Source organism: Microcaecilia unicolor, chromosome 1 (genome assembly GCF_901765095.1).
Source record: "Microcaecilia unicolor chromosome 1, aMicUni1.1, whole genome shotgun sequence".
Lineage (NCBI taxonomy): Eukaryota > Metazoa > Chordata > Amphibia > Gymnophiona > Siphonopidae > Microcaecilia > Microcaecilia unicolor.
This window is the reverse complement of record NC_044031.1, coordinates 625041987-625569012: the sequence shown is the minus strand read 5'-3', so window position 1 is coordinate 625569012 and position 527026 is coordinate 625041987. Positions and strand designations below refer to the sequence as shown.

The window sequence follows — 527026 nt, the reverse complement described above, 5'->3', positions numbered from 1 at the left end:
AGGAAGGGGGAGTAGGGGGAGGCTACTGCTTAAGTACTCCTTTATCCTCACCTCTTTATTCCTCTACCCGTAATTGTTCTGTCTGTCTCATGTCTTATCTAGATTGTAAGCTCTTTGAGCAGGGACTGTTTTTTTTTGTGTATGGTGTGCAGCGCTGCGTATGCCTTGTAGCGCTATAGAAATGATAAGTAGTAGTAGTAGTAGAAGTATACAGTTCTTGGAAGGAGCAGAGCTGGGACTCCCTATGCTAGGGAAAAGAGGGGGCAGGTGGAGGCTATAGCCCCCTATTGATCTCACACAGTGAACAGTGTATTTACTGGAAAAAGCAAACATCTCAGAGCTGGGATTTTGTTGAAAATCATTGAGAAACCAGGGAAATTGAGCCTGCTTCTTGGAAGGGGCAGAGCTGAGATTCCACTGTAAGTTTTGTTGCTAGCTAGGGGGAAGGGAGGGTGTTGCTGGTGATGGCAATAGACCTATTGATCTCACACAGACAGTGTGAAAAAGCAAACAGCAGGCTGGAGTTCCTGATCTCACACAGACAGAATAGTTTGCTTTGCTCTGCAGTGTGAATGGAATTGAAAACCTAACGAGTTGAATGTGAAACCTAAAATGGCTATCATTCAGTAAAAACAAAAGTAAGCACAAGGTAGCTTTTTGAAAGAAAAATTATAAGAAAAAGAAAACAGAGGGGCATAATCGAACGGAGCGCCCAAGTTTTCCTGGGGCCGTCCTTGCAGGATGGCTCCATGAAGGAGCAGGGAAACCTGTATTATTGAAACAAGATGGGCGTCCATCTTTTCGTTTCGATAATACTGTTGGGGACGCCCAATTCTCAACATTTAGGTCGACCTTAGAGATGGTCGTCCTTAGGTCATCCTTAGAGATGGTCATCCCCAGTTTTCGGCGTAAAGGAAACCGAGGATGCCCATCTCAGAAACGACCAAATCCAAGCTATTTGGTCGTGGGAGAAGCCAGCATTCGTAGTGCACTGGCCCCCCTCACATACCAGGACACCAACCGGGCACCCTAGGGGACACTGCAGTGGACTTCAGAAATTGCTCCCAGGTGCATAGCTCCCTTCCCTTGGGTGCTGAGCCCCCCAACCCCCCCCCCTAAAACCCACTCCCCACAACTGTACACCAATACCATAGCCCTAAGGGGTGAAGAGGGGCACCTACATGTGGGTACAGTGGGTTTCGGTGGGTTTTGAAGGGTTCACATTTACCACCACAAGTGTAACAGGTAGGGGGGGGGGGATGAACCTGGGTCTGCCTGCCTGAAGTGCACTGCACCCAATAAAACTGCTCCAGGGACCTGCATACTCATGGAGCTGGGTATGACATTTGAGGCTGGCAAAACATTTTTTTAAAGTTTTATTTTAGGGTAGGAGGGGGTTAGTGACCACTGGGGGAGTAAGGGGAGGTCATCCCCGATTCCCTTCGGTGGTCATCTGGTCAATTCGGGCACCTTTTTGAGGCTTGGTCGTAAGAAAAAATAGACCAAGTAAAGTCGCCCAAGTGCTCGTCAGGAACGGCCTTCTTTTTTCCATTATCGGCCGAGGACGCCCATCCCTTAAGCATGCCCCAGTTCCGCCTTCGCTACGCTGCTGACACGGCCCCATGAACTTTGGTCATCCCCGCAACGGAAAGCAGTTGAGGGCGCCCAAAATCGGCTTTCGATTATGCCGATTTGGGCGACCCTGAGAGAAGGACGCCCATCTCCCGATTTGTGTCGGAAGATGGCCGCCCTTCTCTTTCAAAAATAAGTCTGAAAATGTCTCTTCCCGTAAGAAAAAAAGTTAAGAAACAGCTTTAAAATAAGCACAAGGTATCCTTTTGAAAGAAAAAAATTATAAGAAAAAGAAAACAAAAATGTCTATTTTCTTTCCTATGAGAAAAAAAAGGTTCAGCTGAACATGCGCAATTAAATTCTGCCAAGGCTGTAGGGGGCGGTGTCAGGTTTTTTTTTTACATCAGTTCCCTACACATGATCTCATCCAAGATGGCAGCTAGTAGTGGACAAACAAGAGAAAAATGACTGTGGCTCTAAAAAATCAAATTAGACAAAAATGTTGAAGAGTCCAGTATTGATGCAAGATATATATTACTAATCTTACTAGCACGAGGAAAACCCTCAATACACCAGAACGCTGACTTGAGTTCTAGCGTCTTTCATTGGGGTTGTGATGATTATCATTGGTCTTAAAACCTCGTAGTATATTTTTTCAAATTTTTTAATCCATTTTTATTTATCAAATTTTAGTCCTTAGTTTAAAATATATATTTGTTTTTTTTATATTTGTTTCAGTTTCTTACTGCAAATAACTTTTATTCATTGTTATTCCAAAAACACTTATGGCTAGTCTTATTTCTAAAAGAAAAAAAGTCGAGCACTTAGCTTGATTTTCTTATGCTTAATGCCAACAATCAAAGGAAGGAGTAAGAAAAAAGGATCTCTTGTTCTTGAGGATCTCTTGAAAGGAAAGACCATCAAGTTTATCAGATATTCTGGGCTGATTCCATTAAACAACAGGACTGGTGCTGAGGTAGCTTCTCCAGAAGGCTGGTACTGTGCAGACTTCTATGGTTTGTGTCCCAAAAATGGCAAAGACAGATCAGGATATGCTGGAGTGGGCATTGAAGGCAACTCCTATAGTTGGGAAGTAAGGTCAGTGCCAGGCAGACTTCTATGGTCGTTTCTGAAAATGGCAGACAAATCAGGATAGTCTGAAGTGGGGGGGTTCGATGGCAATTCCAGTAGTTGGGTAAGTTGGGAAGTAAGGCCAATGCTGGGCAGACTTCTACAGTAATAGAAGTAATCACGTATTTTATGATACCAGAGATAGGGATATTTTGATTTTGGATTTTGTTAGTGGCCAAAAAGGTCTAAGGCAGGTCAGGGTCAAGTATGCATTTTTTATATCACATTTATGTCATATGCTATGAGTGTGGTTGTTATGTATCTGTATGGGGGAGGGGAAGATATCGTAAGGTTAAAATTAGAGAATGAAATATTGTTAATTAGCAATATGGTTAGATTTTTGGTTTAATTGTTATCATAATAAATGTGATTATGATGAGGCTGTAATAATAAAACCACTCTTTAGACTATCGGCAAGGAGGGACACTTTAGAATGGATGTACAACTCAGAAAACGGATGTCTGAACGTCACATACAGATGTCCATTTCCCATGTACTTTAGAACTGGATCTGTCAACGTACAGCCTGTTCTAAAGTACTTGAGAAATGAACATCCAAGTGCTAGCTTCGTCCAGCATGAACATCCATTTTACAAACCAAAACATCCAAACTATGAATGAGGCAAAACAAGGGACATGGATGTCTGTTGCGATGTATTATGCTTAGTAATACTGCCTTTCCATAGCAGAACAAGGAACTTTCAATCAAAGAATCTTCATTGTAAATGTGACGCCTAATGGGTAGAGCAGCCAGCTATAGAGATCCACAGGTCACAGGTTCAAGTCTCACTATAACTCTGTTATTTGTCTTTTTTTTTAATTGTGAGCTTGCCAGGGACAGAAAATTACCTTCTGTGACTTCCCTTACTCCATCCAGTGGTGAATTGTTCAACTAGAGCACCTTTCTATATCATTTGTATGTCCATACATTACAAAGTCTAAATGCCAGTTTTCAGGCATCCAAACATGACTAGAGCTTCAAAACTAAACACCATGATGTAAGAACATAAGCCATTGTCATACTAGGACAGACCAAAGGTCCATCAAGCCCAGGATCCTGTTTCCAACAATGGCCAATCCAGGTCACAGTACCTGCAAGATCCAAGAACAGTAAAAACAGATTTTATGCTGCTTATCCTAGAAATAGCAATGGGATTTTCCCCAAGTCCATTTTAATAATGGCTTATGGACATTTCTTTAGGAAAAGTACCCAAACCTTGTTTAAACCCTGGTAAGCTAACTGATTTTCCACATTCTCTGGCAGCGAATTCCAGAGTTTAATTACCCGTTGAGTGAAGAAATATTTTCTCTATTTGTTTTTAAATTTATTACTTAGTAGCTACATGCATGCCTCTTAGTCCTTGTATATTTGGAAAGAGTAGACAAACAATTCACGTTTACCCATTCCTACTCCACTCAGAATTTTATAGATCTCTATTATATCTCCCCTCAACCATCTCTTCTCCAAGCTGAAGAGCCCTAGCCACTTTAGCTTTTCCTCATAGGGAAGTTGTTTCATCCCTTTTCTCATTTTCAATCGGTCTTTTCTATACCTTTCCTAATTCCGCTATATCTTTTCTCAGATGGTGGAGACATTGCTTAAAGTTGGGTATACTGACAGCAGCAATGGTATCACATTGCATTAAATAAAATCATGATTTAATTCTTTGTGGTGTGTTGTGTTGGAACAACTGCAAATGTCTGAACGTCAGGAGAATCTTGGAAGATTCCTTCAGCAGCATGAACAGAAATGGGTGTTTTATTTGGACACATTAATCCCTAGGGTCTTGAATATTATGGTGGAATGATCTGTGTTCTTTTGAGTAAGGGCATCTATAGTCATATTAGGAGGTATTTATCTGACACCATCATTTTAAATCTCAGTGTTTTTCCTTTTCTCACAACCATTTTAAGTCACAGCAGTGATATTTCCCCTGATATAGCAAGACGCAAAACAGAGATTCCCTGTCAGGATGTTGTTGATGAAAGTCTGTTGTGGTGACATTAACTAGCAGCTGGTGCATTGTTGAAAAGCTAAGTCATTTGGCTATAAAATAGCCATAAGCCTATTTCAGTTGTTCTGCACCACCCTGTTAAGGATTGAACAACAGTTAAAGAATTTTTCAAATTACTTTTTATTATATACTATCCAACTGATATTCAGCCTGTGACAGTCAGTATTTTTTTAAAAAGCTACCTACTTTCAAGAGCTCTGACTACCAGAGCTCATGCGGGTCCTGGCAGATATTCAACTGCTTAAGACAGTTATGTGGGCCCTGACTGAATATAGTCCAGGACCTACATTAAAAATTATGACTTTCCCTCTGATCCCCTCTCCACACCCCAATGAGATCCATAGGCCCCCTTCCAACCCCCATAATATGGTGCATATCTCCCTGACAACTCCCCCCACAACACCATAACCCCCTCCCATCCTCCCCCACTTACCAGTCAGGGCCCACCTGACATTCCTGTGGCCTAGTGGGGTAATGGGATAAAAGCAAAGCTCACTCGCTCCTGCCCCTAGCAGCTGCCTTCACAAATGGCCGCCATGACCTCTCGAGGCAGCTTTGTGATACTACAAAAGTCAGGGGGTGGAAGAGGGGATATTCAAAATATTTTTATGTGAGTCTCAGCCAAAATTCAGTGCTGGGACCCACATAGCTTACCAGACTATTTAGGACAGCTTTTGAGCTGCCCTAACTTGACTGGATTAACTATGCGGGTCCCAGCATTGAATATTGCCACTACCTGCATAACTGCCAGTTCCTCCCCAAAGCCGCCCCTGACCTGATCAGTTTTAACATGGGCAGTCAGAGACGATATTCAGCGACATTGCCCACTGAATATTGGGGCTTAGGTGGCTCAAAGTGATTTAAGCAGCCAGCAGCTACTTGAACAACTCACCCCCAAGGCAACTACATCAGGGCCGGGCGCTAAAGGAGCATGACCAAGGAACAGATCGTGCTCTTTGTGTGCTCCTTGGTGCGCCTCCTTGGGCACTTCCTTGGCACTTCCTACCAATCCTCTTGATCTATTCTCTCTGTCTCTGGTTTGCCCTCTCTCCATCCTCTTCATAGCACCTGCTGTTTACCCTGCCCCCGTTTCTTCCATCCCCGTGCTCCATCATTCTTGCACCACCTCCTGCCTTCCGTCTATGTCCTTCCCATCTGTTCTTGCCACTTGTCACCTTGGCCTCCTTTCTCCCTCCGCCCCCACTACCATTTCTCCTTCACCACTAAAACGCGACCTGCTGAACACCCACTCTCTTCGGCACAAGAGCCACCTTGTCTCTGATCTTATTACTTCACAAACGCTCAACATTCTCTGCATCATTGAAACCAGACTGCATCCTGGTGACATTTCTACTCTACTTGACTCCTGCCCTCCTCCCGGTTTCCTCTCGCTCCATACGCCCTTCCCTGCTCAGTGCGGCAGCAGCATTGCCTGTCTCTTCTCCTCCCCTCTTTGGGTTGCTCAATATCCATTTAAGCTGCTCTCAGTCTCTGATTCTTCTTCATTTTTCTCTCCCTTCTGCCTCCTTCTATCTGGCCCTTCTCTATTATCCGCCTCCTCCTTGGCCCTTTCTATGGACAAACTCCTCGCCTTTACCTCTGAATGTTCCACCCTCTTCTCTCCCCTTTTACTTTTAAGACCACTGACTTATTTTTTTCTTTGCCACCAATATTGGCCTCTCCCAGCACCTCACCATCCTCACTCATTTTGCTGGCAATGTCCAGATCTCATCTTCACCTCTCCAGCCCTCTCTCACATCCCATTTCTATTCTCTGCTCTCCATTCCCCTGGACAGATCACCTCTTCCTCACTTTTACTCTATGTCTTTATGCCCCTGATCCTAGTCCCACTACCCTCCAGCACCCCAATCGCATCCTTAAAGATTCTAATCTTGGTCTCATTACTTTGCATCTCTCCCCTCTTCCTCCTCTTCCCAATCTCTTCCTTCCCAGACCTCATCTCCCCATTTCTCATTTCAATGTATCATTTACCTCCATTCTCCATGTATTTCTTATTCTCTATCCTGCCACCTCAACGAACCTAGGTTTTCTCCAAAGCTTCACCTTCTTAGATTACACCTGAGAAAGTGGTGCAAGTCATGTTCATCAACCTCCCTCTCACATTACCAAGCATGCCAAATTCAATTCCACACAGAAGTCAAGAAAGATCAGCATGAATAGTTTAGAAAATGGATAGTTGCTTCCACAAGTCATCCCAGGCCCTCTTTTGTAAATTCTTGAGAAACTTATCCTCTATCAACTCAATGCCTTCCTTGAGAAACCAATGCACTACATCCATTCCAAGCTGGTTTCCACTGAAACCACAGCACAGAAATCCTTCTAGCCTTCCAAGACTCCATCAACTCCTCATTGGATCATCAGCACTCTGTCATTATTTTCTTCTTTGAACTTTTGTCAGCTCTTGATATTGTTGACCACTTCCATCTGCTTTCTTGTCTTCGCTTCCTAGGTATCAATTAACTATCAACAACGATAACAAGCATCTGGGAAGCAGTCTAAGGCTTCTAGTAGCTTGGCTAACATGCTTAAATGAAGTGCAACAAATGAGCTACAACCCTCAGACCATAGATCTTAATATTAAAGTGTGAAACAATTCCTAACCTAGCAGATCTAATCAAAGTCTAGATCTCCCAGTGAAACAACCTGTAATCTGTTGGCAGAATACAGATACACTCTTTTTGGGATATTATTGGGGTACCTAACAATTAGTATAAATTCTGAAAGAAATGGGTCCCAAACAAGACTAACATTAGTAAGTCTGGTGTCAGGTGCAAATGTATTCTCCTTATCCTTAGATCCAAGCCCACTGTACCAAAATAATAGAATGAACTACTAACTCCAAACCCAAGTATTATAAAAATAGGGCAATTTTATTTACAATAGCAGCAAACATGGTATAAGAAAGACAGAAATGAAGACAAAGACGGTCTCAATACAGAAATAATTTACAGTAAACACAGATAAATCCCTAGACTCTGACATGCAAAGAGTTGCTCTAACCCACAGCACTAATATAAAGGTACATAGAACATACAACCTGATGAAGTCCTTCAGATGAAAGCATCTCTCTCAGATGTCAGGCAGTCTGATGCAGGTCTGCTGTTCAGCATGAGATGTTCTCTGATAAAAGGCCGTATTTATAGAGAAATCAGAAGCTGCTGATGTACTTCCTGTCCTTGGCTGTCCCAGCCAAGATGTCAATTCTGATAACAGCCTGATTATCCTGGAACATTGGAAATCTTGTCAGTAGTTTCTGTCCCAAGTACAGTAAACAAATGTTGTTGTGCTTCTGTTAGTCTTGATGTCTCCACATTGTCCTAGAGGCTTTATAGATGAAATGTCTGAGTTTGCATACTGTAATTGGGTTGTTGATGCTGGATCGTGTCATATATTTATGGCCTATATATTTGGCCATGTAGGTACATGCAGGTCTGTACATAGTGATAGTTTTGCCCCACAGCCTGGCATTTGACATATATTGGCAATGTTGAATAAGGGCCAAAAACAATGGGGATTTAAATTGTGACTTATTACTTCATAAGAATTTTGCGCAATGCATTTGTAAATCTTAAAGCTCAAATATCGATAAAATACCATAGTTAGTACCAGAGCTAGAAATGAACTTTTTTTTAAAAAACCAACTCAATACTATAGATCACCAACATGGGACTGGGAAAGTAATGGCAGCAACCATTTCATCTCATTATTAGGTAACCAAAACCAAGAGTAGTGAGAGATAGAGATAGAATCAGGGGAAAACTTAAAGGAAGCTATAGGTGAATTTGTAAAATAAATACTAGTCTGTGAGTGGATAAATGAGAAACTGCTTTAGGGACATTTATTTTCTTGTGTTACACAGCATAGCTAGTATATGGTGTGGAGTTAGGAATCAGACAATGTTAAAAAGGACACGGGGAATCGTATAGAGGGAATTTCATGAGAAACCTGCTGCAAACTTTGCAGAGTACGTCCATGCTGTGCATGACATGAAATGAATGGAATTTTCTTGCGTTATGGCATAGGTAGTGTATGTTGTCAAGCTGAGAATCAGATATTGTTACCCAAGGACACAAAGAATTGTATCGAGGGAATGTTGTGAGAAACCTGCTGAAAACTTTGCAGAGCATGCATATGACATTAGATGAATGGTCATTCAAGCACAAAGTTCTGCAAGCATGTATAAGTGTTCTGTCCTTTGACAGCCTTGCACTAGTTTATAGTGTGACCCTAAAATGTGTTTAATGCCTTTACTGTTATTCTCACTTCTAAGGATTTTCATTGCTGCAGTTCTCACTGCAAAGATATGTGAGCAATGCATTGTGTGTAATGTAGTTCACATGCAATGCAGCCATACTTGCCTGTCTGTATAAGAACTGTTACTATTGGTTTGAGCTGCTGCCTAGACCTCTTCTCTTTCTCAGCCAAGCTTGGCTCCTTTGTCTACCTGCTATCATTTCCTGGTCATTCTTACTATCTCTGTCCTGAGAGGTCAACCATGTCTGACCTTTGCCTCCAATCGAGGGCTATCCTCTGGGACCACCCTTGCTACCTGATGGCAGGCTCTGTTCCCATTGGTCTATTTACCCCCTCCTCCCTGGGCCTGTGTGAGCCCTTCTTGGCCTCTCTTTCTCCATGAGGCATTCCCCATCTTGCTTCAGACAGCACTTGTCCTGCTAAACTCCTTGGAACGAACTTGGTTTTTTACCTTGAATATATCATCCTAATGAGATATTGCACTCTCTAGTCACCCAGCTCTGAGCTACTTCTACCTGTTCAACTATTTTCTCACCTCTGCAATAAAGCTGCCTCTCTTCAGATTTCTACCTCCAACCACTGATGCAGCTCTCAGAATTACGGAGTCTCTGTGCCCTGGGGCAACACTTCTGAACATCTGACTGTGAGTAAATTATCTGTGTTTATTCAATAAAGGAAACTTCAGAAAATAAAGAGACTTCAGGTGTGTTCTTGTGTGCCAAAGTTATACTTCAAGATATTGAGACTTTACAGTTAACAAGTCTTAAGAGGCTTGACAATAAGAAAGTCCATTATTAGAAGCATATCTCATTACCATTATCAGAAATGTATAAAAGGAAGCACACCCATGTTGCTACAAAGGGATATGTCAATGAACCTAAGGGGTTCCCATCTTGGGATTGTCTGCATTTGGGAAGTCAGATAAATCTAAATGCCCCTATCCTATCCTACCCTACCCTACATGTTTTGCCAAATAATTTGTAGGGTTTGTATAACCCCTCGCCCCACTGAACTCCCTTGCAAGTGAATTCACAGAGTGCCCTAGGAATAATCTGTATTGAGTTGAATCCTTTCAATCATTTGAAATGTTGTGCTTCGTGGAGCAACCTACACTGCCCCGGTACCAACATCCTTAGCGTCCTTGCGAATAAGAATTCACTAAGCTGGAAGACCAAAGCATATGGTCTTGCTTTGGTCATGATCAAGTCTGAACTGGTTGGGCAGGGAGTGTATTGTAGACATGAAGTACAAGAACAGTTAAAGTCTGTGAATAAACTATAGGGAAGCAGTGAACCACATATGATTAAAGTGCTATGAACCATATTGTGTAGCAATAGGTAAAGCAAGCAACTTCAAATAAGGATCCTATATTGGATTGTCCCTGTGTCATCAATTCCATGCCCCTGTGAGTGCTCTGCTCTTTCTAAGGATTGTGAGAAGTTGCCTGAAGACCTTAGGATATTGGGAGACTGGGCATCTAAATGGCAGATGAAATTCCACATGGACAAATGCAAAGTGCTGCACCTTGGGAAGAATAATCTGAATCATAGTTACCTGAAGGTAGGGTCCAACCTAAGAGTCAACACTCAACAAACGATCCATGTGTCACTGTAGACAACATGGTGAAGCCTTCTGCCCAGTGTGTGGCAGCAGTCAAAAGCAAACAGGATGCTAGGAATGATTAGTAAAGGGATACAAAATAAGATCAAAAATATTAAAATGCCTCTGCATCACTCCATGGTGCAATCTTGCGTTGAATATTAAGTTCAAGGCCGGTCACCTTATCTCAAAAACAAGCAGCAGAATTAGAATGGTATGAAAAAGACGGATAAAAATCTTAAGCCCTTCGTTCATAAGCTAAGTCATGGGGTAAATGCAACAGAACTTCTACGTGTCTTCCTTCTATAAGCATCCCAGAATCAAGAACTGGCTTGTGGACATGAAACCCAATGTCCTGATGTACCTGTAATAAATCCCAGCTGTTTCATGGAAATAAACTACATCCATTACAGAAAATCTGTGTGTAATTCTACAGTGACCACCTGAAAATGCCAACCATTTTAGAGCACATAACCTGATGGAGAACTCCATCATAAGAGAAAGGTACCGCAATCTGTGGTTCTTAACCTGATGCCTTGAGGTAAAATGTTAAATAGACAACTGTGCTGTGTATTAATTTTGTAAATAACTGAAATGAAAGCAGGTGGAAACAAGCTGTCTTGATGCCAAACCTGAAAGTTGGTTCACAGAATAACCTGATGGAGACATCCATCCTGCTGTGAATGTAATAAATAACCTCCCAATGTCCTTTGCCTCCTCAACTAAGGTCTAGAGGCAATGCAGCCAGAACTGCCATGTGTATCCCTTCCCTTAATTTTTATTACAATTATACCCCGCACTTTCCCACTCATGGCAGGCTCAATGTGGCTTACATGGAGCAATGGAGGGTTAAGTGACTTGCCCAGAGTCACAAGGAGTTGCCTGTGCAGGGAATTGAACTCAGTTCCTCAGTTTCCCAGGCCCAAAGTCCACCACCCTAACCACTAGGCCACTCCTCCACTTCTAATATAGACAGAAGACAGATTGTGGGGAAAGAAATTCCATTGTGAACAGCTAAGAACCAATGGTGTAAATACATGAGACTAAGCTTCCCGGAGTTGGTTTTCTGTGAGCAGCAGCAGTGAAGTCATGAAATCTTATGGGATTGAAATAAACCACTTCAGCACTGCTCAAGTTTCTGAAACCCTTTGCTTGTCAGCCTACTCTAACTTGTGGATGGTGCCCGTGTAACAGGAAGTTCAGGATAGTCAGAAAGTTGCTCGTGAAGCACATAATGAAAAAAAGTTCATAAGCCTATACTACCCTTGGTAAGGCACCAATTATTTTATGATGGCAACCTCAACCAAAGAGTGCCAAAGTCTTGCCTGCCAGTCTCAAGGATATGATGTTGCTGTACAGGAATAACGTTCCCTTGCCCGTGTGCAGTCCTGCTTTCTGTGGCTTTCTCATGCCACTATTTATTGTGTGTGCATTGTTTCTGCTAGATAAACAACTGTGCAGCAATATCTACACCTGTCTTTCTTAATGTCTACCACTGATAACCTGCCAGACTAGCTAATAGTGTCATGAAGCATGTTGTAGCTTATCCCAGGCTATTATATGTGAAATTTCTGGCCCTTACCATCAGGGCCGTGCCTAGGGTCTCTGGCGCCCCCCATGCAGACTATCAGTTGGCCCCCCCCAGACTATCAGTTGCCCCCCCCCCCCGGTGTGGCACAAGATGCAAAGGAAATAGGAGTTGAAAGATGGAGTGCATCTTTGTGGGATTGCTCAACAAATAGATCGCAAATAATTTTTTATGATTTTTAACCGTGAAAATGATCGCTCACCACTTGCCACACTGACAGGAATTGTCAGCAATATTCTTAGAAACAAATTGCTATACATTGCAAAATAAGATAGCAGATGTAAATTCTCAAAGTGGACATATTCCAAACGCTAAAATGAAAATAAACTGATTTTTTTCTACCTTTGTTGTCTGGTGACTTTTTTTTTCTGATCATGCTGGCCCAGTGTCTGATTCTGCTCGCTTTAACATCCTCCTTTAATCTCCAACTATGCTCCACCTCCCCCACTCATCAAAATGGTCACTGTCTTGATCTCATCTTCTCCTCCAACTGTTCACCCTCTAGTTTCCTTGCCTCTGATCTTCCCCTTTCTGATCACCATCTTATAACTTTTACACTTAAATCTCCCCCCTCCCAGTCCTGTCCTATCTTATCTAATTTATCTAGGAATCTTCACGATATTGACCCTTCATCTCTATCCTCCCATGTTTCAAACCTCCTCTCTACTGTGGCACCATCCACGTCTGTCAACAAGGCTGTTTCTTCTTACAACAATACTCTATCCTCTGCCTTAGACACTCTTGCACCTTTGATGACCCGCCCTATAAGGCGTACAAAACCCCAACCTTGGCTGACTTCTAATATCCGCTACCTACGTTCCTGTACCCGCTCCGCCGAACACCTCTGGCAGAAATCTCGGGCCCTTGCTGATTTCTTACACTTTAAGTTCATGCTGATCTCCTTCCAATCTGCTCTTTTACGCACCAAACAGGATTACTATATCCAACTGACCAACTCTCTTGGCTCTAACCCTCGACTTCTCTTCACCACATTGAACTCTCTCCTCAAGGTGCCCCCTCCCCCAACTCCCCCTTCATTATCTCCTCAGACCCTTGCTGAATTCTTTCACGACAAGGTTCAAAAGATAAACCTTGAATTCTCTACCTCGCCACCTCTCCCTCCACTAGTCCGTTCCCCTCTCTCTCCTTCCCCTCATTCCTTTTCCTCCTTTCCTGAAGTTACTATAGAGGAAACTACACTTCTCCTTTCTTCCTCAAAATGTACCACCTGTTCCTCTGATCCCATTCCCACCCACCTTCTTAATGCCATCTCACCTGCTCTTATTCCTTTTATCTGTCACATTCTCAACCTCTCACTTTCCACTGCAACTGTCCCTACTGCCTTTAAACATGCTGTGGTCACACCTCTCCTTAAGAAGCCTTCACTCGACCCTACTTGTCCCTCTAATTACCGACCCATCTCCCTCCTCCTTTTTCTCTCCAAATTACTTGAGCATGCTGTTCACCACCGCTGCCTTGATTTTCTCTCCTCACATGCTATTCTTGACCCACTACAATCTGGTTTTCGCCCTCTCCACTCAACCAAAACTGCGCTTACTAAAGTCTCCAATGACTAAATCCAGAGGTCTCTATTCCATCCTCATTCTTCTTGATCTTTCCGCTGCTTTTGACACTGTCGATCACAGCATACTCCTCGATACCCTGTCCTCACTTGGATTCCAGGGCTCTGTCCTTTCCTGGTTCTCTTCCTACCTCTCCCTCCGCACCTTTAGTGTTCACTCTGGTGGATCCTCTTCTACTTCTATCCCTCTGCCTGTCGGTGTACCATAGGGTTCTGTTCTTGGTCCCCTCCTCTTTTCTATCTACACTTCTTCCCTTGGTTCATTAATCTCATCCCATGGCTTTTCCTACCATCTCTATGCTGATGACTCCCAAATCTACCTTTCTACCCCTGATATCTCACCTTGCATCCAAAACAAAGTTTCAGCGTGCTTGTCTGACATTGCTGTCTGGATGTCCATTTTGATACAGAAAGTGAAAGTGCCTTGGTGCTTTGTAGCTTTTACTACATGAGACGTGGGGTAAGGAATAATATATTGTAGAGGAATATATTCGAGTTATTCCCCAAGTTTTCCACGTCATCACTGTGACCCCTGACGCAGGTGCTAGTCACCGAAACACGGCCTGTGTCGGGTCTTTTTGTCAAGGCTCATTCATTAAAGAACTGTGTTCCATTTTTAAAGGCCCGTGGTGCTGTTTTTTTTTGTTTCAACGTCTTAAACATGACCAAAATCGAACTTCTCATTTTTCCCCCCAAACCCACCTCCCCACTCCCCCCATTTTCTATTTCTGTTGATGGCTCTCTCATTCTCCCTGTCTCCTCAGCTCGAAACCTTGGGGTCATCTTTGACTCTTCTCTCTCCTTCTCAGCTCATATCCAGCAGATCGCCAAGACCTGTCGTTTCTTTCTTTACAACATCCGTAAAATCCGCCCCTTTCTTTCTGAGCACTCTACCAAAACCCTCATCCACACCCTTGTCACCTCTCGTTTAGACTACTGCAATCTGCTTCTTGCTGGCCTCCCACTTAGTCACCTCTCTCCTCTCCAATCGGTTCAAAACTCTGCTGCCCGTCTCGTCTTCCGCCAGGGTCGCTTTACTCATACTACCCCTCTCCTCAAGTCGCTTCACTGGCTCCCTATCCGTTTTCGCATCCTGTTCAAACTTCTTCTTCTAACCTATAAATGTACTCACTCTGCTGCTCCCCAGTATCTCTCCACACTCGTCCTTCCCTACACCCCTTCCCGTGCACTCCGCTCCATGGATAAATCCTTCTTATCTGTTCCCTTCTCCACTACTGCCAACTCCAGACTTCGCGCCTTCTGTCTCGCTGCACCCTATGCCTGGAATAAACTTCCTGAGCCCCTACGTCTTGCCCCATCCTTGGCCACCTTTAAATCTAGACTGAAAGCCCACCTCTTTAACATTGCTTTTGACTCATAACCACTTGTAACCACTCGCCTCCACCTACCCTCCTCTCCTCCTTCCTGTACATATTAATTGATTTGATTTGCTTACTTTATTTTTTATTTTCCTGTACACACTAATTGATTTGATTTGCTTACTTTATTTTTTGTCTATTAGATTGTAAGCTCTTTGAGCAGGGACTGTCTTTCTTCTATGTTTGTGCAGCGCTGCGTATGCCTTGTAGCGCTATAGAAATGCTAAATAGTAGTAGTAGTAGTAGTGCTGCTGTCTGTCCTCTTAACTCCGTTTCCAGGGCTTCCTTTCCATTTAATTCTTTACTTTCCTCCTTTCTTCATTTCTTGCTCTCCATTTCCAGCAATTTGTCCTCTCTCCCTGGGTCCTGCCCTCCCATCCATGTCCATCCTTGTCCCTCTCTGCCCTTCCCTCTTTCATCCATAGCCAGCAATTCCTCCTCTCCCCTCCCCTCCATTTCCAGCAATTTCTCCTCTCCCTGGGCCCTGCCCTCCCATCCATGTCCCTCTCTACCCTCCCCTCCTCCATCCATAGCCAGCAATTCTCCTCTCTCCCTTCCCAGCAATTTCTCCTCTCCCTGGGCCCTCCCATCCATGCCTCTCTGCCCTTTCCTTACCTCAGCTCTGCACCCTGGGGCCTTTAAATCTTTTATCTCCGGTCGCAGCAGCATCAGTGAAAGTGCTGCCGACGTCTCCCTTCCCTTCGCGCTCGTTGGTTCCCTCAGTGTCCCACCTTCTTCTGACGTCAGAAGAAGGCGGGACACTGAGGGAACCAATGAGCACGAAGGGAAGGGAGACGTCGGCAGTGCTTTCACTGACGCTGCTGCGACCGTCGGAGCCTCAGAGGTAAAAGATTTAAAGGCCCCGGCGGCGTGGAGCTCAGGTAAGCGGCGAGGGTAAGCACCGCGGCGGCGCGGAGCTCAGGTAAGCGGCAAGGATAAGCACCGTGGCGGCACCCTCCAGAGGTCGGCACCCCCCTGCAGTGCTTACCCCACTTACCGTGTTGGCACGGCCCTGCTTACCATGCCCCACAGTGTGTTTCTAACCTACGTCTAGTATGGTGCCATTGTTTGTTGCCTGTTGACTCGCTATGCATGGAGGGAAGCCTTAGTTTGTGCTTTCATGGCTTGTTCATACAACCTGGAATGCTTGGGAGGCATGTCAGTCTGATGACACAGGGAGGTGACTGGGCGAGTGCCTCTCGTGCCAGGGCAGTGTGGTTGTGCAAGATGGCGTGTCTAGGAGAACCTAGCTGTCACAGCCGGAAGCATATCTGTAAAAGAACACTATGGAAAGCCATTATTAGCAGTATCTACCATTACTATACAGAATGTATTTGGCAAATTGTGTATACTCTAGTTCTTGTTAGTGTCCAGCTTCAGTCAAACCTTAAATACTTTATGACTGCTGCTATCACGAACCAGTGGATACTTTATTCATATATCATATTAAAACGGAAATAAATATGTTTTCCACTGGTAGTGAAACTTGTTATGAAGTAGTCACATCCGCCCTTACCCATATGACTGACAGCATGTTCCAGGCTCATGATGAACTACCCGACCTCAGCAAAATGGCCACTAACAACAACGTACCATGTGGAAGCACATCTGGCCTTACCAAAATGGCAACCAGGATGTGACCTGCTCATGCCGAGGTGGCTGACCTAACCACGATGGCTGCTAAAGTGAACCACCAAGTACCATGTGGAGGCCGCAGTTTGACTGGAGACTTACCATAGGTGACTGATGCTCCCCACCAATTTGAGACAAACCCCATGGATGGCAGAACCGTTCCCTAAGAACTCTCGAGGATGCAGGCAACACAATCCTCCTGGAGTAACTGCGGATGTTGACTGCACCCAAACACCACACACCCACCATCAGACAGAGCAGTGCCACCCCAGTATAGCAATCATGCTCCAACACCACCCCCACCCTGCAGTGCGATTCCAGCAAGAAAAGCTGGAAGACTGGTTGGGCACAAAATACAGCACCCGTGCTCCAACCCTCTAATACTGCACCCACACGACATGGGAGATGGGAGGAAAAGAAGTGGCTGGTTCAATGGTGAACACAGAAGCAAGTTTGGGACACTGCAACTCCTTTGGCACAGCAAAGCCTCGCTGCCCCTACTGAAAGACACACATAGCACGTTTCCCTTTCCTTTTGTGCAGTGGCGTAGCCACAGGTGGGCCTAGGTGGGCCAGGGCCCACCCACTTAGGGCTCAGGTCCACCCAACAGTAGCACATGATAAGGTGGAAAGAAGCATTTTCCTGCCAGCTGAGATATTTTTTTGGTGGTGGTGGGGAGAACATTTGGTGCCCACCCACTTCTTACCTAGGCCCACCCAAACTCTGTTGTTTGGCTACGCCCCTGCTTCTGTGCCTTTTCCTATCTATAATCGGCGCAGAAGCACTCACCATAGAAATCCCCGTACCACACTGTGATGGTGAAGCAGACTAGTGACTCACTCAGAGCACAGAGGCACACGTAGGCCCGACCAAAATCAGCAGCCAAAGGGGAAAAAGGTAAGGCAGTAGGATAGAAAAAGCAGGTGGAAGGGGAGAAAGGTGGCAGAAGCAAAAGTCTCTCCAACACCTCTTAGTAATATAGTAGATGATGTGCAGTCATTAGCCTCTGTCTCGACTACTGCACCCCCCCCCCCCCCCCGCCCTGGGAAACCCTTCACGGGCCCCACTGGGCAGCAACATCCTCTTCACTGGCAAGTCTTCCCCCCTTGCACCCCTGATCAGGCACTCACCCATACAGACCATGCCCAAACACAGAAGCGCCAGGAAACCAAGAAAGGGAAGGCCTGTCACCAAACTGGGGGGGGGGGGGGGGGGGGGGTGCAGCACATGGGAAAAGAAAACTGAAGGTGAGCAAACCTCCTCTCACAGTCACAATGCACTGGATCACAGGGGCAGCCCCAGCAGTGAGAAAAATTCCAGGGACAGAAAAACAAGGGGGCAGGGAAGGGCATCAGCAAAAGCTGGAAAAGAAAGCATGTTGAGCCTGCTGGAGTAGCTTGCAAAATGGCAATTGCACCTTTGCAAATGCCCTTCTTTCTGCCTCCCATGGCCACCCCCTCTCTCCACCCCTAAGACCTCCCTTCCTATTACATACATCCCAATCCTTTCCCGCTATCCTTTGTAATGGTATCAGTTTATTACTGAAATATGTAGCATATTTGCTGGATTATATATACACCAATATATTTGTGCAGCTCTTAAAAATACAATGCAGCAGAACTGGCTTTCATTCCAAAAGCCCTCTCCCCTCTCCCTTTGGGGAATATTTACAAGACAAAAGTACTGCTGCAGTGGCAGGGACCTCACCTTGCTTTTTCTCATTCCTTAAACAAAAGACTTAAGACTGCTTTAAAGTTTTTAATTGATTCTATTCCTCTGATCAACACAACAAAGATTGGACCTAACCAGAGGATGCAAGGAGACAGACAGGTGGGAAGGTTGTGAAGAGCCCATTGAAGACAAAGACTTCAGAGGGGAAACCATAAACAGGACATTTGCTTGTCAAAGGTATACCTGCCCCTCCCATCAGCTTTCAGACATGTGCAGAAAGGAAGGACTTATAATGTGGTCATGTGAACAGACTACATTAACCATAATGCCTTGCAAAATATCCAAGACATGCACACACCATGCTTCTCTGCTAACATTATAAAAGGCCTGGAAACAGCCCAGCTCGCTCTCTTGGAACCTGCTTCTCTTGGGACCTGCCTCCTCTTGGGACCTGCTGCTCTCTTTGGGGTCTGCTGATGCCTTGCTCCTGAAACATGTGCTCATCAATCAGCTGGACCACAGCATGCTTGTAACAAGGACTTGTAAGTTAACCTACCTGCTACTTTGTTCTATTTTAAGCACAGATTACCTGTAAAGATCTCTTAAAAACCTACCTCTCGTGTGCAACTGTATATTAAATCAATCTTTTTGAAGCTAAAAATACGGTCTCTTTGTGTTCTGAGTATACTTAATTTATTTAATTTATTGCAATTATCACCTTTGGTGATTGGTGGAGAAATCAATATAAATACAGCACCTGCTCTTAAATTATAAGCAGTGGCGAGTTGCTCTCGAGCTATTTTCCCCAAAATAAATAATTTCTTGTAACACCTTTACTGTCTCCCCTTCTGCTATTCCTGATCTAATCTGCCTACACCTACCTGCAAACCCTTCCTTCTGACTGCAGCCCCCTTCCCTCTTCCCAACACCCCCTTCTCTAGCCGTGCTGGGCCACTGCTCATTTATGCGTCTGACCACCTAGGCATCTGGGTCATGCCTGCAAATGCTTGGTCTGTGGAGAGAGAGGACCCTGCCAGTAACATTGTGTTCAAGACAAGCCTGCACATTCCTGGTCTGTGAAGAGAGGGGGTTCTGCCAGTAACACTTTGTTCAGGACACGCATGCAGAGCCCTGGTCTGCCAAGAGAGAGGGGATTGTTCAACACACGCCTGCACATCCCTGGTCTGTGGAGAGACATGATGCTGCCAGTAGCACTGTGTTTAGGCCATGCCTGCACATCCTTGGTCTGTCTTTATGTTTATTAAAAACTTGTTAAATCACCAAATACCAACAAAGAGGATCTATGCAGGTTTATAATTAATATAATAAAAATGGGAAAAAAGGCAATTTTCAAATAGGACAGAGAGACAAACACACATTCAAGGCCATTCATAACAACAATAACAAAACAAGTAGGACAAACCAAAGCCTTTGAACAAGGAATCATGCCATCAACCAAAGAGGGGAGACAATTAGTGAAAAGCTTGGTGAGATAATAGCCCATACAAATAGAAAAAGCTCATTGGAAGTAACAGGGCTTTACAAGGGCTTGAAAAGATAGCTCAGGCCGCAATGGCTCAGGAATACTATTCCAGAGAAAAGGTGCCAAACCAGAAAATGCAGAATACTTAGTAACCTCATAATTAGTGTGCTTGGGGTTGGGTATAACCAATCTATTAGAGTCGAGGGACCTAAGTTGGCAAGCAGGAGTGTAAGGAGTAATGAGATTCAAAAGGTACAGAGGGATCCCAATATGATATGCCTTCTGTACTAACTTAAGAATCTTGAAAGGAGAACAGAACTTAATAGGGAACCAATGTAGCTGTGATAGGAACCAGGCATGGTCACGCCTTTTACAATGCATAGAAAGCGATTGGCACAGTTTTGAAATGTTTGAAGAATGTTGAAGAAGCTAGAAGAATGGTCTAAGGTTTGGCAATTAAAATTCAATGCGAAGAAATACAAAGAGATGAACTTAGGGAATAGAAATCCACGGGAGACGTATGTGTTAGGCGGCGAGAGTCTGATAGGTACGGACGGGGAGAGGGATCTTGGGGTGATAGTATCTGAGGATTTGAAGGCGACGAAACAGTGTAACAAGGCAGTGGCTGTATCTAGAAGGTTGTTGGGCAGTATAGAGAGAGGTGTGACCAGCAGAAGAAAGGGAGTGTTGATGCCCCTGTATAAGTCGTTGGTGAGGCCCCATCTGGAGTATTGTGTTCAGTTTTGGAGGCCGTATCTTGCTAAGGATGTACAAAGAATCGAAGCGGTGCAAAGAAAAGCTACGAGAATGGTATGGGATTTGTGTTACAAGACGTATGAGGAGAGACTTGCTGACCTGAACATGTATACCCTGGAGGAAAGGAGAAACAGGGTGATATGATACAGACGTTCAAATGTTTGAAAGGTATTAATCCGCAAATGAACCTTTTCCGGAGATACGAAGGCGGTAGAACGAGAGGACATGAAATGAGATTGAAGGGGGGCAGACTCAAGAAAAATGTCAGGAAGTATTTCTTCACGGAGAGAGTGGTGGATGCTTGGAATGCCCTCCCCTGGGAGGTGGTGGAGAGGAAAACGATAACGGAATTCAAACATGCGTGGGATAATCATAAAGGAATCCTGTTCAGAAGGAATGGATCCTCAGGAGCTTAACCGAGATTGGATAGCAGAGCCGGTAGTGGGAGGCGGGGCTGGAGGTTGGGAGGCGTGGATAATGCTGGGTAGACTTATACGGTCTGTGCCAGAGCCGGTGGTGGGAGGCAGGGATAGTGCTGGGCAGACTTATACGGTCTGTGCCAGAGCCGGTGGTGGGAGGCAGGACTGGAGGTTGGGAGGCAGGAATAGTGCTGGGCAGACTTATACGGTCTGTGCCAGAGCCAGTGGTTGGGAGGTGGGGCTGGTGGTTGGGAGGCGGGGATAGTGCTGGGCAGACTTATACGGTCTGTGCCCTGAAGAGCACAGGTACAAATCAAAGTAGGGTCTACACAAAAAGCAGCACATATGAGTTGTCTTGTTGGGCAGACTGGATGGACCATGCAGGTCTTTTTTCTGCCGTCATCTACTATGTTACTATGTTACTATGTAATTGAGATTGTGATAGACTTGCACAAATCATGTTACAATAGTCCTATCGGGACACAAGTAAAGCATGAAGAGCAGTGTGATGAGAAATCTAACCTGGAATAAACTTCCTGAGCCCCTACGTCTTGCCCCTTCCTTGGCCACCTTTAAATCTAGACTGAAAGCCCACCTCTTTAACATTGCTTTTGACTCGTAACCACTTGTAACCACCTGCCTCCACCTACCCTCCTCCTTCCTGTACACATTAATTGATTTGATTTGCTTACTTTATTTCTTGTCTATTAGATTGTAAGCTCTTTGAGCAGGGACTGTCTTTCTTCTATGTTTGTGCAGCGCTGCGTACGCCTTGTAGCGCTATAGAAATGCTAAATAGTAGTAGTAGTAGTAGATGTGTTTATTAAAAGAGAGTTGAGAGTCAAACCAAAAGCCAAGATAGCGAAAGCAAGAGACAGGTGCTGTTGGCAAATTTAAAAGAATAGGGACCACATCAGGTGGAGAAAAGGAACCGGTTATCCAACATGATGTTTTTTTCTAGATTAAGCTTCAAGTTACTGTGAGATAACCAATCTGTCTTTGCTGAAAGGAGAGAGAGAGAGAGAGAGAGAGAGAGAGAGAGAGAGAGAGAGAATGAGAGAGAGAGAGAGAATGAGAGAGAGAGAGAGAGAGAGAGAGAGAGAGAGAGAGGATGCTGCCAGTAGCACTGTGTTCAGGACATGCCTTTCTCTGCCACCAGAAGGGAGTATTCATTAGTTCAGTACATTTAGAAAACCAGACAAATAAATCCTACAGAAAGCCCAGCTGTGCGGTTTTGATGGCTTATTACTGTATTTTTGCATAGGTGGATGCTGAGGATAAACTAACTGATCATTATTTTATTATTTACCAGGATAAAACTACCTGCATTCGGCAGGTGTGGACCTATCTGAAGGCACTGTGGTAACTAAAGCAGATGTTTCTTTTCTAAGAAAGGTATTATTAGAAAATTAGGATGGAAAACTGATTTGCTGCTTCTCCTTTGACAGGGGTTGAAGTCAGACTCTGCCCTGGAAGGGATGGTCACTTAGGGGCCAGTAACAGTGTCCTGTGTTCAGTGGGAGGATTAGGGAAGAGTTTTGGAAGCAGAAATTCCTCCTGCATTTAGAAGGACTGAGTTTCATGGAATCTGAGGGGTTACCCTGCAATGGGAGGGATTGAAAACTGACTGGAATTCTATTGTGGAGTGGAGGGGTTGCCCCTGCAATGGGAGGGATTGAATGCTGATGGGGGGGGGGGAGGGAATGGGTCTGTCCTCATTGCAGGTTTGGGGAGAGAGGGAGCAGTAAATATGGCTAATGGGGGGGGGGGCTCCCTTTGCTAGGGTGGCATAAATTAGCTTCCAATTACCTGTGCTCATATCTTGGAGTCCTTTAGTTTGGTCCCTGATCCTGGCACCTCCCAGGATCTGCTCCCACAGCCAACAATTCCCTGCACCACCCGGGCCAGAACTGAAGGTTCTGCCCAGAGTACAGAAAACATGGACCCTGTAGAACCATACTGATCCAGGGAAAGGAAGATCTGAAGCAGTACCAGAGCCATTTTAAAGCTGATACCCAACATAGGGGGAGAAGGTCACTAGGAGTGATGGAGTCCGGAAGCTCAGAGACTGCCCGCCTGGTGAAACAGCGCAGTGCCACTAGCTGCACCCTCCAGCTGAAGAGGTAAGAGATGGGGGACACCCCTCACCCTATTTATTCTTCTGAAAGACTGCCGCAGTGCATTTTGCCCTCTCTCTTCAGCATCCGCTGGCCCCATGGTTATAATAAGCATCTTTTCTTCTTGTTCAAAAGCAGTCAGGCTGCAAATGAACAAGGCTAGATTCCAGCTGTTTCCTTTGTGGGAGCTGTGTACCAGCCATGTAGACACACAATTTCCAAGTGTGGCGGGGGTGAGGGGTGAATGTGAAGATTTTTCACTTTTTTTTTTCACCGAGGAATGATTAGATAGTTAGTATAATGAGTTTAGAACCACGATTCACTAATCCGTCCTGCAACCTTGGGCAAAGCCACTCTTATCTCAGGTATCCACTTATAATTAAGCTCTTTAGAGAATATTTATCAGCATCCGACAGCCCTGCAATTGACTAGTGGCACTATAAAAATATGTATTTATTTAAGCATTTGCTAGAGTAACTATCACTGCAGCATCAGTGCGGTGTGCAAATGGTTATCCATAATCGAACAAAAAAAAACCCCAACATAAATATTATTAACTCTTAAAGTAGGACATTAGCTTCAATGATCCGAATAACATTTATTTTTCTTTTCACTTGTTTACTCATTGTCCATCCACGAATCTTCTAGTCAGAAATGCCTCTTCTCTGTCTGGCATCTCCCTCTTGCAGTACTTGGGGTTTACGGGATGATTCTTTTAGGCTGTTAGGATGGATGACAGAAGGACCAGACCTGTGTATGAAGCGTTTTATTTCAACGAGTAAATGAATTTTTACGGCTCACTTCATCTGAGAGGTTTTGGTGATTAATAGCTCCAGCAGTGCCTGTTCCTGTCGTCTTCAAGCAGGCGGCTAATCTCTCACGTTCCACTCCTAATGTAACCGGCTATCTTGATTAGACGGATAATTAATTGCATTAAAGGCTTCAGAAGAACAGACACGACCTCTCCCTTTCAGATCCGGGACAAACCCGTAGTTTGGAGGGAATTTCCGAAAACAAGTCTTAAGAAAGTGTTTTCTTGTGTATCAAGGAAGACCTTCTTTTTCTTTGTTTCACATTTAACGGTTAAATTCGAAAATAAAATGATTGAAGTGCACAGGATATGCGGTAACAAAACGAATAAATTAAGATGCGGCTGGGTTATTTTTCAGGTTATGAATTTCCTGATGTCGTACATTTATTGTCTCTGAAACGTGAGTTTCGCTGCACTGATCAAATAGTCCTTTATATGCTCTTTTAAAATTATTTTATTTACTCGTTCATTCAATTTAATTTTCTGCCTGTCCAAACAACGCTTCAGGCGAAATACGAATAACATCAGGGAACACAATTATTTTCCTCTTTAGCGCTTCATCAATTGCATTTCAGGATTTTTCATGCATATCTTCAGAGCTGGCATTTAGGTGATGTTAAAGCTAAATATATCATGGAATGTTTTTCTGTTTTATTTGGCGTTCCCTTCCCTTGTTTGATTTTAAGGATTGTAAACCGCCCTGCGAATATAGTAAGTCGAAATAAACCCTAAACAAAGCTATCTCATATGTAGTAATTATACGTTCAGGAAAAGAATCCGCAGGAAGACAGAGAACTCAAAAGACCCCACGGAAAACAACAAAATAGAATAAAAGTGGGAGAGCGACCAAGGATACCAAAGTCTGAGAAGATGTATAATAGTAGAAATGTTTATTGAAGTATATTATACGTTCTACACATACAGGTGCATTAACTAGACTCAATTTTCTACAGAATGGGAATTTGTATTTGAGATCTGAAATGCACCTTGAAGTATAGTTTGCACAGAAATGACTGAGCAACTGCAGCAGTCGGGGAACAGTAGATACAATAATCTGCTTTCTGTTCCCAATTCCCGTTTATTTAAGAACAATTTTAATTATTTCTCATGCAAGGTGCCAAGGACTGAAGTTAGATGTAGTGTAAACTATGAAGCGTTAATTTGGACAGAGGGTACATTTCTTTTAATCTCTCTTGAGCAGGGGAAACCGCCTGTCCCGGGCTGCTCCACCAGTAACACAGAGCAGGAACTGTCCAGTATACCAGACAGGGAGATATTTGTTGCAGGACATGTTCTGACTTTGAATAATAATACAAATAATATATTTCCTGGGAGATGTGAAGTGTTGATCTATAAAAACACAGTGGATAGACTGAAACACAGTCAGATTTTGTCCTCTTAGTTCTCGTTTAACAATTACTTGAATGTGTACAGCGCTGCGTACGTCTAGTAGCGCTATAGAAATGATAATTAGTAGTAGTAGTAATGTCCCTGAGAGACAGAAACCGAATAAGCTAAGTGACCCCTTCAGCTCTATCTTGTGTCTGTAGGTTTTAAGGGTTTTCACAACTGCTCTGTGCTGCAGAGGCGTCACCGCTGCAGTTCATATGCGACCGAAATCGGAATGCACCAGAAAGAAACCACCACCTGCACACAAATGACTTTTTATATTATAGTATATATATATATATATATATATATATATATATAAACATATACACATACGACCACCTTCTGTGAAACATGTGAAGTATAGATCTTATCATAATTCTAGCTTTGTTTATTGCTCAGTACAATGTTGGAACTCCCTGATAGAATCTTATTTACGATTTTTGTAAAATGTTAAAAGCTTATTTGTTCTCTGTTTACTGTTATCTTTGAGATTATTGTTTTAGAGATAAACATGGCTGATTAAGTTTATTATATTGTGTATTTCTCTCACTATATAAATAAGAAAATTTGCTGACATTTAAGCACAAATTAAAGAGACATCTGATGTGTTATCTACCTCTGCTGTTTAAGTATTTGGCTGATATTTTGAACTTTTCTGCTTTTTGTTTATGGATGTTGAGGCTATTAAGCTAGGGTTTTTTTTAATTATTATTTTTATTGAATGTTTAAAAAATACATCAATCAAAAGAAGAAAAATAGAAAGAAAAGAAAACAACATGTACTATATTGCAATACAATAAAATACATTAAGCTGAGTTCAGAGAGTTCTATATAGTTAAGCCCTAGAAGAAAGAAAAAGGTCCAAGGTTTTCCATTTCTGAAGACCATTATTGGGTCCAGGTATAAAGTTTATTGCCATTGCTCATATTTTTTGTATAGTAAGATCCAATTCCACCACAGGACAACGTTAACTGGAGAATTATCTTTCCAATGCGATATTATTAGTTTCAACGCAATAGAGACTAAGAAGTCAAACAATAGTTTATCATTCTCTGAAAATATAAATGGGGTGCAACTGGATTTCCAGATTATGTACTTTGGTAAAAAAGATTCTTGAAACCCGAAAATCCATTTTTGCAAGACCAACATAAATCGCAATTACAGTACCCAGACAATTTGCTCTTTCTAGGCGTCCAAAGGGCCCTGTGGTACTTAAAGAAAAGAGATTGTGATATTGCAGCTGACAGGGATGCCCTTGAGCCCTTTGACCATAAACGACACCATTGAGTATCTGACAATGAATCGTGAAGATCCCTTTCCCATACGTGTTGCGTAGAGAATCGTGGAGCAATAATATTGGACCTCATAGCTTTATAAAACAATGAAGCTTTGTGCTATATCTTGCACTGATTGTCAATGAAGCTAGTGAGAGCCATATTGTTCATTACACAGCTTAGATTCCATTTTTTTGATTTAATTACACTGCACAACTGATACCACTGTAATAATTGTATCGTGCTCGCGCCGGGACTCATTAAGTTAGGTTTTGTTTGTTAAAATTATGTGCAGTGTGTATTATGTATTTCCATGAGTGTATATTGTACCTTGCCTAGGGTAAGGGCAGGTTATAAATAATAAAATCTAATCTAATATACACACTATATATATATATAGTGTAGGCCAGGTGATTCCGTCCTTAAGGGCTGATGATGGAAAATGCAATTGGTGAAATCTATGTAATTGCATCTAATTATGTTTTTATGTGTTAATTAATTTATTTAGTTGATGCTCTGTGTGCATTTGTGTATAAACTGTTTTTTAACTTGATTTTTTTCAGAGATGACAGATAAATGTATTTTTCTATATTTATATTTTTATTGAAGTTCTTGTAGCATAGAACAATATTGATCTATGCAATTAAAAATGTTAAGACAGGAGGAAATGAAGCACTTCCCTAACAATAGAAAGAAACAATGTGGACAACAGATATGCAGGCAGAAATCGCCAGTGTGTGTGAATATGTGAAGTTATTGTAACTGCGCTTTTGGCATTGAAATCTGTTAAACTGTTCAGGGCTGAATGAGTCCAGCTCAGAAGAGACTTATTTTACAGAGGACCAGCCACTTTCACATTCCTTAAAATTGGAGAAATGAGAACTCAGTTTAAATGAAAAACCCTGTACTATGAAACTTGATTGTTACAATGTTGTGTCTTCTGTTTATGCAGAAATATGACTCCCCCATGAAATTTATATTATTCCCAGATTCAGAAACATTACAAAATAGTCTATCAGATTATTCAATTACTGGAATATTATTTATTTTAAAAGGAAACATCAACATGGGTGACACACCTTTAATAAATACTTTCTACTATTCACAATTTTAGGGAAAATATTCATATATACAGCATCCTCATAAGAATGAACACTCTATCCACCTGGATTTTTGAATGCAATTGATGCCTGAATAACATTTACCATCTGCAGACTTAAAAAGGAAAAACAACTAAATACCCATGTTGCTAAGAGACTCATCTAGACTCTGAACTACGCTGGCAATCCTCTTAAAACGTACGAGAAGAGGGTGCTTATTTTTCTTATTTATTTCTACAGATAAAACTGACATAATTGCAAAAATCAAATACAGCGGTGTAAATTATTCTGCAATTTTGATTATGCTCAAGACTGAACTGCAAACACGACTCTGTCAACTAGAATCGCTTTTTTTTGGTGGGGGAGGGGCAGGAGCTTCATAAATGTAATTAAATAAATCAAATAGTGAATTTTGTGATTTCTCCAGATTTCTAGTTTTTTTCCGTGCAGCAGATTCAGCAAATGTATTTCTATGTGCTGCAGCAGTACTTCCATATTGATTGGATATCTCATCGTTAGTATTATACCCAGAGATGCTTATTGCAAAAAAACCACTGTCACAGGGGCGGATGCATGTTCATGGAGATGCTCCAATGTTTCTGGGTGTGCAGGTCGTGCTTGTGCCACTTCTGCAGCTGCATCTGTGTACTAAAGGGCACGCAGTCTGCTTTTTAGCTTGCTGTCTTTTATGTTTTTGACAGCAAGTTTAGCAATCTAAAAACAATCCTCTTCTGTCATCTAGAATAAATTTAAAATTCATCAACTGCATTCTTGTGGACGTGTTTCTCTCTGCAGGACGCTTGTGGGTCTCTGTGTCTGCGCTAGGAGTCTCACACATGTTTCTGTGTTCAGGATGGTTGTGAGTTGCTGTGTGTGCACAAAGATTCTCTCATTTCTGTACATTTTCTCCGTAGAGGACACTTGTGGGTCTCTGTGTGTGCAATAGTATTTTCTCATTTCTGTTCATACATGTTTCTGTGTTCAGGATGGTTCTGTGTGTGCACTAAGACTATCATGTTTCTGTTCATACATGTGTCTGTGTACAGAGTGCTTGTAGGTCTCTGTGTTGCACTAAGATTTTCTCATTTCTGTGTACAGGACATTTGTGGGTGTCTGTGTTGCACTAAGTGTATCTCGTTTCTATTCATACATGTTTCTGTGTATAGGATATGTCTGAGTCTCTGTATTGCCCATGAATGGCTGTGCAATTCCACCTGCTGTTCTATGAACCTGGAAAGGCCAATGTAAAAAAAGTATGTTGTAAGCTTATTTTTAAAATAAAAGGTTTGGTAATAGTCTTGAATGTTGAGGAGGGGGACTCCTTAAAGAAAAACATTGAAACTTGTGGAATCTAATCTAGCTTTAGACAATGGAGAAAATCACCAAATGGTTCTGTTTCTGTGACTGCAAATCTTTTCCTATATTACTAGGGGACGAAGAGTTTTGTAAAATAGTGAGATAGTCCTACATAAAAAAGCCTTATGTACTAAAACTAAGATCTTAAACTTCATTCAGTAGGAACAAGGCATCCAATGAACTTCCTTAAGTAATGGAGCTACTGGTAAAAGGGCAAAAGTGCCACGATGACATCAGTCTGGTGGCTCAGGGTTGGCAGCTCACCAAAGGTGAAAGCCATAGCTGAGTGTCCCTTATATTCACGTTTACTATACCACTTAGCTAAATCAATAAATCTCAGTGGTTTACAAAAATAGCAAGATAGGGCAAATTCACAGGAAAAGAACACCCATATCAGATAGGAAAGAATCCATTCTTACCACAAGAGAAAGACAATAAAATTCAGATAAATCTCCACCAAAGACGCTAAATAAGATTAGCTGGGGACTAGAAAATAGAGCACGGTCTGCTTATAAATTATTTTAATATTTATGGTGGGATTTGTTTTTTTACTACCTTGATGGTAAAACATTGCCTTAAGGTTTCTAGCCCTTTGCTCGTCCCTTTTAGGAAAATCTTACTCCTCCCTTTTACAAAGCCGCACTAGTGGCTGCTGGTGCGGAAATGGAGACACAGCCCATTCAAAGTCGGCATTGCAGTGTGGCAGCCGCTAGTGTGGCTTTGTAAAAGGGGTGTGTGAAGAAACAAGTGTGTTTTAAGCCTGTAAAATGTATTGGATATTCCTGCATTGATTTGTTCTGAAGTGTATTTCTCCTATTTGGCTTGCAGATGGTGCATATTTATGCTTAAAGCTGTTACAGAGGACCGACTGCTCTTTCTTTTAGTTGGCGCACAGATAATAGGAAGTGCCTGTAGTGATGTAACCAGTTCTTATTTGAAACTTGACTGTTCTGGGCTCTGATTGACCTGGAGTTTTGAAATTACCCAGCAGTGGCTGGCTGTTGCTTCAGTTTCAGCCTGGGAGGAAAGAGACAGATCTTTTTGCCGAGGCTCGGTGAATTATATGTCCTGACCTTCCCAGGTATGGTTTAGACAGTATATAGATGTTTAGTTAGTGTTATAATTGATCCATATTTCAGTTACCTGTTATTGTTTGCTAATTGCACATTTTTTTGTTCATTGGTCCAGTATGAGAATAAACACATTTGTTTGTTCTGCCTGTCTGAACTGATAAAGAATTCTGGTGGTTTGTGTGTTGGGTCTGTGAGTGTTTTCTGGGAACTGTGGGATCACTGGGAGTGTGGCTCCAGTAACCTAGAAATCACTGAGGATAATTTGTTAGCGAGAGACTCATTCAGAGGTGGTTGTGACCCAGTCGGTGGGGGAGTGTGCTAGTGTAGAGCACAAACAGCAGGTGCAGGTGGACTTGAGCTGTGCTGGGAATAGACCCTCTAAGCGACCATGAGGTGACACCAGGTGGGTGGCTAGGCATTTCGTGACAGGGGAGGATAATGAGGTGAAATGTAAAGACATTTTTATACTATTGATTAATTTTTATGTATTGAGGCATTTTCAAAAGAACCTCCAAGTCAGAATTGAAAGATCCTGAGGTTCCAGAGGTGATCCTGGAAATTATAGACTAGTAAGCCTGACGTCAGTGCTGGGCAAATGGTAGCGACTATTATAAAGAACAAAATTACTGAGCATATTCAAATACATGGATTAATGAGACAAAGCCAACATGGATTTAGTGAAGGGAAATCTTGCCTCTCCAATCTATTACATTTCTTTGAAGGGGTGCAAAACATGTGGATAAAGGTGAGCCGGTCAATACTGTGTATCTGGATTTTCAAAAGGCGTTTGACAAAGTACCTCTTGAAAGACTCCAGAGGAAATTGGAAAGTCATGGGATAGGAGGTAGTGTCCTATTGCGGATAAAAAATTGGTTAAAAGATAGAAAACAGGGAGGAAGTGACGTCACTGGACTTGATGGCAGCCTGATTTGTTTCCTCTGCCCTGCTCTTCAGTAAATCCTTTCTAATCGGCGTGCTCTTTGCACTGATTTGATTAGAAGAAGCAGAGAGTTGAAATATAAGGAAGACTACTATGAGTAAAGCTGGTTTGGGTGCTGTGAAAGAAGTGGAGAAGACTCCTAAAAAGGTATCGGCCAAGCAGACGGGACGCCATGCGGTCTCGATTCCGGTGCCTGATTCCGACTCGGAGTCGGCTCTTTCGGGGGCTGACTCGTCGGAATATCCGAAGAGAATGTTAAATTGTCTTGCTGAAATAAAGGAGGAGATTAAAGCGTCCAGAGTGACATAGTGAAGCGAATTGATCAGCTGAGCTCTGATATGCACGAGTTGGGAGCTCGGGTGGCGGAGCTGGAGGCGAGAATGGACAAGCAGTCTGAAAACTTGTGTTCCTCCCAGACTCGAATTACTAAATTATTTAATCAGCACGAGGAGGTATTGTACAAATTAGACGACCTGAAAAATAGAGGTCGTCGGAAGAACCTGCGATTTCGAGGAGTTCCCGAACACATGTTGAGCATAGTTAAAGTGCTTTGCACCCAGCTTCTGAACATTGAGGAAGAGGCGGCAGTTTTGCAGTTTGAACAGGTATATAAAGCGCTTGGGCGCCCGAGGGAATCGGCACTGAGTTATATCGCGGTGCATTTTTTACGCTACACGGATAAGGAGCTGATCCTGTCTAAGGCTTGCACACATGCCCAGCTGATGTTTAACGAGGCAAAAGTTTTTGTGTACCAAAATATTTCAACATACACATTGCAACAGAGGAGGCTACTGAAACCTGTCTTGGATGTGCTGTCGGCTGCAAGTATTAGATATAGATGGGCATTTGCATTTGCACTTACTTTTACAGTGGCGGGGAAATCTCATCGGGCCCGCCAGCTGGGAGAGGCATGGAAAATTTTGCATGCAGAGGATTTGACTTCATCTGTGCATCCCACAACTGTGATGGCGCCTGAGACACATGAAAAATTGCAGCGTTGGCAAAGGGTTGAATCTGCTCAGAAGAAAATGTTACGGGCGATCGATGAGGAGGGAAAAAATCCGCCATGAAGAATCACTCTGGAGGTGACGGTAACTGGTGGATGGAAGATCTGTGATTGGTGGACATTTACTTGTAATGCAATGTGCTCCTGTTTGGCTATGTGAGCTTCACATCTACCCGTTCAACTCCACTCATTATTTTATAGACCTCTATCATATCTCCCCTCAGCCGCCTTTTCTCCAAGCTGAAGAGCCCTAGCCGCTTTAGCCTCTCCTCATAGGGAAGTCGTCCCATCCCCTTTATCATTTTCGTCGCCTTTTTCCGCACCTTTTCTAATTCTTTGATTAAATTTCAACTGAAAGTCCTTAGACCATTCCTCTTATTTTTGTAGATCTCTTCTCATGTTTTCTTCTCACTTTGTTTGTAATCTTCATGTCATCTGCAAAAAGGCAATCTTTTCCACTTACCCATTTAGAATTTCACTAACAAATATATTAAATAGAATTGGCCCCAGCACCAATTCACATTTCTTTCCTCTGAGCAGGTTCCATTTACCACTGTACTTTGTTGTCTGTCAATCAACTAATTTCCAATCCAGTTAACCTCTTTGGTTCCTAACTTCATACTGCTCAGCTTAATCATGAGCCTCCAGTGAGGCTACTACAAAATAATACCTTAGAATGCACTTGATGATGGATATCTGTGCCCAACAGCTGCCCTTCGTCAACATAAACCATATATATACTTAATGGAAAAATTGATATTTTAAATGTATTATCCCATATCTTAAACTTGACCAAACATAAGTCTACTACAATGGCAAACATCTCAACACAGATCCTGCAATATACAGCAATGGCATATATCCTTCAAACATGGCTGATTAAGCAAAACGGGGAAATACCTTTGAAGTCTTTTTCCCTTCTTTTGGCTCTACTACTTTCTCTCCCTTCTGATGCTGACTAAATAAAATAGCTTGTTACCTTTAGATTGTAAGCGCTCTTGAGCAGGGACCGTCCTTCCCCATGTTTAAACTTGTACAGCGCTGCGTAACCCTGGCAGCGCTATAGAAATGCTAAGTAGTAGTAGTAGTAGGAATGGTATCAAAGGCTTTGCTGAAATCCAAGTAGATTACGTTTAGTGCATGTCCTTTATCCAGTTCTCTGATTACCCAGTCAAAGAAATTAATCAGATTCATATGGCTAGATTTTCCTTTAGTAAAACCATGCTGCTTCAGACCATAAAGTCCATTAGATTCTAGTTCACTATCATTTCCATCAGCAGAGTTTCCATTAATTTTCCAAGCACTGAAGTGAAGCTTACTAGCCTTTAATTCCCACTTCTTCCCTGTCCCCACTTTTGTGAAGCTGGACCACATCCGCTCTTCTTCAATCCCATGGAACATCTCCTGTCTCCAAGGATCTACTAAATAAATCCTTACAAGATCCTGCCAGGATTTCTCTGAGTTCCTTCAGTATTCTTGGATCTATCTCATGGAACATCTGTCTCCAAGGATCTACTAAATAAATCCTTACAAGATCCTGCCAGGATTTCTCTGAGTTCCCTCAGTATTCTTGGATCTATCTCATCTGGCCCCATGCTTTCTCTACTTTCAATTTTTCAAGTTGTACATAAATGCTTTCTTCTGTGAACAGTGTGACTTCTACTCCATTCCAATTTATAGCCCTGGGAACCAGCTGCAGTCTTGTTCCATCATGAAAACAGAAGTGTTTGTTTAGCACATCTGCTTTCTCCTCATCTTTCTCCACATAAGACCATAAGAGTAGCCATACTAGGTCAGACCAATGGTCCATCTAGCCCAGTATCCTGCTTCCAACAGTGGCCAAGCCAGGTCACAAGTATCTGGCAGAAACCCAAATTGTGGCAACACTCCATACTACAAATCCCAGGGCAAGCAGTTGCTTCCCCGTGTCTGTCTCAGTAGGAGACTATCAGGCTTATTTTCGAAAGAGAAGGACGCCTATCTTTCGACACAAATCAAAAGATGGGCGTCCTTCTCACAGGGTCGCCCAAAATCGGCATAATCGAAAGCTGATTTTTGGGTGTCCCCAACTGCTTTCCATTGTGGGGACGACCAAAGCTCACGGGGGCGTGTCGGAAGCATAGCAAAGGCAGGACTTGGGTATGCCTAACACATGGGTGTCCTCGACCCATAATGGAAAAAAAAGGGTGTACCTGACGAGCACTTGGACGACTTTACATGGTCCTGTTTTTCTTACGACCAAGCCACAAAAAGGTGCCCGAAATAACCAGATGACCACCAGAGAGAATCGGGGATGACCTCCCCTTACTCCCCCAGTAGTCACTAACCCCTACCCACCCTCAAAAAACTCTTTAAAAATCTTTTGTGCCAGCCTCAAATGTCATACTCAGAGAACCTTGTTTACTTCATGTCTTAAGTATGTATTCTCTTCTTCAGTGTCGATAAAGGCCTTGGTCATTATCTCTAATTTCCTTTCCAAATCAGTTTTCTATGTTCTCAGACAGGAATACAAACAGAATAACAGCTCTCTCTAGTTTGAGAACTGTTGAATGCTAGTAGTCAGTGAGGGGCATTTTTGATATGACACCTAAGTCTGAATTTGGATGTTTTACAAAAAACGTCCAAATTCAGAACAGGAAAGTAGGTCATTTTCAAGAAAAAAAGTCTATCTTTCCCTTTTGAAAATACTGTTTGAAAAAACGTTTTGTGATTTCGCCGTTTTATTTTTTGGTCCATTTTCAAACAAAAAATGCCCAAATGTAAAACATCCAAAATAGAGGAGGAGTGGCTTAATGGTTAGTGCAGTGGGCTTTGATCCTGGCAACATGGGTTCATTTCCCACTGCAGCTCCTTGTGACCTTGGGCAAGTCAAGTGCATGAGGGGCATTTTTGGATATGATGTCTCAGTCTGAATTTGGACATTTTTGTGAAACATCCAAAATCAAAACAGGAAAGAAGGTCATTTTCTACAAAAAAAAAAAAGTATCTTTTCCTTTCGAAAATGCTGTTTGGGAAAAAGTTTTGTGATTTGGACGTTTTATTTTTTGGTCCATTTTCAAACAAAAAACATCCAAATGCAAAACATACAAAATACACAAGAAAATCTACAATAGAGTGAAACCATTCACATGTTCTTAGTGTGGTAAAAGCTTTGGTTGTAATGTAAATCTCAAAGTGCATCAAAGAGTCCACATAGGAGAGAAACTATTTGCATGTATGCAGTGTGGTAAAAGCTTTGGTCAGAAGGTAAACCTAACAGTGCAACAGAGGATACACACAGGAGTGGAACCATTTTCATGTCCTGAGTGTGGTAAAAGCTTTGGTTTGAAAGAAAGCCTCACACGGCATCAAAGAATCCATATAAGGATGAAACCATTTATATGCACTGAGGAGGTAAAAGCTTCAGTTGCATTGTGACAGATAATTAGGGAATGTGCATTCTTACTATGAAGTATGAAAAAATAGCACTCTGGTGTTTAGATATATGTAATGGCACCTCCTTTTTATCTATAGATCTGAATTCAAAGCTCAAATCTACTGATAAACAATAGACACAAGGCTCTAGACACAAGGCTCAGATGTTATAAAAAAAATAAAAATAAAAAGCTTGGCATCAGGTAGAATAGTGGAAAAGTGACATCCCAGGAAAGCAATAGGGCATCCTTGGGTACACTGCAGTGGACTTTATAAAATGCTCCCAGGTGCACATCTGACCATTACTCCCTTACCTTTACTGCTGAGCCCCGCAAAACCCACCCCAATCCCACTACCCCCAACTGTACACCACTACCATAGCCCTTACAGGTGAAGGGAGCACCAATATGTGGATACAATGGTTTTCTGGTGGGTTTTGGAGGGCTCACAGTTTCCTCCACAAGAGTAACAGGTAGGGGGAGGTAGAAGCCTGAGTCCACCAGTCTGCAGTGCACTGCACCACTACTAGACTACTCCAGGGACCTGCATGCTATTCTAATGGATCTGAGTATAACATCAGAGGCTAGCAAGTAGTATTTTTAATCACTTTTTTGGGGTGGGAGGGGGTTAGTGGCCACTGGAGGAGTAAGGGCACATTTTTGTGTGGCATGGAGGAGTAGCCTAGTGGTTAGTGCTATGGACATTGCGCCAGGCATAGTGGGTTTAATTCCTACTGCAGCTATTTGTTATAAAAACAGGTCTAGCTCAAAACATCTAAGTTTTAGTCCTGGACATTTTTGTTTTGTTCTATTATGGGTGAAAAAAATCTAAGTCTTAGGAACGTGCCCCTGGTACACCCCCTTGAGATTTAGATGCACTTCTGACGGACTTCAGAGAATAACGTCTAAAAAGAGGTTTCAAAAATACTGATTTGGACGTTTTTGTGAGAAAAACGTCCACATGCAGACTTATGTCACTTTTTGGGCGTTTTTCTCTTTTGAATTTTTGGACGTTTTTCTCTTGAGCCTGAGTGTCTCTTTACATTGCTTCAAATCACTAAGTTGCTCACTCATAGAGCGTAAGGCAGTCAAGACAAACCAGCCCGCTGATTTCAAACTTTCCTTTTTGCCAGTGAGGGATAAAAATTGTTCATATTTCTTTTCTACATTTCTTGACTTACATCCACGTGTGAACGATTCTACATAAGAATTCTTACCCAATGATTCAACAATATTCTGCAAAGTACTCTGTATTTGGTACACAGTATTCCCTTCCTGCTTCTCGGACTAATTGTGTTTTGATTTGAAGAATAACATTGTGCTCTTTACCTCATGTGAGTGTGTTCAACTTTATCTTTTATGTTTGCTGTCCTGTATCAGGTCTAAGGGGACAAATCAATACTTCTGTGAACATAAGGAGGAACAGGGGTGATATGATACAGACGTTCAAATATTTGAAAGGTATTAATCCGCAAACGAATCTTTTCCGGAGATGGGAAGGCGGTAGAACGAGAGGACATGAAATGAGATTGAAGGGGGGCAGACAGAAAAGATGTCAGGAAGTATTTTTTCACGGAGAGGGTGGTGGATGCTTGGAATGCCCTCCCGCGGGAGGTGGTGGCGATGAAAACGGTAACGGAATTCAAACATGCGTGGGATGTGCATAAAGGAATCCTGTGCAGAAGGAATGGATCCTCAGAAGCTTAGCTACAATTGGGTGGCAGAGCAGGTGGGGGGATAGAGGGGTTGGTGGTTGGGAGGCGAGGATAGGGGAGGGCAGACTTTTATACGGTCTGTGCCAGAGCCGGTGATGGAAGGCGGGACAGGTGGTTGGGAGGCAGGAAAAACTGCTGGGCAGACTTATACGGTCTGTGCCTTGAGAAAGACAGGTACAAATCAAGGTAAGGTATACACATGAGTTTATCTTGGGCAGACTGGATGGACCGTGCAGGTCTTTTTCTGCCGTCATCTACTATGTTACTATGTTACTATAACATTAAAAGATTTTTAAGGAACAGATCCTCTCAAAATTAATCCTTTTTGTTGCCTGTGTTGTTCCACCAATTGTTAAAAGATCTGTTTATACCTTATTAGATATTACATGAATACCCTCTTAATGCTATGCTTTTATATAAGTGAGAGGTGCTCAGTGAATACAACTTTGCTTGGGAATTAACTCAAATTAATAGGTACACAATTTAATTAACAATTTTAATTAAGGCCTGAGTAATAAGGCCTGAGTAAAGAAATATGTAGAAACTTACAGTCTCTGTGTTTCAATAAGATATCATGTTTAATGTTTCCACACAGAATCAATACCACATATTTACTCATGCTTACCCCCGTTTGCTCAAATTGATTTAGACTGTGTGTGTGATCCAGCAAGTGAGGATTGGGGGTAGGCCTGCATAATAACACAGCTGGATAAAGTTGCAAAACTGAAAGTAAGTACTTTGTTAATGGAAAACCTGAGGCCTGTTACATCACAGGGCCAGGAACAAAGGGTGGTTTAACAAATACAGTTTTATCCAAGGCTTGTGGCTGACAGGGACCAAACACAGTCTGAGGCTGTTGGTTGCCAAGCCCCAAACACCGCCTGTTAACTCTTCTCTTTCTTTCTCTGAGTTCCAGGCTCAGGGCAAGGCTTACAGGTCTGAAGTCAAAAGTGGCTACCTCAGCCAAGTCACACTCATGAGTCATAAGTGGTAGAGGCTTATGGTAGGGCTTCAACTCTTCCTTCTCTGGGCCTCCTTAACCCCAGTCTAGCCCTACCTTTCATATTTCCTTATTTCTGTACCTTCGGCTCCACTTCTCCCATTTCACTTCTTCCCTGGGCTAATGGGTTTAAGGTGGCTCAAGCTATCTGAGGGACTATCCTTAATGGTGAGGGGCAGTATTCTGTATACCCCCTCACACTGTGCTATCTGCTGTCAGGCTAATACTGTTCCAAAAAGAGTCAGATTTGAAAAACAGAATTTCACTGTAGCACTATTTTTTGATGTTAGCTCAATTTGAACAGGAATTTCTCACCTCTGCTCAGGGAGAAATCCTTGCTCCTCCTTCGATGAGGCACCTTTCTCCATGGCACATCTTTCCAATCCCTCTGCTGGGTTGGAGTCCACCATTTTTCACATAAGCATTGCCATACTGGGACAGACCAAAGGTCCATCAAGCTCAGTATCCTGTTTCCAACAGTGGCCAATTAAGGTCATACGTTCCTGGCAAGATCCCAGAACAGTAAAACAGATTTTATGCTGCTTATCCTAAAAATAAGTGTGGAATTTTCCAAGTTCATCTTAATAATGGCTTATGTACTTTTCTTTTAGGAAATTATCCAAACCTTTTTAAAACCCTGCTCAGCTAACTGCTTTTACCACATTCTCTGGCAATGAATTCCAGAGTTTAATTACACATTGAATGAAGAAATATTTTCTCTGGTCGACCAAGGCCCGGCTTTGTTGAACAGGAAGTGAAGTGAAAGAAGTCAGGCCTATGAAGGGAAACACCACGGAGCATGCTGCTTCCACTGTTCTGTGCGAGAGCTTAGCTAGCAGGTCAGGCTGTCCATGGACTGGAAGGAGCAAATTACAGTAAAGTCTCAAACAGCTCCCAGAGATTAAGTGGCAGTGCTACTCCTCAGAAGGGGTAGATGAGGTGGAGGGCAGAGAAAAGAAGGAAGGTAAAAGAGAGGAATCAGGAGACGGAAAAGGTAAAGGATGGAGGGAAAACATGATGGACAGATGATGGTGTGAAAAATAAATGAAGAAGGAGAACTGAGAATAGGAGTACTAAAAGATATGAGATGTGGGAAGAAGGGATCAGTGTGTGAGAGCAGATGGGAGCAAGCTAAATGTGTGAGAGATTTGGGGAGTGAAGTGTGTGTGCAGCAGAGGAGGGGGAGGGAAGTGTGAAGTACATATCACAAAGTAGGATAACTGGAAACAAAAGTAAAAAAAAAAAAAAAGACCGGGGAATGAGATCAGGAAGAGAAGAAAGAGGCGGTAGGAAGAAACATCTAAAAATAATCTTAGATAATAGAATGGAGAGGGGATCCAGAGGAAGGATGAGGTGATCAAAGATAAGAAGAACTGGAGGGAGTGGAAATCAGAGGAAGGATGGAACTCTGAGACTTGGGGGTGGGAGAGAGACGGGACTTGGGGACTGGTTGGGGTAAGGGAGAAACTGGAGGACTGAGGGTAAGGATTGGATTTGGGGACTGGTGGGATGGGGACAGCAAGGAATTTGGTAATTATGGAAGAAGGGACTCAGATTGGCTGAGAAAGTGGGGACTTTGAAAGATAGATTTGGGAGAACAAAACAAGGAATTTGAGCATGAGAGAGGGACTTGGAGTCTGTGTGAACTTGGTACACTAGAGGCCTGGAAATTGAATAAGGATGAGTAGGAGAGTGTTAGATGAAGGGAGTATGAATGAGAGTATGAGAGTGTTGTTAAAAAAGAGAGATGAAGGTGGGGAGGAGTTGAGGTGTGTTGTGGAGGGTTATGTGAGAAGAAAGAATCTCTATAGGAGTGAGAAGGTGAAAATGAGACAAAGGAGATGGTAAAAAAGGGATATTGAGATGCTGGATGGGGATAACAATCCTATGAATCATACAGTTATAACTCATACCAGTCTTTTCATAAAATGTATCCCCTTTAAAAATGAAAGGTACACTTCTAATGCACTTTCTTTATTTCTTATATGTCAACAAGTACTCCAATATCACTTCTTTTGTATATTTATTTTTTATTTTTAAATATTAAAGGAAATGCCCTCAGATTACTTCAATTCACTCATTTGGTAATCACCAAGTGACACCTCAAAGATGGATGTATATTGAAATCTCCATCATTGGGTCATTGCCACTACTACCCACACCACAACTTAACATATACTGTTAAAGTGTCCAAGTCTAAACCAAAATTATATATAAATAATTGCTTCAACTTAAATAAGATTACTGAAATATCACATCTTTTAGTGCACTTCATGTCAATGTTTCTTTCACAATGCCCTCTGATAAGAGACTTTTTTCTTTTATAAGCTCTCTCCCGATGCTCCTTCATGTTTCAACAAGATTGCCCGACCATGGGGTTTTGTCTGAAGAGACTGTATCAAGGACTCAGGTGGCACCTCAAAACTCGAGCATTCCTCAAAATAGCTTCAAAGTTCACAGGCTGTCGACCTCAAGCAGAAAATTAGGCTTGAGACTAGGAGCAAATAATTGACAGGGAAGAAGTTGGTGCTTGGAGGAGATGAAAGGCAGAGGGAAATAGATGGGGGCTGAGGGGCTTAGTACAGAGAGTATATATGAAGGCCTAGGATAGGGAGTAGGTAAAATGTAAAGGGGGTATGGGAGGTTGGGGACAATTAGAGGTCTAGAGAAAAGGTGAGAGTGGAAGATGGAAAGCTCGAAGGTGAGTGAAAAGGAGGAGAAACGAGGGTGGAAAACAGGAAATGAGTGGTAAAATAGATATTTATTTTGAAAGAATTCACTCAAGGCAATGTACAGTAAGAATAAATCAAACATAAGCAATAGACAATTACAACAGTAAAAATATTCAAATAACAATACGAAATATGGCATAGTATACTGCTTACAATGCCAACACAATACGTAATAGAACATTTTAATAGACAGTGTAGGGTATAAGCAAAGATGGAACATACAGATAGGTAAGAGAGTAAGAGAAAATAAAGTGCCTGATTTTAAAGTAAGTTGCACATGATATCAGTGAATAGAGAAGCAAAGAGAAAATAGAGGAAAAAAAGATGTAGCAGAGGAATGGAAAACAAAAGTAGTAGGAGACAGAAGACATGGAAAGGAGATCCTGAGAAAAGAACCTAGAAGACTGACGAGAAAATGGAGCCTGGAACTAATCCAGTTAGAGAATAAAAGGGGAAATGGGACTTGATATACTGCCTTTCTGAGGTTTTTGCAACTACATTCAAAGTGGTTTACATATATTCAGGTACTTATTTTGTACCAGGGGCAATGGAGGGTTAAGTGCAGTGGCATAGCCAAGGGTGGGCCCGGGTGGGCCCAGGCCCATCCACTTTTGGGTTCAAGCCCACCCAATAGCAGCACATCTCTAATGTGGCTGGCAGAGATTCCCAAGCCCCACCAGCCGAAAACTCCCAACTGTCCCTCCTGCATACCTTTTAAATAGCAGATCTTTGCCTGCTACAAGCAGCGACTGATACATAGTGTCCGCACCGGCCCTGCAGCCTTCCCTCTGATATATTCCTGCTTTTGCAGAAACAGGAAGTTGCACCAGAGGGAAGGCTGTGGGGCCATCATGAGCACTGTGTATTAGTTGTTGCTCGTTGCCAGGGAAAATCTGCTATTTAAAAGGTATGCAGGGCAGGGGGATGTTTGAGAGACCATATGGCATGCAGGCAGGCAAGTGAGAGAGAGACCAAATTACTTGTGGGACAAGGCGGAGTTCTTCTGCCCACCCATCTTGGGCCCAGGCCCACCCATAATTGGGTGTCTGGCTACGCCCCTGGTTAAGTGACTTGCCCAGTCACAAGGAACTGCAGTGGGAATTGAATTCAGTTCCCCAGGATCAAAGTCCACTGCACTAACCACTAGGCTACTCCTCCACTAGCAACATTCCATGTGCCTGCCCTTGCAGATCAGCAATGCGGCCGCGCAGGCTTCTGTTTCAGCGAGTCTGACGTCCGACGTCAGACTCACAGAAAAAGAAGCCTGCGCAGCCGCGTTGCTGACCTGCAAGGGCAGGCTTCTACATGGAATGTTGCTAGTGGAACAGCAACATTCCATGTAGAATCTCAAATAGTAGCAACAGAATCTCAATAGTAGCAACATTCCATCTAGAATCTCAAATAGGGAAAGGGAAATAGGACTTGATATACCGCCTTTCTGAGGTTTTTGCAACTACATTCAAAGCGGTTTACATATATTCAGGTACTTATTTTGTACCAGGGGCAATGGAGGGTTAAGTGACTTGAGTCACAAGGAGCTGCAGTGGGAATCGAACTCAGTTCCCCAGGATCAAGGTCCACTGCACTAACCACTAGGCTACTCCTCACAAAGGGGCCCTTTTACTAAGCTGTGTAAGCATGTGCGTGTGCCCAATGCACACCAAAATGGAGTTACCACCCAGCTACCATGTGGCTCTTGCAGTAATTTCGTTTTTGGCATGCATCTGATACGCATGGCTGAAAAAGAATTTATTTTGGACGCATGTATCAGACACACCAAGTGGCGTTTGATGCGCATAGGTCATTACTGCCCAGTTACTGCGTGAGACTTTACCGCTGGTGGCTGGTGGTAAGGTCGCAGACCCAAAATGGACACGTTGGCAATTTTGATTTTGCCGCACGTCCATGTTTGGCAAAAAGTTTTAAAAAGGCCTTTTTTTAACAGGCGTGCTGAAAATGGATTGACATGCGCCCAAAACCTGTGTCTAAACTACCGCAAGCCATTTTTCAGCGCACCTTAGTAAAAGGGCCCTAAAGGTAGCAACTACAAATATTATTTCCCATTTTTTGAGGACTGAACTAATAGTTTTCCTGTGTTACAAAGTAGAAAATGCATTTCAGTTTTTCTTTTTCTAGCACTGCACTTTTCAGTCTAGCAATCAGAGGTTTTCAACCCAGTCCTCGGGACACACCTAGCCAGTCGGGGTTTTCAGGATTTCCCCATTGAATTCATCTTAAGTAGAGGAGTGTGGTAGCCATGTTAGTCCACTCTTAAGGTTATCAATAGAAATCAAACAAAATAAAACATGGAAAAGAAAATAAGATGATACCTTTTTTATTGGACATAACTTAATATATTTCTTGATTAGCTTTCGAAGGTTGCCCTTCTTCGTCAGATCGAAAATAAGCAAATGTGCTAGCTGACAGTGTATATAAGTGAAAACATTCAAGCATTACTATGACAGTCTGACATGGTGGGAGGAGGGGGGTGGGTAGGAAGTATGCATGGGAACATCAAAGCATATCATTGATATTCTAACAGGATGGGTGTGGATAGGTGAGGGGTGGAGAGAAATACAGTTTTATGGTTTATAATGGGCTAGGAACCCCAGATCCTTGTTAAGTCCTTTCTGTTGGGTGTTAAAATATTCAATCATTCTGACTTCAAAGGTCTTACGTTCTTGTATGGTTTTAAAGTTACCTTTCAGGATTCTCACTGTGAAGTCACTGGTACAGTATCCTGGTCCTGTAAAATGCTGACCAACAGGGGTGGGAACCCTACTGGCACCAGTATTGTTCATGTGATGTCTATGTAAATAGAATCTTGTCTTAAGCATCTGGCCTGCTTCTCCAATATAGCATCCTTCGTTACATTTTTTACACTGAATGATATATACCACATTGGAAGATGAGCAAGTGAAAGATTCCTTTATGTTGAATATCTTTCCTTTGTGGATGACTGTGGGGTCCTGTGAAATATTTTGGCATAGTTTGCAACTCGATAAATTACAGGGAAGTGTGCCCTTCTGTTCCTTTTCAGTCTGTGATGGAAGTTTACTTCTGATTAGCTTGTGTTTTAAGTTGGGTGGCTGTCGGAAGGCCAGTACTGGTGGGGATGGGAATATCTCTTTCAGTAATTCATCCTCCTGGAGTATAGGTTGTAGATCTCTTATGATTTTCCTCAGTTTTTCCAGCTCTGGATTGTATGTCACTACAAGGGGGATTCTGTCTGTGGAGTTTTTCTCCTTGTACTGTAGCAGATTCTCCCTGGGTGTTTTGAGGGAGGAGGCAATATTCTTGGAGATTATTTTGGGGTTGTAGCCTTTCTGTTTGAAGGATGCAGTCAGGCTTTTAAGGTGTCTGTCTCTGTCCCCTGGGTCAGAGCAGATATGGTGGTATCTTGTGGCTTGGCTGTAAATGATGGATTTTTTTGTATGTGAAGGATGGAAGCTGGAGTTGTGGAGGTATCTGCTCTGACCCAGGGGACAATCTCTTTATTTAAATATACACTCGACTCAACACAGCCGTGTTTCGGCGCTACAGACGCCTTCTTCAGGAGTCTATGAAATAAAACCAAACAATGGTAATAAAACAAACATGCAAAACAAAAGTAAGATAAGTATAAAACATTAAATGTGTGATGAACATAAATTACATATAAAATTTAAAATAAAAAAATTTAAAATAAAAAATAAGTCCACTTAATATCAGCCCCTATGGCTATATTCCTGATCACTCGACACAGATAACACAATCTGAAGAGAGCTAGCATGATTCTGTTATCTTTTGCTCAGTAGTCACTTGTGACGTTAGGAATGTCTATGCATGATTTGCTAACAGGAATTAAGATGCCCACAAATTGATGAAGGAATCAGACTGGCTGATGTTTCCATTTCCATCACAGTCTATTGTTATTATTTGTCTGGTCTTTCTCAGTTTTTCATCTCTGTACTGATTGCCTCCCTTCTTCCTCTTCCTCAGTGTATTCATGAAGACAAAGGAAGCCTTCCATACGTTCCCCTGTGAGAACAGCAATGGTGCAACTTCCATCGAGCTGGAGCGTCAGGTGACTCAGCACTGTCATGGCAGCCCAACATCAACCACAGAAAACTATGAAAAAAGACAGGCACAAAGAAAGCTCTGCCTCACCTGTGTGGTGTGCTTCGTCTTCATGATTGGAGAAGTTGTAGGTAACACATGACTATTCTAATTTGTGAGGTGCAACTTTGTGAGGGCTCAGGGCAACAAAGAGGGGAACAGCACAGCATGGAGCAGCACTAAAAGGAACGCTATGCAATAAAGTTAAGTGCAATATATCAGATTGTTTGGCATGTTCCAGTAATTATCACGCAACAGTGATTAGATTTAACAAAAAAACATAAAAACAAATCAGTAATCACAGAGTACTAGAGTGCAGCTTGTTAAGATTATTCAGTGCTGCACCAATGGGGTTTTTGCCTATGATGAAGAGAAGACTATTTGGTCTGTTTTAGCTCCGATAGATGAATATTTAATCTAGGAGCTCTTTGAGGCTTTTCCCCAATAACATTGTTATTTTGTATATAAGTGGATGTTTGAGTATTTAGATATTGTTGTATCTCCACATCACCAATTGTTTTTTTATTTGAGGTGCAACTTAGCCAGACCTGAATGCTCCCATATCCAAGGACGGAAACCAGATGCCTGATAACTTTGGCAACTGTAGTATCTACCACAAAAAGGGCATTTAAACTTCTAATACATTATTAATTTACAAAGGGCACTACTCCTTAAGAAATCCTACTTGATGAAATGTGGGGGTTTAACAGATCAATCTACCCATGGCCCTAAACAGCCACCGGTATTCAATCACAAAAAGTCATCACTATGTCCCCAACTCCTTACACCACTTGGTTTAATCTTTGTTCAGTCCCAATATTTTTTTTCATTTTCCATAAAAAAACATGTTAAATTCCACATAAATAATACAAAAATTTATCTTTTGTCCAAATGACAGCACTATAACCTATGGAACTTTGTCCGCCACATGTAAACCAACAAGACTAAAATGTTCAATCCAATGCAGCTGACATCACTGGTGCGAACACTCCAAGTCTCCATTTGACCTCTCCATCATGGTTAACTCTAAATACCTACTCCAACCAGTTTTGCCCACCTCAGGCTTTCTCAGAGAGTCCAGGAGCTAATCAAAGAGTCAGTATTTAAAAATTCAATTCCTCACGTTGGCCATGATACTGTAGTATCTGAAAATAAAAGGACAATGCCGACTCTGCAATATGGAAGGCAATGCAACTGATTACACCCTTAGGTGCATATTTATTCTTAGGATAAATAACAAAAGGGAGATAATGAGTGCAACCTCCACAGGTCACCAAGGTATATCAGAACAGCAAGACACAGTCCAGGACCAAAAGATGTACCAAGAAGAAATAAAATAAATAAATAAATAACCCCAAACAGAACTGTATTAAAAGCTTAATTAACATATAAATCTAAAAAAAAAAGGACCTAACATGGCCATGTTTCCATGCCTTGCCTGCATCAGGGGTCATAAAAATTAATTTCATTTATGTATTTCTATTCCCCCTTACCAATAACAATGGCTTGAAGTGGATTACAAAAGGCAAATATGCACTATAAAAGTACATTAAAAAACTTCCCACCATAGATCAATCAACATTAATATATTTCCTGAATAACCAGCCTCCCCCACCCCCAATATTCAAAATCATTTAACTGACCAGGAACGGCACCTGGACGGTTAAATGGTACTTAGCTGGCTATCCAGAGATTTGCAGTGGGAGATAGTCGGCTATCTCTCGCTGAATATTGCCAGTTAGTGGCTAGCCATTTATATTCCGCAATATAACTGGCTATCCATCAATATTTAATGTGGGTTTGGCAGCAAATTTTGGCCACGTGTATTGCTAGAATATCTTTGGCCAATTTGAACTTAACCAGCTTGGCTGATTAAGTTCATACTGGTCAAAAATAAACCAGTTATTCAATTCTAATCACTGTAAACTGCCCAGCATTGAATATTCGCCATTAGTGCCGACCACGGGAGTTACTACTTATCATTTCTATACGCTACTAGACATATGCAACACTGTACACTGAACATGTAAGAGACAGTCCCTGCTCAACAGAGCTCACAATCTAATCAAGGAGTGGAGGAGTGGCCTAGTGGTTAGGGTGGTGGACTTTGGTCCTGAGGAACTGAGTTCAATTCCCACTTCAGGCACAGGCAGCTCCTTGTGACTCTGGGCAAGTCACTTAACCCTCCATTGCCCCATGTAAGCCGCATTGAGCCTGCCATGAGTGGGAAAGCGCGGGGTACAAATGTAACAAAAAAAAAAAAAGACAGACAAACAGGTCAAATAAGGGATAAGGGAATTACTTAAGGTGGGAATGATGAAACAGACTTGAATGCTGAACAAGTGAATAGGAGTAAAAAGCAGCCCCCAAAAGGTGGGCTTTTGTCCTGGAACAACCTTCCTGAGCCCTTAAGCCAAGCCCTCTCCCTGCCCATCTTCAAGACTTTGCTTAAAGCCCACCTCTTCAATGCTGCTTTCGGCACCTAACTCTTACCTTTCAGGAAATCCAGACTGCCCCAATTTGACTGCCCCTATCGGACTGACTGTTCACTTCTCTTTTACATTGTAAGCTCTTTGAACAGGGACTGTCCTTTTGTGTTAAATTGTACAGCGCTGCGTAAACCTAGTAGCGCTTTAGAAATGTTAAGTAGTAGTAGTAGTAGTAAGGCTGGCCATCTTCCGACACAAATCGGGAGATGGCCTGCCATCTCTCAAGGCCGGCGAAATCGGCATAATCGAAAGCCTATTTTTGCCGGCCTCAACTGCAGTCCATCACGGAGCCAGCCAAACTTCAAGGGGGCGTGTTGGAAGGGTAGCGAAGGCGGGACAGGGGCGTGCCGGGGTGTGCTTAAGAGATGGGCGCCCTTGGCCAATAATGGAAAAAAGAAGGGCGTCCCTGGCGAGAATTTGGTCCACTTTATTTGGTCCCTTTTTTTTCAGGTCCAAGTCCCAAAAAACTGCCCGAACTGACCAGATGACCACAGGAGGGAATCGGGGATCACCTCCCCTGACTCCCCCAGTGGTCACTAACCCCCTCCCACCCGCAAAAAAAACAACTTTAAAAACTTTTTTTGCCAGCCTCTATGCCAGCCTCAAATGTCATACTCAGGTCCATCACAGCAGTATACAGGTCCCTGGAGCAGTTTTAGTGGGTGCAGTGGACTTCAGGCAGGTGACCCGAGGCCCATCCCTCCCCTACCTGTTATACTTGTGGTGGAAAACGGGAGTCCTTCAAAACCCACCCGAAACCCACTGTACCCACATGTAGGTGCCCCCCTTCATCCCTTAGGGCTATGGTAGTGGTGTATAGTTGTGGGGGAGGGGGTTGGGGTTTGGGGGTTTTTTGGGGGGGTTGGGGGGTTTGGGGGGGCTCAGCACCCAAGGTAAGGGAGCTATGCACCTGGGACCAATTTGCGAAGTCCACTGTAGTGCCCCCTAGGGTACCCGGTTGGTGCCCTAGCATGTGAGGGGGACCAGTTCACTACGAATCCTGGCCCCTCCCATGACCAAATGCCTTGGATTTTTTTGTTTTTGAGATGGGCACCATCAGTTTCCATTATCGGTGAAAACCGAGGGTGCCCATCTCTAAATCCGGCAATCATCATTTAGGTCGACCATCTTTAATGTTGACCTAAATGTTGAGATTTGGGCGCCCCCAACCGTATTATCGAAATGAAAGATGGACGCCCATCTCGTTTGATAATGTGGTTGGCCCTGCCCCTTCGTGGCACCGTCTTCGGACATAGATGCCCTTAGAGATGGGCGTTCCCATTCGAAAATGCCCCTCCACGTCTCTCTGTTATTCTAATGACTGTGTATGGATAAAGTCTTGGGACACGGTAGTTGAAACGCGATTGTGAGTATGAAACAAATGTATACTTTTGCTGTTACTAAGTGAATTGCTACAATAATTATTGTTGTGTGAATATTAGTGATCAATAAACAAGAGCATTCCAATTACTAAACTAGCTGATGTATCTCTCAAAGCTTTGAGCTACCTATATCCATCCTGTGGATGGAGAAAATGTGCAGCTTATCGGGGTCTTGCATTACTTGTTTGGTACTTCTCAGAAATCGTGTATGTGTGTCTGTCTCTTGCAAGCAAACAGGCTGATAACTTTCTATCCCAATACTCTATCCATACACTTAAAGGCCCCTGCTTCATGTTGTGAATACTGAAAATTGAATCTCTTCCATTTCTTAGGAGGCTACCTAGCCCACAGCTTGGCCATCATGACAGATGCAGCTCACTTGCTTACAGATCTAGGCAGCATGAGTGTCAGTCTCTTTTCCTTATGGCTTGCTTCCCGGACTCCAACTAAAACCATGAACTTTGGCTGGCACCGATCTGGTAAGGATACACTACTAGAACTAAACATTTATATAGTCCTACAAAAATATTTCACTTTTTCTACTTGTGCTTCTGTTGTATATGACCAAAATTCTGAGATCTGAGGGTAAATTTTATAAAAGCTAGGCAGCAGGGATGCTCATAGAAATGAGGCGTAACATGCATATGTGGAGGCTTTCCATTGCATGAATACTGGGTGGCACATGTATGGCAAAGCTCACAGAGGAGGGGTGTGTTCTGGTTGGGGAATGGGTATGGACTGACACATGCAATATGTATTTTCTATTATCAGAATACTAAGAATGTAACAGAATAATTGACATAAGTCTATCTAGCACATATCTTGCTTCTAACAGTAGTCAGGCTAGGTCACAAGTACCTAGCAGAATCCCAAATAGTAGCAAGATTCCGGAATCCCAAAAGAGTAGCAAGATTATAGGATCCCAAATAGTAGCAAGATTCCAGAATCCCAAAGAGTACCAAGATTCCAGGATCCCAAAGAGTAGCAAGGTTCCATGCTACCAATCCCAGGGATAAGCAGTGGTTTCCCCTGAGTCTTCATTAAAAATGGTTTAATCATTTTGCCTCCAGGAATCTGTCTAAACTTTGCTAAATCCAAATGTGTGAACTGGGTTACTTTCAGAAAGAGTAAACAATTGATTCATGTCTACCAGTTCCACTCCAGTCAAGATTTAGTAGTCCTCTCTCATATCCCCCTCAGCTGTCTTTTCTTATTTTTATTTTCATGTATTGCATTTGTATCCCACATTTTCCCACCTATTGGTAGGCTCAATGTGGCTTACATGGTTCCAGAGAGATGGTTACATATTCCGGAGTAATTGAATACAGAGTGTATAGTACAATTGATTAGAGATTGCATAGTGAAGCTGAACTCTTTATCCCTATCTCACATGAGAGTCGCTCCATCCCTTTAATCATTTTGGTTGCTCTTCTTTGTACCTTTTCTAATTTTGTTATATCTTTTTTGATGTTGACCTAAGGGACGTGAAAATGACCTCCTTTAAGGTCGGCTTCTTTAATCCGGGATCTGCCTTCAGAGCATTTGAGGGTGCTCAGTCAGCGATTTCTGAGTTCTCCTCGGGACGTCCTACGTCCGGATCTCTGCATCGATCGAGTGCTTCCTTTCCATTGCCCTCTGCAGCGAGTGGGGGAGGAGCTAATTTTTGTTTCTAATTCAATTCTGCGTGTTGTGATTGCACAGGATGTCATTACCGACATGGATGTAGCCACTGTGGCGGTTCACACCTGGCTTTCAGATGTTTCCATTCTAGACAGGGAGGTCACAGGGGTGGAGAGCCAGGGGTGAGCAGAGTGTTTGGTCAAGGCACTTTCACCCATTAAGCAGTCTACATTGCATTCATGGTTGCAGGTGTATCCTGATTGTGCATCCACTCATTTACTTTGGGATATGTTTTCTTTGGGCTGTGTCATTCCCTTTTGTAGCCCTCCTTTGACTTATGGTTGTTGGAATGCACCCTCTGTTGATCAGATGCGTTCTATTGTGTCTGAAACGTTGAGGAATGAGCTGCAGTTTGGGTCAGATTGCTGGTCCCTTTTTGTCTCCTCCTTTTCCTGACCTGGTTCTGTCCCCATTGGGTATTGTACCGAAGAAGGAGCCGGGAAAGTATCATTTGATACATAATTTGTCTTACCCTCCAGGTAACAGTGTTAATTCCTTTATTGCTCCAGAGCCTTGTTCATTCCAATATGCTTCGTTCCATCAGGCAGTGGACATGCTACACCTTTTGGGTCCTGGGGTCTTGATGGTCAAGGTGGACATAGAGTCTGCATTTCGGCTTTTACCTGTTCATCCAGACTCTTTCCATTTGTTAGTTTTCATTTTGATGGATTATTTTATTGTGATAGTAACATAGTAACATAGTAGATGACGGCAGAAAAAGACCTGCACGGTCCATCCAGTCTGCCCAACAAGATAACTCATATGTGCTACTTTTGTGTATATCCTACTTTGATTTGTACCTGTGCTCTTCAGGGCACAGACCGTATAAGTCTGCCGAGCACTAGCCCCGCCTCCCAACCACCAGCCCCGCCTCCCAACCACCGGCTCTGGCACAGACCATATAAGTCTGCCCAGCACTATCCCCGCCTCCCACCACCGGCTCTGGCACAGACCGTATATGTCTGCCCAGCGCTATCCCTGCCTCCCCAACCTCCAGTCCCGCCTCCCACCACTGGCTCTGGCACAGACCGTATAAGTCTGCCCTGCACTATCCCCGCCTCCCAACCTCCAGCCCCACCTCCCACTACCGGCTCTGCTATCCAATCTTGGTTAAGCTCCTGAGGATCCTTTCCTTCTGAACAGGATTTCTTTATGTTTATCCCACGCATGTTTGAATTCCGTTACCGTTTTCCTCTCCACCACCTCCCGCGGGAGGGCATTCCAAGCATCCACCACCCTCTCCATGAAGAAATACTTCCTGACATTTTTCTTGAGTCTGCCCCCCTTCAATCTCATTTCATGTCCTCTCGTTCTACCGCCTTCCTATCTCCGGAAAAGGTTCGTTTGCGGATTAATACCTTTCAAATATTTGAACGTCTGTATCATATCACCCCTGTTTCTCCTTTCCTCCAGGGTATACATGTTCAAGTCAGCAAGTCTCTCCTCATACGTCTTGTTACGCAAATCCCATACCATTCTCGTAGCTTTTCTTTGCACCCCTTCGATTCTTTTTACATCCTTAGCAAGATATGGCCTCCAAAACTGAACACAATACTCCAGATGGGGCCTCACCAACGACTTATACAGGGGCATCAACACTCCCTTTTTTCTGCTGGTCACACCTCTCTCTATACAGCCCAACAACCTTCTAGATACAGCCACCGCCTTGTCACACTGTTTCGTCGCCTTCAAATCCTCAGATACTATCACCCCAAGGTCCCTCTCCCCGTCTGTACCTATCAGACTCTCGCCACCTAACACATACGTCTCCCGTGGATTTCTATTCCCTAAGTGCATCACTTTGCATTTCTTTGCATTGAATTTTAATTGCCAGACCTTAGACCATTGTTCTAGCTTCTTCAGATCCTTTTTCATGTTTTCCACTCCCTCCGGGGTGTCCACTCTGTTACAGATCTTAGTATCATCCGCAAATAGGCAAACTTTACCTTCTAACCCTTCGGCAAGGTCACTCACAAATATATTGAACAGAATCGGCCCCAGCACTGATCCTTGAGGCACTCCACTACTCACCTTTCCCTCCTCCGAGCTAACTCCATTCACCACCACCCTCCATTCTGTCCGTTAACAAGTTCCTAATCCAGTTCACCACTTTAGGTCCTATCTTCAGCCCATCCAGTTTATTTAAAAGCCTCCTGTGGGGAACCGTGTCAAAAGCTTTGCCGAAATCTAAGTAGATTACGTCCATAGCTCATCCCTGATTCAATTCTCCTGTCACCCAATCAAAAAACTCAATGAGATTCGTTTGGCACGATTTCCCTTTGGTAAAACCATGTTGTCTCGGATCTTGCAACTTATTGGCTTCCAGGAAATTCACTATCCTTTCCTTCAGCATCGCTTCCATTACTTTTCCAATAACCGAAGTGAGACTTACCGGCCTGTAGTTTCCAGCTACTTCCCTATCACCACTTTTGTGAAGAAGGACCACCTCCGCCATTCTCCAATCCCTCGGAACATCTCCCGCCTCCAAGGATTTATTAAACAAATCTTTAAGAGGACCCGCCAAAACCTCTCTGAGCTCCCTTAATATCCTGGGGTGGATCCCGTCCGGTCCCATGGTGATAAATGCATGTCAATGAGCTGCTCTATTTTGTATTCTTATTTTGAAACCTATTCTACTTTTGTGCACTGGGTGGTGGAGTGGGTCTCTGGTTTTGAGTTAATAGTCCATTATTTAGATGATTTTTTATTTGATGGTCCTACTGGAAGTTCACAATGAGGTTTATTGGTGACAGCTTTTGAAATAGTGGCCCAGGAGTTGGGCATTCCTCTGGCTGTGGATAAATTAGAGGGGCTCAGTGAGACTTTGGTTTTCCTGGGTATCGAATTCGATTCAGTCCATATGGATTGTTAACTTCCTTTGGTGAAGGTTGAAGCATTGACGGCTGCCACTGATGATGCTTGTGCCCATTCTAAGGTGACTTTGCGTGATATTCAAGTGTTGGTTTGGCAGTTCAGTTTCACAGCGCGTGTTATCCCTGTGGGATGCATTTTTTCCCAGCGTTAGGCATTTATGTCTGGAGTTTGCAGAAAAAACATCAACGGGTTCGTCTGCCTAGACTAGTGCACAAGGATTTATTATATTGATGTCAATTTTTGCATCATTTCAATATGGTGAGGATGTGGCAAAGGGATCCAGTGTTTAATGTTGATTTTGGGCCTATTTACAGATGCATCTGGGGCTGTGGGATTTGATGCATATTGTGGTGGGGCGTGGTGTGCTCACTCATGGCCTGGGTAGTGGAGGGAACATGGGTGGTGTACCAATATTGCTTTCATTGAGTTGTTCCCTAAGTTGTATTGGTGATATGGGGTGCTTGTCTGGCAAATAGGAGGATGATTTTTTTCCTCAGATTATAAAGTGGTGGTGCAAGCAATTAATTATCTTACTGCTTGTTGTCCTTTATTGGTGGCTGTTCTGCATCTCATTGTTTTAGTTTATTTGGACTATAATATTTCTTTTATCAGCCAGTCATGTTCCAGGAGTTTTTAATGATATTACTGATGCTCTTCACAGTTACAGTGGACCCGTTTTTGAGTCTTGGCTTCATCTGCGGATCGTTTGCCTACAGTGAATTGGCACATTTTAGAAACCCATACATGTTTTCAAGAGTCTCGTCCTACCATCGCATATTCAAGAAACAAAAATTTAAAAGAACACTTAGTCCCTTCAACACTTCCAGAAGAAATCCTAGGTGACACAGTATTCTTTGGACACTATCCATGTGGGAAATGCACAGTGTGCAAACATTGTATCACTTTACAAAATTTCACACACCCAGTCACCAAAAAGATTTTTTCATTGAAACATTCAACAAACTGTACAACCACCCATGCAATATATGTCATTAAGTGTCCATGTGAACGTCTATACGTAGGCAAAACAAAAAGAATGATTAAAACGAGGATCATAGAACATAGGTCCTGCATAAGTAGGAACATTACGACAGCTCCGTTAGTGAATCACTGGTATGAGGCAGAACATACAATAGATGATTTAACATTTTTTATCATTAAACATATCCAAGAGAAATGGAGAGGTGGTAATATAGACAATATTTTATTGAAAGAAGAACAACGCCTCATTTATACACTTAATACTGTTTCACCATATGGTCTGAACATGGAACTAGATTTAATTCCCTTTGTGTGATCTTATACATTGTCACACATTGTTACACATTGTTAGATTTCCTTGTCCATTTTCTTAGGTTTTTGTTATTTTACATTAGTTATATGTAGAAATGTATTTATCTTAAGATATCAATTCCTAAATAGGAAATACAATATACTGTCTACAAAGATTTAGAATTATATGTTTTCCTTGTCTCTATTTTTATTTTCTGCATTAGCTTTGTTTATAATATAATATGCTGTCTACAGATTTCTCTTTAAATTTTATGTACACTAATACAAAATTACAATATTTATTATCTAACTAGTATTTTATAATTATAATATAATATATATACTATTATTTTTTGAAGTGTTTATAAGTACAACATAAAGTATTTTTAATAGTGCTAAGAAACAAATTTGATTTTAAAATGATTAATACACAATGACTTTTTCAATATTTTTAAGTCTTTATGTTAGATAATATATAACATTTTTACACATATTTTCGTTTGATAGAACATCCGAAAATTACATACGTTCTCAATATTTAATGAGTAGTTATTTTGCATCTATCATTTACATTAGATAGATTAAGATTAATATCCTTAGATTAAAAAATAATTGACATCTATATTAACCTTATATATTTATTAAGCATTAAAATAATATTTTATCGTTAACTGAATACTTTAGACGAAATTGAATCTCTGCATGATATATTGTGACACACTTCTTTGAACAACAAAAAAAGAATAGATATAAACATTAGACCAGTTAAATATATACAATGTAACTGAATTTTACTCGATTGAGTAGGCTAATTTTCTCTTCATCTAAACAGCCATATATTACTGTTTAACTTTCTAGTTTGTTCAAATAATTTAGCAATTTAATTATAGATAATTAGCGATAGATTGGAATCAATGTAACGACGTTCAGTCTTCAAGATCACTATTTTACTTTCAATTGTGAGTTTAATCATTTTGTCCACTTATCAATTTTACAACCTAAAATTATTGCACAATACAAGTCCTGATCTAATAGAAATAATATATAATGCTTCAATAAGACTGCTTGATCTTTTTCGCTCCATCTTGGATATACAAGAGAATTCATATATTTTACATATGCAATCATTTGTTAATTTGATTGAATTAATAGAAATTATCATCTAAGGGTGTTAATACATAAGCAGTGACGTGTATTAGCTACAGTTTACTCTTGGCGGGAATAGTCATTTCAAAAAATGCGGATATGACGTGGCACAATGACGTGTTCAGTAGCTTCTACATCTCTATAAAGGAAATTACATACGTCAATGCAGTTGATTGCCAGCGAATGCCAGTAGCTTCGGAACTTTGTTCAACGAGATATAGACACATTTTCCACAACAGTATTCTCCATAACGGTAAGAAACCAAGACTAAACTTAGAGTATATATCATATAAATATTATATAAATCTATGGAAACGCGTATATATTTTTTAAATTCGACAACTTCTGTAGGAGTTATTTCCATTTCCAATATATTCCATAGATCTGACCTTATGAAATATTTATATAATATAAAGCATGCAGTTAAATACAGAGAGAATTTGCATTATCCACAATTTTTGTCCTGCTGATAGACTTGCAATAGATACACTCAGCTGAAAAATGATATAAGCGATGTATACAAGACTATTTTCTATAGATATACTATTTCGTCTTTTAGACTCTCGTTATATATATCATAAAAACATCGTTTCCCGCTTCGATTACAAACACCTTATATCCTTCTATTAATAGAACTATATACAAGACAGCACATAACTGATATGAGACATATGATCTTTAATAGGAAAGAAATAGAACTATAGTAAGATTCAGAATATCTTTCTCCATAGTTTACATATTCTCTTTCTCTTTACCATACAGATTGTTGTTAAATCACGCACATAGCCTTTTTAAAGGCAGAGTGTTATTGAATTAAGCTTTATTGAATATCCTACAAGAACTCATATTGCCAGAGAATACATATATGGTGTAACAGGTAAATTTAAAAATTAAAAACTAAATACATTTTCTTCTTCTGTATATGCACTGTATACTAAGATTGGATATAATATTTTTAACTGCATAATAATAATTTTAACTGCATAATAATTATTTATTTGCATCATCTCATATATGTATATAGAAGACATAGCATCGCAGAAATTTTGTTAATTTAAATATATGCAATTAGTTTTCAAACATATAATTCTTAATAATAACATGAGATTCATTTACATATAAAATTAAAATTGAGTTATTGACTTTCTTTATCAGTTCATTAAAAGTATGTATTTTATTTGTGTATTTATTGTTGTTTTTATATCACATTCAGCTATATCTTTTTCCAAAACGCAACTAAAAAACAAAAGACCATTGATTGTAGTACATTTATTTCTTTGTTTTTTATTATATATTTGTATATAGTTTAAGAGATAAAAATTGACATGTTTTACATTAAATTTAATTTGTTTCATTTAGACTCCTGACGCAGGCCGGTTGGGCCGAAACACAGCTGTGTCGAGTCATATCACCTTAATAAATTCACATTTTTTTATCTTACTTGTGTCGTCTTTTTCTGATTTTTGTTTTTAGTTATATTTTCATTTTTTTAGTTTTTCATTTTTTTGTATATATTTTTGCATTTCTTCATTTTTTTGTTTCCCGTTCTTTACATTTTTTGGGTTCCTTTTTTTACTATTTTTTACATCCCACTGTTTATCTGTGTCATCTTCGCTGTTTTGGATTATTGTTGTTTTTTGCGAAGACAGGTTTCTTCTGTATTTATTACACCAGCTTCCTGAAGCCATCAGAGCACTGCTAAGGAGATCATTAGCACCGAGTACGTGGAAATCCTATATGTCACGATGACGAAGACTTTGGGGATTTTTGGCTCTTCAGAGCCTTTCTTGTGAATTTCCTGTGCCAGTCTCTCTGTTAGTGGAGTTTATTATTTTTGCTGAGGCTCAGGGTTGGTCAGTGGGGCTGCTGCATCAGGTATTGGCTAGTATGACCTTTGTCTCTCAGATTTGAGGTTTTTCTGATCCTACTGATGTTTTTATTATTAAGAAATTAATTCATGGGTATGCTAGGTGGCCACAAACTATGGCTGCTAAGTCAGTGAGGTTGCCCCTTCTGTATGATCATGTGACAGCTTTGTTTGGGGTAATGAGGGAGGTTTCATTCATCTTTTGAGGTGGTTCTTTTTCAGTTGGCATTTACAATTTGTTTCTTTGGCGCTTTTCATGTTGGGGAGTTGGTAGCTCCTTCACGTCTTGCAGATGGATCCACTGGTTTGCTATTGGATAGCGTTTTCGTACAGCCTAGGAGTTTGCACTTGAAAATTCAGCATTTCAAGACAGGCCAAGTGGGTAGGAGTACCTGGGTACATTTGTGAGCTTCTGTTGGATTGGTGGCTTGCCCGGTGTTTTGTGTGGTGACTTATGTCCAGATACGGCTGCCTGGTGGTTTATTTTGGCTGGTACATGAGAATGGGAATCCTTTGACCTGTTTCCAGTTTGCTGCTGTTTTGCGGGTGGGTCTTAGTTGTTTGGGCTTTGAGCCTTCCCAATTTGGGACTCACTCATTTCGTATCAGGGTGGCTTTGTCTGCTGCACAGTGTGTGTGTGGGGGGGGGGGGGGGGGGAGGGTTCCCCTGATGTTCCTGTCGTTATTTGGGTTATATGCGATGTCCTGTTAATTCCATTGCTTGTTAATTTATTTTCTGAGTTACTTTTTCACGATTGCTTCCTCCTGATTTCTGTGCTTGGCTCTGTGGCTATTCACATACTGTATATTCTGGGCCCAGAAGAGGGCGGTTTTGTTCCAATGGGGAGCGAATCTTGGCTTGGCAGAGCAAGGCATTTGAGTTCACTGGCTGGGCATTTGTGGGATGTTATGGGATCAGCTGCTGTCTACTCTTCTTCAAGCGCACTGTTTTTCATCTCCAGAATTTATATTAGTTCATTTATTTGGGTTAAAGGGATTAATTTAATTCCCCATATGAAGCAGGATTTGGCTGTGGTCAATGTTTAGTGTGGTCTGCAAGGAGGTGAGGAACGTGGAAGCTATTGAGCACCTTCAAAAACATGTGAATTTTGAGGTAGTGCGTTTTGTTGTGGGTTTAGGGGGTATGGTTCTTACTCATAAATTGATTTCTTCTGACTGTCCTGGCCTGTATCGATCAGATGGAGTCCACTTGTCTGAAACTGGGCAGATATTTTACAGGGCTGGGATGGACCTAGTCTTAATTGTTAATCTAAATTTAGTAGTTGTTAATGAATAATTTGTCTGAACTTTAGAAAATTATGTAACCCTCCATGGAGAAAGGGAGTTTCATAGATGCTTTCTAAAGGTATTTGTAGCAAAACAGTCTCATGAACCACAGTGAAGTATTTTAGCATTTTTAAAACATGGTCAGGCCAATATTTAAATCAAGTTATACATTCACTAGTAGCTGAAAGAAATCTTGAGAGCAGCGATATTCAATTATCTGAATAAGATATACGTTTTGGTTTGCTGAATATCAGGCAGATAGACATGGAGACTGCTTGATGGAGGTAATTCTGTAAAAGTCACCTAAGGTCTGGCGCCAGGAAGATGTACACTACGTCTGGATTCTATAATGGCAATAACCGCTGTAGAATAGAGTGTGTTCACATTTACGCAGCTAACTTTAGATGTGAACACTTTTGCTAGCTCAATGGCTGGGATAAATGCTCATAGTTAGGAGCGTAACTACCTGTCATGTCCCAAACCCTCCCAAGTTCCTTCCTGGTCTTCTCCTCCTTGCAGTTGGCAGCGATAGATTTTACGCAGGCAACTTATAGAATTGCAGCTATGGCAGTTATCCACCTAACCACAAATTAATGGTTGTCAAGGCCAATTATTGGTAGTTATGGCCAATTAAGTGCCTATTTAATGTCACTTAGGGTCTTATTTTCAAAAGAGAAAAACGCCGAAAAAGTGTCATAAAACACCGTTTGGACAGATATCTTCTCAAAATGTCCAAAGCGGTATTTTAAAAAACCTATTTTGCAGACGTTTATCTATGCAGTTCGTCTGCAGTGCATCCAAATCACAAGGGGGCATGTCGGGGGTGTTTTGAAGGTGGGATTAGGGCGTTCCTAACACCTGGACATTTTATAACGTTAATGGAAGAAAACAAAAACGTCTAGGGCTAAAACTTAAATGTTTTGACCTAGACCTGTTTTTATAATGAACAAAGCACAAAAAGGTGCCCTAAATGACCAAATGACCCCTGGAGGGAATCAGGGATGACACCCCCCTTACTCCCCCAGTGGTTACTGAGCCCCTCCCAGCCTCTGTGACAGCTTCAGATACAATTCAAACTCCTCTTAATGACTTACAAGTGCATTCACTCTGCAGCTCCTCAGTACCTCTCCACTCTTATCTCTCCCTACACTCCTTCCCAGGAACTCCATTCATCGGGTAAATCTCTCTTATCTGTACTCATCTCCTCGGCTGCCAACTCCAGACTCCATTCATTTGATCTTGCTACACCAGACGCCTTGAACAGACTTCCTGAATCCGTATGTCAAGTTTCAGCTCTGTCTTCAGATCTAGGCTAAAAGCCCTCCTTTTGAGGCTGCTTCTAACTCCTAACTCCTATTCACTTGAACAGTACCCATGTATGTGTTATAATTCCCACCTAATGTAATTCCCTTATCCTTTATATGTCCTGTTGGTCTGTCTTAATTAGATTGTAAGCACTGTCAAGCAGGGAATATCTCTTACATGTTCATTGTACAGTGCTGTGTACGTCTAGTAGTGTTATAGAAATGATAAGTAGTAGTAGTATATTGTAGCCAGGTCTATTAGAGCAGCAAGCAGGTCCCTGGAGTAGTGTACTGGTCAGTGGAGTGCACTATAGAGAGGAGGACCCAGGCCCATATCCCACTCTACCTGTTGCACTTGTGGTGGAAAATGTGATCCCTCCCACACTCCCCCAAAATCTAATGTACTCATATATAGGTGACCCCTTCACCCATAAGGGCTATTGTAGTGTATAGTTGGGGGATGTGGGTTACGAGTGGGTTTTAGAGGGCTCAGCAGCAGGGGAGTAGCCAGACAGAAGATTTTGGGTGGGCCTAGTCAGAAGTGGGTGGGCACAAAGTGTTCACCTCCACCCCCCCCCCCCTCCCCTCCATGCAATGAGGCCAGTTTCAGCAGCTTAGGAAGCTTAGACTGCTGAAGTGGAGAGCATTGTTTTCAGCACCATCAGGGGGAGGTCTTCAGCTGGTGGAGCTTGGGATCCCCACTAGCTAGCACTAAATATGTGCTGCTGTTGGGTGGGCCTGAGCCCTAAGTGGATGGGCCCCGGCCTATCTGTGGCTACGCCACTGCTCAGCAAACAAGATAAGGGAGTAATGGTGAGATGTGTACCTGGGAGCTTTTATATGAAGTCTACAACAGTTCCCCCTCGGGTGCTCCATTGCTCTCCTGTGATGTGTTTGTGGCCAGTCTACTAAGATTGCTGGCTCTACCTACATCTCAGTGGCTTAATTTTGTGCATTTTGCATTTGGACGGTTTCTTTTCTGAAAATGGACCAAAACGATAAGCGCACAGAGCATAAAACCAATTAGCATGTAGCCATTAAAAAAAAAAAAGATAGACATTTTGCAGTTTCGAAAATGGCTATATTTCCTATTCAGATTTGGAAAGTTTAGCGCAAAATGTCTAAAGCCTGATTTAGATGTCATATTGAAAATGCCCTTCTGCACCCATGAAATTACATGTGTAACTAACCTGGTTCTATTACTGCGCAGTACGCACCCAGTTGGGGTTTTAAGTTTGGACACCATTTATAGAGTTGTGGGCAGACATTAAGTTAAACACGACATCAATGCCTTTAACCTATTCCAAACTTCTTAATACAATTCCCAACTCTCTGTCTGGTATTTAAAAATGTTACAACAAAATACAAACCAGAGTAATAACTTAAAGAGATCTATGAGAAGACTGACTTTGAAGAATATAAGGCAAATACCCTGGAAACCTTATGTGAATCTTTTATAAAAAGTTTGTGAAGTGAAGGAGAGATTCTCAGAGTGTTAACTCAGCTAAACGGAGCAGCACCTGAGGGTAAATATCTGCTCCTAAGGGTGGACAAGTTTCTCGATCATCGAAAGTCTCCCAATTTTTTCCATATAGTGCGAGCAAACAAAACCAGTGCTCCCAAATACATTGTGATAAAAATCACCAAAAGATAACAAATAATAACTTCAAAGTCTATCTACTCATAGACTTTGAAGTTATTATTTGTTATCTTTTGGTGATTTTTATCAGTTTGCTCGCACTATATGGAAAAATTGGGAGACTTTCGATGATCGAGAAACTTGTCCACCCTTAGGAGCAGATATTTACCCTCGGGTGCTGCTCCGTTTGGCTGAGTTAACACTCTGAGAATCTCTCCTTCACTTTACAAACTTTTTATAAAAGATTCACATAAGGTTTCCAGGGTATTTGCCTTATATTCTTCAAAGACAGTCTTCTCATAGATCTCTTTATTACTCTGGTTTAACCTATTCCAGTCACTGTTCCAGTTTGTTACATTTGTACCCCGCGCTTTCCCACTCATGGCAGGCTCAATGCGGCAGGCAATGGAGGGTTAAGTGACTTGCCCAGAGTCACAAGGAGCTGCCTGTGCTGGGAATCGAACTCGGTTCCTCAGTTCCCCAGGACCAAAGTCCACCACCCTAACCACTAGGCCACTCCTCCAGTTCAGAATCAGTCCCAAAATGAAAGACTGTTTTTTAAGATGAGCAAGAAGTCTTGTCTGAGGGTGATTACCAGTGACACATGCCACCTATCAGGGCTTTCAACTTGCTGCAGCGTTCAGGCAAAAGACAGTGGGGGCCCTTCCTTTCTGGGGTTGATCCTTTGCTTTCTCTTGGATACTTTGCAGAGATTCTTGGAGCACTGGCTTCTGTGCTGTCCATTTGGATTGTGACTGGCGTGCTGGTTTATCTAGCTACAGTAAGGATTATCAGTAATGACTTTGAGATCCATGGACATGTCATGCTCATCACATCTGGCTGTGCCGTAGGAGTCAACTTCATGTGAGTCTATTTTCTTAAGTCCCAGAAGTGTTATAATGGTTTTTAATATACTAAGGAAAATATAGTCTGCGTACAATCTTCATGTGTCATCACCCTTTCTTTTATGTCTGTAGTGTTCTAGGCAAAGTACAGTGTAGTTTAAACAGCCAGCTTAAACCATTCACAAGTAGACGCTCAGTAGACCCTCAATCCCTAAGCAAATCTTCTTTATTGTAGTACTCAGAATAAACAAGGAATATCCAACTTACAGTTCAGTAGCTTAGACAGAGTTGTTCCTTTCTGCACAGAGTCTGTATCTAGCCATCCCAGGGGCAAGGAGATGGCCAGAACCTGAAAAGCTGTAACACTCAAAGGAGAATAAGGGGGGAAAACTCAGGGAAAATAAATAGAGAATGACTTGGGGAGATGGTGAAAAATCTTGATGGAATTATCATAAATTAAGAAGGGATCAGCCTCTAGAACAGCTGCTGATCACAAAAGCAGGGCCGGTCTTAGGCAGAGGCAACCAAGGCGGCCGCATAGGGCCCCGCGCCTAAGGGGGCCCCGCTCTGCCTCCGCTCCGACCTCCGCTCGCCTCGGACGACCGTCCGCATCATTCATGATGATCCTGCGGCTCGGCCACTCCACTTCTGGGGAGGGGAGGTTTCATGATAGCATTGTGCTTATTATTTCAATCAGTTTTTTTGTACAAGTTTAGCTTCATTTGTCTTTATTTGAAATTTCATAAATAAAAAAAAATTCTAAAAATGGAATAATCATCAATGGGGTGGAGCTAGGGTGGGGGCGGAGCTAGGATGGGGCCCCACCAAATTGGTCTGCACAGGGCCCCGCACTTGCTAAGACCGGCCCTGCACAAAAGTATGCAAGGAAGACTGGGTTCTCTCACACAGCCCGCAGAGGCAGAGAGGGAAGGCTGACCCTAACTCAGAGCTAACAGCCAACAGGGAAAGTTCACAAGGAGTCAATCGCAGGATATTGCAAACTATAGGAAAAGCAGTCCTAATACATAGTGCTATCTATTATACAGACAATATAATTGAATACAAATAATACTCATCCTATATAATAAAACGCACCTCCAACATTCTGAAGCTGACTGCATGGCTGAGGCATTCCTGCTCGCTGTATCCATCTCCTGAATTGACATCACGTACTTCCGGGTTTGTCACAAGCAGAAGTGACCAACCACAAGGTTTATCGGCTTCAGAATGTTGGAGGTGCATTCTATTAAATAGAATTGGTCAGTTCCTTGAAGCACAGCCAGAGCTCAGCGTCCTGCACAATAACGCTCAGACACCAAAGAGAGAGGGGGGGGGGGGGCCTGACACCAGAGAGAGGGAGGGAGGGAGGGAGGGAGGGAGGGAGGGAGGGGGGAGGTATCTCTGTCACACACACTCTCTCTCTCTCACACACTCTCTCTCTCTCACAGTCAGTCTTTCTCTCTCTCACTCTAACACACTGTCTCTCACACATTCTATGTCTCAAACTGTATCACATTCACTCTCTATGTGTCACACAGTCACTCACACACTCTCTTGGTCTCATACACTCAGTCTCACAGAGAGTCTGTGTCTCACACACACTCTCTCGCACACACTGTATCTGTGCGAAACACACACTCTCTCTCTCTCTCTCACACTGTGTCTCACATACGCACTTGCACAAACTCTCATTCTCACACACACTCTCTCTCTCACAGACACACTCGTACCCAGACTCACTCTCTCTCTCACACACACACACACTCGCACATTCACTCTCTCTATCACACACAGTCACTCTCACATACACTCTCTCAAACATACACACTCCACGGAAAACCTTGCTAGCGCCCATTTCATTTGTGTCAGAAACGGGCCTTTTCTTACTAGTATTAAATATACATCACTATCAGGCTTATTTTCGAAAGAGAAGGGCTCCCATCTTTTGACACAAATCGGAAGATGGGCGTCCTTCTTCCAGGGTCGCCGAAATCGGCATAATCAAAAGCCGATTTTGGGCATCCTCAACTGCTTTCTGTCGCGGGGATGACCAAAGTTCATGGGGGCATGTCAGAAGCATAGTGAAGGCGGGACTGGGGCATGCCTAACACATGGGTGTCCTTGACCGATAATGGAAAAAAGAAGGGCATCCCTGATGAGCACTTGGGTGACTTTACTTGGTCCATTTTTTCTTTCTTTATTTTATTTATTTATTTAGATTTTGCTCACACCTTTTTCAGTAGTAGCTCAAGGTAAGTTACATTCAGGTACTCTGGATATTTCTCTGTCCCAGGAGGGCTCACAATCTAAGTTTGTACCTGAGGCAATGGAGGGTTAAGTGACTTGCCCAAGATCACAAGGAGCAGCAGTGGCATTTGAACCGGCCACCTCTGGATTGCAAGACCAGTGCTCTAACCACTAGGACACTCCTCTTCTTATGACCAGGCCACTCCTCCACTCCACTTCTTACGACCAAGCCTCATAAAGGTGCCCGAACTGACCAGATGACCACCAAAGGGAATCGGGGATGATCTCCCCTTACTCCCCCAGTGGTCACTAACCCCCTCCCACCCTAAAATAAACTTTAAAAATATATTTCCAGCCTCAATGCAAGCCTCAAATATCATACCCAGCTCCATGACAGCAGTATGCAGGTCCCTGGAGCAGTTTTAGTGGGTACTGCAGTGCACTTCAGGCAGGCGGACCCAGGCCCATCCCCCCTACCTGTTACACTTGTAAATGTGAGCCCTCCAAAACCCACCACAAACCCACTGTACCCACATGTAGGTGCCCCCTTCATCCTTAAGGGCTATGGTAGTGGTGTACAGTTGTGGGGAGTGGGTTTGAGGGGCTCAGCGCACAAAGTAAGGGAGCTATGCAACTGGGAGCTTTTCCTGAAGTCCACTGCATTGCCCCCTAGGGTGCCCGGTTGGTGTCCTGGCATGTCAGGGGGACTAGTGCACTACGAATGCTGGCTCCTCCCATAATCAAATGGCTTGGATTTGGTCGTTTCTGAGATGGGCGTCCTCGGTTTCCATTATCGCCAAAAACCGGGGACGACCATCTCTAAGGTCGACCTAAATGTTGAGATTTGGGCGTCCCCAACCGTATTATTGAAACGAAAGATGGCTGCCCATCTTGTTTCGATAATACAGGTTTCCCTGCCCCTTCGCGGGACATCCTGCGAGGACGTCCTCAGGAAAACTTGGGCGCCCCGTTCGATTATGCCCCTCCACATACCCTGCCTCCATGAATATGGGGGAAGATCACTCCCTGCCTAGTATCGATAGATATCACTATTTAACTCCTCAAACTATAAACATTATAAGCATGCAAAAGTCCATATGAATATAAGAACAGAAGAATAGCCATACTGGGTCAGACCAATGGTTCATCTAGCCCAGTATCTTGCTTCCAGCAGTGGCCAATCCAAGTCACAAGTACCTGGCAGAAACACAATTAGTAGCACCAGTCCATCCTACCAATTCCAGGGAAAGCAGTGGCTTCCCCCATGTCCATCTATGCACTTTTCCTCTAGGAATGTGTCCAAACCTTTTTTAAACCCAGATATGTTAACCACCTTTACCACATCCTCCTGCAATGAGTTCCAGAGCTTAACTATTCTTTGAGTGAAAAAATATATCTTCCTATTTGTTTTAAAAATATGTCCATGCAATTTCATTGAGTGTCCCCTGGCCATTTTACTTTGTGAATAAGTGAAAAATCAATTCAGTTCCACTCGTTCCACACCTCTCAGAATTTTGTAGACCTCAATCATATCCCAATAATTCAACCCTTTCACAAACAGTCTCTTCAAAGGAAACCACTACTTAATGCCCCTGTCCTCTTCACAGCACCCAGGAGGACCCTGTACCAAACAGGGCTGGCAGCTTTCCTCCTACCTTGCAGCACCATACCCCTGTGGCCTCTAACACTGCCTTCATGTGCTGGACAGGGCTACATTTACATTCTCACACTCCATGGCAGCTTACTTTCCCCACCCCCAGGGAAGCTCCAGTGGCAGGCCCTTCCCATCCTCCACCTACTCCATGGCAGCTTCTCTCTCCATCAGTTTCCTCTCCTTCCTGGTGGCTGGGAGCCACCCTGAAATCTCTCCCCCTCTCACAGCTGGAGGGAATTATATACCGGAGATGCAGCTAAGGGACTGAGTTTCACCTCCCCTTCTCCCTCTAGTGGGGAAGGGAGTAACTGGCTCCCCTAGCACTGAGCCACTGCTCCCCCTGCTGGGGTTGGAAATCTGTTCCACCCTTTTGGGGCTACCCTCCTCTCTCCTGCTTGTAAGGGCTTCTGGGAACCATAGTTCAGGGATTAGCTGCTTCTCTGTGGGTCCCCGAGTGCTAGCTTTGTCACAATATTCAGGACGTTCAGTCTATTCTCATACACCTTTTGGTGCTATCCCCATATCATTTTTGCTGCCTTCCTCTGAACCACTTCAAGTCTTCTTACATCTTTAGCAAGATATGACCTCCAAAACTGATCACACTACTCTAGGCATAGGAGCCGGCTCTGTGGGTGCTGTGGGTGCTTGAGCACCCCCAATATTCAGAGAATTACTTGTATGTGTCCAGGAAGGGATTATTTCCATTGGGCTTAGCACCCCCAATAATACTGAAAAGTTGGCTCCTATGACTCTAGGTGGGGTCTCACTAACGATTTGTACAGGGGCATCAACACCTCCTTTCTTCTGCTGGTTACACCTCTCTCTATACAGCCTAGCATCCTTCTGGCTACAGCCACCACCTTCTCACACTGATTTGTCACCTTCAGATCCTCAGATACTATCACCCCAAGGTCCCTCTCCCTGTCAGTGCACATCAGTCTCTCGCCGCCTAACACATACGTCTCCCTTGGATTTCTACTTCCTAAGTGCATCACTCTGCACTTTTTTGCATTGAATTTTATTTGCCAAACATTAGACCATTCCATCCCCTCTATCATTTTGGTCACTCTTCTTTGAACCTTTTCTAATTCCACTATATCTTTTTGAGATACAGTGACCAGAATTGAACACAATACTCAAGGTGAGGTCGCACCATGTAATGTAGAAGCATTATAATATTTTTGGTCTTATTTTGCATCCCTCTCTTAATAATTCCTAGCATCCTGTTTGCTTTTTTGGCCACCGCTGCACACTGGGCAGAAGTTTTGAACGTATTGTCAACAATGACACCTAGGTCTTTTTCTTGAGTGCTGACTCCTAAAGTGGACCTTATCATCAGATTACTATGATTTGGATTATTCATCGCAATGTGCAACACTTTGCATTTGTCTACATTAAAGTTTCATCTGCCATTTGGATGCCTAGTTTTCCAGTTTCCTAAGGTCTTCCTGCAATTTTTCACAATCCATATGTGTTTTGACAACTTTGAATAGTTTTGTGTCATCTGCAAATTTGATCACTTCATGTGTCATTCGCATTTCCAGATCATTTATAAATATGTTAAATAGCACCGGTCCCAGTACAGATCCCTGCAGCACTCCATTATACACCCTCCTCCATTGAGAAAAAAGGCCATTTAAACCTACCCTCTGTTTTCTGTCCAATAATCAATTCTTAATCCACAGAGGAACATTGCCTCCTATGCCATGACTCCTTAAATTTCTCAGGAGTCTCTCATGATTTCTGAAAATCTAGATACACTACATCAACTGGCTCATCTTTATTGACATGTTTATTAACATCTTCAAAGAAATGAAGCTAATTGATGAGGCAAGACTTCCCTTGGCTGAGCCCATTCTGACTTTGTGCCATTAAACCATGTTTGTCTAAGTGTTCCATAATTTTGTTCTTTATAATAGTTTCCACTATTTTGCCCGACATTGAAGTCAGGCTTACTGGTCTGTAGTTTCCCAGATCACCCTGGAACTCTTTTTAAAAATTGGCGTCACATTGGCCACCCTCCAATCTTCAGGTACTATGGATGATTTTATCAACAGGTTACAGATCTCTAGCAGCAGGTCAGCAATTTCATGTTTGAGTTCTTTACATAAGTATTGCCATACTGGGAAAGACCAAAGGTCCATCAAGCCCTGCATCCTGTTTCCAACAGTGGCCAATCCAGATCACAAATACCTGGCAAGATCCCCAAAAGTACAAAACATTTTATGCTGCTTATCCCAGAAATAGTGGATTTTCCCCAAGTCCATTTAATAACGGTCTATGGACTTTTTTTTAAACTCCACTAAGATAACCGCCTTTACCACATTCTCTGGCAACGAATTCCAGAGTTTAATTACATGTTGAGTGAAGAAACATTTTCTCCGATTCGTTTAAATTTACTACATTGTAGCTTCATCGCATGCCCCCCTAGTCCTAGTATTTTTGGAAAGTGTGAACAAATGCTTCAAATCTACCCGTTCAACTCCACTCATTATTTTATAGACATCTATCATATCTCCCCTCAGCCGCCTTTTCTCCAAGCTGAAGAGCCCTAGCCGCTTTAGCCTTTCCTCATAGGGAGGTCGTCCCATCCCCTTTATCATTTTCGTCGCCATTCTCTGCACCTTTTCTAATTCCACTATATCTTTTTTGAGATACGGCGACCAGAATTGAACACAATATTGAAGGTGCGGTCGCACCATGGAGCGATACAAAGGCATTATAACATCCTCATTTTTGTTTTCCATACCTTTCCTAATAATACCTAACATTCTATTTGCTTTCTTAGCCGCAGCAGCACACTGAGCAGAAGGTTTCAACGTATCATCAACGACGACACCTAGATCCCTTTCTTGGTCCATGACTCCTAACATGGAACCTTGCATGACTTAGCTATAATTCGGGTTCCTCTTTCCCACATGCATCACTTTGCACTTGCTCACATTAAATGTCATCTGCCATTTAGACGCCCAGTCTCTTAGGGTCCTCTTGTAATTTTTCACAATCCACCCGCGATTTAACGACTTTGAATAACTTTGTGTCATCAGCAAAGTTAATTACCTCACTAGTTACTCCCATCTCCAGGTCATTTATAAATATATTAAAAAGCAGCGGTCCCAGCACAGACCCCTGGGGAACCCCACTAACTACCCTTCTCCATTGAGAATAATGACCATTTAACCATATGCTCTGTTTTCTATCTTTAACCAGTTTTTAATCCACAATAGAACACTACCTCCTATCCCATGACTCTCCAATTTCCTCTGGAGTCTTTCATGCGGTACTTTGTCAAACGCCTTCTGAAAATCCAGATACACAATCATCAACCAGCTCACCTTTATCCACGTTTGTTCACCCCTTCAAAGAAATGTAGTAGATTGGTGAGGCAAGATTTCCTTTCACTAAATCCATGTTGACGTCTCATTAATCCATGCTTTTGAATATGCTCTGTAATTTTGTTCTTAATAATAGTCTCTACCATTTTTCAATACCCTGGGGTGTACATCATCTGATCCAAGTGATTTATCAGTCTGTAACGTCAATTTAGCTCAGTATATCTTCCAAGTTCTTTTGCTTCCTCCACATCGTCACCCCTGCAAAACATTTCTGGTATAGATAGATCTCTTACATCTTCTTCCGTAAAGACTGAAGCAAAGAATTCATTCAAACCGGCTTCTGGACAATGAATATTCAGGAGAGAGATTTTATGCATTGCCTCCTTTGTATGCAAATCTCTTTCATGAATATTCTTTGTGGATATCCTGTAACCTGACTGGTTGGGGTGCTTCCAGTACCAGGTTTGGGAATCAGTGCACTATGACCTTGTCCTCCATGAGTGCTCCTTTTGCTCCTTCCTGATCTAATGGTCCCACAGATTCCCGCACAGGCTTCCTACTTCTGATATACCTGAAAAAAGTGTTACTATGAGTTTTCATTTCTGCAGCAAGTTTTTCTTCATATTCTCTTTTAGCCTTCTTTATCAATGCTTTGCATCTGGCTTGACAGTTCTTTTGTTGCTTCTTATTTTCTTATTTATATCTGGATCTTAAACTTGCCAATTTCTTGCTTGTCTCCAGTTCATTGCTGCTCTGATGACTTCTCTCTTGCAGTCTCACAGGAGCTGAAACAAGAGACAGACAACACAAACAACAAACATCACAAAAGAAGGAGAAAAGTCTCTTGACTACTACTACTACTACTACTACTTAGCATTTCTATAGCGCTGCCAGGGTTACGCAGCGCTGTACAAGTTTAAACATGGGGAAGGAAAGTCCCTGCTCAAGAGAGCTTACAATCTAAAGGTAACAAACTATGTAGTCAGTGTAGGTAACAATCTAAAGGTAACAAACTATGTAGTCAGTGTAGGTAACATGAATGGGGAGGTGGTTAGGCGCCAAAGGCAAGGGAGAAGAGATGGGCTTTGAGTAAGGACTTGAAAATGGGCAGGGAGGGCGGAGGTTATGGGTGGGAACATAGGGGGAGAGGAGGGTAGAGAGGTAATGGGGGGCTGCAGATTGAGTGCACTTGAAGGTCAATAGGAGAAACTTGAACTGTATACGGTAGCGGATCGGGAGCCAGTGAAGCGACTTGAGGAGAGGGGTGATATGAGAGTATCGGTTCACGTGGTAGATAAGACATGCAATGGAATTTTGGATGGATTGAAGGGGGGATAGGTGGCTAAGCGGGAGACCAGCGAGGAGAAGGTTGCAATAATCAAGACGAGAGGTAACGAGCGAGTGGACGAGGGTTCGGGTGGTCTGTTCAGAGAGGAATGGGCGAATTTTGCTAATATTATAGAAAAAGAAGCTACAGGTCTTAGCTGTCTGCTGGATATGGGCAGAGAAGGAGAGGGAGGAGTCGAAAATGAGTCCGAGATTGCGGGCTGAAGAGACGGGGAGGATGAGGGCGTTGTCAACAGAGACAGAAAGTGGGGGAAGAGGAGAGGAGGGTTTGGGTGGAAAGACAAGGAGCTCAGTCTTTGCCATGTTCAGTTTCAGATGCCGGTTGGACATCCAGGCAGCGATGTCTGAAAGGCAGGCCGAGACTTTGGCCTGGGTTTCGACTGTGATGTCGGGAGTGGAGAGGTAAAGCTGGGTGTCATCGGCATAGAGATGGTACTGGAAACCATGTGATGAGATCAGCGAGCCCAGGGAAGAGGTGTATATCGAGAAAAGAAGCGGTCCAAGGACAGATCCTTGAGGAACCCCAATAGAGAGCGGGATGGGGGTGGAAGAAGAGCCATTAGAAAGATACGAGGAGAACCAGGAGAGGACGGAGCCCTGGAACCCGAATGAGGACAGTGTGTCAAGAAGTAAATTATGATTGACGGTGTCAAAGAAAAGTCTCTTGAGTGGACAGTGGTTCATGGAGTCCTCATCTCTTTGTAGTGTGGATCACTGGCTCAGTGATGGCTCTGCTGAAGAAGTTCCTTGACTTCCAGGGAAGTCTTGTGTTGAAATTCCCAGGTGATGCCAAGTTGTCATTAATTATCTGCAGTTCTGCATATTTGATGGCAATTTGATGATAGATGTCCATTCTTTCTTGAGCTTGTTGATGAGATGAAGGTGCAATCTTTTTGTGAAAGGCAGTACTGAGTGCTACAGGGATGTGCATTTGTTCAAGTGTCTAGAGAATCTTTCCACTTCTCCCATTCTTGTTGCATTTCTGGTGATAATGTAACATCCCACTCATCAGTATTTTGGGAAAGTTCTCTCAGTAGGGATCTTCCGTGAATGGTAACTGGAGCCACATACTCCAGTGGGTTGTACAGACTATTGACTGTAGACAAGACACTTCTGTGTGTATATGGCTTCTCTTGAGTGGAGACTTGAAAGGTAAAAATGTCTCTATTTAAATCCCAATGCAATCCAAGGCTTCTCTGAAGCAGAGGGTTGTCTACTCTTAGATATAGATCCTTTAAATCTTTGGCATGATCCTCTGTAGGAAATGGTTTCATTACTTCTGGACTATTGGAGGCAATTTTATAAAGTCTCAGATTGGCCTCTGTAAGCATTGCTTATGTTCTTCTCGGCAAGTCAATGACTTCTTCTGCAGTAGGTAAAGACTTCAAACCATCATCTACATAAAGTATCTTTCAATGAAACGTCTAGCATCCATTCCATACTCATTTTCTGTCTTTCTAAGCCCATAGGTTGCTACTGCAGGTGTTGGACTATTACCAAAGACATGAATTCTCATTCTGTATTCTATGATCTCCTGATTGATGTCATTGCCACAGTACCACAGGAATCTCAAGTAATTTCTGTAGTCTGGGTGTATGATGAAACAATAGAACATTTTCTGAATGTCTGCTGTTATGGCAATGGGGTCCTTTCTGAAGCGGATCAAGACTCCAAATAGTCTGTTAATCAAGTCAAGCCCAGAAATTAGCACATTGTTGAGGTCACAATCATTAAACATCTGTTGGAGTGGTGTATGCTGGGGATTCAATTCTTCCTTCCCTGGGCCTCCTTAACCTCAGTCTGGCCCTGTCCTTTATACTTCATGGTTCTGACTACACCCTTCCTGGCTCACTTCCTTCCATGGTGGGACTAGTAAGCTCAAGCATGCCCAGTTGAGCAGCTGTCATATCAGGGTCCACCTCCTAGGACAAAAAGTTCACATTAGTATGCTCTCGGCCCATCTGATCTTTCATCTGATAACTAAATGGCTGGAGGCTAAGGAACCAGCGCATTACATGTGCATTTGAATCTTTATGTCAAGCCATCTACTGAAGTGGTTAATGGTCAGTGACTAACAGGAAGTGTCATTCCAACAAAAAGTATTGGAAGGTTTCCAGGGCCACTTGACAACTAGAGCTTCCATCTCAATTACTACATAATTTTTCTCTCTCAGGAACAACTTCCAACTAGTGTATGCCACTGGGTAGTCTTCTCCATCTATCTCCTGGACCAGAATAGCCCTGAGTCGAACCTCTGAGGTATCGGTCTGCACGATAAAGGGCACAATGGGAGAAGATCAATTACTGGTTTATTCCTCAATGACACCTAGTTCTAGCACCACAATGTGCTACCGGGCTTCTGGGATTCAATAGGGACGTTGCCGGACTACCATTCCTGGCTTGGTGATAATATCATGAGTTGCAAAGTGAGTCAGGCCTGGCATTCCAGAAAAAACATCTTCATTCTGGCATACCAACTGCTATAGGTTGGCCTTCTGCAAGATGGAAAACTGGTTGCCAAATGGAATTTGCAAGGGCCCAGATTCTGTTGGGACTTTCAACCCAAAGTAATCTCTTTGGACCAGTGCATCAGTCATGGGGACCTACTTCTTCAACAAGTTAATGTGGAAGGTCTTTGTCTTGTCCCTCTTGTCAGGTTGGGCCACCTTATAATTGACAGGTCCTGTCTTTTCCACAACTTCATAAGGTCCTTGCTCCACCCACCTCCTGATCACATCAGATGCCATGGGCTCTTTAAATCTAAGAGTGAGAACCTGCAACATTACTCTGATGGTTTCCATCTAGCTAGTGGGTGTCAGAAGTTTCACTGCCTACTAAGCTGCTGGACTAGGCGTTGGAGCGTGCTCCTCCTGCTTGCTGGTTGTACCATCTATTTTCCTTAGGTTTCCTGCAATTTTGTCATCTCGGGCGTGGAAGCAAGCTCCAACTAACTCCTGATCATGTCAGATGCTGCGGGCTTCTTGTCACGGCGCCTAGCAACACCCCGCCTAAGGCACAAACCAAAATCATGCACCTTAGTGCAGCTTCTTGAGCAACGGTGTCATTGGTAGACTGTTAATCCAAGGTACTTTTTTGATTAGATATTCAGAAACTTTTGAATTTCCAATGGCTTGGCTTTTGGGGTTATACTTATTTCTTATATTATCAGGCAGTTGGAACCTGTTGTTTAGTTATTCCTGTGGGTTGGTTAACCAATTTATAGTTCCACAGTCATAACAACCTTTAAAATTGGAATCTGGTTCACCATCTGATATTATATCTCATTGTGTTCAGACATTATGTAATACTGAAACTTTGAATACTTCATCTAGATACAGGAAGTCTCCATATTTTAGAAAATCGAATTTTAGTTCAGTAGTATGCAATAAGTATAAACTTAAACAGATCCATTGTGTCAGAACAGATTATTCACAATCATATGTTCCTATTCCTTGCTTTTATATTAATATTTGTTCAGTGGGCAAGAAAAATTGCTTGATTAAGGATTGGATTATTTATCACAATCCTGGTTGTGTTTTCCTAACTGAAACCTGGGTTTTTTTCTGAAGATGATCCATGAATTCATGAAGTCTGTCCAGCAGGTTACAAAGCGCTATCTCTATCAAGATGTGGTAAGAAGTGAGGTGAAATTGCTCTTATTTATAAAACTATCTTGGAAGTAACATTAATTGATTCACTTAATTCTCCTTATCTTGACATTTTTTCATGCCAAATACGAGATTCCTCCCTGATATTCTTGGTTGTATTCTATTATTGTCCACCTGGAAAGTGGGATATGGCATATTCTCTTTTTTGTGATTTTTCTTTTAAAAACTCTATTTCTAGTTCTTACAATTAGATTTTAGAGGATATCAATTTGCATTTTGAAAAAGTTTATGAGCCTAAAATAATTGATTTTTATTCATTTTTATGTTCTTTAAATTGATACCTGCTATTGGTGCACCAATCCAGAACTACCGCTTCTGCGGTAGTTCTGGATTGGCGCACCAACCCTTTAGTAAAAGGGCCCCTAAGTTAGGAAAAGGGTTCCCTGATCATATTAGAGATACAGTTTGTGAATTCACAAAATTTTGCACTACTGAAGGGATTGCTGGGATAGGATTTGGAATCATTTTCTTCCAGTTGGTTGGCATGGTTTTGTTAAATTGTATAGTAAATATAATACGTCTTACTGTTCCTTGGATAGTTGCCCCCCTTGATGTAAGCTGCTCCTTTGTTTTTTCAAGTGGCTCTGTATGATTGGATTTAGGAATAGCTATTTCAAGGCATTTATCCATCTGAGTTGGGAGAAATAATTGTTACGCCTATAACAAAGGATCCAAAATTACCCATTTCTATTATATCTAATTATAGACCAGTGGCTTCAGTTCTCTTCGTCACTAAATTAGCTGAGGGTGTGGTAACTTTACAACTACAACTGTATTTAAACAAGTACTCCATTTTGTATTCTTCTCAAACAGGGTTTAGGCCCTTTTTTAGTACTGAAACAGTTGTTGGATCTTTGTTAGATAATGCTAGGAATTTCTTAAGTGAAGGAAAATGTGCTGTGCTGCTGCAGTTTGATCTTTTAGTGGCATTCGGCCTAGAGGATCATAACAATCTTTTCCAGATACTTGAAGAAATTGGTATTAAAGGGAACGTGCTGAATTGGTTTAGCAATTTTACGATCATTTTAGTTTTTTCTGCATGATAATGATCTACTACATTACATTTATGCAGATGATATTTCTGTTTTAATGCCATTTAATTCTGTGTCTGACATTGATTCTTCTATGACTCAAAACTGTATAACATTATTAGATAATTGGAGGCTGTGTTATAAATTAGTTAAATACAGATAAAACAAAATATTTATATTTTGATATCAAACCTGAAAATATTCCTAAGACTATCTGTATTAATCAAGTAATGTTTGAGTTTTCCCTCGTTATTAAGGTAGGGTCCCTGTTTACTAAGATACGCTAGCATTTTTAGCGCATACGTATCTTAGTACATCCTATGGGTGTCTCTAGCATTAGCATGAACTAATTTTTAGCACGCTCTAAAAATGTTATCGCGCCTATAGCACAGTTTAGGAAACAGGACCCTAGTAGGTGGCTTAATTGATAGTGCTATTACTCTGGAAAAGCAGGTTTCTTGGTTGGTTAAGAAATGTTTTTTTTTAGTGAGAAAACAATGATGTGTTAGAAACTATTTTGAAATGGACCCATTTAATCTTTTTTAATCTTTTGGTTCAAGTGCTCTTAGAGGGGCATAATCGAACAGGGCGCCCAAGTTTTCATGAGGGCATCCTTGCAGGATGGCCCCGTAAAGGGCGGGGCAACCCGTATAATCGAAACAAGATGGGCGTCCATCTTTCGTTTTGATAATATGGTCGGGGACGCCCAAATCATGAAATTTAGGTCGACCTTAGAGATGGTTGTCCTTAGGTCGTTTTCGAGATGGTTGTCCCCGGTTTTCGGCAATAATGGAAACTGAGGACGTCCATCTCAAAAGCTACCAAATCCAGGCCATTTGGTCGTGGGAGGAGCCAGCATTCATAGTGCACTGGTCCCCCTCACATGCCAAGACACCAACCGGGCACCCTAGGGGGCACTGCAGTGGACTTCAGAAAAAGGTCCCAGGTGCACAGCTCCCTTACCTTGGGTGCTGAACCCCCCAACCTCTCCCCAAAACCCCAAACCTACAACTGTACACCACTACCATAGCCCTTAGGGATGAAGGGAGGCACCTACTTGTAGGTACAGTGGGTTTGTGGTGGGTTTTGGAGGGCTCACATTTACCACCACAAGTGTAACAGGTTGGGGGGGGGATGGGCCTGGGTCCGCCTGCCTGAAGTACACTACAACTGCTCCAGGTACCTGCATACTGCTGCGATGGACCTGAGTATGACATTTGAGGCTGACAAAAAAGTATTTTTAAACTTTTTTTTATGGTGGGAGGGGGTTAGTGACCACTGGGGGAGTAAGGGGAGGTGATCCCTGATTCCCTCCGTTGGTCATCTGGTCAGTTTGAGCACCTTTTTGATACTTGGTCATGAAAAAAAATGGACCAAGTAAAGTCGCCCAAATGTTCGTCAGGGACGCCCTTCTTTTTTTCCATTATCGGCTGAGGATGCCCATCTCCTAAGCACGCCCCAGTCCCGCTTTCGCTACACTGCCGACATGCCCCCGTGAGCTTTGGTCATCCCCACGACGGAAAGCAGTTGAGGGCGCCCAAAATCGTCTTTCGAATATGCTGATTTGACCAACCTTGCAAGAAGGACGCTCATCTCCCGATTTGTGTCGGAAGGTGGGCGCCCTTCTCTTTTGAAAATTCACCTGTTAGTCTCTCAATTAGATTATTGTAATCTTGTGTATCTAGGATGTAATAAGAGTTTACTTAGAAGAATACAGGCCATACAGAACACTGCAGTTCATTTAGTTTTTGGTCTATCTAACCCCCCTATTTACTAAGCCAAGCTAGTGGCAGCCGTGCACTAATGCCGACACAGCCCATTCACCTTGAATGGACTATGTCGGCATTGTTGCACAGCAGCTGCTAGCGCGGTTTAGTAAACAAGGGGGTAAACTTGATAATATATCCCCTAGTTTTGTAAAATTGCACTAGTTGCCTATTGAGGCTAGTTTTCTTTGTAAATTAGTTTGTTTTCGCTTCAAAATTATGCATGGTTTGGCGCATAATTATTTTTATGACCATTACCACTTTCCTATGGCTTAGATGGCAAGGCGAAAGTGTCTTCTTGTTCCCTTCGGTTAAAGGGAAGAGGAAACTATGTCTATTCAAATTAACATTGGCCTTTCAGGTAGCCAGACATTGGAAAGATTTTGCTGATATTTTTTATGCTTCCCAAATCTTATTCTATTTTTAGGAAAATGGTAAAACACGGTTGTTCCAGAAATTTGTTTTACATCAAATTAGCTGAATGTGACTAATATATTTTTCAATTCCAAGAAGATTGTTCTGGTATCTTTGACTGTGTAACCTGCTTTGAACTGTGAGGCATTAGTGGAATATAAGACCAATTTATTATTATTATTATTATTACTACATAATAGTTTACTGTTGGATGAGGGTAAAAGGACTAAAACTCTATCCCCTGGCTGGAAGGTTTGTTATACTTCCTTCTGGTTGTAGGCCTGGGCTTGATCTGTTCGAGCCTTTTCCAGGCAGAGGTTGACGGCCTCACCAGCTTTCTTTAGTGCATGGTGAGCACATATTCACTGAGCGTAGTTTGGGGGGGGGGCGAGGGGGGGCATTGCCTCCCCAAATGTAGGGCTGGCGCAGCGCAATGCAGCAGGCAGCTCTCAGACGGTCCCTCCTTCCCACCCTCAGCTCCCTGACCGACAGCCCTCCTCTCAGTTCCTTCCCTCCCCCGCGCGTTTAACCCTTTTACTTTCAGTCGAAGCAACTGCAGTGAAGAAGACAACACAGTGGGCTCACCTCCAGTTTATCCCTTCCCTCACACAGTGTCCTGTCCTCGCGGAAACAGGAAATACATCATCACAGAAGGCGGGACACTGTGTGAGGGAACGGAGAAGCTGGAGGCAAGCCCGCTGTGTTGTCTTCTTCACTGCCATCGCTGCGCCTGAAAGTAAAAGGGTTAAAAGCGTGAGGGGGGGGGGGCAGGAAGGAATGGAGAGGAGGGCTGTCAGGGAGCTGAGGGAGGGCAGGGAGAATCGCTGGACATGGATGGGAGGGGAAGGGCAGGGGAGAGAAGACAATTGCTGAACATGGATGGATCGAGGAGAGGGCAGGGGAGAATGAAGAGTTGCTGGACATGGATGGATGAAGGAGAGGGCAGGGTAGAGAGGAGAATTACTGGACATGGATGGATGAATGGAGGCAGGGGAGAGAGGAATTTTGCTGGATATGGGTGGATGGAGGAGAGGGCAGGGGAGAATGGAGAGTTGTTGGACAAGGATGTATGGAGGGGAGGGGAGGGCAGGGAGAGAGAGGAAAAGCTGGACATGGATGTATGGAGGGGAGAGCAAGGGAGAGAGGAGAATTGTTGGATATGGATGGATGGAGGCGAGGGCAGGGGAGAATGGAGAGCTGATGGACATGGATGGATGGATGGAGGGGAGGGCAGAGGAGAGAGGAGAATTGCTGGACATGGATGGATGAATGGGGGCAGGGGAGAGAGGAAATTTGCTGGATATGGGTGGATGAAGGAGAGGGCAGGGGAGATGGAGAGTTCCACTTTTGGGTGCCATTAATAGAACTGAGTCCAAAATGAACAGAAAATGAGTAATCCCAAAGAAAAGAAGTGAACCAATCAAGTGGAGACCCAGAAATCCCAATATCTTCAAGACGACAGAGGAGAAGTGAACGATCAACAAAATCAAAAGCAGCTGAAAGATCAAGTGAAACAACCAGAGCTATATTACCCTTCTCAAGAGTGAAGTGAAGTTTGCTTAATAGAGAGGTGACAGCTGATTCTGTACTATGGAGCTGATGAAACTCTGGCTGCTGAGGATGAAGGATCAGGGAAGGATCAGGGAAAGCTGGATCAAGAAAAGTTTTTTTTTTTTTTAATTGCACAGACCACTGTGGTCTTCTAAGATGGTAATGAGCCAGTGGGAAGACTATGAGTGATTATAGTCAAAGGTAACAATCCATGTACTGAAACCTTCAGCCATGAGGATGGTAAAGGATCTAGAGAACAAGTTGTGAACCTCACTGAAGCCAACATAGTGGAAAGCGAGGTCAAGGAAGGGGGTGAGAAGGAAATTAAGTTAGCGGAGGGAAAGGATGGTGAAGTGGATGAGAGGCTGCAGAGACTATAGATGGGTTTGGAGAGGGTGAGTCAGTTGCAACAGAAGAGGAATGCAATAGTTGTGTGTGCTTTTGCTGAAATCATTCTTTCTGCAGGCCCTGATCAGCTATAGTTTATATCTGTTACTATATTTCCATAGTAATGGGGAATATTCAGCCCGTGCTAGTCAGCAGCTTGTAAGCCACTTCCAGCTGCACGCTGACCTAACCCCAGATATTCAATGTCAGGGTATGTGCGATGTGAACTGACCCAGAAGTTACCCGAGCACTGGCCAATATTCAGACCAGTGCATGGTTAACTCGGCACACACAGGGGTCCTTTTACTAAGCCACGGTAAAAGGTGGCCTGCGGTAGTGTAGGCCCGTGTATTGGGCGTGCGCCGGGCCAGTTTTTACTGCATCTATACAAAATGGCTTTTTTTAAATGGGATGAGAAAAAGGGCCTCTGGTAAAAATGAAACCAGCGCACACCCTGAACCGGCCTGAGCCCTTAATGCCACCCATTGATCTAGTGGTAAAGTCTTAAGCGCTATACGTGCGGTGACTGGTCAGTGCATGCCAAGTGCCGATTACTGCCGGAACCAGTGTGTATAGGAGGAAATAAATAAAGCAATTCATCCACAAGTTATGGGCACACACCGAATCTGAAATTCCTGCCAGGAGGGCGCGCTGGCCTGGCAGTGGTCTCATTTGGGAGGACATTGTACACACATAGAGCCTACCACGGCTTAGTAAAAGGGCCCCTGTTAGGACAGTCATTGGTGAATATTACTCCTAATCTGCGAAGTGCTGGCTCCACCCTCATGCTGCCACTAACCTGGCTGGTTAGGAAATGGCTAGTTATTGAAGATATTCAGTGGCACTACACAGCTCAGTGGGGTTTAACCAGGTAGGAGTCTCTCCTGCCTGGTTAAACCCTTTTGTCCTTTGACCCCTACTATTATACCTGATTCATAGTTGGAAAGGCCCCATATCTTTAAAGGAGGGGCCACTTCCTAAAGAGCTAGAAATAAACCTGTTGAACAAGCTTTGGGAACACATATGAGTTTCCTTCTTTTTAAAAATTAAGCTTAATTGAAGGGGAAATCACTCCAGGAATGGATAAAACCCCACATTCCTCCAGGGTAGGCTGGCTCAACACTAGGTTTTCAAGCGGTGTTGAGAGATAATGCTGGGTTCTTCTCTTCTCTTTCCCATGCCATAGCCAGGTCAGAACTGAAGTAGTTCTGTGAGAGGACTTCCAGAGCAGGACAGAACTTCAATGGTAAGTTATGTGCTGGGAAATTGCTTTTAAACTTGGAGAAAGGTAATCTCAGTATCTTTATTTTTAAGTTACTCTGCTTATTTAGCAAAGGCAGCTTAAGGAATAGGGCTTTTTTTGTTTGTTTGTATATAAACCGCTTTGGTTGTACCTACAAAAAGGTGGTATATCAAATCCATGACCCTTTACCATTTACCCCTTTATTACGGTTCCATAGGCTAGAAAGGGACTCTTCTAGAGTTTTACCATAGTATCAGTGTACAGCAGAGCTGATAGTCACAGGAAACCCCAGTTTAGAGTTTAATTCGCTCCCACCCACCTCTGGCCTGATCTCTGATTTATAGGCCCTTGAACCAATTAGAAGGCTAGCACGTTAATTAAGACATCTCTATCAGCCAATAATTAGCTCTTAGAGTTAATCTACTTAGGGTATAGAGGGGAACCTACAAATAACAATCTAAATAATAAAATTAATAAGCTCCCCTAAATATTAGCATAGCCTAGAGTATAACTAATATTTGTAGGGGACTTCAGTCTATAAATTCCTACTTCATTAGCAACTTAATTAAGAAATGATGAATAATAAGATGTAGACAGCAGTCCAGCAGTGAGATGAGGGCTACCCAGTCTTGTACACTGAGTGTCTCATGTTTGATTATCTAGAACATAAGAACATAGGTGTTGCCTTACTGGGACGGACCGAAGGTCCATCAAGCCCAGTATCCTGTTTCCAACAGTGGCCAATCCAGGTCACAAGTACCTGGTAAGATCCCAGAACAGTAAAACAGATGCTATGCTGCTTATCCTAAAAATAAGCGTTGGATTTTCCCAAGTCCATCTTAATAATGGCTTATGGACTTTTCTTTTAGGAAATTATCCATACCTTTTTTAAACCCTGCTAAGCTAACTGCTTTTACCATATTCTCTGGCAATGAATTCCAGAGTTTAACTACAAGTTGATTGAAAAAATATTTTCTCTGATTTGTTTTAAATTTTGTACTTAGTGGCTTTATTGCATGCTCCCCAGTCCTAGTATTTTTGGAAAGAGTAAACAAGTGATTCACATCCACCCATTCCACTGCACTAAGTATGTGTTAGACCTCTGTCATATCTCTCCTCAGCTTTCTCTCCTCTAAGCTGAACAGAACATAAGAATATAAGAGTAGTTATACTGGGTCAGATCAATGGTCCATCTAGCCTAGTATCCTGTTTTCCAAACAATAGCCAAGCCAGGTCACAAGTACCTGGCAGAAGCCCAAATTGTGGCAACACTCCATACTATAAATCCCAGGGCAAACAGTTGCTTCCCATGACTGTCTCAATAGCAGACTATAGACATTTCCTCCAGAAATTTGTCCAAACCTTTTTTAAACACAGATACGCTAACCGCTGTTACCACCTCCTCCGGCAAAGAGTTCCAGACCTTAACTATTTCTTGAGTGAAAAAACTATTTCCTCCTATTGGTTTTAAAGGTATTTCCGTGTAACTTCCTCGAGTGTCCCCTAGTCTTTGTACTTTTGAAACGAGTAAAAAATCAATTTACTTCTACTCATTCTACACCACTCAGAATTTTTTAGACCTCAATCATATCTTCCCCTCGTCTGTCTCTTTTCCAAGCTGAAGAGCTCTAACCTCTTTAGCCTTTCCTCATACAAGAGGAGTTCCATCCCCTTTATCATTATAGTCACTCACCTTTGAACTTTTTCTGATTCCGCTATATCATTTTGAGATAAGTGACCAGAAATGAACGCAATACTCAAGGTGCGGACGCCCCATGGAGCAATACAAAGGCACTATAGTATTTTTGGTCTTATTCACCATCCCTTTCCTAATAATTCCTAGCATCCTGTTTGCTTTATTGGACGCCGCCACACACTGAGCAGAAGATTTCAGCGTATTATCTACAATGACACCCAGATCTTTTTCTTGAACGTTGTCCCTAAAGCTGGACCCTAGCATCAGGTAACTGTGATTTGGATTATTCTTTCCAATGTGCATCAACTTGCATTTGTCCACATTAAATTTCATCTGCCATTTTGACACCCAGTCTTCCAATTTCCTAAGGTCTTCCTGCAATATTTCACAGTCTGCAAGTGTTTTAACAACCTTGAATAGTTTTGTATCATCTGCAAATTTGATCATCTCACTCGTCATTCCGATTTCCATATCATTTATAAATATATTAAATAGTACTGGTCCTAGTACAGATCCCTGTGACACTTCACTCTCCTCTATTGAGAGAAATTACCATTTAACCCTACCCTCTGCTTTCTGTCCAATAACCAATTCCTAATCCACACCAGAACCTTGCCTCCTATCCCATGACTAATTTTCTCAGAAGTCTCTCATGAGGAGCTTTATCAAAAGCTTTCTGAAAATCTAGATATACTACATGAACCGGCTCACCTTTACCCACATGTTTATTCATACCTTTAAAGAAATGAAGCAAATGGTGAGGCAAGACTTCCCTCGGCTGAACCCATACTGACTCTGTCCCATTAAACCAAGTTTGTCTACGTGTTCTATAATTCTATTCTTTATAATAGTTTTCACTATTTTGCCTGGCACTGATGCCAGGCTTACCAGTCTATAATTTCCTGGATCACCCCTAGAACCCTTTAACAAAATCGGCGTCACATTGGCCACCCGTCAATCTTCAGGTACTATGGATGATTTTAATGACAGGTTACATATTACTAATAGCAGATCAGCAATTTCATGCTTGGGTTCTTTGAGTACCCTTGGATGCAAGCCATCCAGTCCAGGTGATTTACTACTCTTTAATTTGTCAATTTGGCTCAGTACATCTTCCAGGTTCACTGAGATTTCTTTCAATTCCTCCGCATCATCACCCTTGAAAACCATTTCCAGTACAGGCAGATCTCTTATATCTTCTTCCGTAAAGACAGAAGCAAAGAATTCATTCAGTTTCTCTGCTACAACCTTGTCCTCTCTGAGCACCCCTTTTGCTCCTTCGTGATCTAACGGTCCCATGGATTCTCTCGCAGGCTTTCTACTTCTAATGTACCTGAAAAAGTTGTTACTGTGAGTTTTAGCCTCTGTGGCAAGTTTCTCTTTATATTCTCTTTTAGCCTTCTTTATTAATGCTTTGCATCTGACTTGCCCGTACTTATGTTGCTTCTTATTTTCTTCATTTAGGTCCTTTTTCCATTCTTTGAAGGACAATCTTTTGGCTGTAATGGCCTCTTTTACTTCACCTCTTAAGCAGGCTGGCTGATGTTTTCTCTTCTTTCCACCTTTGCAAATACGTGGAATACATCTGGACTAGGCTTCCAAGATGGTATTTTTGAATAACGTCCATGCCTGATTTAGTGTCCAAACCTTTGCAGCCGATCCTTTTAGTTTCTTCTTAACCATTTTCCTCAATTTATTTATTTATTTATATATTTATTTGTTGTATTTGTATCCCACAGTTTCCCACCTATTTGCAGGCTCAATGTGGCTCACAATATTCCGCCCTGGCTATTGCCATAGCTGAGTAAAGATACAATTAGTAATTACACAAGAATATGAGTAACATAGTGAGATAAAGCATTGGGCATAATAAGTCAATAATGAAATAACAATTAAAAGAGTAATTTACTAAAGTTCAAGTGAAGGGTCGTTGTGATATGTTCTATTGAAGAGACAGGCTTAGGTCGCTTATTTTTTTCACATCAATTGGTAATGCATTCCAAAGCTGCTTTCCTATTGTCAGCATGCACCTCTCCGTGCTGTCTGCTCTCAATGCGACACCTCTCTGTGCTGTCCGCTCTCCACTCAACACCTCTCCGTGCTGTCTGCTCTTGACATAACACCTCTCCGTGCTGTCCGCCTTCACCCACACAATTGGGGCTAATCCACCTCCTAAGAGGAACTGCTTCTGCTCACTTGCAAAAAGTAATTATTCACAGTACTGTATTTATTCTGCAGAGTACTTTATTCCACAGCGGTACCAGCGGGAAAACAGTATGTCCACTGTACTACAGCTGCTGGTCTCTGTGCACCTTGCTTCACTTCTCAAACACACAACAATCAACAACAGTTCAGAACAGTTCAGTCTTAGAATTCGCTAACAACTTGGGATAAACAGCCTTCCCGAGCCCATACGTCATGCGCCCTCCCTGCCCATCTTCAAGTCCTTACTCAAAGCCCATCTCTTCTCCCTTGTTTTTGGCGCATAACCACCTTCCCCACTCATGATACCTACACTGACTACATAGTTTCTAACCTTTAGATTGTAAGCTCTTTTGAGCAGGGACGGTCCTTCCCCATGTTAAACTTGTACAGCGCTGCGCAACCCTAGCAGCGCTATAGAAATGCTAAGTAGTAGTAGTAATAAACCTGTGGTTCAGTCTATTCTTCCTCTCCTTTCTTCTACTGCCTAGGAGTTGGAGGCATTTTCACACCCTCACTTGTCAGCCACCAGCACTCTGACAACCTCCCACAAAATGTTCAGACTGACCTCCTTCAGGTACTTAATCCCGCTAGTTCCATGAAGTCAGATTTCCACTAGGCATTGTCACTTAGCGGCCCCAAACCTCTGGCTTCTCTCTCTGCAGTCTCACCCATTTCCACCTTCCTTTGTCCAGAGCAAAAGAACTCCATCTGCTCCTCCCCACTCTCCTTCATGACATTTTCGCTTTCCTCCCCTAGTTCAATCTCCTCCCACTCCATGGAGTCTTCCCCCACCCTCTCTCCCAGGTGCTGCTCCTCCCCCTGATTATCCTCCATCTCCCAATCACCCCCTGACTCTACTACCTGCTGGGTGTTGTGGTACTGTTTCTCTTGTTCCCTCCTCCCTTGCAAGTGTTGCTGGGCTCTGTAGTTCTCTTCCCTTCTCACCAGTCTCCTACTCCCTTTTCCCCTCTGAGGGTGCTTCTCCTTTCCTCGCTTACTGTCACTATCAGCTCTTCTCTGCCTTCCTTCTACCTCCTCCTTACACTATATAAGAAAAACTTATTTTATTATAGTTGCCCTTTCAAACATTAAATGCAGCTGCAGTAGGTTTCTTTTGCGGGTTCATCCCAGATAGTAGCTCAAACTTGATCATGTTATGATCACTGTTTCCCAAGGGACACAACACCACCACGTCTTGCACTATGCCCTGCATGCCACCAAAGACCAGATACAAAATGGCTCCCCCTCTCGTCGGTTCCTGGACCAGCTGCTCCAAGAAGCAGTTGTTTATTACATTTAGAAATTTTATCTCCCTGGCACTCCCTGATGTAACATTTATCCAGTCAATATAGAGGTAATTGAAATCACCCATTATTATAGCGTTGCCCAATTTGCCAGCTTTCCTAATCTCTGTAAACATTTCTTCATTCGTCTGTTCGTTCTGTCGCAGCGGACGGTAGTAGAGCCCTACAAGAATACTCCTTCCCTTCACACATGGAATTTCTATCCATAATGATTCCACACTTCTATCTGTGTCATGTGGAATATTTATTTTATTTGACTCAATTCCCTCTTTAACATATAGCGCAACCCCCCCCCCTCCAATTTGATCCTCTCTATCATTGTGATACAATTTGTACCCTGTTAACACAGTTTCCCATTGATTGTCCTCTTTCCATCAAGTCTCTGAGATACCTATTATATCGACCTCTTTAGCCTTTCCTAATAGGGAAGTCGTTCCATTCCATTTATTATTTTTGTCACCCTTCTTTGTACATATTCTAATTCCGCTATATCTTTTTTGAGATACGGTGACCAGAATTGCACACAGTATTCGAGGTGCTGTCGCACCATGGGGCAATACAGAGGCATTATAACATTCTCATTTTTGTTTTCCATTCCTTTTCTAATAATTTCTAACATTATATTTTCTTTCTTACCTGCCGCTGCACACCAAGCAGGGGAAAGGCTGCATATGAATGGAAGGAGAGGGGGAAATGCACATGGATAGAATGGAAAGGAAGGAAGGAAGAAGGAGAAAGGCTGCACTTGGATATGAGGGAAGGAAGAAGAGGGAGAAATGCACATGAATGGAATGGAAGGGAGAGAGGAAAGGCTGAACTTGAATGGAATGGAAGGGAATGGGGAAAAGGCTGCATTTGTATAGGAGAGCAGGGAACAGAAAGGCTGCATATGAATGGAAGAGAGAGGGTGGAAATGCACATGGATAGGCAGGAAGGGAGAGGGGAAAATGCTGGATAGGAGGGCAGGGAAGGGAGGGGGAATGCTCATATGAATGGAAGGGAGAGGAGAGAAATGCACATGGGGGGAAGGGAAATGAGAGGGGGAAAGGCTGCATGGTCAGAGAGAAGGGAATGCACATGAATAAAATAGAAGGGGGGGGGGGAGAATACACATGGATGGAAGGGAAGGGAGAGGGGAAAATGCTGCACTTGGATAGGAGGACAGGGAAGAGAGAAGAGGAAATGCTGCACATGAATGGAAAGAAAGGGAAGGGGAAATGCAGCTCTTGAATAGGAGGACAGGGAATGGAGAGGAGGAAATGCTGCACATGAATGGAAGGGAAGGAGTAATGTACAAGAAGGGAATGGAGGAGGGAAATGCTGCACTTGGATAGGAGGAAAGGGAGAGGGGGAAATGCTGCACTTGGATAGGAGGAAAGGAGAGGGGAAAATGTTACACTTGGATAGGAGGGCAGGAAGGGGGAAATGGATGGAATGGAAGAGAAGAGAGAAGATGAAAGGCTGCACATAAAGAGAAGAAGGGAAATATGCTGCAAATGAAAGGAAGGGAAGAGAGAAAGCTAGATAGATTTGAGAAGGAGGCAAAAAATTGAAGAAAGCTGAATGTGAAAGATCAGTGCCAAACATAAGGAAGGAAGTGAAGAAGAAAGGAGGTGAGAAAAGAAAGTTTCAAGTTTATTTTCAGGCTTGATATACTGCTTTAGACAAAACCATCAAAGCAATTTACAGTACAAATCAATAACTCAATAATTAATGAAAAAGTGAAAGGAATTGCACTATTTATTTATTTATTTATTTATTTATTTGTGGCATTTATACCCCGCTCTTTCCCGCTCGATAGCAGGTTCAGTGCGGCTTACAAAGTATGATACAAAGAGGGGCATAATCGAATGCAAACGCCTATCTCCATGGGCGTTTATCTCCGAGAACGGGTCCGTGAAGGGGCGGGCTGAACCGAATTTTCGAAAAAATGGATGTTTTTGAGCTGGGCATTTGTTTTTTTCAGCGATAATGGAAACTAAAAACGCCCAGCTCAAAAACGTCCTAATCTGAGCCATTTGGTCATGGGAGGGGCCAGGATTGGTAGTACACTGGCCCCCCTGATATGCCAGGACACCAACTGAGCACCCTAGGTCAGTGCGGTGGACTGCAGAAAAAGCTCCCACATGCATAGTTCCCTTACCACGGGTGCTGAGCTCCCAACCCCCCTCCCCCAAAACCCACTATCCACAAATGTACAACACTACCATAGCTCTTAGGGGTGAAGGGGGCACCTACATGTGGGTACAGTGGGTTTTAGAGGCCTCCCATTTACCAGCACAAGTGTTACAGGTGGGGGGGGGGGGGGGAATGGGCCTGGGGCCACCTGGCTGAAGTGCACTGCGGTACCCAGTAAAAGTGCTCCAGGGACCTGCATACACGCTGGCCTCTAGGACTGGTTGCTGCTATATAACATTGGCACACCAGTTGACACCTGAAGACTAATCTCTCCGAAAACGTCCTTTATTGGAATAACCGCCTTTACTCACAGTTAACTGCAGATCAGAGGTTGTGCCCCACCACTGCCAACGAGTCTCCCTGGTACTGAGATTAGCAGTAGGTCAGAGCTGGCAGAATGCTGTACAATGCCCTCTTTCAGCCACATTCAAGGGAAGAACTAAGTTCTGTAATGTGGCTAACACAGGAAAGGGAACTAAAACTGGCTTACAAAAATGGCCACTACCGCATGGACTACAACAGGAAACACAACAGGGCACACTCTGACCCAGTAAGCAGGGGGAAAAGCACCATGGGAGAAGAGCCTACCAACTACCAACATCGTGAGACTGTAAAACAAGCTAATGAAATCACAGAGCCCAATACCCTACACCCACAACAATGCAATGCTGATGTGACCCTGTACTGCACCCGAGAGCCACATCTGACCCAGGGAAAGGCTGTGAGAGGATCGAACACATTCTGCTGTCATGGAGGTGGGTACAGCATTTGAGGTTGGCATAGAGGCTGGAAAAAAGTTTTTAAAGTGGGGTTTTTTTGGTGGGAAGGGGTTAGTGACCACTGGGGGAGTCCGGGGAGGTCATCCCCGATTCCCTCCAGTGGTCATCTAGACAGTTGGAGCACTTTTTTGGGACTTGTTCGTGAGAAAAAAGGGTCCAAAAAAAGTGACCCAAAATCGCGGTAAAAACGCCTTTTTTTTTCCGATTATCAGCTAAAGACGCCCATCTCTCCTCAGCTGATAACCACGCCCCAGTTCCGCCTCCACCATGCCTCCGACACGCTCCCGTCAACTTTATTCGTTTCCGCGACGGAGTGCAGTTGGAAACGCCCAAAATCGGCTTTCGATTATACCGATTTGGGCGCCTTTGCGAGACAAACGTCTATCTCCCGATTTAGGTCGCACTATAGGCGTTTTTCTCTTTCGAAAATAAGCTGGAAAGTATCACAGAGATAATACAAAGACACTATAGACAGGAAGGGAGAAAGTAGGGGCAGAAAAAGCCAATGCTAGCAAAACAGCAAATAGGAAGGAGGCCTGGAAACAGTGCTAAGAGTAAAGCAGAACCAGAGATTGGGAACAAGATGATTAGAATAATAAAATCACCAAAGGTAGGGAAAATGATTTATGTTCAGTTTAGTGATTGAATTATGTCGGTGTTGGGAGTTTACATTTGTCGGCTTTATTTTGCACTGTACAGGAGGACATGCATTTCTTTCTATTTCTCTGGTGTGGCATGACATGCAGACTAGTCTGGCATCTCTGCTTTCAGTTTTTGTCTGTATGTTTTTTTACGATTCTCTATTTTGTATCAGGTGAGAGTCATGTTCTGCATCTGCAACTGAGGTGAAGTATTCTGCTGGCATGTGGTGTCTGTGTAGGATGATGTAACAATTCATCTTGTTCCAGTTTCCCAATAACAGTTTATTTTGGTGCTCTAGGGCTTGTCTTCATAGGCGGGTTAGGGCTATTATATAGTAGATGACGATGACGGCAGAAAAAGACCAGCACAGAAGAAAAGTGGGAAATGGACCAATGACTCCAGGAGAATGGGAGATAGATTTAAAGAATCACTTTATTGAATGACTCATTCAATAAAGTGATTCTTTAAATCTATCTCCCATTCTCCTGGAGTCATTGGTCCATTTCCCACTTTTCTTCTGTGCTGTGATTTTCACGTGGGAGTTAGTGTTCATCCACTTAGGTGGATCACCCTTTCTCGGCAGAAAAAGACCTGCATGGTCCATCCAGTCTGTCCAACAAGATAAATTCATATGGGCACAGACCGTATAAGTCTGGCCAGCACTATCCCCACCTCCTAACCACCAGCCCCGCCTCCCACCACCAGCTCTGGCACAGATTGTATAAGTCTGCCCAGCACTATCCCTGCCTCCCAACTACCAGTCCCGCCTCCCACCACCGGCTCTGGCACAGACCGTATAAGTCTGCCCAGCACTATCTCCGCTTCCCAACCACCAGCCCCGCCTCCCACCACCGGCTCTGGCACAGACCGTATAAGTCTGCCCAGCATTATCCCCACCTCCCAACCACTAGCCCCGCCTCCCACCACCGGCTCTGCCACCTAAACTTGGCTAAGCTCCCAAGGATACATTCCTTCTGAACAGGATTCCTTTACGTTTATCCCACGCATGTTTGAATTCTGTTACCGCTTTCATCTCCACCACCTCCCGCGGGAGGGCATTCCAAGTACAAAAAATTCCACTCTCTCCATGAAAAAGTACTTCCTGACATTTTTCTTGAGTCTGCCCCCCTTCAATCTCATTTCATGTCCTCTTGTTCTACCGCCTTCACATCTCCGGAAAAGATTCGTTTGCGGATTAATACCTTTCAAACATTTGAACGTCTGTATCATATCACCCCTGTTTCTCCTTTCCTCCAGAATGAGAGAAAGACATTGACTGTGAGAGAGAGAGAGAGTGTGTGTGTGGCAGAGATACGTACCTCCCCCCCTCTCTGGTGTCAGGCCCCCCCCCCCTCTCTCTCTGGTGTCTGAGCATTACTGTGCAGGACGCTGAGCTCTGGCTGGTGGGGGGAAGAGGGGTTGGTGGTTGGGAGGCTAGGATAGGGGAGGGCAGACTTATACGGTCTGTACCAGAGCCGGTGATGGGAGGCGGGACTGGTGGTTGGGAGGCGAGAAATACTGCTGGGCAGACTTATACGGTCTGTGCCCTGAAAAAGACAGATACAAATTCAAGGTAAGGTACACTCACATGAGTTTATCTTGGGCAGACTGGATGGACCATGCAGGTCTTTTTCTGCCATCATCTACTATGTTACTATATTATGATTATATTATGAGTATATATAATATGATTTGGTAAGTTTTCTATGTAGGTTTTGAGTGCCTTATTTGCAGGGTTTTGCAGTGCTGGGCACACCCAGCAAGTTGGGTTTTCGGGATAGACACAATGAAGATGCATGAGAGAGATTTTCATACAATGCCTCCTTGGTATACGGACCTATCCCATGCAACTTCATCCTATATAATAAAACGCACCTCCAACATTCTGAAGCTGACTGCATGGCTGAGGCATTCCTGCTCTCTGTATCTATCTCCTGAATTGACATCACATACTTCCGGGTTCGTCACAAGCAGAAGTGACCAACCACATGAGGTTTCTCGGCTTCAGAATGTTGGAGGTGCATTCTATTAAATAGGATTGGTCAGTTCCTTGAAGCACAGCCAGAGCTCAGCGTCCTGCACAGTAATGCTCAGACACCAGAGAGAGAGGGGGGGGGGGGGGCTGACACCAGAGAGGGGGGGAGGTATCTCTGCCACACACACACTCTCTCTCTCACAGTCAATGTCTTTCTCTCTCTCACTCTCACACACTCTATGTCTCCTATGTCTCACACTGTATCACATTCACTATGTGTCACACAGTCACTCACACACTCTCTTGGTCTCATACACTCAGTCTCACAGAGAGTCTGTTTCTCACACACACTCTCTCTCTCACACACACTGTATCTGTGTGAAACACACTCCCTGTCTCACATACGCACTTGCACACACTCTCATTCTCACGCACACACTCTCTTACAGACACACTTGCACCCAGACTCACTCTCTCTCTCTCACACACACACGCACATTCACTCTCTGTCTCACACACAGTCACTCTCACATACATACACACTCCGAGGAAAATCTTGCTAGCGCCCGTTTCATTTGTGTCAGAAACGGGCCTTTTTTACTAGTTGTAGATATCCTGAAAACCCAACTGGTTAGGGGTGCCCAAAGGACTGGGTTGAGATGCACTGTGGCAGAAACATACAAACAAAAACCCATGTACTTTAAACAAAGTATCGGGCAGTGGAAGGAGTGTGTGCTGTTCCTGAGTTGATTGTCATAATTTGAATATTTTTTGTGAGGCCAGTTATAAGGGGGGTAGCTTCATTGATAGGGAATATGAGTTTGTGGTATAGAACTGGAGCTTCAAGGTTTATATTGAGATTCTGACCAATCCTGTAGAAAATCCAAATTTTGTGCCCACATAGAAGAATTTGTTGACTGATGCTATTAATTGTAATGATGGTTTTACCGGGCATTTTAAACAGGCTGGAGGGGGAAGGGTTTCTTTTATATATAGAAAATTGCTAATTTAAAAGTGGAGGGAGCAATGGGGTTATGTACAGAAATGTCGCTTTGACATGCCTCCTCCCCCAAATACCTAGCTTGCCCCCCCTGTTGCCACCCCAAATATTTCTGTCTAGAGACATCACTGACCCAAGCCCATATCTCCCTCTGTTACACTTGTGGTGGAAAGTGTGAGCTCTCCAAAACCCTGCAGCCATAAGGGCTATTGTAGTGGTGTATAGTTGGGTATAATAGGTTTTTGGTGGGTTTTGGAGGGCTTCCCAACAATGTAATGTGAGATGTGTCCCTGGGGTCTTTTATGTGAAATCAACTGCAGTGCTCCTTAGGGTGCCCCACTGCTCTGCTGGGATGTCTGTGTAGCCAGTCGACTATGAATGCTGGCTTCTCCTACATCTCAATGGCTTGATTTTGTGTGCTTTTCACTTGGACTTTTTTTTTTTTTTTTTTACAAATGGTCCAAAAAGATAGATGCACTGCACTTTGGGTTCTAAAATAAGAGTTTATCCTGATTTCTCTAGAGAAACCCAGAAGAGGCGCAGGGCTTTCCTGGCTTTGTGAGCTAGGACCCTGGCTCTTGGAGCTAGTTTTGTTTTGAAATGTCCCTGTATTTGCCGTATTTTGTATCAATGTAAACAATTTCAGTTTTTTGAACCCAAACAGCTAGAGGAATTCTTATTAAGTAGAGAGGAAGTAGTGGTAACAGTGGGTTAACAGAAGCACACTGCAAATGATAGGCTTGAGAAGAATTGCTGGGAAGCAGTATTTATAATTTTTTTCCTCCTTTCAAATATTATGTTTGATAGTAATTTAATTTCCTTATCTTGGATCGTATTACCTAAAATTAGTGGACGAAAGCAATTATTATGTATTTCATTTAATGTTCCAATTGGACATTTGGTATTGTTTTTGTATTATTTATTTTGCTTATTATCTATACTTTTCATCTCTTTTGGAGTTTTATTAATATGAAAGTATAATAAAAATAAATTAAAAAAAAAAAGATAGATGCACTGAGCATAACAACATCTAGCAAATGACCATTTTTGAAACAAAAAGATAGATGTTTTTCTGTTTTGAAAATGGCTATGTTTGCTACTGGATTTTTGGATGTTTTCCACAAAATGTCCAAAGTCAGATTTAGACGTCATATTGAAAATGCCCCACCACATCTCTTTTCTGTTCAGTCTGGTATTGAATTGAGATCTGACCAACCAAGCTCACTAACATAGTGCCATTAACTTATACCTTCATGAAGGTACTGGTCCAGATGTCCAGTCAATCCATTTCCAATAACATTGGTTCAATGAATTTATTCAGCGTGGAGATGGTAATTTGTCAAAATAAAGAAACAAATTTTGTTTGCATTGTAGAATGGCCTATATCCTCCACCAATCCACTACATTCCATGGACACAGCTGCGACTCCAGCTATGAAAAGATCGAGGACAGTCCCAGCAGCAAGCATGGTTTTGCACTGCATCTCAGTCCCCATGGCAACACAAGTGTGAAAGCGGCATTCATCCACGTGATTGGAGATTTACTGCAGAGTCTTGGTGTGCTAGTGGCTGCCATTATCATTTATGTTAAGGTACTTAAGTTCATGACTAAGACACCAAAACACCACACCTTTAACAAATGGGAATCTCAGGAGATAAGATAGGGAGATGCTAAAAATGTCAGCATCCAATGAAATGTGCTAGTAATGGTGATTTTTCAGAAGCTCTGGAAAGTCTCTAGTTGCAAATGCAGATCTCACCCCTTCAATATGGGACACATCTGGGATAACTAGCATCCAGTCCAATCAAATCCACTTCTGCTTCTGTACTGCTTTTCTATAAATGTATGGGGCTAACGCAGATTACTTCACCTCTAGTCAGAGGAGGGGCTATTTGGGAGCAAGAACTCTTAGTGTAATTATTTTTAGCACTCTGGCATTTATAACAACAAATCTTTGAACATCAATTGAAACAAACCAGTGATTATCAAATAAAGGCTGTTTATTTACAAGTAACTAGGGAAAACACAAGTGACTAGCCGTCTTATTTTCGAAAGAGAAAGACGCCCATATTTCGACCCAAATCGGGAGATGGGCGTCTTTCTCCTGTGGGCACCCAAATCGGTATAATCGAAAGCCGATTTTGGGCGTCTTCAACTGCAATCTGTCGCGGAAATGGTCAAAGTTGATGGGGGCATGTGGGAGGCATGGTGAAGGCGGGACTGGGGCGTGTTTATCGGCCAAGGAGAGATGGGCATCCTCGGCCGATAATCGAAAAAAGAAAGGCGTTTTTAGCGTGAATTTGGGTCACTTTTTTTGACCCTTTTTTCACGAACAAGTCCCAAAAAAGTGCCCTAAATGACCAGATGACCACCGGAGGGAATCGGGGATGACCACCCCTGACTCCCCCAGTGGTCACTAACCCCCTCCCACCCAAAAAAACAACTTTAAAAACTTTTTTTTTCCAGCCTGTATGCCAGCCTCAAATGTTATACCCAGCTCCATCACAGCAGTATGCAGGTCCCTGGAGCAGTTTTAGTGGGTGCAGTGCACTTCAGGCAGGCAGACCCAGGCCCATCCCCCTCCCTACCTGTTACATTTGTGTAGGAAACAAGAAGCCCTCCAAAACCCACCAGAAACCCACTGTACCCACATCTAGGTGCCCCCCTTCAGCCATAAGTGCTATGGTAATGGTGCAGAGTTGTGGGGAGTGGGTTTTGGGGGGGGGATTTGGGGGGCTCAGCACCCAAGGGAAGGGAGCTATGGACTTCAGAGATAGTTTAACTTTTTTTTTTAATTGTTACAAGTGCCCCCTAGGGTGCCCGGTTGATGTCCTGGCATGTGAGGGGGCCCAGTGCACTACGAATCCTGGCCCTTCCCACGACCCAATGCCTTGGATTTGTTTGTTTTTGAGCTGGGCACCTTCGGTTTCCATTATTGCTGAAAAACGATACCCCCCAGCTCAAATCCGCACAAATCCAATGCATTTGGCTGGCACAAACCGTATTATCGAAAAAAAGATGGACGCCCATTTTTTTCAAAAATACGGTTTGTCCCGCCCCTTCACGTACCCGTTCTCGGAGATAGACGCCCATGGAGATGGGCGTTCGCGTTCGGTTATGCCCCTATGAATTCTATACAATTATAAGTCAATGCAAGGTAACTCAAAAACATGAAAGACAAATATGTTTTTAACAGAAAAATTAGTTCAGAGCAAACACACATTAAACCCTCAGGTAGGCTTCTAATCCAGCATCTTATCTTAACCCTTCAGCAATAGCACAGAATTATATACAACCTGACTGTAGATGAGAGCACCAGATGATCGGCTGTATGCAGAAGATCTCCAGATGAGACTTAGCAGAGCAGTGCAGAGTGAATGGCTGGTATAAAACCTGAATGAAGGCAGTTCAGGTCAGATGTGATAGAAAAACCAACCTTTTTCCTTTGGTTCCTAGCATCTATTTATACAGTTATGGTGGAGGCCAAGGTCCTTGAAGCTGGCAAGCTCCTCCCCATGTTATGGATCACCTGACCCAGAGAATTATTGCAAAGTCATGCAGCATCAGCAAACTGCAACTCCAGGGTCTTGGGTCTATATGGTCTAGTCACATGAATCCTGACCTTGCTTTTATTGATATGTTGTTGCACAGGCTCCAAACTGGCTTGGTCACACCAGTCCTGTTTGTTTCAAAAGTTATGATTTGAAAAATCACAATATTGTCCCATTAATGTCATTCTGGAAGGTCAACTTGACCATGAGTCATTGTTCAATAAACAATACACAGATGTTAGAATTTACATGCACCACTTTACAGAACACGCCTAGCAAGTTGTGCACGTAAATTCAAATTAATGCCAATTAGTGTCAACAATTACTTGTTGAGTTCCAATTCTTGGTGCCGATTTGCTTGTTAAGTAATTAAATTGCATGCACAAATCCAGAATATGACTGGACTTGCATGCTCAATTTCGGTCGCACTATATAGAATCTGGGGGGGGGGGGGGTATATTCTTAAACTGGCCATTTTCTTACTGCTTGAATATATGGTAAACGGTCAGTAAATTCTTAAATGTAGGATCCTAAAAATAGGGGTGAATTTAGAGTGGGAAAAGACAAAGCTGAACACTGATTCTCAGTAACTGGCACTAAAATCGAAGTAATAAATCTATGTAAATGAATGGCAAGTGAAATCTAGCAGCACAACTTTTAAGCTCCTAAATTTTGGTAAATTTTCTGCAGAAAATTTAGGCTCCATGTTTGACTGGAAAATAGGCGGCAAGTTTACAAATCTAACCTAGTGCAGTACAGGGCCACCGAGAGGGGGTTGGTGGGGGGGGGGGGGGGGGGAGGGCAAAATTCTCCAGGCCTGGCATTCAAGGGGGGACCCGGCAATCTTCTTCCTGCTTCCGGGTCTGTTTCCTGCTGCTCCTGCGTGCTGGGACCTGGACGATTGCATTAACATGATAACCCGGGTGACCCAAGTCATCGGGTTAATACAGTCATCTGGGTCTCGGCACACAGGAGCAGGAGAAGATAGACTGAGGAAGGTAAGGGGGTGGGGGGTGGCAGCCCAAATGTGGGGGGCAATGTGAGAGGGATAGGTGGTGCAGTAGTGGCACATTTGGGGGGGGGGGCGGTCTTGCCCCAGTCCCAGCTGTGTCTCTCGGCAGCTATGGTGTAGCATCTGAAATGTAGGATCCACATTCCTTTCAATATTGAGCTTTAACATCTGCTTGTATGTATTTGATAAAATATGCCTAGGTCCTAATTTTTATGAGAATGAACACCCTCAGGGAGGATAATTTTATAAAATGGCAGCTAGGCAAGGAAGATACACGACCTGCAAATGGTGGTATTCTAGTCATTAAATGTAATGTGCATACATGGCCTCTTATAAAATACTAGTAAAAAAGGCCCGTTTCTGACAGAAATGAAACGGGCGCTAGCAAGGTTTTCCTCGGAGTGTGTATATTTGAGAGAGAGTGTATGTGAGAGATGGAGTGTGTGTGTCAGAGAGAGAATGAGAGAGAGACAGAGTGTGTGTGTGTTTGTGTGTGAGAGAGAGAGAGAGAGTGTGTGAGAGACAGAGTGTCTGTGTGTGTGAGACTGTGTGTGTGTGTGTGTGACAGAGAGATAGAGTGTGATAGACAGAGAGTGTGTCAGAGAGAGTGTATGTGAGAGACAGTGAGTGTGTGCCCCCCCTCTCGCAGGTCCCCCACCCCCCCTCTCGCAGGGCCCCCCTCCCCATCCCCACCTCTCTGGTCTCAGGACCCCCTCCCCACCTCCCTCTCCCCTGTCCTCCTCCAGCCATCCATGCCCAGCAACCCCCCTCTCCCCCTTCCCCCCTGCAGCCACCTGTCCAGCGAGTCTCTCCTCCCCCTGCCCCCCTCCAGCCACCCATGTCCAGCGACTCTCCCCTCCTTCTCCCCCTGCCCCCCCTACAGCCACCCATGCCCAGTGACCCTCCCCTCCCCCCCGCACATCAAATCCCCTCGCCACCCGCAGCTGCCACTGGTAACGCTGTCCAGCCGCTGCTGCTTCTCCTGTTGAGCAGCAGTGGCCGCTACAAAAAGAAAAAAAGCAATAAATGTTTTTAAACATCAAGCGCGTCACCGCAGACAGCCATCAGGCTTTGGCTGGCGGCTCTGCAGCCGCTCCTCCTCTCGCCTCTCACGTCGCTACGCTCCTCCGGGGTCTTACTCCAGGGGCAGTGACGTGGAGGTGAGAGGAGGAGCGGCTGCCGTCCTCAACTGCCCCGTCGCTATACCTCCGACACCCCCTTGAAATTTGGCCATCCCTGCAACAGGGCAGTTGAGGACGTCCATCTTCCGATTTAAAGATGGGCGTCCTTCTCTTTTCATTGCTCTCCAGCCCGGACCTGTCAAACAAGTGCGGGAGGATTGTGCTGAGCATAATCAGAGATAAATGCCCTGCTTAAATTTGCATGCATTATCTCTGATCATAGGTCTAATAGCGCCCCGCGTTGTTCCAGCGCTATTTTAGAGCGCTGTTTGGAACAGCGCGGGGCTTTTGATCATCTGCCTGTCAGAGAGCAAAAGAGCTGGTTCTATCTTTGTTGACCATTTGCAGCTCACTTTTCTCACCACACTCCACCATTTTGTTTCTTACAGCCACAGTATAAAATTGCAGACCCCATCTGTACATTCTTATTTTCAATTTTCGTCCTGGGGACCACTATGACCATCCTGAAAGATGTGTTCTGGGTCCTCATGGAAGGTAAGTTCCACTTCTGTACTTCGACCAGCAGCTCCTTCCCAAACAATCCAGGTTCACTGTATTACACCAAACTTCAGATGAGGAGGAAAATGAAGAAGAGAGCAGGTCTATCATTATTACAGCTACTTTGGGGAGAGCTGTTAAACTTCAAGCAGGAGAGGGAGGGAAAAAGTGACACAGAGGGAAGAAAAGAAAGCATGACAACTTAGTGAGAGAAAGAAAGGGAGCGAGAGAGAGAGAGAGCGAGAGGGAGGGAGTAAGAGACAGAGGAAGGGAGAGAACAAGAGAGAGGGGGGGGGACTGAGAGAGAAAGAGAGAATGAAAGAATGAGAGAACAAGAGAGAAACGGAAAGAGGAAGTGAGAGCAGGGCCGTACCTAGGGTCTCTGGCGCCCCCCTGCAGACTATCAGTTGGCGCCCCCCCCCTGCAGACTATCAGTTGGCGGCGGCAGCCCCCCCCCCCCCCCCCCCAGTGAAAATGATCGCTCACCACTTGCCACACTGACAGGAATTGTCAGCAATATTCTTAGAAACAAATTGCTATTCATTGCAAAATAAGATAGCAGATGTAAATTCTCAAAGTGGACATATTCCAAACACTAAAATGAAAATAAAATGATTTTTTTTCTACCTTTGTTGTCTGGTGACTTTCTTTTTCTGATCATGCTGGCCCAGTATCTGATTCTGCTGCTATCTGTCCTCTTAACTCCGTTTCCAGGGCTTCCTTTCCATTTATTTCTTTCCTTTCCTCCTTTCTTCTTCATTTCTGGTCCTCAGCTTCTGCCTATTTTCTTTATCCATGTGCAGTTTTTCTCCTCTCTTCCTTTTCCCTCATTTCATCTCCTTCATCTCTCTTCCCTCCCCTCTATGTCCAGCAATTTCTCCTCTCTCCCTGAGCCCTGCCCTCCCATGCTCCTCTGTCCCCTGCCCCCTCCATTCATCCCTATCCAGCAATTCCCCTCTCTCCCTGAGCCCTGCCCTGCAATCCATATCCATCCATGCCCATCTGTCCCCTCCATTCATCCCTATCCAGCAATTCCCCTCTCTCCCTGAGCCCTGCCCTCCCAATCCATGCCCATCCATGCTCCTCTGTCCCCTGCCCCCTCCATTCATCCCTTTCCAGCAATTCCCCTCTCTCCCTGAGCCCTGCCCTCCCAATCCATGCCCATCCATGCTCCTCTGTCCCCTGCCCCCTCCATTTATCCTTTTTCAGCAATTCCCCTCGCTCCCTGAGCCCTGCCCCTCCCATCCATGCTCCTCTGTCACCCTCCATTAATCCCTATCCAGCAATTCCCCTCTCTCCCTTCCATGACCCCCCTCGCATCCATGCTCCTCTCTCTCCTCTCGCTCCCATGTCCCATCATGTCCCAGTTGGCCTGGCCTGGCCTGGCCCGCCCTCTTCTCCCCTCCCCCTTCGCATCCATGCCCTCCCGCTCCCATTGTTCAACGTCCCGCCCTCTTCTCCCCCCCCACAACATCCCTTTTCTTTTTTTTTCTTTTTAAATTTACCTCCGTGGCAGCACAGCGTCAGTGAAGGAGGCGGCGCTCCCGACGTCTCTAGCCTTCCCTTCGCTGTGTTCCGCCTTCTTCTGACATCATCCTTGACTTCAGAAGAAGGCGGAACACAGCGAAGGGAAGGCTAGAGACATCGGGAGCGCCGCCTCCTTCACTGACGCTGCGCTGCCACGGAGGTAAATTTAAAAAGAAAAAAAAAGAAAAGGGATGTTGGGGGGGGGGGGGGAAGAGGGTGGGAAGTTGAACAATGGGAGCGGGAGGGCGAGCGAGGTGAGCATGGTGCAGCGGTGCCCCCAGTGGGAAGCGCCCCCCTGCCATGCTTACCTCGCTTACCGTGTTGGCACGGCCCTGAGTGAGAGAATGAGAGAGAGAGAGAGAGGGATGGAGTGAGATAACATGAGAGAGAGGGAGGGAGCGAACAAGAATGAAAGAGAGAGAGAAAGCGAGTGAAAGACAATGGAAGAGAGAGTGAGAGAAGGAACAAGAAAGAGAAAAAGTGAGTGAGAGAGAATGAGAGAAAGAGAGAGTGAGAGAGAAAACAGAGAACATGAATCCAGTTTTGGCAGAACCAAGGCCAATGCCGGGCAGACTTATATGGTCTGTTCCTAGCAAGTACCAAAAGACTGGTAGAGATTCACCAAATCCAACATTGGGGGAAGCAGGGCTCAGGCTGGACAAATTTCTGCAGTCTGTGTCCCACAGATGGCAAAATAACACATTTGATACAAGAGGAAAATGGGGGGAGGAAAGTTTACAAATAGTACAAAGGTTAATGAAGGGATGGAAAATAACCACAGGGAGTGTGGTACTGTCTTATCCATATGCCAGGGATCAATGTCACCAAAATGGGAACCAGGAGACCAGGTGACAGTAGGTGGGAAAGCTTGGGAGAAATAATAGGCTTTTAGCTGGGATTTAAAGTTGTTGAATGATCCTTCAAGATGTAAGTACAGAGGAAGGGCATTCCACAGTGTAGGACACTAACATAGTAACGTAGATGACGGCAGAGAAAGACCTGTACGGTCCATTCAGTCTGCCCAAGAAGATAAACTCATATGTGCTACTTTATGTGTATACCTGACTTTGATTTGTATCTGCCATTTTCAGGGCACAGACCATAGATGTCTGCCCAGCACTAGCCCTGCCTTCCAACCACTAGCCCCGCCTCCCACCACCGGTGCTGCCACCCAATCTCCGCTAAGCTTCAGAGGATCGATTCCTTCTGAACAGGATTCCTTTATGTTTATCCCACGCTTTTTTGAATTCCGTTACCGTTTTCATCTCCACCACCTCCCGTGGGAGGGCATTCCAAGTATCCACCACTCTCTCTGTGAAAAAATACTTCCTGACATTTTTCTTGAGTCTGCCCCCTTCAATCTCATTTCATGTCCTCTCGTTCTACCGCCTTCCCATCTCTGGAAAAGGTTTGTTTGCGGATTAATACCTTTCAGATATTTGAACATCTGTATCATATCACCCCTGTTTCTCCTTTCCTCCAGGTTATTCATGTTCATGTCAGCAAGTCTCTCCTCATACATCTTGTAACGCAAATCCCATACCATTTTTGTAGCTTTTCTTTGCACTGTTTCAATTCTTTTTACATCCTTAGCAAGATACGGCCTCCAAAACTGAACACAATACTCCAAGTGGGGCTTCACCAACGACTTGTACAGGGGCAGCAACACCTCCTTTCTTCTGCTGGTCACACCTCTCTCTATACAGCCTAGCAATCTTCTGGCTAAGGCCACCGCCTTGTCACACTGTTTCGTCGCCGTCAGATCCTCAGATACTATCACCCCAAGATTTCTCTCCCCGTCTGTACATATCAGACTCTCACCACCTAACACATACGTCTCCCGTGGATTTTTACTCCCTAAGTGCATCACTTTGCATTTCTTTGCATTGAATTTCCAAACCTTAGACCATTCTTCTAGCTTCTGCAGATCCTTTTTCATGTTTTCCACTCCCTCCCGGGTGTCCACTCTGTTACAAATCTTGGTATCTTCCGCAAAAATGCAAACTTTACCTTCTAACCCTTCGGCAATGTCACTCACAAATATATTGAACAAAATCAGCCCCAGCAACGATCCTTGAGGCACTCCACTACTCACCTTTCCCTCATCCGAGTGAATTCCATTAACCACCACCCTGTGGCGTCTGTCCGTCAACCAGTTCCTAATCCATTTCACCACATTGGGTCCTATCTTCAGCCTGTCAAGTTTATTCAAGAGCCTCCTGTGTGGAACCATGTCAAACGGTTTGCTGAAATCTAAGTAGATTATGTCTATAGCATGTCCATGATTCAATTCTCCGGTCACCCAGTCAAAGAATTCAATGAGATTCATCTGGCACAATTTACCTTTGGTAAAACCATGTTGTCTTGGATCTTGCAACTTATTGGCTTCCAGGAAATTCACTATTCTTTCCTTCAGTATCGCTTCCATTACTTTTCCAATAACCGAAGTGAGGCTTACCAGCCTGTAGTTTCCAGCTTCTTCCCTATCACTACTTTTGTGAAGAGGGACCACATCCGCTCTTCTCCAATCCCATGGAACCTCTCCTGTCTCCAAGGATTTATTAAACAAATCTTTAAGAGGACCCGGCAAAACCTCTCTGAGCTCCCTCAATATCCTGGGGTGGATCCCGTCCGGTCCCATGGCTTTGTCCACCTTTAGATTTTCAAGTTGTTCATACACACTGTCTTCTGTGAATGGTGCTATATCCACTCCATTGTCATATGTACTTTTGCCAGTCAATCGTGGTCCTTCTCCAGGATTTTCTTCTGTGAAAACAGAACAAAAGTATCTGTTTAGCAAATTTTGCTTTTTCTTCATCATTATCTACATAGTGGTTCACAGCATCTTTCAGTCTCACCATTCCCTTTTTAGTCTTCCTCCTTTCACTAATATACCTGAAGAAATTTTTGTCGCCCCTCCTTACATTTCTAGCCATTTGTTCTTCCACTTGCGCTTTCACCAGACGTCTCACTCTCTTGGCTTCTTCCAGTTTCATCCGGTATTCCGCTCCATGTTCCTCTTCTTGAGTTTTTGCACTAAAGCAGGTGTATCTGGAAACATAAAGGAAAATCTGACGAAAGGATGGAACTACTAGACGGCTGAAGGAATCTTGTGGGGAGTAGGGAACCAATAAACTAGCTAAGAAAGAAGGTAAACCTTAAAGTTAATGGAATAAAACATTGATCTTGAAAGGAACCCTATAAACAACAGGAAGCATGTGTTCATCAATGAGAAGAGTGACATGATCATATTTCTTCCCGGGAGTACAGAAGTTTGACAGCAGCGACTATAAATGAATACTAAACTAGGCCCCACTGTATCTTCTAGAGGCTATATGTTAATGTTGTAGGCTGTGGCAGAAAGCTCAAGTTTTAAAACTATAGGGGAAAGGGTTTTATGCTATGAAAACTAAGCTGTGCTGAAAAGCTAAAGTTAAAACTCTAAACTGGGGTTTCCTGTTGTGAGCGCAAAACAGATTACACTCTTTTTTGGGGTACCTGACAGTATAAATTCTGGAAAGGTGGGTCCCAAACCATACTAGCATTGGTAGGGAAGTGCCAGAAGTAAATGTATCACAACTAATCCTTACATCCAAGCCCACTGTACCAGTATAATAGAAGAAACTAACTCCACACCCAAATATTATAAAAATAGGTCTTATTTTTATTTACAGCTGCAGCAAATGATATAGAGTAAAAAGGAATAAAGACAAAGACAATTCTATTACAGAAATTGCTTGGAGTAAAGTTATGTAAGTCCCTAGCTAGACTCTAAAGTGTACAGAGTCACTCTAACCCCCACAACCCCCCGAGCACTATACATGGCACACATACAACCTGATGTAGTCCTACAGATGTCAGCATGTCCTTCAGATGTCAGTCTAGTCCAACGCAGATCTTGCCCCTTGGATGTGGTGTGAACACACAGCAGCTAGCCCCAAGAGTTGCTTTTTATGGATAAATCGGGAGCCTTATGTCTATTGCTGACATATGTTCTATCCTTGAAGAACATAAACAAGTAGCTTCAATTGACATCAATTCTGATAACAACCTGCATCAATGCTGATAACACTGTCCTTTATCAGCAGTTTTTGTATAGTAAAGAAGAGTTGTTATTCTTCTGTTACACTTGTTGTTTCCACAATGCCTTTATAGAGGATATATCTGGATTTGCACATTTCAATCAGGTTCTTAATGCTGGATAGTGCCATGTTTGTAGGATCATATATGTTTCCATATAGTCACATGGACATCTGGGCATAATGCTCATTATAGTGCTGCATTACTGTGACTATCAGCTGCTCTCTACACTGATGCTATGGTAAGCTCTAGAATAGTCCCTTAACTGCTAGCAAATGGAACTCTAATAGAGATTTTGAATGCTAAACAAAGAAAACCCTAATTTCTTAAACTGCCTTTGCTAAAAATAAAGACACCGAGATAACCTATTTAACTCGAAATCTACCTTTCCCAAGTTTAAAAGTAATTTCCCAACAAATTACCAATGAAAATTTGTCCTGCTCTGGAAGTCCTCACTTCTGGACAGAAAATAATTGAAAGTGTGGCTTCCTATGTGCTTATGTTGTTTAGATGACTCACACTGCAAATAGTGTGACAATAGAGCCCTTTTCAACTTCCTTCTTTAATCAGTTCCTGTGACTTGATTAACAGATAACTGAACACTATCACAGTGTTTCTTACTTCCTAACAGGAAGAGCCTTTATAAAAGATTCTCTGTGAAGGTAACATTATTTTAACAAATAATTTTAAAATAGAGACACACAAATGTGACTCTCCCTTGTTTCCTGACAGGTGCTCCTTTTTTGAAAATTTTAATGGCCAAGCTGTGCTGCAAAACTAAAGTTAAAATTCTAAACTGGGGTTTCATGTGACTATCAGCTCTGCTCTACACTGATACTATGGTAAACTGTAGAATAGTCCCTTAACTGCTCGCCTATGAAACTGTAACAGAGACTTTAAAATGCTAAACAAAGAAAATCCTATTCCTTAAATTGCCTTTGCTAAATACGTAGAGTAACTTAAAAATAAAAAAAACCTGAAATAACCTATTTAACTAGAAATCTACCTTTTCCAACTTTAAAAGTAAATTTCCAGCAAATAACACCAATAAAGATCTGTCCTGCTCTAGAAGTCCTCTGGAAGAGCCCATCTAAGAAGCAGATACTTCAAAGGGACTCAGACTTTCATCAAACACTGTGTGTGCAATTAACACTCTACTGTTAGTTGCGGCCAAAGACAACCCAGCTTTTTGTTATACTGAATAGCTAGAGAGCTCTGTAAGCTTTCCTACTTTAAAAAGAATGTGCTTTGGCCTAGTAAACCAAAGATCTTCATATAACCCAGTAATCTGGGGAAGAAGAAATAATAGACTACCCCATCTGCCTAGAAGACACAAACTTGAGACAAAACACTTATTTAGCTATATCCACACAAATACCTGTCTACCACCATCACTTAACCCCTAAAACTACAGCTACAACCACAACTAACAGCCCAGTACTTGGGAACTTGGGCCTAGTAAATGTGAGATCAGCCAACAAAAAAATTCCAATGATCCATGATGTCATTAGCAAATACCACTTAGATATCTATGGAATAACTGAGACTTAGATGGATAAAAATGGAGGAGTACCATTGGCTGAGCTATGCCCCACAGGATTCACTATCCTATACCAACCAAGACAAGAGAAGTGGGTGGAGAAGTAACAGTCCTGATCTGAGAGACAATCAAACTGTGCAGATTCTCCATCCCCCACCCGGTGGTGTAGTTAGGTGGAGCCACGGGGGCCTGAGCCCCCCCCCCCCCCCCAATTTCATCTGGGCCCCTGGTTTTGCTGGTGGGGGTCCCCAAACCCCGCCAGCTGAAGCCTTGCCCAGCGCTGGTCTCCGGTGTAGCTGCGTCCCTGCCCTGCTCTCTTCCTCCTCACGTCCTGCATGCTCCTTTTAGTGAAATTGAGCAGGACGTGAGGAGGAAGAAAGAGCAGGACAGGGAATGCGACCGCTGGACAAGGCTTCAGCTAGCGGGGGTTGGGGACCCCCACCAGCCAAGGTATTTTTTCTGCTGTGGGGTGTGGCAGGGCGGCAGGAGGATCGGCAAGGTGGTGGTGGGGGGGCGGCGGTGAGGCAGCAGACTAAAATGTGCCCCCCACCTCGGGCTCTGGCCCCCTCCTACTGCGACGTCTGGCTACACCCCGGCCCCCACCTGTCTGAGTCTGAATGCCTCCTAATCCAGTTGGACAATAAAGAACCAATGCGTCTGATTGTGGTCTACAGAACACCTCCCAACTACATACCATCTGTGCAAGAATTGCTATTTGGCAGCTAGTCAGTGGAATTAATTGCCAATTGATATTAGAAGGCAATTCAATTATATGGCTTTCCAAAAGTTATTGAAAACTTTTTTATTTAGATGAAATAGTTGATTGTTGTTTATTATTTTGTATACATCCTGGAGCTTGTCCAGTTTCTTTTCTTTGTGAGCCACACTGAACCTTGTTGGTATGTGTGGGATACAAGTGTTATGTATTATTATCATTACTATTATTACTACTACTACTGCTTATCATTTCTATAGCGCTACAAGAAGTACACAGCGCTGTACATTTGAACATGAAGAGACAGTCCCTGCTCGAAAGACCTTACAATCTAATGTTGATAAGGCCATGACTATGATAGCATTGGAACTGTAGGGCATGCACAAGGTTATGATGGAGATATATTAGAAGGCATCTGTATGTTCCAATTAGGTCTGAGTGCCAATTTTCTCACACTGTAAATTTCGTACTTCCAAACATCAACATTCTTTTGCTTCTGTTTAGGTGTGCCCAGGGGAATTGAATTTAAATCGGTGAAGGAAGTCTTGCTATCTGTGAAAGGAGTAAAAGCTGTACACAGTCTCCGGCTGTGGGCCCTGACGCTCAATCAGAATTTCATGTCAGTCCATCTTGCAATTGGTGAGTTGGTCCATGTAAACAGTGAAATGTTGGTCCATATGGTGTCATTAGAATGTCCCTAGTTTTATTTCAGACTCCATCTTTGGTGGGTAAATACATGTTACGTGCAGCACCATTTTAGATGAGTTGTAGATGTAGAAATACAGATGTTTTAGCAGAACATGACAAACCTGTGACATATTTTAGAATACCATGGCTGCATTTATTTATTAAAATATTTATATCCCACGCTATCTTACAGTTCTAGGCAGGTTAAAGAAATAAACATCTATATAATAATTTGTACCTCAAGGTTCTCTGGCTGGCTGGCTGGCTGGGTTCGTAACATGTTGGTGACGCAGCCCGCCTCCAGCGTTCCCTTTCCTCTCAATGTCCCGCCCTCGCATAGAGACGAAATGTCAGAGGAGGGCGGGACACTAAGAGGGAACACTGGAGGTGACGCGAGCCCAGCCTTCCTGCCACCGCCGCTTCAACCTGAGGTAAGATGGACGGCTTACAGGCAAGGCGGCAGGAAGGGCAGAGTCACTGGCCATGGAGGGGAGGGGAGAATCGCTGCACATGGATGGGATGGGAGGGCAGGGCAGAAGCGAATTGCTGGATTTCGATGGGACGGGAGGCGAGGGGACAATCGCGGGACATGGGCAGAATAAAATTGCTGGACATGGAGGGGAGGCCAAAATCATGGGACACGGAGGGGAGGGTAGAATCGCGGGACACAGATGGGAGGGCAGGGCACAGGAGAATCGCTGGTCATGGAGGGGAGGACAGAATCGCCGGACATCGAGGGGAGGGCAGGGCAGAGGAGAATCGATGGAGGGGATGGGAGGCGAGGGGAGAATCGCGGGACACGGAGGGGATGGGAGGGGAGGGAAGAATCGTGGGACATGGTGGGGAGGGCAGGGGAGAGAGGAGAAATCGCTTAGACGAGAGCCTTCCTAGGGCCCGTTTCATTTTTTATTTATTTATTTAATTTATTTATTTGTTACATTTGTACCCCACATTTTCCCACCTATTTGCAGGCTCAATGTGGCTTACATAGTACCATAACGGTGTTTGCCGGTTCCGGTTTGAACAAATACAAGGTGATATTGTGGTAGAGTAAGGTTCATGTATGGTAGAGTCATTGGGGGAACTGAGAGAGAAGAGGGGGAGTTAGGATATGTCCATTACAGTCTTTAGTTTCGTTATGTCACATAAAACAGTACAAAACACAGAAATAAAACATTAAATGGGTCATAATCAAGGCAGCAAGACTCATAGAAGGTTGCAAGCGACGTGACCACATCACACCATTTTTCTAAAAACTTCATTGGCTACCAGTACAATGCAGGGCTGAATTTAAAATCTATGTCTGATCTTCAAGGCCCTTAAAAGAAATGGCCCCGAGTAGCAGAAAAATAGGATGATCCTCTACTCACCACCAAAGACACTAAGGTCCTCTCAAGGACTATCAAGTACCACACCCTCTCTAACAGACATTACATGATGAGATACCCGCAAGTGAGCCTTTTCCGGAGTAGCCCCCACACTCTGGAATGCACTGCCTGAAAGGCTCCACTTAACACAAGACTATCTCTATTTCAGGAAGCAGGTGAAAGCTTGGCTCTTCAACCAGGCCTTTAACGGAAGAAGTAACTAACTTGTTAGTCTCACTCACACACACAAGGAGTGACACGGGCTGCACATAATGTTTATCCACTCCTACCATAGCTGAGATAATATTTAACCGTCTCTCTTACCTCATATACAACTTTCTTTAAATTAGTCACCTTACTTTCTAACTCTTCTTACTCTCTTACCTATCTATATGTTCCATATTTGCTTATACCCTTCACTATCAATTAAAATGTTCTATTACGTATTGTGTTGACATGGTAAGTAGTATACTATAGAAACTTCACTCAGAAAAAGCTCTCTTTTAATCAGTATAAACCCTGGACTTCAGGAATGAGGTTAAATTCTTAAAGAATTTGAAATTATATATTTAAACAAATGGAGCCTCACGAGTTTAAGTCAACGGCTTTCCAGTGTTGAATGTTTGTAAATCGTCATGCCGATGAAAGAAGCTTAGTGATTATTTTGCTGACACTTGGATACCATTAACATTTTTTTACACTATAATTGACATTTAAAAGTAAGTTTTCAGTCTGTTTTCAGGCACATATAGAGGGGCATAATCGAACGGGGCGCCCAAGTTTTCCTGAGGGCGTCCTTGCAGGACGTCCTCTCGAAGGGGCGGGGAAACCCGTATTATCGAAACAAGATGGGCATCCATCTTTTGTTTCGATAATATGGTCAGGGATGCCCAAATCTCAGCATTTAGGTCGACCTTATGGTCATCCTTAGAGATGGTCGTCCCTGGTTTTCAGCGATAATGGAAACCGAGGCCGCCCATCTCAGAAATGACCAAATCCAAGACATTGGTCATGGAAGGAGCCAGCATTCATAGTGCACTGGTCCCCCTGACATGCCAGGACACCAACCGGGCACCCTAGGGGGCACTGCAGTGGACTTCAGAAGTTGCTCCCAGGTGCATAGCTCCCTTACCGTGGGTGCTGAGCCCCCCCAAACCCCCCACAGAACCCACTCCCCACAACTGTACACCACTACCATGACCCTTAGGGATGAAGGGGAGCACCTACATACGAGTACAGTGGGTTTCTGGTGGGTTTTGAAGGGCTCACATTTACCACCACAAGTGTAACAGGTAGGGGGGGGGGGATGGGCCTGGGTCCGCCTACCTGAAGTGCATTGCACCCACTAAAACTACTCAAGGGACCTACATACTGCTGTCAGGGAGCTGCATATGGCATTTGAGCTGGCATAGAGGCTGGCAAAAAATATTTTAAAAGTTTTTTTTTTAGGGTGGGAGGGGGTTAGTGACCACTGGGGGAGTAAGGGGAGGTCATCCCCAATTCACTCCGGTGGTCATCTGGTCAGTTCGGGCACCTTTTTGAGGCTTGGTTGCAAGAAAAAATGGACCAAGTAAAGTCGCCCAAGTGCTCGTCAGGGACGCCCTTCTTTTTTTCCATTATCGGCCGAGGACGCCCATGTGTTAAGCATGCCCCAGTCCCACCTTCACTACGTTTCCGACACGCCCCTGTGAACTTTGGTTGTCCCTGCGATGGAAAGCAGTTGAGGACGCCCAAAATTGGCTTTCGATTATGCCAATTTGGGTGACCCTGGGAGAAGGACGCCCATCTTCCGATTTGTGTTGAAAGATGGGTGCCCTTCTCTTTCAAAAATAAGCCTGATAAGGTTATAAACTGTGACTTCATTTTTTTGGAACTTTGTGTAAATTTTGGTGACTTCTATGCCCTCCATTTTTTTTTTGCTACAGTGTTTTTTTCTCCGGTAGGGAGTTTTTTACACTGTGGTGGGTTTCGGTTGGGGTAGAGGAGCCTATGATGATGAGTTTGTTAAAGGGGTTAGCCATCCATATAGGCACCCTAAACTTGTGAGGCTCCATTTGTTTAAATATATAATTTCAAATTCTTTAAGAATGTAACCGCATTCCTGAAGTCCAGGGTTTATACTGATTAAAAGAGAGCTTTTTGTGAGTGAAGTTTCTATCTTATAGCTCTATTAAGGAATTGGAAATAGTATACTATGCCATACTTTGTACTGTTATTTGAATATTTTTACTGCTGTAATTGCCTATTGCTCATGTTTGATCTATTCTTACTGTACACCACCTTAAGTGAATTCCTTCAAAAAGCGGAAATAATGCCTAGTAATAAATAAATAAATGCTTTGGTGGCTCACGCCTTGCTACAGGTGGATGAGAGTTTGGCGGGGAGTTTCTGGAGGAGATATCTCTATCCGGCCCCACACCCACTTCCTGGACCTCACTGACTTGGAATGCCTTACTAGGTACCGCTTTTATAGGGCTGCCATAGAGCACCTCTGTGACCAGTTACAACACCCCTTCAGCTCCAGACATGCAGTAAAAATCCTGTGCCTGTCCACCTGACGGTCACTGCTTCCCTCCCATTTCTGGCTATCAGCACTTTCCAGTCAGTGCTAGCAGTCAATGCAGGTCTCACCCATTCCACCATCTCCAATTGTCTTGCCCACTTCCTTGATGCCTTCCTCACCCACACCTCATACTATATTATCTTTCCTATTACCGCTTAGGTATTTCAGAACAATATGACTCAGTTCTATGCCATAAACTACTTCCCCTGGCACACGAGGACATCTACAGGAATAGAAAATCATATCACTCCTTGAACATTCAGGTTGTTTGTGATGTCCAGGGGGAGATTGTGGATGTATGTGCCTGCTTCCAAGGCTTTATTCATGATGTCTACATCTTCCAGCATTCAGGAATTTAACACAGGTTTAATCAAGGGGAGATCACTGGTGGCTGGCTCCTAGGTAAGCAGTACAGCGGTTCTCAAACCCCATACCCCTCCCTTCCTAACCATCAACACACTCCCTCCCTCTAGATGCCCCCAGAACCCACAACCATTACCCCACCTCCAGAAGGTCACCATACAAGCCAATACACACCCATATCTGTGATTCTGCTTCCCCCCACATGACAGAGACTTCCCCCCACACGTGACAGAGACTATCCTGAGTTAATCTGGCTCATAATTCCCATAGTCCACCCCCAAATGAGGCAGAGGAAGAGTACAACAAGAGGCATAAGAGCACCTGCACTATCATAAAACAGACCTTTGGCCAGCTCAAGAATCACCTCAGATATCTGGACCATTCCAGAAGGGAGCTCCACTACAACCCTAAAAGGTTGCCAAACTTTTCATGGCCTGCTGCATATTAACCTAGTTAGGGGGGGGGGATTATGATGCCCCGGGAATGGGTCTGTGCACCATGTCCTCCACAGGCCTGAGGTTCACGAGGTCCACATCTGGTGGCTTCTCACCAGCTGGATCCTACTGTTTAGTGGCAGTCCTCCACATCTACATTTGTGTGGTAAACCCCGTTAAACTTTGCTCATATACCAACCCATTCCCAGGGTTGAGGGGGACCATTTTGTTTATTGTAATTCCCAGTCATCAGAATTCCAACATCTTAACTTTATCCCTGTTCTGTCCCTCATGTTCAGTAGGCCCTGAGGTGTGGCCCCTCACCCTCTACAGAGCCATCTGCAAATTCCACGGGGGGATGTGGGTTCCCCTAGTAACTTAGCCATTTGCAAATTCCACAGGGGGGGGGTGTAGGTTTCCCTAGTAACTTCTTTTTCTTCTTCCCCTGCAGATGGCTCTTAACTGGTGCCTACACTATTCCCCTGACATGTGGCCTGCTGAACACAGAGTAAACTCTAGTCTCTGCTTTGGCCAAGCACACCTGCTGGTTAGTACCTGACTGGTTGATATTGTAAGACAACAGTCATGTGGTTAACAGTTAGTTTCACTCCTCTTGTATATATCCCACATAGTTATATATAGTTTGTTTCCCTTCCCTCTCTTCCAATGTCCACCCTTGCTGTACGTATCTAAATATGTAGATATGAAGCAGCTGTTTGCGCATCTCCCAAAACCCTCAGCCATGTTGGTTGTGGACAAGGAAGCATGCATAAAAGAGTTTAAACTATAGTATAGGCACTGCCTAAGCACACCTGCTGGTTAGTACCAGATAGGTGGCTAGTGCAAGACAACACACCTTTACTTCGAGAAGCTCTATGCAGTCTGTGGAGCTGTAGGGTGAAGGGGGTTTATGGGGCTGGTCTCCTGCTGCAAGCTGTCAGAAACAGACAGGGAAATGCTTAGAGTAGGTGAACCATGGTCAACATCAGCAGATGTGGCCCCAGACCACTTGCTTCTCTCTTGTGTTAGGGTCCTCAATAAAGTTTTTTGGAGGGGTCCTCAATAAAGTTTTTTGGAGAGGGTCCTCAATAAAGTTTTTTGGAGGGGTCCTCAATAAAGTTTTTTGGAGCATCTCAACCCTGATCCTGGCTTGATCTCTTGAAACTGTGTTTCCACTTGCTTCTCTCTTGTGTTGAACAGCATTGAACATCAGGGGATTTTCTGGGCAGTTTGAAGATAACCGGCTATGTTGATATTAAGACATAGCCGGTTATCTTTAAACCGGCCAAAGATATACCAGGGTTTGACATGGCCAAATAAGACTGCCAAATTGGTTTAAAAATAGGCAAATAGCCAGTTATGTAACTGGTTATCCACCAGCTGCTAACCGTGGCTATTCATCAGAGGACAGCCAGTTATTCCCTGCTGAATAGCCGAGGATAGCTGGCTAAGCACTATTTAACCGGTCAGCATCCATTCTGACTAGTTAAATAGCACTAAATATCAGATGGTTGGTTCCAGCCTCTGGCATGGAGCTGGTTTGGAAGACCAGCATGCCAGGTTTCCACCAATGCTTATGTCATGGACCATGCATCCCCACCAACCCCAGCTTTCCCTCAGACCAGATAACTGGTGGCAGCATTGGTATAGGATAATGGCCAGATTGTGAACACCCAACGGACAGATGGCTACAGAGTGCAGTGGTGATGTAGGTGGGCAGTCTGCCCCATACTGTGACCCACAATGCTATTTCTATGTCCTGTTTTATATTCTCATGGCCAGGTAACTGTAGCTACATTAGGGAATAATCTCCTTTGGTCATTTTACCTTCAAACCTTTTCCCTAATCCCTAAAGGGACACTGGCTGAGCTCATGACTATAGGGCATCTGGAAGTGGGGCCCTTCCTGAGCTGAGTCAAGAGGCTAGATATTGCCCTGCCAGGTCCTGGGGGCAGGCCAGCCTTTCCGTTGATGAGATGACCCAGGAATGATGTTACTATTTGGGTTTCTGACTGGTACTTGTGACCTGGATTGGCCACTTTTGGAAACAGGATACTGGGCTAGATAGACCATTGGTCTGACCCAGTATGTCTATTATGTTCTTATGCATCTGTCTGAGAGACGTGCCCAAGTGCAGGCAATATTCCCTGCACATGTGCTGGTCACCAAATGTCAAAAAAGATATAGAGGAATTAGAAAAGGTAAAGAGAAGGGTGATGAAAATGATGATGGGGATAGGACGATTTCCCTATGAGGAAAGGCTAAAGTGGCTAGGGCTCTTCAGCTTGGAGAAAAGGTGGCTGAGGGGAGATTTGATAGAAATCTATAAAATAATGAGTGGAGTGGAATGGGTAAATGTGAATTGCTTGTTTATTCTTTCCAAAAATGCTAGGACTAGGGGGCACACAATAAAGCTACAAAGTAGTAAATTTTAAAACAAATTGAAGAAAATATTTCTTCACTCGTGTAACTAAACTCTGAAATTCATTGCTGGAGAACTAAGGAGGCCTGTACAAAAGACTCTGTGCTATTGCTTAATCATCCATTCAACATAGGCCTAAAAGCCAATAGGAAGAAACCAGTTCTGCCAACCTAAATTTAATTATTTTGGAATTTAACAGAGAATTGCTACCCACCAGAAGTTCTGCTATTCGAACTCTAACATGGCTACAGCTAACAAACAATTTAGAAAGTAGCTTGGAATAGTGAATTACTGCAGACGATGGATTATGGATTATGCCATCATTACCAAACCCCTTCAGGATCTGCTTTCCAGTGAAGTTCCAGAACCCCTGCCCTGGAGACAGGAACAAGAGCAAGCCTTAACACAACTTAAGAAAGTCTTGCCTACTGCCCCAGCATTGGGTTTACCAGATTACACAAATTGTTTTGCCATGAACAGATTTTCATTGCCTCCGGAATTCTTACTCAACTACATGGAGGGAAGTCTAGGCCAATTGTTTACTACAGTGCTGCATTTGATTATTTTGTCAAAGGATACCTGCCCTGTTTAAGAGCTGTGGTCACAGCTGCTCTTTTGTTGTCATTGTCAGAGAATATAGTGCTACAGTTGCCTCTCATTTTGAAGGTTCCATATGCCGTAGAGGAACTCTTTAATCATGCTAAGACCCAGCATTTTCCCATGGCCAGACAGACTCAGTGTGAGTGACTTCTCCTTTCTCAACATGTTATTGTTCAGAGTTGTACCACTCTTAATCCTGCAACCTTGCTTCCACTCCCTGATGAAGGAACTTGTTGAAATAAATATCAAACCTCACCCCAACTTGAAAGAGACTCCTTTGCACAATCCAGACTTTGATTTCTTTGTGGATGCCTCTTGCTTCAGAGACAACCAAGGGCAACTAAGGGCTGGATATGCTATTTGTACCCTTTCAGACATAGTAGATACTACACTTTTACCTGATGTTCATAGTGCCCAAATTGCTGAACTTGTTGCCTTAACCCTTGCCTGTAAAATTGCTACTGATAGTTCTGTTACCATATATACTGATAGTCATTATGTATATGGAGTTACTCAGGACTTTGGGAAAATTTGGGAGAATATGGGTTTCTTAACATCTTCAGGGAAACCAATTCATAATGCCCCCTAAGTTTCTGCCTTTGTTGAAATCTATTATGTATCCAAAGGAAATTGCTATCATTGCAAAAGTGGCAGCAGAGGTGGCATTCCTGGTGGAAGTAATGCCCAATAAGAGTTTTCAACCAGTAGATAAGAAGCTGGGGTGCATGCAAGCTAAGTTGTAGGAGCTTAGATAGGACTTTACAATAAGTCAGCTGGGTACAAGGAAAATAGAAACGCAGGTCTCTGGTGTTGAATCTGAACAGACCCGAATCCTAAAGGACCTGGAATCGTGCCAGGCTAAGTTGGAAAACATGGAGTATTGATCCAGGTGAAGTAACCTGCACCTGATAGATATGGAGGAGTCTGCGACACAGCCGAAATTGCTCAGCTTTTTGGAGGCCTGAATCTTGTGGAAACTGGAGCTGTTGACCCATCTGGGACCCCTCCACATTGAGTGGGCGCACCACCTGGGCTCTTGACAACTGGCTAATGGCTAGCTCTGTAGGCACAATACAGATAACACACTTTTGGGGAGTTATTGGGGTATCTGACACTTAGTATAAATTCTGAAAGAAATGGGTCTCAAACAACATTAGTGAGTGAAGTGTCAGAAGCAAATGTGTTCCCCTTCTCCTTAGATCCAAGCCCAGTACACCCAAATAATAGAAAGAACTAATTCCACAAGTCAAATATTATAAAAATAGGGCAATTATTTTATTTACAATTGCAGCAGATATCAAAAGACAGGCAGAAATAAAGACAGTCTCATCATAGGAATAGCTCAGTGTAAACACACATTATCCTAGATGGAGTTGTAATCCAGTCAGGCTACTCTATCCCCATACAGCATTAAACAAGAGAACATAGCACAAATACAACATAATACAGACCTCTAGATGGCAGCGTGTTCCTCAGATGGCTATCAGGTCCAACACAAGTCTGCTCCTCAGGTGGGATGTCAACACAGCTGCCCTTTTATCAGATAAGAGCCCCTTTTTATACAGAAATAATAGTCTGCAGCTGTGCTGATGACGTACATTCTGGCTTTGGGGGGGATGCACACATAACTTTGTTTACCCCAAATATTGTGGCTTCAAGGGCCAATTGATTGTCTCACTGGCACCACACTGAAGGAGTTACCTTCACAAGAAGCCGGAGTTTCATAAACAATGTGCAATTTGCCAGCCACAGCGTCTCTCTGGTATTATCGAGCCACCTGATGAGGGCTTGCAGGTGTCCAAATACTTGGATGACCATGAGGTGCCCACCCTAACTCCAGCAGTGCTGGCTGACTCTTAACAGCCTATATCTTTACCTAATTTTGAAGTTAAACTTCTTGCTAAGGTCAAAAGGCTCACTCGGTTCCTGCTCTCCTTAATTCATGAAGCTCAGGTGGGGTTTGTGCATGGTAGATCTACTGCAAAGAACATGTGGAGAATAATGGCAGCATTGGAACAGTGTGATAGAGATGATCGACCTTCCTTATTGATTAGCTTTGATGCTGAGAAGGCGATCGATCGTGTCCACTGGGATTTTCTATTTGACATCTTGACAAAGTATGGTTGGTCGGTTCTTGTTTATGGCTCCAGCACTTTATTCGTCCCCTTGGGCCCAGGTCATGGCCAATGATACTGTTAAGTTTTCCAATCCATTGGGGTACCCGGTAAGGCTGTCCGCTGTCACCATTGCTCTTTACTCTCACCTTGGACCCACTCTTGCACGATATATATCAGAGTCCAAATGCCCAGGGTGTTATGATGGATCCTTTGTGCTTCAAGATGGTGGCTTTTGCTGATCACATCTTAGTGTACCTCACTCAGCTTGATAGGTCGCTCTGGTGCTTTTGGACATGGTTTGGGATTATGAGGATTTTGCCAGGTTTAAGTTAGATCTCCTCTATGGGGTTCCAGTTTCCCACTCAAGTGGGAGACTCAGTCTTTCGGTATCTAGGGATTCAATTGACTATGCATCCTATAACCCTTTATGCCATTAATGTTCCATCACACTTTGAGGATACTTGGCTACTTTTAGAGAGCTGGAGAGATCTTCCGATTTCCTTGATGGGGCACATTAGTTTGCTCCATATGGTTATTTTTCCTGTTATAGACTCTGCTGCTTTGTTTGCTGCAACTTGATCGCCACCAGTTTTATGGTCTTTTCAGCAAATTTTGCTGGGTAGGTAGGAAACCGAAGGTCCAGTTGCAGTATCTACTTGGGAACTGGAGTCAGGCCAGATTGGGAGTACCCAACTACAAGCTGCACAATCAAGCATGCTTGCTGCACCACTTGGGGGATTGGCTTTTTCATAAATCTTGGTTTACACCTTTGGATTTGGAGTGAACTTTTTTTTTGCCTCTTATGACCGTATCACTGCTGCATTGCCTATTTCGGGAGGTATGGAGGCCTTTGGCAGGGCCGGTCTTAGGCAGAGCCCCGCTCGCTCGGACCGCATCACCATGATCCCGCGCTCACTCCGGACCGCATCATCATGATCACTCCGCTCCCGCCTCCCGCCACTGGTGCCCCCCCCCCGCTGAGCCCGCCTTCAGCTCCCGCCTCCCAGTCCTAGGACAACGACTGTTGCAGTGACGGCACGGCCCCGACAGACAGTTGCAGGCACGACGGCTCACCCCAGCTTTTCCCTTCTGCCTTCCCGCTCAATGTCCCGCCTCCTTCTGATGAGGTATTTCCTGTTTCCGCAAGGGCGGGCGGGAGTCATTGAGCAGGAAGGAAAAAGGAGCTGCAGCGTGGTCGGAGGTGAGCCATCGCCTGGTGCCAGTGCGACTTAAAAAATAAAGAAACTTATGATTTATGCTTGTGACGGCAACTTCATCACTTAGGTAGAACAAACGATTAACCTTTCTGTAACAGAACTATGCTGCTGTGCTTTTCCCAGTAAGCCATTTTAATTTTCAGGTTAATATAATCAGTTGTAAGGAATCTATTACAGAAGATCAAAGCTTGTGCATGATGGTTTTTTAGCTTAATGTGACAAGTGCTCCATTTCTTGGAGTCTAGAAAGGGTTATATGCAATTTTATCTGTGTTTTGATGCTTCACAGTTTTCTGTTTGATGGCATACAGTTTGCTTTTATGTTTAAAACAATTTTTATTGATGACATTTCCAAACATACAAATCCAACATTGTAAATAATATGGACAAATTTCGTTTGATATAGACCAAAATCGTCATCAATTTTCAAACTTTTGTATGTAATCTGATAATAAAGGTATCAAAAACAGCATCCACTAGTTCCCAACGCATTATAACACCCTATCGCATCCCTTAACAAATCTACAGAGCATTAGATGTTGATTCTCAACATGAATTGAGATGCCCCCCTCCCCTCCTCGTCCATTATCCCGTTTAGCTTATTGTACTTCTTCCCTCCCCCCCCTTCCCCCCCTCCCCCCCTTTTTTGAAGCATCAGTTCCTTAGTCACAGGGATGTAAGGCCACCTTTTATGTTACAGAGTTTGTCATGTAGGAATGCGAGGGTCCCCCAACCGGTTAATAATATTGCTACGGGCGCGGGGCACAAGGGCATGTATATAGTTTTTCCAAGTAAGATACAATTCTTTTTGTCTTTTGAATCACAAAGCGACAGCTCGGAATTCCATCAACAATAAGGCATGAAATCTATTACGCCATTGCCAGTATGTAGGAGGCTCCTGTGTAACCCAATTGACCAGTATGTATTTTTTCCCCACTAAGCAGGCCTTGTATACCAACAAATTATGGTGGACAGCACCAGCCCCCAACATGGCGTCCATCCATAATAGGGCGTGTTCCGGTTTCAGTGAAATGCTCTTATGTTCCAAGTATCCTAAAAACCCAAATATTTTAGCCCAGAACTGTTGGATCTCCTGGCACTCCCACAGAGCATGGTAATATGTACAGGGCACACTTCCACATCTCCCACAAGTTGGTTCTCCCACCCCTCCCATTTTGAAAAGCCGTGATTTAGATGTATAGGCCCTAAAAATCACCCTTCCTTGACATTCTCTTAATTCTGCGCTATCTATTCGTCTAGGGATCTGTCGTATACAACTCAGCAACATGTGTGATGTCACCTCCCTCCCAAGGTCTGCTGACCATTACAGTAGGAGATGGCTCATAGTTTGATGTATCTTATTTTGTAAGAGCCTTTTGTGAAGGAGTGATATTGATACTGCTTCCTCAGTAGGCATTTCATACAATTGATCTATTTTATTGGGCACATCCGCAACAAGAAATTGTTTGGGAATCCCTACTACATAGTGAGAGATCTGTTGATATGCGAAGGCATCCATCCACGATATTTCTCCTATCCCCAATGACTCCACCCTTTTCAGCCTACCAGTAGTACAGTTTGCTTTTATATGTTACTGTAAATTACTTCTTGAAGCACTTAGTAGAGGTAGAGCATTAGAGAGCAAATAGAAGGTTGTAAAGAAATTGACTATTACACTGCAGGTGGTCTCACAAACAACCTAGTTACCCAATAGAAATAATTTACTAGGGATTCCCCTGTCACTTCATCAGTCACACTTAAAATTTTCTAAAAATGGAATAATCTTTTCAATGGGGTGGAGCTGGGGTGGAGGCGGGGCTAGGATAGGGCCACACCTAATTGGTCTGCACAGGGCCCCGCACTTGCTAAGACCGGCCCTGGGCTTTGGTATGCCTGTTGGTGGGGGACCCCTTCGTTACCAATCTCCTCTCTATTCAGGGAAATCCTGCCTTCGAACCCAGGATGGGTAACCTAATTTTCTGGACCTGGGCAACTTGCAGTATACTTCATGTGGAACATCTACTGGCCCAGGGAGAGATGCTATTGTCTTTTGAGGAACTCCAGCAGTGGGTTAGTGTTCAATAGAGCAATCATTTTGATTGCTTAATGCAGTATCGCTATTTCAGGGGATGGACAATTAATTGAGAGAGTTTTTTCAGTTTTTCTCCTTATGTGGGCTTTCTATTTCGGGCCTCCATAAGGCATTATGTTCTCATTGTGTAGGCCAAGACTTGTCATGCCTGAGAGGTCGATAAGCTGCAGATTTGGGTATTGCTTTGGATTCCTGGGATCATTATGCTGTGCTTGGGGCTATCCCTTGCTTGGTTTCTGGGGCACGGCTCCAAGAATGTTTTTTTTTAGAGTGCTCCACCATGCCTTTCTCCCATGTAACTTGAACACCAATAAGAAGCGACCAAGATATCTTTAAGGTCTGTCCCACACTTAAAGGCAAAAAGTGGCATTTCCTTACAAGATGAATATAATTGTAGTGAATGCAAATTTTTTAAACACTGTAGCTCTCACTTTATGAGCAACTGAGTGTGGTAAAACACACACAATGTGATCATTTGATAGTTTTTGAAATGCAAATAAAAGGTAAGACCTTTCAGCGCAATGCACCCTTGTATATGCTTTTCTGATAACACAGTTTGGATAACTGCATTCTTGAAATTTTTGAAACAATATAGATGCTTGAGATTTAAATTACTGTATAGTACAGCAAATACATCAAAGACTCAGGGATGGTCCTACAGAAATATCTCATGAAGTTTCCAGGGGTGACAGCTGTCAAATCTCAAGATGGTATTCCTATCCATTGACGTTCCATAGATTGAAAAATGAAATTCCATTCCTGAATGGGAGATCAGTGAATCCAAAAAGTGTACTCAAGATTAAGGGGCTCCTTTTCAAAATCAAAAAATGTCCAAAATGTGGCACAAAGCAGCAGATTGATGTTTTTTTCGCAAACACTTCCAAATCGCTATTTTCGAAACTCATTTCTAAGACATTCATCTATATAGTTCATCTAAATCTTAAGGGGTCATGTTGGAGACATGCTTTGGGTGGAACTAGGGCGGGCTTACAATTTGGACATTTTTCTGCGATGATGGAACATTGTAAAAACATCCAGGGCCACAAATAGGACCTTTATAGCTAGACCTGTTTCAATAACAACTAAGTGCTAAAAAGGTGCCCAAACTAACTAGATGACCACTGAAGGGATAAAGGAATGACCCCTCCTTAATCTTCCAGTAATCACTGACCCCCTCCTACCCCCCTAAGATGTGAAAGTGACAGTACATACCAGGCTCCATGGGAGCCAACTTTTCAAAACGATTGGGGGTGCTGAAAATTTTTTTTTTAACATGTGGTGCATTTCCCCCCTCCATTCATACCCAGCAATTCTCCTCTCTGCCCTGCCCTCTCCTCCATTCATATCCAGCAATTCTCCTCTCTCCCCTGCCCTCCCCTCCCTCCATCCATGTCCAACAAGTTTCATCTCTCCCCTGCCCTCTCTTCCATGTCCAGCAATTTCTCCTCTCTCCCTTCCCCTCCATGTCCAGCGATTTCTCCTCTCTCCCCTCCCCTCCATGTCCAGTAACTCACCCCAAACACCACCTGCCCCTTTTCAGCTACCCCTCTCCTCTGAGTTCCAGTCCCAACCCCAGCCCGACCTCTTCTCCCACAACAGTCCTCTGTCCTCGCCTTCCTGCCGCCCAGAATTTAAAACTCATCTTACTTCGCTTGGTCCTGGCAGCAGTGAAAGGCGAGCAGGCTCGGCTTCAGCCTTCCCTTCTCACTCAGCTCTGGTCCCGCACTCGCGGAAACAGGAAATGAGGGTGGAACCAGAGCTGAGAGAGAAGGGAAGGCTGAAGCCGAGCCTGCTCGCTTTTCACTGCTGCCGGGACCGAGCAAGGTAAGATGAGTTTTAAATTCTGGGCAGCAGGAAGGCGAGGACGGAGGACTGTTGAGGGAGAAGAGGGCGGGCAGGTCGGGCTGGCTGGGGTTGGAACCAGAACCGGAACTTCCGATGGCGGGTTAAAATATTGGGGGTGCTCGAGCCTAAGGCTCTATGACAGCTGCAGATATAATGGCCAGTCCTCTAAGAGCAGCAAGCAGGTCCCTGGAGCAGCCTAGTGGTTGGTGCAGTGGACTGTAGAGAAGAGAACCCAGGACCATAACCCATTCTAACTGGTACACTTGTGGTGGAAAGTGTGAGTGCCCTCAAACCACAAAATACCTACTTAACCCACACATAGGTGATACCTGCAGGCATAAAGGCTATTGTACAGTACATTTTTTGCTATTCCTGGAGGCTCACTGTACAGTACATGGGGGTTATCTGATATGTACCTGGGACCTTTTATGTGAAGTTCACTGTGCTGCTACCTAGGCTGCCCCACTGCTCTGCTGGGATGTCTGTGTGGCCAGTCTAGTAACACTTCTGGCCCGAGACATCAAAACGGCTTGATTTTGTGCATTTTTCCCCTTGGACTTTTTTTTTAGTTTGAAAATGGCCCTTAAAGAAAAATGCACTGAGCAGAAATACATCTAAAGTAGGGTGATTTTCAAACCAAAAAGGTAGACAATTTTCTGTTTCGAAAACGACCATGGTTGGCACTGGATTTTTGGACTTTTTTTGCAAAATGTCCAAAATCAGATTTAGACATCATGTATCCACAAATATGAGATTCAAATCACAGGAGTTTAACCATACAAAAAAAAGTGTGCAACTCATTCTGGGTACCCAACCAAAAAAAGAAAAAAAACCATCATCAATAAACCCCAATTGAGCTTTGGAAGAGAGAATTTTTTTTTTGTTACATTTGTACCCCGTGCTTTCCCACTCATGGCAGGCTCAATGCGGCTTACATGGGGCAATGGAGGGTTAAGTGACTTGCCCAGAGTCACAAGGAGCTGCCTGTGCCTGAAGTGGGAATCGAACTCAGTTCCTCAGCTCCCCAGGACCAAAGTCCACCACCCTAACCACTAGGCCACTCTGGTCAAAAACATTGTTCAAAGTCACCAATATATAAGTTAGCTACATCAGGGGCAACTGTTGCTCTAATTGCTGCTCCTTGTACCTGAAAAAAATATCTATCTTGAAATATGGTAAAGGGTTTTTTTTTTTTTAGTACTAATTCCGTGGAGGAGTGGCCTAGTGGTTAGGGTGGTGGACTTTGGTCCTGGGGAACTGAGGAACTAAGTTCGATTCCCACTTCAGGCACAGGCAGCTCCTTGTGACTCTGGGCAAGTCACTTAACCCTCCATTGCCCATTTAAGCCGCATTGAGCCTGCCATGAGTGGGAAAGCACGGGGTACAAATGTAACAAAAAAAATAAAATAAAAACTGACAAGAAACTGTGTAGTGCTGGGGTAGTTTGGGAGCAGAGCCTGGGACAAGATTCTAGTTACCCAGTTAGAGGAGATCAGTCAGCTAACCAGGAAACTAACGTGAGTAACATAGTAAATAATGACAGATAAAGACTTGTATGGTTCATCCAGGCTGCTCAATAAGATAAACTCAGAGCATATGGTACAATGCGATATATAACCATAATCAGGGCTCAGACTGCAGAAGTCTGTGCAGCACTGGCCTTGTTCCCCAACTACTGGAGTTGCCATCGAAGCCCCCATTTCAGCCCATCCAGATTTGCACAGCCATAATCGAGGTATAGACCATAGAAGTCTGGCCTTATTTCCAATTTACTGGAGTTGCCTTCTATGTAAAACTAAGTTTTTTTTTTGCTTCCATTCTCTTTCCATATACTCAGATAAAGTTAGGACAGCAGAAGGGTAATTTTATCCAATTAGGTATCTGTGTACCAGTTTGAATATTGCAGCTAACCACATAACTGCCAGTTGCCAGGTTATAGCCAGAGATTCCGGACTGGGCAGTGTCCAGATACTGGCACTGGATATCTGGTATAAAAAAAACTGAAGTTCTTGGCATTTAAATCAATCAGTGGTTTTCTATATAAGACCTTTTACCAAAAATTACTGTGAAATGTATCCTTCTGTCATGTTTTTAGAACATCAGTACTTCATTTCTTCATCACAGTTTTTCCTTGACTTTTTTAAAATTTCCCTGTACCTGGCAATTTGTCAGCTCTTCAAGTCTATCCTCAAACTAGGTCTTTTTAAATTTGGTTTTGTGTTTGTAAAAATCTTATGTCTTTGGCTTTCTTATTGCATGGTAATAGATTATTAACGTACTTTGGGATAGTTTCTATATATATGGCGCCTGAAAAATCCACGTGGTAAAAACATACACCTAGGCATATTCTCTAAAATATGCCTACATTTTATAGAATAGGCTTAAATTTTCATACAGTATATAGAATACGCTGAGAGCCTCCATTTAGGCCATGTTTTACTTGGTGGTGTAAATTCTAACGCCTAAATTAGGTACAGAGCAGGTATATTCTACAATAATGTGCATAGATTGTAGAAACACCCATGACTCACCCAGTCCACGCCCATAACCATGCCCCCTTTTCAACTATGCGACTTGGAATTTATACACACCACGTTACAGAATACACTTCGTGAGTTGTGAAGTAAATCTTAATTAATGCCAATTAGTGCTAATTGCTTGTTAATATTTATTTGTTACATTTATACCCCACATTTTCCCACCTATTTGCAGGCTTAATGTGGCTTACAAAGTATCGTAAAGGCGTTTGCCATTGCGGTTGATAACAAATACAAGATTGTGTTGTGGTCACATGAGGTAGAAGTGTATCAGGTGTCATGGGTTAGAGGGGGAAGAGGATAGTAAACTGTCTAGTACGATCATTGATTATGTTGTGTTGTTGGGTGTGGGGATTTATGTTTGATTGGTGGGATAAGCTTTCTTGAAGAGGTGGGTTTTCAATGATTTCCTGAAGTTTAGGGTAGTCATGTATTGTTTTCACTGCATACGGAAGTGCTGATTAGCTAGTTAACCAATTAAGTTATGCGCATTGTTGTTGAATCCACTTTGATTTCCATGTGGAAATTAAAATGCAATATATAGAATTTGGGGGTTTATGAGTAACTGAAATTTTGTTAATTTTATCACATAGAGACATTTTGAACCCTTATTTCACCTTCTTGTCTTTTATTGCTGCACTCTTTTCTTCTCCTTACAGCTTACAGTGGTGGTAATGTCTTTCTTCCTTATTTAGTGTTATATACATTAGCATCTTTCGTGTACGAGGTCTCTTCTTTTTATAAATTAGACACTTTATCAAATACTTTAAAAGCAGACACATTGTTTGTACTGGACTTTGTGCACAGCCTCCTTCTGCCCATATCTGGAAAGGTGATTTCTTTTGCTCCAGTCTCTAAATGCCTTTTCATTTTTTGTCCCCAGATGAAAATGCCGATGCAGAGGATGTGCTAAAAGAAGCCACAGCGATGATGGACAGCAAGTTTGGGTTTGTCACTACCACTATCCAAGTGGAAAAGTTCCTGGAAGACATGTCATACTGCTGGCAGTGCCAGGACCCAAAGGACTGACCTTAGAGCAGCTCAGCATCACGTTCTGTCATTGGACAGGATGTCACAACTGCCTCTAATAAATGTCATTCACTTCTATTCTCCCAGAACCAGACGAAGAGAGATGACAATGAACAGACTTCAAGTTCTGGAAACTGAACAGATGATATGCCAGGAGCAGAAATCTTCGCACAGCTTTTTTCCAGACCTAGAAAGGCAGACGAATTCCTACCTTGCCCCAGAGGTACTTCTGCTCTCTGGTACATGATCTTCAGTCCTGTCCTATTTTTGTGTTTTCCTGTGCCACACTGAGGCAGATTTTGAGCACTGTCAGTGGCCCATCCCATATCTTTATATAGAGGTCAATGAGCACAAAACAAGCTTGTGTATCTACTACTCACTGTGGACAGAAAGGATGTTGTGCAGTCCCAGGATATCATTCACAGCACATCCAACATGAACACTGGAGATAGTCTGGCATCAGGAAGTGATTCCAGACAGAGGTCATCGATTTTATTGTGTTTTATTGTGCTTTTTAAAAAAAATGTTTTAAAGCTAAATAGCCTACATTTGTCCCCATACCATCCTTCATTGAGTTTGTTACTGCTAAGTAGTAGTAGTAGTAGTAGTAGTAACTTAGTAGTTCAATGAGGATGATCCAGCCAGGAAAAACTTTATAACTAATCAAAAGACAGATCTGCAAAATGTCCAAATTCATTGTATAACTTCATTATGGCTTCTACAGTCCTCCAGCGATACATGGGGATGAGTATAGAGTCTATTCCTCAAGGTACAACTGCCAAATTTCTGCCCTGAAAATGTTTACAAAGCTGCTCTTTTTCAGTACTCTTACATAGATAGATTTGCACTGTGTCCGATGGTTATTCAAGGTTTATCAGCTGACTCCTAAAGCACTGAGCCTTGGCTTATCCCTGAGCTATGTACACTGCCAGTCATGATTTTTTCCCATTGCCCAAAACCTGGTTAGGCTTTGTTATGCACTTGCCAGCTGTGCCTTTTCCAAGAGTCTGGGTATCAGCAAAGGTTCTGAAAGTGCTGTGCACAGACACTATAGGTCCTCTGGATTGTCCCCATGTATTAGTAACTAAACTAGGCAAGACTGGCAGAAGTTCCTTACTAGAAATTTGATATTCTCCTGGGCTTTTTCCCTATCACAACATTATAGAGAGCGAACAACCTGACCATTAGATGTTACAATAAGACAGAAAGATCACAATAGCCCCTATTTTTTTTTAAAGCAAAACATGATCAAAGTAGTCTTCCAAATGCAGTAATTGGAAAATCACCTGGCTTAGACGTATTTGGTGAGGGTCTGGTCCTGCTGTTGATGGCTTTTTCTCTCTCTCTGGTTCTGTCATTCTCTGACTATGCACCTTTCTTCCTACATTCCAGTGAAACCGAGAACCCTGAGTGAACCCTCGTCCAATCCCATGTAACAAGGTCAGAATCATCTGTGATGGGATTCTGTGCAATTACTGTGTCGTATGCTGTGAAATTTGTAACTGATCTGTCATAAATGTTCTTTGTTCTGTAAAGCTGAAAATGTTCCACTTTACTGAATGACCGTCCAGCAAAGGGTTCTAAAACCCTGCCTTACCTCCTCTGTTCTTCACGTCAGCTTCCATGATGACCAAAATGGATTTGGCTGAAACTAATTGAGCGGGGAGTCTTCCAGGTTACAATAACTTTGCTGGATAACAGAAAATAGGTGCATGAAGGAGGATAAAAAGGGCTTCAAATAATCTCTTTTAGGAAATATCCAGGCACAGATGCTGGAACTAACAGTCCACTGGTTACAAGTATGTAGCACAATGATAGTCACTGAGGCTCTTAAGGGCCTCAAAAGGGTCAAGTATTTAGGCTATCCCTAATGAATTTTCATACATTACTAACATGACTAGTTCTTCAAATATACATACATACTTTATTTTTTCACAAGTATAACAATACTTATCAATATTTAATGCCACTTAATAAAACCTCATCCTAACTTTACAGTGTTACCCCTAATAATATAACCACTTAAGAACCTACTAGAAAGTAATACTTAAAGCAGTTGTTCTCATATGAATTGTCCATATCAAAAGGAAATCCTTCTTCAAAAGCACTGAATACCACAAAAATAGTTTTCTGAAATAGTTCAAAATCAATGCTGAATTGCAGATCTTTCCTCATAAGTGTCAGTTGCATTCAAACGTGCATAGATTTGAAGATTCTGTTAAAATTAGTCAGCTTTGGAAGAATTTCCCACTGCTTTAAGTTAAACTAACTTCACAATTGCTCTTCATCAACACCACATTCTCATTAAGATCATTTATGGTCTGAACCTAGACTGTGTTTCATTCGTACTTTTTCAGGAGACCATACTACAATAAACATGTAATGCAATACATATCAATTATATAGCTTTGTTCATATAAACTCATTAAAGGATTAAAAAAACTAAATTCAATACCTCACTCAACCTCTTCATTCAGCTTTGATTCCAATTGGTGCTCACCAGTAGTGTCTCATTCTCAGATGCTAACACATGTTTAGGACTTATATTGTCCCTATCAGCTGTTTATAATCCCATTAATATTGCCCAATCCACTTCCTTATTTAACCCGTTTGGTTCAACAGTGTTCCAATGATAAATTAGTCACTACCCCTTAAGTATTAACACTCTCTCCACATCGACCCCATAATCGTTATCAACCTGAATCAAAACTATAAATCACAAATCCTCCACTGAATTATGGGCATTAATCCAGTGATTAATTAAAGGTGTTTCATACATTCTAATCTAATATTGCTCAAATGCTGAGCTATTCTAACCTTGATCTTCCTCTTAGTCATGCCTCTCTCTATATAAAACGCACCTCCAACATTCTAATGAAGCCTCACTTTCCCAACGTTCTAAAGTGAGGTGGCTGAGACCACTTTTTTGCTCCATGAGTGTCTGCCCCGCCCACGCGTCAAACGTAATGACGTCGAGGGCGGAGCAATGACACTCAGCAAATAACAGCGCTCAACGTAAAATGACGTCCCATTAGAAGGTTGGAAACACACTATCTGCCCTTCCCAACTTCTCCCACCCCCCAAAGTCGCCGACCGTCACCAAAACATCCCCTCCCCCAAGGTTGCCAACGCTAACACACGGAACAAAACCCCCCAGCACGTGCCCCACCCACCAAAGTCGCCGCCCGTCACCAAAACACCCCCCCCCCCAGGTTGACACCGCAAACACACTGAACGCCACACCCCAGCAAACACCAACCCAGGCAGGGGAGGAGTAGAATCGCTCAAGACTGCTGCCAGGGGCGTAGCCACGGCCGGCCCTAGACGGGTCCTGCCAGCCCACTTTTCCTCCACCGCGACAGCGCCAGCCCCAGCTCCCATTGCCGGCTACTGCTGCTTTTCATGTTCAGCAGCTGGGCCACTGCTACAAAAAAAAAAAACAATCAGCTGACGACTAACCTGAGCGCAAACAACAAAAAATGTAAAAAAAAAAAACAGCACCGCAGGCAGCCTTGAGCCATTGGCTGCTGGCTGTGCAGGCTCTGCCCGTCTCTTACGTCAATGCCCCTACGTCACTCCGGAGGCAGTGATGTAAGAGACGGGAGGAGCCTGCACAGCCAGCAGGCAATGCCTCAAGGCTGCCTGCGGTGCCGCGTTTTTACATTTTCTTAAACATTTTTTGTAGTTAGCACTCAGAACAGCTGAGCGCTTCTTTTTATAGCGCCAGCCCTAGGAGTACCAAAGATACAACATCAAGTGGCAGGGCGGCCCGGAGGAGGAGAAGGTAGGTGTGTACCAGGCAGGGGGAGGAGTCACGAAGATCGCCAATCAAGAGGCAGGGAGGGACAGAAGAGGAGGAGGTAAACATCAGTGCTAGCAGGCAGGGGGAGGAGTACCGAAGAACGGGATCAAGTGGCAGGGAGGGCTGGAGGAGGAGGAGGTAGGGAGAGAGGGAGGGGGGCCCCTGGCAGGGAAGCAGACAATGAGGGAGGGGGCACACACTCTCCTTCATACACACACACTCTCTCTCTCTCAGAAACACACTCACACACACTCACTCTCTCTCTGTCACTAACACACACTTAAATCTGGGAGGGGGAGGGGAGGGAGGCGCCCCACCCTGGCACACACGCTCATTCCCCCACACACACTCTCTCTCTCTGTCACAAACACACACTTGCACCTGGGAGGGAGGGGGCCACCCTGGCGGACGGGGGCCACCCTGGCACACACTCTCATTCTTACACACACTCACATTCCCATACACACACTCTCTCACAGAGACACTCGCACACAGTCTCACTCTCTCACACTCACAAACATACACTTGCACCTGGCAGGAGGAGAGGGAGAGGGCCACATCTGAGGGAGGGGGGCCCATCCTGCTACACACTCTCATTTTCACACTCACTCTCATTCCCACATACACACTCTCTCACAAACACACTCACACACACTCACTCTCTCACAAATACACACTTACACATGGCAGGGAGACAGGGAGGGGGCACCTTGCAGGAGGGGGGGACCATCATGGCACACACTCATTCTCACACACACTCTCATTCCCATACACACTCTCTCTCTCAGAGACACTCGCACACAGTCTCACTCTCTCTCTCACACAGACACTCGAACACAGTCTCACTCTCTCTCTCCTAATCACTGTATCTGTGTGAAACACACTCTCTCACACTCACTGTGTCACACATACGTACTTCCACACACATCACACACACACTCATTCTCACAGACACACTCACACCCACACTCACTCACTCTCTGTCACACACACTCACTCGCACATTCACTCTCTCTCTCTCTTACACACTCTCTCAAAAATACACACTCCAAGGAAAACCTTGCTAGCGCCCATTTCATTTGTTTCGGAAACGGGCCTTTTTTACTAGTGTACCATAATTTGCAAGGACAAGTGATACCATAAATAATATTTTGAGAATTACAATTTGCTTTACAATGTAATTTAAACTCTTTATGAATATTGCTTACCCATACCATAGTGTACTTGCAATAAACACAATGAGTAAAGAGTCATGTCCCACTGATTCAATAACCACTGGTACTCTATGTATCCCCCATATTTCTACTCTTAGTACAAGAAAATTGAGGTTTCTCCTGCAACCCCCTATGCAACGACAATATCGGCCAATGTTTGAATGACTTTTTTGTATCAAGGCGTTTGGCTATAATATGGTAACACACAATCCACTTGAGGACTTAAATCCTTTTTGACTTTTTGTAAAAGCCAACACCTATGGGTGTTAGTTGCCCGTTTATTCGCTGTCCTATTCGCTCATCTCTGATATCTTCTCTGCTTAAACCTAGAACACATTTGCTGGACCTGATCATGAAACTGCCCAACAGATGAACACAATCTTTTTATGCATAGGAATTGACCCACCAGAATACTTTCCTTTAACCTTTATGGATGATGACTCTGAACATGTAAAATAGTGTTTCTATCAGTAGGTTTACAATATGTTTTTGTAACAAAATGACCCTGTGTGTACTCTATATGAATATCCAAAAATTGCACTATACTACCTTGAGATTGTAAACTAAACTGGATACTTCAATCACATTGATTTAAATAGCTCAAGAATGTGAGTAGTTCTTCCCTATCTCCTGACCAAATCAGTATCACATCATCTATATATCTTTTCCATGTAATGATACTATTGTAGAAGGGTATACATGTGTAGCTTCAAAATTTGCCATGTATAAGCAAGCCACCATGGGGGCTACTGTGGCCTCCATGGTGACCCCTTTTATCTGAAGAAAATATTGATTTTTGGAATAAAAAAATAATTCTTTTCGATAACTAATGCTGCCACCTGATTTACTAACTGGATAAGAGAGTTTGACAAATCCTTCTTTTCCAACACTTGTTCAATTAAACTCACTACTGACTGTTGTGGAAATATTAGTATAGAGTGCAATCACATCCAAGGTGACCATAGTGATTTGCTTCCCTCTGTGGTACACTAATCTGATTTAACTGATTTTATCCCCGGAATCCTTTATGTAAGATAATATTTTACTTCTGACTGTAAATAAAAATGTAAAAACTGGGAAAGTGGTTCAAATAATGAACCCTTCCCAGAAACTCTAGGTCAACCAGGAGGGTAAACTATTAGATTTATGAATTTTGGGAATAAAGTAAATATATGGAACCCTGGGATATTTCCTATATAGATATTCAACTTCTTCAGCAGATATTATACCACATTCATTAGCATTTTTAACATATCACATACTTCTGCTTGAGTGGGGTTGTCTAGTAATTTATAATAAAGTGATGTATCTAATAACTGTTGATAAGTTTCCACCTCATATTTATCAAAATCCTGAATTACAATCCCACCTCCCTTATCTGCTCTCAATATAATAATGGTTCAATTTTGTTTTAAATCCTCCAATGCTCCCTTTGACTCCTTGTTAAATTATGTCAAGCTTCCAACTGCTGCAAATCCCTAAGTACTAACCTTTGAAACATATCTATTGCTGAATCTATAGGACCTGGGGGGCCACCATGTCAGATTAACGTACCACAGGGGGGAGCAAATCACTATGATCACCTTAGATGTGATTGCACTATATAGTAATATTCCGCAACAGTCAGCAGTAAGTTTAATTGAATAGGTGTTGGAAAAGAAGGAATCGTCAAGCTCTCTTATCCAGTTACTAAATCAGATGGCGGCCTTAGTTATCAAAAAGAATTATTTTTGTTCCAAAATCAATATTTTCTTCAGATAAAAGGGGTTGTCATGGGGGCCACAGTAGCCCCCACGGTGGCTTGCTTATACATGGCAAATTTTGAAGCTACACATGCACACCTTTCCACATTTGCCAATTAGTATCATTATGTGGAAAAGATATATAGATGATGTGATACTGATTTTTTAACTATTTAAATTAATGTGATTCAAATATACAGTTTAGTTCACAATCTCAGTTTTTAAGATATTCATATAGAGTACACATGGGGTCATTTTGTTACAAAAACATATTGGAAACCTACTGATAGAAACACTATTTTACATTTTCAGAGTCATCATCCACAAAGGTTAAAGGAAAGTATTTCAGTGGGTCAATTTCTATGCATAAAAAGGTTGCGTTCATCTCATGGGCAGTTTCATGATCAGGTCCAGCAAATGTGTTCTAGGTTTAAGCAGAGAAGATATCTGAGATGAGCGATTAGGACAGCGTATAAACGGGCGACTAACACCCATAGGTGTTGGCTTTTACAAAAGTCAAAAGGAATCAAGTCCTCTAGTAGATTGTGTATTACCATATTACAGCCAAACGCCTTGATACAAAAAAGTCATATTCAAACATTGGCTGATATTGTCGTTGAATAGGAGGGTTGCGGGAGAAACCTTGATTTTCTTGTACTAAGGGTAGAAATATGGGGGGAAGTTTTGACCCAGTGGAAACGTAAATACCAGTGGTTATTGAATCAGTGGGACACAGTCCTTGTACTCGTGTTTATTGCAAGTACACTGTACAGATGGATAGAGTGTGAGTAAGCAATACACATAAAGAATTTAAATTACATTCTAAAACAAATTGTAATTCTCAAAATGTAATTTATGGTATCACTTTTCCTTGCAAATTATGGTATATAGGCAAGACTAAGAGGAAGAACAAGGTTAGAATAGCTCAGTATTTGAGCAATATGAATTACAATGTATGGAAACAACTTTAGTTAATCATTGGGTTAATGCCCATCATTCAGTGAGGATTTGCGATTTGTAGTTTTGATTCAGGTTGATAACGATTATGGGGGCGATATGGAGAGAGTGTTAATACTTAAGGAGCAGAGGCTAATTTATCATTGGAACACTGTTGAACCAAACAGGTTAAATAAGGAAGTGGCTTGGGCACTATTAATGGGATTATAAACAGTTGACAGGGATGATACAAGTCCTGGGCATGTGTTAGCGTCTGAGAATCAGACACTGCTGATGAGCACCAGTTGGAATCAAAGCCAAATGAAGATGAGTGAGGTATTGAATTTGTTTTTTTATATCCTTTAATGGAGTTTATATGAACAGAGCTATATAATTGATGTATATTGTATTATATGTCTATTGTAGTATGGTCTCATGAAGAAATAACAATGAAACACGGCCTGTGTTCAGACCAAAAATGTTCTTAATGAGAATGAGGTGTTGATAAAGAGCAATTATGAAGTTGGCTTAACTTGAAGCAGTAGGAAACTTAATTTTAAGTTTAACAGAGTTTCAAATCTATGCACGTTTGAGTGCAATGGACGCTTATGAGGAAACATCTGCAATTCCATCAGCATTGATTTTGAACTATTTCAGAGAACTATTTTTGTGGTATTTAATGCTTTTGAAGAAGGATTTCCTTTGGATATGGACAATTCATATGAGAACAACTGCTTTAAGTATTAGTTTCTTGTAGGTTCTTAAGTGGTTATATTATTAGGGGTAACACTGTAAAGTTAGGATGAGGTTTTAATTACGTGGCATTAAATACTGATAAATATTGTTATACTTGTGAAAAAATAAATTATGTATGTATATTTGAAGAACTAGTCATGTTAGTAATGCATTAGATAGTACTGACTAATATAAGAAAATACAACCCTGTATTATTTATTAATGAGTATTCATGAAATAGATTTGCATGGAATCTACATCCAGTCTATGCAGAACTCTCTCATGTCTATTCAATTGGGATACCCTAAAATCTGCACCGTTTGTAGCTCTTAGGAACTGGAAGTGAATAAAGTTTCTGACTTCTACTCTGCAGGTGTCTTGGATAGTGCAATTTTGGTTCAGTGTGGGGTGAGAGTGACGGACAGACATGTATCTGCTAAACATTTTCAGATTTACAGCTGTTAATGTGGTGAATGGATCTTCCAATTTATGAATCAGGAGCTCAGTAGTGCTGCCAGCAGATTCTCCTAGTTTTAAACTAATGGTTCTAAAACACCAATTCAAGTATAGACAGATATCTTCGGTGAATGTGGACAAATATAGTTTTCATATTATAATAAGACAGCTAAAGTTTTTTCACAGACTGGCCAGAAGAGGGGTAGAGAAGGTACAATTCGAAAACAGGGGAGCCAGGGTGGGGGGGGGGGGGCAGAGAAACATAAGGGGAGGGGACAACATATATTATCTTAAAGGATCGCAGCACCGAAGGGGGAGCACCAGACAAGATAAAAGGAGTTGAAAATAATAATCTTAGATTAAGGTAGGATTTGAACTTGTGGAAAGAGGTTTTAATCCTGAGGTAGAGGGGTAGATTATTCCAGAGAGTTGATGCCACTATGCAGAAGCACAAAGTCCTATCAGTGTCTAGATACACCTGTTGGAAGGAAGGGATAGATAGAAGATGTTGCTGTGATGATCGGAGAATTCTATTAGTTGAGTAAGGAATGAGATGTGCTACCAAAAAAGAAGGACAGTCTAGGGATTGTATCTGATGAGTAAGGATATGAATCTCAAAGGGGATCCAGTAGGGGACTGCAAGTCAGCGTTCGGTAATGAGAAGCAGAGTAACAAGATCAAATTTCTTCTTATTGTAGAGAAGCTTAATAGTAGTATTCTGTATCAGTTGAAGTCTATGTAGTTATGATTGTGGGAGGCCAACCAGGAGGGAACTGCAGTAATCCAATTAAGATAAGACCAAGGCATGCAAGAGAATTCTTAATGAAGAGGGTTCCAAAAAGCAACAGATGGAACAAATCTGCCTAATGGTAAAAAAACAAGAAGAAATCACCTTAGAGATGTGAATGTGAAAAGACAGATTATTTTCTACAGCAACACCAAGAATCTTACATAAGAACATAAGAATAGCCATACTGGGTCAGAACAATGGTCCATCTAGCCCAGTATCCTGCTTCCAGCAGTGGCCAATGCAGGACACAAGTACCTGGCAGAAACCCAATTAATAGCACCATTCCATGCTACGAATCTCAGGGCAAGCAGTGGCATCCCCCATGTCCATCTCAATACCATACTTTTCCTCCAGGAGCTTGTGCAAACATTTTAAATACCCAAATACACTAACAGCCATTACCACATCCTCCAGTAATGAGTTCCAGTGCTTAACTATTCTTTGAGTGAAAAAATGATGGATGAATGTTATGGGAGAGATGTACCTTTAATTGTAAAAGCAGGAAGAGAAATAGGGGAGGAATTTGAAAAGAACAACATTGCAATAGATTGTTTTCAGAAAGTCAATTAGCAACCAAGTTTCTTAGAAACAGAGTGGATACTAGAAGAAGGTGAATCAAGAAGCAAAAGAAGCTGAATATAATCTGTGTAAATAAAAAATATGAACCCAAGTGAGTAGTGAAGAAGAGTGAGAGAGGCCAGAAAAATGTTAAATAGGATTGGCCCGAGAATAGAGCCTTGTGGGATGCTTGAATATAACGGTCAAGATGGAGAGGTAGAACTTGAATGGTGAACCACAAAAGAGCGACCAGTGAGATAAGAATAAAATTATTGAAGGGCAATGCCTGAGATGTGAAGGTCTGCTAGCCTCACCAATTTGCTTCATTTCTTTGAAGGCATGAATAAATTTGTGGATAAAGGTGAGACTGTTGATATAGTGTATCTAGATTTTCAGAAAGCTTTTTATTTATTTATTATTTATTTATTGCATTTGTATCCCACATTTTCCCACCTCTTTGCAGGCTCAATGTGGCTTACAATACATCTTGAGTAGTGGAAGTACATTAAAAATAGACAATTATTGTTACAGAATGATCTTGGACAGCATGATAATGATAAAACATGATAATGGTATAACAAGCATATGTTGTTACGTGTATTCACATAGGTTAATCTTTGTGGTAAGCCTTGTCGAAGAGATGTGTCTTCAGTAGTTTGCGGAAGTTCATTAGTTCGCTGATCGTTTTCAAGTTGCGCGGCAATGCGTTCCACATCTGTGTGCTTAAGTAGGTAAAGTTTGACGCGTGCATTAATTTGTATTTTAGACCTTTGCAGTTAGGGAAGTGCAGATCAAGGAATGTGCGGGATGATTTTTTGGCATTCCTGGGTGGTAAGTCTATCAGGTCTGACATGTAGGCTGGTACATCTCCGTGAATGATTTTATGAACTAGGGAGCAGATTTTGAATGTGATGCGCTCCTTAAGTGAGAGCCAGTGTAGTTTTTCTCGTAGGGGCTTAGCGCTTTCATATTTAGTTTTGCCGAATATGAATCTAGCTGCAGTGTTCTGGGCTGTCTGAAGTTTCTTGATTATTTGCTCTTTGCAGCCGGCGTAGAGTGTGTTGCAGTAATCTAGATGACTGAGCACCATTGATTGTACCAGGTTACGGAAAACATTCCTTGGGAAGAAAGTATTATTCTTTCTTCATGAGAAACTCCCAAGAAAATTAAAAAGTCATGGGATAGGAGGCAATGTCCTTTTGTGGATTAGAAATTGATTATTGGGCAGAAAATAGAGGGTAGGATTGCATGGCCATTTATCTCAATGGAGGAAGGTGAATAGTGGAGTGCCACAGGAATCTGTACTGGGACCGGAGCTGTTTAACATATGTATAAATGATCTGAAAATCGGAACAAAATGAGGTGATTTTAATTATTTATGACATTTATATCCCACATTATCCCAAGGAATCTTGAGTTCAATGTGGCTTATATTAGATAATCAAAATAGCTAAGGAAGGAGTGTGATATTATTGGTATAATTGATTAGTTGTGGGTTGAAAAAATGTAAGGATAGTAGTTTTAAGTAATCAAAAAATCAGTCAAGAGTTGGATACATTAGCAGTACTAAACCACATCATATGTGTAACTCTTTTCTACATTTTGCACAATTAAAAAGTCCATGTGCAATTATTCACTGCCATGTAAGTACATGAGTGTCCATCATTTAATAGTGTGAATATCGGAATGGCACTTCAGGTTTCTGCACGCCGTCTGTAAATTAAAACAAACTGCTCCTGCTCTGGGTTAGTGATACTTTACTTCACAATAAATATAAATACAAAACATTGCTTCACTAAATCTACATCCAGACATTAGAGCACAAGGGATAAAAACATTATTACCTGTAGCAAAAGAGTAAATAAGTTGTATTCACAATTAATCAAACCTAATCCTGAGAAAAAGTAAATCCTTCAACTTTTCATCTGTTTTAGGTATAAAAAAAAGGTTGTACATTTACTAAAGTTACTATAAATGTAAATGTACAGGCCCTATCTTTTTTGTTGTTGAGGCAAAACTAATTTAAACCAGACCACTTCCATAAATTTGCAGATGACACAATATTATTCAAAGTTGTCAAAACATATGCGGACTGTGAAAAATCGCAGGAAGACCTTAGGAAACTGGAAGACTGGACATCCAAATGGCAGATGAAATTTAATGTGGACCAATGCAAAGTGATGCATATTGGAAAGAATAATCCGAATCATAATTACCTGATGCTAGGATCCACCTTAGGAGTCAGCACCCAAGAAAAAGATCTGGGTGTCATTGTAGACAATACGTTGAAACCTTCTGCTCAGTGTGTGATAGCGGCCAAAAGAGCAAACAGGATGCTAGAAATTGGGTGGCGGAGCAGGTGGGGGAAAAGAGATTGGTGGTTGGGAGGCGAGGATAGTGGAGGGCAGACTTATACGGTCCGTGCCAGAGCCGGTGATGGGAGGCGGGACTGGTGGTTGGGAGGCGGGAAATACTGCTGGGCAGACTTGTACGGTCTGTGCCCTGAAAAAGGCAGGTACAAATCAAGGTAAGGTATACACATATGAGTTTATCTTGTTGGGCAGACTGGATGGACCATGCAGGTCTTTTTCTGCCGTCATCTACTATGTTACTATGTAGAAATTATTAGGAAATGGATGAAAAATAAAACCAAGAAAATTATAGTGCCTTTGCATTGATCCATGGTGCAACTTCACCTTGAGTATTATGTTCAATTTTGGTCGCTGTATCTGAAAAAAAAGATATAGCAGAATTAGAAAAGAGACGGCTGAGGGGAGATATGATTGAGGTCTGCAAAATCCGGAGTGGTATAGAACAAATAGAAGTGAATAGATTTTCACCCTTTCAAAAACTAAAAAGACTACTGGGCTCTCAATGAAGTTACATGGAAACATTTTTAAACAAATAGGAGGAAATATTGTTTCTCTCAGTGAATAGTTAAGCTCTGGAACTCATTGCTGGAGGATGTAGTAACAGCGGTTAACGTATCTGGGTTTAAAGAAAAGTTCCTGGAGGAAAAGTCCATAGTCTGCATTGAGACAGACATGGGGAAGCCACTGCTTGCCCTGGGATTGGTAGTATGGAATGGTGCTACTAATTGGGTTTCTGCTAGGTACTTGTGACATGGATTGGCCACTTTTGGAAACAAGATACTATGCTAGATAGACTATTGGTCTGAACCAGTATGGCTATTCTTATGTTCTTATGTTAAGAACAAAACCATTAATTTATCTTTTGCCAGATTTAACAGAGCCGCCTGTTTCACTATTTAAAGCTTCATCAGGAGCAAGTTCCGATACCCAAATCAATTTATACTGCTCACATCATAATTGTGGTCTAGATACAACCAGCATTAGGTTCTTTTTTTCCCTACCCACTTATACTGCTGGTTAAGATAGTTTCCCACTTCCTGCCTCTCCCTTTCTTTTGGCCTTTCTCTTTCTTCTCTCTCTTATGCTGTTTTAATTGTTGTAAACCACATTGCAGCATTATAGTACGATATGTGGTATACTATAACAAATAAATAAGAAAAAAATGTGAAGAATCTGAGTTAACAGCTCACAGAAACTCAACAAAATGATTGCCAGGGAGAAGCAGAGGAGTGCAGGCGCCCTATATCATGAGATGTGTTGGCAGCACCTGAGCTGAAGGTTCTGTGTTTCGATGTACTGTGGTCCTGTGATGTCTCTGTCAGTATATGTACTGTGTATGTGTGTTCTATATGAAATTCATCTTGCAATGTCAGAATTAGTGTGAATGTGTTTTGTTGTGACCTCTAAAAACGTATTATGTGAAGATTTGTAAAAATAAAGCCCAAAGATGTGTATGCAAATCTGTGATGAAATGTTTGTCATTGGCTTAATTTCATATTCTTCTTTCTGTGGTGGTCACTGGTGAATCCAAGTTTTGACTTTTAGATTTGCTGGAAAGCTGAGATGATAACTGCACACATAGGTAACGACGTGTACTTTTCTTTACAGAATATAAGCACAACTGTCAAAAAGAGCACCTAAATTTAAAGTAGCAAATCACTTACAGCAGCACTGTGGCTGGCATAAATTCCTGCACCTAGATGTTAGCCAGAACACAATGAATTATAGAACATAATCATTTAAGTGTCGATTTATACATTCTAGTCAAGATGTACCCAAACATCACCCTTGCCACTGGCCATAGGTGTCACTACGGGAGGGGAGGCAAGGGGAGAAATGCTCTCCAAAAATATGGCTTGCCACCTCATATTCACTCCTGCCATCACACCTGCCCTGCCTGTGGTCCCCTCCCCCCTCAGCTCCTTTCTGCTCCAGGACTGTCAGCGGTATGAAAAAAACAAACTAAAGTAAAGGGCAGCTGGCACAGAGTTTATCCCTTATATGGAAGCCATGCTCCACCCAGCACATCTCAGGATGCACCAGGCAGGGCTAGGTGCTGCCATTTTGAGGTGATGCCCTGATGAGGAAGGATTGCTGGTCCCTCTTTCTCCAACATTTGAGATACTGGAGGGGGACTTGGGTTGGGGGACCCCCCACCATGGCTAGCCCACCAGGGCTAGCCTTTGGGGAGGGGTCAGGTGAGTTCAGGCTTGGCGTGGGGGGGGGGGGTGAGAGGTCTGGGGGTCCACTGGAACCAGGCCTTTTGGCAGTATGGGGGGGGGGGGGGGGGCTAGGTCCATGTCCTAGATTTTCTCTCTGGCCTGTCAAACCTCTTCTGCAGGAGGATTGTGCCTGAGCTCATGCCCAGGCACAATTCTCCCGCAGAAGCCCCCATGATAAAAATTAATAACTAATACCGTGCATAAATTTGCATATTATTATTTTTGATCACCGGGGCTTTATTTCCCCACACTCTTCCAGCGCTACTTTTACAGCACTGTTCAGAACAGCATGGAGAAGTTGATTATCGGCCCACGAGAGCTGCATTTCGAGGCTCTGTCCAGCTGTCCTTTGCTTTATTTTGTTTGTTTTTTTCACAGTGCTGACAGTCCCCAGGCAGAAAGGAGCTGCAGGAGAGGGTAAGCATGAGGAAAGAGAGGTGTGTACAAGAAGGGGGAGATGCTGCTGAACCAAGGTGGGGATGGCGGAAAATTAAAATGAAACAGCTGGGACCATTTTGGGGTGGGAGAGGGTCTGATGTGGGCGCTGAAAGAAGGGGGCAGATTGGCAAACTCTGGGGATGGGATAACAGGGCACATGCTGGGGCTAAGGGTTGAGGAGAGTGAATGATCTTTTACATGGGGCTGGGAGAAGGGGGCTGATTTAGAGAGAAGAGTCTGACACTAGGGCTGGGAGAAAAAGGGACCAAGGGCAAACTCTGAGGTTTGGGGCTGATCTGTGGGGAAGGGTCTGATGCTGGGGCTGAGAGAAGGAGGCTAAGGGCTAACATGTGGGCTAGGGATTAAATTGATAGAAGGGGATTCTAGGAGAAGGGAGAAGATGTTGACAGATGGCAGTGAGAAAAGGGGTTGATGCTGGGGAGTGAGAAAGGAGGGCAGACAGTGTGGCAGAGGTGAAACAAGGGCATATGCAGTGGAAGGTAGAGATGAAGGGTAGAGGGATAAGGGATAGATGCTGGGGCAAATAAAAAAGGCAGGGTAAATTAATATTGTTGGAGGAGGCAGGTGAGCAGATGCTGGGGAAGAGGGTGGGGGGGAAAGATGGGAGCAGGAATGCTAGAGATAGGAGAGAGGTGCACCAATGGATGTTGGGGAAAAAAGGATAAAGAGGCAGAGGGTTATGAAGAGGGTGAGATACAAAGGAAGGGGGCAAGTGTTTGAAGGAAGTGAGAGAGGATAGAAATGGGAAAGCAAAAGGGGAATTGAAGCCTGTTTAAGGGGGTAAGAAACAGAGAAACATAGAAATATGATGGCAGATAAAGGCCATATGACCCATCCAGTCTGCCCATCCTCTGTAACCCCTAATTCTTCCTGTTCCTAAGCGATCCCACATGCTTATCCCATGCCTTTTTAAATTCTGGAACAGTCCTCGACTCCACCACCTCCACCGGGAGGCCATTCCATGCCTCCACCACCCTGTCTGTGAAATAATACTTCCTTAGGTTACTCCTAAGCCTATTCCCTCTTAACTTTGTCTTATGCCCCCTCATTCCAGAGCTCTTAATTTGAAAAAGGCTCTCTTCCTCTACATAAATGTCCTTGAGATATTTAAACGTTTCTATCATGTCTCCTCTCTCCCTCCTCTCTTCCAGCGTATACAGGCAGGAACAGAGTACACAGGAACAGTGCTTGGTTAGGCAAGAACAGGGTACACAGGAGCAGAGCTAAGTCAAGCTAGAAGAAAGACACTCAAATGGGCCGCAGGGCCGAACTGGAACCTGTGCACACCAGAGCCCTCTCATACGGGCCGCAAGGTCGAACTGAAACCCAAACACAAAGAAGGCATGTACAAACAGGCAGAGGAAAACACAAGAAGGCTGAACACATACACAAGCAGCAAAGCTGCACTGGAGTACACAGAAACACAAGAGCTAAAGGTAAGCCCAAGCATATAAACAAGGACCTAGGCAGAACTCAAGGCAGAACAAACGAAGTGGAACACGAGGCAAGGCAGACTAGGCTGAATATGAGGCAAGGCAGACAAGACAGAACACAAGGCAAGGCAGAAGAGGTAAACCAGCACACCAGCAAGGGACACAACAGAAGTGCCAAGCAGGCACACAGACAACAAGCAAAAAATCAAGATGAAGTGCTAATCCTAGCACACAGGCAAACAAATAAGAACCAAGGCAGAACTGCCACACTAGAAAACAAAAGAACCAAGGCAAAACAAGGCAAAAGGGCTACAAGCACACAGGAAAACCTGGAGACCTTTGGCGATGCAAAGGCCCTGAATGAATGTCCTCACCTTCCTTATGAAGGCCTTCACTGATGATGTCATGACTACAAGAAAGAGGCTTGAAACACACTGAACACAGAAGTGGTAGAAAGTCAACAATGCAAAAAGAAAACAGACTGGAGCCACTTCAGAAGCTGATCACCAAAAGACAAGGTGAGTCCAAAAGTGGAGTCACGACCACAGTCGTGACAAGGGGATCTCCTCACTACAAACCGCTCAAAAAACTGCCGCATGTCTTATATTCAGACATATAAGTACATAAGCACTGCCACGCTGGGAAAAGACCAAAGGTCCATCAAGCCCAGCACTCTGTCTCCGACAGCGGCCAATCCAGGCCCCAAGAACCTGGCAAAAACCCAAAATTTAATAACGATCAATGGACTTTTCCTACCACACTTCGCCAAAGCCTCTTCTGTATGATTTGCATTGGCTGTAAATAAAAGATAGAATATCATTCAAGCTATGTACCTTCATTCACAAAATTTTGTATGGTTCGGCCCCAATATACATGAATAACCTCACTGAATAACTCTCACATAATACCTCTATATCATCTAGAGAATATCTTATCCTACATTTCCTGAATTGTAAGAAAGTAATCTACAAAACAATCTATACTGCTAACTCTTCATATCAAGGCACTAAAATTTGGAACTCCTTATCTAAAACCATCAAATGCACTGATGATTATTTGTTATTCCAAAGTCTATTGAAAGCTCACTTCTTCAGTTTAGCCTTTAAGGAAATAAGCACTCTTCTCAAATAAACTCAAGACATTAATTTTTACCTCATCCCATTTCCCACTACTCCTGTCTATCCTAATTAATCCTAGCCTTTTACCTTTTTCCTCCATATTTCAAATATCTAGCTTAAATACTAAGGGTTACTTTTACAAAGTGGGTAGCGAGTGTCAATTCGGCACTACCACTGGGTTAGAATGTGCACCCAGTGGTAATCCCGAGTTTGGAGTGCGCCAAATCCTGCAATGGAAAATATTTTTCTATTTTATTTATTTATTTATTTATTTGTTACTTATATCCCACATTTTCTCACACATGCAGGCGCAATGTGGCTTACAGAGAATTACATAAGAGTACAAACTTAACAGCTTAGGCAAGCATAAAGAAGTAAACATGGGGGAAGAAACTAACAAAGTGAACTAAGTAGGGTAAGGGACAAGGGATGTTTTAATCAACATGGTAAATTGAGGGATAAGTCTTAGCAAAGAGGAATGTCTTTAACAACTTCTTAAAAAGGGCATGGTCCACTTGAGTTTTAAGGTGGCGAGGTAACGTGTTCCAGTATTTGGGACTCCAGTAACGGAAAGACGAGGCGAAGATTTTCTTATATTTGACTCCCTTACAATTCGGGAAATGGAGGTGAAGATAGGACCGAGCAGCAGGGTTGGCATTTCTAGGCGGAAGGTCAATCAAGGGGAACATGTATTCCGGGGCATCCCCATAGATGATTTTATGTGTTAGGGAGCAGATCTTAAAAGCAATGCGCTCCTGTACAGGTAGCCAATGAAGTTTAAAGCGTAGGGGGTCAGCGTGTGCAAAACGCCGCTCGTTTAGGATGAGCCTCGCCGCGGTGTTCTGAGCCGTTTGGAAAGTTTTCAGTAAGGAGGCCTGGCAACCCACATAAATACCACTACAATAGTCCAGGTGGGATAGGACAAGCCAGTGGACAAGGGTACGGAACAAGTCTCTGGGAAGGAGGTATCTGATACGTCGAAGCCTCCACATGGCCTGGAACATTTTTTTGGAGACCAAGTGTACATGATCAACCAGCTGGAGATGTGAATCCAGGTGCACTCCCAAAAGTCTCAGGCTGTTGTCAATGTTTTCTACTGTGGGGGCTTCCCAACGGTAATCAGCAGCACGACCCTGTTGGCGCGCGCTGCATGGTTACCATGTGGGTAGTGCACTAGCCCTTACTGCTAAGTCAATGGCTGGTGGTGAGGCTCAAGCCGTAAATAGGCACCCGCTAGTTTTAATTTTTGCGCAAGCCCATTTCCTGGCCCATTTTAAAAATGTCCTTTTTCTCCCAGCCACGGTAAAAAGTGGCCCAGCGCACACCCAAAAGATGTGCCCACACTACTGTAGGCCACTTTTTACCGTGGCTTTGTAAAGGGACCCTTAAGTATCTAATTACATCTGTTTCTAACTCAAGTTTTACTGGTCTAACATTATATGATGCATTTTACTTTCTGTTAATATATTTGAACATATTCATGCTTTTCTAATTGTTATGTAAGCCACATTGATCCTGAGTTCTACTCGGGCTAATGCAGGATACAAATGTCATAAATAATAATAATAATAAATAGGAATGGAAGGGTGGTAGTCCCTGAATGATTTTCAGAGGACTATGTTCATGAGGAGCTGGCTAAACTAAAAGTGGACAAAACCATGGGGCCAGATGGCAACCATCTGAGGGTACTGAAGAAACTTAGTGAAGTTCTAGCGGCTCCACTGGCTGACCTTTTCAATGCTTCTCTAGTTGGGAGTGGACCCAGAGGCCTGGAGAAGTGTTTATTTACAAGTAAAACAAAAATAAAATGGAGATAAGAAGAATTTGAATTATGTACAAATGCTAAGTAGCTCAGAGAGTAGTAATAAACAAACATTTATTAAATGTTTTTTTGTGTGAACACATCAGAAATGGTTCAGAGTAAACATTCACTCCCTTAGGCCCACAAATTGGACTGCCTGCTTATTAGCCAATAGAACTGCAGAGCTCATCTTTATATTACCTGATTATGAAGCACGATGCAGGTCAGCAGGTTATCACACTGTCAGGTGAGCTCTGAAATGTGCCAGTGGTGCAGAGATAAATAGAGGAGTTCAGTGAAGTTCATGAGCTGATGAGCACATGAGACGATGGCAGCTTGGGATCTGATGGTAACACCAGAACATTTTTGATAACCAAGGTTGCCCCTTTTATATGATTTTAACTTTTAAAATTCTAAAAATCGATGCTTCAGATTACTTCATTATGCTCTTTTGACTGAGAGTACTTTTTATTGATTTTGATTGGTATTAGTGTTCTTGTTCACAATGGGTTGATTTTAAGGCTATTTTATCTTTACAGAAACGTTATGATTTTAAAGTCTTTTTCTGAGGTCAGACAGCTAAAACAATGTTGCCAGTAACATTTTTAAGGCTCATTTGATCGATTTTAATGAATTTTATATGACCTGACCTTTGACCTTTTGAAGTTGGTGTTAAAAAAAACAAAACAAAGTTATAGAAGTAAGCAGGCAGATTCACTGTGACAGGCTGCTGAAATGTGCTGCTGCTTGTAGAGAGAGCTGGTAAGTGAATGCTTCTCTTTTTGTACTCTTTTAGATTATGACATTTTAAAATGCAAACTTGTGTTTTTTTGAGTCAGTTCACAAACAGTTTTTTTTCCCCCCTATGCTTTAGTTTTAACCAAGTTGGTGAGACTACCTGGATACACCACTTGGGTAGGTTTTTCTTACGTCAACTCCTTCACTTTGTTATTCAGGTATGCAAACATTTTATTATTATGTTCTAATTTATCCTTTTGGTGATTTTAATGTATTACATATTTATTTATACTTTTCATGTATTTTTAATTTGATATTGCTTTTATATGATTTAAATTCAATTTTTATAATGCAGCCATGTTGGGCTACTTGGTAATAGAATTGTTGTGGTGAATAAATAGCTTTATGGACTTTTCTTTATTTGATCTGCTTTTGTTGTGTGCACCATAGTACAGATGTACCTGTACCAGAAATAGTTTTGAAGGGTAACAATGTGGAGGAACCGAAACAAATCTCAGTGAACCTAGAAGACATACTGAGCCAAATTGACAAGTTAAAGAGTAGTAAATAGCCTGGACCAGATGGTATATACCCTAGGATACTGAAAGAACTCAAACATGAAATTGCTAATTTGCTGTTAGTAACCTGTAACCTGTCATTAAAATCACCTGTAGTACCTGAAGATTGGAGGGTGGTCAGTGTAATGCAAATTTTAAAAAGATCTGGGAAATTACAGACCAGTAAGCCTAATGTCCATGCAAAGAACAGCTCATAAAGAAACTTCAGACCGCCCAAAACACAGCAGCCAGGCTTATATTTGGAAAAACACTATTTGAAAGCGCCAAACCCCTCCGTGAAAAACTACACTGGCTACCAATCAAAAAACGTATTGCTTTCAAAATCTGCACCCTGGTCCACAAAATTATCTATGGCGAAGCCCCGGGATATATGACAGACCTCATAGACCTACCAACAAGAAACACAATCGGATCAACAAGAAATTACTTAAATCTCCACTACCCAAGCTGCAAAGGACTCAAATACACATCAACTTATGCATCCAATTTCTCCTACATAAGCACACAACTGTGGAATGCAATGTCAAAAGCCGTGAAAACAATGTACGACCACCTAAACTTCTGGAAATCACTAAAAACCAACCTGTTCAAAAAGGCATACCCCATCGACCCAACTTAAGTGCCTAAACCCTACAACATAACAAAACCAAAGCTTGTAACAGACTATGCATAACTCTTCCTCTCTACAATTCCCCAATGTGTCTATAACACATGAACCTTATCTGACCACATCAACTCCTTGTATTTGTTTCTCTACTGGAGATGGCGAATGCCTCTACGGTACAATGTAAGCCACATTGAGCCTGCAAAGAGGTGGGAAAATGTGGGATACAAATGTAACAAATAAATAAATTTTAAAGAATAAAATTAGCAAACACATAGACAAACATGATTTAATAAGACAGAGTCAACATGGATTCAGTCTCACCAATTTACTTCATTTTTTTAAAGGTATGAATACACATGTGGATAAAGGTGAGCCAGTTGATGTGGAGAGGCATTTTTGATAGGACCTCTAATTGACACCAGAAATTTTATCACAAGACATCCAAAGCGGAACAGCTATAACCAAAAAAAAGATAAGTGCTTCCAGAGATTTTAAAATAGGCGAAATATACAGCTTGAAATAATACGTTCCCAAACAGAGGAGAAAAACATCTCCGCTGTTTGAAAAGATACTGGGCAAAACGTCCATAGTCACTACATGTCCCAAAAAATGTGCACAGCTGGTCGTTCCCTCCATGTGCAACATGTCCATATATGGTTCTGAAACAGAACAAAAGCAACACTGGGCCTTCAGAAGTGAGATAATCGATGTCCTTTTTATTCTGAAAATAACCCAACATGGGCCGTGTTTCGGCATACAAACGCCTGCCTCAGGGGTCAGAAAGTTCTTATTGCTATTTTCATGGAATATGGGAATTGACCATACAGTCAGGATATAATGCCTAATCTATAACTTAGTCAATATCCATATAATCAAAAAATGCTGTTGGTACAGAAACCGCCAATTTGAAAAGCATGCGCATACCAATGCATATATTTATTTATTACATTTGTATCCCACATTTTCCCACCTGTTTGCAGGCTCAATATATGGTTCTGCACATGGAGGAACGTCTTTCACACTGCAAGGATGTTACTGAGACATGAACCAAATTACTCCCCTGAGGAGACCCAGCTCTTGGTCCTCCTGTGCTTTTCAAGAGACACCACCACCAGCTCCCTATTAATGTCTCCTTAAGAGCTTAGAAACTCATCATAGCAACCCTGGCAAGGGAGATGGCCAGCATTGCACCCCCGGATCACAGCACAATTCATGTACAAGCACCACAGGATATCCTAATAACATTGTTAAACAAGCATGTAAGAAAGCCCTTTATAATCAATGAAATTACATGGAAATACTTTTAAAACAAATAGGAGGAAATCAGGGGTGTAGCCAGACAACAGATTTTGGGTGGGCCTAGGCAAGAATTGGGTGGGCACCAAGTGTTTCCCCCCCCCCCAAAAAAAAAAAAAAATTATCTCAGTTGATGGGAAAACGCTTCTTTCCACCTTGGCAGCAGGCATGCACTGAAAACTGAGCATGCGCAGGTGCCGGTGTCGTGGAGAGTAGCGTTTTCGTTACCATCAGGGGAAATCTTCAGCTGGCGGAGCTTGGGATTCCCACCAGTTACCACTAAACATGTGCTACTGTTGGGTGGGCCCTGGCCCACCCAAGTCCACCTGTGGCTACGCCACTGGAGGAAATAATTGTTTTACTCATAGAATAGTTAAGCTCTAGAACTCATTGCCAGGGGATGTGGTAAAAGCAGTTAGTGTATCTGGATATAAAAAAGGTTTGGATAAGTTCCAGGAGGAAAAATCCATAGTCTGTTATTGCAATGGTGTGAGACCACAGGCGAGGGTTATGGGTTGGCCCTGTTAATAACACTCAGACAAGATTGTAAACATGAAATAAGTTCTTTTAGTACTTAAATCTGAGGCCTGTTCCTCCACAGGTCTAGAACTCATCTTCAGAGTGGGAAATGAGTTTGCATGGGCCTGTGGCTTACAGGGCCCAACACACAGCCTATGGCCTGGGACAGCCACACTCCAAATACAGTTTGTAGGTTCTCTCTTTGTATTTCCAGGTCTGGCTCCATCCAGACCTCAGAACAAGGCTCACAATTCTTCAAATAAAAATTTGGCTTACTACAGCCAGATCGCAGCAGTTAGAAGTGTTCAGTAAAGGTGTATGTTGGTGCTGCAGTTCTTCCTTCCCCTGACCCTGTCCCTGTCTTTTAAACTTCCCAGGTATTGACTCCGCCCCTCCTGGCTTACTTCCTCCCAGGGCGAGATCAGTGCTTTTATGGTGGCCCAGGTTAGTTGAGAGGGACTTTAGGGGCAGTGTTCTATAAACCCCATTACAGATGGAAATGGGGGAAGCTTCTGCTTGCCCTGGGATTGGTAGCATGGAATGTTACTACTATTTGGGTTTTTGCCAAGCACTTGTGACCTAGATTGGCCACTGTTGGAAACAGGATGCTGGGCTAGATGGACCATTAGTCTGCCCCAGTATGGCTGTTCTTATGTTCTTAGTTCTACATCTAAGCCAGCGGTTCCCAAACCTGGTCCTGAAGGCACCTCATCCAGTCAGGTTTTTGGGATATCCACAATGAATATTCATGAGAGATATTTGCATGCACTGCCTCCACTGCATGCAGATTTCTCTCATGAATATTCATTGTGGATATCCCAAAAACCTGACTGGCTGGGGTGCCTCCGGGATCAGGTTTGGGAACCACTGATCTAAGCAATGATGTGCAGCTATGCATACCCACTGAACCTGACTTACACACAGCACTGAATAAACTGACTACCTGTTTAACAGCAATTCAAGAAAGGGCCATAAACAACAAAATTTGCCTGAATCCAATTACAACTGAGCTCCTGTGGGTCTCTAACACAAGTGGGACAATACCTGAGATCAGAATCTCTCTTGGAGGATATGAATTGCCCCTTAAATCAGAAGGCAGGAACGTTGGGACACGGTTTGTCTCAACACTTATACTGATCCCCCAAATCCAAGCAACCTTCAGGAGCTGCTTCTATCATCTGCGAGAACTACGCTGCCTCTCTCCATACATTGAGAAGGCAAGTCTTGTCACAGTGATTCATGCCATATCATCATCAAGACTGGATTACTGTAATGCACTCTACATTGGTTTGATTACAAAGGATTTGCACTAGCTCCAATTGATTCACAGTGCTGCAGCAAGACTGATAGAAGGTTATAACTATTATGGTCACATCACACCATTTTCTGCAAAAACTTCACTGGCTACCAGTACAATACAGGGCTAAATTTTAAACTCTGTGTCTGACCTTCAAGAACCTTAAAAAAAAATGGGCCAGAGTACTTGAAGAACAGGATCTCCCTGTACACACCTCCAAGGTTGCTTAGATCCTCCCATAGAGTATCCCTAACCACACCCTCTCCAAAGGACATCACTCAATGTGACACCTGCCAATGAGTCTTCTCCTGGAGCAGATCCCCACACTCTGGAATGCACTCCCTGAAAGACTTTGCTCAACACAAGACTCTCTCTACTTCAGGAAGCAGGTGAAAGCTTGGTTTTTCAACCAGGCCTTTAATAGAAGAACTAACTAACTTGCTAGTCACACACACACACACACTCAAGGACAAACACTGGCAGCAAATACAGTGCTGTGTAGCAGGATTCCTTATCCACTCCTAGCCTAGCTGAGATCATTTTCATGTACCTATCTGACTCCATTTGCAACTTTAAGTTAGTCCCCTTATTTTCTATCTAACTACTGTTATTCTATCTTACAGTGGGGGAAATAAGTATTTGATCCCTTGCTGATTTTGTAAGTTTGCCCACTGACAAAGACATGAGCAGCCCATAATTGAAGGGTAGGTTATTGGTAACAGTGAGAGATAGCACATCACAAATTAAATCCGGAAAATCACATTGTGGAAAGTATATGAATTTATTTGCATTCTGCAGAGGGAAATAAGTATTTAATCCCTCTGGCAAACAAGACCTAATACTTGGTGGCAAAACCCTTGTTGGCAAGCACAGCGGTCAGACGTCTTCTGTAGTTGATGATGAGGTTTGCACACATGTCAGGAGGAATTTTGGTCCACTCCTCTTTGCAGATCATCTCTAAATCATTAAGAGTTCTGGGCTGTCGCTTGGCAACTCGCAGCTTCAGCTCCCTCCATAAGTTTTCAATGGGATTAAGGTCTGGTGACTGGCTAGGCCACTCCATGACCCTAATGTGCTTCTTCCTGAGCCACTCCTTTGTTGCCTTGGCTGTATGTTTTGGGTCATTGTCGTGCTGGAAGACCCAGCCACGACCCATTTTTAAGGCCCTGGCGGAGGGAAGGAGGTTGTCACTCAGAATTGTACGGTACATGGCCCCATCCATTCTCCCATTGATGCGGTGAAGTAGTCCTGTGCCCTTAGCAGAGAAACACCCCCAAAACATAACATTTCCACCTCCATGCTTGACAGTGGGGACGGTGTTCTTTGGGTCATAGGCAGCATTTCTCTTCCTCCAAACACGGCGAGTTGAGTTCATGCCAAAGAGCTCAATTTTTGTCTCATCTGACCACAGCACCTTCTCCCAATCACTCTCGGCATCATCCAGGTGTTCACTGGCAAACTTCAGACGGGCCGTCACATGTGCCTTCCGGAGCAGGGGGAACTTGCGGGCACTGCAGGATTGCAATCCGTTATGTCGTAATGTGTTACCAATGGTTTTCGTGGTGACAGTGGTCCCAGCTGCCTTGAGATCATTGACAAGTTCCCCCCTTGTAGTTGTAGGCTGATTTCTAACCTTCCTCATGATCAAGGATACCCCACGAGGTGAGATTTTGCGTGGAGCCCCAGATCTTTGTCGATTGACAGTCATTTTGTACTTCTTCCATTTTCTTACTATGGCACCAACAGTTGTCTCCTTCTCGCCCAGCGTCTTACTGATGGTTTTGTAGCCCATTCCAGCCTTGTGCAGGTGTATGATCTTGTCCCTGACATCCTTAGACAGCTCCTTGCTCTTGGCCATTTTGTAGAGGTTAGAGTCTGACTGATTCACTGAGTCTGTGGACAGGTGTCTTTCATACAGGTGACCATTGCCGACAGCTGTCTGTCATGCAGGTAACGAGTTGATTTGGAGCATCTACCTGGTCTGTAGGGGCCAGATCTCTTACTGGTTGGTGGGGGATCAAATACTTATTTCCCTCTGCAGAATGCAAATAAATTCATATACTTTCCACAATGTGATTTTCCGGATTTAATTTGTGATGTGCTATCTCTCACTGTTACCAATAACCTACCCTTCAATTATGGGCTGCTCATGTCTTTGTCAGTGGGCAAACTTACAAAATCAGCAAGGGATCAAATACTTATTTCCCCCACTGTATCTATCTATAGCCCCATTTTTGCTTCCACCCTGTGCTGTCTATTAAGATGTTTTATTGTGTATTGTGCTAACATTACAAGAAGCATACTATGCCATCATATGTATTGTTATTTGAAATTTTTTTCTGTTGATTTTGTCTATTGTCTATGTTCAGATTGATCTTTTTGTATACCGCCTTGGGTGAATTTCTTCAAAAAGATGGTAAATAAATCCTAATAAATAAATAAAGCTGGAGGGCCTCAAATATATGGAGCACCTTGTCTACCATTATGCCTTGTCCTACCACCTTATGGATGGCTGCCTGCATTCTAGCAAACATAACTATCCAGCTGTCCACTGTACTACTGTAACTGTCACTACAATTCGGGCATCTACCATTTTGGCAAAGGCTGTAACATCAGACAGGTGAAATTCCACCTGGTGTCAACATCCTGAATGAGATTTGCTTACTTTATTTATTTTTTGTCTATTAGATTGTAAGCTCTTTGAGCAGGGACTGTCTTTCTTCTATGTTTGTACAGCGCTGCGTATGCCTTGTAGCGCTATAGAAATGCTAAATAGTAGTAGTAGTAGTAGTAGTTGGTGTACAAGTGTCATTGCAGTATCCTGCCTGTCACCCTGCTAATTCCTTCTTCACAGTCCACTGAAAATATCTTGCTGTTTGTCAACACTTCTCAATAAGAAACTTCAGGGCAGAGCTGATGGTTCCCTTGCTCCCCAAAGATTGGGAGATGTCTTATTACCAGATGCTGACTATGTACAAAACATCAGATAACATAAAAGCTAAACTGTGACATAAATATAAGCCACCCTCCTGAACTGCCTTAAGCATATTTTCCCCCCAGTTTGTTGCAAAATAGCCAGGAGGCAAGGTTGTTTCCAGTCTTAACTACCAGCTCCCACCATTCCCCTTATTTCTGGTGAGATATAGGCCCAAGTATGGCTATCCTTCACCACCTAAGTGTGCAGCACAGCCCTGCCGCTGCCTCATCCCACTGCTACCATTGTGCCATCAGGGAGAGGCAGGCAAGTGCAGCATTCTAACTACTCCAGATGTCATTGGTGAAATTTACAAGACTACCCTTTGCCTGGCCAGCAGTGCCTGCAGAAGAGCATAGCATTATTATTATTATTATTATCTGTAGCATTTGTATCCCACATTTTCCCACCAATTTGTAGGCTCAATGTGGCTTACATTTGCCGTAATGGCGGTTGCCATTACCGGGTAACAGAATTACAAATGGTATTGCATTAAGGTGCATACATACATGGTAACATACATGGAACATGGCATATATATATATATGGGGATCACTTGAATAGAAGGGGGGGCTCATGGGACAGAGGAAAAGGGATGAAAGGGGGAACTGTAGCTCTTCTAAATTCTCTTTATGTAGCTTCCCCCCCCCCCCATACTGTCTATAATCTTAGGACCTCTCTCTCTCTCTCCTTGCAGGAATTCTGTTTCTGTGGTTCTGATACCATATGTCATGTCCTTCCATCTTTTGTTAGTCTCTCTAGCTATAGACCTAGTAAACTCCCTCCCCCTTCCAGTCATCCCCTTTCTCTCCATTATCTGTTCTTGGAAGCTCCTGAGATTTTCCTAATTTCACAGCTCATTACCTTCTGCCTGTCTTTTGGCTGAAGTCTGCAGTCATTTCAGACCTATGCTTTTTTTTGCTGCTCTGGCCATGGAATATATAATGTGATCACGCTCAATGATCCATCTTCTCTGCTACAAGAGTGCTGTTATTTTCTTGACACCAAAACAGGAAACCATTGTTTTTGTCTTGCAAGTTTAAATTGAAATCATGAGAAAATGTCAATCCAGTTGCAGCAGTTAGAGGCTTGCAAGCAGGAAAAGGTTTGCAGGCAAAGCCTGGGTCAATAACCGTAGTCCACAGACATAAATATGTATCTATTTCTTCTCACTGAATATGCACCCAGAGAAATATTTACACTTCTGCTCAGAAAAGCATGCGTCAGAGTTGAAAATGGAACTCATTTCTCTCAACTTGTGAAGGTGCAGCCCAGGAGTTAGAGTCATTTTTGTGAGTGCATGGTATCCTCATCTGCTGTGGGCTCAGGCTGATGGAAAAACATCGCTGGGTTCTTATTGCCGTTTGGGAATGATGTTTGTGTTTGACTACATATGTGTGTGAATAGCCTCTAGTAAACTTCTGACTGAGGTAAAACACACAATTTCACATGATGGTATGTGCTTTGCAGGTAGGTGTCTTCAGAGGCAGAGTTTGGGTACAGCACAGGCAGAGCACAGGTGTTCAGGGCACAGACTGTGAAACAAACTAATAAGAACGTAAGCCAGGAGTTCCCTAACTTTTTCAGTTTGCAGCACCCCACGCCCCCCCAGCTACATGGGTCTCTGCAAACCCCCCCCCCCCCCCCCCACATGGGTCTCCCTTTCCCTGCAGCCCCCTCCTCTCACACCAACACACCTCTGCCTTCCCTATGTCCAGCATCGCTCGCTACCTTTCTTCCTGATGGTCCAGAATTGCTGTAGCTTCCTTCTCCTTCCCCTGCCGCCGCTGCAGTGCTTGCAGCTTATATTTTCGGGCTACCTGCGATTCACAAAGGCACTCCGGGGCCTTTCCAGTCTGCTGTGTCCAGCCCTCTCTGATGCAACTTCCTGTTGTGAGGGCAGGAAAGAATGATAGACATGAAGCAAGGGATAGAAGAGGATTCTAGACAGACTGGACAGAGAGAGGCAGGGCCGGTCTTAGCAATTGCGGGGCCCTGTGCAGACCAGATTGATGCCCCCCCCCCCCCCCATCCCACCTAGCCCCGCCCCTTGTTGACAAGATGTGATTTAAACAGTTTTAAATTTCAAATAAAGACAAATCAAGCAAAACTTGTACAGAAAAACTAATTCAAATATGTAAAATGCTATCATAAGTAACACTTGGGTTTAAAAAGCAAAATCATGTGCATGTAAGGACTGCATAAATGAATTAAAATGAATCCTCTTAATTTGTAATACTTCTTAGCAATAATGAAATAGTGATTGAATATTCACATAGCGAGCAGCCTGAGCCAACAGATTTATTTTCCACTGAACATAATTAACTTCATATGAACTTGGCTGCTAATAGTGTGCTGAATTGGTCAATATTGGATTTAGCCACACCCCTTTTACCAGCCATAGCACATATAAACAGTAATCACTGAAAATAGTACACCAGTCCAGGAGAAGAAAAACAACTTGTTTGTTTTTTTTTAATCATTATAAATATTTTCTGTAAGCTGTTACAGCGTCAGTATACCCAAAATGACACAAAACAAATTAGCATACAGACTCTGCATGCAGCACAATACCAGAAAAACAGAAACACATTGCTATACATTACAATAAGACAGCAGATGTAAATTCTCAAATTGGATATATTCCAAACACTAAAATGAAAATAAAATTATCTTTTCTACCTTTGTTGTCTAGTGACTTTGTTTGTCTGATCATGTTGGTCCCAGTCTCTGATTCTGCTGCTCTCTATCTGTTCCCTTAACTCCATTTTCCAGGGCTTCCTTTCCATTTATTTCTTTACTTTCTTCCTTTCTTCTTCATTTCTTGCCCTACATCCATAGATAAAAACTGGGTCCTCCGCGGACTTGACTGGAGGAGGTATAGAGTGGATCTAGCTTTTGCCTATTTTCTCCATCTATGTGCAGTTTTTCTCTTCTTTTCCCTTTCCCTCATCTCTGCCAGTATGCATCTCCTTCCTCTTTCTTCCCTCCTCTCCATCCATATGCATCTCCTTCCTCTATCTTTCCACTCCTCCATCCATGTCCACATGTCTCTTCTCTTTCCTCGCCTCCATCCATGTTCATCTCACTTCCTGTCTCTTACCTTCCCTCCATCCATGTTCAGCATTTCAACTCTCTCCCCTCCCCTCTATTCATGTGCATTTCCTTCCTCTGTGTTCCCTCCCCTCTATCCATATCCAGAATTTTTCCTCTCTCCCTTAAATCCATGTGCATCTCCTCCTCTGTCCTCCCTCCCCTCCATTCAAGTCAAGCATTTCTCCTCCCCCTCCCCTCCATCCATGTTCATCTCACTTCCTCTTCCCTCCCCTCCAGCCATGTCCAGCATTTCAACTCTCTCCCCTCCATCCATGTGCATCTCCTTCCTCTGTCTTCCCTCCCCTCCGTCCATGTCCAGAATTTCTGCTCTCTCCCCTAAATCCATGTGCATCTCCTCCTCTGTCTTCCTTCCCCTCCATCCATGTCCAGCATTCCTCCTCTCTCCCTTCCCCTCCATCTGTGTGTATCTCTTTCCTGTCTCTCCTTCCCTCCAACATTTCTCCTCTCTTCCCTGCCCTCCACTTCATCCATGTCCAGCATTTCTCCACTCTCCCCTCCCCTCTATCCATGTGCATCTCCTTCCTGTCTTCCCTCTCCTCCATCCATGTCCAGCATTTCTCCTGCTCTCCATTCCATCCATCCATGTCCAGCAACTCTCTTCTCTCCCCTGCCCTCCCCTCCCATCCATGTCCAGCGATTCTCCTCTGCCCTCCCCTCCCCTCCATGTCCAGCTATTCTCCTTTGCCCCCTCTCCTCCCCTCCTACCCACGTCCACTGATTTCTCCTCTCCCCTGCCCTCTCCTCCCATCCATGTCCAGCGATTCTCCTCTGCCCTCCCCTAACCGTCCATGTCCACTGGTTTCTCTTCTCTCCCCTGCCCTCCCCGCCCATCCATGTCCAGTGACTCACCCTAGCCCCCACCTGCCCCCCTTTTCAGCCCCTGAGTTCCAGTTCCAACCCCAGTCCCACCTTCCCACCCTCTTCTCCCACAATATCCCCGTTTTCATTCCTGCCACCCTGTGTTTAAATCTTTCATTTTACCTCGTCACAGCGGTGGTGGCAATGAAAGCAGCAGGCTCGCCTCCAGCCTTCCCTTCCCTCTCAGTGTCCTGCCTTCCTCTGATGTAATTTCCTGTTTCCACAAGGGCAGGACAGTGAGAGGGAAGGGAAGGCTGGAGATGAGCCTGCTGCTTTCACTGCCGCCACCGCCGCTGCGACTTGAGGTAAAATAAAAGATTTAAACTCAGGGCAGCAGGAAAGAAAGGAGGGCTGTCGGGAAGCTGAGGGCTGGCAGGTGAGAACTGAGAGCTGCCTGCAGCTGGGGCTGGAAATGTGAGGCGCCCATGGCGGTAAGCATGGCTTGTGGCGCCCCTCTGCCATGCTTACTGAGCTTACTGGGTTGCGCCGGCTCTTCAATGGTGGGGAGCGGGAGGGAGCACTGCGGGGCCCCTGGAGGCATGGGGCCCTGTGCAACTGTTCCCGTCGTCCCTGCCTAAGACTGACCCTGGAGACAGGGCATGCTAGGGAGTAGAATTCTGGCCACAGGGAGGGACAGGTCACAGAGAGGGGGTGCTGGACATGAGGGAAGGAATAGGGGAGACTCTGGACACAGGGAGAAACAGGCAGTGATGTGCTAGAAAAGTTTTAACAACAGGCTCTCTCTCCGGGCATAGCCAGCTGTGAGATGTCCTGGCATGCATCGGAACCAGACACAAGCAGCTGGGAGCAGCCGCAATTTGGCTTGTGGGGCTCAGTATCCCTGCCAGTAAAGATAAAGGAGTTCAGAGATGCCAAGGGTGGCCCATCTCAAAGATGGAGATTTACCACTGCTATTCTGGTGATTGAAGACCAATGAGAGAAGTTTTTCTTGTGGGCCCCAGTCATGTCTAAAACAGTTCCGGCAAATGTACATTCCAAAAACTGACATATTCTAATCAATAAATAGAAAATAAAATTATTTTTCTACCTTTGTTGTCTGGTTATTTTATTTTACTTATTATGTTGGTCCCAGTCTCTGGTTTCTGCTTTCCTCTTTCTTCTCTTAACTGTTTCACCAGAGTCTCCTTGTCTATTTGGCACTTCCTTTCTCTTCATGTACACCATCCATCTTCTCTCTGCAACCTTATCTGTCTGACCCAGCATCACCCCCTGTCTTTCCGCCATGTTGAGCATCTCCCATCTCTGTGTTCCTATTCTTGCCCTGTCAAACATAACTCTTCTGTGTCTATATGCTCCCTGCCACATGCTAGCATCTCTCCCTCTCTCTTACCTCCCCATGCCCCTCCCCCCAGGGGCCAAGCATGTGTTTGTCTCTCTTCCTTCACTCCTGTTCTGTCTCCCCTTTGCAGGGTCAGCACTTCTCCCTCTTCCTTCTTTCCCCGCAGGTGACCTCTCTTCTTGTCCTTCCAATCCTCCCCCCAAACTCCAGCACCTCTTTCCCTCTCTGTGCCCCCTTTTCTTCCTCATTCTCTTCTCTAAATCTCTTTCTTCCTTTACTAACCTCCCTGTCCAGCACCTCGTTTCCTCCTTGCACCCCTCATAATGCAGCATCTCTGTCCCTCTTTGAGCCACCTCTTATGCAGCACCGCTCTTCCTCCCTAGTGCCTACTCCTCTTGATGCAGCACCTTCTCTCCATCCCTCCCCCCATGCAGTACCTGGATGGCTGTCTCCCTTGTTACCCCCCCCCCCCCCCCATGATGCAGTACCTGACTGTCTCCCTCATTGCCCTCTCCCCCCCCCCCCCCCCAGGAGCAGCACCTCTCTGCTCTCTCCCTCTTTATCCTCCTTTCAACCTCCTTGCTTCTATTAATTTTTTTAAGCAATGCTGGCAAACAAGCTGCAGGAGCAGGCTGCTTCATCCAATCCCAGGGGCCTTCCTTCAGCCTGTCCCATCCCCAAGGGCTGAAGGAAGGCCCCTAGGATTGGCTGAAAGCAGCCTGTTCCTGCTGATGTGTTCCGGCACGGCTTAAAAAAATTAATTGTGGCACATCACTTTCAAAGAAGGGGTGTGTATGTGTGTGTGTGTGGGGGGGGGGGGGGGGCAGGGGGATAAAGACTTTGGAAGAGAGAGGTACTGAGTAGGGGAAGAAGATGCCCAAGCCATAGGGCAGCTGGATGCCACCGCCACTAGGAGAAGACCCGAGTCACCTGAGCTCAAATTTTGGGAGCCGGTTTTTAAAGTTTAACAACCGGCTCCAAAAATTCTTTAAAAAATAACAAACGGCTCTTGCGAGCAAGCTCCAGCACACCACTGGTGACAGGCCGCATAGGATGCTGGGTGTGAGGGAAGGAATGGGGAAGATCCTGGCCATAGGGATGGACAAGTTAAAGAGAAGGTACTGGGTATGAGGGAAGGAATGGGGGAGATCCTGGCCATGGGGAGGACAGGTCACAGAGAGGGGGTGCTGGGCATGAGGGAAGGAATGGGAGAAATTTTGGAAACAGGGAGGGACAGGCCACAGTGGATGCTAGGCATGAGAGAAATAATGGGAGAGATTATGGACACTGGAGATATATGCTGTCCACCTGCTACGCTTTCGATACTCCCCCGATACGCACCCTTGAACTTTGGCCATCCCTGCGACGGAAAGCAGTTGGGGACGTCCAAAATCAGCTTTTGGTTATACCGATTTGGACGACCCTGTGAGAAGGACGCCCATCTTCCGATTTATGTCGAAAGATGGGTGTCTTTCTCTTTCGAAAATGAGCCTAATGGTGACCTTATATACTTTTGTTTTAAGAAATAGATTTTTTTGTGCTTATCTTTAAAAAAAAAAAACAAACCTCACCTGAAGATGAGAATCAAAAATGCCAGCTGGGGACTAACATCTGACATGCATGTTTCACTATTCCAGTTTTTTCAAGGATTATTCCCTGGAATAAAGCAGAAAAATTACTCATTTACCGCTATAGCAAAAGATCTCTTCCCACATATTTAAACCTAAAGCTCTTACCTTCAAAATAATATTGCCAGTTATACCAGATTCATACGTCAGTTGTCTGTAAAAATGGCGGCAGCGTCTTAGATATACTTACACTTCATGCTTACCTATTAAGTGCCTAGGGTTCTCTCACCTAAACCCTTGTATTCATAATAAAGTCATCCACTCAATGTCAAGATTTATTTATTTTTATTTTTATTAAAATTTAAAATTAGTTACAAAAAGTAAATAAAAGTAAAATGCCACAAAATTCAAACTTAAGGAATAGCAAAAGAAATAAGGAAAATTGCATCGTCCACATTACTCAGAACAGTAGAAAGACTAAATTACTAAAGAAATAAAACTATAAGCTATATTCTATTCAAATGCAGGCCTGGTAATTAACAATATAACCCTAAATTAAACCAGCATTTCCAGTTTCAAGGTAACTCTACTGCTTTAGTAGAAAGAAAGCTTTCCAAATGAGCTGTATCTAGAAATATATATGAATTGTTCCCCTGATTAAGCAATGTAACAACACAGAGAGGGTCGAAAGTACAGAACAAAGTCCATATTGGAAACTTGTTTCAAATTAAAGGAACTGTGTCCCGTTTTTGAAGGCTCCTGGTGCTTTTTGTTGTATTTTGGCCCCTGATTAACCAAACATTTACATGGAAATTTAAGAAAAAATGTACCATCTGCAGCCAACACTCTGGGCTTTAGCTGCAGGAAAGCCTTACGTCTCATCTGAGTTGGCCTGGATATCCCAGGGAACATCTTAATTCTTTGAACCACAACAATTAATATCTTTTGTTTTAAAGTATGCTTTCAAAATCTCTAACTTTTTATCAGTGGAAACAAAGGAAATCAATAGTGTAGCATGTTTTTCAATATTATCTTTAGAAGAATCCAAAAATTTAGTAGGATCCAAACTCAATGTCAAGATTTAAACCCCATGAAGTTACTGATTTGTTGAAATATCCAACATTGTTCTCTAAAATGTAATTGTCTCAGTTTGTCGATGAGGAGGTTGGTGCTGTACATCTTGCTGACAGAAAACACTTAAAATCAGTGAGTTGCACCACTGAGGCAACCGGTTTAATAACATAATTGAATGGGACTGCAGTGCTGTTATAGAAATTATAGGTGCATTTTTTGAATTTTTCCTCACAGTATACTTTCATTATTCAGCAAGAGGAATGAATCCCTAAAACCACACCTCAAATGAACTTAGAGAAGATTTTAAGGGACTCATGAGGTTAAAGCACAACCCAATTTTTGCACACAAGCTACCACTGACAAACATAAATGTTCTCTTTCTGGACTAGTTAGTGCTGGGGAGGGAGGGAAGAGGGACTAAAGGCTGTGAGAGGAATAGAGAGTAGTCTCAGACCAGTGTCAGCATTGCATGAAAGAAGTGAGAAAGATCACTGACCATATGCTTAGAAGAAAATAACCTGCCAAGCAGATAATGAACTCAACATTAATTACACTTGCTCTGAAAGCAATCCCTTCCTTTATCTCTCACAACACCAGCACCATAACTCCCAGACAGTGACATTACTGTTGGCTCAGTGCTATCACTGCTAACAATTGCAGTGCTGGAAAGTGATGCTCAGCGCGATAAGGGAACAATATTCAAACCTGGCATGACAAGTGTGAGAAGATGCAACAACTTACAGTAAGAACAATAAATCAATGCAGGCAAGTTGTCATGCCATAAATGTTTGTAATTTGCTAACAACAGGAGCACAGAAGAGACCAAAGCCACACTACAGTGAGATAGAAAGAGAAAATGTATATAAATTGTCATTCCAAAAATGCTTTCTGAAAGAGATTGTGATAGAGAAAGGAGCCAAGCTAACATATCTCACATTTTCACCTAGGTGAAATTACAGAACATGAAGCAGTTGATTGAGAAATAAGGATACAGTTCTGTAAAATGAAGTAGACTATATAATGATCCATCAATTACAAAGGGACGTAAGAGAGACATCCTAAAACAAACAAGAGCAAATGAAAGCCCAATTCTAGTGAAAGATTCATGCAATAATTGGCTGAACCAAGCAAATATGAAAGAGGAGCCTTTTATAGTGAAATCTGTTAACTGAAATAAATACAAGGCATAAACATGACAGAATTTTACATTTTCTCTTCATCAAGAACCAATCCACCCTTTCCCTACCCTTCCCTACTTCCACATACCCCATAAAGCCAAGTATCATGGAGGACATGACCAGCAATTTAACAGAAAATGGCGAGCCCTGGGAGGTGTGGAGAGGCATTTTTGAAAGGGACGTCCAAGTTGCGATATGGATGTCCTTGCAAAATGGTGAAATCCAGGGGTGGGGAAACCCATATTTTCAAAACAAGATGGACGTCCCTAGACAAGGACATTTCTGACTTTCGGCAATTTTCGAAACCAAAGACGTCCATGTCAAAAACGTCCAAATGCAAGACATTTGGGCGTGGGAGCAGCCAGCATTTGTAGTGCACTGGTCCCCTTGACATGCCAGGACACCAACTGGGCACCCTAGGGGGCACTGCAGTGGACTTCATAAAATGCTCCCAGGAACATAGCTCCCTTGCCTTGTGTGCTGAGCCCCCCAAAACCCACTATCCACAACTGTACACCACTACCATAGCCCTTACGGATGAAGGGGGGCACCTATATATGGGTATGGTGGGTTTTGGAGAGCTTGCTCTTTCCTCCACAAATGTAACAGGTAGGGTGGGGTATAGGCCTAGGTCCGCCTGTCTGAAGTGCATTGCAGTACCCACTAAAACTGCTCCTGGGACCTACATGCGCTGTCATGGACCTGAGTATGACAACTGAGGCTGGCATAGAGGCTGGCACAACATATTTTTAAGATGTTTTTTGAGGGTGAGAGGGGGTTAGTGACCACTGGGGGAGTAACGGGAGGTCATCCCCGATTCTCTCCGGTGGTCATGTGGTCATTTCGGGCACCTTTTTGTGCCTTATTCGTAAGAAAAACACGTCTGGGTGAAAACATCCAAGTGTTCGTCAAGGACGTCTTTGTTTTTTTTGATTATGGGTCAAAGACGTCCAAGTGTTAGGCACGCCCAAGTCCCGCCTTCGCTACGCCTCTGACACACCCCCTTGAATTTTGGATGTCCTTGCGACGGACTGCAGTTGGAGACATCCAAAATTGGGTTTCAATTATTCCAATTTGGACGTCTCTGGGAGGACGTCCATCTTCCGATTTATGTCAAAAGATGGACATCCTTCTCTTTCAAAAATGAGCCCAATAGTCTGCCAAAGAGGTTCCCATGTTTCCAGGAATCTGCAGCCTGACTAGGTATCCCAATCATGAATCCCACTGTGAGCCATCCTCATTTGCACCAGAAGCTGCATATGCCACCACTGGTATGAGGGCTCTGCATCCTGGAACCAATAGAACAGGATCATCTTAAGGCCATAAAGAATGGCTTGATAAAAAAAAAGGTTTTAAATCCTGGTGGAGTTGGCATTAAAGTAAGATATTTACCAAAAAGCAATAAGGGGTCATACCTTACTGTGTAGTGCCACATGTCCACCACTGACCTGTGAATGCTTTTCCAAAAGGCCTCTATCCTTGGACAATGCCAGAACATGTGGCCCAACGTAGCCAATTGTGCCCACATTTTTAGGACACTTATCATGGGAACCAATGCCTGCCAAATAGGCCCTATGCAGGGAAATATACACTCTAAGGATACATTTGTATATGGTTTCTCAATGTACCATATTACAATAATGCTTAGGCAAACATAGTACAAAATCTTTTATCTGACTTTCAGTTATAGTTTTTGCAAGATCTGTCAACCAATTTCGTGCCAACAATTTACAGTCAATATCTGGAGTATTATCTTTTAAAAAACAATGGTAGAACCTTAACTGCACTGGCAGCTGTGACCCCATTGTGAAGGCCTCCGATAGTGTTTCTTGAACTTCTTTGGTGAGATCTTGCCGCTGTAGAGATGTGATGTAGTATTTAATATGGATATAGGCAAATTGATGTGCATCCAGCAAACCATGAGCCCTCAAATGATTTCACACTTCTCTCCTCTTGGTTATATGTAATATAAAATATGTAGTGGATGCCTTTCTCAGCCCAGGCACAGAACACAAAGTTACCTTGACCAGGAAGAAAGTCTGGGTTATCACATATGGATAAGTAAGGGGCAGGGCTTTTTTTGGAGTACTTGGGGGTACTGAGTACTGGCACCTTTTCCATTATTTGCTAAAATTGACCCATGGTCCCCAAGTTTTAATGAAAGAGCTCAGGCTCTATATACAAATTCTGCCTTGCCATAGATTCTGTGACTGGTTGCAGGGGACCTGGCTACTGTGGGGTGGATCCCTCAGTGATCACCCCATCCCTGAAGGGTGGCCTGGCATTTGAGTACTGGCACATTTTCGCTAGAAAAAACGCACTGGTAAGGGGACACCTTTGAGGAAAAAAGAAAGTGCCAGCATATCCACCGCCACACTGCTATTGCGGATTTCAGGAATTCAAAGTCCACCAAAGCACCCCTTGGCAACTTTTTGGAAGTGTGAAGCATGTGACTAAAGTGGATCCCAGGAAGCAAGCTAGTTTCAAGTGATATGGCAGAGAATGACTCTGTACCTCGATACCAGTCGTTGATGTGTCTCATTCTTCTGGTCACTGTAAGATAGCGAATGTTAAGCAGACCCATCCCACCATATGCCTTTGGGGTCTGAATTGTGGCCAGGGGGAGACAAGGATGTTTTCCTAACCACAAATATTTTTGCAAAATTTTTGAAGCTTCTTTTCTTCAGTCTGTCTGAGAAAAAGTGGGAGAAGCTGAAAAACATTTAACCATTTGGGGGCTTGAACAGGTGTATCCGGCCTCAAGTTGACAAGGGATAGGTCCTCCAAAGGTCCAATTTAAATTCTGTATCATCTAACAATGGTTTAACATTCAATGAATACAGCTTTTTCAAATCAGTGGGTAGCAAAATTCCTAAATAAGGTAGTGCTCTTTCTTCCTAGACAAATAGAAAATCTCCCGTCCATTTAGCATGGACCGAGAGCAACACTGGCAGTGCTCTAGATTTGGACAAGTTTAGTGTAAATCCTGAGAAACTCCCGAAGAATTCTACCAGACTTAACAAGTATGGCAACACCTCTCTTGGAGACATCAGGAACAACAAAACATCATCTGTGTATGCCATGATGTAGCCTAATGGTTAGTGCAGCAGGCTTTGATCCTGGTGACCTGGGTTCAATTGCCACTGCAGCTCCTGGTGACCTTGCACAAGTCACTTAACCATTGCCCCAGGTACAAAACTTAGATTGTGAGCCCTCTAGGGACAGAGAAAGTACCTGCATATAATGTGTACAGCATATTATAGCACTAGAGAAATTATTATTATTAGTAGTAGTAGTAGTGATTAAGTGACCCTGCAGCATAAGCCTTGTGTCTGATTGAGTCAATACTTTAAGGAAGGGTTCCAGGGAGAGAACAAATAATAGGGACGAGAGAAGACTTCCCTGCCATGTGCCTCTACCAATTTCAAAGTCTGTGCAACCTCCATTGATCAAAATTTGTGCTTGCAGGAAAGAGTAAAAGGCTTGCACCACCTGTAAAAACCACCCTGATATTCCTACCTCACGCAATACCACAAAGAGATGTTGCCACAGTACCTGGTCAAATGCCTTGGCTGCATCCAGACCAAGCACCACGGCAGGGATGTCATTTGCCTGACAGTAGGACATGACCAAGAGCACTTTCCTGATGTTAAGCACTGATTGCTTGCCTTAACAAAACCAACCTGATCAACCAGCATCAGAAGATATTCCACCAGCTCTTACAAAAATTTTCACATCAACATTAAGTAAAGATATTGGCCAATATGAATCTGCTACATCACGGGGCTTACCTGGTTTAGGAATTAGTGTTATAAGTGCTACATTGGAGTATAGTGGTAATGCACCTTTATCCACTACCTCTCGGTAGTATTCAATTAACGGCCCTATAAGTTGATCCTAAAATGCCTTATAAAATGTCCAACTAAAGCCTGGAGCAGAATGCTAGCATAACGACCTGATAACTTTCTGTAATTCCTGAGCCCGAAGAGGCACGTTTAAAACATTCAGTGTGTCCTCTGTTAATTTGGGTAGGCTAGCCTCTCTTAAGAAATATTCAATGGCATTAATAGGCTGTAATAAAAAGGATTTTAGAGATTGCTTTTCAGCTCTATCTGCCTTGACCAACAAGTGCACTCGTGGTCTGTATTTGTGATTAGATGTAATTCTGTTTAAAAATGATTGTTTAACTTTGATTGTATGAAAATAAGTTGGAATGTAGAAGATAAGACACAGCTCTAATTAATTTGTTATGTGAAGGGAAAGATAGAACTTGTTTTCAAGTTCAGATTGGTCGACTGGACTGGGAAACATGTGACCACATTCCCACAGTATGGCTTGTTTACCTATTCTCAAGCATTCTGTAATTTTCCTTGGCTCTGAAAATAAGATTTAGCTTAACAAAAAGGGGGACTTGTTGCAGCAGAGCTCAGAGGCTCATCTGTGGCTGGATGCATCGTGCAGAAAAGACTGTTCCTGGTTATAAAGAAACTTCTGGCTTTCGCTGCAACGGGCCTACCGGCTGATTAGATAAGGGCCTGAAATTCCTGACCAGTGATGTTGTATGTATAATATGTATATATCTGTCTTATAGCTTTCTTTTAGTTAGATGATTTAATCATTGTATATATCTTAATCATTGTAGATTTTAGAACCTCTAATAAAGGTCTAATTTACCTAATATGAATCCAAAAGAATCCACAGTGAAGCAGGCTGTAAATCCATAGCAGTATATAGGCATATCTGGTCTCTGTGTTTATAGGTCTTGAAAATATTAAAGAAAGCGATTTTCTATCTGATCTGGGCACGTGACCAGATGTCCCTGTTTATCTCTGACAGAGGCTATAGTTCTAGAACCACCCCAGATCTTCACCACCGGCTGTTTTCCAACTTTGTTCCCAAATTTCTGGAATTTATATTTATAGTATATGGTACTACAATATGTTTGTTCATGTATCAGTGAATTAAGAGCTATTTGTGTAGTGACATACTCATCTCTAGCTTTTTGGGTGGGTCTTTAATATATGCCAACTTCATTTTTCGTAGTTGACTCTCTAGGTGTCTGATACTAGCCCCCAATTGTTTATGGCTTTTCGCCGTATACGATATTATTTCTCCTCAAATTACTGCTTTCTCTGTATTCCAAAACATTATAGGCTGGGAAACATGCTGTTTATTATGGCTCAAATACTGTTCCCAACTATTCACCAAATAAAATCTAAAATCTGGGTTGTTAGCTAAATACTGAGGGAATCTCTATTGCCGATTTTTATGGTAATGGTGTGGGGGCTGCTAGATCTAACCTTAGAAGGGCATGATCAGAAACCTCCTCAGGTCCCACCACTGCCTCCGTTACTGTTGAAAATAAACACTCTGAGACAAAAAAAATCCAATCTTGCAAGAGTGTCATGCGCTCTAGAACGGTGCATGTAGTCACGCTCCTCAGGGTGTTACAAACATCATGCATCCACCAGTTGAAGAGCAGTACAAACGCTTTTTAACATTTTCTGCTCTGTCCTGGCTGTCAAGGATGAGGCAGAAGTTGCGGAACAGTCTACCTGCGGATCAAAAATCAGGTTCATGTTCCCCAGCACTATAAGATCAGTCCCAGAGTATGGTTATAACAACTTCAATAAGACAGGATAGAATTTTGAATCATAGGGGGTTGGCACATAAGCATTTAATAAAAGAAGTTCTCGTCCCTGTAACCATAATTTTAGCAATATATATCCTCTGTATCCTTTTTCAGTTCCTCAACTACACGCAAGGGATTTATGAAAGAGCACTGTCACCCCTCCATGCCAACCGCATGATGAGGCATAAGAGACTTCCCTGACCCATTGCCTCTTTGATTTTAAGCGCTCTACATCTGTAAGACACATTTCTTGAAGACATGCCACCTCTATGTTGTGTCTTTTTAACGCTGTCAAGATTTTTGCACGCTTCACGGGGGAGGATAGGCCCCCCCCCCCACATTCCACGTTGCAAAATGACTACCGCACGGGGCTGCCAGTTCTAAAAACAATTGCAGAGTATAAACAGAGTCAATAACAGATAAGTTATACATGTCCCAGGTGCCCAACTCTACCCAGGACATTTTCCAAAAAAACCCAGTCATTTCCCCATACATCTGTAACTTATGTGTGGAAATTAAGGCCCTACTCTCAACCAAAATCCCCACCTTCCCCCCTCCCATAGCCAAATCAAAAGTGCAACTTTATAAACCCCCAACATGTGTGCTAGACAAACTACTAGTGCACCAGATCATATACTGGTGCTAAGAGGGCCCCCATCACTTTTACAACCGTACATCTCACATAATTGAAATCAGTATCATTTACCCCAAGTATTGTAACTATCATACATAAAGTGTACTTTACAGTTCCACCATGCCAGTCAGAGTCATCCATTAGGTGTAGGTAGTTATAAGTACATAAGTATTGCCACACTAGGACAGACCAAAGGTCCATGAAGCCCAGCATCCTGTTTCCAACAGTGGCCAATCCAGGTCACAAATACCTGGCAAGATCCCAAAAAAGCTCAATACATTTTATGCTGCTTATCCCAGAAATACAACTATTCAATTAAATGGCTCAGTTTTGTCTCAGCACTTTGTAAATATACACAACGTCAATTTAGACAAAAACTGTTATATTGCAAATAACATCGAGAATAACTTATATAGGCTGTAGAGGTAATCTCATATCATTTTAGGACATTGCATATCAACCTATACAGTGGCTCCCAGGTCAATGCAAATTTCTAATCATCGAATACCTCCAGCCAACCGGTAGTGTTTTATACTGATACTCTAATTGCGTTTCAGCTGTAAATAGCTTCAAACATCCTACCGTTCAAAAAATCAACATTATTGCAATGTAAAAGCAAATAATGCACAGATATAACTTAGCTTAAATGCTCCCGCCTTGGTGTATTGTCTTCCGTGGCTGGGACTTAGCTGGTTCCATCAAAATTCTAGTGAAACCTCATTGGCAACACCGATACTGTGATTTCACTAGAATTTTGATGGAACCAGCTAAGTCCCAGCCACGGAAGACAATACACCAAGGCGGGAGCATTTAAGCTAAGTTATATCTGTGCATTATTTGCTTTTACATTGCAATAATGTTGATTTTTTGAACGGTAGGATGTTTGAAGCTATTTACAGCTGAAACGCAATTAGAGTATCAGTATAAAACACTACCGGTTGGCTGGAGGTATTCGATGATTAGAAATTTGCATTGACCTGGGAGCCACTGTATAGGTTGATATGCAATGTCCTAAAATGATATGAGATTACCTCTACAGCCTATATAAGTTATTCTCGATGTTATTTGCAATATAACAGTTTTTGTCTAAATTGACGTTGTGTATATCCCAGAAATAAGCAGTGGATTTTTCCCCAAGTCAATTTAATAATGGTCTATGGACTTTTCCTGGCACGTTCAGCTTTGTCCGAAAAGCTTGTGCCTTGGCCACATCGTCAAATTGTGACTATACTCCATCCTTTGAATTTTGAGAAGGGCTGGATATGTAAGCATAAATTTGATCTGTTTGTCCGCCAGCATAGAACAAACAGGACCAAAGCGCCACCGCTTCTCCTACAAATCCTGAAATATCCAGATCTGATGTTGATCATATGTAAATTTGTCACAATTATTCCAATACTGTCTCAAGATTTCTAGTCATTGGGGATAACCGAAATTTAGCAATAATCACTCTTAGTCACATTCTGTTATCTTGTCGCTTTCCTATCTGGTGCGCCCGGTCTAGTTGAATGGCGCCCATTTCTTCAGTCAAACCGGCACAATTTTATGATCCGCTAAAGACACAGGAAAGCCTATGAACCTCAAGTTTGCTCTCCTCGAGAGATTTTCAAGTTGTTCTATGCGCTCATAATGCTGTGCAACTTGACCATTCAAGGCAATAACGTCTGTTTTCAGCACTTTCATGCCGTCTTCCACGGTAGAAATCTTGCCTTCAAGCTCCACTGCTCGAGCTCCTATTGTCACAGTCTCAGGCTCTCGGACACTGGAATAACGTGAGCCCTTGGTCTACTGTTGAGAAGTGGCAGCAGCAGACAAAATCCCCCAACCAGGACTGGACAAATGAGCAAGGATGGAGCTGGAATCTGGTACGGACTTGGCTTGGCTGGAACCAAATGCTGGAATAGACTTGGCTTGACTGGACTGGAACCAAATGCTGTAATAGACTTGGCTGGCCTGGAACCAAATGCTGGAACGGACTTGACTGGAATAACAGGACTGGAGCGACCGGACTTCACCTGCGCTGACCACCGTTCCCCAGAGATTGAGCCCCTAGGTGCGGGGTGTCCTGCAGGACTTACAGGACGGAACTGGTAGACAAGAAACGCTGGACCAGACTGACTGGAACAACAGGATTCTCACAACGGACACTGGATACTAAACAAGCTTGACTAAAACAGGATTCAGGACTCAGGATTCTCACACAGGGTATAGGATACTGAAACAAGCTTGACTAAAATAGGGTGAAGGATTCACAGACAGGCTAGACAGAAACAGGGCCAGGGTATACATACAAGCTTGGCAGAAGCAGGGCTCAGGATATACACAGGCAGGGCTGGAACTAAAGGTAAAGGGGTAAGAACAGGGGAGGACTGAAGCTGAATACAAACACAGGACTAAACTCAGACAGGACAAGAACTAAAGTTAAAGGTAATGGGCAAGATGGAGGCTGAACTCAAGGCAGGCCACACAGACAAACAACAGAACTAAGGCAGAAAGCTAAAAGGCTAACAGGTAGCCACAAGGTCACACAAACACACAACAGAACTCTAGACAAGAACAAACAGAAGTGCCACAGGCACACCAACTAGAAACAAGGTAGAAATGCAAACTGCATACAAACTGACCTGAAGACCTTTGGTGGTGCAAAGGCAAACTAGAAAGTTCCCAGCTGGTTAATAAAGGCAATCTCACAGCTGACATCACCAGTAAGGGTGAGGCATAGTACCAAAAATCCCAAGCAAGTCAGGAAGGCTGGAAGATCCGGACCAGACTAGAATGACTTCTGGAACATGCTTGAGAAACAGGAACAAGACAGTCCATAGCAACCACAGGGTCCGGCCACCAGTGGGCAAAGTGAGCACAGACATGGAAAATAGTCACAATCGTGACAGTACCTCCTCCTCAAGGCCCCCCCCGGTCCCCACGGAAGATTCAGGTTTCCAAGGGTAACTGTGGTGAAACCTACTGATGGGTTTCAAAATGTGAACATGGACTGGAACGCAGACTGTAGTCAACATCTTGACAGGAACTTGAACTGGAATCAAGAACTGGACCGGGACTAGAACCCGGACTGGAATCAGGAGCTGGACCGGGACTGGGACCCGGACTGGAATCAGAGTCTTGACTGGAACTGGAATTCTGAACTGAAGCTGGATCGGGACTAGACCCCGGACTGGAATCAGAAGTCAAACCGGGACTGGACCCAAGACTGGAATCAGAGTCTTGACCAGAACTGGAACTCTGAACTGAAGCTGGATCGGGACTGAGACCCAGACTGGAATCAGAGTCTTGACCAGAACTGGAACTCTGAACAGAAGCTAGACCGGGACTGGAACCCGGACTGGAATCAGAGTCTTGACCGGAACTGGAACTCTGAACAGAAGCTGGACCGGGACTGGAACTCGGACTGGAATCAGAGTCTTGCCTGGAACTGGACCGGAATCAGAGTCTTGTCCGGAACTGGACCTCTGAACAGGAGCTGGACCGGGACTGGAATCAGAGGTTTGGCTAGAAGCGCCACTCAGACTGGAATCAGAAGCTTGACTGGAAGCGCCACTCTGGCAAGACTGCAGGTAAGCCCAGAGCTTGGGATTTCTAAGATGCCTTCTTTCAGCGTTGGCTTCAGGGCTGGATCCAAGAGAAGTCTGCGGCGGTACTCAAAGAGCACGATATAAGGATCAATAGCAGAAACTGAGTTTATAAGGAAACCAAGCCACCAGACATGCCTTCTCTCAGCTGCAACTTCATGAGTATTCTTCAAGGCTGGATCAGAAAAAAGTTTATCACGGTAATTTTGGAGCATCATCTCATCATTAAGGGCAGGGACTGAGGTGGAACCAGAATCCGAACCGGAACTAGGGATTGAACCTGGGCTGAGACCCGGATTACCGACAGAGGAAAAAGTCATAGGCTGGAAGCCCAGCTGGAAGGATGATTTTGCCGAGCTCATGGCCTTTGCAATCTGTCACGCTCTCAGGCTTTCAGACACTGGAATAACGTGAGCCCTTGGGCTACTGTTGAGGAGCAGCAGCAGCAGACAAAATCCCCCAACCAGGACTGGACAAACGAGCAAGGATGGAGCTGGAATCTGGAATAGACTTGGCTTGGCTGGGCTGGAACCAAAAGCTGGAATGGACTAGACTGGAATAACAGGACTGGAGCAACTGGACTTCCAAGAGAAGACATTTCTCTGGTAAGTTAATACTATTTTGCTTTGTGATTTGGGAACTTAAAGATTGGGGTTTAAAGGAGGAATTGTAGGTTAGTGTTAGGCAAAATAAAAATATAAAAAGCAAATTTTATCAATTAATCTCCATAGTCTTTTCCACTTAGTTTTAAAATCTTTGTACCACAGCATTAACAGATAGAATCTAACAGGCCCTGCAGGACCTAGTTTAGTATTAAGGGGGGAATAAAGAGAGAAAGAGAGAGAGAGAGAAAAGCAAGCATCATTAACTAGTTGCCATAGAGGGGCATAATCAAACGCGAACGCCTATCTCCATGGGCGTCTATGTCCGAAAACGGGTACGTGAAGAGGCGGGACAGACCGTATTTTCGAAAAAATGGACGTTTTTCAGCTGGGTGTTTGTTTTTTTTAGCGATAATGGAAACTAAAAACGCCCAGCTCAAAAACGTCCTAATCCGAGCCATTTGGTCATGGGAGGGGCCACGATTCGTAGTACACTCGCCCCCTGACATGCCAGGACACCAACTGGGCACCTAGAGGTCAGTGCGGTGGACTTCAGACAACGCTCCCACATGCATAGCTCCCTTACCACGGGTGCTGAGCACCCAAACCCCCTCCCCCAAAACCCACTACCCACAAATGTACAACACTACCATAGCTCTTAGGGGCGAAGGGGGGCACCTACATGTGGGTACAGTGGGTTTTGGAGACCTCCCATTTACCAGCACAAGTGTTACAGGTAGGGGGGGATGGGCCTGGGTCCACCTGGCTGAAGTGCACTGCGGTACCCACTAAAAGTGCTCCAGGGACCTGCATACACGCAGGCCTCTAGGACTTGTTGCTGCTATATAACATTGGCACACCAGTTGACACCTGAAGACTAATCTCTCCGAAAACGTCCTTTATTGGAATAAGCACGCTTACTCACAGTTAACTGCAGATCAGAGGCTGTGCCCCACTGGCAACGAGTCTCCCTGGTACTGAGATTAGCAGTAGGTCAGAGCTGGCAGAATGTTGTACAATGCCCTCTTTCAGTCACATTCAAGGTAAGAACTAAGTTCTGTAACGTGGCTAACACGTGAAAGGGATCTAAAACTGGCTTACAAAAATGGCCACTACCACATGGACTACCGGAAACAAAACAGGGCACACTCTGACCCAGTAAGCTGGGGGAAAAGCACCATGGGAGTAGAGCCTAACAACTACCAACATCGTGAGCATTTGCCACAAGCTAGTGGAATCACGAAGCCCAATACCCTACACCCACCACAATGCATTACTGATGTGACTCTGCAGTGCGCATAACAGAAAAGTTGTCACACTCACCCGAGAGCCACATCAGAACCAGGGAAAGGCTGTCACAGGATAGAACACATTCTGCTGTCATAGAGGTGGGTACGGCATTTGAGGCTGGCATAGAGGCTGGAAAAAAGTTATTAAAGTGGCTTTTTTTTGTGGGAGGGGGTTAGTGACCACTGGGGAAGTAAGGGGAGGTCATCCCCGATTCCCTCCGGTGGTCATCTGGGCAGTTGGGGCACTTTTTTGGGACTTGTTCGTGAAAAAAAAGGGTCCAAAAAAAGTGACCCAAAATCGCGGTAAAAACGCCTTTTTTTTTTCGATTATCAGCTAAAGATGCCCATCTCTCCTCGGCCGATAACAAAGCCCCAGTTCCGCCTTCACCATGCCTCCGACACGCCTCCGTCAACTTTACCCGTTTCCACGACGGATTGCAGTTGGAAATGCCCAAAATCGGCTTTCGATTATACCGATTTGGGCGCCCACGGGAGAAAGACGCCCATCTCCCGATTTGGGTCGCAATATAGGCGTTTTTCTCTTTCGATTATAAGCAGGATAGTGTACAAACCCTTTCCCCATAGTTTTAAACTGAAATTTTCTCTAGAAATAGGCATTTTTTCTCTTCCCTTCCTTGTAATTTTTTAAAAAAAATCTCAGATACCGGTCTTCCTAAACCAAAGAAAAGAATGTGCGGCTACACCAAAACAGGGCAGGGATCCTGGATTCATCTGCTGTGACTAAAGGAAAGAAAATTATCAGGTAAGACATAATTTTACCTTCCTTAGCCTCAGCATCAGATCAATCCAGGAACTGGTGGGATGTATCAAAGCAATCCCCTAAAAAGGGTGGGTAGCCGCTGCGCCCCGAGAGAGCACCGTCGCCCTAAAATGGGCGTCCTCCTGAGCCAAAATGTAAAATCTATAGTGCTTAATAAAGAAATGCCGAGAAGCCTAAGTGGCAGCTCCACAAATGCCGTCCAAAGAAAGGACACCTGTTTCAGCCAAAGAGGTAGCCTGCACGCGAGTCGAATGAGCATGCAAAATACAGAAGGAATACAACCCTTAATCAGGTAAGCCAAAATGGCTTCTTTAACCCACCGAGTAATGGTCACTTTGCAGGTAGTGAAACCTCGTCTAAGACCCGACAAAAGGACAAACAGATGGTCCGAACATCTGAAATCCATTAGTCATCTGGAGATAGCGGAGGAGAGAACGACGAATATCCAAAAGTCTCAGAAGAGAAAAATTCTGCAGAAAATCTGACCTTCAGAAGGAAGGTAGAAAAGTGGCTGATTCAAATGAAAGGCTAAAACGACCTTGGGCAAAAAAGGTGGGACTATCTGCACAGTAACTCCAGAATCTGAAAACTGGAGAAAAGGTTCCAGACACAACAGGGCTTGCAGTTCAGAAACCCGACTCGTTGACAATGGCCACTAAAAACACTGTCTTCAGAGTAACATCTTTATCAGAAGCCAATCTCAAGGGTTCAAAGGGCTGACCTTGCAACGTGCTGAGCACAAGATTCAACTTCCATGAAGGACACGGAAGGTGAACAGATGGTCTAAGGTGCAGAGCGCCTTTCAAAACAGAGCCACATCAGAGTGAGCTGCTAGCGAGGAACCTGACACCCAACATCAGAAACAGGCAAGGGCCACGATTTGAACTTGGAGAGAATTATAGGCCAAACCCTTCTGCAACTCCTCTTGCAGGAAAGCCAAAATCAGTGAAATAGACGCCTTAAAGGGAGACCAAGAGGGGCATAATCGAACGCGAATGCCCATCTCCATGGGCTTCTATGTCCGAGAACGGGTACATGAAGGGGCGGGACAGACCATATTTTTGAAAAAAATGGGCGCCCATCTTTTTTTCGATAATATGGTTTGTGCCGGGCAAATGCATCGGATATGTGCGGATTTGAGCTTGGCGGTTTCGTTTTTCAGCGATAATGGAAAACGAAGGCGCCCAGCTCAAAAATGAACAAATCCAAGGCAATGGGTCGTGGGAGGGGCCAGGATTCGTAGTGCACTGGTCCCCCTCACATGCCAGGACACCAACCGGGCACCCTAGGGGGCACTTGTAACAAGTTAAAAAAAAAAGTAAAATACCTCCCAAGCCCACAGCTCCCTTCCTTTGGGTGCTGAGCCCCTCAAATCCCCCCCCCCAAAACCCACTGCCCACAACTCTACACCATTACCATAGCCCTTATGGCTGAAGGGGGTGCACCTAGATGTGGGTACAGTGGGTTTTGGGGACAGTTTGGAGGGCTCCCATTTACCACCACAAGTTTAACAGGTAGGGGGGATGGGCCTGGGTCCACCTGGCTGACGTCCACTGCACCCACTAACAACTGCTCCAGGGACCTGCATACTGCTGTGATGGAGCTGGGTATGGCATTTGAGACTGGAATACAGGCTGGGAAAAAAGTTTTTAAAGTTGTTTTTTTGAGGGTGGGAGGGGGTTAGTGACCACTGGGGAAGTCAGGGGAGGTCATCCCCGATTCCCTCCAGTGGGCATCTGGCCAGTTGGGGCACTTTTTGGGGGCTTGTTCGTGAAAAAAAGGCACCAGAAAGTGACCCAACTTCTCGCTAAAAACGCTTTTCTTTTTTCCATTATCAGCCTAGGGCGCCCATCTCTGCTCGGCCGATCAACACGCCCCAGTCCCGCCTTCACCACGCCTCCGACACGCCCCCGTCAACTTTGTTCGTTCCCGCAACAGATTGCAGTTGAAGGCACCCAAAATCGGCTTTCGATTATACCAATTTGGGCGCCCACCGGAGAAAGGCGCCCATCTCCCGTTTTGGGTTGAAATATGGGCGCCCATCACTTTCGAAAATAAGGCTGCAAACGCGCTCTGCACACCACGCCTCAAACAAACGCCACACTCTGGCATAAGATGTAGTAGTGGAACGTTTCCGGGCACAAAGCAACGTGGCAATGACAGAATCAGCATAGCCCTTCTTCCTCAGTCTTGCTCTCTCAAGAGCCAAGCCGTAAGACCAAAGCGGGAGGCATCCTCCTTCTGAATCAGGCCCTGATGGAGAAGTCCGGGAAAAACTGGTAGCCGCAGAGGAGGCTCCACCAAGAGTCAAACTAAATCTGCATACCACAGACGATGAGGCCACTCCGGGGCTACTAAAACCACCAGACCGTGATGAAGTCTGATCCAACGCAGAAGAAGCCCAATCAGTGGCCACGGCGGGAAAACGTAGAGGAGACCACTTGTCGGCCATGGCAGAGTCAACCTCTTTTCTTTTGCTGAAGAATTTGGGAACTTTGGAATTGTTTTTTGTTGCCATCAGGTCCATCTCGGGTGAGCCCTACCTTTGGCAGATCAGACGAAAGGCTTTCATCGCCAGTTCCCATTCCGCTGAATCCAGGAGATGATAGCTGAGAAAGTCTGCTTGAACATTGTCCTGGCCCGCAATGTGAGCTGCTGACAGGCAGAGAAGATGAGACTCCGCCCACTGGAGTAGGCTGGCGGCCTCCTTGCCCAGTGCCACGCTCTGAGTGCCCCCTGTTGGTTGATGTAAGCTACTGATGTAGTGTTGTCCGAGAGAATTCGAACCGCCTGATCTTGCAGAAGATCTTGAAAGGATTGGAGGGCTAGCATCACAGCTCTCAATTCCAACCTGTTGATGGGCCACTTTGCTTCTGTCTCCGACCAACTCCTCTGTGCCACTCGGTGGAGGCAATGAGCTCCCCACCCGGAAAGGCTAGCATCCGTGGCTACCAGGATCCACTGAGGGGTTGCCAGAGGCATTCCCTTCCGAAGACTGGAGGGCCGGAGACACCAAGTCATGCTCTTCCTCGCTGCAGGAAGCCAAGGGACACAATGCTGATAATCGTGAGAGACTGGAGACCATCGAAGCAAGAGGGCGCACTGGAGAGGACGCATATGAGCTCTTGCCCACGGAACCACCTCCAGGGAGCTGTCATGGAACTGAGCACCTGGACATAATTCCAAGCTCGAGGACGGGAAGTCCTTAAAAGAAGGCAAACCTGAGAACAAAGCTTGAGTCTTCTGGTTTCTGGCAAGAAGACACGGCTTTGAGCCATGTCAAAGACTACCTCGTGATATTCCAACGACTGGGAAGGAACCAAATGGCTCTTGGGCAGATTGCTCACTCAGCCCAGGGACTGCAGGAACTGCAAAACTCGAGAGGTAGCTGACTGACTCTCTTGTTCCGAGTCTGCCCGAATCAGCCATTCGTCGAGATAAGGGTGAACTTTGTTACCCTTTTTTCATAGAAATGCCACAATGACAACCATGACTTTGGAAAAGGTGAGAGGAGCTGTGGCCAGCCCGAAGGGCAGAGCACGAAACTGAAAGTGGCAGCCTAGCACGGCAAAGTGAAGAAACCTCTGATGAGGAGGCCAAATTGGCATATGAAAGTAGGCCTCTTTCAAATCCAGAGCCGTGAGAAACTCTCCCGGTTGGACAGACGCAATAACCGAACAAACAGTCTCCATGCAGAAATGCCGGACTCTGAGACACTCGTTCACAATCCTGAGGTCGGGAATAGGCCTGAAGAATCCCCCTTTTCGAGGTACCATGAAACCCTGCAATACTAAATGTTCATTTACTAACATTCTTCCACTACTCATGATGTATTGTAAGCCCCTTTGAGCCTGCAAAGAGGTGGGATAAGGTGGGATACAAATGCAACAAATAAATAAATTGAATAACACCCGGTACGCTCTTTGGTCTGCGGAACTGGTACCACCACCCCAAGTTCCAATAACGTCTACAAGGTGGCTTCTACTGCCACTCTTCTGACTGCTGTGGCACAACAAGATTCGAAAAAGAAGTCTGCGATGGGCAAAGCAAATTCTAGTCTTTTAGCAGTCTCTGATAAGATCTAAGACCCACTGGTCTGAAGTAATCTTGGTCCACTCTGCGTAAAACATGGTCTGCCAACCCCCAATTGAAGGAACGAAAGAGAGGACCTGCGCCCTATCATTGTGTAGATCATCCCTGAACTTTTGAGGTGTGGTTGCAGCTCCCGACGTGCATTTGTCATTCCGAAAGGAAGACCTCTGCTGGAATCTAGAACGTTGAAAGGATGAACTACGACCAGGGTGATAGAGATGGCAGTCATGGAAATGAGGTTTTGAAGAAACGGACTTCACATTAGGCCTGGGCTTGTCTTCCAGAAGCCTCTGGGTGTTCGAATCTCCCAAGCCTTTCACAATTTTTTCAAGATCCTTCACTACTTCTTCCACCAAAGTGCAATCTGCCCCTCCAGAACCAAAGCCGAACGCACCGAAAAGAAAATTATTTACTGGGCTGAAAACTGCTCCAAATGGCCGTAGTAGCTCTAAAGGAGTCTCAAGACGCTCCCGCTCCCTAAAGTCTGGCAGCCGCTCACTAAAGAGGGAGAACTTTTCAAAGGGGCCCCCCTTTTTTTGTTTGCCAGCTGTGAGCTGCAAAGTTGTGTGGAGAGCAGTGGTTGTTTTTTTTTTTTAATGCAAGTTAAAGCAGCCAGGAGCTAAACAGAGAGCAGAGGAGACGAGGTAGGACAGGGACCTGCCAAACACGTATGTCCTTAAGGTGAGCACTGTTCAGCCGCACGCCCTCAAGCTCTACTGACAGACTATCCCAGGAGCCTCCTCAGAAGAATCCAGGAGCTGGAAGGAATACGTCCACCACCTGCTGGAGATAGAGATATACTGAAGTGATAAGGAGCTGTAAGTGCAGGGTTACTGCTTTCTTTTCAGTGTTCTCTATCTCCACCTGCAGGTAGGTGGATACAATCCATCAGTTCCTGGATTCATCTGCTGCTGAGGCTAAGGAACTGATGATATTGTCTGAAGATCTCAAGGTGACGAGACAGTGTGACAAAGCGGTGGCCGTGGCCAGAATGCTAGACTGCATAGAAAAGGGTATAACCAGCAGAAGAAAAGAGGTGGTGATGCCCCTGTACAAGTCATTGGTAAGGCCTCACTTGGAGTACTGTGTTCAGTTTTGGAGGCCTTATCTTGCTAAGGATGTAAAAAGACTTGAAGCGATTCAGAGAAAAATGACGAAAATGGTAGGGGGGTTTACGTAACAAGATGTACATGGAGAGATTTGCTAACCTAGACATGTATACACTGGAGGAAAGGAGAAACGGGGGTGATATGATTCAGTCGTTCAAATATTTGAAAAGTATTAATTCGCAAACAAACTTTTTCCAGAGACGGGAAAGTGGTAGAACTAGAGGGCATGAATTTAAGTTGAAAGGGGGCTGACTCAGGAATAATGTCAGGAAGTATTTTTTTTTCACCAAGAGGGTGGTAGATACCGTAGAGATGAAAACTGTAATGGAATTCAAAAATCTGAGGGACAAAATACAAAGGAATCCTGTTCAGAAGGATCAGAACCAAAGAAGCTTAGCGGAGATTAGGTAGGAAAGCAGGTGCTGGACAGGCTTCTACGTTTGGTGCCCTGAGCGAGGCTGAATAGATTTGGATGGGCTGGAGTGGATCTTTTCAGGGACTATGAAAACAACTTCAGAAATTTTAGAACAAGGCCAGTGCCAGGCAGACTTCTACGTCTATGCCCTAAAAAAAGGCAAAGATAAAATAAGATCAGGTGTACTTATGATGTATCACTTCATACCATATATAATGAGTTTATCTTGTTGGGCAGACTGGATGGACCATACTGATCTTTATCTGCCACCACCTACCATGTTACTATGTTTTCTGGTATGAAAAATATTAGAATTTTGCATAGGACACCAGTATTAATTGTAAGGGGTTTGAGAGAAGACTGCTTCAAGGAGGGCGAAGGCAGAGACAGGAGGGAAGTGTGCTCGGGAGGAAGAGCAAATTTCATTCACAGGTTCCTTATAGACATAGAATTCGCCCCCTAGTGGCCAAAAGGCCAACCAGAATAATAACTAAGGATAGGGACTACCATTCCCACAATCCACCAGACCCTATGCAGGACTCACAGGAAATAGAAGGGGAGGGACAGGATTGGGAGATGGTTTCTAATCAGGGAGATGGGGAGCAGCTGGGAGAACCCTGTGGGGAGGAGGAGGATATGGAATGGGATAAAATGGAGGCAGGGGAGGAGCGTATGGAGGTGTCGGCATTAGCATAGGCTCAGATGGCAAGGTGAGAGGTTTCCTGGCTGCAGTATTACCTCGACTGTTTAAAATTGGGGAAACAAAACTGGTGCAGTTGGGGAGGAATCTGTGGAGGAGAGTAACTCAGCATATTTACTGTGCACCGAAGGGAGTGCCTTTGAAAGGTTGGACTGTGACTAAAATCTTCGTAGGGGAGGATGTTGAAGCTATGTTGATGAAATGAACTGTTTGTGAAAAGTGAAAGTAGCCAGTAAACTACCTGAGAACAGACGGTAGTGCCAAGAGAAACTGGACTGGGGTTAAAATGTCTTGAGACAAGAACTTGAATTATGTTGAGGTGGAATTAATGTAAGAAACTTGAGGTGAAGAACTGTCCTGTAATGATGAAGTTGGAGCTGGAATAAGTCGGTGTGACTAAACCGGTGTAAATAAAAACCCTTAACCTACAGGAGTATTGGAGTTGCTGCACGTTTGTTGAACTACTACCTTAAGAACAGCTTGAGTAGCAGTTACCCGAAGGAGCTGCAGAAGCTGGGGGTTTGGAATAAGGACAAACTCGTAGTCCGAAGGTCCGGGCCTACATTGGAGCCTACAGGCTAAGCAGGGTTGACCCTGGCCGGAGAGTGGAAGAGGGACCAGCTGACATAATATAGGAACCCAGAATTACACACAGTTAAAATTTAATGCTAAGATGTGCAAAGTGATGCATTTGGGGTGCAGAAATCCAAAGGAGATGTACTAGATAGGAGGAGAAAGACTGATAAGCTCAACTCAGGAAAGGGACCTTGGGGTGATGGTGTTTGAGGATCTCAAGGTGATGAAACAATGCGACAAGGCAGCGGCCAAGACCAAAAGGATGCTAGGCTGCATAGAGAGGGGTATAACCAGAAGAAGAAAAAAGGCGTTGATGCCCCTGCACAAGTTGTTGGTGAGGCCCCATTTGGAGCATTGTCTTCATTTTTGGGGGCCGTATCTTGCTAAGGATTTAAAACGACTTGAAATGGTTCTGAGAAAAGTGACGAAAATGGTATAGGATTTGTGCCACAAGACATATGAGGAGAAACATGAGGACCTGAACATGTATACCCTGGAGGAAAGGAGAGACAGGGGTGATATGATACAGACATTCAAATATTTGAAATGTATTAATCTACAAACCTTTCTAGAGACGAGGAAGGTGGTAGAACTTGAGGACATGAACTGAAGCTGAAGGGGGGGGACACTCATGATAATATCAAGAAGTACTTTTTCTTGTAGAGGGTGGTAGATACCTGAAATGCTTTCCCAAGGGAGGTAGTGGAGATAAAAACAGTAATGGAATTCAAAAATGCGTAAAATGCTGACCAGAAGGCATGGATACAAAGAAGCTTAGCGGTGATTAGATGGCACCACCAGAAATTAAGAAGCAAAGCCATTGCTGCACAGACTTCTATGGTCTGTGCGCTGATCGTGGCTGGACAGATTGAGCTTCAGAAGTTGGAGAACAAGGCCAATACCGGGCAGACTTCTACGGTCTATGCCATGAAAACAGCAAGGAACAAATCAAGATTAGGTGTGCATATGAAATATCACATCATACCTTATGATATGAGTTTATCTTGTTGGGCAGGCTGGATGGACCATGCAGGTTATCTGCTGTCAACTACCATGTTACTATATGTGAGGTGCTTTCCCTCCCCCTCTCACCAATGTCAGCTTGAGCTGCCCTATCCTCTCTACCCACATTTGATGTAAAATCCACCTACGGTGTTATCGCACAACTGCTGATAGTACCTGCTGCGATTGCTGACAAAGATCACACCTCTGTACTGCCTATAGGCCCTCCTGCTGTCGCGGTGGCTGTCTGCGGAGTCTCAGTTTGAAAATGATTATGCTCTGGGTTGTTGAACTGTGCCCCCGTGCCACCTGAAAGGCTACATTATAACCACCCTGAAGCTAGCTATAATGGGCTGGAGATGTCTGACAGGCATAGCTGGGCAGTATGTGCCCAGGACCTTGGCTTGGGGCTAATGTCTGGAGAGGGGTTGGGGGACGATGTCTGAAAAGGGGGCCGCTGTAAAGCCCGGCGCCTGGATCTGAGGTTGTTCTGTACACTGAGGTTGTTCTGTACACTGGAGCATGTGAGGGGTAAGCCCAGCCAGCGTTGTATGGAGGCATCACAACTGGGGGAGGGGAATGCCATTGCCCGAACCTGGTCCCAAGGTTTCCCGTCAGTGAGGCAGCTGCCCCATGCGATGCAGGCTGAGATGTTGTCCGCTGTCCTCTCTGTCTCCAGCAGTGGCCCATCCCTCCTTGTTCAGTACTTGTGTTAGCTCTCATTCCTCCATTTCCTGCTTCAGAGGTTGTAAGGAAAAGGACATGGAGAAAGAGATCTGAATAAACTGAAAGATAAAAGTTTATCCCAAGCCATAGCGACATGTTGTGCAATGGGAAAGACTGTTTTGGCAACCACCAACCATCTCCCTCTCAGGACAAAGAAAAATCCCCCCCCAATGCATAGCATAGATTAATATATATTATATATAATAATATATATATATGACACATTTATATTTTTAATGTTTGTTTTTTTTGGTGTCGTGTTTGTGTCGCACCTGCACAGGGCTCTTACCCACTCAAAATCAGTCAATTGACACTCCCCACAGATGGCTGCCATCACCCAGCAATATATCCATCTCAATATGGCTGCTGCTGCAGCCCATATGCAGTCCCACAAGGTCCTCACCAATATGTCCACTTGGAGGGGGGGGGGGGGGGTGTTTGATGGAAAGCCAGCGTCCTTATAGGTTCATGCAAGTCCGAAAGCCAATCCTCTCCCCCGTAGCCTAAAGTTATGAAACAATCCCAAGCTTGCATCCCTAGCTCTGCTTCCCCATCTCTGATATTTAATTATATATTTATCATTTCAATTAATTTTATTTTAATCTATCTACATATATATATATATTTTTTTTTTTTTGGTCCATTGCTCTTATGTAATCATAGTTCTCTGACCATGCAAAAGGAAGGGGAGAAAGATGGGACTTGAACCCCATGACCTGTGGCATCAGTGTAATTCAAATACACGAACTAGGCCTGTGTTGTATCATCTACTGGGAGCTTGACCCACCCGGCATCCTGAGCTACACTCGCTGGGGAGCCAGTCCCTCACCGAAGCCGCATCTTCCTCCTCTCAACCTATGATCCTGCAGTTTCCCCATCCTGCATCCCGCGCACCCGGGATCCCTGCCCAAATGCCAGCTCTTGAATTTACATGCTTCTACCCCTGGTCCAGAGATCATCATGTCATGCAGGTGCGTGCCGCAAGGCTCAAAATGAATGGCCTATTATACCGGAGGTCTTGTTCCAATGCTGCGGGTTAATGCTTACCTTTGCAGTCTCTCACTCATTAGCAGCAGGAAAGCCAGGGCAGGGTGGGGTGCCAATCCGCCTCCGTCCGCCGGAGATGTCACCACGCCAAGTTGCTGCTTTTACTGCCGCAATTAAGGGATTACTGGTGAACAAGTGCGAGTTATGCATGCTCCCTGAATGCCAGCAAAGATGGTGCTCGGGATCACCTTTGGGGTTATATACCCCCTTCTGCTCTCTCCTCTTTCCCAGCAGGGTGCCACTGAGCAGTGGGAAAGGCTCCCTGGCCGCCCAGCACCCACCCCGCTGACCCACCTTGTGCAAGCTGATCACGTGCATGGAGCCATGTTAATAGTGGCTTCATGCACCTGAGGGGCACTACGCCTTGGTTCTTCTAATCAACTGCTGCCTTATGTAAATAGTGTTTATGATGAGGAGGGGGAGTCATTTTAAAGCCTGCAAGCCTACATTTGTACCTGGGCAGCAGTCCCTGTACTCAGATGGAGCTGTACTCAAAGTCCAGTTTAGATAAAGTAGTGTAGTTGCCATATTTTTTTCCCTTGAAATGTTATTAATTTATAATGATAGAGAGATAAAAGATGCAAAGTACAAGGAATAATCAAATATTCAAATCAAAGATTATCAATATACATGTAACAGAGAAGGGAAAGGTAGGAAGGTATGGGGGGGGTCAAAGGGAAAGCAATTTATAAATAAATTCAAAACAGAACCTACAATTTACATAGAAATTGATAAACTTAATAATTAAAATTTGAAAGAACCAAAAGGCTAGGTACAAAAAATTAATCAAATATTATGGAGAGCTCTTGCTTAAAGAAAGAAAAGTTTTTAAAGGCAACCACACTTTGTCAAAATATAAGGAATTTCTAACTTTGATGGCTACAGATAATTCAAATTTGTGGATCTGTAAAACAGAATGCCACCAAAAGTGAGAATTAAGAAAGGAATTATCCTTCCAATTTGCTAAAACCATTTTTAGACCTGTAGCAATTAACGTATCATACAATTTGGAGGCATATTTATCTAAAACTGTTTCAATAACAGGCAAACCAAATAAGATGTTACTGATTGAAAGCACTTCAGATAAATGAAAAATATCAGAAATCACACACCAAATATTATTCCAAAATTTGAAGGTTTTAGAGCAATCAAAAGGAATATGATTGAAGGCTTCTATAACTGATTTACAAGACCAACACAAGTTATTATCCAAGAGACCAGCAATTTTCATTTTATGAGGAGTCCATAACGACCTGTGATGAAGAAAGAAGAGAGATTGCAAATAATTTGCAGATGCTATATATAGGTCTATTAATTTTTGGACAACAAACTCCACTGCTGATCTGTCAAGTGGCATTTCAGCTCAGATTCCCATATAGATCTTAGACTAGATTTACCACTGTAGAGTGAAGTAATCATGAACTTTTAGAAATTGGAGGCAACATGACCTTTTGATGTGATTGAAGAGACAAAATCAAAAAGAGAAGGAACAGCCAGTCTAGGGATGATAAATAAGTCTGGATGGAGTCCAAACAATGCTTCAACTGAATCCAACGGAAATATTGGGTAGAATGCAGATTGAACTGAGTTTGAAGTGCTGAGAACGGTTTCAATTTGTTATTTGAAAAAACATCTTCAACAGACCAAATGTTACTCTGAAACCATTCTTTCCATTGGTAAGGATGGTTATTTTATGGCGAATATTAGGGTTTGTACCATAAGGATGACTTCAATGAAGTGTCAGATGGAATGACCATAAGGTTGTCTAGTTTTAGTAAAGATGAAAACTCAGAGTGCGTAGCTGCCATATTAATCCCATTTAAAAGTAATTACAAAACAAAGAAAAAAAAGGGCACCTTTTTTTTTAAATTGGACAAACAATACATTTTTGACTAGCTTTCGAAGGCCAGAATCTTTCTCCATAAGCTCAGACAACATGGGCAAAAGATAACAAAATATCAAGAATCCATTTGGTACTGAAAGACCACAAACAATCAAGTGAAACAAGAGGAGCAACGTGCAGGGCTTGTCAGCTGTGGCAACTCTCTCACGCTACCTCTGTGGCTGGGATCTTATAGCCAGTTAATCCGTGGTCTGCAATCTTAGTATATTAAACACCATTTCTACAAAAGCAGTAAACAGGTTTCAGCCTTCTAGATCTGCTCTTGATTCTGCTGCACCCTCCTCATCTACTCTCCCTGTAGTCCAGCAGCACGAGGCTTGTTGACAGACGGAAATGCATCAGGGAAGATGTCATCATGACCGGGCTCCCTGCCCATTGGTTGTCGCCAGGGGTGGAAGCCGGTGCAGTGGCGGCGGCGGCGCACTTCCTCTTCCGGTACAGCGCACCGGTGTTTGTGTTTTGCGTTGTGGGCAGGAGGTCGAGGGGGACATGTCGGAACAGCGCGCGGGTCTTAGCACCGCTTCTGTTCCGGCGGCGGGCGGAGGAAATACGCACAGCCTGAGCAGCTCTGCTCCCGCTGTCCCTGGGAGTACCACAAGCACTGGTTCCTCTGTAGGCTCCGCCGCCGGCCCTAGCTCTGGCTCGGCCCGGGAGGGCTGGCTCTTTAAATGGACCAACTACATTAAAGGCTATCAACGGCGCTGGTTCGTGCTCAGCAACGGCCTTCTCTCCTACTATAGGTAATAATAGCGCTGTATATAATATGCAGAGTATAGAATGGCAGGTAAGACCTGTAAAAAGCTATAGAATCTGCTCCGTGTCCTGCTTCTTGTTTGCCTATCATAGGTAACTGTATATTCGTGTTGTGGCCTTGACGTTCTAAGGTTTTGCCATGAGGTTCGGGTAAAACTTAGATCTCGTGGACTCCGCAGATCCCGCGGATCCAAAACCGCACGACCTTAAAATATCTTTGTGTGGTGCCGGCCTTGTCCCGCCCCCACGATGATGGTACTTCGCGTCTGTGTGCGCGCGACCCCTCAAAGAATGACAGCAGTCCAGGCACCCAAACAGCTTTGCAGCATTACAGGCAGCCGTGTCCCGCCCCCATTGCAGTAGTACTTCCAAGGAGGTTTGATAAAAGGAGACGTCATCATGAGCCTTTTTGGCTCATAAGCCAGTGGACGCCTGGACAGAGCTTGTCGCCATATTGAGGGACGCATATTGACAGACGCTACTGAAAACGATAGCAAACTTTTGCTGTATCAAACTTCCTTGGTTTGTCGCTCATTCTTTAGGCGTGGATAATGTGGGGGATCAAAAGGGAGTTGTGTGTGTTTGGGGGGGGGGGGGTGTTCGAAATTGCATACTATATGTGATGGATCCAGCACTGATTCACACACAAAACCACACATTCATATATCTATATTTTGTGGCTTGGTACCAATGCTCAGGACACACCTTGCCAGTCATTAACGCATACTCCCCAAATGCATGCACTTTCTCGATTTGCATACACATCCACCAGTGGATGAAATTTGAAATAATGCATATAAATAAGCAATATCATGTTAACCGGACACACTAACAGCAAGTTTAACTGTGTAGGGAACACTTTCTGTTTAGGTATATATAAGATTTTAAGAAGAGACTTGCGCAAACTGTTGCAGTAATAGATAGGACAATAAGGTATATATATAAAAAAAAGTATTCCCTCTGCAGCTCCATGTGACCCTGGGCAAGTCACTTAGCTCTCCATTGCCCCAGGTACAATATACTTAGATTGTGAGCCCATCAGGGACAGTGCAAGAGGTGGTATATTAAATTGATAAACTTAAACGTTTTATAACGTATACTTACACGCATTGTTAAAATTAGTTCTTTAGGTGGTGATGAAAGTGTAAGATATAACAAATTTTAAAATCAAAGGAAATCGATACCAAAAACCCCTGCATTAACGGGTGCATTTATCCAATAAAAAGGAAGGATTTAAATATAAAAATAGTTTTCAATGTGTTTCATTCATCCCATGCAAATTATAACAATCATGTGACAAGAAACATGCAGCACAGAACAGCTATACTATCCAGTTGGAGAGAAAATTTATCTCCTCCAATCAGCATTACATTTTGATTGATAGTACTGAAAATCAATTGGGGGGGGGCGGCGTCGGCGGCAGCAGCATGGAAGTCTAGGAACATCATGCGCCAAAGCAGCATGAAACAATATAATTCCATATGGCAGCAGAAGTGCTCCTTTAACACTATCCCAGATATGAAATGGTGATAAATCAAGCTAACCTCTCCTGACTTGTACAGCTTGAAAAGAGAAAGGAAATCATGAAAACAAACAGTCTAATTGATTGGATTATCACCATGTTGGCCACGCCGGCTTTGTTCGCCTTCGGCTGCTGTCATCTGTACGCATGGCTTTTCATGGTCCATTTAAGACTCTTTTCCCTACCCTTCCCTTCTTCCTCTGTTCCTCTACCTCCTTTCCTGTCATTGTAATTGTTTTTCACAGTTCACTGTAAACCGCTTTGGAGCTGCTTTTAGTGGCAAAAAGCGGGGTATAAATCTACTAAAAATAAATTTAAATAAATAAATAAATAACCAATTGCACTTAATCCAATCATTGTCACAGAACCAATGGAGAAAACTTCAAAAAAAGTAATCCACAAAGTCAAGTCAAGCAAAAGAAACATAGACGGTGGGTAACCTACTATTTCAGGAACCCATGATGGATATATGTACAATAAAAGGATCCAAAGTATAAGAAAGAAAAAAACAAAACGAATGGATTGAATAATAAACATGCAGATGATGGGTTAGGCATTATTCATTAAAGTCCCCCACTCTGTTCCAAACAGCTCTAGAAAATTAGCACTGGAACAGTGCGAGGAATTAAAGCCCTCATGATCAAAACTAATAGCATGCAAATTCATGTACACTATTAGTATTCATCACGGGGGTACTTCTGCAGGAGGATTGCGCCTTGGCATGCACCCAAAGCACAACCCTCCTGCAGAAGTTGTTTGACAGGTCCGGGCTGTCAAAAAAAAAAAAAAAAAAAGGCCCGGATCTGTCAAACAGGAGGTCTCAGCCCAGCACGGAAGGGGCTGGAGGTCCAGTGGACCTCGAGTCCCCCTAATCACCCCCCAAGACAGGCCCACTGGCTGCCTCCCTCCCCCCATCCTCTGGACAAGAGGGCACATGGGGGCTAGAGGTCTGTTGAACCTCTAGCCTCCCTGACACAAAAAATAACTCCCTGGTGGCCCAGTGGGCAACATGCCCCTACCTCCCCACCCGCCCTGGTGGTCTATCAGACCCCACGCCCCCCTGTACCTTGTAGTGACAGAGGAGGGAGTAGCACACTCTCCTCCTTCCAGTGCCGCCTCCAAAACGGCAGCTCCCTGCCTTTAACAGCGCATCTTGGGATGCTCTGGGTGGGGCTTTCTCACCATATAAGGGAGTTTCCCACCATATAAGGTAGACATAAATTATATACTGTGTAGCAGAAGGAAAAATTGAATGTAAACCATAACAGTTTATTCCATCAAGCCCAGAAAAGAGGTGCCCAAAAAAGAGTATCTCCAGGGTGTGCATTCCTGTAGCTAGATTAATCATTCAATTACAGCAATCCTCCAAATTTTATCTAACCAAAAATGTTTGGGTAAAATTGGGTCTTTCCATTTCTATGCAATGCAGATTTTGGCAATAAGTAGCAAGCCAGTGCCTTTTCTTGCACAGAGAGACCTAACACTATAGTTGCTTATCTATGTTCTCTGTATATTTTTAACAATAGTGTGGAAAAAATGTACCACAGATGTGCAAAGTTGTATTGTTTTTCCTAAAAATCATGTTGAAAAACATATTTTGCTTTGGGGAACGTGAAGAAAGTCTTCATGTAAACGAATGCTATGAGCAGAAGTACTGCAGACAACATGTTTAAGCTGAAAGGTAGTACTCTAAACGTGCATGATGTTGCCTCTAAGTTATTAAAAAAAACAAGTATAGCTAAAAAAATCTTATTTTTCTAAACAAGTGTCCAAATCTAGTAATCCAAGTAAAACTTTGTTTTCACTTGCTTCTACATTTTTGAATCGTCCTTCCACTCTCGTCCTTCAGCCAATTTATTACCTGTATTTCTTGTAAAAAAAAAAAAAAAAAAAAAAGTATCCTTGCTTAAAGCATTATGTCATCAATCTTCTTGTTCTTCTTCCCCAACTTCACCCCATCCCAATCCTACTTGTTGCCTGGAACATCGTGGTTCTTCCTGGACCACTTCTATCCTATCACTTACCCAGTTTTCTAAAACTTTCTCTACTATACACTTTACCACTTCAATTCTGGATCTTCTTCACTCAAGCTGGATAAAAATTGATAGGCACTGCCTTCTTCCATTAGTATTGCATTTAGCTAGTTCTAGTCTTTCTACTTATTCAGTCCTTTCAGTGTTGAAACATGTAATAGTCAAATCCATCTTTAAAATATCGATCCTTCATCCCCAGAAAATTATTGTCCTACTTCTAGCCTTTGCTTTCTTTCAAAATTCACTGAACATGTCATATTTGATCAGTTAGTGAGGTTTATGGATACTCCTCATATACTACACCCCCGACAGACAGGATTTCGTACCATAGTACTGAAACCACTATAACTGCATTAGCTAATGAATTACACTCGTTCCTTGATTCTGGTAAAATTGTTCTTCTAGTTTCTCTTGATCTATCTGCTGCTTTCGATCTTGTAGACCATACACTTCTTTTAGCACGTTTTCACTCCATTGGTATATCTGGTTTTGTTCTTCAGTGGTTTACTTCATTTCTTTCTGGCAGAAGTTTTCATGTCTCTACCACATCTTCTGCATCTGTGACTTTACCTTTCGAGTTCTATGTCTCCCAAGGTTCTGTTCTTTCACTATTGCTGTTTAATATTTTTCTGAGGCCTTTGGCCCTTCTATTGCAAGATTTTAATATCAAATTATTTTTTTTGCAGACGATATTCTTCTGATCTTCCCAGTTATCCCTCAGAATTGCAGTCTTGCCTGACTGCATTGTCCACATTGGTTACTTCTCATAAGATGGTACTGAATCCAGCAAAGACTGTTGCTTGTTGGATTTCTGGATTATTGAAGGTCCCCACCATTCCCCTTTGTCTGTTTAACATTTCTATTCTATTACACCTGTTCAATCTTTCTGGTATTTAGGTGTTATTATTGACAATAAGCTTTCTTTTAATTTTCACGTTTCTGCTATCATTAAGAGAGGATTTTACTGGCTGAGTTGTCTTCAATCTATTCGGCAGTTCTTAGACTCTGCTTCCCTTCACACACTCATTCATGCATTTGTTAACTCATGTCTCGATTACTGTAATTCATTTCTCTGGGGAATTTTGTCTTCTCTCCTTCATAGATTACAAACATTGCAGAACTCTGCAGCATGCTTTTTGTTTAAGGCACTGAAATATCATGTCACTTCCCCTTTTTTTCTCAGTTACATTGGCTCCCAGTACAATACAGAGATCTGTTCAAAGTGTTATGTTTAACTCGCGAAAAGTTATATCTTGGCACCCCGGCTTATGTCGCTTCTCTGGTAATACACTACACGCCCACTCATACTCTTTGTTCCGGGTGGTTCTTCCTTCAGGGTTGCACATTATGAATCTACCCGTTCCTCTTCTTTTTATTTCCTTGCTCCCTCTCTTTGGAATTCCCTCCCTCCCTATATTTGATCTGAATTATCATTTAATAAGTTTAAAGTCTTGCTAAAAACTCATTTGTTTGAAACAGCTTTTAAATCTCCACTGTGATTTTTGGGCTTCAGGGTTAGGTCTGACTATCCCAGGGGCCCAGTGCATGTTCCCAGATCTTTTACAAGTGTGTATGTATGATTCTGGATGCTGGTCTTTGATTTCCTCTCTTATTATGGTGTTCTTTTCTATTTGAATTCATTAATAATTTTTTATATTGTAAGCCACTATGACCTGCCATTTAGAAATAGCAGGATATCAAGCTTTTTAATAAACATAAACATGTGCTTCCATGCATGTGGTCATCACATTGAGCCTGCAAATAGGTGGGAAAATGTGGGATACAAATGCAATAAATAAAAAATCATGAACCAAGGGATAGAGATAATAATTTAGCGGTCCAAACATGATGCCATGAAGATCCATGACTTCTGCAGGGAATAAGTGCAGAATCCATTAATTTGGTGGGAATAGATGCTGGATCCATGACTTCTGGTGGGAAGAAGTGCAGGATCCAAGAGGATCTATGATTTATATGCTGAGAAGTACAGAATCTATGACGATCCATGACTTCTGCTGGAGAAAAAGAAAGTGCAGGATCTACGAGGGTCCATGACTTCTGGTGGGATTATGTGCAGGATTCTATCTATTCTATTTCTAGCATTTCTAGCCCGCTAATTTCCCTTAGAAATCATAGTGGGTAACTAAGTATCATTACATAGTCATATTTCAATCATTACAATGTTTCTCAAATAAAAAGGTTTCCAGAAACTGTCTAAACAAAGTGTAATCTGTAATTTCATGAAATTGAAAAGGAATGGAATTCCACAATTTAACTGCTAAATAGCTAAGGGCCCTGTTTACAAAGGCGCGCTAGTGTTAGCACGCACTGTGTAGGCGTCCACAATATTCCTATGGGTGCCTACACAGCGCATGCTAATTTTTAATGCACGATAATGAATGCTAGCGCACCTTTGTAAACAGGGCCCTAATAGAACTGTCAAAAAAGCATTTATAATGAATCTTGCTATCTGCAGGAAAAGCCAAGTTTGATGTACGAGTAGACCATTTTAACATTGGATGTGAAATTAGACAAATATAGTCCGTTGGACAGCAACCATAAAAGGTTTTGTGAACCAAACAGGCCATCTTGAAATCAATCTCTTGAATTAACTGGCAGCCAATGCAGCTCCTTAAGCAGTGATGTTACTTTTTCATATTCCGACTAAAGACTAATCTCACAGCGCAATTCTGCAGTATTTGAAGCCTTTTTAATAAGGTTTGATTGATCCCTGCATATAAAGAGTTACAATAATCTAATTGTGGCAAGATGATTCCCTACACCAACAATCTAAATTGCGCTGCGAAAAAGCGAGGACCTAATAGCTCTGAGCTGTCTTAATTTGAAAAACACTCTTTTACACAAATTATCAACTTAATGTTTCTTAAACAATTGTGTTTCTAGAATAATACCTAATACTCTTGATGATGTATCAAAAGTCAGACTTCAGTTTTAAGAATCAACTTTTGTGGAATTCTGGTCAGAAGATTTTCAAAATAGAGTAACTTAGTTTTGGCTGTATTTAACTTTAATAAATTTGAGGATGCCCAATTATGAGTTCTGGAAATGCAATCTGAAATTACAAACTCTTTAACCAAAATATCACTCAATAGAGGTAACAAAATAAAAATATTATCTACATCAGAAGCGATATAAAATAATGAAGAATTCAATAAATTTCCCAGCAAACTCATAAAAACATTTATTTATTAGGATTTGTTTACTACTTTATTGACGGAATTCACTCAAGGCACTGTTCAATAAGAATAAATCAAACATGAGCAATAGACAATTACAGCAGTAAAAACATTCAAATAACAATACAAAGTATGGCATTGCACACTACTTACAATGTCAACACAATATGTAATATAAAACATTTTAATTGACAATGTAGGGTGTAAGCAAAGATGGAACATATAGATAGGTAAAAGGAGTTAGAAAGTTGCACATAAGGTCAGAGGGATGGTTAACATATAGACAGGTAAAAGAGGAAGAGGAGTTAGAAAATAAGGTGACTAATTTAAAGGTAAAAGAGGTGATCTGTGAGGCACTCCAAAAGCAGAGCTCCATGTATTAGAAAACTTCCCATTTTTTTCTGAGACTATACTGCCTATTACTGTGGAAACCCTTAAACCATTCAAAAACTATACCAGTCATCCCCAAATCGCTCAGCCTGTTTAACAGTAGTATATGATTGACAGTATCAAAAGCGCCTGAGACATCGAACTGCAACAGGACTGAAGGAATATTTTGACTAAGCAAGTTCTTAACCTTGGTAGCCAATGTTACCAATAAAGACACGGCACTGTGCATAGATCTAAATCCATTGGAGAGTCATGGGATTGGAGGTAGTGTTCTATTGTGGATTAAAAACTGGTTAAAAGATAGAAAACGGAGAGTAGGGTTAAATGGACAGTATTCTCAATGGAGAAAGGTAGTTAGTGGGGTTCCCCAGGGCTCTGTGCTGGGACCGCTGCTTTTTAACATATTTATAAATGACCTAGAGATGGGAGTAACTAGTGAGGTAATTAAATTTGCTGATGACACAAAGTTATTCAAAGTCGTTAAATCGCGGGAGGATTGTGAAAAATTACAAGAGGACCTTACGAGACTGGGAGACTGGGCGTCTAAATGGCAGATGACATTTAATGTTAGCAAGTGTAAAGTCGTCTGTAGACCGGGAGCTGCAGTTTCACTGTGGTGTGCCCAATGGCGATGTGAAGTTGTTTAAGGTCTCCAGAAGAAGTAAGAAGGAAACACGGCTAGTGTTGGGACCAGAAATATTTTGGTAATTCATCTGTTGGAATGTTTGGAACACCTTTCATATGATGTGCAACAGTGATAGAATTGTTTGAATCTGGTCTTCCGATTCTGCTGTGAACAATTTGAAGCTGGGAATAGAGTGTTTTCGATCAAGCTACAAGTGAAATCTTTAATTTATGCTACATGGTTCTTGCACAGAAGGACTTTGGAATGACTTATGGTTAAATGTTTAACCTAATTGTGCAAAAGACAGAAGGATTTATACTACAACTGATTTAATCAATCTGATAAAGAGGGCAACGTCGGACATTATCTGTTTGGTATTTTTTGGAGTTTGTGTTTTCTGTATATTTTTTGTATTAGTATTGTATTGTTTGAAAAAGTTGAATGATAAAATATGCAAATTAAATAGTTGAACAAAGTATATGTGAAGTTTATTATTGAAAAAGTGGTAAAAAATGGTATATTAGTCAATTTAGTAGAATAATTATATGGTAGATACAAAGTAAAATTAGCCACTTGATGATCTGACCATGCTTCAATCCAATCTATATGCAATATGGAAAAGTCATAATATGAACTAGAAAAAGCAATCAGATCTAGTGAGTGTCCTCTTATATGAGTAGCACTATCCATCTTATACTAATAATGCACAAAGTCAAGAAGTTCTATAAATTTGCTCACTGATGAATCTTGCTTGTTTTTTTTTTTTTTAAATGAGTGTCATCAAAATCCAAATAAGTAAATAAATGTAAATTCAAATCTCCTACCAAAACAACATTTGGAAAAAAAATGATAAATATTTTGCATAGCACTCCAATTGGGATTCCACCTTCTGCCAAGGTGGGTGATAATAAACTAAAATCATACTGACTGAGCCCTCTAATGTGTCATCTAAAAGTTTACATATCAATATTTCTAATCCTGGTTCTACTATGGCATCTACTAATTTTAAAATTATAAAGCTTTTGTGAACAATGCCTAATCCTTCCCCTTTTTTCTGAATTTTAGGAACATGTAGCACTTTATAGCGAGGAGGACATAGATTAACTAAGACAGGGCTGTCTTTGACTTGTAACCATGCTTCAGTAATTAAAGCGGTGTGGTAGCTGTGTTAGTCCACTTTTAAAGGTAGTAAATAGAAATAAATCAAAACATAGAAAAGAAAATAAGATGATACCTTTTTTATTGGACTAACTTAATACATCTTTTGATTAGCTTTCAAAGGTAACCCTTCTTCAGATCGGAAATAAGCAAATGTTGACAAATACCAGAATATAAAGTGAAACACAGAGGCATTCCAATGTGGAAACTCAAGAGTAAAACCTTTCTTTCCAAGGGAAATATTCTGCAGCCTGGCACAGTCAATGGTGGTAAGCCACCTAGATTACTGCAATGCCATCTACGCTGGATGCAAAGAACAAGTCATTAAGAAACTCCAAACTGCCCAAAACACAGCAGCCAGACTCATATTTGGCAAAACGAAATACGAAAGCGCCAAACCCTTAAGAGAAAAACTACACTGGCTCCCACTAAAACGAATTGCGTTCAAAATTTGCACCCTGGTCCATAAAATCGTTCACGTTGAAGCCCCGATCTATATGTCAGACCTCATAGACCTGCCAACCCGGAACACAAAAAGGTCAGCACGCACATTCTTGAATCTACACTACCCCAGCTGCAAAGGACTTAAATACAAATCAACGTATGCATCCAGCTTCTACATTTATAAGCACGCAACTATGGAACGCACTACCAAATGTTATAAAAACAATGCATGACCTAACAGTCTTCCGAAAGCTACTGAAAACCAACCTGTTCAAAAAAGCATACCACAATGATCCATCCTAAATACTAGAAAACGAAACTCCACCAAAACTAGACAAAACAGAAGTCTCTACACCTGACTACTTCATTGAACACTCTGCATTGCTCACTACCATTCTACTTCTCATGCAGGATATGAGCTTTCTATTTTTGATTGTCTAACTTACTCTATAACCTACTCTATCATTTATGATCTTTAATGCAAAACTACTTTGTAATTTACCTAACTTTTATGAACTCTAATGCAGTATCACTTTGTATTTCTCAACCCTGAAACGGCGATCGCCACTCCGGCACAATGTAAGCCACATTGAGCCTGCAAATAGTTGGGAAAATGTGGGATACAAATGCAACAAATAAATAAAATAAATAAATAAAATGACAATCTCACAGGAAAAGGGAGGGGTAGGTTAGGTGAGAAACAGGGAGAGCAGAGATGTATGGCAGATAAGAAAGTGGCAAAGCAGTAGAATTTTATGGTTTATAGTGGTATAGAAAGCCCATATCTTTAAGTCCTATCTGGTGGGTGTCAAAATACTTAATCATTTTGACTTCAAAGGTGTTACGTTCCTGGATTGTCTTAAAATTTCTGTTTAGTGTTCTTACCATAACATTAATGCAATGTTCTGGTTTTGTAAAGTGCGGTGACATCCTGGTCGGCATTGGAGTGTTTAATATTGTGTCTGTGTAAATTGAGCTGTGTCTTTAGCATCTGGCTTGTTTCTCCATTTCTCCAATATAGCACCCTTCTTCACACTTTTTACATTGAACGATATATACCACATTGGAGGATTAGCATGTGAATAATCCCCTTATTCTGAATGTTTTTCCCATGTGAGTGACTGTAGGATCCTATGAAATGTGTTAGCTGGGTGGCTGGGACATTTGGCCATCTACACGTGTAATGATCGAATCACCAACTACAACAGCTGTCCTTACCCTTCCTGCCTGGGCAGAAGTTCTTGAAGACATATCCTCTGTGCAGGAGGATAGTGCATTCCCTGGTGGGCAGGTACTGGCTACAGGAGTACTTCCTACTTCACCAGGGTGGTGCTCTCCTAGGAGCCCTCCCTTCTGCATGTCAGCATAGGGGCTGCCAGACTGCAGGTGGAACTTCTCTACAACATCTCTGTAGGTCTCTTCTATACACCTCTCTGTCAAGAGAAGAGAAAAAAAAAACATAAGCCAAAAGGGGAATATTACAAACTAAGGGGCTCTTTTACCAAACAGCGGTAAAAGGAGCCCTGTGGTGGTATGGGCATATGTGTTTTCGGTGTCCTGAGGACCCCTTTTACTGTTGCCGGTAAAAGGCTTAAAAAAAAAAAAAAAAAAAGAAATGGCTGTGCGGTAAGTTAAACACTTGCCACGTGGCCATTTCCTGAGGGAGCCCTTACCGCCTGTTTAAGAGGCAGTAGTGGCTCTGGCAATAGCCCGGCGGTAGCCGATCAGCGCACAGCACTGCCCAGTTACTGCCGGGCACGTCCTCTGTGTTAGAAAATACAAAAGTATTTCCTAGTGCCCTAATTGCCAGAAGCTGGAACTACCACTGGGCTCCTGAGCGAGCCTGGCGGTAGGGCTGATTTGGCACACGGCGGTATATTACTGTCACTTCGTAAATGGGCCTCTAAATTGCTATTACTCAAAAGAGGATGAAGGAGATAAAGAGAGTAATACAATAAAAACAAGACCAGAAAGATGGGAGCTAAGACCACTACAAGCAGTGAGAGAGTCATCATGTAAGGGCTGATGGAAAAGCCTGTCTGAAAGTGTGTTTTCATATTTTTATAGTCTCTCTAATTTCTTATTTTAAACAAATATGTTTTTACAAATGTTGACCGCATCCCTGAAGTGGGCAGTATGCCAAAATGTGGCCATGCCGGGTTACTTGTTTAAACTTTTCAATAAATCACGCTGATTGCCATACTGGTGCATATTTTTCAAGCCAACTCGCCTTTTACTATGTCTTCACACAGTCAGAGTAAAATTGAGGCTACTTTTACGGCAGGGTTGAACATTAAATGTTTCAAACCGGATCCTCCTCCACCATGCAAAGGTTCTTCTAGCAAAAATGGCGCCAACCCTATTCTGGACATCACTATACAGCTAAATAACATACTAATCTGCTTACTGAAAATACCACAGTGATGAAAGAATTAAAATCTGAAGTTGTTCACCTTAATTCATTGAGCTTTACTTGATTTGAAGCTCAAAGCCCACCTCTTCAATGTTGCCTTCGGCACCTAAGCACTATACCTCTATTCAGGAAATCTAGACTGCCCCAACTTGACATTTCGTCCTTTAGATTGTAAGCTCCTTTGAGCAGGGACTGTCCTTCTTTGTTAAACTGTACAGCGCTGCGTAACCCTAGTAGCGCTCTAGAAATGTTAAGTAGTAGTGACTGATTGAGGCCAAAAGTAGAATTGGCACTGTAGAAGATGATCTGGCTCAATACCATGCTATGAAATTTTTTTTTTTTTAAATTGCAAGCTGAAATTGAAGACTCAAGTAACCACAATAGATGGAACAACCTTAAGGATTCGGGGTCTTCCGGAAGGTTCTGAAAGCACAGATATATAGGTTGTTGAAGAAGTTTTGGCAGGAATTCTGAATCTGCAAAAGTGAAGAACGGGCACATCATGTTCTGGTGCGAAAACTAAGATCTCAGAAATGGCTATGCTCTATTATGATCATTTAATGTCATACCACAAGTGATCTAGGTGGTTTAGAAACTACTATGCTTTCCCAAAGTCATGGAAATACTAAGGGCCACAAATTCTCAACCAAATTTAATGTAGTCATGGCAGCAAAATAATAATTACTGGTGACTTTTCTAAGAACTCTGTCGATAAATGTATATATTTCCTAGCGTTAAGACGAATACTGAAGGAGAGGAAGTGACATCACTGGGTAGCATGGCTGCCTAAGCGCCGAGCTCCCGCTCACTTGCAGCGTTTTTCTTGCACTCCCCCGGCACACGGTGATCTACTTTTGCTTGCCCTATACCACAGAGATGTACCTTGCACGGGCGATCTGGTGAGGCGATGCAGACTCTGGCAGAGGCAGTAGATTTATCCCAATTTGCGTTCGCGAGTGGCGCGAGCAAGAAGCACATGGCAGACTAGGAGCAGGAGGCCTTGCGTGAGCAGGAGATAATCAGAGACCGGTCATCTGGAGATATGTTCTTGACACAAGACCAGGCAGGTCCCGAAGAAGGAGTTTTCCCTGAGCTACGCTCTTGGCTACAGGAGATCCGGTCGGACCTTAAGGCAGTCCGCTCTGACTTGGCCTCTCTGGGGGCTGACCTACGAGGTGAGATTAGAGAGCTGGGACATCGGGTGGAGGAGGCCGAGGGCCGGATTGAAGAGCATGCAGAGACAATGGGGTCTATGGATTGGCAGATAACGGATATTCGCATTGGACAGCAGCAAATGGCTGATAAACTAGAAGATCTAGAGAACCGGAGCCGACGCAACAATTTGCGGTTCTGTGGTCTTCCGGAGACCCCAACCTATCAAGACAGTGAGTCAGTGGTACAACGAGTGGTTAGCTCGTTGCTTTCTGCAGTGTAATATTGGAGAGATCTCATAGAGCCCTAGGGCCGGCACGGAATAATCTTTCTAAAGATATTATTGCTTGTTTTCAAGATTTCAAGCTAATGATTTCAAATGGGACTCCTACTCTGTGGAGATCTAGCATCAGCCACCTTGAAGCACTGGGCTGACCTGAAGCCAGTCACTGCCAGGCTTCATGAGATGGGTATCCGGTACAGATGGAGACACCCATTTGCATTGGTTTTCTACAAAGATGGACACATGCACCAGGTTAAATCTGTTTCAGAAGCTCATGAAATCCTCCTTGAGGGGGACTTGACGGTGACACCATCAAACCATCAAATCCTGGCATGTCTCGGCCTGCCTTCACCTTGAGATCCCATCCTGAATGGCTGCTGGTGGGGCACAAGCGTCTGCAGCGCCAGCAATTGGCTGGCCACCTCACATGAGGGTTGAGCTGGACTACATATCAAGGTTATTTTCCATGCTGACACTGCTGGACCCCCTTTGGGGTCGTCATCCATGTATGAACGGCGTTGTTCTTGATATTGGGGCTGGTGGTTGGACCTGACTGATACTTGGGATTGTTGGTTTTATGGTGCTGGAGGATATATTCATGTTTCATAATCTTGCAATTTGTTGCTATGTGGGGGTTTGATATATTTTTTTTTATATGAAAGTGGGATGTATAATCGGTTGTGGGTGTGAGGGTCACCTTCCTTCCCTTGGGCACCTTTTCTGATATGGACGGGGTGTCATGGATATGTGGGGGTTGGATGGGGAGGGTGGGAGCAGGGGAAGGGGAGGGTAAGAGGCTTTGGGGATTGGGCGGAATGGATGAGAGGGATAGCTTAAGGGGATTGGCGGACATGTGTGATGATACGAGTCCTGAGGAGAGAATGGGGGGAGGGGGGTCTGAGGCTAGGGGGAAGCCTAACTGCTGTTAAATTTGCATTAATGTCATCCTTATCTCTATTGTTCCTCAATGCCAGGGGACTGAATACTCCTATGAAGAGACAGTTACTCTTTTTGTATTAATATGGTTAATTGTGTGTGTGTGTTTTTTTTTCTATTTACAGGATATCAATTTATATGTATATATTGATGGTGTATTGAGTTGTAAATCCCTTTTATAACCAATATTTTCAGTCCTAAATAGCAAGTCTTGAGATTTTTCCTAAAAACCTGCTAGGAATAAAACTGATGAAAACATACAGAAATATCTTGCCAAATTTTAGGAGCCTGATATTTGGCAAGAGATTTCTGTATGTTTATCTTGGTTCATTATTCAAGGATGATATACTAGATGCTATAAATATAAATATGAACAGAATAATAGACCAGGCTGCACATTTTCAAAGCAGATGGATGGCTCAAAATAGCCAAACAAAAAAAAAAACCATCTGCCAAAAAGTCCAAATCATGATTTTTAAAAGGCAAAATTTGGATGTTTTCCACAGCAGTTCATTCAAATAGCAAGGGAGCGTGTTGATGGCACGTTTTGAGCAGAAGGGAGGATCCAAAATTAGGATGTCCAACAGTAATAATGGAGTGTTAAGTAGTAGTAGTAGTAGAGTGGGAAGAAAATTCCCAAGGCAAAATACTGAATATATTTAGACCAGTTTTAATCATGTCCAGAGTACCAAAAGGTGCCTGGTTTGAGCATGACCTCTCCATCTCACCGTGGTTATTGACCCTCTCCCACCCCTCTAAGAAGTGAGTGACAGTGGATACCAGGCTCTATGACAGCTTCAGATATTATGGCCATTCCTTCTAGAGCAGCAGACAAGTGTAAGGAGTAGCCTAGTGGTCAATGCAGTGGACTTTGAACAACAGGACCCAGTTGTAACTTCTACTTTAACTCTGATTTCTGTACAAATATGTGAGCCCTCTTGGCACATAGAAATACCTACTGTACCTGAATTTTTAAGACACCTACAGGCTATTGTAGTGGTGTACCAGTAGGTTTTTATCTGTTCCCGAAGGGCTTACAATACCATTTAAAGGAATTTAAGATGGAATTTGTACCTGGGTCCTGTTTAAAGTCCATTGCACTGACCACTACTATTATTGCTACTACTACTTATCATTTCTATAGCACTACTAGACATACGCAGCGCTGTACACTCAGGATTCAATATCGTATCCTTATCCAGAGAGAGTAATGAAGAGGAGGGGTGGCAATGATTTGCATCAACGGCTTCAAGGTTAACCTGCTACACTCATTCTGCTCACCTAATCTAGAAATCATAGCATGTCAAATTAGCAACAAATCCCTAAGAGACAAAATAACCTGCATGCTCTTCTACTGCCCTGCAAGTGGCTGGCCCTGAGAGATGGAAATTTTCTATGACTTCGTCCTCAAAAACTCCTTTAGAATCCCAGTTCAACTTATTACTGGGAGACATTAACCTTCCACTTGGAAATTAAAGACGACCCCAGAGTATCTGACCTATACTCTGTTGGAAAACCTGACCTGAACTATACACCATCTCAGCTGGCAGTCACTCATTGATTTGCTAGCCTGCACAAATGGAGCACTAACAACAAGCTCAATGACTGTTTCCGATGTTAAGTGAAAACCAGTCTTCTCCAAGGACAAGCAGGCTTACATTCTTAAAAGTAGGTAGACGATCCACGTCACCTGGGAATCGGCACACTAGCTAACAAAGAAAAAATTCCAGAGCCTTCTGGGGCACGTGCCGCACCCCACTGCACATGCACGGAGCGCCTTCCTGCCCATAGCGTCTTTCTTTCCACGGGAGAAAGCAGCTGCGCTGTTTGTTGCTCCTCACACGCCCGGGAGGAACCTTAACCACGTTTCAGCACCTTTGTTTCTTGTTTTCTCCTTTTTATTTCGTTATTTAAAAAAAAAAAATTCTTTATTTTCTAGTTTATCTTTGGCCCGCATTTTCTTAATTTTTTTTTCGCATGCCCCCATTTAGGCCTGCTTGGACAGGTCTCTTCTTTTTTGTGTCTTTGTCCATTTTCAGGCAGAATTGCGACTTTTGATTTGCAGGAGCCATTTTCTCTTCCATGTCATCGAAGACTCCCAGTGGCTTCAAGTGTTGCTCCCAGTGCAACCGTACCATCTCGGGTACCGATACACTTTCTTGGTGTATTCAGTGCCTTGGGCCCGACCATAGCCCGGTAAATTGTGCCCTTTGCCTTCGTATGAAGAAAAGAACACAAATTTCCCGAGAAGCTAAACGAGAAAAGTTTTTGGAGCTTGGTCTGGTTCTTCGACATCAAGGTCAGCGGCGTTGGCGTCAACATCGAAGGAAGCATCGGCGTCAGGAATCCAGGTAGATGGCTGCTGCAAGACCCCGAGACACTGGGAGCAGTGAGGTGTTGAATGGAACTCCACTTGCCTCGAGGCCTCCTTCTATGCAGGCCCCCCCCCTCCCCGGGATCAGCCATCGTTGGACCCATGAGGATTCGATGTCTGCCTTTTTACAGCCCCGCCCTTCAACTGTGACACACCACACACAATACATCTTTCTCCAGCCCCTTTCCTCACCTATGACATATATAGACACATGCACACACACTCCACCTTCCTCCGACCTCTCCCTTCAACTGTGACATAGACACACACACACTCTCCACCTTTATCCAGCCCCTCCCCTCAACTGTGACAGAAACACACACACTCCATCTTTTTCCAGCCACTCCCCTCAACGGTGATGTAGACAAACACATACATTCCCCACCTTTCTCCAGCCCCTCCCCTCGACTGTGACATAGACACACACACACTCACCCACCCACCCAACTTCAGTGAGTGCCTTCCCCTTAGCTGTTGCATAGATACACACATGCACACACTCCACCTTTCTCCAGCCCTTCACCTTAACTTCAGCATGGACAAACACATAAACAGTCTTCACCTTTCTCCAGCCCTTCCCCTCAGCTGTGACATAGACAACCACATATACTCACTCTACCTTTCTCCAGCCCTTCTTTTCATAAGTACATAAGTATTGCCACACTGGGAAAGACCAAAGGTCCATCAAGCCCAGCATCCTGTTTCCAACAGTGGCCAATCCAGGTCACAAATACCTGGCAAGATCCTGAAAAAGTTCAATACTGCTTATCCCAGAAATAAGCAGTGGATTTTCCCCAAGTCAATTTAATAATGGTCTATGGACTTTTCCTTTAGGAAGCCATCCAGACCTTTTTAAAAACCCCGCTAAGCTAATTGCCTTTACCACATTCTTTGGCAACGAATTCCAGAGTTTAATTACACATTGAGTGAAGAAAACTTTTCTCCAATTCGTATCAAATTTACTACTTTGTAGCTTCATCACATGCTCCCTAGTCCACTCCTAGTATTTTTGGAAAGAGTAAACAAACGATTCACATCTACCCGTTCCAATCCACTCATTATTTTATAGACCTCTATCATATTTTCCCTCGGCCGTCTTTTCTCCAAGCTGAAGAGCCCTAGACACTTCAGCCTTTCCTCATAGGGAAGTCGTCCCATCCCCTTTATCATTTTCGTCACCCTTCTTTACCTTTTCTAATTCCACTATACCTTTTTTGAGATGTGGTGACCAGGATTGAACATAATATTCGAGATGTGGTCGCACCATGGACTGATACAAAAACATTTCCTCACAGCTGTATCCGGGGTGACTCCCAGGTCCACCCTGATCTTCCCAGGGCCCTCGCACCAGGTGCCCAGGGTTTCCAGGTGCTTTTTGGCTAGGATCAGGCGACCCTCAGGGGAGGAATGCTGGCTTCGGCCTAATCCCTGGTAAGCCTTTCCTCGGCTGAGAGGTGCCCAGCTCTACCACCGGCTGCCTTTCAGGTGCTGTGGAGGACTTGCAGCTCATCTGCATATTCTTTACAGCCTTCTCCAGGGTGACTCCCAGGTCCACTCAGATCCACTCAGGGCCTCCGCTCTAGATGCCCAGCGCCTGATGGCGCGCGGGGCATTTTTCTCTTTTCATTTATTTTTCTCCTAGTTACTACTTATGGCTCCAGTACACTTTTTCTTCTTGGTACTGTCCTTTCCTAATTTGTTTCTCCATCTTAAACCACTGTACACTGCAGGAACACATTGTCCACCCTCTGTATTCATCATATCACCACCTCTTTTTTCCTCTTCCTTTTTCTCAGCTCTCAACCTTCAGCATTTCCTTCCTTCCATTCATCCATCTCCTTTCTATCTGAGTACATCTTGCCTTTGTTGCTGTCGTCGTACCTCTCCTACTCTTCTCTGTACTCTCTTGCTCCTTCTTCTGCTCTCTGCTGGGGACATTAATCCCAATCCTGGTCCTCCACATCAGCTCTCATCCTATTTGTACAGGTCACACAGTGATATCTCCAATCTAATTTCTGTTCCTCTCCTCCCCCCCTCCTTCCCTGCCTTTCTGTTGCGCTCTGTGGAATGCCCGCTCTGTCTGTAACAAACCTTCCTACATCCATGACCTCTTTATCTCTCATACTCTCCATCTGCTTGCCCTAACTGAAACTTGGCTTTACCCTGAAGATTCTGCTTCAGTCACTGCCCTATGCCATGGAGGTTATCTTTTCTCTCATACTCCTTGCCCGGTTGGCCGCGGAGGTGGTGTCGGGCTGCTACTTTTACCCTCGTGTAGATTTCAACCTCCTCTTCTACCGCAGTCTCACTGTTTTTCTTCCTTCGAAGTCCACTCCATCCGTTTATTTGCTCCTCTGCCTCTCCGAGTAGCAGTCATTTATCGATCCCCTGATAAGTCCCTTTCTTCCTTTCTCACTGACTTTGATGCTTGGCTTTCCTTCTTTCTTGAACCTTCATCTCCTTCCCTCATTCTTTGCGATTTTTAACATTCATGCTAATGATCCCTCTGACTCTTATGCTTATCAGTTTCTTGCTTTAACATCCTCTTTCAATCTTCAACTGTGCTCCACTGCCCCCACTCACCAGAATGGCCACTGTCTTAATCTTATCTTCTTCTCAAACTGCTCACTCTCCAGTTTCTGTGCCTCAACTCTTCCCCTCTCTGACCATCATCTGATAACTTTCACACTTAAACACCCTCCTCCCCAGTCCCGTCCAATCTTAACCAATACATTTAGGAATCTTCAGTGTTTCAAATCTCTTCTCTACCACTATGTTATCCAAGTCTGTCAATGAGGCTGTCTCTTCCTATAATACTATTCTGTCCTCTGCTCTGGATACTCTCGCTCCTCCCATTCCCCATTCTGTAAAACGTACCAAACCCTAGGCTTGGCTGACCTCTACGTTCCTGTGCCCCTTCTGCCGAACGCCTTTGGCTGAAATCCTGTGCACATGCTGACTTCATACATTTCAAATTCTTGCTGACCTCCTTCCAGTCTGCTCTTTTACTTGCCAAACAGGACTATTACATCCAGTTGACAAATTCTCTTGGCTCAAACCCTCGACGTCTCTTTGCCACACTGAACTCTCTGCTCAAAGTGCCTTCACCTCCAACCCCCCCTTCACTTTCCCCCAGACTCTGACTGAGTTCTTTCATGATAAGGTTCAGAAGATTAAACTTGAATTCTTAACCAGGTCACCTCCACCTCTCCTTCCCTTAGTCCATTCTCTCAACCTTCCAACCCCTTCCTCCTTTTCTTCCTTTTCTGAAATCACTGAAGAGGAAACTACACATCTTATTTCCTCCTCGAAACTACCTGTTCCTCTGATCCTATTCCCACCCATCTACTTAACACTATCTCCCCTACTGTCATCCCTTTTATCTGCCATATCCTCAATCTTTCACTGCCCACTGCGACTGTTCCTGATGCTTTCAAACATGCCGTAGTCACACCACTCCGTATAAAACCTTCATTGGACCCTACCTGTCCTTCCAACTATCGCCCATCTCCCTCCTCCCTTTCCTATCCAAGATACTTGACTGTGCTGTTCACCGTCATTGCCTTGACTTTCTTTCATCTCAAGCTATTCTTGATCCACTTCAATCTGGCTTTCGCCCCCTTCATTCAACTGAAACAGCGCTAGCTAAAGTCTCCAATAATCTGTTCCTGGCCAGATCCAGAGATCTATATTCTATCCTCATCCTTCTCAATCTATCTGCTGCTTTTGACACTGTTGATCACAGCCTACTCCTTGATATGCTGTCCTCACTTGGATTTCAGGGCTCTGTTCTTTTCTGGTTTTCTTCTTATCTCTCCCAGCGTACCTTTAGTGTATACTCTAGTGGATCCTCCTCTACTTCTATCCCACTGTCAGTTGGTGTACCTCAGGGATCTGTCCTGGGACCTCTTCTTTTCTCCATCTATACTTCTTCCCTTGATACTCTGATCTCATCCCATGGTTTTCAGTATCATCTTTACGCTGATGACTCCCAGATCTGCCTGTCTGACATTGCTGCCTGGATGTCTCAGCGCCATCTGAAACTAAACATGACCAAGACTGAGCTTCTCATCTTTCCCCCTAAACCAACCTCTCCTCCTCCTCCAGTCTCTATTTCTCTGGATAACACTCTAATCCTTCCTTTTTCATCAGCTCGTAACCTTGGGGTCATCTTCGACTCCTCCCTCTCCTTCTCTGCACATATTCAGCAGACTGCTAAAACCTGTCGATTCTTTCTCTATAATATCAGCAAAATTCGCCCTTTCCTTTCTGAGCACACTACCAGAACCCTCATCCACACTCTTACCACCTCTCGCTTAGACTATTGCAACTTGCTTCTCACAGGTCTCCCACTTAGCCATCTCTCTCCTCTTCAATCTGTTCAAAATTCTGCTGCACGACTAATATTCCGCCAGTGTCATTATGCTCATATTAGCCCTCTCCTCAAGTCACTTCACTGGCTTCCTATCCATTTCCACATACAGTTCAAACTCTTCTTATTGACCTATAAGTTCATTCACTCTGCAGCTCCTCAGTACCTCTCCACTCTCATCTCTTCCTACATTCCTCCCCGGGAACTCCGTTCACTGGGTAAATCTCTCTTATCTGCACCCTTCTCCTCCACTGCTAACTCCAGACTCCGTTCCTTTTATCTTGCTGCACCATATGCCTGGAATAGACTTCCTGAGCCGGTACGTCAAGCTCCATCTCTGGCCGTCTTCAAAACCTTTTTTATGCTGCTTTTAACTCCTAACCCATAGTCACTTGTTCAGAACCCTTATTTTTATCATCCTCACTTTAATATTCCCTTATCTCTTGTTTGTCCTGTTTGTCTGTCCTAATTAGATTGTAAGCTCTGTCAAGCAGGGACTGTCTCTTCATGTTCAAGTGTACAGCGCTGCGTACGTCTAGTAGCGCATTAGAAATGATAAGTAGTAGTATTATAACATCCTCACTTTTGTTTTCCATTCCTGTCTTAATAATATCTAACATTCTATTTGCTTTCTTAGCTGTTGCAGCACACTAAGCAGAGGGTTTCAGTGTATCATCAACAACGCTGAGATCCCTTTCTTGGTCAGTGACTCCTAACATGAAACCTTGCATTACATAGCTATAGTTCGGGTTCCTCTTTCCCACATGTATCACTTTGCACTTGCTCACATTAAATGTCATCTGTCATTTAAACATAGACACACACACACTCCACCTTTCTCCAGCCCTTTCCCTCAACTGTGACATAGACACACACACACGCACACGCTCCACCTTTCTCCAGCCCTTTCCCTCAACTGTGACATAGACACACGCACACGCTCCACCTTTCTCCAGCCCTTTCCCTCAACTGTGACATAGACACACACACACACGCTCCACCTTTCTCCAGCCCTTTCCCTCAATTGTGACATAGACACACACACACACGCTCCACTTTTCTCCAGCCCTTTCCCTCAACTGTGACATAGACACACACACACACGCTCCCCCTTTCTCCAGCCCTTTCCCTCAACTGTGACATAGACACACACACACACGCTCCCCCTTTCTCCAGCCCTTTCCCTCAACTGTGACATAGACACACACACACACGCTCCCCCTTTCTCCAGCCCTTTCCCTCAACTGTGACATAGACACACACACACACGCTCCCCCTTTCTCCAGCCCTTTCCCTCAACTGTGACATAGACACACACACACACGCTCCCCCTTTCTCCAGCCCTTTCCCTAAACTGTGACATAGACACACACACACACGCTCCACCTTTCTCCAGCCCTTTCCTTCAACTGCTCGCCCTAACCGAAACCTGGATCTCCCCGGAAGACTCGGCCTCAGTCGCGGGCCTCTGCCATGGAGGTTATCTCTTCTCCCACACTCCCCGCCCAGTTGGCCGCGGTAGAGGCGTTGGGCTACTACTCTCGCTCCTGTAGTTTCCAACCCCTCCCCCTACCGCAGTCTCACTGCTTCTCATCCTTTGAAACCCACTCCATCCGGCTATTCTACCCGCTGCCACTCAGAGTCGCAGTCATCTACCGCCCCCCTGATAAATCCTTCTCTTCCTTCCTCACCGACTTTGATGCTTGGCTTTCCGTCTTTCTTGAACCCTCATCTCCGTCCCTCATTCTCAGAGACTTTAACATACACGCTGATGACCCATCCGACCCTAACGCTTCTAAGTTCCTCACCCTAACATCCTTCTTCAACCTCCAACTGTGCTCCACCACCCCAACTCACCGTGACGGCCACTGTCTTGACCTCGTCCTCTTCTCCGGCTCACCCTCCAATTTCCACGCTTCTGCTCTTCCTCTCTCCAATCATCACTTGATCACATTCACACTTCTTCACCCCCCATCTGCCCCGTCCAACTTTAACCACCACCTCCAGGAATCTCCAAGCTATTGACCCCCCCACTTTATCCTTTAGTATCTCTAATCTCCTCCCCTCCATCATGTCCTCTGAGACTGTAGACAAAGCGGTCTCCGCTTACAATGCCACTCTCTCCTCTGCTTTGGACACCCTCGCTCCATCCACCTCCCATCCCACAAAGCGTACTAATCCCCAGCCTTGGCTGACCCCTTGCATCCGTTACCTTCGCTCCTGCACCCGATCCGCTGAACGCCTCTGGAGGAAATCTCGTACCCATTCAGACTTCCTTCACTACAAATTCATGCTATCCTCCTTCCATTCCTCCCTATTCCTTGCAAAACAGGACTATTACACCCAATTGACCAATTCTCTCAGCTCCAACCCTCATCGTCTCTTCACCACCCTTAACTCCCTTTTCAAGTGCCCCCCGCTCCCACTCCCCCTTCACTCTCTCCTCAATCACTGGCTGACTACTTCCGCGACAAGGTGCAAAAGATCAACCTTGAGTTCACTACCAAGCCACCACCTCCTCTTCACCCTTTAACCCTCTCCCACAACCAACCAACCCAGGCCTCTTTCTCCTCCTTTCCTGAGATCACCGAGGATGAAACCTCCCGCCTTCTTTCCTCCTCGAAATGCACCACCTGTTCCTCCGATCCCATCCCCACCAACCTACTTAACACCATCTCCCATACTGTTATCCCCTCCATCTGTCGCATCCTTAACCTTTCTCTCTCCACTGCAACTGTCCCTGACACCTTCAAGCACGCCGTAGTCACACCTCTCCTAAAAAAACCATCACTTGACCCTACCTGCCCCTCCAACTACCGCCCCATCTCTCTCCTACCCTTCCTCTCCAAAATACTTGAGCGCGCCGTTCACAGCGGCTGCCTTGATTTTCTCTCCTCTCATGCCATCCTCGATCCACTTCAATCCGGTTTTCGCCCTCTACACTCGACAGAAACAGCACTCTCTAAAGTCTGCAACGACCTGCTCCTCGCCAAATCCAGAGGCCACTATTCCATCCTCATCCTCCTCGATCTATCCGCCGCGTTTGACACTGTCAATCATGATTTACTTCTTGCCACACTGTCCTCTTTTGGGTTCCAAGGCTCTGTCCTCTCCTGGTTCTCCTCTTATCTCTCCCACCGCACCTTCAGGGTACACTCTCATGGATCTTCCTCCACTCCCATCCCACTATCTGTTGGAGTTCCCCAGGGATCTGTCCTTGGACCCCTTCTCTTCTCAATCTACACCTCTTCCCTAGGCTCACTGATCTCATCTCATGGTTTTCAGTATTATCTTTATGCTGATGACACCCAGCTATATGTCTCCACACCAGACATCACCGTGGAGACCCAGGCCAAGGTATCGGCCTGCTTATCCGACATTGTTGCCTGGATGTCCAACCGCTACCTGAAGCTGAATATGTCCAAAACCGAGCTCCTCGTCTTTCCATCTAAACCCACTTCTCCTCTTCCTCCACTCTATCTCAGTTGATAACACCCTCATCCTCCCCATCCCATCTGCCCGCAACCTCGGAGTCCTCTTCGACTCCTCCCTCTCCTTCTCTGCGTATATCCAACAGACTGCCAAGACCTGTCGCTTCTTCCTCTTCAACATCAGCAAAATTCGCCCTTTCCTCTCTGAGCACACCACATGAACTCTCGTCCACGCTCTCATTACCTCTCGCCTTGACTACTGCAACTTACTCCTCACCGGCCTCCCACTTAGCCATCTATCCCCCCTTCAATCCGTTCAGAACGCTGCCGCACGTCTTATATTCCGCCAGAACCGATATACTCATATCACCCCTCTCCTCAAGTCACTTCACTGGCTTCCGATCAGATACCGCATACAATTCAAGCTTCTCCTCCTTACCTACAAATGCACCCAGTCTGCTGCTCCTCACTACCTCTCTACCCTCATCTCCCCCTATGTTCCTGCCCGTAACCTCCGCTCACAGGACAAATCCCTCCTTTCAGTTCCCTTCTCCACCACTGCCAACTCCAGGCTCCGCTCATTCTGCCTTGCCTCACCCTATGCCTGGAACAATCTTCCTCAACCCCTACGCCAAGCCCCCTCCCTACCCATCTTCAAATCTCTGCTAAAAACTCACCTCGTTTCGGCACCTAACCTTTCGAGAAATATAGTATGCCCTATCAGATTGACTCTACACTTGTCTTTTAGATTGTACACTTGTCTTTAGATTGTACACCTTTCTTTTAGATTGTAAGCTCCTTGAGCAGGGACTGTCCTTCCATGTTAAATTGTACAGTGCTGCGTAACCCTAGTAGCGCTTTAGAAACGTTAAGTAGTAGTAGTACATTAACTCACACATATAGTCCACCTTTCTCCAGCCCCTCCCCTCACCTGTGACATACACACACACTCCACCATTCTCCTCTCCCTCAATTGTGATACACACACACACACTATCCGTCTTTCTCCAGCCCCTTCCCTTATCTGTGACACAAACACACACACACACTTACACACACACTTGCCTTTGTCCAGCCCCTTCCCTCAACTGTGACACACACACAAAATCCACTTTTCTCGATCCCCTCCCGTCACTCACACACACCTCATACATTATCTGCCTTTCTCCAGCCCCTCCACTCAACTGTGACACACACACACAATCTGCCTTCCTCCAGCCCTTCCCCTCAACTGTGATACATGCACACTACTCAAATTTTATCTGCCTTTCTCCAACTCCTTCCCTGAACTGTGAAACACACACACACACAAACCACCTTCAACCCCTCTCCTGAACCGTCTGTCTCTCTCTTACTCACACACACACACACACACACACACACACAAAAACCACCTTTCTTCAGCCCCTCTCCTGAACCGTCTCTCTCTCTCACACACACACACACACACAACCTTTCTTCAGCCCCTCTCCTGAACCGTCTCTCTCTCTCACACACACACACACAATCCACCTTTGTCCAGCCCCTCCCCTCAACCGTGACACACACACACATACCATCCACTTTTCTCCAGCTTTTCTCCTCAACCCTGACTCACACACACTAGTCTCCACCTTTCTCCAGCCCCTTCCCTCAACTTTGACATAGACACAGGCGCACACTACACCTTCTGCCCCTCCCCTCAAGTGTGACACACATACACTCACACAAACACACAACCTTTCTCAAGCCCCTTCCCTCAACTGTGACAAAGATACGCACACACACTCCACCTTTCTCCAGCCCCTCCCCTCAACTGTGACAGGCACACACACACCACCTTTCTCCAGCCCCTCCCCTCAACTGTGACAGGCACACACACACCACCTTTCTCAAACCCCTCTCCTCAACTGTGAGACACATACACTCCACATTTTTCCAGTCCCTCCCCTCAACTGTGACAGAGACACACACTGCATCTTTCTCCAGCCCTTCCCCTCAACTGTGATACACACCTTCATATACACTAACTAACCACCTTTCTCCCGCCCCGCCTCTCAACTGTGACACAGATAATCCGCCTTTCTGCAGCCCATCCCCTCAGGGCCGTGCCAATGCAGTAAGCGGGGTAAGCAAGGCAGGGGCCTTCGAGGGGCCCTGCTGCCTTGTGGTCCCTGCCTTCCACTCACTTGCAAAATCTTTTACCTGAAGTTGCGATCACACCTGCCCTCCTTTTCATGGCAAACCGGAAGTGAAAGCAGGAAGTGAAAGCAACACAGCAGTATTCACTGAGGCAGGCAGGCTCTTCAAGTTATTTGAGAGACTGCAACCAGATTGCTATATATGCTGTGGTTTGGGGCTAACTCCTCACTCAGGGTGAGCTTAAGAGCTTGAACAGCATTTAAATTAAAGAGAACCTGAAATTTTAAAAGTGCTAAAAATAAGTTTTAAAAGTATTTGTATTAAATCTAATTGCAGAATTCAGGTGCTGAGAGTCTGTACTTGGTTGTCATATGCTCAGATTTGTTTAAATCATATGCAAATTAGTCCGTTTTTGGGAGGTTATTTGCATATTTATGAATAAAAAATGATGGAAGTGTTCACAGCCTTAATGTTAGGGCATGGCTCTGATCAAAAGTGTGAAGTTTGGTCCAAAAATGAAGGGTTTATCTAGTGTTTTTCACTAAAAATTCCCATTACAGTGTCTGTATGTTAATCTACATTCAAATACAGCTCTCTGATTGGATGATCAGCTTCTGTTAGAAATCTGCAGAAGGGAACAGAGTGAGACAGCAACTGACTGTGGGTTTGGCCAAGAGAGACATGCAGCTGTGAGTTCCTGTGTTTGTTGACTGAAATTATAAAAGAGTGCCAGATTATGTGGTAAATGAGAAAATATGAATGAAAAGAGGTTGATGGAGATTGAAGTTTGAGGTTTCTCTAGTGAAAAAGGATCTGAATATTTCAGGATTACTTGAAGTTTATGAAGAATAGAAAAGGGTGAATTTCAGTTTAAGAGTGTTTAAATCCTATAAGCTATATAAAGGCTGGGTAGATTTAAGTGACTGTAAGCAAGGAAACCTTAATATTTGATCTGAAATAAATATTTGATCTGAGATAGTTGATCAGAGACAAATGTTTGATCTGAATTATATCCTTTGGTGCAAAGGAGATTAGAAAAAGAATCTTTGGAAACTAAGAGGACTTTGCTCACATTTTGAATTAGCATTCCTATTTTGAGTTGGAAATCTTTGAAGTGTTATGAAAATATATTTTGCTTTAATGAAATTGCTAAACTTTAGAGTCAGAGACTTATCAATGAGGGATACATACAGTGCTATTTTTTCCTGAGGTCCGGCTTACTTGCCTGCTCCCTTCTGTTTCTGCTCTGCTAGACGGAGGGGGGGGGGGGGGGGGCGCCAACTGATAGTCTGCAGGGGGGCACCAGAGACCCTAGGCACGGCCCTGCATCCCCTCAAGCGTGACACACTCACACAAACACACTATCCGCCTTTCTCCATCCCCTCCCCTCAACCATCAGACACACACAAACTACTCACACATTTTCTGCCTTTCTCCAGCCCCTCCCCTCAACCGTGACACACACACACTCCTCCATTCTCCAGCACCTCCCCTCAACCATCATACACACTATCTGCCTTTCTCCATCCCCTCCCCTCAACTGTGACTGACACATACACATACATTATCCATCTTCTCCATCCCCTCCCCTCAACCGTGACACACACACACACACACATACATTAGCCATCTTGTCCAGCCCCTCTCCTCAACCGTGACACACACACACACACAATCAATCCACCCTTTTCCAGTTTCTTCCCTCAACCATGACACATATACTTACAACTATCTGACTTTCTCCAGCCCTTCCCCTCAACTGTGACACACACACACAGTATCCACCTTTCTCCTGCCCCCCCTCAACCATGACAGACACGCACTATATGCCTTTCTCCAGCCCCTCCCCCTCACCTGCGACGCACACACATGCACTGTGCTCCCTTCTCCATCTCCTGCTCTCACCTGTGATGCCGCATATGCAGTGGGTGCCTTTCTTCGGGTCCTACCTCACTCTCGATGCCTGCACACGCACTGTGCGCCTTTCTACATCCCCTTCCCTCACCCGCGACACACAAACATGCACTATGCACCTTTCTCTATCCTCTGCCCTCATTCGCGATGCCCGCACCTGCACTTTGCGCCCTTCTTCCTCTCGTAACCCCACTCGCGCTGCTCGCTCACACACTTTCCGCCCTTCTCCGTCTCCTTCCCTCACCCGTGATGCCCGCACTCTGTGTGCTTTTCTCTGGCCCCTGTCCTCACATGTAACGCCTTCAGGCGCACTGTGAGCTTATTTGTTCTATTTGTGTTGATGACGGAACATTGTAAGCCACATTGAGCCTGCAAATAGGTGGGAAAATGTGGGATACAAATGCAACAAATAAATAGATTGTAAGCTCTGTTGAGCAGGGACTGTCTCATGTGTTTTGTGGACAGTGCCATGTGCATCTAATTGTGCTATAGATATGATTAGTAGTAGTACGTTGTTTCTTTTAAGTTTGACATAGGAGTTTGGTGAAACTTCATCTGTCTACAAAGCTTTTAATTTCTAGTGGTTAAATCTAAACTGGAATTGGCTTATCCACTCTCTGTCCTTAGACAGCTATTGTATTAGTAAGTGGCAGTACCTTTTATTTTATCTTGTGTTGAGGTGTGTGCCAGAGAAAATGAAGTGGCTATCTTGTATGCTTTTCTAACCAATATGAAGTGCAATGGAGGAAGACACTGCCCTTAATATTGGCTAAGATGCTAAGTGATCACTCTGTGACTGTGAACTGGGATGTATCCTTACCAGGGTCAGCAGACTGGATAGAGACAGTCTTCTGCCATCATATATCTTACTATATTCTTGGTAGTATTGCTGTAACAAGAGCTGAAAGATTTTATCCTGAGGTCCTCAGTCAAAAGATGAACCTTGGTGCAGTAGAGTTTCTTTTTCACAGCCTCTGTTTATCATTCAACATTTTTATTGATGACCATATCAAGAAGTACATACAACCATACATATGGGGCACGTACAACAGAAAAAACGAAAAGCAATTTGTCATCAGATATTTTACAAATTTTCCACCCCATCCTGATAGTACTCAGAAAACTATTGACAACCCCAGTAATAGACTAATCATCCAAGAAATGAAATGCAAATATTCTGTACAGACACACAATCTGTGATCAAAATAACTTATACAGATGTCAAACTAGGGGACAACGAAAATCCTTAAGCTAAACATATACTATCACCTCTAGTTCTACAAACCCAACCTCCCTCCACACCAACCCAACCCAACTTAACCCATCCCACCCCTATCCTTTCACAGCCTCTGTTTATATAGTTATCCTGTTTGATCTAAGTGTCATCCTTTAATGTTCCATTACAGATCAAAGGCTGAGATGCGCCACACATGTCGAGGAACAATCAACCTGGCCACTGCTAATATTACTGTAGAAGACTCGTGTAACTTCATCATCTCCAATGGAGGAGCTCAGACATACCACTTGAAAGCTAGCTCAGAGGTAGAGAGGCAGCGCTGGGTCACTGCCCTGGAATTAGCCAAAGCCAAAGCTGTCAAGATGCAGGCAGAATCAGGTAAGAATACAGGATACTAAGGGAACGGGGTGTGCAACCCCAGTTATATTGCTAGGATTCTCCTTGATTCTCGATTCCTGCTATATCTGCTTCCAAGATACCTCTTGGTAGTGAATTAGTCTTGCTCTTCAGAACAGAACTGTGTTTAAATGGCATTATAATAGTGTAATGATGAGAAGCAAATATGGAAGCATTTAGCTACTGCGCAAGACTTGGACATTTAGAGGGAATTTTATAATGAGGCATCTTAGTTTAAAGCAGTAAAACTATGCCTACAGTATTTCAAGTTTATTTTATAAAGAAAAGTGCCTACAAAATACTAGAGTAAGTGGCTGAAAACGCACCATCATTTTTAAGGTGTAATCATTACACTAGCCCTATAGCTGGTGTAAATGATTTATTAAAACATACTTTCTCCGAGGAAAAGCAGGCATAATACGTGGGTGACGTCACCCATGGAGCCTGGTGTGGACACTGCCATAGTGAACTGTCACGTTAAATCTTTGAGGCAGTGCCCCCACTGCGCATGCACGATTGCCTTCTCACCTGATGCTTGTGTGCAGGACCAGCAGTCTATCGCTTTCCGTGGAGCAGAGGTTGCTTTTTTAATCTCTTCTTAGTACGCCAAACTTTTGCCTTTTTGATACCTTCCCTTTTTTGGTACATTTTGTTTTGATATTTTCATACATTTTTTTACATTATTTTTCAGTTTTTCAATTTTAGGCCTTTTGGGCCCTCTGAGCCCTTCTTTTGCCCGGGAAGCATCAACCATTTTCAGAAACACGACTGCTCAAGCTCCCTGGGCCATAGAACCTTTTGACCTAGCGTCAGCCATTTTTTCCCTCCCTGTCAATGAGGGTGCTGAGTGGCTTTAAAGAAGTGTACTCGATTCAATAGGACTATTTCAGGCACAGACCCCCATAACTGGTGTGTTTAGTTGTTTGATCCAGAGCACCGAGACATATAGTGTAGCCTCTGCCCATGCATGTAAGCGAGGCTGCAACCCTTAAAGCCCGCAGAGTCCAGCTTGAAAATCTTTTTGGTTCTGCATAGACATTGGCATCAAGCATGGTAGGGAAATCTGTACTCGATGTGGAACCTGCATTGGTGTCTGCTTCGACATCGGGTGCACTGACACAACATTGAGAAGGTTTGAAATTGGACTTGGTACTGCATACCCATAAGGACAATGTCCTCGTCGTTGGTGCTGTGTGCATTGAGGGACCTGCAGCATGAAAAGCCTAAGAACAATCGCCATCATTCTCCCTCCAGGCACTCTGCCCACACCTCTCCTGCATCGACATCCTCGATGCATGGGAAGCGTCCATGCTGTAGTGACTGCTCTCCTCTCCAACTAGTTTCTCATTGAGAGCCTTCAAGGTCTTTGGAATCTCCTACGCCTGCAAAAGGCTATAACTCGGGCTGCATCCACACCGCTTTCTCAGCAGGTACCGACGCCTACTCTTCATGAGGAAATCTGGGCTGTGTTCATGGAGAAGCTTTCAGGGCTACTGCATTCTAAGTCTATACAGGCTTACGAGGTGCTTGCTCCAACCTCAGCCAAACCTGTATATATATATTAGAGAGATGGTCACGGGAGAGGTCCCGCATGCCTGCTCGATGTCAACCATTCAGAACAGTATGACCCTAACCGATGCATGCGTTAACATAGGCAGAGGAACTTTCTCCAACTTTGGAGACTCATCTGCCTCAGCGTACCTTGATGCAGAGCTGACACTCTGGTCTACACTCTCTTCCATGTATTTCTCGTGAGCAGTACTACAAAGTCTGACTTGGACCTCTCCTGGGAGATGGATCAGGACCCACAGGACCTCTCAGCAGAGGAATCCTATGGCATTCCATCTGAGAGACATAGGTCTCCTCCAGAAAGTATATCTTTTCCTGGCTTTGTCTGTGAGATGGCTGAGGCCATACCTTTCAGGTTAGGTTATCTTCTAACACTCATCCTCAACCCAGATAAGAATGTAGGTCTCAGGGTAACTGGCTATAGGTCAAACCCAAACATCTCTTCTGTTTGGAGGAATTCTAGGATCACTCTTGTGACTTCTATGTGCTACCTTGGTGTTACTGTAGGCTCCCAGTTGTGCTTTGACTCACACATCTCGTCCGGACCTGCTTTTTCTGTCTTTGATTTATCCAGTTGCTCTGCAATTAAATTCATGACTCTGCCTGTGCTTCCTATCTCTGTTCACTTGTTGCAACCCGCTTGGACTATTGTAATGTTGTCAATTCAGGTCTCCAAGCTTACTTACTGTTAGATCATGAAGGAGCAGAAGGGGCACTCAGGGAGGACAAGTTCTTAGCAGAGAGACTGAATTAATTCTTTGTTTCTGTCTTTATGGAAGAAGATATAAGAGGATCTACTTGTACCAGAAATGGTTTTCAAGGGTGGTGATGCAGAGGAACTAAAAGAAATCTTGGTGAACCTGGAAGACGTACTGAGCCAAATTGACAAATTAAAGAGTAGTAAATCGCTTGGACCGGATGGCATGCGTCCAAGAGTACTGAAAGAACTCAAACATGAAATTGCTGATCTGCTGTTAATCTATAACCGGTTGTTAAAATCATCCTTAGTACTAAAGATTGTAGGGTGGCCAATGTAGCGCTAGTTTTTAAAAAGGGTTCCAGGGGTGATCTGGGAAATACAGACCGGTAGGATGTCAGTGCCAGGTAAAATAGTGGAAACTGTTTATAAAGTTACGGAACACATAGATAAAACATGGTTTAATGGGACAGAGTCAGCATGGTTTCAGCCAAGGGAAGTCTTGCCTCACCAATTTATTTCATTTCTTTGATGGCTGAATAAACATGGATAAAGATGAGCAGATTGATGTAGTGTATCTAGATTTTCAGAAAGCTTTTGACAGAGATCCTCATGAGAGACTCCTGAGAAAATTAAAAAGTCATGGGATAGGAGGCAGTGTTCTGTTGTGGATATTAGTTATTGGACAGAAAACGGAGGGTATTTTCTCGATAGAGAAGGGTGAATAGTTGAGTGCTGCAGGAACCTGTACTGGGACCGGTGCTATTTAACATATTTATAAATGATCTGGAAATCGGAACAATGAGTTAGGTAATTAAATTTGGAGATGACACTAAACTGTTCAAGTTTGTTAAAACACATGGGATCTGTGAAAAATTGCAGGAAGAACTTAGGAAATCGGAAGACTGGGCATCCAATTGGCAGACAAAATTTAATGTGGGCAAATGCAAAGTGATGCACATTGGGAAGAACAATTTATATCAAGTTTCAAGTTTATTATGGTTTTACTACCCCACCCATTGCCAGTCACATCTGGACGGCTTTCATACTAAAAAGTAGAAAAATAAAAAAGGAAGTAAACAAAGACCAGACACAAAGGGATAGGGACAGAACTACAATATTGATAGGATAGCGGTGGAGCTACAAAGGAAGGATATGCTGCATTCCAGACCCATCTCCGAGAAAAAAAATCTGTATATGTTACTCAACAGTTCTAACCATAGGCGTCCCAGAAAAGGAATGTTTTCAAATCTGTTTTCAAATTTCTGAAGTGTCGTATGTTCCCTCTCATAGTTAGCTGATGCTGGGGTCCATCTTGGGGAGTCAGCACCCAAGAAAAAGATCTAGGTGTCATTTTAGATAATACACTTAAATCTTCTGTCCAGTGTGTGGCGGCAGCCAAAAAAAGCAAACGTGATGCTAGGAATTATTGGGAAAGGAACGGTAGATAAGACCAAGAATACCATAAGATAGAAAACAGAGAGTAGGGTTAAATGGTCAGTATTCTCAATGGAGAAGGGTAGATATTGGGGTTCCCCATGAGTCTGTGCTGGGACTATTGCTTTTTAACATATTTATAAATGATCTAGAGATCGGAGGAGCTAGTGAAGTAATTAAATTTGCTGACGACACAAAGTTATTCAAAGTTGTTAAATCTCAAGAGGATTGTGAAAAATTGCAAGAGGACTTTACGAGACAGGGAGACTGGGCAACTAAATGGCAGATAATGTGTGAGCAAGCGCAAAGTAATGCAAGTGGGAAAGAGGAACCCGAATTATAATTATGTGTAATGCAAGGTTCCACATTAGGCGTCACCGACCAGGAAAGGGATCCAGGTTTCATCGTTGATGATACATTAAAACCCTCTGCTCGGTGTGCAGCGGTGGCTAAGAAAGCAAATGGAATGTTAGGTATTATTAGGAAAGGAAAACAAAAATGAGGATGTTATAATTCTTTTGTATTGGTCCATGGTGCGACCGCACCTCGAATATTGTGTTCAATTCTGTTCACTGCATTAAAAAAAGATATAGTGGAATTAGAAAGGGTACAGAGAAGGGCGACGAAAATGATAAAGAGGATGGGACAATTTCCCTATGAGGAAAGGCTGAAGTGGCTAGGGCTCTTCAGCTTGCAGAAAAAACGACTGAGGGGAGATATGATAGAGGTCTATAAAATAATGAGCAGAGTGGAACAGGTAGATGTGAATCGCTTGTTTACTCTTTCCAAAAATACTAGGGCTAGGGGGCATGCAATGAAGCTACAAAGTAGTAAATTTAAAATGAAACAGAGAAAATATTTCCTCACTGAATGTTGTAATTAAACTCTGGAATTCGTTGCCAAAGATTGTAGTAAAAGCCGTTGTATTAGTGGGGTTTAAAAAGGTTTGGATGTCTTCCTAAAGGAAAAGTCCATAGACCATTATTAAAATGGGCTTGGGGAAAAATCCACTGCTTATTTCTAGAATAACCAGCATAAAATATATTGTACTGTTTTGGGATCTTGCTAGGTACTTGTGACCTGGATTGGCCACTGTTGGAAACAGGATGCTGGGCTTGATAGATCTTCGGTCTGTCCCAGTGTGGCAATACTTATGTACTTAATGCCTCTGTATCATCAAGAGTACTGTGTTCTGTTGTGGTAGCCATATTAAAAAAAAATATATATATATAGTGGAATTAGAAAAGGTTCAAAGAAGAGCGACCAAAACGATAAAGGGATGGAACTGCTCTCATATGAGGAAAGGCTAAAGAGGTTAGGGCTCTTTAGCTTGGAAAAGAGACAGCTGAGGGGTGATATGGTTTAGGCCTACAAAATCCTGAGTGGTGTAGAATGAGTAGTAGTGACTTGATTTTTTTTTTTTTTTACTCTTTCACAAAGTACAAAGACTAAAGGACACAAAGTTACATGGAAGTAAAAGGAAACATTTTTTCACTCAATTGTTAAGCTCTGGAACTCTCTGCTGGAAGATGTGGTAACAGCTGTTAACGTATTTGATTCTTAAAAAAAGGTTTGGACAAGTTCCTGGAGGAAGTGTCCATAGTTTGCTATCGAGATACATTGGGAAGTCACTCCTTGCCCTGGGAATGGTGAACTAAAAAGTAGACACTGTGTTCACAAAGGTATACAATGTGTTTTGTTGTAATGGGGGAAATGGTCTCAATAGTCACCAGGATACACTGCTTAATAGCATCTTCAAACATATGGAAATCTCGTCTGTGATTTCAGATCATCACTGACTAAAAAAACCCCTCCTTGCCTACTTCTGCATTTATGTGGACATTTATGGTATTTTTTAATAGTAATTTTTCTTTTTTTCTTTTTTATTCTGTTCTTTCTTAATCCTAAATCATTATTAAGGAATTCCGCCCTTTACTTTATGAAAGGTATACTGAGGCAGGACACAAACATAAAGTTCAGCGACTGAGCATGCACACATCAATGATGGTCACACTTAACTGAAAGTATGGCTGATCCCGAGAGGCACCAGTTTCGCTGCTGCTTTTTCAAGGGACTTGCACCAATGTGTGCCTACAAAAAAATAAAATCACAAAAAGTCATTCTGCCTTTTGGTGAACTGAACCCTTTATATAGGGCTTCGTCTGGGTTCGTCAGGTTCATTACCTGCTTGTGTGTCCTTCATTATTGCCACCAAGACTAAACAATGATAGTGGCAACACTGTTTATTACCTTGTTACCGGAAATGGAAATCACATGGTGGAAGTTGCCGGAGCTGCAAACAAAAATTGCTTCTCGGTTCACATGAAACATTCCCAATGCATAGTGGTATTAAGACCCTGGGGCTCCACTGTTTGTAGACGGTATATCCAAAACAATTCTCTCTGCAACAGCTTCCTGTCTACATTGCTGCCCCAGGATGAGGGAACTATGTGGTCTATTCCTAAACACTCTAGGTCATTGAAATTGTGGGATTGTGACACACAATGCTGTACTAACGGTGCTCGTATAGCTTGCCTCATAATCCTTGATCGGTGTTCTGTGATGCGCATATGCAGTTATCTCTTTATCTTACCAATGTAAATCTTATTACATGGGCAACGTATCAGATATACTACATGATCTGGAAGGCACGTGGTGCGATGTTTCAGATTGTATAATTTGTTGTCTATGGGATTGTGAAAGTTAGTTGTCTGCACAGTAATTAGATATGTCTTACATCTCACTTTACCACATTTAAAGTGTTTCTAACTGGTGATTCTTCATTGGGCGTCTGATGTGGCTGCAGATAAATGAGCTAGACTTAATATTTCCTTCAGATCACTGGATTGAGAAAATGCCATTCTGAGATGATGATCAACAAATAGAAGATGAGTTTTCATGATGTCCCAATTCTTCTTGAGCACGTTGAAGGCCGCTTCCCCAGATTTGCAAGGCTGCGACGTGGTCATCTGTCCACACATTCACATCACATTACTGCCTCCAGCAGGATACCCGATGCGACAGTCGGTTCGGGCAGTCGGTGCTGCAGAATCTGTTTGGGGTGTAAATCCAACTCCACCCTCCAGGACCCGAATTTATTCTGGTCAGGCTGCACTCTCAGTTAGTTGTTCTTCGTAGGTCAATTTCTGTTATACCCTCGCCGTTGCGAGGTTCAATTGACCTGTGTTCTTGTTTTGAGTGAGCCTGAGAGCTAGGGATACCCCAGTCGTGAGAAGAAGCAGCCTGCTTGTCCTCGGAGAAAGTGAATAATACATACCTGTAGCAGGTGTTCTCCGAGGACAGCAGGCTGATTGTTCTCACCTACCCCTCCCTCCCTTGGAGTTGCGTTTCATCATTTTTGTTTGTCATTCAACTGAGCGGGAACGTCACGCACGGGCGGGAAGACGGCCGCGCATGCGCGGTGGGCGTGCCCTGCTTGCGGGACCGCCCGCGAAGTTTTGTTCCGGTTGGTGGGGGCTGCCGTGGACGTCAACCCAGTCGTGAGAACAATCAGCCTGCTGTCCTCGAGGAGAACACCTGCTACAGGTATGTATCATTCACTATTCCAGAAGATGACAGCCTCTCACACAGCTTTCCTGGCAGTTTTTGAGCGGTACAGGAATGCTGTGAAAATCTGCCGTCTTCTGGAGTGTGCTGTTTTACCAAGATGGTGAGGTATTCTTGAATACCACTTGGTACCTTCTAGCCTCTGATGCAGCCCTTGCATGGACAAAACAAGGCCAATGTCGGAGTTGTTTGATGAATAAAGGCTTTCAAGTTTATATTACTGAGTCTGTTCTGCTTTTGTTAACTGCCCTCATTGTTTCCAAGCCCACTATTGCTAGTTGGCTGAAGGAGACTGTCATGTCAGTTTGTTTGCTTGTGGGGGAAGCAGACTCCTTGGGCCTTGCAGGTCTCATTATACGATGTGACATCCTGGGCAGATATTACCTTACTGTCTCTGGTGGATATTTGCAAGGCGGCGATGTGGTTGATTCTGCATATCTTTGCCAATCACGAAGGGTGGATGTTGTGGCACGCTCGGAAGCCAGTTTTGAGGCTTTGGCCCTCAGGGTGGCAACACCAGGATCCCACCCATTTTAGGGATTGCTTTTGAGCATCTCACAGGTTTTAGCTTAACCATTAATCCTTCCCATTATTCCAGAGGCCCAGCTGAGGTTTCTGAGATGTTTAGTCAGTGCGAAGTAATGGGTCAAATAACGACTGTCACTTTGCGTGGTACTTCCTGTATATCTCTTGTTCTCTATAGGTTGTCCAGAGATGTGAGAGGTCCACACATGTTTGCTCATCTGGTTAGTGTTAAGTTAACGAGTTGTTTATGGTTGTTGTGCTTGTTCTGAGTTTTCCCTTACTGCTTGTCTACGTAAATACTGAGGAGCTGGATTGGATGCCAAGAGAGATATGTCTCGGCTCGGTTTGAAGTTCTCTATCTCCACAGGTTCTGGAATAGTGGGAAGGACTAATGGAAAGAAAATTATCAGGTAAGACCTAATTTCTCTTTTTTATCTAAATCTGTTTCAATCACGTCTAATTTACAAAAAGGTGCTCTGAGAAATCAGATGACCACTGCAGGGATTAAGGCTTGATCCCTCCTTAATCCCCCAATGGATGCTGTCCCCCCTCCCACCACCATAAGAAGGGAAACTGAAAGGGGATACCAGGCTGTATGACAGCTCCAGGTATTATAGATATACTCAACAGAGCAGCAAGCAGGTCCAAGGAGTAGGCTAGCGGTCAGTGCAGTGAACAAGGGGGGGATCCAGGGGTTTTTTTCTGTTCTTGGAGGGTTCACAATACAAAATAAAGGAGTTGTGGTGGAAATTGTATCTTGGTGCCATTGTTCAAAAAGTCCACTGTACTGACCACTATCCTGCCCCTCTGGATCTGCAGTGATTTCTGTATGGCCATTTCTTTCAAAATGATGCCAGACAAATGTTCTTGGGCCTGTTTTTTTGGTGTTCATAAGTTGGACATTTTAGTTTGGAAAATGGCTCTTCTTTTTAGAAGTAAATGGCCTTTTTTGAGCCATTTTTGAAAGGGAAACCTCAGACATTTTTCCTGTTCGAAAATGGCTCTAACATGGATTTTTTTTTTTTAATGTAATGAGCAAGACGTCCCAATTCAGACTTGGGTGACTTATCAAAAATGTCCTTCCACATTATAGTACTGTCCAGGGTCATGATTAAAAATGTGAGTAATGAAATTTAAAATTTTTGATCAAATAGCTGTAGTTTTAAGTCTCTGTATAGGTAAGTTGTTGAATTTATTGCCAGTAGGGTTAAAGGTTTGGACAAATGTCTGGACAGTGTATCTATTAGTAACTATTAGCTAGGTTGATTAGAGGAGCACCATACCTTAGACTACTGGGAGTGAACAGAGATTAGTTCTTCCCATTACTACATATTTTCAAATGATTTAAATTGGCTATTGTCAGACATAGGCTTCTGAGCTTGATGGATTGTTGGTATTTATATTCCTTAACTATATATGGCTTTCCAGTTGATTCAAAATCTGACATACAATAAGGAAAGACTGGCATATCAGAACATAATAATCCTGTAGGCCATGTCTGGATTACATTGAGGAAGTGTAATATTTTCTTGTTACCCTAGGAGTCTGAGGGCAATCCGTTCAGCATAGAATTATGAATATCATAATTTACAGGTGAATGAAGACACTAAGTCTGATCTAGTTTCATAGGTGGGGAAAAGGTGGTTCAACATATAGTATTGGTTGGCTACCCTTTGCAACGATCATGTGATCCTCCTATCTTCCTTTCATTTTACACAGATGACTCTGGTGATGAAGAATCTCCATCGCAGACTGATAAGACAGAGCTGCAGTGCACGCTGCGTACACTTTCCAGTAAGGTAGAAGATTTGAGTACATGTAATGATCTCATCGCTAAGCATGGCACGGCATTGCAGCGCTCACTCAGTGAACTGGAAACTCTCAAGCTTCCTGCAGAGAGCAGTGAGAAGATCAAACAGGTCAATGAGAGGGCTACGCTGTTCCGCATCACCTCCAACGCAATGATTAATGTGAGTGCATAGCTTAGTGTTGAGTTCTTCTTTGCCACTCATTGAGGCTTCTCCATTGTCCCTGATACCTTAATTAATGTGATCCAACTTCTTATTGTTCTCATTCACACATGATGCACTGATTGTTCTGATGTGTTTTTTTTACATCAGAAAATGCCGTTTGGGTATTTTCTGTCCTATCTTAGGTGAAAACTTAAGCAATCGCAATATTTCTTATTTTTGGCAGGGGCATCATGTGACCAGGCTCTTTACCCAAGCTTCCACTATAATTCTTTGCTCTTCAGCAGGAGGGAAAATGCTTGAGACTCTTTTTAGTTGGAAAAGAATGAAAGAAAAGTGGCTGTGCTCTATTTACTACCTGATAGATCAGCAGCTTTCCCAGGGGAGATGGTTCTTGGTGGAAGGGCATTGAGGAGTCAGAACTTCTTTACCTGAAAGCCATTCAATCTAGCTAATAATGATTATATAAAGACTTCCTTAGTGGGTCACTCCTTCCTTTAGGAGGCATAAAGATGGCTTATTTCTCTGAAGAGATAGCATGTTTCTAGCAGTACCCTGAGAAATGTAGCATTCCCAGCTTGCTTCCTATCATGGTCTATGTGTGTGTACTGATGATAACCACCTTTCTTGTATGATAGGTAAAAAGGTGATTTTAGTCCAGAGGGATATAGCCAGATTGTGGAACTTATATGGCATCTTGGTATCTGCAGTGTTCTGCTTAACATAATTAGTCATAGGTTTGAGGTGGAGTCACTGCTGTCCTGCTGTTTTCTTAACATAGGTACTGTTTGGTTGTACTTTACTCTTCTGTGATAAGCTAGTTAAATAAGACATTTATTGCTAATCCAGATTTCTTTCTCCAGCTTTGCTGTTGAGAATGATCCAACTGCCACTGGAGCTCCAGTTTTTCTGCCTGATTTTTTTTTTGTTAAAGAGACATTTGTTTTGCTTCTTCTCTGCTTCAAGAGGACAAAGAGGGGCACAAGAGGGAGGGTATGGACCTTTCTACTGAGTCAGGTGCTTAATTCTCCCTGTTTTTAGATTCCATGACTGAATGCCACCAACAGGTTATGACAGTGTACACTAGACTGGTACTGTAATTGGGCAAATCACTTAACTGTCTGTTGCCTCCAATACAACCTTGGACAGGAAATATGCTTCTCCGAGGACGAGCAGGCTGATATTCTTACATGTGGGTGACGTCACGTCAGCCCGGAGGATTTTCTAGCAAAATTGCAAAAGTCTCTTCCAGAGCGTTGTGTCGCGCGAGACGATCACATCGTGCATGATTTCCCGCTTGCCGCGCTCCTCAGTTCTTTCTTTTCCGCGTCTGAGGAGACACGGATTTCTGTCTTCAGCGCTTCGCGTTTTTCCAGGCCTTCGGAGTGGAAGTTCTCTTCTCTTCAAACGAGTTTGTTTTACCCTTTTCAGGTGTTAGTTTAAAAAAAACAAAAACCTTTAGTCCTTCGTAGTTTTTTCGTTTTCTAAGTTTCCTTTCTTTTTTCGTGTGACTGTTCTTAGGTCGCTCGATTGGGTATTTTTCCCTTTTTTTTGTGTCTGTTTTTCTGACACAATCGCGTCCTTTGATTTTGCGGAGACGATTTTTCCCGCGATGTCATCGAAGACGCCCAGCGGCTTCAAGCCATGCGCCCGCTGCAACTGGACCATCTCTGGCACTGATCCGCACTCCTGGTGCCTTCAGTGCCTTGGGCCCGACCATCTTCAGGAAAGTTGTAAGTTGTGCCTAAAAATGAAAAAGCGCACTCAACTTTCTTGAGAGGCCCAAAGAGAAAAGCTTTTTGGGTCCGGTACCTCGACGTCGACATTGGTACCGCGACGTCAAGGGCAGCGTTGGCATCGGGAGACCGGGTACAGGCTGCCAAGAGACCGATGCACGCTGGGAGCAGTGATGCATCGAACGGGTCTCCACCTGCCTCAGCGCCTCCTGCTTTGCAGGCCCCCCGGGACCGACCTCTATCGGACCCGGCCCCGAGGAAGCGTGTGGATTCCACGTCTTCCTCTCCGGTACCAAGGAGTCTCGATGACGGGCGTCGGGTGAAGGCCAAGAAGCACCGTCATCGTTCTCCTTCTCGACACAGTACCGCGAGCTCCGGGTCATCGAGGCATTCGGTACCCGAGAAGCGTTGGTGCCGAGAGGATCGCTCTCCCTCTGTTCTGGAGGTATCGACACGCAGGTCGTCTGGCAGCCCGGTACCAGCTCCTCAGCCTCTGCAGATTCTGCCTCTGACGCCCACACCGGCACCGCAACCTTCCCCGACAGCTTCTGTAGATGAGCACATCAAGGCTATTTTTCCAGATTTCATGGAAGCGCTGCTGAACCATTTGCACCCGGCACCGGAGGTATCGGTACCGACGGTGCCGGAGGCTCCTGCAGCACCGTTCCTTTTGCCGGTGGTGAGGTCTCCTTCTCCGGTACCGCCTCCGGTATCGGTGTCGGTTGCCTCCCGGGTCGACTCTCCGTTGCCTTCGTTGGAGGAAGCTTCACCGGAGTCTCCTGGGGAATCGACTTCTCGACACTGTCATCGAGGTCACCGCACCTCTATGTCGAGACGGGCTCGGATCCGGGCTGCTCTTTCTGAGTTGTTAGCCCCATCCGATGATGGCTCATCTGATGAAGATGGGGGTCATGGATGGAGTTTTCTCTGACGAGGATTCTCTAGGTCTTTCGTCTGATTTGACCCCCTAACCTCAGAGACAGCTCTCCTCTCCGGAGAGCCTGTCTTTTTCATCTTTTGTGCGGGAAATGTCTGAGGCCATTCCCTTCCCTGTGGAGACTGTGGATGAGCCCAGGGCCAAGATGCTCGAGGTCCTGGATTATCCATCTCCACCTAAGTCTTCTACCACAGCTCCTTTTCATGATACACTCAGGGAAGTGCTGATGAGGAACTGGGAGAAGCCTCTTTCTTGTCCAACTATTCCCAAAAAGGCTGAATCCCAGAATCGGATCCACGGGGAACCCAGTTTCGTCCGGCCTCAGTTGCCTCATGACTCTGCGGTGGTGGATTCCGCTCTCAGCAGAACTCAGAGTTCTAGGAACTTTGCCTCGGCGCCCCTGGGGCGAGAGCATAGAACCTTAGATTCTTTTGGGAGGAAGGCGTATCAGGCTGGCATGCTCGCTTCCAAAATTCAGTCGTACCAGCTCTTCACGAGCATTCATTTGCGGAACTCAGTGCGGCAGCTTGAGAGCTTGGTTGATGCACTCCCACCGGAGCAGGCCGAGCCCTTTCGCCAAGTGGTCAGGTAGCAGAAGGCGTGTCGCAAGTTCCTGTCCAGGGGCATTTACGATACTTGCGATGTGACATCCAGATTTTCTGCTATGGGTATAGTGATGCGCAGACTCTCATGGCTGCGTGCCTCTAACCTGGAGGAACAAACTCAGCAGAAAATTGCGGATATCCCTTGCCGGGGAGATCATCTTTTCAGTGAGAAGGTCGAAGATTGATCATTATCAGCTTGATAACGCTATGGACTCTCTCTCCCGCCGGGCGTCTTCTGCATCCGCTTCCTCATCCAGGAAGTTTTTCAAAGGGAAGAGAAGTGCACCTTACGCCTCTAGAGGCCGTAAGTACACTCCTGCTTCTCGACAGCCGGTTCAGTCTCTGCCACAGCACGCTCGTTCTCGTCAACAGCGTGCGCCCAAACAGGCCCCTGCAGCTCCCCAGCAAAAACCAGGGACGGGTTTTTGACTGGCTCCAGTTGAGCATAGCCACCATAAATGTGTCCGTGCTGGACGATCTGCCTGTCGGGGGGAGGTTAAAATTTTTTCACCAAAGGTGGCCTCTGATAACCTCCGACCGGTGGGTTCTTCAAATAGTCCGGTAAGGATACACTCTAAATCTGGAAACCAAACCTCCAAATTGCCCACTGGGAGCTCAGTCCTTCAGCTCCCAACACAAGCAGGTACTTGCAGAGGAACTATCCGCCCTTCTCAGCGCCAATGCGGTGGAGCCCGTTTCACCAGGACAAAAAGGGCTGGGATTCTATTCCAGGTACTTCCTTGTGGAAAAGAAGACAGGGGGGATGCGTCCCATCCTAGACCTAAGGGGCCTGAACAAATATCTGGTTTGAGAAAAGTTCAGGATGCTTTCCCTGGGCACCCTTCTTCCCATGATTCAGGAAAACGATTGGCTATGCTCTCTGGACTTAAAGGATGCTTACACTCACATCTCGATACTTCCAGCTCACAGGAAGTATCTGCGGTTTCGGCTGGGAACGCAGCACTTTCAGTACTGTGTGCTGCCTTTTGGCTTGGCGTCTGCGCCCAGGGTCTTTACCAAGTGCCTGGCAGTTGTTGCAGCGTCTCTACACAGACTGGGAGTGCATGTGTTCCCTTATCTGGACAATTGGCTGGTGAAGAGCACCTCCCACGACGGGGCTTTACAGTCCATGCGGATGACTATTCAAGTGCTGTAGCTACTAGGGTTTGTCATCAATTACCCAAAGTCCCATCTCAACCCAGTTCAAAAATTGGAATTCATTGGGGCTCTGTTGTGCACGAAGACAGCTTGTGCCTATCTTCCTGAGCCAAGAGCGGACAACCTTCTGTCTCTAGTCTCCAAGGTTCAAGCGTCTCAGCAGATCACAGCTCGGCAGATGTTGAGACTTCTGGGCCACATGGCTTCCACAGTTCATGTAACTCCCATGGCACGTCTTCACATGAGATCGGCTCAGTGGACCCTAGCTCCCAGTGGTTTCAAGCTGCAGGGAATCTAGAGGATGTGATCCAGCTGTCCATTGACTTTTGGAATTCACTTCAGTGGTGGACAATTCGATCCAATCTGCTTTTGGGGCGCCCATTCCAAATTCCTCAGCCACAAAAAGTGCTCACGACGGATGCATCCCTCCTCGGATGGGGAGCGCATGTAGATGGGCTTCACACTCAAGGAGCTTGGTCCCTTCAGGAAAAGCGTCTTCAGATCAACCTCCTGGAGTTGCGAGCGATCTGGAACGCTCTAAAGGCTTTCAGAGATCGGCTATCCAACCAAATTATTCTGATTCAAACAGACAATCAGGTTGCGATGTACTACACAAACAAGCAAGGGGGCACCAGATCTCGCCCTCTGTGTCAGGAAGCCGTACAAATGTGGCTTTGGGCTCGCCAACACGGCATGTTTCTCCAAGCCGTTTATCTGGCCAGCGTAAACAACAGTCTGGCCGACAGGTTGAGCAGGATAATGCAACCTCACGAGTGGTCACTGGGTATGGCTGTCACCAGAAAGATCTTCCGAGCGTGGGGCACCCCCTCGGTGGATCTTTTTGCCACTCAATTCAATCACAAGGTCCCTCAGTTCTGTTCCAGACTACAGGCCCATGGCAGGCTAGCGTCGGATGCCTTTCTCCTTCATTGGGGAACAGGCCTTCTGTACGCGTTTCCTCCCATACCTCTATTGGGGAAGGCTTTGCTGAAACTCAAGCAAGACCGCGGAACCATGATTCTGATTGCGCCTTTCTGGCCGCGTCAGATCTGGTTCCCTCTTCTTCTGGAGTTGTCCTCCGAAGAACCGTGGAGATTGGAGTGTTTTCCAACCCTCATTACTCAGAACGAGGGGGCGCTTCTGCATCCCAGCCTCCAGTCTCTGGCTCTCACGGCCTGGATGTTGAGAGCATCGAATTTGCCTCATTGGGTCGTTCTGAGGGTGTCTCCCGGTCTTGCTTGCTTCCAGGAAAGATTCCAGTAAAAGATGTTACTCTTTTAAATGGAAGAGGTTTGCCGTCTGGTGTGACAACAGGGCCCTAGACCCCTTTTCTTGTCCTACACAGACCTTGCTTGAATACCTTCTGCACTTATCAGACTCTGGTCTTAAGACCAACTCAGTAAGGGTTCACCTTAGTGCAATTAGTGCTTATCATCAATGTGTGGAGGGTCAGCCTATCTCTGGACAGCCTTTAGTTGTTCGCTTCATGAGACGTTTGCTTTTGTCAAAGCCCCCTGTCAAACCTCCACCAGTGTCATGGGATCTCAGTGTCGTTCTCACCCAGCTGATGAAACCCCCTTTCGAGCCACTGAATTCCTGCCATCTGAAGTACTTGACCTGGAAGGTCATTTTCTTGGTGGCTGTTACTTCAGCTCGTAGGGTCAGTGAGCTTCAGGCTCTAGTGGTTCATGCTCCTTATCTTAAATTTCATCATAACAGAGTAGTCCTCCACACTCACCCTAAGTTCTTGCCAAAGGTTGTGTCTGAGTTCCATCTGAACCAGTCAATTGTCTTGCCAACGTTTTTTTCCCCCATCCTCATACAAGTCCTGGCGAAAGCAAGCTGCACACTTTGGACTGCAAAAGAGCACTGGCCTTTTACGTGGAGCGGACATGCCCCCCACAGACAGTCCGCCCAGTTGTTTATTTCTTTTAATCCCAACAAGAGGGAAGTTGCTGTCGGGAAACGCACTATATCTAGCAGATTGCATTTCCTTCACTTACACCCAAGCTGGGCTGACTTTAGAAGGCCATGTCATGGCTCATAATGTTAGAGCTATGGCTGCGTCAGTGGCTCATCTGAGGTCAGCCACTATTGAAGAGATCTGCAAGGCTGCGACGTGGTCATCAGTCCACACATTCACATCTCATTACTGCCTTCAGCAGGACAGTCGACGCGACAGTTGGTTTGGGCAGTCGGTGCTGCAGAGTTTGTTTGAGGTTTAGAATCCAACTCCAACCCACCTAGGCCCATTTTTATTCTGTTCCAGGCTGCACTCTCAGTTGTTATTGTTCAGGTCAATCTCTGTTATGTCCTCGCCGTTGCGAGGCCCAATTGACCAATGTTTATTGTTTTGAGTGAGCCTGGGGGCTAGGGATACCCCACATGTGAGAATATCAGCCTGCTTGTCCTCGGAGAAAGTGAAGTTTCTTACCTGAAGCAGGTATTCTCCGAGGACAGCAGGCTGCATATTCTCACAAACCCTCCCACCTCCCCTTTGGAGTTGCTTTTCTTTCATCTTTTGGATTCAACTGAGGAGCGTGTCCGCGTGGCGAGCGGGAAATTGTGCACGCGCATGCGCGATGTGATCGTCTCGCGCGATGGAATGCTCTGGAAGAGACTTTTGCGATTTTGCTAGAAAATCCTCCGGGCCGACGTGACGTCACCCACATGTGAGAATATGCAGCCTGCTGTCCTCGGAGAATACCTGCTTCAGGTAAGAAACTTCGCTTTACTATACTTAAATGTAACTTGCATTGAACTACTGAGAGAGCTATGAGCTAAATACAAAAATCCGAACAAAACACATGACTGTATCCATGATTTAAACAGGAGTGCAATGGAGGAGAAGAAAATAGCATCCTTTTATTGTTCACAAAATTATTCAAATCCTTATTTTAAGGAACAGAGTAAATCCGATGAGAGCCCCCAGAAGCGACGCGGAAGTGATAGTGAGAAGAGGTTTGTGAGGTCTCAGGAGACCTTGTATGGAAGTTGAGGAACCAGCAGGAAAGACAATGGGCCCAGAGAGGATCTTTCCAAACTCAAGTGATGATGCGGAGGCACAGATCCCTCATAAGACAATTACAGACTGGAACAATGAGGATCCTGAAGAAAATGAAGAACAGAATGAGGAAGAGGAGGATGGAATGAATGATGAATACTGCTACCAACCACTGAATCAGGAACCTGAGCAGGGGACAGGAGAAAACAGCAGTTATTCAGAGCAGGATGAGGAAAGTGAAGCAGAGCCCAGCATCCAAGAAAGATTACAGGCTTTGAGACTGCATCTCCCTGATCCTCCAGTAGATAGCGAGGAGGAAGAAGAGGAAGAAAAAGCAGAAGAAGGTCGGAACTCCATCCCCATGGATGCAGAGCATGTGCAACTAGTGATGCGAACTATGACTGAAGTTAACTGCCGTCACTGGGGGTCCCGACCTGGGCTCAGCAGATGTCGGACCAGCAGTGGAAGGATATAGTGCACAAAACCTTGCAATCTCGGGCAAGCTGGCTTAACTCCAAGAAGAACTGAAAACTGAGCTGCTTCTCCACATCATGACTGTCTCTCTGCACCGTCTGCATCTGATTGGCTGCTACCGTGGACCTCAGGCTGCCTTTCCACAGCATCATTGATCTTTCAGTTTCTGGTTCCTTGAAAGCTGCTTTGTGTCAAATGTTCTTCATGTACTATTCAAAGTAAAAAAAAAAAAAAAATGTATATGTCTATCCATGCAGCTTAGCTCAGCTCCCCTTACCATGAAACATGCCTGTTTGCGGGGGGGGAGAGGGGGACTAGCTGGAAAAACTAGCCCCAACTTTGGCTTAAAAAATTAGGTTGAACTCCTCTGCTCCCCCTGCCACAGTTGGTGCATCCCTTTCCAGTTCCATCAGTGATATGTTTCAAAACTTTATTTTCAGAGATTCGCCCGACACAGACTGTGTTTTGCCCACAAGGGCTGCGTCAGGGGCTAATAGTCCAAGCAGGACATGAGATTTAAACGTAAAAATCAGCAGGGTGCTTTCCTCAATCAAGGTGAGGACATCTGCTTAATTGCTCAGCTGTTGTAAAGCACGGAGGAAGTGGCGTCTTTTAAAACAGAAGTCTTAAAACACCAAAATTGTTAAATGTCACAACCACTGCCAAATAAAACTGAGCCTCAGTCCCTACTAATAGTCTTAATATTTAAGATGGAATAAAACCCTAGCACTTGACAATAAAGTTTTGAACCATATCACTGATTGATCTGCTTTGTTTGTCTCCACGTTGGATTTTGCAGATCGCTTGCCATCTTGTTTCTTAGGTCCCTTTCCAGTTCCTACAGTGTTAGTATGCTCTATGCTTGCACCTCAGGCAGTAGACTAGAACTCAAAGGATTGAGTAAAATAATACTCTCCAAACCCATACCTCCATCTGATGACCACCATAAAACAGGACTAAGATCCAACAAAGCTCCGCCTAGAAAGTTGGACAGCAAGAAAGGAAAAAAAAAAGATCAATAAAGGTGAGTTTAAGAAATTGCCAGCGCATGGCTTACAAAAAGCTACCACGCCAGTGAAGCCGCCCAAGGGAAACTTATTTTAATGACAGCAGACTTCTGTGCTCTGTTTGAAGGATATTCCTTCAGAAAGAAATCCCACTTCTTTGCCTTGCCTCTGAGAAAGTATCTCTTGCATGCTGACAAGGTGTAGACTTTACAGCGGAACCCTCTGTGTAACCTGCAGAGTAAGACTGGAAATAAAAGCCAGTGTTGACAGAAATTCCAGCAAGCAGACTGCTAGCAATAGCTTCTTATTGGAATGAAATTTTAAAGGCATGGATCTTAAAGGGATACTTCATTTTCTGGTAGAGGCCCAATAGGAATGAGGCCCGATAGGAATGAGAAGTATTGATCAGGAGTTTTCCTTTGCTGTGGAGATTATAAACACAACTTGCTCCTCAGATATCTCAGGGGTACCCCCTCCCCTGTTTTTTTTTTTTTTGGCTGTTGGGCTATTTTCAGCGCTTACTCGAAAAAAAATTTGCCTGCAGCAGCTGCTTCTTAGAGGGAACACTGGTTGTGAGAATTGTAATGTACAAGATCCTGCTCCTGGCTTTTTAGGCCTTACATTCTGATCTTTATATCTTGCAGATCATCTTATTCCATATTCTCTGACAGATGCTTTGCTCTTCCCAAAAATCAGATTGGACTCTTCTAGGGTCAGCTTTTGCTTTTCTTGTTCTTTCCCTCTGGACTGCTCTACCTCTTTATATTCACTTAGAGACCTCTTGTCTACACTTTAAGACATTTGGAATGGAGATTTTAGGATATAGTTGGGATCTCTTTGGAAATGTCATGTTTGTTAGATGAAATCACAGCCACATACTATAATCTGGATTTTATTTTTAATTGTTTTTTGTTCAGGCTGCATATTTAACACAAACTTTATTTAGCACTTGTTTGGTCCCCCTATCACCTCCCCCATGTGTCCAGCATCTGTCTCTCTCACCAGTCCTCCAAGCTTGCTGTCTTTACAAAAGAGATTAAAGCAGGCTGCCCCTAACTGGCTCTGGGGTCTTTCTGACACAACTTCCTGTTGCTACTTGAGTGGGAAGTGGCACTAAGAAGGTCCATCTGGAGGCAGCCAAGCTTAATTAGTGCCACTGCTGGCAAAGTTAGCATGTTTAGAGGACAGGGGAGAGATAGTAGATCGACTGGGAAAGTGGTAGAGAGAGAGACCAGACTAAGTGTATATTTGGGGGGGACAGGACAGGGAGAGACAGAGTAGGACCCTTGGAAGGGAGGGAGAGTGAGGGCTGCTGGACCACAAGAGGGGTGTGTTTTCATCTGAGTTGCAGTTGCAGCATGAATTATGACAGGTGAAGTGCCAGTGGCACAAATGTAGGGATACTGAGCTGAGGGATTCTTACTGCTTAAAATTAGAGGAATATAAAATGGTGTTAGAAAATGAGAGATATATTATCTCAGAAAATACAGGTTGCCTTGAATAGGCCAAAGGAACTTTTTTTCTGTAGTATGATCTTTGACTCGGAAGCAAAAACCACTGGAATTGGTTATATCTTTATCTCTGGATGATTTTTGCTGTTTCTTTAGAAATCAAACAAAATAAAACATGGAAAAGAAAAAAATAAGATGATACCTTTTTTATTGGACATAATACATTTCTTGATTAGCTTTTGAAGGTTGCCCTTCTTCGTCAGATCGGAAATAAGTAAAAGTTGGTAGATGACAGTATATATGAGTGAAACATCAAAAAGCATTTCAGTGACAGTCTATATGCATGGAGACAGGGGATGAGTGAGACATCAAAGCATTTCAGTGACAGTCTAACAGGATGGGGGTGGACAGGAGAGCAATACAATTTACAAGGCAATACAATTTTATGCTTTGTAATGGGCTAGAAAACCCAGGTCTTTAAGTCCTGTCTGGTGGGTGTCAAAATATTTAATCATTTTGACTTCAAAGGCCTTACGTTCCTGTATTGTTTTAAAGTTCCCTTTCAGAATCCTTACCATGAAATCACTGGTACAGTGTTCTGGTTTTGTAAAGTGCTGTCCCACAGGCATGACATCTTTGTTTGTACTGGCATTTTTCATATGATGTCTATGTAAATTAAATCTCTTCTTTAGCATCTGACTTGTTTCTCCAATGTAGCAGCCTTCATCGCAGTTTTTACACTGAATGATATATACCACATTGGAAGATGAGCATGTGAAAGATTCCTTAAGGTTGAATATTTTTCCTTTGTGAATGATCGTGGGGTCCTGTGAGATATTTTGGCATAGTTTGCAGCTGGATATATTGCAAGGATATGTGCCATTCTTTTCTTTTTGAGTGTGTGTTGGGAGCTTACTTCTAATTAGCTTGTGTTTTAAGTTGGGTGGCTGTCGGAAAGCCAGCACTGGTGGGGATGGGAATATCTCTTTCAGTAATTCATCCTCCTCCCTCAAAACACCCAGGGAAAATCTGCTACAGTACAAAGAAAAAAAAAGCCACAGAATCCCCCTTATAGTGACATACAACCCAGAGCTGGAAAAATTAAGAAAAATCATAAGAAATCTGCAGCCTCTACTCCAGGAGGATGACTTACTGGAAGAGATATTCCTGAAAGGGAACTTTAAAACAGCTTGGAAAAGAAATTTATAAAGGAGTGATATGATTGAGGTCTACAAAATCCTGAGTGGTGTGGAGCAGGTGGAGGTGAATCGAGTTTTCACTCATTCAAAAAGTACAAAGACCAGGGGATACACGATGAAATTGCGTGGAAATACTTTTAAAACAAATAGGAGGAAATATTTTTTCACTCAGAGTAGTTAAACTGTGAAACTCATTTCTAGAGGATGTGGTAACAGCGGTTAGCATATCAGGGTTTAAAAAGGTTTTTTGTCAAGTTCCTGGAGGAAAAGTCCATAATCTTTTATTGAGATGGACATGGGGGGAAGCCACTGCTTGCCCCGTAGCATAGAATAGTGCTACTAATTGGGTTTATTTATTTTTTGTCTATTAGATTGTAAGCTCTTTGAGCAGGGACTGTCTTTCTTCTATGTTTGTACAGCGCTGCATATGCCTTGTAGCGCTATAGAAATGCTAAATAGTAGTAGTAGTAGGTACTTGTGACCTGGCTTGGCCACTGCTGGAGGCAGGATGCTGGCCTAGATGGACCATTGGTCTGACCAAGTATGGCTGTTTTTATGCTCTTACTAAGGGCCCAGTGCACAAAAGTTCTTGTTAAAAACTGTGTGCCTTTAGAGCCTTGGTAGAACTTACCAATTTGGGCAAGCAATACTCAAAGGAAATCTCATGCAAATGAGCTGCTTGCAATCTTTTCAAGCAGCTCAGTAGGAAAAATACATGCAGTACATGCAGAGCAGTCTCTCGATAAGTGTCCCTGTTCTGTGCATGTGCTAGGGCTGGTACCTTTCCTCTGCAGTACTTGCTGGCTCCACTGTCCCCCTATTTACTTACTCTTTCAGTGCTCTGGTGCTGATTCCACCTACCTCCTGCAGCTTACTTGCCTTCCCTCTGCCCTGATGATTTTGCTTTTGGGAATCTCCTCCTTGTTGAAAGCTCCCCCCAGCTGACATCATAGGTGCTTTTCCCAGCTGATTGTCTGTATGCTTGTTTCTCTACCCCCCCCCCCCCAAGCTGACATCAAAGGGGCTTTCCTCAGCTGATTGGCTTTCTACTTGTTTCTCCACCCCTAAGCCATTCTCTGCTCTCCCACACTGTTTGCTATTGAAAAAATCTTCTCCTTGCTGAAAGCCCCCCTCCCCCTAGCTGTTTCTCTGCCCCTCTAAAGCTGTTCTCTCTGCTCTCAGACAAGTTTTGTTATTAAAAAATTCAAGCAGGCTGCTCCTCCCACAAGTCTCCCTCTCACAATGACAGCTCTAGGCCTGACGAAAAAGTTTGCACGTTAAAGGTAGACGGTCCTTTCTGTGCATCATTCAGAAATGTCTGAGCATTGCTCCAAAAGCTCATTTTAATACTAATGAGTTCTTTGTAATACATTTGCATTGGATTATTGTTAGCTGCTACCTTGAATGGTAAAAACCATGCAGAACCCCATTATGTATTAGACAATGAATACAATGATCGCTAGACTGACTAGAACCAGTTTAAATCTGACGTTGCTAGCATGCTAAGTTTTCAGTATCAGCCCCTAAGATCTTACTAAGAGCTCGATGCACAAAGGCAGCTGTAAAATATATCTGACTCAGTAAAATTTAGTGAGTCACAAACAACGACCGATGCACAAAGGGGATCACATGCAAATGAGATGCATGGATCCCCCTTTATGCGTCGGTTGCTGTTTGCTACTCAAAGCTGTCAAATGCACTTGACACAGCAGTCAAATGCATTTGATAGCTTGCACACAAATCCTTGGTGGTCCAGTGGGACCCCCTCCTGACTCCCCCAACCCCACAATTCCCTAGTGGTCAAGTGGACCTTGTCTGCCCCCTTTGCCTCCTGACCACTCCCCAACACTGGTGGTCCAGTGAATCTGGGCCGCCCATACCCTAGAGATTTACCCTGGTGGACTAGTGACCCCCTGCCCTGCTCATACCTTTCAAAAGTTGGATGTAGGAGCAACACCACCTCCCTCGGGCTCTGCCTCTTCCAAAATGGCGGTGCCCCGCCCCTGCCCAATTAATTCTGGGATGCCCTGGGTGGGGCTAAGCATTTCGGAAGAGGCGGCACCCGAGGCAGGAGGGAGGAGGTGGTGTTCCTGCCTCCTTCTTTTGAAATGTACAGGGAGGGCAGTGGGTCAGGAGGTGCATGGGGGTTGGCCTGGCTCCACTGTACCACCAAGGAATTGTATCTGTGTGGGTGGGAGGTTGGAGTCAGGAGGCCCAGGTCCACTGGACCACAAGGGAATTGTGCAGCTGCCAGCTTGTGCTTTTCTCTTGTCCAACAGCTCTAGAGCTTATGGCAGCTCTGGAGCTGTGCGTCGCCTGGAACGCTCATTAGAATACTAATGAACTGATTGTAATACATTTGCATGGGGTTCTTGGTGGCTACTAATAGAGCCACAGAAAACCTCATTGTGCATTACTAGCTAAATAATGTTTGCTTTAGACTGACTACAAGCAATCTAAAGCAAACGCTCCCAGTTCAATAAGCTTTGTGCATCTGACCCTAGGCCTGGTTCTTGAGTACCCCCAGCTTTATTTTCAGGATATCTGTAATGAATATATAAAGGTTTTGTGTGCACTGCCTCTGTAAGATGCAGATCTCTTTCATATATTAATATGCTGAAAACCAGATTGGCTAGAGGGTTAAAATGCTAGCTGGAAGATTGCTGCCGTAGATCACTTCAGACCACCATGTGTTTTTTCTGTAGTTAGATGCTGAAGTTTAACCTTCTACAATATGTACTATGAGAAGAAAGATCCTTAATGTCAGTTGGTAGTAAATATCTCTGGCTTTCTCCCCACCCCTCCACAGGCATGCAGAGACTTCCTAATGCTAGCACAGACGCACAGCAAGAAGTGGCAGAAAACTCTTCAATATGAGCGTGACCAGCGCATTCGTCTGGAAGAAACTCTTGAACAGCTAGCCAAGCAGCACAACTACCTTGAACGGGCCTTCCGTGGTGCTACTGTGCTACCTGCTACTGCCTCTGGCACAGGAGGAGCCCAGAAAGGTAAGGAGACGCCATTTTCCTGCATCCCTGTGCTTCAGTAATGCAATTCCTGCATGTGAGCAGTCTGGTGGAGGTGCTCAGGGCTTCATAATACCCAGAAGTTCTGTACCATTTTCTTCAGCATCTCCTGTTTGCATAGGGAGACACCACAAATGATATGATCACGCCCATTCTGTATTTTGGTAGCAAAAGCTAGGACTGCAGGAGTTAAATTTAAACTGCTTTGATTGTACCACAGAAAGGCGGAATATCAAAACCATGCTCCCAGGTTAATAAGGTAGCACTTCAAAACATTTTATATAATAAGTAACACTTGAAGGCATTCAACACAGGACCCCCAACATTTTTTCAAATAACTCAAAAACATCTTACTGAAGCAGAAACTGCCTGAATTCAAGACATTTGAGTTCTTTATTTTTCACTAGGATGGAGCTCTCCAGCGCATCGAGCTCGCAAAACAGTTGGTCAGTTGTGGACGGCTATAACGCAACTTGACTTCCTGTTTCCGGCAAGGAAGGAAGGAAGGCGGGATGTAGAGGGAGAAAACGTTGTGTGTGACCATAGGGTACCGGAGAAGGAAAGCTGCGGGATTGCCAGTGGGAGACTTCTGGTATCAGTTGGATCGGAGGATCTGGCAGGGAGGAGTGACCTGACCAGGGTCAGGAGAACTGCTTGTGGCTGTTGACCATTCAGGTGATACCCCTGCTTGATAATCCTATTGGGCAAAACCTGAAGAAGCCTATAACAAGGCGAAACGATATGGGCCCCGTTGTTTATTCAATTTAAGACTTACTCAACCAGATGGGTTATTGCACTACTTCAGTGAAAGCTAAGTTTTGAAGTTTTCTCTGTCGTTTATCTATATTGTATTATCTAACAAATATTCAGCAAAAAGACTGATTGTTTTGATATACTTTCTAAAATGATTTTTTGTTCATAAGCAAACTAATATGGGTAAAACATAGCCCTATGAACGAGATAGGACCGCAGACCATACAATCTCTTGCAGATATTAAAGTCTTGCAGGTCAGACCTCGGTCAATCCTTGGTCTCTGAGGGCTTTACCTATATTCATTAAGAATTGCAAATCATTTTACTCTTTGGGTTTTATTTTTTTGCTGCTCTTTAGTATTGTGGTTCCTGATTTTGCCACAGCTTCTTTTTGAAAGTTAATAAGTGCAAAAGAGGCTTTGTTCAAGAAATACAAAAGAACGCAATGAGAGGATCATGGAAAAGATTATCGGATTAAACTCAAAGAAGCAAAGAGGAAACTACGGCTAGCGAAAGCACAAGTGGAAGAAAAAATGGCTAAAGATGTAAAGAGAGGTGACAAGACTTTTTCAGATATATTGGAGAAAGGAGAAAAGATAGGAATGGAATTGCAAGACTGAAAGATAATGAGTATGTGGAGAGTAATGAGGATAAAGCGAACATGGTAAACAATTACTTTGGTGTTCACGGAGGAAAATCCTGGAGAAGGACGTGGTTGACTGCTGAAGGAATATCTGGAAATGGAGTGTATACTGCGCCGATTATGGAAGAAAGAGTTTATAAACAGCTTGAGAATCTGAAGGTGGACAAAGCTATGGGGCCAGATGGGATACATCCTAGGATACTGAGGGAGCTCAGAGAGGTCCTAGCAGGACCTCTTAAAGTTTTTAATAGAACCCAACATGAATTCATGTTTTGCCCAACTGGCTGTTTCAAGGGAATTACCCCTTCAACTTTGCAATACTATATTGATGGAAGAATGGAATTCGTGTGGGATTCCTGATTTTGCCATGCTTCTTTTTGAAAGTGAATCTCTGCGGAGGATAAATTGAATTCTATTTGAATAATGATTTGATTTTTAAAAGGAAGGAGGCTTGGACAAGTTCCCGGAAGAAAAGTCCATAGTCAGCTACCGAGATGGACATGGGGGGAAGCCACTGCTTGTCCCAGGATTGGCAGCATGGAATGGTGCTACTAATTGGGTTTCTGTTAGGCACTTTCAACCTGGATTGGCCACTGCTGGAAGCAGGATATTGGGCCAGATGAACCATCGATCTGACCCAGCATGGCTATTCTTATGTTCTTATGCGACTGGTTCAGCCACCAGGTGAAAGTTTCTCAGCTGTTTCACCTGATAATCTCCATGTTACAGACTTGGAGCATGTGGAAGATTGTGTATATGTACTTTGTTCATTTGTGTTTGAATGTTTTCAGTATAGACCTATTTTGCTTATGGGGATGGAAATATGGCATTTTCTAGATGTTTGCAGAGACCCAGGAGCAGTGGCATACCAAGGGGGGGGGGGCGGTCCGCCCCGGGTGTCAGTGGGTGGGGGCTGCTCCATTGCTGACTGCAGTCAGCCCTCATCTCCTCTCCATCCTGTGCCTTTAAAAAAAATCTGAAAAGCAGCATGGCAGGCAGCACTTCGTGTCTGCCCTGCCTGCTTGTAAAAGAAAGCGCCGGCAAACCTCCTCGTCGACGTCACGACGTCGCGTCCGGTCTTCCCTCACTGGGTCCCGCCCTCGAGGGGGGTGGGACCCAGTGAAGGAATACCCGATGCAACGTCGACGAGGAGATTTGCCGCTTTCTTTTACAAGCAGGCAGGGCAGACACGAAGTGCTGCCTGCCATGCTGCTTTTCAGATTTTTTTTTAAAGCCCCGGATGGAGGCAGGAGACGAGGGCTGTCGTCGAAGGTGGTAGGTGGGTCGAGTTGGGGGGGGGGGCTTAGATGGGCGAGGAGGACTGGGGAGGAGGGTTTCAGATGGGAGAAGGGGACTGGAGAGGGGGGCCTCAGATGGGAGAAGGGGACGAGGGGAGGGGGGGGTCTCAGATGGGAGAAGAGGGGAGAAGGGGACTGGGCTGGGGAGAAGGGGGGTTGGGGGTCTTAGATGGGAGAAGGGGACGTGGGGAGGGGGGTCTCAGATGGGAGAAGAGGGGAGAAGGGGACTGGGCTGGGGAGAAGGGGGGTGGGGGTCTCAGATGGGAGAAGGGGACGTGGGGAGGGGGGTCTCAGATTGGAGAAGAGGGGAGAAGGGGACTGGGCTGGGGAGAAGGGGGTGGGGGTCTCAGATGGGAGAAGGGGATGTGGGGAGGGGGGTCTCGATGGGAGAAGGGGACTGGGGTGGAGAGGGGGTCTCAGATGGGAGAAGGGGACTGGGGTGGGGAGGGGGATCTCAGATGGGAGAAGAGGGGAGAAGGGGACGGGTGGGGAGAAGGGGGGGTGGGGAAGGGGCCATGTGAGAAAATGGGAGCCATACCTGGGGCAGGTGAGAAAATGGGTCTGGGGCTGAAAAGGGGTCCCTAATGCAAGGCATGTAGATGAAGGGGGCTGGAACTGGGGGCTGAAAAGGAGGGTAGGTGGGATAAGGGGGCTAGTACTGGAACTGGGGGCCGAAAAGGGGCAGGGGCTGAAGCTGAGGGGACTGGGGGCTGAAAAGGGGACAGGGAGAAGTGGCTGGGGCTGAAGCTCGGGACTGGTGAGAGAAAAGGGCTGGGGCTGAAACTGCGGACTGGTGGGATAGTGGGGCTGAAAAGGGGGGAGCAAGTGGGAGATGTGGGCTGGGGCTAGAACTAGGGGCAGGTGGGATAAGAGGGCTGGAACTGGGGACTGAAAAAAGGGGCAGAGAGAGAGAGGGGACAGATGATGGATGACTGGGGGGGAGAGGGAGGGCAGACCCTGGATGGATGGGGGGAGAGGGGAGGGCAGACCCTTAATGGATGGGGGGTGAGGGAGGGCAGACCTTGGATGGATGGGGGGGAGAGGGAGGGCAGAAAGTGAATGGAAGGGGGAGAGAGAGGGCAGACAGTGAATGGAAGGGTCAGGGAGAGAGGACATTGGATAGAGGGGACAGCAGAGAGGGCAGACACTGGATGGCAGAGAAAGAACGAAGACAGATGCTGGATGGAAGGAAGACAGTGAAAAGAAGATGAGGAAAGCAGAAACCAGAGACAACAAACTGTAAATAAAATATATATTTTTGTTTTTTTTTGCTTTAGGATAAAGTAGTATTGTAGCTGTGTTAATAAATGTTTATAATAGAACATGTAAATGAGGTAATCTTTTTATTGGACTAATTTTAATACATTTTGACTAACTTTCGGAGAACAAAACCCCCCTCCTCAGGTCAGGTTAGGACACTGTAACACACTATACTGTATTGACCTGAGGAAGAAGGTTTTGGCCTCTGACAATTAAATGTATTAGTCCAATAAAATGGTATTTTATTTTCTATATTTGTTTTATTTCTATTTGTTAATTTGTAAAGTAGTGATTGGTATTTGTTAGTTTTTTTCCAAATTTACATCTGCTGTCTTTATATTTTGCACAGTACTAGGGGACATTTTCTGTTTCTGTGGTGTTGCATTGTATGCAGAGTCTGGCATCGGGGTTCAGTTTAATTTTTGTCTAAATAGAAAGTTTATGATTACTTATTCTATAGTGGATTAGGGTGTATCTGTGTTTGTGAAAAAGACATGGCTTTCAGTTGGCATTGACTGTGCAGGATTGACGATCTGTACTATCTGTCTGGTTTCATTTTACAATAGGTGAATTGATGTTCTAGTGCTCACTGTAGTGTTTAAGATGCTTTCCTTTTCCTTGTGTGACTCGTAGAAATGACTGCTTATGGTATGGTAGAATTGCTCTATAGGTCCTGAGTGTTTTGTATTCTCGGTATGCCTAGTACTGGATTTTGGAGGGGGGTGTTAAAAAATGACCGGCCCCGGGTGTCAACTACCTAGGTACGCCACTGCCCAGGAGTGGTTTAAACAATTGCTGGCTCTCTGCGCTCAGTTTTACTTTTTGAGATTTACTTTTAAGTGTATGGTAAAGTTTCAAAGCTCCAGACCTTTCTAGGTAACACATTTCCTTTTTACTTGCTATTGTAATCGGATGGTTGACTTATCACTATATTACAGGCTATGAATAACGACATTCAAATGTAGCTTTTGCCTTAGGCTTTGATTTCTTTTTGTAAAATTTCCTCCAGTTTTTGCGGTCGCTCCTTTACTTGGAACTGAGTGGTGGAATATGTTGCTTGATTAAGAGATTTCTTGTAATTTGAGTTTGCTCTGCTTCTACATTGTTTTTTGTATCAAGTGTTTTTTTCCTTGATTATGTTAATAAATTTCTAAAAAAAAAAATATCAAGCAAGGAATTTAAAAAGTGGCTTTAGTATTTAATGTAGTATCAATAAATATATTAAAATCTTCAAGCACTAATAAATGCTGTAATCTAATCTTAAATGTAACATCTCAATCTCTGTTCAAATCAAGGGGGGAGGGGAGAATATAACTGATAGCACATCAACAGTATCCGTTCTACCTGCCTTCACAAACCACCACTTCTGCCTTTCCTCCCAATGAGCACATGGTGCCTTACACCTGAACCTTCACCAGGAGGCAGTCAAGTTTCAGTAATAAAAATAATTGAATTTTTCATTTTAGTTAGTTACTGGATGTTCTATTGTCTAGCACAGCGTCACAGCAGCACAGCAGCATTCGATCACAAAAGTACATTTAACATCACATGATAATATATGCCACTCAAACTATTTCAAGAAGGGAGTGGAGAAGTTCATTAGTATTCTGGCATTTGTGTTGTTTTGTTTTTCTTGGTACAGGTTTGTCACCTATTAATAGGACATTTGGGTGATTGGTGCAGATGTTTGATACAAAGTCCATGAAATCATCTTGGGCATTTGTCCAGTTTCATGGAGGGTGGTAGAATAATGTGTTGCATAGTTGGTCAGTTAGTGTTTTGTCGGTGTTTTACATGCCAGGATTTCGATTATTGAGGATGTATGTTTAGTGACAGGTTCTGCTGTGAAAGAAGATTTGTATATTCTTTGAGGACAAGCAGGCTGATTATTCTCACACATGGGTTGGCGATCCGCGCCGGCCTGGGAATCGACATAAAAACATAGCAAAAACAAAAAGATTTGCCAGAGCCTTCTGGTGTGTGTGCAGCACTGCGCAAGCGCGTACCTCAATTTTCTTTCTTCCGTGCGAGGAACGACAGCTTTTTCTGTGGTTCCTCTCATCGCACCCGGGAAAGAGCCTTCTTAATTTTTGAAGCGTGGTTTTTCACTTGTTTTGTTATTTTCATTCAGTTCTGTTAGGGAAAAACGTTTTTTTTTTTTTTTTTTTAATGTAAATTTTTTTTCCCTTAGTTTTGTTTGTCCCTTTTAAAATTTCCTTTCTTCTCGATAGCGGCCATCTTTTAGGCTGTGCAGTCGGGTCTCTCCCTTTTTCTGCCTTTTTTTTTCTCGGCACAGTCATGTCATTTGATTTCGCCGGTGCGGTTTTTCCTTCAGTTTGTTTATTTATTTGGATTTATTTACTGCCTTTTTGAAGGAATTCACTCAAGGCGGTGTCAGTGTCATCAAAGACTCCCAGCAGCTTCAAACGTTGTATTCGGTGCAACCAGACCATCTCAGGCACAGATACCCATTCCTGGTGTATCCAGTGCTTTGGGCCTGACCATAGCCCAGCTCGTGTCCTTTGTCTTCATGTGAAGAAAAGGACTCAATTGGCTCGAGAAGCCCAGAGAGAGAAACTTTTGGGGGCTCAGTCTGGTCTTTCAACGTCTGCATCGGAACCAAGATTGGCGGCATCGACATCGAGAGACGCAACGACGTCAGGAATGGAGGTAGGCATGGCTGCTGAGAGGCCAAGACACCCCGGGAGCAGTGAGGTATTGAGTGGGTCTCCACCTGCCTCGACGCCTCCTGCTATGCAGGCCCCCTGGGACTGCCTATTATCAGACCCGACCCTGATGCGACATGGGAATTCGACGTCATCCTCATCGGCACTGAGGAGCCTTGGTGAAGTGCATCAAGCGAAGACTAAGAAGCATCAACACCGTTCCCCCATGACACATGGTGCTGGGAGCTCCAGGGCGCCGAGGGATTCGGCACCTGAGAAGTGTTGGCGCTGGGAGGACCGCTCCCCCTCCATACAGGAGGAGCCGACGCGTCGGCCTTTCAGCAATCTGGTTCCTGCTCCCAACCCTAAGCAGACTGTGCCACCGACTGCTCCATCGGCCCCGCAGCCATCTCTGATGGCGGCTTTCGATGAGGGCATCCAGGCCCTGCTTCCAGAGCTTCTGGAAGGACTGCTGCATCAATCTGCTTCAGCATCGGGGGTGCTTGCGCCTGCCGTGCCATCTGCTTCAGCGGCGTCTGACCCTCCGCCTGTGGTGAGGTCCCCGAGTTTGGTGCCGCTTGTGGCTCCGGTTGCCACCTCGACATCGCCATCGGGACGGTAGGTCCTTGATGTTGAGACAGGCTCAGTCTAGTCTCTGAGGTCCTTGAGGGTAGTGCTTTCCGAAACTGAGGAGGAGCGCTCGTGGGAGTCAGAGGAAGACCCCAGGTACTTTTCCTCCGATGAGTCCTTTGGGATTCCCTCTGAACGTTCCCCTCCACCTGAATGGAGACTGTCTCCTCCTGAGAGCCTCTTTTTCATCGTTTGTGCGGGAAATGGCTGAGGCCATTCCATTCCTTGCAGAAGTGGAGGATGAGCCCAGGGCTGAGGTTCTCGAGGTCCTGAACTATATCTCTCCACCTAAGGAGGCAGTAACGGTTTCTTTGCATAAGGTACTCGGGGAAGTCCTTAGCGAAACTGGTTGTTCATTCTGTCTGGCTCCGTAATCCCCAAGAAGGCTGATTCCCAGTATTGGATCCACGGTGAACCTGGGTTGATGAGGTCTCAGTTACCCCATAACTCCGTGATGGTGGACTCCGCCCTCAAAAGAGCCAAGAGTACTAGAAATTATGCCTCAGCGCCCCAAGGTAGAGAAGCTAGAACCTTGGATTCCTTTGGGAGAAAGACTTATCAGGCTGCTATGCTCACTGCCCGTATCCAATCTTACCAGCTCTTCACGATACATTCACTTGTGGAACTCGGTGAGGCAGCTGTCTAGTTTGTTCGATCCCCTTCCTCTGGAGCAGGCCAAACCTTTTCGCCAGGTGGTCAGGCGGCAGAAGACGTGTTGTAAATTCCTGGCCAGGGGCACTTACGACACTTTTGATATGGCATCCAGAATCTCTGCTCAAGGTATAGCGATGCGCAGACTCTCTCATGACTGCGTGTCTCTGACCTAGACCATTCGGTCCAGCAGAGGATGGCGAATGTACCTCACCGGGGGGATAACCTTTTCGGAGAGAAGGTAGAAGACCTGGTCGATCAGATCAAGAAGCACACAGATGCTATGGCTTTTCTCTCCTTCCGGGCGCCTTCTGCTATATCCTCCTTATCTAGTAGGTTTTTTGGGGGGTTTCGGAGTGCTCCCTATTCCTATGCTAGGCGTAGGTACACTCCGGTGTCCCACCAGCCTACTTTCCCTACACTCCTCCCCGGGAACTTCATTCATTGGATTTAGCCAAATCTCCCTTATCTGTGCCTTTCTTCTCCACTGTCAACTCCAGACTCCGTTCCTTTTTATCTTGCTGCACCATAGACTTTGAGTCAGGGCATCAAGCTCCGTCTCTGGCTTTATTCAAATCTAGGCTAAAAGCCCATCTTTTTGAGGCTACTCTTCTGTTCACTTGTTCAGTACCCATGTCTGTTTTATTATTTCCCACCATAAGTAATTTCCTAATCCTTTATTTTTCTTGTTTGGATTAGATTGTAAATTCTGTCGAGCAGGGACTGTTTCATACATGTTTAGTATACACAGTGGTGTGCTGGTACATTTTTAACAACAAGCTCTCTCCCCGATCCACCTCGGCGCCCCCCCCATCCACCTCTGCGCCCCCCCCCCCCCCAAAATTGCAGAGCTGGCTATAGCCGGGGGGGGGGGGGGGGGGCAATGCATTACTCTCTCCAGGAAAAAAAAATTAAATGATCCCAGGTTCCAATCTAATTCATGTTTAATATGGGATAAAATGCCATAAATAAGTAAATAAATATAAACTTTTAACGTTCAGCACCTGATTCTCAAAGTGGACATATTCCAAACACTATAATGAAAATAAAATTATTTTTTTCTACCTTTGTTGTCTGGTGACTTTGTTTCTCTGATCATGCTGGCCCAGTATCTGATTCTGCTGCTCTCTATCTGTTCCCTTGACTCCGTTTCCAGGGTTTCCTTTCCATTTATTTCTTTTCTTTCCTCCTTTCTTCTTTATTTCTGGTCCTCCGCAGACTTGACTGTACAGTGGATCCAGCTACTGCCTATTTTCTCCATCCATGTGCAGTTTCTCTCCTCACTTCCTTTTCCCTCATCTAATCTGCTTCCTCTTATCTTCCCTCCATGTCCAGCATTTCTCCTCTCTCCCCTCCATCCATGTCCAGAATTTCTCTTGCCCTTCCCTCCATCCATGTCCTGAAACTCTCCTCTCTCCCCTGCCCCCCTCTTATTCATGCCCAGTAATTCTCTTCTCCCCCTGCCCTCCATGCCCAGCAATTCTCTTCTCTCCCCTGCCCCCCTCTATCCATTCATGCCCAGCAATTCTCTTCTCTCCCCTGCCCTCCATGCCCAGCAATTCTCTTCTCCCCTGCCCCCCTCTACCCATCCATACCCAGCGATTCTCCGTTGCCCCCATCTTCCCCTCCCGCTCCCATTCATGTCCAACGATTCCCCGTTGCCCCCATCCTCCCTTCCCGCTACCATCCATACTACTACTACTACTTATCATTTCTATAGCGCTACTAGAGGTACACAGCGCTGTACACTTGAACATGAAGAGACAGTCCCTGCTCGACAGAGCTTACAATCTAATTAGGACATACAAACAGGCCAAACAAGAGATAAGGGAATATTAAAGTGAGGATGATAAAATAAGGGTTCTGAACAAGTGAACAAGGGTTAGGAGTTAAAAGCAGCATAAAAAGGTGGGCTTTTAGCTTAGATTTGAAGACGGTCAAGGCTTGGTGAAGTAATAAAATAAATTCTGGAGAGAGAGGCTCCTAAGAAGCCACAGGAGCAGCAGCACCAGGCATGGCAAAAAAATCACTGGTGGCCTGTGATGGTAAAGAAACACCTAAAGTTTGAACTGAAGGAGCTGAATTGTGCTGAGGTAAAAACAGCTGCAAGCATTGGAGAATGAACCACGTGGCCTCAAATGTCCTGTGCGGGAAGTCTAGGCTTCTGTTAGCCCCGAGACCTCTTCAGGCAGAATTAAGCTGGAACAACCCACCTGACAGTGGCCTGACCTGCTCTTCACTTCCCATAGTGAGAGCACTTAACAGCTTCTACTGCCATGAGAAATGAAGTGAAATCAAAACTGCAAGTGAAACCCGAAGATTAATACAAATTTAAAGCTATACTCAAACAAATGACAAACAGGATTTCTCTGCAAAGACCAATGCTATCAGTTTACCCAAACAAACCCTACAAACTGGTGCCACAGCAGTAAAATTACCTGCATCCATCCTTTTTTATTACCTCCATTGAAGCGCCGCGTTACCCTGCTGCCTGTCTCTAGCCTTCCGTGTTTGCTTCGTGATGAGTTCGTTCCCTCAGTCCCGCCTTCTCAGAAAAGGAAATGACGTCAGAAGGCGGGACTAAGGGAACAAACTGATCACGAAGCAAACAGGGAAGGCTAGAGACGGGCAGCAGGGCTTTAAATAACGCAGCGCTTCAATGGAGGTAATAAAAAAAGATGGATGGGAGCGGGAGGGGAGGATGGGGACAACGGAGACTCGCTGGACATGGATGGGAGCGGGAGGGGAGGTAAGCATGGCCTGTGGTGGCGCCCTCCTGCCATGCTTACCTCGTTCACTGGAGCCGGCTCGTCCTGGAGAACAACCGGCTCGCAAGATCTTGCAAAATTTAACAAGTGGCTCTTGCGAGCCAGTGCGAGCCGGCTCCTGCACATCACTGAGTATACAGCACTGCGTACGTCTAGTTGTGCTATAGAAATATGTAGTAGTAGTAGTGCCTGAGAGGCACTCTTCTCTGTTCCTCTCTCCTCCCCCTTTTAGAGATGGCTTCCATTATGTCTGAGGAACTTTCTCTTCGGGAGCCTCTGGAGAAAGATGATCCCAAAATTTTGAGACTGTTTCAAAAAGAAGAACCCGAGTACTCTGATCTCAGAAGCTTTGGCAGTGCTTTTATTGAAGATCCTTCTGTGCCAGCCTTGTGGAGTCAGGGATCTTCTGTTATGAAGGGCCTTAGGGACTCCTCTAAGTCTTTCCCTATGCACCCAGCTATACAGAATCTTATTGTCAGCTGAGTGGCTAACTCCAGATATAGGGCTTAAAGTGGGAAGAGACATGGCTCGTTTGTATCCCCTGTTGCCTCAGGCGAAGGAAAAGTTCCAGTTGCTCAGTGTAGATTCTCTTGTGACGGTAGTCACAAAGAAGACTATCAAAGTTTTCAGGATAGGAAACTAGAGCACAGTCTGAAGCAGTCCTTTGAGGTGGCCTCCCTGGGCCTTCAAGGAAAAATCTGCAGCTCCTTTGTGGCGAGAGCATGCTTGAAGTGGCAGACCCATCAGTCTGCCCATTTGGAGGCTGGGCTGGCTTTATTTAGTAGACGCAATTTATGACACACTCATGCCTTGGCTAGGGGTTTGTCCTTTGTGGTTGTAGCTCGGAGGCATCTGTGGTTGCGGCATTGGGTGGTGGATGCAGTATTCAAATCTTGGCTGGTGAGGCTCCCTTTTAAGGACAAATACCTCTTTGGTGAGGACCTGAGTAACTTGTGAAGTAGCTAGATGGGAGCAAACCAGTGCTTCGTAGAGGATAAGCTGAAGGGTTCAGCTCACTCTGTGATGGGGTCCTCCCATTCCAGAATTAGATGCTACAAGCCTGGCCATGAGCAGTTTGGTAAAAGATCTTGTTTCCAAAGTAGGCTGTCTTCCTTTTGTTCAAACAAGAAGTCTGCTTCCCGGTAGATCCACCAGTGCCTCCTGTAACATTCCTCTCCTCTCCCAGTGGGAGGTCGTTTTCAGGACTTTGTAGAGGTGTGGGCCTTGATCACATCATACCAGTGGGTTTTGAAAATACTCGGAGATTGCTACAAACTAGAGTTCTCCCACCCAGTCATACCTCTAAAGATGTCAAGGAATCAGTGACTTAGGCAGCTGTGGATTCTTTACTCATCTTGGATGCAGTCATTCCTGTCCCTTTGAACCTTTTCCGGAGACAGGCGGTAGAACTAGAGGACATGAATTGAGGTTGAAGGGGGGCAGACTCAGGACTAATGTCAGGAAGTATTTTTTCACTTAGAGGGTGGTGGGTATGTGGAATGCCCTCCTGCGGGAGGTGGTGGAGATGAAAACGGTAATGGAATTCAAACATGGGTGGGATAAACACAAAGGAATCCTGTTTAGAAGGAATAGTTCCGTGGAATCGTAGCAGAGATTGGGTGACGCCGCCGATAATTGGGAAACAAAATGGGAGCTGGGCAGATTTCTATGGTCTACGCCCTGTTTGTGACTGAATAGATAGGGATGGGCCGGAGTGTAAATTTTAAGGGACTTCGATGTTAGCTTCAGAACTCTGGAATACATAATCACATACCATGTAAAATTAGTTTATCTTGTTGGGCAGACTGGATGGACCGTACAGGTCTTTATCTGCCGTCATTTACTATGTTACTATGTTTTGAGGAACGGGGGACAGGTAAGGTACTCTATTTAATTTTATCATGGCAAAAAAGAAGGACACCTTTCAGCTGATGTTGGACAACAAGGGCCTAAATTGCTGCCTTTGAGTCTCACACTTTCACGTGGATACCCTATGCTCCGTAATAACTTCTGTACAACCAGGGGAATTCCTTACAGCTCTGGACCTAAAGAAAACTTATTTTCTTATCCCTGTTTGACTTCCTCATCAGCAGTTGATGAGGTTTGTGGTTCTGGAACATCATTTCCAGTTGAAGGCTATTCCTTTCAGCTTGACCACAGCCTTGAGGATGTTTTCCAAAATAAGGGTGGTGGTGGCAGCCTGTCTGCATTGTTGAGGAATAAGAGTCACCTGTACCTAGATGACTGGATCATTCAAGCCTTGTTCTTCTCAGACAGCAAAACTTCAACTTCTACTGTTGTTCAACTTCTTTAGTTTTTAGGTTGGGTGATCAGTTTCAAGAAGAGCACCTAGTTCCCTCTCAGTTCTTAGAATATCTGGGAGTACTCTTTGATATAAAAAGGGAAAAGATCTTCCTCACCGAGCGCAGGCAGGAGAAGCTGCTCCATCAGGTGCAGATGTTTCTTTAACAGAGCAAGCCTCGGGACGTGGGACTATGTCCAGGTGTTGGAGTCCATGACAGCTGCAGTGGAAGTGGTACCATGGGTGCGGGCTCACATGTGCCGCGTTCAGCATTCCCTCCTTAGCCACTGGTCTTCAGTCTCACAAGACTACATGGTTCGCCTCCTGTGGACAATGAATTCTAATTGGACTCAATTCTGTGGACTCAAATTCTAATTGGTTGCATATAGTGTTGTACAGTGATATATTGTGTAGTTATGGTCTATGTTAAAGCTGATATTTCAAAGAGGTAGCTGTTCTCTACTCTGATAGCCATATGGAGTGAGTTCCATAATGTGGTCCCTCCTACAGAGAAGAGCGAGTTAAAGATCTTCTGAGATTGGATTCCTTTGTGGAACGGAGGGGCTAGGATCATTTGTTCTTTTAGTCTGTTGGAGTGAACGATGCAAATAGATGAAATGTTTATCAGGAGTGCACAGGTAGGACTGGGTTGAAAACCCTTGCAATATAGGGTAGATATGCGGCTTGATCAGAAGCCATGTTTGGGGCTTCAGTTTTGCAGGTAGTGGTGCTACCCTGAGTAGGATCTAATTTGGGACATCCCACAAATTCTGGAATAGTGGGAAGGATGCTATGGAAGGAAAGTTATTTTCTTTCCATTAATCCTTCACACTATTCCAGAAGCCTGCCCAGTGATTCTGTCTCAGCTGATTTTAGGGGGTCTTGCCTTTATTCCTGCACTGCCTGATTTCACTCCTTTCTTCGCTGTTGAAAGGAAGGGAGCAACAGTTTCTGCAGTTATTTCTCAGTATACGTGTTTTAAAAAAAAAGGGGGGGGTGAAGTTTTTGGTTTACAGTTGTTGCTTGAGTCTTGCTATTTTGCATTCACACTGCTGGTCTGTGTAGATAGTGAAGGACTGTGCTACCTCACTAAGGTTATATGTTACAGCTCTCGTCTGTGTTCTCTATCTCCACCTGCTGATCAATGGACTTGACTATTCCCACAAGTTCTGGAATAGTGTGAAGGACCAATGGAAAGAAAACTATCAGATAAGACCTAATTTCTTCTTTGCAACCTCACTATTGGGATGGCCTAACTTCCATGTTTTGGTGATATCCTTCAAAGATGCCTTTTTCTGAAACATGTGTCTTTAAAGCCACTGTCAGCTTTCTCCCAGGTTCTAGATAAAAAGCTGCTCTATTTTCTTTTTAAATGTTGATGGCAGCAGCCTGGTTGCACCCCTGGGTAAGGTAGAGCCCATCTTTGCAGAATAGGTTCCCTCTTTCCCAGAGTGTTGCCCAGTTCCTAACAAATCTAAATCCTTGCACTGTTGTCTCATCCATTCATTGAGAGTCTTTCTCTTGGGTCCTGCATGAGAAATAGGCAGGCAACACTTCTGAGAGAGCTATTCTGGAGGTTCTGGATTTCAGCTTTCTACTAAAAGACTAAATGTGGCTTCCAGTACCTGTCTCGCTCACTTTCCTATGGCATTGTTATCCATGTGCACCAGGACAGCTGGCTCCTCGGCACTGCCCAAAATCTTACCTAGGTGATGCATGAGGTCTGCTACCTTTGCACCAGGCAGGCAAGTTACAAGTTACCCTCATGTCCACCAACCACTCTGCTATCTACATGCCTAATACCTAAACCTTCACTTCCCAAGATGTAAAGGTCTCAAATACAAATCAACATACATGTCCAGTTTTTCCTACATTTGTACACAACTATGGAATCTGTTACCAAAAGCCCTGAAAAACACGAACAACCACCTAAACTTTTGAAAAAGCCTAAAAACTCACCTGTTTAAAAAGGCATACCCCATCGATCCAGCATAAACGCCCGATCTCTGCAACACAATATAAAGCATGATATGGACATAACACAAACCTTCCGTTTCATGATCCCCTAGTGTGGTTGCACCACACTGGCTTTATCTAACTATTTAACCACAACTTCACCTTGCATTTGTTTACACTGGAGTCTGAAATCACTTCTCCGGAACTATGTAAATCACATTGAGCCTACAAATAGGTGGGAAAATGTGGGATACAAATGTAACAAATAAGTAAATAATGATCGAATCACTGTCTATAACAGCTGTCCTAACCCTTCCCTCCTGGGCACATGCCTTTGGAGACTCATCCTCAGTGTGTGAGAGTATTAAGGACAGGTTCTGGGTACAGGATCACTTCTTGACACATCAAGGTGAAACTGTCCTTTCAGATGATTTTTCTCTTCTGTGACAGTACACAGACTGCCAGACTGGAGCTGGGACCTCCCTTCTATGTCCCTAAAGGTCTTCTGTCTGTGTGTTTCAGCTTCTCCAAGTCTGCAGCTCTGGCCTCCAGGGGTTGGGCTCATTACCCGAGTACTAGCGGCTCTTTGCACCGAGTACACACACATGACCTCTCACCAACTGGGAGATAATCATACCTGTAAAACTCAATGAAAAAGACGGATAGCCCCCCATCTTGTTGCTGGACTACTACCTGCATCTTCATAGTGGTGGGCTGTTAATTAAGTTTACAAAGGAAGTGAGGGATATAAAGTAAAATAAAGCCCCGAAGCTCCTTAGTATTATCTCAGCAACCTAAAAAGATAATTCTAAGAGCTAGTTACTAGTTAGTGTAGGTTTCCCCAGTTAAAACTTCTGTACTCCTAATTTGGTGAAAAGCCTATAAAACAAAGAATAAGACTGGGGTGGATGGGAAGGACTGTAACACTAAACAGTGACTAATAACTTCTCAGTTAGGCTCTAACAGCTTTAAACAGTGACTTTAACTACTAAACTATACTTTAAACTGTTTTTGTTATATAAGCAGAGTAATATAAAATATATATTGAAGTTACCTATTTTCAGTGCTTTTTTTGTAGAAAAAAAGGTGCCGGTACTCGTTGTGGGCGGGGTCACCACATATGGCTCCACCCCTATGATAGCCACACCCACATTGGCCACACCCCTTATAGCAGCCATGGCGCATATAAACAGACATCATTGAAAATATACTAGTATAGGAGAAAAAAATAACATGATTTTTTTCATTATAAATAATTTCTGTAAGCTGCTACAGCTCCAGTATACCCAGTGCAAAATAAGACAACAGATGTAAACACTAAATGAAAATAAATGATTTTTTCTACCTTTGTTGTCTGGTGACTTTGTTTTTCTATCCATATTGGTCCCAGCCTCTGATTCTGCTGCTCTCTATCTGTTCTCTTAACTCCATTTCTAGAGCTTCCTTTCCATTTATTTCTTTCCTTTCCTCTTCTTCATTTCTTGCCCTATACCCATAAGTAAAAGCTGGATCCTCCTCTGCGGAATTGACTGGAGGAGGTACAACATGGATCCAGCTTTTGCCTATTTTCTCCATCCAAGTGCAGTTTTTCTCCTCTCTTTCCTTTCCCTCATCTCCATCCATGTGCATCTTCTTTTTTTCTTTCCTCTGCTCCATCCATGTCCAGCATTTCTCCTCTCTCTTCCCTCCCCTGTATCCAAATAAATAAATAATTCGCTCTCCCCTCTCCTCCATCCAAGTGCATTTCTCCTCTCTCCCCGCCAACCCCTCCATCCATCCATGTCCAGCAATTCTCCTCTATCTCCTGCTCTCCTCTCCATCCATGTCCAGCATGTCTCCTCTCTTCCCTGCTCTCCCCTCCCATATCCAGCGATTCTCCTCTGTCCTCCCCTGCCATCCATGACCAGCCATTCTTCTCTGCCCCCTGTCCTCCCCTGCCATCCGTGACCAGCCATTCTTCTGTGCTCCGTCCTCCCCTGCCATCCGTGACCAGCCATTCTTCTGTGCTCCGTCCTCCCCTGCCATCCGTGACCAGCCATTCTTCTGTGCTCCGTCCTCCCCTGCCATCCGTGACCAGCTATTCTTTTCTGCCCCCTGTCCTCCCCTGCCATCCGTGACCAACCATTCTTCTGTGCTCCGTCCTCCCCTGCCATCCGCGACCCATTCTTCTCTGCCCCCTGTCCTCCCCTGCCATCTGTGACCAGCCATTCTTCTCTGCTCCGTCCTCCCCTGCCATCCGTGACCAGCTATTCTTCTCTGCTCCGTCCTCCCCTGCCATCCGTGACCAGCTATTCTTCTCTGCCCCCTGTCCTCCCCTGCCATCTGTGACCAGCCATTTTTCTCTGCTCCATCCTCCCCTGCCATCCGCGACCCATTCTTCTCTGCCCCCTGTCCTCCCCTGCCATCCATGTCCACTGATTATCCTCTCTCTCCCCTCCCCTCTCCTTCATGTCCAGCAATTTTCTCTTCCCTGCCCTCCCCTTCTTCTCCAGCCCCAGCATCAGACCCTCAGCCCCAAACCTCAGCGTCTGTCCTTGGTCCCTTTTTCTCCCAGCCACAGAGTCAGACTCTTCTCCCTAAATCAGCTCCCTTCTCCCAGCCCCAGCAAAATACCCTTCTCTCTCCTCAACCCCTAGCGCCCAGCATGTGCCCTGTTCTCCCATCCCCAGGGTCTGCCATTCATCCAACCCCCACATCAGACCTTCTCCCCACCCGACGTCGAGATCCAGCGCCCCTGCCCCAGCTGCCCGCCCTCTGTGCTTCCCGACAGCCCTGCTTTCCGGTCCAAACCCCCCCCCCCCCCCCCCCCGCGACGCGTTTCAATCTTTTATTTATTTTTTTTACTTGCAGTCACAGCGCGGCGTTGTTGAGAGGACCAGGCTCGCCTCCTCATGCTTTCCTTCCCTTCGCTGTTCCGATTCGCTGCCTCTCAGTGTCCCGCCTTCCTGTGACGTGTTTCCTGTTTCCGCGAAGGCGGGACACTGAGAGGCAGCGAATCGGAACAGCGAAGGGAAGGAAAGCATGAGGAGGCGAGCCTGGTCCTCTCAACAACGCCGGCGCTGTGACTGCAAGTAAAAAAAATAAATAAAAGTTTGAAACGCGTCGCGGGGGGGGGGGGGGGAGGTTTGGATCGGAAAGCAGGGCTATCGGGAAGCAAAGAGGGCGGGCAGCTGGGGCAGGGGCGCTGGATCTCGACGGGCGGCAGGAACGCAACTCAGGAACCCTAGGGAAAAAAGGTGCCGGTACGCCGTACCGGCGCGTACCGGCACAAAAAAAGCACTGCCTATTTTATAAATTTCCCAATGTAGCGTTCCTCCCAGCAGCATCAGATACTGTCACAGCACTTCTTCCAGGATAAATTTAAATGTCTCTATCATATCCTGCCTACCACTTTCCTTCCAAAAGCATTCATATTGAGATCTTTGTCCCCATTCTCTTTATGACGTCCATTTGACCATTTTAGTAGCCCCCCTCTGGACCAGCTGTTTATATCTTTTTGAAGGTGCAATCTAGACAATTGAATACTGTACTTTAAATGGATCTCACTAGAGACTTATACAGAGGCAGTATCGCATCTTTTTTCCTGCTGGCCATTCTTCCCCTATATACCTAAATATCCTTCTGAGTCACTTTTTCTACCTGTTCAACCACCTTAAGGTCATCTGATATGATCATCCCTGAATTCCGCTGTTCATCCCCTATATTGTATCACTCCCTCAGGTTTTTTTCATCCCAAATGCATGACCCTGCATTTTTTAGCATTGTCTTAGCTGCCAAATTCTAGACCACTCTTTGAGCTTTTATCCCTCTTCATACTATATACCATAGGTTCTCAACCAAGTCCTAGGAGCGCATCCAGCTAGTCAGGTTTTCAGGATATCCACCATGGATATGCTTGAGGTAAATTTGCATGCATGCATTGTAGGTAAATTTATCTCATACATATTCATTAATGATATCCTGAAAATCTGACTTGCTGGATGTGCCTCGAGGACTGGGTTGAGAAGCACTGGTGTATATAGCATGAAGAGGGATAAAAACTCAGAGTGGTCTAGAATTTGACAGCTAAGACGTAATGCTAAAAAGTACAGGGTCATGCATTTGGGATGAAAAAACCCCCAAAACATCAGAGGTGTGTCTACCCTATTTCAGATCTTGGTTTCATCCACAGTGGTAAAACTTTCCAGATAGCTCTTTTGCAATATCGTTCACAAAAATGTGATGAAGGACCAATTCCTATGGCGCACCACTGGTAGCATCACATTATTCCAAGTGAACTCCTTTTACCATAACCCTTTTGACGCCTTCCACTCAGCTAGTTTCTAACACAGTCAGTCAATTTAGGGTCCATGCGGAGGTCACGCAGTTTATTTATGTCACCTGTGCTGAACCTTGTGAGAGCCTTTGCTGAACTCTTAAGTACACCACATCTAGCACTCTCTCTCGATCCAACTGTCTATTTACCCAGTCAAAGAAATTAATAAGATTCATCTGACAAGACCTGCCTCCAGAAAAACCATGTTGCCTGACACAGTACCGGAAATGCAAACGTTTAACAGCACTGTAAGACAATCGTATAGCAGAAATATGATGTATGTCAGCAGAATACATATCCTATATAATAATTCTTACCTCCAACATTCTGAGGCTGCCTGGAACCATTGTTTCTGTTGGAGATGGTGTCCCTCATGTAGTAGATAATAGTGACATCACACAACCCACACCAGATTGGCCAGTAGAAGGGAGAGGGGTGGAACCACGATACAGGGAGCAGCAAATCAGCACAACACTGGGAATGCACAACAGCAGGAACAGAAGCCTCTCTCACACAGTTACTCTCACATACACTCTCTCAAGCATACACACTCAGAGGAAAACCTTGCTAGCGCCCGTTTCCTTTCAAACAGAAACAGGTCTTTTTTACTAGTGATAACATAATAGGTACCTTGGAAGAACATTCATATAATATAGATGTGGTAATCCTGAAAACCCAATTGGTAAGATATGCCTCTAGGAGACAGTTGGAGAGCACAGCCTAGACATGGTCTATCAGGATTCTAGATTTGGACTTTCCATCTTATAAGGCCTGTTTGCAGTGTAAAACCTGCATCGTCTCTCTTGTGTGAGGTTCATTTTCTTTTTCTGTTTTCTGGGTTGCCTTTGTATGTTCCTTCTTTCATGATAAATGGTTCAAAGGGTGAGACTATGGGTTTAAAATACAGATGTTTTCATCATCAAACATGTTTGAATGTTCAGTTCTTAGCATTCTGTCTGGCTTATGCCTGCTTTTCATTATTACAGCTAAGTAATTTCATTTTATCTTAACAGATCTCAGCAGGAAAGGAGACTTGAGTGATGAGGATGATGAGAATGAGTTCTTTGATGCTCCTGAAATCATCAGCATGCCTGAGAGTTCTGGACACAAGTGAGTAGCACCTGATCTTTATTGAACAGGACCTCATCGAAAGTGAGTGCAACATTCTCTTTCTAATATATAAAAGCTCTTGGGTTAATTTTATAAAGCATTTTTCTACTTGTTTTACCTGTGGAAAAGGACTTTTATATAATTTCACTATGGCATACACATTTAAAAATACACACAGTGCCAAGAAGGCAGTTACTTTTACATGACCTGCATGTAGACATATTCAGGAATATAGGTTGGGCAGTGCATATATGAAGTGGTGAAGTAAGCACATAATATGCACGTATGTACATATTTGAATTGTGTTCATTTTTACTTACTCCCAAGCTGGTATAAATGTACTAGGGTGCATTTTACCCATAATTTCAGCAGGCTTTGTGAGTCTGTATTACTTGAAAACAATTTTTTATTAAACAAACGTGACTCATAACAATACAGACATAACAAGTGCTGTTCAGTACCTAACAATATAATCCCATTTCCCTCCCCAACCCCCCCCCCCCCCCCGTTCCTCCCACTTGAGATCTATGAATTAAGGGAAGCGCATGAAAATCTTCTGTCCCTTCAGAAACAGGTCTGTTAATACAATGGAAAAAGTAGAGATGATGGACTTATAGGGGGCTAAAAGCTGTTATGGCCTCCCTCCTACCTCCATCATACACCCAATCTTGAGAGAACCTCCCACCCCCTTATACGTAAACAAGATTGCCTTGCAGGGTCTGGATTCTTGTGACCCTCCTGAGACATTATACCATACTAATGAATTATATAACCCCCCCCCCCCCCCAGCCCTCCTATCCCACAGATAGGCCCACAGGTACAGTCAAAATCTTTGGATCCAGATTCAGTTATTTTTAGGAGTAAACTGCGACCTTGGGGGGTGCAGGATTTGTAGGTAGAAATCCCATATCGCTAAGAATCTCTTCTTATGTTTGGGTGAGTTTTTAGATTCTTTAGCCTCCCAAGTCACCAATAAATGTACTTGGTTCCTCCAGTGCCAATAAGCTGGCGGATCAGGAGAAGTCCAATATTGTATTATGCATTTACGTGCTACCAAACACAGCTTGCGGAGTAACATAGCTTTACCCCTTCTTCGTCCTCTGAAAGCGCCTGGTATATCTAAAAACAATTGTTCTACTGTTCCCAATATCTTCTCCCCTAGTTCAAATTCTGGAAACCTCCGAATTCGATTCCAATAAAATTGGATCTTGGGGCATGGTAAAAGGAATTGGGAGCCCTTCCGCACTTAAGACAAATGGGGTCTGGTAGCTCTCCTATATGAAACAATTGCAAATTGATAATAGCACTTTCACTCTCTCTATTACACACAGTCACTCTCACATACACTCTCCAAAACATACACACTATGAGGAAAACCTTGCTAGCGCCCGTTTCATATGTGTCAGAAACGGGCCTTTTTTACTAGTATACAATAAAACAGGCCAAAAGATCATACTACAAAACTAAAATGGGATCGGAGTACAAAGACACACAGAAACTATACCATCTCGTGAACAAATTACTAGACACAACGCCGATCACCACAACCAATACTGACATCCCATCTGCAGACAACCTTGCTAAATAAGTCAACGATAAAATTGCAAACCTATGCAAAACGTTACCTCAGGACAATAAGGACATTGATAATTTCATCAACGAAATGAACCCACCACAAGGAGAATACCCTGCAGACTGAAGTTGGTCAAATTTCGCGCTCCTCACCGTCGAAACAGTTACCCAGGCGATCAAGAGGTACTCCAGCAGCCACTGTCAGTTGGATACCTGCCCCAGTCCCTAATAAAATCCTCCCCACACCGCTTCATAACAGACCTCACATCCCATCTAAACTTCATGCTTCAACAAGGCACCTTCCCCAAAGAAAAAGGCAACATCCTTCTCACCCCAATCCTAAAAGACACTAAGGAAAAAACAAACGACATTACCAACTACCGTGCAGTAGCATCTATACCACTGGTAGTCAAATTAATGGAAGGCTTGGTAACCAAGCAACTTAATGATTATATAGACAAATTCACGATACTACACAAATCACAATCAGGATTCCGACCATTACACAGCACCGAAACAGTATTACTCACTCTCTTAACTAAATTCAAGCAGGAAATAGCAGTAGGTAAAAGTATACTTCTCCTGCAATTCGACATGTCCAGTGCATTCGACATGGCCAACCATAATGTATTACTAAGACTCCTAGATTACTTCGGAATCACCGGCAACACACTCAAATGGATCAAAGGTTTCCTAACCACAAGAACATATCAAGTGAAAGCTAACAAAAACATATCATCACCTTGGAAACCAGAATGCGGAGTACCACAAGGATCACCACTGTCACCAATCCTTTTCAACCTCATGATGATCCCACTAGCCAAGTCCTTATACACTCAAGGCCTTAACCCATTCATATATGCTGATGACGTCACAATATATATACCATACAAACATGATTTGGCAGAAATCACCAATGAAATCAAGATCAGTTTGAACATCATGGACTCATGGGCAAACACATTCCAATTAAAACTCAACACAGAAAAAAACACACTGTCTAATCATAGTAACATAGTAACATAGTAGATGACTGCAGAAAAAGACCTGCACGGTCCATCTAGTCTGCCCACGATAAACTCATATGTGTATACCTTACCCTGATTTGTACCTGTCTTTTCCAGGGCACAGCCGTATAAATCTGTGCAGCAGTATTTCCCATCTCCCAACCACCAGTCCCTCCTCCCATCACCGGCTCCGGCACAGACCCCGTATAAAAAGTCTGCCCTCCCCCATCCTAGCCTCTCAACCACCAACCCCTCTTCCCCCTGCCTCCCAATTTCAGTTAAGCTTCTGTGGATCCATTCCTTCTGCACAGGATTCCTTTATGCCTGTCCCACGCATGCTTGAATTCCGTTACCGTTTTCATCTCCACCACCTCCCGCGGGAGGGCATTCCAAGCGTTCACCACCCTCTCCGTGAAGAAATACTTCCTGACATCTTTCCTGAGTCTGCCCCCCTTCAATCTCATTTCATGTCCTCTCGTTCTACCGCCTTCCCATCTCCGGAAAAGATTCGTTTGCGGATTAATACCTTTCAAATATTTGAACGTCTGTATCATATCACCCCTGTTCCTCCTTTCCTCCAGAGTATACATGTTCAGGTCAGCAAGCCTCTCTTCATACGTCTTGGAACGCAACTCCCATACCATCCTCGTAGCTTTTCTTTGCACCGCTTCCATTTTTTTAACATCCTTCGCAAGGTACGGCCTCCAAAACTGAACACAATACTCCAGGTGGGGCCTCACCAACGTCTTATACAGGGGCATTAAAACCTCCTTTTTTCTGCTGGTCACACCTCTCTCTATACAGCCTAGCAACCTTCTCGCTACGGCCACCGCCTTGTCGCACTGTTTCATCGCCTTCAGGTCCTCAGATACTATCACCCCAAGATCCCTCTCCCCGTCCGTGTCTATCAGGCTCTCCCCACCTAACACATACGCCTCCCTTGGATTTCTACTCCCTAAGTGCATCACTTTGCATTTCTTCGCATTGAATTTTAATTGCCAAACGTTAGACCATTTTTCCAGCTTCTTCAGATCTTTTTTCATGTTTTCCACTCCCTCCGGGGTGTCCACTCTGTTGCAAATCTTGGTGTCATCCGCAAAAAGGCAAACTTTACCTTGTAACTCTTCGGCAATGTCACTCACAAATATATTGAACAGAATGGGCCCCAGCACCGATCCCTGAGGCACTCCACTACTCACCTTTCCCTCCTCCGAGCGAACTCCATTTACCACCACCCTCTGGCGTCTGCCTGTCAACCAGTTCCTAATCCAGTTTACCACTTCGGGTCCTATCTTCAGCCCTTCTAGTTTATTCAAGAGCCTCCTGTGGGGAACCGTGTCAAAAGCCTTGCTGAAATCTAAGTAGATGACGTCCATAGCCCGTCCTTGATTTAATTCTCCCGTCACCCAGTCAAAGAATTCAATGAGATTCGTTTGGCACGACTTCCCTTTGGTGAAACCATGTTGTCTGGGATCTTGCAACTTATTGGCTTCCAGGAAATTCACTATCCTTTCCTTCAGCATGGCTTCCATTACTTTTCCAATAACCGAAGTGAGGCTTACCGGCCTGTAGTTTCCAGCTTCTTCCCTATCCCCACTTTTGTGAAGAGGGACCACCTCCGCCGTTCTCCAATCCCTCGGAACCTCTCCCGTCTCCAAGGATTTATTAAACAAATCTTTAAGAGGACCCGCCAGAACCTCTCTGAGTTCCCTCAGTATTCTGGGGTGGATCCCGTCCGGCCCCATGGCTTTGTCCACATTTAGCTTTCCAAGTTGTTCATATACACTCTCTTCCGTGAACGGTGCTTTATCCAGTTCATTTTCAGGTGTACTTTTGCCAGTCCCTCTCGGTCCTTCCCCAGGATTTTCTTCAGTAAAAACAGAACAAAAGTATCTATTTAGCAAATTGGCTTTTTCTTCATCATTTTCTACATAGCGTTTTGCTGTATCTTTTAGTCTTACAATCCCCTTTTTAGTCTTTCTCCTTTCACTAATATACCTGAAGAAGTTTTTGTCTCCCCTCCGTACATTTCTAGCCATTTGTTCTTCCGCTTGCGCCTTTGCCAGACGTACCTCTCTCTTGGCTTCTTTCAGTTTCATCCGGTATTCCTCCCCGTGTTCCTCTACTTGAGATTTTTTGTATTTCTGGAACGCTAACTCTTTAGCCTTTATTTTCTCAGCCACTTGCTTTGAAAACCATATCGGTTTCCTTTTTCTCTTGCTTTTATTTACCCTCCTTACATAAAGGTCTGTGGCCCTGTTTATTACTTCTTTTAGCCTGGACCACTGTCCTTCCACTTCTCGTATGTCCTCCCAGCCCCTCAGCTCCTTCCTCAGGTATTCTTCCATTTTGTTAAAGTCAGCTCGCTTGAAATCCAGGACTTTGAGTTTAGAGTGGCTGCCATCCACATGAGCCGTTATATCAAAACAAACCGTTTGATGGTCACTGTTTCCCAGGTGTGCAGCCACTTGGACATTTGACACACTATCCCCATTCGTGAGCACCAGATCCAACGTGGCTCCCTCCCTCGTGGGTTCGTTCACCATTTGTCTGAGCTGAGCACTTTGGAAAGCATCCACAATCTCTCTACTTCTTTCTGATTTTGCAGACGGAACCTTCCAATCTACATCCGGCAGATTAAAATCTCCCAACAACAGCACCTCTCTTTTCTTCCCCAACTTTTGAATATCAGCGATCAGATCTTTATCTAGTTCTTCCAAATGTGTCGGGGGTCTATAGACAACACCCACGTGGACCAAGGTTCTATCCTCTCTTTCTAAGGTGATCCATATCGCTTCTTCCTTTCCCCACTTCCCTGTCATTTCAGTTGCTGCGATATCATCTCTCACATACAGAGCTACTCCTCCACCTTTACGTCCCTCCCTATCCTTCCTAAAAAGGTTATAGCCTGGTATGTTTACATCCCATTCATGGGAACCATGGAGCCATGTCTCTGTGACTGCAACTATGTCCAAGTCAGTCTCCAACATCAGGGCTTGAAGGTCATGAATTTTATTGCTTAGACTGTGAGCATTTGTGGTCATTGCTTTCCAACTACATTTCCTAGTATGTGTTTTGGGTTTAGTGAATTGTGAGTGTCTTTTCTCTTTGGGTACCTTCTCTTCTTTTTGTTGCCTCTTCCTTGCTTTTTCTGCTTCAATTTTAGTTTCAGGAACATCACAGTGCTGTAGTGGAGCAAAAGAATTTTGTAGTGGCAACACTCATTCCAATATAATACATATAAACCCACAATCTTAAACACTCCAGGTTATACCCTTCCTATTGCAGACAGTCTGAAAATTCTCAGAGTAACAATTGACCGGAACCTCTCACTAGATAACCAAGTGAAATCTACCGTAAAGAAAATGTTTCACTCAATGTGGAAACTTAAACTTGTGAAACCATTCTTCCCGAGGGAAATATTCCGCAGCTTGATACAATCAATGGTATTAAGCCATTCAGACTACTGCAACGGAATCTATGCAGGTTGCAAAGAACAAATTATAAAGAAACTCCAAACTGCTCAAAACACAGCAGCCAGGCCCGTTTTATTCTGTTCCAGGCTGCACACTCATTCAGATTGTATATAGTTTCAGGTTAATCTGCGTTATGTCATCGCCGTTGTGCGGCCCAATTGACCACTGTTCGTTGTTTTGGGTGAGTCTGGATGCTAGGGATTCCCCACATGTGAGAATATGAGAGCCTGCTTGTCCTCGGAAAAAGCAAAGATATTTACCTGTAGCAGGTATTCTCCGAGGACAGCAGGTTTCATATTTTCACAATCCTGCCCACCTCTCCTTGGAGCTATCTATTTCATTATTTTATTTTCCTTACTTTGCTTTAAAATTAAACTGAGGGAACCACGTTCTCGCGGCGGGTGGGAAGGCACTCGCGCATGCACAGTGGAGCACTGCTCGTGCTTCACAAAGCTCTGTTTTTTTACTTGGGCATAAATGCCGGACCAGATGTCGCAGATCGGCATCTACCCACACGTGAGAATATGAAGCCTGCTGTCCTCGGAGGATACCTGCTACAGGTATCTTCACTATATCTGCCTCTGACCCCTGTACTATACAAGTTCTTATAAAAAGCTAAAAATTGTACCCGAATTGCCAAATTCGTGTAGTACAGGTGGTCACCCCCTCCCCTTTAATTTTTATGATGGTTTGGGAAATTCGCTTATCCTGCAAGTGGTGCGCTAGCATCGTATCAGACTTGTTACCCAACTAAAAAATAAAACATTGTTTAGGAATCCACCGCATAAAATCAACTCACTCTACTTGCAAACAGCCTAATGCCGCACCAACCTGGGGGAGCTTCTGCAAATGAGCTGCAGACAAATGCTCCTGATTTCTGAGCTCCAAAGCCACCAGTTGCTCTCAAAGCTGTATTTCCAACTTAACTGTCGCCCACTTCTTCCACTCCTCTCAGTTCACCAAATGACCTTCAGCATATCCCACAACAGCCCATCAGAGACCAGACCAGTATCATTAAGTTTGAAAAAAGATTGAATAACCTGCTTAAGATCCGCTCAGACCTCTTGATCACCCAGAATGCTTTTATTAAGACGCCAAAAGGTCGTTCCCAACCCTCCCCAGACAATGCAAGGAAACCCATTGGAGCATGATCAGATACCTGGATATCTTCAATAAAAGCATCATCTACAAAACCCTATAAATTGTGATGAAACCAAATAGCATCCAAATGAGTATAGGATTGTCTGGGGAAAGAGAAAAAATATAAGTTCTCTGAGCAGGATGACAGAAGCACCACGCATCTAAAACATCTAAACTTCCCATCAGCTTGAGAAATGTCCTCCTATGGGACGTATTTAAATCACCCCACCTTGAGAATGATCCAATGTCAGGCCATGTATTAAATTAAAATCCCCCTCCCAACAATAGGGTCCCTAGAAATAAAAGACAATAAAGACTGCTGAAGCCCACAGAAAAAAACGCTTGATGGTGATTAGGAGCATAAATATTATAGTAACAGCCCATCCAGCCAATTATCCTTTTGATGCAAGACATCGCCCCTCTGAGTCACAAAATACCTCTCCAGGCTGGAAAGGACAGTGAATATGCACCAAGATAGCCACTCCCCCAACTCGCTGGCCCCCGGAGGCGCTTCCCCTAATGGCTATGCTTTAATAAATGATAATCATGGCGATGCAAATAGGGCTTCTGTTATAACACAATGTCCCATTGAAGTTGTCAGAACTCAGCAAAAACAGTGCTACGTTTGCCTGGGTTATTGAGCCCTTGAACATTCCATGTTCCGACTTTAAGCATTGCATGACCCTCCTGCCCCACCGCAACTGCCCCCCCCCCAGCTCCCTGGGAACCCCCCTTCCCTCCCCTTCCCCATTCTGCCTCCCCCACCCTCCCCCGCAGCCCCACTCCGTCGTGCTGGCCACCCTCACATCGTGCCAGCCCACCTATAGGAGGAAGTAACTCACTCCAGAGAGGCACAGCACACCAAAACAACCATGCAATCCCCTATCCCCCCCCCCCCCCCACACCACTCACCTCACAAACACCCAGAAAAAGAGGAAGGACAAACCAACAAAGCTACTCCTTAATATTAATCCCAGTGAATAAACTAGAGCTAGGAACAAAGAGCCATGCTCAACATCAACTGCAAGTCAGGTTCCCAAAGCAGTCTCAGAACCCTGGGTCTTAAATTGTATTCTGGGCATGCACTGCCATGTGATAGAAGAAGCTGAAGCTGGCACTGAAGATGGACGGGGCCCAACCATAACCCCTGGCAGATCCTCACAACCCAACTCCATTAGTGCTGCCCAGTCCTCCTCCAGCGTTTGAATGTGCTTAGATCTCCCAGAAATAAAAGACAATAAAGACCTCTGAAGCCCACAGAAAAAATCCCTTGATGGTGATTAGGAGCATAAATATTATAGTAACAGCCCATCCAGCCAATTATCCCTTTGATGCAAGACATCACCCCTCTGAGTCACAAAATATCTCTCCAGGCTGGAAAGGACAGCGAATATGCACCAAGATAGCCACTCCCCCAACTCACTGGCCCCGGAGGAGCCATGAACCACTGATTCCCCCTAATGGCTATGCTTTAATAAATGATAATCATGACGACGCAAATAGGTCTTTTGCTATAACGCAGTGTCCCATTGAAGTTGTCAGAAATCAGCAAAAACAGTGCTATGTTTGCCTGGGTTATTGAGCCCTTGAATTTTCCACCCCCCCCCCCCCCCCCCCCCCCCCGCAGCCCCACTCCCGTCCTGCTGGCCAGCCTCCCATCGTGTCAGCCCACCTATAGGGGGAAGTAACTCACTCTAGAGAGGCACGGCACACCAAAATAACCATATAATCCCCTATCCCCCCCCCCCCCCCCAACACACTACTCACCTCGCAACCACCCAGAAAAAGAGGAAGGACAAACCAACAAAGCTACTCCTTAATATTAATCCCATTGATTAAACTAGAGCTAGGAACAAAGAGTCATGCTCAAAATCAACTGCAAGTCAGGTTCCCAAAGCAGTCTCAGAACCCTGGGTCTTAAATTGCATTCTGGACATGCACTGCCATGTGATAGAAGAAGCTGAAGCTGGCACTGAAGATGGACGGGGCCCAACCATAACCCCTGGCAGATCCTCACAACCCAACTCCATTAGTGTTGGCCAGTCCTCCAGTTTTTGAATGTGCTTAGATCTCCCAGATATAGTCACGAGTAAGTCAAAAGGAAACAGCCAGTGAAAGTCTTAGCTTGCAAGTAACGGGTGACCTCCCTTAAAGCACGGCGCTTCTGCAGCGTGTTCCGAGCCAGATCCTGATACACTGAAATAGTACAGTTCTCTTAAATAAACTCTTTACGGGCTCTGGCCTTGGACAAAACTTTCTCCTGTTGAGCATAACTGTGAAAATAGACAACAATATCCCAGGAACATTCTCTCACCTCTGAGCTGAACCTCTATGAGCCCTATCAATGCTGATGGGCTGGCATTGCTCCCATCTGGTTTCTGCAGCACAATGCTCTCGCAATCCTTAAACTGCTTCACTTCAGGAACCCCTTTAAAGCGAAGGTTGCACCTCCACATGCGATTTTCAAGGTCCTCAATTAAATCAATCGGTTCCTGGCGACTTGCTCGGTCTTGCTGCTGTTTTTGCCCCAAACTCCACACTGATGCCTCCAGGCCATCTATCCTCTCCTCATCCATCAGATAGGGCATCGCTTTGAGCAGGCTATCATCCTGCAGCGCCACAATTGAAGTCTGTAGATCACAACAGAACGCTTTAATTTCAGCTTTCAGGGACTGAAATCACTCCGCTACATCTTGCTTCATGAGATCCACCACAAAGTCATCCTCCTCCGAATCAGTGTGTACCACCGCACCTCGAAGCTCACTGAAGATGCATTGCTGGTGGAACTGCGATCTACATGCGAGTCCTGAATCAATGCATATTTAAAAATTTCAAGCCGTTTACTGGCTATCATCTTCTTGCAACACTGAAATCTGCTATTTAGAACCGGGGAGCACAATGTGAGTTAGGGGTAAAGCACTAAAATAACAATGGACCCAGAGGAGCTCTGTTCTTAAGCATCTGTGCTCTCCGAGTCGCATTCCCATCCTTTGTCCATTTGGTTGATTTTAAAGGGGAACAAATTGGAGAGCTTCATTCATCACATTTTACTATTCATTTTCAAACAAGTACTTATACTCTACTTTTTACTGACAGAAATCACTTGTAAAATTACCTTCTTTAATGAGAAGTATTCATCTGTTCTATTCATGTTCTGTAATATGTGAGATTAAACATTTGGTGATTTCATATTTTGTGGGTTTTTCTTTTTTTGTCTTTAGGCGCACAGGCAGCAATCTTAGTGGAGCTAGCACAGACATCATTCTGGACGACCAGGTAAGCTTTGAAACACATTCTGTAGGGTGAGTCATTTAGAGAATGTTTGGTAAAAGTGACTGTGGATATTCCTTCTCATTATATGATGAACAGTAAAACCTATTGATTATAATTTAAGGCGGTGATGGAGTTCAGGCCTCAAGCATAGGAGCCAACTATTCAAAATTATTGGAGGTACTAAACCCTATAGAAATTACCTCTTTCTGACACAGTCAAGGAGTTTGTTCAATATTGAGGCTGCTCATGCACCCACAGAGTTGGCTCTTGGCCTCAAGTGTCGCCAACTGGCCAAATGTTTAGGCTATCTTTATGAATATGCATTACCAATATCACTGACTAATACAACCTTTATACCAAATCCAAAACAAACTTTCCAAACCCATTCATACACTGTTTAAAATTACAATCTTTATTACATAATCATGTTCTAACGATTATTAAATCTTTTTATCTCATAACACCATAACATCCAACCCCTCCCCTCCCCTCCTCATTTTAAGCATCTATATAAATTCCCACTGCCAGCGTTCTGAAGCTCACTCCGTGGCAGTGAAGCCATGAAGCCCGTGAACCCAGGAAGCCCTCTAGTGTTCGTAGGCTCAAAGTACCAGTCATAGACCCCCCTCAGCCCCGCCCCACTCACACATAATTCGCAACTCCAACGTTCTGAAGCTGCCTCCGTCCAAGTGAAGCCTTGAAGCCCTGTAGTGTTCGTAACCTCACAGCCGCACTCAGCCCTGACCCCCGCACAATACGTCACTCAACCACTCACAGCACCCCTCTCATTCCCGCTCTAGCCAACCCACCAGCAGTCAACGAAAGCTGCTGACCCCTACCTCTCCCTCGCCGCCACCATCAACTTTGCACCCCCCCTCGCCGCCAACCCGCCGTTGCCCCTCCCCCGGGCACATCAGCCCCCTCGCCAACCGCACCTGCCACTGGTAACGCTGTCTGGCCGCTGCTGCTTCTCCTGTTCACCAGCAGCAGCGGCCGCTACAAAAAGAATAAAAGCCATAAATGTTTTTAAACCTGAAACATGGCACCGTAGACAGCCATCAGGCATTGGCTGTCGGCTCTGCAGCCGCTCCTCCTCTCGCTTCCAAGCCACTGCCCCTGGAGTAAGAAGGAAGGGAGGGAAGGAGGGGGGTGGGGGAGTGGTGGGAAAAGAAAAGACGGGAACAAGAGATACTGTAAAACTTGCTACAAGGAGATTTCTATATGTATAAAGTTGACTGCACTTGTAAATAGCATGTATGGTTTTCAGGTTCACAATGGCTGCTGGTATGCGCTGGGAGAGGGGATTTTCCTGGGGGGAGGCTGGGCATCCCGGGACAGACAAACAGGAACATCGTTATTTTTGTATCCACATTCTGTTAGGTGCTGTGGCTAAGCCCTCAGGACGCCCGATTTGGATAGTCTCGTGGAACGTGTGTGGGATTACCTTGCCAATCAAAAGAGCCAAAATCCTGACAGCTTTGAGAAGATATAAGGCTGATATAGCCTGTCTTCAAGAAACTAGGCTATCTACAGAAGAACACATGAAATGGAAGCGCCAGTGGGTGGGAGAGATTTATAGCTCAGAGGCAACGGGATGCAGGTGGGGGGGGGGGGGGGGGTCGCAATTTTGTTACATAAGTCTCTAGCATGCCAAACTAAACTGCTGTTTAAAGACAGCAAAGGAAGATATGTAGGCCTACAACTTAATCTACAAGGAAGAAACCTTTTGCTAGTGGCATTGTATGCCCCAATTACATATAAGACCTTCTATTCCCATTTGCTCTCTCGCTGTCAACAATATTCCAGTCTGCAGGTGATCCTGGCAGGGGACATGAATTTGGTATTTGATCCTAGTGTAGACAGATCCAGCCCCACACAGACCTGAGGGTTGATAGGACCCTCTGTGTTAGAATCCTTTAGCCTAGCGCTCGGTCTGGTAGATATATATAGAGATTGTTGAATCCTGGGGTCAAGGATTTTACGCACACTTCTAGAGTACACTGGACACAATCTCGTCTTGATTACATAGTACTGTCCCAGGGCCTGGTTCCGGGATTCTGTTGGCCAACATAGGGCTGGAGGAAATATCCGATCATGCCCCTGTCTGGGTAGATCTTGAGCCAACAACTTATTTTCAACAGACTTCAGGATGGCGCTTCCCAGCTTATCTATATTTGTCTCCGGAATTTGTAAAATATTTGCAGGTGAAGTGGCAAGAGTTTGACACCTCAAATAGCACGATGACCCAGCACTTTTTTGGTCTACAGCAAAGGCGGCACTGTGAGGCGATATAATTGCCTATGTGTGCAGACGGAATCTTAGAATCACACAGGGGATAGTGGATCTCCAGCGCAAACTAAGGGCGCTTAATAGACGTTATAGTAGGAATCCTACACCTTCCTTATTCGATACCCTCACAGCCACAAAGGTGGCCTTGAATAGTCTGTTTCATGAAAGAACAATGAAGTCCCTTATTTATCATAAATATCGCTTCTATAAATATGGAGACAAAGCAGGGGGACTATTGGCGCGTCACACGTATAGTTAAAAGCAATAGAAAGTCACACTTCATATCTGCGATACATAATGGGAAGAGAAGCGTTTCCATTAAACTGAAAGAGATAGCAGGAATTTTCAGGCAGCACTTTGCTGCACTATACGCAGAGGGCTAGACAGATAAGAATACAGAAGAGGCTATCACACAATATCTTCAGGCATCGGGAATGTCTAGGCTCCCGGAGGAGGCGGTAGAGACCCTTAATCAACCTGTGAGGGCGTGAGAACTGCAGGTGGCCATAAAGGCGTTGAAACTTTATTCTGCGCCTGGAATAGATGGGTTCACAGGAGAGTTCTACAAGATCCTACGGGACCAGATTATGGGTCCCCTGTTAGATTTTTACACTACTGTAGCGGACGATGGGGCATTCCCTCTACATGCTAACACTGCACTTATAAGCTTAATTCCCAAGCCCGGTAGAGAGCCCACAAACCCAGAATCGTATGGCCCATCTCATTGATTAACATAACATAGTAACGTAGTAGGTGATGGCAGAAAAAGACCTGTACGGTCCATCCAGTCTGCCTAATAAAATAAACTCATATGCGCTACTTTATATGGATCCAGCAAAGGAGAAAGACATTTCTAGAGATGAAACAAGAAGTAATACAGATTAATGCCCGTTTTCAGTTACGATTTTCTTGTAAATGTATATTATTGTTTAAAGATAAGAAATATGTATTCTACGATTCTCTTCAATTGCGGGGTTTTTTGGATCTTCAGGGTGATATAGGGGAAGAGCCAAACGTTTTAGAAGGACATTAGAATAAAGGGGTAGACCTACTATTACTTTTCTTATGAACTAATTACCTGTATTACCAACTTCCTTTGGATATGTATAAATCTAGGATCCTCTATTATGTGGACTAATATCCTGGTATACCTAGTTTAGAAGTATTTTTCCTTTAAGCTTTTTCATTTATATTGCATGTTAAAAATATTTACTAGGTATTTGGTGTTTTCCTCAAAGATTATAAGTATCTTTGTAAAATATGAAATTATAAATAAAATAATAAAAGTTATCCTGCTGTGTTGGCGAGGGACTTGGGCACCAACTGTCAACATGTGGCGCACAAACATGATAGAGTTGCTGAAGTTAGAACGCTGTGGAATTCAGGACATTTCCTCAAAAGAAGGGAAAAAGTTTCAACGAACATGGGAAAAATTTTGGGACACTTTGCAACCAGTGACACGCAGTCAAATTGTTAACTGAGAGTATTAATGTCTCCTTGAGGTGATTGCTGAGTACATGGAAATGTTGCAAGTTAGGGTGGGAGGAGAGGGGAGATTTGGGTGGCTAAAAGGGGAAGGGGAGCATGTGGGGGATGAGATGAGAAGGGAGAAAAGGAAGATGGGAATTCAATACTGTAGTGATATTTATAATTAAGATGTACATGTTCCTGTACTACAGTTGAATAAACATGATTGAAACATAAACAGTGTATGAATGGGTTTGGAAAGTTTCTTTTGGATTTGGTATAAATATTGTATTGGTCGGTGATATTGGTAATGCATATTCATTAGAGATAATCTATGCCATAACAGTTTCAAGTGCAGCAAACTGTCCTGTTTGCTGCACATGAAACCTGAACGCCTGTATCTCCAATATAAGGTAACTGTCCAGCTTATTTTCGAAAGAGAAAACGCCTATAGTGCGACCTAAATCGGGAGATAGACGTTTGTCTCGCAAAGGCGCCCAAATCAGTATAATCGAAAGCCGATTTTGGGCGTTTCCAACTGCATTCCGTCGCGGAAACGAATAAAGTTGACGGGGGCGTGTCGGAGGTGTGGTGGAGGCGGAACTGGGGCGTGGTTATCAGCCGAGGAGAGATGGGCGTCTTTAGCTGATAATCGAAAAAAAAGGCGTTTTTACCGTGATTTTGGGTCACTTTTTTTTGACACTTTTTTTTCACGAACAAGTCCCAAAAAAGTGCCCCAACTGCCCAGATGACCACTGGAGGGAATCGGGGATGACCTCCTCGGACTCCCCCAGTGGTCACTAACCCCCTCCCACCAAAAAAACCCCCACTTTAAAAACTTTTTTCCTAGCCTGTATGCCAGCCTCAATTGCCGTACCCACCTCCATGACAGCAGAATGTGTTCGATCCTGTCACAGCCTTTCCCTGGATCAGATGTGGCTCTCGGGTGCAGTACAGGGTCACATCAGCATTGCATTGTGGTGGGTGTAGGGTATTGGGCTCCGTGATTTCATTAGCTTGTGTTACAGTCTCACAATGTTGGTAGTTGGTAGGCTCTTCTCCCATGGTGCTTTTCCCCCTGCCTACTAGGTCAGAGTGTGCCCTGTTGTGTTTCCTGTTGTAGTCCATGCGGTAGTGGCCATTTTTGTAAGCCAGTTTTAGTTCCCTTTCCTGTGTTAGCCACGTTAGACAACTTAGTTCTTCCCTTGAATGTGGCTGAATGAGGGCATTGTACAGCATTCTGCCAGACCTACTGCTAATCTCAGTACCAGGGAGACTCGTTGCCAGTGGGGCACAACCTCTGATCTGCAGTTAACTGTGAGTAAAGGCGGTTATTCCAATAAAGGACGTTTTCGTAGAGATTAGTCTTCAGGTGTCAACTGGTGTGCCAATGTTATATAGCAGCAACCAGTCCTAGAGGCCTGCGTGTATGCAGGTCCCTGGAGCACTTTTAGTGGGTACCGCAGTGCACTTCAGCCAGGTGGCCCCAGGCCCATCCCCCCCCCCCCACCTGTAACACTTGTGCTGGTAAATGGGAGAGCCCAAAACCCACTGTACCCACATGTAGGTGCCCCCTTCACCCCTAAGAGCTATGGTAGTGTTGTACATTTGTGGGTTTTGGGGGAGGGGGTTTGGGTGTTCAGCACCCTTGGTAAGGGAGCTATGCATGTGGGAGCTTTTTCTGAAGTCCACCGCACTGACGTAGGGTGCCCAGTTGGTGTCCTGGCATATCAGGGGGGCGAGTGTACTACGAATCGTGGCCCCTCCCACGACCAAATGGCTCGGATTAGGATGTTTTTGAGCTGGGCGTTTTTAGTTTCCATTATCGCTAAAAAAAACAAACGCCCAGCTCAAAAACATCCATTTTTTTCGAAAATACGGTTTGGCCCGCCCCTTCACGGACCCGTTCTCTGAGATAAACGCCCATGGAGATAGGTGTTTCCGTTCGATTATGCCCCTCTGTGTGTATAGCTGGTGCTGATCACTTTTGTACCCTAAAATATCTAAGGAATGTTCATCTTTTCTAATCTTGGGATTCGCTAACATGCTGTGATACAAATATAGAATACATACATACTGTGCATACATGGGCCCTAGTATTTTAATATTATGCCATAACAGTGGGGAAAGAATCTGGAGCATGGCTCATCTAATTCTTTCCAGTCCCACTAAATCTGTTTATGGGTGAATTTCTGTGTGTTGCTTGTGGATTGTTGGGTGTTGAGGGTATGTGTGTATATGTTTATGTATGCTGGTTGTGGTTGCAAATTTTGTGTGGCAGTGTTCTTCAAAGAGGCATTAGAATTGATTCATCTTCAAAACTCTACAACATATGCAGAAAGTAATAAAGCGAGTCATCTTCTTAATATCTTAAAGCAAAAACTAATAGGTCTAGAATCTCCCAAATCACTGACTCTTATGGTGTTGCACATACTGCAGACGCTGATATTGCCCAACAATTTCAAAATTACTATAAAAAAAATTTGACTCAAATACAGTTTTCTGAAGATTCTTTTCAACAGTTTTGTAAAAGATCTTCATCATCCTACATCATCCTACAGCCGAGATTGGGAGGCGGGGCTGGTGTTTGGGTGGTGGGGCTAGTTCTGGGCAAGACTTCTACGGTCTGTGTCCTGAAAATGGCAGATAAAAATCAAGGTAAGGTATACACAAGAAGTAGCACATATATTACAATGGTTGTTTTGTGAGTGGTGGGAGAGTTGCCAAGGGGGGGAGGGGTATTGGGGGAATGGGGCAGTTTGTGAGGTAGTAGAGCAGTTGGAGGGGAGGTAGATTTGGGGTGTGTGTAGTTTGCAGGTGGGCATTTGCAAGGGTATCGTATGGTGTTGATAGCAGTTTGTAGGTTGGTAGCACAGTTGTGAGGGTAGGGTTTGGGTGTGGAGCATTTTGTGAGCTGGTAGGGTAGTTCAGGGAGTAATTTTGTGGGGTGAGGTAGTTTGCAGGGGAGGTCTTGGAGGGTAGTACTTGGTGGGTAGGGGCATTTTGTGAGGTAGGGATAGTAGAGAACAGAGAGAGCCAGTTTGAAAAGAGGAATTGTTTAATTACTATGCTTTGCTGTTTTTAAGTTTATATGCTATATCAGCTGGAATGCCTTTTCCTACAGAAATGCACAACCCAAAACTACCCTACCCACAACTGGCACAATACCCCACAAACTATCCCCTGCTAATGTTCTACCACCTTCCAAGTTAACTCACCCCCAAAATTTGTCCCTAACAACTGCTCCTACCTGGTCGGTCTAGATACCGGTGCCAGCCTAGCACTGAGCCATTGATGATGTTTTAGTGAAGGCAGTTCAGGAATATATGATTTATGATGGGTCCAATTAGATCTTACTGCTGCTTTTGACACAGTGTCTCACATTAGTATGCTGAAATATATGGTGTCTTGGAATTGGATCTCAAGTTTTGCAATGGTTTGTCTCTTACTTTTCCAAGTGTACACAATCTGTTTGGTGGCATCATGAGGGTTCATTTAAAAGAGAATTGGAGAGAGGGGTTCCACAAGGTTCTCTCTTCTCACCTACACTTTTCAATTTATATTTGGTTCCACTGGCAGAAATTTTAGATAGTTGGATATAAATTTTCATTTTTTTCAGATGACATGCAACTTGTAGTCTTTATGAAAGACGATCAAGAGGATGTCATTTCCAAATTTAACAGTAAACTTAAATCTTTTCAGACTTGGATATCTGCATACGATCGTCAGCTATGTGGATTTTCTATAAACAACATGGGTAATGTCTGTTATTGAGGGGGGAGCCACTGCTTGTCCCAGGATTGATAGCATGGAATGGTGTTACTAATTGAGTTTCTACCAGGTACTTGTGACCTGGATTGGCCACTGTTGGACGCAGAATACTGACCTTGATGGACCCAGTTTGGCTATTCTTATGAGATCTGTGGTAAATTCCTTCCACTGTTGAATGATATAATGACTTCAGGTTTTCAATTTGATGATGCGATGAAGTTTAATTACAGATCGGAAGTGTAGTGAAGTCTTTTCTTCCACCTCAGAATGATATGCCAGTTGAAACCTGTATTAACTGAATGCAATGAGCTGAAGGTTGTTCATGCTTTGGCAACTAGTAGGTTCCTGTAATGGCTCATAACAGCCTTTGTTTGGGGTACAAGTCTTATCTCTTGGACCTTCCAGTTTCTCAAAGAAGTTAAAGAAATGTGTGCCTCAGCGGAATCTTTGGTCATCTCAGAAAGGCCTTCTTCAGCTTCCAGCTCTTGATGTGATAAAACTTTCAACTACCTGAAAGAGTGTTTTCTTATAAATTGTATTTATGTCTTTCTCTTGTTGTAAACAGCTTTGAACCTGTAATAATGGGATTTAGCAGGATAGAAACCACTTAGTAATATAGTATAGAAAATAGGCATTGTTTAGACTTAAGAACACTGGTTTCATTTTTTCTTTCAAAAGGATACCATGCTGTTTACACCACAGTTCTAAGGATTTTAAGCCCTATATCACATTTAATATGGACCAAGACCAGTCTGTCTGCTTTTAAAAACAACAGGCTGACATTTTGACATGTCAGACATGCAAATACAAGTGAACAGCTAGGATCCACAGTTAATTTTATGATAAACTGGAGGAAAAGACCTCAGGCATTGCAAAAAAATTACACCAGCCTTATTCTTTGCTAGGTTGGGAAAAAAGAGTCTTTAGCAACAATTCAATCATAGGTCAAAAAAAAACCTCAGTAGTTAATTTATTGCAATCAATTTTTTGAACCAAAAATGTTTTAACTATTTTGAGAGTTATTTTTTAATTATATTTTGAAATCGTATGCAGGTTATTTTCTTTAGGAAAGCAGTACACTCAGAGCAGTGAAGTGAAAGAGGCTGTTAGAGCCAAAAGAATGTCCTTCAAAGAATGGAAAAAGGACCCAAATGAAAATAAGAAGCAACATGAGCACTGACAAGTTAGATGCAAAAATTTGATAAAGAAGGCTAAAAGAGAATATGAAGAGAAACTTCCCACAGAGGCAAAAACTCACAGCAACAACTTTTTCAGATACAATGGAATCCATGGTACCATTAGATCATGAAGGAGCAAAAACAGCACTCAGGGAGGACAAGACCATATTGGAAAAACTGAATGAATCTTTTGCTTCGGTCTTTATGGAAGAAGATGTAAGAGATCTACCTGTACCAGAAATGTTTTTCAAGGGTGACGATGCGGAGGAACTGCAAGAAATCTCGGTGAACCTGGAAGATGTACTGAGCCAAATCGACAAATTAAAGGGTAGTAAATCATCTGGACCGGATGGTATATATCCAAGGGAGCTCAAAGAACTCCAACATGAAATTGCTGATCTCGTTAAAAGTCATCAATCATACCTGAAGATTGGAGGGTGGCCAATGTGATGCTGATTTTTAAAAAGGGTTCTAGGAGTGATCTGGGAAATTACAGACCGGTAAGCCTGATGTCAGTGCCAGGTAAATTAATGGAAACTATTATAAAGAATAAAATTATGGAACACATAAATAAGCATGATTTAATGGGACAGAGTCAGCATGGTTTCAGTCAGTGGAAGCCTTGCATCACCAATTATCTTCATTTCTTTGAAGACATGAATAAACATGTAGATAAATGTGAGCCGTTTGATGTAGTCTATCTAGATTTTCAGAAAACTTTTGACAAAGTTTCTCATGAGAGACTCCTGATAAAATTAAAGAGTCATGGGATAGGAGGCAAGATTCTGGTGTGGATTAGAAATTGGTTATCAGACAGAAAATAGAGGGTAAGCTTAAATGGCCATTTTTCTCAATGGAGGAGGTGAATACTGGAGTGCTGTAGGGATCTGTACTGGGACTGGTGCTATTTAACATATTTATAAATGATCTAGAAATTGGAATGACATGTGAGGTGATTAAATTTGCAGATGACACAAAACTATCAAGGTTGTTAAACACATGCAAACTATGAAAAATTGCAGGAAGACCGTAGGAAATTGGAAGACTGGACATCCAAATGGCAGATGAAATTTAATATGGACAAATGCAAAGTGATGCATATTAAGAGGTATAATCCGAATTATAGTTACCTGATTCTAAGATCCACCTTTGGTGTCAGCACCCAAGAAAAAGATCTAGGTGTTTTTGTAGACAATACACTGAAATCTTCTGCTCATTGTGTGGTGGCGGCCAAAAAATCCAACAGGATGCTAGGAATTATATGGAAATAGATGGTAAATAAGACCAAGGATACTATAATGCATCTGTATCGCTTCATGATGCGACTTCAGCTTGAGTATTGTGTTCAATTCTGGTCGCCTTATCTCTGAAAAGATACAGCAGAATTAGAAAAGCATTGGTAGATCTATGGCACTTTTTTCATCCCAAAGAACAGGATTACACTTTCTTTTCTCCTCCACATGGTAGTTGTTCTAGAATTGATGACTTTCTAATCTCCTCCTTGCTATTACCCATCATAATAAATTCTGAAGTAATCAGTAAAACCTTTTCTGATCATTCAGCTATATTTCTCTCCCTGAACAACAAAATGGGTAAACAACAAAAACCGTCATGGAGATTCAGCTCCACAATGTTACAAAATGAAGCTTTCATACATTATATTAAAACCAAATTACTAGAGTATTATAAATTTAATCCAATAGAAGACTATACGCCTCTCACTTGGTGGGATGCACTAAAAGCCAATATAAGAGGTCATATAATCAGCTATTCTTCTGGGGAAAAACGTGAACGCAATCAAGAAATGGCAGACAAACTTGATAGAATTAAAATCCTGGAAAATAAATATTTGGTTGATAACGACCCAAAAACTCTCCTAACCTTACAATCATTAGAACGTGATTTTAATACTATTATCTTCAAAGAGGCATTAGAATTGATTCATCTTCAAAACTCTACAACATATGGAGAAAGTAATAAAGCGAGTCATCTTAATATCTTAAAGCAAAAACTAATAGGTCTAGAATCTCCCAAATCACTGACTCTTATGGTGTTGCACATACTGCAGACGCTGATATTGTCCAACAATTTCAAAATTAAAAAAATTTGACTTTGAAATACAATTTTCTGAAGATTCTTTTCAACAGTTTGTAAAAGATCTCCATCATCCTACAGTCACTTTATCTCAAAATACTTTAATCTCAGATTGTAATCAAACTGGATCTTTTTCTAATCTACTATCATTGTCATCCCAAAACCTGACAGAGACTCATCTAGAGTTGAACATTATCACCCTATTTCCTTAACATAGGTAATAAAATGTATGCGAAAATCCTGGCTTTACGCTTACAAAAAATTCTTCCAGATCTCATACATAGAGATCAGAATGGTTTCACCCCTAACAGATTACCTGACTCTTCTGGAACATTTTGGCCTATGTAGAAAATATTAGAGAGCCTTATGTAGCTGTTTCATTGGATGCCGAAAAAGCATTTGATAGAATAGAATGGCCTTATGTTTTTCATTCACGACATTGGTTTAATTTTAGCCCTCAATTTATCAAAATGGTACAACTTCTTTATAAAAATCCTCTAGCCTCAATCGCAGTAAATGGTATCTCTTCTCAATTTTTCAATCTCAAAGAGGCATCAAACAAAGTTGTCCATTATCTCCTTTGCTTTTTAATATTGCCCTGGAACCATCTCTCTCGCTATTAGATCTACCTCTAATATAGTAGGGATTTCTGCTGACAAGGAAGTATATAAACTCTCAATATACACGGATGACATATTAATATACATTACACCAAATTCTCTCCCAATCCTACTGGAGGTAATAAATTCCTTTTCACCACTCTCAGCATACAAAATCAATTGGTCCAAATCAGCAGTGATGCCTTTACATTCCTTTGTTCATAAACATCAACTATCTCATTTACCATTCTCTTGGGAACCCAACAAAATCAAAAAGCTTGTCAAAGATCATATTATATCTCTAACTTTCTCAACTTTAAACTCTTGGTCTCCTCTCTATCTTGGTGAGGCAGGATGGAGGCCATCAAGATGGCATTGGCTCCCAAATTAAATTATATCTTTAGTATGACTCCCCTCCCCTTCTCAAATTCATTATAATTTTTTTTTTTGTGGAAACAAAAACCTCCTCGTATAGCTCTTAAAAAAATCAAACTAACCAAAGACAAAGGTGGCCTTAATATATATCCCTGATTTTAAAAAATACCATGCAGCCTTTAGATTAACACAATCCCTATTCTGGTTCCAAAAAGATTCAACTGAGGATATTCCCAGATGATTTACATTTGAAGCATCATTAGTTCATCCTTGTCCTCTTTACCTTCTTCCATTCATGGATACATTTCCCTATAGCAAATCTCTCCGCTTATTAATAGGTCTTAAATACACCAATTTGGTTTCATTTTATGTTTATTCCTAACATATTGACTCAGCATGAATATGAATGGAAAAAGAATGGTATATGGTCTCTCTCTCAGTTAGACTTATCTGGTAATTTGATGACAATGAATGCTTTATCTTTATTATACAACATTTTTTTTTGTTACATTTTGTACCCCGCGCTTTCCCACTCATGGCAGGCTCAATGTGGCAGGCAATGGAGGGTTAAGTGACTTGCCCAGAGTCACAAGGAGCTGCCTGTGCCGGGAATCGAACTCAGTTCCCCAGGACCAAAGTCCACCACCCTAACATTTCCTCAATAGACTCTTATTCATAGAAAAGATCTCCTCCTATATCACCTCATTTCAAGTCTCAAACTCTTTATTGTCAACATCTTCAGAATTTATCTACCTCTGCCAAAACGTAATTATGGGAAAGAAAAAAGTATCCTTAATATACACAAAACTCCAAGAAAGCAATAACATCTGTGCATCCTCAATAGAACTCTCTTGGGAACCGGAATTCAACCTAATCTCTGCCGACTTTGACTGGACTGTTTTCTGGAATAAAACTCTGCACCCTAACAAGTCTGCAGCTATATCTCAATCCTCCTTTTTTATCTTGCATCATGCTTATTGGACTGCTGCACGTTTGGCAAAAATTACCAAACAATCTACCTCTCCTATTTGTCATGTCATGACAATAATGGTGATCTATCTTATATGATTTTTTTACTGTAAAAATGTTAGAGCATATTGGAATCTAATACGGTCTCGTTTTCTCCTTATTTTTCACCTACCAATGAATCTAGACATTACTTGTGAAATCATAATTCTACGTTCCTCTCATCCTGACATTGTTCTTCCACTATCTGATCAGAAACTATTTAATATTATGTTTGCTATAGCAACATATCTTATCTTTAATTGGAAAAATAACTCTGAACTATGCTTTAACGAATGGTGGAGTTATATATGTATGATTAGAAAATATGAAACATTAGCCTATAAACATCATAGATCCAATAAATTTTGGGCCCTTCTAGATTCTTTGTGCCTTGAAACTCAAGCTAAGTACCATGGATAATTTACTTACAATCTCATGTTTCTCTATATAGACATACTATACAATGTAATGCATATATACATCTCTGTTGGTATATACAGAAACCATTGGAATTTGTTTTATTTTTCTAGATCTTTATTTGTTGTAATTTTAAAAAATTCTTTCAATAAAAATATTTATATTTCAACATTTTTATTGATGACAGTTCATAATAAACATCTCCAGATATTATAAGTATACAGAGGTTCAAATAAGAAATTATACTCAGCTTATACAAACTTATATAGTCCATCATCAAAAAATTTTTTTAAACATTTTCCTCCCCTTCCCTCCCCTCCCCTTTTTGCTAGATTCCACAGTTTTCATTGATATTTAAACAGTTGTAAAATGTGTAATTAACATTTGACATTTGGTATTATACTTCCTACTTATGTATATATAACCTAAACTGTTATCCTCAGTGTTTTAATTCCCCTCCCTCTCATCTTCCCCTATGATGACCCAAGCGTTTACAGATATCGTGAAACTAACAGCACAATAAAGTGATTAGATCAACTAATGTTCCGTGTTGTGTGATAAATGTTATTGTTGTATCTGAGTTAGGCTATTAGTATAATTCTTTAAAGCTTGTTCAAAAATGGACATTCTTCATGAACTTTCCCCCCCGTCCCCTCTTCCCCTTATCCCTACCTTCCCCTCCCCACCCCTCCCCTATGATCCATTAAAAGTTTTACTGTGGTTGTTGTCCTATCAATGTATACCCACATCTCAAAGTGTATTAAGTATTAGGCTCCGGCCTCTCTGAGACAGCGTATCTATCATAGGTCCCCAGATTTTAAGAAAACATTTTTTCCGTCGGCAGCTACCTTTTGCTTCTTTTGCTTCCCATGTCAGCAAGAGGTGTATCTGGTTGCGCCAATGCCAATATTCAGGGGGCCTATCTGACGTCCAGTGTTGTAAGATGCATTTTTTTGCTATTAAGCAGAGCTTACGACATAGCAACGTCTCATCTGCCGTAAGGCCTCGAAAAGCCCCTGGGCAGTCCAGTATTAATTGTAGGGGGGTGCCCACTATTTCCCGTGATGTGGTGGAAGTCAAAAAATTCACTACTTTCCTCCAAAATGACCTCACTTTTGTACATTCCCAAAATGCATGATAAAAGGAATTTTCAGCTAGCTTGCATTTCAAACAGGTTGGCGTGTCGATCCCTCCCAGTCTAAAGAGCTGGAGCTGTGTAAGATATGCTCTATGTATCACCTGGAATGCGCATTCTCTATAAGTTGCACTACTGATCAGTTTGGGGATGCTTCGAATATAGGCTGTTATATCCCAGTTATCTAAATTTGCCCCCGTATCTGCCTCCCATCGTGCACGGAGTGGCGACCATTCCCTTTGTGTCGTCAGTGTCCACAATTTTCTTTGGATTTGGGAGATCGAGGGGGCCTCATCTGATATGTCATCATAAAATTGTTTGACTTTTTCTCCCAGTTGAAACTTTAGCGCTTCCTCATCTAAGGAGTGGACATAATGTCTTACCTGTCCATACCCAAAAGCATCCCCCCAGCCCCCACCCTCAGCTGGTATGAGTTGTCTGAGGGGCTTAATTTTCCCTTCCCCATCTATTAGTGCCCGTAAACTTGTGATACCTCTAGCTGTCCATTGCTGAAAAACTGTATTATCCATACCCGGTGCGAACATCGGATTTCCTCTTATGGTCAACAATTCTGATGTATGTGGCTTGCCCCCTATTTTCTTCCCCAAAATTTTCCATGCCTCTTGAAGGGGGAGTAATAGAATACTACTTCTAAAAGTCTTGGGTATCCAAGTAGTAGGGAGATGCAGCAGGGTGACTAAATTATAAGGACTAAAGTATGTTTTTTCCAACTGTAGTGGTGAATGTGTGTTTGTGGAAAAGATCCAATCTCTCACCAGCCGTAACAAACTAGCTATATTATAGTATTGCAAGTTAGGCAAGCCAAGACCGCCCTGTTGCCAGGCTCCCAGCAGAAACTGAATCTTGAGCTTAGCTTTTTTTTGTGCCCAACAAAACCGCCCCACTAGCTGATAAAAACGCTTGATATCTTTCTGTAATAATTTCAGCGGCAAAACTTGTAGCACATACCATTCGTATAAGACAGACCCGACCTATCAACGGCACCGGAAGCAACCTCCACTTTAGCAATTGTTGTTCTGTTTGGCTTAACAGCTCGGTGACATTTATTCTATAGATATCCTTTGTCTGTGAAGCCAAAAGGACTCCCAAATAGCGGAAGGGGCCTACCGTCCATCTCAAAGGGAAATCATTTTCCCAAAGGGTTTTGGTATGCAATGGAATCGCCAAGGCCTCAGATTTATCGAGATTTAATTTGAATCCCGAGTAGTCCCCATACTCCTTAAATACTTCTATAAGATCTTCAAGTGATTGTTTGGGATTAGTAAGAATCACTAATAAATCATCAGCAAATGCTGCCATTTTAAATCCCATTGCTCCTACCGTGACTCCCCTAATGGATCTAGTTGAGATTATGTCTCGAATCAAGGGGTCTAAGTATAATGCAAATAATAATGGGGAGAGAGGGCAACCCTGTCTGGTCCCTCTAGAGATCTCGAAGCTCGCAGACCACCTCCCATTGACCAAGACTTTTGCCCTAGGCGAAGTATATAGGGCTTTAATTGCTTGTACAAACCAACCCGAGAAGCCATAGTTGTCCAAAACTGAGAACAAAAAAGGCCACTCCACGCGGTCAAATGCCTTTTCAGCATCAAAGCTGACCATCAGTGCTTGTTCTGAATTCCTCCTGAGGTGTTCTAGGGCCAGTAAGATACTTCGCATGTTCTTAGTTACCGAACGTCCCTGAACAAATCCCACTTGAGCTTCATGAATCAAATGTGGTAATATTTTTCCTAGCCTCTTAGCTAATATTTTTGCTAGCAATTTGACCTCATAATTTAATAAGGAAATAGGTCTATATGATGTCACGAGTTGCTCATCTCGTTTCGGCTTCGGCAGCACTATTATCTGGGCTAAATTAAGATGTTCCGGCAGCTTCCCCTTTATCACCCATTCATTGAAAACCTCCGCTATTATCGGGGTAATGTGGTCTTTCAATAATTTGTAAAATTCGGTTTTTAGCCCGTCTGGCCCCGGTGCTTTCCCCAGTTTACTTTGGGTAATTGCCCAAGTGACTTCATCACAACTTATGGGTTCATTCAGGTGTTCCAACTCTATCTGGTTCAGCGATGGTATGTCGATATTCTGCAAATAAGAATCATTTTGTACTCCTTGGTTATCCCCAGCACTATATAATTGTTGATAATATTCCTGAAAAATATTGCTAATTTCTGTATCCTTATTAAGTATCTTGCCTTCCTTGCCTTTAATAGCAGCTATATGTCTTGATGTAGATGGGGGGTTTATCAGTTTAGCCAAAAATTTGCCACTCTTATTACCATGTTTATAAAGTTGAAAGCGGTAATAAGTTTGGGACTTCGCTGCCCTCTCATGTAATATTGAATTTACTTCGGTCTGAATCGAGATTAGTTCTTTGTGTCCCCCTGAGGTCGGATTCTGCCCATATTGTTTTTTCAAGCGTGCAAGTTGTTTTTCCAACCGCAGTAGTTCTCTATCCCGTTGTTTTTTATAGTTACTGACATAACTAATGACTTCCCCTCGGAGGACTACCTTTGCTGCTTCCCAATATGTAGTCGTCTCCAATACAGACCCCTCGTTAAATTGTCTATATTCGCCCCATTTAGCTATTAGGTATTCTTTAAATTTCCCATTCGAATAGAGGTAGCTAGGGAATGTCCAACCTCCCTCTCTCTGGGGATTGTCGCCCCCCTCTTGCCAGGTCATCCACACTGCAGCGTGATCAGATATCACGCAAGGACCTATCTCCGCTTTATCTATATACATAAACATCGTACGTGAGATTAACAGATAATCTATCCTGGAGTGGGTCTGGTGAGCTCTAGATTGGTGTGTGTATTCCCTTTCTGTTGGGTGCAGAGTACGCCAAACATCTATCAAATCTAATGTATTGCACATATCCGGCAGCCCTCTAGTACTAGGGTTCTTTCGCACCAATGGCGGATGTGATTTATCAACTAGAGGATCCCATGTCATATTGAAGTCTCCCCCTACCATTACCGGGAGAGCCTCCATTTTGGCTATAGTCGCAGTTACTTTTTTGTAAAATTTGAGGTTCAGCGTATTTGGGGCATACACACTACCTAATATTACTTGTTTTCTAGCAATAGTAGCTGTACAAAAAACAAAACGCCCTTCTGTGTCTTTATGTATGTTATGAATTTTGGTTACTACCCCCTTTCTCAAAAGAATGGCCACGCCCCCTTTGTTGCCCACTGCTGGTGAGGCGATACAGTCCCCTACCCACCATTTAATCAACTTGGCATGTTCTTCATCCGATAAATGGGTTTCTTGCATTAATACTATGTCTGCTCTTAATCTTTGTAAATATTGTAAGATTTTTGATCTTTTGATGGGGGAGTGTATTCCCCCCACATTCCATGTCATTATTTTGATCATCTTACATGGTGTAAGTTCCCCTTATCTTCAGATGGAAAAACTTTTTTAATGTGTGAAAGAAGCCATCCCAGCCTATGGCTTCCCTCTTTCTTATACTTTAGTAGCCTCGTTCGTCTGGTTACCATATGCATATTGGTACATCGTGTATGCTCAACAGCCACAGTCACAAGTGTAATCCCCTGCATTGCCCCCCTTCGTCGTCGGTTTCCCCCCCCCCCCCCCCTTTACCTTCCCTTCCCAAATCCCCCCTCCCCCCTCCTCCATTCCCTCCTTCCGTGTGCTTCCTTGTATGAAGCCGTCACTTAATAACGCTAACCCGCCTTATCCCCCAGTCCCAAACCAGTAAATTCCCAAATCTTAAACTCCCCTCTTATCCCTGCAGCGTATCAATATAACATTTTAACAATCCCTAAATGAATTATTCTTTATAGTCTCTGTCTTGAATTCCCCCAACATTCTACACATTTTAACTGCAACATCATTAACAGGTGAATTTAGTTACCAACATGAACAGTCAATAGAGCTGCCATCTTCAGTTCCAGAGGCACTTTTTGTTTTCCGTCAAAGGACTTCCCAGGCATCATGTGCAGTGTTGCAGTAAATCTTGTCCATCACCAGATTTATATCATTCTGTACTCATTACTGCCACATCTTGTTGGCTCATGCAGGGTCTCCATCCTCCAAATTATTATTGTCAGAGTGTTCCAGCTTTTTCAAAAAGTCTTTGGCCTCCTTGTCTGACATAAAGGAGTGAAGTTTACCTTTGTGTGTTATTTTCAGGATAGCTGGGTACTGCAAGGTAAAACGAATCTTCATTTCAAAAAGCCTTGTACACACCGGTGAGAATGCCCTTCTCTTAGCCGCAATTCCAGCCGAATAATCTTGAAAGCAGAGTACTTTATTATTTTCATATGCCAGAGCCTTATTTGATCTTGCTGCTTGCAATATATGTTGTTTGTGCATAAAATTAAGCACTCTGCAGATAATTACTCGTGGCTTAGGATTATCCATCTGGCGCACTCCCAACCGGTGTGCTCGTTCAATTCGTAAGGGGCCAAGCTCTGCTGGAAAGTCGATGACGTTAGTCAGCCATTGTTCTAGGACTTTCTCCAGCTGTTTTCCACCCAGCGCTTCGGGGAGACCTATTAAGCGGATATTATTCCGCCTGGAGCGGTTTTCCAGGTCTTCGATTTTGGTTTCTAGATCTGATACCTTTTTCTGTAGATTTTGTTGCGTTTCTTCCACTCCTGCCATTCTGTTTTCCACCTCACTGGCTGTGGATTGAAACGCCATGCATTCCTTGGTCAGGCTCTCCAATTTTGCATCTAGTTGTTCCAATTTACTGTCTAACTTCCGGTCAAGCGGGGCCAGTCGGCGGTCCAACAATTCTTCCATCACTCCCGTTAATTCGGAAGTGATCTCGGCGATCCATGCGGATGATACCGATGGGCTCGTTTCGGGGGAAGTCACCGCCATCTTGTCTTCTGTTATCCGTTCCCGCTGCCTTTCCTTTTGGGCTGATTTTGCTGCCATGACCGCGTTTTCGCCCGCTCTAGGTAGCCAGTAACCGGCACGAATTCCTACTCGATGCAGCAATGCGATTTTGGTGGGAATGATTCTCTCGCAGCTGTGGGGATTAGCAGGCAGGTTTCGGAGAGACGTTCACCGACACCCTCTCTCCACCATAGCGTCACGTGACTCCATAAAAATACTTTTAAAAAAAAGGTTCAAATAGGAGCAACCAAAATGATAAAGGAATTCCTCTCACAGTTGGAGCGAGAATGCCAGTGGAAATTGCTTGTGTCAGCAGAGATAAGGTGGTTCAGGCTGTGAGCAAGAAGGTGTCTCTACAATCAACCTCCCTGGCAGTAAGCTTGCAGGAAGATGTTGTAGATGATGCACTTGTCCCAAATGCTTGACAACAAGCTAGCTAAATTGCACACCTCAATAGATGTACTTAAGGATAGCATGGCAGGACATGCGGCTCATTTCCAGCAGGCCGAAGAGAGTATATTCTAGCAGGATGACCAGATGTTGACCAAGGAGGCACAGAAGAACAAATGGCTAGAAATGTAAGGAGGGGTGACAAAAATTTCTTCAGGTATATTAGTGAAAGGAGAATGACTAAAAAGGGAATTGTGAGACTAAAAGATACTGCGAACCGCTATGTAGAAAATGATGAAGAAAAAGCAAATTTTGTTCTGTTTTCACAGAAGAAAATCCTGGAGAAGGACCGCGATGGACTGGAAATAGTGCAAATGAGAATGAAGTGGATAGAGCACCGTTCACGGAAGAAAGTGTGTATCAACAACTTGAAAAGCTAATGGTGGACAAAGCCATGGGACCGGACGGGATCCACCCCAGGATATTGAGGGAGCTCAGAGAGGTTTTGGCGGGTCCTCTTAAAGATTTGTTTAATATATCCTTGCAGACAGGAAAGGTTCCGAGGGATTGGAGAACGGCGGAGGTGGTCCCTCTTCACAAAAGTGGTGATAGGGAAGAAGCTGGAAACTACAGGCCGGTAAGCCTCACTTCGGTTATTGGAAAAGTAATGGAAGCGATGCTGAAGGAAAGGATACTGAATTTCCTGGAAGCCAATAAGTTGCAAGATCCGAGACAACATGGTTTTACGAAAGGGAAATCGTGCCAAACTAATCTCATTGAGTTCTTTGATTGGGTGACAGGAGAATTGAATCAGGGACGAGCTATGGACGTAATCTACTTAGATTTCAGCAAAGCTTTTGACACGGTTCCCCACAGGAGGCTCTTAAATAAACTGGATGGGCTGAAGATAGGACCTGAAGTGGTGAACTGGTTGATGGACAGACGCCAGAGGGTGGTGGTGAATGGAATTCGCTCGGAGGAGGGAAAGGTGAGTAGTGGAGTGCCTCAAGGATCGGTGCTGGGGCCGATTCTGTTCAATATATTTGTGAGTGACATTGCCGAAGGGTTAGAAGGTAAAGTTTGCCTATTTGCGGATGATACTAAGATCTGTAACAGAGTGGACACCCGGGAGGGAGTGGAAAACATGAAAAAGGATCTGAGGAAGCTAGAAGAATGGTCTAAGGTTTGACAATTAAAATTCAATGCGAAGAAATGCAAAGTGATACACTTAGGGAATAGAAATCCACGGGAGATGTATGTGTTAGGCGGGTAGAGTCTGATAGGTACGGGCAGAGAGAGGGATCTTGGGGTGATAATATCTGAGGATTTGAAGGCGACGAAACAGTGTGACAAGGCGGTGGCCGTAGCTAGAAGGTTGTTAGGCTTTATAGAGAGAGGTGTGACCAGCAGAAGAAAGGGGGTGTTGATGAGGCCCCACCTGGAGTATTGTGTTCAGTTTTGGAGGCCGTATCTTGTTAAGGATGTAAAAAGAATTGAAGCGGTGCAAAGAAAAGCTACGAGAATGGTATGGGATTTGCGTTACAAGACGTATGAGGAGAGACTTGCTGAACTAAACATGTATACTCTGGAGGAAAGGAGAAACAGGGGTGATATGATACAGACGTTCAAATATTTGAAAGGTATTAATCCGCAAACTAACCTTTTCCGGAGATGGGAACATGGTAGAACGAGAGGACATGAAATGAGATTGAAGGGGGCAGACTCAAGAAAAATGTCAGGAAGTATTTTTTCACAGAGAGAGTAGTGGATGCTTGGAATGCCCTTCCGCGGGAGGTAGTGGAAATGAAACGGTAACGGAATTCAAACATGCGTGGGATAAGCATAAAGGAATCCTGTGCCGAAGGAATGGATCCTCAGGAGCTTAGTCAAGATAGGGAGGCGGGGCTGGTGGTTGGGAGGCGGGGGTAGTGCTGGGCAGACTTATACGGTCTGTGCCCTGAAGAGCACAGGTACAAATCAAAGTAGGGTATACACAAAAAAGTAGCAAATATGAGTATCTTGTTGAGCAGACTGGATGGACCGTGCAGGTCTTTTTCTGCTGTCATCTACTATGTTACTGTGTAGATCATCTCCCTCGTGTCCCTAGTAAAAGTCCTCAGGGGGGAAAAGGAAAATGGTAGATGAAATTTCATGTGAACAAATGCAAGGTTTTGGACATAATCCAAATCATAGTTACCTGATGCTAGGGGTCCGCCTTGGGGGTCAGCACTCAAGAAAAAGATCTAGGTGTCGTAGATAATACGCTGAAATCTTCTGCTTAGTATGCGGCTGTGGCCAAAAAAGCAAACAGGCTGTTAGGAATTATTAGGAAAGGGATAGTGAATAAGACCGAACATACTATAATGCCTCTGTATCACTCCGTGGTGCGACTGCAACTTGAGTATTGCGTTCAGTTCTGGTCGCCGTATCTCAAAACGTATATAGCGGAATTAGAAAAGGTTCAAAGAAGAGTGACCAAAATGATAACGGGGATGGAACTCCTCTCATATGAAGAAAGGCTAAAGTGGTTAGGGCTCTTCAGCTTGGAAAAGAGATGGATGAGGGAAGATATAATTGAGGTCTACAAAATCCTGAGTGGTGTAGAACGAGTAGAAGTAAATTGATTTTTTACTTGTTACAAAAGTACAAAGACTAGGGGACACTCAAGGAAGTTACATGGAAATACTTTTAAAACAAATAGGAGGAAATATTTTTTCACTCAATGAATAGTTAATCTCTGGAACTCATTGCCGGAAGATTTGGTAACAGCAATTAGCGTATCTGAGTTTAAAAAAGGTTTGGACAAATTCCTGGAGGAAAAGTCCGTAGTTTGCTATTGAGACAGACATGGGGAAGCAACTGCTTGCCCCAGGATTGGTAGCATGGAATGTTGCTACTAATTGGGTTTCTGCCAGGTACTTGTGACCTGGCTTGGCCACTGTTGGAAACAGGATACTTGGCTAGATGGACCATTTGTCTGAGCCATTATGGCTACTCTTATGTTCTTATGTAACAGTGTGTTGCTAGCTTTGTATTGAGCTTGTGTTCATGTTTCTGTATTTTTGTATTCAATTCCCACTTGTAAGGGATACACTGTTTGTTTTCTATTGCCTTGCATTCTGTTCACTAATAAAGAGATTTGCAGAAAAAAAAAGTATTTCCATGTAACTTCATTGAGTGTCCCCTAGTCTTTGCACTTTTTGAAAGAATCGATTCATGTACTCGATCTACACCCTTCAGAATTTTGTAGACCTCAATCATATCTCCCCTCAGCTGTCTCTTTTCCAAGCTGAAAAGCCCTAACCTTTTTAGCTTTCCTCATATGAGGTTGCTCTTCTTTGACCTTTTTCTAATTCCACTGTATCTTTTTTTAGATATGGTGACCAGAATTGAAAGCAGTAATCAAGGTGAGGTCGCACCATGGAGTGATAACAGAGTCCTTATAGTATTCTTGGTCTTATTTACCATCCCTTTCCTAATAATTCTTAGCATCCTGTTTGTTTTTTTTTGCCGCCACCGCACACAGATTTCAGTGTATTGTCTACAATGACAGCTAGATCTTGTTCTTGGGTGCTGACTCCCAAGGTGGGACCCTAGCATCAGGTAACTGGTTCGGATTATTCTTCCCAATGTGCATCACTTTGTATTTTCCACATTTGTTAGTTTTAATCCAAACAGGATGGGGGTAGCCATTGACAAATACACTTTGTCCAATTGGCTAGCAGACTGCATATCTTTTGCTTGTGCCCAAGCTAGGCAGACTGGAGGGTCATGTCATGATTCACAGTGTCAGAGCCTTGGCTGTTTTATTAGCCCACCTGAGGTCAGCCTCAGTCGAAGAGATCTGGAAGGCTGCAACATGGTCTTCTGTGCACACATTCACTTCTAACTACTGCCTCAAGCAAAATTTATTTATTTATTTATTAGGATTTATTTACCACCTTTTTGAAGGAAGTCACTCAAGGCGGTGTACAGTAAGACTAGGGGAACGGGAAATGGGACTTGATATACCGCCTTTCTGAGGGTTTTGCAACTACATTCAAAGCGGTTTTCATATATTTAGGTACTTGTTTTGTACCAGGGGCACTGGAGGGTTAAGTGACTTGCCCAAAGTCACAAGGAGCTGCAGTGGGAATTGAACTCAGTTCCCCAGGATCAAAGTCCATTGCACTAACCACTAGGCTACTCCTCCATGAGCAATAGACAATTACAGCAGTAAAAATATTCAAAAACAATACAAAGTATGGCATTGTATACTATTTACAATGTCAGCACAATACATAATAGAACATTATAAGTGATAGTGAAGGGTAAAGCAAAGTTGTAACACATAGAAGGGTAAGAAAGTAGGAAGAGTTAGAAAGTAAGGTGATTGATTTAAAGACAGTTGCACATGAGGTCAAAGAAATGGTTAAAAGTTATCTTAGCAAGGGTAGGAGTGGATAAACATGTCCTGCTGCAGTATATGCAGCCTGAGTACTCCTTGTGTGTGTGTGAGACTAACGTGTTAATTTCATCTTCCAGTAAAGGCCTGGTTGAAGAGCCAAGCTTTCCCCTGCTTCCTAAAGTAGAGATAGTCTTGTGTTAAGCGCAACCTTTCAGGCAGTGCATTCCAGAGTGTGGGGGCTACTCCGGAGAAGGCTCGTTTGCGGGTATCACATCATGTAATGTCTTTTAGAGAGGGTGTGGTTAGTGAAAGTCCTTGGGAGGATCTTAGTGTCCTTGGTGGTGTGTGGAGGATCATCCTATTTTCAGGTACGCGGTGTGTGGAGGATCATCCTATTTTTCAGGTACTCAGGGCCATTTCCTTTGAGGGCCTTGAAGATCAGACATAGAGTTTTACATTTAGCCCTGTATTGTACTGGTAGCCAGTGAAGTTTTTGCAAAAATGGTGTGATAAGGTCACGTCGCTTGCAACCTTCTGTGAGTCTTGCTGCTGCATTCTGAATCAACTGGAGCTGGTGCAGGCCCTTTGTAGTCAGACCATTGTGTAGTGCATTGCAGTAATCCAGTCTTGATGTTATCATGGCATGTTCAGTTGGGATATGATTTACCTTCTCGATGTAAGGAGAGAGGCAGCGTAGCTGTCGCAAATAGTAGAAACAGCTCTTGAAGGTTGCTTGGATTTGGAGAATCAGTGTAAGTGTTGAATCTAACTGTATTCCATGTTTTCTGACTTGTGATTTGAGGGGGAATTCGTACTTCCCAAAAGGAATTTTGATGTCAGGTATGTATCCACTTGTGTTAGGGACCCAGAGAAGCTCGGTTTTACTTGGGTTCAGGCAAAGTTTGTTGTGTTTAGCCCATTCTTGAATTGATGTTAGGTAATCAGTTTATTCAAGGCTGTAGGTAAGTCAGTTCTACATCTGTGCGGATGATGTGCAGCTACTCATACCCACTGAACCTGAGTGTCCATTGACTGAATCAGCTCAGCTAGTGGTTTGAGGTAGATATTGAAGAGAATAGGTGACAGTATCGATCCTTGTGGTATCCCACAGGTCAGTGTCCATGGTGGTGATGAGTTGCTGCCAAACATTATGGATTGTTGCCTCTCTGATAAGTAGGATCTGAACCAAGCAAGTACTGTTCCATTGATACCTGTTTCTGTCAATCGTGCTAGCATGATATCATGATCCAGGGTGTCAAAAGCTGCAGAGAAATCAAGCAGTACTAACATTGAGGTGAATCCCTTGTCTCGGTTTCTGTGAAGATCATCTAGTAGGGATACAAGGACCATTTCTGTACCATAACTGGGTCTGAATCCAGATTGACATGGATCTAGCCAGTTTCTCTTTTTTAACCAGTCATTAACTTGAACACAGACTGTTTGCTCTATGAGTTTCCCTAGAAACGGGATGTTGGATACTGGCCTGCAATTTTCATGTTTGTCCTGGTCAAGATTGTTTTTCTTAAGCAGAGAGCAAACCACTGCCCTTTTTAATGCTGTTGGTAGCTGCCCATTAGAAAGAGAGGTGTTCACAATTTTTGTGGTGTCTTCTGTGAGGCCCATACTTGCCTGCTGCACTATCTTTGATGGGCAGGGATCGAGGGAGCAGGTAGTTGGTCGAAGGTCTCTTAGGATTTTGTCAAGGCTCTCGTCTGTCATTGGGTTAAAAGTGTCGCATCTGTCTCTGTCAGGAGGGGGCAAGTTTGTGCACCCCTGGTTGACTGGTTGGGGACTAGGGATTGCCAGTTAATCCTGGTGGAGACTTTTAATTTTGTTGGCAAAGTATGCAGGAAGATCATTGCAATTCAGTTTAGACTGGGCAGGCTGGTTCTGTTGTGGGGGCTGCAGTACGCTGTTTACTATACTGAACAACTGCTTGGTTTAATGGGTAGCCTGTGCAATGCATTGCGAAAAATACAGTTTTTTGCAGTTTAGTCTGTCTTCATCCAGGTGAGATTTGTGCCATCTCCTTTCCAGTTTTTGTCCTTTTGTCCTGATGCGACAGACATTTTTTTCAGACAGTACTGCAGAATCTGTTTGGTATCTAGATTCCAACTCCACCCTCCTAGGCCTGTTATTGCAGTTGTGAGGCTGCACCCTTCACAACCATTTTTTTTTGTTTTCAGGTCAATTGGTTGTTAGGCCTTGCCATTGCAAGTCCCTATTGTCCTAGCATGGTAGCTAGGGATTCCCAGTTGTGAGATATGGCCTGCTTGTCCTCAGAGAAAGTGAAGTTACTTATGTGTAGCAGGTGTTCTTCAAAGACAGCAGGCCACAAACCCTCCCTCCTCCACTTGGAGTTGTCTTTTCTAGCTATGTCATTAGACTGCTGGTCCCACGCTTGCACATCGGGCAGGAAGGCACCTGCGTATGCACGGTGGGATGCTGCAAAAGGCCTCTTAAAGAAACAGAGTGCTGGACAGTGTCCACACTATGCTCTGTCAGATGATGTCACCCATTTGTGAGAATGATTGGCCTTCTGTTCTTGGAGAACATCTGTTACAGGTAAGTAACTTCACTATCAATGAGCAGTTGGTATTGAGATGATTTATTGTGATTCCCTGCAAGGTTTAAATTTTTCACCCGCTGAATCGCTGGAATCTGCAAGCCCTGACAGATAAGAACAAGTTATTCTGATTGACATTTAATATAGTTTATTTATAATGGTTGCTTAAGTACTACTCCAACCTTGTTAATTAAAGTTGTTTACAATAATCAAGAAGATAGAAGCCTTTGATACAGTTTTCTTTTTTATGTTTGTCTTTCTTCCATAGTATCGACAACTTCCAGAAGATACTAAAAAGGAAAAGAGAACACGGATCCCCTACAAACCCAATTATAGCCTGAATCTCTGGAGTATTATGAAAAATTGCATTGGCAAAGAGCTCTCCAAGATCCCTATGCCGGTAAGGCAGGAATGATTCCAAGCAAGAAAGTCCTTATTTGGACTGTGATGGGGTGTAGGGGTAGATAAGAGTGCCAACACCTTCTGGAATGTCAATGAAGAATGAGACAAAAGAGTTGAAAGCTAAAACATCACACTTCTCTACATTATATTAGTAATCCCATTGATCTACACTAGTGAACAGTATAGTCGAGTTTGCCTTTTTAGGACTAAGACGAACAGCAAAATTTCACATACCATGAAATCTACATATCCTATATAATAATTTGCACCTTCAACGTTCTACGTCTGGATGCCTGGGTTCGTAACATCCATTCCCACTCATTGCCCCGCCCTCGCGTCAAAACGTAATGACGTCAGAGGGCGGAACAATGAGAGGGAAGGGAACGCTGGAGGCGAGCTGACGTTAGGAGGGATGTTACGAATGGAACGGAAGCCAGCGCCAGCCAGCCAGAGAACGTTCAGGCACAAATCGAGGGGAGGAGAGAATCGCGGGACATCGAGGGGAGGGAGGAAGGAGGGAAGGGGAGGGCAGGGCAGAGGAGAATTAATGGACATTGATGGGATGGGAGGATAGTAGAGGAGAGAATCGCGGGACACGGATGGGAGGGCAGGTAAGAGGAGAATCGCTGGATGGGGAGGGGAGGGAAGAATCACTGGACATGGAGGGGGAGGGCAGGGGAGAGAGGGAAAAAAAACCTTACAGGACAGCCTATCTAGGGCCCGTTTCATTGTTGAGAAAATGGGCTTGGTTCCACTGGTCACCAATATCTTAAGCAGAGCAGAGATCAGTCTTATAATGATCTCCACATGGTTGGTAAGCATGCCAGCACTCCTAAAGGATGAAGTTTAGTTTCACTAAGTTGTTGATGCCAAAGTAACGATAGAGTTTACAATAAAATAGGATTACACAAGAGTGGTTAATCTAGATACTAGAGAAGTGGTTGAAGAAAGATAATCAGAAGTAATAGGATAGGAACCCTCTGCTTGATCAGAGACTATAGTTTTTGTGACATGAGTTTTGGCTGTTTTCCAAATCTTTATACTTCCTCATTGCTGTGTTTTCTTTGATTAATGGCAGGAAGAGTTTCCAGTGAGGTACCAGTAGTACAGTTCCCAGTACAGTGTTTTGAGCTATTGCTAGTAAGTACACTGAATTAGCTTTGGTGCTAAATGCCAACATACATGAACACTCTGGATCTACCCAAGGCAGCTCTACATCTTGATTCCATCGGAGACCTATAATCTTTTTCTTTCAGTGCCCAAGCAGAAGCGATCCTCTCTGCTTCTTATTGATAAAAAAATCATTTGAAGGTAAGTGTTTTACTGAAGAAAAAGGGCATAGTATAACAAGTTGATAGGATTGTCTCCTAAAATCTAAAAATACTTGGGCTGTAAGAATCTTTCTCTGAGGACAAGAAGACAAATGCTAATAAGAAAGGATGTATGGTAGACCTTGACCAAATTTCAGAAGACTGTGTTTGTGAGGAGTTAGCTAAACTAAATGTAAACAAAGCGATGTGGCCAGATGGGATATATTCAAGGGTACTGAAGGAGCTTAAGGAAGTTCTGTTGGCTCTGCTGTCTGAACTTTTCAGTACTTCTCTAGTCAGGAGTGGTCCTGGAAGACTGGAGAAGGGCGGATGTGGTCTTTTTCCACAAAAAGGAAGTAAGGAGGAGACTGGAAACTACAGGCCAGTTAGTCTTACATCGGTGGTAGTAAATTAATGGAAAACACTTTTAAAAACTGAGGATAGAGAGTTTTCTGGAATCAAATGGATTGCAGGACCTGAGGCAGCATGGTTTTACTAGAGGGAAGGTCTTGTCAGTCTAATTTGATTAAACTTCTTTGACTGGGTGACCAAAACAGTTGTATTTGCATAAGTAATAAGTATTTGTGATACTGGGAAAGACTAAAGGTCCATCAAGCCAGCATCCTGTTTCCAACAGTGGCTAATCCAGGTCACAAATACCTGGCAAAGATCCGAAAAAAGTACAAAACATTCTATACTGCTTATCCCAGAATAGTGCATTTTCCCCAAGTCCATTTAATAATGGTCTGTGGAACTTTTTCTTTAGGAAGTTGTCCAAACCTTTTTTAAAGTCTGCTAAGCTAACCGCTTTTAACCACATTCTCTGGCAACGAATTCCAGATTTTAATTACACGTTGAGTGAAGAAAAATGTTCTCCAATTTGTTTTAAATTTACTACATTGTAGCTTCATCGCATGCCCCCTAGTCCTAGTATTTTTGGAAAGCGTAAACAGATGCTTCACATATACCCGTTCCACTCCACTCATTATTTTATAAACCTCTATCATATCTCCCCTCAGCTGCCTTTTCTCCAAGCTGAAGAGCCCTATCCGGTTTAGCCTTTCCTCATAGGAAGTCGTCCCATCCCCTTTATCATTTTCTTCGCCCTTCTCTGCACCTTTTCTAATTCCACTATATCTTTTTTGAGATACGGTGACCAGAATTGAATACAATATTTGAGGGGAGCACTAGATATGGTGTACTTGGATTTCAGTAAAGCCTTTGACACAATCCCATATAGGCAACTGATAAATAAACTGAGTGTCCTCGGTCTGGACCAAAAAGTCACTAACTGGGTTTATAACTAGTTAAGTGGAAGAAGACAGAGGGTGGTGGTAAATGGAGTTCACTCAGAGGAAAAGGATGTTACAAATGGTGTACCATAGGGATAGGTCCTTGGACTAGCTCTTTTTGACATCTTTGTGAATATTGTCTTTGTGAATGATACAAAACTCTGGTGGTGTGGATTTCATGAGAAGGGATGTAGCAAAGCTAAGAGAATGGTCCAGAAACTAACATCTAAGATTTAATGCTAAAAATTTCAGGGTCATGCACTTGGGCTATGGAAACCAAAGGGAGCAGTACCATTTGGGAGGAGAAGTAATTCTGTGCTCAAAAAAAGAGTGAGACTTAGGGGTGATAGTTTCTGATGATCTTAAGGTGGCCATACATGTAGAAAAGGCAATGGCCAAAGCCAGAACATAAGTATTGCTATACTGTGACACACCAAAGGTCCATCAAGCCCAGCATCCTGTTTCCCAACAGTGGCCAATCCAGGTTACAAGTTCCTGGCAAGATCACAAAACAGTACAATACATTTTATACTGCTTATCCTAGAAATAAGCAGTGGACCGGGTTACAAGTACCTGGCAAGATCACAAAACAGTACAATACATTTTATACTGCTTATCCTAGAAATAAGCAGTGGATTTTCCCCAAGCCCATTTTAATAATGGCTTATGGACTTTTTTTGTTACATTTGTACCCCGCACTTTCCCACTCATGGCAGGCTCAATGCGGCTTACATGGGGCAATGGAGGGTTAAGTGACTTGCCCAGAGTCACAAGGAGCTTCCTGTGCCTGAAGTGGGAATTGAACTCAGTTCCTCAGTTCCCCACGACCAAAGTCCACCACCCTAACCACTAGGCCACTCCTCCACTTTTCTCTTAGGAAGCTAGCCAAACCATTTTAAAACCCCGCTAGGCTAACTGCTTTTACTACATTTTCTGGCAATGAATTCCAGTGTTTAATTACATGTTGAGTGAAGAAATATTTTCTCCAATTTGTTTTAAATTTACTGCTTTGTAGCTTCACTGCATACCCCCTAGTCCTTGTATTTTTGGAAAGAGTAAACAAGCAATTCACTTCTACCCTTTCCACTCCACTTATTATTTTATAGACCTCTTATTATATCTCCCCTCAGCTGTCTTTTCTCCAAGCTGAAGAGCCCTAGCCACTTTAGTCTTTCCTCATAGGGAAGTCGTCCTATCCCCTTTATCATTTTTGAAGGATGCTTGAGTGCATAGGAAGAAGAATGGCCAGCAGAATAAAGGAGGTTATACTGTCTCTGTACAAGTCTCTGGTGAGATCCTTTTTAGAGTACTTTGTGCAGTTCTGGAGACCGCACCTTCACAAAGATAACCAGGATGGAGTCGGTCCAGAGGGTGGCTACTAAAATGGTGAGTGGTGGTCACCATAAAGCATATAGTGACACTCATTGACCTCAATATGTATACTTTAAAAGAAAGACTAGAGAGAGGAGATATGAATGAGACATTTAAATATCTCTGTGGCATAAATGCACAGGAGGCAGGTCTCTATCAACATAAAGAAAGCTGTGGAACGAGAGGGCATAAGATTAATTGAAGAGGGATAGACTCAAAATTAATCCAAGGAAATACCTTTTTACAGAAAGGATGATGGATGTGTGAAACAACCTCCTTGTGGAGGTGTTAGAGATGAAGACTGTATCTGAATTCAAGAAAGCATGGGACAGGCGTGTGGGATCTCTTTTTGGAAGGAAGAGAGAGAGGATGATATAGATGGGCCTTATGGCCTTCAACTGCCGTCATTTTCTCTGTTTCTGTTTCTATCTGCATAAAAATCCATGGACTCTAATAATGACAGAGGATGTAAATAGAGGTTAAAAAGAGGCATGCCACTTTTTAATGGGCACCAGGATGGTACCGATGTCCCACCCCGAACCTGCTGATGACGATCAGTCAGGTAAAAAGAGAACCAGTGGTAAACAGTACTACTAAGACCCATAAAACTCAACTGATGCAACAAAACATCATGGTTAACTGAGTCAATGCTGCAGTGACATCCTGAAAAAGTAAAAGAAATGCCATACTTGGTGATTCTGCACTTTTAAATAATGTGTCAAAATTCACAGTTAATAATTTCAACACCCATGAGATGGATAAAAATAAGCTTGAAGTTTCTGGAAAACAATCCACTCGAATAGCTTCACTAGTACAGAAGGGCTAGAAATAGGCCAATAAAGAACTAGGAAAAACTTTTCAGGATGGGTCTACCATTTGCCCTTTTAAGCTGGGAAGGCAGCAGCCCTAAAGTTGAAGACTGATGAACTATAGTAGTGAGAAACTTTGTAACCTCACTGCAAGCAGCTTAAACTCAACCAGTGGGACGAGGGTGTGAAAACTGAAGTAGTGGTTTCTCAGATTCAGCACTATCTCTTGTATTATTTAGTATATACATATCATCTGTCATCTGCTAGCAGGTTAGGAGTCTCTTATAGGTTTTGTGCTGGTGAAATCCAGTTTTCTTTCCTATTCAAGGCTTATTTTCAGATGCTTTTGGTTTAATATATAGATGATGGCTAACAGACAAATCGAACATGTCGGACTCAAGTCCTGTTTTTAATAAGTCAAGCTGATATCTCATATCCCTCAGAAGTTGTGCTAGGAGAAATAGATTCCTGTTTTACTAGAAATGCATAACTGAGAGTTGAAACTAGATTCTTTTTGTCCACACTGGGCAGTAGTGAAGAAAAGCTTTCTGAAATTGGAAGTGATCAGAAGATTAAAGGATTTATTGTCTGAGAATTTTAGGACTGTGGTTCATTGGTTAGCCCATATTTTGACTACTATAATCCTCTACATATGGGCCTTTCAAGTTATTTAATCAGATCTTTACAATTGCACCAAATATTTTAGCATGATTGTCATCAGGAGTATTGAGGTTTGATCATACCACTCCAGTTTTGCATGGATTGCATTGGTTACCAGTTAAATGGAGTGTCCAATTTAAAGTAGTAACACTTATTTTTGGAGCTTTAAATAATGATGACCCTTTGCCATTAGCCATTGCATTACGTATTTATTATCCACCTTGACTATTAATGCTCAGCAGACAAAATGGTATTAGATGTTCCTTCTTTCTAGCATATCCAGTTGGAGGAGTATCGATTGGCTATGTTTTACCTTGAAGGTGCACGTTTGTGGAATTCTCTTCTCTGTGAATTATGTAATGTCAGGAGCTACTAACAATTTTGAAAGTTGCTTAAAGCTTTTCTGTTTGCATAAACTTGTTGACATGGGCACTGGCTTTTAAGCTGTTTATATTTAAACTTTGACATGACTCTTATTTAAGTTTGTCATGTATTTTCATAAAAGTTATCAATGTGGGCAACTATCAAGTTGGGTTATTTTAGCTCAGGGTCCCATTTTAATCAGTGGGCCCCTGTGGTAAAATATCTCGACTTGACAGTAGCCCACATAGATAACTGCCTCCCCTTATTGTTTATATGGATTTTATTATATATGCTTAGTTGTGCAGTCTAGACATTTTTAAAATAAAAATAAGAATGTTCATCTACTCTGTAATTGCCTCCTGCATAGACTACTGCAACCTATTCTTTGCCATTTTCCTAGCAGAACCATCTTCCCCACTGCATACTGTTCATAGTCTGGGTGCTTCATTTATATTCCCTCAGGGTCCACGACAACCATGTAATCCTTATCATTAGCTTCCATCCTCTTCCACATACAGTTAAAACTTCTATTGCTCACTTATAAATTCATTCATAGCAGCTCCTTGTTTCTTCTGATTTTTCTATATTCTTCTTGTGAAATCTTTCATCTGGCAAGTAGCTCTTATTGTTACTTTTTCCTCCATTACTAACTCCCTTCTCTGCTGATACAGATTTGCTAAGCCATTTACCTGGGACAGAATTTGAGTCCCACTAAAAGCACACATCTCAAATCCAAACTAAAAGTTCACCTTTTTGAGACTGCTTTTATTTTTATTTTTGTTACATTTGTACCCCGCACTTTCCCACTCATGGCAGGCTCAATGCAGCTTACATGGGGCAATGGAGGGTTAAGTGACTTGCCCAGAGTCACAAGGAGCTGCCTGTGCCTGAAGGGGGAATCGAACTCAGTTCCTTAGTTCCCCAGGACCAAAGTCCACCACCCTAACCATTAGGCCACTCCTCCACTTTTACATTCTGTCCCACTAAACATTCTCTTAGATTGATTAGAATGTAACTGTTTTCTTCATTCCAGCATCCTCTCTCTACCTGCGAGGCAAGGGCTGAGACAGGAAGCAAATGGCTGTTTTCCCTGCGATTTGGACACTGACCAGTAATTAAGACAGAACCCTATGTGCTTATATATAATGAAACACCTGGTGCAGTCTCTAGAACTGTTCTGTTTGAGGCAAATATTTAGGTCTCCTAGTGGAAGAACTCTGCTGTTTTTCATGTTTCTTACCATATTTTCTTTGTTGATCTCTTCCTCCTTCTAGGTGAACTTTAATGAGCCCTTATCTATGCTACAGCGGTTGACAGAGGATCTGGAATACCATGAATTGCTAGACCGTGCAGCAACGTGTGAGAGTTCTCTGGAGCAACTGTGCTACGTAGCGCCTTTACTCATGTATCATCCTACTCTACTACCATCTTCCGCACCAGCAAGCCTTTTAACCCCCTCCTTGGGGAGACCTTTGAACTTGACCGACTGGAAGAAAGTGGGTTTTCGTTCTCTTGTTGTGAGCAGGTGAGGCTGCAGGACAGAAGAGGAAAAAGCAGGAGCCTGTAAGAAAAATCGGCAGTAATGCAACAAGGACCTTTTATAGTTCCTTCTATGAAATGAGAAAATTTGGGGATGAGATTCACATGGAAAGAATGTGTGTGAACAGATATTTTTATGTGACATTTATAGAAGCAACCCATAATAAGCACCTACAGATAAATGACAGAATTAATGAAGGTAAGGTAGGACCCTTTCATTTTTAGAGAAAAGAGAATTCCAATGGAAATAGCAAAACTGGAAATAACATTTGGGCTAAATGAGATATTAATAATGATATACTGGAAGTATTTAGGTGGCAAATTGGATTAGGAAGTGTCTAATTAATAGCAGAGGGTGGAGGAGTGGCCTAGTGGTTAGCGTGGTGGACTTTGGTCTTGGGGAACTGGGTTCGATTCCCACTGCAGGCACAGGCAGCTCCTTGTGACTCTGGGCAAGTCACTTAACCCTCCATTGCTCCAGGTACAAATAAGTACCTGTATATAATATGTAAGGCGCATTGAACCTGCTATGAGTGGGAAAGCGCGGGGTACAAATGTAACAAAAATAAAATAAAGAAGGTACCAGCAGATTACAACAGGGATCTTAATAGGTTTGGTTCTAGTCATTTTCAAAACTGATAGTACTGGATAGAAAGTACGTCTTCAATACAGACAATGTTAAGATCTTCAAGGTGGTTAATATTCAAGGATGATTGGACCAAATACATTTTTGGAAGTTAATGTAAACAAGAAATGTGGCCTCTAAGATTTAATACAAAGAAATACAATTATACATTTGAAGCGTAGATGCATACAGTGCCTTTAGAAATCTTTACACCTTTGTTCACTTTTTACATTCTGCTGTCTAAAAAATGCAATTCAGAATTAATTAAAATACAAATTTATGTATGTGGTCTACACAACATACTCTACATTTGCAGTATGAAAGAAAAGTCTAGAAATGTACGAAAAGTAAGAAATAAGAACAAAAGTCTTGATTGCATATGTCTTCATGCCACTTGCTGCAGTACTTGGTGGATGTCCCTTTTACAGAAATAACAGCTATGAGTCATGTAGACTTAAAAGTTATAGTACACTGTACATGCGTTCAGCACTAGGTGGCAAGGATAATGCCACCCACATTGCCTGCTTCTCCTCAGAGAAATAAATATATATAAACTAGTAAAAAAGGCCCGTTTCTGACACAAATGAAACGGGTGCTAGTAAGGTTTTCCTCGGAGTGTGTATGTTTGAGAGAGTGTATGTGAGAGTGACTGTGTGTGAGAGAGAGAGTGAATGTGCGAGTGTGTGTGTGTGTGAGGGAGAGTAAGTCTGGGTGCGACTGTGTCTTTGAGAGAGAGAGAGTGTGTGTGTATGAGAATGAGAGTGTGTGCAAGTGCGTATGTGAGACAGTGAGAGAAAGTGTGTTTCACACAGATACAGTGTGTGCGCGAGAGAGAGAGTGTGTTTGAGACACAGACTCTCTGTATGAGACCAAGAGAGTGTGTGAGTGACTGTGTGACACATAGAGAGTGAATGTGATACAGTGTGAGACATAGAGTGTGTGAGAGAGAGAAAGACATTGACTGTGAGAGAGAGTGTGTGTGTGACAGAGATACCCCTCCCCCCCTCTCTGGTGTCAGGCCCCCCTCTCTCTCTCTCTGGTGTCTGAGCGTTACTGTTTCAGGAACGCTGAGCTCTGGCTGTGCTTCAAGGAACTGACCAATCCTATTTAATAGAATGCACCGCCAACATTCTGAAGCCGAGAAGACAACTCGTGTGGTTGGTCACTTCTGCTTGTGACGAACCCAGAAGTACGTGATGTCAATTCAGGAGATGGATACAGAGAGTAGGAATGCCTCAGCCATGCAGTCAGCTTCAGAATGTTGGAGGTGTGTTTTATTATATAGGATATGTATATATGTATGTATGTATATGTGTATATGTATACATACACAAATATAAAAGTAGGTGTACAATGTACGTGTGTGTGTGTATATCTATATCTATAGATATAAATTAAAGTAGGTGTGCCTATATGTATATCGTAATGGCTCAGAGGCTCAGCCCTGACAAGTTAGGCAAAACAGTAAGATCTGACTCCCTTTCTCCACAGCCCAGGCACAGAACCCCAAGGGTGGTTGAAAACCTGGAATGGTCCTGGAAGGGAACTCAGCCCTATAGTCACTCTCAGGAAGCCTAAGAGTCAGTCCGTGGGAGCGGGCCAGGATGCAGAGTTAGCCCTGGCTCACTAGGCAATATAATATGGATTCATATTGAGGATGGGAGGAGGAGGAGGGGCCCTCATGGGTTGACAAGAAGAACACAGACGGGGTGAGGGAGCTGAGATGGACTGGTTGGAACAGGGAGAGCTTCAGGCTGCCTCAGTTACCCTTTCCTGGATTGTGTTTTTAGCTCTTTATTTCATCGTTGAACCATGGTATTGAGTTATGCTTTCGTGAGTTTCTTGTCCGTAAGGGTGCTATTTCAGCTAGTATGCATTTGCACCTTTTATCCCATTCCATGAGGAAGTATATAGAGTCTGTTTGTGCTGTCCATTCATTGTTGTATGTCAGTTGCTAGAATGTTTTCGTGTCTACTTGACCTCGTGCTGTAGGGTGTGTGTTCTTGTATTTGGTGTACTCCCATCTTCCGCCAGTGTAGGGATAAGTTTAGTTTGTAGTGATCAGTCCAGGGTGTTTCAGTCCAGTTAATATCTGTTATTTTTAAGTTCTGGTCTGTTGAAAGTTTATGTGAGATGAGATCAAGTGTGTGCCCTTTGATGTGGGTTGCTTGCATTTGTGGCCATTAATTGGAACGAAGGCCAAACTAACTTCATGGACTTCATCTCAAACATATGTGTAACCAACTCCAATGTACTAGTACTAGGCGACATCAACCTTCACTTAGAAGGCCCAAACTCAATCAACGCACAGGAATGTAAGGAATCCTCCACTTATGGAATAAGTGGAGGAATTCCTTACATTCCTGTGCGTTGATTGAGTTTGGGCCTTCTAAGTGAGGTTGATGTCGCCTAGTACTAGTACATTGGAGTTGGTTACACATATGTTTGAGATGAAGTCCATGAAGTTAGTTTGGCCTTCGTTCCAATTACCTGGAGGTCTGTAAAACAAGACACAGTTCAAATGATCGTGTAGGGTTTTGTTGTGGATTCTGGTTGAGGCAATTTCAAGTTGAGGTGTCATGGACTCGGCCGTGGTTTCGGTGGTAAAATGGGATCGATATTAGTGCTGTGCCTTCGCTTTTCTTTTCCTTTCTGGTCCAGTGTGTGATTTTGTATCTTGGAGGGCACAGGTCTATGATTAAAGGGTCCTTTTGGTCGTGGATCCAGGTTTCCGTGATGAAGAGTAGGTCAAGGTCTTCTGCCATGATCCAGTCTGTTAGTATTGCTGTTTTGTTTACAGCAGATCTGGCGTTGATGTAGCCCATTTGGATTGTTTGGAATGGGTCTTCTGTGTTTGGTGTTGTGTGGACTTTTATTAGTTGTCGTTACTTGTTGAGGTGGGTTTGTTTGGACGACTCTTTGCATTTTGTGGTGGTTGTCCGCATGATGGTGTTCTTCCTTTGTTTAAGTTGTTGCCAGTTTGTTGAGATGTGGTGTATCATATCAATCTTTGATGATTGTATAGTATGCGTATACTGTTACTTTCTGCGAGAGGGGTGGTTAGTGTTAAGTGGATCAGTGTTAAGGAGTAGATTATTAGGAGTAGTTTGAAGGTATTCATTTTGGTTTTTATTCACTGTGGACTACTAAAAAGACCGTGTTCTGATGACTGGATGCTTGGTAGGGCTTTTGTTTTTTGGTGTGGGGTCTGGTGTTCTGGTCTTGTGTGTTACTTCAGCTTGCCTTTCAGCTGTTAAAATCAGTATTGGATCAGGTTTCAGTGATAACTTAGTGAGCAGAGGAGAGGAGAGGAGAGGGGGGAGAGTAGCTCTGAGTCAGGGTCCTCCTTTAATCTGTCTCTTAGCAGCTAATTGTTTCCCATCCTCCTTGCCCAGCGGGTCTTCAGGGCTCTTATTTCTGGCTTTGGCTGGAGGCAGAGGGGAGGGGGGACTTCAGAGCACTTTCAAGGTAATTAGCAGGGAGGTGTTATGCATGCAGCACAAAGAACTGAAGTTGGAGGATTCCTTCTCACTCTGATATCCTGCTTCAGAGTTTCTGATCAGTTCTGCAATAGTCACTTTAAGCTACTCTCACCTCTCAATCCTTTTTACGCGTGCTTAAAATTTTAAAGTGATCATAGATTTGCCTATACAGAACCAGTTTCTCCCTCTGACATCTCTGGCTGTCTTTGGTTACTGACAAGTCAGTCCAGAGGGGGAGGGGCTGCTCCTAATCAGGGAGAGGTAATTGAAGGACAATAGGAAGTACTTGACCCAATTGCTCATTGGAATGTGTTCAGTGGGGAATGCTATTACTTCAGCACTGGTTTTAGGCTTCCATAAAATCCTCTGCCCTTTCACAAACAGCTCTTCCAATTAATGCACTCAAACAGTCCCAAACATTGCTTTTCTTAGCTGAAAGCTCACTTGTGTGCAGACCAGTCAACCTCCAGACCGATACAATCAGAGTCACTTGATTCACTTTCCTTTCCTATTTGATTGACTCACCCAAATCTGCTCTCCTCACAGCTTAACTTTTCTAGTTTGATCAAATTCAGTGCAGAAGGTTTTTTTCAAAGGCATGTTTGTCCCCCTGAAAGTGTCCTCATCCCCTGCAGTAACTATCCAGTTTTTACTTTGGTTTTTGCCATCAGGCCTCCCTAGACTTGTTAGCAGTATCAATATCTCGAGGTATAACCAATAATTTACTCACAGTCAGATGTCCAGAAGTTTTGCACAGAGACTTCGTAATTCTGATAGCTGTGTTAGTGGTTGGAGGTAGAAATCCAAAGGGAGGCAGCAGCCTCGGGCTGCTGCCGTGTGCTTAGCCCCTTGGAGCCTGTCTCCGGGACACCCCCATCACTGACCCTTTTTGTCTGTGTCAGAAGCGTTGCCCAGGGCACAGAGACTCCGCAACTCTGAGAGCTATGCCAGTGGTTGGAGGTAGAAATCAGAAGAGAGGCAGCATCCTCGGGCTGCTGCTGTTGCTGTGCAACGAGCCCTCTGGAGCCTGTCTCCCGGGCACCTCCGCCGTACCGCTCTTGCTCCTCTCGCTGCTGCCGCTGCCTCGACTGCTCTGATTGTTTGGCGCAGTCGGCTGAGCCCTCGGTGGCTTTGGCGACCCTCGCCGAGAGCACCCCACGCCTCCACAGTTCCCGCGCTCCTGGGGCAGCTCCGCCAGGCACGGGCTCCTCTCCCTCTGCTGCCGTCTGAGGAACCAGCGGGTGGGTGAGGATGCAGAGCCGGGCGCGCGACCGCTGTCATGCGAGCCTCGTGCAGTCCCCCGTGGGGAGAGGCTCGGTCGTCTCTCCCTACTCTGGGTGGGCTGGCAGGCAAGGAGGCAGAGTTGGGCGCGCAACCACCATCGCTTGAGCCTCGGGCCTAGGTCAGCAGTTTTATACATAAGCCATAAGACACAACTATAGATAATCATTGGTTCAGATTGTATTCTGCTACCATCAGCAGGTCATTGTAGATTTAGGGCAAAGTTCTTCAACTTCGTTCTGTGCAGTTTAAGAAAGGAATTAAAAACTCATATGTTTGTTTGTTCAAGCTTATGGGACATTAGACCAATGGTATAGTCTTGTTTTGCCGCAATGTATGATTCTATATGAGTGTTGTGAAAATGTATGATCTTGTTTTAGAGATGTATTATTTATTTTTTGTTGTATTGGTATATTTTATTTTGTATGTTTTGGAGGACCAGGATTGGGATTGATAACCCTAGCAGAGAGCAGAAGGATCAAGAGAGTACGGAGAAGAGTAGGAGTGGCATGATGGCAGTGACGAGGATGAGATGTACTCAGACAGAATAGAGATGGTTGAATGAAAAGAAGAACAGCACCACGGGCCTTTAAAAATGGAACACAGTTCTTTAATGAATGAGCCTTGACAAAAAGACCCGACACGGGCCGTGTTTCGGTGACTAGCACCTGCTTCAGGGGTCACAGTGATGACGTGGAAAACTTGGGGAATAACTCGAATATATTCCTCTACAATATATTATTCCTTAACCCACGTCTCATGTAGTAAAAGCTACAAAGCACCAAGGCACTTTCACTTTCTGTATCCAAATGGAAGAGGAAGAGACGGCCACTTTGGTTCTCAAATGTAGTTGCTGAAAAGATAAGAGAAAAAATGTTAGCCTTCATAAGTTACAAGACAACGCAGAAAGATTAAGACAGGCAAAAATACCTAGAAAAGCAAAGAGAAGCTGGAAAAGCTGTCAGGAAAGCAAAGATACAAATGGAAGAAAAGGGAGCCAGTACAATAAAACTGGAGGGCAATATAGAAATGTTAAGAGATGGGAGAAAATGCTAAAATGGTATAGTGACACTCGAGAGTGAAGGGGAGGAATATGTAGAAGCTGATACGGATAAAGCTAAACTGCAATTATTTCTGTTATGTGTTCGTGGATAAAAGGCCGGGGGTAGGACTGCAGAAAACAAATGCTAATGGGAATGGATGTTTGGTAGACCAGGACTGATTCTCAGGAGCTAGCTAATCTAAAAATAGACCAAGCAATGGGACCTTTTGAGATACTTCTGAGGGTACTCAAAGAACTCGGGGAGGTTTTTGCAGCTCAGCTGTCTGACCTCTTCAGTGCTTTCTTAGAATATGGAGTGGTCTCGGTGGACTGGACAGATGAGGTCCCTCTACATAAGAGTGGAAGTAAGGAGGAGGTTGGGAATTACAGACCTGTTAGTCTGACCTTGATGGTGAGTAAACTAATAAAAATGCTTCTAAAGCAGAGGATTGTGAGGTTTCTAGAATCGAATGGGCTTCAGGACTGAAGACAGCATGGTTTCACTAGAGGCAGGTCTTGTGAGGCTAATCTGATTTCTTTGACTTGGTGACTGAACAGTTGGATATGGTAAGGGCACTAGATGTGGAGTACTAGGATTTTAGCAAAGCTTTTGACACAGTTCTGCACAGGCGACTGATAAATAAACTGATGGGCTGATGATCTGAAGCAAAAGTGGGTGCTAGAGGCTATTAACGCCGTATGTACTAGCGCCCATATTTGTTACCGCGCCATGATCAGAGCCTCCAAGCGTGTGAAACAATGTACTTGCAGGCTTTTTCAGCAAGTAGCAGGCAAATGCATGCTAAACAGTTATTTCATTATTTCTCCCCAATGCTCATTGGGCAGCACACCATACTTTGGCACACTGCCTGTGGCAAACCTTACACCAGCTCAGAGCTGGCGTTAGGGTTTGTGGAACTTAGGGGAGGAATGGGGAGCCCTGTCCAGCATGCATTTGCATGATAGCAGGCCCCCATCCCCACTCAAAGCCAGCGACACGGGGGCTGGAGGACCAGCAGACCTTCAGTCTCCCCAACCTGCCCTTTGCACCCAAAAATAAGCCCTGGTGGCCCAATAGGCTGCAAACACAAGCCCCTCTCCGCCTGGTGGTCTAGCAGCCTTCTTCCCACTCCCCATACATTAGTGGTGGAGGAGGGAGTAGCAAACTCTCTCCTCTTTCAACACCGCCTCCCGTTAGATTTTTATTATTATAATAAGAGAAGGGCGTCCAAAAAGGACATCTTTTTAGAGGGGTGTGGGGTTTTTTTGAGTGAAGGATGTCCCTGACAACATTTTTTTTCTTCCGATTCTTTCCTTTGCCCCAGCGAGAGGTGTAGACCTCCTGTTTGGTTTGCCACGGTAAGGGGATCGGAAAACGGTAGTGCATCTCATTATAATAGCCTTACATATATGCAGATGATGTCACAATCTACATCCCGTTCCAACGAGATCAACCCAAGCTTTTGTATCATGCACACCTGGGCGGATGCATTCCAACTAAAACTTAACGCAGAAAAAACACAATGTCTTGTACTCACCTCACAACATAACACAAAAAACTTCACCATAAACACACCATACTGTACGCTTCCGCTTTCACAAAACTTGAAAATTCTTGGAGTTACCATAGATCGAAATCTCACTCTAGATGCCCACGTGAAGAACACGACGAAAAAGATGTTCCACTCCATGTGGAAACTCAAAAGAGTAAAACCTTTCTTCCCGAGACACGTCTTCCGAACCCTGGTACAATCAATGGTAATAAGTCACCTGGACTACTGCAATGCATTGTATGCTGGCTGCAAAGAACAGACTATCAAAAAGCTCCAAACAGCCCAGAACACTGCCGCCAGACTCATATTTGGAAAAACGAAATATGAAAGTGCAAAACCACTAAGAGAGAAACTTCACTGGTTCCCACTTAAGGAACGCATTGCGTTCAAAATCTGCATGATGGTACACAAAATCATTCAAGCAGATGCCCCAATCTACATGCTAAACCTTGTGGACCTACCTCCCAGAAACGCCACAAAATCATCCCGCAAATTTCTCAATCTACACTTCCCCAGCTGTAAAGGTCTAAAATACAAGATGATGTATGCCACTACCTTCTCTTACATGAGCACGCAGTTATGGAATGCATCACCCACAGATCTAAAAACAATCGAGGAAATAACTAACTTTCGTAAATCTGTGAAGACATGTTTCTTCAACAAGGCCTACAAAGAGAACCCATAGCTCCAACAATCCACCTCACCAATCCATCCAGTTACGAAAGTCCACCTTCTAAACCTACCCACCCAATCACTTCCTTCTACTTCACTTTACTTAATCTCTACTTATTACTAACTGTATCTGATATCCTGGAATGACAATATCATAACTAAACTATGTAAGCCACATTGAGCCTGCAAATAGGTGGGATAATGTGGGATACAAATGTAATAAATAAATAGTGTAGCTCATTATAATAGCCTTTGGATCATTTGCATTCCGTTTTCGTTAGCTGCTCCCGTGACAGGAAAGTGCCCTTTTGTGCGTGTCCCTGTTTACTACTTGAACGTTAAACTGGCTAGAACCAGTTTAAAACCCACGTTGCTGGCTCATTAACTTTAGTGCATCTAGCCCTTAGCCAGGAAGAAAAGAGAGTAGGATCTCTTTGCTGAGGCTCTGTGAACAATTATACATCCTGATCTTCCCAGGTACTACTTAGCTAGTATACAAATGTTTAGATAGTTTTATAATTGATTGATATTTCAGTTACTTGTTACTGTTTGCACCTTTTTTGTTAATTGTTCAATATTTTTAAGACAATAAACACAGTTCAGTTTATTGCCTCTGCTGTCTAGACTGATAAAGAATCCTGGTGGTTTGTGAACTATGGGACCACTGAGAATGTGGCCCCAGTAACCTAGAAATCACTGGGGATAATTTGAGAGTGGGAGACTCACCCAGAGGCGATTAGGACCCAGTCAGTGGGAGAAGCGTGGAAGGTGCAGGCGGACCTGAGCTGTGCTGGGGATAGACACCCTATGTGGCCACGGGGGTAACCCCAGGCGGGTAGCTAGGCATTTTGTGATGGTGGTCAAACAGGTAGAAAAGGCAACAGTCAAAGCCAGAAGGATTCTTGATTGCATAGGGAGAGGAATGGCCAGCAGGAAAAAAGAGGTGATAGTGCCCTTGTAATATGTCTCTGGTGAGGCCCCATTTAGAATACTGTGTTCAATTCTGGAGACTGAACCTGCAAAAATATATAAACAGGATGGAATCGGTCCAGAGGGCGGTTACAGAATTGGTCAGTGTTCTCTTTCATAAAGTCTGTGGGAGATTCTCAATATGTATACTTTGGAAGAAAGGCGGAAGAGAGGAGATATGATAGAGACGTTTAAATACCTCTGTTTCAGTAATGTATGGGCAGTGAGCATCTTTCAAATGAAGGAAATCACTGGAATGAGAGGGAATAGGATGAAGTTAAGTTATAGGCTCAGGAGTAATCTAAGAAAATACTTGTGAAGAAACAGTGTGTTTTAAGCCTGTAAAATGTATTGGATATTTTCCTGCATTAATTATGTCTTAAAGTGTTTTTGTCCTATTTGGCCAGCAGGTGGTGTTTCTCTGCTGTAAAACTGTTACAGAGAAAAAGAATGTTCTTTAGTTTTAGCGCACTGAAAGCAAGAAGCAGTATATGTTCAAATTTTCTTGTTCTGGGCTCTGATTGGCTGAGCTGCTCATTTTTATTTGGAGAGTACTGGCTTTTGCACCAATCTTAGCCAGGGAGAAAAGTGAGGGTGAATTATATGTCCTGATTTTCCCAGGTACTTTGTAGAAAGAAAATAAATGTTTAGTTAGTGTTATAATTGATCAATATTTCAGTTACCTGTTATTGTTTGCCTATTGCACATTTTTTGTTCATTGTTCAATTTTTAAGACAGTAAACAATTGTTTATTTCCTTTGCCTTTCTGGACTGATAAAGAATCCTGGTGGTTTGTGTGTTGGCTCTGTGAGTGCTTTTTGGGAACTGTGGGACCACTGAGAGTGTGGCCTCCAGTAACCTAGAAATCACTAGGGATATTTTGAGAGCGGGAGACTCACTCAGAGGCGGTTGTGACTTAGTCGGTGAGAGGAGGGTGCTAGTGTAGAGCATGAGCGGCAGGTGCAGGCTGACCTGAGCTGTGCTGGGGATAGACCTTCTAAGTGGCCATGGGGTAACCTCCGGCGGTTGGCTAGGTGTTTCATGACAATACTTTTTCACAGAAGGGTGATGGATTCATGGAATTACCTCCCAGTGGAGGTGGTGGATGGAGATGAGGTCTGTGTCTGAATTTAAACAGCATGGGACAGGGTCTCTTAGGGAAAAGAGGAGATAGTGGTTGGTGTGGATTGGCAGACTGGATGGGCCATTTGTCTCTTATCTGCCATCATGTTTCTGTATTTGTTCAATTTTCCATCCTATTCTACATTCTGACATTTAACTCTTAGTACTCCCTTTTGGACTGGGGGGAGGGCACCATTCTCATAGGTGGTATCTATATCATTAGTATCAGTTGGTAACAGTCGAATAATACACACACAGGAGACACATGATATATGATTTGATGATAGGTGAGAGAAATAAGCAGATAATCATAACACTAACTTTCTTGGAAGCATCTTCCATTTTGTCTCTACTTTGTGTACTGTATTTGGGAATTCTGAAGGCTAAAGAGATGTCATCTAGGATTTTAGGGAAGGCATGGATCAGCTAGCAGAAATAATAGTACAGTGAGCCTCAAAATTATATCATCATGTTGGTTCCATGAGACTGAATGCTAGGGGGAGCAGTAACATGACTGCTTCCCCCCCCCAACACCTTCCCCAAGCCCTTGGTCTTCCATAGTAATTGGAACCAGTCTCTGTTGAACTATGTGCCATCAAAATAATTTGTAACTATGTGTGTGTGTTTCTCCAATGTTATATTCCCCTCCCAACTCAGTGATTGCAGCACAGTCCTAAGTCAAGAATCACAAACCATGGTTATGTTTTGATCCCTAGCTAAAGTAGACCCTTCATCTACTTACTCTGAGATTTTATAACAAGTCACATTGTGAGAAGTCCAAATAGTCTCCTGTTTTAAGTCTGTTTTATAAAGACCTTTATAGAACTGGTGGCCTGAATCAGCCCCAGTAGCTTGCAAATACTGATTCATACTATACATTATACTTGTTCTATCATTGGTGTGAAATGTGTGCATGTATATCACAGTTCTGCCCCTGCTAAACTCAAGCTATGCCCCTAGCAGCACCTGCACAGCAAATATTGTTGCCATGTGTAGTTAGTTATGTGTACTGTTGCTTAGTTTTTCACATGTGTAAAACAGGTTTGGCATACAGTTATTCTTACTATTTAGCTCACACATTTCCATTGGTAGCTCAAGATGAGTTACACTGTAGGTATTTCCCTGTCCCCAGAGGGCATACAGTCTAAGTTTATACCTGAAGCAATGGAGAGTTCAGTGGCTTGCCCATGGCCATAAAGAATGTCAATGGGATTTGAACCTTGGTCCCTCATGCTGGCTTACCATCACATATTTAATATGTGTATGACAAGAGATGTAGAAGCCTTGTATATGTTTTTGCCTAAATGTTTTTTTTTTGTTGCCTTCCAGGTAAGCCATCACCCACCTGCTGCTGCCCATCATACAGATTCCAAACATGGTTGGTCCTTGCGTCAGGAAATCAAAATCACCAGCAAATTCCGTGGCAAATACCTTTCCATTATGCCTCTTGGTAAGACTAATGAGAAAGATCCAGAAGCAAGGGGGCAGTTTAATATTAAGATGAGATTAGATTTATTAATTTATAAACTCCTTATTACTAAGCGGTATACAAAGGTCACTTTCATAATAATTAAAAACACAGAGTAATACTTATAAAAACACATACAAAGTAGGTAATACAAGAACACAATAGTAACACATTTTACGTCTGCTCTGCTCTAATATTTATCCATGACTCAAAATAATTTATATCTCCATCAACCGATTTCTGCTTTTTACATCTTCACGTTACTATCACTGCTACATCAGTTTATCTTCAATTTATGCTGCTAGCATAAGTTTTTACAAACAGGTGATATTTTGAAACTTCTTTTAAATTGCTTTGTATCTGTTATTTATTAGGATTTGTTTATCGCCTTTTTGAAGGCCATGTACAGCAAGGATAAGTTGAACAATTTCAGCAATAAAAATATTCAAATAATAGTATATAGTATGGCATGGTATGCTACTTTGTCAATACATAGTAGATGACAACAGATAAAGACCTATACAGAACATCCAGTCTGCCCAAAGAGATACAAGCTTGTTACATAAGGTCTGAGGTAATACAAAATGATACAACATATGTATACCTGAACTTGATTTGTCTATGCTGTTTCAGGGCACACACTGTAGAAGTCTGCCTGGCACTATTCTTGTTCAAAAGCTTTTGACGTTGTTAATGAAGCCTTTGATAAGATCCATACCAGCCCATCCAAATCTATCTATACATTGTAATAAACAGCATAGAGTGTAAGCAAAGGTGGAACACATAGGCAGATAAGATAGAGCAACATGATAAGGGGGACAAATTTAAAGAAAGTTGCATGGTTGAGAAGCATCCACGAAAATGAGAAATACATCATGAAGCATCAAAGGTTTCCAGCAGTGGGGAAAAAGAAGCTGTGCTGAAAGAGAGCAACTGAACTCAGATCACGAGACCCTGCAGGACTCCACTTGCCCTTGAACCGAAATGCAGCCCTGCAAGTGGAAGAGGTGAGAGCATCCCAGAGAGAGGAGGGATTGAAGTTTGAAATCCCCAAAATTGATGAATCAGTGACCACTAAGAGGTGAAAGGTAGTAGTGGTTGCTGATTCTCTTCTGAGGGGTACAGAATTATCCATCTGTAGACCAGACATGATGTCCCGGTAGGTGTGCTGTCTGCCAGGTGCCAAAATTCAAGATGTTACATAGAGTGTACTGAGACTCATGAAGTCTAATGACTATTATCCAAGTTGGCACAAACGGTACTACTAGGTACCTCTCCGAACATATCAGAAGTGACTTCATGGCTCTGGGAGTGAGGGTGAAACAGGTGCACAGGTGGTATTCTCGTTGATTCTCCCTGTTTGAGGGTAAAGGCCAAGGCAGAGAAACTCCATCCTAGAGATGAATATGTGGCTGCGTAGATGGTGTCATCAAGAGCATTTTATCTTCCTGGACCATGGGATGCTTTTCCAAGGGCTGATGAACATAGATCTATCAAAGAAGTGTTTTCAGCAGCAGGGTGATCAAAGTCCCCAGGTAAGTACAAGTCCTCAGGGAAGTGAAGCATTAAATCTACATTATTGGGAAAAATGGGCAGCATCTGGAAAGCAGTTTATACTAATGCCTGAAGTATGGGAAGCAAGGTTTTAGATCTTGAGGCTGTGATGGAAGTAGCTGATTGTGATTTAGTGGCGATCACAGAGACATGGTTTATAGAAAACTATGACTGGGATATAGTTATACCAGGCTATAATTTGTTCAGGAAAGACAGGGTAGGAAGAAAGGAAGGAAGGGGGAGTTTCATTATATGTTATTAAAGCCACACAATTGCAGGACCTACAGGGTAAGAAAGAGGCACTGTGGATCAATCTGTAAAGAAGGAATGGCAAATGCATTTACATTTATATGATATACAGGCCTTCTTCACAGACAGAAGTGGACAGAGATTTAATTGAAGACATTCAAATATAACTGTGAAAAGGGAAGTACTACTAGTAGGTGATTTAATATGCCAGATGTTGATTGGGGTGTTCCTATTATGGGGTCTTTTAGAAGCAGCGAGATCCTGAATTCTCTACAGGGGGAACTATTCCACCAGTTAGTAATGGAACCCACGCTGGATGGGGCCATACTGGACTTACTGCTTTCTAATGGGTAGAGGGTTTCTGGTGATCATCTGGCATCTAGTGATCACTAGTTGGTAGGTTTAATATTAAGATAGGTGTGGAAGAGGGGTTCATTCAAAAGTGAAGGTTCTAGACTCAAAAATACCTATTCAGATGGGGGATTACCTCAAGGAATTGCTGTCTGGATGGGAACATCTGGAAGAAGTTGGAAAGCAGTGGCAAAACTGAAAGGAGCTACTCTAAGGGCAACAAACCTTTTTGTAAGGAAAGTAAAATAAAAGTAAGAAGAAAATGAGGCTGCTTTGTTTCTCAAAAGTAGTATCTGAAAAGTTAAGGAAAAGAGGTAGCCTTTATTAACTACAAGAGATCGCAGAAAGAGGGAGACAGGCAACAATACCTGGAAAAGCTAAGACGAAGCTGGTAAAATAGAAATCAAAGATGCAAATAGAAGAAAAAAATAGCCAATACAGTAAAATGGCGGGACAAGACATTTTTTAGGTAGATTAGTGATAGCAGAAAGTGCAAAAGTGGCATTGTGAAACTCATAGGTGAAGGGGAGGAATATGTAGAAGCTGATAAAGATAAGGTAGAATTGATGAAATATTTCTGTTCTGTGTTCACAGCTTGAAGGGTCAGGAGCAGGACCACACAAGATAAAAATAGGAATGAAGGGGTAGTAGACCCTGAACAGTTGTCAGAGGATTGTGTTTGTGAGGAGTTGGCTAAACTAAAGCGATTGGTCCGGATGGCATACATCCAAGGGTACTGAAGGAACTTAGAGAAGTTCTAGCAGCTTCGCTGGGTAACATTTTCAATGATTCTGTAGAGTCAGGAGTGGTCCCAGAGGACTGGAGAAGAGCAAATGTGATCTCTCTCCACAAAAGTGGAATTAAGGAAAAGATTGGGAACTACAGGCCAGTAAGTCTGACTTCTGTGGTAAGTAATTAATGGATATGCTTTAAAATAATGAAGAGTGCATGTATATTTGTCATTTTCTTTCTGTGCTTTTTTCAAATTTCTTCCATTTGGGAATTTTTTTTTTTCATTTTGTAATCCACTTTGCATTGTCTGGTATAAGTGGAATATAAGTCATGGAATAGAATAAAACAGAGATAATAAAGTTTTTGGAATTCAATGGATTACAGGACGCAAGGGGCAACATAGTTTCACTAGAGGCAGGTCTTGTCAGACAAATCTTGATTAATTTCTTTGATGGAGTGACCAGAGAGTTGGATCAAGGGAGAGTGCTAGGTGTGGTGTATTTAGATTTTAGCAAAGCCTTTGACATGGTTCTGCATAGATGACTAATAAATAATCTGAGTGCCCTCGGTATGGGCCCCAAAGTGACTGACTAGGTTAGGAACTGGTTGAGTGGAAGGTGACGGAAGGTAGTGGTAAATGGATCTCATTCTGAGGAAAATGATATTACTAGTGGTGTGCCACAAGGTTCAGTTCTTGGGCCGGTTCTTTTTAACATTTTTGTAAGCAATATTGCTGAAGGACTGTCTGGTAAGGTTTGTCTCTTTGCAGATGATAGCAAAATCTGGAATAGGGTAGACATCCCTGATGGGGTGGATAATATGAGGAAGGACTTAGCGAAGCTTAGAGAGGAATGGTCTGGAATTTGGCAAAACCTGAGAAATGGTATAGTTTATGGGGTGAAGAACTTTTGTGCACGAAAGAGGAGTGGGACTTAGGTGTGATCGTATGTGATGATCTTAAGGTGGCCAAACAGGTAGAAAAGGCGACAGCGAAAGCTAGAAGGATGATTGGATGCATAGGGAGAGGAATGGCCATGGCCAGTAGGAAAAGGAGGTGATGATGCCCCTGTATATAAGACTCTTGTGAGACCTCATTTAGATTATTGTGTACAATTCTGGACACATCACCTTCAAAAAGATGTAAGCAGGATGGAGTCAGTCCAGAGGGTGACTACTAAAATAGTCTGTGGTCTTCATCATAAAACGTATGGGGACAGACTTAAAGATCTCAATATGTATGCTTTGGAAGAAAGGTAGGTGAAGAGAGAAATGATAAAGGCATTTAAATATTTATGTGGCATAAACGCACAAGAGGCAAGTCTCTTTCAGTTGGAACAAGGGGGCATTGGATGAAGGTGAAAAGGGATAAATTCAGAAGCAGAGCTTTTTTTTCAGTGGGTATTTGAGGGTAGTGTGTACCGGCACCTTTTCCTTGCCCACTAAAATTCACCCATGGTAGGTGTTAATGAAGGAGCCTAGACTCTGCACATCAATTAGGCCATCTTCTTGGATTCTGTGACTGGTTGCAGGGATCTGGCTATTGTGGAGCGGGTCCCTCAGTTATCACCCCATACATGAAGGATGGTCTAGCATTTGAGTACAGGCACCTTTTTTGCTAGAAAAAAATGCACTGTTCAGAAGTATCTTGGGGAAATACTTCTTCACGGAAAGAGTGGTGAATTTGTGGAGACGAAAGCAGTATTTGAATTCAAGAGAGCTTGGGACAAGTACATAGGATCTCTAAGTGAGTGATGGGTGTATAGATGGCATGGATGGGCAGAGACTGGATAGGCCACATGGTCTTTTTCTGCCTACTTTTTTCTGTTCTCTGTTTCTGTGTGAAATTGGAAAGGTGCATGAATACAGTCTCAGCTAGGGTAGGAGTGGATAAGCAATTCCTTAGCATATGCAGCAGATGAATCCAGGAACTGGTGGTTTGTGTCCATCTACCAGCAGGTGGAGATAGAAATTACAAAGCTGAAGGCAGGGATACCAGATGGTCAGCTCCTCCTTCAAATCAGTATATCTCTATCTCTAGCAGGTGGTAAACAGTGTCTCTGCAGCTCCTGGATTCGTCTCTTGGGCCTGCTCCTGGGCCTTTTGGTCAATTGAGCTTAGGGGGTGTTTGGGCTGTGTACCAACTTTAGGGGCATACCTGGTGGCCTGGGTCCTTTTCCTCCCAGAGTTTGGGCTGTTGTTTGGACTATAGCCTTCCTCACCAAAAAAAAAATTAACCTCTAGTCCACAACAGACCTCATGTTTGCTGCTATCAGCTGTTTAAAAAAAAAAAAAAGAAAGAAAAGAGCGATTCGGGGCACAGGCTGTGCAGCTGCAACAGGGCAGCAGATTGCTAAGAGGAGCCTTGGGGACAGTGTCTGTGGAGTCGCTGTATGTGTGTGTGTAGCCTGCTGAACTGGTTTGGTGGCAGTCTTGCCTGAGAGATCTTGCTGTCGGTGGGAAGTCTGGCTGCACGTCTCTGGTGAGTGCATTTTTTTCCGCCATTGGGGGAATGCACGGTATTGGTGGCAGAATCTACCAGCGGGGATGTGTGTTGCCGGGTTCTCAGAGGCATAGGCAGGCACCAGGGATTTCTTTTTCTCAAACGGGATTCCCGCTTTGATGTGTCGGGTGCATGTGCCATTTTCTTTTGGCGCCTCCCGATGCGGTTCCCGTTTTCTGGCTGTTAGCTATGTTGGCGGCTTCGCCTCTGCTATGGGGACCCCTGCAGGCTTTGTACCAACCTCTCCTGATTTGGGTGAATTGTTTCGTCCTCCTTTTTCTCCACATCCACTGGTTGAAGTGGCTTTTGCCCCCTCAGTGTTTGTCTGAATTTTTAGCGCTGCCGTGCCGAGCTGTTTTTCTGCAATTTGCTAACTCTGGAGTGACCTTGCATATGGTTCCTTCTTTTCTTACCGACTGTGGTTTGGCTTTTCTTCATCAGCCTCTCTTTCTTCCCTCCTTTTCGGGAGGGGGATTTTCCACGCGGAGTACGCTACGCTTTGTCTTCTGGATGTTTGGAGGGTTCTCCAGCATTTGCAGATGTGCAATGTTTTTTCAGCGTTCTGATCTTCTCTTTGTCCTTCTCGCTGGTTCTTGCCGTAAGATGGTGGCCTCTGATGACGTTCCTATCTACCTCTTGGGTGGAACGAGTGTGCTTTCACTATTTGGATGCTTCCTTTGCAGCGGCTGTTGTGTCTCAGGGAGCGGCTACTTCCCACCCAAATTAGGGGTTGCTTTGGTACATCCCACCAGTTCCTGGATTCATCTGCTGCATACGCTAATGAAGGTGAAATTATACCTTACCTGCTGATAATTTTCTTTCCTTTAGTAGCAGCAGATGAATCCAGGATACCGCCCTCTGTCAGCCGTGTTTGTTTTGCCTGTCCTTGTCCTGGTCTTTAGTTTCAAAAATAAAAAACCTTAAAAAAAAAAAAAAAAAAAGAGAACAGAAACCACTGAAGAGGAGTCCATTGTGGTCATGGTTTCTCTAAGTTGGACTGACGAGTTTCTGTTGTGTTTGGTTGGTGAGGAAGGCTTCCTGATTTCTTGTCCGATTCTGCTTGGTGATGAGACATATACTGAGGTGAAGGAGGAGCTGACCGTCTGGTATCACTGCTTTCAGCTTTGTAATCTGTATCTCCACCTGCTGGTAGATGGACACAACCCACCAGTTCCTGGATTCATCTGCTGCTACTAAAGGAAAGAAAAATTATCAGCAGGTACTGCATAATTTTACCGTCCTGCTTAGTCTGTGCAGCCTTTCTGTCCTCCATGGTAACCAGCATTGCTCTCCTCCATTCCCCCCCTCCCCCCACACACACAATGACTGGATCTCTCTTCTTACCTCTTCTCACTGTTATGGTTCTGGACTGGTGCAGGGCCTTGAACACTTTTTCATGCTCAAAGCCTTCAGTATCTGTGCATGTGCAAGGCTCCTCACTGACCCAGCATGAGTGTGAGAAAAGGTAAGAAGAGATATGTGATCATTGTGGGGAGGGGGAGGTGGAGGAGAGCAGTGCAGGTTACTCTGAATTCTGGGGGTGGGGGGGTGTTAGGAGGTGGGCTGTTATTGGAGAAATCTAAATTTAGCTTTTAAGATTAAATTTTCAGGGTTTTTAGATGCTGAAACAGAGAGGTAGGCTATTAGAGAGAATACAGTACAAGGAATTACAATAACCAAGTTCATTAAGAATCAAAATTTGAACAATTAAAAAGAAATCTGATCCTGACACTTTAAGTCTTGCAGCACAGATTAAAGGTACTTATTTCTAATGGATAAGAGTCTTGCTTTCAAAGTCAATACCACCTTTAGGTTTGAAATGAGCAAACAATGACAAATACCACAATATATAAGTGAAACAAAAGCATTCCAATGACAATTTCACAGAGAAATTTTTTTTAAGGGGGGGGGAAGAGAAGGAGAGAGAAACCAGGAGAGATGGATGGATGGTCAGAAAGTGACAAAGCAGTATAATTGTATGGTTTATAATGTGATAAGAAACCCAAATCTTTGTTAAGCCCCATCTGGTAGGTGTCATAATATTTTATCATTTTAACTTCAAAGGATTCAGTTTCTGGATGGTATTAAAATTTTCCTTTTAGTATTCTGTCCCTAAAGTCATTGATGCAGTGCTCAGGTCTTCCAAAATGCTCTCCCATAGAGGTGTCACCTTGGTTAGCTTTATGGTGGTAAATAGCTGGCAGCGGTGAGCGTTTTGCTGACCACCACCAGCATTATTCCTAGGTGTTCAATGCTAGACCATGCCCAGGCTTTGGCATTGATATCCGGTTTATGGTGACTCAGCTGATTCATAGCTGGTTAAGTCGATATTCAGAACTTAAGCAGCTATGGATTACCGCAGAAAGCTAGGACTGTGTTTTATGTGGTCTCATTTGTGCAGTTTCCCTGTCCGGTTAAGTGCTGAATATCGCCAGCTGGTTAAATCATTTTGAATATCAACTAGGTGATGTTTAATGTGGTGCCTGTGGAAATTGATTCTAATCTTAAGCATCTGGCCTTTCTCGCAAACATAGCATCCGTCTTCATGGTTTTTTTTACATTGAGAGCTTTACAGAATATCATATTTTACTATTCGACTGAAGACTAATAATGAAAAATATTATTCAGCTGAATACGAATAATTGTAATTGAGCTTTAACATAATAAATAATGAAAGAAGCAACGTGAAATCAGAGATATAAAAGTGTTTATTTCAGTAGGATTTAGCACAGTAGAGCCCCAGAATATTCATATTCGAATTTAAATCACTATTCAGCTGAGTACAAATAATGTATTCAGGGCACTATTCAAGGCCAAATCAAATACAAATATTCAGTGCAGCCCTAGAAAGATGTATACTACATTTGAAGAAGAGAATGAACACGATACCCTTATGTTAATGTTTTTCCCATGTTAGTAACTGGGGGGGGGGGGGGGGAGTGGGGTTCCTGTGATATGTTCTGGCACAGTTTGCAGCTTGGTACATTGCAAGATGTGTGCCATTCTCTTCTTTTTGAGCTTCCTTTGGGAATTTGCTTTCCACTAATTTTTGCTTCAGATTAGGTCAGCAGACCAGCACTGTGGAGCTGGGACTATCTCCTTTAGTAATTCATCTTCATTGAGTACTGGCTATAGATATCTTATGATTTTTGACAGTTCTTCCAGCTCCAGATTGTATGACACTGCAAGGGGAATTTTCTCTTTGGTTTTCTTTTCTTTGTAATGCAGTAGGTTTACCATCACTGTCTTATTTTTTTTCCTTTGTTACAACTTTTTCTACCCTCTCTCTTTTTTCCAGCCCTTTTCTCTGTCCTTGTTGCTTTGCTCATTCTCATACTGTTCTTCCATAGGTACCATTCACTGCATCTTTCATACAACTGGCAATCACTACACCTGGAAAAAAGTCACCACTACAGTGCATAACATCATTGTGGGAAAGCTGTGGATAGACCAGGTGAGTGATGGTAAACAAGGACAAAAAATATGTATATATTTGATAGAGAAATAAGACCATGACACTAATGCTTTTAATGGTTGTATTGGGCTCTCTGTTCATTATTCTGCATAAGAAGCAAATTGTCAAGATTGCCATGTTTCCTTTGACAAGCAAGATAGATCCAGCCACATCAGTGGCTAGTGACATGAGACAATGCTATCCTGGACATAGACCACTTCAGTCGTCGTTGATGATATGTTGAAACCTTCTGCACAATGTGCTTCTGCGGCTAAGAACGCAAATAGAATGTTAGGTATTATTAGGAAAGCAATGGAAAACAAAAATGAGGACGTTATAAAATGCCTTTGTATCGCTCCATGTTGCGACTGCACCTTGAATATTGTGTTCAATTCTGGTTGCTGCATCTCAAAAAGATATAGTGGAATTAGGGACAAAGGTGCAGAGAAGGGCGATGAAAATGGTAAAGGGGATGAGACAACTTCCCTATGAGGAAAGGCTAAAGCAGCTAGGGCTCTTCAGCTTGGAGAAAAGGTGGCTGAGGGGAGATATGATAGAGGTCTACAAAATAATGAGTGGAGTGGAAAGGGTAGATGTGAAGAGTCTGTTTACAGTTTCAAAAAATACTAGGACTAGGGGGCATGAGATGAAGCTACAAAGTAGTAAATTTAAAATGAATTGGAAAAAAGTTTTCTTCACTCAACGTGTAATTAAACTCCGGAGTTCGTTGCCAGAGAATGTGGTAAAGGGGGTTAGCTTAGCAGAGTTTAAAAAAGGTTTGGACTGCTTCCTAAAGGAAAAGCCCATACACCATTATTAAATTGGACTTGGGGAAAATCCACTATTTTGGGGATAAGCAGTATAAAATGTTTTGTACTTTTTGGGATCTTGGCAGGTATTTGTGACCTGATTGGCCACTGTTGGAAAACAGGATGCTGGGCTCGATGGACCTTTGGTCAGTCCCAGTATGGCAGTACTTATGTACTTATTTTGTTCTGTGGTAATGCCTGATACATTTTCATTTCTCTTGCCCCTTTGCCATTTGCATGTACCTGCATATTAGGCTTTGTAAAATGGGGACTTAGATGTTAATGTAAGATAAATATTTAAGTACCAATTTATGCACATCTCAAACACGGATAGCCCTCTGAAAATGACTGCCAGAGTCACTTATAGTTGGTTTGATATATGAAGTCTTTGCTTTTTTGCTGACACTTGCCATAGTACATACATTGTGCCCAAGAAAGCTGTTTTCTGGAGTTCTTAAAAAAACAATATGTATAGACATCCAGGTGTGCTTGAAGGTTCTTTTAAATGAAGCCTGTGGCATCCAAAGTGATGGGAAACACTTCTGTATCTTTCTGCCGCATTTCTTGGTCTCCTACTTCATTTCTTGAGGATCTTCTCTCTCCACATGATTCACAGAGAAATCACTTAGCACTGACACCTCTATTATCCATGCAGTTCTTTTTTTTTTTTTTCCCTCGAACCCTTAACAGTTGGAATAGGATTATCCTAATTGATTTTTCTCCATAATTCTCTTTGGGTCATGATCCCAGTGCTTTTCTGGTTACAATGTTGTAATGTTTACAAAGTTTCAAATGGATGAGACATGCCACCTTGTTGTGCCTTTCTGTTTAGAAATTTTCTGCCATCAGAACTTCAAAGCCAGCTTCAAAGAGAGCAACCATTTCCAGCTCTTCATTACGGAATCTACAGATGTCTGTTGTACTTATTTTTTTCTATGCCTCGTGTGAACCATTTTGTCCCTAATCCGCTATCCTGGGCTACAGCTGTCCTTTGGTTTCATATTTCACTTTAATATACTGCAAATCTACAAATAAATCTAAGTCAGGGGTTCGTAACCAGTGGTGCCCACATCCTCATGGGGTGCGGAAAGAAGTTAAACAGAGTGCAGAGAAGAGTCTTGAAATCTGAGGCAATTTATTGGAAATTTCTGGTGAGAGTGAAGACTGTTATTGGTAGTAGTAGTAGTACAGCTATGTACTACTTTAATTATAGTGACATGTTGGCAGTTAGCACTGTTGGTGGCTAACAACAACACATATAGCAATCAGTAGTCACTAGTGGACATGTGGTTTACAAAAGGGGGTGTGAGGGTTTCATTGATCAGTTAAAGGATGTAGGAACCAAAAAACATTTAAGAACCCTGAATCTTAGTGAGTGTACAAGTTAACTCATCAAAGTAGGGGAAGTACAGGGACTATCAAAAGTGGAAGCCTACAAATTTTAGATAACTGTTATAGGAAAGAGAAAGGGAATACAGTCATTGGAAAATCAAGGTAAAGGTGCAATAGGGTGAAGGACAGTGTGAGTAAGACTGTGAGGGGTGCACAGAACACCAGCATCCCAGAGCAAGCAAAGTCCAAAGAAGTGGATCAAGCATCAGGAAAGCTTTGGGAAAAGAAGTAGGTTTTGAAAGCTGATTTAAATTTCTAAAACAAACTTTCAGTTCTCCCCTCCATGTTTCGGTTTTGATGAATGAATGGTTCCTGGAGTAATATTTAGTATTTCCCATTGTATTTATGCATTTGCCACTTGTTTTTCCTCATTTATTAGTCTAATTCTTTGAAGAGCTTTGTTTCTCATCTTTTGCAAATTCTATGTGTAGTGGTAGATTATCACTCGTTCCTTCTACTCAGAATGATTGAATTTAATGATGCAGATGGATTATGGATGTTTGCTTTCATATTTCAACACCTTTTGCATATTTAGACTTGATGACACTGTTAGGTAGACCTGGAGGCCTATGATACTAGCTCTGTAGGTATAGTCTCTTGCTATTAGGCCCATTTCCTCCTTCGTCTTGGGAAATGTACAGTCTTGGCATATGCTGATTCTTATAAATTACCTCATGATATTTGGTTCCCTATGCTCCCCTCTTATTACCCTTCTGTTCTATTCCCGTGATGCCATTAGAATTGATTGTCAGTATCTGTTGTGGTGAACAGCTTATAGATTGTAGATAGACACGTTATTCTGTAAATTTAGGAACATTACTTGGATCTCCCTTTGGAAGGAGAAGCATTCTTTCTATTATTAGCTATTGTAGTGGCAGGTCATAGTGGAGTCATGCTGTTTAAGCCAAAAATTGATCACTCCATCTGAGCCAGGGCTCTTCCAGCAGAGATGGGGTCGTCACTTTTTAAAAGTACTACTACTACTAGTAAAAAAGTATAAGCACTGGCTTCAAAAGTAATGAAGTAAAAGTAGAGTCTTATAAAAAGAATACTCAAAAGTAATGAAGCACAGCTCTCAACAGCTCTTAAAACTACTTTTTTTTTACTGCAAAGTAAAAATTATTCTTAACAAGTTGGACCCCAGAATCTAGCATGTTTACAAGCTAACTTCCAGGGGGGTCACACGAGGTACTTCCTAGAAAAAAAAGGAACACTCTGAACATTGCAGTGGGCAGAAGAACTTTAATACACCTATTGGAAAACAAAACATGCTGAATTAGTACAGATCAGTCCTACACAGACATTTGATGCTAACAGAATACCCGGACTTTTTCCACATATGAACATAGGTAGCCCCTCATGAAGTATAGAATAAATAACTACAAACTAAAAATAGAAATATGTAGACAAAACTTAAACTGAACCCCTAAGAAGCCATACTATGCATATAGTGCAAAACTAAAGAAACAAACAGTGACAGATGTACATTTCAAAAACTTACATATCCCAATTGCTTGAGCAACCCTAATATTGAGGAAACCCTTTTACTGTATCCAGTAGTAATTTCTGTTGGGTTTAGCATCCCCAGTCATTCTGAAAAGTTGACTCCTATGTCCCCAGCTATCCATTCTTGCCCAGTTTCTCTCACTCTCCTTATCCCATAGCCTCTGTCTTCCCCTTCCCCCCGCTTAGCCATCTGAGTAGTTCCCCTTTAAAAATTAGCTGCAAATGTCAATGCATATTGGTAGCACTGGGGGCTGCTCAAAATAGGCCCCTTAAAGGTATGTTTCTGGGGTAAGAAGTGACCATGCAATTTGTGATCCAGAAACATATGAAACAAACACCAGAGAGTAGTATAAATAATCTTCAAAAAAATCCCCAAGCCACAGTAGGCAGATTCGTCTGGTCTGTTCCTATTGCACTAACCAGTTTAATGAATCTCTGCTTTCAAAATCTGAATATGTGAGTCTCGCCTAACACTTTACTCTCTCTCTTTTTTGAATTGTGACTATTAGGATATCCACCAAGACCCCATGTCAGGGCTTGTTCTTATTTGAATTTCCTACACAGAAGCAAATCTGAACATCACAGGTTTGACAATATGTGCCAGATATGAGCACAAGGTAACCCAAGTATTTGTCTCTCTCCTTCCTTCCCTCCCTCCCCTCCAGCATCTGGCATTCCTGCCATTCTCTCCCTTTCCTGAGGTGTCCTGCCACTGCCAGCTCTGCCCCCAGCCCCCCCCCCCCCCCAATTAGAAACTTCCACTCACTCACTCTGCGGTAAAGAGAAAACCCGGACCCACTGTAGGTCCCATCCTGGGCCTGACTTACAGCCCTGGTGGTCCAGTGATGAACTGGGGCAGGAGCAATCCTCCTACATTCCTGCCCAAGCGGTCTCCATATCAATAATGGCTGCCTTGAGTTCCTGCGGCAATCTCGCAACAGCCATTTTCAGTATGGAGACTGCATGGGCAGGAGTGTGGCTCCTGCCCCAGCTCACCACTGGACCACCAGGGCTCTAAGGTAGGCCCAGGGAGGAGTCTACATTGGGCCTAAGTTCCTTTTCTTTCCTCTTCATGACAAAGGGATTGAGAGTTGGAGTTTCTGCTGGGGGGGGTGGGGGGTGGGGAGGGAGCTAGGGGATCCTACAGTGATATCAGATGCTGGCTTGCAGCTGATTGGGCCCAAACTTCTGGTTGCAGTTCAGCTGTTTTTGGGACCGGAAGCTTGGGCCCAATCAGCTGCAAGAGGTAATGGAAAATACTTTTTTTTTCTAAAGTTGTACTTCATTACTAAGCACAAAACTGTGGCTTACTCATAATTTTATTATTTATATTTTGCTCACACCTTTTTCAGTAGTAGCTCAAGGTGAATTACTTTCAGGTACACTGGTATTTCTCTGTCCCTGGAGAGCTCACAATTTAAGTTTGTACTGGGGCAGTGGAAGGTTAAGGAATTTACCCAACATCACAATACGTAAAAATATTTTAAAAGAAGATCAACTGGTAAAAGTACAATTGATGCTTTGCAAAACCAAACAATCCTGCTTCTTAATTGACTCAATCATCAACTATTGCATATGCTTGCAAGAAAAGAATGTTCTTAATTCTTTTTTTTTTTTTCTTTCAAACCTTGTATTTTTTTTTCACCCTCAAGTGCAGCATATTCCATGATGATGGACCTGCTGCAATATAATATAAATTGGGCTACGAAATTCATTTGACATACTGGAAGCTATTTCAGAACTTATCCTTTTTGTGTGTTCGGTAATTACCTGAAAAAGTGGTTTTAGAGCAATGGCTCTTGACCTTTCTTCCATGGTGATGCACCTGACAGACAATGTTTGTATCCATGACACACTGAACACTACAGTTTGTGGCTGAACAAAAAAAAAAGAATCCCTTATATATCCTTCATTATTGTTGAAAATGAGACAAAGAAAGGTGGTGACTGCTGGGTGGGGAAGAGCATACTTGCAACATTTCCAGTACTACATTTTGGGTGATGGTGAAGCAGAAAGGACCGGTTATGTGGATTTCAAGAACCTGATTCCCTGCTCTGCTCTCCCCAGCCCACAAGCACACATGGTTGTTAAGGAAAGCAAGGGCTTGATGTCTGCCACAATTTGGAGCCTCAGCTCTTGGTGAGAACCACTGTTTTAGAGGAGTTAGAGGAGGAGGTGATAATCTTGGAGGATTAGTCCTTTCTTGCTTTCTTAAAGTTGAAATTAAATGAGCAAAGTTCTGTTTTGAGAAACGTATTTATAAATTGCCAGTTTGAAATCATATCAAAGGCTTTGCTGAAAGCTTAAGTACACCACATTTAGTGCTCTCTGTCCAACTCTGTGGTCATCCAGTCAAAGAAATTAATCAGATTGATATGACACGCCCTGTGCCTGTTAAAACCATGCTGCTTGGGATCCTGCAATCCATTTAATTCTAGAAACTGCACTATCCCATATTGGTTTACTCACCACAGATTGGGAACTACAGACCAGCTAATCTCCTTGTTAATACTGCTTTTGTGGAAACGAATCACATCTGCTCTTCTTCAGTCCTCCAGAATCACTCTGACTCTAAAGAAGCATTGGGGAAGTTCTGGTAGCTCCACTTTCTGACTTTTTCTGGTTAGTTCAGGACTCTGTGATGTATCCTATCTGGCTCCATCTCTTCATTTGCTTTTAGTTTAATTTTCTTCTCATGAACACAGTCCCTGACAATTGTTCAGCTTCTACCTCATTTCCTTTCTATCTGTGAACATAGAAAAGAAATATTTATTAAGCTGTTCCGCCCCTTCATTCTTGAGTTTGGCAATGCCACTTTTGCACTTCCTCCAATAGGTAATATACTAATTGTATATCTTCTTATATGCTTCCACGATTCACGATGTATTGCAAGCCACATTGAGCCTGCAAAGAGGTGGGAAAATGTGGGATACAAATGCAATAAATAAATATCTTTAAAAAAAAAAAAAAAACCTCTCCCCCCACCCCCCCACACTCTTTACTGTATTCAGTACTTGATCTTCATTTGCATCTTTGCTTTCCTGAATGCTTCCCAGCTTAATTAGATTGTTAGCTCTGTCGAGCAGGGACTATCTCTTCATGTTCAAGTGTACAGCGCTGCGTACGTCTAGTAGCGCTTTAGAAATGATTAGTAGTAGTAGTTCTTTTAGCCTTTCCAGATATTGTTGCTTGTCTTTCTGCTTCTGTGATCTCTTATAATTTATAAAGACTGTGCAGGAGGAGCAAATTTGCTCTTACATCTGATGTCTTTTTCCTTCCGTTTCCAGATTTTACTTTCAATAATCATAGGAACCTCCTTTTCCTCTTGCTTACTTTTGTAACAAAAAGGTTCGTTACCCTTAACATATATTTTGGTTCTGCTCAATGCTTTTCTACTTCCCTCAGATGTTCCCATCCAGGTATTGACTTCTTGAGGTATTCCCCCAACTTGACATAGCAGCATTAATTTGCGATTGACATTAAATCAAATGTCAAAATAGTTTTTCTGAAGTCTGTGACCCTCACGTTTAAATGAACTCTCTCAATGCATGTTAGAACACACTATCCAGAATCACAGAACATTGCAGAGATTCAAAGAACAGGTGAATAGTATGAGCCAATTATTTCAGTGTGTTTCAATTTTCAGAAGACATTTGACAAAATCCCTCATGAGATACTCCTCAGGAAATGAGAGAGTCATGGAATAAGAATACCCTTTTATGGTTTACTAGGAAAAAAGGCCCGTTTCTGAAACCAATGAAACAGGTGCTAGCAAGGTTTTCCTCGGAGTGTGTATGTTTGAGAGAGTATGTGTGAGAGTGACTGTGTGTGAGAGAGAGAGAATGTGTGAGAGTGACTGTGTGTGAGAGAGAGAGAGTGACTGTGTGTGAGAGAGAGAGAATGTGTGAGAGTGACTGTGTGTGAGAGAGAGAGAGTGACTGTGTGTGAGAGAGAGAGAATGTGTGAGAGTGACTGTGTGTGAGAGAGAGAAAGTGACTGTGTGTGAGAGAGAGAGAGACTGTGTGTGAGAGAGACAGAGTGAATGTGTGAGAGTGACTGTGTGAGAGAGTGAGACTGGGTGCGATAGTGTCTATGAGAGAGAGAGTGTGTGTGTGAGAATGAGAGTGTGTGCCACGGGCCCCCCTTCCCTCTCTTCCTCCCAGTTCGTGTCCCCTCCCTCCCTCCGAGTTCCAGGGTCGCCCCCTCCCTCCCTCCGAATTCCAGGGTCGTCCCCCCCTCTCCCTCCGAATTCCAGGGTCGTCCCCCCCTCTCCGAGTTCCAGGGTCATCCCCCCCTCCGAATTCCAGGGTCGTCCACCCTCCCTCCGAGTTCCAGGGTCGTCCCCCTCCCTCCGAGTTCCAGGGTCATCGTCCCCTCCCTCCGAATTCCAGGGTCTTTCCCCCTCCCTCCGAATTCCAGGGTCTTCCCCCCCCCTCCCTCCCTCCGAATTCCAGGGTCATCGTCCCCTCCCTCAGAGTTCCAGGGTCATCGTCCCCTCCCTCCAAATTCCAGGGTCTTTCCCCCTCCCTCCAAATTCCAGGGTCTTCCCCCCCTCCCTCCCTCCGAGTTCCAGGGTCTTCCCCCCCTCCCTCTGAGTTCCAGGGTCGTCTCCCCCCCTCCCTCTGAGTTCCAGGGTCGTCCCCCCTCCCTCCCTCCGAGTTCCAGGGTCGTCCCCCCTCCCTCCCTCCGAGTTCCAGGGTCGTCCCCCCTCCCTCCCTCCGAGTTCCAGGGTTGTCCCCCTCCCTCTGAGTTCCAGGGTCGTCCCCCTCCCTCCGAGCTCCAGGGTCATCGTCCCCCTCCCTCCGAGCTCCAGGGTCATCGTCCCCCTCCCTCCCTCCCTCCGAGTTCCAGGGTCGTCCCCCTCCCTTATTTCCTGTTTCCGCAAGGGCAGGACCAGAGCTGAGAGAGAGAGAAGGGTCGAGCCTGCATGCCTGTTACCGCTCTGCTGCTGTCGGCCACCGTAAACCTGACTTCGTAAGTGAAGCTGACTTTTAAAATTTGGAGGTAGGGGGCCTGGAACTGGAAGAGAGGGAGGGAGGAAGTGAGGGACAACGACACCCTCATGAGTGTGACATCGCGTTCCGTTGCCTGGCAACTCTGCAGCGTTCCCTTCCAGTGATTGGTCTTTACGAACACGGAAGTACGTGACGTAATTTCAGGAGATGGATACAGCAGGAGCACGAATGCTTCAAGGCTTCACTTTCTCAGCTTCAGAATGTTGGAGGTGCTTTTTATTATATAGGATTATTAGGTTTCAGTAGACATGGATTTAACTGGTATAAAAATGCACAAGGCTTATTGAATGTACTCAAATCCACGTGTTGAGAAGACTCGACTTGCTCGTGTTTCAGCAACTATGCCTGGGTCAGGAGTCTTTCAACCTTATGGAAACGTGTAAATAAAAAATATATAAACATAAAGCAACAAACATAATGATCAACTCATAAACAGTACCTATCAGCATAAAAAATAAAACTAGTGGTGAGAATAATAATAATTAAAAAATATTAAATGTCATAAAAACAGAATATGTGTAAATTTAAAAACAAACTTTCTCTTTATAAAAATGTATATGCATTATACAAAAATACTGTAAAAATATATATAAAATGTAGGCATGTTGTGTAAAAAGAGCAATAAATGTAAATAAATATGAAGATAATAATGATGAAGAAATAGTAGAGGATAAACCACTAACTTCCACACGGGGAGTGTTGTCGAAAATGTTCTTTGTTAAGGCACCAGAAGAGACCTGATACATATTACTGTTTTACTCTATATATTTTTAATTTATTTGTCATCATTACCATCATATTTATTTACATGTACTTATTGCTCCTTTTACATGACATGGGTACATTATATATATTTTTACTTATTTGTCTTTTTTTTTTGTACGGTGCATATACATAGATATCTATATCTGTATAGATTGCTTTTTGTTTAAGGTTACAAATATTCTGTTTTAAGAAGTTTATTTCATAATTTTTAATCATTATTATCACCACTGGTTTCATTATTTATACTGATAGGTACTGTTTATGAGTTGGTCATTTTTATGTTTGTTGCTTTATGATATTTATAAATATAGGAGCTATCTCTGTATATATCCACTTGAGTTCTACTTTAAATTTTTTAAAATAAAGTTCTCCCCGGATATCAGTGGGGAAATTATTCGATAGACTTGGTGCCAAAAATCCAAGTGTCTAGTGGATGCAAAGTGAGCTTATGTAGGTGGAGGAAGTACAGGACGGTGGGAATTCAGTGATAAGAAGGTTCTGTTTGGGGTGGAGGGAATAACTGGACTGGCTAAAAAAACAAGAAACAGAATAGCACTAAACGGTCCTGTGGCTCTTTGAGGTTATTATACTTGCGGATGATACAAAATTATTCAAAGCCACTAACAAGAAGTCATTATTTTCTCTTCTCCCACAGTCTGGTGAAATTGACATTGTGAACCACAAGACTAATGAAAAGTGCAATTTGAAGTTTGTGCCGTATAGCTACTTCTCCCGAGACGTTGCCAGGAAGGTAAGTAGAGTCCTTTGTTCTAGCAATATGGTGCACCATCTCAGTCATTCCTTTCCTGCCTGGAAAGTAAGGAAGAGCCCTTCTATTCTCTTACTGTATCCTCTTCAGTCCTATTCTTCTCAAAAGACAGATTTTCTTATTTCCTTATCTATGACTTGATGCTCTAGAAACCCAGAGACCGAAGGGTGACCTCGGAAATAGATTTGGTCTCTAGTTTACAGGAGTTCAAATATTACTCTATGCTTGAGATTATTGTATGTTTTTGCCCTAAACTGCTGTAGATTTTTTTTTCTCTAGAGAGCTTATGATGTTTATAAAATTCTGTGCTTTTCTGGAATTCTGGAACCACTGTATTCTAAGGAAATCTTTTAGTAAACATCAGTGCATTCTATATGCCAAAAGAACCCATTTTATTCTTATGGATCCTGCTGCAGATAACTTTCTTATCTTGAGTAAAAGACCCCCTAAGAGTACACTCTGAGAGCTATTTTTGCTGGTAAAAAGCAGTTTACCCACTGAACTTTGCTCATTTCGTTGTGAGGAATATGCACAGCATTAGAGAACTCACTTATTTTTCACCACATTGTTATAGACACGTTCCTGGAGGGGTGTTAGGCAGAGGATTTAGCACACATAGTTTTGATGAGTTAAAACTATGCTTTTGAACAGCCAGTAAAAGTAAAGCTACCTGTTGTTTTGCTCTGATTACTGGTGTAAACCACATGAGCATAAAGTACACATGGGGCTTTTACCTCAGGGTAATGTCTCCATATGTGTTTGCACCAGAGAGATTGTAATGGTGAAATGAATTCCTGACCTCTGAGTGGGGGAAACAACACTCTAGTCAGCAAGGTGTTGCTTACGTTTCTGCCCATGAAGATCTGTTGTGTATAATCCTTACCAATCTAATATAAAGAAATTCTCAGAAGTTTGTAGTATAATAGGAATACTAATTTATCATTAGCACAGCAAACAAATTCAGATGATAATTCTTTAATATTTCCCTTTAGGTATACTCACACAGCCATTATTTTCTCTGCTGCTTATGTCTCATGAGATGTTTCACTGCGGCTTGCTTGTTAAAGAAAGTTTCTCTCTTTCTGTCTCTCCCCCGCGACAGCTTTTCTCCCCTCTTTTCCTGTCCTATCTGACAATATTTGCCTTACTGATTAGAAAATACACACACAGGCAGTTTGCTTCTGTAGATCATTCTGCCCATACATTAGAACAAACGCTGTTCTCTAAAGAAAGAATTAAGAGTTAGAGTGTGTGGGGGGGGGGGGGGGGAATCGAAAACAGTCGAGGGTCTTCTGGTCCTGACTCCAGCTTCCCTAAGCCACAGAACTCAGGTGATGCCTCCCCTTACTTAATTAGGACAAATCTGAGGTTCTGCCGCCTCAGAGATCTCCAGCCACCCAGACAAAGCAGGATCAGATAACTCTAGTCTCTGCTCCTAGAGGTATGAGGTCACTGAACGCCCCACTTGTCCTGGCTTTTCTAGCTTCTTTCAAGCTGGATGTTCAACCTGGCTACTCTGCCCTCACCCCACTCTTCAATCTGTTGTATGGCCCCCTTTTTATACCGAGGTTGTTTACCTTGTCCAGTATATTTCCAAGAACAAAACTACAGAACATATTCAAAAGCATGGATTAATGAGACAAAACCAACATGGATTTAGTGAAGGGAAATCTTGCCTCACCAATCTATTACATTTCTTTGAAGGAGTGAACAAATGTGGATAAAGGTGTTCAAGTTGATATTGTGTATCTGGATTTTCAAAAGGTGTTTGCCAAAGTGCCTCATGAAAGACTCCAGAAGAAATTGGAGAGTCATGGGATAGGAGGCTGTGTCCTATTGCAGATTAAAAACTGGTTAAAAGATAGGAAACTGAGAGTAGGGTTAAATGGTCAATATTCTTAATGGAGACGGGTAGATAGTGGGGTTCTGCAGGGGTCTGTGCTGGGACCGCTGCTTTTTAACATATTTATAAATGATCTATAGATGGGATTAACTAGTGAGGTAGTTAAATTTGCTGATGACACAAAGTTACTCAAAGTTGTTAAATCGCAAGAGGATTGTGAAAAATTACAAGAGGACCTTACGAGACTGGGAGACTGGGTGTCTAAATGGCAGATGACGTTTAATGTAAGCAAGTGCAAAGTGATGCATGTGGGAAAGAGGAACCCGAGTTATAGCTACGGAATGCAAGGTTCCACGTTAGAAGTCACTGACCAAGAAAGGGATCTAGGCATCATCGTTGATACGTTGAAATTCTCTGTTCAGTGTGCTGCTGTGGCTAAGAAAGCAAATAGAATGTTAGGTATTATTAGGAAAGAAATGGAAAACAAAAATGAGGACATTATAATGCCTTTGTATCGGTCCATGGTGTGACCGCACCTCGAATATTATGTTCAATTCTGGTCACTGCATCTCAAAAGAGATATAGTGGAATTAGAAAAGGTATAGAGAAGGGCGACGAAAATGATAAAGGAGATGGGACGATTTCTTTATAAGGAAAGGCTGAAGCGGCTAGGGCTCTTTAGCTTGGAGAAAAGATGGCTGAGAGGAGATATGATAGAAGTCTATAAAATAATGAGTGGAGTGGAACGGGTAAACGTGAATTGTTTGTTTACTCTTTCCAAAAATACTAGGACTAGGGGGCATGTGATGAAGCTACAAAGTAGTAAATTTAAAACAAATTGGAGAAAATGTTTCTTCATTCAACATGAGTAGAGGAGTGTGGTAGCCGTGTTAGTCCACTCTTAAGGTTATCAATAGAAATCAAACAAAATAAAACATGGAAAAGAAAATAAGATGATACCTTTTTTATTGGACATAACTTAATACATTTCTTGATTAGCTTTCGAAGGTTGCCCTTCTTCGTCAGATCGGAAATAAGCAAATGTTATAGCTACGGAATGCAAGGTTCCACTGTCAGCTAGCACATTTGCTTATTTCCGATCTGACGAAGAACTTCGAAAGCTAATCAAGAAATGTATTAAGTTATGTCCAATAAAAAAGGTATCATCTTATTTTCTTTTCCATGTTTTATTTTGTTTGATTTCTATTGATAACCTTCATTCAACATGTAATTAAACTCTGGAATTCATTTCCAGAGAATGTGGTAATGACGGCTAGCTTAGCGGGGTTTAACCCATTAGTGCCCAACGTTCCCATCAATTTGTTCCCATATGGCTTATTATGAGAACATTGGGCACTAATGGGTTAAAAAAGGTTTGGACGGCTTCCTAAAGGAAAAGTCCATTATTCCTAAAGGAAAATACCATTATTAAAATGGACTTAGGGAAAATCCACCTCTTATTTCTGGGATAAGCAGCATAAAATGTATTGAACTTTTTGGGGATCTTGCCAGTTATTTGTGACCTGGATTGGCCACTGTTGGAAGCAGGATGCTGGGCTTTGATGGACCTTTGGTCTGTCCCAGTATGGCAACACTTATGCACTTATGACATACGTAGAAAAACAAGTTTGTTTTTCTCTGACGGTATAGGAAAACACACGGATGGTTCTTATCACGTGGAGTCATATCTGTGTTCCTATTTCTGGGTGTTCTGTATAACTTCTTATCAAAGGGGTCAGCTTGACATTTTTCTTAATTCTCAGAAATATATACATCTCTGTTCCAAAATTTTAGACAAACGAGTCTCTGGTAATTTCCATCAGAAGGGACATGCCAGACAAATATCCTAACCCTTTCTTTCTAAATATATATTAAAAATATGTCAATTAAAAATACCTGTATGCATATTAAAATTACCTCCCCCCTAATTTATCCTAACACTCCCCCTTTTCTCATCATTACCAACCTGGAACATCATGCAGTGATTTTGTATAAATGTGACACACAAATCAGAAGAGACACTGCCACAAACAGCTGCTAGCTTCAGCTGTCAGTGTGGGCTATGTTTTTTAAAAATATATGTTAAGGATATATTCTTATAACTTCCATTACAATTCCATGTGAAAACAGCAAAATATTATGTAAACAATAAAATATTATATAAAGAATAAGTAGAATACAACATAAGTCATCTGATATCAGAAAATTTCCAAATAAATCAGAATTACAAATCATGCTTAAATTATAATTAAGCTATTATTATATAACAAAATTATATTACCTTAACTTTATACTTATACCTCTGTTTATATTTATGCTGGTACCAGTATTTCATATCACACAATAATTAACTAAACTTCCTATACCCTTTTTTAATTGGAAAACAATCATAACCTAATTAATAAGTACTCAATATCAATTACCTTGATGAAGATATTTCAGATCTTATTTTCAGTATAATAAATCATGGTTCAGGCCTTTGAGATAACCAGTATTTTGCTGCATCTATCTTCTGTTGTATTTGTGTAATCTGTTCAATCTCACTGAAAGGCAATTTATTACAATCAGCAGAATAAAGATACAACCACTATCTGAAGTATACAAAGCAGAATGACTGGATGCTTCATAGAATTCAGGTATCCTTTAGCAGATGGGGAATATGCATAAAAAGTGATTCCAACCAGCTTAAGTCTATAGCTTCTTTATGTTATCTTCTACCTTATGTAAAGGCACTTTTCACAACATGCAGGATAAAATTAAAATTGTCAGGTTAGATGTAAATGCTGTCAGTAAAACGTGTACATCTGGAACTTCTGGATTCAGCATAACTGTCCAAACAGAATAGTAAATAGGACAAGAATAATTTTTGTCTCCTTCAATATCAAATATACCGTTAATATGTAAGTATACACTGAGATTCACATTCAACAGTGGTATTATCCCAAGTGATAACCACTGGTATGGGAGTCTGAATAATAAAGGAACAAGTATTATCCCAAGTGATAACCACTGGTATAGGAGTCTGAATAATAAAGGAACAATTTCCCAAATAATGAATTTGGTATTTTGCATTGGTAACAGATACATTATAAGTTTCTGTAAAAGTAAATGGTGTCATGTCAAATACCATGAGTGGTGATTTTAAAGTGTCATGTGTAAATGATATAAATGTAATGAATATATGTCAAATCCAAGAAGACAGGAGGAGCCTCCACGGAAAGTCAAAGCAAAACAGCAAAAGTAGAGGCTGACAAATACGCAAACCAATAGGGAGATAATCTCAAAACCAGTTTATTCAGAATATTCATATCAATATCAAGGACCCGACACGGTCCGTGTTTCAGCGCCAAAGCGCCTGCCTCAGGGGTCACAATCAACTTTCTCTGAGAAGAAGCTGATAGGCTTGAATTCCTTTATGTATGCAAGTTAATCCACAGAGAGAACAAAAAAACAGCCAACCGATCAGCAAACACATGGTGCAGCTTTGTGGTTGTGGTAGGTAAAGGACTCTGTGGCTTGTAAACTTTATGGGTAGGGTTGAGTGTGCTATGTATGGGGTGGGGGGGGTGATGTGGTTGTATGGGTAGTTGGGTAGATTTGTGTGGGAGGTAAATATAGACATATGTGAGTTGTAGGATGTGCATGTTTGGTATGTAGGAACGTTTAAGGGTATGGTGAGGTGAGTGACAGTATGTAGGGGTATTTTTGTATGGTATGGGGTTGTATAGATGGCAGATTTCTGGAGTGGAGGAGTGGCCTAATAGTCAGTGCAGTGAGCTTTGATCCTGGCAACCTGGGTTCTGTTCCCACTGCACCTCCTTGTGACCTTGGACAAGTCAGTTAACCCTCCATTGCTCCAGGTGAAAAAAAAAACAACTTTGTGAGCCCTCTATGGACAGAGGAAGTACCTGTATATAATGTGTACAGCACTGCGTATGTCTAGTAGCACTATAGAAATTAGTAGTAGTAGTAGTAGTAAGAATGTTTGGGGTGTTGAATGTGTGTGAGAGGGTGTGGTCATATAAATAGAGAAAATGATGGCAGGAAAAGAATATGCCATATCCAATCAGGCTGTCCAGGCCAACAAACATGGCCTCTACAATGAAACCCTCTGTTCCTGCCCCATGTTTTCTTGAATTCTGATAGTGTCTTCGTTTACATGACTTCCACATATCTGCTACCCTTTCTGCAAAGATATATTTCCTTAGAGGATGCCTGAGTCTGCTCTTTTTCACCCTCATCTTATGACCCCTTGTTCCTTTCCATTGAAAAAGGCCTGACATACATATTTATATTATAAGAGACATTTAAATATCTTTCCAGGGTATACATTTATTTATTTATGAATCATCAAGATTTCAACCTACATACAAGATGACAAAACAGACTGAAAAATGCTAAAGGAAATTAGACAAATGTGGAATCTCAAGGATAAAGACATTTCAATTATCCAATATCAATTAGTTGAATCTCTGGTCAGGGTATACCAGGAAGGTTAAGTTTGTAGATTTAGATTTCTTATTTATAGTCCTCCCATATCCAGGGCAGAGAACAATAATACATACTTAATAAAAACAAAAAAAATAAAATATTACATATAGCAAGTAATTACAATTCAAAATACTTATCTCAAAACCTTAAATCCCAGGCACAGTAGGGCAAATAATAATCCAGACATGGCAATTTGTCCTCCAGCTAATGCTCAACTAGAAAAATCAAGGAAGTCCTGATTCATTAATCAAATGATAAGCTAAATAAAGCAAGTAATTCTTCAACTGGCACTTTTAAATGCAATCAAATGAGTTTGCTTTTTAATTCCCAAAGGTAATTTATTCCATTCATACAGTCACAGAAAAAAACCTCCTTTCCTGGTTTGTTCCAGTCTCAATCGTTGGAAAGCAGGCACCATAAGATCACAGGTCGTCGCTGACCACAAATGTAAATGTCATAAGTGACAGCTTCCTAGAGCAGGGATGGGCAACCACAGTCCTCGAGGACCACAACCCAGTTGGGTTTTCAAGATTTCTACAATAAATATACATGAGATTGATTTGCATGTACTGCTTCCATTGTATGCAGATAGATCTCATACATATTCATTATGTCAGTATTGAAAACCCGACTGCATTGTGACCCTCAAGGTTGCCCACCCCTGTCCTAGAGCCAGAAAGAAGTTTGGTGGGGGGGGGGGGGGGGGGGGGGGGGGACTACTTTAAATCTGTTACTTACTGAAATGCAGTATCAATAGTAATAAAACTTCTTGGAAGTCATGATCATAATGCAATCAAATTTGTGGTAATCACTGGAGGGACCATAGTAATAAAACCACTACAGCTACATAAAAGTTTAAGAGGAGAGCTCATGATAAAATGAGGAAACTCTTTAGAAAGAAACTAAAATGAATAGTTAAAAGCATACAGGTTCTCATGGAGTCAACAGAAGATCCTTCACCACATCTGCAGCTTCTTTTGGTGATGAAATGGTATAAGATTTGCCAGCATGGGCCAAGTGCAATAAACTGGATAGGATAAGGCAATGCAGATATTTTTATTGATCAGTTGTGAGCACACCAGGTAAAATGCTTCACGGATCGCTTCAACTGCTGCCTAGTAATCTAGGAATGTTTTTACTGTCTGACTCTCATACATTTGAGCAGTCTGCTTATGCTTCTATGCTGCTAGCACAGCAGATTTTTGTGCAAAGTTCAATATTTTCACAGTTGCAAGAGGTTGTTTTCTAGTTTCATCCGATTTACCAGGGTAGTAAGCACGCCCTATGCAAAGCTTACCCAAATAGGAAAGCAACGTAAATTCCTGTGTTGGCTATGTCTGAGTCTCATATGAATGTAGTTTTTTTTTTTCAGCAATGCAATTTGAACTTGGCCCCGATCTAAAGCCTCCTCAGCCACTATGATATTCTGGTCGATTCCTAAAATAGATTATAGAGTTTGTGTTACTTTCTGTAGTTGAGTGGCCAGTTGTTCCAAATGAGCATCAAGAGCTCTCGCCACTGAATCAGTCAAATTGGCAATCGGCATCTCATTAACTATGGAGATCTCCGTCCATTTTAGAACTGCCTCCTTTGATTTTTCTTTGTCTCTCTCCTGCAATTTAGTTGACATATCTCCATAGCTTTTTACCATAAACCTTTCCATAAAGTTATATCCAAACCAAATAATGGTCCACGGTCTGTATATGAAGTAATTTGTCAACAGTGATAATTGATTCTTGTTCTGGACAGCAGTTGCTGTGGAGCTGTGTCTTAGCACGCCAAGCAACCTCATCACATGGCCCTTGCAGAGTGTTTATTTTTGATGTACGTATTTTACAATCTCATTGAGGTGAAAAAAAATGCTACAAAAATGGTATGGGATTAGTGATGCAAACCATACGAGGAGAGACTTGTCAACCTGAACATTTATACCTTGGAGGAAAGGAGAAACGAGTTACATGATACAGACATTCAAATATTTGAAAGGTATTAATCCACAAACAAACCTTTTCTGGAGACGGGAAGGTGGTAGAACTAGAGGACATGAATTGAGGTTGAAGGGGTAGACTCGGGAGTAATGTTAGGAAGTATTTTTTCAGGGAAAGGATGGTAGATATGTGGGAAACTCTTCTGCGGGAGGTGGTGGAGATGAAAACTAATGGAATTCAAACATGCGTGGGATAAACGCAAAGGAATCCTGTTTAGAAGGAATGGATCTACAGAATCTTAGCGGAGATTGGGTGGCAATGCTGGTAATTGTGAAGCAAAACCAGTGCTGGGCAGACTTCTACGGTCTATGCCCTGATTGTAGCTGAATAGATATGGATGAGCTAGAGTGTAAATTTTAAGCGGCTTCTGACGTTAGCTTCAGAACTTTTAGTACAAGAATAGTTCTGGGCAGACTTCTGCGGTCTGTGCCCTGAGAATGGCAAGAACAAATCAAACTTGGATATACATATAAAGTATCACATACCATGTAAAATTAGTTTATCTTGTTGGGCAGACTGGATGAACTGTTCAGGTCTTTATCTGCCGTCATTTACTATGTTACCATGTTAGGTTCTCATAGTTTGTGGTTTTTAGAAAAAATAACTACTGCTCTTTTTTTTCCCTGCAAAAACAGGCCTGCCAAGGCTTTTCATACTCGTTTTCACATTTTTTTTTCACATTAATGAGCAGTTTTGTCAGATATTACATCAAACATCTCATTTATGCAAAAATTATCTAAACTTTGCTCTATTGAAAAGTGTACTTTTGCCAAGTAACTTTGCAAAAGGTCACTTTGCACAAAACATTTTGGCATTTTGCTCTCTTCTGGGCATTTTGAACCATTGTTTCTGTGCAGTACACCTTTTTCTTATTTTTGCACAAAGACACTTCACATTTGTGAACATAGGACTCTAAAGTTGCTTCTTCTAGTGCGGAAGTAATGTCATGAGGAGGTGCCTTATGCCCTTACTACTAATCATTTCTATAGCACTACTAGACGTACACAGTGCTGTACACATTATATGCAGGTACTTTCTCTGTCTCTAGAGGGCCCACAATCTAAGTTTTTTTTGTACCTGGGGCAATGGAGGGTTAAGTGACTTGCCAAGGTCACAAAGAGCTGCAGTGGGAATCGAATCCAGGTTACCAGGATCAAAGCCCGCTGTACAGACCATTAAGCTACTCTTCAGCTATTGTACCTCCTCATGACATAGGCAAGCTTTGGAACTCGCTGCAAGAGGATGTGGTAACAGCAGTTAGTATATGTAGGTTTAAAAAAGATTTGGACAGGTTTCTGGAGGAAACTGTTATTGATATAGATATGGGGGAAGCCACTGCTTTCCCAGGGACTGGTAGCATGGAATGTTGCTTGTGACCTAGATTGGCCACTGTTGGAAGCAGGATGCTGGACTAGAGGGCTCATTGGTCTCACCCAGTATGGCTATTTTTATGTTCTTATGACATCACTTGTGTGCTGGAAGAAGCCCTGCAGCAACAGCACCTTTAATCTCTGCTAGAAGAATTGTACAATTTTATATATTGTGATTAATCATACAATGTAAAAATTTTAATCGATGCCCACCTCTGATAGTTAAACGCTGGAACTCATTGCCAGAGGATTTGGCAACAGCATTTAGCATATCTGGGTTTAAAAAAAGGTTTGGACAAGTTCCTGGAGGAAACGTCCATAGTCTGCTATTGAGATAGAAATGGGGGGAGCCACTGCTTGTCCTTGGATCAGTAGCATAAATCTTGCTACTATTTGGGATTCTGCCAGGTACTTGTGACCTGGAGGAAGCCACATACTGCAGCATGTTTATCCACTCCTACCCTAGCTGAGATAATATTCAATCATCTCTCTGACCTCATGTGCAACTTTTTTTTAAATTAGTCACCTTACTTTCTAACTCTTCTTACTCTCTTACCTATGTATATGTTCTATCTTTGTTTATACCCTTCACTATCAATTAAAATGTTCTATTACGTATTGTGTTGACATTGTAAGTAGTATACTGTGCCATACTTTGTATTTTTATTTGAATATTTTTACTGCTGTAATTGCCTATTTCTCATGCTTGATCTATTCTTAGTGTACACTGCCTTGAGTGAAGTCCTAATTAATTAATATTTGGGATTCTGCCATGTACTTGCGACCTGGGATTGGCCACTGTTGGAAGCAGGATACTGGGCTAGATGGACCTTCAGTCTGACCGGGTATGACTGTGAGGTAAAATAGATTCCATACAACTGTGGTCAGAAGTATCCACAAAACTTCAAAAATATGACCCGACACCACAACGAAGAATCTAGTGGGCACCTGGAATGCAAATATCCAATTGACACTAGATGACATTGATCTGCTGAAAGATAGCAGGATCCTAAGATCATCCTCAAACCCATGGTACACTCAAGAATTAAAGACACTGAAACAAGCCTTCAGGAAATTAGAACAGACTTGGATGAAATTCCAAGCACTCCAGGACAGAGAACTTTGGTGATCGCAAATCAAGGAATATAAAAAATATGATTAGAATAGAGAAACAAAAACTATACTCCCAAAATATTACTAACAGCTGCAATTCCTTCCGGACGCTGTGTCAACTGGTGAAGTCACTAACAAATCCTACACAGATGAAAGAAAATACAAATCTCTCCCTGATTCTTTGCTGACCACTTTCAAACCAAAGTTTAAATCCTTGGAGACGGGAGAGGTTCCGAGGGATTGGAGAACGGCGGAGGTGGTCCCTCTTCACAAAAGTGGGGATAGGGAAGAAGCTGGAAACTACAGGCCGGTAAGCCTCTCTTTGGTTATTGGAAAAGTAATGGAAGCCATGCTGAAGGAAAGGATAGTGAATTTCCTGGAAGCCAATAAGTTGCAAGATCCGAGACAACATGGTTTCACCAAAGGGAAATCGTGCCAAACGAATCTCATTGAATTCTTTGACTGGGTGACGGGAGAATTAAATCAAGGACGTGCTATGGACGTCATCTACTTAGATTTCAGCAAGGCTTTCGACACGGTTCCCCACAGGAGGCTCTTAAATAAACTAGACGGCCTGAAAATAGGACCCGAAGTGGTGAACTGGATTAGGAACTGGTTGACGGACAGACGCCAGAGGGTGGTGGTGAATGGAGTTCGCTCGGAGGAGGGAAAGGTGAGTAGTGGAGTGCCTCAGGGATCGGTGCTGGGGCCGATTCTGTTCAATATATTTGTGAGTGACATTGCCGAAGGGTTACAAGGTAAAGTTTGCCTTTTTGCGGATGACACCAAGATTTCCAACAGAGTGGACACCCCGGAGGGTGTGGAAAACATGAAAAAAAGATCTGAAGAAGCTAGAAGAATGGTCTAACGTTTGGCAATTAAAATCAATGCGAAGAAATGCAAAGTGATGCACTTAGGGAGTAGAAATCCAAGGGAGACGTATGTGTTAGGCGGGGAGAGTCTGATAGGCACGGACGGGGAGAGGGATCTTGGGGTGATAGTATCTGAGGACCTGAAGGCGACGAAACAGTGCGACAAGGCGGTGGCAGTAGCGAGAAGATTGCTAGGCTGTATAGAGAGAGGAGTGACCAGCAGAAGAAAGGAGGTTTTAATGCCCCTGTATAAGACGTTGGTGAGGCCCCACCTGGAGTATGTGTTCAGTTTTGGAGGCCGTATCTTGCGAAGGATGTTAAAAAAATGGAAGCGGGTGCAAGAAAAGCTACGAGGATGGTATGGGATTTACGTTCCAAGACGTATGAAGAGAGGCTTGCTGACCTGAACATGTACATCCTGGAGGAAAGGAGGAACAGGGGTGATATGATACAGACATTCAAATATTTGAAAGGTATTAATCCGCAAACGAATCTTTTCCGGAGATGGAAGGCGGTTAGAACGAGAGGACATGAAATGAGATTGAAGGGGGGCAGACTCAGGAAAGATGTCAGGAAGTATTTTTTCACAGAGAGGGTGGTGGACGCTAGGAATGCCCTCCGCGGGAGGTGGTGGAGATGAAAACGGTAACGAGTCAAACATGCGTGGGATATGCATAGAGGAATCCTGTGCAGAAGGAATGGATCCTCAGAAGCTTAGCTGAAATTGGGTGGCGGAGCAGTTGGGGGAAGAGGGGGTGGTGGTTGGGGAGGCGAGGATAGGGGAGGGCAGACTTATATGGTCTGTAACAGAGCCGGTGATGGGAGGCAGGACTGGTGGTTGGGAGGCGGGAAATACTGCTGGGCAGACTTATGGTCTGTGCCCTGAAAAGGACAGGTACAAATTCAAGGTAAGGTATACACATATGAGTTTGTCATGGGCAGACTGGATGGACCATGCAGGTCTTTTTCTGCAGTCATCTACTATGTTACTATGTAACCTGCTGAAATCCATACAGATGACAGCCCCACAGAGAGGAAGACAGAGCCATGCCTAGGGCACAGCAGTCCAGTAGAACATCACTGGCTTTCCTTCTACCAGTTAGACTCTGAAAAATTCAGATCTACACTGAGCAAATTTGACCTAGTAAGGCATCAGAGTGATGTTAAAGAACATACTAGGCACAGGATTCTTTCCCAAAGAGATCGGAGGCATTGTTCTGTCTCCTCTCCTAGGAAGTCCGGGCGCAGTCCTTAGATAGTTATTGGGTTTCCTCCAGCACAGATCAGTTCAAGTAAAATGACAGCACTCATTATCCCATAAGGATCTCCCTTATCCCCCATTCTCTTCTACCTAAGAGATATAAGGGAAGTCCTGACCCTGTACGGGATCAAATACTTATCGTATGCAGACATCATCATTCTTCTCTTCCCATGGTCTAACTTACACTCCGTGTACGCATTGATGAATGAAATCTTCAATTCACTTTTTTCATGGTTCTGTGAAAGAAGCCTGAAGATGAACCCAGATAAAATCAACATCCTGTGGTTAAGTAAGAACACTCGCGCTCCACCAACTTTTCTGCCTAAGTTAGCAGGATCCATGATCACTTTAAAACAAGAAATAAATCTGTCAGGTTCTCAGGTTCAGAGCCCGCGGGGTCGGGCTCTGGAGCAAACGTGAGCCCTTGGGCTGCTGCCGAGGAGCGGCAGCAGCAGGCAGAAACCCCCAACCAACACTGGGCAAGCACACCGGCACCGGCAAGGACTGCAGGCACCGCCCAGCGAGCCGGAACACAAGAACTGGAATCCCCTGGACTGGAGGACACAGGACTGGAACACACACGGGACCGGGAGCACACCGGACTGGAACACACACCAGACTGGAACACACACCAGACTGGAACACACACCAGACCGGAACACACTGGATTGGAACACACCGGACTGGTCCGTACAGCTTCACCTGCACTTAGCCACTGCCCCCCCAGGGTTGAGCCCTTGGGTTCGAGTGGCCGGCAGGACTTACCGGATGACACAGGGACCAGGACTGGAAACAGAAGTACTCCCTAAATCCTAACTGACCTAAGTGCTCCCAAGCCCTAAACCAACAGAAGTGTTCCTAACAGTAAACTAACAAAAGGACTTCCTAAGCCCTATACTAATAGGAATGCCCCTAGGCACTGACGTAACAGGAGTGCTCACAGCACCAAAAGGAAAAGCAGGGGAGTTACAAGGGAAACGCAGGGAAACTAAACACATAAGCTAATAAAGGTGCTTCCAAAACACCAAGCTACAGCAGCTCTACAACTCTAAACTAACTAAGGTGCCCCCATGCACCAAACAACCAGAAGAGCTCCTAGCACTAAAAGGGAAGACAGGGGAGCCAAAAGGGAAAAACAGGGAAGCTAAACACGTAAGCCAAAAGTGCTTCCAAAGCACCAAACACAAACAGCAAAGACTGCACTGCTCCCAACAGCACAAGCACCAGAAGTACTTCTAACAGCCAAATCTGCAGTGTTCCTAACACCACCAAACCCTGAAGTACTTCTATCAGCAACAGAGCTTCCAAAGCCCTACACACAGTAATGCTACCAAAGTACCAAGAGGGAAAAGCGGGGGAACCACAAGGGAAAAGCAGGAAAGCTAAACACACAGTCACAAGTGCACACTGCACTAACACTAACCTGGACCTAAAGCAAGTAGCAAAAAGCAAACGTTGCAAAGGCCCTGAAGGGAAGAACACCACTTCCTTATCAAGGCCCTCTCTGATGATGTCACCACTCCCTAGACCCAGGCAGACAGCACACAGAAACCCAGATGAGGCCCAACCCACATCAGGCAGCACCGTGAAGCACTTGAAGCCAGTACACCCAAAGAGAGGTAGAGCTAACTCAGTCCTACACACACAGCTGTAGTAAAGTAGAAACAATTAGAGTCATGCTGCTGGAAGCTGCCAGCATAGAGAGAGAGAGAGCTAGCTCAGAACGGACAGACAAAAGAAACAGAAGCCAGCTAAGAAGCTGACCCCCAGGAAAAAGGTAAGTTGAGAGGGTTCCATATCATCATGCTGATCATCCATAGACTGGTGGGTTGTGTCCATCTACCAGCAGGTGGAGATAGAGAGCAATCCTTTTGCCTCCCTATATGTGTCATGTGCTGCCGGAAACTCCCCAGTATGTTCTCTATCTCAGCAGGTGGTGGTCACACACAGCAGCAGCTCTGGCTAGGTCTCCAAGCCTAATCTTTAGATTTTGTTGAGTACCTGGGGTTGAGGGCTCTTCTTGAGCAAGTGCAAAACCTGGTGGTGCCGGGTCCCTCCTTTTCTCCCCCCTCCCGCTGGCTCCGTTTAAAAAAAAAAAAATTTTTGACGTCCTTTAAGGGCGTTTATTTCAACATTTATATCAGCGTTTATTGGCAGCTGCTCACTGGACACCAGTTCGTTACAGCTTGGAGCGAGAAAGCAGGTAATTTTACCTTTTATAGCGGGCAGAGGGTTCCCATTCGGTCTCCACGTGGCTTATGGCGTCGGAGGGCGAGGGGCTGCGTAAGATTCGCATCCCCGGACCGTGGTGTGTGCGTCTAGCGGGGATGCGGGGGTTTTCAAAGCCTGAATCGCCTTTGTTGGGCATCAGTTTGGAGTCCGGTCAGTGTCACGGTTCTTCTCCGGTGCGGCGGTTTTTTCCGCCTATAAGCGCCTATCCCCCGCTGCTCGCCCACTCCATGTTGGCCGGCCACTCTGCTCGAACGGCTTCTTCTGGGCCGCCTCGAGCTGGGAGACGTTAATGCTATGGTCGCCCTTGTTCGGGCGACGGCAAGAAAGTGGCGAAAGTTAAGCGCCGTTCTTCCACTCGGCTCCTCGGAGTTTCGCGCCGGACGCCATTTTGGATGCGCCTCATGTTTCTCCTCCGCTCTTGCAAGTGCCGGTTGAGGGTGCGTCGAGGGCCGTGGCCCAGGCGACAGAAGTGCACAGTCTAGGGGGTTTCTCCCCTGAGTTCTTTTTGCTGCTGCATCAGGCTTTTCTTATGATAAACGCTGCCCCGGCTCCCCCCCTGATCAAGGGGCTGAGGCCTCCGGAAGCAAACGCCCTCGGGTGGACTTCCAGGCCCTAGAGGACTCGGTCCCTCTGATGTAGATGAGGCAGCGTATCTGAGTTCTCCCAACGGTCCTTTGGGGATTCCTTGATGAGACGGATTCCCCTCGGATGGAGCGGAGTGAACCCTCTGCAGCACGGATCTTTTGCTCAGAGGATTTGCCCAACCTGTTAGTCGCAGGCCATGAGCATTTTGAAAGAGTTCCTCTCCGGAGGACATCTCTCCCTCAGCCTCTGTTGGCTCTGCCATTATGCGGGGGACTAAGCGCCCGCCTAGAACCTTCCACGTGCCTGATTGCACACCTTGATTTCGGCTCAATGGGATTTCCCAGAAGCGAGCCTTAAAGTGGCTAGGGCTTATGTCCCGCCTCTATCCTCTGCCTGAAGGTGAACAGGAGGCCTTTCTTGGGCCTACCATAGATTCTTTAATCACTGCGGTGGACTAAGGAAAACGGCGTTGCCCGGGTGGAAGTGGCACGGCCCTAAAGGACACCCAAGACAGAGTTTGGAGGCAGCTTTAAAGTCGTCTTCGAGGCGGCTGCTTTAAGTTTTACAGGCCTCAATTTGTGGCTCCTATGTGGCCAGGGCGTGCCGGACGCTTGCGCAGCGGGCTTCCCCCTCGGATCCTTCCTTGAGGTCTGATTGGCCGGCCCTGGAATCGGCTTGGCCTACTTGGCAGGCTGGCTGTATGATGTCTTGAGAGCTCGGCTAAAGGTATGGCTCAGACAGTCTCTGCACGGCGGTGGCTTGGCTGAAGCATTGGTCTGCTGACCACGCCTCTAAGTCTCGCCTGGCTAAGTTGCCTTTTAAAGGCAAGCTGCTCTTTGGGGTTGAGCTGGACAAGATTGTGACCTATCTCGGTACGTCTAAGGGCAAGAGGTTACCGGAGGTCAGGGCTCGGGCCAATGCTGCCCGCCCCGGTTCCTCCAAAGGACGGTTTCAGGAAGCCCGTCGGTATTGCCTGGGCAAGTCGAGCTCCTCTGCCCCCTCTTCCATCAAAAGGAATTTCTCCCCCAAGCAGCATTCCTTTCGCAGAGACCGCCATCCCGGAGGTGCCACCTCCGGTCCTCCCCCAGGGTCTCGTACCCAATGACGGGGCGCTGGTCCATGGCCCAGAGCAGATTGGAGGACGCCTATCCTCGTTTCTGGGCGAGTGGACCAGGGTAACTTCAGACGCTTGAGTGCTGGAAGTCATCAGAGACGGCTACAAGCTAGAGTTCTGCCGACCCTTAAGAATCGGGTTTGTGCACTCTCCCTGCAAGTCTCCGGTCAAGCTGTGGCAGTGCAGCAGACTTTGGACAATCTGATCCGCCTGGGTGCGGTCGTTCCGGTGCCAGAGATCCTCTGGCAAGGGACGTTACTCCATTTCTTTGTGGTTCCTAAGAAAGGAGGTTTTGTCCGGCCTATCCTCGACCTCAAGGGGTCAATCGGGCTTTGGAAGTTCGGCACTTCCGAATGGAGACTCTCTGCTCTGTTATAGCAGCAGTACAGGCAGGGGAGTTCCTGGCATCCTTGGACATCAAGGAAGCTTACTTGCATATTCCCATCTGGCCTCCTCATCAACGCTTTCCACGTTTTGCAGTTCTAAGGACACTCCCAGTTCAGAGCCCTCCCTTTCGGGTTGGCTACTGCTCCGCGGACCTTCTCCAAGTTATGGTGGTCATCACGGCCTTCCTACGCAAGAAAGGAGTACAAGTCCATCCTTATCTGGACGACTGGTTGATCCAAGCCCCCTCTTATGCAGAGTGCGGCAGAGCTTTAGACCGGGTGATTGCTCTTTTGAGCTCCCTGAGGTGGATCATCAACTGGGAGAAAAGCCAGCTGCGCCTGACTCAGTCCCTGGAGTTATCTGGGAGTTCGATTCGACCCCCAAGTGGGCAGAGTGTTCCTGCCAGACAATCGGATTGTCAAGCTTCAGGCTCAGGTGGACAAGTTCCTAGCAGCCTCTTGTCTTCGGGCTCGGGACTATGGGCAGCAGCTGTTGGGCTTTATGATGGCCACGATGGAAGTAGTGCCCTGGGTCAGGGCCCATATGAGACCTATACAGCTCTCTCTGCTGCAGCGATGGACTCCAGCTTCGGAGGATTACACTGTGCGCCTTCCCTTGGATCCAGGGTGCGCAAGGCGCTGAGCTGGTGGCTGAGGCCAGACAAGCCGTCCGCAGGAATGCCTCTTGTGACCCCGGAGTGGGTTTTTCGTCACGGCGGACGCCTCTTTGTGGGGCTGGGGAGCCCACTGCTTGGGAAGGACAGCGCAGGGGCTCTGGTCCCCTGCAGAGGCAGAGTGGTCTATCAACCTCCCGGAACTCGGAGCCATTCGGTTGGCGCCTTTGGAGTTTCTCCCGGGCCTGGCGCTGAAGCCAGTACAGGTCCTGTCGGACAATGCCACGGCTGTGGCCTATGTCAATCACCGGGGAGGTACCAGGAGCGCCCCTCTCGCCAAGGAGGCCATGAAGCTATGCCTGTGGGCGGAAGCAAACCTGGAACAGCTGTCGGCGGCCCACATTGCGGGAGTCATAAATATTGCTCAGGCGTTCTTGGACATCTCGAAGCGCTGGGGCCAGCCGAGCCTAGATTTGATGGCGTCTTCAGCCAATTGCCAAGTGCCGCGCTTTTTCAGCAGAGGACGGGACCCTCGATCTCTGGGAGTAGATGTTCTCCCACAGTGGCCGACACAGGAGCTCCTCTTTGTGTTCCTGCCTTGGCGCATGTTGGGCAGGGTGCTAGGCCGGGTGGCAAAGCATCCGGGCCGGATAATCCTGGTGAGTCCGGATTGGCCCAGACGTCCCTGGTATGCGGACTTAATCAGGCTCTCAGTGGACGGACCTCTGCAGATGCCAGCGGAGCGGGGCCTGTTGCATCAGGGTCCCGTGGTGATGGAGAATTCCTTCCCCTTTGGTCTTACGGCCTGGCTATTGAGCGGCAGCGTCGGAGCAAGCAGAGCTTCTCAGACAAGGTCATCGCCACTATGCTCAGAGCGAGGAAGCGCTCTACTTCTACTGATTACGCCAGGGTTTGGCGTACCTTTGCATCGTGGTGTGAGGCAGGCTCACTTTCTCCCTTCACTGCTCCAATTTCATCAGTGTTGGCGTTCCTGCAAGAAGGTCTGGAAAAAGGCCTGTCGCTCAGTTCCCTTAAGGTCCAGGTAGCGGCTCTTGCTTGCTTCAGGGGTCACCTGAAGGGTGTTTCCCTGGCATTGCAGCCAGATGTGGTGCGCTTTCTCAAGAGAGTTATTCACCTGCGCCCTCCTCTGCACGCAGTGGTACCTGCGTGGAATCTCAATCTGGTGCTAAGAGCCTTGCAGAAGCTGCCTTGTGAACCCTTGTCGAGGGCATCTCTGAAAGAATTGATATTGAAAGCAGTCTTTTGGTGGCTATCGCTTCAGCCAGAAGAGTTTCCGAGCTCCAGGCGCTATCATGTCGAGAGCCCTTTCTGCAGTTCACTGAGGCAGGACTGTCTATTCGCACAGTGCCTTCCTTCCTGCCCAAGATTGGTCCTCACTTCCATGTGAATCAGCAGCTCTGTCTACCCTCCTTTTGTAGGGAGGACTACCCAGAGGAGTACTCTGCTCTCAAATATTTAGATGTGAGACGAGTCATCGTCAGATACTTGGAAGTGACCAATGATTCCGGAAGTCGGATCATCTGTTTGTGCTGTTCGCAGGTCCTCGTAAGGGTCTGCAGGCTGCCAAGCCTGCAGTGGCACGATGGGTCAAGCAACCCATTGCAGCGGCTTATGTGGCCGCAGGGAAGGTGCCGCCTATCCAGCTGAAGGCTCACTCCACTAGAGTACAGGCGGCCTCGATGGCAGAGGCCGAGTCCGTCTCCTTGGAAGAGATTTGTAGGGCGGCAACTTGGGCATCGGCTCATACCTTCTCCAGACATTACCGCTTGACTGTGGCTGCTCGGGCGGAGGCCCGGTTTGGAGCTTCAGTGTTGTGGTCAGGGATTTCTGTGTCCCGCCCTGGGTGAGTACTACTTCGGTACATCCCACCAGTCTATGGATTGATCAGCATGATGATATGGAAGGTAAAATTATGTATCATACCTGATAATTTTCTTTCCATTAATCATAGCTGATCAATCCATAGCCCCTCCCAGATATCTGTACTGTTTATATTCTGGTTGCATTTCAGGTTCAAGTTTAGTCTTCAGTTCCTGTTCAGGAGGACTTCGTGTTCAAGTTTTTTCAATTGGATTCTTCAGAAGTTGAGACGATTTTATGTTACAGTGAGCTGCTGCATTCCTCTTCCCCCGCCCCCCCCCCCGTTTTACGGGGCTGGATTGATACCTAAATTCTGCCAGCGCTCCCTCCCGCTTCGTGCGGCTGTAGGGCAGCTTTGTACCCCTCCCGCTTCGGCGGTGTTAGGGTCAGTCAGCGCCTCCCGCGGTTGCGGTTGCAGGATAAGCCAGATCCCCCCGCATCGGCGGGTGTGGTGTCCCTCCCCCGCTCCGCGGGGATGAGCTGGATGGATTCCCCTCCCCCACTTGTGTGGGGATGAGCTGGGTTAATTCCCCTCCCCCGTTTCGGCGGTGGTGAGCTGGGCAGAGTGTCCCTTTGTGGGTGTAATTCTCTAAGTGCTGAGTCCTGCGGATGGAGCTTTGATATCGACATACTGAGGAGTTTCCGGCAGCACATGACCACATATATAGGGAGGCAAAAGGATTGCTCTCTATCTCCACCAGATGGTAGATGGACACAACCCACCAGTCTATGGATTGATCAGCTATGATTAATGGAAAGAAAATTATCAGGTATGATACATAATTTTACCTTCTGACCACAATCATAACAAAATCTAGGTGTCTGGATAGATTCTTACCTTACCATGTCCACCCAAATAAACACTAGTAGTACTCAAATGCTTCTACAAGCTGAAACTTCTCCACCATATTAAACATTTTCTGGATACAAAATACTTCCAGATTGTGGTCCAAGCACTAGTTATATCAGTCTTTGACCTCTGCAATATAATGTATCTAGGTCTCCCAGATAAATCACTATGGAAGTTGCAGATTGTTCAAAATGCTGCAGCCACACTAATAGGAGGAGGCTGCTGGATTGATCATACCACCCCATTCCTGTGCAAACCATACTGGTTTCCTCTGCAAGGCAAGGGTTGAATTCAAACTGCTCACTTATCTTTAAATGCCTTTACAGAATAGCCTCACAATACCTACAAAAGTTCATACAAATATACTAACCCAAAAGAGCACTTATTTCCTTTAGACATCAGACTGGTACCTCCTAACAACCAAATCTGCTGCCTTAAAAGAACAACCAATACAACAATGATGGACAAAGATGCAGAACTATGGAAATCATTACCAATAAAGATTAGACAGATCCCAAACTATCTGAGCTTCCATAGGAAATTGAAAAACGGGCTTTTTTTTTTTTTTTTACAAATACTATGGACCACAAACTAACTGAACTTAGTGACCACTCAACTCTCTGCATACTCCAAGGGGCTACAAAGGAAGATGAGCAAAATGCTCCACAGGGATACAAAGGAAGTAGAGCAATGACGCAGACAATTCTGTACTACCAAAAGTCATTTCATTAATTTGTTTTCTCTTTTTAGTTACCAAATGCTTCTTGGACCTGGCACATACACAAATGTAACAAAGTTCTCTTCTGTTTAATGTAAGAACAATCCTCCTCTTGTTTCAATATAACGATTTTTAGAGGTTTCTTTTTTTCATTTTCAAGCTCTTCCCAATCTGGATTTGTTCAATTTAAAGGCTAGGCAGACTATAAATGCCTAAATTAAATTCAAATTTGTTTTTGTTATAACTTTTGTTTTAGGTGTATTGTACACCACTTTGAGCAATTTTTGAGTATCAGAAAGATAGTCTTAAAATAAAGTAAAATATTTAAATGGAGCGTGCTGCTCAGCTTCTAGGGAGTTGTACATTTTCTTTCTATTGTTAAATTGTATATTTTATAGTGATTAAAATCAGTTCATATGCACAAGAAGTATGTGGCACCCTTTGTGGACTAAACAGTGTTCCAAACCTTTATTGCAAACTTACTGAGTTTCTTGTTACAGTATGAGGATTATTCAAAACCTATCTATGTGAGTCCATATAAATCCCTTGTTCAGGAAGCAGCATTTAGATAAGTGTTCACCCTTTATTGTACGTTTTATGTGGCTATATTTTGACTATGCTGGAACAGTCCCTAGACCTATAGAGATTGTGCGGGCTGTCTGCTGTTATTTAGCAGCACTTAACCAGATAGTGCTGCTGAATATCAGCACTAATCGTGAAACCTGAAGGTGGTTTTCTGGGCAGTCCAGGGTCAGAGTCAGCACTTTTCCAATTAAGTGTCAATATTTGGCACTTAACCACATAAAATGCAGTCCTTAACTGGATAAGTAATAGCTGCCCACGCATATCTGGATATTCAGTGCTGGTTCCTGGCCATTGCCTGGCATTGAATATCCGGGCATATCACCAGTGGCAGCCATGAAAACTAGAGCTTATGATTTGCCGAAGAATATAAGTTTCTTTGTGGTGTTTTCCTTCAGGTTACTGGGGAGGTGACAGACTCCTTGGGGAAAGTGCGTTATGTACTGCTGGGGACCTGGGATGAGAAGATGGACAGTTTTCAGGTAATACAAGGGAGCAGCAACACAGAGAACAATGCAGAAGTGCGAATGGAGGAAAACCGTGTCATGTTATGGAAAAGAAATCCACTTCCGTGAGTATCTGGGGGTAATAGCTCAAGCACATTCCAGCATCTATTTATACAGAAAGTACTGAAACATATTCTGATTATGCTATCTTATTTTTATTTATGCATTTCCTCTTCCTTTTCCTCTCTTCCTGTTCATCTCTATACTCCACTTCCATTCCTTTCATCTCTCTGTTTCTGCCTCTTTCATTACTCTATTTCCTGTGTCATTGTCTCTGCTTTTCCTTTACTTTCTTTTTTTTTCTCTCTGCCTCTCTCCACAAAGCCTCACGATTTTGGGGGGGTTTTCTCCCCCTCCCATTACTATCACAGGAAGAATGCAGAGAACATGTATTACTTCTCAGATCTGGCCTTAACACTCAATGCGCCAGAAGAAGGTGTTGCACCCACTGACAGCCGATTACGTCCTGATCAGAGGCTAATGGAGAATGGTCGCTGGGATGAAGCCAATGCTGAGAAGCAACGACTAGAAGAGAAGCAACGAATTGTCCGCAGAAGAAGAGAAGCTGAGGCTGCAAAAGCAGCTGGGGAGGATGGTAAGACGCTAATGTTGAGTAGGAAAGCATAAAGATAGTAAAAAGCTACTGCCAACACTATGCAAGGGTCAGAAAATAGTACAGATCCAGTGTCACAATTGATCATTAGGAACAGGCAGTGGTCTGGGCAGGGTCTTCCCATGTTCCAGGTTTAGAAGATTTCCTATGAGTGTCACTTGGAGGGTCTAGATTATCCACAGACCTTGTGCTCACTGAAGGTCCCTGTAAAGACCTGTGCAGGTAGGTTGGAGGTTATTTCCTATAGTGGGAAAGGGTGGGGTATGTGAATTTCTTGTATGAGCACAAGAAGTGTGTGAGATCTGCAGTGGTTGAGTTTGAATCAGTCCAGGAAGTTGGGGTATTTGGTGGGATGGGGAAAAGAAGCTTCCCCCTGGAGTTCTGTATCTGGAAGTGATTTCCACACAGCAATGGAGGGAACAGAGGGGTATCATCTCTCCCTGGGGAATGTTTGTCTGCAGTGGGAATGGTAAGAATTGTTCCCTGAAGCCTGCAGTGGCCCCACTCAAGAGGGGTTGGGTTTATTGGGGAGATTTGGTGGGGGGGGGGGGGGGGGGGGCAGTGGTGTGGAAAGTGTGTAAAAAAAAAATGTTTGGTATAGTTTGGAGAATAACATGCTGTGAGCCCACTGGGGCACAATATGTTTTCAGTTCCAAGATCTGTCTAGTGTAGTGGATCAATGTTTGGAAGCCTGCTGCAGGGGCTCCCTCTGCACCTTTAGTTTTTTTTCTGTCACTCATTGACCAAAATGAAAAAAAGGATGGAACTCCTCTCGTATGAGGAAAGGCTAAAGATATTAGGGCTCTTCAGCTTGGAAAGAGAAGGATGAGGGGAGATATGATTCAGGTCTACAAAATCCTGAGTGGTGTAGAATGAGTAGAAGTAAATCGATGTTTTTACTCATTCCAAAAGTACAAAGACTAGGGGACACTCAAGGAAGTTACATGGAAATACTTTTAAAACAAATAGGAGGAAATATTTTTTCACTCAACGAATAGTTAAGTTCTGGAACTCTTTGCTGGAGGATGCTGTAATCTTAAATGGCTGCGGGGGGGGGGGGGGGGGGGGGGGGGGTGAATGTGTGGGTGACACTTGGACGGCTACTCCGGCTGTGAAGAAGTAAGGCCAGTGCCAGGCAGACTTTGTAAGTCTGTGTCTGTATATGGCAATCCAGTGTAGGATAAGCTAGAAAGGGCTTCAGTGGCAGCTTCAGTAGTTGGAAACGAGGACAGTGCTGGGCAGACTTTTACAGTCTTGGTTCTGCAAATGAGAAGATGGATTTGGATAGGCTGGAGTGAACTTTAATGGCAACTCCAGTAGGAACATAAGGACAGAGCAGGCAGACTTCTACGGTCTATGTCCCAGAAACGCCAAAGGAACGACTTGTGATAAAATATATAATATCACATTCATTGTTGATTTAATCATGAATTGATAATGAGTGTGACTGTTAGACTGGATGGACCATTCAGGTCTTTATCTGCTGTCATATACTATGTTGCTATTAGCAACTTGATTAAGAAATCACCAATAATAAGATGCAGGCAGCAGTCAAGCAGCAAGATGGGGCTATCCAGTCTTTTGCACTGAGTGGCATGTTTGATTATCTCCCAGTTGGTGAGAAGTCATGTGTGTGTACTCGTTGCAAAGAGCACCCAGCACTCAAGGAACGGGTCCGATCTCTGGAGGTTAGAATTAGGAGACTTAGAGGAGCTGAGGCAGATGGAAAGGTTTATAGTACAGAAGTCCCACTTCCAATCTGGCAACCTGTGTGCTGCCATGGAGGAGAAAGGTCTCCTGAAGGGAGAGCATCACCCTAGAGAGGCAGAAAGTGATCCTGAAGCCAGGACTTCCCTCAAGGGGATGCAATATCCTCTCGCACCAAGGATGTGGCTCCAGGAGCAAAATACCTCCTTTTGGCAACAACACTTGCAACCTAGCAGCTGGTGGGAAGGGTTAGGATGGCCGTTTTAGTTGAAGATTCAGTCATTAGGCATTGTAGGTAGCTGGATGACTGCTGGACATGAGGATTGCTTGGTCACTTGCCTGCCTGGTGCAAAGGTTGGGGACATCATGTGGCACCTAGATAATATTTTAGACAGTGCTGGGGAGGAGCCTGCTGTCTTTGTACAAGTGGGTACCAATGACATAGGAATATGTGGGAGGGAGGCTCCGGAAGCCGAATATATGCTCTTAGGTAGAAACTGAAATCCAGAACCTCTAAAGTAGCATTTTCAGACATGCTCCCCATTCCTCACACAGGACCCAATAGACAGGCAGAACTCTGGGGTCTAAATGCATGGATGAGGCGATGGTGCAGGGAGGAGGGTTTTAGATTTGTTAGGAACTGGGCTACATTCTGAGGAAGAGAGGGAGCATATTCCAGAAAAATGGGCTCCACCTTAACCTGGGTGGAACCAAGCTGCTGGCATCAACGTTTAAAAAGGAGATAGAGCAGTTTTTAAACTAGAAACTGAAGGAGGGCCAACAGTTCAAAAGCGCATGGTTCGGAACAAGGTATCTTTAAAATATATCACCAAAACAGGGGAAGATAGGGCGTCCTGATACTGAGGTTGCAGTAGGGACCATAGTAGACCAGTGGGCTCATTTTCGAAAGCGAAGGATGTCCCTCGTTCGACATAAAATGGAAGATGGACGTCCTTCTCCCAGAGAAGTCCAAATTGGTATAATCGAAGCCCGATTTTGGATGTCTCCAACTTCAGTCCGTCGCAAGGACATCCAAATTTCAAGGGGGCGTGTCGGAGGCAGGACTTGGGTGTGCCCAACACGTGGACGTCTTTGACCCATAATCAAAAAAACAAGGACGTCCCTGACGAACACTTGGACGTTTTCACCCGGACGTATTTTTATTACGAAAAAGGCACAAACAGGGGCTCGAAATGACCAGGTGACCACCAGAGGGAATCGGGGATGACCTCCCATTACTCCCCCAGTGGTCACTAACCCCCTCCCGCCCTCAAAAAAACAATCTTTCAAAATGTGCCAGCCTCAGATGTCATACTGCGATCTATGATAGCACATGCAGGTCCCTGGAGCAGTTTTAGTGGGTACTGCAGTGCACTTCAGACAGGCGGATCAAGGCCCATACCCCCCATACCTGTTACATTTGTGGAAGAAACAGCGAGCTCTCCAAAACCCACCATAAACCCACTGTACCCATATATAGGTGCCCCTCTTCACCCGTAAGGGCCATGGTAGTGGTGTACAGTTGTGGGTAGTGGGGTTTGGGGGGCTCAGCACACAAGGTAAGGGAGTTATGTTCCTGAGAGCATTTTATGAAGTTCACTGCAGTGCCCCCTAGGGTGCCCGGTTGGTGTCCTGGCATGTCAGGGGGACCAGTGCACTACAAATGATGGCTCGTCCCACCACCAAATGGCTTGAATTTGGACATTGTTGACATGGACGTCTTTGGTTTCGAGAATCGCTGAAAGTCAGAAATGTCCATGTCTAGGGACATCCAAATCTAGGGACATCCAAATTTAAGGATTTGGACATCTCTGGCGGTATTTTCGAAATGAAAGATGGACATCCATCTTTTTTCGAAAATATGGTTTTCCCGCCCCTGGATGTGGACATTTTGCAAGGACGTCCAAATCGCAACTTGGACGTTTCTTTCGAAAATGCCCCTCCATGTGTCTTTAAAGAGCAGACAGATTTTCAAGATTGGAAATTATCACTGCCAACTGCTGAACAAGTTGTAAATAGAAACAACAAACATTGTTTGAAATGTCTGTATGCAAATAACATAATCCTAAGAAATAAGATGAGAGAGTTTAGAATATTTTGCACTAAATGAAAAGATGGATGTAATAGGCATCTCAGAGACCTAGTGGAAGGAAGATAACCAGTGGGACACTGTCTTACCAGGGTACAAATTATATTGCAGTGATAAGAGTGGATCAGCCATAACCATAGGGAGGTCCATTTTCAAAGGAATTCAGCCAGCTAGATCCAAGCCTTTGACGACTGACTGGACTTACCCAATAAGTTACGCTACCTGAATTTCACAGGCTGCTCAAGTAATATAACAGTTACAGCTACAGTTTATTAAATTTGATGATACGTTGAAGCCCTCTGCTGAATGTGCGGCGGTGGCTAGGAAAGCAAATAGAATGTAAGTTGTTCAGTTTTGGAGGCTGTATCTTGCGAAGGATGTAAAAAGAATTGAAGCAATGCAAAGAAAAGCTACGAGAATGGTATGGGATTTGTGTTACAAGACATATGAGGAGAGACTTGCTGACCTGAACATGTATACTCTGGAGGAATGGAGAAACAGGGGTGATATGATACAGACGTTCAAATATTTGAAGGTATTAATCCGCAAACGAACCTTTTCCGCAGATGGGAAGAGGCGGTAGAACAGAGGACATGAAATGAGATTGAAGGGGGGCAGACTCAAGAAAAATGTCAGGAAATATTTTTTCACGGAGAGAGTAGTGGATGCTTGGAATGCCCTCCCGCAGGAGGTGGTGGAAATGAAAACGGTAACTGAATTCAAACATGCGTGGGATAAACATAAAGGAATCCTGTTCAGAAGGAATGGATTCTCAGGAGCTTAGCCGAGATTGGGTGGCAAGAGCCAGTAGCGGGAGGCGGGGATAGTGCTGGGCAGACTTCTACGGTCTGTGCTAGAGCCGGTGGTGGGAGGCGGGGATACTGCTGGGCAGACTTATACGGTCTGTGCCAGAGCTGGTAGTGGGAGGCGGGGATAGTGCTGGGCAGACTTCTACGGTCTGTGCCAGAGCCGGTGGTGGGAGGCGGGGCGGAGATAGTGCTGGGCAGCCTTATACGGTCTGTGCCCTGAAAAAGACAGGTACAAATCAAGGTAAGGTATACACAAAATGTGGCACATATGAGTTATCTTGTTGGGCAGACTGGATGGACCGTTCAGGTCTTTTTCTGCTGTCATCTACTATGTTACTATGAATTGGTGGAGGGGGTAGCATTATACAGTAAGGAGGGCCTTGAATTGAGTAAACTAAAAATTCTGCAGGACACAAAACACATCTTGGAATCCCTATAGATAGAAATTCTGTGTGTAAAAGGGAACAGATGCTCCTCTTTTTTTTTCTCACCGTTCTTCTCATTTTTTAAAGTTAAATGCTAACATATTGGATACCCTGTGTATAAATTACTCCAAAGCTAATATCAGATCTGATCATATTATGATCACTGTTACCAAGCGGGACCCATCACCATTACATCCCGCACCAGATCATGTGCTCCACTATGGACTAGGTCTAGAATTTTTCCTTCTCTTGTTGGCTCCTGTACCAGCTGCTCCATGAAGCAGTCCTTGATTTCGTCAAGGAATTTTACCTCCATAGCATACCCCGATGTTACATTTACCCAGTCAATATCTGGGTAATTGAAATCACCCATTATTATTGTATTGCCCAGTTTGTTAGCCTCCCTAATTTCCGATAACATTTCTACATCTGTCTGTTCAACCTGGCCAGGTGGACAGTAGTACAATCCTATCAGTCTCCTTCATGGAATTTCAATCCATAGGGATTCCGAGATGATAAGGAAAGCTAAGAGGGACTTCGAAAAAAAGATTGCGTTGGAGGCAAAAACACATAGTAAAAACTTTTTTAGGTATATTAGAAACAGGAAGCCTGCAAAAGAATCAGTTGGACCGCTAGATGACCGAGGAGTAAAAGCAGCGATCAGGGAAGACAAAGCCGTAGTGGAGAAATTAAATGAATGCTTTGCTTCGGTCTTCACCGAGGAAGATTTTGGGTGGGATATCGGTGCCGGAAATGGTATTCGAAGCTGACGAGTCAGAGAAACTTAATGAATTCTCTGTAAACCTGGAGGATGTAATGGGGCAGTTCTACAAACTCAAGAGTAGCAAATCTTCTGGACCGGATGGTATTCATCCCAGAGTACTGATAGAACTGAAAAATGAGCTTGCGGAGCTATTGTTAGAAATATGTAATTTATCCTTAAAATCGAGCGGGGTACTGGAAGATTGGAGGGTGGCCAATGTAACACCGATTTTTTTTTTTTTTTTTTTAAAGGTTCCAGAGGAGATCTGGGAAATTATAGACTGGTGAGTCTGACGTCGGTTTTGGGCAAAATGGTAGACTATTATAAAGAACAGAATTACAGAGCATATTCAAAAGCATGGATTAATGAAACACAGTCAACATGGATTTAGTGAAGGGAAATCTTGCCTCACCAATCTACTATATTTCTTTGAAGGGGTGAACAAACGTGGATAAAGGGGAGCTGGTTGATATTGTGTATCTGGATTTTCAGAAGGCGTTTGACAAAGTACCTCATGAAAGACTCCAGAGGAAATTGGAGAGTCATGGGATAGGAGGTAGTGTTCTATTATGGATTAAAAACTGGTTAAAAGATAGAAACAGAGTGTAGGGTTAAATGGTCAGTATTCTCAATGGAGAAGGGTAGTTAGTGGGGTTCCCCAGGGTTCTGTGCTGGGACCGCTGCTTTTTAACATATTTATAAATGACCTAGAGATGGGAGTAACTAGTGAGGTAATTACATTTGCTGATGACACAAAGTTATTCAAAGTTGTTAAATCGCGGGAGGATTGTGAAAAATTATAAGCGGACCTTACGAGACTGGGAGATTGGGCGTCTAAATGGCAGATGATGTTTAATGTGAGCAAGGGCAAAGTGTTGCATGGGGGAAAGAGGAACCCGAATTATAGCTATGTCATGCAAGGTTCCACGTTATGGGTCACGGACCAAGAAAGGGATCTAGGTGTCGTCATTGATGATACGTTGAAACCTGCTAAGTGTGCTGCGGTGGCTAAGAAAGCAAATAGAATGTTAGCTATTATTAGAAAAGGAATGGAAAACAAAAATGAGGATGTTATAATGCCTTTGTATCGCTCCATGGTGTGACCGCACCTCGAATATTGTGTTCAATTCTGGTCGACGCATCTCAAAAAAGATATAGTGGAATTAGAAAAGGTGCAGAGAAGGGTGACAAAAATGATAAAGGGGATGGGACGACTTCCCTATGAGGAAAGGCGAAAGCGGCTAGGGCTCTTCAGCTTGGAGTAAAGGCGGCTGAGGGGAGATATGATAGAGGTCTATAAAATAATGAGTGGAGTTGAATGGGTAGATGTGAAGCATCTGTTCGTGCTTTCCACAAATACTAGGACTAGGGGGTATGCGATGAAGCTACAATGTAGTAAATTTAAAACAAATCAGAGAAAATTTTTCTTCACTCAACGTGTAATTAAATCTGGGTTTCGTTGCCAGAGAATGTGGTAAAGGTGGTTAGCTTAGCGGAGTTTAAAAAAGGTTTGGATGGTTTCCTAAAGGAAAAGTCCATAGAACGTTATTAAATGGACTTGTGGAAAATCCACTATTTCTGGGATAAGCAGTATAAAATGTTTTGTACATTTTGGGGATCTTGCCGGGTATCTGTGACCTGGATTGGCCACTGTTGAAAACAGGATGCTGGGCTCGATGGACCTTTGGTCTTTCCCAGTATGGCAGTACTTTATGTACTTATGATTCAAGGCCCTCCTTAACGTACAATGCTACCCCTCCACCAATTTGATGCACCCTATCACTACGATATAATTTGTACCCTGGTATGATGGTGTCCCACTGGTTATCCTCCTTCCACCAGGTTTCAGAGATGCCTATTATATCTAATTTTTTATTTAGTGCAATATATTCTAACTCTACCATCTTTTTTCTTAGGCTTCTGGCATTCGCACATAGATATTTCACCTATGTTTGTTGTTCCTATTTACTTCATGCTCAGTATTTGACAGTATTAATTTGCAATCTTTTGTTTGAGTTTTATTTTTATTTAAGGACACCTGATCTACTATGGTCTCTCTTGCAACCTCACTCTCGGGATTCCCTATCTTCCCTGTTTTGGTGATATCTTTGAAAGATACCTTATTCCGAACCATGCACTTTTGAACAACTGTCGGCCTTCGCTCAGTTTATAATTTAAAAGCTGTTCTATCTCCTTTTTAAATGCTGATGCCAGCAGCCTGGTCCCACCCTGGTTAAGGTCGAGCCCATCCTTTTGGAATAGGCTCCCTCTTCCCCAGAATGTTGCCCAGTTCCTAACAAATCTAAAACCCTCCTCCCTGCACCATCATCTCATCCACGCATTGAGACTCCAGAGCTACCTGTCTCTTGGGTGCTGCTTGTGGAACGGGTAGCATTTCAGAAAATGCTACCCTAGAGGTTCTGGATTTGAGCTTTCTACCTAAGAGCCTAAATGTGGCTTCCAGAACCTCTCTCCCACATATTCCTATGTCATCGGTACCCACATATACCAAGACAGCCAGTTCCTCCCCAGCACTATTTAAAATTCTGTCTAGGTGGCATGTGAGGTCCGCCACCTTCATACCAGGCAGGCAAGTGACCAGGCGATCCTCACGTCCACCCAGCTATCTACATGCCTAATGATCGAATCACCAACTACAACAGCCGTCCTAACCCTTCCCACCTGGGCTGTAGCTCCTGGAGACACATCCTTGGTGCGAGAGGATATTGCATTCCCTGGTGTGCTGGTCCTGTCTACAGGATTACTTCCAGCTGCATGAGGGTGATGCTGTCCTTTTAGAAGGCCTCCCTCCTCCAATGCAGCACAGGGGCTGCCAGAGTGGAGGTGGGACTTCTCTACAACGTCCGTGTAGGCCTTCTCTATGTACCTCTCTGTCTCCTTCAGCTCCTCCAAGTCTGCTACTCTAGCCTCAAGAGAATGGACTCGTTCTCTGAGAGCTAGGAGCTCTTTGCATTGAGCACACATATATGACATCTCTCCAAATGGGAGATAATCATACATGTGACACTCAGTGCAAAAGACTGGATAGCACCCCTGTCACCAAGCTAATAAACTTACCAATCCAGATCACAAACAGATCAGCAAGATCCTACCTTACCCTCCACTTCCCATCATTTCAAGACATGAAATACAAATGAACTCTAATGAAATGAGCCCTATAACATTCTTTCTATACATGATGATTTTATACACTATGTTTCCATATTCTTATGTAATTACCAATTGTATTTTTTATTTATTGCATTTGTATCCCACATTTTCTGTCATGACGATACCATGGCAGAGCAATGTAAGCCACATTGAGCCTGCAAATGTGTGGGAAAATGTGGGATACAAATGCAATAAATAAACTCTTGCTACCAGCTTTTTCTATATCTTCACCAAAACATGGAATACACTCCAAAAGGACCTAAAAATGAAAGACAACTATCTAACCTTTCGAAAACACCTAAAGATCCACCTATTCAGAAAACATATCCTTGCTGAACCAACCTAACCATCCAGCGGACCAATCTTATTCTACCACAGATTCGACAGTTTCAGATGGGAAAGGCACAAGCTTCACAACCAGCCCGCACCAAACACTTAATACTCCAATACTTCAAATACCCTGTGTACTATGTACCCTCTGCTCACTGGAACTTGAAACCTGCCAGACCACTAGACTGTGTTGTGATTCTGTCGACTCATTTTTGTAACTTTCTAACAATAGTCATGTAATCCCCACTGAATCTCCTATGTGTGTAACCTAGCTGTATACGCTCCGTGATACAACCCCACAGACTCGCACTATTCTTTCGAATGGTTAAGCTGCTCAATACCTTGTAACCACCCCCTTTGTTCCATGTAAGCCACATTGAACCTACCAAAAAGTGGGATAATGCGGGATCAAATGCAGTAAATAAAGTGGAAATCTTGCATCAGTATAAAACTGAGAGGGATGCTTTACAATATGATGATCATCCAGTTTGCATTTTTCAGGACTACGCTCCAGGGTTAATGGATCGGTGGAAGCATTATTAACCTATTTTTGCTGCACTGGCTGAGAAATGCATCTGTCATTTCTTTTTAAAATTTATTTATTTGCAATTTAGCTCGATATACAAGAGAAAGATACAAGAAAAATCAAGAAAACACAATTACAGAATCATATTCTTTCACATAGTAAGTACAAATCCACATCAAGAAGAGAGAAACTGGACTAACCTCTTGAGCAATAAAAAGAAGAAGAAGAAAAATAAAAACACTTCCTGCAGTGAAGAAAAAAAAACATTTAACTTAATCTAATCTGAGACTTGTAGCCCGCACTAGTCCTCGTGCTAAGGGTGGCTTGGGTCTTTTGTTGTTCTCCTTGGCTTGTGGCATATGTCACTTAACTGATTGGTTTGGGGGCATCTCGTACTTTTCCGTGCGGGATGCTGAAGTTCAATTAGGGGAACCCTTCACTTTAGTTACCTTTTGCATTCTCACTCCTTGGATTGGGGCTCACGCTATACCCGTTCTCTTTTTTACATCCCGCTATGTGCAGTCTGGCGGAAAGTGGGTAAGCTTCTTGGTGGGATGCTCAGACAACGCCTTTGTTACCCATAGTTGGGAATACCTGCTTTCCTCCTGGAATGTCGGACATGGCTTTTGCGCACTGGGCTCAGGGGAGTGCTATCTAAGTACATAAGTAATGCCACACTGGGAAAAGACCAAGAGTCCATCGAGCCCAGCATCCTGTCCTATCTATCTTATGCATGTGGTGATGGACTTAGGTCAGATAAAATCCTTTGCTGATCTGTAGGTGGAATACCATCTGGGTGGGAATGCTTTGTTTTAGCATTATCAATTGCGGCACTATGTGGCCTCTTTGCCCACCGAGGCACTTTTGTCGTCCACTCATGAACTTTACACTGAAGCCTATTTGCTGGATGCACAATTAGTTGAAATATTATCATAAACACTTGCAGGACCAAGTTCTGTGTGCCAATGGAATGAGGACCTGGGAATTACCCTTACTGAAGAGCAATTTAAACATGGTTTGGTGAATAGAGGAGCTCTCACTTATAACATTCTGCATGATGAGCTGCAGTTTAAGCTTTTGCTGTATTTGTATGTTTCCACACACAGGGTCTACTTAGCTAATTTATGCCCTGATGATGTGTGTTTGAAATGTTTGCAGACTTCAGCTATCCTGGGTCAGCCTCTTGGGGGGGTAATTACCTTGCATGTCTCTCTGCTCTGGAACTGGAGGTGGCGTCCTACTGCAAATATGTTATTTGACTCTGTGTAATGGTCTCCCTGCTTCTCAGGGCTTTTTGGGATTTGTTAAATGTTCTGTTTTGTTGGGTAAGAAATGTATTTTGCAAAATTGGTTGTGGCTGATACTCCTACCCTGGCGCAATGGCGGTCAGCCATGCTTCAAGTGGCTGCCATTGAGCGCTCTGCCCTTCAGAGTCCACTGTACCCGGTAGAAACTTTCAACACACTTGGGAACTCTTTTGGAGCTCACGCCATTGGCACGTAGCTGTCTTCTTAATCAGTGATTGAAGGCTTGTCCAACATTATTGGATTGTGTTCTTTGGAGCATCGAGGGGAGGGGGACTGGGATGGGATTGGAGGTGGGATAGGGGAATGATGTGGGGGAGTATATTGGAATACATAGTGGTTCTGTTGCCTGTTCTGCTTGTCTTGTGTTTTTCCTGGTTTGAACCTAATTAAAATGGCTATAAAAACAGACACTGCAACAGGGATACCCCAGTCAACATCTGGCATATTAAAATTACCTATTAGTAGTGCTTCTCCTTTAAGTGACTTTGCAGAATCGTGTTGGAGGCTTTGCTAAAATCTAAACGCACCACATCTAGTGCTGTCCCAACTCTCTGGTCACCCATTTAAAGCAACTAATCAGATTTGTCTGACAAGACCTGCCTCTAGTTTTACTATTCGAACTTAGCAAAGGAACACAACTAAACGACTGAACACTGGGATAACAGGTAAATATTTCCAGTTCAGTTCAATGAATATCAAATCTAGGAAATATTTAAAATGTCTGCCCCATCCCAGACCAGATGGATCCGTTAGATACACTCCTGAGTCATGCAAAGAGCAGGGCTCCTCCACACCCACTCCCTCCCACCAGGCTAATTCATCACACATACTCCCTTCCTACTTCGGGTAGTCAGCTCTTATCTCCTCCTGCAGAGACAATACTCATTTTCCTTACAGACTTAACTTTTAAGGGTCTGGGATTCCCACTCTGTACTTAAGCTCTCGGTGGGGGTTGGGAAACCAAAGACATCCCCCCCCCCCCTCCTTTAGTTAGCGTTTAGTGCTTTTATATCCTTTCCACCCTGCCCCCTCAAGGCTGGAGGCTGGGCATTCTCCAAACTCCACCCTCAGCTGGCAACTGTCATTTCCACAGGGTGACCCCTAGGAGATTCTCACCTTCCCACACTACAGCAGAGATATTTCCTCAGGGGTTACTTTTCTATAAAGATTTTCAAGACCTTTTTGTCCCAATCCTAATTGATATTTGCCAGTTTTTTTTCTCACAAGTGTATTGGGAGCATCAATGTGGTTATTACTTTAGTAGGCAAGCAAGGTGGTTTCTGCTGCTCTTATGGAATCCTCTCTCTGATTAATACTGTCCAGGTACTGTTCAGTCTGATGGAACCTGATCAAAAGGATTTATTAAGGGCAGGCTCAGAACATGCAGATTGTTTAATGTTATCCATGTGGCTAAGAGAGAGTGAATACCAGGTCTAATTTTTTTTTTGTCATTGATGTATAGTAAAATAACCTAATAAGATAGTAAATGACAGCAGAGAAAGATCCCCATGGTCCATCCAGTCTGCCCAGAAAGGTGACCAGAGTTGCACCTGCTTCCCTGCACAGTGTATGCCCCCCCCCCCCCCCCCCCCACACACACACACACATATCATTCTTTATTGCCGTTTGCTATACCACACAAATCTGAAAGGCAGTGCAAAGTGGTATACAAACTAAGCACACAAATAAGAAAGGAACTACAGGTTTTGATAGAAAAGAGATACAAGACGTAGAAGCAACTGCAAACATAGATTGGAAACAACTGAGTAGGTCAGGAGATGGGGTAGAATGGAGGGAGAAAATAAAGGAAGGTACTGAACCCAGACCATATCAAGGGAGGGCATCGATTGCCTGGGAGAAAAGCCAGGTTTTGATAAGTGATTTGAATTTAGGGAGAGAAGATTCACTGCATATTAAGAGAGCTAGACTGTTATCTAGAGCTGAGCCATAAAGAAAAATGCACACTTTCTGTTCTGTTCTTGATGTGCCAGTATAGGACCAGGTAGGACTAGTCTTTGATCGTTCAATGACTGAAGGATCCTAGAAGGGGTATATGGGATGGTTAAAGTAGACGGTACGAAGCATAGAGTGTCAAAAGGAGTATCTAATACTACACTCTAACCTGTCTGGTAACCAATGATGACTTTTTAGAAGAGGTGAGATCTGATTAAAGTTCTTTGTTTAGTTTGTCTAATCTTGATATACCACTTTTTGTAAAATCAAAGTGGTTTACAAACAATAAATAACAATTTAAAATAAAAGGGAAAGGAACTACAAATCATGACTGAAAGGAGAAAATAAGATCAAGAAAAAAAAGAATAAAACAAGTAAAGTAAAAGCAAATACAATAAAATAACAAAGAGGGCCAACAGCTGGGCCAAACATGCTGGGCCTGAACATCATAACTCAAGGCTGGAGGAGTATGCAACAGTGAATAAATGAGTCTTCAAGGCAGCTTTAAAGCGTGGATAGTTCTTTATGAAGCAAAAGGGTAAAGCATTCCAAAGGGTCAAACTTAAAGAGAAAAAAGCAGATTGATGGTTGGATTCAAGTCTGGCATGGGTAACAGCAAGGATAACCATTTGATTGTGGTTAAATGAGCGTAGAGAACATATCAGACAGTAAGAAATGATCAAGGATGATATGTGTGAGAGTCAAAATTTTATATTGTATTGGGTAAGTGAGCAGAAGCCAATGATATTCTTTAAGTGTTGGAGAAATGTGATCAAATCAACAAAGACCTGTAAGAAAGTGAATATATGTGTTCTGAACCATTTGTAATCTTTTGCATGACAAAGAAGACGTATGGCAGTATTTTTATAGCCTGGAGCTTCTTAAGTGATGCCTGAGAAATACATCACCACCACCACCTTAAGGAACTGTCATCTTGTCACCACTCTCTTTACTTTTTCATGTTCTAAGGTGCAGTTGCACCATAGATCTACACAGAGGCATTATGATAAAGTGGAACCCTATTATAATGTGATGATTGAAATTCATAAAATATCATCACGTTAAATGTGGGGTTGTGTTATATTGGGGTCAAAAATTGATGATTTTGTTTGCTACAAATCAAGATAGCATTCATATATCTGTGAGCTTTATGGTAGAACTATTGTATATATAGAATGTTAATGGAAATACAATACTGTACTAGTACAGGAACTTATCTTGCATGCTCTGTTTTCTTAATGCAAACTGTTGGCTTCTTGCAAAAGCAAGAATGCTTTGTAGCTGTAAAATTTTGATGCTGTCCACATCCTGGGTTTCTAGCCGCTTCAAGGTGTTGTATAGCCTCTGAAACTTTAGGTGGAGGAGCAGGAGGAACATAATCATCTTCCTCATCATCAGCATTGTCTTCTGATAGCATGGTGCTGAACATTTACCACAATTTCTTCATCAGTCACATGCTCGTACGTGGGGTACTCATTATTAATTGAAACACAATTCAGGATGATGATATGCACATGTTCAAATTTTTTAATGCCTCTTCAGCTAACTGCACGTCCTCTGGAGAAAAAGCAAAAAAAAAAAAAAAAGACTTCTTTGTGGGCATCTTCCTCATGCAAGTTGCTGAAATAGCATCCCAGGCCTTTCCATTGAGGTTGCAAACTTCTTTCAAGTTGAGTGATGCCAGCGCTGCATCAACCCTGGCAGTGTTATCCACCACCATCCTCTTAATCGATTCACGTCAGTAGTTGGATCTCTGAAGTTTTATGCTCACAAGCTCTTCTCTGGAGAGTGTGCTGGACAGTTATCCAGAAGAAGTAGGGTCTTTTTCTCTTGTTTACGTACATGAGCTCTAACAGCTAGAACAAAGGATTAATGAAACCAGTCTAAAAACTGAAGAGTTCATCCAAGCATTCTTGCTATTTGTATATTCAAAAGACCAAAATTTCATATTTACATGGTGAAAACACCTGGGTGATTTGGACTTCTCAGTTACGAGTGGCTTTACTTTATGACTGCCAGATTTATTCACACAAAAAAGTAGAGAGGTATGGTAGCCGTGTTAGTCCACTCTTAATCCACTCTTAAAGGTTATCAATAGAAATCAAACAAAATAAAACTTGGAAAAGAAAATAAGATGATACCTTTTTTATTGGACATAACTTAATACATTTCTTGATTAGCTTTCAAAGGTTGCCCTTCTTCGTCAGATCGGAAATAAGCAAATGTGGTAGCAGATAATATATATAAGAGAAACATCAAAGCATTACTTTGACAGTCTGACAGAGTGAGAGGGTAGGGGTCTGCATGGGGACATCAAAGCATCTCATTGATATTTTAACAGAATGGGTGTGGGTAGGTGAGAGGAGGGTAATAAACAGAGAAATAAAAAGAGAAATACAGCTTTATGGTTTATAATGGGTTAGAAAACCCAGATCCTTATTAAGTCCTGTTTGTTGGGAGGTGACTAATTGAATTTGCATTATTGCGAGGCATGTTATATCAGGGTTCCACTCTATTCTCTGTTTTTATTTTCCATTTGTTTCTGGATAAAAGTAGTTTGGTTGCTGTATTACTCCACATTAAAAGTTAATTTTCCCAAAATGCGCCAGAACACAGTAATGAGGGGATAAAGGTGACATACTAGACCAAAATAATGAATGAGTTGTGCATTCAGTCTAATGATGTAGTCATTGATTTGGAAATGGTTTCATCCTGAGATCCCTGCAACTGCACAGTTTTGAGAAGGTATATTGTGTTATTTATGGTTTGTTTTGTTACATTTGATATACCACAACTAATAAAATAACTAAGACCCCTGTTTTATAAAGCTGCACTAGCGGCTGGCAATGCAGTAATTACCAACACAGCCCATTCACTTTGAATGGGCTGTGTGGCAATGTCGCACAGCAGCCGCTAGCGTGGCCTTGTATACAAGGGGTAATTGATTTACACTAATAATTGAAAATAAATACCAAGACTAACTAAAGTGTTGTCATATCTAGTTTAATGCTGAAAATATGCTTAACTGCCTTTCATCTGAACATCAAAGATGTGTATGTTAAAAGCATAAAATATAAGGTACAGATAAAATACATAAATGACATATAATGTTATCACGAAATGCCTAATCCACCTGCCACTTGTGCTGTACACTAGCACCCTCCTCCCACCGACTGGGTTACAACCACCTCTGGGTGAGTCTCCTGCCTTTTAAATTATCCACAGTGCTTTCTAGGTTACTGGAGGCCACTCCCAATGGTCCTACAGTTCCCAGAAAGCACCCATAGACCCAATCCACAACCACCAGGATTCTTAATCCAGACAAGCAGAGCGAACAAAACAATTATGTTTATTTTCAGAAAAATATTGGAACAGTGAACTAGTAAAACAGATGGGAAAAATAGCACACAATAACAGGTAACTGAAATAGGTCTAATTATAAACTATCTAAACATTTTATCACTACCGGGAATAGGTCCTGGAAAGTACAGGAAAATATGACTGCTCACAGTTACAGAATATAACTGATCATAGGGTCTCAGCAGAAAGGTCTTTCCCCCGCTACTTCCAAACTGAGGACTGACAAATTACCTCACAGTTAGGCAGGAAAAAGAAAACAACTATCACTTCCGGTACAGCTTTAAAGAAAACAATCGCCATCTGCTGGCCAACCAGGAGAAACACATACCATCAGCAAAACAACCTGGAGAAAAACATGTCATCAGCAAAACAATACAATTCATAGGCTCAGAAACCCACTGTTTCACCACATATGTACATAGTTTTGCTATAAATTGAGAGCTGCTTAAAGAAATAGTCCAGCTGATATTCAAAGCAATTTAAGCATGCAGGAGAGGCTCCTGCCTGCTTAAATTGTCTGTTGCTGCCTAACCCCTGATGTTCAGCAGCACCAAAGCAGACAGTGCTACTGAATATCACCTCCGACCAGCCTCATAAAAAATGGATAGGTTAGGGAAATTATGCAGGTGCCCGCAATATTCAGTGCTGGCCGTGCTTCTTCCCCCAACACCCCACTGGACTTCCAGGGAGCAGAGGTTGGCCCAGGGAGGGGGTGAAATTGGAGGGGTACAGCATGCCAGGGAGAAGAGTGAAGGGCTTATACATGGCGGGGGAGGGAAAGAGGGTTTCTCTGGAGGAGCTGGGAAGAGGGGTTGCAGCACTTTAAAAAAAAAATAATTTTATGAAGTTCCCTGCCTATATTCAGTTGCATAGCTGTCTTATGAAGGCCCTGGCTGAATATTCACCAGGACCCACATAAGTTCTGATGGCCAGGGCCCTTTCAGTTAACCCTTGATATTCAGTGCCAATGCCTGGACATGGCCCGGCACTGAATACTGGGGGCTAACTTAGCCAGCAACAGGGTTTATTAAAACACTGAATATTGACTGGAGTGAGTCTAAAACTTCATCAATGGGTGCTTGACACTGTTGTCATAATGTGTTAAAAGCATCTTTTCTTTTTTTTTTCCCCCCTGCTTTCCTCAGGAACAGTCTCAGACCCATACAGAGCACTATGGTTCGAAAAGAAGATTGATCCTGTAACCAAGGAAATGACACACATCTATAAGGGGGACTACTGGGAAAACAAAGAGAAACAGGACTGGAGTGGTTGCCCCAAGATATTCTGACCCAGAAAGCTAGCCTTGTTCCTGACTTCCTCTTGCCTAACACTCCAGGCCTTTTCTCCAACCAATCATTTGTGTCTTAATCTGATTGTCAATAATGAGATTGCTATGATGATTGATTGGCTGGGTTGCCTTAGCTGTTTTAATGCTAAAGTTGACTTATTAGGGCTCTCTTTCTGTATGAGTGTGAATGTATATATGTATATACACACGCACACACACAGATGTATGTACATATATAATGAAATTATTCTGTCAGAGTAATCAGTGGATTACAAGAGATTTATTCTTTGAATAAAGTAGTACGTATGCTCTGTCAGTCCATTTGGATGCCCACAAATAAAGGCTAACTATTTCATATATAGATATATATATATATATAAAGGGTGTTTCAGGATTTTTTTTTTTTTGTGGTTAATCTCTGTTTTTGTGTAAGAGATTCTTTGAAGCTGAATGAATTACTCAGTAGATAAAAAAGCAAAGCTTTACTAGTTCATGCATATGGTTAGGGTGGTGCATGACAGGATGTTGCTCCTCCTCCCCCATCTATAACCCTTTGAGACATTAAAGGAGGGAGGGGAGAAATCTCCAATAAATACAGGGGAGCTGAAATAGTGCTGGACAGGATGGCCCGCCCTATAGCAGCTTTATAGAGAAGTTGATAGAAATAAAAGCAATCTTCAACAAATATGTTGTTAAAAAGCTGGTGCTGTGGAGAACAGGACCACACTCTTCATTAAACAACAAATTAAAAAAGAAAACATAATTGTTTGGGCATATAATTAATGTCTGTTGCAATTCATGGCATTTGGTGCCATGTGCGGGAGTGAGAAGCAAGCTCTCAGTAGGGAGTATAGGCTATCTTGTGGTGAACATAAGAGGGTTTTTATGTTTGAACTAGGAAACTGGAATGGAGAGGGTAAGAGGCTTAGAAAATAAATAATCAAACTGGCATCTCAACATAATCTATACTTTGTTCTCCTTTGCACTTCAGACATAGTGTCTTTTAATCATGTACTGTGTTCTCCTTGTCCTTATTCATTGTTTCATGCTAGTATCAGTAAGTTAGATGGAAAACTGTAAACTTCAGTCCGACCAAACATAGAAGCAAGAGAAAAGAGGTCAAAACATGCAAACAGCCTACTTGATGGGGCATCACAATGCTGTTCTTACATTTTACTCCAGATTCTTATAAAGGTACCTGGCTGCTATACCACTTGATTTTGTAAATTTGCGCCACATGACCCAATCTGAAAAGTACCATTGTCTCATAAGAGGATGGGCAGGGTGGAGATAAGAGATGTTGGAATCGAACGCATTCCATAGCAGTATGATAAGTCAATTATTTAAAAAGGTAAAGAGCCTGATGCAGCCACATTTTAGCTAACGCCTGCATCATCACACATCAGTATCTAAAATATAAATAAAAGCAAATAGAAAGCACACAAATATTTCATCACAAATGGATTCTTATATAATAATAAACAAATTTCTCATCACAGTACAATATATGTGTTACCATACTACACTTTAAAATCTAAGTTAATCAATATGAATGTTTTTTTTTTCCAATGATGATGAATTTATGTACTTTAAGATTGATATCAATTTACATAGATTGAGTAATTCATGGTAACTCACCTATTGCCATAACTCGGGTATGTGGATGTCTATTTTTTCTTAATGCCCAAACAGTGTAATGATCTTTTTTAAGAACCACTTTAATTATATTGTTACCTATCTAAGGCAGCCATTTACTAAAGCTTAGCTTACACTAACAGACATTAGCATGTGCCGTGTAGCCCATAGATATAAAATAGGACACACAGCATTTAGCACACACTAAGCTTTAGTAAAAGGGCTCCATTATTTTTAAATACTATTATACAAAAAGGTTTTACATTGAAAAGGCTTCCATATTGATTAGCCTAGTTTTAAAGGTGACTTTTCCTGGGGGGAAAGGGCAGTGCCTTCAAATTGGTTAGTTTTATGCACACTGTGACAGGAATGAACCTTTTATTCTTAAGCCAGAGTGTATCAGTTTCTTAAATTTACTGGTCATGCTTGCCATAAAATTACAATTACAGTAAAATTTATATTCCACTACAAACCATTGCTAGATCACTACAGATTACAGTATATAAAAGAGCTAGGCCAACACTAGGAAAATAGTGTATCTGAAGGAAACATCCAATTTATTAAAATAAAATGCTTCAAACTTTACCCAAACATGTATAAAATAAATATATGTTTTTAACAGTTTACAAAACTTCAAATAACAAGAGATCAGTCTCAGTTCAAGGGGATGTGAATTTTAACATGGAGCTGATCTAAAGGCAAAACCCATTACATGATAGATTATACTTCATGTTTTTAAGGTGGGAAATTGAATTATACCATGGTCTCTTGACCTAAGTGAATGATCAGCCGAGCCAACAACTAGCAAACCAACCAGATATTCTGGAGCATTTCCATGAAGTATCTTGTGCACTAAAGTGCATAATTTGAACTGGCAGCAAGCCTCCAGTGGGAGCCAGTGCAGTCTCTTCAAAAGAAGTGTTATATAATCCATCTTTTGTTTTCCAAAAAATCAGTTTTGCTGTAGAATTCTGTGGAATCCGCAGGCGCCTCAAAGACATCTTAGGGCTACCATTATAAAGTGAATTACAATAGTCAAGCGGAGAGAACACTAATGCCTATACCACAATTTGAAAGAGCTTCTTAGAGGAGGAAAATGTAATTCATGGGCGGAGTACTTTGAGCAAAATCTTGCTGGATGAGATTACACCCATGAAAGTGAGAAAAATTAGAAAAAAAGGGAATCAAGTGGTTTGATGGAGAGCTGAGGCTGTTAAAACAGGCTGCTAGAAAGTTTGGAGTAAGGTTAGAGGAAAAGTCATACAGATGAGAATAAGAAGATTTGGATTCAGGCTATTCATAAATATAAGTTTTCTATTTCTTCTAAAAGGAAGGAGTATTATTCCAAACTTATAGGCAAGGATAGAGTAGGTCCTAAACAAATCTTTAGGATTGTACATAATATATTGGATGTAGATCGTGTGATCAGATTGGAGAATTCTTTGTCTTCCTCTAATACATTAGCTCTGTATTTTAGGGATAAAGTGTTATCATTGAGATATAACTTCTATAGATATTCCTGATTTGGAACAAGATGTAGCGATCGTAGGGGATAAAATGTGGAGTAATTTCAGTCATATTGATGCGAATAAAGCTAAACATTTGTTGAAACATGCTAAGTTCACTTGTTGTCTGGACACTTGCCCATCTAGCCTGATGAGAACTGCCTCCACTAGATTTTATGCTTTATTATCAGACCGGATAAATGTTTGCCTTGACAAGGGGTAGTTTCCAGAAACGGGGGGTGGTATTGTGCTGACCCCTATACGAAAGAATCTGAAGAGGAATCTACAAGAAGTAGTACATTTTTGGAAGGTTGGGTTATGGCGCAGTTGGAGGACTATTTGACTAAATTCGACCTGCTGCATTATTCACAATCAGGGTTTCTTAAAATCTATAGTACTGAAACTATTTTAGGAGCTCTGGTAACACAAGGAAGGCAATTACTAAGTCAAGGCCGGAATTCAATAATTATCCAATTCAATTTATTGAGCGCTTTTGATCTTGTGAATTACATATTGTATTTGTTGGACAGTTTTGGAATTACGGGTGCAGTGATTAATTGGTTTAGGGCAGTGGTTCTCAAACCTAGTCCTGGAGGCACCTAGCCAGTCAGGTTTCAGAAGATCCACAATGAATATTCATGAGAGAGATTTGCATGCACTGCCTTCACTACATTCAAGTCTCTCTCATGAATATTCATTGTGGCTATCCTGAAAACCTGATTGGCTGGGGTGCCTTCAGGACCAGGTTTGGGAACCACTGGTTTAGGGGTTTCCTGATGGATAGAAATTAGAGAGTTAAGATGCAGGGCATTTTATTGGATGCTTGGGTACCGCAGGGATCTCCCCTTTTGCCGCTATTATTTAATGTTTTGTTAATCCATTTGGGACACTGCTTGAAAAATTGGAACTATTTTTTTTTCATTTATGTAGATGACAGCACTGTTTTACTGCTATCTCCACAGAATGCAAGGATATTTTAAATAAAATTCAGGAATGTGTTAGTGCCATATGCTGGGCTACAGTTTTCATTTAAAACTTAAGAAAAAAAAACACATTTCTATGGTTGGGTTTTCCTAAAGAAATTCAGGAAAACAAAATTTCACCATTGGAAACTTGCTATTTAAATCTGATTTCTCTACTCGAATTTTAAGTGGATAGTCAACTGACTATGGTTAATCAGGCGAATAAGATGTTGAAACATTCTTTTCTGTTATTGAAAAAGTTGATTGTACAAAACCTTGTCAGACTGTTTGTTTTTCGATTAATAGTGCAGTCATTGCTGTCAAGATAGATTATTGTAACATAATGTATGTAGGCTGCACAAGATTAATAATGAAAAGGTTGTAAACAGTACAAAATCTGTCAGTTATCTTTTGTTAGTGAAGAGATGAACCTGTAGCACCATATTTTCATAAATTACATTGACTACCAGTTATTGCACGATCCCATTATAAATTATGTACGCTGGTCTTTCAGTCTTTGCAGGGGAATGTACCTTATTTGGTAGGGGGGAGTTCCCCTGTATTGAGTAGGCAGCTGTTGAGAGGGCAAGTTTCTTTACAGTTCCCATCAATTAAGTTATTTTTAGACAGTTGTCGGCTTTGATTTCCTTATCAAGCTGCTTTGTTATGGAATTCTCTTCCAATAACTGTTCATTCAATAACCAACTGTGTTATTTCACAAGCAACTTAAAGCTGTATTGTTTAGGAAAACAGTGGGTTAATTTGCAGTTTAGTATGTTAGGCTGATTGGTGCATATTCCCAGCTAAATGTGCTGGTCTTCTTGTTGCTTAGTCATCTATTCCGCAACATCCTCTACAGTTACGTGCGGATCACAAAGTGTAATGTAATATAATGCTTTTATGAGTTGTACTTTTCTCAACTTGACAAAAACTCTTCTAGTTAGCTGCTTAAACTGAACATTCATAGTTAGTGGCTATCTAAAATTATCCCAAGCACCGTCAAAGATGTTTCTAATAAACGATGACCCTGATTGTTAATGATGAACCAGAAAGTCTTGTTGGGAAGTGGGGAGTAAGGCAAATGATCTTTGCCTTGCTAAAACTTGCATTGTACCAAAAAGAGACCCTCCCTCAGGTGTGTTTGGAAATTCTTTTTCATCAAGCCTGTGGCACCCAAAATGATGGGAAATATTTCTGTATCTTTCTGCCACATTTTCTTGGTCTTGGACTACTTTTATTGGTACTTGAAGGTATTTTCTCTCATCATGCAATTCACAGAGTAATCACCTTGGAGTAATACCTCTATAATTAATGCCATTCTGGTGTTTTTCTCTTTTACCACTGTCTAGTTTTCTTTTATACAACTTTTATTTGTCAAGATGGGGATGTCCTAGGTGATCATAACCTCTGTTTTCCACAATTCTCTTAGGGTCAGGATCCCAATACTCTTCCAGTACAATAATGTAGTAATGTTTACAGAGTTTCCAATGAATGAACATGCCACCTTGTGTTGCCTTTTGTATAAAAATTTTCTGCCCACAGCACCTCATGGCCAGCTACGAGATTCCAACTCTTTCTTATGGAATCTATAAATGTTGGTTGTACCAGTTTTGTCTATGCTTGCTGTGAGCCATAATCCACTGTTCTGAGCTGCAACTATCATTTTCTCATTCTTAGGTTTCAGTTCTCCTCCACTTTCATGTGTCTGGGCTTGATCCGCATACGGTGCTGGAATAACATTCTTGCCTCCCCCCCCCCCCCCCCCACCCCTCGATATTCAAAGCAATTTAAGTGAGCAGGAGAGACTTGGCTGCTGAATATCACCTCTGACCCACCCCAGTAAAGTGGGAAGGTCTGGGGCAGTACTACAGGGCAGTGTTAAAGAGAGCATAAGCATTGCCATACTGGGACAAACCGAAGGTCCATGGAGCCCAGTATGGCCAATCCAGGTCACAAGTACCTGGCAAGATCCCAGAACATTATAACAGATTTTATTATGCTTATCCCAGAATATGCAGTGGATTTTCCCAAGTTTATCTAAATAATGGTTTATGGACTTTTAGGAAATTATCCAAACCTTTTTTAAACCCTGCTAAGCTAACTGCTTTTACCACATAGATGTCAATGAATTCCAGAGGTTAATTACTTGTTTAGTGAAGAAATATTTTCTCTGATTTGTTTTAAATGAACTACTTAGTAGCTTCTTTGCACGCCCCCTAGTCCTAGTATTTTTGGAAAGAGTAAACAACTGATTCACATCTACCTGTTCCACTCCACTTAATAGACCTCTATCGTATCTCCCCTCAGCTGTCTTTTCTCCAAGCTGAAGATCCCTAACTGCTTTAGGCTTTTCCTCATAGGAAAGTCATCCCAGCCCATTTTCATCACTCATCTCTGATTCTTTTGTAATTCCGCTATATCTTTTTTGAGATGCGGTGTTCAGAACTGCACACAGTATTCGAGGTGCAGTCACACCATGGAGCGCGATAGAAAGGCATTATAACATTCTCATTTTATTTTCCATTCCTTTTCTAACAATTCCTAACATTCTATTTGCTTGCTTATCCACTACTGCACATTTAGCAGAGGGTTTCAACATACCATCAACGATGACACCTAGATCCTTTTCCCTGTTGGTGACTCGTAATGTGGAACCTTGCATCACATAACTGTGGTTTGGGTTCCTTTTTCCTACATGCATCACTTTTCACTTGCTCACATTAAACGTCATCTGCTATTTGGATGCCCAATCTCGTAAGGTCCTCTTGCGATTTAACAGCTTTGAATAACTTTGTGTCATCAGCAAATTTAATTACCTCACTAGTTATTCCCATCTCTAAATCATTTATAAATATGTTAAAAGGCAGTGGTCCCAGCACAGACTCATGGGAACCCCACTATATACCCTTCTCCATTGAGAATACTGACCATTTAACAAGTTCTTATTCTACATTGCCTCCTATCCCATGACTTTCTAATTTCCTCAGTAGAGAGGTGTGGTAGCCGTGTTAGTCCACTCTTAAAGGTTATCAATAGAAATCAAACAAAATAAAACATGGAAAAGAAAATAAGATGATACCTTTTTTATTGGACATAACTTAATACATTTCTTGATTAGCTTTCGAAGGTTGCCCTGCTTCATCACCACATTTGCCTATTTCCGATCTGACGAAGAAGGGCAACCTTCGAAAGCTAATCAAGAAATGTATTAAGTTATGTCCAATAAAAAAGGTATCATCTTATTTTCTTTTCCATGTTTTATTTTGTTTGATTTCTATTAATTTCCTCAGGAATCTTTTATGAGGTACTTTGTCAGCTGCCTTTTGAAAATCCATATATACAATATTGACTGGCTCACTTTATCCACATACTTATTCACCCCTTCAAAGAAATGTAGTAGATTGGTGAGGCAAGATTTCTATTGACTAAATCCATGTTGGCTTTGTCTCATTAATCCATGCTTATATATATGCTCTGTAATTTTCTTCATAATATTAGTCTCTACCATTTTGCCCAGCACCGGCGTAAGGCTCACCAGTCTATAATTTCCCAGATCACCTCTGGATCCCTTTTTAAAAATCGGCATTACATTGGCCACCCTCTAATCTTCTGATAGCATGCTTGATTTTAAAGATAAATTACATATTACTACCAATAGCTCTGTAAGTTCATTTTTCAATTTTATCAGTATTCTGGGATATATACCATCCGGTGCAGGCGATTTGCTTCTCTTCAGTTTGTCAAATTGCTCCATTATATCTTCCATGTTTATATAGATTTGTTTCAGTTTCTCTGACTCGTCAGCATTGAATACCATTTCTGGCACCGGTATCTCTCCCACATCTTCCTTTGTGAAGACCGAAGCAAAGAATTAATTTAATCTCTCCACTATGGCCTTGTCTTCCCTGATGCCCCTTTTATCCGTTGGTCATCTCGCGGCCCAACTGATTCTTTTGACAGCTTCTTGCTTCTAATATACCTTAAAAAGTTATTGTTCTGTGTTTTTGCTTCCAATGCAGTCATCTTTTCAAAGTCTCTGTTTGCCTTCCTTATCAGCGCTTTCATTTGATTTGCCATTCCTTATGCTGTTATTATTTTCAGCTTGAAATAATGATATCTATTTGCTTGATATAAAGCAGGTGTAGATTCCATATGTATGGAGGAAAAGCCTCAATTACTGATCAGGTACTCCTTTGTTGAGCAGTTATTTAACTTAAGGGAGCACCCTACAATCATCATAGGCACAAAAACCTCCTTGATAGTAGTATCCCCATAAAAAATACGATTTAATAATCTGATAATGTAGTGGGGTGTACTTATCTTTCCAGTGTGTCAGTCCATACAATCTATGCATGGCCCGTCTGGGCTTCCGGGATGGTATTTTTAAACATTATCCATTCCTGATCATAGTCTCCTTTCTGAAAGTTAAATGCTAATGTATTGGAGTTCCTGTGTGTACTTACTCCAGAGCTGATATCAAATCTGATCATATTATGATCACTGTTATCAAGCGGCCCTACCACCATTACCACCTGCACATGATCATGCACTCCATTAAGGACTAGGTCTAGAATTTATCCCCCTCTTGTTGGTTCCTGAACCAGCTGCTCGATAAAGGAGTTGCTGATTTCATCAAGGAATTTTACCTCCTTAGTATGCACTGATGTTACATTTACCCAGTCAATATTGGGGTAATTGAAATCACCCATTATCGGGAGGAGCCCAGGTTTATGCAGGTGCCGGCATTATTCAGTGCCCGCACCCACATAGCTAAGCAGGTTAATTTAGGACTCCTCAAAAACTGTCCCAAATTAACTTGGTTAGCTATGGGAGCCCCGGCACTGAATATCGGCCAGGACCCGCATAACTCATTTATCCAGGAAAGTTATCCCCTCCCCAATCCCTTTCCTGGCCTCCTAAACAGCCCCCCTCCCTTCACCCCCCCCAGGCTACTGGTAAGAAAGCATCTGTCCTCCCCCCCCCCCCCCCCCCCCCCCCGGTCTACCTGATGTCATTGGTGGTCCATGGGGGTCATTGGGGGCAAGAGCGAAGGCCCTTCACTCCTTCCCCTTGTGGCAGGCCTGAGCAAAATTTTAGTAACCTTTAGCTTATTAATACGCTGAAGCTGAATCCAAATAACACAAAAGTCCTTTGGTTTAAGAATCCAGGTATCAAATTGCCTTCTTCACTAGTACTAACTGACAATAAGATGTTCTCTCTCTATCCCTTTCTGCAACATCACTCGGCTGTTTCAAAATGTCCTTACTTAGGTACTGTTCTTTAATTTGCCCAATCTGGGATCTTAGGTTGGCATTGGTTGCCTTTGGAAGCTTTTCCTAGATTTTTAAGGTGCAGTGTCACAATGCATTTGTTGTATTGATGTATGTCCTTTTATGTAGGTGTTAACAGTTAGCTTCTCTTTTTTTAAATAAATTATCATTCTTCTTCAGACTGTGTTTGATTCCAGTTGCTTTTTATCTCCACTCATTGCATCGCTGTTGGTGTTTGCTTTGTCTTTTGTTTGTAAGAGGGTGGGTATGATGCTGACAGTGAACTTTACTTCTGTGTAGATGGCATTCTTTTGAAGGAAATTCATATTCTTATTTTGATCCCATTGCATGACTTTGCCTCTTGAGAGAAACATTGGGCTGTACTGATTTTGTACAGACTGACTTTAATATAAGCAAGTGATTAATAAAAATTATTTTTAACTCTTCTTACTCATTGAGTACCTGAGAGTTCAGAGTTTCCTCTTTCATTCTAATACATTTTTCCAGGTATATGCTCTTCTTTCCAGGTGTAGCAATATTAGAACCCATGGGTAGATTTTCATATTGGTCAATGATATATAGAGTTGGGGTTTTTTTTAAGTGACTAACTGGATCATGTTAATAGTTGTGATAATTAGGACTATAAACGTATTAGTATGCTGACATATTTCACTCTTAAAGGCAGTGGTTAGTAATCTGAACTAGAGGGTAACCAAAAGTACTTTTTTTTTTTTGTTTCGGCTAAAACCGAAGTGCCAGCCAAAATTTGCCACTCTGTTTTGGTTGAAACCAAAACTGGCCGCTATTGCCCCGAATCAACACTGTGGCCCTGCCGTTCCCCACACTCGAACAGGAGTAGCCCACTCCTAGAACCCTCCCCCCATAGGCCCCTTCAGGCCTCTACCACACAATCGCTGATGGTCTAGTGGCATAGGGCAGAAGTGATCCTCAATCACGCCTGCCCATGTCAGTTCCAATCTCAACAGAACTGCCATGACCTCTAGTGGTAATCTCATGAGCTTCGGCTGGAAGTCATGGCAGCCATTTTGATATTGGAGACAGTGGAGTGCTTTGGGGACACAGCCATGTTTTGGTTTCAGCTGAAAACATACCAGCATTTTTCGCCGAAACCAAAACCATGCTGAATACTGATATCAGGCTGGTTTTGGCACTGGAACCAAAACTGAAATTTAGTTGGCCCATAATCTGAACACTGTCCTCTTACAGTCAGAATGGGCTTTCTTATATTCAGGCAGATATTTCTACATTTTAAACAGTATGTATGTTGAATGGCAAAATTCTCTTGATTCTGTATTTTAAAAAGAAAGCATATATCATTCTCTGCAGCTCCTTCTTTATGTAATTCTTTGCCATTTCTTATTCAAGCTGAGTCACCCCCTAAGAACTGTAACTGCCTTAAAACCCTGGTTGTTTCATTTTGCATTTGCTTCTCCCTAGGATGATTGTGATTCCATACTACCGGGTTAATGCCTCCTTCTTCTCTCTACCCCTTACTTTCTGTTTCTGTCCTCATAGTAACATAGTAAGTAATAGCAAATAAAGATCTGAATGGGCCATCTAGTCTGCCCAACTGTCACACTCATTATCAATGAATAATTAAAACATCAATGAATGTAATGTAAAATACTTGATCATGGTCTTTCTTTGGCATTTCTGGGACATAGACCATAGAAGTCTGCCCTGCCCTTATACTCCAACTACTGGAGTTGTCGAAGCCCACTCCAGCCTGTCTGTCTTGTCATTGGTGGGACACATCATAAAGGTCTGCCACATACTGGTCTCAGGTTTCAGCCACTGAAGTTTCTGTAAAAGCCCTTTCCAGCCCATCCTAAAACTGTTTGCAATATACAGGACACAGACCGTACAAGTCTGTCCAGCACCAACCCTCGTTCATCACAGCCAGAGTTGCCATCAAGCATCACTTGGCATATCCACACCCAGGCAGCCATTTAAGTTTAGGTTTTTTTTTTAATACCATTCTTCATCAAGGAAGATGTGGGAGAGGTACCAGTGCCAGAAATGGTATTCAAAGCTGACAAGTCAAAGAAACCGAATGAAATCTCTATAAACATGGAGGATGTAATGGCGCAATTTGACAAGTTGAAGAGCAGCAAATCGCCTGGACCGGATGGTATTCACCTCAGAGTACGGATAGAATTGAAAAATGAATTTACAGAGCTACTGTTAGTAATATATAATTTATCTTTAAAATCAAGCATGGTACCAGAAGATTGGAGAGTGGCCAGTGTAACGCCGATTTTTGAAAAAGGTTCCAGAGGTGATCAGGGAAATTATAGACCAGTGATACTGATGTTGGTGTCAGGCAAAACGGTAGAGACTATTATAAAGAACAAAATTACAGAGCATATTTGAAAGCATGGATTAATGAGACAAAGTCAACATGGACTTAATGAAGGGAAATCTTGCCTCACCAATCATATTACATTTCTTTGAAGGGGGAACAAACGTGTATAAAAGTGAGCCAGTTGATATTGTGTATCTGGATTTTCAAAAGGCATTTGACAAAGTACTTCATAAAAGACTCCAGAGGAAATTGGAGACTCATGGGATAGGAGGTAATGTTCTATTGTGGATTAAAAACTGGTTAAAAGATAGAAAACAGAGAGTAGGATTAAATGGTCAGTTTTCTCAGTGGAGAAGGGTAGACAGTGGGGTTCTCCAGGGGTCTCTGCTGGGACTACTGCTTTTCAACATATTTATAAATGATCTAGAGATGGGAGTAATAGTGAGGTAATTAAATTTGCTGATGACACAAAGTTATTCAAAGTTCTTAAATAACAAGAGGATTGTGAAAAATTACAGGAGGAGACTGGGCATCCAAATGGTAGATGACGTTTAATGTGAGCAAGTGCAAAGTGCTGCATGTGGGAAAGAAGAACCTGAATTATAGCTGCGTAATGCAAGGTTCCACATTAGAAGTCACCAACCAGGAAAGGGCTCTAGGTGTCATCGTTGATGATACTTTGAAACCCTCTTCAGTGTTCTGCGGCAGCTAAAAAAGCAAATAGAACATTAAGTATTATTAGGAAAGGAATGGAAAACAAAAATGAGGACATTGAATATTGTGTGCAATTCTGTTCACTGCATCTCAAAAAAGATATAGTGGAATTAGAAAAGGTACAAAGAAGGGTGACAAAAATGATAAAAGGGATGGGACGACTTCCTTTGAGGAAAGGCTAAAGCGGCTATGACTCTTCAGCTTGGAGAAAAGACGGCTTAGTAAACATAGACTGTCTAATTTTTGTAGTTCCTTTATTCCTAATTTGTTGTATACTTTTTATATTGTAAACTGTTTTGATCTGCAAGTTAGCAAAAGTGAACAAACATAAACAAGAACTTTAGGGGGTATATATCCACGTACCTTCTGCTGACAAAATATAAAGATAGTTTTAGGTTCAGCTGGCTAACTGGCTAGGTTTTCAGCATATAAGATTTGTATAGCCAAAATTTCTTTATTTTCTTGCCTGGAAAATGATTTGACAAAGCAGTTACGTTGTCAACATCTGCTCCTACCTACATAACTGCTTTGGAATATTGACCTATTTATCTTTAATCTTTTATTAAATTCTTATAAGTTGATCTGGAATACCTTTCTTGAGATTGGACATGTTTCAAGTAATGTTGGGTTGCCTCTCATAGACTGTTTGGTACATATTAGTTTTGAAGTCATGTCTTATTCCACAATCAGGGAACCAATTATATCCCATTTCATGTGAGATATTCTTGATGCAGAAAGAACGATTATGCAGTAGAATGTTTTTGAAACAATTCTTGTTTTTATTTGAAGGACCTAGGTCCATGCAGCAGAGTAACAGAGCATGGGCAGGGGTTCTTCCTGAGATGCAGTGATTTGTGGCTCCTGGAGTGGCAGAGTACCAGAGAATGGGCAGGGGTTCCTGAAAAACACAAATAGATCTACAGCAATTTATTTATGTATTTATTTATTTATTTGTGGCATTTATACCCCGCTCTTTCTTGCTCGATAGCAGGCTCAGTGCGGCTTACAAAGTATGGTACAAAGTATCACGGAGATAATACAGGTATGGAAACAATGTATCACAGAGATGACATAATTACATAGAGTGGTTTCAGTGCGGCTTAGAAAGTATGGTACAAAGTATCACAGAGATGATACAATATGGTACAAGTATCACAGGGATGATACAAAGTGTGGAACAAGGTGTCGCAAAGATGACATAATTACATAGAGTGGGACAATAATGAAAGATGTGGGGAAGGGATTGGAGTGTGGGTGATACTAATGGTGTGGAATTATGTGTGGAGTAATGTTTGAGAATTATGACGGGTCTTCTGGGTAGGCTTGTTTGAAAAGGTAAGTCTTCAGCAGTTTTCGGAAGGGTAGGTGTTCAGTGGTTTTTTGGATGTGTTGAGGTATGGCGTTCCAGAGTTGGCTGCCTATGACAGAGAAATTGGATGCGTAGTAGGTTTTGTATTTGAGGCCTTTGCAGTTAGGAAGATGAAGATTGAGATATGTTCTAGTCCAGTTCCTGGCTGGAAGATCGATCAGGTTGGACATGTAGCTTGGAGATTCGCCATTGAGGATCTTATGGATCATTGTGTGGGCTTTGAAGTTTATACGTTCCTTGATTGGGAGTCAGTGAAGTTTTTCATGAAGTGGTGTTGCGCTTTCAAATCGTGATTTGCCAAAAATAAGTCTAGCTGCTGTGTTTTGGGCGGTTTGGAGTTTTTTCATGATTTGGGCTTGGCATCCGATGAAGATGCTGTTGCAGTAGTCGGCGTGGGTAAGCACTGTGGATTGTACTAGATTTCGGAAACTTTTCTGTGGAAGGTAAGGCTTCACTCTTTTCAGTACCCACATCATGTTGAACATCTTCTTTGTCGTAGCTTTTGCATGAGTTTCTAAAGTTAGGTGTTTGTCTAATGTTACTCCTAGGATTTTTAGATTGTCAGATATTGGGATAGTGATGTCGGGGGTGATCAGGGTGGTTGGGAGCTGAGTAGCATGTTGTGATGAAAGGATTAGGCATTGAGTTTTTTCTTTATTCAGTTTCATCTCGAAAGCATTGGTCCAGGATGCAGGCAAATGGTATATCTCTTACTTCCAACATTGACCAATCCAGCTAAAAAATATCTGGTGAAACAGAGGACTAATATTTAATGCATACAACTGGTTCAAATCAGTATGGAGCATTTCTCCTGGATATCTGAGGAAACCCATTGCCCATTTCAGTGGAATCTCCCACAAACCAGCAGAAGTAACTTAAGTTTATCCATATTTAATTTGGGCCCTGCAAAGGACACAACCATTGCTAACTGTACCTTCTGTACACTGCCTTGGGTGAATCTCTTCATAGCGGTGGTTAATAATTCCCAATAAATAAATAAACTCCTGCAGTAGCTATCTTAAAATTCTACTCTTCCAAAGTCAGTGCCAGAAATCATACTGTTCTCTGTAATATTCCACAATAGTGGTTCTAGCATCAAACTAACAGAGCTAAGGGACACTTCTTACACATACTTCACTGGAAAGGAAGCTCATCAAATTCAAGATCATGAGTACAAATGCATAAGAACAGTGGGACATAAAATGTTACTCCAGGAGCCATTTGTAGATTAAAACTGGACACGTGAAAGTTTAAGTAGAGGTGAATTAAACCCAAGGATGAGTGAGTGATAGTTGCAGCCTAGAACAGTGGATTACAGAGAATGAGAATGGTATGGGATTTGCGTTACAAGACGTATGAGGAGAGACTTGTTGACCTGAACATGTATACCCTGGAGGAAAGGAGAAACAGGGGTGATATGATACAGAAGTTCAAATATTTGAAAGGTATTAATCTGCAAACAAACCTTTTCTGGAGATGGGAGGGCGGTAGAACTAGAGGACATGAGATGAGATTGAAGGGGGGCAGACTCAAGAAAAATGTCAGGAAGTATTTTTTCATGGAGAGAGTGGTGGATGCTTGGCATGCCCTCCCGCGGGAGGTGGTGGAGATGAAAACGATAATGGAATTCAAACATGCGTGGGATAAATATAAAGGAATCCTGCTCAGAAGGAAGGGATCCCCAGAAGTTTAGCCGAGATTGGGAGGCAGAGCCGGTGGTGGGAGGCATGGCTGGTGGTTGGGAGGCGGGGCTAGTGCTGGGCAGACTTATACAGTCTGTGCCCTGACAATGGCAGATAAAAATCAAGGTAAGGTATACACAAAAAGTAGCACACGTGACATTATCTTGTTGGGCAGACTGGATGGACTGTGCAGGTCTTTTTCTGCCGTCATCTACTATGTTACTATGTACGGGTACAATGGTTTACAGCAAGCATAGAAAAAGTTGATACAACAGACATTTGTAGATTTTATAAGAAAGCTGGAAGTGGTTACACATTTCTTAGCTACCCATGAAGTTCTGATGCAGAAAATTTCTGTATGGAAAGGCACAATAAAGGTGGTATGTTTCATCTATTGGAAACGTTGTAAACACTACAGCATTGCTGTATCGGAAAAGCATTGGGGGCATGACCCCAAAGGGAATTATTTTGAATGAAACTTATGATTATTTGAAATATTTGACTGCTAGAAAACCAGTGTTCTAGAAGAAAAACACAAGAACTGCATTGATAAGAGTTAACAGTGGCAAAAATTTAAACTGTGAATTATATGGCGAGAGAGAGCAAGTACATCCTTAAGTACCAGGAAATGCAGTTGGAGACCAAAAAAGTATTGGAAAGATAAAGAAACATTTCCCATGGTATTGGGAGAAATAGACGTATTAAAGGGAATGTTCAACATACCTGAATAGGTTGACTACCACCGTTATATCCTATGAGCTCCATAAGGAATCTATCTTTGTTATGATGCAAGTACTATGGTGACCATTAGCAATAAATTTGAGAGATTGAGATCATGTGCCACATAACTGGGCTTAGCAATGAGGCTTATAACTGTCATAGTCGGTGCAGAAGGAAAAAAAAAAAGTAGGACTGGACAATGATCTTCCAGGAATCAATCAAGAGAGGACTCCAAGTGTATAATGCGATAATGTTTATTGGAGCTTGCACCACCTATAATAGGACCTGACACGGGACTGTGTTTTGGCGGGAGTACTGCCTGCATTAGGGGTCACAAAATCTATATATTAAAAAATATATATACATGGTTAAAAACATCCATGTGTAAAGGTTATGCACCTGGTGTACTCTTGATTGATTTGTGAAGGATTGTTGTCCCAACTTTTTTTTTTATTCTTCCCCCCCCCCCCCCCCCCCATCTGTGGCTTCTTGCATAGGGACTCCTCTTTTTTTTTTTTTTCCTTTTTGCTGTGTCATGGTATGTTCAACATTAAACTATTTGAAAACATTGTCCCTGGAGCAACCTCACTGTTTGCAAAAACTTCCCATCCAACCTGAAGCTGTCCAAAACTAGGTACAAGTATGGCCAATCAATTCTGTCAAAGTTTGCCAGAGCTGATTAACAAAGAAGGATGCCAAGATCTTCTACAGCTACTGATTAACAAAGAAGGATGCCAAGATCTTCTACAGCTACAATCAGATTTATTCCAGTGGTCACCAGAAGAAAGCTTGATGACAGTGAAACACACTGTGGTGAATAAAAGTTTATTGGATAAACGCAAACCTGAAGTGGACATGGTTCAGTGGTTGCCTGCATAAGGGGTGTAGTTTCTACAAATAAAATGGAGACTGGCATAATGTAGACATTTTTAAAAAGCACAAACAGCCAGCTTGGTAAAAAATTATAAAAACATAATGTGACATTTGATGTATTATTTTACAATATTGTATGCAGTGCTAAACTAGTGTGCTATTCCTATACAAGATTCCAAATCTATAATGTAATTGAATGAATTATTCCAATTAATTAAAACATACAAAAACAACATGTAGATTGCCAAAACATAAACCTTATCATGAAAAATATTGGAAAGTAATTTAAAATGACTTTCATTTATATAAAAGATCTTATAAACAAATCTGCACTTAATGACATGTTAAAAATGGTAATGGTACTTATATTCTGCTAACTATACAGGTTCAAAGTGGATAATATAAGATCCAAATTCAATTTTACAGACTCACAGAACAGAAAAGTATAAAAGAAAACAGCCTAAAATTATAACAATATAAAACATTTTCAAATAGATGTACTTTTATATGCTTAAAAAAGAGCAAATATAAAGATATTGTCCTAAGTTTCATAAGTAGAGAGCGCTATGTTGAAACTTTTTTGTGTATAACTCACAAAAGAAGGATAAATAAGGCAAGACTATAGCTCGTGTTGAGGATGGGGATAAAGTTACAAAAAATACTCCAGGCAGGAACCTCTAAACATGTTATGAACCCAACATGCTAATTTAAAAGAGCACGAGCCTTAATAGGCACCCAGCGGAATTCTCTCAATATAGGTGTTACGTGGTCTGACATCTTTTGTCCCATAATCATCTGAGCTGCAGTGTCCTGTATTACCTGTCATCTGGAAACCCAAATTAGCCAAAATAAAGACAGTATAAACCATTGCAATAATCAATCCTTCAGAAAGTGGAGAAGAGAACCAACTGAAAGTAACAGGATAGATCATAAGGAATGCCAAGCCAAATGCAAAGCGGAGATAAGGAGGGCAAAAAAGGACTTTGAGAAGAAATTAGCGTTGGAAGCAAAAATACATAGTAAAAAATTTTTTAGATACATTAAAAGCAGGAAACCGGCCAAAGAGTCGGTTGGGGCCGCTGGACGAAAATGGTGTTAAAGGGGCGATCAAGGAGGACAAAGCCGTAGCGGAGAAATTAAATGAATTCTTTGCTTCGGTCTTCACCGAGGAGGATTTGGGGGGGACACCGGTGCCGGAAAGAATATTTGAAGCGGGGGAGTCGGAGAAACTAAACAAATTCTCTGTAACCTTGGAGGATGTAATGGGTCAGTTCAGCAAGCTGAAGAGTAGTAAATCACCGGGACCTGATGGTATTCATCCCAGAGTATTAATAGAACTAAAAAATGAACTTGCGGAGCTACTGTTAGAAATATGCAATCTGTCCCTAAAATCGAGTGTAGTACCGGAAGACTGGAGGGTAGCCAATGTTACTCCGATTTTTAAGAAGGGTTCCAGAGGAGATCCGGGAAATTATAGACCGGTGAGTCTGACGTCGGTGCCGGGCAAGATGGTGGAGGCTATTATTAAGAATAAAATTGCAGAGCATATACAAAAACATGGACTGATGAGACAAAGTCAGCACGGATTTAGTGAAGGGAAGTCTTGCCTCACCAATCTAATGCATTTTTTTGAGGGGGTAAGCAAACATGTGGACAATGGGGAGCCGGTTGTTATTGTATATCTGGATTTTCAGAAGGCGTTTGACAAAGTGCCGCACGAAAGACTCCTGAAGAAATTGCAGAGTCATGGAATCGGAGGTAGGGTATTATTATGGATTAAGAACTGGTTGAAAGATAGGAAGCAGAGAGTAGGATTGCGTGGCCAGTATTCTCAGTGGAGGAGGGTAGTTAGTGGGGTCCCGCAGGGGTCTGTGCTGGGTCCGTTGCTTTTAATGTATTTATAAATGACCTAGAGATGGGAATAACTAGTGAGGTAATTAAATTCGCCGATGACACAAAATTATTCAGGGTCGTCAAGTCGCAGGAGGAATGTGAACGATTACAGGAGGACCTTGCGAGACTGGGAGAATGGGCGTGCAAGTGGCAGATGAAGTTCAATGTTGACAAGTGCAAAGTGATGCATGTGGGTAAGAGGAACCCGAATTATAGCTATGTCTTGCAAGGTTCCGCGTTAGGAGTTACGGATCAAGAAAGGGATCTGGGTGTCGTCGTCGATGATACGCTGAAACCTTCTGCTCAGTGTGCTGCTGCGGCTAGGAAAGCGAATAGAATGTTGGGTGTTATTAGGAAGGGTATGGAGTCCAGGTGTGCGGATGTTATAATGCCGTTGTATCGCTCCATGGTGCGACCGCACCTGGAGTATTGTGTTCAGTACTGGTCTCCGTATCTCAAAAAAGATATAGTAGAATTGGAAAAGGTACAGCGAAGGGCGACGAAAATGATAGTGGGGATGGGACGACTTTCCTATGAAGAGAGGCTGAGAAGGCTAGGGCTTTTCAGCTTGGAGAAGAGACGGCTGAGGGGAGATATGATAGAAGTGTATAAAATAATGAGTGGAATGGATCGGGTGGATGTGAAGCGACTGTTCACGCTATCCAAAAATACTAGTACTAGAGGGCATGAGTTGAAGCTACAGTGTGGTAAATTTAAAACGAATCGGAGAAAATTTTTCTTCACCCAACGTGTAATTAGACTCTGGAATTCGTTGCCGGAGAACGTGGTACGGGCGGTTAGCTTGACGGAGTTTAAAAAGGGGTTAGATAGATTCCTAAAGGACAAGTCCATAGACCGCTATTAAATGGACTTGGAAAAATTCCGCATTTTTAGGTATAACTTGTCTGGAATGTTTTTACGTTTGGGGAGCGTGCCAGGTGCCCTTGACCTGGATTGGCCACTGTCGGTGACAGGATGCTGGGCTAGATGGACCTTTGGTCTTTCCCAGTATGGCACTACTTATGTACTTATGTACAAGTTTTGACATAATCACCGCCTGAACCAATATTTAAAACTCTTTTCTTTCAAAAACAGGAGAAACTTTTTCTAAGACAGTGTAATTTACAAAAAGTAGATTTAATACCTTTGTCTATGTGAAACTTTAAGAATATAAAAGTGTCCAAATAAAGTATCTTAGAGGTGTTTTCCACCTTTAAGTCCATCAGAGACAGACAGGTCTGAAGGTATATTTCACCCTACACAGTCTAACCAGAGCAGCTTAGTCTTATCTCTGTTAAGTTTAAAACTATGCGCTGAGGCGACGGAGAGGGGGCAAGATGGCGACGAAGAGGAAGTTCTGAGGGACGCTCCAGACCACGTACCTTACAAATTCTAAAAAATGAGTTTCCTCTTTATTATGCTTAAAAGGAGGGGAAGGCAGAGAACCAGACCCGCAGTTTCTGCCTCGCTGGTACCTGGTGCTCTGGATCGTTTCCTGGTTCCGGGAGTGATGTCGGGAGCGGGAGCTCTGCAGACGGGGAGTGCGGGGAGAGAACCGCATCCCCGCCAAGAGTTGGACACCACGTTAAGCCCCGAACGGAGAATGACTCCTCCCATGCCGGCAGACACGCCGAGAAGGGACCGGGAAGCCCCAAGTTCCCAAGCAGCGATAGGGTCTCCCGGAACGGGACCCAACCCGGAAGTAAATCTGCCGATGGAAACTGCGCAGTTTGTGCAGGAGCTGACTGAAGGAGACGCCTTGACCGAGGATCAACGGACGAGGAAAGCAGGCCTAACAGAGGGAAATTCTCAAATGGATTTACCAAGTAAGTCTGCATTAGGAGAAAAGCCAGATAATATCACTTTAGAAGTTATATGGGAAGCTCTGAAGAGCCTGGAACATTCTTTACCCCTTAGAATTTCTTCTATGTATGAACAATCTCAGATCTCTTTAAACAAAATACCAGTATTGGAAACAAAAATCCAAACTTTGGAAACTTTAACGGAAAACATCTCAAAGGAAACACAAACTATCCAACAAATTCAAGCTAACCTGGTAAAAGAAAATTCATATTTCCAGATTACATAGAAAATTTGGAAAATGCTCAGCGAGCTAATACGCTAAGACTGATAAATTTTCCAAAGCAACCTATGATTGCACCTGCAATAACTTTAAAAAAATATATGACTGAAGTTTTGGAAATACCAGAAAAAGCATACCCCCCAATATCCAAAATTCATTATTTACTACCTTATAAGAAAAGAGAACAAGTACAAGTGGAGGGTCAAAGACCTGAAACATCCTTTGATGTTTTGGATTTGAACTTAACGCAAACGCTGGAAGATGATAATATAGGCTTAGTACCAATGACTTTAATTGTTTCCTTTGTGCTACAACCGGACAGAGATTGGATCCTTAAACAGTTTTTCCCTCGTCGAGATAATCTTTTTATGAACTATAAGATAAGAATGTTTCCGGATGTTTCTAAGGCAACCCAAAGAAGGCGTAAAGAATTTCTTAAGTTACGCTCCAAGGCTTCTCAACTAGGCGCACTTTATTGGTTAAATTTTCCATGTAAATGTGTGCTAAAATTGAATACCGTTAAATATGTTTTCTTTGATCCAACACAACTTAATTCTTTTTTGGACTCTAAAATAGCCTTGTTGCCCTCAGTCCAGTCAAGACCAATAATAACATCTACTCCGTGAAGTAATTAGAAACTCCTGGAACTTCCTCTCTTGTCCCTATTTCAAGTTAAATTTTCAATTATAATGTTCATTATAATTAAATGTTGAGACAGGCCCCCACTGTAGTGGACTATAGATGGCTAAATGTAGAATTTCTTTACGCTGTCTGTATATTGTAAAATTGAAATATTAATCTTGATTTCCTTATTGACATATAGATAACAATGTAGGATGTAAATTGTGATGTTTTTTTAACTTTTGGAAATCATCTTTTCTGTGTCAAGATGTATCTTGAAATTATTGTAAAAAATTTAAAAATAAAAATTAAAAAAAAAATAAAACTATGCGCTGAGCTCAGTGCCTCCAATTTTTCTGTGCAAGATGAAATCTGGCCTAAAGACAGCTGTAATATATATTATACTGGTATCAGCAAAAACATATCATCTGCATACGAGAAAAACCTGATGCTAGAAAAAAGAAAACTAATTGCAAAAAGATGTTCATTTTATTATTATGTATATGTATATAGCTGAGGTACTCCACAAGGTGGAGTCCAACTAACTGAAATTGATCTGCCATTTTTACCCTATAATACCTAGAAGTCAAAAATTCTTTCATCCAGGTTAGAACATTACCTGCAATCCCTAATGAACTTAATTTGAACAGAAGGATGTCCTAATCTACATAATCTTTCAAAAGGATAGCACATTTCCCATATGCAAATAACATCTTTATCTCAGAAACTGATTCTGTTGAGTAATTTATTTATTTAGATTTTGCTCACACCTTTTTCAGTAGTAGCTCAAGGTATCAGGTACACTGGATATTTCTCTGTCCCAGGAGGGATCACAATCTAAGTTTGTACCTGAGGCAACGGAGGGTTAAGTGACTTGCCCAAGACCACAAGGAGCAGCAGTGGGATTTGAACTGGCTACCTCTAGATTACAAGACCAGTGCTCTAACCACTAGGCCACTCCTCCATACCAGTCTAAATCCAAACTGTAAAGGATGTAAACAATCAAACCACCAAAAAGTCTGATGACAGTTCTGCTACATCAGCCTCAGCAAGTTTGCAACTATTTCTATGCTTGCTACTGGTCTGTAGCTCACTGGAAGTGTGATGTGCAAAGAGAAATTAATGCTTAAACTCTTATACAGATTAAAGTACATTAAAATGAACTTCCAAAAAATACAATTTGTTAGTTTTGCCACTAGATGTCAGTGCAGCATCATTGATCTATTTATATCTGTTGAAACACATAAATTAATGTACTAATTGCTGAAAGTAAAGGCATGCCAAGAAATTATACAAATGAAAGTCTTTTGTCTAAAAATTAGAAAATACACATTACATACACATAAATGAACTTTTTTGTTCCTACAATTTAGATGAGCTGCGGAGTAAAATGTCCCAATTATGAGTTTCACAAATCATGATTTTGATGTTTTGGTGAGAAAAACATGCATCTGCTGCTTTGTGCCACTTTTGAGATGTCCCCTTGGCCCCGTGGATCTTGGCGGGGGTTTGGGCTGCCACAGACTGTACTTAATCCTGCAAGTGGTTTTATCCCTTCCAAACCCCACCACCAGACATAACCAGCTGTTACATTTTTCTCCATAACCAGAACAGTACATTATCTTTACATCTCCACCCCCACAGTAAAGAGAATTAATTATATAAATGTCTACTGGGTCCACCCCACAGCAGACTGCCACTCACTTTAACCCTCCCTGTCTGTCCTCTACCACAGGCTTCTCTTCTAGTAATCCCCTGGGGGAAACTGTCCCAGATACTTTTGAAAATGAGTGCCTATGCCTCACAGAATAGCTCTATGCAGGATGGAGCTATTCTAGACCTGGTGCTTACAAACAGGGAGAGTGTTTCTGATGTTATGGTGGGAGATCATTTGGCATCTAGTGATAACAGAATGGTGTGGTTCAATATTACGACGCAGGAGGAGAGGGCTTATTCAAGATTGAAGATTTTAGACTTCAAAAGAACTATCTTTGCCAAGATGGGGGAATATCTCAAGGAAGTTAGATGGGAACGGCTGAAGGAAGCAGAACAACAGTGGGCAAAACTGAAAGGAGCTATTTTAAAGGTGACAAACCTCTATGCTAGAAAATTACATAAAAGTAAGAGGAAAAGAAGGCCACTCTTGTTCTCAAACATAGTAGCTGAAAGGTAAGGGAATAAAGGTTCACTTTCATAAATTACAAGACGTCTCAGAAAGAGGAAGACAGGCAAAAATACCCGTAAAAGCTAAGAGTAGCTGGAAAAGCTGTTAGGATGGAAAAAATGATAGGCAACATGTTAAATTGGGGGACAAAACATTTTTTAGACATGTTAGTGATAGGAGGAAGTGCCATAATAGCATTGTAAGAGTCAAAGGTGAGAAGGAGGAATATATAGAAGCTGATAAGGATAAAGCTGAACTACTTAACAATTATTTCTGTTCTGTGTTCACGGATGAAAGGCCGAGAGAAGGACCACAGAAAACAAATGCTATTGGGGATGGGTGTATGGTAGACCAGGACCAATTCTCAGAAGACTGTGTTCATGAGGAGCTAGATAAACTAAAAATAGACAAAGCGATGGGGACTGATGGGATACATCCGAGGGTACTCAAGGAACTCGGAGACATTCTGGTGGCTCTGATGTCAGATCTCTTCAATAATTCTTTAGTCTGTAGTGGTCCCGGAAGACTGGAGAAGGGCGAATATGGTCCCTCTGTACAAGAGTGAAAGTAAGGAGCAGGTTGGGAATTACAGACCTGTCTTACCTCAGTGGTGAGTAAACAAATGGAAACGCTTCTAAAGCGGAGAATTGTGAGATTTCGCGAATCAAATGGTCTGCAGGGCCTAAGGCAGCATGGTTTCACTAGAGGCAAGTCTTGTCAGACAAATCTGATTGATTTCTTTGACTGGATAACTAAACAGTTGAATATGGGAAGGGCGCTAGATGTGCTGTACTTGGATTTTAGCAAAGCCTTTGACAAGGCTCCGCACAGGCGACTGACAAATGAACTGAAGGCCCTCAGTATGGGCACTAAAGTGACAGACTGGGTTAAAAACTGGTTAAATGGAAGGAGACACAGGGTAGTGGTAAATGGAGTTTGCTCCGAGGAAAGGGACATTATCAGTGGTGTACCGTAGGGATTGGTCCTTGTGCCAGCTCTTTATAACATCTATGTGAGTGGTGTTGCAGAAGGACTGTCTGGTAAGGTTTGTCTCTTTGCAGATGATACCAAACTCTGTAATAGGGTGGACACCCTGGAGGGTGTGGATAGCATGAGGAAGGATCTAGCGAAGCTTGAAGAATGGTCCAATAATTGGCAACTAAGATTTAATGCTAAAAAATGCAGGGTCATGCACTTGGGTTACAAAAATCCAAGGGAACGGTACAGTATAGGGGGTGAAGTACTTCTGTGTACGAAAGAAGAGCAGGACTTGAGGGTGCATGTATCTGATGATCTCAAGGTGTCCAAACAGATAGTAAAGGTGCCGGGAAAGCCAGAAGGGTGCAGCAAAAAAAAAGATGATAGTGCCCTTGTATAAGTTTCTGGTGAGGCTTCATTGCACTGAATGCAATTCTGGAGACCGCACCTACAAAAATATATAAACAGGATGGAGTCAGTCCAGAGGGTGGCTACAAAATTGGTCAGTGGTCTCTGTCACAAAGCATATAGGAACAGGCCTATAGATCTCAACATAGTTTATTTATTTATAATATTTTTTCATTTATTTGTTTATAGTTTATTAAAACTTGGTATAACTCACAAGCAGACTCTCAGAACTGGGCAGTTTACAATCTAAAAGCAGATTTTAAGAGTTAGGAAAGGAACTCTATAATATTGATAGGAAAGCGTATAAAGCAATCAAACTAGGGCACTCACAATAATACAAACTAAAATAAAGGAGGAGAGGGGAAGGAAAGCAAGGTAGGGGGAAGGAGAGAGAGCAAAGGGAAGTAGGAAAAAAGGAAGGGGAGGGTAGGCCAGGGATTAGTGACAGTAACACCAAACTGTACCTACATCCTTAGTTATGTCATCTAGATTAAATGATGAAGCATTGCATTTACAGCTATCAAACTATCCATCCTCCATTGAGAATTTTAATGTTGAAATTATTTCCAAAACTATTTAAGCTCACCATGTTATGAGTGTCAAAGACTACAAAGGTAAGTGTTCTGAACTGAATAGTATGGAGATCATACTATATGCAAACTAAGAACCTAAATTATCTGCTTATAAAGATTTCATTTATGGGAAATTAGAGTGGTCATTCCTGAAGTGGATAGAGTCATCTTAACTGATTGGTCCAGGATTTATGCACATAAACACTTTTTAGCCAGAATGTGTAAATGGTGGCCCCAAGTTGATGTCAATGTACAAGAGAGTTTTAAATGAGTGCAGTGAATGCCAAGCAACTTGATACAAGCTACTTAAAACATCAACATTTATATGGGAGATGACTGTCAGGTCTGTCAAAACTGTCAGGAATAGTGAGCCCTTGGACCAAAGCCAGAGTTTTGGCAGACAAATCACCTGGGCTGGCACAGGCAGGAATCAGAACAGACTGGACTAGGATAAACAGACTCAACAAGGCAGGACAGAGGTAACTAAACACAATGGACAGCACAAGAACCAGATGCAGATGAGGCAAGGAAAAGAAGGCAAAGGGCCAGAACTGGAACCCAGACAGGACAAGGCAAGACTCGTAACTGGATTAAAAAAGGGTCCAGAAAAGGACAAGGCAAGGACTGGATCCGGACAGGACTAGACTGAAAGAGACAAGACAAAGCACAACTAGACAGGCAAGACAGGGCAGGAGCTAGGCAACAGAATAACAGAAGCAAGACAATACACAAGGCAGGAACAGGATTCAGGATTCTCAAACAGGCTTGGCTGGAACTGGATTCTGGAACGGGCTTGGCTTGACTAGAACCAGATTCTGGAACGGGCTTGGCTTGACTGGAACCGGATTCTAGAACAGGCTTGGCTTGGCTGGAACAGGATACTGAAAGGGACTTGGCTTAGCAGGGAACTGGGACAGAACTAGCTCAAACAAACATAGAGCAGGAGCAGAACCTGGCTCAAACAGGAACAGAACTTGGCAGAAACAGAGCTCAAGAGCCAGGAAGCAAACATGGCAGGCAAAGGATTAAGCAGACTAAGGGAAGACAAACAAACAAAAAAACAATGTGCTTACCAGCACCCACAGCTGGACAGGAGTGAAGTAATCAGCTATGTTTGTGCAGCGCTGCGTACGCTTTGTAGCGCTATATAAATGCTAAATAGTAGTAGTAGTATGATGCTGGCTTCTATAGACTCAAAATAAACAGAGAAGAACCACACACACAGGAAACAGAACTTGGATAAACACAGAGCTTAACTATAGCAAGAGTCAAAAGTAGGGCTAGACTAAAAGCAGGAGCCAAGGGTAGAATCAAACAGATACAGACACCAAGGGCAGGGTGTGGCTCTACAGCCAGGCTTTCAGGAAATAAGATTCAAAAGCAAACTCACAGAAACAAAGGAAAGCACTGAAATACAAGACTCATAGAAACACAGCACAGACCTTCAGGAGTAAAACACTCAGGAGCAAAGCCAAGCATGGATATGATCTAAACAGGTAACACAAGATTAAGAGACCTCTTGCAAAGGCAATGTAGGAAAGCTCCCTGGGTCCTTATAAAGGAGTAGGCTGATGATGTCACAAGTAGGAAATGAAGCAGAAGCAGGGAGACCAAAGCGAGGCTTGGCTAACAGGAAGAACAACAGGAAATGAAGCAGAAGCAGGAAGACCAAAGCATGGCTTGGCTTACAGGAAGAACAACAACAGGAAATGAAGCAGAAGCAGGGAGACCAAAGCGAGGCTTGGCTTACAGGAAGAAAAACAATAGGGAAAAAGGCAAACTGGAGAGGTCACAGAGCTAGCTACAGAGAAACAGTAGGTCTGAACATAAGGGCACAGCCACAACCGTATTGCCATACTGGGAAAGACCAAAAGTCCATCAAGCCCAGCATCCTGTTTCCAACAGTGGACAATCCAGGTCACAAATACCTGGCAAGATCCCCCAAAAAGTACAAAACATTTTATACTGCTTATCCCAGAAATAGTGGATTTTCCCAAGTCCATTTAATAATGGTCTATGGACTTTTCCTTTAGGAAGCCATCCAAACCTTTTTAAAACTCCGCTAAGTTAACCGCCCCTACCACATTCTCTGGCAACGAATTCCAGAGCACAATTACACATTGAGTGAAGAAAACTTTTCTCCGATTCATTTTAAATGTACTACATTGTACCTTCATCGCATGCCCCCTAGTCCTAGTATTTTTGGAAAGCGTAAACAGACGCTTCACATCTACCCGTTCAACTCCACTCATTATTTTATAGACCTCTATCATATCTCCCCTCAGCTGCCTTTTCTCCAAGCTGAAGAGCCCTAGCCGCTTTAGCCTTTCTTCATAGGGAAGTCGTCCCATCCCCTTTATCATTTTCGTCGCCCTTCTCTGCACCTTTTCTAATTCCACTATATCTTTTTTGAGTTGCAGCGACCAGAATTGAACACAATATTCGAGGTGTGGTCGCACCATGGAGCGATACCAAGGCATTATAACATCCTCATTTTTGTTTTCCATTCCTTTCCTAATAATACCTAACATTCTATTTGCTTTCTTAGTCACAGCAGCACACTGAGCAGAAGGTTTCAACGTATCATCAACGACGACACTTAGATCCTTTCTTGGTTCGTGACTCCTAACGTGAAACCTTGCATGACGTAACTATAATTCGGGTTCCTCTTTCCCACATGCATCACTTTGCACTTGCTCACATTAAACGTCATCTGCTATTTAGACACCCAGTCTCCCAGTAATGTAAGGTCCTCTTGTAATTTTTCACAATCCTCCCGCGATTTAACGACTTTGAATAACTTTGTGTCATCAGCAAATTTAATTACCTCACTACTTACTCCCATCTCTAGATCATTTATAAATATGTTAAAAAGCAGCAGTCCCAGCACAGACCCCTGGGGAACCACACTAACTATCCATCTCCATTGAGAATACTAACCATTTAATCCTACTCTCTGTTTTCTTTTAACCAGTTTTTAATCCACAATAGAACACTACCTCCTATCCCATGACTCTCCAATTTCCTCTGGAGTCTTTCATGAGGTACTTTGTAAAACACCTTCTGAAAATCCAGATACACAATATCAACCGGCTCCCCTTTATCCACATGTTTGTTCACCCCTTCAAAGAAATGTAGTAGATTGGTGAGGCAAGATTTCCCTTCACTAAATCCATGTTGACTTTGTCTCATTAATCCATGCTTTTGAATATGCTCTGTAATTTTGTTCTTAATAATAGTCTCTACCATTTTGCTCGTCACCGATGTCAGACTCACCGGTCTATAATTTCCTGGATCTCCTCTGGAACCTTTTTTAAAAATCGGCGTTTCATTGGCCACCCTCCAATCTTCCGGTACCACGCTCGATTTTAAGGATAAATTACATATTACTAACAATAGCTCTGCAAGCTCATTTTTCAGTTCTGTGAGTACTCTGGGATGAATACCGTCCGGTCCAGGAGATTTGATACTCTTCAGTTTGTAGAACTGCCCCATTACATCCTCCAGGCTTACAGAGAATTCATTAAGTTTCCTCAACTCATCAGCTTTGAATACCATTTCTGGCAGCGGTATCCCACCCAAATCTTCCTCGGTGAAGCAAAGAATTCATTTAATCTCTCCGCTACGGTTTTGTCTTCCTTGATCGCCCCTTTTACTCCTCAGTCATCTAATAGTCCAACTGATTCTTTTGCTGGCTTCCTGCTTTTAATATACCTAAAAAAATTTATTATGTGCTTTTGCCTCCAACGCAATCTTTTTTTCGTGACAGGTCACTGTGCAGACTTCATAATGATTGCTGGTCTACCTCAGGGAAGTATAGTCAGGGATTATCTGTGGGATAGTCATGGACTCTTAAGAACATAAAAGTAGCCATACAGGGTCAGACCAATGGTCCAGTATCCTGTTTCCAACAGTGACCAATTCAGGTGACTAGTACCTGGCCTGATATGATCTTAGTCTGGACTTTCGTTTAGGAAGCCATCCAAACCTTTTTTAAACCCCCCTAACCCAACTGCCTTTACCACATTCTCTGGCAACGAATTCCAGAGTTTAATTACACGTTGAGTGAAGAGAAAGTTTCTCCGATTCATTTTAAATTTACTACTTTGTGGCTTCATCGAATGCCCCCTAGTCCTAGTATTTTTGGAAAGAGTAAACAGATGCTTCACGTCTACCCTTTATACTCCACTCCTTATTTTATAGACCTCTATTATATCTCCCCTCAGCCATCTTTTCTCCAAGCTGAAGAGCCCTAGCCGCTTTAGCCTTTAACCTTTCCTTTAGCCCCCCCAAAACCCCCCAAAGCCCACTACCCACAACTGTACACCATTACCATAGCCCTTACGGGTGAAGGGGGGCACCTAGATGTGGGTACAGTGGGTTTCTGATGGGCGTTGGAGGGCTCACATTTACCACCACAAGTGTAACAGGTAGGGGGGATGGGCCTGGGTCTGCCTGCCTGAATTGCACTCACCCACTAAAACTGCTCCAAGGACCTGCATACTACTACTACTACTACTTAACATTTCTAGAGCGCCACAAAGTGTATGCAGCGCTGTACAAACACAGAAGAAAGACAGTCCCTGCTCAAAGAGCTTACATACTGCTGTCATGGAGCTGAGTATGACATTTGAGGCTGGCAAAAAATATTTTTAAAGATATTTCTTGAAGGTAGGAGGGGGTTAGTGACCACTGGGGGAGTAAGGGGAGGTCTACTACTACTACTTATCATTTCTAAAGCGCTACTAGATGTACGCAGTGCTGTACACTGAACATGAAGAGACAGTCCCTGCTCGACAGAGCTTACAATCTAATTAGGACAGACAAACAGGACAAACAAGAGATAAGGGAATATTAAAGTGAGGATGATAAAATAAGGGTTCTGAACAAGTGAATGAGGGTTAGGAGTTAAAAGCAGCCTCAAAAAGGTGGGCTTTTAGCTTAGATTTGAAGACGGCCAGAGATGGAGCTTGACATACCGGCTCAGGAAGTTTATTCCAGGCATATGGTGTGGCAAGATAAAAGGAACGGAGTCTGGAGTTAGCGGTGGAAGAGAAGAGTGCAGATAAGAGAGATTTACCCAGTGAACGGAGTTCCTGGGGAGGAGTGTAGGGAGAGATGAGAGTGGAGAGGTACTGAGGAGCTGCAAAGTGAATGCACTTATAAGTCAATAAGAGGAGTTTGAACTGTATGCGGAAACGGATAGGGAGACAGTGAAGTGACTTGAGGAGAGGGCTAATGTGAGCATAGTGACACTGGTGGAATATAAGTCGTGTGGCAGAATTTTGAACAGATTGAAGAGGAGAGAGATGGCTATGTGGGAGACCTGTGAGAAGCAATAGTCTAAGCGAGAGGTGATAAGAGTGTGGATAAGGGCTCAGAAAGGAAAGGGCGAATTTTGCTGATGTTGTAGAGAAAGAAATGACAGGTTTTAGCAGTCTGCTGAATACGTTCAGAGAACGAGAGAGAGGAGTTGAAAATGACCCCAAGGTTATGAGCTGATGAGACAGGGAGGATGAGAGTGTTATCCACAGAAATAGAGAATGGGGGAAGAGGAGAGGTTGGTTTAGGGGGAAAGATAAGAAGCTCAGTCTTGGTCATGTTTAGTGTCAGATGGCGCTGAGACATCCAGGCGACAATGTCAGACAGGCAGGCTGATACTTTGGCCTGAATTCCTGCTGAGATTTCTGGTGTGGAGAGGTAGATCTGGGAGTCATCAGCGTAAAGGTGGTACTGAAAACCATGGGATGAAATCAGAGTACCAAGGGAAGAAGTATAGATGGAGTAAAGAAGAGGGCCCAGGACAGATCCCTGAGTTACACCAACTGACAGTGGGACAGAAGTGGAGGAGGATCCAACAGAGTATACACTAAAGGTACTCTGGGAGAGATAAGAAGAAAACCAGGAAAGAACAGAACCCTGAAATCCAAGTGAGGACAGCATATCAAGGAGTAGGCTGTGATCAACAGTATCAAATGCAGCAGATAGATTGAGAAGGTTGAGGATAGAATAGAGGCCTTTGGATCTGGCCAGGAACAGGTCATTTGACACTTTACCAAATGCTGTTTCAGTGGAATGAAGGTGGCGAAAGCCAGATTGAAGTGGATCAAGAATAGCTTGAGAGGAAAGAAAGTCAAGACAACGGCGGTGAACAGCACAGTCAAGTATCTTGGATAGGAAAGGGAGGAGGGAGATGGAGCGATAATTTGAAGGACAGGTAGGGTCCAATGAAGGTTTTTTAAGGAGTGGTGTGACTATGGCATGTTGGAAGGCATCAGGAAGGCAGTGGAAAGTGAAAGATTGAGGATATGACAGATAAAAGGGATGACAGTAGGAGGGATAATGTTAAGTAGATGGGTGGGAATAGGATCAGAGGAACAGGTAATTCGTTTCGAGGAGGAAAGAAGATGTGTAGTTTCCTCTTCAGTGATTTCAGAAAAGGAAGAAAAGGAGGAAGGGGTTGGAGGGTTGAGAGAATGGACTAAGGGAAGGAGAGGTGGAGGTGACCTGGTTGAGAATTCAAGTTTAATCTTGTGAACCTTATCATGAAAGTACTCAGCCAGAGTCTGGGGAGAAAGTGAAGAGGGAGTTGGAGGTGAAGGCATTTTGAGGAGAGAGTTCATTGTGACAAAGAGATGTCGAGGGTTTGAGTCTAAAGAATTTGTCAACTGGATGAAATAATCCTGTTTGGCAAGTAGAAGAGCAGACTGGAAGGAGGTCAGCAAGAATTTGAAACGTATGAAGTCAGATGGGCACGGGATTTCAGCCAAAGGCGTTCGGCAGAGCGGGCACAGGAACGTAGGTAGCGGATTCTAGAGGTCAGCCAAGGCTGGGGTTTGGTACACTTTACAGGATCGGGAATGGGAGGAGCAAGAGTTTCCAGAGCAGAGGAGAGAATAGTATTATAGGAAGAGACAGCCTCATTGACAGACTTGGATAACATAGTGGTAGATAAGAGATTTGAAATACTGGAGGACAGAGTAGAAGGGTCAATAGCCTGAAGATTTCTAAATGTATTGGTTGAGATTGGACAGGACTGGGGAGGAGGGTGTTTAAGTGTGAAAGTTATCAGACGATGGTCAGAGAGGGGGAAGAGCTGAGGCACAGAAGCTGGAGAGTGAGCAGTGTAAGAATAGGGTAAGATGAAGACAGTGGCCATTCTGGTGAGTGGGGGTACTGGATCACAGTTGAAGATTGAAAGAGGATGTTAAAGCGAGAAACTGAGAAGCATAAGAGTCAGAGGGATCATTAGCATGAATGTTAAAATCCCCAAGAATGAGGGAAGGAGATGAAGGTTCAAAGAAGAAGGAAAGCTAGGTGTCAAAGTCAGTAAGAAAGGAAGAAAGGGACTTATCAGGAGGTCGATAAATGACTGCTACTCGGAGAGGCAGAGGAGTGAATAGATGGAGTGGACTTTGAAGGAAGAAAAACAGTGAGACTGAGGTGGAAGAAGAGGTTGAAATCTACAAGAGGGTGAAAGTAGTAGACCGACACCACCTCTGCCGCTCCGCGGCCAACCAGGCGAGGAGTATGTGAGAAAAGATAACCTCCATGGCATAGGGCCGCGACTGAAGCAGAGTCTTCAGGGCAAAGCCAAGTTTCAGTTAGGGCAAACAGATGGAGAGAACGAGAGATAAACAGGTCATGGATGTAGGAAAGTTTGTTACAGACAGAACAGGCATTTCACAGAGCACACGAGAAAGGCAGGCAAGAAGGGGGGAGGAGAAGAACAGAGATTAGATTGGACACATCATGGTGTGACCTGCACAAATAGGAGGAGAGCTGATGTGGAGGACCAGGATTGGGATCGATATCCCCAGTGGAGTGCAGGAGAAGGAACAAGAGGGAACGGAGTTGGAGAGGTATGACGACAGCGACGAAGGCAACATGTACTCAGATAGAAAGGAGATGGATGAATGGAAGGAAGAAAATGTTGAAGGTTCAGAGCTGAGAAGAAGGAAGGGGACAAAAGAGATGGTAAGATGATGAAAGCAGAGGGTAGGCAATGTGTTCATGCAGTGTGCAGTGGTTTCAGATGGAGAAACAGATTAGGAAGGGACAGTACCAGGAAGAGAAAGTGTACTGGTGCCATAAGTAGTGACTGGGGAAAAATATAAATGTAAAGAGAAAATGACGGCACGCGGCACCTAGAGCGGAGGCCCTGAGTGGATCAGAGTGGACCTGGGAGTCACCCCAGAGAAGGCTGTGAGGATATGCAGATGAGCTGCAAGTCCTCCACAGCACCTGAAAGGCAGCCGTTGGGAGAGCTGGGCACCTCTCAGCCAAGGAAAGGCTTACCAGGGGTTAGGCCGAAGCCAGCATTCCTCCCCCTGAGGGTCACCTGACCTTAGCCAAAAAAAGCACCTGGAAACCCTGGGCACCTGGAGCGAGGGCCCTGGGAAGATTGAGTTGGACCTGGAAATCACCCCCGAGAGGGCTGTGGGGATATACAGAAGGGCTGCAAGTCCTCCACATCACCTGGTGGGAACACTGGGCACCTAGAGCGGAGGCCCTGAGTGGATCAGAGTGGACCTGGGAGTCACCCCGGAGAAGGCTGTGAGGATATGCAGATGAGCTGCAAGTCCTCCACAGCACCTGAAAGGCAGCCGTTGGGAGAGCTGGGCACCTCTCAGCCAAGGAAAAGCTTACCAGGGGTTAGGCCGAAGCCAGCATTCCTCCCCCTGAGGGTCACCTGTATTGTGTGTTCTCTAGCTGATGTATGTCAGTAATGCTCATCATGTTATCTGGTGTGTATTGTTTGACTTATCCACTGGCAGCACTTTGAGTTTGTGTCTTAGAGGACACCTATGCACCTTGATTACAATGAGGAGCATAATGGTATGGAACTACCCTATGCTGCCCTGCGTTTTGTATGTCAACTGCCCTATGTGCCTTACACTCTGTCAGAGTAGTGGTAATCCTTCTGGTGGTGTAGTCAATCTCAGGCTTTCTGGGGTCATAAGTGGAGTCTGTCTGTACTCTGTTGTGAACCATCCCACTAATTGGCAGCCAACAGCCACAGACTCTGATCTTGGCCCTCTAGGTTGAGGTTATACGGAGAGCAAGAGTGTTCACTTTAGAGCCAGCTTGTTGCACCTATAGGCCACAGCCTAGAAACCAGCCCACCTAGTGTTTCTATCTGGCCCCCAAGAAGCATGGCAATTGAAGTGAGGCTTACAGCAAGAATATTTCATCCTAGTGGCAAAGTCCATAAACCTAAAGGACAAGTCCATAAACCGCTACTAAACGGACTTGGAAAAATCCACAATTCCAGGAATAACATGTATAGAATGTTTGTATGTTTGGGAAGCTTGCCAGGTGCCCTTGGCCTGGATTGGCCACTGTCGTGGACAGGATGCTGGGCTCGATGGACCCTTGGTCTTTTCCCAGTATGGCATTTCTTATGTACTTATGTATGTCTCTCTACAACTTTCAGCTGTGAGGTGCAGGATGTCCTGGTAGGTCTCACAGTTGGAAGTCTTGTGAGACTTTGCAAACACAAGATAAATGCAAACTTCTAGCACTGTGAGGCTCAAGCTGGGAGAGAGTGCAGTCACAGTAGGAAAGCAGGAATCCTACTCAAACTTCTGCAGCTGAAGGCAGGTCAGGAGAAAGAGAGTGTGAGAAGATTGTGGGAGGGGTACATGAGAGCACATGAGAGACTGCATGAAGGCTTGAGGAGTACATGAGAAAGTGAGAGAAAGAAACTGGGTGAGGACTGGGGGGCTACATGAGAGACATGGAGAGTGGATTAATGGTGGGAGGGAAACTTTACAGAGGGAGACTGGCTGATGGGTGAGGAGGGCACCACACACTGTCATATTTGACCACTATTTGACAAAACGTGCCACAAGTATGACTGTGTGTTTGGGGCGTCAAAATGTTGCAAAATATAAAATGTGTCTCTCGAATGAAAAAGGTTGGACAAGGCTACCTTAGAGAAAAATTGTTTGTAACATAAAAGAAGTCCCCCAGAAACAGCTCCATTCAGATTACCCTGCAGACATTGTGTTGGCGGTTTTTTTGTGGAGAACACATGGTTATGTATAACATGGTGAACTGTACCCTCCAGTTATGTATGAGCAGTTGTATAAGCATTTGCTCAGGAGGTTGCTTCAGCTTAAGTATAAGTGAGAGTGGGATGTTTGACCACGGAAATTCAAATCCTGGAGACAAGAATCTTAAAAAACTTGTTTATTGATGAAAAGACTCGACACAACTGTTGTGTTTCGGCCGTCAGGCCTGCATCAGGAGTCTATAAAAACATACATATGCAAATAAAGAAAAATTAAGTAAAAACATAAAACATATATGATAAAAAGCCACAGTAAAGCAATAACATATGATAAAAAACCACAGTAAAGCAATAACATATGATAAAAAACTTATACCTGTGTTTTCCCGTGGGGAGTTCGAGTTCTCCGCTTGGCTGCAGATTCTTTTGAACATATGCTTCAGCTTAAGCTCATTTTCTCCCTTGCTTTGTGTGTGTGTAAGTTGCTCTTGGGCAGTGATGCAGAGGCTTAAATGGTTATGAAATAGCACCCCCCCCCCCCTCAAGTCAGAAGTATGTTTCCAACTCCTTGTCAGACATGAGCATGACCCCTTTCTACAGGGCAAAGTTGAGGTAGTGTCCTCAGCAGATGCTAAAGGCCACAGAGAATCACACTACATAGCTATTGTTGATGATGTAGCATATGGATAGTTTCTTTCTAAGCCCATACATGTGAAGGCCTAGTGGGTTTACATATTCCACTCTCCTTCAGTGTCAAAATTTATAGCAACTCCCCTTTGTTGAAGGTGAGCAGGAACACTCCACTACACTTTGATAATGATGTCTGTGATGTTTGTGACCAGAGGAAAGTAATCTAGCACACCAGGTATGACAGGGTGGCCTCATACCCCTTGTGTCACTTCACCAGTATAACTTTAAAGGGTTTTAAGCATAGTACAAAGAGGATATAGTGTCAGGGACACTCGTGGCTTTTTGAGGACAGTATTTTATATTGCACAAGTTTGACTGGAAGGCTGACAGTTGCATGTTAGTAGAGGATTGGGGACAGTTAGGTTCAGACACAGTACCTCATATCATACTCAGTCTACATGCTCCTTTAGGTCCAGGAAATGAATGTGTTTGAATCTACTCTGTGAACCTGTGGACCATGAGTATAGAAGATAGGTTCTCCTTCTTGTACTCCTGTCACCCTCTAACTCTCACATGTGTCCTACTTGATTGCTAGTTCCTTTTCACATATTCACATATAATGTACATATCATCTTCACCCTATCCTGGGGAAACTCCAGTTAGTCTGGATGTCAGCATATTAAGAACTCATCACTTCAATGTTTATGTTATGTCTCCTAGGCATACAAATGAAACTCATGACTGTTCATGTAGCCAATACCGACAACCCAACTGCCTGGTTCTCCCCTAGTACATGCTAGAGATCCTGTGGTCTGGTAGAACATCATGTTGCATTTCCAGATTCAACACAAAGTTGTATATTGCCGACAGCTCTCACTTGAGTTACATTTGTGTTAGGCGGTGAGAGTCTGATATGTACGGACAAGGAGAGGGATCTTGGGGTGATAGTATCTGAGGATCTGAAGGCGATGAAACAGTGTGACAAGGCGGTGGCCTTAGCTAGAAGCAGGGCCTGTCTTAGGCCGAGGTGACCGAGGCGGCCGCATAGGGCCCCTCGAGGGCGGGACACTGAGAATGAATGAATCAGGAAGAGCTTCTGCGTTCTGCTAGAGACGTCGGGGGGACTCGGGAGGGGAGGAGTGCTTTCGGTGATGCTGCCTGCTGTGCTGTCCAGTCAGATTCCGGCGAGTCGGCGACGGAGGGTAAATTTAACAGAAAAATTATCCTTGTTGGTTGGGGGGAGAAGAGGGCGCCAGGGCGGGCAGGCAGTTGAACATGGGAGTGGGAGGGCAAGGGAGAGAGGACCTGGACATGGATGGCAGGGCTCAGGGAGAGAGGGGAATTGCTGGATAGGGATGAATGGAGGGGGCAGGGGAGAGGAGCATGGATGGGAGGGCAGGGTTCAGGGAGAGAGGGGAATTGCTGGATAAGGATGATGAATGGAGGGGGCAGGGGAGCATGGGAGGGCAGGGCTCAGGGAGAGAGGGCTGGATAGGGATGAATGGAGGGTGCAGGGTTCAGAGGAGCATGGGAGGGCAGGGAGAGAGGGGAATTGCTTTATAGGGATGAATGGAGGGGGCGGGGGACAGAGGAGCATGGATGGGAGGGCAGGGCTCAGGGAGAGAGGGGAATTGTTTTATAGGAATGAATGGAGGGGGCAGGGGACAGAGGAGCATGGATGGGAGGGCAGGGCTCAGGAAGAGAGGGGAATTGCTGGATAGGGATGAATGGAGGGGGCAGGGGACAGAGGAGCATGGACGGGAGGGCAGGGCTCAGGGAGAGAGGGGAATTGCTGGATAAGGATGAATGGAGGGGGCAGGGGACAGAGGAGCATGGGAGGGCAGGGCTCAGGGAGAGAGGGGAATTGCTGGATAGGGATGAATGGAGGGGGCAGGGGACAGAGGAGCAGGGATGGGAGGGCAGGGCTCAGGGAGAGAGGGGAATTGCTTTATAGGGATGAATGGAGGGGACAGGGACAGAGGAGCATGGATGGGAGGGCAGGGCCCAGGGAGAGAGGAGAAATTGCTGGACATGGAGGGCAGGGGAGAGAGGAGAAATGTTGGACAGGAATGGAGGGAAGAAAAGATAAAGGAAGGAGATGCACATGGATGGAGGGGAAGGGATAGAGGAGAAATGCTGGACATGGATGTAGGGGAGGGGAGGAAAGTAGATGCACATGGAAGGAGGGGAGTGAGGAGAAATGCTGGATATGCATGGAGGGGAAATTGCTGAATTTAAGGGCTGGATCGGAACACTTTGAAGGCAGATGCTGAAACTGGAGAAAGGATAGGGACAGGGCTACAGATGGTAGACAGGACACATAAGGACACAGGAGGATGGTGGACATGGTGAGGAAAAAATATTAAATGGAAAGAAGACACTGCATAAAACAGAAGACACTGGGACTAAAGCGAATAGAAAAAAACAAATGATCAGATAACAAAGGTAAAAAAAAAGTATTTTATTCAGAATTTATTAATTGGAATATGTCAGCTTTTGGAAATGTGCATCTGTCATATTTTGCATGTAAGTTTCAATTTTTCTAGTATTGCTGCATGCTGAGTCTGACTTCTTGAGGTAACTTTCCAGTTCAGTATTTTGCCTTCATATCTGTTGTGTCATGTGTTTTTCATTTGTGATCAAGGTGCAGTATCCTGCTAGCGTGTAGCATTTGCAGCCCTTTTTTTTTTTTTTTTACGAGGTAGTGTATTGGTGTTTTAGAGCCTGGTGTAATTACAGTTCTGCCTTTCCACGCATAAGGTTGTGCTTGTCCTGTCCTTGGAATTAGTGCTGTTATGGTTTGGTAAGGTTATGAGTGTGTTTTTGCACAAGTTTGTGTATAGTGTTTTGCAGTGGAGAGATTGTGTGTCCGCACCTCTGACCCCCCCCCCCCCCCCCCCGGGGTTATGAGAATTGGAACTACTAATTGTAGTGGACTTGAACTGAATAATTTCTGGGGAGGGGGGGGGGGGGTTCATGATAGCATTGTGCTTATTATTTCAATCAGTTTTTCTGTACAAGTTTAGCTTCATTTGTCTTTATTTGAAATTTCATAAATAAAAAATTTTCTAAAAATTGAATAATATTATCAATGGGGTGGAGCTGGGGTGGGGGCAGGGCTAAGATGGGGCGGGGCTAGGATGGGGCCCCACCAAATTGGTCTGCATAGGGCCCCGCACTTGCTAAGACTGGCCCTGGCTAGAAGGTTGCTAAGCTGTATAGAGAGAGGTGTGACCAGTAGAAGAAAAGAGGTTTTGATGCCCCTGTATAAGTCATTGGTGAGGCCCCACCTGGAGTATTGTGTTCAGTTTTGGAGGCCGTATCTTGCTAAGGATGTAAAAAGAATTGAAGCGGTGCAAAGAAAAGCTACAAGAATGGTATGGGATTTGCATTACAAGATGTATGAGGAGATACTTGCTGACCTGAACATGTATACCCTGGAGGAAAAGAGAAACAGGGGTGATATGATACAGACGTTCAAATATTTGAAAGGTATTAATCCGCAAACGAACCTGTTCCATAGATGGGAAGGCGGTAGAACTAGAGGACAAGAAATGAGATTGAAGGGGGGCAGACTGAAGAAAAATGTCAGGAAGTATTTTTTCATGGAGAGAGTGGTGGATACTTGAAGAATTCCTTTATTAAATGAAAACGGAAAAACAATATTCAAGACATTGATTGCATCATGCAGTTGTAAAACCAGCTCCACTGTACTTTTATACAAAAATACAAATCCCACAAAACCCGTCCCCCCCCCCAGATCCCCCCCCCACCATACATTCAAATCAACATTTCAAACATTTGCTTCCACCAAACCCCAAAATTATGTACCCCCCCCCCCCACCTTTTCCCAGCACGCCACTTCTTGTACGGCTCGGACAGCGTCCCAGGAAACCTGCTCAGCAGACCTGCACTCCTGGCGCATAGACACCCCACATCGGGCCACCCATAGGCAGTATCTGATAATAACTGATATGAGGAAGGTGGTACCTGGCTCCAGCCACCCCATCCCCTGCTGTCTCCCGTACACCCAGTCTGCATAGGTGTTCGACGTGAAGCCGGGGATGGCCAGCAAGGCGGCCACTCTTGGACAAACTGCTCTGGAGAATGGACACTCCATCAGGAAGTGGTCCATCGTCTACAGCTGGCCAGCACACTCCTCATCGATAGCCGCTCCTTTTCGCCCAGCACTCTCTTTTAACCGGTTTTCCTCTGCTAAACCATCACCATTCTCAGTCTTTGGCAGTGCTGCAGCCTGACTGGCTGTGACCGTCCTTCAGTGCTGTGTGGGCGGGGCCTCCCCAACTGCAATGGAGTCAGTCAGTGTTTTTCTCCTGCCTTCTACTCCTGCTCAGTGTTGCCAGGTGGGCGGTTTTACCGCCCAATTGGGTGGTTTTCCGCGACCCGCCGCGGGAAATTTTTGCCCACGGCGGGTTGCGGTTTTTTGGGCTCCTTTTTGGCTTCGGGGCGGTTTTTTCGCAGGCTTTTTCGGCCGCGGTGGGCGGGGTTAATGACGTTTCTGGGCGGGGTTAGTGACGTGGGAGGCGGGGTTAGTGACGGGGGAGGCGGGGTTAGTGACGGGGGAGGCGGGGCCGATGACGGGGGAGGCGGGGCCGATGACGGCGGGGGCGGGGTTGATGACGGCGGGGGCGGGGTGATGACGCAGGGGCGGGGGTGTCAGGGGCGGGGTTTGAGTTTGGGCGGGTTTTGGGCTGGATTTTGGGCTCCTTTGGGCTGGAAAAAAATTTTCCACCTGGCAACCCTGCTCCTGCTGCAGGCAATGGGCACAAAACAACCTGTGGCTGCAACTGCCTCTGCCAACCTCTTGCTTCTTGTTCAAGTAAGTTTTCTACTTCTGCTTCCACCATCACTGGTGTAGAAAAGAATCTCTCTCCTGAACTTCCATCTCCTGTTTCTTCAAGATGAAAAGTCTGGATTTTAAAACTTTTTTCCTCTTCAGTTCTTCCACCCTCAGGTTCCCTTAATGAGGATGTCTCTCCAGCCCCACTTCCAGTCCTGCTTGCTCCAGAAGCTGCCAGAAGGGGCCCCGACTGACTAGCAAGGTACTGCATATACTGTAATGTCTTTTGGGTGCTGGGCCCAGGGAGCTCCCCTGAGGCCTGGGTGTTTTGGGATCTAAGGTCTGAGCTCCTACTCTCCTTCTCTGTTTGCTGTTGTGACTGTTTGGAGGTTGTCAGGGCCTTCCCCCCCCCCCCCCCCCCCCCCCCCCCGAGGCCATCCTTTCCCGGTTGATGTAAACTTCTCTCAGAGGGTTCTCAGAGCCCTTTTTCAATACCCCCAGCAAATGTTCTTTCTTTTGAAGAAGCTTAAGCAGGTTACCTCCTTTGTATAGGTCTTGCGGTGCTCCACTGGGGCTAGTTTGCACAGGGCTTTCACCATCTTAACCCGCTTCCCCAATTCCACCACCTCCTTTTCCGTACTTTTTATCTTCCTCACCCTGTTAATCAGGCCACTAGCCGGGTCCTCTGGATCCTGGCAATAGTCCATGAAATCTTCCTCCTCTGAAGAGTCACTGTCCTCCTCCTCTGACACCGGTAGGGCCTCCCGACAAATCTCCATTGCCTCTTCTCTCTCCTCCCTCTCCTTTTCCGACCTGCTCTTCTCTGGGGCCTCCCCCAGCTCTCTCCCCCCCTCACCTGCTAGCTGGTGTGCCACTGTGAGGGGGGGGTACTGGTCTGGGTTCCTCCCGTGGAAGCCTGCGCTCTTCGATCCACAGGGCTCCTTTCCCTCCTCTCTGAAACCCTGTCAGAGAGGGAACCACTTTTCTTGGCCTTCTGGTCCCTGAGTCCAGGAGGCCCCATAGTCTGGGCCAGGGGCGTAGCTACGGGTGGGCCTGGGTGGGCCCAGGCCCACCCAATTTCAGTCCAGGCCCACCCAGCACCAGCGCCAGCTTCCATTGTCGGCCACTGCTGCTTTTCCTGATGAGCAGCAGTGGCCGGCACTACAAAAAGAAGAAGCGCTCAGCTGACTGAGCTGAGCGCCAACGCGTCGCTAAGGAAGAGAAAAAAATGTTTAAAAAAAAACGCGGCACTGCAGGCAGCCTCGAAGCATTGGCTGCTGGCTCTGCAGGCTCCTCCCGTCTCTTACGTCACTGCCCCTGTAGCGAAGCAGGGGCAGTGACGTAAGAGACGGAAGGAGCCTGCAGAGGCAGCAGCCAATGCTTCGAGGCTGCCTGCAGTGCCGCGTTTTTTTTTAAACATTTTTTCTCGTCGGGTTAGCGACGCGTTGGCGCTCAGCTCAGTCAGCTGAGCGCTTCTTCTTTTTGTAGCGCAGGCCCTGCTGCTCATCAGGAAAAGCAGCAGTGGCCGGCAATGGGAGCTGGGGCTGGTGGGCCTGAATGGGAGAGGGAAAATGGATGGCAGGATGGGGAGAAAGAGGGAAAATGGAAGGATGGGGAGAGAAAGAGGGAAAACAGATGGGAGGATGGCAGAGAAAGAGGGAAAACAGATGGGAGGATGGCAGAGAAAGAGGGAAAATGGAAGGATGGGGAGAGAAAGAGGGAAAACAGATGGGAGGATGGCAGAGAAAGAGGGAAAACGGAGGATGGGGAGAGAAAGAGGGAAAACAGATGGGAGGATGGCAGAGAAAGAGGGAAAACGGAGGATGGGGAGAGAAAGAGGGAAAACAGATGGAGGATGGCAGAGAAAGAGGGAAAACAGATGGGAGGATGGCAGAGAAAGAGGGAAAATGGAAGGATGGGGAGAGAAAGAGGGAAAACAGAAGGATGGGGAGAGAAAGAGGGAAAACAGATGGGAGGATGGCAGAGAGAGGGAAAATGGAAGGATGGGGAGAGAAAGAGGGAAGACGCTGGATGGAAGGGTAGGGAGAAAGAGGTGACACTGGATGGAAGGATGCAGAAAGAAAGAGGGGAGACTATTGGAAGGATGGGGAGAGAGAGGGGAGACACTGGAAGGATGGGGAGAGAAAGAGGAGAGCTGCTGCATGGAAAGGGGGAGTAGTGAAAGATTGGAGAATAAGAGGAAGGGGCATGGGGAGAACAAGGGAGAGAAAAAGATGGAAAGCCATAAGTAGATGAAGGAAATTAAAGAATGGATAGTAAGAATGAATTAAATCTGGACACAGAGAGAGGCAGAAAAATATTGAAGAAAGCAAAGAAAAAGGAGAGAAAAATGACAAATGGCCAGGAAACCCTGGCAGAAGAGTTAAGCGAAAATGAAGGAAAGCAGAATCTAGAGACTGGGAGCAACACAATGAGAAAAAGTAAATGGCCATACAACAAAGGTAAAGAAAATAATTGTATTTTTAATTTAGGATAAAGTAATATGGTGTTAATAAAGTTTCAGAGACCAGTACTTCCTTCCTTAGGTCAGGAGAGGATACCGTAACAGCATTATACTGACCTGAGGCAGGAGGTTTTGGCCTCTGAAAGCTCACTGAAAAGGATTAGGCTATTAAATAAATTGTCTGAAATCGGATGCACTGAAAAGCAGCACTTTACCCTGTGTGACAAATGCATCTGAGTGTGACTACATTTTGCTGGGGGGGGGGGGGGGGGGGGGGGGTAGAGAGAAAATTTTGTGCCCACCCACTTTGGGTTCAGGCCCACCCAAAATTGGCAGTCTGGCTACGCCACTGGTCTGGGCCTGTCCTGGAGAACACGCCCCAGGGACCTTGCTCCCTTCCCTCCTGCCACCGACAGAGCCTCTGGCAACCCTTCCTCCTCTGTCAGCAACTAACTATGAATGCCCTCCTGCGGGAGGTGGTGGAGATGAAAACAGTAATGGAATTCAAAAATGCATGGGATAAACATAAAGGAATCCTGTTCAGAAGGAATGGATCCTCAGAAGCTTAGCAGAGATTGGGTGGCAGAGCCGGTGGTGGGAGGCGTGGCTAGTGGTTGGGAAGCGGGGCTAGTGCTTGGCAGACTTCTACGGTCTGTGCCCTGAAAATGGCAGATACAAATCAAGGTCAGGTATACACAAAAGTAGCACAAAAAGTAGCTCATATGAGTTTATCTTGTTGGGCAGACTAGATGGACCATGCAGGTCTTTTTCTGCCGTCATCTACTATGCTACTATCTAGCTTATTTTCAAAAGAGAAGGGTGCTCATCTTCTGACACAAATTGGGAGATGGGCATCCTTCTCTCGGGGGCACCCAAATAGGCATAATCGAAAGCCGATTTTGGGCGCCCTCAACTGCAGACCGTCGCGGGGACGATCAAAGTTCACGGGGGCGTATCAGCAACATACCGAAGGTGGGACTGGGGCGTGGTTAAGAGATGGGCATCATCGGCCAATAATGGAAAAAAGAAGGGTGTCCCTGACAAGCATTTGGCCAAATTTACTTCGTCCATTTATTTTCACGACCAAGCCTCAAAAAAGTGCCCGTACTGACCAGATGACCACCGGAGGGAATCAGGGATGACCTCCCCTTACTCCCTCAGTGGTCACCAACCCCCTCCCACCCTAAAAAAAATTAAAAACATTTTTTTCCAGCCTCTATGCCAGCCTCAAATGTCATACCCAGCTCCATCATAGCAGTATGCAGGTCCCTGGAGCAGTTTTTAGTGGGTGCAGTGCACTTCAGGCAGGCGGACCCAGGCCCATCCCCCCCTACCTGTTACACTTGTGGTGGTAAATGTGAACTCTCCAAAACCCACCACAAACCCACTGTACCCACATGTAGGTGCCCCCTTCATCCCTAAGGGCTATGGTAGTGGTGTACAGTTGTGGGGAGTGGGTTTTACAGAGTTTGGGGGGGCTCAGCACCCAAGGTAAGGGAACTATGTACCTGGGAGGAATTTCTGAAGTCCACTGCAGTGCTCCTTAGGGTGCCTGGTTGGTGTCCTGGCATGTGAGGGGGACCAGTGTAGTACAAATGCTGGCTCCTCCCACGACCAAATGGCTTGGATTTGGTCATTTTTGAGATGGGCGTCCTCGGTTTCCATTATCACCGAAAACCGAGTTCTCCCATCTCTAAGGTCGATGATCTCAACATTTAGGCTGGCCATCTCTTAGTTCAACCTAAATGTTGATATTTGGGCATCCTCGACTGTATTATCGAAACGAAAGATGGCCGCCCATCTTGTTTCGATAATACGGTTGCCCTGGCACCGTCCTTAGAGATGGGCACCCTTAGAGATGGGTGTCCCCGTTTGAAAATGCCCCTCTATGTTACATTTCCGTGACTGACACAGGGGAAAGATCTCTGCTGGATGATACACACCACTGGAAGTAGCCCTCTATGAAGGGTACAATGAGGAAATTGAAACTCCCTGCAGCCTTTCCAGCTCATTTTCGAATGAGAAGAGCGACCATCTTCCGACACAAATCGGGAGATGGGCGGCCTTCTCTCAGTGTGCCCAAATCGGCATAATGGAAAGCTGATTTTCGGCGCCCTCATCTGCTTTCCGTCGTGGGGCCGGCCAAAGTTCACGGTAGCATGTCGGCAGCGTACCCAAGGCGGGATGGGGGCGTGCTTAACACATCGGCGCTCTCGGCCGATAATGGATAAAAGAAGGGCGCTCTTGATGAGCATTTGGCCGCTTTTACTTGGTCCATTTATTTTTAGGACCAAGCCTCAAATAAGTGCCCGAACAGACCAGATGACCACCGAAGAGAATCGGGAATCACCTCCCCTGACTCCCCCAGTGGTCACTAACCCCCTCCCACCCTAAAATAAAACTTTAAAAACTTTTTTCTACCAGCCTCTATGCCAGCATCAACTGTCATACTCAGGTCCATCGCAGCAGTATACAGGTCCCTGGAGCAGTTTTAGTGGGTGCAGTGCATGTTGGCTGGCTTAAGGAAATTACTGTGGGTAGCTGTAACATTCATCATACACAGCAAAGTATGTAGACTGACTGATATCCTATCCTCTCCACTGTGGCTCAGTCTCATACCAAAGTTCGGGAGTCTTTCAGAGTCTTCTTCCAAAATACACCTCTAAAGGTCCACAGCCTATATATACCCTCACAGTTGATCCCTGATATGACACGATGTATCGTGTACTCTGTCTGGACAATGTGGGAAAACCAAAACCACAAGGAGACATAGCACTACTTTTCCTTCAGTGAGGGTTCACACTAGACCAAGAACCCAGCTCTAAGGCCAAATCTATGCCAGACAGGGGAGGCTATGAACAACCTGAACACATCCACAAAGCACTAGTCTAGGTGTGAAAGGGACATGTTACTGGACAAATAAAAAGACCAAGCAGTAAAAGTGAACTGCTAGGCTTTACTGGTACAACCTAGAGCTCAGCACTGATAACAGATGTTCCTAAATCCATAAAGGCTGAAGCTCAATAGTGAAGCATACAGAGACATCCAGTAGGCCTTGTGTTAATCCCACTTACCATCAACAGGCATGACCCAAACACAAGGGCCATGTGAATGGTCCACAAATACACCTGATGCCTATTCTATCAAGTGAAAAAGGTGTGGGGGGGGGGGGGGGATGGGCCTGGGTCTGCCTGGCTGAAGTGCACTGCACCCACTAAAACTGCTCCAGGGACCTGCATACTGCTGTCATGGAGCTGGGTATGACATTTGAGGCTTGCATAGAGGCTGGCAAAAAATATTTTAAAAGTTTTTTTTTTTAGGGTGGGAGGGGGTTAGTGACCACTGGGGGAGTAAGGGGAGGTCATCCCCAGTTCTCTCCGGTGGCCATCTGGTCAGTTCGGGAACCTTTTTGAGGCTTGGTCATAACAAAAAATGGACCAAGTAAGGTTGCCCAAGTGCTTGTCAGGGACGCCCTTCTTTTTTCCATTATCGGTCAAGGATGCCCATGAGTTAGGCATGCCCCAGTCCCGCCTTCACTATGCCTCCGACACGCCCCCGGGAACTTTGGTCATCCCCCGACGGAAAGCAGTTGGGGACGCCGAAAATCGGCTTTCGATTATGCCGATTTGGGCGACCCTGGGAGAAGGATGCCCATCTCCCGATTTGTGTCGAAAGATGGGCGTCCTTCTCTTTCGAAAATAAGCCTGTCTGTCAACCGCATGCAACCTATATGACAAATGTTTTAAAAGCTGCATTACAGGAGAGGTCATTCGTTCCAAAAATGAGTTCCCTACACCTTTACATGTTATTTTCTATCCTTAGCACAGCAAAAGCATTGAAAACACAGCCCAAACTACCTTGAGATTCCAAACCATGAAGTAGAGATGATAACGCAGTTGCCCTGACTGTTAGACTATTGCATGAGTATAAGGTAGGCCATGGATCAGAGAAACATTATAAAGCTATATTTTGGGACCTGGGGTAGGGGCATCTGAAGAGGTACAAACATTTGCTACAGGGTAGCCTACATTAGCTTTTGGCATGCTGCTCCTAGAATAGGTCATTGACTTAAGTGCATGCTTCTGGAAGTTGTGGTTGTGGGTTTGAAACTGCTGAATTTTGCCCTAGAAAAATCACAGAGGGATTTGTTGTGTAATCATAATAAGGCTTAATATAACTTTAATGCTGGTACATTCACGTCACACACTCCCAAGGGTGCGACTTACCGAGCTGGCTGTGTCCAAAACTGGTGGAGTGTGCAGACACCTATGCGCCATGAGCTGAACCAACATGAAGTGAAGAGCCATGGTCCAAGTGAGGGTGACGGCTCAGATGGCCATGTTCTGTGCACAAAGGGAATGGAGCGAGACTGATTTTGCTCACATTTTTATACAATTGATGGCAGTGATTTAAGAAGTGTTGTGGCTTACAGGATGTACTTACCTGATGGGCCTATCTGACTGGTGGAAGCCTAAGTTAGACCGTTACACGTATCAGATGACAGGGAGTGCAAAGATGCAGACATTATTCTCCCAGTGTTGGTGTACCACATGAAAGAGTTCCAATCGTCCACTGTATACAAACGCCATACAGTACACCCAGACCACGATGTGAGCTACCTTCTCCATTGGCACATCATTTGTATTCACCCTCTCTTCTGTGGCTGACGTGAGGCCTGCAGCTATTTCTATGTGGTAGCCGATGTGTTTTACCTACTGGATGGACATGTATTAGGAAAGGGTGACAAGGCCATTGGATGGGGGTGGAACGGGCAAAGCTGCAGTACTGGCAAGTGCAGAAGTGCGCTGTGCACTAGGCCAGATGTTGCCGCACGCCCATTTACCCTATACAAAAAACTATTTTCAAGTCTGAGTGAGGAGGCGTGGCTAGTGCTCATCAGCCAGCATGCACCCATCATCACGCAATGCCTGATAGGGAGCACAGTGGGAGCTGACCCTTTAATGTCTATTGATTGTGCGGTGGGACAAAGGGACAAACACAATACTAAACACATAGTAATGTGTATATTGTACAAAGGCATTGCTTACAGCACCAATACATTCACCGTTTCCATATCATCATGCTGATCAATCCATAGACTGGTGGGTTGTGTCCATCTACCAGCAGGTGGAGATAGAGAGCAATCCTTTTGCCTCCCTATATGTGGTCATGTGCTGCCGGAAACTCCTCAGTATGTTCTCTATCTCAGCAGGTGGTGGTCACACACAGCAGCAGCTCTGGCTAGGTCTCCAAGCCTAATTTTTAGGTTTTGTTGAGTACCTGGGGTTGAGGGCTCTTCTTGAGCAAGTGCAAACCTGGTGGTGCCAGGTCCCTCCTTTTCTCCCCCCTCCCGCTGGCTCCATTGAAAAAAAAATAATTTTTGGACGTCCTTAAGGGCGTTTATTTCAACGTTTATTTCAGCGTTTATTGCAGCTGCTCACTGGGACACCAGTTCGTTACAGCTCGGAGCGAGAAGCAGGTAATTTTACCTTTTTATAGCGGGCAGGGGGTTCCCCGTTCGGTCTCCACGTGGCTTATGGCGTCGGAGGGCGAGGGCGCGAGGATTCGCTCCCCGGACCGCGTGGGTGCGTCTAGCGGGGATGTGGGGATTTCAAAACCTGAATCGCCTTTGTTAAGCATCAGTTTGGAGTCCAGTCAGTGTCCCGGTTCTTCCTCCGGTGCGGCGGTTTTTCCTGCCATAAGCGCCCATCCCCCGCTGCTCGCCCACTCCATGTTGGCCGGCCACTCTGCTCGGACGGCTTCTTCTTGGGCCGCCCTTGAGCTGGGAGACGTTAATACTATGGTCGCCCTTGATTTGGGCGACGGTAAGAAAGCGGCCAAAGTTAAGCACCGTTCTTCCCGCGCGGCTCCTCGGGTTTTCACGCCAGACGCCATTTTGGATGCGCAGCACGTTTCTCCCCCGCTCTTGCGAGCGCCGGTTGAGGGTGCGTCTAGGGCCGTGGCCCAAGCTGCAGAAGTGCACAGTTCGGGGGGCTTCTCCCCTGAGTTCACTTTGCTGCTGCATCAGGCTTTTCTTATGCAAAACGCTGCCCCTGCCCCCCTGTCTGATAAAGGGGTTGAGGCCTCCGGAAGCAAACGCCCTCGGGTGGATTTCCAGGCCCTAGAGGACTCTGTCTCCTCTGATGTAGATGAGGGCAGCGTATCGGAGTCCTCCCAACCGTCCTTTGGGAATTCCTTGGAGGAGACGGATTCCCGCTCGGATGGAGCGGATGACCCCTCTGCAGCGCGGATCTTTCGCTCAGAGGATTTGCCCAACCTGTTAGTGCAGGCCATGAGCATTTTGAAGATTTCCTCTCCGGAGGACGTCTCTCCCTCAGCCTCTGTTGGCTCCGCCATTATGCTGGGATGAAGCGCCCGCCTAGAACCTTCCACGTGCATGATGCCATGCACACCTTGATTTCGGCTCAATGGGATGTCCCGGAAGCGAGCCTCAAAGTGGCTAGGGCTATGTCCCGCCTCTATCCTCTGCCTGAAAGTGAACGGGAGGCCTTTCTTTGGCCTACCGTGGATTCTTTAATCACTGTGGTGACTAAGAATACGGCATTGCCGGTGGAAGGTGGCACGGCTCTAAAGGACGCCCAAGATAGAAGATTGGAGGCGGCCTTAAGGTTGTTCTTCGAGGCGGCTGCTTTAAGTTTGCAGGCCTCAGTTTGCGGCTCCTATGTGGCCAGGGCGTGCCTGATGATTGTACAGCGGGCTTCCCCCTCGGATCCTTCCTTGAGGGCTGATTGGCCGGCCCTGGAATCGGGCTTGGCTTATTTGGCAGACTTGCTGTATGATGTCTTGAGAGCCTCGGCTAAAGGTATGGCTCAGACAGTCTCTGCACGGCGTTGGCTTTGGCTGAAGCATTGGTCTGCTGACCACACCTCTAAGTCTCGCCTGGCTAAGTTGCCTTTTAAAGGCAAGCTGCTATTTGGGGTCGAGCTGGACAAAATTGTGACCGATCTCGGCACATCTAAGGGCAAGAGGTTACCAGAGGTCAGGGCTCGGGCCAGTGGTGCTTGCCCCGGTTCCTCCAAAGGACGGTTTCAGGAAGCCCGTCGGTATCGCCCGGGCAAGTCGGGCTCCTCTGCCCCCTCTTCCTTCAAGAGGAACTTCTCCCCCAAGCAGCATTCCTTTCGCAGAGACCGCCGTCCCGGAGGTGCGTCCTCCGGTCCTCCCCCAGGGTCTCGTACCCAATGACGGGGCCCTGGTCCATGGCCCAGTGCAGATTGGAGGACGCCTGCCCTCGTTTCTGGGCGAGTGGACCAGGATAACTTCAGACGCTTGGGTGCTGGAAGTCATCAGAGACGGCTACAAGCTAGAGTTCTGCCGACCCTTAAGAGACAGGTTTGTGCACTCTCCCTGCAAGTCTCCGGTCAAAGCTGTGGCAGTGCAGCAGACTTTGGACAATCTGATCCGCCTGGGTGCGGTCGTTCCGGTGCCAGAAGATCAGCTTGGCAAGGGACGTTACTCCATTTACTTTGTGGTACCAAAGAAAGGAGGTTCTGTACGGCCTATCCTCGACCTCAAAGGGGTCAATCGGGCCTTGAAAGTTCGGCACTTCCGAATGGAGACTCTCCGCTGTGTTATAGCGGCAGTGAAGGCAGGGGAGTTCCTGGCATCCTTGGACATCAAGGAAGCTTACTTGCACATTCCCATCTGGCCTCCTCATCAACGCTTTCTGCGTTTTGCAGTCCTGGGCCGACACTTCCAGTTCAGAGCCCTCCCGTTCGGGTTGGCTACTGCTCCGCGGACCTTCTCCAAAGTAATGGTGGTCATCGCGGCCTTCCTACGAAAGGAAGGAGTACAAGTCTATCCTTATCTGGACGACTGGTTGATCCGAGCCCCCTCTTATGCAGAGTGCGGCAAAGCTGTAGACCGGGTGATTGCTCTTTTGAGCTCCCTGGGGTGGATCATCAATTGGGAGAAAAGCCAGCTGAGCCCGACTCAGTCCCTGGAGTATCTGGCAGTTCGTTTCGACACTCAAGTGGGCAGAGTGTTCCTGCCGGACAATCGGATTGTCAAGCTTCAGGCTCAGGTGGACCAGTTCCTAGTAGCCTCTCCGCTTCGGGCTTGGGACTATGTGCAGCTGTTGGGCTCTATGACGGCCACGATGGAAGTAGTGCCCTGGGCCAGGGCTCATATGAGACCACTACAACACTCTCTGCTGCAGCGCTGGACTCCAGTGTCGGAGGATTACGTTGTGCGCCTTCCCTTGGACCCAGCGGTGCGCAAGGCGCTGAGCTGGTGGCTGAGGACAGACAAGTTGTCCGCAGGGATGCCTCTTTTGACCCCGGAGTGGGTTGTCGTCACGACGGACGCCTCTTTGAAGGGCTGGGAGTCCACTGCTTGGGAAGGACAGCGCAGGGGCTCTGGTCTCCTGCAGAGGCAAAGTGGTCTATCAACCTCCTGGAACTCAGAGCCATTCGGTTGGCGCTTTTGGAGTTTCTCCCGGTACTGGCGTTGAAGCCAGTACGGGTCCTCTCGGACAATGCCACGGCTGTGGCCTATGTCAATCGCCAGGGAGGTACCAAGAGCGCCCCTCTAGCCAAGGAGGCCATGAATTTATGCCAGTGGGCAGAAGCGAACCTGGAACAGCTGTCGGCGGCCCACATTGCCGGAGTCATGAATGTCAAGGCGGACTTTCTCAGTCGCCATACCTTGGATCCCGGAGAGTGGCAGTTATCGGCTCAGGCGTTCTTGGACATCACGAAGCGCTGGGGCCAGCCGAGCCTAGATCTGATGGCGTCATCGGCCAATTGCCAAGTGCCGCGCTTTTTCAGCAGAGGACGGCATCCTCGATCTCTGGGAGTAGATGCTCTTCTCCAACAGTGGCCGACACAGGAGCTTCTCTATGTGTTCCCGCCCTGGCCCATGTTGGGCAGGGTGCTAGACCGGGTGGCAAAGCATCCGGGCCGGGTAATCCTGGTGGGTCCGGACTGGCCCAGACGTCCCTGGTATGCGGACTTGATCAGGCTCTCAGTGGATGGCCCTCTGCGGCTGCCAGCGGAGCAGGGCCTGTTGCATCAGGGTCCCGTGGTGATGGAGGATCCCTCCCCCTTTGGTCTTACGGCCTGGCTATTGAGCGGCAGCGTCTGAGGAAGAAGGCTTCTCAGACAAGGTCATCGCCACTATGCTGAGAGCGAGGAAGCGCTCTACTTCTACTGCTTACGCCAGGGTTTGGCGTACCTTTGCATCGTGGTGTGAGGCAGGCTCCCTTTCTCCCTTCACTGCTCCAATTTCTTCAGTGTTGGCGTTCCTACAAGAAGGTCTGGAGAAAGGCCTGTCGCTCAGTTCCCTTAAAGTCCAGGTAGCGGCTCTGGCTTGCTTCAGGGGCCGCCTGAAGGGTGCTTCCCTGGCTTCGCAGCCAGATGTGGTGCGCTTTCTCAAGGGAGTTAATCACCTGCACCCTCCTCTGCACTCAGTGGTACCTGCGTGGAATCTCAATCTGGTGCTAAGAGCCTTGCAGAAGCCGCCTTTTGAACCCTTGTCGAGGGCATCTCTGAAAGACCTGACGTTGAAAGCAGTCTTTTTGGTGGCTATCACTTCAGCCAGAAGAGTTTCAGAGCTCCAGGCGCTATCATGTCAAGAGCCCTTTCTGCAGTTCACTGAGGCAGGAGTGTCTATTCGCACAGTGCCTTCCTTCCTGCCCAAGATTGTTTCTCGCTTCCATGTGAATCAGCAGCTCTGTCTCCCATCCTTTTGTAGGGAGGACTATCCAGAGGAGTACTCTGCTGTCAAATATCTAGATGTGAGACGAGTCATCATCAGATACTTGGAAGTGACCAATGATTTCCGGAAGTCGGATCATCTGTTTGTCCTGTTTGCAGGTTCTCGTAAGGGTCTGCAGGCTGCTAAGTCTACAGTGGCAAGATGGGTCAAGGAAGCCATTGCAGCGGCTTTTGTGGCCGCAGGGAAGGTGCCGGCTAAAGGCTCACTCCACTAGAGCTCAGGCGGCCTCGATGGCGGAGGCCGGGTCCGTCTCCTTGGAAGAGATTTGCAAGGCGGCAACTTGGGCATCGGCTCATACCTTCTCCAGGCATTACCGCTTGACTGTGGCTGCGCGGGCGGAGGCCCGGTTTGGAGCTTCAGTGTTGCGGTCAGGGATTTCTATGTCCCGCCCTGGGTGAGTACTGCTTCGGTACATCCCACCAGTCTATGGATTGATCAGCATGATGATATGGAAGGTAAAATTATGTATCATACCTGATAATTTTCTTTCCATTAATCATAGCTGATCAATCCATAGCCCCTCCCAGATATCTGTACTGTTTTTATCCTGGTTGCATTTCAGGTTCAAGTTTAGTCTTCAGTTCCTGTTCAGGAGGACTTCATGTTCAAGTTTTTTCAATTGGATTCTTCAGGAGTTGAGACGATTTTGTGTTACAGTGAGCTGCTGCATTCCTCTCCTCTCCGTTTTACGGGGCTGGATTGAGATCTAAATTCTGCCGGCGCTCCCTCCCGCTTCGTGCGGCTGTAGGGCAGCTTTGTACCCCTCCCGCTTCGGTGGTGTTAGGGTCAGTCAGCTCCTCCCACGGTTGCGGTTGCAGGATAAGCCAGATCCCCCCGCATCGGCGGGGTGGTGTCCCTCCCCCGCTCCGCGGGGATGAGCTGGACGGATTCCCCTCCCCCACTTGTGTGGGGATGAGCTGGGTTAATTCCCCTCCCCCGTTTCGGCGGTGGTGAGCTGGGCAGAGTGTCCCTTTGTGGGTGTAATTCTCTAAGTGCTGAGTCCTGCGGATGGAGCTTTGATATCGACATACTGAGGAGTTTCCGGCAGCACATGACCACATATAGGGAGGCAAAAGGATTGCTCTCTATCTCCACCTGCTGGTAGATGGACACAACCCACCAGTCTATGGATTGATCAGCTATGATTAATGGAAAGAAAATTATCAGGTATGATACATAATTTTACCTTAACCAACAACGGCTAAAACCTGCCAAAGGCATGTGGCAATCCTATACACTCAGACTACTGCAGAATACCTCTTTCTCCCAGCCTGCAAGCTCTTTTTCAAAACAACAGTAAACTCAAAGCAGCCTTACCACTACTTATCACTTCTATAGCGCTACAGGGCATACGCCAGTGGCGTAGCCAAGGGTGGGCTTGGGCCCACCCACTTTGGGCTCAGGCCCACCCAGTAGCAGCACACCTATGATGTAGCTGGCAGAGATCCCCAAGCCCCACCAGCCGAAAATTCCCAACAACTGTCTCTCCTGCATACCTTGTAAATAGCAGATCTTTGTCTGCAGCAAGCAGCGACTGATACATACTGCTCGCACCAGCCCCAGGGTCTTCCCTCTGATGCATTCCCATCTATGCGGAAACAGGAAGTTGCATCAGAGGGAAAGCTGTGGGGCCAACATGAGCAGTATGTATTAGTTGCTGCTCGCTGCCGGTGAAAATCTGCTATTTAAGTGGGTATGTGAGGGAGGGGGGATGTTTGAGAGACTATATGGCATGCAGGCGAGAGAGGGAGAAACCAAATCACTTGTGGGACAAGGCGGAGTTCTTCTGCCCACCCATCTTGGGCCCAGGGCCACCCAAAATTGTGTGTCTGGCTACGCCCCTGGCATACGCAGCGCTGTATACCATACATGAAAAGACAGTCCCTGCTCAAAGAGCTCACAATCTAAATAAGACAGGTAAACAGACAGAACAACTAAGAGGTAAGGGAATAAAGAGATGGGGTACAGGGCAAGTAAGTAGTGGCTAGGAGTCAAAAGCAGTGTCAAAGAGGTGGGCTTTTAGCCTGGACTTGAAAACGGCCAAAGACGGGGCTAGACGTACAGGCTCTGGAAGTCTATTCCATGCGTGAGGTGCAGCGAGATAAAAGGAACGGAGTCTGGAATTAGCAGTAGAGGAGAAGGGGACAGACAAGAGAGATCTATCTGCAGAGCGGAGTACCCGAGGGGGGGCGTGGGGAGAGACAAGAGTGGAGAGGTACTGGGGAGCGGCAGAGTGAATGCACTTATAGGTCATTAAGAGAAGTTTGAATTGAATGCGGAAACGGATAGGGAGCCAGTGAAGTGACTTGAGGAGAGGGCTAATGTGAGCATAGCGACTTTGGTGGAAAATGAGTTGCGCAGCAGAATTTTGGACTGATTGAAGAGGAGAGAGATGGCTAAGTGGGAGGCCGGTGAGAAGCAGGATGCAATAATCTAGGCGAGAAGTGAGAAGAGTGTGGATAATGGTTTTGGTAGAGAGCTCAGAGATGAAGGGACTAAAACATAAGTACTGCAAGATTACCACAGCAGCCTTTTCCTACGCTAGTTACCGGCAGTTTATTGCAGGACACTTAACCTAATGCTACCTCAATGGGTGGTGGTAACTGTTCACCCCACCCCAAATGTCCACAGGGCAACTGAATCACTTGTTGCACAGACATTTCTTCAAAAAACAGTAAAACCTACCTTTTACATACAGCAGTAAAAGGAGCCTCAGTGCATGACAAAAACACATGTAGACACCAGTACAGGTCCCCTTTTACCACTTCTCCATAAAAGGAACCCTGGGTGACAGGGTGACACCCACAGAGTATTCACTCCCATCTCACACCATTCCCAGCACACCAGTTCCTCCACAAGAAAACTTGTCAACATTAACATGCGTTAATTGAGATTTTTTGCCACGCTTTAATGACACTGTTTCACACGCCAGTGTCAATAAGACTGCCAGCAACGTGCATACAGTACTAATGCCCCCACACGCTATTGCCGGCACGTGTTGTTGTTGGCATTAACACGCGTCAAACAACGCACTAATTACATACATGCTATTTTTCTTAGCACTGCTTAATAAACCCGCACCTTAATTCAAAAATTGAAATACCATAATATTTTGCTTTTTATTATTCATAGTGCTATTCCCTGGAGTCTTAAATTGTGACTTTTCTTTGGACCTTATAGGGAGAAGGCAAGTTAGAAATGTAATAACACATGCTATGTTATTTGTACACATTAAAAAATTCTTAGTGATTTCTAAATGAGATTGCAGTTTATAATTTATCTTATAAACAAACCAATACAACCAACTGAAAATAAGGCAGAACGAACTAGTGATGTTATAAAGGAAACCTTGTATCTGTGGAACTCATGAGATCATGTCCATGGTGATTTCTCTTGAAGTCACTAAAGCAAAGAACTTTCTTATCCATAGTAATACCAGTTTTTTACATCCATAGAGATATCCATTTCCCACATTATCAACTATGGAAGGAGCCTGCGAGGCCGGAATGCATCGGGCGAGAGTTCGAAAAAGGGGGAGGAGATTCTCCTTTCAAATTTTTGAACAGAAGGTTAGTTGTACAAGCTCAAAACTATTTATATGTCTGATTCATGTTGTGATAAGGAAGAGGCTGTCTTACCCTGGTTAGGCCCCTAGAGGGCGCTGTTCCCCTAAAATGTCCAGGGAGAAGGGCTGGGTGAGTCAGGGAGCCAGTAAAGGGGGATGTATGGCAGGAGGTCGCTAGGACCGAGGAGAGTCCTGGGGATAGAAACAGGTGCAGCAGGTTATGGGCTGTGTCCTGTTTGGCTATTAACCATTTATCACCCCTCCTGAGTTGTGAGGGAAGGAGGGAGAGAGCCAGCAGCTGCAGAGGAAGGCTGGTACCAGTGTTGCCAGGTGGGCGGTTTTACCGCCCAATTGGGCGGTTTTCCGCGACCCGCCGCGGGAAATTTTTGCCCGCGGCGGGTTGCGGTTTTTTGGGCTGGTTTTTGTGCTTCGGGCGGTTTTTTTAGGTGGCTTTTTCGGCCGCGGTGGGCGGGGTTAGTGACGTTTTTGGGCGGGGTTAGTGACGTGGGAGGCGGGGTTAGTGACGTGGGAGGCGGGGTTAGTGACGTGGGAGGCGGGGCCGATGACGGCGGGGGCGGGGTTGATGACGGCGGGGGCGGGGGTGATGACGCGGGGGCGGGGGTGTCAGGGGCGGGGTTTGAGTTTGGGCGGGTTTTGGGCTGGATTTTGGGCTCCTTTAGGCTGGAAAAATATTTTCCACCTGGCAACCCTGGCTGGTACCTGAAGCAGAAGGATCTCCCTGTGAAGACTGGCTGAGCCCTATGACCTGGTGGTGAAAAGACTGGGTGTCTAGAACTGTGTGTTCCCAAGAAGGAAGCTGGCTGGGGTAAGAAGGCCCTAGAGTATTAAGAATAAGAACTATGTGTTCAAAGAGGTACTGTGTGTCCCAGATGAAAAGACTGTGTCTAGAACAGTGAAGAGGTACTGTGCGTCCCAGATGAAAAGACTGGGAGTCTAGAACAGTGAAGAGGTACTGTGTGTCCCAGATGAAAAGACTGTGTGTCTAGAGCTGGGTGCTACAAGGAGGGACTGTGTGTCCGGGACTGAGTTAATATTGAGAAAAGACTGTGTGTCTAGAACAGTGAAGAGGTACTGTGTGGCCCAGATGAAAAGACTGTGTGTCCAGAGCTGGGTGCTACAAGGAGGGACTGTGTGTCCGAGACTGAGTTAATATTGAGAAAAGACTGTGTGTCTAAAGCTGTGTGCTACCAAGAGGGACTGTGTGTCCGGGACTGAGCTAGTACTGAGCCCAACTGCCTGTGTGAGAGGGCTCAGGGGGGAAGAAATCTATGGGTATTGAACTGTGCAAGAAGAAAAGTTTAAAATGGAAGATTGCACAGAGTAGGAAGAAATGAAATGGTTAAGCTGGAAGAACTGTTTAAGCTTGTGAAAGTGTTTTAAGCTAAAAGAAGTGTGCCCCAGAGGCTGGAATAAAGATTTGTATGAAAAAAATCCTGTTGATAAGACCTGACTCTTTGCCTTTTTGAGAACCAGGTCACCCCGAGTAGAAAGGGGTAGGATATTATTTGCATAAAATCTGCATACTGAGAACCAGCTCACCCTGAGTGAAAGAGGGACTTGGGATCCTGAGGTGGGAGCTCCATCTTCATTATCAGTACAAGCCTCATCTTCTTTACAATGTTTAAATAAAACTGTAATGCCCATATATTATAGAAATAAGGGTACTTTGGGAGGATGGCAATAGGCTAGAGAGAGAGAATCTGCATTCTTGGCTATTTTGTAATAGGTAGTGGAAACATTATTGATAAGTTGAAGGAGGTGGGGGTGGGGTTTTATGGTATCCAAGAAGGAGGTGGGGAGGGGGTTTTATGGTATCCAATGAATAGCAAACTTGATGAACCTTTGTATGAAACTCTATGGCTGGAACAATGGGCAGATCTCTTAAGATATCATTCGGGGCCGAGATCAATAGTGAAAGGAATTTGGGCAAATATGACTCAGGTCATAAAAGTCCTGAAGCTCTTCAGGGATGCTGTTGAAAAACTGAGTTCAAGTAGGACAAACCTGTGTGTTGTCACCCTGCTAGTGAACATCCTGGAGGGAAATATAGAGAGTTTTTGACAGCAGAGGTTGTTGGTTTTGGTGGACTCTTTGCAACTGAAAGTGGAAAGGAGGATGTTTATGTATTAAGCATTCTGTGTGACCCATGGCTGAAAGAGAGTCTCACCATACAGTACAACACAGAAATGCAAAAGAGGAATAAGCATCTGATTCAGGTGGAGGAAAGAGAGTGCCATTTGGCAAAGGACCAGTGGAGAAGTAGCAGGGGAAGTAGTAGGTATAACACTATTACAGGATCAAGCTCATTTCTGTTCGGACATTGTTTAAGCCTGAAGGGGTGTCTGGGGAAGACAGGACCTTGAGAAAAAGAGAAGTGATTGAGCCAGATTGTGACCAATGTGGGGAAATGGGCCATGTTGGGGAGTGGTGTCTGGCAGTAGGCAGTTCAGAGGATGAACTGGGAGACTGGGAGGAAATAGGAAATCCTACAGTCAGTTGGTTGGGGTTAAGTGACATGGCAGGCAAGAGGAAGCCTAAAGGCCATGGGAGTCGGGAGGTAACCCATTCCTCAGGGGCAGACTGCATGGGTAGGCCGGGAACCAAAGGGGAAAGAGGTGTCTGCAGGGAAGAGGGTCAGGAGGAACCCGCTGCAGGGAAAGCACCCAATGTCCCCGGGAGAGGGGTGGCCACAAACCTGAAAAGTGCCAAGAGGGAGGATGGGTGCCGGGACAAGGAAAGAAAGCCCCAGGTGCAGGATAGTGAAAGTCCTGGTAAGAAGGGTAAACCCTCTAGGAAAGGGAAAGGGGGTGTAGGCCCAGGTGAAAACTTCCCAGGTAACAGGATAAAGAGTAGTCCTGATTGGGGAGGGGAAGTCAATGTACACTGTGAGCAGGGGGCTGAGACCGCTAAAGATAAAGTAGGCTGCCCATGCTACGGTGAGGACCGGGCAGTATTTCCATGGGGTGGGGAACCAGGGAGCGTTGCCCCAAGGGAGAAATACTGGGAGGCCCGGGAAAAGAATGAGAACCTGCTGTTAAAAGCCCTTACAGAAAATGTCTGGCAGTTAGAAGGGGAATTACTGGCCCTAGGTAAACCGGGGCAAGTCTATAGGCACCCGGAGCAATGTCTGAGGGAGGTCCGGGAACTAAACAAAGGACTGATGGTAACCTTAGTGGGCCATATACAGCAGCAGCAGGAGGCGTCCCAGAAGGCGATGGAGAATAGTCTGAGGGAGAATGAACAGAGATGGGTCCTATTCGAGTCAGCTTGTAAGGAAGAGATGGCTGCTTCAATGCAAGCCTTAGAGGCCAAACTGGCAGAGTCCCTTAGGCAGAAGGAAAGCTGTGAGGCACTGTTAGCCACGGTTAGGGCTGAGCTGAGCACAGAAGTTAAGCTAAGGGAGGAAAGGGAAGCAGAAGTAGCCCAGCTTACAACTACCCTGAAAGAGACCCAAGCCTTGAAGGAGACCCAATTAGCTAAGCTGCAGTCCACACATGAACAGGAGATAAGGGACCTCACGGACAAGTTGCAACAAGACCAGGAGCAGAGGGTATCCCTAATTAAAGCTGAGTTCCAGAATTCTCGCCAGGAGTGGTATAAAGAGCAGGAGGCCCTAAGGGAAAATATTAGGGAGATGGGTAAACTACAGCACACAGCTATAAGAGAGCTGAGGGGGAGTTTAACCCAGGTAAAGGCTTGGCTGGGAGAATTACAGGGCCAGCAGGAAAGCCAGCTGAGGGAAGTACAGCAGGGGTATGATAGAGCTGTGGTAGAGTTAATGGTGGCCTTGCAGCAGACCCAAGCTGAGTGGGCTGTAGAGAGACAGCAAGCCAAAGAGACCACAGAAAGGGCAGAAAGATGCAGGGAGGCCATGGAAGAGAAGTGCAGAGTGCTGACCCTAGCAGTTGATGTGCTCTTCCAGGATGGGCAAGGGAGGTTAAGAGAGCTTCAAGAAGCCCACTCCTGCATTGTAGCCCTACAGGAAAAGCTCAAGGGGAAGGAGCGACCAGGAAGGGGTCAGTCAACTCCTACCCATGAGTAAAGGTCAGGATAGAGAGAGTCAGAATGACCCAGGAGGTGTTAAATTAAGTAAACGCCTGTCCATGAGTAAGGGTCAGGATAGGGGGAGTCAGAAGGACCCAGGAGGGGTTAAATTAAGTACACCCCTGCCCAAGGGTCAAGATAGGGAGAGTCAGGAGGACTCTGTTGAAGCCACAGGGCGAGATGGTGTAGAGTTTAAAGAGGGTGAGAAACCCCAGAAGGGCAAGCAGAAAAGGGAAGAGGCTGCCCAGGGGAGGGAAAGGCTCGGGCCCCAGAAAAAAGGGTTGATCCTAGGGCCCAGATACCGCACCGTAGAGTCGGGAGAGGAAATGGTTCCTAGGCAGGGGACACCGGCTCAGGAAGGGTGCCAGGGGGAGGCTAGATCACCCAGAGGCTGGGGGGAGTCTTGTGCAAAAAAGGGTTATCCTAGTCCAAAAGGGAGGAATAGGAAACACTTAAAAGTCTCAGGGAAAACGAGACTTGGAACCCTACACAAAACCCACAGAGGTCAGTCAAGGCCTAGGGGTCGAAGAAGTACAGCCCAGGGTTGTAAAAAGGAAAAGGGTTGGATTAGAAGTTTCCCTGAAGTGCTAGGGGCACTAGGCCTGAGGAAAGTGCACCCAAAACCATGAGTGAAGAAGGGGGTGTACCCATGGGCTAGGAAAGTAGGGAAAGAGAGTAGACGCCGAGGCCTAGGAAGGCGTAGAAAGAAAAGATTAGGGATCTTTGAGTTTCTAGGGGTTACAGAGGAAGGTCCCCTAGAGCAAAGCAGAGCCTTTGTGGTAAGGCGAACCACGGGATATAAAGCCTTCCTGAGAATCCCTCCTAAGTGATAGAGGAGAGAAGGAACCTGACCCCGAGATGAGTTAGAGGGGGTCAGGGATTGCTGCACCTCAAAGAAGAGATTGGAGGGAGCAGCAATATTTTAAGGGTGGAGGTATGTGGCATTGAACATCCACGTGGGAGCAGTCAGATTCCAGAGCACTCTCCTGAGTCAATTATCGCTGGAGAGGATCTATTAAAGCTGGACATTAAGAACCAGGTTTTGGAACTGTAATACATGGGATTGAAGGTCAGCTGGGGATGGAATGAGTGGAATGTTTTGCCTGTAATTATGTGTTGATATTCTCTGTTATGGGAAACAGGCTAGTTGTTTAAGGGATGCCAGCACCTTTGGGAAAGGCACCTTCAACCTTTGCAGGTCTGGGGGAGTTACTCTGTTATGGTGGTTGTTTAAGGGATGCCAGCACCTCTGGGAAAGGCACCTTCAACCTGTGCAGGTCTGGGGGAGTTATTCTCTGTTATGGTGGTTCTTTAAGGGATGCCAGCACATCTGGGAAAGGCACCTTCAACCTGTGCAAGTCTGGGGGAGTTATTCTCTGTTATGGGAAACAGGCTGGTTGTTTAAGGGATGCCAGCTTGTGCAAGTCTGGGAAAGGCACCTCTGTTTCACACTATAAAAGAGGCGAGAGCACCGGACTTGCTTTAGAAGCTTGCCTGAACGTAAGGGACGCCTGGTTCAGTGATGTCCCTGCAATCTCTGAGGAAGAGCTAGTGCTTCCCTGGTGGTCTTCCCAGATGCTGACTGAATTGCAGGTGCTGTAAGTATCTTGGTGTATGTGTTCACATATGTATCACCAATAAAAGCGATATACCGTATATTGTGTCTGGTGGCTTTTGTGTTGTCATAAGCACAGCGCCCCCTAGTGTTACAGGAACTTGCAGGGGGAGGGTCAAAAGGGCCCTACTGCAGGGGCCCAGCCTGGGGGAGCATGGTAGCGGCGGGCACCCTTAATGAGAGGGAAGGGCCAAGCCATGTGAGGTGCTAAGAGAAGAGTCGTCAGGTGACCCCTTTCTCGGAGGGATCGTGGTGAGGTCGGATGCCCCAGGAGGTAGGAGGTGGCTGCAGTTGGAGGGTCAGACAGGACCTGCTGCGGTTAGGCACCTCAGGTCCCCGGGAACGGGGGGGGGGGGGGGGGGAAGGGCCAAGCCATGTGAGGTGCTAAGAGAAAGATAAAGGACCTAGGCGAGCTAGGTGACCCCTCCCTCAGAGGGATCATGGTACTGCCGGGTACCCAGGAGGTAGGAGGGGGCTGCAGGAGAAGAGGGTCTGGTAGCACCCAATGCAGTGAGAGCCCCTCAAGGCCTAGTGACGGGGAAGGGACCGGGCCATGTGATGTGCTAAGAGGGGGATGAGGAGCCTAGATGGGGGGTTGGTGAGGCCCAGGGATAGAACAGGGACAGCCTGGAGAAGTGTATGCCCTCTTGGAGGAATTGCTGCTCCTCAGTGGAAAAAGCTTAAAAGAGTTGCTGAGGTTGAGCAGCAATTATCTTAAGGGTGGGGGTATGTGATAAGGAAGAGGCTGTCTTACCCTGGTTAGGCCCCTAGAGGGCGCTGTTCCCCTAAAATGTCCAGGGAGAAGGGCTGGGTGAGTCAGGGAGCCAGTAAAGGGGGATGTATGGCAGGAGGTCGCTAGGACCGAGGAGAGTCCTGGGGATAGAAACAGGTGCAGCAGGTTATGGGCTGTGTCCTGTTTGGCTATTAACCATTTATCACCCCTCCTGAGTTGTGAGGGAAGGAGGGAGAGAGCCAGCAGCTGCAGAGGAAGGCTGGTACCTGAAGCAGAAGGATCTCCCTGTGAAGACTGGCTGAGCCCTATGACCTGGTGGTGAAAAGACTGGGTGTCTAGAACTGTGTGTTCCCAAGAAGGAAGCTGGCTGGGGTAAGAAGGCCCTAGAGTATTAAGAATAAGAACTATGTGTTCAAAGAGGTACTGTGTGTCCCAGATGAAAAGACTGGGAGTCTAGAACAGTGAAGAGGTACTGTGCGTCCCAGATGAAAAGACTGTGTGTCTAGAGCTGGGTGCTACAAGGAGGGACTGTGTGTCCGAGACTGAGTTAATATTGAGAAAAGACTGTGTGTCTAAAGCTGTGTGCTACCAAGAGTAGGGTTACCATTTTTTGTCCTTAAAAAAAGAGGGCACTTGCCCCGCCCCCATTTCACGCCAAAACCCCGCCCCTTTCCACACCTCACCCCGCCTCTTGTTGCATCTCGCTCCGCCCCCCTGTCACATTGGTTCCTTATCACCCATTTACCAATATGAAAGAACACAATCATATCAAGAACAGTCACATCACTGTATCCTAACTGCAAAGGGGCTGCCTGCCATCCCTGGTAGTTTCCCTACATTATGAACCAGAATAAGCTTTAGTACAGAAATAAGATTTTAACATAATCTTAAATTTCTTGAAAGATTGCTCAGAACTAATACCTAAAGGTAAATTGTTCCATAAGATTCTGTCCTGCTACCAATAGAGAAGACTCCAACTGAATTAGCGACTGCTCTTGCAAGGCCCAGCAGTTATGCTGCTGTTTGTAAGAGTGATGAGTAATCTTGCAAAAAAAGACATATACTTTTCAGACTTGCCTGTGATAGAACATGTTAAAAATTCTCTAATGACCATAGTTACATTTCAGAGATGCAACATTACTCAGTTCCAGGACTGAGACTTTTTGGTCAGTCCTGGTTTTAAAGGTACACCCCAAAGCAGTGTGATATTGGTAGTCCCTGGTTCTTTTTTTTTTTTTTAAGTTCAGAGATCAGTGCAGTAGATCCCACAATACAACAGGATAGGGCTGTCAGAAATCCAGTCCTGGACTACAATCTCCCTCCTGGAAATGGGTTACTTGGCAACTGTAAAATGTAACTGCCCATCCCACTTTGGCAAGTTTTACCATCTTCTTGGGCTAAAACATGCTGTCTCAGAAACCCACAGGCTGTTTCTCTTTAGGCTCCCACCCATCCCTTCAGCCAATTTACCCTTTTCCCTCAAGATTCGTAAGGGACTCTTGTACACACACACAAAAGACTGTCTCTCTCTCTCTCTCTCTCTCACAGACACACAAATGTCAGCTCTGCTTGCAGCAGCTGAATCAATTTAACCCCTGCAGCTCCAGCTTACAGTGGGGACCACTGACCAGCACAGCCCACACCGATTTAAGGGTGCTTGTTTTGTTTCTGTTTGATTTATTTGTAGATATATTTTTTCTCTCCCCCCACCCCCCTCCAACTGCCTCAAGACTAATTTAAAGATGCAAAGTCCTCTAATACTAAAACGTGTTTTAACCACAGGTTACAGAAATTTAGAATTGTAAGACACGAACAAAGGATGTGTTTGTTGAAAAAAAAAATCAAAAGACTTAACTAGGGAATTAGGATTCCAAGAATGGATCTATTGGACTTGGTGCATGGTGCTCCATTGAGAGAGCACCCTCCGCCTGTACAACGAAAACAGCTCCCGAGCTTATATACAGAAAAGGAGGAGGGAGAGGGAGCGGGAGATTTGGGGCTGGTTTCTCTACAGGAGCAGCCAGTGAGCCGTTTAAATCGCATAAATGAGGGGGGGGGGGGAATACCCGGAAGGGAAGACAAATCCATAGCTTTATTTGCATCTTGAGGAAACGGAGAGGGAGCGGGAGATTTGGAGCTGGTTTCTCTACAGGAGCAGCCAGTGAGCTGTTTAAATCGCATAAATGAGGGGGGGGGGGGGGGGGAAATACCCAGAAGGGAAGACAAATCCATTGCTTTATTTGCATCTTGAGGAAACGGCAACATAGTGAACGTCTGCAGCTAAATACACTCTTGTATTACTGACCTGTCCATTCAAAATGTTTATTTCCCTCTTACCTCACTACCTCAGGACGTTATGGTAGCAGCTAAGGGCAGCAAGGCAGGGCAGGGGCACACAGAGTCACCAGAGCAGACGGTTCAGAGTTCTAGATGCTGCAGCCTCGTCGTCGACTGCAGGCAGAGAAGGCGGGAGGTTGCAGTAGCAGCGTGCGTGCAGCAGGATCATCAGATCAGCTGATGCTGATCAGCTGACTGGCAGGCACACGCACAGACGCTGCCTGCGCTGCAGCGCTTGCATGATCAGAGGAGGAGTCAAGTCAGTGAAGAAGTTGGACTCGAAGGACAGGTGGTCATAATGTGATGACCCGACCGACGGTGACGGGAAACCCGGACAAATCAAGCAATTGCTACAATCCGCCCGGACTCCCGACGACGCCCTCAAAAAGAGGACATGTCCGGGGAAATCCGGACGAATGGTAACCCTAACCAAGAGGGACTGTGTGTCCGGGACTGAGCTAGTACTGAGCCCAACTGCCTGTGTGAGAGGGCTCAGGGGGGAAGAAATCTATGGGTATTGAACTGTGCAAGAAGAAAAGTTTAAAATGGAAGATTGCACAGAGTAGGAAGAAATGAAATGGTTAAGCTGGAAGAACTGTTTAAGCTTGTGAAAGTGTTTTAAGCTAAAAGAAGTGTGCCCCAGAGGCTGGAATAAAGATTTGTATGAAAAAAATCCTGTTGATAAGACCTGACTCTGTTTGCCTTTTTGAGAACCAGGTCACCCCGAGTAGAAAGGGGTAGGATATTATTTGCATACAATCTGCATACTGAGAACCAGCTCACCCTGACTGAAAGAGGGACCTGGGATCCTGAGGTGGGAGCTCCATCTTCATCATCAGACAAGCCTCATTCTCTTTACAATGTCTAAATAAAACTGTGATGCCCATATATTACAGAAATAAGGGTACTTTGGGAGGATGGCAATAGGCTAGAGAGAGAGAACCTGCATTCTTGGCTATTTTGTAATAGGTAGTGGAAACAGTATTGATAAGTTAAAGAAGAAGGAGGTGGAGGTGGGGTTTTATGATGGTATCCAATGGACAGCAAACTTGATGAACCTTTGTATGAAACTCTATGGCTGGAAGAATGGGCAGATCTCTTAAGATGTCATTCAGGGCTGAGATCAATAGTGAAAGGAATTTGGCAAATATGACTCAGGTCATAAAAGTCCTGGGATGCTGTTGAAAAACTGAGTTCAAGTAGGACAAACCTGTGTGTTGTCATCCTGCTAGTGAATATCCTGGAGGGAAATATAGAGAGTTTTTGACAGCAGAGGTTGTTGGTTTTGGTGGACTGTTTGCAACTGAAAGTGGAAAGGAGGATGTTTATGTATTAAGCATTCTGTGTGACCCATGGCTGAAAGAGAGTCTCACTATACAGTACAACACAGAAATGCAAAAGAGGAATAAGCATCTGATTCAGGTGGAGGAAAGAGAGTGCCATTTGGCAAAGGACCAGTGGAGAAGTAGCAGGGGAAGTAGTAGGTATAACACTATTACAGGATCAAGCTCATTTCTGTTGGGACATTGTTTAAGCCTGAAGGGGTGTCTGGGGAAGACAGGACCCTGAGAAAAAGAGAAGTGATTGAGCCAGATTGTGACCAATGTGGGGAAATGGGCCATGTTGGGGAGTGGTGTCTGGCAGTAGGCAGTTCAGAGGATGAACTGGGAGACTGGGAGGAAATAGGAAATCCTACAGTCAGTTGGTTGGGGTTAAGTGACATGGCAGGCAAGAGGAAGCCTAAAGGCCATGGGAGTCGGGAGGTAACCCATTCCTCAGGGGCAGACTGCATGGGTAGGCCGGGAACCAAAGGGGAAAGAGGTGTCTGCAGGGAAGAGGGTCAGGAGGAACCCGCTGCAGGGAAAGCACCCAATGTCCCCGGGAGAGGGGTGGCCACAAACCTGAAAAGTGCCAAGAGGGAGGATGGGTGCCGGGACAAGGAAAGAAAGCCCCAGGTGCAGGATAGTGAAAGTCCTGGTAAGAAGGGTAAACCCTCTAGGAAAGGGAAAGGGGGTGTAGGCCCAGGTGAAAACTTCCCAGGTAACAGGATAAAGAGTAGTCCTGATTGGGGAGGGGAAGTCAATGTACACTGTGAGCAGGGGGCTGAGACCGCTAAAGATAAAGTAGGCTGCCCATGCTACGGTGAGGACCGGGCAGTATTTCCATGGGGTGGGGAACCAGGGAGCGTTTGCCCCAAGGGAGAAATACTGGGAGGCCCGGGAAAAGAATGAGAACCTGCTGTTAAAAGCCCTTACAGAAAATGTCTGGCAGTTAGAAGGGGAATTACTGGCCCTAGGTAAACCGGGGCAAGTCTATAGGCACCCGGAGCAATGTCTGAGGGAGGTCCGGGAACTAAACAAAGGACTGATGGTAACCTTAGTGGGCCATATACAGCAGCAGCAGGAGGCGTCCCAGAAGGCGATGGAGAATAGTCTGAGGGAGAATGAACAGAGATGGGTCCTATTCGAGTCAGCTTGTAAGGAAGAGATGGCTGCTTCAATGCAAGCCTTAGAGGCCAAACTGGCAGAGTCCCTTAGGCAGAAGGAAAGCTGTGAGGCACTGTTAGCCACGGTTAGGGCTGAGCTGAGCACAGAAGTTAAGCTAAGGGAGGAAAGGGAAGCAGAAGTAGCCCAGCTTACAACTACCCTGAAAGAGACCCAAGCCTTGAAGGAGACCCAATTAGCTAAGCTGCAGTCCACACATGAACAGGAGATAAGGGACCTCACGGACAAGTTGCAACAAGACCAGGAGCAGAGGGTATCCCTAATTAAAGCTGAGTTCCAGAATTCTCGCCAGGAGTGGTATAAAGAGCAGGAGGCCCTAAGGGAAAATATTAGGGAGATGGGTAAACTACAGCACACAGCTATAAGAGAGCTGAGGGGGAGTTTAACCCAGGTAAAGGCTTGGCTGGGAGAATTACAGGGCCAGCAGGAAAGCCAGCTGAGGGAAGTACAGCAGGGGTATGATAGAGCTGTGGTAGAGTTAATGGTGGCCTTGCAGCAGACCCAAGCTGAGTGGGCTGTAGAGAGACAGCAAGCCAAAGAGACCACAGAAAGGGCAGAAAGATGCAGGGAGGCCATGGAAGAGAAGTGCAGAGTGCTGACCCTAGCAGTTGATGTGCTCTTCCAGGATGGGCAAGGGAGGTTAAGAGAGCTTCAAGAAGCCCACTCCTGCATTGTAGCCCTACAGGAAAAGCTCAAGGGGAAGGAGCGACCAGGAAGGGGTCAGTCAACTCCTACCCATGAGTAAAGGTCAGGATAGAGAGAGTCAGAATGACCCAGGAGGTGTTAAATTAAGTAAACGCCTGTCCATGAGTAAGGGTCAGGATAGGGGGAGTCAGAAGGACCCAGGAGGGGTTAAATTAAGTACACCCCTGCCCAAGGGTCAAGATAGGGAGAGTCAGGAGGACTCTGTTGAAGCCACAGGGCGAGATGGTGTAGAGTTTAAAGAGGGTGAGAAACCCCAGAAGGGCAAGCAGAAAAGGGAAGAGGCTGCCCAGGGGAGGGAAAGGCTCGGGCCCCAGAAAAAAGGGTTGATCCTAGGGCCCAGATACCGCACCGTAGAGTCGGGAGAGGAAATGGTTCCTAGGCAGGGACACCGGCTCAGGAAGGGTGCCAGGGGGAGGCTAGATCACCCAGAGGCTGGGGGGAGTCTTGTGCAAAAAAGGGTTATCCTAGTCCAAAATGGAGGAATAGGAAACACTTAAAAGTCTCAGGGAAAACGAGACTTGGAACCCTACACAAAACCCACAGAGGTCAGTCAAGGCCTAGGGGTCGAAGAAGTACAGCCCAGGGTTGTAAAAAGGAAAAGGGTTGGATTAGAAGTTTCCCTGAAGTGCTAGGGGCACTAGGCCTGAGGAAAGTGCACCCAAAACCAATGAGTGAAGAAGGGGGTGTACCCATGGGCTAGGAAAGTAGGGAAAGAGAGTAGACGCCGAGGCCTAGGAAGGCGTAGAAAGAAAAGATTAGGGATCTTTGAGTTTCTAGGGGTTACAGAGGAAGGTCCCCTAGAGCAAAGCAGAGCCTTTGTGGTAAGGCGAACCACGGGATATAAAGCCTTCCTGAGAATCCCTCCTAAGTGATAGAGGAGAGAAGGAACCTGACCCCGAGATGAGTTAGAGGGGGTCAGGGATTGCTGCACCTCAAAGAAGAGATTGGAGGGAGCAGCAATATTTTAAGGGTGGAGGTATGTGGCATTGAACATCCACGTGGGAGCAGTCAGATTCCAGAGCACTCTCCTGAGTCAATTATCGCTGGAGAGGATCTATTAAAGCTGGACATTAAGAACCAGGTTTTGGAACTGTAATACATGGGATTGAAGGTCAGCTGGGGATGGAATGAGTGGAATGTTTTGCCTGTAATTATGTGTTGATATTCTCTGTTATGGGAAACAGGCTAGTTGTTTAAGGGATGCCAGCACCTTTGGGAAAGGCACCTTCAACCTTTGCAGGTCTGGGGGAGTTACTCTGTTATGGTGGTTGTTTAAGGGATGCCAGCACCTCTGGGAAAGGCACCTTCAACCTGTGCAGGTCTGGGGGAGTTATTCTCTGTTATGGTGGTTCTTTAAGGGATGCCAGCACATCTGGGAAAGGCACCTTCAACCTGTGCAAGTCTGGGGGAGTTATTCTCTGTTATGGGAAACAGGCTGGTTGTTTAAGGGATGCCAGCTTGTGCAAGTCTGGGAAAGGCACCTCTGTTTCACACTATAAAAGAGGCGAGAGCACCGGACTTGCTTTAGAAGCTTGCCTGAACATAAGGGACGCCTGGTTCAGTGATGTCCCTGCAATCTCTGAGGAAGAGCTAGTGCTTCCCTGGTGGTCTTCCCAGATGCTGACTGAATTGCAGGTGCTGTAAGTATCTTGGTGTATGTGTTCACATATGTATCACCAATAAAAGCGATATACCGTATATTGTGTCTGGTGGCTTTTGTGTTGTCATAAGCACAGCGCCCCCTAGTGTTACAGGAACTTGCAGGGGGAGGGTCAAAAGGGCCCTACTGCAGGGGCCCAGCCTGGGGGAGCATGGTAGCGGCGGGCACCCTTAATGAGAGGGAAGGGCCAAGCCATGTGAGGTGCTAAGAGAAGAGTCGTCAGGTGACCCCTTTCTCGGAGGGATCGTGGTGAGGTCGGATGCCCCAGGAGGTAGGAGGTGGCTGCAGTTGGAGGGTCAGACAGGACCTGCTGCGGTTAGGCACCTCAGGTCCCCGGGAACGGGGGGGGGGGGGGGGGGGGGGGGGGGGGGAAGGGCCAAGCCATGTGAGGTGCTAAGAGAAAGATAAAGGACCTAGGCGAGCTAGGTGACCCCTCCCTCAGAGGGATCATGGTACTGCCGGGTACCCAGGAGGTAGGAGGGGGCTGCAGGAGAAGAGGGTCTGGTAGCACCCAATGCAGTGAGAGCCCCTCAAGGCCTAGTGACGGGGAAGGGACCGGGCCATGTGATGTGCTAAGAGGGGATGAGGAGCCTAGATGGGGGGTTGGTGAGGCCCAGGGATAGAACAGGGACAGCCTGGAGAAGTGTATGCCCTCTTGGAGGAATTGCTGCTCCTCAGTGGAAAAAGCTTAAAAGAGTTGCTGAGGTTGAGCAGCAATTATCTTAAGGGTGGGGGTATGTGATAAGGAAGAGGCTGTCTTACCCTGGTTAGGCCCCTAGAGGGCGCTGTTCCCCTAAAATGTCCAGGGAGAAGGGCTGGGTGAGTCAGGGAGCCAGTAAAGGGGGATGTATGGCAGGAGGTCGCTAGGACCGAGGAGAGTCCTGGGGATAGAAACAGGTGCAGCAGGTTATGGGCTGTGTCCTGTTTGGCTATTAACCATTTATCACCCCTCCTGAGTTGTGAGGGAAGGAGGGAGAGAGCCAGCAGCTGCAGAGGAAGGCTGGTACCTGAAGCAGAAGGATCTCCCTGTGAAGACTGGCTGAGCCCTATGACCTGGTGGTGAAAAGACTGGGTGTCTAGAACTGTGTGTTCCCAAGAAGGAAGCTGGCTGGGGTAAGAAGGCCCTAGAGTATTAAGAATAAGAACTATGTGTTCAAAGAGGTACTGTGTGTCCCAGATGAAAAGACTGGGAGTCTAGAACAGTGAAGAGGTACTGTGCGTCCCAGATGAAAAGACTGTGTGTCTAGAGCTGGGTGCTACAAGGAGGGACTGTGTGTCCGAGACTGAGTTAATATTGAGAAAAGACTGTGTGTCTAAAGCTGTGTGCTACCAAGAGTAGGGTTACCATTTTTTGTCCTTAAAAAAAGAGGGCACTTGCCCCGCCCCCATTTCACGCCAAAACCCCGCCCCTTTCCACACCTCACCCCGCCTCTTGTTGCATCTCGCTCCGCCCCCCTGTCACATTGGTTCCTTATCACCCATTTACCAATATGAAAGAACACAATCATATCAAGAACAGTCACATCACTGTATCCTAACTGCAAAGGGGCTGCCTGCCATCCCTGGTAGTTTCCCTACATTATGAACCAGAATAAGCTTTAGTACAGAAATAAGATTTTAACATAATCTTAAATTTCTTGAAAGATTGCTCAGAACTAATACCTAAAGGTAAATTGTTCCATAAGATTCTGTCCTGCTACCAATAGAGAAGACTCCAACTGAATTAGCGACTGCTCTTGCAAGGCCCAGCAGTTATGCTGCTGTTTGTAAGAGTGATGAGTAATCTTGCAAAAAAAGACATATACTTTTCAGACTTGCCTGTGATAGAACATGTTAAAAATTCTCTAATGACCATAGTTACATTTCAGAGATGCAACATTACTCAGTTCCAGGACTGAGACTTTTTGGTCAGTCCTGGTTTTAAAGGTACACCCCAAAGCAGTGTGATATTGGTAGTCCCTGGTTCTTTTTTTTTTTTTTTAAGTTCAGAGATCAGTGCAGTAGATCCCACAATACAACAGGATAGGGCTGTCAGAAATCCAGTCCTGGACTACAATCTCCCTCCTGGAAATGGGTTACTTGGCAACTGTAAAATGTAACTGCCCATCCCACTTTGGCAAGTTTTACCATCTTCTTGGGCTAAAACATGCTGTCTCAGAAACCACAGGCTGTTTCTCTTTAGGCTCCCACCCATCCCTTCAGCCAATTTACCCTTTTCCCTCAAGATTCGTAAGGGACTCTTGTACACACACACAAAAGACTGTCTCTCTCTCTCTCTCTCTCTCACAGACACACAAATGTCAGCTCTGCTTGCAGCAGCTGAATCAATTTAACCCCTGCAGCTCCAGCTTACAGTGGGGACCACTGACCAGCACAGCCCACACCGATTTAAGGGTGCTTGTTTTGTTTCTGTTTGATTTATTTGTAGATATATTTTTCTCTCCCCCCACCCCCCTCCAACTGCCTCAAGACTAATTTAAAGATGCAAAGTCCTCTAATACTAAAACGTGTTTTAACCACAGGTTACAGAAATTTAGAATTGTAAGACACGAACAAAGGATGTGTTTGTTGAAAAAAAAAATCAAAAGACTTAACTAGGGAATTAGGATTCCAAGAATGGATCTATTGGACTTGGTGCATGGTGCTCCATTGAGAGAGCACCCTCCGCCTGTACAACGAAAACAGCTCCCGAGCTTATATACAGAAAAGGAGGAGGGAGAGGGAGCGGGAGATTTGGGGCTGGTTTCTCTACAGGAGCAGCCAGTGAGCCGTTTAAATCGCATAAATGAGGGGGGGGGGGGAATACCCGGAAGGGAAGACAAATCCATAGCTTTATTTGCATCTTGAGGAAACGGAGAGGGAGCGGGAGATTTGGAGCTGGTTTCTCTACAGGAGCAGCCAGTGAGCTGTTTAAATCGCATAAATGAGGGGGGGGGGGGGGGGGGGAAATACCCAGAAGGGAAGACAAATCCATTGCTTTATTTGCATCTTGAGGAAACGGCAACATAGTGAACGTCTGCAGCTAAATACACTCTTGTATTACTGACCTGTCCATTCAAAATGTTTATTTCCCTCTTACCTCACTACCTCAGGACGTTATGGTAGCAGCTAAGGGCAGCAAGGCAGGGCAGGGGCACACAGAGTCACCAGAGCAGACGGTTCAGAGTTCTAGATGCTGCAGCCTCGTCGTCGACTGCAGGCAGAGAAGGCGGGAGGTTGCAGTAGCAGCGTGCGTGCAGCAGGATCATCAGATCAGCTGATGCTGATCAGCTGACTGGCAGGCACACGCACAGACGCTGCCTGCGCTGCAGCGCTTGCATGATCAGAGGAGGAGTCAAGTCAGTGAAGAAGTTGGACTCGAAGGACAGGTGGTCATAATGTGATGACCCGACCGACGGTGACGGGAAACCCGGACAAATCAAGCAATTGCTACAATCCGCCCGGACTCCCGACGACGCCCTCAAAAAGAGGACATGTCCGGGGAAATCCGGACGAATGGTAACCCTAACCAAGAGGGACTGTGTGTCCGGGACTGAGCTAGTACTGAGCCCAACTGCCTGTGTGAGAGGGCTCAGGGGGGAAGAAATCTATGGGTATTGAACTGTGCAAGAAGAAAAGTTTAAAATGGAAGATTGCACAGAGTAGGAAGAAATGAAATGGTTAAGCTGGAAGAACTGTTTAAGCTTGTGAAAGTGTTTTAAGCTAAAAGAAGTGTGCCCCAGAGGCTGGAATAAAGATTTGTATGAAAAAAATCCTGTTGATAAGACCTGACTCTGTTTGCCTTTTTGAGAACCAGGTCACCCCGAGTAGAAAGGGGTAGGATATTATTTGCATACAATCTGCATACTGAGAACCAGCTCACCCTGACTGAAAGAGGGACCTGGGATCCTGAGGTGGGAGCTCCATCTTCATCATCAGACAAGCCTCATTCTCTTTACAATGTCTAAATAAAACTGTGATGCCCATATATTACAGAAATAAGGGTACTTTGGGAGGATGGCAATAGGCTAGAGAGAGAGAACCTGCATTCTTGGCTATTTTGTAATAGGTAGTGGAAACAGTATTGATAAGTTAAAGAAGAAGGAGGTGGAGGTGGGGTTTTATGATGGTATCCAATGGACAGCAAACTTGATGAACCTTTGTATGAAACTCTATGGCTGGAAGAATGGGCAGATCTCTTAAGATGTCATTCAGGGCTGAGATCAATAGTGAAAGGAATTTGGGCAAATATGACTCAGGTCATAAAAGTCCTGGGATGCTGTTGAAAAACTGAGTTCAAGTAGGACAAACCTGTGTGTTGTCATCCTGCTAGTGAATATCCTGGAGGGAAATATAGAGAGTTTTTGACAGCAGAGGTTGTTGGTTTTGGTGGACTGTTTGCAACTGAAAGTGGAAAGGAGGATGTTTATGTATTAAGCATTCTGTGTGACCCATGGCTGAAAGAGAGTCTCACTATACAGTACAACACAGAAATGCAAAAGAGGAATAAGCATCTGATTCAGGTGGAGGAAAGAGAGTGCCATTTGGCAAAGGACCAGTGGAGAAGTAGCAGGGGAAGTAGTAGGTATAACACTATTACAGGATCAAGCTCATTTCTGTTGGGACATTGTTTAAGCCTGAAGGGGTGTCTGGGGAAGACAGGACCCTGAGAAAAAGAGAAGTGATTGAGCCAGATTGTGACCAATGTGGGGAAATGGGCCATGTTGGGGAGTGGTGTCTGGCAGTAGGCAGTTCAGAGGATGAACTGGGAGACTGGGAGGAAATAGGAAATCCTACAGTCAGTTGGTTGGGGTTAAGTGACATGGCAGGCAAGAGGAAGCCTAAAGGCCATGGGAGTCGGGAGGTAACCCATTCCTCAGGGGCAGACTGCATGGGTAGGCCGGGAACCAAAGGGGAAAGAGGTGTCTGCAGGGAAGAGGGTCAGGAGGAACCCGCTGCAGGGAAAGCACCCAATGTCCCCGGGAGAGGGGTGGCCACAAACCTGAAAAGTGCCAAGAGGGAGGATGGGTGCCGGGACAAGGAAAGAAAGCCCCAGGTGCAGGATAGTGAAAGTCCTGGTAAGAAGGGTAAACCCTCTAGGAAAGGGAAAGGGGGTGTAGGCCCAGGTGAAAACTTCCCAGGTAACAGGATAAAGAGTAGTCCTGATTGGGGAGGGGAAGTCAATGTACACTGTGAGCAGGGGGCTGAGACCGCTAAAGATAAAGTAGGCTGCCCATGCTACGGTGAGGACCGGGCAGTATTTCCATGGGGTGGGGAACCAGGGAGCGTTGCCCCAAGGGAGAAATACTGGGAGGCCCGGGAAAAGAATGAGAACCTGCTGTTAAAAGCCCTTACAGAAAATGTCTGGCAGTTAGAAGGGGAATTACTGGCCCTAGGTAAACCGGGGCAAGTCTATAGGCACCCGGAGCAATGTCTGAGGGAGGTCCGGGAACTAAACAAAGGACTGATGGTAACCTTAGTGGGCCATATACAGCAGCAGCAGGAGGCGTCCCAGAAGGCGATGGAGAATAGTCTGAGGGAGAATGAACAGAGATGGGTCCTATTCGAGTCAGCTTGTAAGGAAGAGATGGCTGCTTCAATGCAAGCCTTAGAGGCCAAACTGGCAGAGTCCCTTAGGCAGAAGGAAAGCTGTGAGGCACTGTTAGCCACGGTTAGGGCTGAGCTGAGCACAGAAGTTAAGCTAAGGGAGGAAAGGGAAGCAGAAGTAGCCCAGCTTACAACTACCCTGAAAGAGACCCAAGCCTTGAAGGAGACCCAATTAGCTAAGCTGCAGTCCACACATGAACAGGAGATAAGGGACCTCACGGACAAGTTGCAACAAGACCAGGAGCAGAGGGTATCCCTAATTAAAGCTGAGTTCCAGAATTCTCGCCAGGAGTGGTATAAAGAGCAGGAGGCCCTAAGGGAAAATATTAGGGAGATGGGTAAACTACAGCACACAGCTATAAGAGAGCTGAGGGGGAGTTTAACCCAGGTAAAGGCTTGGCTGGGAGAATTACAGGGCCAGCAGGAAAGCCAGCTGAGGGAAGTACAGCAGGGGTATGATAGAGCTGTGGTAGAGTTAATGGTGGCCTTGCAGCAGACCCAAGCTGAGTGGGCTGTAGAGAGACAGCAAGCCAAAGAGACCACAGAAAGGGCAGAAAGATGCAGGGAGGCCATGGAAGAGAAGTGCAGAGTGCTGACCCTAGCAGTTGATGTGCTCTTCCAGGATGGGCAAGGGAGGTTAAGAGAGCTTCAAGAAGCCCACTCCTGCATTGTAGCCCTACAGGAAAAGCTCAAGGGGAAGGAGCGACCAGGAAGGGGTCAGTCAACTCCTACCCATGAGTAAAGGTCAGGATAGAGAGAGTCAGAATGACCCAGGAGGTGTTAAATTAAGTAAACGCCTGTCCATGAGTAAGGGTCAGGATAGGGGGAGTCAGAAGGACCCAGGAGGGGTTAAATTAAGTACACCCCTGCCCAAGGGTCAAGATAGGGAGAGTCAGGAGGACTCTGTTGAAGCCACAGGGCGAGATGGTGTAGAGTTTAAAGAGGGTGAGAAACCCCAGAAGGGCAAGCAGAAAAGGGAAGAGGCTGCCCAGGGGAGGGAAAGGCTCGGGCCCCAGAAAAAAGGGTTGATCCTAGGGCCCAGATACCGCACCGTAGAGTCGGGAGAGGAAATGGTTCCTAGGCAGGGGACACCGGCTCAGGAAGGGTGCCAGGGGGAGGCTAGATCACCCAGAGGCTGGGGGGAGTCTTGTGCAAAAAAGGGTTATCCTAGTCCAAAATGGAGGAATAGGAAACAAAAGTCTCAGGGAAAACGAGACTTGGAACCCTACACAAAACCCACAGAGGTCAGTCAAGGCCTAGGGGTCGAAGAAGTACAGCCCAGGGTTGTAAAAAGGAAAAGGGTTGGATTAGAAGTTTCCCTGAAGTGCTAGGGGCACTAGGCCTGAGGAAAGTGCACCCAAAACCAAGAGTGAAGAAGGGGGTGTACCCATGGGCTAGGAAAGTAGGGAAAGAGAGTAGACGCCGAGGCCTAGGAAGGCGTAGAAAGAAAAGATTAGGGATCTTTGAGTTTCTAGGGGTTACAGAGGAAGGTCCCCTAGAGCAAAGCAGAGCCTTTGTGGTAAGGCGAACCACGGGATATAAAGCCTTCCTGAGAATCCCTCCTAAGTGATAAAGGAGAGAAGGAACCTGACCCCGAGATGAGTTAGAGGGGGTCAGGGATTGCTGCACCTCAAAGAAGAGATTGGAGGGAGCAGCAATATTTTAAGGGTGGAGGTATGTGGCATTGAACATCCACGTGGGAGCAGTCAGATTCCAGAGCACTCTCCTGAGTCAATTATCGCTGGAGAGGATCTATTAAAGCTGGACATTAAGAACCAGGTTTTGGAACTTGCAGGGGGAGGGTCAAAAGGGCCCTACTGCAGGGGCCCAGCCTGGGGGAGCATGGTAGCGGCGGGCACCCTTAGTGAGAGGGAAGGGCCCGGGCCATGTGAGGTGCTAAGAGAAGAGTCGTCAGGTGACCCCTTTCTCGGAGGGATCGTGGTGAGGTCGGATGCCCCAGGAGGTAGGAGGTGGCTGCAGTTGGAGGGTCAGACAGGACCTGCTGCGGTTAGGCACCTCAGGTCCCCGGGAATGGGGGGGGGGGGGGGGGGGAAGGGCCAAGCCATGTGAGATGCTAAGAGAAGAGTCGTCAGGTGACCCCTTTCTCGGAGGGATCGTGGTGAGGTCGGATGCCCCAGGAGGTAGGAGGTGGCTGCAGTTGGAGGGTCAGACAGGACCTGCTGCGGTTAGGCACCTCAGGTCCCCGGGAATGGGGGAAGGGCCAAGCCATGTGAGGTGCTAAGAGAAAGATAAAGGACCTAGGCGAGCTAGGTGACCCCTCCCTCAGAGGGATCATGGTACTGCCGGGTACCCAGGAGGTAGGAGGGGGCTGCAGGAGAAGAGGGTCTGGTAGCACCCGATGCAGTGAGAGCCCCTCAAGGCCTAGTGACGGGGAAGGGACCGGGCCATGTGATGTGCTAAGAGGGGGATGAGGAGCCTAGATGGGGGGTTGGTGAGGCCCAGGGATAGAACAGGGACAGCCTGGAGAAGTGTATGCCCTCTTGGAGGAATTGCTGCTCCTCAGTGGAAAAAGCTTAAAAGAGTTGCTGAGGTTGAGCAGCAATTATCTTAAGGGTGGGGGTATGTGATAAGGAAGAGGCTGTCTTACCCTGGTTAGGCCCCTAGAGGGCGCTGTTCCCCTAAAATGTCCAGGGAGAAGGGCTGGGTGAGTCAGGGAGCCAGTAAAGGGGGATGTATGGAAGGAGGTCGCTAGGACCGAGGAGAGTCCTGGGGATAGAAACAGGTGCAGCAGGTTATGGGCTGTGTCCTGTTTGGCTATTAACCATTTATCACCCCTCCTGAGTTGTGAGGGAAGGAGGGAGAGAGCCAGCAGCTGCAGAGGAAGGCTGGTACCTGAAGCAGAAGGATCTCCCTGTGAAGACTGGCTGAGCCCTATGACCTGGTGGTGAAAAGACTGGGTGTCTAGAACTGTGTGTTCCCAAGAAGGAAGCTGGCTGGGGTAAGAAGGCCCTAGAGTATTAAGAATAAGAACTATGTGTTCAAAGAGGTACTGTGTGTCCCAGATGAAAAGACTGGGAGTCTAGAACAGTGAAGAGGTACTGTGCGTCCCAGATGAAAAGACTGTGTGTCTAGAGCTGGGTGCTACTGAAGCAGCCATGGGCATAATCATATATAAGAAATCATATGAAGGGTTAATTCTGTTAAAAGCTTGAAGTTAGAATTCTAACTTTTTACTTTGCAACTAAAGTGAAGGTATGCCAGATGGTTCATATTATTTCAATGTCTAGCTTGGCCGAGCTAAGGTTAGGAAAGGTCAGTGAGAAATGAAACTCTGTCCCTTGTGAATTGCCAATGCTAGCTGGCACAGCTGTAAACTATTATGAATGAATAAAGGAATGAGCCAGACATATGATTAATTGTAGTTTAAAATGCTTAGATAGAAAATACTATTTAGAGAGAGAGAGGCAATAGATTAGTATTTACAAGTTTTTGATATTTAGAATATGTCTTATAAGAAATACTGATTCTGTGTAAATTAATAAGGTTTGTGTCTGTGTAGAATATCTGTTAAATTCTGTATTACTCTTTGTCTGCTGTTTAAGAGGTCAAGCAAGGACTGCAGTGAAGAGGTCAAACATGTGGTTTGACTTATTTGCAGTTCTGGCTGGTTCAATGTATAAGCTGATAGGTGAACGAGGTCAGGGCTAGTCAGCTCTCTTCTCCTTGATTAATTATAGCTAAGTGTAGGACTGGCCTCCTGGAAGTAATAACCTGATATGTATGCTATTAAGTAAGATTGGCTTTTGACCCCTTTAATGAATGCCAGAGTTTAGTTAGCAGTTAGTACTAGGAATATGAGAAATCAATCATAATAACATGTAAGAGACTGGAGACCAAATGTCTGGCTTAAGGGGCCCCAGGTCAGAGGTCAGTTTAGGATGTCTGGAACCTATGTAACTGATATTTTAAAGTAATGATTGGTTGAGGCAAAGTGACCAATCTATTCCTTAACCAATTGGAGAGTAAGGGGGCTGGGCTAGGCTAGGCTGGATAGAACAGTATTTAAGTAGGAGCAGAAGCAGTTTACGTCAGAAGGAGCTCAGAAGAAAGAGAAGGACAGAAGGAACAGACAGAAGAAGGAGAAGACAGCATAAGAAGAGAAGCAGCTGAGACAAAGACAGGCGTGGATGCTGTTTAAAAACACCATCCTGGAGGTTCAGGACAAATATATTCCACGTATTAGAAAAAAGGGAAAAAAGACTAAACGTCAGCCGGCGTGGCTAAACAGTAAGATAAAGGAAATCATTAGAGCCAAAAAACAATCCTTCAGAAAGTGGAGAAGAGAACCAACTGAAAGTAACAGGATAGATCATAAGGAATGCCAAGCCAAATGCAAAGCGGAGATAAGGAGGGCAAAAAAGGACTTTGAGAAGAAATTAGCGTTGGAAGCAAAAATACATAGTAAAAACTTTTTTAGATACATTAAAAGCAGGAAACCGGCCAAAGAGTCGGTTGGGCCGCTGGACGAAAATGGTGTTAAAGGGGCGATCAAGGAGGACAAAGCCGTAGCGGAGAAATTAAATGAATTCTTTGCTTCGGTCTTCACCGAGGAGGATTTGGGGGGGACACCGGTGCCGGAAAGAATATTTGAAGCGGGGGAGTCGGAGAAACTAAACAAATTCTCTGTAACCTTGGAGGATGTAATGGGTCAGTTCAGCAAGCTGAAGAGTAGTAAATCACCGGGACCTGATGGTATTCATCCCAGAGTATTAATAGAACTAAAAAATGAACTTGCGGAGCTACTGTTAGAAATATGCAATCTGTCCCTAAAATCGAGTGTAATACCGGAAGACTGGAGGGTAGCCAATGTTACTCCGATTTTTAAGAAAGGTTCCAGAGGAGATCCGGGAAATTATAGACCGGTGAGTCTGACGTCGGTGCCGGGCAAGATGGTGGAGGCTATTATTAAGAATAAAATTGCAGAGCATATACAAAAACATGGACTGATGAGACAAAGTCAGCACGGATTTAGTGAAGGGAAGTCTTGCCTCACCAATCTAATGCATTTTTTTGAGGGGGTAAGCAAACATGTGGACAATGGGGAGCCGGTTGATATTGTATATCTGGATTTTCAGAAGGCGTTTGACAAAGTGCCGCACGAAAGACTCCTGAAGAAATTGCAGAGTCATGGAATCGGAGGTAGGGTATTATTATGGATTAAGAACTGGTTGAAAGATAGGAAGCAGAGAGTAGGATTGCGTGGCCAATATTCTCAGTGGAGGAGGGTAGTTAGTGGGGTCCCGCAGGGGTCTGTGCTGGGTCCGTTGCTTTTTAATGTATTTATAAATGACCTAGAGATGGGAATAACTAGTGAGGTAATTAAATTCGCCGATGACACAAAATTATTCAGGGTCGTCAAGTCGCAGGAGGAATGTGAACGATTACAGGAGGACCTTGCGAGACTGGGAGAATGGGCGTGCAAGTGGCAGATGAAGTTCAATGTTGACAAGTGCAAAGTGATGCATGTGGGTAAGAGGAACCCGAATTATAGCTACGTCTTGCAAGGTTCCGCGTTAGGAGTTACGGATCAAGAAAGGGATCTGGGTGTCGTCGTCGATGATACGCTGAAACCTTCTGCTCAGTGTGCTGCTGCGGCTAGGAAAGCGAATAGAATGTTGGGTGTTATTAGGAAGGGTATGGAGTCCAGGTGTGCGGATGTTATAATGCCGTTGTATCGCTCCATGGTGCGACCGCACCTGGAGTATTGTGTTCAGTACTGGTCTCCGTATCTCAAAAAAGATATAGTAGAATTGGAAAAGGTACAGCGAAGGGCGACGAAAATGATAGTGGGGATGGGACGACTTTCCTATGAAGAGAGGCTGAGAAGGCTAGGGCTTTTCAGCTTGGAGAAGAGACGGCTGAGGGGAGATATGATAGAAGTGTATAAAATAATGAGTGGAATGGATCGGGTGGATGTGAAGCGACTGTTCACGCTATCCAAAAATACTAGGACTAGAGGGCATGAGTTGAAGCTACAGTGTGGTAAATTTAAAACGAATCGGAGAAAATTTTTCTTCACCCAACGTGTAATTAGACTCTGGAATTCATTGCCGGAGAACGTGGTACGGGCGGTTAGCTTGACGGAGTTTAAAAAGGGGTTAGATAGATTCCTAAAGGACAAGTCCATAGACCGCTATTAAATGGACTAGAAAAATTCCTCATTTTTAGGTATAACTTGTCTGGAATGTTTTTACGTTTGGGGAGCGTGCCAGGTGCCCTTGACCTGGATTGGCCACTGTCGGTGACAGGATGCTGGGCTAGATGGACCTTTGGTCTTTCCCAGTATGGCACTACTTATGTACTTATGTACTTATGAGAGCTGAAAGAAAGAGAAGAGAGCTAGAACTGATGTCTTGCTTTGTTTGCTGGCAAATAAAGAAGATTTTTCTCTCATACTGGTGTGTGCTGTCTGACTCCTGAAGCATCACAAATTCATGCCTCCATTCCTGCAACAATTCTTGGTGGCAGCGGTGGGATGAATCCTGCATTAATCCCAGCACCCAACTGACTGGAGAACATTCGCCGGGTATGTATTCTGTATTCTGTATTGTAATTCTAGCTAGAAAATTGTAAATCAGCCCCTCAAACAAATTGAGGAAGGAGAGCCTGATCAACTCTCAGCGAAGGCCCTAGTACCTTCTAATCTAGAGGAGATTAGAAGCGAAAACGCTTGAGCTTATCTGTATCTGAGAAATCTGAAATTGTTGGGTGGGATTTTCTGTACTGAATGAATGTGTGATGCCTGAATGTTAATGAGTGCGGACTTCTTATAGCTGCATTTCCAATTAACGCGAGTTCAATTGGTCAGCAACGGAAGGAAGCGATTGCTGTCTGTCTACCTAGTGTCTCGAGAGTGCAGACCCCTTACTGCACTTTCAAAAATTCCCTCCCTTTTTGTGTGTTGTAACTGTAAGCATTATGGGTGGGACATCATCTAGACAAATTGCTACCCCCCTAGACTGTATGCTTAAGAACTTTAGAAAAGGATTTTTAATTAATGACTATGGACAGACTTTAAGCTCAAGTACTCTAAGAACCTTGTGTGAAGTTGAGTGGCCATCTATGGGAGTGGGGTGGCCCCCTAGTGGCAGCTTAGATATTGAAATAATCCGGAAGGTCTACAGCATAGTTGTAGGAGAACCAGAATATTCTGAACAACTCCCTTATATAGATTCCTGGGACAGCCTTGTGACTGACCCTCCCTCCTGGTTGAAAACTTATATGGGATCCCCAGTAAAATTCATGTTAGGCCGTGTTCAAAGAAAGATTAGAAAATCTAAACTAGAAGAGGGAAAGAGCCCTAGGAAGCTTACCACCCAATCAGTGGCTTCCGCCCCTACCCTGTCTGAGAAACCCATACTCTCTGATGACCCCTCAGACCTTGAGCCACCACCTTATGGCCCATTGTTGGGGTTCCGTGCTACCCCCAGAGATCCACGCCGTCCAGCCCAAGCTTCTCCAGCACAGGCTTCTCCGGATAGTTCTTCCCCTCCTGTGCCAAACCTGCCACACCCTAGGTTGGACTTTTCACCCGGCCTCTACCCTTCTGTGCCACATCCTCTCCTGTTAACCTCTGAAGACCCGCTTTGGGTTCCACTCCCTGACTCCTCAACTCCTGACAGCCCAGCCTCTCCCTCTAATACCCCTACCCACTCATCAGGGGCCCGGCATCCCTTTCAATGGACTGACTCACCTGTGACCACCTCTCAGTCTATGAGTACCCCTCCCCATCCCTCAGGGGTTCAACCTACCTCCACTGAATGGGTTAGACCTGCTGCAATCACCTTTGAGCATGATAGGAGGGTAGCTCCTAGCTCTACCTCAGGTTCCATTCCCACCTCCTCGAGAGTTCTGCCCCTCCGCCAGGTAACTACCACTCGACCAGATCCTAATAATCAGGGTCAGGTTATACAGGCACAGGCCTATCAGTATGTACCCTTCACAACCACCGATCTCCTGAATTGGAAGACGCATTACCCCTCTTATACTGAAAAGCCTCAGGCAGTGGTGGACCTAGTGGCTAGCATTATGGCCACCCATAACCCAACCTGGACTGATTGTCAACAACTTCTCCTGACCCTCTTCACAACTGAGGAGAGGCGGAAGATTTTGCAAAATGCTGAGGCCATCACGCGAGAGCGTGTCCCCGGGGGGGACACAGGATCCAGAGGGATGGGTTAGAGCTCGGTTTCCTCGCGCAGCTCCAGATTGGGATCCAAATGATGGGCAGCACTATGAACTGTTGTCTGGCTATTGCCGGGACTTGCTGGAAGGTATGAGGAAAGGCATAAAGAGGCCCATTAATCTGGCAAAGGTCTCTGAAATTCTCCAAGGGGCAACTGAATCCCCTGGGGCCTTTCTAGAGCGACTAATTGAAGCCTACAGAACATACACCCCATTTGACCCTGAAGCCCAAGAAAACCAGAGAATGGTGAATAGTGCATTGGTGGCCCAGAGTATGCCAGATATCCGGAAGAAGTTGCAGCGTCAGGAGGGATTCGCAGGGATGAATACCACCCAGCTAATTGAGATCGCAACCAAGGTTTTCATTAATAGAGATCAGGAGGTGCGCCGAGAGGCTGACCGGAAGATGCAGAAGAAGGCCGACCTTTTAGCGGCAGCCATTACTAATTCCACCCTTAACCGAGGTCGACCTCTAGCTAATGGGAAGCCAAAGTGGGACCCCGGACCACCAGCCAGGCCCCGAGATTCCTTCAATCAATCCCGGCCAAGGGGGGAGAATCCCAGACCAAGATTGGAGAGGGACCAGTGTGCCTATTGTAAGGAAAGAGGGCACTGGAAAGATGAATGCCCCCAGAGGCGCCAGGGACTGAGAAGGGGACCAGGAGATCGAGGAAGCCGAGGCCGAGTTCGAGAGGGAAGATATGAGCCTCCTGAATCTGACATCATCGGGATAGCCGAGATGGCAGAATGGGACGAATAGGACAGACCGGGTTCCTACAAACTGGGCTCCCAGGAACCTATGGTCAAGCTAACTATAGGGAGCCGCTCAATTCCATTCATGATTGATACAGGAGCTGAACATTCTGTTGTGACGGAGCGATTAGCGCCTGTGTCTGGAAAAACTGTCCGAGTGGTGGGAGCCACGGGGGTGCAGAACCGGAGGCCTTTCCTGACAACCCGTAGATGCCAATTAGGCTCACACATAGTCACTCATGAATTCCTGTATATGCCAGACTGTCCAATCCCTTTGTTAGGTCGAGACCTGCTGTCCAAGCTTAGGGCCCAAATTTCCTTTGACTCTGATGGCCAGACTTCAGTCTCTTTTCGGCCCCCGACATCCAGCCCTAAGGGTATATTGAGTTTCTGCTGCCCTCTTGAAGAAGAATGGCGGCTGCATCAGTCGCAGGGCCAAGTTGACCTACCCCTGGCAGACAGCTTTCAGGTCAGTGGGGTATGGGCAGAAGATAATCCCCCAGGGTTGGCCCGAAATATTCCTCCTGTACATGTAGATTTACTTCCAAATGCCCGGCCAATCCATCTTCGCCAATACCCAATTCCCAGAAAGGCTCTGGAAGGGATCCAAGCACATTTGAATCGTCTGTTATCCCATGGAATTATTCGTCCTTGCCAGTCTCCATGGAATACGCCACTATTGCCAGTTCAGAAGCCAGGGACTGAGGACTACCGGCCAGTCCAAGACTTACGAGTGGTCAACAAATCCACTATCTCATTACACCCTGTAGTGCCTAATCCATATGTCCTGCTAGGATTGATACCTTCTGGAGCTACCCATTTCACAACACTAGACCTAAAAGATGCCTTCTTTTGTATTCGGGTGGCCCCAGCCAGTCAATTGCTTTTTGCCTTTCAATGGGAAAACCCAGTAACAGGAAGGAAGCTTCAGTATACATGGACCCGCCTGCCACAGGGGTTCAAGAATTCCCCCACCATTTTTGGGACAGCCCTAGGGCAAGACCTTAAGACTTTTAAATCTGAGCCTTCCAGGCGAGTTTTACTCCAGTATGTAGATGACCTCCTGATTGCAGCAGTGACCCAGGAAGAGTGTTTTGAGGCTACTAGAGAATTGCTGGAGCTACTCTTGGATGCAGGCTATAAGGTCTCACGCTCAAAGGCCCAACTTTGTCAGTCAGAAGTGAAGTATCTGGGCTTTTGCATTTCCCAGGGAAGTCGGAGACTGGATGCTAGTAGGAAGCAAGCAGTTGCTGCAATTCCCCAACCCAAGTCCAGAAGAGAAGTTAGGGAATTCCTGGGAGCAGCTGGATTCTGCAGAATTTGGATTCCAAATTTTGCATTGATGGCGAAACCCCTTTACCAAGCCACAAAGGGGGGTGAAAAGGAACCATTTGAATGGGGACCTACTGCTCAACAATCCTTCATTGCCATAAAGAAAGCCCTACTCCAAGCCCCTGCGTTAGGCCTTCCTGATGTGGAGAAACCTTTCTCATTGTATGTCCACGAGCGACAGGGGGTTGCTCTGGGTGTGCTGACCCAGATGATGGGATCCTGGCAGAGGCCTGTTGCATACCTGTCTAAACAGCTGGATGGAGTGGCTAAAGGATGGCCAGCCTGCATGAGGGCCATTGCAGCAACAGCCTTACTGGTCCAGGAAGCTGATAAGTTGACCTTGGGGCAAGAACTGGTTGTTAAAGTCCCCCATGCAGTTCTCACCCTCATGGAGTATAAGGGCAACCACTGGTTTACAAATAACCATATGGTTAAGTACCAAGCCAGCTTGTGTGAGAATCCACGGATACACCTGGAAACAGTGGCTACATTCAATCCTGCTACTCTTTTGCCAGCATCTGAGGGACCACCAGATCATGACTGTATCCAAACCATGGATGAAGTGTACTCCAGTCGACCAGATCTTAAAGATGTTCCGTGGAGGGACCCAGATGTAATTTATTTTACAGATGGAAGCAGTTATGTGGAGAACTCCAAGCGACTGGCAGGCTATGCTGTGGTGACAGAAGACAAGGTGATAGAAGCAAGAGCCCTGCCCCAAGGAACTTCAGCCCAGAAAGCAGAACTTGTGGCCCTCATACGAGCTCTGGAGTTAGCAGCAGGACTGGTAACCAACATTTATACTGATTCCAAATATGCCTTCACAACTCTACATGCTCATGGAGCTTTGTATAAGGAAAAGGGACTCATAAATGCTGCAGGCCAACCTGTTAAGTATGGACCTGAAATACTTCAGCTGCTAGAGGCTGTTTGGGCCCCCAAGAAGGTAGCTGTCATTCACTGCAGGGGACACCAAAGAATAGATACTCCAGTGGCCCGAGGGAACCGCCATGCTGATCGGGTGGCCAAAGAAGCTGCTCGAGGACCCCCAGCAAGTACTGTGACTCCCCTGTTCCAAATCCGATTGCAAGAATGGACACCTATGTATACCCAAATGGAAGAGAAATGGGCTCAAGAAGAAGGTGCAGTAAGGAGACCTGATGGCTGGTTACATCTCCCTGATACCAGAGTTCTGGTGCCACGCCACCTAGCTTGGCCTGTAGTGTCTCAAGCTCATGACCTATCACACTTAGGGAAAACAGCACTAGCCCGCCTACTCAATCGAGTAGTGGTGCTGGAAGGATTGGATAGTCTGGTTGCCACTGCCTCTGCCCGATGTACTCTCTGTGCCCAGAATAATGCTCGTCAGGGACCCCGTATTCCACCAGGAGTTCAGTCTAGAGGACTAACACCCTTTGAGTCCCTAGTTATAGACTTCACAGAAATGCCCAGGAGCGGTAGGCTCCGATATCTCTTAGTCATGGTCTGTACCTTTTCTGCGTGGGTGGAAGCATATCCTACAGTCACTGAGAAAGCCACAGAAGTAGCTCGAGCCCTCCTTAGGGATGTCATCCCCAGGTATGGACTGCCCCTTGCCATAGGTTCAGATAATGGTCCTGCCTTTGTTGAAGCTACACTTCAGGCCCTGTCCCGCGCATTGCGCATTACCTGGAAATTGCATTGTGCCTATCGTCCCCAGAGTTCAGGGCAGGTTGAGCGGGCAAACAGAACCTTGAAAAATAGCCTAGCAAAGATTTGTCAGGAAACCCAATTGAAATGGCCACAGGCATTGCCACTAGCCCTCTTTCGCCTTCGATGCACCCCAACTAAAGGAACAGCCCTCTCTCCCTTTGAAATTGTGTATGGGAAGCCCCCAGCCATTTTACAGGGAATTAAGGGAGACATAGGGATTATAGGGTCTGCCCAGGTGCAGGAGCAGGTAGCCCTCCTGGGTAAGATAATTTCTGAGCTTCAGTCTTATGTGAGAGAAATAAACCCTGTCCCCTTCCAGGCTCAGGTACATTCCTTCCTGCCAGGGGATAGAGTTTGGGTGAAAGATTGGAAGCTCCAGCCTTTGGGGCCCTGATGGAAAGGACCTTTTACTGTTTTGCTTTCTACCCCTGCAGCTGTGAAGGTCGCAGGGATTACTCCATGGGTCCATTGGTCTCGAATTAAGTCTGCTGACCAGACTGAGCCCAGCACGGATCAGACGGAGCCTAGACAGTGGAGAGCAGAAAGTGATCCAGCGGAGCCATTGAAGTTGCGCCTGACCCGAACCAAAGAATCTACTAGCTGAAAAGAAGGGTCAACTGCATACTGCAGGAGCTGCTGAACTTCGGCTTCATACTGAGACTCTTTCTGTCCAGATTCTGGCTTTCTTGGAATTTGAGAGCTTGATCCTTGTCAGTTGAGGGTCTATCCCAACTGGTATAAGAACTCAAAGACTGAGAACATTATATGAGAGTAATCTGTGATTAGCACAGACTGTTGAAATATTATTGCTTAATTAGTTTGCTGTATTTGTTTTAGATTAGGAAGAAAGAAAATGTTAGTAGTTTGGATGCTTTTGTTGTTTTCTACTCCTTGCCTCCTTGTTCCTAATACCCCAACTCGCTCCAACCTTTGGTTACACTCAGTCCAGGAACTAATTAGCCAGGCAAAGATTACTTCCCCTTGTATTGTGTGTTCCCGATTTTCTCCTTATACTACAGATGTCCCAGCTGTACCTGTCCCTGTGCAACTCCCAGCTCTTATACCTCCCTACTTTTCGAGTTCAGGTCCTTGGAGCCAGGATTATACTTGGTGGTCCTTTTATAATGCTACTTCCCCCTCTGAATCTTCTCTAAGGCCAGTTTTTACGTCTCCCTATCCAGCCTCTGGAGTGTTTTGTTTAACAAGAAGCATCTCAACTGTTCTTCCCATTCCCTGTAACTATACTAATGTTCTCCCAGAAAAAGGAGAATCTGTGTGGGTAGTTTCTCCAGGTACTCCTATGTGCCCTGCTACCATACCTGTAGATTATGACCCAGGTGATTATCTGGCTCCTAAGCGTACCACTGAGAAGACTATAGTGTCCAAGCTTATTTTCTACTTTCATAAGTCCCCGGGGTATGAAGAGTTATTAACAAATGAGCAGCCTGTCACAATTGGGGATTGGCGCCTATGGTGTGCAAAGTCTCCATTTCGTCTTCGTTCCCCCTGGGATAGGGGCTCGCATTATGGGCACCCTAAGTACCCTGTCCAGCCTGAGCCAACATTTATTGGGAACTTTCCTCACCCTCTCCTTGGTCATTACTGGCTCTGTGATAATGTCCTCCACATGATTCTTCCCGCCACATATGATTTTTGTGTATTGGTAACCTTGAATTATTTTCCTAAAGTTATTCCTCTTAAGCCACTATCCCCGCACCGCTCTAAGCGAGAGGCTTTGTCCTTACCCTCCTCCGTTGCCACAGAGGATGAGGCGATTGAATTAGCCCTCCAGTATATCAATTCTACTTATCCTCTGACTAAAAAGAGACTTGTAGCCCTTTCTGCCACGGCCTGGATTCCAATTGGAGGCCCGGTAGCGGGTATTACTGAACTAGGTATGGCTACCCGGAGACTTCAATCCCTACTCCATGTTTTAGTTCATGAGCTGAACGTGGTAGTCAATGCATTGCAGGATCAAATTAATGAATTAAGTATAGTTTCTAGGTATAACCGTATGGGTCTTGACTATCTCTTTGCAGCCCAGGGTGGTCTCTGCACAGTGTTAAATTCTTCAGAGTGCTGTACTATTGTCATAAATAGGACGCATGTAGTTAGGCATGCCATGGATAAAGTCCTACAGTTGGCTAGCCTTAATGTGGAGGATTACCGAGGAGGATTAGACCTTACCTCCTGGTGGTGGTCATTGACCTCCTGGATACGTCCCTTGTTCATTTCCCTAATAGTCTTAGTTTTAGCAGGGTTGTTGTTTTGTTTCCTGGCCTCATGTGCTTCGGCAGTATGCCGTCGGACCTTAACAAGTAGGGTAATGGTGATTCACAAGTCTATTCCTAGTTAGGATCACTATAATCTCCAGAGTTTGAGTTGTGAGACTTATCTCTGCATAAGCTGATTTTAGTCTCAAAGGGGGGAATGAAGCAGCCATGGGCATAATCATATATAAGAAATCATATGAAGGGTTAATTCTGTTAAAAGCTTGAAGTTAGAATTCTAACTTTTTACTTTGCAACTAAAGTGAAGGTATGCCAGATGGTTCATATTATTTCAATGTCTAGCTTGGCCGAGCTAAGGTTAGGAAAGGTCAGTGAGAAATGAAACTCTGTCCCTTGTGAATTGCCAATGCTAGCTGGCACAGCTGTAAACTATTATGAATGAATAAAGGAATGAGCCAGACATATGATTAATTGTAGTTTAAAATGCTTAGATAGAAAATACTATTTAGAGAGAGAGAGGCAATAGATTAGTATTTACAAGTTTTTGATATTTAGAATATGTCTTATAAGAAATACTGATTCTGTGTAAATTAATAAGGTTTGTGTCTGTGTAGAATATCTGTTAAATTCTGTATTACTCTTTGTCTGCTGTTTAAGAGGTCAAGCAAGGACTGCAGTGAAGAGGTCAAACATGTGGTTTGACTTATTTGCAGTTCTGGCTGGTTCAATGTATAAGCTGATAGGTGAACGAGGTCAGGGCTAGTCAGCTCTCTTCTCCTTGATTAATTATAGCTAAGTGTAGGACTGGCCTCCTGGAAGTAATAACCTGATATGTATGCTATTAAGTAAGATTGGCTTTTGACCCCTTTAATGAATGCCAGAGTTTAGTTAGCAGTTAGTACTAGGAATATGAGAAATCAATCATAATAACATGTAAGAGACTGGAGACCAAATGTCTGGCTTAAGGGGCCCCAGGTCAGAGGTCAGTTTAGGATGTCTGGAACCTATGTAACTGATATTTTAAAGTAATGATTGGTTGAGGCAAAGTGACCAATCTATTCCTTAACCAATTGGAGAGTAAGGGGGCTGGGCTAGGCTAGGCTGGATAGAACAGTATTTAAGTAGGAGCAGAAGCAGTTTACTCAGAAGGAGCTCAGAAGAAAGAGAAGGACAGAAGGAACAGACAGAAGAAGGAGAAGACAGCATAAGAAGAGAAGCAGCTGAGACAAAGACACAGAGAGCTGAAAGAAAGAGAAGAGAGCTAGAACTGATGTCTTGCTTTGTTTGCTGGCAAATAAAGAAGATTTTTCTCTCATACTGGTGTGTGCTGTCTGACTCCTGAAGCATCACAAATTCATGCCTCCATTCCTGCAACACTACAAGGAGGGACTGTGTGTCCGAGACTGAGTTAATATTGAGAAAAGACTGTGTGTCTAAAGCTGTGTGCTACCAAGAGGGACTGTGTGTCCGGGACTGAGCTAGTACTGAGCCCAACTGCCTGTGTGAGAGGGCTCAGGGGGGAAGAAATCTATGGGTATTGAACTGTGCAAGAAGAAAAGTTTAAAATGGAAGATTGCACAGAGTAGGAAGAAATGAAATGGTTAAGCTGGAAGAACTGTTTAAGCTTGTGAAAGTGTTTTAAGCTAAAAGAAGTGTGCCCCAGAGGCTGGAATAAAGATTTGTATGAAAAAAATCCTGTTGATAAGACCTGACTCTGTTTGCCTTTTTGAGAACCAGGTCACCCCGAGTAGAAAGGGGTAGGATATTATTTGCATAAAATCTGCATACTGAGAACCAGCTCACCCTGAGTGAAAGAGGGACCTGGGATCCTGAGGTGGGAGCTCCATCTTCATCATTAGACAAGCCTCATCTTCTTTACAATGTCTAAATAAAACTGTGATGCCCATATATTACAGAAATAAGGGCACTTTGGGAGGATGGCAATAGGTTAGAGAGAGAGAACCTGCATTCCTGGCTATTTCATAATAGGTAGTGGGAATAGTATTGATAAGTTGAAGAAGAAGGAGGTGGGGGTGGGGTTTTATGGTATCCAATGGACAGCAAACTTGATGAACCTTTGTATGAAACTCTATGGCTGGAACAATGGGCAGATCTCTTAAGATGCCGAGATCAATAGTGAAAGGAATTTGGGCAAATATGACTCAGGTCATAAAAGTCCTGAAGCCCTTCAGGGATGCTGTTGAAAAACTGAGTTCAAGTAGGACAAACCTGTGTGTTGTCATCCTGCTAGTGAACATCCTGGAGGGAAATATAGAGAGTTTTTGACAGCAGAGGTTGTTGGTTTTGGTGGACTCTTTGCAACTGAAAGTGGAAAGGAGGATGTTTATGTATTAAGCATTCTGTGTGACCCATGGCTGAAAGAGAGTCTTACCATACAGTACAACACAGAAATGCAAAAGAGGAATAAGCATCTGATTCAGGTGGAGGAAAGAGAGTGCCATTTGGCAAAGGACCAGTGGAGAAGTAGCAGGGGAAGTAGTAGGTATAACACTATTACAGGACCCAAGCTCATTTTCAAAGCACTTAGCCTCCCAAAGTTCCATAGAAACCTATGGAACTTAGCCTCCCAAAGTGCTTTGAAGATATGCCTCTTTCAAATGTACCAAATGGAGAAGCAGGGACAAGAAGGTGTTAAATAATACAGGGGCTAATAAAGAACCCTGAGGAACCCCCGAGGGAAGAGAATAGGAGATGGACTGAGAGTTAATGGACTATTTATTTATTTATTGTTCACTTATATCCCACATTTTCCCACTCATGCAGGCACAATGTGGCTTACAAACATTAAATAAAATACAGAATAGGAAAACTTAGAAGAGTATACAAGGAGTATGCAGGGGGAGAAGCATCTAACAGGGTGAACTAGCAGGGTAGGAGCTAGGGAGGGTGCATCAAGGAGCGGTATAAAGTGAGGAGTAGGTCTTGGCAAAGAAGTAGGTCTTCAACAACTTCTTGAAGAGGGCGTGGTCCACTTGAGTTTTAAGGTGTTGCGGGAGAGCATTCCAGTGCTTAGGACTCCAATAGCGGAAAGACGAGGCGAAGATCCTCTTGTACTTGACACCCTTACAGTTTGGGAAATGAAGGTGGAGGAAGGAACGAGCAGCAGGGTTGGCATTCTTGGGCGGGAGGTCGATCAAGGGGTGCATATACTCCGGGGTAAACCCATAGATAATTTTATGGGTCAAGGAGCAGAGTTTAAAGGCAATACGCTCCTGAACAGGCAGCCAGTGTAATTTGAACCGTAAGGGTTCGGCATGTGCAAAGCGTCGCTCTCTCAGGATGAGTCTCGCAGCAGTGTTCTGAACTGTTTGGAACTTTTTCAACAGAGAGGCCTGGCAGCCCGTGTAAATTCCGCTGCAATAGTCCAAGTGGGAGAGGACAAGCCAGTGGACAAGTGTGCGGAACAAATCTCTAGTAAGGAAGTATTTGATACGCCGAAGCCTCCACATGGCGTGAAACATTTTTTTGGTAACCAAGTGCACATGATTGTCCAGCTGGAGGTGTGTGTCCAGTTGCACTCCTAAAAGCTGCAGGCTTGTGGCAATCGGAAGGACAGAGCCCAATACTGGGAGCACCGTGTCAATTACTGGAGTGTGGATGGACGAGAGGATGAGACACTGTTTTGTCCTTGTTTAATTTGAAACGGAAGACCTGAGCTCAATGTTCTAAGGTGGAGAAGCAGGCATCAATGAGGTGAACAATTTCCGACACGGTGGTGCGAAAGGGAATGTAGACTGTAATATCGTCGGCATAGATGAAAGGGTTAAGGTCCAGTTTTGCGAGAGCAGCAGCTAAAGGCATCAACATAATATTGAATAAGGCAGGTGAAAGTGGGGAGCCCTGCGGAACCCCACAGGAGGCCTTCCACGGATCAGAAGTAACCGAGTTCACTGAGACCTGGTAAGTTCTTGTTGTTAAAAAGCTCACGAACCAGTGTAAGACAGGACCTCCTATACCAAAAGAATCCAGCAGATGAAGCAAGATTTCATGGTCCACCATATCGAAGGCACTAGACATGTCAAATTGAAGCAGTAAAACCTTCCGACCAATGGATAGCTCTTGCTTAAAGTTAGATAAGAGGGTGACTAGGACAGTCTCGGTGCTATATTGAGCTCGGAAACCAGACTGAGAGGGGTGTAGGATATCGAAGGCAGTCAGGAAGTCGTTGAGCTGAATGTTGACCATACTCTCCATTAACTTGGTAACTAGGGGTATCGAAGCCACTGGGCGATAGTTAGAGGCGACGTCTGGTTTAATCTTTAGATTCTTCAGAACAGGGGTGAGAAGGATATTACCATGGCCTAGCAGGAAAGATCCAGCACTCAACATGAAGTTGAGGTAAGTAGTCAGATCTTCAACAAAACACTTCGGTGCAGCTTTCAAGAGATGAGTCGGACAAACATCCAATCTACAGGGTTTGTTGGAGAACTTAAGTAAAGCAGCGGTTACCTTGTCAAGTGATAAGCGGGTGAATTTGGTCCAAATGCGATCAGCCGAGCAGACACTCATTGGCATAGTCAAAGATTCCAGGAAGTCATCCACATCAGAGAGGCAGCTCACAGTTGAAGACCGTAGGGTCAGTATTTTCTCATTGAAATAAATTGCAAGTTGGGAAGCAGAAGGAAGATCAGCACTGGAGAATTCTAGAGTACGGGTATCAAGGAAAGAGTTTATCAGCTGGTATATCTTTGTGATGTCCCGGGCAGCAGACTGTAGCTGAGCGGAAAAGTACTTTCGCTTTGCTTGACGGATGGCATACTTATACCTGCGGTGACTGCCTTTCCATGCACCCAGCGCAACATCCGACTTCCGCTTATGCCAGGCTCTTTCCAGACGTCTAGTCTCTGTTTTTAAGGCTCTGAGATCAGCTGAGAACCAGGGTGTAGAGTTGCAGATGTGGGAAGTCTTGAGATGGGTAGGTGCAATATGGTCCAGCACAACCTTGCAGTGGTTCTCCCAGTCAGAGAGATAGGTTGGCTGCAAGTCCACGCCACAACTGTAAAGGGACTTCCAGAACAGGCTGGGATCAATGACGCCTCTAGTGTTGTATTGTCGGATTTGGCGGGGCTGGGGGAGGCCTGAGGTTTGCCAACACAAGGAAAACTGCAACTTAAAGTGGTCCGACCAAGTCGTTGCATACCAGCCAATATCGTGTAGGGTAAAGTTATATTAGTGCGGCCCGAGAGGTGTGAAGCAAACCAGGCTAGCACTGTATTTGTAATGCCAATTTCCTATAGACAATTTAGAAGTAGGGTATGGTAGATAGTATCAAAGGTGGAGGTTAGGTCTAAGGAAACGAGGGCTACAGTCTTCTCCTGAGCAAAATGTTGATAAAGAAATGTAGTAATCCCAAGAAGTGCTGTTTCTGTGATATAGCCTTTTCTAAACCCTGTTTGGGTAGGAATTAAAGTATTTGTCTTTTCCAATTACTCTTCTAGTTGATTAAGGGCAACTGATTCTGTCAACTTTCCTAAAAAGTGCATATTGGTAACTAGCCGTTAAGCCCGTTAAAACGGGCGCGTATTGGAATGTTTTTTTTCCCAAGGCCCCCCTCCCGTTGCAGCTGCAAGGCCCCCTGCCATCCTCCTTCCCTGCCAGCTCCAAGGCCCCCTCTGTCCCTCCCTCCCAGCTCCAAGGCTCCAGTCCTCCCCCCTTCCCAGCTGCAAGGCCCCCCTCCCTCCCTCCCAGTTCCAAGGCCCCCTGCTCTCCCTCACAACTGTAAGGGGCCCCATTCCCTCACAACTGTAAGGGCCCCCCTGCCCTCCCTCCCAGCTCCAAGGCTCCAGTCCTCCCCCCTTCCCTGCCAGCTCCCAAGGCCCCCTGCCCTCCCTCCCTCCCAGTTCCAAGGCCCCCTGCTCTCCCTCACAACTGTAAGGGGCCCCATTCCCTCACAACTGTAAGGGCCCCCCTGCCCTCCCTCCCAGCTCCAAGGCTCCAGTCCTCCCCCCTTCCCAGCTGCAAGGCCCCCTTCCCTCCCTCCCTCCTAGTTCCAAGGCCCCCTTCCCTCCCTCCCTCCCAGTTCCAAGGCCCCCTGCTCTCCCTCACAACTGTAAGGGCCCCCCTGCCCTCCCTCCCAGCTCCAAGGCTCCAGTCCTCCCCCCTTCCCAGCTGCAAGGCCCCCCGCCCTCCCTCCCTCCCAGTTCCAAGGCCCAAGGCCCCCCAGCTCCCAAGGCCCCCTGCTCTCCCTCACAACTGTAAGGGCCCCCCTGCCCTCCCTCCCAGCTCCAAGGCTCCAGTCCTCCCCCCTTCCCAGCTGCAAGGCCCCCCCCTTCTTCCCAGCCAGCTGGAAGGCCCCCTTCAGTCCAGCCCTCCCAGCTCCAAGGCCCCCCTCTTTCTGAGACCTCCCATGTCCCCTCCCCCCCCAAGGTAGCCGCTAACGCCCCCCCCACGCCGGAGTCGCCACCACCCCCCCCCCTTCACCCGGCCCGGGCCCTCTCTTTGTTATTCAACTTACAGCAGCAAGCAGCAGCTCCCGTTGGCCTTCCTTCACTGCCTGTGCCTCGCCCTCGTGTGACGTCACGTCGGCGAGGGCGGGGCACAGGCAGTGAAGGAAGGCCAACGGGAGCTGCTGCTTGCTGCTGTTTCGGCGCTGCTGTAAGTTGAATAACGAAGAGAGGGCCCGGGCCGGGTGAAGGGGGTGGTGGTGGCGACTCTGGGGGGTGGGGGTAGCGGCTACCTTGGGGGGTGGAGCGGTAGCGACGTCAGCGGTTCCCTCCCTCCCCTTCCGCGCAGTTTCCCTCTCTGTCCCGCCCCCTCCCCCCCCCCCGTCATCACGTCTTGACGCGGGGGCGGGACAGAGAGGGAAGTCTCTACTGCGCATTTGCAGGTGAGTCGGTCACTTGCCATTTATAGGTTTGATTGGACAGTAACTGGTAGTATCTGTATCCTTAAATTTGTGATTCTTTAATTTGAGGAGGATAGAGGTTTTCTTCCAAGTCTGAGGGACTGAGCTTGTGTCCAAGCTCTCCACAATCATTATATGAATGAAAAGTAAAAACAGACTGGAGAGCTGTTTTATGAAACCTGATGGGATGGGGTCCTACAGAGCCATGATAACCATGATAGAGTCCAGTATCTTCTCCAAGTTAGCCTTTGTTGGAAGAACAAAGATAGAAAATGAGCCAGTCAGAGGAACACAATCACCCGAAGGCTGTAAGTTAATAGTAAATTTCTGAGACGTTGACCACAAGGTGCAGGAACAATAGATAACGAAGAGGGAAGTATAGATATTTTATTACAGAAATGATTAGCGAAATCTTGTTTAGTGAGAGATGACTCTAGTATCTGATAAGGTTTAATAGTCAGAGATGATAGTATTTTCTACTGTGCAGCCAAATGAGGTGCCCTTATTATATGAGACAAAAAATAATTCTTTTTATCTGATTGGATAGACTGCTTGTATAAATAATCCGAAGATTTGTAGGCCGTTAAAGTGCCTAAGGTACATTTCTTTCTCCATTGGTGTTCCTGGTGTCTTAATTGACACTTCTGGAGCACAAGAGAATAAGTGTACCAAGGGTGATCTTTCCTTCTGTAAGGAGATGCATAAGATATCTGAGGGGTTAAAGCATTATAAGTATATCTTTTTGAAGGTATGGTCTCCAGAATTGTAAGCAATATTTTAAATGAGGTCTCACCAGAGTCTAATACAGGGGCATTATCATTTCCTTTTTCCTACTGGCCATCCCTCTCCCTATGTACCTGTTAGGACTGGGTAGTGAGCCCTTGTGCCACGACTGAGCACGGTGGATGAAAAGCAGTGCCACACTCGGTCAGGCAGCCGGACAACCCCTAGCTTCACTTGGGAAGCGACCACTGTTCCCCAGGAGTTGAGCCCCCAGGTGCAGGTGGCCACCAGGACTTCGGGATCCAGACGGGGTTGGTCAGCCACTGACCTGGCTAGTGCTAAGAGCGGGCGTAACTTGGCGGGTAGGCAGGTACAGTCCAGAGATCAAGGCAGGCAGCACTACAGTGTGTAATCAGGTAAGGTCCAAGGATCCAGGCAGGTAGCAACACAGCGGGTAATCAGGTCCGGTCCAAAGGTCAAGACAGGCGGCAAAACAGCGGGTAATCAGGTCCGGTCCAAAGGTCAAAGCAGGTAAAGCAGAGGAGTAGTAGGGAAGCACACGAAACAAGCACCAAACCTCTAACAAGATAGAAGCCAAAGCAAAGATGGTGTCCCAGGCCAGCTCTTAAATAGGCCTCCAATCAGAGGATCCTGGTCTCAGCTGAGAGGCGAGAGATCTCATAGGGCATGCCCAAAAGACATTCAAGATGGATGCCTCCTGATGAACTACCTAAGATGGCTGCTCCTCAAATGATCCTTCCAAGATGGCTGCCCCTCAGATGATCTTCCCAAAATGGTTGCTGCGCAGATGATCCTGCCAATATGGCCGCTGCCAGAAGAACAAGGTAGGGATGCAACAGTACCCTAGCATCCTTCTAGCTTTCACCGTCACCTTTTCTACCTGTTTGGTCCTTTTAAGATCATTACATATGATCATAGCCAAGTCACGCTCCTCTCTTGTGCACAAAGGTTCTTCACCTCCTACACTGTACTGTTCTCTATGGATATTCGCAGCCCAAAAGCATGACCCTGAATTTTTTAGCATTAAATTTTAGTTGCTAAATTCTATCCTATTACGGTAGCTTCACTCACGTCACCCAATCAAAGAAATTAATCAGATTTCCCAACCTCTTCCTTACTTCCACTTTTGTGGAGAGGGACCACATTTGCTGTTTTCCAGTCCTCAGTGACTACTCTTGAATCTAGAGAAACATTGAAAAGGTCAGCCAGTGGAGCTACTAGATCTTCTCTAAATTCCTTCTGTAACATCAGATGGATGTCATTTGGTCCCATCGCTTTGTCCACCTTTAGTTTAGCCAGGAACTCATGAACACAGTCCTCTGAAAATCATTCAGGAACTACCACCCCTCCATTCCTATTTGCCTTATCTGTATCAACTTCAACATATTGCTCTCCTTCACCTTTAAGTCTCATAAGGAGATTCACAGCCTTGGGGGGGGCAGCTAAGTTAAAGGTTGGATAGGGTATAGCAGAGAGCAAGGACAGGTGACGTGAAAACTTGCAGGCTCCCTGATTAGGTGTGGGGGTGACAGGGAAAGGGTTTATTGGGGATTTTGGAGGGCAGATAATATATTTGTGTGGGAGGGAGGTGGTTCATGGGAACAGGTAGGAGTTTTGTGGGGGTCATCTTTTGTACTTTGAGTATTTTCTTACCTTTTTGTGTTTTTTTTTTCAAATTTCCTATGGGTTCAGAATATTTTTTATTGTCTTTTTTGTGCTCAGGTTGTTCATTTCTTTTCCTGCACTCTGTTGCACTTATCTTTAAAGCACAGTCTATTTCTTCTGCTTTCTGTAAAGTGCACTTGGATTGATGGGGGTCTTGAGGGGAAGCCTTCTGGGTCCTAGTGAGCCTTTGCTTCTTTGAGTTTCAGGCTGATAGGGATTTATACTTGGTCCTGCAGTGTTTGTTTTTTTCTGTTATCACTTGGTGGGGGGGGGGGGTTATTTTTGATTTTGGGTATTGCTTATTTTGTGGTTATGTGAAGAAAGATATGGGGGGTCCAACTGGGGTTTCAGACAAGGGAGTTTCTAAAATATCTAAGAATGGGACTAGTGGTTCTGGCGGGGTGGTGGTGAGACAGAAGTGAGTTAGGAACAGGGCTTTATGTCCTTCTATTCCTGTGACTCCTGGTTCTGCTGTGGAGGCTGCTAATGCTGTTTTTGGTCCTTCTGGTGCATTTATACCCCCTCCAGTGTCTGGTGAGTTATCTGGGATTTTATCTGCACCTCTTTTGGGTTTGGGGAGGTTACTTTGGGAGTTGGGGTGTTACTGGGGATCTTTTAGGTCACCAAAGGGGAGTTCATGCTCATATATCTTTGGCCAAGCATCTGCAGGATACAATGTTTATGTTTCAACATTTTTTATTGAGAAATCGTCATGGTATACAAAATCAATCAACTCAATATTGTCACGTTTGTGGCCGTGACCACCCTCATACTTACCCTGTTTCTGGGAGTCAGTGGCTGTGCTGGCTTCTGCTTGTCTCTGTGTCTGTCTCTGTCTTAGTTTCTCTCTGGCTCTGTGTGCTGATTGCCCTACTGAACCTCACCTGTGTGGGCTATGCCTCTTCCAAGATGGCTGCCGCCTCTTCCTCCTTGCCAGTTTCCAAGATGGCTCCCGCTGTTCCTTCCTATGGAATGACTGCTTTGTGTGTCAAGCCTCTGTTTGGTTGCAAGGTGATTGCTGCAGCTGTGGCTCTGGTCTTGATGGGCTTTATTAGTCACCTGAAGACTACAGTCCTGGCCTTTGCATTGCCATTCCCTCCGCAGTGCTTTAGGTCCCGAGGTTAGTGTGCTGTTAGCACCGTTTTCTTTCCTTGTCTTTTGCTCTGTGGGTTTTCAGCCCTCCTGTGTTTATTGTTCTGTGGGCTTCCTACCCTTCTGTGTTATTTGCTCTGTGGGTCTCCTACCCTTCTGTGGGTTTTCAGCCCTTCTGTGTTTATCGCTTGTGGGTTTCCAGCCCTTCTGTGTTTTGCTCTGTAGGTTCCCTGCCCTTCTGTGTTTATTGCGCTGTGGGTGTTCAGCCCTTCTGTGGTTATCGCTTTGTGGGTTTCCAGCCCTTCTGTATTTATTGCGCTGTGGGTTTTCTGCCCTTCTGTGTTTATCGCTTTGTGGGTTTCCAGCCCTTCTGTGTTTATTGCGCTGTGGGTTTTCAGCCCTTCTGTGTTTATCGCTTGTGGGTTTCCAGCCCTTCTGTGTTTTGCTCTGTAGGTTCCCTGCCCTTCTGTGTTTATTGCGCTGTGGGTGTTCAGCCCTTCTGTGGTTATCGCTTTGTGGGTTTCCAGCCCTTCTGTATTTATTGCGCTGTGGGTTTTCTGCCCTTCTGTGTTTATCGCTTTGTGGGTTTCCAGCCCTTCTGTGTTTATTGCGCTGTGGGTTTTCAGCCCTTCTGTGTTTATCGCTTGTGGGTTTCCAGCCCTTCTGTGTTTTGCTCTGTAGGTTCCCTGCCCTTCTGTGTTTATTGCGCTGTGGGTGTTCAGCCCTTCTGTGGTTATCGCTTTGTGGGTTTCCAGCCCTTCTGTATTTATTGCGCTGTGGGTTTTCTGCCCTTCTGTGTTTATCGCTTTGTGGGTTTCCAGCCCTTCTGTGTTTATTGCGCTGTGGGTTTTCAGCCCTTCTGTGTTTATCGCTTGTGGGTTTCCAGCCCTTCTGTGTTTATTGCTCTGTAGGTTCCCTGCCCTTCTGTGTTCTTGCTCTGTGGGCTTCCAGCCCTTCTGTGACCATTGCTTTGAACCTACCTACTGCCAGAACCCGGACATTCCCTGTCTGTCTGCCTTGCCATCGCTTAGGTGCCAGGGGGCACCCCTGGATCTTCATTCCTGCTGCCCCTGTAAGTCCTACCGGCTGCCAGAACCTGAAGGCTCAACCCGAGGGGGTAGGCAGTCAAGTGTAGGTGAAGCCTAGGTCCAGTCCGGGTTCCAGTCCAGTGTGTTCCGGTCCGGTGTGTGTTCCAGTCTGATGTGCTCCAGTCCAGTGTTCCAGTCCTGTGTCCTCCAGTCCGGGGGATTCCAGTCCAGGTGTTCCGGTTCGCTGGGCAGTGCCTGCAGTCCCTGCCGTTGTTCTTATCCAGTGTGGGTTGGTGGGTTTTGCCTGCTGCTGTCGCTCCTAGTCAGCAGCCCAAGGGCTCACGTTTGCTTCAGAGCCCGGTCCCGCGGGCTCAGAACCTGACAGAACCTGACAGAATGCAAAGGCCATGAGCCCGGAAAGAACCCCCACCCAGCTGACCCAGCTGGGGTCCAGCTCCATCGTTGTTCTTGATCCTTCTATGACTCTTCGTCAGTATCGTGGGAAACTTTTGTCTCATCCTGTTTTGAAGAAGACCCCTGAAGCGGCAGCTGAGAGAAAACGTGTCCGGTGGCTTGGAATCGCTGAAAACCCAGTTTCAGATATGGACCCTTTTATCACGCTCGCTGAATATCGCCGCAGCCTGGTCTTGAATCCAGCTTTGAGGGATACTCCTGAAGCTGTCGCAGAGAGGAGACGTCTTGGGAATTCCATGCTCTGGGCCCAGCAGGGGTCCAGTCCCATTCAAGCAGCGCGCCCAGACAAGCCTCTGAATCCAGTCCGAGCAGCACGTCCAGCCAAGCTTCAGAGTCCAGTCCGAGGGACGCTTCTGACCGAGCCTCCGATGCCAGTTCAGGTGACGCTTCCATTCGAGTCTCCGAGTCCAGTCCGTGGGGTGCTTCTGACGGAGCCTCAGATTCCTATGCAAGTGGCGCTTCGGGTCGAGCCTCCAGTCCTCCTTCAAACGGCACGCCCTTTGAAGTCTCCGAGTCCAGTCCGAGGGAAGCCTTCGATGGAGCGTCAGATTCCTGTGCAAATGGCGCTTCGGGTCAAGTCTCCGGTTCTTGTTCAAGTGACCCGTCCAGTCAAGCCACTGAGTCCAGTTCGAGGGGGGCTTCTAACCAAGCCTCCGATGCCAGTCCACAGGGTGGTTCAGGTGGCACCTCCGCTTCCAGTCTGGAGGGTACCTCCAATCAAGCTCCGAAGGCCAGTTCGAGTGGTGCTTCCGCTCGAGCCTCCGATCCCTGTCCAAAGGGTGTGTTCTGCCAAGCCTCAGTTAAAGTCCAGTTCGCGGGGCGCTCCCAGCCAAGCTCCTGAGTCCAGTTTGAGGGGCCCTGCCAGTCAAGCTTCTGATTCCAGTCCGGGTCCCAGTCCCGGTTCAACTCCTGTTCAAAGTTCCAGTTCCAGCCAAGATGCTGACCCTGCTCCGAGCTCCAGTTCCAGCCAAGATGCTGAGTCTGTTCCAAGTTCCAGTTCCAGCCAAGATGCTGACCCTGCTCCTAGCTCCAGTTCCAGCCAAGATGCTGAGTCTGTTCCAAGTTCCAGTTCCAGCCAAGATGCTGAGCCTGCTCCTAGCTCCAGTTCCAGCCAAGATGCTGAGTCTGTTCCAAGTTCCAGTTCCAGCCAAGATGCTGACCCTGCTCCTAGCTCCAGTTCCAGCCAAGATGCTGAGTCTGTTCCAAGTTCCAGTTCCAGCCAAGATGCTGACCCTGCTCCTAGCTCCGGTTCCAGCCAAGATGCTGAGTCCGTTCCTAGTTCCACTTCCAGCCAAGATGCTGAGCCTGCTCTGAGTTCCAGTTCCAGTCAAGCTTCTGACGCCCACCTGGGTCCCAGGCCCGGTTTGCTTTTTGACTCTAGTCCGGGTCCCAGTCCCGGTTTGCTTCCTGAGTTCAGTCTGGGGTCCCTCGGAGAAGGGTGCCTTTTGAATGAGGTTCCTCTTGATGCTTCCAAGTTCCTGAGTTGGCCCAGCGGGGATTGGAAGGCGCCTCCTGTTGACAAGTTCCGCTCCTGTCTGCCACTTTGGAACTTCTTTGTGACTTCCAGTCTAGTGATCTATGTCGGGCTTTTGAGACCCATCAGGAGGTTTCACCATAGTTACCCCTGGACACCTGAACTCCTCAGGGGGACCGAGAGGGGGGTCTTGAGGAGGGGGTACTGTCACGTTTGTGGCCGTGACCACCCTCATACTTACCCTGTTTCTGGGAGTCAGTGGCTGTGCTGGCTTCTGCTTGTCTCTGTGTCTGTCTCTGTCTTAGTTTCTCTCTGGCTCTGTGTGCTGATTGCCCTACTGAACCTCACCTGTGTGGGCTATGCCTCTTCCAAGATGGCTGCCGCCTCTTCCTCCTTGCCAGTTTCCAAGATGGCTCCCGCTGTTCCTTCCTATGGAATGACTGCTTTGTGTGTCAAGCCTCTGTTTGGTTGCAAGGTGATTGCTGCAGCTGTGGCTCTGGTCTTGATGGGCTTTATTAGTCACCTGAAGACTACAGTCCTGGCCTTTGCATTGCCATTCCCTCCGCAGTGCTTTAGGTCCCGAGGTTAGTGTGCTGTTAGCACCGTTTGCTTTCCTTGTCTTTTGCTCTGTGGGTTTTCAGCCCTCCTGTGTTTATTGTTCTGTGGGCTTCCTACCCTTCTGTGTTATTTGCTCTGTAGGTCTCCTACCCTTCTGTGGGTTTTCAGCCCTTCTGTGTTTATCGCTTGTGGGTTTCCAGCCCTTCTGTGTTTTGCTCTGTAGGTTCCCTGCCCTTCTGTGTTTATTGCGCTGTGGGTGTTCAGCCCTTCTGTGGTTATCGCTTTGTGGGTTTCCAGCCCTTCTGTATTTATTGCGCTGTGGGTTTTCTGCCCTTCTGTGTTTATCGCTTTGTGGGTTTCCAGCCCTTCTGTGTTTATTGCGCTGTGGGTTTTCAGCCCTTCTGTGTTTATCGCTTGTGGGTTTCCAGCCCTTCTGTGTTTTGCTCTGTAGGTTCCCTGCCCTTCTGTGTTTATTGCGCTGTGGGTGTTCAGCCCTTCTGTGGTTATCGCTTTGTGGGTTTCCAGCCCTTCTGTATTTATTGCGCTGTGGGTTTTCTGCCCTTCTGTGTTTATCGCTTTGTGGGTTTTCAGCCCTTCTGTGTTTATTGCGCTGTGGGTTTTCAGCCCTTCTGTGTTTATCGCTTGTGGGTTTCCAGCCCTTCTGTGTTTATTGCTCTGTAGGTTCCCTGCCCTTCTGTGTTCTTGCTCTGTGGGCTTCCAGCCCTTCTGTGACCATTGCTTTGAACCTACCTACTGCCAGAACCCGGACATTCCCTGTCTGTCTGCCTTGCCATCGCTTAGGTGCCAGGGGGCACCCCTGGATCTTCATTCCTGCTGCCCCTGTAAGTCCTACCGGCTGCCAGAACCTGAAGGCTCAACCCGAGGGGGTAGGCAGTCAAGTGTAGGTGAAGCCTAGGTCCAGTCCGGGTTCCAGTCCAGTGGGTTCCGGTCCGGTGTGTGTTCCAGTCCGGGGGATTGTAGTCCAGTGTCCCAGTCCTGTGTCCTCCAGTCCGGGGGATTCTAGTCCAGGTGTTCCGGTTCGCTGGGCAGTGCCTGCAGTCCCTGCCGTTGTTCTTATCCAGTGTGGGTTGGTGGGTTTTGCCTGCTGCTGTCGCTCCTCGTCAGCAGCCCAAGGGCTCACGTTTGCTCCAGAGCCCGGTCCCGCGGGCTCAGAACCTGACAGAACCTGACAAATATACAACAAAGTACATGTAACAATCTCTCATTCAGAAGAGTCGTCGTTTACCGTCTCTGGATTTTATTTTCTATAATTTTCTCCCCCCCCCCCCCATCCTAATCTATTCCCTCTCTACGTTACTGGTCCATGTCATCACGTTAACAACAAGTATGTCAGAGCTTTTGATTATTCATTTACATGTAGTATTTTAATCTTTGTTCATTCTCAATCCTTTCATTCTAAATACATCAATAAACGAAGGAACATCTTTTTATCTGAGGTGGAGCCCTTGTTCTGGTGGCTCCCCTCTATAACTTAACATAAACTGCTAACATTGGTAGACATGGGTTTGGCATTCTTGCACATGTTAGTACAGTACGTTAGCGTTTAACTTTAAAAAAGGAGACTATGATAAAATGAGAAGAACGGTAAAAAAAAAAACTTAGGGGGGCAACTGAGAGAGTAAAAACTGTACAACAGGCGTGGACGCTGTTCAAAAATACCATCCTGGAGGCCCAGGCCATACATATTCCGCGAATTAGAAAAGACAGACGGAACTCCAAAAGACAGCCGGCCTGGTTGAAAAGTGAGGTGAAGGAAGCTATTAGGGCTAAAAGAAACGCCTTCAGAAAATGGAAGAAGGAACCGTCTGAAAATATCAAGAAACAGCATAAGGAGTGTCAAAGCAAATGCAAGGCGCAGATAAAGAAGGCCAAGAGGGATTGCGAAAAAAAGATAGCATTAGAGGCAAAAAACCATAGTAAAAAATTTTTTCGGTATATTAAAAGCAGGAAGCCGGCAAAAGAATCGGTTGGGCCGCTGGATGACCAAGGGGTAAAAGGGGCGATCAAGGAAGACAGATGTAGCAGAGAGACTGAATGAATTCTTTGCTTCGGTCTTCACGGAGGAAGATTTGGGTGGGATACCGGTGTCGGAAATGGTATTTCAAGCGGACGAGTCGGAGAAACTTACTGACTTCACGGTAAACCTGGAGGACGTAATGGGGCAGTTCGGCAAACTGAAGAGTAGCAAATCTCCTGGACCGGATGGTATTCATCCTAGAGTACTGATAGAACTGAAAAATGAGCTTGCGGAGCTACTGCTAGTGATATGCAACTTATCCTTAAAATCGAGCGTGGTACCGGAAGATTGGAGGGTGGCCAATGTAACGCCCATTTTTTAAAAAGGCTCCAGGGGAGATCCGGGAAATTATAGACTGGTGAGTCTGACGTCGGTGCCGGGGAAAATGGTAGAGGCTATTATTAAAAACAAAATTACAGAGCACATCCGAGGACATGGATTACTGAGACCGAGTCAGCACGGCTTTTGTGTGGGGAAATCTTGCCTGACCAATTTACTTCAATTCTTTGAAGGAGTAAACAAACATGTGGACAAAGGGGAGCCGGTTGATATTGTGTATCTGGATTTTCAAAAGGCGTTTGACAAGGTACCTCATGAAAGGCTACAGAGGAAATTGGAGGGTCATGGGATAGGAGGAAATGTCCTATTGTGGATTAAAAACTGGTTGAAGGATAGGAAACAGAGAGTGGGGTTAAATGGGCAGTATTCACAATGAAGAAGGGTAGTTAGTGGGGTTCCTCAGGGGTCTGTGCTAGGACCGCTGCTTTTTAATATATTTATAAATGATTTAGAGATGGGAGTAACTAGCGAGGTAATTAAATTTGCTGATGACACAAAGTTATTCAAAGTCGTTAACTCGCGACAGGATTGTGAAAAATTACAAGAGGACCTTACGAGACTGGGAGACTGGGCGGCTAAATGGCAGATGACGTTTAATGTGAGCAAGTGCAAGGTGATGCATGTGGGAAAAAAGAACCCGAATTATAGCTACATCATGCAAGGTTCCACGTTAGGAGTTACGGACCAAGAAAGGGATCTGGGTGTTGTCTTCGATAACACACTGAAACCTTCTGCTCAGTGTGCTGCTGCGGCTAGGAAAGCGAATAGAATGTTGGGTATTATTAGGAAAGGTATGGAAAACAGGTGTGAGGATGTTATAATGCCGTTGTATCGCTCCATGGTGCGACCGCACCTTGAGTATTGTGTTCAATTCTGGTCGCCGCATCTCAAGAAAGATATAGTAGAATTGGAAAAGGTGCAGCGAAGGGCGACTAAAATGATAGCGGGGATGGGACGACTTCCCTATGAAGAAAGACTAAGGAGGCTAGGGCTATTCAGCTTGGAGAAGAGACGGCTGAGGGGAGACATGATAGAGGTATATAAAATAATGAGTGGAGTGGAACAGGTGGATGTGAAGCGTCTGTTCACGCTTTCCAAAAATACTAGGACTAGGGGGCATGCGATTAAACTACAGTGTAGTAAATTTAAAACAAATCGGAGAAAATTTTTCTTCACCCAACGTGTAATTAAACTCTGGAATTCATTGCCGGAAAATGTGGTGAAGGCGGTTAGCTTAGCAGAGTTTAAAAAGGGATTGGACGGTTTCCTAAAGGACAAGTCCATAAACCGCTACTAAACGGACTTGGAAAAATCCAAAATCCCAGGAATAACATGTATAGAATGTTTGTACGTTTGGGAAGCTTGCCAGGTGCCCTTGGCCTGGATTGGCCGCTGTCGTGGACAAGATGCTGGGCTCGATGGACCCTTGGTCTTTTCCCAGTATGGCATTACTTATGTACTTATGTACAGTGGGGGAAATAAGTATTTGATCCCTTGCTGATTTTGTAAGTTTGCCCACTGACAAAGACATGAGCAGCCCATAATTGAAGGGTAGGTTATTGGTAACAGTGAGAGATAGCACATCACAAATTAAATCCGGAAAATCACATTGTGGAAAGTATATGAATTTATTTGCATTCTGCAGAGGGAAATAAGTATTTGATCCCCCACCAACCAGTAAGAGATCTGGCCCCTACAGACCAGGTAGATGCTCCAAATCAACTCGTTACCTGCATGACAGACAGCTGTCGGCAATGGTCACCTGTATGAAAGACACCTGTCCACAGACTCAGTGAATCAGTCAGACTCTAACCTCTACAAAATGGCCAAGAGCAAGGAGCTGTCTAAGGATGTCAGGGACAAGATCATACACCTGCACAAGGCTGGAATGGGCTACAAAACCATCAGTAAGACGCTGGGCGAGAAGGAGACAACTGTTGGTGCCATAGTAAGAAAATGGAAGAAGTACAAAATGACTGTCAATCGACAAAGATCTGGGGCTCCACGCAAAATCTCACCTCGTGGGGTATCCTTGATCATGAGGAAGGTTAGAAATCAGCCTACAACTACAAGGGGGGAACTTGTCAATGATCTCAAGGCAGCTGGGACCACTGTCACCACGAAAACCATTGGTAACACATTACGACATAACGGATTGCAATCCTGCAGTGCCCGCAAGGTCCCCCTGCTCCGGAAGGCACATGTGACGGCCCGTCTGAAGTTTGCCAGTGAACACCTGGATGATGCCGAGAGTGATTGGGAGAAGGTGCTGTGGTCAGATGAGACAAAAATTGAGCTCTTTGGCATGAACTCAACTCGCCGTGTTTGGAGGAAGAGAAATGCTGCCTATGACCCAAAGAACACCGTCCCCACTGTCAAGCATGGAGGTGGAAATGTTATGTTTTGGGGGTGTTTCTCTGCTAAGGGCACAGGACTACTTCACCGCATCAATGGGAGAATGGATGGGGCCATGTACCGTACAATTCTGAGTGACAACCTCCTTCCCTCCGCCAGGGCCTTAAAAATGGGTCGTGGCTGGGTCTTCCAGCACGACAATGACCCAAAACATACAGCCAAGGCAACAAAGGAGTGGCTCAGGAAGAAGCACATTAGGGTCATGGAGTGGCCTAGCCAGTCACCAGACCTTAATCCCATTGAAAACTTATGGAGGGAGCTGAAGCTGCGAGTTGCCAAGCGACAGCCCAGAACTCTTAATGATTTAGAGATGATCTGCAAAGAGGAGTGGACCAAAATTCCTCCTGACATGTGTGCAAACCTCATCATCAACTACAGAAGACGTCTGACCGCTGTGCTTGCCAACAAGGGTTTTGCCACCAAGTATTAGGTCTTGTTTGCCAGAGGGATTAAATACTTATTTCCCTCTGCAGAATGCAAATAAATTCATATACTTTCCACAATGTGATTTTCCGGATTTAATTTGTGATGTGCTATCTCTCACTGTTACCAATAACCTACCCTTCAATTATGGGCTGCTCATGTCTTTGTCAGTGGGCAAACTTACAAAATCAGCAAGGGATCAAATACTTATTTCCCCCACTGTACATACACCCACTCGGTGGTGTACAACCTTCATCCCTTGTATTCTAAGGCGCATAATGTTTCTCCTTTATTCAACCATCCTCCCTACCCCTCCATCCCTATTTCCTCACCGTCCCTCTTCTAATTCCCCCCCCCCCCCCATCCCTCCCTCTCCTAGTGACCTCCCTTGCTGGGGAAGGCATATTAATGGATGATTCTAACCCGTGAGGCTGATTTTCAACTGATTTAAAAGCAGACTGCGCCCGCGTGAGCTAAGGCTGTGTAGATATGGGCCCCAGGTGAGCAGAAATTGTTTCTTCCTTTTCGGGTTGACCTTTGCCTCTTTTGCTTCCCATGTAACCAATTCGTGCAGTTGGTTCCGCCATTGCCAATACGCAGGCGGATCTGGGGAGATCCATTTTTGTAGGATGGCCTTACTGGCCAGCAGACATGCTTTAGGACACTATAGCCTGGTTCCCTCCACTTGTGTCTGAAAAGCAAGTTGTGTGTCTAACACGTAATGGTCCCACGTCCCCCCCCCCCCATGGGTCTCCCTACCATTTTAGCCATGAACCTCCGAATCTGCCTCCAGAAGCCTTGTATCTTCGGGCATCCCCAGAAAGCGTGGTACAAAGTGTGTAACTTATGAGCACATTTAACACAGTTCGTGTCCCTTGTGGGTATCATATGTCCCCATTGCTGTCCCGAAGTGTAAGCCCGCATGATCACTCTGTATTCACATTCTCCTAGCCTTTCATCAATAGTAAGAAGCGGGATACATCTTAGCGAAGCTCCTATGTCCCACCTCTCTAGGGACACCCCCGATTCCTGTTCCCATTTATGTTTAATATAGCCTAAATTTTTCGGTGGGGTACGCCGCAGCAGTGCCTTATGCAGGGTGGACACTGTGATTCCCCCAGGCTCTAGGTCGTGGAAAAACTGTGTAATTTGGCTCCCAAGTTTCGACCTCAGGGCGGACTGGTTTAGGTGTAAAATATAGTGCTTAGCTTGGGTGTATGCAAAACGGTCTCCCCATGTGTTCCCTATCTTGTCTTGCAAGTCCTCAAATTTTTTAATGTCCCCGTCTTGGCCTAACATATGCTCCACCTTTGTGATTCCCTGCGACTCCCATCTAAGAAAGTTAGGGTTACTCCGTCCTGGTTCAAACTCCGGGTTCCCTCTAAATGTTAGTAATTCTGATGTTTCTGGCGTTCCCCCTAGATGTTTAGTCAAGGCCTTCCATACCTTACGCATGGGTTGCAGCTGCTGACAGCGTTTGAATGGTGCCGGGAGTTGGCCCTGTGTCAAATGTAACAAGGTGAGCACGTTATGAGGGGCAAAGTATGCACGTTCCCTTTCTAATGGCGTAAATGCATTTGTTTGATCCACCCAGTCACCTACGTGTCTGAGAAGGCATGCTTGATTATATACAGCTAGGTCTGGCAAGCCTATCCCCCCCGTTTCCAATTTCCCCGCATCATTTTGGCCTGTATTTTGGGTTTCTTTTTGACCCAGCAAAATCTTCCAAAAACTCTATTAATTTGTAGAATGTCTTTTCGTCTTAAATACAGTGGCAGTGTTTGCAAAAGATATAGCCATTTGGGGAATATCACCATTTGTATTAGATTTATCCTACCTCGCAGCGACAACGGGAGACCCTCCCATCCGTCTAATTGGGACCTTGTCTTCTGTAATAACTGTTTTACATTTATGTCATATCAGCTCTCTAAGTCCGTAGTCAATTTAATCCCTAGATACTTGAATGATCCCTCCGCCCAGCACAAGGGGAACCCGTGGCTCCAGAGATTTCTCACTGCTGCAGATGAAGCTAACGCTTCTGATTTAAACAAATTCAAAGTAAGGCCAGCATAGTCACCGTATTCCTCCAGCACTTCCATTAATGCCGGGAATGATGTGTGGGGTTCCGTGAGCAGTACTAGGAGGTCGTCTGCGAAAGCTGCTATTTTAAATGTTTTCTGTCCTACTGGTACACCGTGTATCGTTGGGCTGCCTAAGATGTCTCGGATCAAGGGGTCGAGTGATAATATGAAAAGCATCGGAGATAACGGACACCCTTGTCAAGTTCCTCTTTGTATTAGAAATTCCTCCGATTCCACCCCGTTAACTCACACCTGCACTTTTGGGTTCGAGTATAGGGCTCTAACCGCAGATAGAAACCGACCATCAAAGCCATATTTTTCCAGTGTTGAAAATAAAAATGCCCAATGTACCTTGTCGAATGCCTTTTCAGCATCGAAGCTGATAAGTAGGGAAGGCAGGTCTTTCTGCTTCCTCCTCTCTAAAGCCCCTATGATTTTCCTTAAGTTTTTAGCTATTACCCTACCTTCTACAAATCTGATTTGGGCCTCATGTATTAGCTTCGGTAATACTTTTTTCATATGGTTGGCCATTATTTTAGCTAGTAATTTTAGTTCCACATTTAGGAGGGAAATTGGTCGATATGATTTAGGGATCTGTGGGTCCTTCCCCGGTTTTGGCAGCACCACTATCCTTGCTAGAGACAGACCTTCCGGACCCTGTTCCCTGTCCACTATCTTATTGAAGTACCCGGCCAGTGTTGGCGCGATGTGCTCTCCTAGCAGTTTGTAAAATTCTATGTGCATGCCATCTGGACCAGGTGCCTTGAGTAGATTCCCTTGTTGTATTCCCAAGAGCACCTCATCCACCGTAATTGGTTGATTTAATTTGTCTTTATCCCGTTGGCTAAGGGAAGGTAGATCTAAGTTATCCAGGTACATGGACTCCGGCAAACCTTGCTCTCTAGGTTTCGCATATAGGTTGCTATAAAATTTAGCAAAAACCTCACATATCCTGTCCGCTGTCCTCTCTACGTTCCCGTGTTCCCCCGAACCTGCAGGACCTGCCTCTTTTTCCCTTTTGGATTTTCCAGTCGCACAAACAGGCTCCCTGCTTTGTTATCAAATCTGTGTAGTTGAAATTTGTAATATAGCTGAGATTTAGCTGCTCGCTGATGCAACAGGATATTCAAGGCGGTCTGAGTTTCTAGGAGTTTAGACCGGTGTATTTCTGCATATCAATGAGCTTAACCTTAATATTTTTCTATTTCGGGTTTTCCTGACATGATGGTAATAACTGATTATCCCACCCCGAAGCACTGCTTTTGCTGCCTCCCAGAATATAAACGGGTCTCCCCTGTGCTGTTCATTCAGTTTTTCATAGTCCTCCCACCATTCTTTAAGTTTTGCTTTGAACACCTCGTCCCCTGCCAACTCTAGCGGGAATTACCAGGAACCCCTTGTGTGCTTTCGTGGTCCTCCTACCCAGTTAAGACATACCCATGCGTGGTCAGAGATAGTGTATGGTCCTATATGCGCATCTTTTACCTGCCCGAACATAGCCTCTGATACAAGAAGGTAGTCTATTCTGGCCTAGGATTCGTGTGCCCTTGCATGGTGAGTGTAGTCTCGCTCGGTGGGATGCAGCACTCTCCATACATCTTCAAGATCCAGCGCCTTTCCCAGTCTGTTCAGACCCCGAGTGGTCGCTACCGCGTCGCTCCTCTGACCCTTTGAGTTGTCTATTGATGCATGCCACACTGTGTTGAAGTCTCCTCCCACTAGTATGTTCTCCCCCTGATATGAGATCAAATGGCTTATCACCTGGTTATAGAAATGTCTATCATAGTGGTTGGGGGCATATAAATTGCAGACTAATATCTTTTGCCCTGATGTCTCTATCTCCACTAGGATATATCTGCCCCCGTTATCTACCGCGAGAGGGCGAACCTTTGCTGCCACTCCTTTGCGTATTAGTATTGCCACCCCTCCTTTTTTCCCTTGTGCTCCCGCTGAAACACACTCCTCCACCCACCATTTTTTAAGTTTGGCATGTTCTTCCTGACTAAGGTGTGTTTCTTGCAGCAGCACAATGTCTATGTGGTTCCTCTGTAAATGTTGTAAACTTTTTGTTCTCTTTATTGGTGAGTTGATCCCACCCACATTCCATGTAACCCACCTAACCACAATCTACGGGCAGTCTGCTGCACCCTTGTGAGATTCCCAACTCTGTGTTGTCCATCAGGAGGGCACCCCAGCCTGTACCCCCCCCCCCCCCCGCTCACATTCTCTATTGCCTTCCCCATTCCAGTCCATTTTTCGTTCCCTTACCCCTCTCTTCCCCCTCCCCTCCCCTCCAACCCTTCCCTCCCTCCCCTCCCCCCAATATCCCAGTTCCCCTATTCCAGAGTCCCCTCCATGGGACTTGACCATGCTTCCTACCTCCTACCCCTCTTCCCCCCTCATTCATCTTTCAACCACCACCTCCCCTTTTTATTAGTTGCCCGTATATCAGTCATTCCTCATTCACTCGTGCCTATCACCCCTATACTTATGCCGTTACCCTTATCTGTCCCCTTCACTCTTATCCCCCCATACCAGACAACCCCACCCTCTCACATTCCTCACAACCATGCTTTCTTGGTTATATATCATTATAGTCTCTACTTGTGTGGGGCTGCTTGAACCAGATCTTCTCAGTTCCATGCTCCATAGTGCAGTCATCATCAGTCACACTGCCCATGCTGGGTTACCTGGGATTCTTCCTCTCTGCGCCAGTCCGGTGTGTAGAGTATGATTCTCGAATTTTGTACCTCCAGAGGGGCCCCTCCTGGGCCCATTGGGTAGTCAAGTCACCTTGATCTGGCATACAAATCATCCAAATCGTCCCAACTAGTGGAGTGCAACCTATGGTACTGTAGTGCCATTCATGAGCTCTGGCCCCTAGCAGTCTCCTCGGGTTTACTTCTGATTTATGGTGATTGTTCCCTCGCTGTTAGTCCCGTATCCTCTGCCTCAATCTGGTTCATAAACTTTTTCGCCTCCTCCACCAAAGTAAACGTATGTGTGGTGCTCTTGTGTGTGATCTTCAGCAGCGCAGGGTATAACAAGTTAAATCTGATCTTCCTATTGAACAGCGCATTACAGACTGGGGAAAAGGCATGATGTTTCCCGGCCACCGCCTGTGAGTAATCTTGAAAACACAAGATTCTTTTCTGTTCATAAAGTAGGGTAGTGTCCTTCCTTGAGGCTTGTAGAATAAATTGTTTATGCATGAAGTTCAGCACCTTCATGATAACCACTCGAGGTCTATTATTACCATTGTCCGGGCGGGGCCCGAGCCGGTGTGCTCTTTCTATTCTCAAGGGGCCCATAGTGGTGGGAAACGCCACTCGCGCCGTGAGCCAACGCTCGAGGGCCTCAATCAGATCTTTACCGCTCATAGCCTCTGGTAATCCCACCAGGCACAGGTTATTGCGCCTGGAACAGTTTTCCAACTCTTCAATTTTGTTTTCCAGGGCCTTGAGTTGATTCTTATGGGCTGTCTGTTCCTCCTCCACTTCCTGCAGTCTGTCTTCCACAGCACTGGTTCTTGTCTGGCAGGCCACGCATTCCTTCGCTAAATCCTCCAGCCGTGAGTGTAGCTTTTCTATCTTGGCATCGATGGGGGCTAATCGCCGTTCCAGCGTTTCTTCTAGTACAGAGGACATCTCCGCTGTTATCACTGCCACCCATGCGGAGGAGACAGAAGTCCCCACCGCCGCCTGTGGCGATGCCATTTTGTGCTCCGGTGGCTTCTGTCTTAGTTTGTCCTTTTAGGACGCTTTCGCTGCCATCACTGGTTCCCCGTTTCCATGGGGCTTACTCGAGTTTTTTACCGCCACTCCGGCACTGTTGTGGACCGGTTTTGTGGGCGGGCAACCACCTGATTCTTCGGAGGAAGAGGAGCGTGGTCGGAGAGCTCTTTAGTTGCGTCCGCTCTCCACCATGGCGTCACATGATCTCCCAGGATACAATGTTTATGCACCAGCTCAGTCATGTGTTGCGATGGTTAGATATGGAAAAACAGCAGAGGAGGGGGTTGGAGAAGGACCCTATGAAACCTTTGGAATCTTCAGTGTCGTGGGATTCTTCATAGGATTCCTCTTCTTCATCCTTTTCTGCAGATGATGTGACAGCTACTTCTCAGGGGGCTATTCCCCCTACTGGTGTGGGGTATCTCACAGGGATCATACGCTATGCGTGATAGCACCTTTAGACTGTCAATTTGCTCAAAAATTGCATCAGAAGATTTAGCACAGCAAATATGTTGATATGTTTTCATTGTTGCAATGGAACAAGAAGGGTCTAAAAAAAAAACAGGATACATCTAAGGATGAGGGTGAAGATAAGAAGAGGGTGGCAAAGACTATTTTCAATTGGTTGCTTGCTGTTCATGTGTATGCCAGTGTTTTGGATGAGACACAGCCAGCGCTTTATCCTCAGTTGTTGAACTATGCAGATTTAATTTTGAGGGCATACAGAATGTGTGGTGGCTGGTACAGCTTGAATTACTATAATCAGTTTCATCGTAGTTTGGCCAAGGACCAGATTGATCATTGGGGTTTTCAAGATGTGGACTTGTGGATAAGTAGAAATGACATCTTGCAGAGTGGAGTTTTTTCTTCCAGAGTATGCCTTAGGAGTTACTGGGGGAACTTCATCCTCATCCGCTGAATACCCTTTTGGATGTCCGCAGTCTGGATCCTCACTTGGAATGGGGACTTCCTTTCCATTGACCTCTGTTGGAAGATGGAGTTGGGATCAATTTTTGTTTCCAATATAATGCCAGGAGGTGTGATCACTACTACTACTACTACTACTTAACATTTCTAGAGCGCTACTAGGGTTACGCAGCGCTGTACAAATTAACAAATAAGGACAGTCCCTGCTCAGAAGAGCTTACAATCTAAAGGACGAAATGTCAAGTTGGGGTAGTTTAGATTTCCTGAGAAAAGGTGTAGTGATTAGGTGCCGAAGGCGACATTGAAGAGGTGGGCTTTGAGCAATGATTTGAAGATGGGTAGGGAGGGGGCCCGGCGTATGGGCTCAGGGAGTTTGTTCCAAGCATGGGGTGAAGCGAGGCAGAAAGGGCGAAGCCTAGAGTTGGCGGTGGTGGAGAAGGGTACTGAAAGGAGGGATTTGTCAAGAGAGCGGAGGTTACGGGTGGGGACATAAGGGGAGATGAGAGTAGAGAGATAAGGAGGGGCTGCAGATCGAGTGCATTTGTAGGTGAGTAGGAGAAGCTTGAACTGTATGCGGTATCTGATCGGAAGCCAGTGAAGTGACTTGAGGAGAGGGGCGATATGAGTATATCGGTTGAGGCGGAAGATAAGACGTGCGGCCGAGTTCTGGATGGACTGAAGGGGGGATAGATGGCTAAGTGGGAGGCCGGTGAGGAGTAGGCTGCAGTAATCAAGGCGAGAGGTAATGAGAGAGTAGATGAGAGTTCGAGTGGTGTGCTCGGAGAGGAGGGGGCGAATTTTGCTAATGTTATAGAGGAAGAAGCGACAGGTCTTGGCTATCTGCTGGATATGCACAGAGAAGGAGAGGGAGGAGTCGAAGATGACACCAAGGTTGCGGGCAGATGAGACAGGGACGATGAGGGTGTTATCAATTGAGATAGAGAGTGAAGGGAGAGGAGAAGTGGGTTTGGGTGGGAACACAAGATCACCTAAGATGTAGGTATTAACATGGATGCAGTCACTGTGGGGGTTCCCACCCAGCCTTTTGTTGTTTCCAGATAAGAGGTGGAGGTTGTGGACAAGGGGGTAGGGGCAGAGCGCAGGTCTATGGTAGAATGCTTGGCCAAGGATCCTTTGCCCATTAAGTTGGGTGCATTACATTCTTGGTTGCTGAGGCTAGTTTGGCACTGACTAGCTTAAAATGATGAAAGAAAGACATCTGTGGGGTTTTGGGTGATTGTACAATTGATTTTATTAATTAAATTGTTATATTTATTAAATAAAATGTATATGTTAATAAAGCTGCTGCCTTTCGTTATGCCAGACATGAGTTTTGTAGTAATTGATGTAAAATCTTGTTGAGCATGGCTTGGTACAAATACTGATTTTAGGAGACTCACAGCCTTGGATTACAGCAGCTGAGCCAGCCCATGCAGTGACTGAATGGGGGGGGGGGGGGAGGTTAAATTAAAGGTCAAATCGGGTATAGGTAAGATTGTGGATGGCTAACATAGAAACTTGCAGGCTCCCTGATTAGGTGTGAGGTTGCCAGGGAAATGGTTTGGAAAGTTGGGGATTTTGATGGGCAGATAATATTTTTGTATGGGAAGGAGGTGGTTCATGAGAGCAGATGGGAGTTTTGTGGCAATCATCTGACCTTCCCTCCCTGTTTTGGATATATTTGAGGCTATTGGGGGGGGGTAATTTGGGGTTATAGAGGGGTTCGAGTGGGTGGTCACAGCTTTTGGTGGGTAGAATGTTTTGGGTTATTTGGTAAAATGATGAGGAGGCCTTGTCTAAATGAAGTAAAAATTGTAAAGTATATGCTATATTGTGTGCGAAACCACAGCAGTGATTTTGGTAAGTCCTTCATTACCGTGGATTTTGGACTTGTTCAAGGATGCCTGATGAGGCTAGTTCGGCACTGAATAGATTCAAGGGTGGAGGAAAGGCCTCTCTGAGGTTTTGAGATTATTATACATGTTGATGTTATAAATTAAATTGTTATATTTATTAAATAAGATTTATATGTTAATAAAGCTGTGGCCCTTAGTTACGTTGACATGAGTTTTGTAGTTATTTATTTATTTTTTTTAATTTTCTTTATTAGGTTTTTAACAGACATAACTTCTCATTTATGAATGATAATACACAATTTAGAAATCATATAACCAAATTATACATCCTTATTTCTAATTTTAAACATTCTACCGACCACAAGTTAACAGAAATTGATCCAAGATGAAAGATTTTTCAAATAATCTAAAAGAAATAAATCAGAAAGAAGTACATAAACGAAGCCCTAGTCTTGGATTATTCTACCAAATCCGGTTAATCAGTGTTCATATGGGATTATACCTTAACATTTATTTCCTCCCTACTTATTATAAACTCCTCCAACTGTTTAGGTTCAAAAAATTGATATTGTTTAGATTGAAATACAATTCTGCAAACACAAGGAAATTTCAACAGGAAACTAGCTCCTGTTGCCAAAGTTCTTGTGCACAAAGCCAAAAAGGCCTTGCACCGCTTTTGGGTCTCTCTTGATAAATCAGGATAGATCCTTATTTTAGAACCCAGAAAGTTTGATTCCAAATGTCTTAGTGAAACTCTCAGAACTGCATCCCTATCAATCTCCAGAGCAAAAGTAACCAACAAAGTAGCTCTCCTTGTAACGACCTCCAGAGATGATTCCAAAAAAGTAGTTAGATTCATCTCTCCACCCTCTTGAGGAAATTTTCCTACTCCCCTTGGGTCGGGTTGTAAATAAAACGCACGAGTAATGGGTGGAAGTGATGTATCAGACATACCCAAAATTTCTACAAAATATTTTTTAACCATTTGTACTGGAGAGACTAAAGGAGAGCTAGGGAAATTTATTAACCTTAAATTAAGTCTTCTAGACTGGTTCTCCAGATATTCCAGCCTTCGGGAAGTGAAATTCTTTTCTTTAAGCAAAGTTTGACCCACAAGTTCCATCTTTGAGGTTCTTTCAGTAAGTTTTTTCACTTCCTCGGCTTGAGAGCCAGTCTTTTTCATTTGAGTTAATGCAGTTTCTGACAAAATTTTTATAGTCTCCGCATTTTTAACCACCATAGTTTGTAGGGAAGAGTATGCTGTAAAGGTTAAATCCCATAGTGACTCTAATGTCACTACGGCTGGCTTTTCCATTTTCCCAACAGTTAATTTAGGAAGTGGTGCATTTACAGCAAGCTCCAGGATACTCACTGTCTGTGAAGACAGCCCAGAAGATAAAATCGGTACTGGGGCTTCCATGCTGACAGCATTCTGATTTCCACCGGCTTCCACCAGGCTCCCTCCCTGTGCACCCGACTCTCCATTCCGGGTTGGGGCATCAGGGCTCTGTAGGAAACGCTCACTTCCTGGTTGCAGGGGCGCCGCACGTTCAACGGGGCTCAGGGAAGCCCCGTCTACACTGACAGCCAGCATTGAAGCGCCGGCTTCTTCGGAGGGGGTAGAAATTTTCCCAGGACCCAGCGCTACAGCAAATTCTTCTAATTTTGCCTGGCAAAGCTGGTCTGACCCGCCAGGGAGAGAGGGAGTCTCCCTGACTTTGCCTCTCCTTTCCCCCATTGTGAGAATCAGGTAAGGGACCACTGAACACCGCTTGCTCAGAAAGAATTCGTGCGCGTCTGGCAGGGCAACTCAGGCCGTCGCCATCTTGGATCCCCCGAGATGCTCAGTTTTGTAGTTATTGATGTGAAATTTTGTTGAGCATGGCTTGGCACAAATGCTGATGTTATGCCACTTTTGCACTTCCTCCTATCACTAACATACCTAAAAAATATATTCTATCCCCCCCCCCCCCCCCACCCCACACACACACACACACACACACATTTTATAATATTGGCTATCTTATCTTCCATTTGCATTTTTGCTTTCCTGACTACACTACCAGCTTATCCTAGCTTTTCCAGATATGGTCGCCTGTCTTCCTCTTTCTACAATGTCTTGTAGTTTATAAAGGCTAACCTGTTTTCCTTACCTTTTCAGCTACTACTTTTCAAAACCAATGTGGCCTCCTTTTTCTCTTACTTTTATTTACTTTCCTTACAAAAAGATGGTTGCCCTTATAATAGCTCCTTTCAGTTTGCCCACTGCTTTCCTACTTCTTCCAGATGTTCCCATCCAGACAGCAATTCCTTGAGGTAACTCCCATCTCAACAAAGTTAGATTTTTTTCAGGTCTAGAGCCTTCACTTTTCAATGAACCCTCTCCACACCTATCTTAATATGAACCACACCATCTGGTGATCACTGGATGCCAGAAAATGACCTACTATAACATCAGAAACACCCACCCCATTAGTAAGTACTAAGTCCAATATGTCCCTATTCTGTGTGGTTCCCATTAAAAACTGCTGGAATAATTCTCCTGTAGAGAATCCAGGATTTTCCTCCTTCTAAAATACCCCACAATAGGGATTACTGAATCAACATCTGGCATATTAAAAGTACCTATTAGTAGTAATTCCCTTTCACAGCTTTATTTTGAATGTGTTCAAAGTACTGGTGGCACACCAGTTGAAAAACACTGTCCTATCCACACAGATAGAAAAGCTGGATAAAGAACAGATCAAAGATATCCATAATTTGAGGATGAGATGGGAAGTGCTGATGGGAGATTTCCACTTGCCTGATATTGATTGGAATATCCAATAACCAAATCCTATTCCACAATAAAACATTGCCTCCTATCCAAAGACTGTATAATTTTCTCAGGAGAACTATATCAAAAGCTTTCTGAAAATCTACATATACTGCATCAACTAGCTCACATTTATTGATATGTTTATTCATGCCTTCATAGAAATTAAGTAAATTGGTGAGTCAAGACTTCCCTTGAATGAATCCATGCTGACTCTATCCCATTAAACCATGTTTTTCTGTGTGTTCCATAGTTTTATTCTTTATAATAGTTTCTACTATTTTGCCTGGCACTGAAATCAGGCTTACTAGTCTGTAATTTTCTGGATCACCCTGGAGCCTTTTTAAAAAATCAGCATTATTCTGGTCATCCTCCAATCTTCAGGTATTAAATATGATTGTAGGGGGGGGGGGGGTCACGTGACGCTATGAGCTAGGCAGGCGGTGGCTGCTTGGGCTCCGGGACCTCCACCCCTGGAATATCAAATTCCCTGTCGACGGACGGATTTTTCACCTCAATATAACGTGCAAAGTGCATATGGACAAATATATTACCAAATCGCCGATTGGAATGGCGCAGAAAGCGGCAAAAAAAGACAAAATCAAAACAGGCACCACGGAGGGGAAAATGGCGGAGGCCTCCCCGGGTGCAGCGATGTTGGCGGGTTTTACAGAACAACAATTGATCCAACTCACCGCTGCGACCGAGAAGGCGTGGGAGCCGAAATGGACTGCATTACACCACAAGCTGGATAACTATCAAATAGCGCTGGATGGTCTGGGATCCCGAACAAGCGATCTGGAAACGCGCATGTCGGCACTTGAGGACGACGTGCGCGGGTACGGGCCTGATCTGCGAGACCTCCAGCGGCAGCTGCAAGCCCAGAAAGATAAATTGGAGGATTTGGAGGGCCACTCCAGGCGCAACAACGTGCGCATCGTAGGGCTCCCGGATCAGCTACCAGAACGGAATCTATAGTCATGGTTGGAGACCTGGCTGGCCAAAGAGCTGGCCCTTACAGATTCCAGTGGCGCCTTGGTGGTGGAACATGCACATCGGGTGGGACGCAAACTGGAGGCAAATAGCAGGCCAAGAGTTGTCGTGGCGAAGATCCTCAATTATAAACACAAACTCGAGATCCTCCAAGGATTCAAGCTGCGGAGAGATTCGCTTAAATATGGAGGCCGGAATATCCTGATCTTCCCAGATTATACGTTGGCAGTACAAGAACAGTGGAAAAAGTTTCACCCCCTTTGTATAACGCTAATAGAGAAAAAAATAAAATTCTCATTACAATTCCCTGCAAAATTAAGGCTCTGCATCCAAGACAAGTGGCAGGCCTGCAATACAGTTGCTGAGGCGAGAAAGCTGTTGATTGACCACAAGCTGATAGAGGACATTTAATTCGTAGGACATGATGGTATAGTATGTGATAAGATGCTTGTTAGTTTTGTAACTGTTACTGTTATTTGACAGAGATAATTATGAAAGTGGTATTGTGATGAAGATCTGGGGGTGGGGGTCCCATAGCGGTTGAACGTGGCTCTTACATTCTTATAGGCGAAGTAGCCTGTGAGAGTGGCGCAGGGCCAGAGTGAAGGGGAAGGAAGGGCTGGGAGGGGGGTTGCTCCACTCAGAGACTGACCAAGGGCGGGAGACAGCAGGTCCGCTTATGCATAGAGAGATGGGGAGAGGCCTGGGGGGAGGGCTGGGCCCCCGGGGTCAGAAGATAAGGAGCTATTTGCAATTACAGATAGACACACATGTAACTTATGACACAGGTTAGGAAAACACGATTTATCACCTGGAACGTAGGTGGAATAACCTCACCAGTGAAGCGTGCTAAAATTTTATCAGCGCTGAAGCGTCACGGTGCAGACATTGCGTGCATTCAAGAAACCAAATTAACAGAGTCCGAACATGGGAAATTAAGACGAACTTGGGTGGGAGAAGTACACTCCGCCTCGGTGGAAGGCAGAAAGAGAGGAGTGGCGCTGCTAATTAGAAAAGGCATAGCAGCAAAGGCAGAGTTGATCGCCAAAGATCCGCAGGGTTGTTATATATGTGTAAATCTCTGGTTACACAATAAGAACTATGGGATCCTGGGCTTATACAGGCCCAATGAGTACGACCCTAAGTTTTACCAGCAAATAGTCAGGCTATGCTCTACAACAAAAACTAGGAACCTAGTGTTAATGGGGGATTTCAACTTAGTAGTGGACCCGGAGAAAGACAGCTCGCACCCGAGGGAGGCACATCAAGGGGGACCGTGGACACGGGCGCTGGGCAAGTTTATGAGGGCCTTGGGGGTCGTGGATGTTTGGAGAGCGATGCACCCTGATGAAAAGGACTATACACACATGTCCAGAGCCTATGGTACCTGTTCTAGAATAGACCACGTGATGATGGCCAATGGCCTGTTCCCAGAGGTCCTGCAGTCTGAGGTAGGGCCGGAGGACATATCCGACCACTCCATGATCTGGGTAGATATGGAGGTCCCACTTTACTATCAAACGGGTATGGGATGGCGGTTCCCAGGATATTTGTTCACTAATCAGGAATTCAAGACTTATATAGGCCAAAAGTGGGAGGAATATACAAAATTCAATGTAGAGCACAAAGATAACCCAGTGTTGTTCTGGATGGCAGCTAAGGCTGTGTTGAGAGGCGAGATAATAGCTTTTGTTCAAAGGAGGAAAAGGAAGATTGCTAAAGCAATATTGCAGCTAGAGCGCCAATTAGCCAAAGCAAAACGCATCCATCTTCGTTTGCAGACGGCAGCGACACGGGAACACTTGAAGGTTATTCAGATAGCGCTAAACACCCACTTACATGAGAAAGAGACCAGATTTCGGCTCTATCAGAAATATAAGTTAAATAGATATGGGAACAAAACGGGGGCCCTCTTGGGCCATTTAATGAGTGCTTGGAAAACGAATAAAACTATCACAACAATGAAGGGGGCCCAAGGGAATGTAGAAACTTGCAGTGAGGCAATTTCAAAAATCTTTGTACACCACTTCACACAGTTTTATCAAAGGCAAACACCACAAATTGACAAAGGGCGAAGTGAGTATTTAAACTACTACTATTTAGCATTTCTATAGCGCTACAAGGCGTACGCAGCGCTGCACAAGCATAGAAGAAAGACAGTCCCTGCTCAAAGAGCTTAAAAAAAATAAAGTAATCAAATCAAGCTGAAGCTACCGAAATTGCTAGCGCAAGACCTCAAGTTACTAAATAGACCTACACAGGGCAAAGAAATTCAGGCTGTGGTTAAAGGGCTTAAATTACATTCCACCCCCGGACCAGATGGATTCTCCGGAGAGTTTTACAAACTCCTTCCGGAGACGGTGTTTGGGGCGCTGCAGGACTATTATAGCCAGGCTATCGGCCAGGGAGAATTTCTGCGGGATGAAAACGTAGCGTTAATATCCTTGATCTTGAAGCCGGGGAGACCCGGAGACCGTGCGGATTCTTATAGGCCCATATCCTTGATAAACGTGGACCTAAAAATACTAGCAAAAATATTGGCAAATCGCTTAGCTCCATTACTCCCACAGTTGATAGGTGAGGAACAGGTGGGATTCGTCCGCCAGAGACAAGTGGGATGGAATATCAGGAAATTACTCTTGGCGATGGCGCAGTGTAAAATAAAAAATACTTCAGCTCTAATCTTAAGCCTCGATGCCGAAAAGGCTTTTGATAAGGTGGATTGGGGCTTCATGTTTGGGGTAATGGGGCATATGGGTATACAGGGTTGGTTTCAGGAGGCTGTAAGATCACTGTATCAAGGGGTGAAGGCATCTGTGATAGTTAACGGAATACGTAGTGAGGAATTCCCTATCTTTCGGGAAACGCGCCAGGGGTGCCCGCTCTCACCATTACTGTTTATAATGTCCCTGGAGCCACTGCTTAGAGGATTGAATCTAGAAGAAACAATAAAAGGGGTGCAAATGGGAGAGTTTACTGTAAAGACACTAGCTTTTGCTGACAATTTACTTGTGGTGCTTCAGGATCCAGATCATTCAGTCCCAGTGTTGCTGCGCATGATTACGCGGTATGGAGGCTACTCTGGATTCAGCCTGAACTTGCAGAAGTCCACAGCAATGGCAGTTCTAAAGGACGATAAGGATAGATGGAAGGGGAGGTTCAACCTAGCGTGGGAAACAGAGAAGTTTAAATATCTGGGGGTCACGATCACCAACGACCTCACTCAGTTATATGTGAGCAATGTAAATAAACTGATGGGTGAGGCAAAAGCAAGGTTGTAGATGTGGCAGGGATACCCGCTCTCACTTCTGGGCAGAATAGCTGTAATCAACATGATGATGATACCAAAATGGTTGTACCTGTTCCAGGTGCTGCCGCTCTTCTTGACCCGCAAGGATGAGCTACAGATAAATAAAATGTTGCAGAAGTTCCTGTGGAACGGGAAGCGAGCTAGAATCCCGCTAAAAATCTTGCAAACACCCACAGAATATGGAGGATTGGATCTGCTTAGCATCCGGCATATCACAGTGGCGTGTGGCATGCGTCACGTCAATGATTGGCATAGGGGCACAACAAACTTCTCCGCAAGAGCGTTGGAAGGCCATATGTTACAAGAACGCCATTTGGGTTATATACTTCACACACCGTGAGCTAGAATTGCTCAAGAACTAAAGGACACAGGAATTTATAGCTCAGCCCAGGCGGTATGGAAATGGGTTTGTCGCCTCCACCACTTCAAGCCCAGGGTGACCCCATACCTACCAATCTTGGGTAACTCCGAATTTGAGCCGGGCCTGCTCCATAAGGCGTTTCGCAGATGGAGGGCAAAGGGCATAAGCCACCTGTTCCATGTGATCTCTGAAGAGAGACACACAAAGCCTTTTGTGGAATTGAGGACACAATATAATCTGCTTGCATCAGATATGTTCTACTATACCCAGTTGTGCCACTATGTTAAAAGCTTGTCTTGGGACTCCCTGACTGAGGATGTGCAGGAGGAGCTGGCTGAGGCCTTCTCTCTCCGGGCACAGCAGAAGGTTCCGCTGACATACCATCACAGATATATCAGAGACAATTATTCCGAGCTGGACTGGACTCGCTTGGCGGCAGTTTGGAGCAAAGACTTGGGAACCACGATAAAACCAGAGACAATAAAGAAGCATATCCTGGGCTTGAAAAACTACACTGTCTTTGTGGGACATTGGGAGTTACAGTATAAAATGGGGATTAGAGCGCACATCCCACCTAGGCGTGCATTCCACATGGGACTTTCTCCAGATGGAGCTTGCCCAAAGTGCGGACAGGAGGCAGCCGAGCTGGGCCATATGTTTTGGACATGCCCAAAAATTCGGGACTTTTGGAGAATTTTACTACAAGAGATTTCAAGAATGTGGCAAACAACTTGGCGGCCTCAGCCGGCTCTTCTATTTGGAGAAATTAAATTTGTAAACCCTACTCCCAAAGAAATGCGCAAATTTGCACTGAGAGCTATCATCTTGGCTAAGAAGGCTATCTTTCGGGACTGGTTGGCCCCGGGGGGGACCTTCCCTCCAATATTGGCGAGGAGGCATGCTAGAACTTATGCGCTTTGAACGAATGGAAATGAATAGACAACCTCCGCGGTACAAAAAGGAATTTACACATAGATGGTACCCTATGTTGGACACCTTAGCGCCGGCAGCGCGAAGCTACTTGTTAAATATATAATCACCTGACAAATAAACTGGAAGTCCTGGAGTGAGAGCAATCCTGGGGAAGGGATGGGTAAGGAAGGGTATGGGAGGGAGGAGGAAAAGATAATGTTAATACTGTGAGCATGCATGAAGTATATCATTTACAGTAAATAGTAGTAAGATGTTGGAAATGGATGCTACTGGTTTTGTTTTGTCTAATAAAAATTATTAAAAAAAAAAAAAAGATAATTGTAATGACAGGTTAAAGATCAGTAACAGAAGATCTGCAATTTCATTACTGAGTTCTTTCAAAACCATAGCGTGCATGCCATCTGGTCCAGATGATTTAATAGTCTTTAATTTGTTGATTTGGCTCAGTTTGTCTTCTAGTTACACTGAGATTTCTCTCAGTTCCTCTGCATCATAACCATTGAAAACCATTTCTTGTACAGGTAGATCTTCTTCCATAAAGAGCAAAGTAAAAAATTAATTCAGTCTCTCCGTAATGGCTTTGTCCTCCCTGAATGCCCCATTTGCTCCTTCATGGATTCCCTCATAGGCTTTCTGCTTCTGATATACCTGAAAAGGTTGTTGTTGTGAGTTTTTAAACAAGCAGCAAGTTTCTTATCATATTTTCTTTTAGCCTTCTTTATCAAAGCTTTGCCTCTAACTCACCAGTGCTTTGTTGCTTCTTATCTTCTTCATTTGGGTCCTTTTTCCATTCTTTGAAGGATGCTCTTGTGGCTCAAATAGCCTCTTTCACTTCACATTAAATTTCCTTTGTGGCTTCTTTCCAGATATTAGCTTATACTTGATCATGTTATGATCACTCTTTCCCTACAGATCCAGCACTGTTACCTCTCATACTATTCCCTGAATAGTAGGGAGGAGTAGCCTAATGGTTAGTGCAGTGGACCTTGATCCTTCAGAACTGAGTTCAATTCCCAGTGTAGCTCCTTGTGACTCTGAGCAAGTCACTTAACCTACCATTTTCCCAGGTGCAAAATAAGTACCTGTATATAATATAAACTGCTTTGACTGTAACCCCAGAAAGGTGGTATATCAAGCCCCATCTCCTTCCCTTCCCTTGTATTACTGTAAGGACTAGATCTAAAGTGGCTCCCCTTCTTGTTAGTTCCTAAACCAGTTGCTCCAAGAAGAAGTCATTTATTAAGTCTAGGGGTGAGTTCTGAATAGTAAGAACTATGTGGGGAAAAGAGGGATATCCAGTTACCCAAAGAGTAAGTATCTTAGAAGGGTTTATACCAAATGGTGGGAGAACAGCCAACGGTCAACAGCATTTAAACTGGACTGAAGATTAATGAGGTCAGGATTGTAAGGAAAGTAAAATAAAGGCAAAAGAGGCAGCATTTAAGAAATACAGAACACAAGAGGAACACAGAAAAGATTACCAAATAAAATTCAAAGACGCAGAGAAGGGCATATAGCTAGCAAAATCAAAGAAGGAAGAAATAATGGATAAAGATGTAATGAGAGGTCACATGACTTTTTCATATATATTAGAGAAAGGAGGAAGGCTAGAAATAGAACTGTAAGACTGAAGGTTGATGAGACCCACTATGTTATGCCAAACAAGGGCCGCACCTTTAGTACTCACTCAGTGGCGTAGGAAGGGGGGGGTCCGCCCCGGGTGCACGCCACTGGGGGGTGTCGGCTCCGCTGGTTCATTGCTCTCTCTGCCCCAGAACAGGTTACTTCCAGTAGGACGTGTTTTCCCCATTGGTGGTCATTTTCAGATTGGTGACCCTTTCCAGATTGTTGGCTACTTCTGGTCAAAAGGTTCTCTGAGTAGGCCATCCATGATGCTTATGGCCAACCAGAAAAAACAAGATGTCCTCTCAATGTTCATTAGAAAATAGTCTGGATCATCTTCTGGTCCCACTTTCTTTAGCACTGGAACAAGGGAGCAGCTTGTACTCTGGATGCATGTAGTGTTTGCGTCACTTGTACCAGGGAGTTGCGTTGAATCTCCAATAAAGTTTTCAATGCCTTCTGCGGCTGACATTGCCTCTGTACAATGGTCTTCAGCTGCTGCCTTCCCCCCCCCCCCCCCCCCCCCCCCCCCCCCGTTTCTGACTAGGGCAGGGCTATAGCCTTTTGTCTGATGTTCTTTTGTGGTAGTCCTACCAGGTACAGAGCTTTGGAGGCTCAGGATTCCAGCTTTCTCTGTCACGGTAAGCTCCTGTTCCACTGCCAGAACTATATTTGGTAAAATGAACGAGGGCAGACCCTGGAGCCAGGATAAACCAGTGCTACACAGTGGGTTAAAATGAGAAAAATAATATTTTATTGAAGGTATCAGTTAGGGGTTCTGTTCAATTCACAGATGGAGAAGGGAAATGAACACAAAAGCTAGTGGTTGCAGTTCATACATAGGTGGTGTAGGCGTATGTGGTGGGACACCTTAACCTAGCTGTGCTCTGGACTTTTTTATTTCCTGGTTCATGCCCTCCTGGCTTCAACTCTCCAGGTATCAGTCTGAATATCACTGCACATACAGGTGTTTTTTTTTAATTTCATTTCATTTATTTTAACCTTTATGACAGTATATTCATTTAAACCTATATGTGTTTGTGCCAGCCTGATGACTGGAGTTGTAGTATTGTACTACAGGGGATTCAGTTTTGGATGTCTCTTCTATTGGGAATACACAGATCTAGGTGCACTCAAGCATGAGGTGGAAGGGAGGATGAGGGCTGCCACAAAGTCCTTTCAGCTCACAGGCCAGGCAAGGGTATCTGTGCTATCTGGATGTGCTATCTAGAGAGGGTGAGCAGCAGAAGCTACTAAGGAGTTAAAACTAGAGATATTATTAAGTTGCATAAGCTGAAGAGCACAGGAGAGATATTAAAAACTACAAATATGTTTATATTTTAACAGAATATCCAGATGACAAAAGAGCTGAGAGGTAAGCTCATATTTTTTTTTTCTGGTTTAATGTATTGTTATCGGGTCCCCCTTTCCAGTGGGGGGGGGGGGGGGGGACTCGGGAGAGAGAGAGAGAGTGAGTCTCGGAGCCCCCTTGATCCTTACAAGATTGTACCTTCACGCTTGCACTTTCCAGGGTATAAGTTCACCAATACACAGGTTCAGTAGCACCAATACAAAACCAAAAAGGATAAGAAAGAAAAAAAAAACATACTCACCCCCTTGTCCCCCCTTTCAAGGCCGCTCCTGGGGCTCCCCCAAACACCCCGGTTCATCAGTTCATAATTCCAACCAAAAGAAAAGTTAAGTTGCACTAGTCCTTCCTGAGAGGGCTTATCTTTTGGGGTCTTCACAACTCAAACATTCAGTCATTCACAGTTTCCACATGACAGTAGCATCCACCTTCCCCTTATTGCTTCTCCCCCTTACTGGCCCTGAGCCGGCCCCACATGCTCTTCCAAGGGCCCTTGAGCTGGGAGAATAAGGTGGCACTGCTTGCAATTTACCTCCTCTTGGAGTTTAGGCTAGAGCTGAAGTGTCCATAGGTTCCCCACAGCTCCCTCTCTCCTTGCTCTCCGGTGCCCACTCCATAAAATCCTCCCCTCCTCCTGATTAGTATCCATTAACCAATCATCCCCCACCCCCTCTGTACCTGGGGCCTTCCAGTGCTCCTTTCCCTCCTCCGAAAGCCTCTCCCCCTCCCGAGATCTCTGGGAGTTGTAGCCCCTTTCTTTCCCTTCCCAGCCAGCCTTTCTCCCTGCTGGGATCTCTGGGAGTTGTAGTCCTGCTTCCCTCTTTCAGCATTAGTCCCTCCCTGCCTTCCAGGAACTCCACCCCCAGGGTACTGAGATTTCTGGGACCTGTAGTGAAGACTCCCTAGAGGGTGTAGGACCCTTCTACAGCCTGCCCCAACTCCCGCCTCAAGCTCCCCTGGAGGGTTCTCACATACCCCTCCCCCCCCTTAAGAGATTGCCCGTCCATTGCTCTGGGATCTCTAAAGAGATAGGTTCGGCAAACCGCGATAGCACATCCACATTACCCAATAATTTACCCGCCCGATGCTCTATCTCGTATTGAAAGGGTTGCAAGGCCAAATACCAACACATCAGGCGAGCCATTTTAAGGGGGCATGATCGGTCACCAGTTTGAAGCGACGTTCCTCCACATAATATTGGGAGGTCTGCATGGCCCACAATGGCTAAGCATTCTTTTCCTATAGCGACGTAGTGCCTTTCATGGGGGAGTAACTTCCTACTTCCATATCATCATGCTGATCAATCCATAGACTGGTGGGTTGTGTCCATCTACCAGCAGGTGGAGATAGAGAGCAAACTTTTGCCTCCCTATATGTGGTCATGTGCTGCCGGAAACTCCTCAGTATGTTCTCTATCTCAGCAGGTGGTGGTCACACACAGCAGCAGCTCTGGCTAGGCCTCCAAGCCTAATTTTTAGGTTTTGTTGAGTGCCTGGGGTTGAGGGCTCTTCTTGAGCAAGTGCAAACCTGGTGGCGCCAGGTCCCTCCTTTTCTCCCCCCTCCCGCTGGCTCCGTTAAAAAAAAAAAAAAAAATTTTTGAGCGTCCTTAAAGGCGTTTATTTCGACGTTTATTTAAACGTTTATTGCAGCTACTCACTGGGACACCAGGTCGTTACAGCTCGGAGCGGAAAGCAGGTAATTTTTACCTTTTTATAGCGGGCAGGGGGTTCCCCGATTGATCTCCACGTGGCATATGGCGTCGGAGGGCGAGGGCGCAAAGAGTCGCTCCCCGAATCGCTTGGGCGCTTCTAGAGGGGATGCGGGGGTCTTAAAGTCTGATTCGCCCTTGTTGGGTGACAGTTTCGTGACCGATGAGTGTCCCGGTCTTTCCTCCGGCGTGGCGGTTTTTCCCGCCATAAACGCCCATCCCCCGCTGCTCGCCTCCGCCATCTTGGCCGGCCACGCGGCTCGGACGGCTTCTTCTTGGGCCGCCCTTGAGGTAGGAGACATTAATGCCATGAACGCCCTTAATTTGGGCGACGGCACAAAAGCGGCTAAAGTTAAGCGCCGTTCTTCCCGCACGGCTCCTTCGCGGAGTATCGCGCCGGACGCCATCTTGGATGTGCAGCATGTCTCTCCCCCGCTCTTGCGAGCGCCGGTTGAGGGTGCGTCTAGGGCTGTAGCCCAGGCTGCGGAAGTGCACAGTCTGGGGGGTTTCTCCCCCGAGTTTGTTTTGCTGCTGCATCAGGCCTTCCTTATGCAAAACACTGCCCCTGCTCCCTCGTCTGGTAAAGAGGTTGAGGTCCCCGAAGGTAAACGCCCTCGGGTTGATTCCCAGGCCTTGGAGGACTTTGTCTCCTCCGATGTAGATGAGGGCAGCGTATCCGAGTTCTCCCAACGGTCCTTTGCGGATTCCTTGGAGGAGACGGATCACCGCTCGGTTGGAGCGGATGACCCCTCTGCAGCGCGGCTTTTTAGCTCAGAGGATTTGCCCAACCTGTTAGTGCAGGCCATGGGCATTTTGAAGATTTCCTCTCCGGAGGACGTCTCTCCCTCAGCCCCTATTGGCTCTGCCATTATGCTGGGGACGAAGCGCCCGCCTAGAACCTTCCACGTGCATGATGCCATGCACACCTTAATTTCGGCTCAATGGGACGTCCCGGAAGCGAGCCTTAAAGTGGCTAGGGCTATGTCCCGCCTCTATCCTTTGCCTGAAAGTGAACGTGAGGCCTATCTGTGGCCTACCGTGGATTCTTTAATCACTGCGGTGACTAAGAAAACGGCGTTACCGGTGGAAGGTGGCACGGCCCTAAAGGACGCCCAAGACAGAAGATTGGAGGCGGCCTTAAGGTCATCCTTTGAGGCGGCTGCTTTAAGTTTGCAGGCCTCAGTTTGCGGCTCCTATGTGGCCAGGGCGTGCCTGACTATGGTGCAGCGGGCTTCCCCCTCGGATCATTCCTTGAGGGCTGATTGGCCGGCCCTGGAATCGGGCTTAGCCTATTTGGCAGACTTGCTGTATGATGTCTTGAGGGCCTCAGCTAAAGGCATGGCTCAGACAATCTCTGCGCGGCGGTGGCTTTGGCTGAAGCATTGGTCTGCTGACCACGCCTCTAAATCCCGCCTGGCTAGATTGCCTTTTAAAGGCAAGCTGCTCTTTGGGGTCGAGCTGGACAAAATCGTGACCGATCTCGGCACGTCTAAGGGCAAGAAGTTACCAGAGGTCAGGGCTCGGGCTAGTACTCGCCCCGGTACCTCCAGAGGACGGTTTCAGGAAGCCCGTCGGTATCGCCCGGGCAGGTCGGGCTCCTCTGCCCCCTCTTCCTTCAAGAGGAATTTCTCCCCCAAGCAGCATTCTTTTCGCAGAGACCGCCGTCCCGGAGGTGCTCCCTCCGGTCCTCCCCCAGGGTCTCGTACCCAATGACGGGGCCTTGGTCCACGCCCCAGTGCAGATTGGAGGACGGCTGTCCTCGTTTCTGGGCGAGTGGACCACAATAACTTCAGACGCTTGGGTGCTGGAAGTCATCAGAGACGGCTACAAGCTAGAGTTCTGCCGACCCTTAAGAAACGGGTTTGTACTCTCTCCCTGCAAGTCTCCGGTCAAAGCTGTGGCAGTGCAGCAGACCTTGGACAACCTGATCCGCCTGGGTGCGGTCATTCCGGTGCCAGGAAATCAGCTTGGCAAGGGACGTTACTCCATTTACTTTGTGGTACCAAAGAAAGGAGGTTCTGTCCGGCCTATCCTTGACCTCAAAGGGGTCAATCGGGCCTTGAAAGTGCGGCACTTTCGCATGGAGACTCTCCGCTCTGTTATAGCGGCAGTGAAGGCAGGAGAGTTCTTGGCTTCCTTGGACATCAAGGAAGCGTACCTGCATATTCCCATCTGGCCTCCTCATCAACGCTTTCTGCGTTTTGCAGTCCTGGGACGACACTTCCAGTTCAGAGCCCTCCCTTTCGGGTTGGCTACTGCTCCGCGGACCTTTTCCAAAGTAATGGTGGTCATAGCGGCCTTCCTGCGAAAGGAAGGAGTACAAGTCCATCCTTATCTGGACGACTGGTTGATCCGAGCCCCCTCTTATGCAGAGTGCGGCAAAGCTGTGGACCGGGTAGTCGCTCTTTTGAGCTCCCTGGGATGGATCATCAACTGGGAGAAGAGCCAGCTGCGCCCGACTCAGTCCCTGGAGTATCTGGGAGTTCGATTCGACACCCAAGTGGGCAGAGTGTTCCTGCCAGACAATCGGATTGTCAAACTTCAGGCTCAGGTGGACCAGTTCCTAGTAGCCTCTCCTCTTCGGGCTTGGGACTATGTGCAGCTGTTGGGCTCTATGACGGCCACGATGGAAGTAGTGCCCTGGGCCAGGGCTCATATGAGACCACTACAACACTCTCTGCTGCAGCGCTGGACTCCGATGTCGGAGGATTATGCTGTGCGCCTTCCCTTGGACCCAGCAGTGCGCAAGGCGCGGAGCTGGTGGATGCAGACAGACAAGTTGTCTGCGGGAATGCCTCTGGTGACCCCGGAGTGGATTGTCGTCACGACGGACGCTTCTTTGTCGGGCTGGGGAGCCCACTGCTTGGGAAGGACAGCGCAGGGACTCTGGTCTCCTGCGGAGGCAAAGTGGTCTATCAACCTCCTGGATCTCAGAGCCATTCGGTTGGCGCTTTTGGAGTTCATCCCGGTACTGGCGTTGAAGCCAGTACGGGTCCTGTCGGACAATGCCACGGCTGTGGCCTATGTCAACCGCCAGGGAGGTACCAAGAGCGCCCCTCTAGCCAAGGAGGCCATGAATCTATGCCAGTGGGCGGAAGCGAACCTGGAACAGCTGTCAGCGGCCCACATTGCCAGAGTCATAAATGTCAAGGCGGACTTTCTCAGTCGCCATACCTTGGAGCCCGGAGAGTGGCAGCTATCTGCTCAGGCGTTCTTGGACATCACGAAGCGCTGGGGCCAGCCGAGCCTAGATCTGATGGCGTCATCGGCCAATTGCCAAGTGCCGCGCTTTTTCAGCAGAGGACGGGACCCTCGATCCCTGGGAGTAGATGCTCTTCTCCAACAGTGGCCGACACAAGAGCTTCTCTATGTGTTCCCGCCCTGGCCCATGCTGGGCAGGGTGCTAGACCGGGTGGCAAAGCATCCGGGCCGGATAATCCTGGTGGGTCCGGATTGGCCCAGACGTCCCTGGTATGCGGACTTGATCAGGCTCTCAGTCGACGATCCTCTGCGGCTGCCAGTGGAGCAGGGCCTGTTACATCAGGGTCCCGTGGTGATGGAGGATCCCTCCCCCTTTGGTCTTACGGCCTGGCTATTGAGCGGCAGCGTCTGAGGAAGAAGGGCTTCTCAGACAAGGTCATCGCCACTATGCTGAGAGCGAGGAAGCGCTCTACTTCTACTGCTTACACCAGGGTTTGGCGTATCTTTGCAGCGTGGTGTGAAGCAGGCTCACTTTCTCCCTTCACTGCTCCAATTTCTTCAGTGTTGGCGTTCCTGCAAGAAGGTCTGGAGAAAGGCCTGTCGCTCAGTTCCCTTAAGTCCAGGTAGCGGCTCTGGCTTGCTTCAGGGGTCGCCTGAAGGGTGTTTCCCTGGCTTCGCAGCCAGATGTGGTGCGCTTTCTCAAGGGAGTTAATCACCTGCGCCCTCCTCTGCACTCAGTGGTGCCTGCGTGGAATCTCAACCTGGTGCTAAGAGCATTGCAGAAGCCGCCTTTTGAACCCTTGTCGAGGGCATCTCTGAAAGACCTGACGTTGAAAGCAGTCTTTTTGGTGGCTATCACTTCAGCCAGAAGAGTTTCCGAGCTCCAGGCGCTCTCATGTCGAGAGCCTTTTCTGCAGTTCACTGAGGCAGGAGTGACTATTCGCACAGTGCCTTCCTTCCTGCCCAAGATTGTTTCTCGCTTCCATGTGAATCAGCAGCTCTGTCTCCCTTCCTTTCGGAGGGAGGACTACTCAGAGGAATACTCTGCTCTCAAATGGTCCTCGTAAGGGTCTGCAGGCTGCTAAGCCTACAATGGCAAGATGGGTCAAGGAAGCCATTGCAGCGGCTTATGTGGCCGCGGGGAAGGTGCCGCCTATCCAGCTGAAGGCTCACTCCACTAGAGCTCAGGCGGCCTCGATGGCAGAGGCCGGGTCCGTCTCCTTGGAAGAGATTTGCAAGGCGGCAACTTGGGCTTCGGCCCATACCTTTTCCAGACATTACCGCTTGACTGTGGCTGCTCGGGCGGAGGCCCGGTTTGGAGCTTCAGTGTTGCGGTCAGGGATTTCTATGTCCCGCCCTGGGTGAGTACTGCTTCGGTACATCCCACCAGTCTATGGATTGATCAGCATGATGATATGGAAGGTAAAATTATGTATCATACCTGATAATTTTCTTTCCATTAATCATAGCTGATCAATCCATAGCCCCTCCCGGATATCTGTACTGTTTATATTCTGGTTGAATTTTAGGTTCAAGTTTAGTCTTCAGTTACTTCAGGAGGACTTCGTGTTCAAGTTCTTTTTTCACTTGGATTCTTCAAGAGTTGAGACGAGTTTGTGTTACAGTGAGCTGCTGCATTCCTCTCCCCTCCGTTTTACGGGGTTGGATTGAGATTTAAATTCTGCCGGCACTCCCTCCCGCTTCGTGCGGCTGTAGGGCAGCTTTGTACCCCTCCCGCTTCGGCGGTGTTGGGGTCAGTCAGCTCCTCCCGCGGTTGCGGTTGCAGGATAAGCCAGATCCCCCCGCATCGGCGGGGTGGTGTCCCTCCCCCGCTCCGCGGGGATGAGCTGGACGGATTCCCCTCCCCCACTTGTGTGGGGATGAGCTGGGTTAATTCCCCTCCCCCGTTTCGGCGGTGGTGAGCTGGGCAGAGTGTCCCTTTGTGGGTGTAATTCTCTAAGTGCTGAGTCCTGCTGATGGAGCTTTGATATCGACATACTGAGGAGTTTCCGGCAGCACATGACCACATATAGGGAGGCAAAAGTTTGCTCTCTATCTCCACCTGCTGGTAGATGGACACAACCCACCAGTCTATGGATTGATCAGCTATGATTAATGGAAAGAAAATTATCAGGTATGATACATAATTTTACCTTATGTACATGATAGGATGCTCTTCATCACCATATGCCTGGGACAAAACTGCTCCTAAGCCCACCCCCGAGGCATCTGTTTGCAGCACAAAAGGCTTTTCAAAATCTACTGCCTTTAGGACGGGTTCCTCACATAAGGCCACCTGCAAACCCTGGAATGCCCTCCACTCCCCCTTGTTCCAACTCAACTGATTAGACCTCTTCCCTTGGAGCATGTCCGTCAAAGGAGTGGCCAAGGTGGAAAAATGGATCATAAACCGTCGGTAATACCCTATTAATCCCAAGATGCCTCTTAATTGTTTCTTTGTCTGGGGCCACGGGAATTCTTTAATCAATTGAACCTTGTCCACCAGCGGCCTCACTTCTCCATTCCCCACCTTATAGCCTGAGTATTTTACTTCCTGCTGAGCGAAGAGGCATTTCTGGGGATTCAGGTTAAACCCACTCGTCTAAAAGCACCCAACACCTGCCTCAACTGGTTAACATGGGTTTCCCAATCTGTACTATGGACCATGACATCATCCATGTAGGCAGCCGCATACTCCTGATGGGGGCGCAACACCCTGTCCAGCAGTCGTTGGCAGCTGGCCGCAGCTGAATTTAAGCCAAATGGCATACATTTGAAATGATACAAGCCCACCGGAGTACAAAAAGCTGTTTTTGGACGAGCCTCCGCTGAGAGCGAAATTTGCCAGTAGCCCTTGGTGAGGTCCAGGGTAGACAGGTATTTGGCCGGCCCTAGCCGATCCAGTAGCTCCTCAATACGTGGCATGGGATAAGCATCAGGGGCAGATAAGACATTGACCTGGCGGAAATCGACGCAAAAACGCCACATGCCATCCGATTTGGGCAACAAGACTATGGGACTAGACCACGGGCTATATGACTCCTTGATAACCCCGAAGTCCAGCATCTCCTGGACTTGCTTTATGACCTCTTGTTTTTTCTGGGGGGGACAGGCGATAGGGCGTTTGTTTCACCACCTCCCCCCACCCTCCGTCACAATATCATGCATTAATAGGTGGATTTCCCCAGGACAAGGCGTCAACACATCCTGAAACTCTGCCAATAGACGTTCCATCTCCCTTCTTTGCCTATGTTGGAGTTCCCCATTTATGTGAGGGTCCACTGGGCGAAAGATTTCGGAGATTTGGGGACCAAATTTCTCATTCCCCTCCTCCTCCCTTTGGGTTATTAAGGCCTCCCTTTCCTGCTATAGCTTCAACACATTAGCATGATATGTCTGGGTTCTTCCCTTGTCATTATTATTTTGTATGTAGCGGGGCCTAGTTTCTTTTGTACCACCCATGGTCCTCTCCACCTACTAGAAAATTTGTGGGGCGAATCCGATATCATAACTTCTACTCGGTCACCCGCCTTAAACTCCCTCTCCTGAGTCATAATGAGCCTTCTGAGCATCCTAAGTTTCAGTTGGTCTCTAGAATATTGTCACAACCTCCTTAGTCTACCCTTTAGGTCCCACAGGTTGGACACTACCTGTGTCTTATCTGCCGGATCTGGTGGCACCCACTCTTCCCTCAAAATGTCTAACACTCCCCGGGGGTACCGCCTGTACATTAGCTCAAACGGGGACACCCCCAAGGAGGCCTGGACACTTTCCCTACATGTGTAAAGGACAAAGGGAAGGAGTTGATCCCAGTTCTCATATTTTCCTCCTAGGCCTTTCCAAAGGAGAGTCTTCAATGTCTTGTTGAACCTCTCCACTAACCCATTGGTTTGGGGATGGTAAGCGGCCGTGCGGAGATGTTTAATATTGAAGGCCTCCCAGACCTGCATCAGGGTGCTCGACAGAAAATTGGTGCCCATGGGTGGAGAGGGGGGTGGGATGGGAGGGAGATGATCAATAAGGCACAGGGGTGGGTATAAGGGGAAAGGATTTGGGAGTCTCTCAGCGGTTGGGGACGAAATGAGAGCGTTGTAAATGTAAGCTGAGTAGATGGAATGCAAATATATAACTGTAAATGTTAGAGGCCTTAATACTCCGCAAAAACGCAAACAGGTATTTGGGGAAATGTTGCGTCAAAAAGCGGATGTCGTATTCCTCCAGGAAACCCACTTGAAGCGAAGTCACGAGCATTTGGCGCGGCATACACACTACCCACTAATCTACTGCGCTTCTAGCACAGATGGTAAAAAAAAAAAGAGGAGTTCTCATAGCCCTCGCAGGTACTTTTCCCTGGGTGATTCATCATATGGTGAGAGATGCAGCGGGTAGATATATATTGCTAGTAGCTTCCCTGCAGAATAGCTACTATACTATGGTATGCGTCTATGCCCCAAATGAGGGACAAGGGTTATTTCTGGAGGAGTTAGACAGAAGCATTTAAAAACATGCAAAAGGGCAACTAATAGTGGGGGGAGACCTCAACTTAACCATAGACCCTCAAATGGACAATTCTGGTGGGGCGGTGGGGTACGCTAAATGGGATAGGAAAGCACTAAAGGCATGGATGGCGAGATGGGGTATGATAGACCTTTGGCGAGCGCACCATGAAGCTGTTAGAGATTACACATTTTACGCACCAAAATATAATTCCTACTCTAAGATAAGACTATTGGCTGGGCGATGGAGAAACTAGAGGAAAGGTTAAATCGGTGGCCATAATGCCATGTAGTTGGTCGGACCACTCAATGTTGTCTTTGACGCTGAAGGGGTCAGAGAAAAAGAAACATCGTAGCTATTGGAGATTAAATGAAGCCATGCTGTTGGATTCCCAAAATGTAACGCAGATAGAGCAGTACATAGTGGGTTACATAAACATCAATGATACAGGGGAGGTCAGTCCCGTTAGTCTCTGGGAGGGCTTAAAGGTGGTTTTGAGAGGTCAACTAATAGCACTGCAAGCCCACCTACATAAGAAAAAAACGGAGTTAGAAACTGCACTTTGAACAAGGTTAGATAACCTGGAGCGGAAACACAAAGGGATCCCACGAATAGAGAGGTGAGGCAAGAACTACAACAGGCTAGATCACAATTGAATGATACTCAATTAGCGGATATTACTGTACAACTTCAACAAGCGCAACAGGAACACTTCGAATTCGGAAATAGGGCAAGTAGGCTATTAGCATATAAGCTTAAGAAGCAGGCCCAGCGCAACTGGATTTCCAGTATAGTTAATCAGACAGGAGAACGCTTTACTCAAACCGAACAAATTCAGAAAATATTTAGCGACTTCTATGAGCAGGTATATCAATCAGAGCAGGTCGCATCTCAGCAGGACATTGCACAATATGTGCAGAACGCAGCATTGTCAAAACTCACAGGGGAAGACCTGGAGAGGCTATCCCGAGATATAACCCTGGCAGAGATAATAGAAACAATAGAAGAACTCCCTAACAGTAAAGCCCCTGGATTGGATGGGTTCCCCGTGCGCTTTTATAAGCTATATAAGAAGTGGCTGGCCCCGATTCTATTAAGGGCAATAAACTCTTTTGGGACACAGCGCGAGCTGCCATATTCCTGGAGAGTGGCGGAAATCATTCTTATTCTGAAACCGGGCAAAGATGCCTCACAGTGCGGGTCCTATAGACCAATTTCACTCCTGAATTTAGATTATAAAATCTTTACAAAAATTTTGGCCCGTAGGATCCAGGGGCTTCTGCCTCGCCTGGTACATGAGGACCAGGCGGGATTTATTACAGGCAGACAGACTTTTGACAATGTCAGAACCTTGTTGCATGTGGTGCAATTCCCCGGTGAGGACCCATCTTCCCCAGCACTCTTGCTGTCAGTTGATGCCGAAAAGGCATTTGACAGGGTGGAGTGGTCCTTTCTGTTTGAGGTGCTGAGACAGTTGGGCCTGAGTGGGAGATATTTGGAATGGCTTCAATTATTGTACACTAACCCGATGGCGATACTGAAGGTGAATGGGACTCACTCTAGGCCACTAAAACTAGGTCGGGGCACTAGGCAGGGCTGTGCAATGTCACCCCTTTTATTTGCATTATCAATGGAACCATTAGCTAAGCGTATTAGGGAACATGGGGAAATACGAGGTATAGTCAGGGGCATGAGAGAGCACAAGGTCATGTTATTTGCTGATGATATTTTGTTGACCCTGGCACAACCCCATCAATCGCTGCCGTGTGTGTTGCAAACATTAACTCAGTATGGCTTAAGATCGGGCTTTAAAATCAATGCCTCTAAAATCAGAAATAATCTTACAGTGCCCCCGCAGGAAGTCCAGCAGTTACAGGGAGAGTTCCCCTTTAAGTGGGCACCTAGAGGGATCAGATATTTGGGAGTCATGATCACCCCTAAATTTGAGCAGCTATTCCAAGCGAACTACCCTCAAAAAGTAAAAGAGCTATTTATGGAATTGGATAGGTGGGAGGGTCTAACAGTTTCATGGATGGGAAGAATTCACGCAATAAAGATGATGCTATTGCCCAAGCTCCTATACCTATTTATGGCACTGCCGATACCAATCCCTAGAACATTCTTCCAGCAATTGAACAGAAAACTATTTGTGTACATTTGGAATAAGCGGCCACGTAGGGTGCGCAGACCAATGATGTTTCAAATGCCACCTCAGGGAAGGATGGGAGTTCCCAATTTTGAGCTGTACTACCAGGCAGCACAGTTATGTATATTGGCGGATTGGGACCCCCACAACACTAAGAAATGGTTACACTGGGAGAGGGCGTGGATGGGAACACGCTTCTTGGGGGATAAACTGTGGATATCAGAGAAAGGAATACAGGCAATAATAAGGCGGGTACCCATGGGGATGGGTCACCTGCTTCATACATGGTTACTAATACGTAAAAAGGTCTTCCCAGAAAGGAAGTATTTCTTTCAAATGGCGATTAGAGAAGCGCCTGGCTTCCCTCTAGGGGGGACAGAAAAGATATACCAACAATGGGCGTTTAAAGGCTTATATAAACTGGAGCAGCTATGGGCTCAGGGGGGGATAAAAGATTTTAGTGAACTACAAGAAGAATATGGCCTGGAAAATAGAGATTTAGTGTACTACCACTGCTTGAGAAATTATATCCAGAGAAGGGCGAGGGAAGAGTTAGAACTAGCTGAAACAAGACTTGAAAGGGCGCTGAGAGGGGGAGGAGGAAGAAGCAGTATTACTCGGCTTTATAGAGCCTTGTTGCTCCTCTCGACCCCGCAGGAGTTTTATACCGGGAGATGGGAGGAAGCATTACAGACTAGATTCTCCCCGGAATGGTGGTCTTGTAGCTATAGATATTTGTTGAAACCCTCCATCGCCCAAGCCCTAGTTGAAAATGGTTATAAAATACTGTATTGGTGGTATTACACACCAGAGAGATTACACAAAATTTATCCCCAGGTTCCCGCAGACTGTTAGAGGGAATGTGGAGGCCGTGGAACCTTTTTTCATATATGGTGGAAGTGTCCAAAGGTACAGGTGTACTGGTCTCAGATAACAGAACTAGTGAAGAAAGTAGTGCAGGTGGACTACCCATGTCAAGCAGCAACCTGCTTATTGCACTTAAGGCCCTGGAAAAGCAAGAAATATAGCCATAAGTTAGCAATACACTTCTGGGTAGCCGCAAAAATGGCACTGGCGAAAGCTTGGAAACAAGTAGCAACCCCCAACATTAAAGAAATGTTGAACAGGGTAGATTATTTACACCTGATGTCAAAATTGACGGCATTGAGAAAAGACCAGATGCATATCCATCAAAAAATGTGGCAGGTATACGAAACTGTAAAACAAAACTTGATTTGACTCCAGGGCTGAAGAGGAAGGGGGAGGGAGAGTGGGTAAGGCAAGGTGGGGAGGGTAAAGTTCTGCTGTGGATAATGGTACGGATTGTGGATAAGAGTTGTTAGTTGAATCATATATCAGAGTGTGTAACCAGCCGTTGGTTTATGTTTTGTTTGTCAGAACTGTTATGATAAAAATAAAAAATATATTAAAAAAAAAGAAAATTGGTGCCCCTATCAGTAAGGACCTCCCGGGGAAAGCCCACTTCGCAGAAGATGCGTATCAACTCGGCAGCTATAATCTTAGCTGAGATATTTCTTAAAGGTATTGCCCAGGGAAATCTTGATGCCATGTCCATAATTACCAGAATGTATGAGTATCCGTGACTAGACTTGATCATTGGTCCCACAATATCCATTGCTATCCTACACATAGGCTGGCCAATATGAGGCAGGGTTTGTAAGGGGGCTCTCTCAGGTTGACGCTCCCCCACCTTCTGACAATTAGGACACGAATTGCAGTATAACTATCTCCTTGTATATTCCTGGCCAATAAAACCTGTGCAAGACCTGGGTCAGTGTATTTTGCGCCCCTTTATGCCCCCTGAGCGGGTGATCATGGGCTAATTGGATTACCCACCTCCAGAAGCCCCTAGGAACCACAATCTGTTTCCTCAACCCCTCATCCCTGCCCTTTGTCCAGTGCAACTCCCAGAACCTCCTCCTATAGGTTTGAATACTCAGACCATAGCGGTCCCAGATGGCCCCCTTCAGTTTGTCATAGTCAGTCACCTCGCCTGGCGGTAAGCTCTGGAAGGCTGCTAATGCTTCCCCCAAAAGGGAGGGCACCAGTTGAATCGCCCACTGCTCCCGAGGCCACCCTGCTGTGGTGGCTACCCTTTCAAATGCCCCCAGGTAATCACTCACATTAATATTCCTTTCTCTACTATAAATCTGGGATACCCCTCCCCTCCTCCCCCTTTTCCCTGCTCCCAGGCATACAGAGTAGGGGTCGGAGTCTTGTTCTCATGAAAAGTAGGGGAACTGTTCCTGAAGGGCCTCCAGACTCGTAGGAAAGGCCCTTAATTCCTCCAGACCCTCCATCACTCTCCCACGCTCTTTCTGGGTATCTTTCCTATGGGCCTTATCCCTTCTCATCTTCCCAGGGAGAGCCATAATGTCTTCATGGAAGGGAAATAACTGAGAGACCCTGGGATCCATTTCCTACCCTTCCTGCCCTTGGGCCTGGGTCATCACCATAGCCTCTTTCTCCCTTAAACAGTGGGGAAAGGGAGCCCAATCCCTTCCCAATATCAGCTCCAGGGGAAGATGTGGTAGAACGGCCACTGCCAACCGGGTAATCCCGGTAGGTCCTTTGATCCGTACCTGGTGGAGGGCATATTGTGTCCTAGCTCCATGAATACATTGGATGCCTATTTCCCCCTTGGAATACTGCACCCTTGCTCCTCCCCCTTTCCTTATCCGCTCCCACAGCCCCCGGGACACCTTGGTCTGGTCCGCCCTGGAATCCAGCAGTCCTTCCACTCTAATCCCCTCCACCTCAACTCAAGTATATCGAGGAGCTGCTGGCTGCAAGGCATGGGTGGTCAAACCCATGCGCTCACCACAATCCTTTCTGATATGCCCCCTCTGACCACACCGGTAGCAGAATCTATCTCTACCCTTTTCCTCTGCCGGGGGTCTCCGCAGGCTAACTCTGGGTCCAGGGTTCCCTCCTCCTCTTCCCAGCCCCTTGGCCCCCACGCCCAGTTGAGACTCTAGGTTGCACTCCAGACTCACAATAGCCTGTTCCAAAGTCATACAGCCCCTGCGCACCAAGTCCACCCTTATTTCCCCTGGCAGAGCCTCCAGATATTGTTCCAGGACTAAGTCATGCATCAACTGGTGCACAGTTTTCCTCTCCGGCTCCAGCCGTTTCCTCGCCAGATCCATCAGGCGCTGAGCTAAAGCCCTGGGGGTTTCTCCCTTTGTCCAGTGCAACTCCCAGAACCTCCTCCTATAGGTTTGAATACTCAGACCACAGCGGTCACAGATGGCCCCCTTCAGTTTGTCATAGTCAGTCACCTCGGCTGGCGGTAAGCTCTGGAAGGCTGCTAATGCTTCCCCCAAGAGGGAGGGCACCAGTCGAATCGCCCACTGCTCCCGAGGCCACCCAGGTAACATTAAATGTCATCTGCGGCTGATAACTTGCCCCAGGAAAGCCAATTAATATTTGCTGGTCCTACCGCAGCTTGGGCTCCCTCGGGTCCTACTGGGGCCACCACTGGATTCAGCCCCCGTTGGCCACCCACGCTCCTCAACAGGTCCTGGAACAAATCCATTGGGGGTTGCTGCTGGGCCTGGGAGGCCGCCAGAGACTCTACTACTACTACTATTTAGTATTTATATAGCGCTACAAAGCGTACGCAGCGCTGAACAAACATAGAAGAAAGACAGTCCCTGCTCAAAGAGCTTACCATCTAATGGACAAAAAGTAAAGCAAGCAAATCAATTAATGTGTAGAGGATAGAGGAGAGGAGGGTAGGTGGAAGCGAGAGGTTACAAATGGTTACGAGTCAAAAGCAATGTCAAAGAGGTGGGCTTTCAATCTAGATTTAAAGGTGGTCAAGGATGGGGCAAGACGTAGGGGCTCAGGAAGTTTATTCCAGGCGTAGGGTGCAGCGAGACAGAAGGAGCGAAGTCTGGAGTTGGCAGTAGTGGAGAAGGGAACAGATAAGAAGGATTTATCCATGGATCGGAGTGGTGGCTACTTCTGGTCAACAGGTTCTCTGAGTAGGCCATCCATGATGCTTATGGCCAACCAGATAAACAAGATGTCCTCTCAAAGTTCATTAGGAAATAGTCTGGATCATCTTCTGGTCCCACTTTCTTTAGCACTGGAACAAGGGAGCAGCTTGTACTCTGGATGCATGTAGTGTTTGTGTCACTTGTACCAGGGAGTTGCGTTGAATCTCCAATAAAGTTTTCAATGCCTGCTGCAGCTGACATTGCCTCTGTACAATGGTCTTCAGCTGCTGCCCCCCACCCCCAGTTTCTGACTAGGGCAGGGCTATATCCTTTTGTCTGATGTTCTTGTGTGGTAGTCCTACCAGTTACAGAGCTTTGAAGGCTCAGGATTCCAGCTTTCTCTGTCACGGTAAGCTCCTGTTCCACTGCCAGAACTATATTTGGTAAAATGAACGAGGGCAGACCCTGGAGCCAGGATAAACCAGTGCTACACAGTGGGTTAAAATAAAAAAAAATAATATTTTATTGAAGGTATCAGTTAGGGGTTCTGTTCAATTCACAGATGGGGAAGGGAAATGAACACAAAAGCTAGTGGTTGCAGTTCATACATAGGTGGTGTAGGCGTATGTGGTGGGACACCTTAACCTAGCTGTGCTCTGGACTTTTTTACTTCCTGGTTCATGCCCTCCTGGCTTCACCTCTCCAGGTATCAGTCTGAATATCACTGCACATACAGGTGTTTTTTTTAAATTTCATTTCATTTATTTTAACCTTTATGACAGTATATTCATTTAAACCTATATGTGTTTGTGCCAGCCTGATGACTGGAGTTGTAGTATTGTACTACAGGGGATTCAATTTTGGATGTCTCTTCTATTGGGAATACACAGATCTAGGTGCACTCAAGCATGAGGTGGAAGGGAGGATGAGGGCTGCCACAAAGTCCTTTCATCTCACAGGCCAGGCAAGGGTATCTGTGCTATCTGGATGTGCTGTCTAGAGAGGGTGAGCAGCAGAAGCTACTAAGGAGTTAAAACTAGAGATATTATTAAGTTGCATAAGTTTAAGAGCACAGGAGAGATATTAAAAACTACAAATATGTTTATATTTTAACAGAATATCCAGCTGACAAAAGAGCTGAGAGGTAAGCTCATATTTTTTTTCTGGTTTAATGTATTGTTATCGGGTCCCCCTTTCCAGTGGGCGGGGGGGGGGGGGGGGCAGAGAGAGAGAATCTCGGAGCCCCCTTGATCCTTACGAGATTGTACCTTCACGCTTGCATTTTCCAGGGTATAAGTTCACCAATACATAGGTTCAGTAGCCCCAATACAAAACCAAAAAGGAAAAGAAAAAGAAAACCATACTCACCCCCTTCCCCCCCCTTTCAAGGCCACTGCTGGGGCTCCCCCAAACACCCCAGTTCATCAGTTCATAATTCCAACCAAAAGAAAAGTTAAGTTGCACTAGTCCTTCCTGAGAGGACGTATCTTTTGGGGTCTTCACAACTCAAACATTCAGTCATTCACAGTTTCCACATGACATCAGCATCCACCTTCCCCTTATTGCTTCTCCCCCTTACTGGCCCTGAGCCAGCCCCACATACTCTTCCGAGGGCCCTTGAGCTGGGAGAATAAGGCGGCTGCCACTGCTTGCAATTTACCTCCTCTTGGAGTTTAGGCTAGAGCTGAAGTGTCCATAGGTTCCCCACAGCTCCCTCTCTCCTTGCTCTCCTGTGCCCACTCCATAAAGTCCTCCCCTCCAGGTTCTGTCAGCTGACTCCCCTCCTCTTGATTAGTATTCAATAAACAAATAATCCTCCACCCCATCTGCACCTGGGGCCTTCCAGTCCTCCTTTCCCTCCTTTTCCGAAAGCCTCTCCCCCTCCCGAGATCTCTGGGAGTTGTAGTCCCACTTCCCTCTTTCAGCATCAATCCCTCCCTGCCTTCCAGGAACTCCACCCCCAGGGTACTGAGATTTCTGGGCCCTTCTACCGCCTTCCCCAACTCCTGCCTCAAGCTCCCCCGGAGAGTTCTCACAGTATATATACATATATTATAAACCCAGACTTTATAAAATCCTTCTTTTCAACCATAAACCTGTTGTCAATCTGACCTGCCCTTCACCTTACGTCCTAGGTCAGT

At 44.5% G+C, this 527026-nt stretch overlaps 2 protein-coding genes, 1 long non-coding RNA gene and 1 pseudogene across 3 annotated transcripts; 3 read left to right on the top strand and 1 right to left on the bottom strand.

Annotated features, from left to right (window-relative positions):
* The first annotated feature begins 45018 nt into the window (after positions 1-45018).
* LOC115460369 (zinc transporter 2-like) lies at positions 45019-126750 on the top strand. The gene is made up of 7 exons (XM_030190155.1): positions 45019-45220; positions 49332-49478; positions 62778-62931; positions 94708-94924; positions 99467-99572; positions 107942-108076; positions 126564-126750. The coding sequence occupies exons 1-7, from the start codon at positions 45019-45021 to the stop codon at positions 126707-126709; spliced, it is 1107 nt and encodes a 368-aa protein (XP_030046015.1). The 3' UTR covers positions 126710-126750.
* A 12790-nt stretch (positions 126751-139540) lies between these two features.
* Positions 139541-187877, bottom strand: LOC115481430. Its single transcript, XR_003943961.1, has 4 exons — positions 187700-187877; positions 161203-161287; positions 156088-156244; positions 139541-139671 (listed from the first exon to the last, which is right to left on the bottom strand). It is a non-coding gene; the product is annotated as an uncharacterized LOC115481430 (long non-coding RNA).
* Positions 187878-187981: 104 nt separating this feature from the next.
* LOC115481419 (oxysterol-binding protein 1-like) lies at positions 187982-382426 on the top strand. The gene is given in 15 exon segments (XM_030220510.1): positions 187982-188286; positions 218071-218279; positions 227812-228062; positions 242443-242641; positions 262915-263011; positions 273428-273482; positions 300314-300445; positions 307527-307641; positions 307644-307777; positions 319867-319987; positions 328742-328845; positions 338988-339083; positions 361400-361572; positions 361879-362102; positions 379706-382426. Coding segments are annotated over 15 exon segments (2304 nt in total). The 5' UTR covers positions 187982-188035; the 3' UTR covers positions 379849-382426.
* LOC115481423 lies at positions 235439-236243 on the top strand (annotated as a pseudogene).
* Positions 382427-527026: the final 144600 nt, after the last annotated feature.

Coding starts and splice junctions, on each gene's coding strand:
- LOC115460369 (XM_030190155.1), top strand. CDS start 45,019: ATGAAGACAAAGGAAGCCTTCCATACGTTCCCCTGTGAGAACAGCAAT. Junction 62,932..94,707: donor GCCGTAGGAGTCAACTTCAT/GTGAGTCTATTT, acceptor TTTGCATTGTAG/AATGGCCTATATCCTCCACC. Junction 99,573..107,941: donor GTTCTGGGTCCTCATGGAAG/GTAAGTTCCACT, acceptor GCTTCTGTTTAG/GTGTGCCCAGGGGAATTGAA.